At 40.0% G+C, this 576,716-nt stretch overlaps 11 protein-coding genes and 1 pseudogene across 18 annotated transcripts in view; 8 read left to right on the forward strand and 4 right to left on the reverse strand.

Moving 5' to 3' along the window:
• Nucleotides 1-8,245: 8,245 nt before the first annotated feature.
• LOC308700488 lies at nucleotides 8,246-9,159 on the reverse strand (annotated as a pseudogene). The gene has a single exon. The product of its transcript is annotated as an uncharacterized misc_RNA (transcript).
• Nucleotides 9,160-117,321: 108,162 nt separating this feature from the next.
• Nucleotides 117,322-120,574, forward strand: tent5d (terminal nucleotidyltransferase 5D; the record flags this gene model as incomplete). The annotated part of the gene is made up of 3 exons (XM_081382121.1): nucleotides 117,322-117,325; nucleotides 117,456-118,079; nucleotides 120,012-120,574. The coding sequence occupies 3 exons, from the start codon at nucleotides 117,322-117,324 to the stop codon at nucleotides 120,572-120,574; spliced, it is 1,191 nt and encodes a 396-aa protein (XP_081238247.1).
• A 24,145-nt stretch (nucleotides 120,575-144,719) lies between these two features.
• msnb (moesin b) lies at nucleotides 144,720-192,222 on the reverse strand (the record flags this gene model as incomplete). Its single annotated transcript, XM_081381966.1, has 10 exons — nucleotides 144,720-145,172; nucleotides 147,289-147,519; nucleotides 147,629-147,721; nucleotides 153,597-153,757; nucleotides 154,748-154,878; nucleotides 163,769-163,932; nucleotides 164,101-164,197; nucleotides 164,304-164,450; nucleotides 164,557-164,640; nucleotides 192,164-192,222. The coding sequence occupies 10 exons, from the start codon at nucleotides 192,220-192,222 to the stop codon at nucleotides 145,008-145,010; spliced, it is 1,332 nt and encodes a 443-aa protein (XP_081238092.1). The 3' UTR covers nucleotides 144,720-145,007.
• Nucleotides 192,223-205,705: 13,483 nt separating this feature from the next.
• On the forward strand, nucleotides 205,706-322,113 carry asb12b (ankyrin repeat and SOCS box-containing 12b). 2 transcript variants are annotated; one of them, XM_081383252.1, is made up of 3 exons: nucleotides 205,706-205,806; nucleotides 209,200-210,037; nucleotides 321,982-322,113. In XM_081383252.1, exons 2-3 carry the CDS (start codon nucleotides 209,221-209,223, stop codon nucleotides 322,014-322,016), a joined length of 852 nt encoding a protein of 283 aa, XP_081239378.1. In that variant the 5' UTR covers nucleotides 205,706-205,806; nucleotides 209,200-209,220; the 3' UTR covers nucleotides 322,017-322,113. The 2 variants fall into 2 exon arrangements, with proteins under 2 accessions (XP_081239378.1, XP_081239377.1); XM_081383251.1 differs by lacking the exon at nucleotides 321,982-322,113 and adding an exon at nucleotides 215,487-218,559.
• arhgef9b (Cdc42 guanine nucleotide exchange factor (GEF) 9b) lies at nucleotides 209,903-414,832 on the forward strand. 4 transcript variants are annotated; one of them, XM_081383248.1, is made up of 14 exons: nucleotides 209,903-210,037; nucleotides 321,982-323,517; nucleotides 327,970-328,108; nucleotides 329,281-329,387; nucleotides 371,160-371,339; nucleotides 371,599-371,688; nucleotides 377,729-377,929; nucleotides 378,344-378,523; nucleotides 378,746-378,978; nucleotides 384,559-384,688; nucleotides 384,821-384,952; nucleotides 386,631-386,874; nucleotides 387,023-387,091; nucleotides 412,476-414,832. In XM_081383248.1, the coding sequence occupies exons 2-14, from the start codon at nucleotides 322,054-322,056 to the stop codon at nucleotides 412,649-412,651; spliced, it is 3,345 nt and encodes a 1,114-aa protein (XP_081239374.1). In that variant the 5' UTR covers nucleotides 209,903-210,037; nucleotides 321,982-322,053; the 3' UTR covers nucleotides 412,652-414,832. The 4 variants fall into 4 exon arrangements, with proteins under 4 accessions (XP_081239374.1, XP_081239373.1, XP_081239376.1 ...); XM_081383247.1 differs by lacking the exon at nucleotides 209,903-210,037 and adding an exon at nucleotides 320,980-321,099; XM_081383250.1 differs by lacking the exon at nucleotides 209,903-210,037 and adding an exon at nucleotides 320,980-321,099 and having other exon boundaries at nucleotides 387,023-387,114; nucleotides 412,476-412,632.
• Nucleotides 414,833-452,221: 37,389 nt separating this feature from the next.
• Nucleotides 452,222-453,922, forward strand: sh2d1ab (SH2 domain containing 1A duplicate b). The gene is made up of 3 exons (XM_081382159.1): nucleotides 452,222-452,384; nucleotides 452,583-452,646; nucleotides 453,361-453,922. Exons 1-3 carry the CDS (start codon nucleotides 452,224-452,226, stop codon nucleotides 453,484-453,486), a joined length of 351 nt encoding a protein of 116 aa, XP_081238285.1. The 5' UTR covers nucleotides 452,222-452,223; the 3' UTR covers nucleotides 453,487-453,922.
• A 30,579-nt stretch (nucleotides 453,923-484,501) lies between these two features.
• Nucleotides 484,502-491,746, forward strand: polr1d (RNA polymerase I and III subunit D). Of its 2 annotated transcripts, XM_081382531.1 has the most exons (6): nucleotides 484,502-484,628; nucleotides 484,793-485,040; nucleotides 485,990-486,087; nucleotides 486,291-486,367; nucleotides 487,986-488,068; nucleotides 490,351-491,746. In XM_081382531.1, the coding sequence occupies exons 2-6, from the start codon at nucleotides 485,005-485,007 to the stop codon at nucleotides 490,393-490,395; spliced, it is 339 nt and encodes a 112-aa protein (XP_081238657.1). In that variant the 5' UTR covers nucleotides 484,502-484,628; nucleotides 484,793-485,004; the 3' UTR covers nucleotides 490,396-491,746. The 2 variants fall into 2 exon arrangements, with proteins under 2 accessions (XP_081238657.1, XP_081238656.1); XM_081382530.1 differs by having other exon boundaries at nucleotides 484,502-485,040.
• An 11,414-nt stretch (nucleotides 491,747-503,160) lies between these two features.
• LOC308700490 (nuclear GTPase SLIP-GC-like) lies at nucleotides 503,161-516,394 on the forward strand (the record flags this gene model as incomplete). The annotated part of the gene is made up of 4 exons (XM_081382122.1): nucleotides 503,161-503,389; nucleotides 509,438-509,748; nucleotides 515,077-515,292; nucleotides 515,381-516,394. 4 exons carry the CDS (start codon nucleotides 503,161-503,163, stop codon nucleotides 515,672-515,674), a joined length of 1,050 nt encoding a protein of 349 aa, XP_081238248.1. The 3' UTR covers nucleotides 515,675-516,394.
• Nucleotides 516,395-521,003: 4,609 nt separating this feature from the next.
• Nucleotides 521,004-529,305, forward strand: LOC308700390 (nuclear GTPase SLIP-GC-like). Its single transcript, XM_081381997.1, has 7 exons — nucleotides 521,004-521,320; nucleotides 521,405-521,555; nucleotides 524,177-524,294; nucleotides 524,484-524,592; nucleotides 528,055-528,188; nucleotides 528,274-528,358; nucleotides 528,481-529,305. Exons 2-7 carry the CDS (start codon nucleotides 521,545-521,547, stop codon nucleotides 528,579-528,581), a joined length of 558 nt encoding a protein of 185 aa, XP_081238123.1. The 5' UTR covers nucleotides 521,004-521,320; nucleotides 521,405-521,544; the 3' UTR covers nucleotides 528,582-529,305.
• A 2,123-nt stretch (nucleotides 529,306-531,428) lies between these two features.
• Nucleotides 531,429-544,195, forward strand: sybl1 (synaptobrevin-like 1). Its single transcript, XM_081383180.1, has 8 exons — nucleotides 531,429-531,656; nucleotides 532,825-532,995; nucleotides 533,083-533,140; nucleotides 533,216-533,353; nucleotides 539,498-539,588; nucleotides 539,669-539,736; nucleotides 539,828-539,920; nucleotides 542,461-544,195. Exons 2-8 carry the CDS (start codon nucleotides 532,850-532,852, stop codon nucleotides 542,527-542,529), a joined length of 663 nt encoding a protein of 220 aa, XP_081239306.1. The 5' UTR covers nucleotides 531,429-531,656; nucleotides 532,825-532,849; the 3' UTR covers nucleotides 542,530-544,195.
• Nucleotides 544,196-551,232: 7,037 nt separating this feature from the next.
• On the reverse strand, nucleotides 551,233-567,305 carry LOC308701106 (calnexin). The gene is made up of 13 exons (XM_081383181.1): nucleotides 567,084-567,305; nucleotides 566,889-566,962; nucleotides 564,175-564,233; nucleotides 563,799-563,940; nucleotides 563,633-563,714; nucleotides 563,280-563,472; nucleotides 562,929-563,088; nucleotides 554,955-555,045; nucleotides 554,720-554,875; nucleotides 554,210-554,329; nucleotides 554,030-554,129; nucleotides 553,874-553,952; nucleotides 551,233-551,691 (listed from the first exon to the last, which is right to left on the reverse strand). The coding sequence occupies exons 1-12, from the start codon at nucleotides 567,147-567,149 to the stop codon at nucleotides 553,876-553,878; spliced, it is 1,320 nt and encodes a 439-aa protein (XP_081239307.1). The 5' UTR covers nucleotides 567,150-567,305; the 3' UTR covers nucleotides 551,233-551,691; nucleotides 553,874-553,875.
• Nucleotides 567,306-568,507: 1,202 nt separating this feature from the next.
• The window catches only part of rps6kal (ribosomal protein S6 kinase a, like), a 26,585-nt gene continuing 18,376 nt past the window's right edge, over nucleotides 568,508-576,716 (reverse strand). Inside the window, exons 15-22 of one of the 2 annotated variants that reach the window (XM_081382973.1) lie at nucleotides 576,180-576,302; nucleotides 575,607-575,696; nucleotides 575,358-575,516; nucleotides 573,481-573,642; nucleotides 573,320-573,396; nucleotides 572,948-573,065; nucleotides 569,766-569,906; nucleotides 568,508-569,688 (exon numbers count right to left, since the gene is read on the reverse strand). In XM_081382973.1, coding sequence (XP_081239099.1) covers nucleotides 569,560-569,688; nucleotides 569,766-569,906; nucleotides 572,948-573,065; nucleotides 573,320-573,396; nucleotides 573,481-573,642; nucleotides 575,358-575,516; nucleotides 575,607-575,696; nucleotides 576,180-576,302 — 999 coding nt within the window. In that variant the 3' untranslated portion in view covers nucleotides 568,508-569,559. Of the gene's footprint in view, nucleotides 569,689-569,765; nucleotides 569,907-572,947; nucleotides 573,066-573,319; nucleotides 573,397-573,480; nucleotides 573,661-575,357; nucleotides 575,517-575,606; nucleotides 575,697-576,179; nucleotides 576,303-576,716 lie in introns of both variants that reach the window. The other variant, XM_081382974.1, reaches the window with a different exon arrangement.

Genomic DNA, 576,716 nt, shown 5'->3' on the forward strand with positions numbered 1-576,716 from the left:
GCACATTGTCCTCATCTGGCTCAAACAAGGTTGCTGTGCCGGACTGGTCCATTGTGGGTGGCACTCTGCACTTTACCCAAGCTACCTGACCTGCTGGTATCAAAACGCCATCTCGATTTATTCTCAACCGCCCCCACTGTCCGCTGTGTTCGGGCGTCTGTACAAAACTAACCAGGGTCTGGGCTTGCTCACTTGATACTGCTATTGCACTGGAGAGCAATGAAACTAAAGTAGGTACCAGACGCTCTGGTTGGCCCTGAATTAGTTCTTCCACCACATTAAAGCCGAGCAGCGGCCTCTCAATTGGGATGTGGCTCACCAGAAAAGGAACAATTATTGAGAGGTCAGGGTTGTCGTTCCCTTGTAAGTTGACAGTTATGACAGCCCACCCATCAAAGGGTATTAGATCTCCATTGACAGCATACACTTCCAACTTCTCTGTCATTCCCATGAGCTCCACAAGAGGCCTTACTTCTACAGTGGGTAAGTATTTGTCCTTCCAGGTTCGATCAATCATGCTTACTTGAGCCCCGGTATCAAGCAAAGCAGTCACCGCGAGGCCATTGAGATTACACTGGGCCAGCGCCTTCTTTCCTATCAACTTGATAATAGTTTCTTTCTTAGTTCCGGATGGCAATGGACCATCCACACCCTGATACATTCCTTTGGCACTGAGGGTTTGATTCTATCAACCGGGAGAGATTCTTGTGGGTTTAAGTTTTACAGCGTGAGGTTCAATTCCTGAAATGGGGTCCTCAGTGCTTTGGGACATAGGGAGTTTGGTCACTGGTCGTCCCTTGGCAGTGACCGTTTCCCGTTTCCCTGCAGTCTTTGCTTCCCAGGACATCCTCGAGCCTGGTGCCCCTCTTCGCCACAGAGAAAACAATGAACGCAGCTCTGTTGTCCGGCTTCGACACATCTGGGGCAACCACGGAGTCTCGCCCTTTGCTGTGGAGGATGACCTCTTGCAAAACATTGACAGGTGTGTTCAGGTTGTGGCCTCAGTGTTGACTGTCGCATGGAGTCTACCATATTGGTAAGTGCGTCAATACGAGCAGTAAGTTCCATAATTGGATCACTCCTACTTTTCTGACCAGGTGTCTCTTTTACCCCTTTGTTTGGATCACTTTCGAGTTGGGCACAGCTTGCAGTGTTTTGCTTAGGCCGAGTTATCGGTCCCAATCTTCGCGCTCGCTCGTTTTCATCATTAGTGATTTTCATCACATTTCTCACGATTGCCTCATCTGTGATACTGTGATCAGCCAGCAGGGGTTTGAGCTCACTCCTAACATCTTTATGCTTGTGCCCCAGGCCCTGATATACAGTATGGAGGAACACGTCTTGGATCGTGGCTGGGCTGTACCTCACATCCGTGTTAGACTGTTTGATAGCAAAGAGTATTTTCTGCTTAAGGCCTATTACCCTGTACAGAAACTGTTGTGGAGTTTCAGTCTCCATCTGTTTTGCACACATTAGTTCCTGAAATAACGCTGTGCTACTTTTGTCCCCTAGGTGTGACTGAAGGAACCCCTTAAGCTCTTCCACTGTCATATCTTCCTTATTCATAATCATTTCTTTGAAGTTACCTGGTTTAATTACACGCAATATTCCCCTGACCAGTTCAGCTTCGCTGACATTCTCTTTGACTCCATCGTCGATTTGTTGGCACAGACTGGCATATGTGATATCAGATGCGTAGTCACCAATTTGTCCCCCTTGTATCTTAAATTCACGACGTTGCAGGCAGGAGAGATCTCGTAAAGAGACCATCTTCTCAGTGAAACCCTGTGAGGTACGTTCATTATTACTAGCCAAAGGTGTGTCACTGTATATCACAGGTGGGTTGGGAGTGGAATGCTGTGTATGTGGTGTAAGATACTGAAGGAGTGTCCTGCTCAGCTCTTCGAAATCTGAATGCATGACAGGAGGATTGGTGCTAGGGCCTGTATCTAACCCTCCAGCTCCCCCCAGGTCAGTTGCAGTGTTAGGTGATTCTAAATGTACAGTGTCTGCAGTGATCATGTGGCCTGTAGAGGTGCGTGTATATAGAGTGGGTGCAGGGTTTACATTAACATCAACTTTAACATTACTCTCAACTTCACCATGATGATAGAACACTGGAGCACTATGCTCTTGTATAACAGCCTCCACAGTCCCTTGCAAAACCAACAGTTCAGTCATACCTCTGTCCTCTGATTCTAACAGGTTGGTGCTGTACATGAAAGCATTGATGTATTCAAGAGAGTCCTCTTGATCTTCCGCGTCAAGTTCAGATAAGTCCCTTTCTGGTACTGGACCGATGCTTTTGGCAACTTGAAACAGTTCAACAGCTGACAGGTTGAGCAGCCTTTTCCTGATGTCCCACACCAGGCTCTTGCGTACCCGATCAGCCATGATGACCTCTTTTCCACAGCCCCTCAAGCCACTCTCACAGTATCCAGCTCTCGGGACCCCTCTTCTCACTGACGTCCCCTTGTCTTTTGGATCACCGCATCAGCGTCCACGTTATGTTGGTCCTCAGGATCAGTTTTTATGGATCGACTTCTCTGGGCATCAGGAGTCGATCCCGGATGAGCCCCCACAAATCTGTTACAGGCCTCGTGCAGAAAGCCTTGTTTACAGATTAGAAAGTCCTGTGAAAACAGGAAAAATTGAAGAGACAGAAGCAAACGTGTACGTCGCACATAATCTCCAGCAACTGTTTATTCAATGTTTTTTCCACATTGTTTTCAAATAAAGTATTTTTTCCTAATTAGTGCACAAGTGTCATTCTTTCATTTTCTCTATTATCACAACAATGCACATTTCACATTTACATTTTCCTTTTTTTTCACATAAAATTATACATTATAACTTTTCACATGGCTCTTTTAAATCTACTCAGAATGAGCCAAAGGGTATTTTATGTATATAAAATCAACACATGACTAAACATGTAAGGCCTAGAAACCTGAGAAATATATGTAACCCATACATAAACATTATAGTTACTGATTTTAAAATCAGCACTGCCATCACATTACATTAACATTAGTTTTTACCTCTGAATTGTCTGGAAATAGAACAGTATTAACTGCGTTTGCACTGAAATGGCTTTTTGAAACATTTGGCAGGAGAAATACATTGATATTTATACACGTGAACTCTAATAAACCAAAACACAAATTTAATACAAGTTAACTAATGAATGAACGCTATACCTGGTAACTGGAGCCTGTATGAATCAAAATAAATGCATTACACGAGCACATGCTATCACAACATCCACAAAATGTCGGACGATCTACACACATTCACTATTTTCACCAACCAGACCATCTATGCATAAAATACAACAATAAAATGACAACATGAACATACACAAAGATCTCACATGACTCGTATGCATATTGTTTAGTTATTGTGAAAGGCATACCTGTGAAAACAGGAAAAATTGAAGAGACAGAAGCAAACGTGTACGTCGCACATAATCTCCAGCAACTGTGAGGGCGCTGGCGCGATACAGCTCTTCCATCCCAGTCCTCAATTCACTTTTTAGAATAAAAGTCCCAGTCCTTGTTTAACTTTAAAAAAAAATAAAAGTCCCGATCTCACAGACCCAAATAATGCTCTATTAAAATGAGCAAATTAAAGAAAATAAATGATTTCACCCAGAACCCAAAAATTTACATATTTTAGTATGTCACATATACAATAATAAAGCCAACGATTCAGTCAAACATAAGTCAGCTCTCTAGGCTACATAGTTAAATAGACTAACGTTAAATAAAGCTATAACTTCACTTTGCCCTCAGCTAAAACGTTTTGCCAGGGAACAAATAATACATTAATGAGACAAATAAAATAAATAAATCGCCTGTTGGATATACACAAGACGATTTAAATCTCATGTTATACCCAGACTGTAAAAGGTTATACCACTAGACTAGAGACATCCGAGCCAACGGCAAGTCAGCAGCAGAAGCCGAGGAAAGGCTGTTCTTGGCGGGGTACGAGCGCCGAGCGTCCGATTTCCTGGTTCTCACAACTCCGAAAACGTCAGATCAAATTTTCAAATAGGCGCTATCTTTATAAATAAACGAAAGATTTGAGCTTTAAACAACTACATTCTCGCCTGAAATACTCTTAAAACTACATTTCGTGACACATTTATAGCAGTATTTTTAAATTACGCGGGGTTTCTCCTCTGCTATTGACGCTTGCTGGTTGGTGGTGTGAGATGCATTCTGGGATACCTGGCTTGTCAAGTCCGCACAAGTCACCTCTTGATGCATCCTCGGTAAAAGGGGCGGATCAAGAACACATCCGGGGATTCGAACTGGACTTGGCTAGATGTGAACTTTGAATTGGCACAGTACTAGGGCAGCGACTGATGACGTTTCACAAGTCCACAAGAACACAAGTACAGACAAGGACGCATATTGAGAAACGGCTACAGTGTTCTTCAACCCTGCTCCTGAAGGACCCCCAACACTGCACATTTTCTTTGTCTCCCTAATTAAATACACCTGATTCAACTCATCAGCTCATTAACCCATGTGATAATGAGCTGATGAGTTGAATCAGGTGTGTTTGATTAGGGAGAAAAAGAAAACGTGCAGTGTTTGGGGGTCCTTCAGGAGCAGGGTTGAAGAACACTGACTTACATATTCCATTAATTTTCTCACTGCAACACTGTGTCAATGTTACTTTTACTCTTTGAAGTGTGGATTTTCCTGTGGGGTTGAAAGGGTTAACAGTGTAAGATAAAAAGTCACACCCACAAAATGTATTTTAACAGTAATAAACTGTAAGTTATAAAACAGGTATAGTTTACTGTAAAATTTAGTTTTTTGGGTCACCATTGTGCTGAAGAGTAAAGCCTGTGCTTCAGTCCAGGAGAAGATCCACAAACATTGATGATATGCTGCATATTGCTTTGTTTAACAGGCGGTGATTGTGTAGTTGCTGGTCCAGTGGAAATCTTTTTATGTTCAATAGTTTTTTAGTGGTCTCAAATGAAATAAGTTCACAGTGATACTTTGCTCACATTATTTATGCATTATAAATTTGAGTTAATACATTTAAATGACAGTTGGTCAATTTAAGGCAGTCGGTTTCTCCAAGTGAAATTAGTTAACACGAATTTTAATTTAGGGCATTTTTACAGTAACATACTGTAGATTACAGTAAAGAACTGTACAATTAACAGTATATTACTGGCAACAGTGTTGCCAGTATTTTACTGTAAAAAAACTTGTAAGGTCTAACAGTGCACGCTTGAACGCCATTGGCCGTTGTAGAACAATGGCTTTATTCAATGAGGTTCCAGTATTTCTCTGTGAAAAGTGTTTCCCCAAAAGTGTCTTTCGACGCAGTGAAATAGAAAGGTAATCAGGAGTGTGAAGTAACGAATTACAAATACTCACGTAAAAATGTACAATTTCTGATAAAAAACAATTACAGTAACGTGACCTTATGTTACAGTAATTAAGTACTTTTTATCAGAAATTTTACTTTTTTAAGTAGTTTAAAATGGTCTAATTTTACTTGAGTACATTTTAAGGCTGCTGTGGAAGCGCATCCTTCAAACATCAATTCAATTGCGATAAGTCAGCATTTAATTCTTCCTCTAATTTGAAGAAACATGTTAAGGTAAATATCTGATTTCTGTTTACTATTATATCTGTATATCTACAGGGCCTGAAATTGGCACGAGGTTGCGGGAATTGAGTACAATGTTAATAACTCCTGCAAGTGGCCCGTTCATAATGCATGGAATTTCCGCTCCCATTTATTTACTTGAACTATTGACTGAAGAAACTTACACTTTGATTTGAACTTACACTGCTTCGTGCACATCCTGCAACCATGGGCAGCTCATTGACACTTGATGAGTTTAGTATAAGTGTGCTTGCTAAAAGAGCATGTTGGGGACATTGATGACCCATGGCCTTATACTGCATCTCTGTCTGCGTGTGGTGTTATAAAACTACAGTTCATTTATAACCAACATTTTTTTGTTTGATCTATTTCATGCTAATCTGCCTTCATTTAGCGACAGAACTTGCAAAAAAAAAAAAAAAAAAATCATTTTTCAAGTTTTTGGTGCATTTACATTTAAATTGTAACATTCTATGGAATGCCATTACAATGTAATTATGGAGCCTTCACATGCTATGGTAATTATGGTAAATACCAAAAGCCGACGTGGAAAATGCACATGACCACCCCCTCATGTGGTATTTTCCACTGGGCAGCTTGTAGAATATTTGATGCACAAGTTGCCGAGATGAGATAACCTTTGACCTTTTCAAAATGGCGGAGAGCAACACAAGAGTCATGAATGGTAAGCATTGTACACAACTAAACGTTTTTTTCTACTGTTGTAATATAATGCGTTAACACTCAGTGTCAGTTTTAAAAATACCTTTATGTTTTGGTGTTACCTACCCAGAGCAGATGCTAGCTAGCAGTCAATAGGAGCCTCCTAGTAATGAGCAGTCAGGCAATTTACTGACGTGAATGTATTTTGTCTGTAGTGTACGCCAGCGACACCATGATTTACTGGGACCAGGAGATGACCCAGCCCATAACTCAAACGCTCTATCAACGGGAAGGACGAAAGTACCCTGTACATGGACCATGATTTCACCACTGCTCTGCAAATAGTTCCCCCTGTTTCTGTTTCTGAAACAGAAACTGTCTGTCTCAATTATCTATCTATCTATCTATCTATCTATCTATCTATCTATCTATCTATCTATCTATCTATCTATCTATCTATCTATCTATCTATCTATCTATCTAATCTCAATTATCTATCTATCTCAATTATCTATCTGTCTATCTCAATTATCTGTCTATCTCAATTATTAATTAATTATTACCTATCTACCTATCTATCTATCTATCTATCTATCTATCTATCTATCTATCTATCTATCTATCTATCTATCTATCTATCTATCTATCTAGATGAGAACACTACAGCAGAGCTGCCCCAGAACCAGGGTTTCACCAGGGACCAGACCCTTTTTTTGATTGACCTGATGCGCCAACATCTAATGAAAGATGACAGTGAACTTCCTCGCAACCTCGCTGAACTAAACTCCAGGATCAAAATGTCCAGGGGGAAGAAGCGATCCTTCTGGCAGGAAATTGTGGCGAAGTTGAAAAGTCAGTTCAACCAGCATTTTGATGTAGACAAGGTGTCCAGAAAGTGGACCACCCTGGAAGATGCATACAAGAAGGCAGTAGACAACAATGCATCCACAGGGAAAGCTCCTACCAAGTTTCAGTTTTTCAAAGAAATGGGGGAACTTATTGGGGAGCATCATGACGTCGATTTCCTGGTAATTGGGACAGCAAAGGGGGTTACTGTTAGGCGGCCAGAGGCCTTCAAGCAACCCTTGATGTTCGGCAACTCTTCTACTGAGGAAGAACTGTCTTCTCCCTCCATTGCACATTCCTCAGATTCTGAGAGCGCAGGGCCTTCAACCTTATCACCTCCTCACACCAGTGCTTTGGCACGGAAGAGGAAGCGTCGTGAAGACACAACGCAGGTGATGTCCCGTGTCATTAAAGAGTGCGAGGAAGCCACGCAGCGCAGACATGAAGAAATCATGGGGGAAATTAAAACCACTAATGCTTTATTCAAGCAGTTGCTGCAGCAGTCCCATGAGCAACAATAGATAAAAGATATGTTGATTTTTTTTTTGTTTTTTTTTTGTTTACTGTTTATGTTTTAGGCCTGTTTTTAATGAAGCCTACACCTCTGTATATTTTATGTTATTTTAAAGGTGCTGGACATATTTTTTACAAGAGTTTATGTTTACAGAAAATGAGTTATGTTTATAAATGAGATTTTATTTTATTTCAAAGGTTTATTTTTACAGAACAAATTACTTGTTTACAAAAGAGATTCATAACAAAGAATAATAAAAAAAAAATATATAGTATATGTTCAAATATTATAATACATTGAAATCAAACAGCATCAAAGTACAGCTAAGTTATTTTCAAGATAGTGTTCTGAATTGTTGTGGAAAAGAGTCGTTAAATTAACTGTCTGATTTGTTTTCTTTTTACATCTGAACATAATGCCTTTAACTTGTTAATCATAATTTTTCACATGTTAGGCATTGCTTTAACTTGCTTGGATGATAGTAAAAGTGTCAGGGGACGAAATAGAATGCCTATGATAAAAATTAGTTTGGATAGGCTAGTAGCATATTCATATTCAAATACTGTAGCATACAGTAATGCTCATTCATTCTCATCCTCTTCATGAGGGCACCTGATTGGGTGCTCATCACATGTACTTTCACACTCCCCAAAACACATATTGTAAAGCGCACAAGCTGCTACAATGACTTTCACAACTACATCTATACGAGCGTTTTGTAGTTCACAGAGCCGTCACCATTTACACTTTAAGCGGCCAAACGCCTGTTCCACTATTACCCTCCCACTGCATATCATTGCATTTCTGCGCAAGTCATCTTCACCCAAGGCTCCATTGTCTCGTTTTGGAGTGACAATGAATGGGAAGCTGTTGCAGACATATGCACCATCCCCGAGTAGTTTGTAGCCTCCCAACTTCTGTACATGTGTATTGAAGAATGGGGATAGGTTAAGCATGCGTGCATCATGTACTCTACCGGGAGGCCCAGCAAAAATATCTGTGAACCTTCCTAGGTCGTCTACAATACCCTGCAGCAGCACAGAATAGTAGGCCTTCCTGTTTAAATAATCTCTCCCCCTAACAGGTGGCTGCTGGATTCTGAAATGGCATCCATCAATTGCACCAACTATCCCATCAATTCCGCACGACCTTCTGAATAGAGCTGCTTGGATGGTCTTTTGACAGTCATTTGGCCAGACAATGTAGTGTTCTGCAATGGCACATGTACGGTCAAGCATTTCAATGATAACGTTATGCGCTGCTCCTTGACTAACATCAAATTTATCAGAGATCTCACGAAATGAGTTCTGATTCGCAAGATACCAAAGCAGCATCACCACCTTTTTCTCTACAGGAATTCTTGCAGGACCTCCTGGTGAGTAGTCATCAGTCATCCCATGTTGCCTTAATTGATTGCAGAATAGGTGGAACTGCTCTCTGGTGAGCCTCAGATGACTCTTAAATGTGCTGTCCTGCATGTCTAGAAGAGTCATCCAGGCAGTTCCGGTTTTTAAGACCGCCGGATTGTCTTGCTCCAGGCAGTGTAGTATGACAAGTCTTTAGAAAACAAAAACCCGGGGTCAGTTATTCACTTTATGTATGCGTGTATGTATGGTCCCTTGTGAAAAAAAATTGCACTTAAGTGTACTTTTATAAAGTATACTTATTACATAAATAATATAATTTAAATATATACACTTAAGTGTGATTTTTTGGAACAACTTAATTGGTACTTTAATACAACTTTATATCTACTTTCATAATTGCTTCTAATATCTTCAAAATATAGTTAAAGTGCACTACACAATATAATGACACGCAATTAATGTGTTTTAAAATATACTTTAATGTCAGTTAACAATACACTTAAGTGTGAATTAAATGCAATGTTACAATCACATTGTCAATCAATTTACTGACAAAATAATCTCTAAAAGAAATACATAAAAACCTTTCTGTTGATGCACAAGAAAACCCCAAGAAACACTATGCATAAACACAAACAGTTTTGGAAAGAGACCATTGGGTAATGCTTTACAAAAATATATTAGTTACCTACTTCAGTTAACATGAACTAAGAATGTATAATACTTTAAGCATTTATTAGTCTAAGTAAGATAATATTAGTCTTGGTTAGATCATGTTGGCTAAAAAATAAACTAATATTAACAAACGAGACCTAATTAAAAGTGTTACCGAACCTTGTTATTTAGCTCTTAAAGGGATACTCCACTGCTGAACAGAAAGAAAGATATTTAGAAGAATGTTTTTTTCTTTTTTCTTCTTTTCCTACTATGGAAGTCAATGGTACCAAAATCTGTCTGGTTACTAACATTCTTCTAAATATCTTTCTTTCTGTTCAGCAGAAGAAAGAAATTCATACAGGTTTGAAACAACATGAGGGTGAGTATATGATGACAGAATTTTCATTTTAAAGTGGAGTATCCCTTTAAACCTTTACCAGCACCAACAGTAAACAGGTCCAAATGCTTACTCCAGCATTACAGTGAATCTAAGTTTGTCTATAAAAAAAAAAAAAAAAAAAAAAAAAAAAAACTGAAGAACTCCAAAAGCACAAAAACCAAAATTATTTGTCACCCAATTTTTTAAGTTGTTGGAAAGTGCTGTTTATGTCAATGTCCCAGATGCTCTCCAGAGTATATGTGAATGGAAATGTTTCAAAGATGCAGGAAAGTAAAAAACAGAAAATTTGTTTATATAAAGATCCAGTCCATTATTATATTTGGCTCAATTGAATGAAAGAGATAGATATACAGTTGCGCTTCAAAGTTGATATACACCTTGCAGTATCTGCAAAATGTTAACAATTTTAGCAATAATAGGGATCACAAAAATGTATACGTTTTATTTTTATTTAGTACTACCCTGATGAAGCAGTTTATTCCGCAAGGTGTATGTAAACTTTTGACTGTTAACTGTTGATGAATGTGTGATGTGATCATAGACAGTAAAAGAAATGGACACAGCGACCCCATTGGAACTCAATTGAGACAAGTGAAGCCCATTTTTAGCGATTTCTTAGCACTTCCTTTCCTGACGCGCAGACTCAAACCGAGCAAAGCGTTACACGGACCACGTGAGCAACCCGTCTGTCTTCTAGTAGCTGTGCCAAGAGAAATCTGAATCATTCCCTTCCGAATCTTGCAGAGACGGAGAGTGTGAGTAGGAATTGTCCATGAGCTTGGAGCAGGATCAACTTTTGCTAGGTATTCTGATTAATTATATTGTCATTTTGCCTCTACGTCCCCCCGATTGCCAGCGAGCTTCTCCTCCCGTCCATACGGTAATCTCTCTAATGTGCGACAAAGAGTCGCTTGGTTATGACGCAATCGTTAGCCTACTTTTACAAAAACTGCTTCTACGGGGCCATAACATAAGCTACAAGGTAATGGAGCATTTTATACATTGTCGTGTTTCTTTAGAAATAAAAAATGGACAAATGGAGTCTTCAAACGCCTCAGATGTAAAGTTATTCGCTGTCAAAGTGACGCCAAAATGAATGGAAGTCAATGGGATTGCTAACGCAAGTGAAGTTCCGCTCAAGATGGCGGCACCCGGCCAACTTCAACTTCCGGTCGACTTCCTTCCCGCTTGGATGTGATTGATTACCTCAGTCACCAGGGCCACATCCTAGTAGAAAGCTGGGCAAGGTTCCTTCTATTTCCCAGGATTCCACTGACTACGCCATCTTTACTGACACTGGGCTTAAAATGATTAAAAATAGAGAACCTTTTTATTGCTACTTTACAGGGAATTAAGCATAACTTTATCAATTACACAAATATAGATATATGACCCATGCAAACCCAGGACCAATGCAAATTAAGAAAGGTATTCCTACATTTTAAGCTTGCCCCACATAGCTATCTTCATGAAGGATGTTCCTGTTCCTGTATTTACCACGGTTGACACAGCAATGCTGCAAGCCTTCTTCTTTTGGTTTGTTACCTATAAAATATGATGATTATAGGCACATGTGTAAATGCACTGGTGGGAATTTATTACTTGCACATGCAAAAGATTCAAAGCATTTAAAAGCTATAGGGATAGTTAGTGACTTGAAAGTAGTGTTTTAGCTTGATCAGGATGTGCTGTCATTATAAATCTTGTAACATCACCTCATCAATACAGGTCTGTGATTCCACACCACTTGCACTGTATCTCCAATAACAAATATGAACTGATCCTGCAAAATGAATGTTTAAATCCAGATAAACACAAAAATATTACATATTCCAAAACAAATAGTAATTGAACAACTCTTTAAATACAAAATGAAATTGAACACATAACAAGCATTTTTTCTAGAGGTGGGTAATATATTAAATATTTATGGTGGTTATAAGATTGATTATTTGTATTAAATGTATATAAACGTCTTCGAGTGTTACAATATTGGATCAGCATTCAGCAAATTTTTAGTAGCTTGTTTAAAATAATTTAAAAAGTTGGTTTAGTAAAAAAAAAAATCAGCAACCAAATTCCTCGAACACGACCACACACGCCTTCCTCACATAATACAGTTTTTCTCGATTGCTTAAACACATTTCTTGCAACTATGCCTCGTATTCTCAAAACTGTAAACACAAATCTATAACGTCTCGCCCAATTCCCCAAACATCCTATTTTCAGGTCAAAATGAAGCTCTACACTCAAAACCATTCACTCTTGCTGAAAAAACAAACTTTGCCCTCAGACAGGACACACAAGCCCTCAAAATCACACACACTACAACATAGTCTAACACACTGGTGCAATAAATTCAAAACAACATTTCCAAAACTGGTAAGTTATGTTGCTTGTGGTTCCCCCCATCACAAACCTTTTCACATGATGAACACAAAAGACACAACCAGTGGATACATTGGCACATTTTTATTCATACACAGAAAACACACACACACACACAAAAAAAAAAATTCCTGTTTTACTCTCTTTTTTTTTACTCTTTTTTTTTTACTCTCTCCTCTAATTGTTTTATTTTATATTTACTTACAGTAAGATGTGTGTGACCAACATATGACAGTAAAAGAGCACACACAAACCATATTCTAATATGGAATTCGAATTGTATTGGAATGGTAAAGAGTGTTGGGACGTAACAGGAGGGCCTCCACTCAAGGATACAGTATGATGGATACGTCTAAGAATGTTCCACATATGGTTGAAATAACATAATTTGCCTAGAAAGATAACATTCTGGGAGTCAAGACTATAAAGGAGAAAGGATGCCCTCCCTTCACTGTCACACTCTGCAGCCACTCTGTGTGACTGTATGACTGCTGGCCTTTTCTTGCAAGAAAATAAACCTCATCAAAGACTATTGGAAATGTTCGTCTCTTAGTGATAGAATTTTGTTTGCCACCACACCTCCCTGAAGGTTCTCGAGGCGACAGTAAAGCGACTCAAATTTGGCCTTACTCGTAGCCGAGCCTCCCTCATAGTCATACCATTGATAAAGACATGGGCAACTAGAGTGGCTTGAATTTCATCTGAGACTGCTTGTCTTCTTGTCCTTGCCCTTCCTCCTCCTCATTCTTATCCCTCTTCCTTCATGTCTTTCTGGATCCACTGTTCCAAAACGCAATAAACTGATCTGGTTCCTTTTATATATCTATTGAAGTTCTGATTGATGTGTTTTAAATTTTGACTCTAAGTGTTTCCACTTGGGTAATTGTGTGCTAACTGAGCTGAAGCTGTGCTGACTTGAGTGAACAATTTTGAATGCTAGTGCTTTCTAAATGACAACATGGTCTAAGCAATGAGAAATTAAGGGATTTGTGTGTAGAGTTTTGCAGTGACAGTTCAACAAATCTGACTCATGTGTCAAAACAGGGAATAGTGTTTATAGTTTAGTGAAATGGGTGTGCTTTTTAATAAATGGCGTTATGGTTTTGAAATTTTTGTTCAAAAGCCTGGTTATAGTGTTTAAGCAATCGAGAAAAACTGTAATAAGACATTATTAGAATGCAATCATATATAAATTATTGAAAACATGATTAATTCACCTCCCGAGTCTATTGAGTTTATAATATCTGCGATTAAAATGCACTCAGCAACTGACATGTTACGGTGAAAAAAAAATTAACTAAAGAAAGCATCAAGATATACTTACTTGACTGATTATTTGCAGCATAACGTCTCATCTGCAAACAAACATCCAAACGTGGTGCTCCTTTTGTTCTCTTGTTTGGCTAGCTTCAGTATCATCACGCATCGCAAACGGATCGCAAAACATAGCGCATTTTTCAAACTCTAGTGAAGTAGTGCGTCATAATGACGTAGTATTTCTCGCGCATGCGCATTAAACAACATATTCATATATCATGCATGGTTAAATGTTATTTCAGCTTTTCTGTTTAAGTTGAAGTTGTTCTAACTCATTGTGTTGTTAAACTCTGTAAGTTCACAAAACTTTACTCATTAACCTAACTAAAATTCGATCTTTTTTTCAATGTAGTGTAGTGTGATTAAAATTAATGTATTTTAACTGAATTTAAATGCAAATTCATTGTGTTTACATTTGTTTAACTTTTGCTCGCAATTAATACAGTTAAATGTGTGTTTAATTGACTTAGAACAACATAATGATATTGAAAGTATTATGTTCACAGATGTAAAGTAGCTACAACACATACTATTAGGCTCCTCTCATATATTACATTTTATTTTCAAATATTATGTAGAAAGCTGACACTAGTTGAGTTCATAGAGCAAGGGCTGGTGATAAAAATGTCAACAATAAGTTGTACTGGATTATACTGTATAAGCAGATGTATTGGAAAAATGCATTTCAACTGCATAATGCACACAGTATATATTATAGACAAAACACATTTAAAATACATTAACAAATTAATTTTGGACAACACACTTGAGTTGGAATTAAAATCAATTATTTTCCATGTTTTCCATTAAAACTGTTATTTTATTATATTAGTCAATACATCAAAATAAATTTCCTTTAATAACTTATAACTTTAACTTTAATACATTTAAAACACTATAAATCATAATTATTTAAAATGTATGTTTAAGTAAAACTTAGTAGACATTACAAAGTGCAGTTTTTAAAACATGCACTTAAGTGTGTTTATAAATATTGTCATGAAAGTGTTCTTTCTTTAAGTAACATTTAATTAGACATTATTAAAAAGTGCATTTGTAAAAAGTGCACTTAAGTGTGTTTATAAAAATTATGATGAAAGTGTACTTTAAGTTAAGCTTAATTAGACATTATTACAAAGTGCGTTTTTAAAAAGTGTACTTAAGTGTGTTAAGAAATATTGTGATGAAAGTGTACTTTAAATTAAACTTAATTAGATATTATTACAAAGTGCATTTGTAAAAAGTGCACTTAAGTGTGTTTATAAATATTGTGATGAAAGTGTACTTTCTTTAAGTTAAGCTTAATTAGACATTATTACAAAGTGCATTTTTAAAAATGCACTTAAGTGTGTTTATAAATATTGTGATGAAAGAGTACTTACTTTAAGTTAAACTTAATTAGATATTATTACAAAGTGCATTCATAAAAAGTGCACTTAAGTGTGTTTATAAATATTATGATAAAAGTGTTCTTTCTTTAAGTAAAACTTAATTAGACATTACTACAAAGTGCATTTTTAAAAATACACTTAAGTGTGTTTATAAATATTGTGATGAAAGTGTACTTATTTTAAGTTAAACTTAATTAGATATTATTACAAAGTGCATTTGTAAAAAGTGCACCTAAGTGTGTTAATAAATATTGTCATTAAAGTGTATTCCCTTTAAGTACACATAAGTGGTCTTTAATTTTAATTTTATTATATTATCTGCAAGTGCACTTTTCAAAAAGTATACTTTTATCATTTTAAGTTCACAAAAAGTGCGCTTTCAATACAATTAAGCACACTTCTTTTTCACAAGGGGTAGGCCTTATTACAACAACACTGATTTTGAGCTGGTAGGAAAGATTAGGCTAGTAGCTATGCTTCACATAAGGGTAGACCTAGCGTTTGCAGCTAAAACAGAAATATTAGCTCTATTAACTCCCTTGTCCTTAAAAAAATCTCTACTATTCATGATCTAGAAAATATACAGCATATTATTTACCGTTTGAGTTTTGATATATCATCTTCTTGCTGTAGCAGATGACTTAAGCAATCTAAAATTGTTTTAGCCAAATAACAGGTCTGGATCTGTGAGTCCATCTTTTCCCTACATTATGACAACAAAAGCACTTGAACACAACACACTGGTAAATACCAGTTCACAAGTGGAAAATATCATCTTTTCCATAGCATGTGAAGGCTCCATTAGTGTTAGCTCACTATTTTTGCCTATTTCAGTGCATTAGGGTGAGGTAAACTGTTTGATAATATTAGTAATTTCTTTTTTTTTCTTCTTCTTCACAAAATAATAATACCGGTGCCATTTTGTAGGTATATTAGCTATCTCTTTTACTTTTAACTGATCTCTGGTGTGTGGTGCTGAACTCTCACATGAGTTTCAAAAGCTTTTTGTATTCTTTGCACTGTTATGAACATTGATATTTAATGTGCAACAATAGCTTGCTCTGTGTTCAGTAAGGCCTTACAACCGATTTTAAATAACATTTTTTTCAAACATTATGATATAAATGGATGATAAGTGTGGATAGGAGGAGGAGGAGGAGGAGGAGGAGGAGGAGGAGGAGGAAGACAAAGAGACAAAGACAAATATCTGATGAAATTCAAGCAACAATCATAGACCATGTTCTTGTTGATTTTTCCCTAAACCTAACTATCTGGGGCATCTCCAATCGACACCCAACTGATCTTAATATCTGTGGCGTCTCCAAATCGACACCAATACCTTATTCTGGGGCGTCTCCAATTGACACCCAATATCTTAAACTGGGGCGTCTCCAATCGACACCCAATACCTTTATACTCTAGCTCTTGCGTCTTCAGTCGACAACTGGCCGAGTTTCTAACTAACTTGCTTCCCTAAACTAGCTTCCTGCGCAGGAATAAATTGACAAACAGACCTGCAAATGTCCTTTAAATGCTTTAATCACGGCCAGGAGATCTTCCCGAGCAGTTCTCAGGGAATCTCTCCCAAGAAGCAAGGCCGGGGGATCTCAGACAAATTCCATTGAGAATCCCACCGGAAAATACGGATACAACAGTTTTTATAGTATAGAGGTATGGCATAAATGTCAGGCTGCATTACATAATTTCCCCACTATTTGATTGGTTCTTCATATGCAAACCCCTCTGTTACTAGGTAAAGCAAACTTTGTTTTGCTGATGACTTCATTTGTTAACCCTCACAAGATCCTAACAGACTGTCTAGTTTCATTTCCCCTTTCTGTAGTTATACACATACACTCAAAGTCACAAGTTTTCCCCAAAGAGTTTGGACACATTACAGTTTTTCTCGATTGCTTAAACACTATAACCAGGCTTTTGAACTAAAATTTCAAAACCATAACGCCATTTATCAAAAAGCACACCCATTTCACTAAACTATAAACACTATTCCCTGTTTTGACACATGAGTCAGATTTGTTGAACTGTCACTGCAAAACTCTACTCACAAATCCCTTAATTTCTCATTGCTTAGACCATGTTGTCATTTAGAAAGCACTAGCATTCAAAATTGTTCACTCAAGTCAGCACAGCTTCAGCTCAGTTAGCACACAATAACCCAGGTGGAAACACTAAGAGTTAAAATTTAACACACATCAATCAGAACCTTCAATAGATAGATAAAAGGGCCCAAATCAGTTTATTGCGTTTTGGAACAATGGATCCAGAAAGACATGAAGGAAGAGGGATAAGAATGAGGAGGAGGAGGAAGGGCAAGGACAAGAAGACAAGCAGTGTCAGATGAAATTCAAGCCACTCTAGTTGCCCATGTCTTTGTCAATGTTATGACTATGAGGGAGGCTCGGCTACGAGTAAGGCCAAATTTGAGTCACTTTACCGTCGCCTCGAGAACCTTCAGGGAGGTGTGGTGGCAAACAAAATTATATCACTGAATAAGAGACAAACATTTCCAATAGTCTTTGATGAGGTTTATTTTCTTGCAAGAAAAGGCCAGCAGTCATACAGTCAGACAGTGTGGCTGCAGAGTGTGACAGTGAAGGGAGGGCATCCTTTCTCCTTTATAGTCTTGACTCCCAGAATGTTATCTTTCTAGGCAAATGATGGTATTTCAACCATATGTGGAACATTCTTAGACGTGTCCATCATATTGTATCCTTGAGTGGAGGCCATCCTGTTACGTCCCAACACTCTTTACCATTCCAATACAATTCAAATTCCATATTAGAATATGGTTTGTGTGTGCTCTTTTACTGTCATATGTTGGTCACACACATCTTACTGCAAGTAAATATAAAAAAAAAAATTAGAGGAGAGAGTAAAAAAAAAAAGTAAAAAAAAAGAGTAAAACAGGAAAAAAAAAATTTTTTGTGTGTGTGTGTTTTCTGTGTATGAATAAAAATGTGCCAATGTATCCACTGGTTGTGTCTTTTGTGTTCATCATGTGAAAAGGTTTGTGATGGGGGAACCACAAGCAACATAACTTACCAGTTTTGGAAATGTTGTTTTGAATTTATTGCACCAGTGTCTTAGACTATGTTGTAGTGTGTGTGATTTTGAGGGCTTGTGTGTCCTGTTTGAGGGCAAAGTTTGGTTTTTCAGCAAGAGTGAATGGTTTTGAGTGTAGAGCTTCATTTTGACCTGAAAATAGGATGTTTGGGGAATTGGGTGAGACGTTATGGATTTGTGTTTATAGTTTTGAGAATACGAGGCATAGTTTCAAGAAATGTGTTTAAGCAATCGAGAAAAACTGTAAAAGCATATGAATGTTGTTCCTGCAAGAAAAACAAATGTTAGTTGATTAATTAGGTTGATTAATTAAAATCCATCACAAGTGCCACCCAATTTTAGCCGATTTTCTGTGTCCACCATAGTAAGGACATTCAGAGAAGAGAACAGGTACAGTATACTACTGTATTTTTGTAATTGCAAATTTACTGGCAGATTTAGCCTGTGGTGATATAGGTGAGGAACCATGTTAGGGCTGGATATGGCACACAAGAGACTTCTTCCCTCGTTGCCTCAGGAGGGACAATATTGCTTGTGATGTCAACGAAGTGCTCTGGCCTGACCCAGCCCAAAGACAAGAAGAAGCACATTGATCACATGATTACTGTCCCTGAGAACTATATGTTTTGAACAATGTGTTTTCTATTTTTTGGTGTATTGTTTACTGACTGCTTGATAGTGTATATCATTTGGATCACTTTGTTTATGATTTGAGAGCAGTGTTTGATTTTGAACACAGGTAAATCTGTTTTGAGGCGAAAGTTTCATTTTGCGAGAGGAGTCAGAGGTTTTGTATATAGTGCTTGAAGATGAGATTTTGTGTTTAATGTTTTCAAAATGGAGCAAGGTTTCAGAAATTGTGTTTTAGCAATTGAGAAAAACTGTAATAATAATAACATTAATGATAATAATAAAAACGAGCTTAAAATCACATTTTAAAGGGTTTATTGCTTGAAAAACAGGCTATATTCTTAATACATAAACAAGTGATCAATGCATAGTAAACAAATGTGAAAAAAATCATACTTTGACATTTAAATTCCAACATTGTTTGTGAAAGTCCAACAAAGTTAAATGTACACTTGGCGGCTTAGTTGTAACACTGTGCTACAACTAACCCCGCTGTGTAAAAAATATTTTAAGCCTAGCTAACAGTTGCTAGGAGTTGCTGACATGGTTCAAAATGCACACCCAACTCAGAAACCAAAAAAAACGTATGATAAAAAAATTTACTTGCATGGTGTCAAAATACTCTTTGTCCAGAATCTTCACAAAATCTTATCAAAACTTTCCACAAATGAGTGGGAGACCGTCTTCTGGCAGCGAGAGAAAATAAGCGGAAACACAACCTGCTTGACCCTGACTAAGGGGCCGATCACACCTAACGCGTTTTTCAGGTTCGAAAACGCGAGGTGCACAGCACTTACCATCACACAGAACGAGCAGTGCGCTTTTTTTTTATGTTGCTAGGCAACCACTGAAACAGCTGTCCTGTCAGTCAAGTAAACGTCAAATCAGCCTTTTATTAACTTTATTTACTTTCTGTTAACATTGTAGTAGTTACGGTTCGTGAAGTCGTTAAGCTCCTGGTAACCCGCAAGAGCACCACAAGTTTATCCTCCATCATCACACTCTCCGGGCGTTCAAGCAACTGTAGCTTTCATCACTAAAACGGAAGGCCCGCCTCTCCATTCATTCGATTGGACAGTGGAAAAAAACGTGATGACGTTGGGTGCTTTTTCCGCTCGGAGTTGCTTTTTTTTCAACTTCAAAAACACGAGGCGCAGCAGGCGCATAAGCAGCGCGCAGAACGCTCACTGCCATAGGAAACCAATTGAAAATAGGCGCCTCTCACTGCAAAAAACGCGTCAGGTGTGATCGGCCCCTAACTATGTAAAAGGTCCGTGTTACATTTAACCCCGGGTTAGGTTGTGTCCCGCGCTCCCCTATTTTAAGAAGTGCCAAATTTAAAACTGTTAGATGAAATTGAAATTCTTAATTCTTTCTTTTGACAAACAGGAAAAGAGAAGATGAATTACAGTATGTAGGGTATGTAATCTGCAGCTCAGTACTCACTACTCATGAGTACTTTTACATAAGCTACTCTTTTACTCTTACTCAAGTAGTTTTTTTGGACAAGTACTTTTTAATCTAATCACACTACATTTTTTTTGAAAAGTAATGGTACGTTTTCTTGAGAATATTTTATCAGTACTCTTTCCACCCCTGTTTATAACTATGTATAACTCTAGCCTAACATTAAGATATAGCCCAATGCCTGATTTACATCTCCAAAGGACTACCATTTGGAAATGTGTGAAAAAGACTACACAGTTGTTAACTGAATACACTTTGACAGGAATAATCAACTTTTTTTTCCTACAGAAAGCAATGAAGGACCCACGAATTGAATATGCTATGGGTTTGTGCAAAAAGCTTGTTGGGTGTTTCAGCTACAGGTGGAGGAGGAAGAGGGAGCTTTCTGCAGCACAAAAACAACTCAGTTTACCGGACCACAAGTTCAAGACCGAGTGTCGCACAAGGTGGGGATCCATGCACGCTATGATGAGGAGGATCCTTGAACAGCAAGCTGCCATCTCCCATGTCCTCTCTTCTGACCACAATGCTAGGCACCTCTTGCCAACATAAGACCTAGAGGTCCTGGAAGCTGTGGACAAGACTCTCACCCCACTGGCAGACTTCACAGATGCTCTTTCAGGAGAGCAGTATGTTACTGTCTCTTCTTTTTCAGTCTTCTGTTTTGGCTGTTAAGGAAGATGACTCTGATCAAAGATCCGGGGGAATCTGGAGGAAAAATACCATGACCAATAAAACATAAGACCTCTTTCACATAGCCACAACCCTCAGTCCCAAGTTTAAGATGACTTACGTCAATGAGGATAACAAAACAATAACAGACTAAAATATGTCAGGAACAGATTTAAAGATGATATGTCAATGCTAACAACAGTTAAGGTAAACCTATCTATATATCTAGTGTGTATTACAATGTACAGAATTGTTTAAATTGCCTGTTGCTTGTTTTTTTAACACGAGAAAACTGTGATTAAGTAAACCTGATTCGTCCTCTGTAGGAAATGTCTCCCTACAACTAGTACCATCCCTGCAAAGAAGATCAGAAAGACCTTAGGTAGTTTCTTCAAAGCAGCAAGAAATGAGACAGCAAGAACAAGCTGTCAACTTGGAGCTACAGTCTTACCTGTTCTCAAGCAACACTGATAGTGGAGATGCCCCTTAGTCTGGTGGAATGTTCACAAGGAGCAGTATCCAAGATTATCTGCACTGGCCAGGAAATACTTTTGCATTCCTGCAACCAGTTCCCCATCTGAAAGGGTTTTCAGCACTTTTTTTCTTATCAGTGCAAAAGAAACGTTTCGGTTACTCACGTAACCTCTGTTCTCTCTAGAAGAGGGAACGAGTATTGCGTAGTTTGCTTACGCTACGGGAAAGCCTTTCTTTCTCGAGATACTGAAGCCAAAAATTATCCTTAATTTTTATAATCTTGTCAACGCAGTGCGGCAGCCTGCAGACCTAGGGCAAGCTTACTAGCGTGCCCATTGGCTGCCCTGCGGCAACTGCAGCAGCCTACCGCTGAGCCCTTGGCGTGACGTCACGACCAATGAGCGCGCTTGGCGCGCTTAATGCGTCACAGCCCGCGAAAAGGGGTGTGGCTTAGCGTATATAAACAGGGCTCGGAGGCTGCTTCTCTGGTTTCTGTCGCATGAAGCGAAATGAGCTCGTGGCGCGAGCACGGCGGGCTACGCAATACTCGTTCCCTCTTCTAGAGAGAACAGAGGTTACGTGAGTAACCGAAACGTTCTCTTACGAGAGGTTCTCTCGTATTCGTAGTTTGCTTACGCTACGGGAACGCCCTTGTCAACGCCGTGCGCGCCCAGCATCCACTGAATGAGTCCCAGGGAGAGCCCGGGGAACGTGATAGCGGAGAGCCGGGCAGCCCGAAGAGGGCTAGCGCCGTACATAAGCACACACTAGGGGGTTAGGAGCGGCACGGCCGGTCCGAACTGACAATTCCCTGCATAGTGCAGCTCAACCAGTAGAGCTAAATCACACAACGTAGCCCGCGCACAGATAGTGGGCTGGCATACGCGAGACTTAGACTGATAACACTTTCGCCTGCAAGGCGGGAACATCCAGGTTGTAAAACCTAACAAATGTGGAGGGGGAGGCCCAGCCTGCCGCTGCACAAATGTCATGAATGGGAATCCCGCTGGACCACGCCCACGACGAGGCCATGCCTCTGGTGGAGTGAGCTTGAATGCCCAATGGGCACTGCAGGTCTTTAGACGCATAAGCAGCAGCAATAGCGTCCACTATCCATCTGGACAGGCTGTGTTTCGAGGCGGCGAGACCCTTGGTGCGCCCGCCAAACGAAACAAAGAGCTGATCCACCACTCGTTTGACTGAAGACAGTGCTATCAGAAAAACGGTTTTGAGCGTGAGGTATTTCATATCCACAGTTTCCAAGGGTTCGAAGGGATGCGCTTTCAGGGCCTCCAAGACCAGTGAAAGATCCCACATAGGAACCGAGGGGGGTCGCGGGGGGTTCATCCTCCTGGCTCCTCTAAGGAAGCGGATGACGAACTCGTTCCTTCCTAATGCGCGGCCCAGCTCTGAACAGAGAGCGCTGAATGGCCGTGACATAGACTTTGAGCGTGGAGGGGGACCTGCCCGCGTCCAGTAACTCTTGAAGGAAACACAGTACTCGCGATACCCCACATGTCTGTGGATCGAGCCCCTTAGCAGTGCACCATCTGTTAAACACTGACCATTTCGACATGTAGAGCCGCCTCGTAGAGGGGGCTCTAGATTGTATGATCGTGTTCATGACCCCGTCTGGCAGATCAGCGTGTAATCGTTGAGGCTCCACGCATGCAGAGACAGCGCTCTGGATGGGGATGCCATATCGAGCCGCGGGCTTGAGAGAAAAGGTCTCTCTTCACCGGTATCGGCCAGGGGGCTGAGTCTGCCAGCTGTATTAGATCCGGGAACCAAGCTTGGTTCTCCCAGTATGGGGCTAAGAGGAGCACTGTGTGGCGCGCTTCCCTGATTCTCTTGATGACCTGAGGCAGCAGAGAGACCGGGGGAAAAGCATACAGCGGGCCGCTGGGCCGGGTCTGGGCCAGCGCGTCCTCGTTCTTCGAGAAGAACTCTGGGCAATGAGCGTTGTCTTTTGACGCAAAAAGGTCGACTTTCGCTTTGCCGAAACGGCGCCACAGTGACTGGACTGTTTGGGGGTGTTGAGACCACTCGCCAGGGGGAACGCTGTCCCTGGACAGTCTGTCGGGGCCCTCGTTCAGGTGGCCAGGCACATGCGCGGCTCTCAGCGAGCGCAGAGAGTGCTGAGCCCACACGAGGAGGCGTTCCGCCAGGGTGCAGAGCGTCTGATCTGACACCGCCCTGGCGATTCACATAGGCCACTACCGATGTATTGTCCGTGCGGACTAGAACATGGTGACCGTGGAGGAATGGGAGGAAGTGTTTGAGAGCTTTCTCGACCGCGAGCATCTCTAGACAGTTTATGTGTAGGAGATTCTCCTGGTCTGACCAGCGGCCATAGACCGGTCTGCCTTCGAAGAGCGCTCCCCAATCTAGGTTGGAAGCGTCTGTCGAGACAACTTTCCGGTGTGAAATCACTCCCATAGTCACTCCTGTGTGATACCATTCGGCTGCCAGCCAGGGCTGCAGGGCTGAAAAGCAGCTCTGATTCACTCTGACTCGCAAGCCGCCGGCCGCCCAGGCTCGGTGGGGCACGCGCGCTTTCAGCCAGCGTTTAAGCGGGCGCATGCGCAGTAAGCCCAGCTGGAGCGCTGCTGCAGCTGAGGCAATATGCCCCAGGATACGCTGGAATGTCCTCAGCGGAACCCGGCTGCCTATTTGGAGGGATGCGGCGAGGAGGCGGATGCGGCGCGCGCGCTGCTCCGACAGTCTGGCCGTCATAGCCACCGAGTCCAGTTCTATTCCAAGAAAGGAAATTGACTGACGGGGTGATAGCGAGCTCTTGGTCCAGTTGACCGAGAGACCCAGCTCCTCCAGATGGCTGAGAAGCGCTGTTCTGTGAGACACAAGTTCCGTCTCTGACTGCGCTAGAATAAGCCAATCGTCCAGATAATTCAGTATTCGCATTCCCTGTTTCCTCAGGGGAGCGAGGGCCGTGTCCATGCATTTCGTAAATGTACGGGGTGCCAAAGACAGGCCGAACGGCAGGACTGTGTACTGATATACTCGACCCTCGAAGGCGAATCTCAAGAATGGCCTGTGACGGGGAGTTATCTGGATCTGAAAGTATGCGTCTTTTAGATCGAGAGAGATAAACCAGTCTCCTGGGCGAATCTGCGCGAGGATTTTTCTGGTTGTGATCATTTTGAACGGCCGTCTCATGAGGGCTTTGTTCAGATGTCTCAGATCTAAAATAGGTCTGAACGCTCCGTCCTTCTTGGGCACGAGGAAGTAGCGGCTGTAAAAGCCCGACTCGCTCAAAGAAGGATGAACCTGTTCTATAGCCCCTTTGCGCAGCAGCTTCGCTATTTCTGCTTGAAGCAAGTGCGCAGCTTCTGAACTCACTCTCGTCTCCGTCTGTGCTGTATAGCGCGGAGGGCGACGAGCGAATTGAAGCGAATAGCCGTGTTTTATAGTTTTCAGCACCCATTCTGACGCGCCCTGAATCGCTTCCCATGCTTCCGCATGCATAGCTAGGGGTCGAATGGTCTCTGGGCTCAGATCGCCGCGCTGCGCGGGATGGGGAGCCTGTATCAGAGAGAAAGGCGCGGCGCGCGCGCCGCTGTTGCTCGAACACGGGGGCTGGTAAACAGTGTTGGCCGACTGTACAGCGTTCAGTAGCTCGGTCCCATCGGATGGAGCGTGATTTGCTGTCAAACATCCCAGGCGCGAGAGAGGCGTGGGGATTATCATGTCTACAAGTGAGTGCGCGTGCTCGTGAGCGGGCGCAGGGTTTACACTTATGACACGGCCAGTGTTTGGGAGCTTTAGAGGGTCCGTGACCCAAGGTAACTGGCTGGCAGAGCGAGCAGCGGGTAGGTGTGAGCACAAGGTTGTGGGCACATTTCCTACATTTAATACTCGAGCGGCTTGTGTCCGCTTTATGAGAGAGCGCTCTGTAAGCGTTACCATGGGGACCCTGTTTGTGTGAAGCAGTGAGCACATGGGAGTGGGCACATTTTCTACACCTATAACACCCTCGGCTTGAGCCGCTGTTGCCCGGGGTAACCGAGTGGCAGAGCGAGTTACAGGTAGATGTGAGCACAGAGTTGTGGGCACATTTACTACACTTATTACTCGAGCGGCGTGTGACCGCTTTATGAGAGAGCGCTCTGAACGCGTTACCATGGGGACCGTGTTTGTGTGTAGCAGTGAGCACGTGGGAGTGGGCACATTTTCTACACTTGTAACACCATCGGCGTTATAGAGCAAATGCTTTGATGGCTCATATGTTTAGACGCTCATAAATACTCAAGCACCATCCTGTGAGATGCGGGTTCGCTTTCTGTATGTAAGAAAGCTGGCCGCGAGCTCGGAGAAGACAGCAGAAAAGATATTTTCTGCCACCAGAGCCGGATTAGAACACGGTTCTCCAGTGCAGAAGCGTAAAATTCTGCCACTGAGCCACAGGGGCACACATGAGCTTCCAGTTGGTGCGAGCATATGACCGAGCGTCGTGTTTCGGCGTTTGTTTGCAGGCGCGCGTGTATTAAAACAGGCCCGTTTACTGCAGCATTAGTATTTCCAGCCGCCTAACTTAGAGGGGACTGAGAAATATGTATCCCGTGAGATGCGGGTTTGCTTTCTGTATGTAAGAAAGCTGGCCGCGAGCTCGGAGAAGACAGCAGAAAAAAGTTTTTTTCTGCTGCCAGAGCCGGATTCGAACACGGGTCTCTGGTGCGGAAGCCTAATGTTCTGCCACTGAGCCACAGGGGCACACATGAGCTTCCGGTCAGTGCGAGCATATGACCGAGCGTCGTGTTTCGTTTCGGCGTTTGTTTGCAGGCGCGCGTGTATTAAAACAGGCCCGTTTACTGCAGTATTAGTATTTCCAGCCGCCTGAACTTAGAGGGGACTGAGAAATATGTATCCCGTGAGATGCGGGTTTGCTTTCTGTATGTAAGAAAGCTGGCCGCGAGCTCGAGAGAAGCAAGCAGAAAAAAGTCTTTCTGCTGCCAGAGCCGGATTCGAACACGGGTCTCTGGTGCGGAAGTCTAATGTTCTGCCACTGAGCCACAGGGGCACACATGAACTTCCAGTCAGTGCGAGCATATGACCGAGCGTTTGTTTGCAGGCGCGCGTGTATTACAACAGGCTCGTTTACTGCAATAATAGTATTTCCAGCCGCCTGAACTTAGAGGGGACTGAGAAATATGCGAGGATTGGAGGAAGTCCGGCCTAAGCGGGACGAAAACACTCTCTCTTCCTCCTTTCGCCGGTGCTCGTGACGTCCGCTCTGATATCCCTTGAGAACGGCGCAGTTGCGCGGCTCGAACAAAGGGAGAGAGAGCGGGAAGATGTCATTATGTGCTGTGACATCGTTTGTTTGCAGGCGTGCGTGTATAACAGGCTCGTTTACTGCAATATAGATATTTCTAGTCGCCTGAGCTAGGAGGGGACTGAGAAATGTGTGAGAAACGGAGGTGGCCGGAGAGTGACGCGCGCGACCGAGACGCGGGGTAGCTTTCTTATAACGTAAAGGAAGCCAGCCCGTGACCGTCTACTTCTGACATCCCTTGTGAGCGGCGCCTTGCGCGGCTCGAACAGAGGGGGAGAGGGCGTGCGTCATCCGGGGGGGGTAGCTTCCTTGTAACGTAAAGGAAGCTATAGCCCGTGACCGTCCGTTCTGACATCCCTTGTGAGCGGCGCCGTTGCGCGGCTTGACAGAGGGGAGTAACCTGCTGGTCTGCTTCATCCCCTGAGGCGACGGCAGTGCGGGCAGAGGCCGGCCGCTGCGCGTCGGTGAAGGGCGGGGGAGAAGGAGAGAGCGAGGCTCGCGGGAGGGGCTCCGGCGAGCGCTCAGCTATAACCACTGGCTCGGAAGGCCTTTGAGAGCGGCGTTTTTTTCTTACGCGGCCCGGAAGAGGCAGCCGGAGAAGGTGGAGGATCGTGAAACATGGCGAGTCGAGCCCGCAGGGTCGACATCGGCAAGTCCTCACACTGTTCGCAGCCGCCCGTGAAGGGCGCGGGCTGCGTGGTCGAAACCCAGGCAGAGAGCGCAGATTACGTGGCGGTCTCCGTCGCTGAGCGCGGCTCTGCACGAGCCACAGGATGAGCGAGGCATTTGCAACAACGCCTCGCGCTCTTTTAGATGCAAAGTGTGTCGCGGGGCGAACACACAAACACATACAACACAGAGCAGTAAAAGGATATATTCGCCGGATAGCGAAGCAGGCAGGGAAAGCTGAAGGCGGCGAAGGCGGCCGGCGTCCTCAGGCTGAGATCCTCGGCGTGCTGGTCGCTTGATTCGACGGCGGCTTCCTCAGAGAGCAGCGATGCGTAGAGCTTCGCTGAAAAGACAGAAATCAGAGAAGCAGCCTCCGAGCCCTGTTTATATACGCTAAGCCACACCCCTTTTCGCGGGCTGTGACGCATTAAGCGCGCCAAGCGCGCTCATTGGTCGTGACGTCACGCCAAGGGCTCAGCGGTAGGCTGCTGCAGTTGCCGCAGGGCAGCCAATGGGCACGCTAGTAAGCTTGCCCTAGGTCTGCAGGCTGCCGCACTGCGTTGACAAGATTATAAAAATTAAGGATAATTTTTGGCTTCAGTATCTCGAGAAAGAAAGGCTTTCCCGTAGCGTAAGCAAACTACGCAATACGAGAGAACCTCTCGTAAGAGAACTCAAAATACTCTGTTGACTTTGATCTTGCATACAAGTTTCATACATCAATCGATCCTGTTAAGTGTGTATTTTGTTTGTGTATACTCACAATAAAAACAAAGTGTTGTGCTTTTTGTCAAATAAAGAAAAATAAACATGATGCAAGTTCTGCTTTCTCTCTGTCAGTGAAGTCCATTCTGAAACGCATCCGAAAATGAACTGTAACTCAGCGAATACTCAGTCAAACAGGCATACAGACACACAGGCATGAAGCTTGAATTCTCTTCTTTTAAATGAAGTCATTTTTATAAAAAAACAAATATTCTCAGTTTATGTAATATGTATGAAAAGAGAGAGATGTCAGTCGTTCTCATCTCAGCTCATTATGTTTTAATGTGACCCCGCCCACGGAGAGCACACGCTATTCAAATGCAAATGATCTGAGGCGATCCATGCAAACCTGTGAACGCCCACATCAGCTGGATAACACACACCGCAAAGTACACTTTCAGACTCATGTACTTTACGACGCTGTGAGGAATAATACTATCTTAATAATAATCCTGGAAAATTTACCTCAGAAGTGCTGGAAGTTTCATTTCGAGGAGCAACGGATCCAGTTGAGGAATAGGTCAGTTTCTTTATTTGCTTTGTTCTAATTGCAATAGTGTCTGTACGCAAAAAGACTGTTTAAATATGAATCGCGTTTCAGTGTGTGAATGAATGAATGCACAGATGCGCGCTGTTGTGTAGCTGGCAAAAATACTGTTTCAAAATGAATCTCGTTTTTGTGTGTGAATGAATGAACAGCTTTTACCGAACTCTATTGCTATACTGAGATGAGTAAAAATCGACTACAAAAATTGGATAGATTATAAAGTTTTTACTGTAAAATACTGCCACATCAAAAAAGCTTATACTGTTGCCAATTTCTGCTCATATGTTATATATATATATATACTATGTTTTGTCAAAAATAAAGTCATCAACTAAGATGTTATTATAGTGTTTGTTCCAATGTATTCTATATTCAAACTAATGAATCCTTAACTTTGAAATACGTATGATAAAATGTATACTTTGGTTTTTACAAAAAAAGATTACACTGGAAATATTGTTACAATTTGAATTGTTGTTGTAATTGTATAACCTTTTTAATAAAATAGCAAAAAAATAAATAATATATATATATATATATACAAAGATAGATGTAAACAAAATCTTAAAAGGTCAATATAAGCCTTAATATATTTAATAATTTTTATTGTGTTTTATTAGTGACACATTTGGGTAGAGAATATATTCCAAATCTGAAAATACAGTATGAGAACAATTTACTGAACAATTACTAGAAATGTTTACCTTGGATATTATACAATTTGCAAGCACAATTTGTGGAAAAACAACAACAACTGTGTTTCCAACTGTGAACCAATTATAAATATATATATAAATACTGCCACATCAAATCAAAGCTTATACTGTTGCCAATTTCTGCTCATGTTAAATATATATATACTATGTTTTGTCAAAAATAAAGTCATCAACTAAGATGTTATTATAGTGTTCCAATGTATGCTATATTCAACTAATGAATCCTTAACTTTGAAATACGTATGATAAAATGTATACTTTATATATGTTTATTTTTTTTTTTTGTCCTTGCATTCTTTCTTGTGGCTCAGTCACACACCTGAATGAAAGGCTCATTATGTATGCAGCCCCATTACGCGGGCCATTGTCTCCTCAGGTGTGAACCACTTATTATTCATGATGATGTTGGATTGTTTACACCCCTGCGCATATTGCCTTTCCAAACAAAAAGTGTCTTACAAAATTTAAATCAATGTATTGTTTTATGTGAATGATTAGTCAGGATGATTTTCAGATCATTTCGAAGAAAAAACTCTAGGCGACAACATGCATTATTCAGAAGTCTTGTGGACACATATTTAGTATGTGTTTTGTGGCCTTATTTCAGAAACTTTCATTTTTATTTTTTTTCAAAAACCATGCATAGACATTATTTTCTCAAAAATAAAAACATGTACATACATGTTTTTTTTTTATAAACATGTATTTATTGGATTTAACAGTTTACAAAAACATATAACAGTCAAACTATAAAATAATCCACTCCCCCCACCCCAAACGAGAAAAAAAAAAAAAAAAATAAAATAAAATACTGGGTAACGACATTATAATCATACACAGCTTAGGAGGTATCAACAGTTAGGGACATATCGCCTTCAGGTTTCCAGAGTATCCTCGACTTCACAGTTCTCCAAGAATGCAAGAAAGGGATTCCAAATCTCTCTGAATTCGGCTGATTTCTTTTTCACTGTGTATGTTAACTTTTCAAGGATGAGGCATGATGATAGTTCTTTCAGCCAGCGACCAACAGAAGGGCTCTTGACATCTTTCCAACAGAGAGAAATCAAGCGTCTAGCTTGTACTAAACATAAGTCTGTAATTTTCTTCTCTTTGCGGTTTAACATACAGTCCTTTGGATACAAATTAAGAATACAAAGTGCAGGATTGTCAGGCACTGGATTTAAAGTCATCTTAGAAATACATTTTATAACTTCATTCCAGAACTTTCGTATCTCTGAGCAGTCCCACAGACAATGAAATAAGGTGCCCTTTTCGACATTATATTTAACACAGATATCAGGAATATTAGGATTCATCTTATTCAGTCTTTCGGGAGTTACATAAGTCCTCATAATCCAATTATATTGAATCAGTTTAAGATGGGTATTTATTGTTAAAAGTTGTGCTCTAGAGCCCACCTCTATCCAGTCCTCCTCTGAGATATCTGTTTGTAAGTCATTTATCCATTGAGTTTTCTTATGCTCAGTAGAGTCTTTGTGGTTTTTCACCAGGATATTATAGAGTAAAGATATCTGACCCTTGCCAGTACAGTTATTCACAGCTAGGTTTTCTAACATGGACAAGCGGGGTTGTATATAGGAATGTGTCTGTGCATAAACAAAACTCCTTAACTGTAAATATTTAAATAAGTGCGTCCGAGGTATATCATATTCATTTCTAAGTTCCTCAAATGAAGCTAGTTTACTTTCCTTATAAATCCATAACTTTACAAATGCCCTTTGATGCCCACATTTTAAAACCTTGGTCTTTTTTTCCAGGAGAAAAGTTATCATTCCCCCATATTGATGAAAAGCATGAAAACAAAGTAGATTCACCAAGAAATGACTGTACATTGTGCCAGACATTAAATGTGTTTCTCACAAAGGCAGGGCCGTGCACAGACCTTTTGAGGGGCATGTGCTGAAACTAAAAAAAGGGCACCCCCTCCCATTTTCAACAACACAAAATAATAGTCTCAAAAGCTTTAGATTTATTCACGATTAATAACAATCATAATAATAATAATATAGATAATATAGATAAACATGGTTTTAAGGGCTTCTTTAAACCTAACAGCAACCTTCAGTGAGCCAGGGATGTTGGTCTCTTGAAGGTCTCTTATTCACTACCCTTTCTCTAAAATAAGCCAGCAATGAAAAAAAAAAAAAAAATAGTGTGAAAAGTACAGTTGCAGTGAAAAGCATTTCTGAAGGATCACGTAACACTGAAGAGTACTGAACTGGAGTAATGATGCTGAAAATGCAGCTTTGATCACAGAAATAAATTACATTTTAAAATATATTCAAATAGAAAACAGTTATTTTAAATTGTAAAAATATTTCACAATATTACTGTTTTTGCTGTATTTTGGATCAAATAAATGAAGCCTTGGAATGAATTAAATCATGAATTACATTCTGCATGATAAAATATAAAGATTTCAGTGATCTTCTGTAAAAAAAAAATGTAAGTCACTACTACAATATTACTGTAGTAAACCATGTGAGGACGAGCGTGCCCACCCAGATTGACCGGTGGCCCACCCAATCAGATTAATAAAAACATTTTAAATTTTTAATTTTAATAATAATAATAATGAATTAATAAATAATTTCATTTTAATAGTTTCCTGAGGACATCTATGTACAATAGCTACGAAAAATAGCTACAAAAGAAAAATATTATGTCGGCATATCACGTGTCAGTCCAGTAATGCTATCACGCAACACCACTCTCTACTTGCGACTCGCGTGACAGACAGATGAACTTCAGGTTTAAAGCAGCCGCGGAGGGCTGACTGACATGAGTACAAGGTAGTTAAATTCACTACCTACGTACCGATCTGCTATAGTTGACATATTTATCAGGCGTTTGTGTTACATAGGCGTAATTTGCGAGTGGGGCGGGTGGGACATGTCCCCACCACTTTTTAAAACATTTCGCGGCACGAATGTACCAATTCTACAAATAAACATCTCCAGTTAACCAGCAGAGCATTCATTTCGTTCGTTTGTTAAATAAGAGACGATCTAGCGCTGAAATGTGTTTTTTAAATCAAGTGATGAAAGTGCTTGTTGCCGCTGCGATCAGTGGCGCTGATACAGTGTTCTCTCGTGTGGCTCGCGCACACACCGCACTGTCTTGACTCGACGCGCGCTTCAATCCGTTGCGGATACTCTCTATTCATTCTGGTGAAATCACACATCATAATGCACACGTGTCCCTCCTTGATATACAACCACTGATGAACATAATCAGTTTTGATGAAAAAAAAAAAACACTAGGCTGGTGCGGACTAGATCCCACAACCTCTGACACTGTTGGCGAAAGTTCTACCACTGGACCATTTAGGTGTACGTTGTTCAAATAAGCGAATCTATGTATTTTACTCACACAACAAATCTATTATACAGCATATATTTGGCTACATCTCATTAAACGACAAATGTAGCATACTATTTAAATCGATGGACATCGTAATGTTATTGTACAATGTACATATATCTAATTTAGCAAAGTTACGCCACTGGGCGTGTATATAAGCTTAAAAAACCGAGGCCCCCCGTATATTCACCAGGCCCACCTATTAATGACATTCTGTATCCGCCACTGGCGGAGAGTATAGAATACTAGGCCTATAGATTAAAAAATTAGCTAGATAATACGTGCATATTAACAGCCTTGAATTAACCATAACATGATTAGTCTAAATGTTAATAAATTAGGTGTATATCAGCAATCATAAATCAAAGAAGAAATGTCTTACTTCTTAGAAATATATGTTACCTAGGTGACGAGGATCACTCGTCGCTTTGTGTAAGTTCCAGAACGAAACAGCGCGGGGGCTGTTATTTTTCCGATGGTAAAAACAAATTATATGTTGTTGTATTACTTATCAGTATCTAGTTTTTGACCAGCGAATGTGTGAAAATGTGCATTTTTTGTCCGTCATTAAAACGGCGCCGGTGGCATCACATTACATTTTCATCAACAGGTTATAACCAACTAGTTTGTTGTACCTATATGGGCGCTCAGTTTTTCCTTCTGTAAAATACATTTGGCCAAAATCGCATTTTATAAAAGATGAAAGGCTACTGTATGCACAGGCTATTTATTATGTATTGGCTATGACTAGATGGCAAATGCTAGCCATACCTCTCAGTCTCAGGCGACGTCCCACATGTCTTAGTGAGTCAGACATCAAATAAATAAAATATTAGCCTTTATAGACAAAGTGTTTAGTAGTAGCCTATTTATTCAAACAACAAGATATTTATTTACCCTTCGCAAAACTTCGTTCAGCTGCTGTCTACTGTGCGGCTGCTGTGGAACTTCAGTTGATTCCGTGAATATAGAGGGGGCGGAGTTATCAGCATACTGACAGCTTGAGGATCGAATACTATTTACACAAGTTCATTTTAAGAACTTTCATTGGCTAAATATTTCTAAAACAGACAGACAGACGTAAATGGTAACCAATAGCATTGATAAAAAAAAAAAAAAAAAAAACACCACCCAAAAAAGGGCACTTCGGAGTTGAGCCCTACCTGTGCACGTGCCTGCACAAAGGGGTTATCAGTGAGCCGCTTCAGTTTTTTGACAGATGCAGAGTATAAATAAGTGTCAAGTCGCTGGCCTTTAATGCAGATACTTTCAATTTGCACCCATGGTAAGTAAGGTTCAGGTGAAAACCAGTACATTGCAGCTCTAATTTGAGCAGCCCAAAAGTACCATTGTAAATTAGGTAATTGTAACCCTCCTCTCTCGTAAGGCAGGTAAAGAAGTGACAGCCTCAACCTTGACCTCATGTTATTCCAAATAAACTTAGTAAATAGTTGCTTCATTTTAGAAAAGAACTGTGGCGGCGGGGGTAAAGGAATGGATTGAAATAGGTATACAAACTTTGGTAATATATTCATCTTGATTATATTTATACGCCCCAAAAGATAGATTGGCATTGATGACCAGCTATTCATGGATTCATTTACTGTAGAAATCATAGGATCATAGTTACAGAATATTAAATCTTTAATGGATGGGGTGATGGTGATACCGAGATATTTAAATCCATTTACCGCATTGTTGAAAGGGTGTTTTATCACCGGATTTATTCGCTCCTGCTTATTCAGGAACATAATAGAGGATTTTGTATCGTTTACTTTAAAACCTGAAAATTTTCCGAATGTGTCAATTAAATTAGTCAGATTGAGAATTGAATTACTTAGGTCTGTAAGAAGCAAGAGGTTGTCATCAGCATACATTACAATGCGATGTTCCGTGTCTGATATTTTTATACCTGAAATTGAGGGGTGCGATCTCACCGCTATTGCAAGCGGTTCCATTGCTAAAACAAATAGCATTGGCGAGAGAGGGCACCCCTGACGAGTACCTCTTGTGAGTTTGAAAGGAGGTGATATTATATGGTTGGTGGAGACCTCTGCCATTGGGTCAGTATAAAGTGTCTCAATCCATTTTCGAAAGTAGTTACCAAAGCCAAGGCGAGATAGCACATCGAATAAATAGGTCCACTCCACTCTGTCGAATGCTTTTTCAGCATCTAAGGACAGAATAGCGGTGTCAGGGGTTCCCTCCCTCGCGTGTATCAAATTCAACACCCTTCTGACATTATGGAATGCTTGGCGGTTTTTCACAAAACCATTCTGATCCGGGTTGATCACCGTCGAGAGCACCGGTTCTAGTCTTCTAGCCATTACTTTAGCAATAATCTTAGCATCTGTGTTAAGCAGAGAAATAGGTCTATACGATGTGCAATTGGTAGGGGACTTATTGGGTTTCAATATAAGTGTTATCAGCACGCTCCTCAGGGAATCCGGAAGACAACCCTATTGAAAGGCCTCATCATACATAGCTAAAAGGGGTTCAATTAATTTATCTTTAAATATCTTATAGATATCAACTGGAAGACCGTCAGGGCCTGCGGCCATACCTCCTCTCATATTAGTAATGGCGCCAGCAATTTCTGAGGCATCTAGTTTCCTATCCAATTGTTCTTTAAAATCATCTGATATGGGAGGAATATAAAGATCATTCAGGAACTCAGATTGTGTTTCCAGGCTCTCCGGGGATTCGGATGAATATAATATTTTATAGTAGATGGTGAAAGTATCATTAATTTCCTGTGGGTCTGTTGTTATTGCTCCACTCTGCGTTTGAATAGTAGTAATTGCCCTGTCTGCGTCTAATTTCTTTATTCGCCAGGCTAACAGTCTCCCCGGTTTTTCACCTTGATCATAGAAACTCTGTTTGATCCGGATTAAACTGTTTTCTGCTTTCGATGTGGAAATTTCCTCGTATTGGGCTTTAAGTAGCTTTAATTCTTGTTTTATTTTTGTGGAGCTGTCCAAAAAGGCCTCAGTTTCCAATTGTCTAATTTTGTGGTCAAGCTCATTCATTTTAAACTTGAGTTTGTTTGTTTTTGAACTAGTGTAAGATATGATCATGCCTCTGATATATGCCTTAAAGGCCTCCCATCTGACAATAGCAGATGTCTCAGATATCTGTATTTTTATTGAAGAACAACTCAATTTGGGCATCTAAAAATTGCAAGAAGTTCGAATCAGAAAGCCATCTGGGATGAAATCTCCATCTAGGAGTCCCTTTAACTACCCCTTGGGCTCTATATACAAGTGAAGTAGGGGAGTGGTCTGACAGCAGTATACTATTATAGTTATATTCTATCACAGAGGAGAACATAGAGCTGGAAATCAGGAAAAAATCTATTCGTGAGTATGACTTAAATCGGGGAGAATAACAGGAGAATTCTAATTTATCTGGGTTCAGTCTCCTCCAGGGGTCACACAAATTCAGATCATTTATATTCTGTAACAATTTCTTCCTACTTTGTATATGAGAGGAGTCCATCTCAGTTGACCGATCCAATTTAGGATCTAAAGTGCAGTTGAAATCACCTGCTATAATAGCCTTCCCTGGGAGAGAAGCAATTAATAAAAATACATTTTCAAAGAATTTGGGATTGTCTTCGTTTAGGGCGTATACATTAATCATGTTTATCTTCTCATTTATCAATGTATCCTGGACAATCAGGTACCTACCCCCTATGTCACGGATGGTGTTGTCCACTTTAAAGGGTATCAATTTATGGATCAGGATCATCACCCCTCGGGTGTGTGTTAAGTAGGAGGCTGATATTACTTGCCCTAGCCATCTCCTTTTTATCTTTATCACTTCATCTGACAATAAATGGGTTTCTTGGAGATATACAACTAACGATTTGAGTTGTTTAACCCTACTGAGGACTTGCTTAATTTTAGCCAACTTCCCCATACCTCTAACATTCCAGGATGTAAACTTCAAATTTAGATTAGAAGACATAAAATAAAATCAAGCATAAACAGTTTCAACCAGGTCACATATGTAATAGGAAGAAATAATGTAAACTGTAATTTCGTTCTTAAAGCAATTGGAGTGTATGTCGTTATCCCGAACTGCAAAATAAAATGTACATTTATAACCCCAAAACTTAATCCCAGCACTATCTCCCCAAACGAGACGGCTTACCTTCCCTGGTAACATTAAGAGCGAGCTAGACGCTCAACTGATCCACTAACAACGAGGAGCAGTTATAAACTGATAAATCACACACTAAACCCCACCCCCGCTCACAACCGGCTTAATAAAATAAGCGAACAAAATATACAAAATATACAATATATACATGCGCGCATCTGTCTGTGTGGGATTAAAACCACGTCTGCGTATAGTGATAATTGGGTGCAGCCTGGCAAAGCATCGTTACAGTACCTTTTCTCAGTATCGTTAGGTGAAAAAACAAAGTTCAGGATAAATGATCACATCGTCTGCTGCCGTTAAAAAGTCCCGTCACTGACAGAGGTCCTCACAGTGTAATCCCGTTAGCCAGTCGTGGTCAACTTGCTAGGTGTCCAATTCTTTAATAAACGACTCCACACCTGCAGGATCATCAAACACGCGAGATTTCCCTCTGTGGAGCAGCTTGAGTTTGGCAGAATAAATGATGCCGTAGTCTATCTTCAGGTCCCGTAGTCTCTTTTTCACATCATCGAATCGCTTTCTTTTCCTGTGTAGATCAGTAGAGATGTCTTGGAAAAGCATGACATGGTGGCCTTCATACATGATCTTGCCCTTTTTTCTGGCTGCCTGCATGACTCGGATCTTGTCTCTGAAGTTTAAAAACTTCAGTATCATGACTCGCGGAGCAGAGGATTGTGGCGCACCTGGTAGTCTATGAGCTCTTTCGATAATCAGCGGGGCAGGAAAAGTCTCGGGTCCCAGGACATTGGGTAGCCATTTTTCCAGGAAAGCAGCTGCATCACCCTTTTCAACTTTCTCCGGGAGATTCACCAGTCTGAGATTTGAACGACGGCTCCTGTTTTCCAGGTCATCCACCTTAGAGGTGAGCTCAGACACCTGTTTCTCCAGTATCGTGATTCTGGTTTTCTCATTGGCAATATCATCTTCCATGTCACCAATATGGTTCTCTGCTTGTTCCAGTCTTCCTGAAAAGTCTTTAAAGTCTGACTTAATCTCGTTGATTGCGGTCAGAACTCCGTCAAATTTGGAGCTGAAGTCATTTTTCAGGGATGCAATAGCCTCTAAAATCCCCGCGGCTCCGGGAGCGTGCACATCAGTGGTTAGCATGCTAGCATCTTCCCCTGTTTCTTCTAGCCGATCGGCTTTATTCTGAGCCTTTTTTTGGTGGCCCGAGTTGGATTTAGATTGTTTGGTCGACATGTCTTAGATTACAGATGTACTAAACTTAAGTTTGATGAAGGAGTGCGTTCGCTTTTAACTCAGGATAAGTAAATTTAGCCGATTCCTACGGAGAGATCGAGAATGCGACCGTTCAGCTCCGCGCCATAGCCACTCCCCGATGTACATACGTGTTGCTCACATATTATGGTAGCCCTGTTTGTGCTAAATATAGTGTAATTATACCTTTGCCATTAATATGTTTATAAGCAACTGGAAAAAGCACAAATGTCAGGGCATGTCAAAACATCTCAAGGACCCCAAAAACACCTTAGGCCCCAGAGGGTAAAATAGGCCTAGTCTGGCATAATATCTCTGAATGTTGTCCATGTATAATGTTTTTTTTTTTTGTTTGTTTAAGGCGAGACACGGCAGGCAAAAACATTGTTGTTTTTTTACTGGTCAATTTTGAGATTTTGGGATATTTGTCTTCAATAACATGTCTTCTTTCAGACCGTGGTGAAAAAAAGTCCGAAATACACATTTAGGTATTTATTTTATTACACTTTGTCTGTTTGCGTCTGTAGATTTCGCGTAAATTCAACAAAAGTTGTCGTTGTAAATCATCCCGCCGATCCGCGATCTCATCTGTCATAACAGGCACGGCTGGAAAGCTCTCTCTTCACTGTACAATGCTGTCGGATCCAAATATGGTCATTTCCTTTTTATCAGCAACCAATCGCGAAAGTAAAAGGGCTGAATGCGCAATCTCATTGGCTGATGATAAATCTTTAAAGCCCGTTTTCTCAAAATGACCTTTCTCTCATACTCCAAGTCCGAAATCTCCACTTCAGTAGCACCTATATACACCAAACTTTCCAGTCTTATACCTAGTTATATTATGAAGACATTTACAGAGGGATTTGTAAATATATTATTCCTAGCCTGATTTATATAACATTTTATTCCAAAAAACATGGCGAAAATCATTTTTTTAAGGCTATTGACAGTATATTCTGATTTACAGGATAACAATAGTTTTTTCCCCATCTAATATGTGAACACAATGAAAAAAAAAATTAATCTGGCTTTATCCAATATTCAGATTTCGTTTTTTAAAATATATACAAATTAGAGCATATTTAATTAGATATTGCCTAATTTGCATATTTAAATATTAAATTACAGAAAACTTGTAATACATTTTTTTCTCATCTTAATGTAGGTAATCAACTGGGAAAGTTTCATGGTGATATCTGCTAGTTAAAATTTTTACCCTATTCACCTGTAGTGTCTCGCCTTAAATAAAAAAAAATAGTTAATTGCATTTGTTTAAATTGAAAGGAAAGAGTATTATGTATTATTTGAATGCTATCTTGTTTGATAACCTAATGTTCAGGGTTTGTGAATCTTTGTAAAAGTTCAAAATTGTGAGAGATTCGTGATCGTGATCAGAATCATGCAGCTTTACTGTAATGTTTATTGACAGGCTCTAAGCACACACAACATGCAATATGCTACTCCACATCTCAGGCACCCTCTGCCCCGCTTAGTATCATGATACATGCCTGTCTAAGCCATGAACAAAATTTTAATATATCCTGCTCACTTTACGACTCTTGAAAATCTGAAGATTTTTGTAGCATAATGCTGCCCCACCTGCCCATTAGTGATGCGCGGGTCGTCTCATAACCCGCGGGCCCCGCGGGTAGCCCGCGGGTCGGGTTGGGGCGGGTAAAGAAATTGTCACTTTATTTGCGGGGCGGGTCATTAAAAACAAAATAAAATAAAAATCCATATATGTTGCATGCAATGTCCAGCCTATATTAAATATTTGATAATATCAATCTAATCATATTTTAGTAGGTTCTTTGATAAGGCCGTAGCAATGCAACTTGCGTGATTTCCCCAAACCTTTGGCGTCACGTGACACAGCTCGCGCAAAGCAGCTCACGCTGCCAGCCACAACAACAAAGACAGAGATGGAAGATGAGGTGCGGGAGAATTTGAGGTCGGGATTTTACATATTTAAAAGAAAAAAAGGTGAATGATGAATTAGATGAATACAAACGCTGCGTTGTAAATAGGCTATTGAAAATGTTTAAATCATTATCTAATATGACCTGATTTATGGTTCATATTCAGAATCGTCTGTTATTGCCAGTTTACATGGCGATGTTTCCAAGCATTTTCAGGCTGAAATAAAGGCTGTTTTCATTTACATTACAATGCCTAGTATGTCTATTTAATGGTCGCGGGTGCGGGTGCGGGGCGGGTGCGGGGCGGGGCGGGGCGGGTTGTAAAAATAGATACAGTGGTGCGGGGCGGGCTGGGGCGGGCCAAATAATTTCATAAAAGCGGGACCCGCGGGTTGGAAAAAAAGCCGACCCGCGCATCACTACTGCCCATACAGACGAGCCGTGGCTGGCACATTTAAAATAAAAGACCTCTGCACATAGATCCTAGCCTCAAATTTCCTCCTCAGCAGTCCAAATTCTCTTCTTCACCCAGGGGGGTTGCACCCCGGAGGACTACACTCATGAGTATTTAGAACTTGCGTGTGTAGCTCTGTGCATTCTTCTTGGCCAGGCTGACAAGATCATGCCTGTCTGGTGATGGTCATTGAGGATCCTTTTGTGACTTCGTTAAATTGGTTAGTGAGAATGAGGGACCCGAGCCCTATGCCTGGCAGAGACCCCAAGCTGGTACATATGGGCACCACAGAGCCTTAAACAGAGGACATGCCCTAGCCTCGACTTTTTCTCCATTCTACAATGTTAGATACATTCATACCTATGGACAATTTAGGGCCTACAGTTCACCTAAGTTGCTTATCTTTGGATTGTGGGGGGAAACCGGAGCACCCAGGAAACCCACACAGACATCATGAGAACATGAAAACACACAGAAAGGCCTCCTAGCTTATAACAGGATTTGAACCTGGGGACATTTACAGCTATGAGGCAACCATACTTCACACTGAGCCACCGTTCCGCCTGCAAATATAAAAGTCGTTCTTTATGACTATTAATAAAGTCTAGATGTTAATAAATACTTATAAACGGTTTTGATGGTAGAAAAATTAACTGAATAGAATTCAAAACATTTTATCAGTGGCAGTCCGAAATAGGGTGGCCATTTCCATAACACCAAAAAGGAGGACACTTTGCGGCATTTAGTGAGGCAAGAATAATTGCATAGGACTCTGGTGTACTCGCAACTACAATACAATTTTGTCCATCATATCGATGGTATCATGATACAGTGATTCTGAAATAATCTATTCATTGCCAGACAATTTGATCTACGATATCTTGATGTAGACCTATAACAGAAGAGGCAAAAAAGTGTTTGTTCACAGTATTTGTATTTATTCAAGACATTGTGATGTCTGTTTCAAAAACTGACCACTGAGATGAACCTGTCTTGAAAAGTGCACAGTGCCAGAAAGCATAACATTTCTAGACTTCTGGAAATAACAGAAATACATAAATAGACAAATAATGAATGTGAAAAATAAATAAATACACATTTTAGTTCTTAACAAAGAAGTTCACCCTCTGCAGCAGTTTAGGCAACACCAGCACCTCTAGGGTCATCATGGCCAAATTCATGCTCTTTTGTCCATTCCGGATTAGATGAGGTCTGACGTTTCGGCATGTTAACGCTATGATATGACATAGCCAGCACGTGGACTTTTAACCAATGATATATCAGATATTTCTTTCACACCGCTTTCAGCCAATCATTTGTTTGACCAGAGATCTTACGGCATTAGACGATATGCTGCTGCGTCCCAATAAAGATTCTAGAGCGGGATTTTTAGGCCGATTCAACGCAACTCCAAGTCAAGTCAAGTCGTCGCGTCCAGGTGCAGGTCCTTCATCAGATCTGGATACAGCCTGGATCCGGCAGGCTGCGGGAAAACCTTGGGATAAAAAAAGACACTAAAGTACATCAGGATTTATGGGAAGTGTTCCCAGTTCCGGCTGACCTAATCTATGCAGCCTAAAATTGGATTATAGAAGTCTATAATGTATTATGTGAATGCTAGGTCAAAGAGATGTGTCTTTAATCTAGCTTTGAACTGACAGAGTGTGTCTGCTTCCTGGACAATGGTAGGAAGACTGTTCCAAAGTTTTGGTGCTAAATAGGAGAAGGATCTACCTATTATTATCTATTATTAACTGTTATTAATTAATAACTATTATTAATAGGAATTTTGAGATCGCAATAGACGTGAAGGACTATAACGCGTTAATAGCTCGCTCAAGTACTGCGGAGCTAAACCATTTAGTGCTTTGTAAGTAATCAGCAATATTTTTAAATTTATACAATGTTTAATAGGGAGCCAATGCAGTGTTGACAGAATGGGGCTAATATGGTCATGCTTCCTGGTTCTGGTAAGAACTCGAGCTGCTGCGTTTTGAACCAGCTGTAGTTTGTTTATTAAGCGTGCAGTGCAACCACCCAGTAGAGCATTACAATAATCTAGCCTTGAAGTCATGAACGCATGAACTAATTGTTCCGCATTTGTCAATGAGAGCATATGGCGTAATTTAGATATATTTTTAAGATGGAAAAATGCGGTTTTACAGATACTAGACACATGACTTTCAAATGAAAGATTGGTATCAAAGAGCACACCCAGGTTCCTAACCGACGACGAAAACTTAACAGAGCAGCCATCAAGTGTTAGACAGTATTCTAGGTTATTACGTGTGGAAGTTTTTTGCCCAATAATTAGAATCTCTGTTTTTTTTTTTTTCAGAATTTAGAAGTAGGAAATTACTAGTCATCCAGTTTTTTACATCAACTATGCATTCTGTTAATTTTGTGAATTGGTAGGTTTCATTAGGTTTTGAAGAAATATAGAGCTGAGTATCGTCGGCATAACAGTGAAAGCTAATTCCATGTTTCCTAATGATATCTCCTAATGGTAGCATGTACAGACTGAACAGTAGCGGTCCTAGTACTGAGCCTTGTGGTACTCCATACTGAACTTGTGATCGATAAAACATCTCTTCATTTACTGCTACAAACTGATAACGGTCAGATAAGTATGATTTAAACCATGCTAGTGCAATTCCACTAATGCCAACATAATGTTCGAGTCTGTTTAAAAGAATGTTGTGGTCAATAGTGTCAAATGCAGCACTAAGATCGAGTAACACCAATAGAGAGATACAACCATGATCGGATGATAAGAGCAAATCATTTGTGACTCTAATGAGAGCTGTCTCAGTACTATGGTACAGTCTAAATCTGGTCTGAAAATCCTCGCAGATATAATTTTTTTCTAGAAAGGAACACAGTTGTGAGGATAGTGCTTTTTCTAGTATCTTTGACAGAAAAGGCAGATTCAAGATCGGCCTGTAATTGACTAATTTTGTATGATCAAGTTGCTTTTTTTTAACAAGCGGTTTAATCATAGCCAGCTTAAAGGTTTTTGGTACGTATCCTAGAGACAAAGACGAGACAAAGACGTCTCATTTAAAGTAATGTAATCGTTTGGTTTTAGCCAGGTTTCTGTCAAACACAGCACATCTAGATTATAGTCTGTAATCATATCATTGACAATAAGTGCTTTTGAAGTAAGGGATCTAATATTCAGCAACCCAAGCTTTATCATTTGCTCATTTGTATTATATCTGTTTTTTATTTGTTGAACATCATTTAAATTTGGTTTGGAAGTTTTTTGTATGTCCTAATTCGGGGAACAGACACTATGATGATATCTAGGTGAAAGAGTCTCTATGTGATGGGATTTATGTGACCTTGGTGATGTGAGACAGCTAGCAGACGATCGGTTTAGCCAGTCTGTCTGCTTCCTGACCTGAGCCCCAGATTGTCATGTTTGAGCTCTAAGACTATGTGCCATATTGCTAGAGAGAAGAGCACCAAAAACTCCAAAAAGGAGGACAAATGAGTGTCCGGCTTGAGGCTGCGCCGGAAGCCAGACAGGGGGCTTAAAATCCGGGCTGTCCGACTAAATCCGGACGTATGGCCATGCTAGTCGGAGATCATTGTAACTTTGAGGGTTAGGCAGGGGCCTGTGCGTACAGGGCAACCCTTAACAGTTATTTTAACCTATTTTCAGGATTATTATATATTTTTTACAAGGTCATGTATCAATCTGTATTCTCTACATGTAGGATAAAATAATTTCAACTCAAATTCATTTCAAGTTCCTCTATTTATTTGACAATTAATCTGCATAACAAATCTTGATCATATATACGTACTGCGTATGGGTGAAGTTACACACTTGTGTAAAGACAGATTTTTATGTAGCCTATAATCAGGTGTGTAGCTACTAGCAACTATTATAGTCACGTCCATGTATTAAAATTCTTTGGTTGACTGCAGACAGAGAGACGACCTATTCATGAATGGCCCATCACTACCACTTGCGTGATATTGCTTCTACAGGCTGGTCATTGAGTAATTTGTTCTATGCAGAATGTGAAAACGAATACATCCATGGGTATATGCATTATTATAAATTTAATAAGTGAATAGATTTATATTAATTTACATTAGTATATTATGCCATCATACCTCAAACTATTACACGATTCAAGTATCATCTGTTTTTGATGACCCATGCAGGGTGTTGGTAATGCATTTTGTCAGGTGAAGTAAACTGAAACAGATATCCCTTAGTAGGGAATCAAAAAAGTACAAATTAGTGGCATTTATTCCTCAAATTAGTCAGGTATGATAAATAATGTAGGAGACATTTATTGCATTCTATTATTGTAATGTTTTTGTGTCCACTGGGTGGCACTGTGACCTAATTTAACAAGAGCTGCTCAGTCAGAATGGGGTAGGCCTACACATGGCTCAGTCGTCTTTCGTAGTCATACATGGTACCTATAGGCATGTGTTAAAACTTGCTTACTTCTGCTATCAACTCGAATGACTTAGTGGGAAGCCGTTACAAACATATTTTAATTACATTTTTTTAACTCACTAACTCATTAGTGCAATATTAATAGGACATACAGCATCAATAAAACTTAAGATCACAATTTTAAAATTCCCTGCTATTTCTAAGTTTTCCACAACCGTAGGAATAACTGCAATCTGCTATGACCCCTGCTATGAGAAATTTGTCTTTTCTCAAATAAGTAAACCAGGAAAAAATAACAATACCAGAACATTTTGAAATTAAATACGATGATCAAGGGCGTGATGATTAACTAGCAAAATCAAAATGGCATTCCATTACAATAATATTGCTGACCTTGATATTATAATCTGACTCACGTTATACTTTTGAGGTTTGTCATGACCATGGTGCCATCTGTAGGCTATCTAACATCCACAGGCATACCCATTGTACATTCTTAATTGGATGAGCAATTGTTATAATGATGCAAATATAATGATGCCTAAAATCTGTTTCTGTTTGTAAATGGTCAGCTCTGTCAGTCAGCCCAGTGAAGTCCTGTCACAAAAAAGTAACCAGTAAAACAGGACCACCGATCGCAAAAAAAAAAAAAAAAAAAAGATTTGTTGTTTCTTCTATGTTGTTACAATGCAATTTAAAATGTTTTATTCACTTTGTTCTGCAGATGGAAAAAGTGAAACTGCATTTTGTATAAATTCTGAATAGGCAGTGATTTTTCTCATTTTAAAAATAATTTTATTTCTACCAAAAAGACTCAGGAGAGAATTATTGAATGCAATAGATTTATTTGTGAAAGATTACAGACGGAATAAAATTGATGCTCGACAAGCTCCGTCTCGGTTCTTTGGCGTGGGCTCTGTCCTCCGTCTGGGTCGGTGAGTTAGCTGGTAGGTCCTGCCTGATGGTCTGGACAGGGGCGGAGCCTAAACCCCCTGACGGTTGGACAGGAGCCTAAACCTGGTGGTGGTGGGGAGGATGGGGGAAAACTTTTCTACGACACCTACAGCAACGAAAGGGGGAGGGGTAAGGTCAGTCTTTTATATCTGATGTTGAACTGGGATTGGTGGTGCGAAATTACATATTAGTGACGTGGCAATAGAGTCTTTCTGGTAGAACTTACGCTGACGCTTACATTTCTATCTACAGTCTAATGAAAGTTAAATAATAATAATAATAATAAATCTCGAGATTAAAGTCATTATAATGCACGATTAAACTCATTAAATTTAGAGAAAAAAAAAAGTCGAAATACAATCTTGAGAATAAACTCATTAAATATCGATAATAAATTTGTTGTGTTTCGAGAAAAAAAAACTTGTTAAATTTCGAGAAAAAAGCCGAAATACAATCTTGAGAATAAACTCATTACATTTCGAGAAAAAGTCATTGTGTTTTGATAAAAAACTCGTTAAATTTCGAGAAAAAAGTCGAAATAATCGTGAGAATAAACTCATTACATTTCGAGAATGAACGCGTTAAATTTTGAGATCGATTTGAGGCCACATTCATCCTAACATCGAGCCTACTGCATGCGTTTCAGCCATCGACACGCGAGCGAGTGAGTGAATTTTGACTTCATGCATGTATCTTGTTGATTATTGGCAGGGGCGGACTGGGACCAAAAAGTGGCCCTGGACTTTCTGGCCCACAGCAGCCCACCGCATTAATGTGCAGAATAATTTTTAACACAAAAATATAACACAATTCAAAAATAAATGCTATTTAAACATTTATTTTAAGTAACAACATATATGAGGTCATATTTGTAAAACAATGGGAAACAAACAGAAGAACATGAAGACACACAACATTATTAACCCCCTGAGGTCGACAATCGCGCCGGCGCGATAGGCTCGCTTTTTTTCAGTTCAGTTCAAAAGAAATTAATTTTGCTCTGTTGACTTTGATATTACAAGCAAGTTTCATACATCAATCGATTCTGTTAAATGTGTATTATTTTTGTGTATACTCACAATAAAAACAAAGTGTTGTGCTTTTTGCCAAATAAAGAAAAATAAACGTGATGCGAGTTCTGCCTTCTCTCTGTCAGTGAAGACCATTCTGAAACGCGTCCGAAAATGAACTGTAACTCAGCGAATACTCAGTCAAACAGGCATACAGACACACAGGCATGAAGCTTCAATTCTCTTCTTTTAAATGAGGTAATTTATATAAAAAACAAATATTCTCATCTTGTGAAATCTGTATTAAAAGAGAGCGATTCCAGTCAAGCTAATTAGAGCTCATTCAAATGTAATGTGAACCCGCCCACGGAGAGCGCGTGCTATTCAAACGCAAATTACTGAGGCAATCCAAGCAAACCTGTGAACGCCCCCATATCAGCTCGAGAAAACACAAGTTTAATCATATCATTGTAGCCTACGTGTTTACACCATCTGGCAGCGCTGTGAGGAATAATAATAATGGAAAATCTACCTCAGAGTGCGGGTATTGCGAGGAGAGAGGATCCGAATACTGTAGTAAGTTTTTTTTCCTTCTCAAGTTAATCGCGTTTCTGTGAATGAATGAACGGCAGCCGCAGAGATGCGCGCTGTTTATCACAGCTCGCAAAAAGACAGTTTAAATTTAAATTGCGTCTCTGTGTGAATGAATGATGATGTTTTAGCAAACTGTATTGCTATACTGAGTTGAGTAAAAATCGACAGAAATATGTTGAAATAAAATGTAGGCTATTTGTATAAGCAACGTATTAAACTGAAAATTAACATTTATATGCCCTAATATTTCATAAAAACAACGTTACAGTCAGGCGTTTCTGTTTGTGAATGAATGTTTCGGTTTTAGCAAACTGTATTGCTATACTGAGTAAAAATCGACTGAAATATGTTGAAATAAAATGTATTTGTATAAGCAACGTATTAAACTGCAAATTAACATTTATATTTCTTATAATAAAAATGAAAGACCTATGTTACAGACATATGAAAGACAACATTTCGTTGATTAGTTTTGGATAGATTATACATTTTTACTGTAAAATATCTGCCACCTCAAATAAGCTTTTGTTTGCCAATATTTGCTAATGTTAAATATAGTATGTTTAGTCAAAAATAAAGTAATCAAATAATCAATCAAATCCTTAACTTTGAAATATGTATGACAAAATGTATACTTTAGTTTTTACAAAGAAAGATTACACTTGAATTGTTGTTGTAATTGTAACCTTTTTAATAAAAAAATATATTTACAGGGTAGATGTAAACAAACTATTAAAAGGTAAATATAAGCCTTTTCTTTAAATAATTTTTATTGTGTTTTATTAGTTACAAATTTGGGGAGAGGATAAATATTCCAAAACTGAAAATACAGTATGAGAATTAACTGCACAATTACTAGACAAGTTGTCCTTGGATATTATAGGCCAAATTGCAAGCACAATATGTGGAAAAATAAAAAAGAATTGAGATGCTTCCAACTGTTGCTCTTGCATTCTTGTGGTTCAGTGACTCACCTGAATGAATGGCTAATTAAGTATGCAGGCCCCATTGTCTCCTCAGGTGTGAACCACTAAATATGCATGATCGTTGACGCCCACTCCGCATATTGCCTTTCCAAACAGAAAGTGCTTTGCAAAATTCAAATCAATGTATTGTGTTATGTGAATGATTAGGCAGGGTGATTTTCACATCATTTTGAAGAAAAAACACTAGGCGATGACATCCATTAGACAAAAGTCTTATTGGCACATATTTAGTATGTGTTTTGTGGTCTTATTTCAGAAACTTTAGTTTTTAGTTTTTTCAATAACCACGCATAAACATTATTCTCTCAAAAATGCAGACATGTACATTCTTGTTGCTCACATATTATGGTAGCCCTGTTTGTGCTAAATAGTGTGTAATTTTTTTTGGCCATTAATATGTTTATAAGCAACTGAAAAAAGCACAAATGTCAGGGCATGTCAGAACATCTCAAGGACCCCAAAAACACCTTAGACCCCAGAGGGTTAATATCAAGACAGAATATCAGCTAGTCAGGGGGAGCTAGAGCCATCAGAGCCTGCTGAACTGCTGCTACTCTTCGCGCCAAATGTATATGTTAATTTGAAACATTTCACAGCATCTACCTTTCAGCTCCACCTTTTCTTTTCTTCCCCTTTTCATCCATGAACAATTATAATAATTATATAAATGATTATAAAATAATTATCTGCTCAGAGAAATTCGATGTAACAGATCAATCTCTTTCTCAAGCCTGGAACACACCAAGCCCAGAGCCATAGAGAGAAAGAGTTGCGACACTCCCATAGACCTCCGTTGTAAAAAATGGCGGCGCTTTTAACCGCCTACTTCCGGGATTTGAAGATTGGATTAGTTCCAAACACTGTCATTTGGGCATTGGACCCCATTCACGTACATTGCTGCGCGTCGAGTTGTTCCAGAGGTAAGTTGCTGAAATATCGACCTCTTTTGAATTGTCAGCTGTCTATATTGTATCAGAGGCCCTTTGCGATGCTTATACTGGTCTTCATTTGTATATGCACAGCGTAATTATTTATATTTTTTGTTGGTTGTTTCAACCAATTTTCTAGCATTGCCTGCTAGCTAGTTAGCTAGCGTGACTTCGTCAATTGTGACAGTAAGAGTTCAGTAATGAATCGCTGCCACCTTTATAGCAACTTTTATTTAATGTAATTTTTTGGGATATACTAACTTTCATTATGTGACGTGTTGGCTGTACCTAATTTGTATCAGAGCCCTTCTCAGATACTCATTTACTGTGAGGAAACTTTGTATTGTAATATCCACACTAGTTTAATGATTGTTCTTCAAAAGTATTATTCAAGGTATTATTCAGTAATTTATTTTTTGTAAATAGTTGTACAACTTAAAATATTTGATAAATAAATATCTTTCTCCTGACATAACTGAAATATTTTTATTTTATTTCATGTATTATTTTGTTTTGTTGTGTAACACCCTCTCTTCTCTCCTTTTCCATTCTGAATTGCTCCATTAGGTCCTCTATGGCCCCTGGCAGTCTGGTCGCTGGATCACTCACCTCCCCCTGGCAAAGTGGCCTCATCATTTTTATTTTTCTTGTTGAAAAACCTGTTTTTGTTGCCCTTGGTTCAACGGCTGTTTCTTTAAATAGTTGTAATATTTATAATATTCATATTTTCAGGCTCCATCTCCTAAAGTTAAATACTTTTAATAATTTGAAACCCCATGTTTGCATCTGCCTTCAGCCTCTGCCTATCAAACACCTCCCCCAACACTCCTGGCTCCAGTTTAACATGCTGCATCCTCCTCTGAATGGTCCTGATGTCAGGCAGAGGCATATTCATGGCTTGGAGGGTTTTATATCCTGTAGTGCCACAATAGAACGTCTCGGTTACGTATCTAACCCTAGTTCCCTGAGTAGGGAACGGAGACGTTATGTTGGATGACGACAAATGGGGTTTCGCTTAGAAAGCCTGTCATCTTCGAGTATATGAAACGAGCCAATGGCAATGAAATGCCATGGGTCTGCGGAATTTGCATAGCGTATCTCCGCCCCACGCCGGGGGTATATAAGGAAGTACGCCGGCAACATGCAGATATGTCTTCGCTGAGGAGCCGAGACTGAACTCAGGCGTTCCCAGCGGTACAGCGGAAGTGGCAGGGAGACGTAACGTCTCCGTTCCCTACTCAGGGAACGAGGGTTACATACGTAACCGAGACGTTCCCTTTCGTGGTCACTCCGAGTTACGTCGGATGACGACGAATGGGGTCCCCAGTCTAATCACGCCACCTCGGCTGTCATCCAGTGCCCTGCGTAAGTCTGAGCTCCCTGTCGTGAGACTAGCACGGACGAAGGAGTTCTACTTAACACAGGAATACCAAGGTACACTGGGAAGCATATCTCAGAGGAAATATGCAATTATTCCCAGCCCTAAGGGGGGGACTTGGAATACACATATGACCCAGAGGGGCTGCATAAGGAGTATCACTGGGGTGTCCAGCCGCAGGTGGAATATTTCAACCCCAGGGGTGGCAAGGTGGCTTGCTGAGGGAAAGACACATGCTCAGAGAGGCTTACAGTGGAAATACACATGTGGGGGTCGCCCAGAGGGGGAACCATGCACATGGAGGCACCTAGCCAAGCGCGAAAGCTGCCGGTGGCATAACTCTGGCGTTGACGTCAACAGTGCTCTACAAATGTCTGTTAGCGAGGCGCCATGCACTAGAGCCCAAGAGGATGCCACACTCCGAGTGGAGTGGGCCGTCACACCAAGGGGGCATGGTCGACCTTGCTGCTGGTATGCCAAAGCAAGGGCGTCCACTATACAGTGGGACAACCTTTGCTTGGAGAGAGCCTTTCCCTTCAGCTTCCCACCGTAACAGACAAAGAGCTGGTCTGAGGTCCTGAAACACTGCGTTCTGTCTACGTAAGCACGAAGGGTGCGTACTGGACAGAGCAGTGCCAAGGCTGGGTCTGCCTCCTCCAAGGGCAGCGCTTGCAGGTTCACTACCTGGTCTCGAAAGGGTGTGGTAGGAACCTTGGGCACATATCCAGGCCGGGGTCTCAGGATCACGTGAGAGTTAGCCGGCCCGAATTCCAGGCACGCTTCATCAACCGAAAATGCCTGCAGGTCCCCTACCTTCTTGATGGAGGCCAATGCAACCAGGAGCGCTGTCTTGATTGACAGGAACTTAAGCTCCACTGATTGCAGAGGCTCAAAGGGAGCACTCTGCAGGGCAGTTAAAACCACTGAGAGGTCCCAAGAGGGTACGAGGGGAGGACGAGGAGGATTCAGTCTCCTCGCTCCCCTCAGGAACCTGATGATCAGGTCGTGCCCTCCCAGAGACTTACCATCAACTGCATCGTGATGTGCGGCAATGGCGGCAACATACACTTTCAGGGTGGAGGGAGACAGCCTTCGCTCCAACCCTTCTTGCAGGAAGGAAAGCACGACACTGATCGGGCATTTCGTGGGTTCTTGATGTTTAGAAGAACACCAGTTGACGAAGAGGTTCCACTTCAACGCATAGGCATGTCTCGTGGACGATGCTCTAGCGGAAGTGATGGTAGCCACCACCGCTGGTGGTAGGGTACTCAAACCTGCCTCGTCCCGTCCAGGAGCCACACGTGGAGGTTCCAAAGATCGGGACGAGGGTGCCCCAGCCCTGAGAAAGGAGGTCCTTCCTCAGATGAATTGGCCAGGGAGGTGCTGTCGCGAGGAGTACTAGTTCTGAGAACCAGGTCCGGTTGTGCCAATACGGGACAACCAAAATTACCTGCTCCTCGTCCTCCCTGATCTTGCGCAAAGTCTGCGCAAGGAGGCTCACTGGGGGAAACACATACTTGCGTAGGCCCCGCGGCCAGCTGTGCACCAGTGCATCCGTGCCGAGCGTGCCCTTGGTCAGGGAATAATACAGGCCGCAGTGGGACGAATCGTGGGAGGCAAAAAGGTCTACCTGTGCGTCCCCGAACTGATCCCAAATCAGCTGGACCGACTGGGGATGGAGTCTCCATTCTCCAGCGAGAGGCCGAAGCCGAGACAGCTCGTCGGCCACCTGGTTCAGGTCTCCCGGGATATAAATGGCTCGAAGCGACCTCAGATGCTTCTGACTCCATATGAGGAGGTGGCGAGCGAGTTGCGACATATGGCGGGAGTGTAGACCACCTTGATGGTTGATGTACGCTACTGTCGCGGTATTGTCTGATCGGACTAGTACGTGCTGACCCTTGAGCAACGCACGGAAGCGGTGCAGGGCGAGACGTACAGCCAGCAACTCGAGACAATTGACGTGCCATTGCACATGGCACCCCAGCCCGTGGTGGAGGCATCTGTTGATACAACAACATGCCGGGAAACTTGTTCTAAGGGCACTCCGGCCCATAGAAAACTGAGGTTCGGCCACGGGGTGAAGGTTCAGACGGCAGGCTGGAGTCACTGGGACTTGGAGCGTGCCGTGTTGCCATGCCCACCTCGGGACTCGATCGCGAAGCCAAAGCTGAAGCGGTCTCATATGAAGCAATCCGAGCGGCGTTACTGCGGCTGCGGATGCCATATGCCCCAGGAGCCTCTGAAATAGTTTCAGTGGAACCACACTCTTGTTGTCGAATTGGCGAAGACAAGTCAGCAGTGACTGCGCGCGCTCGCTCGTAAGCTGCGCGCACATGGCGACCAAGTCGATCTCCATACCGAGAAAAGAGATCCTCTGCACGGGGCAGAGTTTCTCTTTTCCCAGTTGACCCGAAGGCCCAGACGGGCCAGGTGCCGGAGCACTAGGTCCCTGTGTTCGCAAACCTGGTCTCGAGAGTGAGCTAGAATCAGACAGTCATCGAGATAGTTCAGGATGCGAACCCTGTGTTCCCGGAGGGGAACAAGGGCTGCCTCGACGACCTTCCTGAAGACGCGAGGAGACAGGGCTAGCCCGAATGGGAGAACCACGTACTGGTATGCCCGCCCCTCGAAAGCAAATCGAAGAAACGGTCTGTGTCGAGGTAAAATGGAGACATGGAAGTAGGCGTCCTTCAGGTCGATCGCTGCAAACCAATCCTGCGGCCGCACGCACTGGAGGATGCGTTTGGCCCTAAGCATCTTGAACGCCAGCCTGTGAAGGGAGCGGTTCAAGACGCGCAAGTCGAGGATTGGCCGTGACCCACCAGATTTCTTCTGTACAATGAAGTAAGGGCTGTAGAAGCCGGACTTCATTTCGGCTGGAGGGACAATCTCGATCGCACCCTTCGCCAGTAGGGTGTCGACCTCCTCTCTCATGACAGGGGCATTGCCACTGATCATAGTGAAGCGGACTCCCCTGAAGCGAACTGAATCGCGTAGCCGAGCCTGATGGTTCTCGCGACCCAGCGGGCCAGTCTGGGAAGCTATAGCCAGGCCTCCAGAAACTGCACCAGCGGGGTCATAGGAACCACAGACGTACCGTCGGTGGGGCAGTGAGGCGGAATGACCGGCCCAGGCGAGGGTGGCATAGCGGCCCTGTGCGGGGGCGCGGTCATTAGCCGCATCCTGCCAGAGGAGGCCAGGGGAGGACCAGCGTCCCACGGGGGCGTGCTCTGGCAGGGGTCTGGCGACAGAGGGGGATGAGAGGAGCGTGGCCCGTGGGCGGCGCGTGCTGTCATCCACAGCCTCTTGGGGCTCAGAGAAAGAGCATCAGTTCTTTTTGAATGAGATTCTCCCCCAGCCCTCCACCGGGGGAAGGAGTGGTCCTGCTACCAGCTCCTGAAAGAACTGAGCCCTAACTCTAAGCCGCCCTTCTCAGGAGTGCTGCTTAACCAGGTGTTAGTCGGCTAAGGGGCAGAGACAGGCGGTGCCAGCCTCCAGCGACCTCCTCATGCTCGGGCCGGTGAAGGCTCGAGGGGAGGAGCCGCATGGAGGTGGCGTCGGCGGGAAACAGACTAAGGAGGCCACATGGACGGATGACCGTCAGTGCAGAAGCCTCAGTCTGCTTCTGGAGAGATCGAAGACTGTTGGGCGCAGTCCTCAACCACCCCGCCGACCAAGCTGCCCGTCTCAAGAGTGCTGCTTAGACTGGCGTGGCAGAGACTGGGAGCGCCGCCCTCCTGTGACCTCCTTCTGCTCAGGGCCGGTGAAGGCCTGAGGGGAGGAGCCGCATGGAGGTGGCCTTGGCCGGGAAGCAAACTAAGTAGACCACACGGATGGATGACCATCAGTACAGACGGACCGGAGTCTGCTTCTGGTGGCCGAAGCCACACCGCCAAAGAGCCCAGCCTGGGACATGGGGGAGCTGAGAAAATGAATTCCCAAACCCCCTCACATCAACCTGGCTAAGCCCATGTCTGGACCACTCTAGTGGACACCACCTGACCCAGGATCATGCAGGTACCGATGTCGCCCGAGAGCGAGGTCAGTAGTGTGCGTGGCGGAACGACCAGGCCGGGCATGGGAGGCATAGCGTCCCAGCAAGGGGGCGTGGTCGAGTTTCCGCATTCTGTCAGTGTTGGCCAGGGAAGGACCAGCGTTCCACTGCGGCCAGTTCTGACAGAACTCCAGAGTCAGCACTGCCTCGAAGGCGAAGGCGACACACAGGAATGCATGCCTGTGTCACAATAGTGACAGAGAACATACAAACCAAGATCGCCTCACCATCAAGGGCAGCGAAGGCGGAGGACGCACATCTGGGAAGCCTTCAGCGCTCGGGGGGAGGACGCCACTCCAACCGATGCTTTCAGCTGCCCGGGAAAGCATGGCCATCAGCTCTGGATCTGACTCGACTAATGCTGACACTCCCGAGGGAGGCAATGCAGTCGAATCCTCATTTCCAGAGGAATCAAGCCCGCCTTATGATGCTGTGAGTGACATGACACCATCTGCTGGAGTCCCGAATGAAAACACTGGGTCCCCGAGAGGAACCAGGCACACACGGGAGCCCCACGGTTTGCAATGTGGAGGGGGGCATGGCCCGAGGAAAGCTCGTCGGAATTATGCCACACCATAACCCTCAGATCACCCTGGCCACCAGCCAAAGTATCCCTCTCGTTTTTCTTTTTAGAAAGAGATAGATTGGGGTGTGGCAGAGGGGACTCTCACACAGAGATCATTGAGTTTTCTATAAACATCGCGATGGTCATGTTCCCGCAATGAAAACATGACTCATCCACGAGCGCTGCAGAGCGTGATTAAGCCCAATACGCAAAACAGCGCTCGCGACCGTTAAACAGATGAGTCACGCGCCCACATCCAGTAATACACGGGCGAACCGTCTTGAAAAAGACGTGCCGCGTGCAGCTCTTTTAGAGAGAGGAAAAGCTCAGCAGTGTGCTGAAGCGCCCAGGGAGAAACACACTCACTGTCGGCAGATCACTGCACAGATCAGCAGCAGGCAATGCGATCTCGCTGGAACACGCCGTCACACAAACACACTGAAGAGCCGCTCGTCTCGTTGAGTGAAGATGTTACAGAATGGCTTGTAGGAGTGAAGAAAACTCTTGGCTCCGAAGCGAAAACATATCTGCATGTTGCCGGCGTACTTCCTTATATACCCCCGGCGTGGGGCGGAGATACGCTATGCAAATTCCGCAGACCCATGGCATTTCATTGCCATTGGCTCGTTTTATATACTCGAAGATGACAGGCTTTCTAAGCGAAACCCCATTCGTCGTCATTCGACGTAACTCGGAGTGACCACAAAAGGGAACTATAGTTGCATCTCCACCTCCCCCTTTTTTTTGTTTTGTAACTAGTTGTGCCAGCACATAATCTAATTTATACAGCTTTCTTTACAGTTTTGCTCACACCACTTCCCGTTAGCCTCAGCATATCAAAAACCTCCCTTATCCTCCTCTGAATTGTCCTGATGTCAGGCAGTGATTCAAGGCTTAAGGGTTTTGCACCCAGTGTGCCAGACCATCTCATTTGTATGCCTTTCTTTATGGTTTCTTTGCCCCACTTTATCCCACCGTTTGTTTTGTTGTCTTGAGTGAAGCGGCTTGTGAGAACAATGCTGGACCTCTAGGATTGTTATGGCCATCACCAGTCCTGTCTGTTTCATGAATCACCTGTCCCTGGTTTTTGTTTTTCTTGTTCAGACACACAAGCACACATTTTTGTTGTCTGTCATTGTTTAATAAAAAATATTTTATTTGAAAACCTTCATTTGTATCAGCCATGCTTAATTGATGTCTCAATAGCTGTAACAGAAGTTACAAGTGTTTTGTTAGTTAATTGCTTAAGATACTTAATTGAGTTACAGCTACCCTTACTCTCTGCCTACTCTGTACACTAACCCAGAGCCATAGAGAAAAATGTTCACTCTGCACTTACCTATAGCACTTACCTATAGACCCAAACATAAAAGCGTAAATTAGTTTTTAATCTGTTATAGTTTTGATAATATGTGTATGGCTTAATCTTAAAATTATATTCTTAGTCTTAACATGATCATGTTTCACGTTGTGGTCCTGGGGGTGGCCACTTTCATCAGAAGAAGTGAGCTAGCTTCTAAGCGAATTCTGAACGAACCGCCACGGCAGACCTCTTTGCGTGATCACGAAGGTAGGCTAATGTCTGAATCGGAATTTATAAGCAAAATCATGGGAATCAATAGCCTAATACAGCCCAGTTGTGCTAAAATAAATATCACGAGACGTCCATCATCAGATGAATGATATGGAAAAGTTAAGTTAGAGCTGCTAAAGCCAGTGCTACTACCCATACGAACATGAACACTAAGCTTTTCCCTCCAAAAATATAGCCTAAAACTTATCTAAGTAATATACAGTATTTCGTTGTCACCCTGCCTCTCCAAATGCAAAACTGACATTAACAAAATGCAATAATGCAATAACAGCTGAAAAAGTACTTGGGTGTGTGTTTTATTTTATATTTACCTTTCAATAATGCAAACGCTGCTGTCTGTCCCATAGAAGAACATGACAGCCAGCTTATGTTTTGGAACTATTGGGGCTTACATGAACCACGTGACAGCCATAGCAGCGACATCAAAGAGTGTCGCAACTCTTTCTCTCTATGGCTCTGACCAAGCCGACGGTCGGCAGTCCGGCAGTTTTTGTGCGTCGGCCGACTAAGTTTTCTCAGTGTGTTCTGCACCGTCGGCTGAAATTGGTCCTCGACGGCTTTTTTTCTGTGACAGAGGGAACTCTGATTGGCTGTTCAGCTTAGTGAAGGAGTCAGTGCACGATAATAATAGCAAAACAGCGAGCAAAGAAGTCAAAACGACACAGATAGAAGGCTGTTTTAATGTCACGTCATCTTACCTGAGTGTTCCTTGGCGAATATTTCAATATTAACATGAGCGGAGTGGAATAAAGAAAGTGTTTAGCAGGATTGATATTCAAAACGGTAAGCACGCACTGCTTTGTTTATGGTTTAAGAGAAATAGACAGAAATAGACAGTTGTCTCATTTACACGCAGACGGAGAACGCGCATTCTAGCTGACGGTCGGCTGTAGTTCATAATATTGAGCTTTTTAGGCGCGAGACGACAACACAGTCGGCTTTCATCAGCGCTAGTTCGTCGGCGTCGGCTTGGTGTGTGTTCCAGGACGTGAAAGGGGGCGTGTTTCAAGATATGCAATGGAGTAGACCAAACTAATTAACAGGGAGGGAGGACAATACACTCACAGAACTCATGCTGCGTTACAGTCCAAAATTGTCATGCCCTTCACTCGCTAACTTCTCTCCGTCTCATTCACTCGGATGTACGTCATTGCTTACGTTGCACGAGTGCCCACTACTGGCGGAAACTGCAATGGGCTGAATTGGAACGTCCTAAGCCCTTGATCACTTGATCAATTTATTTATTTATTTTTCCCTTTAAGAATTTGATTAATGCAGCATCCAAATGTTTATAGGTGTGTTTGGGTTGTTTTAAATAAAAAAAATATAATTAATATATCATAGAGTTGTTTGTTGTGGTGGTGATTAGATGAGATCTGTCACAATCGTACTGCATTGTGGGACATATAGGTGCCTGAAGTGTACATATGAAGTAGACTCGCTCCCTCGGTCAAAATCGAGGGAACGAGGGTCTGTCCATATAAACTTCCCTCCTCCACTTCAGGAAGTGGAATGCACTTCAAAATGGCAGCAGGGATTCCCCCGAGGGGAAGTGCTTAGGGAAGTTCGCAAGTGCTTGTCTAAAAGTGGACTGGAAAGCAGCCCTACACATCCATTTGCGTAGAAAAGAAATGTAATGATTTCCGTCATTTTTTTTTTATATATTTGTGTACCGGGTGGGCCGGCCCACATTGGCCAGCGGCCCACCGGGAAAAGTCCTGGTGCTCCAGATGGCCAGTCCGCCCCTGATTATTGGTGACTTTGTATACCATGTGCTCTGCAATAGTGCTATATACCGTATCAATATTTCCTAAATGGTCCAAGAATGAACCCTTTACAGACCTTATAGCTTCACATTGCTTTCTTCGTATAGCCTAGCCTACACACAAATCTATTATAATGATTGTTGAAGCTTTAACGCTAGACCTATTTATTATTTATATATGTTTAAGCGAGTCACGTTTACACGACCAAGCTTTTTCTAACGTAATATCTATTTGAAAGGCCCAGGGGGAGCAGACTGCACAATTATGTCCATCATCAATGTGACAGAATTTCTACGAGGCCGCGGTATTTCAGAGGACATGCTTTCACTTCTGGAGGAAGAAAAGGTATGTATATTCAACATGATTGGAACAGCTGATTAAAAATAACACATTAATATTTAGTGCTTTATTGAAAAGTCAGTGTTGTTTGCCTTTCAGTGAACCCACTGTATTATAGGCCCAGATTTACTAAGCAGGGCAAATAGCGTGAGAGCGCAATTCCACAAAAGCGCCGATGGGAGTGGACAGTCCCTTATGTGCTGTTGGGGATGTTTTCATCCACTATGGGGTATTTTTGAGTCTAAATTTGGCCATAACTTTTTCTGTGTTTCAGCAAATGGAATGATTTTTGGTGACAAATCTTATTTTGACACATATTTTGGGAAAATGCTTTGAAATTTTTCAAAAACTCAACAGTACACTGTGGGCAAATTTACTACCCTTTCGTTATGTTTCGTGGCTGAAAACAGCCACTACTTTAAACTGCTATAAAAATGTATCAGATAAATATTTTTTTCAATTTTTTTTGCATAAATCTATTAATCAACCTCAGTCCTGCTCAAAAATACTAAATGTTTAAAAAAAAAATCATGATTTTAACTCTTTAATTGCCAAATTCGTAAATTATGTCACTGATTTGGGGAAAAAACACACACAAAATGACTCATTTTCAATATAAAATGTGATTGTGGACTGGATTTTTTTTTTTACCTTTTATCACAGTCTTGGACATGTCAAAGTATAGAAACAACATTGGTTTTGATGCATTGTTAGTTTTTGTGCAGCATCAGATTTGAACTTTTTCTCCCTCATTTACTGTTCGTGGCTGTTTTTGCCCCATTGACTTCCATTATAACCACATTTTTTGATTGCAAGGTCATGACACCATATAATCATGCATTTTTGATTGTTGGTGGTTTTCCCTGTTGGGAAGAGGTAAAATTTGTAATTTTTACAGTTGATAACGTACTCGGTTACTAACGTAACCTCGGTTCTCTCTAGAAGAGGGAACGAGTACTGCGTTTTATCAAAACGCTACGGGAAAAGTCTCTTTTCACGAAACACTGAAGCAAAAAATTATCCTTTAATTTTCATATATGTAAAACGCGTTGCGGCAGCAGCAGTCAGCTATGGCGAGACGGCTTGCTCGCTCATTGGCTGCTCTGCGGCAACTGCTTAAGCCTATCGAGCGAGGCCTGAGATGACATCAGGCCAATGAGGGCGCTTCGCGCCCTCCTCGCCACTTCCCGCCGAAACGGGCCTGGCTTACCTCTATAAAAGGAGCTCGAGAAGGCTGATTCACTTGATTTTGATCGCCGAAGCGAACCAGAGTGAACCGTACGCACGGCAGAGAACGCAGTACTCGTTCCCTCTTCTAGAGAGAACCGAGGTTACGTTAGTAACCGAGTACGTTCTCTTACGAGAGTCCTCTCGTACTGCGTTTTATCAAAACGCTACGGGAACCCCTTGCAAAACGCCGTGCGTGCTGGGATAAAAACACTGATCACCGGAAGCTATTTCAGGCATACAGTGCATAATCATGATGATACTGGTTGAGAAAGATGGCGCCGGTGTGTGTGGCCTGCCGTCTCCCCTCTATGCTATTGATGATGTCTTTACTGTCTCTGTTGTTTTTATGTTGTCACTCATTGATCGCTTATGATCGCCTACAACTCATAGACATTTATCATTCCATGCCAAAATTCTCTGGGATTCACCCCGATTTAAACAACTACGAGTTTTACTCACCACCCCTGCAGTCAAATCTACCGGGCTATCAACACCGGTGCGATTTTGAAGTTCGACGCAGGAAACGCCGGAGGAGACGCGGAAGGCGGGGTGGCGTCGCCGTTCGGCTGAGGTTGGCCTGGGCAACGGGCTCATCTTCCACCTCGGCGTCGATCTCCGCCTTGTTGAACTTGACGTGCCACTCTCGGCTTTCTCGAGGGGCTACGGAACCAAATCGTCTGTGGATTCGTCCGATTGCCCCATGTACATCAACCGGGCTTGCTCAACGTACCTCCCCACGGTTCCGACGCAGGTCTGTTAATCATCATAATCTGCGATCACTCCGTAGTGCACTATATTTCCCACAGGATCCACCGCAGCTCAGGATGGCGCTTGCCAACGTTCGATCCTTACTTAATAAAACTTTTATTTGCAATGACTTCATCTCCTCAAACAATTTGGATTATTTTTTCGTGACTGAATCATGGATAAAAACAGGCGATCTAAGTGTTTTTTCCGAATTGGTTCCCCCGGAGTATGATTTCTTCAACACTCCCCGGTTAACCGGCAGGGGAGGTGGACTTGTGACTATTTTTAAAAACAGAGTACAGTGTCGCCAACAGTCAACTACCACTTTTACCAGCTTTGAACTCCAGGAAATTCATCTAAATTCTCCCTGCCCTGTTTTACTTCTACTTATTTATCGTCCACCTTCATCCAGTAATTTCATAAATGAGTTTGCAGATCTCTTGGGGAGCGTCTTGACTAAATATGACCATATTTTAATAATTGGGGATTTTAACATTCATGTATGTTGTTCTGCTAATGCTTTAGCCAAGGACTTTTTAAACCTATTATCTTCTTTAAACATTGTTCAGTGGGTTAATGGTCCCACCCACTGTCACGGTCATACATTAGATTTAATTCTGTCGTATGGTCTGTCTGTGGCCGATATTGAAATTAGAGATACTCCACTTTCTGACCACAAACCATTGCTCTTTTCAACATTCCTTCCTTTACCACCCACAACTGTACCACCCCATGCTCTTTGGTCTCGCTCTTTAACCTCACTCTCTCATGTCGTGTTCTCTGAAATGTACTCTGAGGCCGAAAATCATCTCATTTTGGACTCCCCTACTTCTCATCCGGATGTCGATGAGCAGCTACAAGCTTTTAATAACAAATGTTCCAACATCTTAGACTCCATTGCACCTCGAAAGCTTATTCACCCTCAAAAAAAGCCCCAGCCATGGATAACTAGGGACATTTGTTTATTGCGTCAACAATGTCGTCGGCTTGAGCGTAAATGGAAGAAAGACAGGCTTCAAATTTCCTTTGAGATGCTGACTGTTTCACTAAATAATTTCCAAAAAACAGCCAAGGCAGCAAAGCATAAATTCTTATCTGACATCATTGAAAAAAATGTGCATTGTTCCAAAACGCTCTTTTCTACTATTGATTCTGTTTTAAACCCTTCTGTTAAGTCTTTTCCTATGATCTCTCCCACCGAGTGCGAAAACTTCCTTAATTTCTTCTCTGATAAAATGAACACCACTCGAGCACAAGTTTTTACTTCAAGAGAGCATGTACCCGACCCTACTTTCTCCAGCTCACAATGGAGCCACTTTGAACTGATCTCCCTTCAGACATGCAGGGAAATCACTTTAAAACTGAAATCCACCTTCTCTCCTCAAGATATTCTACCTTCTCATTTTATAAAACAGGTATTTGACACTGTTGGTTCAGATGTTCTGCATATCATTAACAACAGTCTTTCATCTGGGGTTTTCCCTGCCTGTTTTAAACTCGCCACTGTGACTCCCATTCTCAAAAAAACATCACTTGACTCCGCTGTATATGCTAATTACAGACCCATTTCCAACCTGTCTTTCCTATCAAAAATTCTAGAAAAAACAGTCTTTATACAGCTGCAACACTATCTGCACATTAATTCTATTTCTGATATTTTTCAGTCTGGTTTTAAACCCCTTCACAGCACTGAGTCTGCTCTTTTAAAAGTTCTTAATGACATTCTAACAACGACAGACGCTGGCGATACCATGGCTTTAGTGTTATTAGACCTGAGTTCAGCTTTTGACCTTGTAGATCACCAGATTCTCTTATCTCGGCTAGAACATTCGATCGGTATCTCAGGTATGGTACTCAAATGGTTCCAGTCTTTCCTATCTAACAGAAGTTTTTCTGTTAGATTAGGTACTCATTTATCTTCTGCGACCCACCTCAATTGTGGGGTACCCCAGGGATCGGTTCTGGCACCCCTACTTTTTTCATTGTACATGCTTCCTCTGGGAACAATTATGAGTAGATTTGGTGTGTCGTACCATTGTTATGCGGACGATACCCAACTCTACATACCCATAAAATCTAAAGATAGCACTACATATATGAGACTGCAAGACTGTCTCCACGAACTCAAGCTATGGCTCACTAACAACTTCATGCTGCTAAATGACGACAAAACCCAAATCATCCAATTTGGTCCAAATGAGCTCTTTGACCGACACTGCACTGATCTTGGTACCCTCATGCCATACCTCACTTCTGAAGTTAAAAACTTAGGTTTCTACCTTGACAGTAGTCTTAAACTGACCAAGCAAATTAATGCCACTGTTAGAGCCAGCTTTTATCATTTACGACGGTTAGCCAAAGTCAAGCCATTTTTAAACAGGAATAGCTTCGAAACAATTATTCACGCTTTTATTTCAACACGACTTGACTATTGCAACTCACTATATGTTGGGTTACCTCTCACCTCCATCTCTCGTCTTCAGATGGTCCAAAACGCGGCTGCCCGTCTGCTCACTGGCAGCCGAAAGCGAGATCACATCACCCCAATCCTACGTTCTCTGCATTGGTTACCGGTTCGATTCAGAATTGATTTTAAAATTTTATTATTTGTTTACAAATCTCTTAACAACCAAGCCCCCAAATACCTTTCCGATTTAATTATCATTCATAATCCATCCAGATCACTCAGATCAAGAGATCATCATCTCCTGGCTGTCCCACGTTCTCGCTTAAAACGAAGAGGTGATCGGGCTTTTGCAGTAGTCGGCCCTAAGCTGTGGAACACCCTACCACTACATGTTAAATCAGCCTCCACACTAGCTGAATTCAAATCTTTGCTGAAAACACATTTTTTCTCTAAAGCGTTCAATGTACCATAACTTGTATGTTATTGTCTTGTTTGTTTGTTTATTTGACTTATCTTACTGTACAGCACTTTGGCCAACCAAGGTTGATTTTAAATGTGCTCTATAAATAAAATTGATTTGATTTGATTTGATAATCACCAGATTGACTCACACAGAGTCAGGGAATAAGGGTGGGAGCCTTAATTCCCTATACTGTAGCGTCGTAGAATAGACATGTCCACAGACGCAAGTATAACATCACATAGACAGGGTAGGGAACCTGAACTAATGTGGAAAATGTGGGTCTTACACAGTTCTGCCCAATAGTCAGGGGGCCAAAACTGATATTAAAACTTTGTCGGACACTTTTTGGTACAAGTATACAACCTATCCAGTATTAATATGTATCCCCTTAACATGTGTTCTAGCCAGGTTGTCAGCTTAGAAAATGTTTTTTTGTCCATTTTAACACTATATTCTTAAAAGTGGTAAAAGCGGATTTTTTTCCCCAAAGTGCTTCCATTTTCTTCCATGTTACCTATTGTAATTTTGGGCAAATGTACAATATAATCCAACTTATGTGCAAGCATGATCATTAAAAAATAATAATCAATAAATACCACAAGAGTATCACACCACAAGGGGCACTGTTGTGTCAGCGCAGCTGTGATTTGGCAGCAGATTGAGGCAGCAGATCCAGAGAAGATGATCACAGCAGGTGTCAACAGTACAGTCTGAACAAAACTTTATAAAGGAGTGAATCACACAATCACACAACAGATTAACTTGATCTATTTGTCAACACAAACATTTATCTCAAGATTCTACCATTCTACCATCAAATGTTGCCAGAAACAGGTAAGCTAAACTGTTTTCCAACTAGCTATATACTTACCAGACATACACTCACCTAAAGGATTATTAGGAACACCATACTAATACTGTGTTTGACCCCCTTTCGCCTTCAGAACTGCCTTAATTCTACGTGGCATTGATTCAACAAGGTGCTGAAAGCATTCTTTAGTAAGGGTGTCACGATTCTCCAAATCCTCGATTCGATTACATTTTCGATTCTAAAGTCACGGTTCGATTCGATTCTTGATTTAAAAAAAATAAATTGAAAGCTCAAGCTATGCCATTTTAAGACTTTTATGCAATATAATAATATCTGACCTTTGTTCGCAATACCACACACTACATTGTCAAATTTAAAACGTTTATTAACAACATAATGTAACAATAACTTATATCTTCAGTCAATTGGAAACTTAAACAATATAACCTATTACCTGGCTATTATAGTCCCGGGGCTCCCTGGACTCCTCAGAGCAGTCACAGGCGAATAGCACGGCGTTTTATATTGGGTTCCCACAGCGTTTGCAACGCAGTACGAGAGAACGTTCTCGTAAGGGAACGTAGGCTACTTGGTTACTTGCGTAACCTCGGTTCCCCTAGAGATAAAGGAACGAGTACTGCTTTGCCTTGCCGTGCTATTTCGCTCATATCAGGTACTTCGCTTCAGTCGATTTAAACCTAAAATCCTTTGGCGAGTTTTTTGTGAATTATACTCTCCAGCCACGTCCAAATTGGCGCGCTCGAGGTTGGCAGGGCGCCATGCGCTCCCATTGGACCGTACGCCACTGCTAACTCGCCATAGGTTCTTGCAGTTGCCGCAGCACAGACAATCAGCTCGCTCAGACGAGATATGATGCTCTCGCTGTGCAGCTGCAATGTGTTTTAGAATAAAGGCTTCAATATTCTCGAGAAAAGGAGTTTTACCTTTTACAGGCAAGCCGAGCTGCCGTGACATGGGGGCGTGGCAGCATCGACGATTCCATTTTTTGATTCGATAATCGAGATTGAGCATTAATTTCGATCGATTTCGTGACACCCTTATTTTTTAGAAATGTTGGCCCATATTGATAGGATAGCATCTTGCAGTTGATGGAGATTTGTGGGATGCACATCCAGGGCACGAAGCTCCTGTTCCACCACATCCCAAAGATGCTCTATTGGGTTGAGATCTGGTGACTGTGAGGGCCATTTTAGTACAGTGAACTCATTGTTCAAGAAACCAATTTGAAATGATTCGAGCTTTGTGACATGGTGCATTATCCTGCTGGAAGTAGCCATCAGAGGATGGGTACATGGTGGTCATAAAGGGATGGACATGGTCAGAAACAATGCTCAGGTAGGCCATGGCATTTAAACGATGCCCAATTGGCACTAAGGGGCCTAAAGTGTGCCAAGAAAACATCCCCCACACCATTACACCACCCTGCACAGTGGCATGATGGATCCATGTTCTCATTCTGTTTACGCCAAATTCTGACTCTACCATCTGAATGTCTCAACAGAAATCGAGACTCATCAGACCAGGCAACATTTTTCCAGTCTTCAACTGTCCAATTTTGGTGAGCTCGTGCAAATTGTAGCCTCTTTTTCCTATTTGTAGTGGAGATGAGTGGTACCCGGTGGGGTCTTCTGCTGTTGTAGCCCATCCGCCTCAAGGTTGTGCGTGTTGTGGCTTCACAAATGCTTTGCTGCATAACTCGGTTGTAACGAGTGGTTATTTCAGTCAAAGTTGCTCTTCTATCAGCTTGAATCAGTCGGCCCATTCTCCTCTGACCTCGAGCATCAACAAGGCATTTTCACCCACAGGACTGCCGCATACTGGATGTTTTTCCCTTTTCACACCATTCTTTGTAAACCCTAGAAATGGTTGTGCGTGAAAATCCCAGTAACTGAGCAGATTGTGAAATACTCAGACCGGCACGTCTGGCACCAACAACCATGCCACGCTCAAAATTGCTTAAATCACCTTTCTTTCCCATTCTGACATTCAGTTTGGAGTTCAGGAGATTGTCTTGACCAGGACCACACCCCTAAATGCATTGAAGCAACTGCCATGTGATTGGAGTGTATAGCTAGGCTAATTTACTTTCATAATTACTAGCTTACTTACTAATAGGTAAATTAAGTTTTGTGCAGATGTGTAATGGAAATATTGTTTTTAATTTATTTGCTGCACAGCAGCCTATTTTACAGTCTGCTATAGCTAAAAGCGTTAATAAGTTTGTTAGACAGCAAAGCCCTCAGCTTATGTCAGAGGACATTGTAGTGATCCACTCAGAAACCAATCAGACTAGTGTAGTGAAAAATGTATTTGCCTTCAGATGAGATAACATGGATCCAGAGGAAGCTGTAAGCCTAGCGTCCAAAGAAAAACAAATAGGAAGAGATATTGATTGGGAACAATGTTTCATTTGTCAAGACAAATATGGAAAATACAGCCAAGATAAAGCCCTTTGATTGAAGTGATTTTTCAGGAAGTGGTGTTTTTGTGCTCTTTCTGGAGATTATTGTAGTATAATATTGTGCAATATTTTTGCAATATAATAGACACACACCATTATTTGCATTGCGCTTAGCTTGACCTTGCTTATTCAATCCATGCAGTCTCAAAGGGATGAGACTGACAACCTGAGAGCCAACCTCTGCCAACCTGAGAGCCACTGCTTTGATGGGGAAAAACATACCTTTGCCATACAACTATTACATAGTTATTACTACTAAATAGTTACTAACCCCTAACCCTAAAGAAGTGAGAGAGCAGTTTTGTTAGGATGGAATTAATAACTATAGTGATATGTGAATGTAATATAATTTGTGTTACAACCTGGTACACTAATTAAGTCAAATAGCACCACAGACCATCATCTACAGTTCTAAATTTCCGCCTTGACATTAAAGTATTATAACTTGTGCAGCATTGCACTGTCTCTCCCTACAAGCTTTAAACTTGGCTTGACTCATTCCCGTAGAGATGGGTACTGATTGATAGAGGTTTTGGGATACTAGGTTATGTTTCCAAGCTGATATTCACTTTGAAAACTGGTTCTCTTTAGGCGGAGATAGTTTTTTTCATGCTCTAGTTCTGTTGTCTCTTACACTGTACAATAAATGTTCATTCTGACACTTCAGCAGACATCCCATGAGTGTTGGCTTTCATTTGATACCATTTTTATGAATATGGTCCTTGTGGTTGTGGAGATATTCAACATTTACTGTTGGCATGTCGTGTTGAGCAGGAAACCAAAAAATTGGCCTGAAATTGCTTGTACAAGTCACACAAAAAATCTTACCTATGGGTGTCTTCTAACTAAACAGCTTGTACCAAAACATGTCCGCAAAAGTCTTAACGGAAGCCCTTTTCAGAATTGGCCCCCTGACTACAAGATAGTCGGTAGCGCATTGCGCATGGGTTTCAGCGGTCTGACTAGACGGCTGAACAGATTACACCGACAAAAGCTTAGCCTGTAAGGCGGGAACCTCTAGGTTATAAAACCTGATAAATGTAGACGGCGAGGCCCAGCCCGCCGCCGTACATATATCCTGTAGGGAAATCCCGCTGGACCAAGCCCACGAAGAAGCAACGCTTCTCGTAGAGTGCGCTCTGACTCCCAACGGGCATGGAATGCCCTTGGCAGTATAAGCCAGCGCTATGGCGTCAACTATCCATCTGGATAGACTTTGTTTCGAAACAGCCATTCCTTTGGAACGTCCGCTAAACGAGACAAAGAGCTGCTCTGTCTGTCTGAAGACAGCAGAGCGGGACATATAAGCTCTTAAAGCCCTAACAGGGCAAAGAAAACTCGAGTCCCCTTCCTCACTCGATGCCGGCAGGGCAGCCAGGGAAATGACCTGAGCCCGAAAAGGCGTGTTGAGGGATTTCGGCACATAGCCGTGCTTAGGTTTGAGTATGACTTTAGAGTCATTAGGACCAAACTCCAAGCACGCCGGGCTCACAGAGAGCGCGTGCAGGTCGCCTATGCGCTTCACTGAAGCGAGAGCCATCAAAAACACCGTTTTGAAAGACAAATGTTTGAGGCTAATAGACTGGATAGGCTCGAAAGGGGCACCTTTCATGGCCGCCAGGACCGTAGAAAGGTCCCACATAGGGACTGAAGGAGGTCTGGGTGGATTCAGTCTCCTAGCTCCCCTGAGGAAGCGGATGACTAAACCATTCCTTCCCAGCGACTGACCCAGCGTTGAACCAGAGAACGCTGAAATAGCCGCCACATACACTTTGAGCGTGGAAGGGGATCTGCCCTCATCCAACAGCTCTTGTAGGAAAGAGAGAACCTCCGTTACCTCACATTCGAGGGGTGAAAGGCTCCGAGCTGTACACCAGCCGGAGAAAACCGACCACTTCGAAGCATAAAGCCGCCGAGTCGACGGCGCTCTAGCCTGAGTGATGGTATTCACGACTCCCTCTGCAAGACCAACGGGTATCCGTTGAGCGCCCACACATGAGGGGACCACAGTTCCGGGTGTGGGTGCCAAATCGAGCCCCCGGCCTGCGAGAGGAGATCTCCCCTCAACGGCAGTGGCCTTGGAGCGATATCTGCCAACTGCATCAGAACTGGGAACCATGTCTGGTTCTCCCAGAACGGAGCTACAAGCAGCACTGGCCATTTTGTTTTCCTGACCCGTTCCAACACCTGTGGCAGGAGGGAGACGGGGGGAAAAGCGTATAACGGGCAGCGCGGCCACCTTCGGGACAGCGCGCTGTCTGTCTTTGAAAAGAACGCGGGGCAGTGCGCGTTTTCGTGGGACGCGAAAAGGTCCACCTCCGCTCTGCCGAATCTCTCCCACAACAGCCGGACTGTTTGTGGGTGTAGAGACCATTCGCCCGGGGGAACATTGTTCCTGGACAGTCTGTCTGGGCCCACATTCTGAAGCCCAGGTACATGCACTGCTCTCAGCGAGCGTAAGTTGTGCTGAGCCCATAATAGGAGGCGTTTCGCCAGCCTGTACAGAGATATGGATTTCAGACCGCCCTGGCGATTTATGTAGGACACCACAGCCATGTTGTCCGAACGGACTATGACGTGTTCGTCCTTGATGTGGGGACAAAAACGCGTCATTGCGTTGTGCACTGCCAGCATTTCTAGGCAGTTTATGTGTTGGAGCTTTTCTCGTTCCGACCACAGGCCGAAGAACGGTCTGCCCTCAAGCAGCGCTCCCCATCCCGAGGTGGATGCGTCTGTCGACACCATCCTCAGTCTCGAGGAAGTCCCCAGGCTTACACCTGATCGGTACCAGTCGTCCGCCATCCAAGGCGCCAGGGCTGAAACACAGCTCTGATCGACCTTGAGGCGTAATCGACCGGTCGCCCACGCTCTGCGCGGTACCCGCGCTTTCAACCAGAACTGCAGCGGGCGCATGCGGAGCAAGCCCAGCCGGAGAACTGACGATGTTGAGGCCATGAGACCCAGCATCCTTTGAAACTTCCTGAGCGGGGTGAAAGCGCCGCGGCGGAAAGATCTCGCCGCTCGCTGAATGAGCAACACGCGCTGTGGTGACAGCCGCGCTGTCATAGACTGTGAGTCCAGAACGACGCCCAGAAACAAAATCGTTTGACTGGGGTTCAATGAACTCTTTGTCCAGTTGACTGTGATACCAAGATTCTCGAGGTGATCGAGTAAAATGGTTCTGTGCTCCACGAGCTGTGATCGTGATTGAGCTAGGATCAACCAGTCGTCCAAATATTTCAGCACTGTATACTGGTATGTTTGACCCTCGAAGGTGAATCTCAAGTATCGCCTGTGATGTGACGCTATCTGTATTTGAAAATACGCGTCCTTCAGATCTATCGACATGAACCAGTCTTCTCGGCGAACATGCGCGAGAATTTTGCTGGTTGTGAGCATTTTGAAACTGCGTTTCACTAATACTCTGTTCAGCCGTCTTAGATCCAGTATGGGTCTGATACCGCCGTCCTTTTTGGGGACTAGAAAGTATCTGCTGTATAGCCCCCCTTCGCTTAGAGCTGGGGGAACGTGCTCTATCGCCCCTTTGCTTATCAGTTTTGATATTTCGGCTCGAAGTAGGTGTGCTACTTCCAACGAAACCGTAGTTTCGACGCGCGCTATGAAGCGGGGAGGGCGTCGACAAAACTGTAGCGAGAAGCCTCTCTTTATAATGCCTAGCACCCAGTCCGAAACCCCTGGAAGCGCTGCCCATGCTTCTGCATGGCTGGCTAGGGGCTGGATACGGAGCGCGCTCTGTTCGCCGTGCGACAGAGGCGCTTCGGGGGATAAAAACATAGGCGTTATGCCTGTGGCATTTGAGGCGGGGCGCGCGCTTAATACAGCGGGCGGAACGCTCGTCCTCGACCTTACTACAGTGCTTAGCTGAGTGAGGGAGGACTGAGAAAGTCTCATAGGACTCATGTGAGCGAGTAGATGTGGGCTGGGAGCGGTGTCTGCCTGAGCAGAGCGCGCGCTCACAGGTCTCGTTTTTACAGAGAGCCTGTGATCTGTTAGACATAGTGTTCGTGGGCACTGGGAAGCGGGCACTCTCACTATGTTGGAAGCGCAATCGACCTGAGTCGATTTTATGTGCGCGAGCCCTAAGTGTAGGGCTGTGCTTATGTGTAGTGATGGGCACTGAGGAGTGGGCATCGAGACTACATTTATAGCACCATCGGCCGTGGCCGGGCAGAATGCCTGCGCTCGACCCCGCTGCGGTGTTTAACCGAGCAAGGGAGGGCTGGGCGAGTCCCGTAGGACATATAATGGCCGTTAGTAAGTGTGGGCGCGGGAGAGCGGGCACAATTACTGCAATGAGTGCACTGTCTGCCTGAGCAGTGAGAATGCACACAGGTTTCGTCTTTACAGAAACCACAAGGCATGCAGAACATAGTGTTTGTGGGCACTAGGCAGTGGGCACGTTCACTATGTTGTGTGCGTGATCGACCCGAGTCGAATATATGAGCGCGGGCCCTGTGTGAAGGGCTGTGCTAATGTGTAGGGATGGGCACAAGCAGTGGGCATCTTCTGTACACATATAGCATCATCGGCCGTGGCCGGGACTTTGCTCGTGGGCTGCAAAAACAAACACGTCTGCAGTTGCCTCTCGGGGAACAAACAGAGTGATTTGCATTCGGCGGCATAAATATTTTCTGCCGGCAGACCCGGGATTCGAACTCGGATCCCCCGCGCGAGAGCCTAATAATCTACCACTGGACCACAGTGAAGATACATAGAAAAAGTCAGCGCGAGTATTATCCACACTGGCGTTTGCTTGCAGGCATGTACCACGTGCTCGTGGGCTGCGAAAACAAACACGTCTGCAGTTGCCTCTCGGGGAACAAACAGAGTGATTTGCATTCGGCGGCAAAATATTTTCTGCCGGCAGACTCGGGATTCGAACTCGGATCCCCCGCGCGAGAGTCTAATAATCTACCACTGGACCACAGTGAAGATACATAAACAAAGTCAGCGCGAGTATTATACACGAGTACACACTGGCGTTTGCTTGCAGGCATTCGAGTAAGCACGACATGCAATACTAACATTTTCAGACGCCTGAAATCTGCCAGAATGTGAGAAGGGTGGATATCGCCCGGTTTCAGCAGGGCTGAAAACACTCCATTCTCCTTTCGCCAGTGACGCACGGGAACCGTAGAAACGGCGTTCGGTTGCAGGCAAGCGGGTACTACGCGCTCGCTGGCTGCAAAATGCATCTCCGGAGTCGCCTTCAGGGGACTGACAGAGCGTAGCATTGGCGGCATAAAAATATATGCCGCTAGACCGGGATTTGAACTCCGGTCTCCCATGCGGAAAACCTATAATTCCGCCACTGAGCCACAGGGGGATATAGGCTTTAAATGTGAGAAGAGTGGATATCGCCCAGTTTCAGCGGGGCTGAAAACACTCCATTCTCCTTTCGCCAGTGACGCACGGGAACCGTAGAAACGGTGTTCGGTTGCAGGCAAGCGGGTACTACGCGCTCGCTGGCTGCAAAATGCATCTCTGCAGTCGCCTTCAGGGGACTGACAGAGTGAAGCATTGGCGGCAAAGGCGGCGTCAACATGTATTCTTCGGCGTTTGCTGGCAGGCAAGCGTGCTATAACAGACTCACTTGCTGCAATAATATTTCCAGTCGCCGAACAGGGAACTGAGAAATATGAGAGAAAAGAGGTGAGACCGACCAACGGTGGGACTGAGAACACTCTTTTCTCCTTCGCCGGTGAATGACGCGTGCGGAGGCAGGGTAGCTTTTCTTGTAACGTAAAGAAAAACTAATCCCGCCGTCCGCTTCCAGGAAGGGCAGCCTCGGAAGGATGCCTGGCGAGTCCTCAGAGTCACCGTAGGCAATTGGCTCGGAGTGAGGGCGTTTCGCCGTCAGCGAGCGCGAGCGCTGCATGAGAAGGCGTCTTGAAAAAGACGCAGCTCTTTTAGGGGTGAGTGTTGCAGCGAACACACACACACACACACAGAAACAGAGCAATATAGCAATAAAGGATATAGGCGTCGGAAAGCGCAGCAGGTACGGCTGTAGAAGGCGGCGTTGGCCAGCGGCTTCGAGGGCTCGTCCCGCTGAAGTGCTTGCTTCGAACGACGCTTGCTTCCGTGATCCAGCGATGCGTGCGCTTCGCTGAAGAGATTAAAATCAAGTGAATCAGCCTTCTCGAGCTCCTTTTATAGAGGTAAGCCACGCCCGTTTCGGCGGGAAGTGGCGAGGAGGGCGCGAAGCGCCCTCATTGGCCTGATGTCATCTCAGGCCTCGCTCGATAGGCTTAAGCAGTTGCCGCAGAGCAGCCAATGAGCGAGCAAGCCGTCTCGCCATAGCTGACTGCTGCTGCCGCAACGCGTTTTACATATATGAAAATTAAAGGATAATTTTTTGCTTCAGTGTTTCGTGAAAAGAGACTTTTCCCGTAGTGTTTTGATAAAACGCAGTACGAGAGGACTCTCGTAAGAGAACCAGGTGGCACCATTAACCCTTTAGATAGGCCTGTGCAAAAAAAAGCTTAGTTTCTCGCTTTTACATGGAGTTATATGGAGTATAATAGCATAATAAAGTGTGTGTTTGTGTGTGTGTACTACCCTTGATGCGTCTGAGAAAATCAAAATATGCACCTCAGCTCTCAGAACTACATGGAGTAAACAAAAACAAAGTAAGTGTATTTATGCATCTGCTGCCTTTTGATGGTGAGAAATGCAGACTAAACAAAAACAAAGCAAGTGGATTTAAACACGTGCATGCAAGCCTGCTGGTCATTTGATGGTGAGAAGAGCAGCAAGCAACATGAGAAAGGGCTTGACTTGTAGTGAAGTTTTAGAGATGATTATGCAGCCTGACCCTTCCAGCGAGCTGCAGGATGTATCGTCTTCTCCCTCCTCTGACACCACAGACACAGGAGAGTCAGATCCTGATTTGGATGTGGCACCCTCATCATCCTCTCTAGCTTCCACTGAAGGCGAGGAGGATTCGGAGGATCCTGGATCTGGGTGGATTGGGAGAAACGGCGAAGTGTGGTTTTCCACCAACGCGGAGACAACTCCCTTTCTTCAGCCTGCCAGAGGCGTGACTCCAGGGCCGACACGCTATGCCTTCGCAAGGGTCCAGAACATGGATTCCGTGTTCAATCTGTTTTTTACGGAGGAGATGATTGACCTCATTGTCAGCATGACTTGCGTCAACACATACATGTTTGTACAGTCATACAAACATGTATGACTATGCCTTGTAATGGCATAGCGCGTCGGCCCTGGAGTCACGCCTCTGGCAGGCTGAAGAAAGGGAGTTGTCTCCACGTTAGTGGAAAACCACACTTCGCCGTTTCTCCCAATCCACCCAGATCCAGGATCCTCCGAATCCTCCTCGCCTTCAGTGGAAGCTAGAGAGGATGATGAGGGTGCCACATCCAAATCAGGATCTGACTCTCCTGAGTCTGTGGTGTCAGAGGGAGAAGACGATACATCCTGCAGCTCGCTGGAAGGGTCAGGCTGCATAATCATCTCTAAAACTTCACTACAAGTCAAGCCCTTTCTCATGTTGCTGGCTGCTCTTCTCACCATCAAATGACCAGCAGGCTTGCATGCACGCGTTTAAATCCACTTGCTTTGTTTTTGTTTAGTCTGCATTTCTCACCATCAAAAGGCAGCAGATGCATAAATACACTTACTTTGTTTTTGTTTACTCCATGTAGAGCTGAGGTGCATATTTTGATTTTCTCAGACGCATCAAGGTGAGTTCACACACACACACACACACACACACACACACACACACACACACACACACACACACACACACACGCACACACACACACACACAAACACACACTTTATTATGCTATTATACTCCATATAACTCCATGTAAAAGCCAGAAACTAAGCTTTTTTTTGGCACAGGCCTATCTAAAGGGTTAATGGTGCCACCTGGTTATCAACAGTAAAAATTACAAATTTTACCTCTTCCCAACAGGGAAAACCACCAACAATCAAAAATGCATGATTATATGGTGTCATGGCTTTGCAATCAAAAAATGTGGTTATAATGGAAGTCAATGGGGCAAAAACAGCCACGAACAGTAAATGAGGGAGAAAAAGTTAAAATCTGATGCTGCACAAAAACTAACAATGCATCAAAACCAATATTGTTTCTAATCTTTGACATGTCCAAGACTGTGATAAAAGGTAAAAAAAAATCCAGTCCACAATCACATTTTATATTGAAAATGAGTAATTTTGTGTTTCCCCCCCCCCCAAATCAGTGACATCATTTACGAATTTGGCAATTAAAGAGTTAAAATCCTGAATTTTTTTTAAACATTTAGTATTTTTGAGCAGGACAGAGGTTGATTAATAGATTTATGCAAAAAAAATTGAAAAAAATATTTATCTGATACATTTTTACAGCAGTTTAAAGTAGTGGCTGTTTTCAGCCACAAACATAACGAAAGGTAGTAAATTTAAACGATGCACGAGGGTTAAACAACACAGACACAGTCGGATAATTTCAGCCCAATCTCATGAAAAACATTTTTTGCCGTAAAAATGGCACGATAAATAAATTTGTGCTATAGATACGCAATTTCATGAATTTGTGGTGATAATTTCTATACTGACCAACGCAATACCAAAAGAGCAGCGCAAATTAGCTGATTTAAGGTGGTTTGAGGCTTTTTTGGCCATTAAATAATGGCACAAACGTAAATAAAACACCTTGCAGTTTAAATATTCTGCTCCCATAAATGATGTGTCTGAAAGGGAAACTCCTAAAATGCATATGCAATATGGTCAGCCGCTGTCTTTATTAAAATATATTTATTAACAGCAAAAGAGGATTAGCTTTGGTGCAAGCTGTTAGTAAATCTGGCCCATAGTGTTTTATTTACAGTTAGTTGATGATAAATTATAGTAAATTTAAAGTAAAAAAACTAAAAGTAGCTATTGCATCAAAAGAAAACACAAATACATTTAATGTACATTTTTTTCTGTACACTCATAATGACTACTGCCTACACATTAGAAAAATATAAATCATTAGTTTATACCTTTAAGCTGACCTTGATTGTACTTTTGAAAGGTAAATGGCATATTATTTTTTTAATCCACAGATTGACAGAGATATTAGATCTTGCTAATGGAGGATTCGGCTCTGGCCAACTATATTCCCACATATGGAGATAGAAAATAATGATGAGACCAGCATCATTTCACTACAAAGTGATTATAGTGAAGATTTAGCAGACTCTTCTACAATGCCCACTAACAACTATACAGATTCTTCAGTTGTCACAGATCTTCCAGTGATCTTCCAAGTTTTCATCATGGCAGATGATGTAGTGAATGACCCACTTAATATTTTTGACCCTGAAATCACATTTGGCCCTTACTCAGGAGATGAATCTGACCTGGAGAACACATTAGTTTAGCAAAACAAATAATTATACGTCATGGAAATATAGAAACTGCCTCCATGACATTATCAATGAATTTTCTGACCCGGAGACTTTGACCAGGCAACTGGCATTTAGATGCTTATTGCCAGACAATTCAGAGGAAGCTGGCTGTGGGTCAGGGGTTCTCCGAGATGTATATAGTACCTTCTAGCAAGAATTCTATGATCGTTGTACACTTGGAACTACAATGAAAGTTCCTTTCATTAGACATGATTTCCAAGCTGACTCTTGGAAAGCTGTTGGCAGAATTTTCCTGAAAGGTTACAAAGACTGCCAGTACATTCCAATAAAGCTGTAAATCAAATTTGATTTGATTTTCAGTTACAGAAATGAAAAGTTTAGCATAAGTTAAAGATGAGTTAACACACATTTCCCCTTGCTTGTTTGGTTTTAGCAATGTTGCCTTAGAAATCTTAGCTTGAAGATTGCAATTATACAAGCAAATGCTTAAAAAATAAAATAAAATGTAGTTTAAATCCCAGTTTTAATTATGCTGTGAATTGTTAAGAATGTAACATCTTGATCACATTTTAAGATACAGATACAGATAAAAAGACACTATTGTCATACATACACTGATACTTGTAATTGTATGCTCAAATGTTTTATTGTTAATTTTCAGTGCAGACTCAAAGTTCCTTTAGAAAATAGGTTTCTGTTAAAATCCAAGGAGTTTTGTGCCAATTTAAAGGGATACTTCACCGATTTTTCATATTAAATTATGTTATTCCCTTAACTAAGACGAGTTGATACATACCTCTCTCGTCTCAGTGCATGCACTCAATCGCTCTGGCGCGCGGCGACACTTTTATAGCACTTAGCTTAGCCCAGTTCATTCATAGGATCCAGACAGAGATGAAGCTAGAAGCGACCAAACACCTCCACGTTTGCCCTATTTAAATACAGTTACATGAGTAGTTACACAACCAAGTATGGTGACACAAAATAAAACGTGGCACTTTTCTAAGCGGGTAAAAAGGATAACTATAATGTATGGCGGAATAGCACTTGGGACTCGGGAGCACTTCGACTCGGCGCAGTAAAAGGTCACGTTGGTTCTAATGACAGAAGTGAGAGGGAGAGGATTTTTCAGGCCTGACTTTTTACTGTGCCGAGTGTGCCACCATCCCTCGATTCGTTGGTTTGCTGTGCTTCTTCCGTATAAAGGAAACTCCTTTCTCTGGCAAAACTGTCTCCATGGTTACTTAATAAAAACCTTTGCATTGCTGCTACACTACCATTTTCTGTCCCCATATCCTCTCGGGACACCCTTCTATGCCAGTAACTGTTTTTATGAAGTAACTGACTATTACTTTAGGATCGTTGTTGGTTGTGTACGCCTCCATCCACAGAATGTAACGACTATAACCATCTATACAGCCATTAATGGCAATTACGTACGGTTTTAATTTATCATAGCTGTCCATATGCCAGAGTGCATTTGGGCCAGCGCAAGTGTACTGGCGTCTTCTCAAGCGTCTCCTTCGTCGAAATTCCACACTTGAGGATCAACAAGTTTAATAATGGGTCTTATGGTATCCTGGGAAACCACAAAACCTCGATGAATCGCGCGTAGGTGAAGCCAGCGATAACCTTGCATTTGTCCACTGGTTGTCATTTCATGTTGGACAACATCGCGCAAATTGGACTGATTTTTTCTTCTAAAAAGACCGAGCCGCTTGCAAATTCTCTTTAAAGTTCGTATGCTAAATGGAAGCGTCAGCGTAAGTTCTACCAGAAAGACTCTATTGCCACGTCACTAATTGTAATTTCGCACCACCAATCACAGTTCAACATCAGATATAAAAGACTGACCTTACCTCCCCCTTTTGTTGCTGTAGGTGTCGTAGAAAAGTTTTCGCTTGTACACGCATCTTTCACGCAGCTCAATATGTCCCAAATTGCAATCGTGGATTTCGATTCCTCCGATTCAGACGACAATCTACTACCACCTTCTCCTCAGTCAGTGCGTAGGAGCAGCCGTATTCAAACCCGGGATTCCCCCTGGGCTCAACTGACCTCCGAGAGAATCGTTTCTCTCCTGGAAGAAAGCGGGCTGCCGGTCAGTAACGATCTCTCACGTAACGACCTAATACTCTTGGCTTCAAACACTCTGGGCACCACCGTTGCCCCACCCGACGAGGATATTCCAGCCATCGCGGCTCCAGCCCCTCAACCCAAACCAGCAGGCAGAAAGCGCACTGCTAAGTCTTCTCCACCAGTCCAAGCCAAAAAGGCTAAGTCATCTGCACCAACGCCATTATCTTCACCTAAATCAGGATCAGAAGGTTTCAACACTCAGCTCTTAAAATCTATCCAAGGTCTTACGGAGACAGTCAAAGGATTTGAATCAAGGCTAGGAGTATTCGAAACTGCTTTTGCCTCGAGAAATACTGGTTCAACTATGCCATCAACATCTTCAGATTTATTCTCTGCTTACCCCACTTTTCCAGGTGTGGTAGATCAGCCTACGGGCCTCGCCACGTCAGCAGCTCAGGCCTTTTCCTCATCAAATCAACCGCCATTCCTGAACGCGGCCACGTCAGCATGTACACCGAGCTTCAGTCTTTCCACGGCTACTCCAGCTCAAAATTTCGGTAGGCGCTTCGTCCTTCCCGCTGCAGTCACCGTGTCTTCAAAAATGAGATCCGATATCATCTTAGGTGAGGATATATATTTAGCTGCCTTACTGCTACCATCGCCTGCAGCTGATCGTCAAATGGTTGACTGCGGTGACGTGGCAGTCTTCCTGAAATCTTCTGATCCCAGACTGCAATGCAACCTATCATTTGGCGAATTCGTCATAGCGTTCGGCATTTTCAGAGACATATTATGCCAAGCTTTCCCTGAACGCAGGGAAGAATTAGATCTTTACCTTGCCATGTTGGCCGATTTTAATCAAAGATACGGAGGCACGCTCTTTTACGAGTATCACAAATCCTTTTCCGCAAAATCAGCTTCTTTCACCACCCTGTTCAACACTAGACTGGACTGGTCTGTTGCCGACTCCGAACTTCTGGTTCGTCATTTCGCTGGTCAACGAGCTCTGGCTTGCGTTTTGTGCAGCTCGCACGGTCACTCGGCCATTTTTCTCCCAAAGGAATAACAACAAAGGAGTCTGCCGCTGTCCATGGTGCTGATCCTGCACACGCGACTTTCGATGTAAAAGGCAGACCTATAATCGCTTTCAATGGCATTCCTCTATGCAATAACTTTAACGAATCCGTTTGTAATTATGCTAAATGTAAATTTTCGCATATTTGCAGTTTCTGCAGAGACCCACATCCAAAATCGGTCTGCCCACGACGCTTCAGACCAGCGGCCAGAGGAAGAGCGGCGCCTCAGAAAAAATTCTAAATGGTCACCCTTCTACACCTATCAACATCGCTTCACTCTCCAGCTACCTTTCTTCCCATCCCGATCACTCTTTCGTCGATTACTTAATTACTGGACTTTCACAAGGATTTCGGGTCGGTGTTTGTTCTCCCCTCTCCACCTCCTACGTCGCAAAAAACCTTCAGTCTGCTTTAGCAGAACCCGAGACAGTTTCAAGCCTGTTAGACAAGGAGCTAAATAAAGGCTATTTAATCGGCCCTTTCAGTGCATCTCCTTTTTCCCTGTATCGTGTAAATTCTATAGGCATAGCCACACGCAAATACTCGGGAAAAAAGCGCCTGATATTCGACATGTCTTCTCCCCATTCTGATAGCCTCGCGAGCGTTAACGAAAGCATTCCTTCAGAGCCTTTTTCTCTGTACTACGCTTCGGTCGACGACGCTATCCATCTAATCAAAATAGCAGGCTATGGTGCTTGGCTAGCCAAAGCAGACATTATCGATGCTTTCAAGATCATGCCTATCCACCCGTCTGACTGGCATCTTTTCGGCGTCAAATGGGAATCTCTGCTCTATTTTGCTGTAAGACTCACGTTCGGCTGTAAAAGTAGTCCTAATATTTTTAATTGTTTATCCGAGGCTTTGTGTTGGATCCTGTTGAACGTTTGCAAGCTTCCATTCGTATTACATTTACTCGACGATTTTTTACTAATAGATTTTCCCTCACCACACAGCTCAGCACTTGACTAGCTTAAATCATTATTCAGCGACGTAGGCGTGCCTCTTTCTATCGAGAAAACCATGGGTCCTGCTACTTCCCTCGAATTTCTGGGTATCGTTCTCGACTCAGTTCTAATGCAAGCCTCTCTTCCTAACGATAAACTTTCCAGAATAAGAGCGTTTCTGGAATCTTTTCTCGCAGCCCGCACAGTCTCTAAACGCGACATGCTCTCCCTACTCGGGCATCTCAATTTCGCCATGAGAATTATTCCCCAAGGTCGTTCCTTTATTTCTCGCCTCCTTACGCTCGCCCATTCCGTCGACCGCCTGCACGACGTAATCCTCCTAGATGACGGGTGCCGATCAGACCTTAGGTTTTGGTCTCACCTGCTTAACAATTGGAACGGCATCTCTTTTTTTTATAACGATCTTCCCGAATCATCCGTCGCACTCGAGCTATATACCGACGCAGCCCCTTCTAAAGGTTTTGGGGGATTTTTTCAAGGGCAGTGGTTCTCAGAAAAGTGGTCGGATGCTTTTCATTCATTTAGCGCGAATTCGTCCTCAACTGCTCTTCACGAATTATACCCCATCGTCGTAGCGTGCGTCCTCTGGGGCTCCGCTTGGTCCCGCAAACGTATAGAAATGAATTGCGACAACCAAGCCACAGTTGATATAATAAATAAAAGGCGTTCGAAATGCCCATCAATTATGTCTCTACTTCGACACCTAACTTGGCAAGCCGTTACACACAACTTCATCCTTAAAGCCGTACATATACCAGGACAATCTAACATCATTGCTGATGCTCTCTCTCGCTCTCGCTTGCAGGCTTTCCGACGTCTTTGCCCAGCAGCAAACCAGAATCCTACACCATGTCCGGACCTAGCCGAGCTGATCCTAGACTAAACTCTCATTACGATAACCTATTAAATTCTGCCAGGTTCTATATCACCAAAGGAGTCTCATCATTAACACTTAAATCATATAATTCTGCTTGGTCCCGGTTTATCATCTTTTGTTTTTCTTTCGGCATCCCCGTTCTGCCTATCTTAATTTCGACTGTATGCGCGTTTCTAGTTCATTGCTCCGATTCTCGGCATCTTAAGATTGGCACAATTCGTAAATTGCTCGCTGGCATTCAGTTTCACGCACGATTTTATAATCCCAATTTCCCCAGTCTCTTTTCTACACCCACTATTCGGCTTTTACTGAAAGGCATAGAAAGATCTAATCAAAAGACTCCAGACAAACGCCTCCCCATTACTCTAACTCTTCTGCACAAGCTCGTCTCTTCATTACGCAATGGCCTATTTTGTGAATACATTAACATCCTTTTAGAAGCCGTGTTCTTAACCGCTTTTTACGGGTTTCTACGATTAGGTGAACTTGCGTCTGACTCAAATCATTTTAATTCTGCTCGTGGCTTGGCTATTTCCGATTTACGCTTTTATCCTACGTTTTTTAATCTATTTCTTAAGTTTTCGAAAACAGACTCTTCCGGATCGGGCGTTAGCATTTCTGTTTCTAAAATAAATAATTCATATTGTCCTTTTTCTTCTATGGTTAGATATCTTAAAGCACGACCGCGCCTTTCACTAAATTCCCCTTTATTCATCTTACCTAACGGGTTTCCCATGACAAAGCCCTGGTTCAGAACTCATCTAGCTTCTGCCCTAAAGCAATGCGGACTTCCTCCACGGCAATACACCGGGCACTCCTTTCGCATCGGAGCAGCGACAACGGCAGCTGAATGCGGAGTTCCCGACTCCACTATCCAAATGCTCGGCAGATGGTCTTCCACGGCTTACAAGACATACATCAGATCCGATGTAGACGTCCTTCTTAATGCTCAACAAGCCCTCTCAACCTACATTCAAGGTAATATTATTCGCTAGCTACTGGTGGTGGTTACTGCATTCGAACGTCTAGACCGAGTTCATAATAATGAACTAAACCTTTTATCAATAGCTCCTATAAACAGCTATTCCTCGACGGAGACTCAAAGTTTATTCGAATCCACAACTGCTTGCGTTCATTGAGTCTCTTATAGCAACACAATATTCTCTAGCCTCCGCGGCTTCTATTTCGATATCAATTCATTTAAAATATCGAAGCACTGATATTGTTCCCGATGAGCAAAACTGCCTATTGAGACCCTATCGAACGAATTAATCGAATTGCAAATTCGTCCCGGCAGCAGTAAACGTAAGGTTATCACGAACCTGTTTCATCACATTCACATTGGTTCACGGCTTATCGTAGCCTTTACAGTAATGCTATCGAGATTCTGCATTTCGTTCATACACGATTATTTGGCCTATTGAGGCATTAATATTAGCGAGCGTACACGTAGTTCTATTAAGCTATACTTCACGCTGATCACGGGCACCAGTCACAAAGCAATTCTAGCTTTAAGAAATATCAATATTTCATTCTCCCATCTCTGCTTATCGAACCGCCCGGGAACGTCACATTGACAGCAGATTAGTAACTTTTAAACAGAAGGTCATCACGGACCTACTTTTAACTTTCCCATCTATGGTTTAATTTTTCATAGCCAAACTAAGATATTAATACTCATGCTCGTTCTCAGCCTATCGAGGCATCGCACATGCTTGTTCTCGGCCTATCGAGGCATCGCAATCTATCGAGATTTACGATTAAGCTTAAAGTTCTGAGGCCAACCGTGGCCGCCGACGTTAACGCTTAGGCTTATCAAAGATTCATGTCTGCCTTTATTTTATTTATTTATTTTTATTCTTTTTTTTTTTTAATGCGCAGCTCCTCTATTCAAGCCTATCGAGGCTCGGATTAGTATCTTCACTTTCTTTTGCCAAAAGTTGCTCTGTTTAGGAGTTGTAACATACCGAAGCACGGTGCACTATTAACTGCATCTTTCACTCTCCCTATTAATTTCAAGGCTACATCATCGTTATAATCAAACGTTAGTTTCGTATTAAGCCTTATCTAGATGTTGTTTATCAGCTTTTCTTATGTTGTCTAATTACCCTGCATACTTTAGGGAGTCATCTTAGGTACATAAGGAATCCATCATATATTCCTTATTTTGGGGGTTTAGGCTCCGCCCCTGTCCAGACCATCAGGCAGGACCTACCGGCTAACTCACCGACCCAGACGGAGGACAGAGCCCACGCCAAAGAACCGAGACGGAGCTTGTCGAGCATCAATTTTATTCCGTCTGTAATCTTTCACAAATAAATCTATTGCATTCAATAATTCTCTCCTGAGTCTTTTTGGTAGAAATGGAAGCGTCAGCGTAAGTTCTACCAGAAAGACTCTATTGCCACGTCACTAATTGTAATTTCACACCACCAATCACAGTTCAACATCAGATATAAAAGACTGACCTTACCTCCCCCTTTCGTTGCTGTAGGTGTCGTAGAAAAGTTTTCCCCCATCCTCCCCACCACCACCAGGTTTAGGCTCCTGTCCAACCGTCAGGGGGTTTAGGCTCCGCCCCTGTCCAGACCATCAGGCAGGACCTACCGGCTAACTCACCGACCCAGACGGAGGACAGAGCCCACGCCAAAGAACCGAGACGGAGCTTGTCGAGCATCAATTTTATTCCGTCTGTAATCTTTCACAAATAAATCTATTGCATTCAATAATTCTCTCCTGAGTCTTTTTGGTAGAATTATTATTCTGTCATAATTAGCTAAAGTTGATAGTATTTCTTTGTTACTGAAAGAAAGTCTAAAATATAGTTTGACTAAGTGATCCAACTCTGCCATGTCCTCTATCCAACCCAATCTCTATGCAATGAACACTGATCGAATGCGTTATTCTCTACATTTCATTTCGACTTTTTTTCTCAAAACACAACGACTTTATTCTTGAAATGTAATGAGTTTATTCTCAAGATTGTATTTCGACTTTTTTCTCGAAATTTAATGAGTTTTTTCTCGAAACACAATGACTTTATTCTCTATATTTAATGAGCTTATTCTCAAGATTGTATTTCGATTTTTTTCGCGAAATTTAACGAGTTTAATTTCGCATTATAATGACTTTAATCTCGAGATGGTTTTATTATTTTATTATTGCTTGGCACTAATTGCTCGGCCTCTTCCGTAATATACAGTATATATATATATATATACTGTATATGTATATATATAAACTGAAGCATGGGCAAAGCGTTTTGCACATTACTTTTAAAACCACATATCATATCACATTTTTTTTTTTTCCTGAGGCCAGCATATGTATATATATATATATATATATATATATATATATATATATATATATATATATATATATATTTATTTATTTATTTATTTATTTTATTTTTTTGCAGTGGGAGTGACACATATTTAAAAAAGCTAGCAGGTTATTGAGTAGCTAAGTCCTCTTCACATTTTTTTTTTTTCTGGTCACAGAGAGCTGAACATTTTTAAACTTTGGGTAAATTGTCACTTTTCACTCAGCCACCGAATCGCAATGGAGGAGGGGGTGAGATAAACGCCCTGTTGCTGGCATCTGAGTATCCATGACGGATATATGTGCCATATGACATGCCTGGACTACCACAATACTAAAATGAAAAACAATGCTACACATGGGTCTACCAGGTAAGCAGAAGCCACTGAAACCCAAGCATCTTCAGCTGAAAACAAACAAACAAAAAACATTGTATATCCAAAGCGCCCCCAGCTGGGTATTTGCAGAAGAGCGCCTGGCATTTTCAACTAAAAAGAAAAAAAAAACATTTTGGTGAACATGACACACGACCTCAAGGAACCCCTACATGTCGCTATATTGACAAACTAGAAATTTTACAGTTTTCAGTTTCTCCTAAATTATAATTTTTGCTGGCTAAAATGTCTCCACTCTTGTCCTGTCTGCCTCGCTGCCTGCTGTGAGTGTGTTTGCTTCGGTGCTGTAAGCTCCGTCTTAGCCTCGTATTTCCTTGTTTTGAACCATCATTTACTACAATTTCTAGTTGTTTATACTACTACTAAATACAGCTTACCCAACATCTCAGATTAACCTGACATCGCTAGCTCCCGAATTACTAGCATAACACGCTAGTAATTCGCTAGCCTGCTAACGCGCCACCCGTGCGCTCAGCTATTTTTATTTATTTATTTTTCTCTCGCGCCCGCGCCTTTGAGTTCATAAAAAGCTCAGGTGAGTAAGAATCACTCAACAAACACGGTAAGTAATGTCTTGTCCTGTTATTGTCACCTGCACTTCATGTCACATGTTTAGCATAGCCTTCTCTGTTGGCAATATAGGATTTATATGTGATAAATGCAAGGAGACAGTTAGGCTGACAGAGAAGATTTCAGAACTAGAAACACGCATCCAAACTTTAATTGAGGATAGTAAGAGTGCTAGAGCTTCAGATACTATTTTGGATGCGCCTAGCATAGTGAACTCTTTACATGATTCGGTTCCAGCTGAATTAGTGCCTGCGCAGCCAGGCAAATGGGTGACAGTGAGGGATCGCTCTAGTCGCGGATCAAAAAACCACTCTTCCGTTCCGATTACCATAACAAATCGATTTGCCCCGCTCAGTGAAACACCCACTGAGAGTTCTGTTGACTGTGCCCTAGTTATTGGCGATTCTATTACACGGAACGTGAAAATAGAGACACCAACCACCATAGTCACATGTTTGCCGGGAGCCAGAGCGCCTGACATCAAAGCAAATTTAAAAGTGCTGGCTAATGCTAATCGTAAATTCTCTAAGATCATTATTCACGTCGGCACTAATGATGTTCGACTCCGCCAGTCGGAGATCACCAAAATTAATATTAAAGAGGTGTGTGAACTCGCAAGTACGATGTCAAGCACTGTAATTTGCTCTGGCCCCCTTCTTGTTCGCAGGAGTGATGAGATAGTCAGTAGATTGTGTTCTCTTAACGGTTGGCTGTCTAAGTGGTGTCCACAAAATAATATAGAATTTATAGACAATTGGAAAAGTTTTTGGGGCAAACCTGACCTGTTGAAAAGAGATGGTATGTATCCCTCCTGGGATGGTGCTGCTCTTCTCTCTAGTAATATGGCTCATAGTCTTAGAGATAAAACATGACAATCTGGAGCTCAGGTCAGGAAGCAGACAGACTGGCTAAACCGACTGTCTGCTAGCGGCCTCGCGTCACCAAGGTCAGCTAAATCCCATCACATAGAGCCTCTTTCACCTAGCTATCATCATATAGAGACTGTGTCTGTTTCCCGAATTTGGAAATCCAAAAAAACGTTTTAACCCATCTAAGGTTAAAAATTTAATTGATGTTCAACAAATAAAAAACAGCTATAATACAGATGAGCAAATGCTAAAGCTTGGGTTGCTGAATATTCGATCGCTTACTTCAAAATCACTCATTGTTAATGATATGATTTCAGATAATAACCTAGATGTGCTGTGTTTGACAGAAACCTGGCTAAAACCAAACGATTACATTACTTTAAATGAGTCCACCCCGCAAGATTACTGTTATAAACATGAGCCTTGTCTGAAACGCAAAGGGGGAGGAGTTGCTGTAATTTATAGTAATATTTTCAAAACCACTAAGAAATCAAGTTTTAAATATAATTCTTTTGAAGTGTTAGTGCTTAATGTAAAAATATATAGTATAAATGATAAATCACGTTTGAGATTTGTGCTGGCTACTGTATACAGGCCACCAGGGCACCATAAAGATTTTATCAAAGAATTTGCGGACTTTCTATCAGAATTAATATTGACTGCAGATAAAGTACTAATTGTTGGTGATTTTAATATACACATCGATAATGAAAAAGATGCATTGGGATTGGCATTTAAAGACATTGTAAACTCTATTGGAGTTAGACAACACGTGTCAGGACCTACTCACTGTCGTAATCATACTCTAGATCTAATATTATCACATGGAATAGATGTTGATGCCGTTGAAATTCTGCAGCAGAGCGATGACATCTCAGATCATTATCTAGTCTCATGTAAACTTCATTTAGCCAAGGCTGCAAAGCCGACTCCGTGTTTCAAATATGTTAGACCTATCACTTCTGCCACTAAAGATTGCTTTATCAATAATCTTCCTGATCAGTTTCACCATCTCAGCATCCCAGATAGCTTAGAAGAACTCGATATTGCAACAGAAACTTTTAACTCTCTCTTTTCCAGCACTTTAGACACAGTTGCTCCGTTGTGCTTAAAGAAGATTCAAGAAAATAGTCAAACGCCGTGGTACAACGAGCACACTCAGGCCCTTAAGAGAGCAGCCAGAAAAATGGAGCGCAACTGGAAGAAAACAAAACTAGAGGTATTTCGCATTTCATGGAAAGAGAGCTCGATTGCTTACAGAGAGGCTTTAAAAGCTGCTATATCTGCTTATTTTTCAACACTATTAGAAGAAAATAAACATAATCCTAGGTATTTATTTGAAATGGTGGCTAAACTAACGAAAAAGAAAGCTTCAAGCACCGAAGTTTCCAAGCAACACAGCAGTAATGACTTTATGAACTTCTTCACTTATAAGATTGATAATATCAGGGGGAAAATTATAACTATGCAACTGTCTACTACAGTATCGCATCAGGCAGTGCATTGTAGTCTCCCTGAGGAAAAATTTGATTTGTTCGTTGTTATAGAAGAGGAAGAATTTACTAAACTCGTTAAATCATCTAAATCTACAACATGTATGTTAGACCCTATACCGACTAAGCTACTTAAAGAAATACTTCCAGAGGTCATAGATCCTCTTCTTAATATCATTAATTAATCTTTGTCTCTTGGATACGTACCGAAAACCTTTAAGCTGGCTATGATTAAACTGCTTGTTAAAAAAACGCAACTTGATCCTACAGAATTAGTCAATTACAGGCCGATCTCGAATCTACCTTTTCTGTCAAAGATATTAGAAAAAGCAGTGTCTTCACAACTGTGTTCCTTTCTTGAAAGAAATGATATCATCTGTGAGGATTTCCAGTCAGGATTTAGACCGTACCATAGTACCGAGACTGCTCTCGTTAGAGTGACAAATTATTTGCTCTTATCATCCGATCGTGGTTGTGTCTCTCTATTAGTGTTACTCGATCTTAGTGCTGCATTTGACACTATCGACCACAACATTCTTTTAAATAGACTCGAAAGTTATGTTATCAGTTTGTAGCAGTAAATGAAGAGATGTCTCATCGATCACAAGTTCAGTATGGCGTACCACAAGGCTCAGTACTAGGACCGTTGCTGTTCACTCTGTACATGCTACCCTTAGGAGATATCATTAGGAAACATGGCATTAGCTTCCACTGTTATGCCGACGATACTCAGCTGCATATTTCTTCAAAACCTAATGAAACTTACCAATTCACAAAATTAACGGAATGCATAGCTGATATAAAAAATTGGATGACTCGTAATTTCATACTTCTAAATTCTGAAAAAACAGAGATTCTAATTATTGGACAAAAAACTTCCTCACATAATAATCTAGAATAGTATCTAACACTTGATGGCTGCTCTGTTAAGTCTTCGTCGTCGGTTAGGAACCTGGGTGTCCTCTTTGATACCAATCTTTCTTTTGAAAGTCACGTGTCTAGTATCTGTAAAACCGCATTTTTCCATCTTAAAAATATATCTAAATTACGTCATATGCTCTCATTGACAAATGCGGAATAAATAGGTCATGCGTTCATGACCTCAAGGCTACTGCAATGCTCTACTGGGTGTTTGTCCTGCACGCTTAATAAACAAACTACAGCTAGTTCAAAACGCAGCAACTCGAGTTCTTACCAGAACCAGGAAGTATGACCATATTAGCCCGGTTCTGTCAACACTGCATTGGCTCCCTATTAAACATCGCATCAATTTTAAAATATTGCTGATCACTTACAAAGCACTAAATGGTTTAGCTCCGCAGTACTTGAGCGAGCTCTTAACGCATTATAATCCTTCACGTCTTTTGCAATCTCAAAATTCCAGCCAGTTGATAATACCTAGAATATCAATGTCGACTGCTGGCGGTAGATCCTTTTCCTATTTAGCACCAAAACTTTGGAACAGTCTTCCTACCATTGTCCGGGAAGCATACACACTCTGTCAGTTCAAAGCTAGACTATAAAGACACATCTCTTTGACCTAGCATTCACATAATGCATTATAGACTTCTATAATTCAATGTTAGGCTGCATAGATTAGGTCAGCCGGAACCGGGAACACTTCCCATAAATCCTGATGTACTCGTTACATCATGAGAAGAATGGCATCTACGCTAATTTTAGTGTCTTTGTTTATCCCGAGGTTTTCCCGCAGCCTGCCGGATCCAGGCCGTATCCAGATCTGATGAAGGACCTGCGCCTGGACCCGATGACAACGCACGGCTGAAGTGCCAACTAGTCTCTCCCTATGGAGGATCCCTTTACCACTCTACAGATAAAGCGTTGTCGGGAAAACTCAATTCGCGTACCTACCCCGAATTGATAAAATAAAATACAATTCTGTATCAAAAATTATAAGGAAACACCAGTACTTTGTTTAGGCTTGGTTTGTAGAGAATTACAAACCTGCGCACATATATTCAAACGCACATAACTATAGAACCAATTCTTAATGTGCATGTGACCGCCATCAGCGTTTTCTCACAGGTTCGCGTTTAAAGTCTGTGTAGAGAGAATGGTGTCATCTTAGCGGCCCCAAATTTAATGACAAATGATCGTTGCGACGGAAGCAAATCAATCAAAACTAACTTTAGCTGGAAAATAACTTTATTAAAGAACCGCCATAAAGCCAAAACAACCTCTGTTACCTTAAATTATACGTTTAACTCTGTAAAGCTGCTTTGAAACAATCTACATTGTTAAAAGCGCTATATAAATGAAGATGACTTGACTTGACTTGATTATTAGTAAAATTGATTATGCATTTAATTCTTTGCATGTATCTGTATTTTTGAAAACCTAACCAAAACCTGTTACAGGCAGATAAAAGTACAGTTGCAGATGTTTATTGCAAATCTGACCAAAAACTCTCCCCTCACCTGTATCTTATTTGTAATAACCAAGACGTTATATATCAGAATAAGTCTTCTTTTTTCAGCAATTCATTTGAGAAACTTTTTGACTGTTTCCCAGTTATTTCATTCAGAGGTAATTTTAAACTATAACCACATTTCCAGAATAGTTGGGAATTTTTGTAAAATGCAATACAATCAAAAATCTGTGATTTGTTAATTCTCTTGAAAAAAGAAATTACTGAAAATTGTAGAAAAAATATTTCCAATGTTTTCACTGACCAACTTAATTTTATTTTGTAAATATAAACAAGTTTTGATTTGATGGCTGCTACACACTCCCAACAAGTTTGGACAGAGGCACGTTTACCACTGTGTCACTTCACCTTTCCTTTTAATTAGGCTACACTTTTTAATCATTTGGGAATTGAGGATACTAATTGTTGCAGTTCTGGAAGTGGAATATTTGCCCAATCTTGTCTGATACAACAACTGCTCAGCAGTCCGTGGTCGTCACTGTCTGATTCTCCTTTTCATGGTGGGTCATCATACATTTTCAATAAGAGACAGATCTGGACTGCAGGCAGTCAATCAGGCACATCCATTGTATGGTGCAGAGTGTCCAGAAACCACTCAGTCTTAGCATGTGCAGAATGAGGCCTGGCATTGTCTTGATTACCAGGAAAGATGTCATCTTGATGGCAGTTTATGTCTCTGTGCAATCCAAATATATGCCTCCACGTCAGTGATACCGTCACAGAAATGCAAGAGTTACCCATACCGTTTGCACTGATCCACCGCTATACTATGACAGATATTTGCTTTTTGCACCTGTCGCTGATGAAAGTCTGGATGGTCCTTTTCGTCTTTGGGACAGAGAACTCAATGTCTGTTTTCCCAAAAACAAGCTGAAACATGGACTCATCTGACCACAGCACACATTTCCACTGTGTTTTAGACCATCTGAGATGAGCTGGGCCCAGAGAACACGCCGGCATCTCCACATAGAACAGATGTGTGCGTAACAGAGATTCCAGTGTCATTTCTTGATGCAGCATCAGACTGTGTTCAGTGAAAATGGTTTTCTAAAGTACTCTTGAGCACATGTGGCTGTGACTGTTTCTCATGCAATGTCGTCTGAGGGGTCAAAGGTTACACAAATCCAACAGAAGTCTCCTGCCTTGCCTGAATCTTTTCACAATATTATGTATGGTAGAACGTGAAAGACATAAATTCTTTGCAATCTTGCATTGAATAATGTGATTTTTTTATATTGTTTGACAATTCTCTCATGATATTTGACACAAAGTTGTGAGCCATGACCCATCTTTGCTTACAAAAAAAAAAAAAAAAACTGAGGAAGCTCTTTTACACTCAATCACGATCCCCTCCCCTATTACCAATTCACCTGCTCATTGAGGACTGTTTCAAAAGAGTTTAACTTGGATAAACTTTTTGGACACTTTTATTCAGCCTCTCTCCCAACTTTTTTGTAGTGTGTTGCAGCCATCAAAATCAAAATTTGTTTATATTTACAAAATACAATTATGTTGGTCAGTGAATGGAAATGGGTTGTATATAGGGTTATGCAAATTCAATTTCCTTGTAACTCTCAAGGAATTCTAAAGGGAGTTGTTATGCTTTTAAGGGAGACTCTTAAATCACCTGGCACTTTAGCTGTCTCTGGACACATTTGAAACCCCACTAGGTAGTAGCAGGGCTGGACTGGGCCAAAAAATCGGCCCTGGCATTTTGGCCCAGACTGGCCCACTATGATCATAAACCATGACCATCCATCTTTGGACGCCCTTGAATATGTATACCAAATCCTATTCCTTAAAACCACTAATGCCATGTAACGAGTGAGTAGGAATGAGTGAGAGTTAACAGATGAAATAACTCCAACATTAAATGTAATAATACAATTGAACTATACCTCCACAGTGATGGATCCTAAAATAAGCTAAACTGCATTGGCATAGCAATACCAGTGTTTCCCACAGGATTTTTAGTAGTGGTGGGTGGACCTGGGGCCTTTTGGAGGGGTTCGGGGGCATGGTCCCCTGAAAGAAAATTTTGTGCATTTTAATGTAAAATTCATCAATCTGGAGCACTTTGAGAGTTAACGAGCTCCAACCCATGTTCAGTGTGCAAATTGAACAAAGAAAATCTCAAACCATTAGTCTCAGTCTACATTACACTACTACATAATAATAGTTATAATATTAAAGCTAGGGTAGGTAATCCTGTTCAGAAACACTTTTTTTTTATACTGGTTGAAATGGTCCTTCCATCCTGAGAGTAGTCAATACATTATGTGTTCAGAAAAAGGAATGAAAAAAATCTGACCTCTGTAGCAGCTGCAGGACAGTAAAAACTCTCTAATCTCTAACCAATCACTGCCATTCGGTGCGAATGTAAAGAACCAATCAGATGCCTTCATGTCTCGTGCCCGAGCCCCACTGCGTGCACAGCCCTGCGTGCACTCGTCACATGTCACCGTTCCCGGAAACATTCAGCTCACTACACCGAGTAGGAGTTTGCGGCACAATGGAAGAGAAAATGCAGCAAATTCTACCAATGCCAGCTTTGCTGGTAACTGCTCGCCCTGATAAAAAGCCTAAAAAAAGAAAATCGGAGGCAGAAAAGGCTGCAACGAAACAGGCACTGGATAAAGCCAGAGGACAAACTCGCGTCAACATTGGTGCAGCATTTGAACGGAGGAGACAACTGAGGGAGCAAAAGCGATGCCGAGGTTGCGTTCTTTCTGCTGAACAGGTAATTATTTGTTTTGCTTCGGGGGGATTTGTTATTTCCATGATATATGTTACGTTAGGCAACGTAGCTACTTTTGTAGCTAGTATTAGCCCAATGCTAACATTAGCTTCTCTGTCGGTGTAAGCCAGTTGCGTTACAGGTCGTAGGTACATACTGCTTATCTGACTTTTAGGACATGACATTTTGAACATATTGCACAGCCATAGTCGCAAGTGTCTGCATTATAATTGTGATAAAATGACGTTAATATTGCTTATAAACGGGACAACTGTGGTGATGTGGCATATGTGTTTTGTTAGCTACAAGAAGAAATGTTTGTTACTGAGTGAAATGGAAACAAAGTTTTGTTGTCATTCATTGTGTGTCTTTGAGATGCAGTAATTATTGTCAGATGTGTAATTGTGATATTCTTCCTAAAGGTAAATCACTGCCAAAGGAGTAGATCACCACAGCAGACGACGCCTCATGCAAAGCCTGACCTGTCAGCCATCCCTGGACACTACTTATATATATTTATTTCTTATTTATTATATGTAAATACAGATTGTTTATGACAATCAAAGCAGCGAAAGTACAGATACTTGTGTAAAAAAGTATTTCTCTTAGATCTCTCTTGTTCGTTTTTTTTTAAATAAAACAAAAAGTGTTATACCACATTCATTGTCATTATTCATTTAGCATGTAAGGAGGTAAGAAAAGTAATAGCTTGTTTATGCTGAAATGGTAAAGGAAAGGCATTTATCGTTTAAAAATATTCATTCCAACATGACAAAAATACTCTGCTTTCCTGTGACCTGCAGCTGACTCCGACTGTGGATGCGCGTTCATGTTTGTGGGGGCGTAGCTTTGGACGGAGTACTGACGGGAGGGGGTGGAGCTTAGAAGAGGTGCCGCTTTCAAATCTTGCTAGCTCTCCAACATCACCTACTATAGCTTTAATCCCATGACAGTAATAGCCATATATTGTAAAACAAATGCACTGAAAAATAAAGGAAACTTTCATAATTAGTTTTGTACTAACTTCTATACTTGAAAGAGAAACACAGGATCTTTCATTTTGACGGAAACTGCATCGAGCTTTTATTTTGGCAGACAACATGGTTTACAAACACGTCTCATTACAATTCTAGTAAAATGCGGTAATCGTCAACTATGCAGATGTGGAAATAATGTGTAACTGGGAAATGGGTTTATATAGAGGGTTTGCACCTACGTCATGATTTGGTCAGTTACCCGGTTGTGCGGCCATATTGGAGGTACTCGGATGTAAACAACGGCATGGATTGCACTGTTTATGTAGCCTACTTCTGAACACATTGTTACACTAATTTATGATGTCTATACCACGGAAAAAACACATGGAAGCTGCAAAATCACATAGAGAAGGACTTAGTAAGCAGGAAAGAGCACGGAATTTTGACAAACTTAAGTTAATATGTGGTAAATATCCGAACGAGCTAGCTTCTCTAGTCCTTACTGCAATTCTTCCTTCTATTTCTATTTCTGTTTCTATTTTTCACGCTATTTCTCAGCACATTCCTTGCGTTTTATTATCCATCTCTCTGACTCTTTTGACAGATACACACTGACACGGCACGTGCGCGTAGAGCCCAAAGGAGGAGGTGTTTAAAGATGTGATTGGGCCAGCCCAGTGTCAATCAATAAAATAACCAATTGGCCACTGATCTATATGTGTTTCATGGTCCGGTCTGTGAGAAAGAATGTTTTTTTTTTTTGACCAATGCAAAAGACCCCAGCGAATTAAGTAAAACAAAACAAAACGAATGGGCCGCCGATGTACGAGTTTTATGGGCCATTTAGACAAAAAAAAAAAAAGAGATCATTTTCATCATAATTTTTTCATCATCAGATCATCATTTTTTTTTTTTTTTTTTTTTTTTAAAGATGGATAGGCCAAAAAGCACGTCGGCACGGATACGTTTCATATCCTTTATCACACATACCTATAGGTAACATGGAAAAAGAGTACTTTGTTATTAATCTTCAGTAAAATTAATTAGATTAATCTTCATTAATCTAACAGTAAAATCACTCGTCAAATCCCTTATTTGCTGTTTTTATAAAATAAATCTAGCAATACGCTGAAGCTATTTCATCTTCTAAGAATTTGAAAGCTCATATGATTAAAAAAAAAAAATCCTGTTCTACCTTTATAATTTATTTTGCCAAAGTTTGGGTTATCATGTGCTGTATTTTATTTATAATTGATGTTTTGCTTTCATCCTTTTATTACATTTGCTCTGCACTTATATTTTGTGATACCTTTTGGCATCAATAAAAAGAAAAATGTATTTAAGCATTGGAGCAAATGGAGAGACATGATCAGTTTGGGATCTGTTCCTCACACAAAGCAATAGTTTGGCCACTAAATAATTTGAATATTTCTAATCTTTGAATAAATTATTTTGACTTTCATTTGTTGTTATTTTCATGTAATTTTTCATTATAACAAGATGTTATTCTTTTCATATGGATGAACCTATAAATAGATTTGACTATAATTAGTAGAGAACAAAAGCAAATCTTTTGTTTATGACTCCTATGCTTGTGCAGACCATGACTCATAATGACAGGCTATAAATAATGAGCCTATTTAAAACTATTAATTAAATAACCCTTAAATAAGAGCTTTGGGAGGGCTAACGGTTTATGGCTTACACAAAAGAGATGGCATTTTAACGGTTAATGGATCTATTTAATGTTTTTAATGCCCAATTCACATGAATTTGAAATCTAAACTCTGGCCACTCATAGGCATTCATATAATCCCAACGAATTACATTGTCAAAAAGCAGTGAAAGAACTGATGTGTCCATTGGGCCTCCTTATTTACAAATAGGCAACTTACCAAAAACAAGAAAACGCTTGTTTTGGTTCCACAATAACAAAATGTAGCTCGCATCATCCAGCCAGAGAAGCAGCAGACACGTCACGCATCATCTGCGTCACTGACGGCGTCCTCCGTGACGTCACCCGCACAGGGGCGGGAGTTTAGCGAAACCCAGGCGCCAACAAGACAGTTTTAATATAGCCTACTGTGCCGGAGCCATTTAGGTTCAGGCGTAGTGACGTCGGATTTATTTATGGAAATTTGCAAATTGCCATCATCTACCCAGAGCGCTTGCTTGAAACACTTATATTGTACAGAAAAACGTAGTCTAGCCTTTTAAATTACTGTTACTATAAGCTATATAAAAATGATCTCTTTATGGGGAGAAATCTTGGCACTTTTTTCACTTTTTTCCCCCTCAAATTTCATTACAGTATTGCACATAAGCGTGTTTGATCAGACTGTTATCGATACTCTGCTGGGATGTAGCCTAACTATATAGAAAAGTAGAACTACATAGAAATGTTACTAAACAGAGTCTCGCTGAGGAGTGCCTAATGTATTGGACGTGACAAGTCTCTGCAGAGATCTATCCTTGACGTGTACAGGAGGGAGGGGTTGATTGATGTTTGGTTTTGCGTCTCTCTTCATCATGAGAGCAAGAGAGGGATGAGTCACTCGCTGGCTGATATAACACAGCACTGCAGCGCCTGTGCAGCTCGCTGCCAGTAAAACACCACACCACGAGTCTATGTGTGTGTGAACAATACAATATTTGGCAGATTCATCGTATTTGACAATATTAAATTTAAGGTAGAGTAGAAATCATTCAGCTTTAGCTAAAATACCGATTTTAGATAAGTAAAATAAAGTGGAATTTCCAAAAAGGAAGTTACCTCTATTGCAGAAGAACCAATGGCAGTGTGGGAATTATGAATTGTGTACACATTTAAACTGCATCAATGAAACAAGATGTTCAGAGATTAAAGATAAATCATCTTCAATTTCCTGAACAGCCAGTTTACCAGTAAGAAATGCAGCCTTGCACAGAAATAAGTGTATTAATCTCATACATGCGCACATTGTAACCGAGGCTTGCCTAATTGCAGATTATTCACTTGATATAATCACATTTTTACACAAAGAAAAATCAACAAATGTAAACTGCGATTTTCTTTATTATTATTTTTCTCTCCGAGGCTTTTAATGACATAATGGGGACCTTCTTTTATTTAATGTTTTTTTTTTTCTTCTTTCTTTTGGAAAAAGCTGTTTATAATAAATAACCCATCACAAGTGTCACTGTCGTTTAACAACACTACATGCACATACGTGTGCGCGCTCTTGACACCTGTTAACTCTCGTTCCGCGGTCTTTTGATATGTGCCATTGTTGTGACTCGCACTACGTGGACTACCTCAAAACTCTGACGCCAGGTCGTCATGGAAACTGCTTTAAGCTCCGGGCTCTGAGAGAGCAGAAGGTGTGGGATATTTAAGAGTTTCAGAAGCACTATCTGCCTGAACAGCGACCACGCTCCTGCAGCTTTTCCCAGCTCTGGAATTCAGCAAATGAACCTTAAACGACTGACCCGATGACCAAATCACTGTCGGATTAACCCTGGAAATCAACATTGACGACACTCTTACGTTTCTGCACATCGAGTGGGTGAGTTGAAAACTCCCATCTTTGTGTGGACTTGAACTCATTCGTATTGACTTTGACTTCTAATCTTGCCACATAGCTGTATAAATATTTGTAATTTAATGATGCATTGGCGACTGTTGATTATTGTTGATATTATTATTACATATTTTTTTACTTCATGGTTTGACCACTGTCAAGTTTAAATTACGAATTGCTAGTTCGTTACAATAGCTGTTCTCTGCCAAAGTTTGAAAAACCTTATGACGCTGGACTGGCAACGCAATATGGTACCAGTGAATAGCCTACCAGTGAAAGAAACAGTGAGTAACTTAGTAGCCTAAGTGGATACTTTTATGGTAGCCTAGCGATGACGACTGCATTTTTACTGTTATATCGATTCCACATATAATTTGTATTAACATACACGCTCAAACATAGGCTAAGCAACGCACTGTTCCTCTGACCTGTCGATTCATGTTTGGTTTAACGTTTAAGATGCATTCGTTTGTCTTCATGTGATCTGAGAATATGATGTCCTCATTTATCAGAACTTTTTTTGAATATACTTGGTCTGTAAGCAGCTATATTGTACATGGTGAATAAATATAATTGTATATGCAACACAATACAGGCAAATTGTGAATGGATATTGAAGTCTGAAATGTACTATGCGCGTTAAATACATAAAGAACAGGCTGATTTTCTGGAACCTGCTGGCGTGTATGTGAATGGATGAGCACTTCGATGACTCACAGCGGTTTATTTGCGGGAGAGGGGCGGGGGAGGAAAACATCATCGTGCTGCAGCGTCACGGCCAATGTGCACATTCGTGTGTGTCTACAGACAGATGGCCCCAGAAATACTAATAAAGCTCTTTTGCCGAAGTGAATAATCAGGGCAGGGACAGTTAAAGTGAGACAGACAGTGAGATTTCACTTTATATGTCAGTCTTGCATGTGGGATTGAATTGCCGTGACGTGTCGGTAATGACGCCATAGTCATAGCAGGACCGACGTCACGAGGCGACGCCCCCTCAGTCAAGATGAATGGCCAAACATTGGCTGCCTAGTGTCAATACACTACAAAATCACTTTTTATTTAAGTGCAGTATGTTTCATTGGTTGTCTGGTTAAGCATGCTTCCACAAGTTAAGTTGATCTTTGCACACCATGAAGACTGCAGCATAGAACATTTAAACTTAAGAATGTAAACAATGACAAAGGAACTACAACGAAATTATGTCTGGTCCTAAAGTAGGCTATTTCCAGTGGTGGGAATTTCATAACCCAGAATAGTGATGGCAAGAACGATCAATACGCAAACCTTTCATACAGTTCTTTTCCATGAACTATTATAAAACATTCCGCAGTTACGTCATCACACAATGACGTCACTCGTATATTGATTTATTTTCATTCGCTTAAGTTAGTGGTGTTTGTTGGCACGGTTTCATTCTGTGAACCTGCAAGTCGAATAGCATACTGTATGACTGAACTGGCAGTCTGCATCTTGGACAAGTTTACAACAACAATAGGCCTACATTTTTGCACCTAACACAGTACATTACATAGACATTGATGTACATGGATATGTTATGCTTGTATAAAAAAACAATAAACTAGTTTTATAAACTTCAGGATTTAGCTTAACAACTTAAGAATTATTATAACATGCATGCACAAAAATCTATAGGAAAATTAATTTACATCTTTCAACAGAAAGGTTTTTGCATGTTTTACAAATAATGCTAGTCATAATAAGAATATTTCTAGTGTATAGCCTACCTCTGGCTTGCACAAAGTATCAGCACTTGTTAGACTTTCGGAAATTCTCGGAAATCTTCTTCAGTTAGAACCAGTTCATTCAGTTCTTCTTCTGAGGTGGACAGGACCGAAAAGTTGACTAGTTGACTTTCAACTAGGTTTAGGAGAACGATTTAGGAGAAAATCTAAGTTAATTGCGATTTTTTTTCTAGTTAAAATTGCAATATAAAATGTGATTTTTAAAACAAATCAACAACAACAACAACAACAACAACAACAACAAAAAAAAAAAGGTAAAGAACATCAGTGTCACATATTAACCTAGTCACCATCCTCTGCACTACATTTCCCATCACCCTCCTTGGCTCCCACCTGCACATCATTCACAATCACTCACACCTGCACCTCATCATCACCCTCATCACTGCCACTATAAAGGCACACTCCTCACCACAGTTCCTGGTCTGACCTCGTTTTCACTAAGTGGACTATTCTCCCTGTCTCCAGTGATCTCCCTGTCTCCAGCATCTTCCTTCCCTCTGTGTCTCCGCCAAGATCACCCTTTGGACTCCACTACCCTGCTCACCTCATCCCTGCACCTTTGTGCATCCCTGCACCTTTGTGCATTTATCAATAAATCACTATTCACCATCCATCTTGCTCTCCTGTGTCTACTTACCGTAACAGAAGGTCAGACCAATACCGCAAATGGATCCTGCAGTGCAGCTCCTTTGCATCGACCAGGACCAGCTTTCTCTCGAGGCACACACCGTGGCGTTCCTCGATCTGGCGTGCCTTACCTCCTACCCAGACCGATCATTCAGTGTCTTTTACCACACAAGTCTCAGTGCCGGCTCCCGAACTATATACCCGAACTGCCGGCTCTGAACCCGGTCTCCTAAGCTGCCGTCTCCGCCCTGGTCGCCTGAATGGCCGACTCCGCCCTGGCTGCCTGAACCAGCACTTCCCTGGAGGCTTCCTGCTCCAAATAGGCTACGCCCTCGTCAGCCTCCAGAGTGCCCCCCCCCCCTTCCACCCTTCCACCCTTCCACCCTTCCACCCCAGAGGGGGAGGGGGGGCTTCTGTCACATATCAACCTAGTTACCATCCTCTGCACTACATTTCCCATCACCCTCCTTGGCTCCCACCTGCACATCATTCACAATCACTCACACATGCACCGCATCATCACCCTCATCACTGCCACTATAAAGGCACAATCCTCACCACAGCTCCTGGTCCGACCTCGTTTTCACTAAGTGGACTATTCTCCCTGTCTCCAGCGTCTTTCTTCCCTCTGTGTCTCCGCCAAGTTCACCCTTTGGACTCCACTACCCTGCTCACCTCATCCCTGCACTTTATCAAATCACTATTCACCATCCATCTTCCTCTCCTGTGTCTACTTACCGTAACAACCAGGTTTGTTGTGCTTATATATTAACAAGATTAATAATTATTATTATTATGATCATAATTATTATTGTTAATTAAAAATATTAAAATACCACAAATATTACTATTGTAATACTCTTATTCTTTAAATAAATAAATAAATAAATAAATAATATATATATATATATATATATATATATATATATATATATATATATATATATATATATATATATATATGTGTGTGTGTGTGTGTGTAATAATTAGAAAATAATATTTTTATTTGACAGAAAACACATTTACCTGTTAACATGCAGGCAGCCTATGACTGTAAATCATTAGAAAGGTCTAAGGATTTATTATAAAATATATTATTATGATAAAAATGTGTGACAATTTCTTAATTTTTATTCAAGTGGTAAAATCAAAAAGGGAGTCCATGTCTTTAATATGAATTATGCATCCATCTCTTATGCATCCACTGTGAAAAACAAACAAAAAAAAAAAAACTTCTGTACACTAGAGAAAAACATATGGATTATCATGTTTAATGTTTACATTTCTTTAGAGAGAAGTATTATTTAGTAAAAGTTAAAAAAAAATATTTACCCAAAATAGGATTATCTATTTCATTCATTCTAAAAGCTGGAGGGCACCTTCGCCAAGAAACAATGCCTCACAGAAGTAATATAACGGCCCTGTCTCAAATGGCACACTTTATGCACTTTCGGTCTTGTGGACTTACAATGGCTGCTGTGTGCACGTGTCCGTTAAAAGGATTGTTCAACCAAAAATGAAAATTAGCCAATGATTTACTCACCCTGAAGCCATCCTAGGTGTATATGACATTCTTCTTTCAGATGAAATCAATCGGAGTCATATTAAAAAATGTCCTGTCTCCTCCAAGCTTTATAATGGGAGTGAATGAATAGCTGGTGAAAATTTGAAGCCCAAAAAAGTGCATCCATCCATTATAAAAGCAATCCATATGGCTCCAGGGGGTTAATAACAGGCCTTCTGAAGTGAAGCCAATGCGTTTGAGTAAGGAAAATACCCATATTTAAAACTTTATAAACTAGGCTATAATCACTACAGTAGCTTCCGACAGATGGCCGTACGCATCGATTTACGGTGGAAGACTAACCCCTGACCCGACACACAACATAATGACGAATGCAGGAGCTCAGAGGAAAGAGCAAAACAAAACACTGGTCGCGAATTAGCAATTTTGAAGAGAAATGTCGGAAGATTTCTATATAATAGAAGAGGAGCTTCAGTTTGTTGCACAGCCCTGTTTGTTTAAACCGCGAGAGGCGTCTAAGCTTACGATACTTCTACATCCTACGTCATACATGCGCCACGGGTTACTCTTGTGGCGGAAGTCGACTTGCGTAGTATGCATACAGTCGTCTGGTGGAAGCTAGGTAATTTAGATTATAAAGTTATAAATATGGGTATTTGTCTTACAAAAACCCATGGCTTCGCTTTAGAAGGCCTTTATTAACCCCCCGGAGCCGTGTGGAGTATTTTTTAACATGGATGGATGCACTTTTTTGGGCTTAATTTTCACTAGCCATTCACTCCCAATATAAAGCTTGGATGAGACATGACATTTTTTTATATAACTCCGATTGATTTCGTCTGAAAGAAGAATGTCATAAACACCTAGGATGGCTTCAGGGTGAGTAAATCATGGGCTAATTTTCATTTTTAGGTGAACTATCCCTTTAAGTCCATGAGACCGTAGGGTGTCCCATTTTTCATTTTAGGCTTCAGAAGTTTGCCCGCAAGCACAACCTCCTTTGCGGTTGATATGTGCCCTTGATGCGCACTTTTCCTGAGCCCGCACTGAAGCGAGCTCCGCAGCAGACTTCTTCCCAACAGTCAAAGCGGTGTTACGTCACGAAAGTGCGGACTTGTAGGAAGACCGCGAGTGCTTAGGGTGCCTGGAAGGCAAGGCTGCAACCTTAGCTGTTACGCAGGGAAGAAGACCAGAGGCTGTTTTTTTTTAATGAATGTCAATGGATGAGAGGCTTCACTACACTGAATAAAACACATTTGTGAGGACATCTTAACAATTCGCTAAACAATATTTTTGTGGGGAACTACAGTATAGTTTACCTAGACAAAAAATATTATTTAAGAAAAGGCAGAGTAGGGAATGTAGCGAAAGGTAGGACTCATTTACGGCATTACCAGCAGCAAATGTTGGGCAGTATTTAATAATTTAATAATAATATTGAGTGATATTGTATTTTCTAAAGAAAATGATCAATATCTGTTTTCTTTCTTTGGCTTTCAGGTTTTTACAATTTATAAGACTTGAATGACTATGACTGCCATGCACTATGCTGAAATAATTCATAAATGAACAAAGAGAAAAATAAATCATTTAATTATAAATATTGTATTGTTGTTTTAATGAAAAATTATTATATTATTATAAAATAATGTGTTTTCTCTATGCCTGCCAGTTTTTAACAAATAAATTAGACTTGAATTGTAATGATTTATGACTCCTGTGTGTGCCTAATAATGATATAACGCTTTTTAATGAATGAAGATAAACAAAATATAAGGATTTTAATAAATAAATGTATTCTTTCTATGGCTTCCAGTAATCTGCAGCTAACAGAATAATTTGTGCTCTTTTTTTACCGCTCAGTAAAGCGCATTCCACAAACATTGCAGTCCTACTGTACGTGTACTAGCGATATAACAATAGGGAGAGATAACATAGCCTAAGTTCTAGAAACTCAGAAACAAGAAAACAGAACTAAGCTCACTGAAACAATGTATCAATGAAAGGACAAAACCTGACAAAAAAGCACTACAAACACAAGAGACACAGCTGAGAACAACCAGGGAATAATGAGGGCAAACAGAAACAAGACAAAACTACCAACTAAAAGTCTAAAAAAAAAAACTACAGCACAGAGAAAAGATCCATTACAAGTGGTTTGTGACAGTAGACCTACTTATTTTCACATTCAGATTGTGAAGTCCAGTACCAGCTCCTAGCCTGTAAAATTTAGATGGGTCTGGGTCTTAGTGCTAGTTTATGATAAACATTTTATAAGCTTTATATTCTAATCAATGACCACATGTAGACAGTAGGCGCGTTTCCATTACAGATTTGCGCAAAACTTTTGCGAATTTTTTTTTTCTTTCTTTTTTTTTCTTTTTTTCCTACATGTCGACAAAAAACTATTGCGAAATGACGGCGTTTCCATTAACCGAAGTTATGCGACTAAAACTTTTTTAGAAAAAACATTTTTTTTTCTCTCGCGATAATTAATTCCAAAAATCATGGCGACGGATGTTGGTAGGTTTACGTATATCCCAGCCACTGCACTGGCCATTATTATTAATCAAAGGAGACATATATTTGTGTTATCCAAGCATTCATGGTAAGGAAAGTCTCTTATACTTTGACCGGCTGGTGTTTCCAGGTGTTTCTCCCTCATATCTGCTTCGAGGTGAGGCTTCAGGGCATCCGGGTCTTAAATTATATCGATGACTGGATTATTTTGGCCCGGTTGCAGGAGCTGACAGTTCGGCTCAACACAAAGAAAAGTGTGTTGGCACCCATCCAGAGACCTACATTTCTGGGGGTGGTGTGGGACTCGACTACGATGCGGGCTTAAATGTCTCCTGCACGTATCGAGTCCATCCTGGCCACTGGCTCATAGCAGCTGCGTCCAACTTGATACCATTTGGCCTGCTGCACATGAGGGCCCTGCAATGGTGGTTAAAAACCAAGGGGTTTTCCCCGAGGGGGAACCCATTCTGCATGATCAGGGTTACGCGCAGATGCCTTCGCTCCCTATCTATGTGGAAGAAACTTTGGTTCCTGTCCCAAGGTCCCATGCTGGGACCGTCATGTCGCCGGAAAGCCTTTTTGACAGACGCATCCCTCACGGGCTGGGAGGCGGTCATGGACGGCCGCTTTACGAGAGGTCTTTGGCAGGACCATCATTTTTCTTGGCACTTAAATTGCCTAGAAATGTTGCCGGTCTTCTGGGCTCTGAAGAGCTTCCTCCCAGACCTCAAGGGTAACCACGTTCTTGTGAGAACAGACAACATGTTGGTGGTGTCCTATCTAAATCAACAGGGGGGTCTGAGATCATGTCCTCTATGCAAACTGGCGCATCAGATCCTCCTGTGGTCCCAGGGAAGACTGTTATCTCTCAGAGCAACATACATCCCCAGGGGACCAGAATCGGGGGGCAGACATCCTGTGGAGGCAGGGGCTGAGGCCCGGGGAATGGAGACTTCACCCCAAGGTGGTGGAGTCCATGTGCGAGAGGTTTGGCCCAGTGGAAGTGGATCTGTTCGCATCTCAAGAGACGACACACTGTCCACTGTGGCTTTCTCTCCCGTATCTCCAGCCCAGCTGGGGTTGGATGCCATGATGCAGGCGTGACAGAGGCGGTGCCTGTATGCATTTCCCCTGATCGCTCTGCTCCTGGGAGTTCATGGCCACGGGGTCAGTCTACTCCAAGTAGCCCCATTGTGGCCGGTTCGAGTATGATTCTCAGACATAATATCGCTCCTAGAGGACCCTCAATGGGAGTTCCCCATCAGGAGGGACCTGCTTTTGCAGGCAGAGAACTCCATATTCCACCCTCAGCCAGAGCTGTAGAAACTGTAGGTCTGGCCCCTGAGGGGGCACAGTACCTAGAAGCTGGCCTGTCAGCAGGAGTAGTCGAGACCATACTCCGCTCCAGAGCTCCATCCACAAGAAAATTGCACGGCCTAAAATGAAATGTTTTCACCATTTGATATAGAGAGCGTGGCATGAACCCAGTTAACTGCCCAGTGGCTTCAGTGCTGGAGTTCCTCCAGGATTGCTTCTCTGCTGGACTTACCTCATCCACACTCAAAGTGTATGGCTGCCATTGTGGTTTTCCACACTCCTCTGGGTTGATAGCCCTTTGGGAAGACATCAGCTGGTCGTACGATTCCTCCGTGGGGCTTGGACGATGAGGCCTGCAACTCGGATCTGGCAGTGGTTCTCAAAGGGCTGGTCGAGGCCCCCTTCGAACCTTTAGAGTCGGCTGAGGCCAAGAACCTTTCACTCAAGGTAGCTTTTCTCTTAGCAATCACTTCTCTTAAAAGAGTAGGAGATCTTCAGGCCCTCTCTATATCTCCAGAGTGCCTGGAGTTTGCTTCTGGAAGAGTTAAGGGAAGACACGGCAGGCAAAAACATCGTTTTTTTTTCACTGGTCAATTTTGAGATTTTGAGAATTTGTCTTCAATAACATGTCTTCTTTCAGACTTATGGTGAAAAAAAGTCCAAAATAGACATTTAGGTCTTTATTTTACTACACTTTGTCTATTTGCGTCTGTAGATTTCGCCTAAATTCAACAAAAGTTGGCGTTCTAAATCAACATGCTGCTCCGCGATCGCTGTCTGCACCCTGTCACCACATATACCGTTGGAAAGCTCTCTCTCTCTCCTGTACAATGTTGTCATATCCAAATACGGTAATTTCCTTTTTTATCAGCAACCAATCGTGAAACTATAATGGGGCATTTAACTCTAAAAGCGAAATCTCATTGGCTGATGTCAATTTTAAAGGCCGTTTTCTCAAAATGTTTTTTTTCTCATACTCAAATCCTAACCGATTGTAAAATCTGGTTGCAGCACACAGAATCTTTGCAGATTTTCTTCCCTCAAATCTTAAACATGCTCACACTACAAGATTTGAAAATCGCGGTGCATCACACACTACAAAATGTTATTAAGATTATCGTGCCAGAGGAAGTGACTCACGTGATCTCACGCAGCAGATCTGAAGCGGAAAAGCATGTAAACACAATATCTGTCCTTCATATCAAGTCATATTTGTGAAAAGGTAGCCGTGACCAAGGAAAGCGAAATCTTTTTTAAAAATCATCCTTTTAACATTTAAGGATATGTCTAATGAATAAAGTCAGCGCTGTTCAATACAATGAATCAATGCCATTGATCATGAAGTGATGCATCGGCTTTAGCAGTGCCCATGCGCTGCATTGCTGCTCAGATGAGCCTTGCAAGGTGGAACTTAAAAATAAAATAAAATATTAAAATAATTAACAGCTTGTTTCATTACATCCATCTTTGAATGAATCCGCTCTTTTTTTTTTTTTTACATTTCTGTTGAATGAACAGTTTAATGACTCACTCAAAGACTGTTCCTTCCCGCCACCTGGTGGCGTAACAATGTAACTGGACTGAGTGACAGCCTGTCTAGAAAGCGCAGAGACTATCATTGCCAATACTGGTGAAATATCAGCAGAAAGCCTCTCGTAAAGTGAGATTCAAGAAACTAACTGCTATATAGCAATTGCCTAACAAGCTCATTGTCAGGTTTATGTTGTGTTTATTATATTATGTGGACCCGACCCTTATTTTGACATTGTATCTTCATTTTACTTCACTTCGTTTTAATGCGCTTTTTACTTTTGGTTTCATTACTGAACATGTACTCGTCTTCGTGCCTGCTGACCACAGCGTAACACTTATTTATTTAGCAATAAATAAATGGAGATAAAAACGCATATCGCGCTGTTGAGTCACTCAAAATTACCTCAAGGGAAATCCACCACGACAGCCCTACCCGTTTCTGATTGGCTAATTTGACAGTACTGACGTGATGTCTTGCTCATCCTGATTTAAAATTCTAAATATCAAACATGTTTGATGTGATCGGGGCGAGCCCGATTTGTGTGAGAGCAGATCAGGAGGTGCAAGATTCGATCTGTGAACACCTCTTATTACCAGATAATCTGCGCCGAACATCGAAACCGATCGAGGTCATCGACAAGATTTTTTCTCCGATTCTCGGGAGGGGAAAATCGGGGATAAATCAGCCTAAAACTCCTGTAGTGTGAGCCAGGCATTAGTTCATATATCATTCAGATTCTGAAATACAACATTTTATACATACAAAAATTATTTTTTATGGCCGTTGACAGTTTTTTTCTGATCAATGGAGTGACAAAAAGAGATATCCCAAATCCTCTGTAAAAACCTTTGACTCTATTATGTCAACAAAATGAAACAAGAATTTTGAATCTGGCTTTATCCAATGTTCAGATTTCTCTTCTGGAAATATACAAATTAGTGCATATTTAATGAGATACTACCTAATTTGCATATTTAAACATAAATATTCTAAAAACTTGTAATACAAAAGATATTTGTCTTAATGTCAGTAATCAACTGGGGAAGTTTCATGCTGATATCTATTAGTTAATTTTTTATTTTATTTTTCTATTCACCTGGGGTGTCTCCCCTTAAGCCTGGCTAAGGTGCCTTCTAATACGGCATGGCCAATGGTTCTCCAGGCTTTTCATCCTCCACCTCACATGATGGCGGAAGATGAGAGACGTCATCTGCTCTGCCCTGTCAGAGCTCTCAATATTTATGTTCAGAGGTCTTCTCAATGGTGGAAGTCGGACTAGTTGCTGGTGTGTTTCGGGTCACCCAAGATGGGGCTCCAGGCTGGATAGTACTGAATAGTTCAGACTATTTCCCTGGCCTATCAGGTGTGCAGTTTGCCTTCACCTTTGGCCGTGAGGGCTCACTCAACCAGATGTATGGCGTCCTCTAGAGCCCTCCTCTCAGGGGCCCCTATCCAGGAAGTGTGTGATGCGTCTGGATTTTTTAGTCTGGACCTCCCTTCTACGCCGGGTGCACAAGTGCTCTCGTCCTAAAGCCCCGTTCACACCGCCAGCGACTTTGTCGCTGTATGTCGCTAGTCTCTGTACTGTGAAGTCGCTTGTGGGTGTTTGTTGTGCTGTCCCTCTAATGTTATTGGTAGACTGCACGTCTAGCCGTATCTATACAAAATACCATCACAAGTGATATATATATCATTTTAATTTGACTTGGAATTAGGCTCAAAAGAAACAGTATACTGTTGGGAGAGTGTTATTATATTACCACAGCAGTGTTCAGTGGATTAAATCATTTAGCCTACTAAATTAACGATCGATCAATCAACAAATTAACTCATACTGTCATAAATTACTAAAACGTCATTCAAATTTGACAAATAATACATTTTCTTGTCCCTAATAGTCAACATAATGCAGGGGAAACTGTAAAAATGAACTGCAGCAGTGTTAAACTTGCATCATAAAATTACAACACTCTAACTAAATGTGTGAATTAAGCTCACTGAGACTGTTGACAGTTTCTTTTCCATGCATCATTTTATTATATCTATGTATGTGGTTACAGTCAAATCATATAAAACAGTGAAATCGCCCTAGAACTCTTCTGTCTTGCCTGCACTTGAGACGGTGACGTGAGCTGAGCTCCACTGAAAGTCTTCTTTCCTATTGGTTGTCGCTCGTGAAAATCGCTTCTCACGAGAAGGGAACGAGACACTGTGTCCCTTTGCCACGCCTCCCCTGCCTGGGAGCGACTTGCTTCATCACAGAAGCTAACTCTGTTGTGTGCTGCCGTCCCTCTGTAGCTTCCGTGTATGCCGTCACACGTTACGTCATGACGCAGCACCAATCAGGATTGGATTAGTTTCATTCATACATCAGACACGTTATGCTAAGGGCGTTCCCCAAAGTGGAAAAAGGGTTACAGTCGTAACCCGAGACGTTTTGGTCAATCGATCACAAGTGAATGAGAGAGACACATACCCGTTTACACCTGTCCTGCGTCCCAATGTCCATACTATTCATCCTAATAGTATGTGAGATTAGAATAAGTGTGTCCCGTATGTTGAAAAGAGTATGTCAAAAATATTTATTTAATGTTATCCGTGTTATATTTCATCTGCAACAACGTGGACTTTTATACATTAACATTCACTTTTAAGTTAAATTAACGTTTGGCCATTAACTTTTAAATGCATCATTATGCATTAATATATGGAGAATCTCAGCATTAAAGACCCGCTACTGCAGATCAACGTGCTTCTGCATTTCTCTCCGATATGATAGGAAATGAAATGAAATGTGGAAGATTTTAAAGGTGAACTATGCAGTTTTTTTAGCTTAGTTTACCTTAACTGAACAGCTTCGGAGTCATTGGAATGGTTATATGACTTTTTTCAGGTTGAATGGTGGTCTTCTTGCACCCCCCCTAGCGCCTGTGAGCGGAAAAACCACCCTTGCAACTTAGGGACGACTGGCCAAAACTGCATAGCGCTGCTTTAAGTGTAACAAGATGACTGACAAACCAGTTTACGGTAATAGAGAGCAACCGTTAGAGACACAATTGTATGACATGATTGTTTGTCCCAAAGCTTCTCTTTTGCTACACACTCAATAGTTTTCTTCACAAAAAGAGTATACTTTTAAGGCGTAGTATAAATAGGCAAATTGGGATGCAGCACTGATGTTAAATCTGTCTCTTTTGTCCACTTTCTACAACTTCTGTCCTGATTTCTTCGAGGGAAGGGTCTATGGTAGTGCTGGGCGGTATGACCAAAAATCCACATCATGGTATTTTTCTAAATTACACCGGTTTCACGGTATATATGATTTTTTTTTTTTTTTTTTTTTTTTTTTCAAACATGACTGGGTGTAAAACACATTTTTCACTGAGTGAGAGAGGAAATACTGCAGTAGATTGACTTAGAATGCCCTATTTTACTGTCATGAGTGAATACTGTAGAACAAAATCCACACTAGTATACAGGTTTGCAAGGCTGTTTACAAAGAGGTACCAGCACTGGCGCTTTAGGAGCGGCAGAAATAGCGGTTTCCCCGGTAACGGCTGTACACATCAGGAAAGAAAGATTCAATCGTAATAACAAAGAAACTTTTCTAAAGACCGTCAGTTCACTTCAGATACATTCATATAAAAACACCCGCGCCGCGTTTTGATTTTGAAACGTGCAGTGCTCATGTTTATTCAACGATGTCAATGCCAACCACAAATAGATTTTCCAAAAGGCTGTTTTGATATTGTGAACCAGTGAATGGGAAACAATATAATTTGACAGCTATCAATTATAGTTTAACCTATCCACCTTCAAAGTCACGCTTAGTAACACGTGCATCACCACCACAGTGCAACAGTGAAAAAGGACCCTCTCAAACAGTGTCGCGTCGCGTCGCGCCGCGCCGTGTTCCGATCGTTATAAAGCGATACTGCGGTATTTTAAAAATTCACATCATAACAAAAATAAACACTGGTATTCGGTAAGAACCGGTACACCGCCCAGCACTAGTCTATGGGCAGGTAAATGTATGGGTTTTGTCAGATCTTTTGATCTAACGGACAAAATAAGCTAGCATAATTTACATTTGAACGCACACAGAAACGACGGAAAAACATACGGAGAGCAGCAGCTTTTGTTTCTCCTCTGACAGCCGCAAGACCACACTGAACGCTGTGAATGCGTGTTAGAAATCTATAGAGAATATAGAGCTTGGTAAGCATTTCCTCTTCAAACTAAATTTGAGTAAAACCCCGTCTGGCTAGCCTACTTCCCATAATGTTTACGCCAGGGGTCTGCAAGTAAGTTTGGCATCGGGCCAAAAAAAATGTTTGCCACTAGATGGCGGGCCAGAACATAATTCAAGAAATTGATGAAAAATGCAATTAGAATTGTCTGTGACAGACTGTTACAGTGTCTTTTGTAACTGGTAGTGAGCTGTTACGTAAGGGTTAATGCCCGACCAGGTGTCCGGGCATTATCAGGTATTAATGGACGACGGCGAGGCGTGAACCGTCCGACGCGCAGCGGAAGTCTTTGCCTCCGCCGAAGTCCATTAATACCTGACAATGGACACCTCGAAGGGCATTAACCCGCTTATACCATGGTCACTTACAAAAGAAAGAAATATTTAATCAATTAATAATACTTTAATGTGTTTTAGAGTAAAAATCGTGAGGGTTTTTATTTGTCGAGCGCACTATTTAATATCTCCCGTATACAGGCGTTGCCAAGCAACGTGGCCACAGTGACCCGACCGCAGCAGTTGATCAGTGAGTTTGAGCCAGCGCAATCATTTAGAACTGTCATCAGGCAAATTGACGGGACGCCTTTCCTAGGTGTACATTATCACTTTTTAACGGACACCCTGCAGCCAATCAGAATCGAGTATTCACCCAGACCATGGTATAATCTGTGTTAATTCCTGTTGTAGGACAGTGATTAACAAAAAGCCACATTTGTGTGGCGGTGTCTGGGTTTTACACTGGATAAATTAATAAAGCAGTAGTGACACGTAACCTGGCAAGTATCTTCATTCACCAACTTGCAACAAAGTCCACCTGGCTAAAACACACATATGTGGGAGATGCGGAATGGATTAAAAATAACTTTTAATAATAACTTGATAATAAAAGAGGACTTGAGGGGGTTCTGACAGTTTGAGGATCTGTCATAAAACTATCCCTTAAATGCTTAAATGATCACTATATATAAATACATGGTATTTCATTCTGCAATGGTGCACTGTGTTAGCAGCTTATGGTCCAGTGTTTTAGTGTCTAGGGGCACTACAGTTTACGTTCCATTGGCTTTTATTCATATGCACGTGAATGCAGGACACTGGAAAAATGCATGTTTCTAGCATGATATTATCTGGTCCATGTTTTTTTTTTTTATCAGGTAAATAATGACAGACAATAGTACACAGAGATGAATAATATTACAAAATAGAAGATTAAGCAAGGATAATGTAAAGATAGTAAAAGGGCATTAGGCTACATAGACAGGGTAACACACAGCAGCATATAATAATAAAATAAAAATAAACCTTTTTAATAGTACAGTGACCGGGGAAGGGAATTCCAGAGTTTGGGTGCAATAACACTAAATGATCTACCTCCCATAGAAGAGAGGCGACACAGAGGAACAGAGAGAAGGCCAGATTCAGATGACCGAAGTGATTGGGTCGAGATGTAGGGGAGAAGCAGATTGCATTGATAGCTAGGAGCCAAGCCATGCAACTATTTGATCCAACAAACAACATTTAATGTTTATCATATTGCGTAATCACAATGGATCTCATTCACTATTAATTACGTGGATTATTTTGTATTTGTATGCACTTCTCATGAAAAATCTAAATTCTAAAGCCTAATTCACAACACGTTCGTGCACTCATGAATTTGTTCTTAACACCGTTCTGATGTTAGTGAATCTGGAGTATTCTAAATGAACGGCCATGTGCACAAGGTTAGTCATTTGCATAAAACACGACCAAACCATCTCCTTATAAGGGCTTTCTGCACACGCTTTCCTTACAGCCTTTCGTCACTCTCGTCAAACTTGCCGATGTTTGCAGCCTCGCCAGTTCTCACGATAAACACCTTTTATACAGACCCAGATTACAGACCTCTCATTAGCTAGCTGTACATACGCGTATATCTGCGTTATTTAGAGAAACCTCGCAGTTAAGCTATAACACAGCTTTTCTTAATCCTCAAAAGGATAGTTCACCCAAAAATTAAAATTACCCTATGGTTTACTTACCCTCAAGCCATCCTAGGTGTATATGTATACATCCAAGGTGACATTCTTCTTTCAGACGAACACAATCAGAGTTATACAAAAAAATGTCCCGGCTCTTCCAAGCTTTATAATGGCAGTGAATGGCCGTTTATTTTTTGAAGTCCATTAAAGTGCATCCATTCATGATAAAAGTGCTCCACGCGGCCCTGGGGGGTTAATAAAGACCTTCTGAAGCGAAGCGATGCGTTTGTGTAAGAAAAATATCCATATTTAAAACTTTATTGACTAAAATAACTAGCTTCTGACAGACGACCGTACGCATACTACGCAAATCGACTTACTCCACAAGAGTAACCAGTGACGCATGTATGATGAAGGATGTAGGAGTATCGTAAGTTTAGACGCCTCTCGCGGTTCAAACAAACAAGGATGTGAGCAACAAACTCAAGCTCCTCTGACATTTCTCTTTAAGACTTCTAATTCCTGACTGGTGTTTTGTTTTGGTCTATCCTCTGCACTTCCTGGTTCGTCATTATGTTGTGCGTCGGGTCAGGGGTTAATCTTCCACCGTAAATCGATGCGTATGGCCGTCTGCCGGAAGCTAGTTATTTTAGTCGATAAAGTTTTAAATATGGATATTTTTTTACACAAACTCATCGATTCACTTCAGAAGGCCTTTATTAAACCCAGCAGAGCTGTGTGGATTACTGTTATGATGGATGGATGCACTTTGATGGACTTCAAAACACAAACAGTCATTCACTGCCATTATAAAGCTTGGAAGAGCCAGGACATTTTTTAATTATAACTCCGATTGTATTTGTCTTAAAGGTGAACTAAGTAACTTTTTTTACCTTAACTGAACAGCTTCGGAGTCATTGGAATGGTTATATTACTTATTTCGGGTTGAATGGTGGTCGTTTCGCACCCCCCTGGTGCCCGTGAGCGGAAAATACGCACTTGCAACTTTGAGCCGGCGGGCCGCCGGCCGCCGCGTCAGGAAGACTCGCGTGATATCAGGTCTCGCGATGTAAACAATTGCTTTACGGCCAAAAGAAATCTGCTAAAATGCTGTCATTATTGCGCTCCCTCACGCTGTCCGAACCCGAATGAAGAAGACGTTTTAAAGAATGTCCCATCTGCTTTGATGTCGTTGATCTACTAGCCTCTGGTGTCTGAGAATCACCAACGAGTTTTTACAACAGTGTTGTCAAATATCTATTCCGAAGCTGTGGGGGGAGCTCTAGAGAGAAACCTGCGAGCAAAAAGCGAGAATACAGCGAAGAAATCCCGAAGCTACTGAGTGCTGCTTTAAAGAAGAATGTCAAATACACGTAGGATGACTTGGGGTAATTTTCATTTTTGGGTGAACTAGCCTAACCCTTTAACTGTATATGATGGAACGTATTTAAGATGAATAAGATTAAATTAAATTGTATTATTTAGTAATTTTATTATATAATTTTATATATGGATTATATAATATAATTAATGCAACATACTTCAATTTGTGTGTACGTATGCTTAGTGAATGAGACCCATTGTAATTTTGGCCAAATTTTGCAACTCAAAAAATAAATGTTTTTTTGTCTTTCTCACTGGTTGATACATTAGCAGCTTTTTCAGTAGTGTGGTGTGATGATATACAGTTCCAATAGTTTCAGCTACTGACAAAGCTTCAAGTCAACCTATGAAAGGGAAAGTCTCAGGTACATACGAAACCCTGGTTCCATGAATACGGAATAAGATGCTTTGCAGCTTAGCCACACTCACTCTTTGCAGTGCAGAAGCCACACTCCCTCTTTCCTTTTTGTTTTACAGAAACCTGGGAGATGCTGTCTCAGTAGCCAGTGCTAATCCCCTAATTCCCATAATGTCAGCGACTGATCCAGCGTCCAAGTTTACTGGACAAACAAAAGCGTGAAAAAAAACGTTGAAAACTTGAAGTGTTCTGCAGTTTACTAACATAACTTAACACCTACAGTAGTTTAGTAGGGGTAAGTGTACCCATTAAGCCCACCAAAATCTAAGTTTAGGTTTTTTTCATAGATATTGACATAGTATATAAGAAATATAATTTGTTAAAATGCAAGATTAATCTCTCATTTGAAATTATATTAATTAGTTGATGTACATTTTAGGAATAAAGTCAGAAGTCCGGCATGGGCTTAATTGGTACTTTTGGCACCATTTAAGCCCGCATGTGTTCCAAATAAGCCCACATCATCATTGATTCACAAAATATATAAAAAATAAATGATTTTAAAGAATTAAAACATCAATATATTTATTCAGTGACAGGGAAGTATTAAAAAAAATCCTTTTGCTAATGTTTGATTAGAGCCCTGGGTGGGATGGGTTGGTGTTAGTGGCCGGTGGTCTGGAGCCTTAAGTCGGCTTGACTGGAGTTGTAGCTGGAGTCAAGCTGGAAGTTTGACCGGGTGTATCTCGGGAGCCAAGCTGAGTTAGGGCTCCATACTCTGGGCTTAGGGGGGCTCCTAGTGGGCCCCCCTAACAGTCCCAGGGGCTCAGGACTGTGGGGAATGTAGGGTCCCTCTGGGAGCTCTCCATGTCCGGAATCACAAGTCTTAACTTAGCTTGACTCCTGAATTATGCCCGGTTATACATAAAGGACTTTAGGACAAAACGGGCTCTATCTCATTTGAATGAATGTGTAATTTGTGTGTAAGTAAGGTAAGGGTAAAAGGTTAGTAAGGTAAAAGCACACAAAGACATGTTATCATTAAACACTTTCATAAAATGTATCAAAGTTTGCAATTAGAGGGATTCCTCATTGAAACACATAAGGTGGGCTTAAATGGTCCCACAGTGAGTAATGGTGAAAAAAAGACAATGTTTTCCTTTAAAAATGTAAGATATGTTTACAAATACATGCATGGAGCTTAAATATACTGTGGACTAAGTATCATTGTAATTTTCATTGTGCCCACATTGAGAAATGTTAAGTTTTTTTCATTCAAGGTTAGCTTGTGTTGGCTCTAGTTTGCATGCGTTTTGTGGCACTGTACCATTTAAGCCCATCTTTAAAAAAATTTAATTTATAAAAATAATCTTCTCTACAAAACAATTTATGATGTATTTATTTGTAAATGAATGTAAAATTAATCACAAAACATTTATTGTTTGCAGTTCACATGCTTAATTCTTTGGCAGTCTATCTTTCTGTAAGGATAATGGTTTGACCTAGAGATTAGCTTTGAACGCAAGCTAATAAAACTCATCTTTCAATTTAAAGGAAAATTATATAAAATGATAAAGTACTATTTGTTCATACACAAAAAACAATACATTTATCTCTTATTTGACATAATATCAATGTAGTTACCAAAGAAATTGCTGAAAATTGCTGAAATGTGTTGATTTCTGAAGGGTCCCGAAACACCAAAGTTTTGGGGTGACTTTGTGTGAGGTCCCCTGAGACAGCATGCACATGGGTGGGGCTAACTCAACATTGCCAAATGTAATTGGTATGCAATTAAAAATGCCAGGGAAGTAACAAATCACTGGATTGGTTAAAATAATAAGCAGCATAAAATATTATTTTCTCTTTTTTTAATTTGACTTCAGAGTTGAAAGTGGGCTTAAAGGGTACATGGGCTTAATGGGTACACTTACCCCTGTTTTTGCAACTGCTGGCAAGTTTGGCCACTATATTGCACTTAATTAAAAATAACTAGAATGTTATACGTGCTGCATATCTATAATCAATTTGATCTCTATCTGTATTTCTTCCAGATCTAGTGAATGTGATAGAGATGGAAGATGACCGCCGTTTTCACAAACTGACACAAGAGCAGGTGGAGACTTTGGACCAAGTTCTTACAGAGGTCATTCCCATTCATGGCAGGGGCAATTTCCCAACTCTTGAAATCAAGCCTAAAGACATAATCCATGTGGTCAGAGACAGACTGATTTTGAAGAAAATCAAGGTGAGAGATGTACGTCTAAATGGCTCTACAGCCAGTCATGTGCTGGTCAAAGAAAACGGCACCAGCTATAAAGATTTGGATATCATCTTTGGTGTGGAGCTTCCCAAACCGGAGGACTTCCAGATTATTAAGGAGGTGGTTTTGGGCTGTCTGCTGGACTTTCTACCTAAAGGAGTCAACAAAGATAAAATCACAGCTCTCACCATGAAAGAGGCATATGTACAAAAAATGGTCAAGGTGTTCAGTGAGCATGACCGTTGGAGCCTTATCTCCCTCTCAAACAATAGCGGGAAGAACGTAGAGCTCAAGTTTGTCAACTCTCTACGACGACAGTTTGAATTCAGTGTGGACTCCTTTCAGATCATCCTGGACAGCATGCTACAATCTTATTTGGATGCTGAAAGGAGGAAGTTTGAAGAAGGGCAAGAGGGCCAGGACTCTTCTTCAGCTCAAACAAAAGGGATTCAGTCAGCCCTAATGGATGAACCATTCCTCAGCTCTTGTGACATAAGGCATTACCAGAAAAGCGACACTGACATGTCCTCCAAAACTGAAGACATGCAGACTTTCTACGACTCTCAGTGTTATTGTAAAATCAGTCAGAAAGAACAGTCTAAATATTCAGAAAGAGAACCAACTTGTGAAATAGACAAAGATGTTGAAAAAAAGATTGTTGAAACTACAACTATGCCTGTACCTATGGAGCAAGTATCAGAGCACCCTGTAACAGTGCATGTGGAGGAAAAGAATGAACTTCATGAAAATGTGTCTTTGCGTACAGAGACACTGCTAGAGGTAAATACAAACGAAATAGGTATTGACTCAGGAGGGGGAAATGAACTGGTAGTAGTAAAAACCATGTCTGTTAAGGAAACAAATCCCCCAGTTAAAACATATATTAGTGAAATGGATTCTGACATGTTAGACATAGAGGCAGTTAATTCCAAACCATGGCTTGAAATGGTACATACTGACTTCTCTTGTCTTTCAACAAAAGGGACCTTTGGTGAGCGATGCCCATTCCAACCTGCTCCCATTACATTTCTTACACAAGCAGCACTAGAATCATATGCTGAGTATCCTCTACCACCCCCTGCCAAGAAAAACAGCCAAAATTCACAAATGGTTGTTCTCAAGCATTCCTCACCCAAACCTCCTCGGAAAATGTCCAAAAAGACAACTCCTGTGCCATGTTCACCAGAAAAGTCTGTGTCAAATAATTTGGATGTTAATAATTGTCAAATTTTGCCTCCACCTAAAGCTTGCCCAAATGAATCATTACCTATGCAGGTTAAATTGTCAGGTTTTACCACAAAAAGCTTTGAATTATCCAGTTCATCAGAAAAAGACTCTAAAGAGTCAAGAGAACTGTCCACTTGTACTGGAGCTTTTACTGTTGCTCCTCCAGAGAGTGGTATGCATTCAGAAGAGACGCTGTACACGAGTCTATCACCAGAGGAAAGCCTTCAAAGTCGAGTGCAAAGCTCAGAACCAGAAACTGGTGAAGCTACACATGTCAATATAGTCATCCCTTCATCCAATCCCAGTAATCTCCCCAAAGATCAAAACAGGATAAACCAGCCTTACACCGAAAGTGTTCAGACAGCACAGTGTCAGGCAATGGTACCTCTCATCAATGTGAATTCTGAGCCTTTACTTCAGGCAAATGACAGTTACCACCTCAACTTAGCCTCTCCCAAAAAGGAAGACAATGAGTCATGTGCCCAAGTTGATGACCCCACATCACCAAAATTTTTTACTTCACCCTCAGTTTCTAAGTCAAACTCTAAGGCAACAAATTGTGCCTCTCAGATATTGAAACCACTGTCTGCAGACCATACTGTTGATTCAGAAGTGGCAGGGACCAATTATTTGTGTTCTGAACATGAGGTATCACCTCAAGTTCACAACTACCCCGTGTCCACCCTGCAGACTCATGAACTTCTTGTGCCAAGTCCACAAACTAAAGAACATCCAGAACTATTATCACATGTATTAGAACCACTTGTTTCTTTACCAGAGGTTCAAAGTCTCACTGTATCAGCACCACATTTTTCAAAATCACTAGAACCTTCCATATCCACAACAGCAACAGAGACTCCTAGAATCTTAGAACCTCTTTTAGAACCATCAGCTATATCTCTGGATGTCATGGAGAAGTCCTCTGAAGTATTCCTCGAAGTTCTAGAACCATCTGAAGTACTTTCACAGGTTTTGAAACCCTCTGCAGTATCAATGTCACATACGTTAGAAACGTCCATGTCCTCAGTAAGTGAGGCGGTGGTTTCCAAGGTATCAGATCCATCAGCTTCAGACATTAACATGTCCATACTCCCTTCCAAAGAGTTGCCTTGCATTACAGTGATGGCAGAGAGCATGTATGGTGACTTTGAGCAGGCTATGGATCACCTACGTTACCGGCTAATAGCAACACGCAACCCTGAAGAGATCAGGGGTGGAGGCCTGCTCAAGTACAGTAATCTGCTTGTCCGGGACTTTAAACCTGCCTGTGAAACTGAAATTAAGACACTTGAGCGCTACATGTGTTCACGTTTTTTCATTGACTTCCCTGATGTAAACGAGCAGCAGCGCAAGATTGAATCGTATCTGCGCAACCATTTTATTGGAGAAGAGAAAAGCAAATATGATTACTTGATGACACTTCGGAGAGTGGTCAATGAGAGCACCGTGTGCTTGATGGGGCATGAGCGCCGTCAGACTCTCAATATGATTACCATTCTAGCGCTCAAAGTCCTGGGTGAGCAGAATATCATTCCTAATGCCAATAATGTTACCTGCTACTACCAGCCTGCACCATACATGACAGACCACAACTTCAGTAACTACTACATTTCAAATGGCCAGTCCCCACTTATATACCACCCCTACCCACTACACATTCACATGCAGACTGGACTAGTTTAGGTCTAGGTACATTTCCACTACAAACGATCTACCCTTGAGCTTGGGTCCAAACACTTAACAAAAAAAACAAAAAAATAATAAAAAAAACAGTTTTGGACAATGGGATGTCTCGATTAATAACTGATGATGATCACCACTGAGAATTTTACATAAAAACATTGGAGCTGTTGCTCTAGCAATATGAAGGTTAAAACATGTGTCTCATGCATTGAAAACAACAATGACAAGATAAATGGTTTAAAAACAGGAAGACAGAAAAAGACGGCAATATATAGTGACTATAAAACTAAAAATTAGAAGGAAAAAAACTTTGCTAGGCCTGCTCTTCTCTTAGGGGTAGCTGAAAAGTCTTGTTTTAACACAGAAACAAACAGAAACACTGATAAAGACATGCTTTTGATAGAAAAAAACTATTTTCAATAATTTAATGCTTAATTGGCATGACAAAAAGTGCAAGGGAAATAATCAGCATGCAGCCAATGCTATATTACATATTAAAGTACTTTTGTTGTCTGAAACAATTAAACTAATTGTTCCTGTCTTGTTTTGCTCAAAGAAAGTTCAGTAAGATCATTCCTTTTTTCTGATTTCTGTTTGAATTAAGTATTTTATATGTTGTGATATTTCTTAGTTCATCTACTGGGTGTCTGCTTTTTCATTTATAATATATGCTTATTAGTAGATTATAAATGATGTATGACTGGGGGTGTCCAATCCTGCTCCTTGGGGGCCACTTTCCTGCAGCATTTAGCTCCAACACACCTGCTTGGTTGGACGTTTCCAGTAACCCTAAAGACCTTGATTAAAGTTTTAGTTGTGTTTAATTAGGACAAGAGCTAAACTCTCCTGGAAGGTGGCCCCTCCAGGAGCAAGATTTTCAGGAAAAAAGTTTAGCTGCCCAATGTCTACATTTCATCTTTTCTAATTTCTGCAGTGATCTGCACAATTTATTTATTTATTTGTTCGTTCGTTCGTTCGTTCGTTCGTTCATTCGTTCGTTCGTTCGTTCGTTCATTTGATTTGTTTGTTTGTTTGTTTGTTTGTTTGTTTGACCAAAATGTAAAATGTGCTTTGGAATGAACTGAATTGATGGGGAGGAAAAAAATCACAAGTTTAAGAGAGTGAGATGCAAATGTTACTTCCAATCGTGGACAAGTACAAAAAAGAAAACAGACCACAAAAAAATATCTATGGCACACAAATTTTGATTTAACATGGAGAGTAACAAGCAGTCTTCTTTATTTTCCTTTCCTATATAATGTAAATTTAGCCTAAAAAGAATCCATGCGAGGACATTAAATGATGTTATGTAATATTTATTGTATTTAACAGAACCATCAGTGGTGCTTAAGACTTAAATACATTTCCACTCTTTTTTACATATTTGTGACAAAAATGCATATATTTTTCCAAGAATGTATGTGTAGTACTGTATTAGAGCATACATGAAAGATTACACCAGCCATATACACAGTATACACAAATACACAGATAAACATAAACTGAAACTATAAAGTCAGGACCAAAACTATAAAAGTGTACATTGTGGGACATCAGTATGACATGAAAACTAATGTCTTCAAAATGTATTAAAGATATTTACCTAAGTAATCATTTTTTCAGAAGCAAGATAAAATATACACAACTTGTATGATATTTTGGCTTTATTGAAATTGTATAAAGAAATACAATTTCTTATTTTTAGGTTATATTGAAAATATAGTTAACAGTGTTAGCATACATTTGATCTTATACAATGCAAACATTTAATAGATCTTACAGAGATCCCATCACTGGTATAGCTATTCAAACTTGTGGAGTTTTTTGTTCCTGTGCAGACCTACAGTTTTGTAAAGTATTGGCTTGACTGTATGATTTCTTGTCTAACATTCTGTTTTACCTTTATGTAATTGTCTACCTATGAAATGCAGCCAAAACCTGTAGTAACACTGTGCTTAGAAATAGGTTTAGACTGAAATTGTTTACCAAGATGATGTACACCCATCATGAAATCCTTAAAACAGTTTATATGACCAAAATTATTTTTGCAGGAAAACATTAGTGCCTAAATGAGCAGGAGAAAGCTGTAAAGTAGGTGAAGAGAAAGGACAACACTCCTGTAAATGCAGCCGTCAGGTTTTTTCTTTTTTCTTTTTTTTTTTTCAGGTGTACATTTTCTCCTTTTCTCATGCTATTTGTGTTGATGTCAAATGTAGTTGGTTGCTGTGGCTAGTTTTTGTTCATGTAATAAAAAAAGATCCAAAAGATCCACTTCATCACAAATTAGTATTGTTGTTTTGTTTTTGTAAAATATAAGATAACATATAGCATCTATTCATTTTGTGTTGAACTTCTTCCTTGTTTTCTTGTACCAAACGAATGATGATTGAAGAGCAGAATCAGTTTAGAAACGCTCAGCTCCATGTGCTGCACACTTCCTTACATACCCATGTCACGGGGAGTGGTTCGCGATGCAAATCTCACTCGCCTGTTTTGTTGTTTTGTTACAACTCGAAGGTGATTGGGCTCTCAGGTGAGATCCCAATTCGTCGGTCGTTCTGCCGTAACGTCGAATTTGACTTAAGTCATTATTCATACATATAAAATAACTGTAACTCAAACTTATATTTACTTAACTAACACTACAACAAAATATTGGGGTATAATTTTACCATTGTGACATTTATGTTGGGGTATGGTTTTCAATTTATACAGCCACAATAATTGTATTCACATTACACTATTTAGACATGTTTGAGCACATAACCCAGCCCTACCCATTTGTACAGTAGTGGCCAAAAGTTACGTCTGGAGAGGATATTTGCACAATATTTGCATTTAATGACACTTCAGATTCAATTAAACAATCAAAATATGAGGAGAATGTTATATTGTGAAGAAGAATAAGTTGCTTAAGGTATTAAAAAGACAAAATTATCTGGCAAGAAAGCCAGACTCCAGCATTTAATGAAATGTATTTATTTATTTATTTGTATTTTTTTGCATTATGCAAAGAGGGCATAGGAAAACACAAAGTTCACAGGAAATAAACCATAAATCGACTACAATGTAAGCAGTTAATAATATTTTGTTGGTTGTCGCTTGTTTTTGATTACAGCATTCCTCTGGTCATTGACTCACTAAACTTTATGAATATGTCATTCTTAACTACTTTCCAATCCCCCTTAAGTTCTTCCCAAAGTTGAGCTTCATTGGAAGACCTGCATGACTTATCACAATTCAGGTTTATAAGTTTCCAAAGATTCCCAATGTCTTTAAGGTCAGGGGACTGAGGAGGGGACTGAAGATTTAAAAATGTTGCATTTGCGGTGTGTTTGGGATCATTATCATGTTGGAAAATACTCATTTGATCTCCAAACAGATCCTCCATACTTGGCTATATTTTGTTCAGCAGGATTTCCAAGTATTGGTCCATTTTCAAAGTACCAGCAACTTTGTAGATCCTTCAAACACCTTCTGCAGACATGCATCCCCAATACCCCTGCCATGCTTCTCCTACAAACATACCTGACACCATCCAAAGCTAGGTTGTTAAATTTTCACTTGGTTGGACTACAGAACACAGCTCAAATCTAAAACCCAGAAAATCTAATAATATAGCTAATACCTGCCACAATAGTGATTCATTGACTTATAGGCTGGGAATAATCAGTGCAAGCTTGGTATGTGCACTTGACCAAAAATGGCATCTACACAAATTAGTCATTTCAGTGGGTCATGATAAATGATACAATTGGAACTTGGAACAAGTACATTAGTTGAAAAGTGGTAGGTATAGGGTAGGGGTGGAGTTGGGTGCTCCAAAATATCTATAAAAATATACATATTTATAAAGTCATTTCTACTTTTACAAATGCATGGTGGGGAGAAGTCGAACTGACCATAGGGTCTGGTTCTTGTGGTCTTTGCTGAGGATCTGTGCCAATGGCTGTCGTGTCGACAAGGTCTTAACATGGGATCTGTCTCTAGGGCTTGCATAGTTGTTATGTTCTCTGCTGGCATTCAGGTATGTTGTGGTCGTCACTAGGAGCAGGTCCACCATCTTAACTGGATATGTAACGGATCCGGCTGACTATGGTGACCTCGGGATAAGGATGAAACAGAGAGACTAATATAAGCATAGATGCCATTCTTTTAATGATGTAACAAGTACATCGGGTGTTATGGGATTTGTGTTCTCTGTTCTGGATGACTTAATTTATGCAGCTGAACATTCCTTTAACTGATTCTAATCCTTTAATGCAAGATGTGAAGGGGGCCAAGGTGACCAATATCAGGTTTTAGATCATTAGAGATTATAAATGAAACCATTAGTTTCCAAAGCTTTCGATGCTAGTTTTTCACCTATAGTTTTGCTCCAAAGGCGAAAATGATATTTCACTTGCACTCTTGATTCTATGGCAGCCCATAGAACCACTTGCTAGAAAGTTGTAAAATTTGGCATAAAGAGGACAGTTTCATCATTAACCACAGCAAATTTTCTAACTCAATCCCTCTAGCACCATCTACTGTCCACATTTTCACTCATGTTTATGATAATAACTTTTGAATCATAAGGGATGGAAATATAATTTTTTTTTTCTCTGATTCATTGAATTTTACCAAGAGCATGTCAATTTGCGAAGCTATATCTCCCCAAAGCTTTCACATATTGTGGCAAATCGAGGTAAATGTCATCACAAGCTTGACCTGAGGCTACTTGCATTGTTTTGACACAGCACCAAATTAAATATTTATATTTTTGCTTATAAGTTCTGAATGGTTTGCCCAGGAATCAAGAAACTAGTAGATCCAGTAATCCAATCCAATAAACTAGTAATCCAACCAGATTGACAGATTCCTTGAGTCATACAGAGAACACTGATACAAATTATGCCATATTTGGCTGAAATTGCTGTCTGCCATTTTTAATTTCTTTGAAAACCTTTTTAAACTTTTCGTAGACTGTTGGTTCAATTTTCACCAAAATCGTTTCAGATAATCTTAGAACCATTAGGGCTGGGTAAAAGATAGATAGATTGTAGATTTCTCAATTTTAATCATTTCTCGTTTTGATGAACCGCTGTCGATTCTTAAATCCCAAGAATCGATCTTTTAGTCTATGCTGTTTTCAGTTGATGAATGAACAAAAGTTTCTAGTGTGCCTCCCATCCAATAAATCACAATAAGCTTTGTGCTTTGTTACTTTTAATATTAAACAAAGTCGCATCTTTCAAATCCAGTCAATTTTGTATCACAATATTCAAACAATAAATACCTCTTTAGTGCTGTTTAATGTTGTGTGACAGATCACTGTAGAAAAACTGTAGGAAAAACACAAATAAAACTTGTAAACAATGTCACATGATGTTACATTTACCTCAGAAAAGCCATTCAATGTCCACAGACACGTTAGTCGGCTAGAAAAATTAACTCTATAGTTTCTATGAACTCTTTCTTTTGTGTAATTTAAATGTCAAGTCAAGTCAAGTCATCTTCATTTATATAGCGCTTTTAACAATGTAGATTGTTTCAAAGCAGCTTTACAGAGATAAACGTATAATTTATGATAACAGAGATTGTTTTGGCTTTATAGCGGTTCTTTAGTAAAGTTATTTTCCAGCTAAGGTTAGTTATGATTGATTCGCTTCCGTCGCAACAATCATTTGTTATTAAATTAGGGGCCGCTAAGACGACACAATTCTTTCTACATAAACGTGAACCTGTGAGAAATGCTGATGGCGTTCACATGCGCATTAAGAATTTGTTCTATAGTTATGTGCGTTTGAATATATGTACGCAGGTTTGTAATTTCCTACAAACAAAGCCTAAACAAAGTACTGGTGTTTCCTTATAATTTTTGATACAGAATTTTATTTTATTTGATAAATTCGGGGTAGATACGCGAATTGAGTTTCCCGACAACGCTTTATCTGTAGAGTGGTAAAGGGATCCTCCATAGGGAGAGACTAGTTGGCACTTCAGCACTGCGTTGTCATCGGGTCCAGGCGAAGGTCCTTCATCAGATCTGGATACGGCCTGGATCAGGCAGGCTGCGGGAAAACCTCGGGATAAACAAAGACACTAAAATTAGCGTAGATGCCATTATTCTTATGATGTAACGAGTACATCAGGATTTATGGGAAGTGTTCCCGGTTCCAGCTGACCTAATCTATGCAGCCTAACATTGAATTATAGAAGTCTATAATGTATTATGTGAACGCTAGGTCAAAGAGATGTGTTTTTAGTCTAGCTTTGAACTGACAGAGTGTGTCTGCTTCCCGGACAGTGGTAGGAAGGCTGTTCCAAAGTTTTGGTGCTAAATAGGAGAAGGATCTACCGCCAGCAGTCGATTTTGATATTCTAGGTATTATCAACTGGCCGGAATTTTGAGATCGCCAATAGACGTGAAGGACTATAATGCGTTAAGAGCTCGCTCAAGTACTGCGGAGCTAAACCATTAAGTGCTTTGTGCGTGATCAGCAATATTTTAAAATTGATGCGATGTTTAATAGGGATCCAGTGCAGTTTTGACAGAACCGGGCTAATATGGTCATACTTCCTGGTTCTGGTAAGAACTCGAGCTGCTGCGTTTTGAACTAGCTGTAGTTTGTTTATTAAGCGTGCAGGACAACCACCCAGTAGAGCATTACAATAATCTAGCCTTGAGGTCATGAACGCATGAACTAATTGTTCCGCATTTGTTAATGATAGCATATGACGTAATTTAGATATATTTTTAAGATGGAAAAATGCAGTTTTACAGATACTGGACACGTGACTTTCAAATGAAAGATTGGTATCAAAGAGCACACCCAGGTTCCTAACAGACGACGAAGACTTAACAGAGCAGCCATCAAGTGTTAGACAGTATTCTAGATTATTACGTGAGGAAGTTTTTTGTCCAATAATTAGAAACTCTGTTTTTTCAGAATTTAGAAGTAGGAAATTACAAGTCATCCAATTTTTTATATCCGCTATGCATTCCGTTAATTTTGTGAATTGGTAAGTTTCGTTAGGTTTTGAAGAAATATAGAGCTGAGTATCGTCAGCATAACAGTGAAAGCTAATGCCATGTTTCCTAATGATATCTCCTAATGGTAGCATGTACAGAGTGAACAGCAGCGGTCCTAGTACTGAGCCTTGTGGTACGCCATACTGAACTTGTGATCGATGAGACATCTCTTCATTTATTGCTACAAACTGATAACGGTCAGATAAGTATGATTTAAACCATGCTAGTGCAATTCCACTAATGCCAACATAATTTTCGAGTCTATTTAAAAGAATGTTGTGGTCGATAGTATCAAATGCAGCACTAAGATTGAGTAACACTAATAGAGAGACACAACCACGATCGGATGATAAGAGCAAATCATTTATGACTCTAACGAGAGCTGTCTCAGTACTATGGTACGGTCTAAATCCTGACTGAAAATCCTTGCAGATATCATTTCTTTCAAGAAAGGAACACAGTTGTGAAGATACTGCTTTTTCTAATATCTTTGACAGAAAAGGTAGATTCGAGATCAGCCTGTAATTGACTAATTCTGTAGGATCAAGTTGCGTTTTTTTAACAAGCGGTTTAATCATAGCCAGCTTAAAGGTTTTTGGTACGTATCCTAGAGACAAAGATTAATTAATGATATTAAGAAGAGGATCTATGAGCCTAGTCGGTATAGGGTCTAACATACATGTTGTAGATTTAGATGATTTAACGAATTTATTAAATTCTTCCTCTTCTATAGCAACGAACGAATCAAATTTTTCCTCCGGGAGACTACAATGCACTACCTGATGCGATACTGTAGTAGATGGTTGCATAGATATAATTTTCTCCCTGATATTATCAATCTTATAAGTGAAGAAGTTCATAAAGTCATTACTGCGGTGTTGCTTGGAAACTTCGGTGCTTGAAGCTTTCTTTTTCGTTAGTTTAGCCACCATTTCAAATAAATACCTAGGATTATGTTTATTTTCTTCTAATAGGTTTGAAAAATAAGCAGATCTAGCAGCTTTTAAGGCCTCTCTGTAAGCAATCGAGCTCTCTTTCCATGAAATGCGAAATACCTCTAATTTTGTTTTCTTCCAGTTGCGCTCCATTTTTCTGGCTGCTCTCTTAAGGGCCCGAGTGTGCTCGTTGTACCACGGCGTTGGACTATTTTCTTTAATCTTCTTTAAGCGCAACGGAGCAACTGTGTCTAAAGTGCTGGAAAAGAGAGAGTTAAAAGTTTCTGTTGCAATATCGAGTTCTTCTAAGCTATCTGGGATGCTGAGATGGTGAAACTGATTAGGAAGATTATTAATAAAGCAATCTTTAGTGGCAGAAGTGATAGGTCTAACATATTTGAAACACGGAGACGGCTTTGCAGCCTTGGCTAAATAAAGTTTACACGAGACTAGATAATGATCTGAGATGTCATCGCTCTGCCGCAGAATTTCAACGGCATCAACATCTATTCCATGTGATAATATTAGATCTAGAGTATGATTACGACGATGAGTAGGTCCTGACACGTGTTGTCTAACTCCAATTGAGTTTACAATGTCTTTAAATGCCAATCCCAATGCACCTTTTTCATTATCGATGTGTATATTAAAATCACCAACAATTAGTACTTTATCTGCAGTCAATAATAATTCTTATAGAAAGTCCGCAAATTCTTTGATAAAATCTTTATGGTGCCCTGGTGGCCTACAGTAGCCAGCACAAATCTCAAACGTGATTTATCATTTATACTATATATTTTTACATTAAGTACTAACACTTCAAAATAATTATATTTAAAACTTGATTTCTTAGTGGTTTTGAAAATATTACTATAGATTACAACAACTCCTCCCCCTTTGCGTTTCAGACGAGGCTCATGTTTATAACAGTAATCTTGCGGGGTGGACTCATTTAAAGTAATGTAATCGTTTGGTTTCAGCCAGGTTTCTGTCAAACACAGCACATCTAGGTTATTATCTGAAATCATATCATTAACAATGAGTGCTTTTGAAGTAAGCGATCGAATATTCAGCAACCCAAGCTTTAGCATTTGCTCATCTGTATTATAGCTGTTTTTTATTTGTTGAACATCAATTAAATTTTTAACCTTAGATGGGTTTAAAAGTTTTTTGGATTTCCAAATTCGGGGAACAGACACAGTCTCTATATGATGATAGCTAGGTGAAAGAGGCTCTATGTGATAGGATTTATCTGACCTTGATGATGCGAGGCCGCTAGCAGACAGTCGGTTAAGCCAGTCTGTCTGCTTCCTGACCTGAGGCCCAGATTGTCATGTTTGAGCTCTAAGACTATGTGCCATATTACTAGAGAGAAGAGCAGCACCATCCCAGGAGGGATGAATACCATCTCTTTTCAACAGGTCAGGTTTGCCCCAAAAACTTTTCCAATTGTCTATAAATTCTATATTATTAAGCGGACACCACTTAGACAGCCAACCGTTAAGAGAACACAATCTACTGACTATCTCATCACTCCTGCGAACAGGAAGGGGGCCAGAGCAAATTACAGTGCCTGACATCGTACTTGCGAGTTCACACACCTCTTTAATATTAATTTTGGTGATCTCCGACTGGCGGAGTCGAACATCATTAGTGCCGACGTGAATAATGATCTTAGAGAATTTACGATTAGCATTAGCCAGCACTTTTAAATTTGCTTTGATGTCAGGCACTCTGGCTCTCGGCAAACATGTGACTATGGTGGTTGGTGTCTCTATTTTCATGTTCCGTGTAATAGAATCGCCAATAACTAGGGCACAATCATTCTCAGTGGGTGTTTCACTGAGCGGGGCAAATCGATTTGTTATGATAATCGGAACGGATGAGTGGTTTTTTGATCCGCGACTAGAGCGATCCCTCACTGTCACCCATTTGCCTGGCTGCGCAGGCACTAATTCAGCTGGAACCGCATCATGTAAAGAGTTTACTATGCTAGTAGCATATGTAAGTAGCCAGTTCAGTCAGTTCATTTTAACCTTTAATATTATAGTAATGTATCAACTGGGGTTGATGTAAAAACTGTATCGTTTACAGCATTAGTTGACAGATTTTTTTTTTCTTGAGAATATTTTCCATGTACTGTACCAGAGACATACTCCAATTAGTCGATATCGAAGTCGATTCAGCTCACAAGCTTGTGAATCAAAATGAAGTTCCTAAACGTAAGTTAGGGAGGAGTGAGCCCATCTAATCTTTCAATCAACAGCCTGAGTATATAAGCAGCCGCTTACCTCTCTCTAGCATCAGCTGTTCCAGTATCCGGTATTGCCGTATGGAATAATGTCCGACATCCCGGAAATCCAGCTCTTTCCCTCAGACGACGAACTGACAAGTCTTCCTGAGACACCGACTGTCACTCCTAAAGTAAGATTGGATCTTACGGATCCAAATACGGATCATCTTCATGAGCGTTCTGGCCGGGAAATCCAGCGCTCATACAAACCACGTTCCAAAAGGCAACGCTCTCCTCCACCTTCAAGATCGCCAGTTTTAACTGAGCCTCGTCCATCTTCTCAGACTTCATCTCTCCATTCTACCGCTGCTATTACATCGATTCCACCCATTTCAAAATGTTCAGTAAACAGCCTACGTCAAGTCCTCTCCAGCTCCGGAATCCATTTCTCCCGCAGATCATCAAAAGCTCAACTCTACGATCTTTTCATCAGTTCCATCAGTTCCAGCATTCCAACCAACATTTCAACAGCTCCTACAAGCAAGACTCGCCCCTCTTCTACCTCCGTTTCTCTCCCAGTCCGGCGTTCTGAACCCACTCAATCCCAACGCGCAGATTCAGAAGTCGCCGACGCTGCTAGGGCTCGCACTTCCTGGTCCGCCGGTAATTCCACCCGGCCAACAACAACGGCCGCAAAAAACAGTTCCGCTTCTTCTCAAGTTTTCACAAACTTCATGCAGTCAGCCCCACTCCTCAGGCAAGAACCAAACTCACAAACACATTCCACCGCACTTCCCTCTGCTTCTCCAGTTCTCTCTAATCTTCTTTATAATAACCCATGTGCCAGGTCACCCTCACAGACGGTTACTTTTCTCACACCCTCAAACCAACCTACTCAGAGAGCGGACACTAGCGTGAGGTTGCCTTCGCTAGCCATCCCCCCTCCTCTTTCCTTCCATTCCAATTCACCCCATTCCTTCCTTCCTCCTTCTATCCTCCAACTGCCTCCCAATATCCTTCCCAGTTCACATCCGAGCGTGAGGTTGCCTCCGCAAAGGATTTCTACACCTTTTTTTCCCATAAACCCTCCTCTTCCTCTCATTTCAGCCCATGCCAGTCATCTTGGACACCAGTCAGTAATGGGACCCTCCGATCAACATTCATCAACTTTTCTTAACACTAACACTTGCTCTTTAGATACCATCCGCTTGCCAGCCCATTCTCTCTCCACAGCAGTCCATCTTCCAGCTCCTCCCAACGCAGTCGCCATGGAACCACCTCCAGTCTCAGCCCATCTCCGTTCCCTAATTCTATCAGGTGCAGATATTGATCTTCCTTCTCTACTGACTTCTGTCCCTCTCAATGAATCCCATCGCTCTTTTGACTGCGGACCATTAACCATCAATCTAAAAAATTCCATCCAACCTTCAAAACGAGTTATCACACTCGCAGAATTCTGCATTGCTTTTTCCAGATACACAGAAGTAATTTGCACTTCCTTTCCAGCCAGACGCAAGGAATTAAATGACTACCTCTCTATCATAGCAGAGCTCAGTCTCTCTTTCGGAGGTAGTCATTTTTATACATACCATAAGCTTTTTTTCAGCTAAATGCACTGCCCGCGTCACCCACTGGAACCAGTGTCCTTACTGGGGAGCCCTGGACCTTGAACTATATAACAGAGTCTTCTTAGGCGTTCGAAGCCTTTCTTGCGCCATCTGCAGGTCTATCATTCATTCTACTTCAGAATGTCCTCAAACCAGCCCAGATCTTCCAACCCATCCAGCTCCAGTCCAAGAAAAATCCACTGCACATGTCCCTCAATTAAGGAATGACCGTAATCAGATTTTTACTTCAGTCTCAGGCAGACAAGTGTGCAACAGCTTCAATTCCTCAGGCTGCAACAGACAACGATGCCGCTTCCTCCATGTCTGTAATTTCTGTGGCGGAGCTCACGCCCGTTCCATTTGCCCTGTGCGCCGCTCCTCAGCTAACTTTAATAAAAAATTTCAAAAGTACCTCTCTAGTCCTATCATTATTTCCTCATTAGCTAGAGAACTAGACAACTAGCCAGACAAAAACTTCACCCAGTTTCTTCTTTCAGGCCTGAAAGAAGGTTTTGACCCCGGCTTGGAAAGCATACCAGATTCCAGCCTGATCTGCAACAATCTGCAATCCGCAATAGCCGAACCCGATATAGTGGAAGCCCTCATTAAAAACGAACTAGATTCAGGATTCATGATTGGTCCTTTTGATTTTCCACCTTTCGAATTATTCCGTATAAGTCCTTTTGGAGTAGCTACCAGAAAATTTTCCGGCAAAAAACGAATGATCATCGATCTCTCTGCTCCTCATGGAAATTCCCAACCCAGTATCAATAGCCTAATTCCGCTAGATGAATTCTCACTGCACTACCACGACATAGACCAAGCAATCACTCTCATTAAAAATGCCGGTTTCGGAGCCTGGCTAGCAGAAAAAAATTCTGGAGTCGCCGCTGTCAAGATAAACAAAGGCGGGACACAACAAAGGATCACGCTGAGCCTTTAGAATTACTGGCTCTTTATGCGTTTTGTTTTGGACTCCTGATTCTCCCACTGTTTTATACTGATATTATACGAAGATATGTGCTTGCGCGCCCACTGAGTATGATCTCATGCAAGTTTTTAAAGACTGAATATGGACATTGTGTAATATCTGCAATTCTACACAATGGTTTGGTCAAAACACAAGGAACAACAAAAGTTACCATTAAGGCCCACGCAGAAGGATTCAAATATATATGGTCAAAATACAGACTTTACCTGATGCTTTTGCTTCTGGCGGGGGACGTACACCTAAACCCCGGGCCTGTTACGCGCAGTCACGGCCCACTGGCGGCAGGACTGGAGCCTGCCATTACAACGGAGGCGCTGGGAGTGACACTGCTGGGGAATGGAACAACTCCCCAAACTACCATCACAAGCCTTGCTGTGGCACCAGAACCGCTCTCGGCGCTGCTGTCAGTGGACCCGACACGGAGGATTGGAGCGGGCATGGCAGATGGGGACACGACGACAGCTGAGATGGGGGGCTCACCGCTGATGTCAACGGATCCAGCGCGGAGGACCGGTGAATGTATGGCAGGCGGGGATACGCCAGGTGAGACGGGTGGCTCACCGCTGGAGAACATCGGGCGTGGCGTTACATCAAGCAACCCGAATGCGGAGCTGATCGTGTCGGACGAAGTGGAACACGTGCTGGCTACACAGAATCGGACAACGGAGTGGACTATCTCGGACAAATCCGCGCTGGGCATGCAACCTAGGCCACGCGGAAGGAAAACTACTGGGCAAAATAAAGCAGCAAAAGGAACTAATATTACTGATGCAGCTGAATATTTAATTCGACATAAAGCCACGCTGAACAGACAAACTGTGAGTAATCACTCATATCCATTGCAACATATTGTCTCTACAGTTAGTGGTGCGAAAATTATATGGGACAGGGATCAAAAGCCAAAGGGAATCTTTGGTGGGCACTTAAACATACGCAGTTTATTACCAAAACTTGATGAGATAAAGACACTGCTAACAGGTTCAAATCTACATTTCTTAGGCCTTTCTGAAACCTGGCTTAATGATAAAATTAATACTAGTTTTGTGGATGTTCCTGGTTATAGTTGTTTTCGAAAAGATAGAAAGACGAAGAAAGGTGGAGGGGTGCTAATCTATGTGCGCAACTCTTTGAAATGTATAGAAGTAACAATTGACTGTGATGTCCATATAGAATACCTATGTGTTGACATTTCTCTCTCTCCCAGAATGCATTTTTTTATTCTGCTGTTGTATAACCCGCCATCCACTAATGATGAGCAATTTTGTAATGAATTAGAGAAACTGTTGAAAGTAATATCACATAAATCCGAAATTATTGTCATGGGCGATTTTAACATTGACTGGTTTAACAAAAGTAAAAAGAGAAAATTAAAAATGTTAATGACCAAATTTGATTTTACGCAGCATGTGAAAGGGGCTACAAGAATTACAAAATTCAGTAAGACGCAAATCGACTTAATTTTTACAAACAAAGAAGAACGCATTCTGAAATCTTATAACCTTTTGACTGGAATGTCAGATCATAATATGACCCTGATGGTGAGAAAATTATCTAATAAACGCTTTGTAAAACTCAAAAAGCCTAAGTACAACTCACTAATAATTCCTAAAAATGATGCTCCCAAATTGGACAATGAATTAAAAGAAATAATTTGGACTGACATGGCGTGGGATGAGGTGAACAGTAGCTGTAGGCAAGTCATGAATAAAATAGATGGAATTGTGTCTAAATACCTAAAAAAGAGGAAAAGTGGTAAACAGAGATCCCTACCCTGGATAAATGAATCTATTAAAAAAATTATGAAGCAGCGAGACCAAATTCTAAAACAAGCAATTAAAAGCAAGCTTAATACTGATATGGTTTTATATAAAAGCCTAAGAAATCGCGTGATAAAGGATATGAGACTTGCTAAAAGCAACTTCTATATCACAGCAATTACCGAGGCAAGAGGAAATCCATCAGTAATGTGGAAAACAATTAACAACATTGTGAAACCTAAAGGAAAGCAACCCAACCTGTGTGAACTCAAAATCGGGGATGAGTTTGTAAATGATAGTAAGCGTATCGCCCAGGAATTTAATGATTATTTTATTTTGTCGGTTCAGGAAGTGTCGGATTGCTATGATTTGAACACCAGGGTAGAGCATCACCAACCAAATAATTTAACTGACGCATTTTTCCTTGAACAAACAACTGAGCAAGAGGTGCTAGCTGTCATTGAAAAAGTAAAAAATAGTCACGCCAAAGATCTTTTCAACATTGACACTTCCTTTCTAAAAAGAAATAAAGAAATACTGGTAAAACCTTTAACTCAACTGGTAAATCTCTCTTTTAAAAATGGAGAATTTCCAAATGATTGGAAACAATCCAGGGTTATACCTATATATAAATCCGGAAAGGTAGATTTAGCATGCAATTATAGACCAATTAGCATTTTACCAATTTTTTCTAAGGTATTGGAAAAAATTGTAGCCAATCAGCTAATGTCTTTCTTACAGTACAATGACATACTGCATCCTCTACAATTTGGGTTCCGGCCCCAATATTCGACGGAAACGGCCAATTGCTATTTTATTGAACAACTTAAATTAGCAATTGACAAAGGCCAAATAGTTGGAGCAGTTTTCATGGATATAAAAAAAGCCTTCGACGCACTTAATCATAATGTACTTTTACAGAAATTATCCCTGTTGAACTTTGACAAAACAACTTTACAGTGGTTCAAGACATATTTGGAACATAGACAACAATGTGTAATAATTAATAATGAAAAGTCATCCTTCACAACACTGAAAACAGGTGTCCCCCAGGGATCAATTCTTGGGCCTCTGCTTTTCACATTGTACATAAATGATTTACCAAACATCTGTCCGGGTGCAGGTTTCCAAATGTATGCAGACGATACAGTCGTTTATGTGAGTGGCAAAAGTGTTGAGGCCATCACTGCGCAGTTGCAGCAACACATTAACTCTGTGTCACTATGGTTTCAAAACTCAGGACTAACCCTAAATCTGAGTAAGACTGTGTCAGTTTGTTTTGCTTCCAGATCACACCCCTTGGAAGAATTGCATCTGACAATTAATAGTCAAAATATTGCCCAGGTTAAAGAAGTAAAATATCTGGGATTAATCCTGGACTCCCATTTATCATTTGAAAGTCATGTCAAAAAGATCACTAGAACAGCCAGGGCAAACTTGCACAGTTTTAGAATCATACGGGACTGTTTACCATTTCATGCGGCAAATACATTTATGCATGCAATGATTTTCTCCCACCTCAGTTATTGTATAACCTCCTGGTCACAGGCAACAGGTACAACAATCAGGCCTTTAAGACTGATTTATAACAGAGCACTAAAAATATTAGATAAAACAACTGTCAGAACACACCATTGTGGAGTATTGCAGAGGTTAAACTTTTTAAACTTTGAAAATTTTATTAAATTTTGTAATTTGAAATTAATGTATAAATGTCTGCACAATCAAGCCCCTGATGTTCTCAGACGACTCATAGTCCCACTTCGATCAGTGGGCTCCATCACACGAGGAGCTGCTAATGGAAATGTGAAAGTGCCCGTTAGAAAAAAGACCTTTGGTCAGTCGGCCTTTACTGTCCAGGGTGCTAAACTCTGGAACTCCTTGTCTACCGAGCTGAAACAGGACTTAGATCTGGGGGCTTTTAAAAATGAACTAAAGCGTATTTTAAAATGAGATCAAGTGTGCAATCATTTTTAGTCTGCGCTCAAATGCACATTCTTTATGTAATGTCAGAATTAAGTAATGTTACTGTAAATGTAAATTAATTTTTTGTACTTTCTGTATGTATGTGAAAAGCCCATCTAGGGACGGACATTGCAAATTAGCCTTGGCTATAAATGTTGTTGTGTGGTTCAGGTCTATTGTTCACACATGTCCCTATTAAATAAAATTAAATAAATAAATAAATAAATTTTGACATTACGTCTAGCTTTAAAGTCATGCCAATTCACCCAGATTTCTGGCAACTTTTCGGCATTCGTTAGAACGAAAAATACTACTTCGCAGCACGTCTAACTTTCGGCTGTAAAAGCAGTCCCAAAATTTTTGACATGCTTTCAGAAGCACTCTGCTGGATCCTACAAAACAATTATGTAATCCCATACCTCATCCATCTCCTCGACGACTTCCTCGTCATCTCACCAAGTAATTTTCCCCCAGCAAAACACCTAACCGTCATCCAAACAGTGTTTTCCAAACTAGGAGTTCCCCTCTCTCTTGAGAAAACTGAAGGTCCATCTACATCATTGGAATTTCTCGGAATCCTCCTAGACACTGTCAAATTTCAAGCTTCTCTCCCTAAAGAAAAAATAGATTGCATAATCACAATCGCATCAAATTTGTTGGAAGCTAACCACTGCAGCAAGCGTGATCTGCTTTCTCTCTTAGGCCACCTAAATTATGCAATGCGCATAATTCCCCAAGGCCGGCCTTTCATTTCACACCTGCTAACTCTCGCTCCCTCAGCATCAGGTTTAGAAAACATCATTTCACTAAGCCAACCATGTCGGGCAGACTTGAAATTATGGATCACGTTCCTCAAGCAATGGAACGGGATTACCTTTTTCTACAACGACTTTTTGTCCCGACCTTGCGACATCACCTTGTTCACTGACGCCGCCCCCTCCATAGGTTTTGGAGGTTTCTACAGAGGACGTTGGTTTGCATCAACCTGGCCTCCTGAGCTCACTAATACACCTCAAACTGCCGAATCGTCTGCCCTGTTCGAGCTATATCCCATAGTAGTAGCAGCCTATCTTTGGGGATCCGAATGGTCAACAAAAAACATCTTGTTCCACTGTGATAATTCTGCCACCGTTCACTGTATCAACAAGAGCCGTTCTAATGCTCAAAAAATCATGCCATTTCTAAGACGTCTCATTTGGATCTCTGCCTGTCATCAGTTTGTCATTAAAGCTGAACATATTCCAGGTCACCAAAATCAAATAGCTGATGCTTTATCCCGTTTTCTTTTTCAGAAATTCAGAACATTGGCTCCGGAAGCAGACTCCGATCCAACTCCAGTTCCACCTTATTCAGAACTCATATTCCTCTAGACCATCCCCTCAGATATCTCCATACCCTATCCACGAATACCATCTTACAAGCCGTTTCTCCCAGAACACTTCAAACCTACTGGACAGCTTGGGGTTCCTTCAAAAACTTCCACAGAGCTCACAACATGGTTTTTCCTGAGTTTTCCCTTCTCTCAATATCCTCCTTCATCACATACCTCCATCACACCAGTTTAATTCAACCAGGATCAATCAAAGTCTACCTTAGCGGAATTCATTTCTTTTTTAAGCTCCTCCACGGCCAACAGTGCCACAACATTTCGAATCCTCAGATATCCCTCCTCATCAAAGGTTTACAAAAAAACAATCCCCCTCGTCCAGACTCTAGACAACCTTTAACCATCGACATTCTCAGCACCTGCCTAACCACTCTCCGCTCCGGCCTTTTTTCTCCCAACAAAACAAGAACCCTAGACGCTATGTTCAACTTGGCTTTCTTTGGTTTCCTCAGAGTCTCAGAATTCACCACCAACTCAAAATTCAACCCATCCATCCATCCTACATTCTCCGACCTTCAAATAATCAACCATGACACCATACGTTTCAACATCAAACAAAGCAAAACCGATCAATTGAAACATGGTCATTCGATTTTCATTTTCAATTTGCCAACCCCCATCCAACCATACCAGTCCTTAAACCTTTTTCTTCAACAGAGGAAATCCCAAATCACCTCTTCTCTTGACCCTCTTTTCATCGATGATAAAAACCTCCCTGCCTCCAGACATTGGTTTCAAAAGAACCTAAAATCCATACTCAACAGTTCCGGCATCCCAACCAAACATTTCTCTTCACATTCCTTCCGAATAGGTGCAGCCACTACAGCAGTGCAAAGGGGCCTTTCCGATCACCAAATCAAAATGCTAGGTCGATGGTCGTCCCACGCCTTTGAAACATATGTTCGTTCAGATCTGCACAGCATTAGACAAGCACAACAAACACTAGCATCCTTCTGAGTCCGGACTGCTTCTCCCTACTATTTGCATCTTCCCGCTTACCTAGCCCCGCAGGGCGTGCATTCATCTGGATGCAGTGAGAGCTCTCCCTTTTCAGATGTGTGTGACATGTCACTCCTGGAGTGGGGTCCCGATCTGAATCGCCGTGTGGGCTCCCCCAACCAGATGCATCGCAGGCTCTCCCGTTCGACTTGCCGTGTGGGCTCCCCCATTTTGATTACAGAGTTGAACTCCCTACTTAAATATGGGGGAGGGCTCTCTCCTTCGAAATGCAGCGGGAGCTCTCCCGGTCGAATCGCAGTATGAGCCTTCCGTTCGGGCGCCGTGGGGGCTCTCCCTTTCCGAATCGCTGTGTGACCCTTCATGTTTTTCAACATGGAGGCTCTCCCGTTCGGATTGCAGTGTGGGCCCTCCTATCCGAAAAAAGAGGACTGGAGGTACCAAGGATCGCAAGTCCCTCAAGTGCAGTGGGCCATTTATGTTTCTGTGATCTAAGCCCCCTGCATCAGAAGGACGGTAGTTCTGCATTTTCTCTGTATACCGCAGGCTCCCTCTTGCTGCGTAGGGAGTTTCGCTTCAGATATTATTGGCCCGTTCGCCTTTAGGGACGAGGACCCCTTCCCTCGTTCGTGACATCTGGAGGACCTATGTTCTTTAACTCCATGGGGCTCCATGTCATGGATGCGGCAGGGCGTTCTCCAACCTCGCACTCAAACCTCCAGTCCCAAGATACTCCCGCAGGAGTAATTTCTGAAAGTCACTGCCGCAGCAGTACAGCGGTGAGATGTACCCCAGTAAAATTTCCACAAGCTCATGTCGTTCCATGAACAAACTCTTTTAAACATAAAACCCCGCCGGAGCTCCGCTCATAGCCCCACATGGTGGGCATAGTAGGGAGACGCAGTCCAGCCAGAGTTACCACAGGAGCCCTGTTAAACATCCCTGCTGCAGCAGCGTCTATCCATGCCTCATACAGCTTTAAATTTCCACTTTTTGGGGGGGGTAGAATGTTTTAAAGCTCTTAGGCATATTGTATTTTCTAAGTTCTTAATTATTTGATCATGCTATTCTAACTTGCTGTCCCAAATATTTGATTCGACAATTTTGGGGGGTATATCAGAGCTCGAGTTGAAGCTGCTTCATCGAGCCCCTCTTCAGTGGACAGCAAGCCAAATAAGTTTAACCTAATATCTTAAAGATTTTATGGGCAAACAAACTCGTTAAATGAAGTTCCTAAACGTAAGTTAGGGAGGAGTGAGCCCATCTAATCTTTCAATCAACAGCCTGAGTATATAAGCAGCCGCTTACCTTTCTCTAGCATCAGCTGTTCCAGTATCCCTCCACCTCCCCAAACTCCACCTTCATCTCAGGTTCCTTGCCCTTCAATTATTATATCCTACATTTTGCCACTGGGGGGGGGGGGGGGTATATCAGAGCTCGAGTTGAAGCTGCTTCATCGAGCCCCTCTTCAGTGGACAGCAAGCCAAATAAGTTTAACCTAATATCTTAAAGATTTTATGGGCAAACAAACTCGTTAAATTGAATCAAATCATGAAATTTGTGTCAATACCTAGGCCTACGAACCTGTCACAGTCACCGTATCTGCACTACATTACCCATAATCCTGCCTGGCACTTACCTGCATGCTCACCTGCATGTTACATGTTACTGCAATTACTATCACACACACCTGCACTGCATATCCCTTATCTACAGTTCTGCTACTTAAGCAAACACCTTGTACAAGTTCAGCGTCTGTTTTTTTTTTTTTTTTTTTTTTACATATATTGTTTGCACTACTTACTTACCTACCTACCTACCTACCTACCTGACTCCAGCTATTTCTCGCCAACGTTATACTCCAGCGATTTCAGAACGTTATACTGTTATACTCAGGCGATTTCTCGCCAACATTATAGGGGAGTGCAGGGCACAACCTAACGTGGAGTTAAATGTAACACGGACCTTTTACATAGTTAGTCAGGGTCAAGCAGGTTGTGTTTCCGCTCTTTTTCTATTGCTGCCAGAAGACGGTCTCCCTGTCACATTGGTGTTCTGTTTAGATTGTCTTCATTGGACTTGTCCGCCTGTCATCACGTCACGTGTCGTCTTCACTGTCTTAAGTTAATCTGTATCACCTGTGCTTAATTAATCATCATCCTTATCTGTATCACTTGTGTTCTGGACGTTTGTGAAAATGGACGATGGGGCCAGAATAATCATCCTGGCTCAGGAGAGCCCTAACCTTTTTTCATTTGTGAAGAGCTTTATGTGTCTTACCGCCACCAGCGCCCTGGACGTCGAGACTCTAAGGACCCTGTTCTGGATCGGGGCAGTTTGGACCCTGGCCGCCGGCACAGCCTGCTCCGTCCTGGACGCCTGCATCGTCTGCTCCGCCCTGGTCCCTAGTTAATCATCATCCTCATCTGTATCACTTGTGTTTTATTAATCAGTGTCATTTGTGTCTGTATTTAAGTTCCTTCTGTTCAGTCTGTCATTGTCCGTTCTCCGTCCTATTTAGTGTGTGTGTGTACATTCTGCCTGTCTGTACCTGTTGGAATTATATTGAAAGTAAAAGTTTGTATTGGAGCTTTTGACTCTTCGTCTTCTTCTGCCTACACCACACCGTGACAGAAGAACGGACCGCCCAAAATGGACGATAGGGCCAGAATAATCGTCCTGGCTCAGGAGAGCCCTACCTTTTTTCATTTGTGAAGAACTTTGTGTCTTACCGCCATCAGCGCCCTGGACGTCGAGACTCTAAGGACCCTGTTCTGGATCGGGGCAGCTTTCCACCACCATAGCGACCTCCCAGACACCACAGGATTGGACTGGAAAGAGACCGTCAATAGGTGTCTGGACCTCAGCCAGGATGGCCGCCGCCACGCCAAGACCTGTTCCTGTTCCCTGTTCTGTGCATCGACCTGTCCCGCTCCGCCCCTGTCTGTCGGCCCCATGGAGTCGTCAGCCCTGCCTCCTCCTTGGCTCCTCCCTCCGTCGGCTCCACCCTGACCGCCTGCACAGCTTGCTCCGCCCTGGCCGCCGGCACAGCCTGCTCCGTCCTGGACTCCTGCATCGTCTGCTCAGCCCTAGTCCCTAGTTAATCATCATCCTGAACACTGCCTGACCAGCCTGATCTTCACGTCATGCCTGACGGAATTATTTTGTAAGTAATAGTTTGTATTGGAGCTTTTGACTCTTCGTCTTCTTCTGCTTACACCACACCGTGACACTCCCGCTGATTTGTGGAAAGTTTTGATAAGATTTCGTGAAGATTCTGGACAAAGAGTGTTTTGACACCATGCAAGTAGATTTTTTTTCATCGTTTGTTTTTTTCGTTTCTGAGTTGGGTGTGTACGTCACCAAATCTTTGCATTAACTTTATATTACCTTAATCACTGTCTTGTTAGCTAATACATAGCACCATTTTGAAACATATCAGCAATTCCTAGCAACTGTTAGCTAGGCTTAAATTATGTTTTACATAGCAGGGTTAGTTGTAGCACAGTGTTATAACTAAGCCGCCAAGTGTACAACGATAATGAAAGAACAACTTTTCAGGTTAGAGTATTTATTATATATTTATTTTGCCACATTTAACTTTGTTGGACTTTCACAAACAGTGTTGGAATTTAAATGTCAAAGTGATTTTTTGATTTGATGATTTTTTTCACATTTGTTTATGTGCATTGATCACTTTTTTTTCATGCAATAAACCCTTTAAAATTAGATTTTTGAGCTCGTTTTTATTATTATTATTTTGTATAATAATTTTGCATGCAGCTACCACACACAAATATAATTCAATTGCAATTACAATATTTGATTTATTTATTTATTTATTGCAAAACTGTGCAGCCCTTTCCTATATCTCTATCCATGATATTGATCCATAAAAGAAAGATAATTGGATGAGGGATAGATGTATATCTATCTATACAGATGTACAAACAAGACCAAACTATACAGATAAAATAGTACTGAATTATGTGTGTTACACACAATTGTTACAACTAACCCCTTTGTCTGTTACAATTAACCCCGCATATGGGGTAAGTTGTAACATTTGCACTTCTGTCACTTTCAGTGCAACTGTATGAAAATGGTAGGTCCTAGAAAAAACTTTAAGTGTCCATTTGTAGCAGAGATGTGTATGTTGCTTGTGTAAAAAAAAAAAAAAAAAAAAAAAAAAAAAAAGATTAATCTAACTTAATTATTTTTTTTAATAATTGAGCCAAAACCAAAACGTGTTAGGTTGTGCCCTTCTCTCCCCTTCTCCGCCGATTTCTCACCAACGTTATACTTTGCCAATTTCTAGCCAATGTTATACTCCAGCGATTTTTGTCCTACATCATTCCTCCATATTTAACACATCAATGAAGTAGATGGCATGATGCCAAGCTGATTCTGGGGCTGTAACTCTGCAACGCTTTGGTATATAGGCAGCAAACTTTGTATCCGTCATTGTATCCTCACACTGAACACACAACATCAATTTAGAAACAGTGCCAGCTATTGGTCAAAAGGGATAAGCAATTAAATCATATTTCTAGATTTTTTGGGCAATTTTGACAAAAGTGATCTAAAATTGTCTTTAGTTATTCATTGTCGCAGTTGGTCTGATGCTCCCAGCTATGGTTGCATAACTTCTCATTATGCCTCTTCTGTGCTTGGCCCCTTAAATGCTGTATGTGTGTGTGTATATATAATTGCTCTGTTATATTTTTATTTATTACAATTTACTTATCCCTTATTACAATTAAGCATTACTTAAGCAATTTGTACATTTATACAGAGGCACTTTGTTGTGTTTTATGAATAAAAACATTCAGAGATGCCAATCATGTGAAAATGCCACTAGCAGGATTTGAACTTGTGTTGCCCACATAAACATAGTATATTTTTTTTCCTACTATGGAAGTCAATGGTACCAGAAACTGTCTGGTTACTGACATTCTTCTAAATATCTTCCTTTCTGTTCAGCAGAAGAAAGAAATGCATACAGGTTTGAAACAACATGAGGGTGAGTATATGATGACAGAATTTTCATTTTAAAGTTGAGTATCCCTTTAAGAATAGTATATGAGTCTGTGCACATGTAAGTTTGATGTTTGCAGCATGCAAAGAAAGATGTCTGAGCACTAAACCAAACTCAGACCTTAGTTAAAAGTCTTTAGTGATGATCAGTGACTGAATATCAGCCTTTAAGGACATTTCCTCACCAAAACACCGGGATGATGTGGTTGAAACTTATTTTAATAATTTTATAACCTGCAATGAGCACTGGAGACTGTATTTCAGGGGTATGAGTACATTAATTGTTTTGTTTGTTGATTTTATTTAATTATCACATGAAACTCACTACAGTATAATTTGATACATTCAAACAATCAAGAGGTTTACAACATTTATCATTGATTTAACTTTATGTTATTTTTTTTAATTCACCTCAAAAGACTGAAATCACTTCAGTATACCTGCCACAGATTTGGACACAAACACAGCAGTTGAAAATGCTAACAGATTGCCATACACAGATACTGACTGCAAACGGCTAACAGACAGACAATCTGTGCAACAGGGAATTCACATGGACTCAAATTCATCAATGCGCTGTTTGGTGTTTCCTTGTCGTATTTGCCGTAAGGTTTTGTATTTGTCCCTTCCCAACCTCACATTCTCAGCATGGATAAGATCATTTGGAGTCTTCATGCTTTCATCACGGGCATCTGCTAGCTCCGAGCTCAGAGCCTAAAAAAAACATTAGAAACAAATCAGTTAGCATAAGAATTAAAGCTGCAGAGAATAGTTTCTGCAAGACTGTCACATTTGTTCTTCAGAATTTCTATTTATTACAGTGTCCTCGTTACATTTGTTACATTTACTTACCATACTAATTTTTCTTTTTATTCTGCTTTTGCAATGTGAAGAAAATAGTAGATACTGAACTCCTACAATTAACACAGCAGATTAAATCAACAATATTCAATTATTTATCAAATTATTTTACTAAATTACACTTGGACTCTCGCTTCTCTCATTTCTCTTTCCAGAGAGAGCCCTTTAAAACTTGTTCTCCTGTTTAAGTGGTGATTTGCATTTTGTGCAGGTAAGTGTGACAAGATATTTATCCAACCATACTGGAATGTAGGTGTAAATGCAGTCGGGTTAAAAAAAACAAAAACACATCTGAATATGAGTCGCATGTTAATGGAAAATGTGAACAGTGCATATGTGACCAGCATCAGGTTTTGGCTCAGTAGAGATTATAAATGACACCTAAATCTCCACCTATAGCATTGGGAAAGTATGTACCCAAATAAAAGTTTACTTCAGAAATATAAAGGTTTGTAGGTTGTCTATTATGTTTTCATGGTTTTTTTTTTTTGGTTTTTTTTTTTTACCCATAGGTTTGCTTCAAATTATAGGCAGATTTTTATTTATTTATTTTGTTGTTAACCTTATCTATTACACATAACTATTCAAATCATACCTTATGGACTTTATGAATGCAGTACTTTGTTGTTTGCCTCAAAGTTTATTGATATTTTTAGGCTATTCTGAACCACACATTCACACATGTTAAAAATGCAATTGATTTAATGAATATTTATTTTAAACAAGTAGATAGTATTCTGTATAGAGAGGCTCATAAACTAGTGTGAAATTAAGTAAAATTAGTGACATTTCGGTACAAGAAAAAGGTAGAAACTATGTTTACAAATGGGAAATCTCATCTAGCTTGGAATGGAGTGACGTCTATAATTGGAACTAAACAGAAGACTACGGCCTGGTTTCACAGACAGGACTTAGATTAAACCAGGATTAGTTCAATTACGGCATTTAAATAGCTTTTATAAATGTGCCTATAAAAAAAACATTACTGGTGTGCATCTTGAGACAAAACAATGGCACTGACATAATATACATAAAGATATGTTGCTTTCAGCTTAAAGTGGAACTCTCGCCAAAATACAACCTAGGGTCTTTTTGTTAATCTACCCGAGGCAAACTTTTGTTTAAAAGCATAATTAGAATGTAAAACGCCACTTTTTTGACCGTATTTTTGTTTTCGGTCAAATTGCCTTTTGAATGGGAGTGCTAGGGGCACGACTATGATAGCATCAAAATCGCTATTTTTAAAACACTAAGAAGGCTCGACACAACATGAAACTGTGCTCGAAGTATCACCAGGGGCTCTACACATGAACCCGAGCATTGAGGACATTGTTTGTGTACACAGAGTTTACTAAAAAGAAAGATTTTGAACAACTCACTGTAGCTATTGTTGTTTCCATCCGCCACCATTTTGTCAGTCAAAAATAGTTGATTTTAATGTCGATGTAAATATATCCGTGCAGCGAGGGACTTGCTTAAACATGTTAGAGCAGCAAAGAAACATGGATAAATGAGAAGAAAGAGCAGGATGTGCTTGATGATGAGTTATTAAAAGCATAATAAACCATGAAAGAGAACTGAGTTCAGTACTGACAGGCGGCTTTCTGTGGCGCACATACGAAGCTCATGAGTGCTGAATTCAGTGTTTGCCATTGTGTATGTTGTGTCAGAAGGGAGGCCCAATATCTTTGACTTTGAAAACCCCTGCTCTAGCCACTAAGACTGTGGTTTTCAACCCTCTTCCTGAAGCCCCTCAACAGTGGACATTTTTAATGTCTCCTTGGTCTGACGCACCCATTTTAGGTCTTGGAGTTTCGACTGATGAGTTGAATCAGATCTGTTTGATTAGGAAGACTAACAAAATGTGCAGTGTTGGGGGAAGTTCATGGAACAGAGTTTAGAACCTCTGCATTAGGGCATGGTTATGACATCTTTTTTGATAAAAATCATGGCTGTCTCTCATGCTCACCTGTAGGCGCTTCTGCAGACGTTCATTCTTCTCAGTTTCTGTTATACGCTGCTCTTCACTGCGGTCCTGATAAGTTCCAGTGGATGTGAGCTCAGCACTGGCCTCAGCACTGCTCTCATCATTCTCATCATGGTCATTCTCCGTCTGGGACGTTGACTGGATGTGGACCCCAATTAGCTTACTCTTCAACTCCTCTTTTGTCCTCTCCAGGTCTACCTCAACCATAATCGCCTGCCAAGATATTCAAAGAGAAATCTCAGTAAACTATTATGAGACTGCTAATGTGTTTGCCTGAGGTTAACCATATGGAACAGATAAAACAGTACATTTACACTCTCACCCTTTTCTGCCATTTCCTGGCTTCATCCTCTTTCTTCTTTTTGGCATCTTCCAGAAGAGTGATTTTGGATGTTAGCTCAGCCAGCTCTGTTGCCTTTAAAGATATAATGAAGCAAACATATTTCTTTTGTAGAAAATTATTTTCTGTACAATAAACAACAACAACAACAACAACAACAACAACAACAACAACAGTAACCCGAGGCTGGCAAGCTTCAAAAAGCACATAACGAACCATTAAATCACTGCAAACCTGGAAACAAGTAAAAAATATTATAAAAAATAAAAATATTATGCTTTTTTAAATCTTGCATTTATTTTAGTATGTAATATAGCTGTTTGTGTATGTAAACAATCTGCAAAGTCACATGTCATAGTTAATCTCTTCAACAAAAAACATAAAACACAACCGAAACGCCTCGTTTGTCGTCATTAATTCAATGATTTAGCTGTCACTAGGGCTGTACTCAACCAAAGAAAATCTTGGTCGACTGAAGTCCTGAAGTTTTCGACTAAAAATCGACTAAAATCGACTAAAAATGACGTTAGAAAAAAAAAACGTTAAATTAATTAGCTGCGAACTGTGCGCAGTAGCCTAACGTTACTTTGTCCGCCTAAATGAATTATAAATAAACATAAAAAACTAGTAGGCTATTTGCAGTATTAAATCGATTTTGACGTAATTAATTTGCACTGAAATGAGTCTGACACACGAGTCTGTCGGCTGTCGGCTCTGACAGCGTTGCATCACGTGCACCTGCGCAATATCATAGCCTATGATTTCCGAAAATAGTACTATGTTGTCAACTAGTGATATCATGACAAGAACTTTGAGTCACACCACTCCAGGACAGCATGTCCGCACCCTGGTTCAGCCTGCCCAGCATGTGCACTGCTCTCACTGACTGGAGGTTGTGCTGTGCCCACAGGAGGAAGAGTCTCGCCAGTCTGTTCAATTGGCACGATCTCAGGTGCGATCTCAGGCCTCCTTGGAGGTTTATGTATGCGGCCACCAATAGGACATGGCTGGTCTCTCAGGTCTGTCAGAAAGGACTTGAGTGCCAGGCGCACCACCATCATCTCTAGACAGTTATTGTGCCAGCAGAGCTCCGAACCTGACAAGGTGCCGAACGCTGGCCTGCCATAGCAGAGCACGCTCCAACCCGTGTTAGAGGTATCTGTTGAGACCATTTTACTTTTGGAAGGCAGCCCGAAGTCCACTCCCGATTGGTACAATTGCACAGCCTTCCAGGGTGCCAGGGATTTGACACAGCTCGCACAGAGTGAGCTCGCACAGAGTGAGGCTGAACCTATTTTTTACAGTCTATGGGCTGAACATAGGAGCTCAGCTTCGCGGCTGAGACACGAATAGACTATTAACTTTAAGCTTTTACTCTTAAACACAAAAGGCACGTCCACTTTAATAAAAAAAATAATATTTATTAAACAAACCAGATCAAGTAATATTCAGCAAACCTTCTAGTAGCCTACTTTCTTCAATCTGTCCGTCTTCTCCGGTGAGTTGGGCTAATCCAAAAGAAGTGAAAACAAGGGGGGTGTTCTGAAGACAGACTGTTACCTGTGAAACAGGGGTGCTCTGAAAACACCCCCATTAGCAATTAGTGCTTTCCACCTGATGAAATGAACGCGGCAAAACTGATGAAATGAACGCGGCAAAACTGATTACCGGTAAATGAACGCGACAAAACTAATGAAATGAAAACTAATGAAACAAAAAAAATCGACCAATCAGAATTTTGGTCGAGCCAGAACGTATCGACCAAATAATCGACTAATCGACTGGGAGAATACAGCCCTAGCTGTCACCATTATACACATTTGCATAATGCCCACATACTGGCTGCTTTGACCCACCTTCAAAGAACAGTTGGAGTGATTTTACTGTGTTGAGGAAACACTGTTTTCCTTACAATAACATTTCACTCGACATTGCGTCAGTAGCTGACGCTATGGGTATAGTCCATTTCTTCTAAATACTGAAGCCTGACTGAAGGAAAAACTACACTGACAAATGGCGTCTCAGCACACCCAATCTTTCTCTTCAGAGCGAAGATCGTCTCCTCACTGACCACGGAAGAAGCCTACCTGCTCGCCTTTCTGAAGAACCCAGAATTGGACTTGGTGATGCTGAAGAAGTGTACTCGGCTGAGACGACACCTCTCCCCTTTGGCTATCTGGTGAGTGATCTCCCAAAGCATCGCTTCCGGAGCGTTAAGTGCTACCCCTTTCCAAAGTATGAGGGCCATTGCCCCCAGGTAGTGTTGGACCCTGGTCAGCAGACCAAGCAGTCTTCCTGACTAGTCAGGAGGGAATAGGAGGCAGCCCTTAGAGGAGGCTATGGAGAAAGTGTCAAACTGATTCCTGATCATGATCAAACAAGTCTTCTCTCCAGTTTGCTCGCAGAACCCCCCGATTTGAGGGTGTGGAAACCCTCAAACAGATTTGCCCAGGGGATTGCTTTTTATCAATGGATCTGAAATATGCATACTTTCATATCCAGGTAGCCTCTCATTACAGACCGTTCTTGATGTTTGCATTCAAAGGAGTGGCTTACCAGTTTACTGTCCTGCCATTCAGACCGTCACTGGCACCCTGCACATTCACAAAATGCATGGATGCGGCACTCTCCCCCCTGAGTTGGAATGGGGTGCACATCCTGTACTACCTCAGTGATTGACTTATTATGGCCCAGTCGAGAGATAAGCTGTGTGTGCACAGTTCTTTTCTCCACAGCCACTTAGAGTGTCTGGGGTTCAGAATCAACCTGGGTGCGCTATTCGACTTGGCCCAGTTGCGGGCCTGGCTGTCACCGGAGCGCTCGCTGAAAATTCAGTGAGGTCTGAATCATTTAAAGCCGAGGGTCTTTGCCCTCAAGGCATTTCAAAGGATGCTGTGCCTGATGGCAGCAGCCTCTGCAGTCATCCCGTTAGGCCTGCTTCATTTGCGGCTGCTTCAGTTCTGGCTGAAAGCACATGTCCCGCACCATGCTTTGCAATTAGGACGCTTGAACCTCTGGGTGACCCATGGCTGTGTCAAATCCCTGGCACCCTGGAAGGCTGTGCAATTGTACCAATCGGGAGTGGACTTCGGGCTGCCTTCCAAAAGTAAAATGGTCTCAACAGATACCTCTAACACGGGTTGGAGCGTGCTCTGCTATGGCAGGCCAGCGTTCGGCACCTTGTCAGGTTCGGAGCTCTGCTGGCACAATAACTGTCTAGAGATGATGGTGGTGCGCCTGGCACTCAAGTCCTTTCTGACAGACCTGAGAGACCAGCCATGTCCTATTGGTGGCCGCATACATAAACCTCCAAGGAGGCCTGAGATCGCACCTGAGATCGTGCCAATTGAACAGACTGGCGAGACTCTTCCTCCTGTGGGCACAGCACAACCTCCAGTCAGTGAGAGCAGTGCACATGCTGGGCAGGCTGAACCAGGGTGCGGACATGCTGTCCTGGAGTGGTGTGACTTACTGTGGCGCTGACCCACGAGTAGCCGATCGAAAGAGAGCCTTATATGCCTTTCCTCTGGTGGCCCTGACAGTCGGTTCTTCTGGTGGCTCCACTCTGGCAGAGCCAGCCGTAGTTCCCCGGGATGGCGCAGTAACTGAGTGGGTGGCTTAATCTGTACCCTCAGCTGGAACTATAGGGCCTTCACGTGTGGCCCCTTGATAGGGGTCTTTGCGCCTTCCGCAGAGTGTGCTGAACACAGCAGACTGGACATTTCGGAAAGGTGGGCTTTAAAGAGACAGGAACTAAAACAGTGTGTTTCAGGCAGTGGGTGAAAAGAGCTGCTGTAGCGATGTACAGAATGAGAAAAAGATAGTGGTTTTTTTTTTTGCTTTAAATCATGTAAAGTTTGAGAATGGTGAACAAGTCATACAGACTACTTTTATGATAGTGCTTTTATGGAGCTTGAAAGCATCCATTCCCACTGTATGGAAAAGAGCTCAGTGTACATACTTCATAATTTTTCCTTTTGTGTTCTGCAGAAGAAAGATATTCATATGTGTTTAGAATGACATAAGGGAAAGTAAATACATAATTTATATAAATACATAAAGGAAACATAATTTTCAGTTTTCATTTTGTCATAATTTATCCACACTCCTGTCATTCCAAACTAGGGGTGTGCAGCGGAGCCAATATTTGTATCTGTAACAATCTCAAAATTATCTGTATCTGATAAAACCAGAAGTGGCCGGGGCTTTAATTATATAAAAACAGACAGAACGGACAGAAATTATATAATATACGAGTACATCATGAATCCATTTTCCAAACCATGTTTTTGTTTCATCCTGAACCACTGTGGTACACCTATAATAAGTGTTTATATTCTGACTATTTTAGACCGGTCAGGTCGGCACCACTGCGGAATAGCCCAGTACCTGCGTGACTCGTCATAGATATAAACAGAGAGAAGTAGCTCTGGCTACAATGTTCTTCCACATGACTGCAGCTTTAAATTATATGAGAAGAACGTTTTAAACGGATATCTGTGCCCTTCATATTTATCATTTAAGAATTATGCCTTGTATAACTCTTAACATTTTTTTTTTATATATATAATTTTAGAATTTAAATCTTCTAATTGTCGTAGCAATCATTCACAACCTCAAATAAGAGTCATCAGACACTATAAATAACTGATTAAAAAACACAGAAGTTAAAAGAAAATATTCAGTGGTTGAAAATTGCTGAAACAACTTTTACTATGCATACAAATGCAAATCTGAACAAATTATAAAGAACACATAAATGCTTGCTGTTTCTGAGAGTGAGACAGAAATATCATGTAGCCTATCATATCATACAAGGTTTAAAACATTTAAATAGACAAATTAAGTAGTAGAAAATGTGTATGATTCAATAGCTTAGTTGATATTACTCTTGACAGAGAGCTAGGTTTTGAGAGACGTGCAGAGACTGCAACGTGTCTATTTGATCTGCGATCATGCTGCGCTTATTTCATTAATTTGTATATCATATCGTACAATGTTTAAATAATTTAAATACACATACCTGTCACAGAGTGCAGGGAAGAGGAGAAGCAATCATCTATGTGCAGCAGTTTATTAAATAAACACAAAAACAAAGATAATTCCAATAAGAAAGCAGGGAGTGATACTCCAGTCATGAAATATAAATCCAGGCAGGGATGGAGACAATAATCCAAAAGGGGGAAACGCAACAGCTTTAACACAAGACATGTAAAGACAACGACTGACAAACACAGACTGAAACACAGAGGTATATACACAGGCTAACAATTAACAGGTGAAGGTGATTAGCTGTCATGGTAATACACAAGGGTAGCTATGGAAAAAATTACAACATGAACTAAACACAGAAAATGAAAATCAGCCACTGTATGAAAAAAAATAAAATAAAAATAAAATTTCTAGAACAAAGAACACAGGGGAATAAGGACAATATAAAATAGTAGAACATGTGTATGGTGTAGTAATTTAGTTATTAATTTTGCCAAGCGAGAGACACACGGAGATGGCAACGTGGCTACTTGATTTGCACTCATTTTATTCGCAGAGTTTACACTTGTTCACTTCACACATACTCATTGTGTAGTGGTTTTAGATGTTTATGTATAATATTGTGCTATCTCCTGGCTCACCTGTTATCCAGCAAACACGAGGAGTGACTGTGTCTGCCAAATATTTTGTCTGTAATTCAGTAGAATTTGTTATTCTTTTTGAAGCCATTATCCATGCCTTTAAGAATAAGGTAATTGGCTACATGACACATCCCTATTCCAAACCATGGTTCTTCAAAATATCTTTATTTGTGTTTCTGAAGAATAAAGTAATCAATTATTATTTGGAATGACATGAGGGTGAGTAAATATTGTCAGGATTTAATTTTTTTTCGGGTGAACTAACCCTTGATCTTAAAGTATCTTTAGAAGATTTTTTGAGTACTTTTCTTTCCTACCAGATTCTCTTGGTTCTTGACCTGATCCTCAGATTGGTGCAGTAAAGCGGACTTAACTTCTTCTGCAATCCTGCGGTCTCTCTCCAGTCGCTCAGCCTCTTCCTGAGCAAATTTCCTCTCCCGTTCTAGCTCCAATGCTCGCTTGGTCTGCTCCTCTAGCTCTGAACAACAGAACTATTATGTCACACAAATAAAATTTTCTAAAATGTAAAATATGATAGACATATTTATGGTGTTTCTGTTTGTTTGAGTAACCTGATCCACTCTAAAAGATTTTTTAAATCTTATCAGATTTTCAAAATGTGAGAGACCACAAGCATGATGATTAAAAAAAATCACAGATTTAACAGTTTTGTTCCTATAGTGTGTTGAGTGCCGTGATGTTACCAAGACAGCACACCACACACTAACAGATTCCATTCACAAACATCCAGATTCCCGACTGTGAACATGCGAAAAGTTTGCAAAATCTCTTGCGGTCAAATGTGACTTTAGAGTAAACAAACGATGAAGGGCAAGAAGAAATGGCGATAGTAGTGTTTGGACTGCTTTTTACAGAAAATTTGAGGGGAAAAAGAGTTTGGATGAATTTGTGTTATGCTTCCGTCTTCTGTCGGCCTGCTTTCCGATTGGGTGTCGTTTCGTTCCATTACACGTGACAATCTAAAGAGTGTGTGAGCATTTGTCCTCAGGTTCTCCCCACACAACAGGATTTATAATCGTAAATATTCAACATGTTGGATATTTACGATTTGAGATTGGTGCGGCTCCAACATTCTTCCGAGCAGATTCTACCACTCTTAACACTCTTAATCTGATAAGATGTCTATTAACAAATCTGATAAGAGAATCTGTAGAACCATCAAGATAATCTGGACTTTAGCTAGGATTGTCGGAAGGGGAGAATTGGGCCCAAAAAATCGGCCCAATTATCTTGTAGTGTGTTGGTGCCTTTAATGTGTGGCAGGACTGTGTGACTCCTGGCAGATGGCACCAAGGGCAGACATTTAGAAAACCTATTTAAAAAATGTCATTACTTTTCCAAATCTATCTGATGACACTAGTGGCGAAGAAATTACAAGCTTCATCTTTAAACCCATACACTAATAATGTGACATTTGTGGTTCTAGGTAGACATTTGTAGTTCCAACCCTCTTGAGCTTTTTTGGTCTGCTCTTCAATTTGTCGAAGTCTTTCCATGAGCTCCATCGTCTCTCTTGCAATCTTCTCAGTTTCTTTCTCTGCATTTTCTCTTCTTTTTTTCTCATTTTCCAGAAGTGCTCTAAAATTAAAATGCATAAAAAATTGTCACATCTAAAATAATGTTATGCTTTGTACCAACATCTAGTGAGCTGTCTTGTCTACTGCCTTTCCAAAGGTCATTTCACACCAAATGCAAATATTATTACCAGGCTAATATATTGGCAGTCACTCTGTAGATTGGTGCTGTGGTATGGTGTCAGCTACTGATGCACAGTTGAATGAAACGATTAGGGGAACATCTCGGTTACATGTAAACCTCAGTCCCTATGTAGGGAATACTGCTGCATACTTCTGGAGGGTCATCACCCTGAAGGGTATTCCTATAGCAGGGATGTTCAGTCCTGCCCCTTGAGGGCCACTTTCCTGCAGAGTTTACCATCAAGGTAATTTAAGGGTACTTTGACACTGACAGCATAGTTTGAAATAAAAAATTGTTCACATAAAAAATTGTTAATGTGAAAAATTGGGAATGTGGCATGTTTTGTGCAAATGTGAAAGCAACCAGGACTAGGGTTAACCAATGACAATGTCATTAGTTCAATAAAACAAACGTAAGGGATGACAGTGGTGATGTTTTACCTTGGATATGAGTGAGAGTGAACCTGCAGTATAATCGCACATAGTGAGTGCAATCAGAGCAGCAACTGGCTCGCAATTTGCTGTCTCCTCAAAAGTCTGTTTACAAGCAGCAAAAATCTGCCTTCATGAGATGCAGATCCAGTAAACTTAAGTGTTGTTCACTTTACTGCAGCTCAAAATAGCACCAAATTAATAAAAATGAATTAATATATTCACCGACATCCTGTTTTCTATTATATGGTGTGCACATTTGTGATGACAGAAGATGAATGTAAATGCACCAGGGTTCGATAGAATCAAGCTGACTGTGAAACTAGACCAACGCTGTGAGGAGCAACAGGAACAATCACGCTCAGACTCAGACTGCAGCAAATTAAGACAGTCTTTGTGCAGCCTCTAACAGGGCACCCTTTGCTGGGTGGGTCATTTGGATACATTTCATGTCCATTGATGATAATTTAATTTTTTTTCTAACAATTTTCTTTGGAAATATCATATTTCATCTATTAAGATAATACATACTATGAAATACATACTATAATCTGTCACAAATATTTTGTGCACCCTGTTTTTCAATTGCCTTTATGTCCCTTAAATTATAGTTTTAACAATGTCTGCTTTTTGAAATGAGTGGGTCGTGTTACTAACGGAACACCCCCTTGAAAAATGTTTTATCCCAAATCCATTTGACCAGCATCATGTGATGTCATTTTGTTCTGCGGTGTATATTTTACTACTATACATATCTGTGGAAGGTCAGTTACCTATCTGTCACTCACTCTATGTTGTGTCGATGTAATAACACTAGGAGTTAAACTTGGGAGCCCCAAACAGGTCTGATACTTCAGAAAAGACCAATGACAATTGCAGAGTGGAATTTCATGCCACTCCTCTGGACATACAGGTATAAAAGGAGATGGCTTGCTCCACTAATTCAGATTTGTTCTTCGGAGCTGAGCAGTCGAATGAGCACTGGCAACTCATTCACCTTAGAAGAGAAAAAGAGCTGTTGGAAATCTGTACAGTGCGTTTCAGCAGTCTCTTTCCAGTAACGCACAGTTAAGTGCAAGGAGTTCTCCTGGGCACTTCGACAGCAAAAAATATCAAAATCCTCTAAAAGGGCAGACACCAGCAGACATCATCTTTCTAAAAATGCTTTACCACCAGTGTATTTCTGGATGTGGTTGACACCTTTCCCCCTTGGACGGCCACGATCTGTGACTGTTGTTTGGGCCGTGCTCACATTGAGGCAGTGTTTGTGTATGGCACATAATCTCACTGCGAGAGTATGGGCATGGGGACGTCGCGGTTGCAACTATAATACTTTTATAAAAGGCAGAGAGTCTCCTTGGTTGCTCCTGTTCCGGTCCTTCTGCAGCTAATGTGCACAAGCCCGCGGGGCGGAAAGGGCTGAGGGTGATATGAGGAATTCAATGGAAGTGTTTCCACAGGTAAACCCTCTGGGTCTCGCATTCCTCTACATACTCTTTCCTCCCAGTACAGTTGTCAGATAAGTAAGGAGGTTCACATTAGGGAGAATATTACTTCTCATTTGGGATTCACGAAGAGGAAGAATTGTTGATTGCAGCATCAGAGGACTGGCTTATGCCTTCTGAAGTGGATGACTTCCCTAAGTTGGCTACCGTGCTTTCTTAGGCCTCTGTGAATATCGGGCTAGAGTGGAATTCTCCACCCTGATCTGAGCATTTGCAGTTGAATGATTGGTCTCTAAGTTCGGAGAACGACACAGCCACGCTTCACAGGTACCACCACCCTCACTAACCTCAATAGTGGTGCGGCCAGTGGGTACTCAGAGGTCCCACAGGTTGAGGGTGTGGTCGTGGTGCATCTATGCCCGCAAAACGCCACCACCTGGAGGAACCGTCCAAGGCTCCCGTTCATGGTAAGTTCACCTTCGCCCCACATGCCATGGCCATCCTGCAGTTCCATCAGGCTAAGGCACTTAAAGAGCTGCCCTTGGGTAGTCCTGACCCAGGGTTGATGCAGGAGCTGCACTCAGCAATGACTGACCGACCGATGAAGGTGGTTCAGGAGTTCCATCTGTGCCTTAATCTTGCACAGATGCCGACAAAGTCGCCCCCATCTCGTTGGCACCAATGTTAAGGACTTCTCACAGCAGTTCTTGGCAGTGAAGAAGCAGACGGAGGCAATCGAATACATCCTGCCCCAGCACGACTTGGCCAATCAGAGACATATATGTTGAGCGTGAGAACGCAATAGCCAGAGTGTTTAAGAATCCGTTCAACTGCTCTCAAAATGCTAGATGTAAATGCTGGTATAATTTTTTAAAAATTTGGTACTTTTGACAACACTACTTTAAAACAGCATTCTTCCATCTTAAAAAAACATATCTAAATTACAACATATGCTCTCAATGACAGAAGCAGAAAAGTTAGTTCATGCATTCATGCTAGATTATTGTAATGCTCTATTGGCTTGTTGCCCTGCATGTTTAATAAACAAACTTCACCTGGTCCAAAACGCAGCAGCTAGAGTTCTTACTGGAACCTGGAGGTAAGAACATATTAGCCGGGTTCTGTCAACACTGCATTGGCTCCCTATTAAACATCGTTTACATTTTAAAATCGTGCTAATTACTTACAAAGCATAAAATGGTTTAGCTCCCCAGTACTTGAGCGAGCTCTTAATGCATTATAGCCCTTCACTTCTATAGTGATATCAAAATTCTGGCCAGTTGATAATACCTAGAATATCAAAATCAACTGCAGCAAATAGATCTTTTTCCTATTTAGCACCTAAACTCTGGAACAGTCTTCCTAGCATTGTTCGGATGCAGACACACACAGTTTAAATCTAGACTAAAAACACATCTCTTTAACCTGGCATACACATAGCACATTATCATTTTCCATAATTCAAATCATGTAAAATGATTATTAGGCTGCATAAATTAGATCAGCCGGAACCGGGAACACTTCCCATAACACCTGATGTACTTGTTAAATCATAAGAAGAATGGCATCTATGCTAATATTAGTCTCTCTCTATCCCAAGGTTTACAGTAGTCAGCTAGATCCAGGCTGTATCCAGATCAGATGAAGGACCTGCGTCTAGACATGACCACTACACAGCCCTGCAGTCAGCAGAGACCGTGTCAACTAGACTATACCCTGCGGGGACATGGCAAAAGTTGTTGCTTTTTCACAATAAATGTTTTTCCTCTGTACAGATGAAAATGTTGATTTCCAAAACATGATTTCCGTTCACACGGATCCGAGGAAATGACTAGAAGCGCTGTTTTATGCATGCCGGACAGGTGGTTGGTGGTGTCACTTTGTAAAGAAGGACTACACACCAACGCACATTCAAACGCACATGACTATAGACTAAACACATCATGCACATGTGCATGCCATCGCTGTTTTAGCAGATTCACGTTTTTAAAGTTTGCATGGGAGTAACGGTTTATAACGTACCGCTTATAAAGGTATTGCTTTCAAAACTCATTTTCAAAAACTTGCACTTTGAAACCTACTTCAGGGTTTATGTTCTTGGGCCACTAGGATGCCGTTGTTATGTAGATGAGCGGCCAGAACACATTGAAGGTTTTATGTTTTCAGTTGAAAACCATGTCGTGTGAGCGGCCCCTAAGGGAAATTAATTTATTAAAAACATTGTCTGACTCTAGTTAGACAATGACTTTATTCTAGAGCTGCTGTACAGCCAAAACAATCTTTGTTGCATTATTTTCTTAATATCACTGTAAAGCTGCTTTGAAACAATCTGTATTGTAAAAAGTGCTATATAAGTGAAGGTGACTTGACATGACTTCCAAGTATTCATCTTGCGAATGTCCGATTCCTTACTAACAAAACAGATCAACTACTTCTCCTAACCCACATCAACAAGGACTTTTCAAACTCTGCTGCATTGTGCTTCACTGAAACCTGGCTGAGTGAAGCCATTTCTGGACAACGCACTACATCTGCCGGGCTTCCAGCTGTTCCGACAGGATTGCATCGCATTGCATGACTCGTTTTAACGGGGAAAACGAGAGGTGGTGGATTGTGTTTCTACATTAATGAAAGTGGTGTTCAGATGTAACAACGCTGAAGAAGATATGCTGTCCTAATTTAGAGGCACTCTTCATAAACTGTAAACCCTTCTACTCACAGTGGGAGTTTTCCTCTTTCATTCTTGTGAATGTGTACATCCCAAATGCACACAAAGGTACCCAGAATCTCTTTTGATGGAAGAGATGGATTTTTCTTTTTGTTTTGATTTCTGTTTAGAGAAGGTAATGCCAGATGCTAAAGAGGTGATGGCTTTTTCATGGTCAGAAAAAGAGCTACACGACAGCCAGCCGTCGAGTGCTGGTACTGGGAGTGCTATGAACGGGAAAAAGAGGTCCCACTGAAATAATTTCAGAAGCTCCTGGGGTATATGGCGCCCTCAGTGGCAGAAACGCCGCTTGGGTTGATGCATTTGAGATTTGATGCACCTTGCCAGCACTGGCTTCAGACTCGAGTTCTGAGATTGGCCTCTGCCCATGGCACCGCAACACACATTGTCCAATCTGTCGCCGCACCTTCAATCCTTGGACAGACCTTGTATGACCATTTCTATATGCAGAGGTTCCCTTAGAACAAGTGTCAAGGTGTGTTGTTGTCACAACAAATGTTTCAAAAAGAGGCTGAAGCACTTTATGTAACAGGCACACAGTCTCAGGACCCCGGACAGGGACTCGACTGCATTTGCACATCAACTGCCTCAAGTTTCTGGCTCTGTTGCTGGCCCTGCGAAGGTTTCGGCTGTTTATCCAGGGTTTATCCATGGCTGTTTATATTTACATGTGTTAGTCCAGACAGACAACATAGCGACTGTGGCATGCAAAAATCACCAGGGTGGCATCCGCTCACGTCACATATCAAAATTCACCTGCCATCTCAAAAAAGTCCCTGCATGCCACTCACATTCTGGACGACTTCAAACGTGCAGCATACATGCTTTTGTGAAAGTTGGTGCTCAGTGGAGTGTGGAGACTCCATCCCCTGGTGGTCCAGCTGATTTGGAGTTGATTCAGCAAAGGTAGATCTGTTCAAAGGTAGAAAACTGCACTCTGTGATTTTCCCTTTCTGAAGATCTGCTCTGAACAGATGCCCTGGCACACAGCTGGCCCCAAGGTCATATGCATTTCCCCCCTGATCACACAGACACTGGCCCACCCAGGCATGGTTCTCTGAGCTCATGCTTTTCGTGACAGCCCGAATTTCTGGCAAAATCCTCTGAGGAAGGACCTCCTTTCTCAGACACAGGACACAATTTGGCATCTGTGCCCACTGCCCAGACCTCTGGGACCTCCATGTCTGGCTCCAGGATGGGATGCAGAAGACCAGAGTGGACTACCACCAGCACAGACATTATCACTCAAGCCAGAGCCCCTTCCACAAGGCAGCTGTATGCTTTGAAGTGGTGTCTTTTTGCTAGTTGGCGCTCTTCCTTCTCTTTGAAGATAGACGTCATGGCCATGCTCACTTCTATCAAGAGGGGATGGGGACTTGCAAGACCAAGGCCAGGCTATGTGCCTAATTTTCCCACTAACCTTTTCAGGGATCAGGTGGTGAACTTGCAAGTGCTCCCTCATATTGAGGCAGATCCAGCCTTATCCCTACTGTGTACAGTGTGGATCTATTTGGACCGCACAGAGAACTTTAGATGCTCTGAGAAGCTCTATGTCTGTTTTCAGGGACAGCAGAAGGGGGAGGCTGTCTCCAAAAAGAGGATCGCCCACTGGAGCCAGTTATTTGGCGTACCGAGCCCAGAGCATACCCTGCACCCTGGGAGTGCGAGCACATTCCACCAGGTGTGTGGCATCCTCCTGGGCACTGGCGAATGGTGCCTCCCTGACAGGCATCTGTAGAACAGATGGCTGGGCTATAGCTAATACTTTATCAAGATACTATAATCTGTGAGTAGAGCCGATTTCATCCCGGGTGCTATTGAGTACGAATAGGTAAATTTTAGGCAGCGACTCCGTTTATCGCTTGCAATTACTGTAGCATGTTTCTCCTTTGTTCAGGTGAGTTCCCCATCTCCGGCGAACCCTGGAAATCTGAGGGTGGCAGGTCAGTGACAAAGTCTATTCCGATGTGAGACCATGGTCGATTAGGAATGGGCAAGGGAATCAGTTTGCCTTCTGGCAGATGATAGGGAGTCTTGGAAGGCGCAGACTGAACAGACTCTAATGTATCGGGAGACCTCCTGGGTCATGACAGGCCACCATTACTTATTACGGAGGAGCAAGAAGGTTTGCTGGCTGCCTAGGTGTCCAGAGCCTGAAAATGTATGAACTGAGTCCAAGAGGGACAGACATAGGGCTGATAGTACGTAGGTTCGTCCCTCTGGACCTCACGGCTATTTCAGAAAGGGGAGGCTTCGGTAATTTGGTTGTCTAATGACCATTGGATGGGACTTACGACGATTTGCTGGAGGGAGTATTGACTGGAGAGAGGTCCTGCTCTGGATGATACTTGCGTGAAAGAGCATCAGCCTTCAGGTTCTTACCTACTGGTCAATATGTGACAATGAAATAAAACTGGGTAAAGAATAGTCTTCACTCCTCCAAGGCTAGTTTGGTGGCCAGTAGCTCCCAGTTGCCGATGTCATTGTTTCACTCTGTCGGGGACAGAAGAAGGCACATGGATGGAGGACTGATGGACCACCCTGCCGCTGAGACAAGACGCCTCCAATCCTGGTTATAGAAGCGGCAACCTCCACAATGAATGGCAACTCGGGATCTGGATGGACCTTGGCTGGAGCTGAGCAAAAGGCTTCTTAGAACTGTTGGAAAGCTTTCGTGGCTGTGGAATTCCAGGACAGAGACTTGGGTCAGTTTCTGACCCAAGTCTCATCGTTTCCCCAGGAAACGATGAAGGTTCTTTATTGTGGAGGGTTGGAGCCATTTAAGGATGGCTTCTACCTTCTTCTGGTCCATTTGCACGCCACATTCGTTGATGACATACCCCAGAAAATGGATGGTGTTGCGGTGGAACTCACACTTCTCTAGTTTCAGGCAGAGATGATGTTCTCTCAGGTGATGTTCTCTCCCATTGGCATTTGTTGAACAAAAATTATTCATGGAAATTAGTACAGGGCCTTTTCAAGGGTGCTAATATAATATAAAGGAGAACACTCAGAAGAAGAATTGATAAAGATTTTAATACTAAAACAACAAACTTAAAAGGAGAATCTTAAGAGCATACTTAAGAACAACTATGCACCTCTGCTGATATCTGGTAAAAAAAAAAAAAAAAAAAAGTGTCAGAGTGTGCCATCATTTTCCCACACCACATCAGGTTTGCCACACACACACTGAGTTTGGTTTAAACTACTGATGTCAAAAAAGCAATTACAGAAAATCCATTATCTCTGAATCGTTCATCAATGGCAAAATGCTTATAAATGGCAATATAATGCTTGGCCATCATTTCAGAAGTGAGGGGGACAGAAATGTCAAGTGCAATACCATTTTTTTTTTTCAGACCTTTGTCTAATTTACAGAATTTACATTTTTTTTCTAATTGAAATGTCTAATCTTGCTTTGATCTCACTAAGTAATCAAATACGCTGCTGAACAACAAGTGTAATTTTTTTTTTTAAATCACAGAATATATAGAAAATATACGCAGAAACATAATTAGTACTGCATTATTCATATACTTTATTGTTATTAAAATACACAGACATGTCTTAAAGAACATAGTTTGTTTATTGTCTTTACATTTCATAAGTCAATATGCCCTTCAAATTGAACAGATCTGGATTCTTTTTTTGCGAAGACGAATGGGAAAATATTCGTAAAAATAAAGTCAAAATGTACCAAGCAGATAGACTATCCAAACAGAGTGCTGTAATAAAAAAAAGTGTGCACACGTTTGCAATTAGTTACTCCAAGGTTTTTTTTTTTTTTTTTTTTTTTTTTCTAAATGAAAAATGTCATTTAGGTTTTCAGTGGAATTACATGGGTTGTGATTTTTACGTTAAACATGCAAAACTTCTGATATTATTTATCTTTGTTTCACTTGTTTTAAATGACAAAAACAGTTTTAACAGGGGTAAGTAGACTTTGTGGTATCAACTGTAGCTATAGGCAGCTCACTAGGTTTTAGAACAGAGCTCCTCTGATATTGATTTACTTTAATTAAAAAAAATACACAATTAGTACATTTGCATGAAAGACAGTATCTACTTTCAGCACTAGATAGTGACTGTGCCTTTGGTATCATAAAAAAAAGCATTGTAAATGTTCTGTCTGAGCTGTCAGATATGTTTGTTATTAATGTTCTCACCTTTCTTGTTGTCTCTTGTTCTTCTCTTCTCTGGCCTGTGCTTTCATTTGCTGCACCTCAATAGTGTCTGGTTTGCGTCGTCTCATGTAAAGATCATGGTTTCCCATGCACAGAGCCAGGATACGCTTGTTAATGCGCAGACGAGGTGCATAGAACACAAAGTCCTGTGGTTAGAGCAGAGGACATGTCATAACATTTCAGACAGGAGTAATACAACTGTAATACAACAGGTGTAAGACAACTGAAATCCTCCACATCTCCAAAAATTAGTGAATGAAAGAATAAATAAATTAAGAAATAAATTTGGGATTAAGTTTATTATTTTAAGTTACCGGTGACTTTTTGTCTATGGGCTTAATGACAAATTTCTTGTCATTGAAAGAAATATTCCGTATCTCACTCCAAGGAAATCCAATCTTAGGTGTCAGCCTGTTAAAAAAACAGCGATATTGTCAGGCACAGTCCATTGCAAAGAATTTACAACAAAACACTTATACTTGTAACAAGGGTTAAAAATGAAATATAGATGGTATACTTGTCTGAACGTTCATATATGTTTAGTCCCAAAGCATCAACACCCAACCACAACTCCGATCCTTTTTTGTTTTTGATGCTGAAATAGTTCACTCCATACATCTCCAGATCCTGGGAAATCTTCAAGTATTCTATCATTGCATCCTCTCTGTAGAGATAAACCTGTATTGACTATACTCAAACAACTAGTTTTAGGTTCAGGACATAGTTGTGAAGTTGTTTTTAATTTTATAAATGGGTCATATGGATTGTACCTGATCATGCGCTTGTGTTGTTCATGCCACACCCGAATTCGATCTTCCCACTGCTCTTTAGTCAGTTTATGTTGTTCTAGAACTCTAGAAGAAGGTATTAGTATATAAAGCAGCAACTTTCAAAACATAATAAAGTACTATAAAGTGATCTTAGTGTTAAAATAATAGAACATAGTTGGTGTTAAGCTCTTAAAAGAATAGAGAAACACCTTTGTGGCAGCAATTTGTCTCTGCACAAATATCCAGGGATGTGATATTCTTTATTGAAGTCACTGTATTTCATCTGCACAGCATATGAGGCCAGTAGAACAGCCGTCTCAGGTGGACAGTAGATATCATCATTCAAGATTCCCTCTTTCACCTGGAGGAAGAACAAGCGCTGTGTAGCTTCCTGAATCAACTCTTCAGCCACGTCCTCAGGGTAGAACTTTGCTCTAAATTTAATCAGCAATGGGTTTTCTTTTCTGACATCTTGAGCTGTCACCTAACATATAAACACAAAGGTTTTTGTTAGATGTTTTGGTAACACTTTAGAATATTGTTTCTGGTAACACTTTATTTTGATAGTCCGTTTGTTGAGACTTTACTAGTTATTAGTAGCCATTCAGTAGCTTGTCAACAGTGCATCAGTTGACATTCAACAACACTGTTTCAACTGACAAGTAACATACGTTCAACTGACTGCCTATAGACTATAAGGTACAATTCAAGTGTTAATCTACAGATTTTACAAAAAAGTGCCTGTTGACTGTCAATATTATTTTGCAACAGGTTATTAACCAATTGGCAACTAACTTTCAATTGTCAACTAACTTTCTGTAGATTGAGTACCAACAACTCAAGATCAATCTGTCAGTTAAAAGTCAACAGTCATGTCAGCATATGAAGTATATGATACTGTATATCCTACTCAAGGGGTCTCATATGCATCAAATTTATGATTATTTTAGCTGATTTAAAAATGTTTTAACCATTTGTTGATAATCTGTTGATAGTCAACTAAAGATTACACGTAGTTGCTTATTTGTTGCTTGTCAACAAATAAATTGTTTATGATCAGTAGACAATTAATAGACATTCTCAACTAAGCGTTAGTAGATATATTTTAGGACTATCTAATTAAAGTGAAAAATAGTTTATATCAGTAGAAAGTCTATAACCTATCAACAGATTAATATATTGTTTATGATCAGTTGACTATTAATAGACATTATCCACTAAGTGTTAGTAGATATCTTTTAGGACTATCTAATTAAAGTGAAAGACAGTTGATATCAGTAGAAAGTCTATAACCTATCAACAGATTGCATACCTAACCTGACTGAAGTAAAACAAACACTATGGCCATAACATCAGAGAAAAAAAATTCACTTTTATTAAATTAAAAAAAAAATAGTACAACACATTATTTAATAGGATATCACGATCACATCTGAACCATCTGATTATGTGAAAAAAATTATATTGAGCATTCCAAATGAGAAAACTCTCAATAGTCTACAATCTACATCATTTCAAATGCCCGAGGCCAAGATCAAAAGTTATAAACAACAAATAAAAATAATTATTAATTAATACATTTAGCCTTTCATGACAGTACGTTTTACAGAAAATCGCATTTATTAAATGCAGTTTAACGTTATAACAGTTACTCATTTAAGAAATAATCTCTGTTCCTGCTGCAAACTCGCTTCGGAGGATTAACAGACAAGACTATAGTTTAAACCCTTAACAATACCTTCTTTAATCGTTTAACCATTTTGTAACATTTAGTTTATTTAACGTTACGGTGAGACACAAAGGGCGTTTTCTCCTATAGAACCATAATACACCAAAACACAATATAAATTAACAAAATACATAATTTTTATTAGCTAACGTAACGTTAGATGTAATCCAAATCTCTATAATCCATACGCAAGCAAGAAACAGATCCAAATTCAGCCCTTCATCCACATCCAGCGATCTCCATCTCATCAAATTCGTGATGAATTTAAATTCAAAAATTGCGCCCTCAAGAAGCGTTACGACATGTTTTACGGCAGTGATATCAAACGCTCATTGGCTCTCGCCTGCCTCGTCACAGATTGCAGCATGCCTGTTTTCAGTTGAAACAACATTGAAATGCAGAAGCGCGTGCGCGCGCGCCGTCTTCATGCAGAGGGAAGCTGGGTTAACATTTTCATGGATTAATAACTTAAATTCTGCTCTGTCTCTTATACAAAACTATTATATACTGCCAGATAGGACTGCAACACATCGTCATTTGAGCGACTTTTGATACCGATTTACATTTTCGCAATAAATTATTATGATTACACATCTGTTGTTTTTCTTCATAATTTTAGCCTGCATAGTTTTAAGAAATGGTTATGGCTAGGTTTAGGGGCAGGAGTAGGATTAATGTTAGTGGCTCAAAATATATTTTAATGCTATTAATAAAACTGGCATTTCCCTACACATCTCTGTCCATAAAGTGTTTTATTCTTTTTATATTCTGTATAAGATGAGTAATTTATATTTAGGTTTGGGAGTAGGGTTAAGGGAACTTACATTTATCTATAAAACAGTATAAGGGAAATGATACAGATATCTTTATGATTCGTAAACGTTTTGTAGCTGTGAATTCGTAATAATTCTACGTTGCAGACATGTATGTATCATACGTTTCAGCATCTATCCAAACGTACAAAAAAGTATGTTTTCAATCTGTTGATAAGTTATAGACTTTCTACTGATATAAACTGTTTTTCACTTTAATTAGATAGTCCTAAAATGTACCTACTAACACTTAGTGGATAATGTCTATTAATAGTCTACTGATTATAAACAATTTATTTGTTGACAAGCAACAGATCTAATCTTTAGTTGACTATCAACAGATTATCTACAAATGGTTAAAACATTTTTAAATCAGCTAAAATAATCATAAATTTGATGCATATGAAACCCCTTGAGTAGGATATACAGTATCATATACTTCATATGCTGACATGACTGTTGACTTTTAACTGACAGATTGATCTTGAGTTGTTGGTACTCAATCTACAGAAAGATAGTTGACAATTGAAAGTTAGTCGCCAATTGGTTAATAACCTGTTGCAAAATAAGATTGACAGTCAACAGGCACTTTTTTGTAAAATCTGTAGATTAACACTTGAAATGTACCTTATAGTCTATAGGCAGTCAGTTGAATGTATGTTACTTGTCAGTTGAAACAGTGTTGTTGAATGTCAACTGATGCACTATTGACAAGCTACTGAATGGCTACTAATAACTAGTAAAGTCTCAACAAACGGACTATCAAAATAAAGTGTTACCCTGTTAGGGTAACTAACAGGTAATTCTTTATTAACACTTAAGTCACTACTGTTAACTACTAAGGAAGATATGTTAACTAATCAGTATGTTATATAATTTTATGATTGTGTTAAGTATCAGTTAGTTAATCAATAACTAATGAATTCTGTCATACTTCCCGAAGAACTACTATAAATTATCTATTAATTAAGGTTCAAGAAAAATAAATATGAAGTAACTACTAATGAACAGTCATACACAGTAGTCACTACAATGATCCGGGGTTTTTTTTTAGCAGTGGACTGGTGGATGAAGTACACAAATCAAGTACTTGAGAAAGTACAAATACCCCAATAAAATATTACTCCAGTAAAATTATAATTAGGCCTATTCATTTTCAGGCCTATTTCATTTTTCATTACTTTCACCTTAGTAAAAGTACAAAGGTAATTCATTTTAAAGTACTTAAAAAGTAAAAAGCACTGATCAATGTTTTTTTATTTTTTTTCTAGACAGTTTTAGTCTTCCTGGCCTTTTGGCCTTTCACATTGGATCACCGCCACTGTTACAGACAATGGGTCGAATTTTGTTAAAGCTTTTAAGATGTATGCACCCCCTGAGTCTGACTAAGAGGAGGATGAAGAGCAAGGTGTAGTTTTCACAGATGTGGAGTTGCTTGGGACCACAGAAGGACAGTTTTCTCTTCCCCCGCATTTTAGGTGTGCTTCTCATAATCTCAATTTGATCTCGTGCAATGACATCGACAAATGGCTGTCATCCAACAGTGACTCAAAATGTGTTTACAGGAGTGCAATGGCGAAGTGCACTGCTCTTTGGACAAAGGCAAGCCGTTCTACCGTGGCCTCTGAGATTGTCGATGAAATCTGTGGGGAAAAAATTATCGTGCCTACATCAACAAGGTGGAATTCCTACCACGATGCCTTGTCCCATATCAGTGACATCCCGGCCCAAGATTTGAATCTGCTTTGTACTAGACTGGACATCAGAGCCCCAACAGAGCGCAAACATCTATTCCTAAAGGAATACTGCAGTGTTTTGAAACCGCTGACAGTAGCACTGGATATCTTGCAAGGTGAAGATAACTGTTACTATGGTAGTCTTCTACCAACCCTGGAGACTCTGATGTCCAGGACGCTGGCACTCCAAAATGGACAGTTGAGGATGACAGCAGACCTACCGGGTGTAATTGTACAGGTAAGCCAATTCTTAATAGCTAAGCCAATCTGAAATTTAGTAGCCTAGGCATATGCCTATCCATTAACGGGCATTTCTTCATCAATATAATTTTTTTTGATAAATGCATTATGCCTCCTAGCCTACCAAGATGCGATCACCGGTGTTGGGGAGCAGGGAAGCTTTATTGGCCGCCTTGATGTTGCCAAAATGTAAAGTTCGATGGATAGGGGGAGCGGAGAGGAGAGAAGCGGCGCGTGCACTGCTTATTGCGGAGTGTTTCTCTCTACCCCATGATGCTGAGAATAAAAAACAACTTTTTTTCTTTTGATGAGGAGGAGGAAGATACAATGTCCTTTAGCGCAGACTCAGAGGTACTTGAGTACATGAGATCAGGCTCAGAGTTAGAAGTTCTCAACCGTTTCCCCCGAGTGAAATCTGTGTTCATGAAATACAACACTGTCACACCATCCAGTACACCAGTGGAAAGGCTGTTCAGCCTTCCCTGGGAGGTCTTGTGCTTATACCCCCAGAAGAAACAGACTTTCAGATAAACATTTTGAAAGACTGCTCCTGATAAGGTATTTTGTCAAATTTTGTGCTGATGTGGAATAGGTTGCCTGCCACTCATGCTATAGACATAGCTCAAGCCTATGCCTAATATCCTCTTTTCTATCTGCCATGTGAAGAAGGGCCAGCATATTCAGTTAACATAGCCTTTTTAAGGCTAGTCATGCTTTAAGTTGTGCTTGATTTTATTTTGGCTAAAATGTCTTTGCCTCTAAGCTGTATAATGCCATTTTATTTTATTTACACAAGCCATCGACATCAAGCCATTTTTAAGTTACTCTTTTTTCTGTCGGATTTAGATGAGGCATGTTTTATTTGAAGACATATGACCCATTTTGAAGTTTTCATGTTGTTCCTAAGGAGCCTATTGATACCATTTTTTATAATAAAGAGCACAAAAGAAATACCTGTTGTCTCCTCCATAGTAGAACTTTATGTAGGCCTACACATTTAGGAACAGAGATATTGGGTTCTGCCCAAAGTCAAGCAACATAAAAGTAACTTAAAAGCAACGAGTAACGTAAAAATTTACTTTCCATAGGGGGTAACTAAGTAATGGATTACTTTTTATAAGAAATAACGAGTAACGAGCAAACACTACTTTTTAAAAGTAACTTCCCCAACACTGTTGTCTATTCTTGTATCAATAAGTTATATATATAAATACATGATCTAAGTGTTAACAGGTCAGATGTAGGAGTCTGAAGTCTTTAACTGAATCATAAAGTGCAGCTTTTCTCAAAGCAGTGAACACTCTGTCACGAGACTCAGAGGCAGAGACAGTGTGGTTTATTAAAAGGTTTGTGGCATTGACAAATTAGGCAGGTAAGTAGAATGGATACGGAAGAAACAATGAAAACACTTAACTGGACAATAACAGTTCTTTGTTTGGCAGATGAGATGAGCATGCAATGCAACCAGGAGGAATGGAGCAAGCACATTGGTAAGGGAGAGTTTGATAAGGGAGTCTGAACAGTCTTTGCGTGAACAATGACGAGACCAGACAAAGAGTGTGTGTGAGTAGAGTATAAATTCAGTCCAGGATCAATCAGAATGTGCAATCAGAACCTCACTCTTAAGGCGGCACCTGACACCCCAAAGTCCCCAGGGGAAGGCCACAGGGCATGAGGGACAGAGGACTGGGGTGTGACCATGGTGTTGAAAGGCCAAGGTTGAGTAGGGCACCACAGCAGCAGCGGGAGCTGGAAGGCGGGACATGGTAAGGGGACCATGGTAGAGCAGATGCAACCAGAGGAGGAGGAACTAGGACTAATATGGTCTTGACAAAGGAGAGGGATTCTTTGACTGTGATGGCTGAGACAAAGGAAAGAAGGGTGGCCTCTGTGGCCTAAATGAGGGAGCGATACGAGGGAAAGAATTGTGGCCCCCATGGCCAAGATGAACTGCCTCGATGGCCGAAATGAGGAAGTGAGGAGCAGCCTCAGTGACTGAGATGCGTGAAGGCAGAAATGAAAGAGAAGAAGGGTAGCCATCTTGTAGTTGTAGAAGTTGTTGGTAATACTTTAGAATAATGATCCGTCATTAATAAGTAACTATGCAGGAAGTAATGCAGGACTAAGGAGTAGTACTACATTAACACTTCAGCTACTATTAACTCATATAGAAATAAGCTTAACTAAAGGGGGGGTGAAATGCTCATTTTCACTCAATCTCCTGTTAATCTTGAGTACCTATAGAGTAATATTGCATCCTTCATATCTCCAAAAAGTCTTTTGTTTTATTATATTTTTAATTGAAAGATAGGCTGTACCAAGTCTTTCCGGAAAAAAACGAGCGGCTGGGGGCGGGCCGTGTGGGCGAAGCTTAGCTGTGCTTACCCGCCTAGCTAACAACACACAGAGACATTTGTTCAACAGTTTTACTCACCGTTCCAACGCACGACCTTTGTTTATAAAACAATCATCGTCGAAATGCAGGGAACAACAGTCTAACACAACTCCGTTTATGCTCAGGAAAACAAACTCCATCCACGGGTTCCTTAACGCTGGGTTCTTTGGGAATCTGTGCAGGGTTGTCTTGCCCTGGCAACCAAAAACACACTTCTTTGGTGACATTGACTTCCCAAAAGCCGGGCAGGGCGCTTTGATGGCGAACTGCTTTCACTCTCTTGCTCTAGTCTACGAGTGCGCGCGCGCCCGCGATCTTACCGGAGAAGTGCCCTTAGGACCCATATAAGGAAATTCCGCTCTATCTTACGTAAGACAGAGCCATACTCGAAAAAAACTTTCCGAAACTTGTGACAAACCGGAAGGAGAATTTTTGGAACAAAAATACTCCTTCAAACGTACAACTTCGTTTTTGAAACTTTGTCCATGTTTAGCATGGGAATCCAACTCTTTACCAGTGTAAAAAACTCAGTATGCATGAAATAGCATATCACCCCCCCTTTAACTAATCAGTAGTAATTTCAAATTAAGGAGATAGTTCCTTATTAGGTAATCAATAACTGTCACACTCTGTATGGAATAAACGAGAGTAGAATCCAATTGCGAGAAAACAGCAATGTTTATTGAAAACAGGAAAAGCAATGAAGCTGGTCAGTGAAGATCGACAGACAGGAAGAGGCACTGGCAATGCAGGGACGCAATGGGCAGAAATAATCCAGGCAGAATCCAGACAGGATGCGGTAGATCCGGGAAGGCGATCCACATGAGGAAGACCAGTGGAAACAGAAGTGACGGGTGCACAGTGCTCTTAGTGAAGCCTCACAACGATCTGACAAAGACAGGATGGAATCACACACATTAAATAGGGTGCTCAATAAGGATCAGCTGGCACTGATCAGCCGGGATAACGAGACACGCCCAAACACTAATACACACAACACTGACAGACAGCGAGGGCGAGACAGTGAACCCATGAACCGTGACAGTACCCCCCCCCTCCTAGGAGGGTCTCCTGACTTTTGTGGCTTTCTTCTAAGAACATTCCTCTCCGCTCTCTCACAGGCTCTCCTCCATGTGTGACGACACCTCTGGATGAAAGCGTGAGCGGAGGGAACCGCGACTTCGGATTTCAGACTAGGAAAAATAGGTGGCTGGTAACCTAAACTACACTCAAACGGAAAGAGGCCCGTGGACGAAACTGGTAACGAGTTATGAGCGTACTCAACCCAAGAGATTTGTTGGCTCCAGGAGGAAGGATTCTGAGAAACCAGACATCGTAATACTCTTTCTAAATCTTGGTTGGCTCGCTCAGCTTGACCGTTAGTCTGAGGATGAAACCCAGACGACAAACTTACAGTCGCCCCCAATAAACGACAAAACTCTCTCCAAAATTTGGAAATAAACTGGGGTCCCCTGTCGGAAACCACGTCTGTCGGGAGGCCATGAATGCGAAAGACATGATTAACGACAGTAACTGCTGTCTCCTTAGCTGAAGGTAATTTGGGTAAGGGAATAAAATGTGCCGCCTTCGAGAACCGGTCCACTACCGTCAAAATGACAGTATTACCCTGGGAGGGAGGGAGAGCTGTGACGAAATCTAGCGCGATATGGGACCAGGGTCTTGAAGGGACAAACAGCGGTTGGAGCAACCCATCCGGGGGACGATTGGAAGTCTTGCCACGGCCACAAATTGAACAAGCCAAAACAAATTCCCGAATATCACGAGCCATAGAAGGCCACCAGAATCGTTGTTTAACCAAAAATCTGGTTCGACTAACTCCTGGATGACACGCCACATTGGAACCATGACCCCACTGAATAACGTCGGACCGGACTCCCTCCGGCACAGCGCCTGTACAGCCCGACCAGTAGCAGCCATCTGTTCCTCTTGACGATCCATCCGAACGACGTTGTTCGAAAGAAATTCCTGAAGCTCGGCTGCTCTCGCTGGATCCATTTCACGGTCAGATCATTCTGTCACACTCTGTATGGAATAAACGAGAGTAGAATCCAATTGAGAGAAAACAGCAATGTTTATTGAAAACAGGAAAAGCAATGAAGCTGGTCAGTGAAGATCGACAAACAGGAAGAGGCACTGGCAACGCAGGGACGCAATGGGCAGAAATAATCCAGGCAGAATCCAGACAGGATGCGGTAGATCCGGGAAGGCGATCCACACGAGGAAGACCAGTGGAAACAGAAGTGACGGGTGCACAGTGCTCTTAGTGAAGCCTCACAACGATCTGACTAAGACAGGATGGAATCACACACATTAAATAGGGTGCTCAATAAGGATCAGCTGGCGCTGATCAGCCGGGATAACGAGACACGCCCAAACACTAATACACACAACACTGACAGACAGCGAGGGCGAGACAGTGAACCCATGAACTGTGACAATAACTACTTAAAGGTGCAGTGTGTAATTTTTAGCGCCATTTAGGTTGCGAATTGCAACAATCAAAAGTTACGGTGGCCGACAGGAAAAGATGTCGTCGTCTGAGACAGCAGAGAGTAGCCAGTTAAGCAATGAGGTTTCTTTACAAAGATAAATTAAGAAATTATGTTTACTTAATTATTCAGTAAAACGATATGTTATTGCGAATATTAATGTTACTTGTTCATCATTGTGTCAGTGTTTTATTCGCTTGACTTTAGCTAGCTTCTTTGCACAAAGAACAACGAAACGCGTTAGTCTGTTTAGAGCCACTGTAGAAACATGTCGTCTCATTTCAATGTATGGGGACCCGCCGTGTATGTAGATAGAAATGGCTCATTCTAAGGTAATAAAAACATAATGGAAAACATATTTATGTATATGATTTTGCATTTCTGTCAACAGATCCTGCTAAATATAACACAATGCACCTTTAATTAGATAAGTCTCATTAATAACTATTAACTGACAAATTATAAAGAACATTATCGTGTGTCTGAGATGTAATCAGTCATCATTTTTACTCTGAATAAAGTCATAAAATGCATCACTAATTACTCAAGTGTTACTTAGTCACTATTCTTGAAGATTGTCTTTTTTAATCAGAACATGGCCATAAAATGCATCACTAATTACTCAAGTACCTAAGTTCCTTATTAGGTAATCAATACTGTAATTACTCAATGAGATTAGTTTAAAGTGAAAAAAATAATGGTCCAGATCACTAGTAGTTCCTGCATAGTGACTAGGTAACACTTGACTGATTATGTCTCAGACACATTAATGTTGTGATTAGTAATTAATTAGTAATTCTTTATAATTTGTCATGATTACCTATTAGTTCTTAATGATGTTAATCTCATTGAGTAATTATTGATTACCTAATAAGGAACTATCTTAGTCCTAAATTCGATATTAATTACTGATTAGTTAATCTTGTTTCCATATTAGTTAATAGTAGTAGCTTAAGTGTTAATGTAGTGTTACTCATTAGTCCTACATTACTTCCTGCATAGTTACTTATTAATGACGGACCATTATTCTAAAAAGTTACCAAGTTGTTTTAGAAGTATGAACCACCTGTTATCCCAGCTTGGTGCCATGTTCAGCATTCAGAAAGGCCCATTATGAAGTTGACCTCTGGGACTAACTCCCTCCCAGCAGACTGTGAGCGCTTCTCATTCACAATTTTCTCAATGCAAGGACTGCTTCTACACAACAGTTTTATGCCACTGGAAGTGTTTTTGTTCCTGGAATCATGAACTGTGTATTGCACAGTTTCAGCAGTTTTGAATTTCCTACAAGGTCTTCTGAACAGTGGCAAGGCAACTCTTGCCCTGCCAGCGTTTTTATTTTTATTTTTTTAAGTTGCCAGCCAATGCCAGCCAATGCCAGCATTTTCACAAAAATGTCATGGCCCCCAGAATATTTTGTTGCATGAATATCTGAACATGTAATATATAAAAAAAAAGAACAGAACAGGCCTTCTGCCAAAAAAAAAAAAGATTGATGATGATGATCGCATTATTTTACATATGCATCTGCTTACATATGAGATCACTTGTTTCTGCTTCTTCTTTGCCTGTGTTTTGATCGTGAGATACTGTACTCGTTCAGGAGATGCATAATAACGCCCCCTACCTATAACAGTGATAACTCGGTGTGGCAAGCAGGATGAGGCCGAGGGCCATGAGAGAATGATGCGAGGCTGGTGGCGTGATTGATGATGAGCGACACCTATCTCTCACAGAGGAGTGGAAGCATAAAAGGAGGAGCGACAATAGTGAAGGACGAGAGAGGACAGGCCTGGACTTTGTGTTGTGTTTTGTTTCTGTTTTATTAAATGTGGCTGCAGTCGTCCGTGAGGCGCTGCTGCCTTTACTTCTGTTTTGCATTTGTTTGTTTTATTATTAAAGTGTGTTAAACGTTCGCCGGCTCCCGCCTCCTCCTTCCCACAACAACATACTGCGTTACACACAGAAAGCCATAAATTCGTCAATGGCGGGAAAAGAGTTAAAGGTCTATGTAGTAGACATATCTGTTCACTATTCTCCTGTTGTTGCTTCTTACTGGGCTCCCACCATCTGATTTGCACTTTTTTGAAGGGTGTGTGTCCCCAGTGTTGGACTCTCCTCTGGTGTTGGAGGTTCTTTGTCTACCTTCTTTTGATCCGTTGAAGTTTGCAGACCTTAAGTAAAAGCGTTCCTTCTGGCTGATACTTATACAAAAATGATTAATGAGCTTCATATATTGTCCGTGATGTAGTCCAGCAATGATATGGAAGCCAGGCGTTACAAGTGTCAACCTCTGGCCCAACCCAACTATCCAAACATTTATTAATCAGTCCATTTAGCTGTGCAGTCAGTCTCCAGCTCTTGAATCTGATGTTGAAAGATAATTTGATATTTTGTCTTGTTAAAAGCTTGTTATGTTGATGCTATGGCACAGTCCATGATAACCAGTCCATCACAAGGCGAAAACACACACAGGCATACACACATTCACACTCTCACTCACACCTATGGGCAAATTTGTCACTCAAATTCACTTAGATTGCATGTGTGAGAAACCGGAGAACCCAGAGGAAGACCACATGACAAACTGCAGTGGCCTATATTTCCCTCAGCTCAGTTTGTGTCATTGTGCTGTTCTTTCTCAGTTCCACCATGCAACATAATAACAGTCATCCGCTGCTATAGTTGAACTGATTTATTACAACTATATATCATTTTTTCTCTCACCAAACAAACAGGATTAAGGAATGCCTTGACACAAAACATTCTGGGGCAAGGCCTAGACAGGATTTTCTTCTCTAAAGGCATAGATTTGGCAACCTATGCGTGCTAGAGAAATATTAATGTCCTTAACATCTGAACACACATTACCCCTTAGCCTACTTCTTAGGCTCATTGTCTGTTTTATTTAGCTGTCCAGCTATCAAAATCTGCATGGCAAAACTGCACGACCCACTAGACAGAAGCATTTATGTTGTAGTGAAGCTGTAATGTCTTACCAAGGAAGCAGATGATCAAAATGCAGCAGTGCTTTTAATTAGTTTAAACCAAAAAAAGAAGAGGCTTTGTGAAGATGAAGAAGATGACAACAACGGGAATAATCAAATGCAACAGCTAGCATTTCACTATACATAGACAATCACAGCCAAAGAGCAACTCAAACGCAGGGCAACATATTAACAAGGAACTAAACAAGAAACAGTTGAACATAATAAGGAGCCATGGAAACGTATTCAAACACAGGAATAAAACTCAGGAAAAGAAAAGAGAAGCAATGAAATATCTTTCAAACTAAAAGTATTTGCAACAAAGCAGAACATGACAGTAGCAGAAGTGTAATAAGTCAGTCAAGTTTCTTACTTCTCTTAGTGGATCAATTCAAATGCCTATAAAAATACCAGAAAACATTTACTGAGCAATGTTCTATTATTGAATTAAATGTCTCATGATGTGGTCAATGTTTTGATTAAATAAAAGGCAGCAATTGCCCAAAAACATAAATTGACTAGTGACTGAGATTAGATTGTCACTTTCAGAGATTCTCAATTATTATTATTTTTTATTTGCAATACCACACATTGAAAAAAGTAAACAATTATAATAATATAATAATGAACCCAGGGCAGGGTACATTCAATTCTTAAATTTAATAATAATACAGTAGCTGTAATCAAATCAAATGAAATCAATATCAACAAAATAATTAGTTGCACTGCAGAGGTACCACAGAAGCTGCATCTAAAATGGTATTTAGATGTATGTATTTACACAGTTTAATACTGCTTAGAGGTCATAAATGCATTAACATAGCAATTACAATTGCATAATGTTTTGAGATTAATCTTTACATTTTGAATATAGAAATATGAGTAAATTACTAAATTAAATGATATTTAGATTATGAACACAAGTAGGCAAGTCATTACGTTCAAAACATTGATAATGGGTTATTGAATCATTCGCTCAAAGGTTCAGATTCATTCTAAAATGAAACACTCTGAACCACATTTTAAATGCATCCACTCTGTGCTGTCCAGTGCGTCGGACAACTATCAGATTTTGATAGCTCAATAAAACAGATGGTGAGCCTAAAGGCTGATTTATACTTCTGTGTCGGACCTATGCCGGAGACTCTAGGCTGTAGGCTTTGCGTTGGTTTTAATTTATACTTCTGCGTGGTTGTCCGCATTGACGCGTAATTACTCATGCAGAGGGAGCATGTGAAACCCGAGGGAGGGGTTCTAGCAGACCAATCATAGCGCTTCAACATCGGACAGTGATGTAAGCACGTATTAGTACGAAAGAAAGTGGATGTGATTGTCAAGTGATTGACAAGTGAATGCAAGAAAAAAGTAAACCGCACGTTTGAGAGCAACTCTTCCTGTCTATGTGAGCTTTCGTTTGATAGACAAGAAAGACACTACAATGGCAATGCCATACCATAGAGTGCATCAATTTAATCAATTTCATGATTTTGAGCCATCAAAATTAAAGTGTAAATTGTCGTCCTTTCATAATCAGATATTATTTGTGGCGAGGGGGGTGTGCTTCAGCGAGGTCTCCAATGGGAGAGAGATGCAGGAGATGAGCGGTACATAAGTGGGCCAAGTGCAAAATGACATATACCTGTGTCTCGTTTCAGTAATTGGTGCGAAGAGAGCAGATAAAAGCCACCTGGAAACGGGAAGCCGGGAGAGAGAGAAGCTGAGGACTCGTGTAGACACTGAATGCTCGGGAGAGCTGCATGTAGACTGTGTGGACTGTGATTGAGTTTGTGATAGTGCTGTGAGCGCAACTATTGTTTTGAAGTTTGAGAAACCGAAATAAAACCACGAGTCTCAGCAAACTGACCCTGTCGTCTTCGTTCCATATTCTTTGAACATTATTACATTATTATAGGGAATTTCACCATGATGATTTTTCTGGAAAGTACATCACTTGTACTCAAAGATAATATTTTTCTTTGTTAACCCCCTGGGGTCGACGGTATCGCCGGCGATACCAGCTCGCTTTTTTTCAGTTCAGTTCAAAAGAAATTAATTTTGCTCTGTGGACTTTGATATTACAAGCAAGTTTCATACATCAATCGATTCTGTTAAATGTGTATTATTTTTGTGTATACTCACAATAAAAACAAAGTGTTGTGCTTTTTGCCAAATAAAGAAAAATAAACGTGATGCGAGTTCTGCCTTCTCTCTCTCAGTGAAGACCATTCTGAAACGCGTCCGAAAATGAACTGTAACTCAGCGAATACTCAGTCAAACAGACATACAGATACACAGACATGAAGCTTGAATTCTATGCTTTTAAATGAGGTAATTTATATAAAAAACAAATATTCTCATCTTGTGAAATCTGTATTAAAAGAGAGCGATCCCAGTCGAGCTCATTAGAGCTAATTCAAAGGTAAAGTGACTCCGCCCACGGAGAGCGCGTGCTATTCAAACGCAAACTACTGAGGCAAACCAAGCAAACCTGTGAACGCCCCCATCTCAGCTCGAGAAAACAAGTTGATTCAGATCATTGTAGCCTACGTGTTTACACCATCTGGCAGCGCTGTGAGAAATATTAATAATGGAAAATCTACCTCAGAGTGCGGGTATTGCAGGAGAGAGGATCCGAATATGTAGTAAGTTTTTTTTTCCTTCTCAAGTTAATCGCGTTTCTGTGAATGAATGAACGGCAGCCGCAGAGATGCGCGCTGTTTATCAAAGCTCGCAAAAAGACAGTTTAAATTTAAATTGCGTCTCTGTGTGAATGAATGATGATGTTTTAGCAAACTGTATTGCTATACTGAGTTGAGTAAAAATCGACAGAAATAGCCTATGTTGAAATAAAATGTAGGCTATTTGTATAAGCAACGTTTTAAACTGAAAATTAACATTTATATGCCCTAATATTTCATAAAAACAACGTTACAGTCAGGCGTTTCTGTTTGTGTATGAATGTTTCGGTTTTAGCAAACTGTATTGCTACACTCAGTAAATATCGACTAAAATATGTTGAAATAAAATGTATTTGTATAAGCAACGTATTAAACTGCAAATTAACATTTATATTTCTTATAATAAAAATGAAAGACCTATGTTACAGACATATGAAAGACAACATTTCGTTGATTAGTTTTGGATAGATTATACATTTTTACTGTAAAATATCTGCCACCTCAAATAAGCTTTTGTTTGACAATATTTGCTTATGTTAAATATAATATGTTTTGTCAAAAATAAAGTTATCAAATAATCAATCAAATCCTTAACTTTGAAATATGTATGATAAAATGTATACTTTAGTTTTTACAAAGAAAGATTACACTTGAATTGTTGTTGTAATTGTAACCTTTTTAATAAAAAAATATACTTACAAGGTAGATGTAAACAAACAATTAAAAGGTAAATATAATCCTTTTCTTTAAATAACTTTTATTGTGTTTTATTATTGACAAATTTGGGGAGAAGATAAATATTCCAAAACTGAAAATACAGTATGAGAATTAACTGCACAATTACTAGACATGTTTTCCTTGGATATTATAGGCCAAATTGCAAGCACAATATGTGGAAAAATAAAAAAGAATTGAGATGCTTCCAACTGTTGCTCTTGCATTCTTGTGGCTCAGTGACTCACCTGAATGAATGGCTAATTAAGTATGCAGGCCCCATTGTCTCCTAAGGTGTGAACCACTACATATACATGACCGTTGACGCCCACTCCGCATATGGCCTTTCCAAACAGAAAGTGCTTTGCAAAATTCAAATCAATGTATTGTGTTATGTGAATGATAAGGCAGGGTGATTTTCACTTTATTTTGAAGAAAAAACACTAGGCGATGACATCTTTTAGACAAAAGTCTTATTGGCACATATTTAGAATGTGTTTTATGGCCTAATTTCAGAAACTTTAGTTTTTAGTTTTTTCAATAACCATGCATAAACATTATTCTCTCAAAAATGCAGACATGTACATTCTTGTTGCTCACATTTCATGGTAGCCCTGTTTGTGCTAAATAGAGTGTAATTTTTTTTTTGCCATTAACATGTTTATAAGCAACTGAAAAAAGCAAAAATGTCAGGGCATGTCAGAACATCTCAAGGACCCCAAAAACACCTTAGACCCCAGAGGGTTAAAAGTGTTTCCTACACTTCCTACATGTTTCGTTGTTTCTTCTGGATATTGTTCAGTTGGTTAAAGATGCATTGTCTTATTAAACTGTGACACTTCCAGGCCTTCTGCCTTCTGCCCCAAACGAGCCTCCCAATTGCCACCGACCATGGAACTGCACGATAGACCTCCTATCCAGAGAGCCAGTGCCCAGAGGAAAAGTTTATATGGTAGGGTGATGAGTGTAAGATCACCTTCATTGTCTATTCCTGGAACCTGACCGACCATCCTCACCATATCATGCTTGAGATGGCCAAGCTGAGAGAATACCATCTGTACCTCAAGCTGGATAGGGCTCATTCTATTAGACCTCCATCCAGTTCCTTGGTTACCAGCTCACCCCAGAAGTTATCAAGATGGAGGAGGGGAAGGTAGAGGCAGTCAAGCCTCTCCGACAACCATTAACCCTCTGAGGTCTGACCTTATTTCTGGGCCCTGGAGGTGTTCTGACATGCTCTGACATTTCTGGTTATTTCTGTTACTTGTGACATTTTCATGGCTAAAGTCTAATTACACTGTATTCAGCACAAACTCTGCTACAATAATATATCAACAGCATGTATGTAAAAGTTTGTAGTTTTGAGATAATGACATTTATGCGTGGTTTGTGAAAATACAAAAAAAAATTCTCACTGAAATAAGGCCATGAAACCCATACTGATTATTTCTTCACAAGACTTTTGAAAATTGTATGACGTAGCCTAGAATATTTGCTGCAAAACTATGTGAAAATCACCCTGACTGCTCATTCAGAGAAGACAATATATTGATTTAAAATTTTTACGACGTGTTTTGTGTTAGAAAGCCTTATGCGGGAGGTGTGATCACCTCATTAATATGTAAGTTTTTCTCACCTGAGAAAGACAAAGACTCTCCCCAACGGCCCTATTAGGAGCTATCCTAATATAGCTCCTAATAGCCCTGTCATTCTGAGCAACCTTGCACAATACTGTAAATGAGGAGATTTAAAAAAAGAATGGCTTTTAAATTGTTTGGATTTATTTACAACACAACATAACCCAAAGATACACAACAAATGGCAAAAAAAACACTTCAAAGACAGAGACCTTTGTGCCATTCCTAAAAACATTGTACATACCTTTAATTTCCAAGGTGTTTGATTTTCACTTTACCATGTTCATGTACAGAGACTCATGTGAATGTTGAAGTCGGCAGGACTCAGTGGCATCTGGGCCCTGAAAAAAAAGTGAACATACTGATATCAAGAGAAAGGCCTGCACGATTTTGGAAATAAATATTAGATTTTTCTGGTTAAAATTGCTTTTTAAAGTTCACAAAATACACACAAAGACACACACACACACACACACACACACACACAAATGTTTCCAACAATATATAATATAATGAACAACACCAGGTTTGTTGTGCCTTGTAGGCATAGGCTATGCGCAGTGCTGGGTAAAATAATAATAACAATAGATAGCAGTATAAATCTTCCAAAATATTTCAGTAACAACCAAGCTAGAGAAAAATATATTGATTATCATGTTACTTCAAATGTTTCCATTCGTTATGATGATATGAAATGAGATACTGTAATAGTAAAAACATGAAGCCGTTTGGTGCGTTTTGCTTTTCAAATGATACATTCAAACGCGATTGCGCTGCAAAATCTGATATATTCAAACGCGATCGCGCTCAAATATAAAACATTATGGTTACCATACATATCTACGTTTGACCAGATATCCACAAACACAGTAGGCTTAACAGTAAACACGGGTCTAAATATTATAATATTCCCCATATATCTAGCAACAGTTCAACTGCAATGTGACATTTATGCAACAATAACAAACTAATATGTAAAAATGTCTTACCTTAAATCTTTCTTGTCTTTAAATCGCGTTCTTCTTCTTCTGAGGTAGCCTAAATCCAATGTAAGCTCAGGCGCGTCTTTAAAACACAGTAAGGAGTAAGTTACGAAGTCTCTGCTTCTTTGTTTTGAGGTGATGAGGGCGTTCACAAGTCTGCGTTTCTCCGCATGGATCATTTGCATGTCAATCGCTCGTGCGCTCGTAGGCGTGTTCAAATTAAATTTAATGAGGACGCGTTTGAGAAACTGTACAAGCCGCTGCTTTCGTATGGATTACTTAAAAATAGAATATTTGTTTTTTATATTATTTACATACTTTAAAAATAGAGATTCCAAGCGTTGTATAGACATGCGTTTCAAGTCTGTGTGACAAACATTCGCTGAGTTACAGGTCATTTTCTGTCGCGTTTCAGAATGAGTTTCACATTGAGAGAGACGGCAGAACGCGCATCATGTTTATTTTCTTTGTTTTGCGAAAAACACAACATTTTATTTTTATTATGAGTGTACACAAATAAAAGAAGACATTTAACAGTTTTGAATGTTGTACAATACAAGTATGTAAAATCAAAATCAACAGAGTATTTTACACTGATATAAAAAAAAAACGAGCAGATCACGCCGGCGTGATTGTCGACCTCAGGGGGTTAAAGAACTCCAACACTTCCTGGGTTTTATTTCTATTGCTGTTAAATCCATAACCACAGCACCCTTACCGCTCCATTGATGTCACTCCTCAAGTCCATGCCCAAGTCTCTGTCCTGGTCCACAGAAACCACCCACGCATTTAAGCAACTCAAGGAAGCTTTCACGTTGCCCCTTTCCTTGTGCATCCAGATCCTGATAAGCCATTCATTGTGGTAGTTGATGCCTCAAGGACTGCCGTGGGTGCAGTTCTTTCACAGCAGGAGGGGAAACCCTCCTGACATGATCCATGTGCCTTCTTTTCTAACAAACTCACCTTGGCGGAGCAAAACCATGATATTGGCAATAGAGAACTCCTGGCAGTCAAACTGTCTCTCGAAGAATGGCGCCATTGATTGGAGGGAGCACATCATCCATTCCTAATGTTTACACAACCTGGAATACCTTTATGAAAGCAAACATCTCAACTCATGACAAGCAAGATGGGCCCTCTTCTTCATGCAATTCAAGTTCACCATGTCCTATCGTCCAGGAACAAAGAATGTCAAGGCGGATGCCCGTTCCCATCTCTTCGCCCTAGAGGAAAGCCCATATGAACCAGAGAACATTCTACCTCCTGACCTGGTGGTTAGTCCCATTCAAAAAAATGAAGCTTTTACCACTGAGCTTGCTCTGCTGGGCTTCCCTGCAACCGTATGATTCCGATCATTTAATCCACACATTCCTCTTTGGGCAATGGCAACCCAGAGAACAATCAATTCCTCTTGCTCCTCCAATACTTATACTGTTGGCCCCACATAGCAAAAGACATCAGGAGGTTCATTCAGGGATGTCAGGAATGCACCATTGCCAAAACTCCTCACCAGTTACCAACTTCTCATGCTGCCCGTGGTCACACCTAGGAGTCGTCTTCAGGGAGATCCTGGATTCTGGTGGTGCATGGGTCATCTTGAGTACCTAGTCGACTGGGAAGTCTATGGACCTGATGATAGATCATGGCTTGCTCAGGACAACATTCTAGATCTGGCCCTCACTGCCAGCTTCCATTAATAAGTCATCCCCATTGTCGAGCTCCACGGTGGCCACAGCGTTGGGGTCCTCTGTCCTTGGGAGCGGTAATGTTATGGTCAAACCAGGCCATCCCTCTCACCCAAATACTAATCACCTACACACATCACTGCCACAATCAGAGGACTACAAGTGCATACATCACCAGTCAGTTGGCATCTGGCTTCGTCTTGGACAGATACTCACTTACCCCAAAGACATACCTGAGAAATTCTGCTACTTTTTCTCTTGCAATTACTCTAGCGATCTCAAGTGAATCCAACACATTTATCCAACAATCTCTTACATATTTCTCCAACGATTTCCAGCGATGACTCAAATATTGTATTGTATTTCACACAAATAAAAAAATAAAAATCCCATCAAACCTTGAGTTTGTGCAGTTAGTAGAAAGCACCTGCAGTACCTTGGTCAAAGAACGTCTCGGTTACGTATGTAACCCTTGTTCCCTGAAGGAGGGAGCGGAGACATAGTCGACGTGTCGACTTATTGGCATCACACTTAGGGAGCCTATCATCTTCGAGTATTGTTAAAACGAGCCAATGCACATTGGTGTGCGAGAATTGCATCACATGCTCCGCCCTGCAGTGTGGGAATAAATACAGAAGTGGATGCACGCACCAGTTGTTTTTCGCTGAGGAGCCAAGCGGAGCCTGGAGTCAGCGGTGGTCCAGCAATAGTGGGGATGGGACTACGAAGGAGGGAACGAGGGTTACATATGTAACCGAGACGTTTCTTATCAGTTCGGTCATGTTCTATGTAGTCGACGTGTCAACTGATTGGGATCCTCTGTTAAAACACCACTAGAGCTGCCACCTTCCAGTGCCTAGACAAAAGCCTTCTGATCCCCCCGCATTATTGAGGCGGAGATAGGCCAGGAAAGTCACTGCTGTCCCACAAGACCACTGGGAAAGTGTTCCCCTTTTGTTGGAAGGAATACGCTGCGGAAGCCACATCCTGCCCATAGGGAGCTAACATGTGGGGGTTACACATATGGACTGGGCGATTACCAGGCAATACAACATATGGAATGTCACTGAGGTGGCTCCAGCCTATAACAGGGGGGAAACTCAACCGAACAGGGACAGCAGAGCAGGCTTTGCCAAGGGAAAGAAATGTGCTCACCGCAGGGATACACATATGGGATCGCCGTAGGGATCACAACATATGGACCCAGCCTAGCACATACTCCACCAGTGCATATGAGTGTTAGGCCTGACATCGGACGCTCCACCACGTCCGTTGCCGAAGGGTGTGGAGGAACTCAACAGGGTTCGGCTAAAGAGGAACTCTACTGGAGCAAGAATGGCGCACGTATCCAGTCCATAGGAGGGGAATGGTGCAGCAAGCTGACACTTCGAACCGGGCTTACAGTGAAACTGGCTTCATGTGAAGGGAGCCCACGGGAAGTAACCGGCTCGACACATAAGTTAATTTCTAACGGATGTGTTGGTGTCGACCAGCCCGCAGCTCAAAAAACATCTGAGGTATCCTGTGTCAACGCCCAGGAAGGAGCTACACTCTCTCTTTGGAGAGGCTCACCACCCAGGGGGCACGGTGCACCTTGAAATATTCACACCAAGATGATGGCAACCACTATCCAGTGGGCCAACCCCTGCTTGGAAACAGCCTTCCCTTCTGCTGGTCTCTGTAACAGACAAGAGCTGGTCTGAGGTCCTGAGGCTTTGCATTCTGTCCAGTTATAACCGCAAGGAGCGGAAGGGACAGAGAAAATCCAGAGCTGGGTCTGCCTCCTCCGGGGCAGCGCTTAAAGGCTCAAAACCTGGTCCCGTTTTAAGGGAGAGGTAGGAACCTTGGGCATATATCTCAGGAAACCGTGAGAGTTGGCCGGCCCAAATTCCAGGCACGATTCGTCGACCGAAAATGCGTGCAGGTTCCCTACCTTCTTGATAGAGGCAAGCAAGCAGGAGAACTGTTTCTTTAAAAACAGGATTTTTAACTCAGCTGCCTGCAGTGGCTCAAGGGGAGGTTTCTGCAGTGCAGTGGCACCAGAGATAACTCCCAAGAAGGTATAGAGAGGGCGCAAGGTGGATTCATTCCTCCTTGCTCCCCTCAGGAACCTGGCGATCAAGTCGTGCTTCCCCACGGATTTGCCACTGCAACATGAATATGCGTTAATATAAAGGCAACATAAATTCTGAGGGCAGAGGAAGACAGCCCTCACTCCGTCCCATCTTGCAGGAAAGAGAGCACGGAAGTGATTGAACACCTTCGGGGGTCAAGTCAAGTCAAGTCAAGTTTATTTATATAGCGCTTTTCACAATACAGATTGTATCAAAGCAGCTTCACAGTATTAAATTAAAATAATACATCAATGTTTGTTTCTAGTGGAAAACGTCCACATTTGGTAATGCTGATCAATAGTATTGTTGATTGATTAATTAAATTAAATATCCCCAAATATCCCCAACTGAGCAAGCCAAAGGCAACAGTGGCAAGGAACCGAAAAAACTCCACCAGGTGACCTAATGGAGAAAAAAAAAAAAAATTGTGAGAACCCAGGCTCAGTCGGGGGCCAGTTCTCCTCTGGCGTTTATGAACTAGAGGTCGGATTTAACTGTAAGATTAAAAGTATTATATGAATGCCTGGCTGAAGAGATGCGTCTTTAATCTAGTTTTAAACTGGGAGACCAAGTCTGAGCAACGAACAGTATCAGGAAGACTATTCCAGAGTTTTGGAGCTAAATGTGAAAATGCTCTCCCTCCTTTGGTGGACCTAGATATCCTAGGTATGACCAAAAGCTTCGAATTTAGTGATCTTAAAGAGCGCGATGGATTATAGGGCGATAGAAGATCCGTTAAATAGACTGGAGCTAAGCCGTTTAGGGCTTTATAAGTCAGTAGCAATACCTTGTAATTAATACGGAACTTTATAGGTAACCAATGTAGTGATGATAAAATTGGTGTTATATGATCATATTTTCTTGATCTAGTAAGAACTCTAGCGGCGGCATTTTGGACTAACTGTAGCTTGTTTATTAAGGATGCAGGACAACCGGCTAATAAAGCATTACAGTAATCTAGTCTCGAGGTCATGAATGCATGAACTAACTTTTCTGCATCAGAAACTGATAGCATGTTACGTAGCTTAGCAATGTTTCTAAGGTGGAAAAAGGCTGTTCTTGTAACATATGAAATATGATTTTCAAAAGACAGGTTGCAGTCTAGTATAACACCCAGGTCTTTTACTGTAGAGGATAAAGTAACAGGACATCCTACTATGTTAAAGTTGTAGTGTAGGGGGTCCTCTCGGTGAGGAGAACACCACTCAACGAACAGGTTCCACTTCAGGGCGTAAGCATGCCTCATCTTTAGAGGGTGCTCTGGCAGAAGTGAAGGTGTCTGCTTTGGGACCAGACATGGAGTTTCCAGAGGTCTGGACGCGGGTGCCAACGTTGCCCTGTCCCTGAGATGTCTCAGAAGAATGGGTCAGGAAGGGGCTGTCGAGAGGAGCATAAGTTCGGGGGAACTAGTTCCGGTTGGGCCATTAAGGGGCAACTAGGAAGACCTGCTTCTTCTCCTACCTGACTTAGCACAGTGCTGTGCAAGAAGGCTCACTGGGGAAAAGCAACTTTGCGTAGGCCCCGGGGCCAGCTGTGTGCCTGTGTCTCCATTGCCGAGGGTTTTTCGCTCGATCAGGGAGAAGAGCAACTGGCAAAAAGGGACAAGTCCGGAGAGGCAAACAGATGTAACTGTGCAGCCCCGAAGTGGTCCTTGACCAGCTGGTCCGCCTGGGGATGGAGTATCATTCTTCCTGGCCACAGGCTGTCGTGAGGCCTCGTCGGCGGCACGATTAAGAAGGCCGGAAAATACGTGGAATTTAGTGAGCTCAGAAGTTCCTGACTCCAAGGAGGAGGTGGCGGGCGAGTTCCAACATGCGAGTGAAGCATAGCGCAACGGTCGCAGTGTTGTTTGTACAGACCAGTACAGGCTTGCTAAGCAGTGGCGTCTCAAAGCAAGGTGTACTGCTAGCAACTCTAGGCAATTGATGCCAATGTAGTTGGAGGCCTCCCCAGACCCCCGCTACTGCATGCCCATTGTACGTGGCCCCTCAGCCGGTGTTGGTGGACACTTGTTCTAGGGGCGGCTGGCCCAGAGAAACAAAAGGTATGATCACTCGAAGGGTAGGATTTTGTACTGAACCTTTGACTCCTTGAACGCAAGAACACAGGCATTTTGGCCTGCGTTGTGGAAGGATAGAGATCTGAAGTACGTGTCCTTCAGAGGTCGAACGCTGCAGACCAATCTCGGGGATAGAGCATTCGAAAATGCGTTCAATCGAAGCCGGTCTTCATATCGGCTGGAGGGACCGTCTCAATCGCATCCTTCGCCAGTAGGACTGCGATGACCACGTGCATGACAAGCGCACATTCGCTCAACACCGAAGTGTAACGAATAACGCTGAACTTGGGCGGACGCCAGACGAACTGAATTGTATAGCCGAGTCTGTTGGTACGAAGGTGCCAGCTGGACAGGTTGGGAGCACTTTCTAGGCTTCTATGAACCGGCCCAGGGGGACCAGAAGTAGCAGGAACCCGGCTCGGAAGGCCTTAAGGCGGCCCAAAGCAGGTCCTCGAACCACACCCAGCTGCCAGCTGGCGATACAAGAGGTGGTTGAAGGGTGCAAGGCTTAACAGGGTCGCACACCACCAGTCTGGCCCTCTTGGGACCCAGGAACAGAGGAAATTGCTCTTTCTTTGAAAATGTGGGTCCTTCCTTCCTCCATCCCTGAGTGGCCCTCTCAGGAACGCTTACACTGATGCGCCTGGAGCAGGCTGGGCACCCCGTCTGTGGCCGGCTCCATGCTGAGGCCTGGGTGGAGGCTACTGCGGTGGCCCAGCAGGAGCAGAGGCAGCGGCAGACGGACACCCACAGCCTTTGTAAGCCTTGCCCGTAAGGACGGATGAGAACTTCAGAGGGGAGACGAGGATCCCCCTTCCATGAGGTACCGGTCGCCGGACACAGTTGCATCGTGACAGACCGCTCAACTGGAGGGATAGCCTCGTAACTCTTCACCGCTCCTCCATCAAGGGTAGTGAGGGGGGAGGAAATACTTAAGCGGTTTCTGGCAGAGAAAGGTGCCGTCCACGACCTAGTAAGCTCCTCATGCACTTCAGGGAAGAAAGGTACTGGGGCGGCGGGCTGAGAACCGGCCCGGCCCGCCCCGAGAAACCAATCATCCAACTGAAATGGTTCGGGACACAGTGGAGGATTCCATACGAGCTCTACCACCTCAGCGGCCCTTTTCAGCATAGCTGCCATCTCTGGATCTGGCTCGGGCAACGCTGGTCTCCCAGAGGGATGTAGCGGAGCCGAGTCGTCATCTCCAGAGCCCAGCTCACCCTCCGATGCTGTGATGGACATCCTGTCCTCTGGAGGGGCCCCGAACGAAACGGCTGGTCGGGCCACTACAGAGGGACCAGTGCGCTCATCGGGGAGCTCCACCGGCTGCAGTGCGAAGGAGGAGTGAGGGACCCACGGGGCTTTGCTGGGGCGGGGAACCCCTCACTGTGATCCTCAGATCACCCAACTCACGCGGCACTCCAGCCATCTTCTCGAAAGTTGGCCCAGAAGAAACACTAGAGCGGGGCATAGGAATGGGGACTCCACCTTCGCGGATGAAGGCGAGTCTTAATCTCAGCACCGCGATGGTCATCTTCCCGAAGTGAGAACATGACTCATCCACAAAAGCTGCTTCAGCGTGCTTTAAGCCCAAACACGTGATACAACTATTGTGACCGTCAGAGGGGGGACAGAGCCATACCGCACCCAGAAATGCACGGATGGAATGGCATCTTGAAAAAGACGCAAACACACCCGTGTTGCTCTTTCAGAAAATTGGACCCGTCACCATCCCTAATGCCAAGTTCACACTACAGGATTTTAAGCCAGATTTAAGCCCGATTTGCAAATCGTTGAGCTCGCCGACAGGTCGGGGTGTTATCGCGTGCAAATCGCGGGGGATTAGCGGGAGATGAACTCTCGCCAATCTGTTAGTATGAAAGAGCCAACAACGCATCAAAGACGCTCGCAGACGCCTCGCAGACGCGTCGCCGAGCCCAGAAAAATATCTAGCATGCTAGATATCCGGAGCTGTCACACGACTCAACCTCATGTGATGTCATGAGCTACAGCCAATCAGAGCAAGGCATGGGTTGAGGTTGCACACAACACGTTGATAATTTAAAATTTTAAATGCGGCCGTCAGCCAAACATTTGCATGCAGCTACATCTCCGATATAAACATGCTGTACTCACCTTCAACTCTTTCTATAGCACAGACAATCCCTGCTGTTCGCGTATGCTGATCCACTCTTTCACCCATACTCTCTAATTTTTTTCTTTTGTTTTTTTTTTCAGAGCAAATCATCGCGCAAACAGTTTGCAGCACTAATTTCTGTCTGACGTCCATATTCAAACAAAGACTCGCGTGTTGTGTTCTTCTTCGTCTTCTTCGCTGGGTAGTGGCGCGCGTGCTGTTTCGCGTCATTTCCGGTTCGTTTTATCGCGTGATTTTTCGTGACAAAAGGTGGTTTGTAGACAAGATAGAATCGTTGGGTGACAGAGTTGTTGTCAACTCGTGTAGTGCGTTACCTCCTGTTGCGGATCAATCACGTTGTGTCGTGTGGTGTGAACAGCTCAACAACTTGAACACTCCTGATTTCACAGAGAGCAAGTCATGTAGTGTGAACCGCACAGTTCAGCCCGACGTTTTAAAGTCATGTAGTCTGTACGACCCCTAAGCATGATCCCAATCAGTCTACACATCAACTACGTCAAACGTGACCGAACTGATAGGGAACAAAGTACCTTGGCTCTCATAAGAGTATTTTAGCATTTTTAAATGAGCCTAATGATGGAGTGGTCACATATATTTTATGATGTACATAATTTTGAGAATGCATTTTATTAAAAAGAACTCTGTCCATTTGATTGATGTCGCTTTGTGATTATCTCAGTCAGCACATGGTGGTGGACAAATACGCCTCAAATAAAAGAGGGCATTTCACGTCGAATGCACAAATGTCATATGCAGGTATAGTTAGCTGATTAAAAAATCAAACAGAGTGGAAAATAATACTGTTAACTGGTTAAAAGACAAAAAACAATGTTTGATAATCTTCTGCTAAAATTTAGTTTGTTTCTATTTGTTTCTTGAAACAGTTCAGAGCCCTGTTTATAAGACAAATAGCTTATGGCAAAAAAAAAAAAAAAAAAATCAAATATGCAAGTATGATCAAGATTAACCCGCTTATTGAGTTTCAGCCAAGTAGAGAAGCCCTTGCTGTCCTGATACTGCAGTCCAAAGTACCAGATCTCTCGGAGTCCAATAGTTTTCACAACCTTCAAAAGGACAAACGTAATGATGTCACTAATTGTTCACTCTTTAGGGTCTATATGTCATGTTGCATTTATTGACTTTTGCCTAAATTCCATGTGAAATACATACTTGGTCAAAAAGTTGTTTACCAGTTGTACTGGGCTGAATGGCAAACTCCAGCTCAGCATCCATTGTAGTGACCCGTACGTTTATCTGAAAAGAACAAATACATTATGTGCAATAATATATGGCATTGTTAAAAGCATTTTAAAAGGACCCGTGGATAAGGTTAGCAGCATTTGATCAATTGAATAGTACAATTTCTTGACAAGTATCACTAACCCAAAACATTATAACTTCAAAACAACGTGAAGCCATTCAGATGAAAGTGTACTGAACACACTATAGTATTCAGAGAAGGCGCATTAAGATCTAGGACTATTTGTTACAGCCACACCTTATTATTAGGATTTTAGCCTTATTTGGTTCACAATAGCATCAAAATTAACAAAATGATGGACACTGGGCAGAAATCCTAGGTTGTGACACACACACACACACACACACACACACACACACACACACACACACACACACACACACATATATATATATATATATATTATTCAGCATGTATAATATATGTATTAAATAACAGTATTTTAAAAGATAAAGGGTCACACTACAATTAGGTTTCATTAGATAACATGAACTAAGAGATAACAACACTTCTACAGCATTCATTAATCTTAGTAAATGCTAATTTCAACATTTACTAATACATTATTAAAATAACATGTTAAATTAATGTTAATGCACTGTGAACTAACGTGAACAAAAAATGAAAAGCTGGATTTTTATTAATATTAACAAAGATTAATAAATACTGACACATATGTAGCCTATTGCTCATTGTTAGTTCATGTCAGTTAATACGTTAACTGATGTAAATAAATGAGACCTGATTGTAAAGAGTTACCAGATAAAGTATATAGTACAATAAATTACTCTTATTTAAATTAAATTACTCTGCTTTAACAAAGTCATAGTTGTGTACTACATGAGGTCAAGATTTGTGTATTATCTGTACAAATTATCTGTATTATGGTAATAATAAATATATAATGTTTACTCACAGACATTTGAATATATTTTAGAGCTCCTGACTGTGTCCTTCTTGTAGTGGTCTGCTCTCGTCAGAGTCATATGAAAGGACTTGCAATATTTGCCAGGATTACCCCTAGTTAATGTGGTCCATTGTACCTCTAATCCAATAGCAGCCCTGGAATCTCTTTTCAGATTAAACCCTGACATTAACCTCAGGAAAAAAAAATAAAGGAAATTAATAGAATTTACAGTATGCAATATTTTTTTTTTATTAAGGTTCAACACAGGGGGACACTGGCAGACAGACATGTAGTTGGAGAATAGTTATCTGTAGCATTTTACATGCAAGGATGTGTAATCGCTATAGTAATACAGATCCAGCAAAAAAATTTAGATGATAGGACACACATACGTCCACTGAAGGCAAGTGTAGTTGAACCCAAGTGCAGTTTATTGAATCCAAAAGCGAACAGATACAAAACTTGGCTTGACAATCATAAACTTAAACATGAACAGAAATAGCGGTTTACAGGGAACAAAGCTAGACAATATACAATTGTAACATGAGTACTATTTATACACAATAATTAATCACTAAACAATGTACACCTGAGAACAAACAATGGACCAATGAGAAAACAGGACACATGACCAGAACAACCAATGAGAACATGACACATAAGACAAGGGAAACACAAGACATGATCACATGACGGCAAGGAATCACATGATTTCAAAATAAAATACATGAAAACAAGAACCTGAAATTAAAACAAAAACAGACATGACATATCCCCCCTAAAGACCACTTTGGCTGAGCTGAGGCCCACCACGGTGGAGCAGGTGACAACCACAGTGGAGCTAAAAACCACCAAGACATAGCTGAGGACCACCAGGGTGGAGCAGAAGACTCCAGAAGAAGTTCATGAACGACCTCAATAGTCGCATCAGGGCAAACAGAAAGTTTATGGATGACGTCGGCACGAGGTGGAAAGCAGTGTGCAGCCCAAACACACATTATGTATACTGCCATCACATTGAGCACAGACGAAAGAGGCATTACCTCTGGGACAACATGACTAGGAAGTAGGAAGGGCTGAGGCAGGCAGGCTTGGGAGCACTTGGTAAGAAGCTCTTAAAATTCACTTGGTAAGATAGTCCAATCAAGGGCGTAGATTTGGTTTGAACATTGGGGGGGTTAAAGTTTGGCTCTGCATATTTTTCATGTGATCATGGTATAAACATTGGGGGGGTTGTAATGCATAGATTTAAATATTGGGGGGGTTATCTCCCCCCCAACCCCCCCACAAATTACGCACCTGAGTCCAATAAACTCCTTAACATAGTTTTCAATACTCTGTATGCCTTGACGAAGGCGAAGGAGACAAACTGCTGGGTTCATGATTAAGGTCTAACTTTCAGTAACAGGATTCTACTGAAGCAGAGTGCAGTTGATACCAAGTGCAATTTATTGAGTCCAAAAGTGATCAGATACAAAATAATGGCTTGGCGAACAGAAACATGAACAGAAACATGAACTCACCAACAGCGGTTTACAGGGAACAAAGCTAGACAAGATACAATGGTAACATGAGGGCTATTTATACACAAGGACTAATCACTAACACCTGGGAACAATCAAACAATGAACCAATCAGAAAACAGGACACATGAATAGAACAACCAATGAGAACATGACACATACGACTAGGGTAAAGCCACTAGAAGGCAAGCCAGCAACCTTTAGCCAAAAAAGCGCAAAGGCTAATCCTAACGCAGAGGCCATTTCTTTTAATGGATGTCAGTGGAGAAGAGGCTTCACTTCACTGAATAAACTGCTTTTGTGAGGAAATAGCTTATCATTTAATTAATCGACTGCCTGTCCACTAGCGATGGGAAACCGAGGCTTTCTGTTTTTATTACTGTTTTTTTATTAAACAGAAAGCCTCGGTTATTAAATAATAAGATGTATAAATGTACATTTAAATAGTTTATTAATCATTTACTTGCACTTTCTAAGTGATCTCATGATCCACTGACAACTCCTAAATAACTGGTTTGTAAATAATGTAATGCATAATTTAGAAATAATAAATTGATCATTAGTAAAGTATGAAAATACAATTATTAAACACATTATAGATATGCTTATACATCAAAAATAAAGCATTTATATCTGTATTTATAGACTGCTCATTAATGTCTATTAATGCTTTATAAATTAAGAATGCATTATTTACTAATGCTTAACTAATGATTCATAGCATGCAGTTATCATAAAGTGTCACCGAATAATTTAATTAAAAATATTGTGTTATATTGTATGTTGTTTAATTAAAATATAACATGAAGTGTCCCTTATATCCCTGCCAAGTTAATATTGCACTTTAATGATATATGCCTGCTGTGTGCCTAATGATGATAATATAATGCATTTCAATGAATGGTGGTAAAAAAATAAATAAATATATATATATAGGCTACATATAATTATAATGAATTAAATATTTGTTAAATTAAATTACAATTAAGTTTTTAGTGTAATCTTAATTTTTTTTTGCAGCCCGCAATGACTTGTACTGTCAGGGTTTTGCCCTGGCAGCCTTGTCTTTGTTTTTTTTTTTGTTTCATGTTTCTATGTTTGTCTTGTGTTTGAGCATATGGCTCTGTCTTTGTTTGTGTTTGCCATGTGCTCCTCCTGCCTACTTGTTTCCTGTTGCCACCTCCCTTGTTTATGGTGCGTTCAAGTCATCTCGTATAGATCGTATTTACGAGTTGAACGCACTTGAACGCCACCACAATGTCGTAAATACCAGTGGGGAGCTCGGGATTTTCTTTAAGCCCCGATCTATACGAGTTGGGGGCGTGTCAGTGATTAACATGGCGGAATACACAATATGTAAAGGTATTTAGCTGTGATATTGTCAGGCTTTTCTATTTACAGCGCAGTTAGCTAATCGCCAACACAGAATATGATAGTATTATAATATAACAATGCAACATGTAATGATGTGTTGGCAGTGGCTTCATAAATTAATTAAAAACATAAAAATACAAAGTATACCTGATGCACATTTCTTTGTTCTTCATTTTCTAGAACAAGAGTTTAAGAACCTTACTGTATTTTTGTGTAATTAATTAAGAGAAAGTACTTCGCCATTTTGCTCCGACGAAAGTGACTTGAACACACATGCCGTTATAAGCACGACTTCCCACCTCGTACGTACGAACTTCCCAGGAGGACTTGAACGCACCATAAGTCCTCATCCAGTCCTCGTTTTTACTAATTGTGCTCACCTGATCCTCATGTCTCTGCTGGTTTATTGTGTATGTACTTTGTGTGGTGTTTTCCGGTTTGTGCTATTGAAATTTTCTTAGCGTTTACTCTAGTTTTTTTTTTTTTTTTTTTCTTATTCCCAGTATCAGAGTATTAAAGGTTGTATCAGCGATTTCAGGCCCAAACATAAATGATCACATTCATCTAATCTTTCCTAACGATCCGCTAGCTGCCCGCCCCATAAGCAGGCCGTCAAAAAAACACGTCTCTGTAGGCAGCCTAGGCTCTGAGATCTGCACACAAAAACAATTGGTTTCACCAACCACTCAAAACCAAAATAAATAGTGTTCCAACCAATCACCGACAGGGGGTGGGTGTTGTGAGGTTTTGCGCAGCCCGACCTCTCCCTCTCCCTCTCCCTCTCCCAGAACTGTACTAGGTAGGCCCTAAATAAATGATAATAGGCAACGTTATGACACCTTGCTAGTAACCATTTATATTTCAAATGACTATTCTGTTAGCTGGGAGCAAAGCTGGAAGCGAGCTATGTAGTTGATAACATAATGTTCATGCATACAAAGTTAAAAAAAGAAAACATTCTCTGCATTAGCCTATTTTAGAATACACAATATTGAATGTGCACGTAACGGCTATTATATTTACTTGGTTATAAAATTATGTTACAAAACAACTATAATGACTTACCCAGCAGAATGAGCCATCATTGAGGTAGTAGAACGTCGATCTGAATATCGTGTGTCTGTCGCTTTAAGAAATGCGCGTGCATGATGATTTTTATTTTATTTTACTGTCTATGTTTTTTTCATGATGCACGAAACGGAAGGGAGGGGCGAGCTAACTTGGTTTGTTTGGGATCTCGCTTCAAACACAAACAGAAGTGACGTCACCCACGATCGCTGATACAACCTTTAAGAATGGGCAAATGAAGCACTGAGGCCTACCCCTGATTGTTCCAGGAAAAGATTCAATGCTTCTAGAGTGTCGAAAACAGCGGCATCTGCTGGTTATTAAAAAGTTTAGCAGCCAAAAGTCTGTGGAAGAATATCCCTTGATGAAGCAGGCAGCCACCACACACTCCCTGTATATGTGTGTATTGAATTGCTCAATCTAATAAATTAATTTACTTACCCATTAAAGTGTGGCAATAATTTCCAGTATAAGCTAATATGATTTAACATGACACACTCACACATATATATTTATATAGAGAGAGAGTAATGAGATCATCTGGTTATTAAATGTGCTTATGAGACTTGACAGTGATATTGCTTGTGCAACTGGGAATTACAGAAAAGTGACAAAGAAGTTGTTAATTATTTTTATTGAGAAATAAGAGCTGTTTCACAGTGTTTAAGTCTATTTCTCCTCTTTGACACTACTTCTCCTGCCTTGGAGAACACTCTTTCACATGGTACAGAGATGGCAGGTGTACAAAGAAACTGCAATGCCAAACTGTTTAGATGGGGGTACAAATATTTCTGCATTTTCCAGTATTCTAGTGGATCTTCAGCTCTTTGAATGTTTGCCTCTGTAAGATATCTATCAATTTCTGTTATAGCATCAGCTGTGGCACTTGAGCTTGGTTTGCTCTGGTCCACAGCATTGTCCAACAGGAGCCAAAGGTTTCCATTTAAGAAGTGTGAAGACAAAAATATTTGATTGGGACTGTACATGTATATTGACTGAATCTAATATGACATACAAACACTCAACAACTAAAAAAATATAATATTATGGTGAAAAAATAAGAAATAAATACTTTCGCTTGAAGGCTGTTGAGATGATGACGGTGATTCTGTTGACTGAGTGCTTGTGGATGGTCTTTCATTTTCGCCTCTGATGACATTTTCACATTCAGCTTTTAACCATTTGACAATCATCTTAATTTGGTTAAGGAAACCTTGAAAAGCAAAGTTGTGCTGTGTGTCTATTTTCAAACAAAGATTTTCAACATCCAACAAGACTATGGTCTGCTTATCATTGTCATCAATATAATGGCAGGTTATAGCAAGATATGCATCCATGTTAATTGAAGTCCACAAATCTGATATTAGAGACACAGCAGTAGCATTTTCTATCTCAGCCTTGGCCTTTCTCTTGGCTTCTTCATATTTAGAAGCCACCATTTTCTTTAAAGCCTAAAGAACACACACACACACACACAAAAAAAAGAGTAAAATAAAGATTATCACAACCTAATTACGCCTCTGCTATATCCATACTCACCTGCCTGGTTGGGATAATGTAGGAAGTAGTGATGGGGACGAGACCGCCTATGCTGAGTCCGAGTCAAGACCGAGTCTTTGAAGGGTCGAGTCCGAGTCGAGACCGAGTCCGTTGGTTTTCAAATTCAGTCGAGTCCGAGTCAAGACCGAGTCTTTGAGGAAGCAAGTCCGAGTCGAGACCGAGTCTTTAGGAGTCGAGACCAAGACCATAAAAACATGTCAGTTTTCATATTCATGGTTTAATATCACCCCAGTTAATAATCAACAGTTAGGCCTACAGACTAAGCTAGATTGGGAATTGTTTAGAGGAGCAGTCTTAACGTCTTAATATGGACTATGCTTTTACTATCATTAAAAAAATCCCTACCACATGCATCATCTTCTGCCTATTTTTCTAAACTGCTTCAACAGTGCTGCTCTGTCATCAACATGTTAAGCCCACCCTGACTTTTTTATCATAGTTAGGACATGCAGAGCAAATTAAAAATTTCTAGTGGTATGTATTCTAGTAGACTAGTGATGGGGACGAGACCGCCTATGCCGAGTCCGAGTCAAGACCGAGTCTTTGAAGGGTCGAGTCCGAGTCAAGACCGAGTCTTTGAAGGGTCGAGTCCGAGTCCGAGACCGGACTCGAGTACTACATCACTAGTAGGAAGGGTCCAGGGCCTGGATGAGCCCCCTGAAACCCTCATCCTCAACCACTGTAAATGGTTGAGAGTCTTTTATAACCATATTGACCAATGCCTCATCAACCATCTGTTTGCGAGAAGCTATAATGAAAGAAGTTATATATAATATACATAGGCAACATTAATTGAAATGATGATAATGCCTCCAAAAGTATGTATAAATAAATCACAATGAAACAATCATACTATGTTGTGTGCATGTAGAATTGCTCTCGGGCTGTGCATTCTCATGAAAAGCTCTGAAATGCCTTAGCATGGATGATGTGCTTTTTCCATACGCAAGCTCCTTGTCACACACTAAGCATCTCACCTTCTGAATAAAGTTGTTTGAAATAAAGTTATGTAAATACAATAAAAAAATAAAAAATAAAAATTATATATATATATATATATATATATATACACATACACACATTTGAAGTTGTAAGCTGAAAATATTCCCAAACAGGGGAAAGTCTTTCTTTTTTTTGCTATATTGTAAATATTCACCCCTTCACCAAACACCAACCCCTATTCCTTAACCCAATCCCAAATGCCAAAACCAAATTGCATAAACTAAACAAAAAATGCAAAAATGGAGAGAAAAAAAACAAACAAAAAAACCCACAAAATAATTAGTGACAAATATTTGCAATGATGATTTAAATAGAATGTATTGATTATCAATCTTTTAAAGCACAGTCTCCTCACAAACCCACCAACCACACTGAGCCAGTGAGGACTCGTAAAGTAACATCTGGAGTTCGAACGTTCTGACACGCAAAGCGTAACGCGCACGATTGGACAGAGAGTGAGGCTTAGTTTGGCATCGATCACGTGACTCTGTGAAACCAATACATGCCTCAATACGGGGCTTCACTAGAGATTATGCTGCGTGCTCGATACGTGCCTCGAAGCTTCAGGGTCATACAGTAACATCACTACCGAGTATCCTTGTAGCTATTTTGTTTTTCTCCGCTTCTGTTTTGCTTAGCTTTAGCTCTTGTGCTTTATAATCTAGTTTGAGTTCTCTTTTGTTTTAGAATTTTATTTTCACTGTCAAGTGGAAGTCTTGCTTTTCTTTTGCTATTCCAGTTTTTTATCTTAGATCTTATGTTTTTTACTTTTTTCAATAGTTTGCTTTGGTTATATTTATTTCTCTACTTTTAGTTTCTCTAGTCATTGATCTTATCAGTTTAATTTTGGTTCTGTCACAGGTCGGGGTGGGCCAAGCCAGACTGCACCCACCCCTGGAGACCGGGTACTACCTCGAGGAACGTGTCAAGGACCAGGCAGACAAGGGAATAAAGGAATAACAGTTTTCTTTATTAAGTTAAGAGCAGTAATTTGAAAATCCTAATTAAAATCTTCTTGCTTGTCACCAGAGGGAATTCAATGGCCCCCTGGACCGTAGAGGGGAAAACGATCGTGGCGGCCCTGCAGCTCGTTGGAGAGGGATCAGAGGGAAACACACCGTCTAGGTAGGTCACTGGGTAAGTACTCTTTACAGGACTCAAGAGGAAGTCGTGGTTATACGAACCCCATTCGGACTGGAACCAGGTAAGTACTCATGGACGGGAGTGGAACAAGTCCCGGATGCTGCCCCAGAGGTAAGTACCCAGGGAGCGGTTGCCTCAGACTCGGACGAAGCACAGGGACACAGGTGGCGAGCGGACCGGGCCAGGAGGGGAGACAGGTAAGTATATCCCGGTAAGTGTCCTTTATGCTAAACCAGTTGGAACGGGGGCCTTTAGCCGGGACGTGAGGGGACCTTGGGCAACAGGAAGACACTTCGATCGAGGCACATGCCGCAACTATTCCTTTTCCTTCTCAACAGGGGCAGTGGCCTGCAACATAGGCATGGAGGGCCACCAGGCAGAAGAACACTTTGAGCGAGACGCTCCCCTTCAGCTGTGTACTGCAACGATACAACAGGGTTCAACGGCTCAGCGGTATACAAGCGCTCGACAGTGATACCTTCTCTCTTTCTGAACAGGGCGGAGGCCTTCAATGGAGCATGTGGAGACCACCAGGCGGGGAGAACACTTTGAGCGAGACACTCCACTTCGGCTGTGCGCTGTAACCAGGTAGCAGGGTTTAACTATTCAACAGCATATGAAACATTCAGTTGAAATACCTTCTCTCTTTCTGAACAGGGCAGAAGCCTTCGATGGGGCGTGTGAAGACCACCAGGCGGGGAGAACACTCCACTTCAGCTATACACTGTAACAGTGCAACAGGATTTAACCATTCAACAGTAGATGAAACATTCAGCTGCAATACCTTCTCTCGTTCTAAACAGGGCAGCGGCTTTCAATAGGAGCGTGTGGAGACCACCAGGCAGGAAGGATGCTTTAATCGAGTCACTCCACTTCAGCTGTACACTGTAGCAATGCAACAGGATTTAACCATTCAACAGTAGATGAAACATTCAGCTGCAATACCTTCTCTCGTTCTGAACAGGGCAGCGGCTTTCAATAGGAGCGTGTGGAGACCGCCAGGCAGGGAGGATGCTTCAAGCGAGTCACTCCACTTCAGCTGTACACTGTAACAATGCAACAGGATTTAACCATTCAACAGTAGATGAAACATTCAGCTGCAATACCTTCTCTCATTCTGAACAGGGCAGCGACTTTCGATAGAAGCATGTGGAGACCACCAGGCAGGAAGGATGCTTTAAGCGAGTCACTCCACTTCAGCTGTACACTGCAGCAATGCAACAGGATTTAACCATTCAACAGTAGATGAAACATTCAGCATTAACAGAGCCGGGCTGTCTCAAAATGGTAAGTTGGGCGCTCGATATATCAAAACCTTCCTTGGAGACTGTTACGTTCACATAAAGTATTTGGCATCTAGAGGTTATGAAACGTAACAGACAAAATAAAAATAGAGAAAGTTGTTTAAAGTAATATTCTTGCACTCTATTGAGGAGATGTAATGTGATAAATTAAGAAACAGGCAGAGACCAAACTGGATTTGTACTTGCTTTTAGTAAGTAATATAAATTTAGTATAACAAAACACCCAATAATACAAACAGTGAATCAAATATACATCTAAACAATATATTTACAAATTATATACAACATAAACAATAAATGATTGCAAAACGAGGGACAAGAGCGGTGCTAAAGAAAAGAAATAAATACAACAAAACAAGTTAACTAAACCCCAGAACAAACACTAAACTCAAGTAAAGAAAGCAAAGAAAATAATCTTCAGCGTAAAACGCCACTAACTACCCTACCTAATAAACAGAAATACATAAGTTGGCACCCACTCATAAACTAGTGTGTTAAATAGTTTTTACTCTGCGTGTTGTAAAATGTATATCACGTGATGTACTAACCTGGTCCTATCGCTATGCAACGATGAAAGACTTAACAAGCTCAGAGAAAATCAAGAGTCGGATCACAGCATAAACGCAGTAAAACAGCGTAACGAAGAGCTCAGAGTAAACTTTAACACACCAAAACTAAACAATAACAAGCAAGAAACAAATGACCACAAGAGAGCAAAACAAAAGAGAGACGAAGCCGCTCTCTCGCACTGGCATCATTTCCGGATCTTTATACGCACACCCCAGTCTCTGATTGGTTCTCGGGCTGTCAGGTGAACTCAATGAGTGACAGGAACATCCTCCAATCACTGGTCCTGTGAGAAAGAATAGCGGAAAGAGAGAGAGAGAAAACAAAACAACCCTCCCAAACCACACAGGACGTAACACCCGCACCATTAAAACCAAACATGTATACGGGTGAAAGACTGTAAGGAGAGAGTGCACAGCAGACTACTATTACTTCTCCACACGATGAACTTCACTCCATAACACAAAGCGTGTGAATCGTCACTTCAGGCACTGCATTCCACTCGCACACCGTGCATTCGGGCCAGCACTCACCCACCGGTCTTTCTCCCACCAGATCAACTCTGTTATCTCGCAAGGGCTCAACTTCTCTCCGTAGACAGCAGAAGACGGGTGCAGCGATCGTCACATTCAGCGAGGAGCGGACAAAAGTTGGAGACAGATCAACAATTCACTCTGTGTACTAGTTCACTCGTGCCACACACTTTCCAAACTCTCAACACCACTTCAGTGTTAGTGCATATAAACAACGAATCCGATACTCATCACTTTGCGTCTTTCCCACTGCTGACGATATTCCTTGGGTTTTCGTTGACAAATACTTCACTCTCTTCTTTCCACTTCTCAGCTTCAATCTTCGCCCGCTTCACAGCCCAGCCTCAAATACAAAACAACCCGCCGACAAACACAGTATCTCACGGGAGGAGAACCACACAACAGTCTGCTTCCTCTCTATTTTTAAAGCCCCATCTGAATACGTGTCCCTCTCACAACACTCTCTGTAATTACTCCACACCTGCTGTCAATCAGGGCAATTGGCCCTGCTGCCATGGCAACAGATTCGCAGTGCAATAGAGACGGGTGTCCACTGGAGGTCTCCCCAACAACACTCTACAAAGATACCGTAGGCATGAATTTAGATATGCATTGATAAGTGAGCGCAAGTTGCAGCAGCCGCAAGGACAGTGAATGTGCAGTCAGCCAGTCGTAAATAGTGATTGATTGGTCAAGGCACTGTGTGCAAAAAAATACTTCGGCCTAATGTCTGATGTCGGGTTACACAAAGCAAATCATCTACACAAATATTTAGTTTTCTTATTTAATGACCAACAATTTAGTCGTAATAACAATTTTGGCGTAAGGCTTATTAAAGTTAGGCTATCCGGAAAGGTCTGATTTACGCACTTTTTACAACAGTCATTGTTTGTTCACAAACAGAATGACATTTGAGTTCATGATTTTAATGTTGTTTTTTGTGGCAGACTAAAGATGACAGACTGTTGATCTGTTTGGTTCAGGTTTGAAATTCATTATTTTTTATTATAGGCTATGTAGCCTGTAATACGTCACTGACGTCACTGCCATTACACGATAGGCTGAGGTGCCTTACGTGATCCAAGTTAGTTAAAACCCTAGACCCTCTCATCTCCCTATAATAAGACAATCTCTGACTAGGGAAAAATAAGACATGATCATACTGTATGAGGGCAAGGAATCACATGACAAGGAACCAGGAAACATGACTAAATTTCTAAATAAAAGACATGAAAACAAGAACATTAAACCAAAAACAGACATGACACACACACACACGTCTGGTTCACTATCTTTGTGGGGACTCTCCATAGACTTAATGGTTTTTATACTGTACAAACTGTATATTCTGTCTCCTTACACTAACCCTACCCCTAAACCTACCCATCACAGAAAACTTTCTGCATTTTTACATTTTCAAAAAAATATAATTTAGTATGTTTATTAACCCATTTCCCTGGCTGGTTCCCACAATGTAATATAAATCAACACACACACACACACACACACACACACACACACACACACACACACACACACACACACACACACACACACACACACACACACACACACACACACACACACACACACACACACACACACACACACACACACACACACACACACACACACACACTACAATGGTATTTATCCTTTAACTAAAGAGAATAAATAATTTTGTTATAAATATATTGTTGATCAATAGATAAATCACTTGTTTTATGAATATTTTAATGTTTTTACTGTGTCAATCTCAACACTTTGTGCAACACTTTTTGTACTGTCAATATTCATATATGTAGACCTACAGTATTTAGATTAATATTCCACTGTTGACCCAGCAGTATTTACATGGCCTCATCATGATACAGTGCAACAGTGACTACAGTATCCAGGGCTATTTAAATATATACATTGCTCATTTTACATTCACATTGATTTGAGACAACTGTAATGTAATTTATTGAAAAAGTTATGCGATTCCTAAAATTCGAATTCAAATTAGGCCAAATTACTCCAGTGACACCCAACCCCTCCCCATCACTTCATTTAGTTATTTATAGTCTGTTTAGCAGTAGAAATCTTAACTCCAAAACAGTAAGAAAACAAAAATAACTTCAGAACATTTGTCTCTCAGGGACTTAGGTACATCAGCAGCTGACGTCATCTATAACCCCTGACAGCTGCAACTCAATGACAGTTATCAAGACAAAAGTACCAGATGACTCCTATAACACAATTATAACATAAACTACTACAGCCTTAATAGTTTCAACACACCATTGCTGTTTTGCAAATGTTATCAGTGGTTATTATCCATTTATAGACCACATTCCAGTGACATTCCAAACTTACACTAACAGTGCGAGCTGTCTGTGACTGTCACAGGTCTATCACCTTTCTAATTATAACTCCATCCTCTGGCCCTCCAAGAATGGAAGTTTGGTCCGATCCATTTGTGGCCTAAACTTAGCCCCTGTGGCTGCTCAGATCTGTTTGTGTCACACTGACCCTCAGTGCTACCAAGCTTACATGTGTTTCTCTCTGTGGATACTACACACTCTACAGGTAAGCTACAATTACACAAGAAATTGTACTTTATTAGCAGAAGCATTTAATAACCTGCATTAAGTGTCATTTAAAGTACCTCCAAACTTCTCTTGGTGGATTGACACTATTGTTGCTGAAATATGAACTGTTGTTAAAGATGGCATTTGTGACTTTACTTAAAAAAAAATACATAAGCATAGTTTGTTTTTGAAGTAGTTACAGCAGTAGTGACTTATATTGGAATAAATGTTTAATTTGGAGATTCCTGTTCATGGGTGCCATTTGGTAGACTGTGGCTACAACTCAAACATATGCTAAATATAATGGACACCAGAGCTAGTTATCACAGCGGAAAGTTGTCAGATTTGGTTTTGAGTCAAATGTCCAGTTACACAAATTTTGTTTTCTCTAGCAATGATTTCCTACAGCTAGTCTTAAATTAGGATATGTTTTGCCAGTTCAATGCACCAAATGAAAACCCATCCTGTCTCTATCATAACTATAATCAACAAAATATTTTTATTAACAAATTAACATCAAAATTAACAATTAACATATTGACAGACAAAATCATATTGACAGACAATATTTAACTGTAAAATGAAGGTAGATCTAAATTGAAAGATAGATTTTAATTGAGCTGTTTTCAGAACAAGAATATTTTCATTAATGTCAGATCAGGGCAAATTTCCACATGTTTTAAATAATGTTATTTTAAAATATTTAGTACATTACATGATCTTTTGGCAAACAATATTTAATTATAATATGTATCAACTGCTTTGTACTTAATAATTGTTATGAGGCTATAATTTGGAATTTAATGGCAGGTTTCCACATCAAAACAAAATAGTACAAATTGTGTTACTTAAACCCAATCCCCCACACATGAAAATATTTTGTTTTCGTTTTTTGATATATTTACAACAGCATAGGCTACTGGACTATCTATAAACAGTAGCTGTGCATGTTCATTATGTATAAAGGGTAGACTGAGTACAGTTGTTACCGAGTACAGACAGATGTAAAACTGTCATTGACAGTAATTTTCATAATCTGTGCTGACATTCACATTAGCCCACAGTCCACAATACCTGCAAAAAAAATTGAATGGCGACGTTATGTTTTAAATGTACTTCCTCTTTTATTGTGAATAGATTGAAATTCTTTTCTGATCATCAACTGTTTCTGTTTTCTAAATATACATTTTTCATTCACCTTTTGGGACATACAAATATGTTAGGAAGCTGAGAAAATCAGGCAAATATCCAGTGTGATCAGCTGTAACACTGTGTTATAATATGTGCTCCCATTATGACTGCTCAGATGGTGCGACAAAGGCTTTATCCAAAAACCTAGGCAGCTGCCAGGAACTAACTTGTTGCCTCCCTGGCAATGACTTAACAGGCAGCGTTTATGCATGAAGATACCTCATAAAACTGATTTCAGACAGACTTCTGAGGCAGCGTAACGATTTAATGATCAATAACAAAACAAATTAATTATTTAAATAACTACAATACTAACTTCTCGCTAGAAATGTCATCATAAGTGGGAAAAGATGGTCAAAATGTACACTTTACACACAAACTGACCACCAACCTCAAATTTCAGACGCCATCAAAACTCTCGTAGGGGCCATCTTTATTTTTAAAGCTCAACAGTCAGAGAATGGAACGCACAGGATTGTGGGATATCAAAAATCGATCAGATGAAGGTATCTCGAAGGAGACATCCTATCTCCGTATCCTGCCTGCAGAGGCAGCGTTTTTTCAGTTTCCGGAGACAGCCAATGTGTTTCTGCCCCCAGAGTGAAAATGATTAAAAGCATAAATTCCAAAAAAAAAATAAAAATAATAATAATAATAATAACAATAACACTGACCTGATATAAGATGAGATAAGCATCTTTATTGTCATTGTATGCACACAGTAGTACACATCAACGAAATGGAGTTAGCAGCTCTAAAAAAAGACGCATAAAACAATAAGTAATAATAAATAACTAGTAAAATAAAATAAACAATATAAACATAATTTAAACAATACACAGTATAAACAGTAGTTCAATCACAGTATAGTACTTTAAAAACAACATCAGTATTAAGGGTACGTACATAATTGTAAACACTGTTCATAGTAAAACAGATAAAACAGTATATTATGATGGTAAACAGTACAAACATTAATGCAGCAGCACTAAAATAAATAATAATGTTCACTGTTATGTGTCATAATATGTATGTACAAAGGATGCATTAGCAGATATGTGGATGGTTAATTGCATTGAAAATTCCGGGATTGATATATAAGCATAAGCATACATTAGAAATATTTTAAAATGATCAGAGTAAAATAAACATATAAATAAAGAAATATAAATAATAAAGAAATATATAAAATGATTCATATTTTATAAAATAATATTTAATTTAAATGTTTACCCATGCAGTATCTAGTTTAGCACATTACAATTGAGTGATGTACCAGGCATGAGGACAGTTCTAACAAAAGCATCCTTATCCTCAAGAGGAATTGTACGAGTAGGGGCAAACCCTAATATACCCAACAGTATACGAAGAGTTCAGATGAAAAAGCCTCTAAGTGCCATCTGAAATTTTCTTCTAGAATGATAATTTTTATCAAGCTCGTATATTTAAGTTCAGTAAATTCACTTAAATGGCAATGAAAATGACCTATTAATTGTCATTTAAGTGAAATTACTGAACTTAAATATACAAGCTTGATAAAAATGATCATTCTAGAAGAAAATTTCAGATGGCACTTAGAGGCTTTTGCATCTGAACTCTTCATACACAAATACCAAATTTTACTACTCAGTTGCTGATATTAAACCCAACAGCATTAGGACTTTTAACTGTTGCTATCACTTCGCTTATCTGTGTTTTATAGACTATCAGTCTCTGCATTAGTGGAGGGATTTTTAAAGTTCAACAAACTTGAATGCGATATCAAATTAGCTTTTTCCGCAATCAGAAGTCCAAATGACTGTAGAAGACATCTCTCTGTGCAAGGGTAAATGTGACCGAGTCAATACCCCAGGTGGGAACGAGTGACTGTCACTAAACCGATTTGCTCAAAAACACTGACTCAGTAACAAAACACCAATACTTTGCTGCTCAGAGACATGCAATGGTTGATCCTGTTTCGTTTGGAACTAAAGCAAAAACAGACAATTAAATATTGTGTCTTAAAAGACAGTTACTCTATTAACTTTGTTTATGAAAGCTCTCAAGCTATGAATATCAGCAAAGCTATTAAGTGTGGGCTTGGAAACAAAAGCATGATTTTGAGTGTGCTTTGCTTTAAATGTAACAACTATTTTGATCTTTTTTATGTTGTAGAGCTTGAGAGTAATTTAAATTCTTTCTTTCCTGTTGTCGAATGGAGACTTGATCAGTTTGCTGAAGAATGCTTTTGGATAAGTCCACCAGCATGAGTTTGATGGACATCTCTAAGATCTTTTCTCTTCTTCAACCCAAAGAGGATGAGGAAGAAGACACAAACTGTTGCCAGGAACTGAATCAAGCTGTCTATAAAGATGACGACAAACTCCTTACTGATCTCCTGTCTCAGGATAAGTACAGGAAATGCATCAACCATCGCAGTGGCTGGGGCATCCCGGTTACTCCACTGCGCACTGCTGCAGCTCAGGGTCACCTGCACTGTCTCGAGGTCCTCCTGGCTCATGGGGCAGAGGTGGACAGCCTAGATGTCAAAGCTCAGACTCCACTTTTCACGGCCGTCGCTGCCAAACACCTAGACTGTGTTGCTGCTTTATTAGAAGCTGGTGCAAACCCTAATGGTAGCCTGTATAACAACTGCTCCCCGGTGCTCACTGCGGCCCGAGAGGGTGACGTGGACATCCTGAGGGAGCTTCTGCGACACGGAGCTGACGTAGACGTCAAGCCCAAAATGCCCGACTGGGCCTCGAACGCCACGACATGCCGAGGACCACTCTACATTTCAGCTGTTTATGGCCATCTGGATTGCTTCAAACTGTTACTGCAGCATGGAGCGAACCCAGACTACAACTGCACTGAGGAAAAGATGCTGACCAGGATCAAACAGCCTAAAACTGTCCTGGAGATGTGTCTGAGATACGGCTGTGGGCTAGAATACATTCAGCTGCTCATAGACTTTGGAGCAGATGTCTTTCTACCCACTTTAATTGTTGACAAAACAACCAGACAAAATGAAGCAGTAATGCTTCTGCTGAAAGAGAGAGGTAAGTCTGTAAAACATTCATCTGTGATATCTACACTAGTTCACTTAAAAAATAAAAATGTGCTGTTACTTTACTCACCTTTAGGCCATCCAAGATAGGTGAGTTCTTCTTCAGTAGATCAGTAAAGAATATTTTTAGCTGAAACCATGGTCCATGGTGAATCACAAAATGTAAATCAAAATTAATACCCGTGTCTCCTGATGATACATTGAGATCTTAAGAAGAGAAATGATCGGTCTGTTCAATAAACTGAACATTATTTACAACATTATTACTTGTAATACACAGCCTTGGCAAATGGTCCTAAGCATGTTCACGGCAGTCTGGAGCTCGAGCTTCCTGTCGCATTGTGACATGTAAATGTACGTATAAATAATGTACCTCTTTTCACATATTTCATTTGTAATGCGGAAATTTCATTTGTAATGCGGTTAAACACTAATTGGGTAAACTTCCATAGTGGTGAATGTGAGATAACTGCAACACATACATCCTTCCTCTCTGTTGAAAACAGTCCCCTTTCGAAAGGGAACTCGCACTGCGTCAGAACGCTTATCTAATCACAGCAATCCTATTGGCCGGCGACAGCCTATTACATCATCACCAGTGTGACCCGGAAGTATATAAGGGGAGCCTGGAGAACATGCCAACAACTTTTTCGTCTTCAGGGACTGTTTTTTTGTACGCTTCAACTTGAAAACTTCAAAAAGGTAATCATGGCTTGTGAATAACGCTTCAGGAAGTGTGTGTATCCGTGTCTAAGATATTGATACTTGATGACACACAACTTGTGTGTTTATTGTTTGGGCTCAGAGAATGCACGATCAGTTCCTAAGGGATCTGCTTGTGCCACTGTGAGTTTTTTCCATTGAGAAAACTCCACTCTCGTCTGCTCTCTTCTCGAGGGAAGAGGGACAGACATCTGTACCAGGCGATTCAGGTCCCGCTTGCACTGAGGCAGAGCAGAGACTGGAATCGTGGGGTTTTTCAGAGGGAGCTCGCTGAGGAGGTTGAGAGAGTTGTCAATCTCTCACGCCCTTCAGAGACTAACGAGAGTGAGCTGCAGGATGAGGATGTGTTGTCAAAACGAAAAAAAATAAAAAAATGGAAAAAAAAGTATATGGGTAGGCTATGCATACCCTTCCAATAGGCCTCCTCTTATGTTAGAGTCGTCAGGCTTATATAACGGGTAGTGCCAATCTGTAGTAGTGAACAGGTTGGCTGTATGGAAAATTCTCTAGTGAGGCCACCATTCATCCGAGCACGTAATATACATTTTTTGTGTAAGATGGCTTCCTCCCTATCGAGAGTTATTCTACTGAGGCCACCGCTCTGACAAGCTTCAGATATAACTACACCGTCAAGCACTGGCCCTCTTCGGGCCACCTTGTTAGCCACCTTATACTAGAGCAGCAGTTCTCCTCTCACTTTAGAAAGTCGTTGAGATTATAGCTCTGAACGTCAGTCACTTTATATTTGTGTGTCGGCCCTCACGGGACCACCTCGATTTATGGCTTAGGCTTAGTAACTAGGAAATTGGTGATGGCATTCTCGCCTTGAGCCTCTCAGTATCTGAGTGAAGGTTCCTTAGATCTAGAGCCCATCAGGATAAATTATTCCTGTAAATCTAGTTGTTCCTAGTACTGGCCTCCTCTTCCTACAAGAGTCATCTAGCCAAGGCCCGCTTTTTGCACTAGGCGTAAAAATGCTAGTGGTGTTACAGGTAAATAACAGCATAGGTAGCAGGCTATCTTCAAAAAGCCTCCCATGCAGATATTTCATGGGTGTTGTCAGGCCTTTTCTCTCTAGAAAGTAAGAAGCAGTATGCTCAGGCATACAATATGCTCAGTATGCTTACTGCCACTATCTGCAGTCCTCACTATTGGATGCCTCCACAAGTAAGGCAAGTAATACTAGAGACTCTGTTTAAAAAGCACTGCCCGGGGCTGACGTCTGTGAAAGTCGAAGTTGTAGGCCTTACAGTAGGCTTCACCGATAATCCGGTAGCGTAAGATTGTACTCCCCTTGCTTTAAAGGGTCGATAGCACTTTTTGCTGTGTACACTGCCTGTTGACAGTGTGAAATAAGCATAACCAGGCCCACAGAGATGTCTGTGAGAGCACCTGACTTCTGTGGCTTGCTTTGCTAACAGTCCCGCTATCAAGTAGTTAGGCCTTAACAGGCCCCCTTGAAGGCAAATCCCCAACGAGTTGGATGCTTAGCATTGCAAAGGTAAAACCTAGCCCAGAGCCTGACAGGTGAGGCAAAATATGTTAGAGACTCTGTTTAGGAAACAGACAGGTTGTTGGCACGACTAGGTCATTAAATTAGACCAGGTCAGCCTCCCTGGTGGCATGTGGCACTGTTTTACTGAAGAAAAAAAAAGTCAACTACATTTTGGATGCCCTGAGGGTGAGCAAAGTAACAGCAAATTTTAACTATCCCTTTAAGACCTGTTTGTTTCAACATTGTAAAAAAAAGTGTTTGTGAGGGGTAGGTTTAGATTTAGTAACTTTGGACGTAACTTGTGGGAAGGCCAAAATATATTACTAAAGATAAATAAATAAATAAAAACATATTTTGTAACACCAACATTGAGTAAATTTAATTCATATGTCAAAAATAAATAAATAATAATAAATAAATACAATTATTAAAAAAGAAAAATTCTGCATGCTTGTGTATTAAAGCTGAATTTGCTTTGGTGGTTCATAGCCTATCAAGACAGTATTGTTGTTTGACAGTTGTGGTGCATAAATAGATGTTTGATTTAAAGATAAGGCTTCTAACTGTTAACTAGATAGGACACCACATTTTTATCCTCCAAAAAAATATTGTCCTAAAGCTTTACTGTGCATAATGATTTGATGATTATAATATACAAATAATATATTAATTATATATATATACGGCACATTGTTTAGCAACAAACAAACAACCAATTATAAACTGTTTTATTATTATTATTATTATTATTATTATTATTATTTACATGCTTTTTATATAATTTGTGCTTTTCAATAATTCATCCATCCCTCCCAGCCAAAAAATCAGTCACCCATAGTTTAGGGCTGAACAATATGTAAAGCAGTGGTTCTTAACTCCGGTCCTGGGGACCCATTTAACACACGTGATTCTGATCATCAGCTCGTTAGAGAAAAGCTCCATGAACTGAACTGTGGCTGCATCTTAAATTTAAAAAATTATGCCTTTGGAGGATGCATTCAAAGGTAGGAAGGCATCAAGACACATCCAAATTCACAGCTTCACTTCCTGTCTCCTGAGATACCTTCATCTGATCGATTTCTGAAGGCAGCAAATATCCCACAATTCTGTGCATTCCATTCCAGTGACAGTTGAGCTAAATAAATAAATAAATAAATAAAATAAAGATGGCATCTGAAAGTTGCGGTTGGTGGTCAGTTTGTGTTTAAATATATAGTACATTTTGACTGACGTTTTCCACTTTTGCTGTCATTTCTAGTGAGAAATTACTATTGTTATAAATACATATTCACTTAATTTTCAACAAAGCTCTCTCTATTTTGGTGTAGATTAAACCATTATGCTGCCTCAGAAGCCTGTCCGAAAGCAACTTTGTGAGGTACCTGCACAAACGGTTCCTGCAGTTATTGCAACAAGTCAGCTGCATAAGCTTTTGGATGCAGCCAGTGGCCCTGTCCCAAATAGCACCCTACACACTCGCGAGCGTTTCTCGATATGCATTCTTGTCTGTACTTGTGTTCTTGTGGACTTGTGAAACGTCATCAGTCGCTGCCCAAGTATTGTTCCAGTTCGAAGTTCACATCTAGCCAAGTACAGTTCAGATCCCTGTATGTTTTCTTGATCCGCCCCTTTTATCGAGGATGCATCGAGAAGTGACTTGTGAGGACTTGAGACAGCCAGGTATCCCAGAATGCATCTCGCACCAACCAGCAAGCATCAATAGCAAAGGAGAAAACCCACGTAATTTAAAATTGTGTCACAAAATTGTTTTATTGTGTTATTTGTGTCACAAAATTTAGTTTAAGAGTTTTCAGGTGAGAATGTAGTTGTTTAAAGCTAAAATCTTTGGTTTATTTATAAAGAGAGCTCCTATTTGAAAATTTGATGTGACGTTTTCGTTTTGTGAGATCCAGTCGATCACCGGGCGCTCAGCGCTCATGTACCCCAACTGGAGCAGCCTTTCCTCGGCTGATCCTTCTGACATTTGCCGCTGGCTCTGATGTCTCTGTATATAGAGATTTAGTGCTTAAACGTTATATTATTAATCTTGTGTATATCTAACTGGCGATCTTTGGTCCCATGAATCTATAATTTGTTCCCGATCAAATTGTTTTGGCTGAGGGCAAAGAGGAGTTTGATTACTTTTATATATTTATTTAGGCTATTTAACTTTACCGTTGTAGCCTACTAGAGTGCTGACTTTGCTTCTTATACCTTTTATACTTTTATAATGGCTATTATTGATCATTAAACCTGACATTTAACAAAAAGAGGCAGGGTTGTGTTTTATGTCATATTTAATTTTATTACAGTGACACATGCACATATTGCCTGAACCACATATTAATGTTTAATACTTAAAAAAAAAAAGGCAAGGTTGTGTTATGTATTATGTTTTGCAACAAATATACATGCAGTGAAGATAATCAATGTACTCTTTGCCTAAACTACATTAATGTGACTTAATATGTTAAATATTTTTTAAGTAAAAAATTAAAAGAGGCAGGGTGGTGTTTTGTAACACATTTCATTTTTTTGAAACCTAAATACATACAGAAATAACTGTATTCAAGTACGCTGCAGTACCATTTACAGAATTACCGGACTTGCGTCCTCCCTTGGGAGTTCATTCTCCTGAGTAAACTTGGCAAGTCCAAACTTTGCATACTTGTATTGAGATGCTTGCGGTCTTCCTACGAGTCCACACTTTCGTGACTTTGACTGTCAGGAAGAAGTCTGCTGCAGAGCTTTCTTCAGTGCGGGCTCGGCAAAAGTGCACATCGAGGGCGCATATCAGCAGTGACGGGGGCGCTCGCGAGCACCCTTTTTAGACCTAAAAGGATCAAATGTGACACCCTACGGTCTCATGGACTTAACGGACACTCGCACGCGGCGGCCATTGTTAGACCGAAAGTGCATATGAAGTGTGCCATTTGGGACAGGGCCAGTGTGTCATATAAGAGAGAATACAGTAAAAATTGAGGTGAGTGGTGGATCCCTTGGACGGAGTTGAAAACCAGTGATGTAGAAATTAGCATGTAGTAGCTAAGAATGAAAACCACGGATTCTATGAGAGGTGCTCACTAATACAGCCTCAAATATTGTGTTGTGTGTGTGTGTGTGTGTGTGTGTGTGTGTGTGTGTGTGTGTGCGTGCGTGTGTGTGCTCAGCTTTTCATTTTGTCATTCATTCCTATGTAACACCAAATCCTCTCTATATACAGTTTGTCCAAAACCACTGATGTCTCAGGCGCGACTTGCTTTATGGAAGTTTCTTCCCACGGAAAACAAAATGTGCTCCATAGATTGTCTGGACATTCCAAAAATACTGAAGGACTATTTGAATCATGTATCCTGATTTCACTACATTTCCCTTCTAATGTGGAATACACAACTTAAAATTTGACTAATATTATTTTCCCTTTTTGTAAAATGTTGTGATATTTAATATTTGTAATAGTTTCTGTATTAAGAAATCTAAATATTATATAACGGTTTATACAGTAACAGGAGTGTATTTATTATTTGTAATAAATAATTTATGAATATCCGGTTAATGCAACAAACGAAAAGAGTTTAAATTAGTTTTTTCATACAGTAGGTTAGGTTCTTGTTTTGTTGATGGAATGTTGCATCAATTCTTGTGAAAGATTTTCTGCCCTCTAATGGTTAAAATGATTACTGTCTTGTGGTGACCCTGGACAAGATGGTTTCTGTTCCATGGTTGAATCAGCTAGCCAAGGCATGTAAACTTCTTAATTCTGGCTGGTGGGAGGTTTGTTATTTTTGGTCCCAAAAATTTAAATTCTGCCATAATTTACTCACCCCGAAGTTGTTCCAAACCTGTATGAATCCCTGTATGAATTTTGGGTGAACTATCCCTTTAATGCAGAGCTGCTGCACTCTGCTGCAGGACTGTGGCTCTCCAGGAGCGAAGTTTGACAGAATTGACAGCCCTGGTCTCTCTGCACCCAAGTATAAGGACTTAAGTAGATCAGAAAAAAATCCAACAAGTAAGACTAAAAGCTATTTATGAAGTATCAGTTATATTGCAGGGATGAGCGGGGCACAACCTAATGCTGGGTTAGGTAACACACATGGTTTAGAACTTTGCACACATGCTAGCTTTAAATGCAAAACTTTTCAAAACAAAAGTATATTTACTAGTTTCCACATCAACACTATATAGAGAAAAAATTCTAGAAAAAAAATTCTTTGAAAGATATCACTGAACATAGCAAAAGTACATTTCTTAAGTTGATTTTTCATATCTCTCTTTTTTTTTTTTTTGTGTTTATTTAAAATTAGAGAAATCTGATATTATTTGAATCATATATCTGTTATTTAACAGTTGAGATAGCTATTTAATGATCTCACCTGCAGAAGACACTAGCTGGGTTTAAATCCCAGTTGCACAGGTGGGGAACGTTGTAACACTGCGTTACAATTAGGGATGGCTCGATACCATAATTTTGGTTTCGGTACGGTACCAGAACCTAATACCTCGGTATCGATACTAAATCGATACCACAGGTGACAAATAACCAGCCTCAAAATTTAAGTGAATTGAAACAATTTTATTAAAAAACACTGCTTGAAACTAATAAATAAATAAATAAAAAACAGCCAGGGAACTTACAGTAGATTAAATTTTGGATTTTGAAAAAAAAAGAAAGAAAGAAACCTGAAATGATACAATTAAAATAGGTTAATATCTATAATAATTGATTAATATAGAATAATAATAGAATAATGAAATGAGTCATTTTTAGCTGTCATGCATTAACAGAGAATTATCAACATTTATAGCATTTATTCATCTTGGTTTGATTACTGTTTGGTTTGTGTTTGGGTTCATATTAGTTTAATGCATTGCATATAAAGTAATGTTAACATGCTAAACATGTATTAGTATAAATAATAATTACTGATTGATCTAGATTAATAAATGCTATAATACGGTTGGTCAGGTTACCTAATGAATGTTGACAAATGTAGCTTAAATGTAAAGTGTTACTCTAACATTCATATTAGTAATATCCATATTACTACTATTACTCTAGATTCCTTAGATTCCTCTAGGGGTCGCACTCGCCACAGCAGCAGTGATATGCCATTCATTTTACTATCACTAATACTAAAATTAATATCACTAATCTCTTTATTCATTCAAATTCAATTAATATATGATTGTTTGAAAGTGCAAAAATTATGAGACCTAAACTTCATTGGTTCTAGCGTGTCATGCAAGCACATTTGAGCTTTCGTGTTAACCATGTCATATTTAATTGATAAGCTTTTATGTATGTGCGCTATGAATAAAAGTCTAAATTAAAACAGTTGAATGATGGACTCACTTGTCGATCTCTGAACTCTTTGAACAAGTCAGGATGATCAAGTGACAAGTGCTCAACGTTAGCCAGATTTGATGTGTTGCCTCCCGTCGCAAATTTAAAGCAGTGTTTGTAGAGTGGTGCATTGAGGTCTGTTGCTTCACCTTTCTCATTACTTTTGTAGGCAAAGTAATGCTATATTTCACTCCTACTGCTCTCTTTATTTATTAATTTCGGGCGTGTAGAATGAGCTTCATCTGTTTGATCCATCGTGTTCCTCCGTTGTCACCGTTTGCCGGTTGTGCGTGACCCGCGTCAGTTTGGGTAGCGCACTGCCGCCTAGCGGTGAACTTCGAAACAGCAGCGCATTACATACCGAATTGAGCAAAATTATGATATTGTACCGTTTGAAATATAATACCGGTATTTTTGCAGTACCGGTATACCGCGCATCCCTAGTTACAATGTGCCCCTATTAGAGCTACGTTATTCTATTCTATACTTTTATGAATTCTATTGAGAAACCATTTGAAAAGGGTGAATCAAGACTGAGAGTCAATGTTCAGAAATGATTAATTATCATTATGTTTTGAAGTATGCTATATAGCTGTGTTTGTGGTGTGTTTGTTGTCAACTCAAAAATGACTATTTTTAATTATTAAAAAATGTCATTATTTTATATGAAAAAGTTAATAATTGTATTTTATTTTATTTCTGCCTCTAGAATATCTTCAAGTTGCCTTTTTTGCATAATAAATTATGTCATGCCTCACTTCAGAAACTATTTGTCATTTATTTTATTCTATAACAATCATTTACCACATTTGATTTGTATTTTGTTTGTTACAACCGGATATATAAACTATTGTCATGCTAGTCAAGTCCATTTTATTTGTATAGTGTTTTCCACAATACGTGTTGTTTTAAAGTAGATTTATAGAAATTCATGATATTAATATTTATATTACCTCCACACTAAACAGTTTGGCACTAGGATAGTTTAAACATGGTGATAATATAAACAATGAAGCAGTTGAGATTTGCAAAAAGACTATATATCGCTTTGAGTGTACTTTGTGGGTAGTTGGATTTACATATTTTAGTGTTATGGAGGATCATTTGACATGACTGTAAGGTTTTGTTATAGCAATATGGCTTAGTGATAACCTAATTGCTATTTGGTGATGTGTATCAACTATGTTTCCATCTATATATTTTTATTCATATTTTGGGATGTACACCAAACATCAAGATGCATAAAATCTTAAAATGAATAAAAATAAATGCACTCAATAAATGAGGATCATTTTTTGTTTATCCGATAAGAAGACCATAAATAAATCCATAAATAAACCATGAGACCAAATAAATTTCCCTATGCGCAACAAAAAAAAAACAAAAAAAAAAACTGCCAAGTCCACAATACAGGATTTTAGTCAATGGATGGAAGTCAGTGAGCTTGCAGACAGGTTGGGCTGTGATCAGGGGCAAATCAGCGGGAGATCAGCATTCGCCAATATTTACTGTATGTGTGAACTACTAAACAACGCATCAAAGAGGCTCGCTGATGCCTCGCTAACACCTCACAAACGCCAGACAAATATCTAGCATAATAAATATCCGTAGCTGTTGGCCGACTCGACATCATGTGGTGTCAAGTGACGAGCTACAGCCAATGAGAGAGTAAGGTATAGGTTGAGGTAAACGAAAGAAAAACAGCAGTAGGAACTTTTTCATTACAAACATGTTTTACTCACCTCCAACTCTCTCTGTATCACAGACAATCCCTGCTGCCCATGCGTGCTGATATATTCTTTTACACATATTCTTTTTTTTTTTTTTTTTTTTTTTCATTTTTCTGGGTTTTTCAGGACAGATCATCGTGCAAACAGCTTGTAGGGCTAATTTCTTCCTGACATCCATTTTCAAATTAACGACTCATGTTTTGCGCGTTGTTTCGCATCATTTCACTTCTTGCATGTGTTTTCCTGATCGATTGCTCCTGTCTGCCTCGCTGCCTGCTGTGAGTGTGTTTGTTTGATTCGGTGCGATAAGCTCCGTCTTAGCCATATATTTCTTTGTTTTGAACCATCATTTTACTACCATTTCTAGTTGTTTATACTACTACATTTTACCCAACATCTCAGATTAACCTGACATCGCTAGCTTTTGTTATTAGAACTACTAGCACAAAACGCTAGTAATTCGCTAGCCTGCTAACGCGCCACCCGTGCGCTCAGCTATTTTATTTATTTATTTTTCTCTCGCGCGTCCGCGCCTTTGAGTTCATAAAAAGCTCTGGGGCTCGTTCTTCGTACGTTGCTTATTACATCCGAGAACAAATGACACATCCAAGATGATATCATCGTGCTAATCATGATCCGGCTAATTGGGTTCTTCGAACTCACCTGTTGTTTATGATTAGTATAGCTGGATTGAGTTATCTGAGATAACTGCGCGTTCATGCGCTGGTTTAAAAGGGGATATGTATCGATCGTAGAAACATTGATCAGCAACGCTGCTATTGGCTGTTCAGCGTGGCCAAAGAGCGCGCACAGTTTTTCTCCTCAGCAGAGCAAGAACTTTTAGTCGAAGTTTATTCGGAATTTTAATGTTTAATCAAAACGCCAGGGAACACCATACATACCAACCCTCCCGATTTTTCCGGGAGACTCCCGAATTTCAAAGCCCCTCCCGAAAATCTCCCGGACCGACCTTTCTCCCGAATTTCTCCCGATTTCCACCCACCAGACAACAATATTGCTACACCAGCCGTTTCAGACCAAACGCTTGCGCTGCCATGGCGTCTGTCGTTGCTATGCAACCAAACTGCGCTCTCCATGATGACGACGAAGAAGTATCAGCAAAGGATTAATTGATTTCTAGCCCTCGCATTAGCTTTACTATTAGATATATTTCTGGAGATGAGAAGGAAAAACCCGCCTGGAAAAACTAGCGCACCACGTTGCTTCCATTATGAGCGTGCTCACCGCGGCCGCGCGCCTACAGTTGAAATAACGACCTTGCTTGAGCGTGAAAAAGATGCGATATGTGAACGGCCCCTAGAAGCAGACGTCTGAAATGAAAGGCAAGAACAGCTATTTATTTAGCTTTTAGACTTACATGAACATTTAAAAATGAAATGTCATAATTATAATGTTTTGAGAGTTTACTTATGTAATTGTTGCATTAGGCTATGAATTAATAAATGTTTATTGATAAGATCTAGCTATTTCTTGTCTTTTCTTTTCATTTACAGTAGCAAACAAATTAGGGTCTAACCTCCTGAGGAGAGGCCTTAAAGAGCAACTTGCAGGTTAAATTTATAACTGAATTAATACTTGATACTGTCTGAAGAGGTTTTTTAAAAACACATATGTAGAAATTACTAATGAAATCTAATTGGTTGTAGAGATTTTGATGAAAATGTGCTAGGCTCTGGAATACGCCTTTCCCCCTATAGCAACGCGTCATATGACGTATGCCGAGGTAAATATGAGCTCGCGTTCAGCCAGCGCTCTCATTGTGGGTGTAGTAGTTAGAGCAGTAGTGAACGACAGAGAAAGTTTTAGATCGAGTTTTAGAGAAGCCATAATGGAAAATTATTGTGTTTGTGCTGGTTGCACAAAATCCAGCCTGTCAGGACATCGTGTCCATCATTTTCCTTCTAGGAAAAACAAGGCTTTTCGTTCTTGGGTGCGTTTTGTTCAGGTGAAGAGAGCAGACTTCACTGCCGCGTCTGTCACCGCACACTCGGCCGTTTGTATTATATGCTCATAATTATATGCCTGTGGGCCATCATAGGCATGCTCGTCGGAGAACTCGGTTTCTTCATTCACATCCATTGTAATTTGTAACCTGAGCTCTTTCAGTGCACACATCTTCGGGTTCTCCCGCCGGATGTAGGCGCGAGCACAACATCAACTGGCAAACGCAATGTAAGCGGAACGAAACTGAGCTACTCGTTATTGTGTTTGTGTGGACCGTTTATCAGTTTGGACCAGTGCAGCGCGAGCCTGATCAAGCAACACTGTAACTGCGAGATCCAGTAAATAAAGCATTTGAATTCGCCACTGAAGTAATAACATCGCTGCGAGATCTAGTGAGAAATATTCACATTTCTCCGTTATTAACGGATCAAACAGCGCTGACGTGGAAACCAGGAATAAACATTGTGCAATGAATGAACGAACTATCCAGTGTCCACAGATCAGCAACATTCACCATGGCTTTACTGTAGTAACACTAACTGCAACCATGGAAGTTTGGCATTTTCCACTAAGGCTCAGTATGCATCCACCTCCCTGCAACACTGACTTTCCTCAGCTGTAAACATTGCCTCGCATTTCCCACACAAGCACCTATGGAACAAAAAATGTTAGCAGGAATAAATATCTCTCTGTCTCTCGATGAGAAACCGCTAAGTTATATCACGTAACGTTAGTCTGGGCGGATATTAATGAGCATGACAAACGCCTGATCAAAGCTTAGTTTCTGTTATTGTAAGTTCCAATATGTTCTGTCTAACATTGATCCTGGCCTGTCCCTGCTCTCTTGGCAGCCTAGCAGGCTCATAATTGTATGGCTGTGGTCCGTCAACAATTTCCTCAGCGTCCGAAATGTCATTGCAATCCATATTTCCCTGTTGTTTGAATCGACCGCTCTCCCTCGTGCTACGTCACGACTCTCGCCCGTCACGCCCATTTTCAGATGCGGAAGTAAAATTTTCTCACAAAAACGACTCCAGAAGCCACTGTAGCGTATTTATATATTTTTTTTAAGAAAATCTAGTTCCTACATTATTTTTCTATACATTGACTTGTTGGGTCTTCTAACCTGCAAGTTGCTCTTTAAGGAATTGAATTTGTCAAATAAATGAATTACATTTTTCTTTGCGTTTGTGTGTGTGATATATATGACACACAACACCCCCCCCCCCCCCCGGTCCTTTTAAATATCTCCCGAATTCTGAGGTCTCAAGGTTGGCAAGTATGGGGAACACAAAGTCTGCAAAAGCCAGGAGGGCTGGCAAAAAGTAGCAGACAATTTAAATCCGTTAGAAGTGGCCATGTTAGATGTTTTTATCACTTATTAGCCTTTTTTGTATTTTAATAATTGCATAATTAGGCTACTTTGTTCATTGTAATGTCAGAGTCACCACACTAGAACACGGGAACAAATAAAAGTGAAGTACAAAAATATTCTACATAGCCTAATGGTAATTTTTAGTTATATTATAGTCTCTTCTCTTCTATAAAAGGCACTGTTAAATAAATGGTTGTCTGTTTATAAAAGCAACCAAGAAAAAGGCTGAAAAAAAGAAAAGATCTTAGTAGCCTACACTGTAAAATAATTGTACAAATATTGCTGCATTAAATGAAGGCCGCATTAAAAGTAATGATGAATTGCTTTGACTTGTGAAAGTGAAAACTGATAAACTTATGTTAATGTAAAAATATTTTGCCATGAGTTATTGATCACATTTTCCCGAGTGTAGTTCTTTGTAATGACATTGTGTTTTCCTCTTTTGTGCACTTTTACATAATACACCAACACTTGTATCTGTGCCCAATAAAGTGGTGGCTGAAATATGTGCAGTAAGTGGACATTTTCTAACTTTCCAAAGGAAAGAAAGTATAAGACTTTGTAATGTCCATTTGTTTCCATTGCACTGGACAGTGAATAAACCCTCTCAGATAACTCATATGGAGGAACTAGCCTACCTGCAAGAGCATAAATAACTTTACTTCATTTATACTTGTATGCTTTATGGCTGCAATATAAGTTGCAGGATTCCACATGTACAGAAAGGCCTACAGAAGAGTCTGCACAGACAGAGGAGACATAGGCCTACAGGTGGGCAGTGTGTAGCCAACTTTTCCTTTTTATTTGTTGCATGAGGCATGTGTCTAATATCTCTTGTTGCAGGCACTCGACCACTGGCTTTTCTTTACAAAGAACAATTGAAATAAAACTCAAGGAACTAAGCATATTTGTCTTTTATTAAACATTTAATGAAAGGTGTTTTTTTTTTTTTTTTGCAATGTTGTGTAATATGGCACATGCAACAATGTCACAGGCCCTGTCAGGTGTGCAACCCTCAGACTTTTCAGACTCTGAAATCTTCCCTTTAGTTAGCTGAAGTTCATTTCATTGTGTGCCCTTGTCCTGGCTATAGCTGCATTGTAACTGGTTTGGGTCAGGGAATGGGGTCATAAAACACCTGTCTGCAGGAACATGTCATAATCACCTATGAAAAAATGCAGTTCTGTTAGGATCAATAAGTGTATGTAATACAGTGAGCTTGATATTTAATTGTGAAACTTTCCTTACCACTTGCAAATATTGTGCAGGAATGTGAATCTCTGAAAATTCTTAAGTCATGCACAGATCCTGGCCTTTTTGCTTTCACAATTGTGATTATGGAAGATTTTAGTCAACTGCCTTTTTTTATTTGATATAATATTATTAATCTGGAATATTAAGAATCCCAATTGTAACTCGGCTGCACATTTACATTTTGAACTCCCTTTCTGTTCACATAATCCCCTTCATTGAGGCCTTGATGGCAGCCTATAGTCTATGGTACCAATCACGTTAGTGAAGCCTGAGTGACATATACTGTAGTCGGCATGGTCATGATTGTATGATCTTCATAAAAAATGATGATAGCCTAAAAAAAATTGCTTTAAAAAGGTGGCTTGGAAATGCCACAAAAAAAAAAAAAAAAACTTTAAAAGCGCCAGGTAAACTCCAAATGACACGACAGACAGCACTTTCCATCAAGTTCTCTGCATCTCCAATAGTGTAAAGGAAAGAGCCACTCGCAAATAATCTTAGGGCAATGCAAACAGTTTGTGCTGTAGTATTTAAAGCCAGACTCCGACAAGTCGAAAATAAATGTGCGTTTCCAACAATTTAATAATGTAAACGACAATCTCACGAGTCACGAGTAGAAAAAAAAACATCTCAGAAAGTGCACTATCGCGCTGCGCTGGACGTCCCGTATCAGCTCCGCTTATGAAGCCGCGATCTAATCCTGTTTACATGAAATAAGCCTGCTCCCGAGCAGGTTTAAGCTTGCGCAGCTGTTGCTATGACAGCAAGTCCAGGATGAGCTTCGAAGAACCAAACGATCCAAGATCATGCCAAATCGTCAACAATCAAATCCAGCTAACTGAGTTAGCGACGTACGAAGAACGAGCCCCAGGTGAGTAAGAATCACTCAACAAACACGGTGAGTAATGTCTTGTCCTGTTATTGTCACTTGCACTTCATGTCACATGTTTAGTATAGGCTTCTCTGTCGACAATATAGGATTTATATGTGATAAATGTAAGGAGACAGTTAGGTTGACAGAGAAGATTTCAGAATTAGAAACACGCATCCAAACTTTAATTGAGGATAGTAAGAGTGCTAGTGCTTTAGATGTTTTGGATGCGCATAGAATAGAGAACTCTTTACATGACGCGGTTCCGGCTGAAGTAGAGCCCGTGCAGCCGGGCAAATGGGTGACAGTGAGGGATCGCTCTAGTCGCGGATCTAAAAACCACTCTTCCGTTCCGATTACCATAACAAATCGATTTGCCCCGCTCAGTGAAACACCCACTGAGAATTATTGTGCCCTAGTTATTGGAGATTCTATTACACGGAACGTGAAAATAGAGACACCAACCACCATAGTCACATGTTTGCCGGGAGCCAGAGCGCCTGACATCAAAGCAAATTTAAAAGTGCTGGCTAATGCTAATCGTAAATTCTCTAAGATCATTATTCATGTCGGCACTAATGATGTTCGACTACGCCAGTCGGAGATCACCAAAATTAATATTAAAGAGGTGTGTGAACTTGCAAGTACGATGTCAAGGACTGTAATTTGCTCTGGCCCCCTTCCTGTTCGCAGGAGTGATGAGATAGTTAGTAGATTATGTTCGCTTAACGGTTGGCTGTCTCGGTGGTGTCCGCTTAATAATATAGAATTCATAGACAATTGGAAAAGTTTTTGGGGCAAACCTGACCTGTTGAAAAGAGATGGTATTCATCCCTCCTGGGATGGTGCTGCTCTTCTCTCTAGTAATATGGCTCATAGTCTTAGAGCTCAAACATGACAATCTGGGGCTCAGGTCAGGAAGCAGACAGACTGGCTAAACCGACCGTCTGCTAGCGGCCTCGCGTCACCAAGGTCAGATAAATCCCATCACATAGAGCCTCTTTCACCTAGCTATCATCATATAGAGACTGTGTCTGTTCCCCGAATTTGGAAATCCAAAAAACGTTTAAACCCAACTAAGGTTAAAAATTTAATTGATGTTCAACAAATAAAAAACAGCTATAATACAGATGAGCAAATGCTAAAGCTTGGGTTGCTGAATATTCGATCGCTTACTTCAAAAGCACTCGTTGTTAACGATATGATTTCAGATAATAACCTAGATGTGCTGTGTTTGACAGAAACCTGGCTAAAACCAAACGATTACATTACTTTAAATGAATCAACCCCGCAAGATTACTGTTATAAACATGAGCCTCGTCTGAAACGCAAAGGGGGTGGTGTTGCTGTAATCTATAGTAATAGTTTCAAAACCACTAAGAAATCAAGTTTTAAATATAATTCTTTTGAAGCATTGGTGCTTAATGTAAAAATATATAGTGTAAACGATAAATCACGTTTGAGATTTGTGCTGGCTACTGTATACAGGCCACCAGGGCACCATACAGACTTTATCAAAGAATTTGCGGACTTTCTATCAGAATTAATATTGACTGCAGATAAAGTACTAATTGTTGGTGATTTTAATATACACATCGATAATGAAAAAGATGCATTGGGATTGGCATTTAAAGACATTGTAAATTCAATTGGAGTTAGACAACACGTGTCAGGACCTACTCATCGTCGTAATCATACTCTAGATCTAATATTATCACACGGAATAGATGTGGATGCCGTTGAAATTCTGCAGCAGAGCGATGACATCTCAGATCATTATTTAGTCTCGTGTAATTTGCATTTAGCCAAGGCTGCAAAGCCGACTCCGTGTTTCAAATATGTGAGACCTATCACTTCTGCTACTGAAGATTGCTTTATTAATAATCTTCCTAATCAGTTTCATCATCTCAGCATCTCAGATAGCTTAGAAGAACTAGATATTACAACAGAAACGTTTAACTCTCTCTTTTCCAGCACTTTAGACACAGTTGCTCCGTTGCGCTTAAAGAAGATTAAAGAAAATAGTCCAACGCCGTGGTACAACGAGCACACTCGGGCCCTTAAGAGAGCAGCCAGAAAAATGGAGCGCAACTGGAAGAAAACAAAACTAGAGGTATTTCGCATTTCATGGAAAGAGAGCTCAATTACTTACAGAGAGGCTTTAAAAGCTGCTAGATCTGCTTATTTTTCAACACTATTAGAAGAAAATAAACATAATCCTAGGTATTTATTTGAAACGGTGGCTAAACTAACGAAAAATAAAGCTTCAAGCACCGAAGTTTCCAAGCAACACAGCAGTAATGACTTTATGAACTTCTTCACTTATAAGATTGATAATATCAGGGACAAAATTATAACTATGCAACCGTCTACTACAGTATCGCATCAGGCAGTGCATTGTAGTCTCCCTGAGGAAAAATTTGATTCATTCGTTGCTATAGGAGAGGAAGAATTTACTAAACTCATTAAATCATCTAAATCTACAACATGTATGTTAGACCCTATACCGACTAAGCTACTGAAAGAAATACTTCCAGAGGTCATAGATCCTCTTCTTAATATCATTAATTCGTCTTTGTCTCTAGGATACGTACCAAAAAACTTTAAGCTGGCTTTGATTAAACCGCTTGTTAAAAAAACGCAACTTGATCCTTCAGAATTAGTCAATTACAGGCCGATCTCGAATCTACCTTTTCTGTCAAAGATATTAGAAAAGGCAGTATCCTCACAACTGTGTTCCTTTCTTGAAAGAAATGATATCTGCGAGGATTTCCAGTCCGGATTTAGACCGTACCATAGTACCGAAACAGCTCTCGTTAGAGTCACAAATGATTTGCTCTTATCATCCGATCGTGGTTGTATCTCTCTATTAGTGTTACTCGATCTTAGCGCTGCATTTGACACCATCGACCACAACATTCTTTTAAATAGATTAGAACATTATGTTGGCATTACGGGAAATGCACTAGCATGGTTTAAATCATACTTATCTGACCGTTATCAGTTTGTAGCAGTAAATGATGAGATGTCTCATCGATCACAAGTTCAGTATGGCGTACCACAAGGCTCAGTACTAGGACCGCTGCTGTTCACTCTGTACATGCTACCCTTAGGAGATATCATTAGGAAACATGGCATTAGCTTTCACTGTTATGCCGATGATACTCAGCTCTATATTTCTTCAAAACCTAACGAAACTTATCAATTCACAAAATTAACGGAATGCATAGCGGATATAAAAAATTGGATGACTTGTAATTTCCTACTTCTAAATTCTGAAAAAACAGAGTTTCTAATTATTGGACAAAAAACTTCCTCACGTAATAACCTAGAATACTGTCTAACACTTGATGGCTGCTCTGTTAAGTCTTCGTCGTCGGTTAGGAACCTGGGTGTGCTCTTTGATACCAATCTTTCATTTGAAAGTCACGTGTCTAGTATCTGTAAAACTGCATTTTTCCATCTTAAAAATATATCTAAATTACGTCATATGCTCTCATTGACAAATGTGGAACAATTAGTTCATGCGTTCATGACCTCAAGGCTAGATTATTGTAATGCTCTACTAGGTGGTTGCCCTGCACGCTTAATAAACAAACTACAGCTGGTTCAAAACGCAGCAGCTCGAGTTCTTACCAGAACCAGGAAGTATGACCATATTAGCCCAGTTCTGTCAAAACTGCATTGGCTCCCTATTAAACATCGCATAAATTTTAAAATATTGCTGATTACTTACAAAGCACTGAATGGTTTAGCTCCGCAGTACTTGAGCGAGCTCTTAACGCATTATAGTCCGTCACGTCTATTACGATCTCAAAATTCCGGCCAGTTGATTATACCTAGAATATCAAAATCGACTGCTGGCAGTAGATCCTTTTCCTATTTAGCACCAAAACTCTGGAACAGTCTTCCTACCATTGTCCGGGAAGCAGACACACTCTGTCAGTTCAAAGCCAGATTAAAGACACATCTCTTTGACCTCGCTTTCACATAATACATTATAGACTTCTATAATTTAATGTTATGCTGCATAGACTAGGTCAGCCGGAACCGGGAACACTTCCCAAAAATCCTGATGTACTCGTTACATCATGAGAAGAATGGCATCTACGCTAATTTTAGTGTCTGTGTTTATCCCAAGGTTTTTCCTGCAGCCTGCCGGATCCAGGCCGTATCCAGATCTGACGAAGGACCTTCACCTGGAACGATGACAACGCAGTGCTGAAGTGCCAACTAGTCTCTCCCTATGGAGGATCCCACTACCACTCTACAGATAAGGCGTTGTTGGGAAAATTCGTCTCGCGGTCCTACCCCAAAGCAACAAATAAAATTCCTTATCAAAATTTATAAGGAAAAACAAGTATTTTGTTTAGGCTTGGCTTGTAGGGATTTCCAAACCTGCGTATATTCAAACGCACATAACTATAGAACCCATTCTAAATGCGCATGTGACCGCCATCAGCGTTTCTCACAGGTTCGCGTTTAAAGTCTGTGTAGAGAGAATGGTGTCGTCTTAGCGGCCCCTAATTTAATAACAAATGATCATTGCGACGGAACCAAATCAATTAAAACTAACTTTAGATGGAAATAACTTAACTCTGCTGTAAAGCCGAAACAATCTCTGTTACCTTAAATTATACGCTTATCTCTGTAAAGCTGCTTTGAGACAATCTACATTGTTAAAAGCGCTATATAAATGAAGATGACTTGACTTGACTTGACTTGTTTTCGAGATAAAACGTGGTTTTGGGCCTGGATGGAATCGTTGGGTGACAGAGCTGTTGTCAGCTTGTGTAGTGTGTGACCCCCTGTTCTGGAAAATTTACGTAGTGTCACATAGTGTGAACACCACAGCGACTTCAATTCCAGACAGCAAGTCATGTAGTCTGAACAGCACAGCGACCTGCCAACGTTTAAAGTTGTGTAGTCTGAACTAGGCATAATAGATGATAACTAGAAATGCACTGATTGCAATTTTCTTGGCCGAATCCGATTTCAGATTTTTTTGTAAGTGTGACGGCAAAGGAGAAGTGCTCACTAACATAGATTTAGACAGATTTGTGAACAATATTTGAGAGAAATAGGCCTTTTGTCTACTTAGAAAAAGTCTTAGATCTTTGAGTTCAGCTCATGAAAAATGGGGGCAAAAACAAAAGTGTTGCGTTTATAATTTTGTTCAGTGTAGTTTAAAAACAGGTGCTACAGCGGTGGCTGTTACTGGCTATTTAAATCTAGCGGGTTTGGTGTCTCGTGTCGCAAATACAGTGACGCTGGTAGTGACGATTCTGTCTGACCAATCAATGTTCTGCAGTGTTTTCACATCACATTTTAGTATCAGTACGGTACGCTTGAAACCTCAACAGAGGTGGTACCATTTAAAGCGAGCCGAAGCGAACCGTACCGTACCATGCAGTGGAAAAGCGCCACAAAGTGAGCCGTACCGAGCCGTACTGTACCATGCAGTGGAAACGCGCCAAACCGTGTTGTGCCGTACCATACCATGCAGTGGAAAAGTGGCATAAGTCTACTCTGTTCTTGTCGTTGTTTAGTAGACTGTTCTGTATTTAGACTCTTACCTGTTAGATATACTTTTTTAGATGTTCTCCATCGTCTGCTCTATCGCACGTGTTTAATTCATTTTGTTATGTCTAACCTGAATTGCCTGTCAATATCCAAACCTTTCAATAAACCTTCTCGTGACAACAATACTGCTGTAACTTCATTATCAAAAACACAATTTGAGTTCAAAATCCACTTGTCTCAAAAAAAAAGAATGCATCTCAGTAGCCTACTGGCAGCAGAGGTCTCTGTTATCACAGTTGTGACCATTATTTCCCATATAGGTACAAATCAATTGCTGGTTAGTTGCTTTTGTACATGTAGGCTTATTACTGAAACCTGTTATCAGTTCATCATGTGCTTTATTTTTGAATGTCATTGACAAAATGCAAACAAATCATAAGAATGTTTATGATCTAATCTCTAATGTTTTATGCGTTGTATCCATAATTCTTTTCTAAAAGCAGTAACTTTCTAGCAGTGAACCTATATTTTTAGATTTATGAACTGGATCCTGGTTTCTGTAAAAAGTTGATGAAGACTGGTTTATTCAATGTATATCTTTTTGACATGTAAGACATTCGCAGGTTAATTAGCAAAACGTAAATATAAGAAACTTATCCAAGATGATGACAAATTCTTATGATTCTTCGCAGTTATGATTACAAATTACTTTATTTTAAGGTTTTTTTATCCGTCGGTGTGAGAAAGTGAACCTCACTTCTCACAGTTACGGACTCCCGCATTGACTGTAAATGGCGTTACCCGCGAGAGCGGGAGAGACTCGGGACTTTTGCACACGCATGCACATACACCTATACGCTCCTTTATAAAAAAAAATTATGCATTGCTTAGGCTAATTGTGTTATTTGGTGAAGGTGTATGGACGGCTTATGAACACAGGGGGGTTGTGTTTAAAGGGAAGGCTGGCATGGGGCTAGGCGCCATTAACGCATTCGCGTTAATTTGTTTGTAGCACAGTTAGTCCGCAATTTCAATCACAACATTAAAAACTCATTTGTCACTGCTTATAACTTCATACTTTACCACCTCCATGACATATAGTGCGGTACCCACTAGTTCATGTCGCATTTACTCCCTGTTTCTGTCTAAAATCTTGGTTAATTCATACATATTGCTACTCACGCATTTCCTGCTTCCCGGTCCGGTTAGACTGCTCCCATACGGATGTGCGCGCGCCGCTGTAGGGGCAGTATTTCTCCCCGTCCCACGGCAGAGGGTGCAGAGCATTGTTCACAGGGGTGTTTGTTTGTAGTAATGTCTTGTATGTTTACGTGTGGTGTGAATAGGTGGTGTAAATGTTGTATATGTAGTTTGTGATATGATGATAATATTACGTTTTTATGTAATGTTTATTTTCTACTTAGTTTATAGCTTATTTATGGCCTTAGGCTAAAGAGAATACCCTGATTGTTGGTATGGTCCAATTAGCCCTGAATGGGCCAATTTGGCCTAATGCTTTGGCCTACTTAAGAGGGCCTCATTTTGCAATACGGAAGGGTGAGGGTGAGTGTAAATGTTGTATATGTAGTTCGTGATATGATGATAATATTACGTTTTTATGTAATGTTTATTTTCTACTTAGTTTATAGCTTATTTATGGCCTTAGGCTAAAGAGAATACCCTGATTGTTGGTATGGTCCAATTAGCCCTGAATGGGCCAATTTGGCCTAATGCTTTGGCCTACTTAAGAGGGCCTCATTTTGCAATACGGAAGGGTGAGGGTGCGTACTTAGGCTAAAGAGAATACCCTGATTGTTGGTATGGTCCAATTAGCCCTGAATGGGCCAATTTGGCCTAATGCTTTGGCCTACTTAAGAGGGCCTCATTTTGCTTGCTGTGAGGCTATGTACAAAGTGTTTGCTGTACTATCGTTGAAAGCTAGAAGCATTGTGCTATTTTGATTTATTTTTGATTATTTTGTTTTCTTGACTTCTGAGTTAAAATATAAATAAACTTTATTTTATTTTTGGAACAATTGAGATCTGGTCTTTTCCACCTCCACCATCTAAAGCCAGTGAGCCTACACATCCCAATACTTGGGGTGACACTCGGTACCCCACAGTTGGGATGATAGAATTTAAGTCATTACGTGATGACATAAAAGAACGGGTGAACCATTTTTTTTAACCGGTTCATTGAAATGAACTGTCTGAAAGAACCGGTTTGCGGAAAAGAACCAGACTTCCCATCACTAAAAAGTGACAGATTTCTTAAAGTGACCACTAGATGTCACTATTAACAAAGTAAACTATAATATAACTAAGGCCAGGATACTCCATACCTGACATCAACAGATGGCACACCAAAAACACCAGCCGTTTTTACACTGGGCACGTTTGCTGTGGTCCGAGTCCGAGCATGATCAACCTTTCTAACTTAACCGTCCTCACTTGGATAGGTTTTAGTTATGATCCCAACTGGCCAGTCATTTCTTTTCTCCCACACATCTTTCAGAAGAACAACATCTCCATTCTGTAGGTTTGGCTTAGCTGTGCGCCACTTGCGACATCCTTAAAGTCCACTCAAATATTCATTCTTCCATCTTCCCCAGAGGACATTGGCTAAATACTTAACACAATGCTACTGAGCTATGCATAGGTTGTGATTTTCAAATTGGCCAGGTGGTACTGGAGATGCTCCAACTTTCTACATGAGCAGCATTCCTGGTGTTAGTATCATTGGTTGTTCTGGATCATTGGAGACTGCATTTAAGGAGACTTTGAAGAGGAATTGCAAGTTGGCCGATGTATCGCCCTGTGTGGCTGCCGAAGATTTCACGGTTTTCCAAAACTCCAGTCAGATTGAGGGTAGTGAACAAGTAATGAGTTATCCTGAAGGAAGCTGAGGCTTTTGAGAAGAAACTTGCAGAAGTTGGCCTAAAAGATATAGACATCAAGTTGTGCCAAGTTGGCCTCTCTACTAAAAAGGATTTAGTTTTAGATTTAGCTTTTAGTTAGCTATAATGACATCATCTCAAAACATGCTTTGGATTGTGGTGTGGCAAAAGGCTTCTCTCATTGCAATTTGATGGATGAACGACCATTTCACCTTCCTTACCTTACTCCACCATCTCATTACCAAAAGCTAAGGCAGGTCTTGACAGAAATGGAGGATCAGGCTATAATAAGGAAATCCACCAGCGTGGAAAAAGGATGGCAATTTGAGAATTTGCACCGAGTTCAGGTGGCTCAATGCCAGGACTCTAAAAGATGCACACCCTGTCTGGCGTCTCTGGGCGGAAATGTCTATTTAGCACCTGGTCGATTGCTACTGTCTGCCTTGCTGCTAGTTTGCGTCTGTATGCTCCGTATAACTTTCTGCTTTGAATCTCTATTTACTATCATTCCTTGTTGTTTATATTTAACTTATACTTACGCATCAACATACTGTATATTAGATATTGTCTTATATTGCCTGTTGAGAAGTTTTTGTGCCCCTAAGCTGCAAGGTGCAAAGCATGTGCCACATCCCTCTTAGCCTGTTAATTTCCCTTTTAACCTCTAGCTCCAGCTATGTACTGTGCAGAGGACTGAGTTTTTATCCTTTCTTTGTTTTTTCCTGCGTGTGCGTAATTGACCATGTAAGTGCCTTTTTTGATGCTTAAATATTATTCTGTATTTCTTAAAGGGGGGGTACAATGGTGTTTCATGTATTCAGAGTTGTTTACACTGTTAAAGAGATGGATTCTCATGCTAAACATGGGCAAAGTTTAAAAAAAATATTTTGGACGAATAACGGATAATTTCTGTGCCGAAAATCTTACTTCCGGGTTGGTGCAAGTTTCGGCTGGTTTTTTTTCGATCGTGGATCTAATGACGTAGATCAGAGTGGAACTCCTTATATGAGCATTTCTCTCGGAAAAGCGCGCCCGCGCACACGTCGCCCAGAGGAGAACGAGACCGCGCACATCAACGCGCTACAACAGGAAATCATCGGCGCCCGCGCTGCATAGGATTTGTTCAAGAATGTCTCCAAAAAAGTGTGTATTTGGATGTGAGGGAAAGCTTACCGTGTTCAGCTTTCCAAAGAACCCAGTGTTACAGGAACAGTGGATGCAGTTTGTTTTTCCGGGGCAGCAACGGAGTGTAGGAAGTGCGGTTGTGTGTTCTGGTCATTTCAGTGACGAATGTTTTATTAACAAGGCCCAGGTCGACGCTGGATTTGCAAATCGTTTGCTATTAAAACGTGGAGCGGTCCCAGTGATAAAAGACCCCAGTCATGTAAGTACAACTGGATCAGATTTCTGTCTTTTGCTGGAAATCAAGCACTACCGCTTGACTCTATAGCTCCGCCTCCAGGACCTCGGCTTTTTCCGGAGAGAATCGGAAAGCTGTTTTTTCTTTTAAAATTATAATAAAACTAAACACTTTTTGGAGATATTAAGGATGCACTACTACTCTATAGGTACTCAAGATTAACATGAGATTAGGTGAAACTGTGCATGTTATGTACCCTTTAAAGAGTTAGTTCACCCAAAAATGAAAATTCTGTCAGTAATTACTCACCCTCATGTTGTTCCAACCCCGTAAGACCTTCGTTCATCTTCGGAAGACAAATTAAAGGTCCCGTTTTTCCTGTGTTTTTGAAGCTTTGATTGTGTTTACAGTGTGCAATATAACATGTGTTCATGTTTCACACAATTTACTTATCTATCACAATTTACTCAATATGAGAGTGAGGAGTCACGTGCCGACTTGGGTTGATTTGGGCGGGGTCTGAGCCTGTCGGCCATGATGGAAGGAGACGCTATCGGTTGCCAGGGGCAACGCCTTCAGAACTACACAGAAGCGCGACTAAACATTCCAGAGCTCTTTCATTTTTGCGCATTTATTAGGCTATTATTATTAGGCTATTTATTATTTCAGCGGGACACAGACTGATCTACGAATACGAAAAAGAAAAGGAAGAAAGTAAAGCAATGCAAAAAGATAAAGCGAAAGAAAAGGGACCTTACAGGAACAAGCTCACACCAAGCGCAAAACAGCGGTATTTAGAGAAGATAACATATAATTCGTCTTGTGTTGACCTAACGGGCGATCTTTGGTCTTGTGAATCTTGTTCCCTGGCCAAACTGAGGGCTAAGTGAAATTTCATAACTTTATATTTAGGCTATTTAACTTTACCGTTGTTGTAATATTAGACTAGAGCGCTGACTTTGTATGTTTGACTGAATCGTTTGCTTTATTTCTTATTGTATAGCTTCTTGTACTTTTTACTTATAGGCTACTTACTTTTATAATGGCTATTATTGATAAAACTGAAATTCAACAAAAAGAGACAGGGTTTAGTTTTTTTATTATTTTTTTTTTTTATTACAGTGATGATCAGAGTACAAATGCACATTATATATTGCCTGAACCATATTAATAAGTTTAATATTTTTAAAATTTAAACGGAAAGAACAATTTAAATATAACAATTTAAAAAAAAAAGTTTTGTTATAAATATGCTAACGTTACATGTAGTGAATATAATAAATATGCGTTGCCTGAACCACATTTGTGTAATGTTTAAGATTTCTTTAAATGAAAACGAAAAGAGGCAGTGTAGTGTTTTATAACATATTTCGTTTTATTGTTGCCTAAAATGTACATACAGAGTGAGATAACCGGAGTAGCAGAGCGAGCTGAGTGACGCGCGTCCTCGGGAGTCATTCTCCTGAGCTGCACTTGACATTGAAGTCCGAACTTTGCGTACTTGCTATTGAGAAATGCCTAATGTCGGCGCTTGGCTTCTTGTGACAAACACTGGAGCAGTTTTTACTTCCAGGCATGGTAAAACAGTGCGGAATTGCGAAAACCTCCTCTACTACCGAGTTAACAGCACACGTAAACAATGATGTTTTGCCGCTGGAATCCTGCCAACTAGAGGTGGGCGGATCGATCCTGAAGTATCGATATATCGATACTGACGTAGTATCGAAAAGGATCGATCCTCACATAAAAATATCGATCCAAATGTGTGTTTTTTTACCAGTCATTTTTTATTAATTTATCACGCAATTCAGTGCATAAAATAAGCCTCTAAGTTGAAAAATAAGCGAATGTAAGCGGATAATTGTGTAGGATAGAACTTTTCTCCTAGTCATCTGGATACAAAACGAAACCAATCAATCACAGAGAGCGTTGGATGCTGGTGCTTCGCTTAGCTCACAGGCCCAGTGCGTTTGGGAAACGAAGCCTTGCTTAGATGACAGAGAAACAATCGGGAGTTATTTCGCAATAAACAAACCAAAAGTGTACATAACGGTTCAAAATGTTGACGCCAGTAAGATTTTTTTAATGAAATTAATATTTTTATTCAACAAGGATTGATGCATTAAATTGATCAAAAGTGACAGTCAAGGGTTTTACACTGTTAAAAAAAAAACTACTTCATATAAATGCTATTCTTTCAACTTTGTTCATCAAATAATTCTGCATAAAATGTATCATGGTTTCCACAAAAATATGAAACTGTTTTCAACATTGATAATAATAAGAAATGTTTCCTGAGCAGCAAATCAGCATATTAAAATTAATTATCATCATGACTGGATTAATGATGCCGAAAATTCAGTTTGGATCACATGAATAAATTACAGTTTACTATGACAAAGAAAACCTATGTTAAATTGTAATATTCCAGTTTTTACTGTATTTTTGATCAAATAAATGCAGAAGAGAATTTAAAATCTTACAGACCCCAAACTTTTGAACAGTAGGCTAGTATACTAGTAGGCTAGTACTATAATTAGGATAGTTTTGTAAAAGTCACTGACTAATTACAGGTGAGTTGAGAGCACAAATCACAAAATATTTAGTAGTCATGAAAACGTTTTCAGATTTAGCATATTAATGATGCATTCACCTCATATATCATGACACACTGCTCTAGCACAGGAAAGTGCATTCAAGTTCAAGTGCATGCTTTTAAAATGAAAAAGTATCGGTATCGGTATCGGCGATACTGGCCCTGTATTTACTTGGTATCGGATCGATACCGAAATTTGCAGTATCGCCCACCACTACTGCCAACATGGCGGATCGAGGGGAGGGGCTCTATACCGTGACGACAACTCCTCACTCTCATATTGAGCTGTTTTCACTGTCCTAAAAACGGGCTGATGACTTCCTTGTTCTATGAAGTCCCTCCTTCAGAAATACGTAACGAGTTCTGATTGTGCCAGCGGTTCCTGTGTTGTGATTCGACAGCAGCTTAGCGCACGTTGCCCGGAAAGGTCACGCCTCTTACCATAACGTGGGGATGCATGCGCTAAGTGTTATTGTAAACATGTCATTAATATTACCTTATCAATTTGAGTCGGAATCAGACCCGGAGAACATAGATGAAGAGGATTGATTAGAACCTGTTCAAGCACGACTTTTGCAGGATGTTTCACAATGGTAAGCTGTTTATTTAGTAGTTGTCATACTTTTACTTTGGCTGTTACCTTGAATTGGTTAAATTGTAATGTTAAATGTTACAAACTGTTATAAAAGCTTGTGGTATATGGTTTTGTCCGTCTGTCGAATTAACGATGGTGTTGTTGAATTTTTAAAATAAGTGCATTGTTTATTCCTACCTTAGTTACACGTGAGCACGAGTTTTGATTAGTAATATGTTTTATAGGTGTACATGTGGTAACTGTGACAAAATGCCAATGGAGGTTGAAAACATCTGCTGCAAAGAAATACAAAAAGTACTGTAACACCTCCAAATCAAATAATTGTTTGTTGTGTATAGTTCTTTTGAAATTGTTTCCATCCAAACAACTTTATATAAATACACTTTATTTTCACCATGAATATAGCCTTAAAAGCTGCCATGTTGTGTAAAAGAAATCATTGCCATGCATTGCAATCATTTATTTATTAAAAGTTGAATGTTACGTGACTGCACATTAAATTATTACTGCCTCACATCAATGTATAGGTTTATCGACAAATGATGCAGATTGCAGACCCTCCTATATGTATGGTTCATCACCCGGGCTTTGAAGCAAACTGCTTAAACCCACATACCTTACAAAACATAAATAAGGTGATTTGACTCCGGGATGAAAATAACAGCGTCTCGACGACATGGCGACAAACACACTCTACAAACGCAACTCTTCCTCTTCTCCGTAGGGGGCGCGACCAGACTACGCCCCCTTTTTTTGTGTATTCCTGTGGGCAGAGTCAAAAAACTGTTCTAGTGAATTAAAGAAGGAAGTAGAGGGATGTAATCCAAACCGGCCGTTCGCTGTAGGCTTTGAAAGGGGACTTCTGGTAAATAAAATATCTCGCTTGGCATTGAACTTTGAGCTTTATAATTTTACAGGTATTATACATGCTTTAACAGCAACATTACACACTAACTAAAGTTTGAAAAATGGGATCACGAAGAACAGGACCTTTAAGATATTTCTGATTAAATCTGAGAGCTGGATCACTCCTCCATAGGCTTCTAAGGCATTATTTTATCTTCTATAGGCAACTTGCTGGCCCAGAAAATGTATTAAAGACATCGTTAATATAGTCCAAGTGACTACAGAGGCTCAATCTTAAGTTTATAAAGCGACGAGAATACTTTTTGTGCGAAAAAAAAAAAAAAAAAAAGACGACTTTATTCCACTATTCATTTCCTTCTCTCTGGGCCTCAAGTCTTTTCACGTAGTATAACTGCGCAGTGCATCTGTGTTGTACGTCACACGTAGGCTCACTATTGGCCGACGCTGGTCATGTGTGTGATGAGTGTGACGTACAACACAGAAGCGCTGCGCAGTTATACTACGTGATACGGGTTTGGAACAACATGAGGGTGAGTAATTACTGACAGAATTTTCATTTTTGGGTGAACTTACCCTTTAAGTTTGTCCTAAATGTGTTTATTTTTATGCTTGCTATATTTCCTGCTTAAGCATGTTCTTTAGTTATTTAGATTTGTATTTGATGAGCTTATAGTATGAGTAGATGGCCTCATGTATTGTTTAAATTACTTTATTTCCTGTGAATTCAATGTAACATTGGCAGTTACCATGAATCTGATCTGGCATTGTTTATTGCAGACACACTCTGTCAGTTCAAATCTAGACTAAAAACACATCTCTTTGGGCTAGCATACACATAACACATTATAGTCTTCTATAATTCAATGTTAGGCTGCATAGATTAGGTCAGCCGGAACCGGGAACACACCCCATAAATCCTGATGTACTTGTTACATCATAATAAGGATGGCGTCTACGCTAATATTAGTGTCTCTGTTTATCAAAGGTTTAGGATCCAGGCCGTATCCAGATCTGATGAAGGATCTGAGCCTGGACACGATGACAACGCAGTCCTGAAGTGTCAACCAGTCCCTCTCCTGTGAAGGCCTCCTTCCCTTCCCTTCACCTCAGTACAGATAAAATGTTGTCGGGATAATTCCGGTTTGCGTGGCTATGCACGCAATTATAATTTTAAATGAAACTAGATTAAAAAGTTCGTCGAGACAAACTTTAAGTTGGCTTGAGAAAGCCGGACCAGAAAGTTTAAAGAAGTTTAAAATAGTTTGGAGTTTAAATTAGTTTAAAGTTTAAAGTAGTTTAAAGTTTAAATTAGTTTGAAGTTTAAAGTAGTTTAAAGTTTAAAGTACTTTAAAGTTTAAATTAGTTTTAAGTTAAAATTAGCTTTAAGTTTAAATTAGTTTGAAGTTTAAAGTAGTTTAAAGTTTAAATTAGGTAGTTTTAAGTTAAAAAGTTGTTGGGGGTTTTCTAGTGGGTTGCTAAGGTGTTCTCGGTGGTTGCTAGGCGGTTACTAGGCAGTTGCTAGGGTGTTCTGGGTGGTTGCTATGCTGTTGCTAAGCGGTTGCTAGGGTATTTTGGGTGGTTGCTAGGTGGTTGCTAGGGTGTTCTGGGTGGTTGCTAAGGTCTTTTGGGTGGTTGCTAGACGGTTGCTAGGGTGTTCTGGGTGGTTGCTATGGTGTTGCTAGGCAGTTGCTAAGGTCTTTTGGGTGGTTGCTAGGCGGTTGCTAGGGTGTTCTGGGTGGTTGCTATGGTGTTGCTAGGCAGTTGCTAAGGTATTTTGGGTGGTTGCTAGGATGTTGCTAGGTGGTTGCTAGGGTGTTCTGGGTTGTTGCTAGGCGGTTGCTAGGGTGTTCTGGGTGGTTGCTAGGCGGTTGCTAGGGTGTTCTGGGTGGTTGCTATGGTGTTGCTAGGTGGTTGCTAGGGTATTCTGGGTGGTTGCTAGGCGGTTGCTAGGGTGTTCTGGGTGGTTGCTAGGCGGTTGCTAGGGTGTTCCGGGTGGTTGCTATGGTGTTGCTAGGCTGTTGCTAGGGTATTCTGGGTGGTTGCTAGGCGGTTGCTAGGGTGTTCTGGGTGGTTGCTATGGTGTTGCTAGGCGGTTGCTAAGGTATTCAGGGCGGTTGATATGGTGTTACTAGGTGGTTGGTAGTTGTCACAGATGGTTACTATGGAGTTTTTATAGAGTTCTTAGCATGATATTGGCATGATTTAGCACTTAACTATTAGCATGTAGCTATTCACTGCTAGCATGTGTAGCATGTTGGAAGTGCTGTTTGCTAGCATGAGTCAAAAGAGCCAAGCCTCATCTCTATACGATGTTCTGATACAGAGATATAGGTCTTGCAAAATGGTTGCTAGGGTACTCAAGTTTGGTTGCTATGGAGTTGCTTGGGAGCTGGAAGCTTTAAACTTAAGAAGTTTAAAGTGGTTTGAAGTTTAAAGTAGTTTACGAGTTTTGAGTTTACAAGTTTACAAGTTTAAATGAGTTTAGAGTGTATGTGTGTGTGTGTGTGTGTGTGTGTGTGTGTGTGTTCACACACACACACACACACACACACACACACACACACACACACACTCAGAGTTCATGAGTTTAGAGTTTATAAGTCTATAAATTGATGAGTTTATAAGTGTAAGGGTTTTTGAGTTTAGAGTTTATAAGTTTTAAATGAGTTTAGAGTTTATAAGTTTAAATGAGTTTAGACTATAAGTTTAAATGAGTTTAGACTTTATAAGTTTAAATGAGTTTAAGAGTTCAGAGTTTATTAATTTATGAGTTAAAGAGTTCATGAGTCTATGAATTCATGAGTTTATAAGTTAATTAGTTTATAAGTGTATGAGTTTAGAGTTTATTAGTTTAAATGAGTCTCATTGGCTAATATAGTATATACTATAGAATGGCAGTTTGGTTTAGTCTTCAAGGTATTTAGATTTGAATTTTCGTCGGTTGGTGAGTTTGAATCTGGATTTGAATTTTTTAGAACTCCCCAATGTAAGTCAATGGGAGTTTTTCCGAGTTTTGATCGGCATTTTTAGGAAAACCGTAAGTCCGATCAGTCTAAAAAGATATAGCAACTAACTTCAGAACAGTTTGAAGGTCTGAGCCGAGTTTGGAGTATGTAGAGTTAAAGCTCTAGGACGAGTTTGAGTCAACAGTTTTTAACAGAAGAATAATAATAACTAGATGCAAAAGTTCGTCGAGACAAACTTTAAGTTGGCTTGAGAAAGTTTGGACCAGAACGCTTTTTGCTAGGCGGTTGCTAGGGTCTTTTGGGTGGTTGCTAGGCGGTTGCTAGGGTCTTTTGGGTGGTTGCTATGCTGTTTCTAGGCGGTTGCTAGGGTATTTTGGGTGGTTGCTAGGCGGTTGCTAGGGTGTTCTGGGTGGTTGCTATGGTGTTGCTAGGCGGTTGCTAGGGTGTTCTGGGTGGTTGCTATGGTGTTGCTAGGCGGTTGCTAGGGTATTCTTGGTGGTTGCTAGGCGGTTGCTAGGGTGTTCTGGGTGGTTGATATGGTGTTGCTAGGCGGTTGCTAAGGTATTCTGGGTGGTTGCTAGGCGGTTGCTAGGGTGTTCTGAGTGGTTGCTATGGTGTTGCTAGGGTGTTCTGGGTGGTTGCTAGGTGGTTGCTAGGGTGTTCTGGGTGGTTGCTATGGTGTTGCTAGGCGGTTGCTGGTGTATTCTGAGTGGTTGCTAGGCGGTTGCTAGGGTGTTGCTAGGCGGTTGCTAAGGTATTCTGGGTGGTTGCTAGGCGGTTGCTAGGGTGTTCTGAGTGGTTGCTATGCTGTTGCTAGGGTGTTCTGGGTGGTTGCTAGGCGGTTGCTAGGGTGTTCTGGGTGGTTGCTATGGTGTTGCTAGGCGGTTGCTAGGGTATTCTGGGTGGTTGCTAGGCGGTTGCTAGGGTATTCTGGGTGGTTGCTAGGCGGTTGCTAGGGTGTTCTGGGTGGTTGCTATGGTGTTGCTAGGCGGTTGCTAGGGTATTCGGAGTGGTTGCTAGGCGGTTGCTAGGGTGTTCTGGGTGGTTGCTATGGTGTTGCTAGGCGGTTGCTAAGGTATTCTGGGCGGTTACTAGGCGGTTGCTAGGGTGTTCTGGGCGGTTGCTATGGTGTTGCTAGGTGGTTGGTAGTTGTCACAGATGGTTACTATGGAGTCTTTATAGAGTTCTTAGCATGATCTTGGCATGATATAGCACTTAACTACTCGTTATTAGCATGTAGCTATTCAGTGCTAGCATGTGTAGCATGTTGGAAGTGCTGTTTGCTAGCATGAGTCAAAAGAGCCAAACCTCATCTCTATACGATGTTCTGATACAGAGATATAGGTCTTGCAAAACGGTTGCTAGGGTACTCAAGTTTGGTTGCTATGGAGTTGCTTGGGAGCTGGAAGCTTTAAACTTAAGAAGTGGTTTGAAGTTTAAAGTAGTTTACGAGAATTTGAGTTTTGAGTTTATAAGTTTAAATGAGTTTAGTGTGTGTGTGTGTGTGTATGTGTGTGTGTGTGTGTGTGTGTGTGTGTGTGTGTGAACACACACACACACACACACACACACACACACACACACTCAGAGTTTATGAGTTTAGAGTTTATAAGTGTATAAATTGATGAGTTTATAAGTGTAAGAGTTTTTGAGTTTAGAGTTTATACGTTTTAAATGAGTTTAGAGTTTATAAGTTTAAGAGTTCAGAGTTTATTAATTTATGAGTTTAAGAGTTCATAAGTCTATGAATTCATGAGTTTATAAGTTAATTAGTTTATAAGTGTATGAGTTTAGAGTTTATTAGTTTAAATGAGTCTCAATGGCTCATATAGTATATAGAATGGCAGTTTGGTTTAGTCTTCAAGGTGTTTAGATTTAAATTTTGTCAGTTTGAATTTTTTAGAACTCCCCAATGTAAGTCAATGGGAGTTTTTGAATGAGTTTTTTCGAGTTTTGATCGTCATTTTTAGGAAAACCGTAAGTCCGATCAGTCTGAAAAGATATAGCAACGCGAGTCAGATCAGTTTGAGTGTCTGTGCCGAGTTTGGAGTATGTGGAGTTAAAGCTCTAGGAGGAGTTTGAGTTGTAAATTTTTAGGGTCAGAAGAATAATAATAATAATAAGTTTAAATAGGATTTCAGTAAGTTGGCTCTCTCAAGCCAACTTAACTAGATGCAAAAGTTCGTCGAGACAAACTTTAAGTTGGCTTGAGAAAGTTTGGACCAGAACGCTTTTTGCTAGGCGGTTGCTAGGGTCTTTTGGGTGGTTGCTAGGCGGTTGCTAGGGTCTTTTGGGTGGTTGCTAGGCGGTTGCTAGGGTATTCTTGGTGGTTGCTAGGCGGTTGCTAGGGTGTTCTGGGTGGTTGATATGGTGTTGCTAGGTGGTTGCTAAGGTGTTCTGGGTGGTTGATATGGTGTTGCTAGGCGGTTGCTAAGGTATTCTGGGTGGTTGCTAGGCGGTTGCTAGGGTGTTCTGGGTGGTTGCTATGGTGTTGCTAGGCGGTTGCTAGGGTATTCTGAGTGGTTGCTGGGCGGTTGCTAGGGTGTTGCTAGGCGGTTGCTAAGGTATTCTGGGTGGTTGCTAGGCGGTTGCTAGGGTGTTCTGAGTGGTTGCTATGCTGTTGCTAGGGTGTTCTGGGTGGTTGCTAGGCGGTTGCTAGGGTGTTCTGGGTGGTTGCTATGGTGTTGCTAGGCGGTTGCTAGGGTATTCTGGGTGGTTGCTAGGCGGTTGCTAGGGTGTTCTGGGTGGTTGCTATGGTGTTGCTAGGCGGTTGCTAGGGTATTCTGAGTGGTTGCTAGGCGGTTGCTAGGGTGTTCTGGGTGGTTGCTATGGTGTTGCTAGGCGGTTGCTAAGGTATTCTGGGCGGTTACTAGGCGGTTGCTAGGGTGTTCTGGGCGGTTGCTATGGTGTTGCTAGGTGGTTGGTAGTTGTCACAGATGGTTACTATGGAGTCTTTATAGAGTTCTTAGCATGATCTTGGCATGATATAGCACTTAACTACTCGTTATTAGCATGTAGCTATTCAGTGCTAGCATGTGTAGCATGTTGGAAGTGCTGTTTGCTAGCATGAGTCAAAAGAGCCAAACCTCATCTCTATACGATGTTCTGATACAGAGATATAGGTCTTGCAAAACGGTTGCTAGGGTACTCAAGTTTGGTTGCTATGGAGTTGCTTGGGAGCTGTAAGCTTTAAACTTAAGAAGTGGTTTGAAGTTTAAAGTAGTTTACGAGAATTTGAGTTTTGAGTTTATAAGTTTAAATGAGTTTAGAGTTTAAGTTTAAATGAGTTTAGTGTGTGTGTGTGTGTGTGTGTGTGTGTGTGTGTGTTCACACACACACACACACACACACACACACACACACTCAGAGTTTATGAGTTTAGAGTTTATAAGTGTATAAATTGATGAGTTTATAAGTGTAAGAGTTTTTGAGTTTAGAGTTTATACGTTTTAAATGAGTTTAGAGTTTATACGTTTTAATGAGTTTAGAGTTTATAAGTTTAAATGAGTTTAAGAGTTCAGAGTTTATTAATTTATGAGTTTAAGAGTTCATAAGTCTATGAATTCATGAGTTTATAAGTTAATTAGTTTATAAGTGTATGAGTTTAGAGTTTATTAGTTTAAATGAGTCTCAATGGCTCATATAGTATATAGAATGGCAGTTTGGTTTAGTCTTCAAGGTGTTTAGATTTAAATTTTGTCGGTTTGAATTTTTTAGAACTCCCCAATGTAAGTCAATGGGAGTTTTTGAATGAGTTTTTTCGAGTTTTGATCGTCATTTTTAGGAAAACCGTAAGTCCGATCAGTCTGAAAAGATATAGCAACGCGAGTCAGATCAGTTTGAGTGTCTGTGCCGAGTTTGGAGTATGTGGAGTTAAAGCTCTAGGAGGAGTTTGAGTTGTAAATTTTTAGGGTCAGAAGAATAATAATAACTAGAATGTACATTTCCTGAAGAAAATGTGAAGTGGTGCTTGCAGTGGCAAAACTCTCCACTTGGTTGCTAGGGTGTTGTACATGATTGCATTCGAGCCAACAACCATGTCTGTACAATGTTGTGGAGCTGAAATATGGCTTCTATATGTTGCAATATGGTTGCTAGGTGGCTCTAAACGGTTGCTAGGGTGTGAAATCAGTTACCATGGTGATAGTTACAGACAGTTTCCCAACCAAAACAAAAGAGCCAACCCCCATCTCTATGTGATGTTCTGATGCAGAGACATGGGTCATGATAAACGGTTGCTAGGGTCCTCTGTTTGGTTGCCAGGGAGTGACTTGGCAGGTGCCAATGATGAAACTCCAAAGGCTGATTGTCAGTATAAATGATTTAAACCAACTCCCATGCCTCTGTGACATTCAGAATGGAAGATATCCCTCTTTGGAATTTGGTTGCTAGGGTCCTCTGCTTGGTTGCAAGGGAGTGACTTGGCAGGTGCCAATCATAAAACTCCAAAGGCTGCTTGTCATAATGAATGATATAAACCAACTCCCATGCCTGTGTGACTTTCAGAATGGAAGATATCCCTCTTTGGATTTTGGTTACTAGGGTACTCTGTTTGGTTGCTATGGAGTTACTTGGCAGCTGCCAATGATGAAAGTCCAAAGGTTTCTTGTCAGTATGAATGATATAAACCAACTCCCATGCCTCTGTGACATTCAGAATGGAAGAGATCCCTGTTTGGATTTTGGTTGCTAGGGTACTCTGTTTGGTTGTTATGGAGTTGCTTGGCAGCTGCCAATCATGAAACACCAAAGGCTTCTTGTCAGTATGAATGACATAAACCAACTCCCATGCCTCTGTGACATTCAGAATGGAAGATATCCCTCTTTGAATTTTGGTTGCTAGGGTAATCTGTTTGGTTGCTATGGAGTTGCTTGACAGCTGCCATTGATGAAACTGCAACGGCTTTTTGTTACTATGAAGGATATAAACCAACTCCCATGCCTCTGTGACATTCAGACTGGAAGATATCCCTCTTTGGATTTTGGTTGCTAGGGTACTATGATTGGTTGCTAGGGAGTGGCTTGGCAGCTGCCAATCATGAAACTCCAAAGGCTTCTTGTCAATATTGAATTATATAAACCTTCCCCCATCTCTATACGATGCTCTGATACAGAGATATAGGCCTTGCTAAATAGTTGCTAGGGTACTCTGTTTGGTTGCTATGGAGTGGCTTGGCAGCTGCTAATGATGAACTCCAAAGGCTGCTTTTCAGTATGAATGACATAAACAAACTCCCATGCCTCTGTGACATTCAGAATGGAAGATATCCCTCTTTGAATTTTGGTTGCTAGGGTAATCTGTTTGGTTGCTATGGAGTTGCTTGACAGCTGCCATTGATGAAACTGCAAAGGCTTTTTGTTACTATGAATGATATAAACCAACTTCCATGCCTCTGTGACATTCAGAATAGAAGATATCCCTCTAGGATTTTGGTTGCTAAGGTGCTCGACAATGGTTGCTAGGGAGGGGCTAGGAAGTGTTGAGGTGATTCATGATTGGCCATTTGATGCCCTGAGTGAAACGAGACCACCTTGGTGTTTCTATGATCTACTAGAGCGTTTCTAGACGTTGCTAGGGTGTTCAGGATGGTTGCTAAGGTATTTTTGGTAGTTGCTATTTTGTTACTAGGTGGTTGGTAGTTGTCAAAGATGGTTACTATGGAGTTTTTATAGAGTTATTAAAATCTTTAATAACGAGTGCCTTCAGTACGGCACTCGGCCTGCGGCCTCGTGCCTATGGCTGAATAGGCACAAGCATGGAGCAATATCGCAAGGCCACGAGTGTAATATTGCGTTAAAAAATACAAAAAAATGTAAAAAAAAATTTTTTTTGGTTTAGGGTGGTTGCTAGGGAGCTCTTAGTGGTTGCTAGGGTGCTAAAACTGGTTGCTAGGGTGTGGCTATGAAGATTTTAGGCCATTACTTATTGGCTGCTTGATAATATAAATCCTCTGAGGGAGAGAGAGAGGGAGAGACGCAGGGCTGTCAGGCCCTTTGGAGTGGTGTGTGTGTGAAAACGTCGGTTGGGATTCAAATATTTTTAGAATGCCCAATGTAAAGTCAATGGGGACTTTTTTGGCCGCTTTTTCGTCCGCTGTGCGAACATCGTACACCCGATCGCTTAGAAAAGTCATAGCACACCTCTCCTCAATGAGCCGGTCGATTTGACACTTTACTCAGGGGTCTGTGACAAACGGTGCGGGGCGCATTACGCGCCAAACTTTGTCCAGAATAATAATAATAATAATAAGAATAATAAGAATAATAAGTATGAGCAATAACAATAGTGATGCCTTGCTTTCAGCAAGCACCACTAATAATAAGTTTAAATAGGATTTCAGTAAGTTGGCTCTCTCAAGCCAACTTAATAATAAGTTTAAATAGGATTTCAGTAAGTTGGCTCTCTCAAGCCAACTTAACTAGAATGTACATTTCCTGAAGAAAATGTGAAGTGGTGCTTGCAGTGGCAAAACTCTCCACTTGGTTGCTAGGGTGTTGTACATGATTGCATTCGAGCCAACAACCATGTCTGTACAATGTTGTGGAGCTGAAATATGGCTTCTATATGTTGCAATATGGTTGCTAGGTGGCTCTAAACGGTTGCTAGGGTGTGAAATCAGTTACCATGGTGATAGTTACAGACAGTTTCCCAACCAAAACAAAAGAGCACACCCCCATCTCTATGTGATGTTCTGATGCAGAGACATGGGTCATGATAAACGGTTGCTAGGGTCCTCTGTTTGGTTGCCAGGGAGTGACTTGGCAGGTGCCAATGATGAAACTCCAAAGGCTGATTGTCAGTATAAATGATTTAAACCAACTCCCATGCCTCTGTGACATTCAGAATGGAAGATATCCCTCTTTGGAATTTGGTTGCTAGGGTCCTCTGTTTGGTTGCAAGGGAGTGACTTGGCAGGTGCCAATCATAAAACTCCAAAGGCTGCTTGTCATTATGAATGATATAAACCAACTCCCATGCCTGTGTGACTTTCAGAATGGAAGATATCCCTCTTTGGATTTTGGTTACTAGGGTACTCTGTTTGGTTGCTATGGAGTTACTTGGCAGCTGCCAATGATGAAATTCCAAAGGTTTCTTGTCAGTATGAATGATATAAACCAACTCCCATGCCTCTGTGACATTCAGAATGGAAGAGATCCCTGTTTGGATTTTGGTTGCTAGGGTACTCTGTTTGGTTGTTATGGAGTTGCTTGGCAGCTGCCAATCATGAAACACCAAAGGCTTCTTGTCAGTATGAATGACATAAACCAACTCCCATGCCTCTGTGACATTCAGAATGGAAGATATCCCTCTTTGAATTTTGGTTGCTAGGGTAATCTGTTTGGTTGCTATGGAGTTGCTTGACAGCTGCCATTGATGAAACTGCAACGGCTTTTTGTTACTATGAAGGATATAAACCAACTCCCATGCCTCTGTGACATTCAGACTGGAAGATATCCCTCTTTGGATTTTGGTTGCTAGGGTACTATGATTGGTTGCTAGGGAGTGGCTTGGCAGCTGCCAATCATGAAACTCCAAAGGCTTCTTGTCAATATTGAATTATATAAACCTTCCCCCATCTCTATACGATGCTCTGATACAGAGATATAGGTCTTGCTAAATAGTTGCTAGGGTACTCTGTTTGGTTGCTATGGAGTGGCTTGGCAGCTGCTAATGATGAACTCCAAAGGCTGCTTTTCAGTATGAATGACATAAACAAACTCCCATGCCTCTGTGACATTCAGAATGGAAGATATCCCTCTTTGAATTTTGGTTGCTAGGGTAATCTGTTTGGTTGCTATGGAGTTGCTTGACAGCTGCCATTGATGAAACTGCAAAGGCTTTTTGTTACTATGAATGATATAAACCAACTTCCATGCCTCTGTGACATTCAGAATAGAAGATATCCCTCTAGGATTTTGGTTGCTAAGGTGCTCGACAATGGTTGCTAGGGAGGGGCTAGGAAGTGTTGAGGTGATTCATGATTGGCCATTTGATGCCCTGAGTGAAACGAGACCACCTTGGTGTTTCTATGATCTACTAGAGCGTTTCTAGACGTTGCTAGGGTGTTCAGGATGGTTGCTAAGGTATTTTTGGTAGTTGCTATTTTGTTACTAGGTGGTTGGTAGTTGTCAAAGATGGTTACTATGGAGTTTTTATAGAGTTATTAAAATCTTTAATAACGAGTGCCTTCAGTACGGCACTCGGCCTGCGGCCTCGTGCCTATGGCTGAATAGGCACAAGCATGGAGCAATATCGCAAGGCCACGAGTGTAATATTGCGTTAAAAAATACAAAAAAATGTAAAAAAAAATTTTTTTTGGTTTAGGGTGGTTGCTAGGGAGCTCTTAGTGGTTGCTAGGGTGCTAAAACTGGTTGCTAGGGTGTGGCTATGAAGATTTAAGGAAATTACTTATTGGCTGCTTGATAATATAAATCCTCTGAGGGAGAGAGAGAGGGAGAGACGCAGGGCTGTCAGGCCCTTTGGAGTGGTGTGTGTGTGAAAACGTCGGTTGGAATTCAAATATTTTTAGAATGCCCAATGTAAAGTCAATGGGGACTTTTTTGGCCGCTTTTTCGTCCGCTGTGCGAACATCGTACACCCGATCGCTTAGAAAAGTCATAGCACACCTCTCCTCAATGAGCCGGTCGATTTGACACTTCACTCAGGGGTCTGTGACAAACGGTGCGGGGCGAGTTTCGCGCCAAACTTTGTCCAGAATAATAATAATAAGAACTAGAATGTACATTTCCTGAAGAAAATGTGAAGTGGTGCTTGCAGTGGCAAAACTCTCCACTTGGTTGCTAGGGTGTTGTACATGATTGCATTCGAGCCAACAACCATGTCTGTACAATGTTGTGGAGCTGAAATATGGCTTCTATATGTTGCAATATGGTTGCTAGGTGGCTCTAAACGGTTGCTAGGGTGTGAAATCAGTTACCATGGTGATAGTTACAGACAGTTTCCCAACCAAAACAAAAGAGCCAACCCCCATCTCTATGTGATGTTCTGATGCAGAGACATGGGTCATGATAAACGGTTGCTAGGGTCCTCTGTTTGGTTGCCAGGGAGTGACTTGGCAGGTGCCAATGATGAAACTCCAAAGGCTGATTGTCAGTATAAATGATTTAAACCAACTCCCATGCCTCTGTGACATTCAGAATGGAAGATATCCCTCTTTGGAATTTGGTTGCTAGGGTCCTCTGTTTGGTTGCAAGGGAGTGACTTGGCAGGTGCCAATCATGAAACTCCAAAGGCTGCTTGTCATTATGAATGATATAAACCAACTCCCATGCCTGTGTGACTTTCAGAATGGAAGATATCCCTCTTTGGATTTTGGTTACTAGGGTACTCTGTTTGGTTGCTATGGAGTTACTTGGCAGCTGCCAATGATGAAATTCCAAAGGTTTCTTGTCAGTATGAATGATATAAACCAACTCCCATGCCTCTGTGACATTCAGAATGGAAGAGATCCCTGTTTGGATTTTGGTTGCTAGGGTACTCTGTTTGGTTGTTATGGAGTTGCTTGGCAGCTGCCAATCATGAAACACCAAAGGCTTCTTGTCAGTATGAATGACATAAACCAACTCCCATGCCTCTGTGACATTCAGAATGGAAGATATCCCTCTTTGAATTTTGGTTGCTAGGGTAATCTGTTTGGTTGCTATGGAGTTGCTTGACAGCTGCCATTGATGAAACTGCAACGGCTTTTTGTTACTATGAAGGATATAAACCAACTCCCATGCCTCTGAGACATTCAGACTGGAAGATATCCCTCTTTGGATTTTGGTTGCTAGGGTACTATGATTGGTTGCTAGGGAGTGGCTTGGCAGCTGCCAATCATGAAACTCCAAAGGCTTCTTGTCAATATTGAATTATATAAACCTTCCCCCATCTCTATACGATGCTCTGATACAGAGATATAGGTCTTGCTAAATAGTTGCTAGGGTACTCTGTTTGGTTGCTATGGAGTGGCTTGGCAGCTGCTAATGATGAACTCCAAAGGCTGCTTTTCAGTATGAATGACATAAACAAACTCCCATGCCTCTGTGACATTCAGAATGGAAGATATCCCTCTTTGAATTTTGGTTGCTAGGGTAATCTGTTTGGTTGCTATGGAGTTGCTTGACAGCTGCCATTGATGAAACTGCAAAGGCTTTTTGTTACTATGAATGATATAAACCAACTTCCATGCCTCTGTGACATTCAGAATAGAAGATATCCCTCTAGGATTTTGGTTGCTAAGGTGCTCGACAATGGTTGCTAGGGAGGGGCTAGGAAGTGTTGAGGTGATTCATGATTGGCCATTTGATGCCCTGAGTGAAACGAGACCACCTTGGTGTTTCTATGATCTACTAGAGCGTTTCTAGACGTTGCTAGGGTGTTCAGGATGGTTGCTAAGGTATTTTTGGTAGTTGCTATTTTGTTACTAGGTGGTTGGTAGTTGTCAAAGATGGTTACTATGGAGTTTTTATAGAGTTATTAAAATCTTTAATAACGAGTGCCTTCAGTACGGCACTCGGCCTGCGGCCTCGTGCCTATGGCTGAATAGGCACAAGCATGGAGCAATATCGCAAGGCCACGAGTGTAATATTGCGTTAAAAAATACAAAAAAATGTAAAAAAAATTTTTTTTTGGTTTAGGGTGGTTGCTAGGGAGCTCTTAGTGGTTGCTAGGGTGCTAAAACTGGTTGCTAGGGTGTGGCTATGAAGATTTAAGGAAATTACTTATTGGCTGCTTGATAATATAAATCCTCTGAGGGAGAGAGAGAGGGAGAGACGCAGGGCTGTCAGGCCCTTTGGAGTGGTGTGTGTGTGAAAACGTCGGTTGGGATTCAAATATTTTTAGAATGCCCAATGTAAAGTCAATGGGGACTTTTTTGGCCGCTTTTTCGTCCGCTGTGCGAACATCGTACACCCGATCGCTTAGAAAAGTCATAGCACACCTCTCCTCAATGAGCCGGTCGATTTGACACTTCACTCAGGGGTCTGTGACAAACGGTGCGGGGCGAGTTTCGCGCCAAACTTTGTCCAGAATAATAATAATAAGAATAACTAGAATGTACATTTCCTGAAGAAAATGTGAAGTGGTGCTTGCAGTGGCAAAATTCGCCACTGGGCAGATGCTAACACAATTGACATGTTGTGATACCATGATATACAACATTTTAGCATTATTTACCACGATTTACCATGTTTCTAAGATGATTTATTACGATTTAACACATTCCAGCATGATTTACTATGATTAACATGTTGTTAGAATGATGCTAGCAGGATTAGCATGTTGTTAGCATGATTAGCATGTTGGTTGGATGATGCTAGCATGATTAGCATGTTGCTACCATGCTTTTAACAAGATGCTAGCATGATTAGCATGTTGCTAGCATGTTTTTAGCTAGATGCTAACATGATTAACATGTTGCTAGCATGATTAGCATGTTGCTAGCATGATGCTAGCTTGGTTAGCATGATGCTAGCATTATGCTAGCTTGATTAGCATGTTGTTAGCATGATGCTAGCTTTATTAGCATGTTGGTAGCCTAATGCTAGCATGATTAGCATGTTGCTAGCATGATGCTAGCTTGATTCGCATTATGCTAGCTTGATTAGCATGTTACTAGCATAATGCTAGCATTATTAGCATGTTGCTAGCATGATGCTAGCTTGATTAGCATGATGCTAACATTATGCTAGCTTGATTAGCATGTTGTTAGCATGATGCTAGCCTTATTAGCATGTTGGTAGCATAATGCTAGCATGATTAGCATGTTGCTAGCATGATGCTAGCTTGATTAGCATGTTGCTAGCATGATGCTAGCTTGATTAGCATGTTGCCATTATGTTTTTAGCAAGATGCTGTTGCCAGGTGGTTGCTAGGGTGTTCTGGGTGGTTGCTATGGTGTTGCTAGGCAGTTGCTAAGGTGTTCTGGGTGGTTGCTAGGCAGTTGCTAGGGTATTCTTGGTGGTTGCTAGGCAGTTGCTAGGGTATTCTTGGTGGTTGCTAGGGCGTTGCTAGGTGGTTGCTAGGGTGTTCTGGGTGGTTGCTATGGTGTTGCTAGGCAGTTGCTATGGTATTCTGGGTGGATACTAGGGCATTGCTAGGCAGTTGCTAGGGTGTTCTGGGTGGTTGCTAGGTGTTCTGGGTGGTTGCTAGGCAGTTGCTAGGTGTTCTAGGTGGTTGCTAGGCAGTTGCTAGGGTGTTCTGGGTGCTTGCTAGAGTTTTTTGTGGTTACTAGAGCATTTCTAGACGTTGCTAGGGTGTTCAGGGTGGTTGCTAAGGTGTTTTTGTTAGTTGCTATGGTGTTACTAGGTGGTTGGTAGTTGTCAAATATGGTTACTATGGAGTTTTTATAGAGTTATTAAAATCTTTAATAACGAGTGCCTTCAGTACGGCACGAGGCCTGCGGCCTCGTGCCTATGGCCGAATAGGCACAAGCATGGAGCGATATCGCAAGGCCACGAGAGTAAAATTGCTTTAAAAAATATAAAAAAAATAAAAAAATGTTTTTTTTTGGTTTAGGGTGGTTGCTAGGGAGCTCTTAGTGGTTGCTAGGGTGCTGAAACTGGTTGCTAGGGTGTGGCTATGAAGATTTTAGGCCATTACTTATTGGCTGCTTGATAATATAAATCCTCTGAGGGAGAGAGAGAGGGAGAGACGCAGGGCTGTCAGGCCCTTTGGAGTCTGTGTGTGTGAAAACGGCAGTTGGGATTCAAATGTTTTTAGAACTCCCCATGTTAAGTCAATGGGACTTTTTTGGCCGCTTTTTCGTCCGCTGTGCGAACATCGTACACCCGATCGCTTAGAAAAGTCATAGCACACCTCTCCTCAATGAGCCGGTCGATTTGACACCTCACTCAGGGGTCTGTGACAAACGGTGCGGGGCGCATTACGCGCCAAACTTTTGTGTGGAAGAATAATAATAAAAAGAATAATAAGTATGAGCAATAACAATAGTGATGCTTTCAAAAAAGCACCACTAATAAGTATGAGCAATAACAATAGTGATGCTTTTAAAAAAGCACCACTAACTAGAATGTACATTTCCTGAAGAAAATGTGAAGTGGTGCTTGCAGTGGCAAAACTCTCCACTTGGTTGCTAGGGTGTTGTACATGATTGCATTCGAGCCAACAACCATGTCTGTACAATGTTGTGGAGCAGAAATATGGCTTCTATATGTTGCAGTATGGTTGCTAGGTGTGAATTCAGTTACCATGGTGATAGTTACAGACTGTTTCCCAACCAAAACAAAACAGCCAACCCCCATCTCTATACGATGTTCTGATGCAGAGACATGGGTCTTGATAAACGGTTGTTAGGGTCCTCTGTTTGGTTGCTAAGGAGTGGCTTGGCAGCTGCCAATGATGAAACTGCAAAGGCTTCTTGTCACTGTGAATGATATAAACCAACTCCCATGCCTCTGTGACATTCAGAATGGAAGATATCCCTCTTTGGATTTTGGTTGCTAGGGTTCTCTGTTTGGTTGCTATGGATTTCCTTGACAGCTGCCAATGATGAAACTGCAAAGGCTTCTTGTCACTATGAATGATATAAACCAACTCCCATGCCTCTGTGACTTTCAGAATGGAAGATATCCCTCTTTGTATTTTGGTTGCTAGGGTTCTCTGTTTGGTTGCTATGGATTTGCTTGACAGCTGCCAATGATGAAACTGCAAAGTCTGCTTGTCAGAATGAATGATATAAACCAACTCCCATGCCTCTGTGACATTCAGAATGGAAGATATCCCTCTATGGTTTTGGTTGCTAAGGTGCTCGACAATGGTTGCTAAGGAGTGGCATGGCAGCTGCCAATGATGAAACTGCAAAGGCTTCTTGTCACTATGAATGATATAATCCAACTCCCATGCCTCTGTGACATTCAGAATGGAAGACATCCCTCTATGGTTTTGGTTGTTAAGGTGCTCGACAATGGTTGCTAAGGAGTGGCTTGGCAGCTGCCAATGATGAAACTGCAAAGGCTTCTTGTCACTATGAATGATATAATCCAACTCCCATGCCTCTGTGACATTCAGAATGGAAGACATCCCTCTTTGGATTTTGGTTGCTAGGGTTCTCTGTTTGGTTGCTATGGAGTTGATTGGCAGCTGCTAATGATGAAACTGCAAAGGCTTCTTGTTAGTATTAATGATATAAACCAACCCCCATCTCTATACAATGTTCTGACGCAGAGATATAGGTCTTGCAAAAACGGTTGCTAGGGAACTCTGTTTGGTTGCTAGGGAGTGGCTTGGCAGCTGCCAATCATGAAACCCCAAAGGCTTCTTGTCACTATGAATGATATAAACCAACCCCCATCTCTATACAATGTTCTGATACAGAGATAGATGTATTGCTAAATAGTTGCTAGGGTACTCTGTTTGGTTGCTATGGAGTGGTTTGGCAGCTGCCAATGATGAAACTCCAAAGGCTGCTTGTCAGTATGTATGGTATAAACCAGCTCCCATGCCTCTGTGACATTCAGAATAGAAGATATCCCTCTTTGGAATTTGGTTGCTAGGGTACTCTGTTTGGTTGTTATGGAGTTGCTTGGCAGCTGCCAATCATGAAACACCAAAGGCTTCTTGTCAGTATGAATGACATAAACCAACTCCCATGCCTCTGTGACATTCAGAATGGAAGATATCCCTCTTTGAATTTTGGTTGCTAGGGTAATCTGTTTGGTTGCTATGGAGTTGCTTGACAGCTGCCATGGATGAAACTGCAACGGCTTTTTGTTACTATGAATGATATAAACCAACTCCCATGCCTCTGTGACATTCAGACTGGAAGATATCCCTCTTTGGATTTTGGTTGCTAGGGTACTATGATTGGTTGCTAGGGAGTGGCTTGGCAGCTGCCAATCATGAAACTCCAAAGGCTTCTTGTCAATATTGAATTATATAAACCTTCCCCCATCTCTATACGATGCTCTGATACAGAGATATAGGTCTTGCTAAATAGTTGCTAGGGTACTCTGTTTGGTTGCTATGGAGTGGCTTGGCAGCTGCTAATGATGAACTCCAAAGGCTGCTTTTCAGTATGAATGACATAAACAAACTCCCATGCCTCTGTGACATTCAGAATGGAAGATATCCCTCTTTGAATTTTGGTTGCTAGGGTAATCTGTTTGGTTGGTATGGAGTTGCTTGACAGCTGCCATTGATGAAACTGCAAAGGCTTTTTGTTACTATGAATGATATAAACCAACTTCCATGCCTCTGTGACATTCAGAATAGAAGATATCCATCTAGGATTTTGGTTGCTAAGGTGCTCGACAATGGTTGCTAGGGAGGGGCTAGGAAGTGTTGAGGTGATTCATGATTGGCCATTTGATGCCCTGAGTGAAACGAGACCACCTTGGTGTTTCTATGATCTACTAGAGCGTTTCTAGACGTTGCTAGGGTGTTCAGGATGGTTGCTAAGGTATTTTTGGTAGTTGCTATTTTGTTACTAGGTGGTTGGTAGTTGTCAAAGATGGTTACTATGGAGTTTTTATAGAGTTATTAAAATCTTTAATAACGAGTGCCTTCAGTACGGCACTCGGCCTGCGGCCTCGTGCCTATGGCTGAATAGGCACAAGCATGGAGCAATATCGCAAGGCCACGAGTGTAATATTGTGTTAAAAAATAAAAAAAAATGTAAAAAAATTTTTTTTTTGGTTTAGGGTGGTTGCTAGGGAGCTCTTAGTGGTTGCTAGGGTGCTAAAACTGGTTGCTAGGGTGTGGCTATGAAGATTGTAGGCCATTACTTATTGGCTGCTTGATAATATAATCCTCTGAGGGAGAGAGAGAGGGAGAGACGCAGGGGTGTCAGGCCCTTTGGAGTCTGTGTGTGTGAAAACGTCGGTTGGGATTCAAATATTTTTAGAATGCCCAATTTAAAGTCAATGGGGACTTTTTTGGCCGCTTTTTCGTCCGCTGTGCGAACATCGTACACCCGATCGCTTAGAAAAGTCATAGCACACCTCTCCTCAATGAGCCGGTCGATTTGACACTTCACTCAGGGGTCTGTGACAAACGGTGCGGGGCGCATTACGCGCCAAACTTTTGTCCAGAATAATAAAAAGAAAAATAATAACTAGAATGTACATTTCCTGAAGAAAATGTGAAATGGTGCTTGCAGTGGCAAAACTCTCCACTCGGTTGCTAGGGTGTTGTACATGATTGCATACGAGCCAACAACCATGTCTGTACGATGTTGTGGAGCTGAAATATGGCTTCTATATGTTGCAATATGGTTGCTAGGTGGCTCTAAATGGTTGCTAGGGTGTGAATACACAGTTACCATGGTGATATTTACAGACTGTTTTACAACTGAAACTAATGAGCCAACCCCCATCTCTATACAATATTCTGATGCAGAGATGTAGGTCTTGTAAAATGGTTGCTAGGGTACTCTGTTTGGTTGCTATGGAGTTGCTTGGCAGCTGCTGATGATGAAACTGCAAAGGCTTCTTGTCAGTATGAATGATATAAACCAACTCCCATCTCTATACGATGTTCTGATGCAGAGATATACGTTTTGCTAAACGGTTGCTAGGGTACTCTGTTTGGTTGCTAGGGAGTAGCGTGGCAGCTGCCAATCATGAAACTCCAAAGGCTGCTTGTCAGTATGAATGATATAATCCAACTCTCATGCCTCTGCGACATACAGAATGGAAGATATCCCTCTTTGGATATTGGTTGCTAGGGTACTCTGTTTGGTTGCTAGGGAGTGGCTTGTCAGCTGCCAATCATGAAACTCCAAAGGCTGCTTGTCAGTATGAATGATATAAACCAACTCCCATGCCTCTGCGACATTCAGAATGGAAGATATGCCTCTTTGGGTTTTGGTTGCTAGGGTACTCTGTTTGGTTGCTATGGAGTTACTTGGCAGCTGCCAATGATGCAATTCCAAAGGCTTCTTGTCACTATGAATGATATAAACCAACTCCCATGCCTCTGTGACATTCAGAATGGAAGATATCCCTCTTTGGATTTTGGTTGCTAGGATACTCTGTTTGGTTGCTAGGGAGTGGCTTGGCAGCTGCCACTGATGAAACTGCAAAGGCTTCTTGTCATTATGAATTATATAAACCAACTCCCATGCCTCTGTGACATTCAGAATGGAAGATATCCCTCTTTGTATTTTGGTTGCTAGGGTACTCTGTTGGTTGCTAGGGAGTGGCTTGGCAGCTGCCAATCATGAAACTTCAAAGGCTGCTTGTCAGTATGAATGATATAAACCAACTCCAATCTCTATACGATGTTCTGATACAGAGATATTCGTTTTGCTAGACGGTTGCTAGGGTACTCTGTTTGGTTGCTAGGGAGTGGCTTGGCAGTTGCCAATGATGCAATTCCAAAGGCTTCTTGTCACTATGAATGATATAAACCATCTCCCATTTCTCTGTGACATTCAGAATGGCAGATATCCCTCTTTGGATTTTGGTTGCTAAGGTACTCTGTTTGGTTGCTATAGAGTGGCTTGGCAGATGCAAATTTTGAAACTGCAAAAGCTTCTTGTCACTATGAATGATATAAACCAACTCCCATGCCTCTGTGATATTCATAATGGAAGATATCCCTCTTTGGATTTTGGTTGCTAAGGTGTTCGACAATGGTTGCTAGGGAGGGGCTAAGAAGTGTTGAGGTGATTCATGATTGGCTGTTTGCTGCCACGAGTCAAATGAGACCACCCCCATGTTTCTATGACAATTCAGTCTGGAGATATCTCTTTGAACTCTTTCAATGGAAGTCTATGGAACTTGTTGCTAAGGGGCTCTAAATGGTTGCTAGGGCGTGGCTTGATAGCTTCACAATGATCCTGAGAGACTGATTGGTCGTCTGAGTAAAATGAGCTCGCCCCCTTGTCTCTATGACACTGTGATCAGGAGCTATGTTCAATACAAAATCCCTATGCAATTTACCATAGTAGGAAAAGCATGTGAGTTTCACAGGATGTTCCTTCCCCATAGTAAGTCAATGGGGCAACTTTGGGCAGCTTCTGCCCCCCAGGGCTACAACTTTTACCCCATTGTGAGGTATGTTCTTACAGAGCCTGTCAGCCTCTTCAAATGTGGCAAATCACAAGTTTATGTGAAATCCTCGCTCTGAGCTAGGAGTCGTCAAAGTTTGTCGCAATGTTAAGTCTATGGGACTTTTTTGGCCGCTTTTTCGCCCCTGGGGCAAACATCGCACCCCCGATCGCTTATAAAAGTCATAGCACACCTCTCCTCAATGAGCCGGTCGATTTGACACCTCACTCAGGGGTCTGAGACAAACGGTGCGGGACGAGTTACGCGCCAAACTTTGTCCAGAATAAAAATAAGAATAATAACTAGAATGTACATTTCCTGAAGAAAATGTGAAATGGTGCTTGCAGTGGCAAAACTCTCCACTCGGTTGCTAGGGTGTTGTACATGATTGCATACGAGCCAACAACCATGTCTGTACGATGTTGTGGAGCTGAAATATGGCTTCTATATGTTGCAATATGGTTGCTAGGTGGCTCTAAATGGTTGCTAGGGTGTGAATACACAGTTACCATGGTGATATTTACAGACTGTTTTACAACTGAAACTAATGAGCCAACCCCCATCTCTATACAATATTCTGATGCAGAGATGTAGGTCTTGTAAAATGGTTGCTAGGGTACTCTGTTTGGTTGCTATGGAGTTGCTTGGCAGCTGCTGATGATGAAACTGCAAAGGCTTCTTGTCAGTATGAATGATATAAACCAACTCCCATCTCTATACGATGTTCTGATGCAGAGATATACGTTTTGCTAAACGGTTGCTAGGGTACTCTGTTTGGTTGCTAGGGAGTAGCGTGGCAGCTGCCAATCATGAAACTCCAAAGGCTGCTTGTCAGTATGAATGATATAATCCAACTCTCATGCCTCTGCGACATACAGAATGGAAGATATCCCTCTTTGGATATTGGTTGCTAGGGTACTCTGTTTGGTTGCTAGGGAGTGGCTTGTCAGCTGCCAATCATGAAACTCCAAAGGCTGCTTGTCAGTATGAATGATATAAACCAACTCCCATGCCTCTGCGACATTCAGAATGGAAGATATGCCTCTTTGGGTTTTGGTTGCTAGGGTACTCTGTTTGGTTGCTATGGAGTTACTTGGCAGCTGCCAATGATGCAATTCCAAAGGCTTCTTGTCACTATGAATGATATAAACCAACTCCCATGCCTCTGTGACATTCAGAATGGAAGATATCCCTCTTTGGATTTTGGTTGCTAGGATACTCTGTTTGGTTGCTAGGGAGTGGCTTGGCAGCTGCCACTGATGAAACTGCAAAGGCTTCTTGTCATTATGAATTATATAAACCAACTCCCATGCCTCTGTGACATTCAGAATGGAAGATATCCCTCTTTGTATTTTGGTTGCTAGGGTACTCTGTTGGTTGCTAGGGAGTGGCTTGGCTGCTGCCAATCATGAAACTTCAAAGGCTGCTTGTCAGTATGAATGATATAAACCAACTCCAATCTCTATACGATGTTCTGATACAGAGATATTCGTTTTGCTAGACGGTTGCTAGGGTACTCTGTTTGGTTGCTAGGGAGTGGCTTGGCAGTTGCCAATGATGCAATTCCAAAGGCTTCATGTCACTATGAATGATATAAACCATCTCCCATTTCTCTGTGACATTCAGAATGGCAGATATCCCTCTTTGGATTTTGGTTGCTAAGGTACTCTGTTTGGTTGCTATAGAGTGGCTTGGCAGATGCAAATTTTGAAACTGCAAAAGCTTCTTGTCACTATGAATGATATAAACCAACTCCCATGCCTCTGTGATATTCATAATGGAAGATATCCCTCTTTGGATTTTGGTTGCTAAGGTGTTCGACAATGGTTGCTAGGGAGGGGCTAAGAAGTGTTGAGGTGATTCATGATTGGCTGTTTGCTGCCACGAGTCAAATGAGACCACCCCCATGTTTCTATGACAATTCAGTCTGGAGATATCTCTTTGAACTCTTTCAATGGAAGTCTATGGAACTTGTTGCTAAGGGGCTCTAAATGGTTGCTAGGGCGTGGCTTGATAGCTTCACAATGATCCTGAGAGACTGATTGGTCGTCTGAGTAAAATGAGCTCGCCCCCTTGTCTCTATGACACTGTGATCAGGAGCTATGTTCAATACAAAATCCCTATGCAATTTACCATAGTAGGAAAAGCATGTGAGTTTCACAGGATGTTCCTTCCCCATAGTAAGTCAATGGGGCAACTTTGGGCAGCTTCTGCCCCCCAGGGCTACAACTTTTACCCCATTGTGAGGTATGTTCTTACAGAGCCTGTCAGCCTCTTCAAATGTGGCAAATCACAAGTTTATGTGAAATCCTCGCTCTGAGCTAGGAGTCGTCAAAGTTTGTCGCAATGTTAAGTCTATGGGACTTTTTTGGCCGCTTTTTCGCCCCTGGGGCAAACATTGCACCCCCGATCGCTTATAAAAGTCATAGCACACCTCTCCTCAATGAGCCGGTCGATTTGACACCTCACTCAGGGGTCTGAGACAAACGGTGCGGGACGAGTTACGCGCCAAACTTTGTCCAGAATAAAAATAAGAATAATAACTAGAATGTACATTTCCTGAAGAAAATGTGAAGTGGTGCTTGCAGTGGCAAAACTCTCCACTCGGTTGCTAGAGTGTGGTACATTGATAGCATACGAGCCAACAAACATGTCTGTACGATGTTCTGGTGCTGAGATATAGCTTATTCATGTTGTTCAGGTGGTTGCTAGGGTGTTGCTAGGGTGTTCTGTGTGGTTGCTAGGACTTTGCTAGGGTGTTCTGGGTGGTTGCTATGGTGTTGCTAGGCGGTTGCTATGGTATTCTGGGTGTTGCTAGGGCGTTGCTAGACGGTTGCTAGGGTATTCTGAGTAGTTCCTATGGTGTTGTTAGGCGGTTGCTAGGGTGTTCTGGGTGGTTGCTAGGCAGTTGCTAGGGTATTCTGGGTGGTTGCTATGGTGTTGCTAGGCAGTTGCAAGTGTATTCTGGGTGGTTGCTAGGGCGTTGCTAGGTGGTTGCTAGGGTATTCTGAGTGGTTGCTATGGTGTTGCTAGGCGGTTGCTAGGGTATTCTGGGTGGTTGCTAGGGCGTTGCTAGGGTGTTCTGGGTGGTTGCTAGGGTATTCTGGGTGGTTGCTAGGGCGTTACTAGGCAGTTTCTAGGGTGTTCTGGGTGGTTGCTAGGCGGTTGCTAGGGGTGTTGCCAGGCAGTTGCTAGGGTGTTCTGGGTGGTTGCTAGGTGGTTGCTAGGCAGTTGCTATGGTATTCTGGGTGGTTGCTAGGGCGTTGCTAAGCAGTTGCTATGATGTTCAGGGTGGTTGCTAGGTCGTTGCTAGGCAGTTGCTAGGGTATTCTGGTTGGTTGCTATGATGTTGCTAGGCGGTTGCTAGGGTATTCTGGGTGGTTGTTAGGACGTTGCTAGGCAGTTGCTAGGGTTTTCTGGGTGGTTGCTACGGTGTTGCTAGGTGGTTGCTAGGGTATTCTGGTGGTTGCTCTGGTGTTGCTAGGCGGTTGCTAGGGTATTCTGGGTAGTTGCTAGGTGGTTGCTAGGGTATTATTGGTGGTTGCTTGGGCGTTGCTAGGCAGTTGCTAGGGTGTTCTGGGTGGTTGCTATGTTGTTGCTAGGCGGTTGCTAGGGTATTCTGGGTGGTTGCTAGGGCGTTGCTAGGCAGTTGCTAGGGTATTCTGGGTGGTTGCTAGGGCGTTGCTAGGGTATTCTAGGTGGTTGCTAGGGCGTTGCTAGGCGGTTGCTAGGCTGATCTGGGTGGTTGCTATGGTGTTGCTAGGCGGTTGCTAGGGTATTCTGGGTGGTTGCTAGGGCGTTGCTAGGCAGTTGCTAGGGTATTCTGGGTGGTTGCTAGGGTGTTGCTAGGTGGTTGCTAGGGTATTCTGGGTGGTTGCTATGGTGTTGCTAGGCGGTTGCTAGGGTATTCTGGGTGGTTGCTAGGCGGTTGCTAGGGTATTCTTGGTGGTTGCTAGGGCGTTGCTAGGGTATTCTGAGTGGTTGCTATGGTGTTGCTAGGCAGTTGCTATGGTATTTTGGGTGGATGCTAGGGCATTGCTAGGCAGTTGCTAGGTTGTTCTGGGTGGTTGCTAGGCAGTTGTTAGGTGTTCTGGGGGGTTGCTAGACAGTTGCTAGGGTGTTCTGGGTGGTTGCTACGGTATTTTGGTGGTTACTAGAGCGTTTCTAGACATTGCTAGGGTGTTCAGGATGGTTGCTAAGGTATTTTTTTTGTTGCTATGGTGTTACTAGGTGGTTGGTAGTTGTCAAAGATGGTTACTACTACTATGGTTACTAAAACTAGAGTTTTTATAGAGTTATTAAAACCTTTAATAACGAGTGCCTTCAGTACGGCACTCGGCCTGCGGCCTCGTGCCTATGGCCGAATAGGCACAAGCATGGAGCAATATCGCAAGGCCACGAGTGTAATATTGCGTTAAAAAATACAAAAAAAAATAATAATAATTTTTTGGTTTAGGGTGGTTGCTAGGGAGCTCTTAGTGGTTAGTAGGGTGCTGAAACTGGTTGCTAGGGTGTGGCTATGAAGATTTTAGGCCATTACTTATTGGTTGCTTGATAATATAAATCCTCTGAGGGAGAGAGAGAGGGAGAGACGCAGGGGTGTCAGGCCCTTTGGAGTCTGTGTGTGTGAAAACGTCGGTTTGGATTTGAATTTTTTGGAATGCCCAATGTTAAGTCAATGGGACTTTTTTGGCCGCTTTTTCGTCCGCTGTGCGAACATCGTACACCCGATCGCTTAGAAAAGATATAGCACACCTCTCCTAAATGAGCCGGTCGATTTGACACCTCACTCAGGGGTCTGAGACAAACGGTGTGGGGCGAGTTACGCGCCAAACTTTTGTCCAGAATAAGTATGAGCAATAACAATAGTGATGCTTTCAAAAAAGCACCACTAACTAGAATGTACATTTCCTGAAGAAAATGTGAAGTGGTGCTTGCAGTGGCAAAACTCTCCACTTGGTTGCTAGGGTGTTGTACATGATTGCATTCGAGCCAACAACCATGTCTGTACAATGTTGTGGAGCTGAAATATGGCTTCTATATGTTGCAATATGGTTGCTAGGTGGCTCTAAACGGTTGCTAGGGTGTGAAATCAGTTACCATGGTGATAGTTACAGACAGTTTCCCAACCAAAACAAAAGAGCCAACCCCCATCTCTATGTGATGTTCTGATGCAGAGACATGGGTCATGATAAACGGTTGCTAGGGTCCTCTGTTTGGTTGCCAGGGAGTGACTTGGCAGGTGCCAATGATGAAACTCCAAAGGCTGATTGTCAGTATAAATGATTTAAACCAACTCCCATGCCTCTGTGACATTCAGAATGGAAGATATCCCTCTTTGGAATTTGGTTGCTAGGGTCCTCTGTTTGGTTGCAAGGGAGTGACTTGGCAGGTGCCAATCATAAAACTCCAAAGGCTGCTTGTCATAATGAATGATATAAACCAACTCCCATGCCTGTGTGACTTTCAGAATCGAAGATATCCCTCTTTGGATTTTGGTTACTAGGGTACTCTGTTTGGTTGCTATGGAGTTACTTGGCAGCTGCCAATGATGAAATTCCAAAGGTTTCTTGTCAGTATGAATGATATAAACCAACTCCCATGCCTCTGTGACATTCAGAATGGAAGAGATCCCTGTTTGGATTTTGGTTGCTAGGGTACTCTGTTTGGTTGTTATGGAGTTGCTTGGCAGCTGCCAATCATGAAACACCAAAGGCTTCTTGTCAGTATGAATGACATAAACCAACTCCCATGCCTCTGTGACATTCAGAATGGAAGATATCCCTCTTTGAATTTTGGTTGCTAGGGTAATCTGTTTGGTTGCTATGGAGTTGCTTGACAGCTGCCATTGATGAAACTGCAACGGCTTTTTGTTACTATGAAGGATATAAACCAACTCCCATGCCTCTGTGACATTCAGACTGGAAGATATCCCTCTTTGGATTTTGGTTGCTAGGGTACTATGATTGGTTGCTAGGGAGTGGCTTGGCAGCTGCCAATCATGAAACTCCAAAGGCTTCTTGTCAATATTGAATTATATAAACCTTCCCCCATCTCTATACGATGCTCTGATACAGAGATATAGGCCTTGCTAAATAGTTGCTAGGGTACTCTGTTTGGTTGCTATGGAGTGGCTTGGCAGCTGCTAATGATGAACTCCAAAGGCTGCTTTTCAGTATGAATGACATAAACAAACTCCCATGCCTCTGTGACATTCAGAATGGAAGATATCCCTCTTTGAATTTTGGTTGCTAGGGTAATCTGTTTGGTTGCTATGGAGTTGCTTGACAGCTGCCATTGATGAAACTGCAAAGGCTTTTTGTTACTATGAATGATATAAACCAACTTCCATGCCTCTGTGACATTCAGAATAGAAGATATCCCTCTAGGATTTTGGTTGCTAAGGTGCTCGACAATGGTTGCTAGGGAGGGGCTAGGAAGTGTTGAGGTGATTCATGATTGGCCATTTGATGCCCTGAGTGAAACGAGACCACCTTGGTGTTTCTATGATCTACTAGAGCGTTTCTAGACGTTGCTAGGGTGTTCAGGATGGTTGCTAAGGTATTTTTGGTAGTTGCTATTTTGTTACTAGGTGGTTGGTAGTTGTCAAAGATGGTTACTATGGAGTTTTTATAGAGTTATTAAAATCTTTAATAACGAGTGCCTTCAGTACGGCACTCGGCCTGCGGCCTCGTGCCTATGGCTGAATAGGCACAAGCATGGAGCAATATCGCAAGGCCACGAGTGTAATATTGCGTTAAAAAATACAAAAAAATGTAAAAAAAATTTTTTTTTGGTTTAGGGTGGTTGCTAGGGAGCTCTTAGTGGTTGCTAGGGTGCTAAAACTGGTTGCTAGGGTGTGGCTATGAAGATTTTAGGCCATTACTTATTGGCTGCTTGATAATATAAATCCTCTGAGGGAGAGAGAGAGGGAGAGACGCAGGGCTGTCAGGCCCTTTGGAGTGGTGTGTGTGTGAAAACGTCGGTTGGGATTCAAATATTTTTAGAATGCCCAATGTAAAGTCAATGGGGACTTTTTTGGCCGCTTTTTCGTCCGCTGTGCGAACATCGTACACCCGATCGCTTAGAAAAGTCATAGCACACCTCTCCTCAATGAGCCGGTCGATTTGACACTTTACTCAGGGGTCTGTGACAAACGGTGCGGGGCGCATTACGCGCCAAACTTTGTCCAGAATAATAATAATAATAATAATAATAATAACTAGAATGTACATTTCCTGAAGAAAATGTGAAATGGTGCTTGCAGTGGCAAAACTCTCCACTCGGTTGCTAGGGTGTTGTACATGATTGCATACGAGCCAACAACCATGTCTGTACGATGTTGTGGAGCTGAAATATAGCTTCTATATGTTGCAATATGGTTTATATGTGGCTCTAAACGGTTGCTAGGGCGTTGCTAGGCGGTTGCTAGGGTATTCTGGGTGGTTGCTAGGCGGTTGCTAGGGTATTCTGGGTGGTTGCTAGGGCGTTGCTAGGCAGTTGCTAGGGTGTTCTGGGTGGTTGCTATGGTGTTGCTAGGGTATTCTGGGTGGTTGTTAGGGCGTTGCTAGGCAGTTGCTAGGGTGTTCTGGGTGGTTGCTAGGGTATTCTTGGTGGTTGCTAGGCAGTTGCTAGGTGGTTGCTAGGGTGTTCTGGGTGGTTGCTAGGCAGTTGCTAGGTGTTCTGGGTGGTTGCTAGGCAGTTGCTAGGGTATTCTGGGTGGTTGCTATGGTGTTGCTAGGGTATTCTGAGTGGTTGCTATGGTGTCGCTAGGCGGTTGCTAGGGTATTCTGGGTGGTTGCTAGGGTATTATTGGTGGTTGCTAGGGCGTTGCTAGGCAGTTGCTAGGGTATTCTGGGGGGTTGCTATGGTGTTGCTAGGCGGTTGCTAGGGTATTCTGGGTGGTTGCTAGGGTATTATTGGTGGTTGCTAGGGCGTTGCTAGGCAGTTGCTAGGGTTTTCTGGGTGGTTGCTATGGCGTTGCTAGGCAGTTTCTAGGGTGTTCTGGGTGGTTGCTAGGGCGTTACTAGGGTATTCTGGTGGGTTGCTATGGCGTTGCTAGGCGGTTGCTAGGGTATTCTGGGTGGTTGCTAGGGCGTTGCTAGGGTATTCTGGGTGGTTGCTAGGGCGTTTCTAGGCAGTTGCTAGGGTATTCTGGGGGGTTGCTATGGTGTTGCTAGGCGGTTGCTAGGGTATTCTGGGTAGTTGCTAGGGTGTTCTGGGTGGTTGCTATGGCGTTGCTAGGCAGTTGCTAGGGTGTTCTGGGTGGTTGCTATGGTGTTGCTAGGCGGTTGCTAGGGTGTTGCTAGGCAGTTGCTAGGGTATTCTGGGTGTTTGCTATGGTGTTGCTAGGCGGTTGCTAGGGTATTCTGGGTGGTTGCTAGGCGGTTGCTAGGGTATTCTTGGTGGTTGCTAGGGCGTTGCTAGGCAGTTGCTAGGGTATTCTGGGTGGTTGCTAGGGCGTTGCTAGGCAGTTGCTAGGGTGTTCTGGGTGGTTGCTATGGTGTTGCTAGATGGTTAGTAGGGTATTTTAGGTGGTTGCTAGGGAGTTGCTATGCAGTTGCTAGGGTGTTCAGGGTGGTTGCTAAGGTATTATGGGTGGTTACTATGGTGTTACTAAGTGGTTGGTAGTTGTCACAGATGATTACTATTGGAGTTCTTAGCATTTTCTTGGCATGATTAGCACTTACCTAATTGCTATTAGCATGTAGCTATTCACAGCTAGCATGTGTAGCATGTTGGAATTCCTCTTTGCTAGCATGAGTCAAAAGAGCCAAGCCCCATCTCTATACGATGTTCTGATGCAGAGAAATAGGTCTTGCAAAATGGTTGCTAAGGTACTTTGTTTGGTTGCTAGGGAGTGGCTTGGCAGCTGCCAATCATGAAACTCTAAAGGCTGCTTGTCAGTATGAATGATATAAACCAACTTCCATTCCTCTGTGACATTCAGAATGAAAGATATCCCTCTATGGATTTTGGTTGCTAAGGTGCTTGACAATGGTTGCTAGGACGGGGCTAGCAAGTGTTGTGGTGTCTCATGAATGGCTGTTTGCTGCCCTGAGTCAAACTTGTCTTAACCCCATCTCTTTATGATGTTCTGATGCAGAGATAAAGGTCTTGTAAAATGGTTGCTAGGGTACTCTGTTTGGTTGCTATGGAGTTGCTTGGCAGCTGCCAATGATGAAACTGCAAAGGCTGCTTGTCACTATGAATGATATAAACCAACTCCCATGCCTCTGTGACATTCAGAATGGAAGATATCCCTCTTTGGATTTTGGTTGCTAAGGTGCTCGACAATGGTTGCTAGGGAGGGGCTAGGAAGTGTTGAGGTGATTCATGATTGGCTGTTTGCTGCCCCGAGTCAACTGAGACCACCCCCATGTTTCTATGACAATTCAGTCCAGAGATATCCCTTTGATCTCTTTCAATGTAAGTCTATGGGACTTGTTGCTAAGGGGCTCTAAATGGTTGCTAGGGCGTGGCTTGATAGCTTCACAATGATCCTTAGAGACTGATTGGCCGTCTGAGTAAAATGAGCCCGCCCCCTTGTCTCTCTGACACTGTGATCCAGAGCTACGTTCAATACAAAATCCCTATGCAATTTACCATAGTAGGAAAAGCATGTGTGTTTCACGGGACATTCCTTCCCCATAGTAAGTCAATGGGGCAACTTTGGGACGCTCCTGCCCCCCAGGGGTGCAACTTTTACCCCATTGTGAGGTATGTTCTTACAGAGCCTGTCAGCCTCTTCAAATGTGGCAAATCACACGTTTCTGCGAAATCCTCGCTCAGAGCTACGTGTGGTCAAAGTTCGTCGCAATGTTAAGTCAATGGGACTTTTTTGGCCGCTTTTTCGCCCCTGGGGCGAACACCGCACCCCCGATCACTTATAAAAGTCATAGCACACCTCTCCTTAATGAGCCGGTCGATTTGACACCTCACTCAGGGGTCTGAGACAAACGGTGCGGGGCGAGTTTCGCGCCAAACTTTGTCCAGAATAATAATAAGAAGAATAATAAGTATGCAAGAGAACACTAATGATGCCTTGCTTTCAGCAAGCACCATTAATAATAATAAGAATAATAAGTATGAGCAATAACAATAGTGATGCCTTGCTTTCAGCAAGCACCACTAACTAGAATGTACATTTCCTGAAGAAAATGTGAAGTGGTGCTTGCAGTGGCAAAACTCTCCACTTGGTTGCTAGGGTGTTGTACATGATTGCATTCGAGCCAACAACCATGTCTGTACAATGTTGTGGAGCTGAAATATGGCTTCTATATGTTGCAATATGGTTGCTAGGTGGCTCTAAACGGTTGCTAGGGTGTGAAATCAGTTATCATGGTGATAGTTACAGACAGTTTCCCAACCAAAACAAAAGAGCCAACCCCCATCTCTATGTGATGTTCTGATGCAGAGACATGGGTCATGATAAACGGTTGCTAGGGTCCTCTGTTTGGTTGCCAGGGAGTGACTTGGCAGGTGCCAATGATGAAACTCCAAAGGCTGATTGTCAGTATAAATGATTTAAACCAACTCCCATGCCTCTGTGACATTCAGAATGGAAGATATCCCTCTTTGGAATTTGGTTGCTAGGTTCCTCTGTTTGGTTGCAAGGGAGTGACTTGGCAGGTGCCAATCATAAAACTCCAAAGGCTGCTTGTCATTATGAATGATATAAACCAACTCCCATGCCTGTGTGACTTTCAGAATGGAAGATATCCCTCTTTGGATTTTGGTTACTAGGGTACTCTGTTTGGTTGCTATGGAGTTACTTGGCAGCTGCCAATGATGAAATTCCAAAGGTTTCTTGTCAGTATGAATGATATAAACCAACTCCCATGCCTCTGTGACATTCAGAATGGAAGAGATCCCTGTTTGGATTTTGGTTGCTAGGGTACTCTGTTTGGTTGTTATGGAGTTGCTTGGCAGCTGCCAATCATGAAACACCAAAGGCTTCTTGTCAGTATGAATGACATAAACCAACTCCCATGCCTCTGTGACATTCAGAATGGAAGATATCCCTCTTTGAATTTTGGTTGCTAGGGTAATCTGTTTGGTTGCTATGGAGTTGCTTGACAGCTGCCATTGATGAAACTGCAACGGCTTTTTGTTACTATGAAGGATATAAACCAACTCCCATGCCTCTGTGACATTCAGACTGGAAGATATCCCTCTTTGGATTTTGGTTGCTAGGGTACTATGATTGGTTGCTAGGGAGTGGCTTGGCAGCTGCCAATCATGAAACTCCAAAGGCTTCTTGTCAATATTGAATTATATAAACCTTCCCCCATCTCTATACGATGCTCTGATACAGAGATATAGGTCTTGCTAAATAGTTGCTAGGGTACTCTGTTTGGTTGCTATGGAGTGGCTTGGCAGCTGCTAATGATGAACTCCAAAGGCTGCTTTTCAGTATGAATGACATAAACAAACTCCCATGCCTCTGTGACATTCAGAATGGAAGATATCCCTCTTTGAATTTTGGTTGCTAGGGTAATCTGTTTGGTTGCTATGGAGTTGCTTGACAGCTGCCATTGATGAAACTGCAAAGGCTTTTTGTTACTATGAATGATATAAACCAACTTCCATGCCTCTGTGACATTCAGAATAGAAGATATCCCTCTAGGATTTTGGTTGCTAAGGTGCTCGACAATGGTTGCTAGGGAGGGGCTAGGAAGTGTTGAGGTGATTCATGATTGGCCATTTGATGCCCTGAGTGAAACGAGACCACCTTGGTGTTTCTATGATCTACTAGAGCGTTTCTAGACGTTGCTAGGGTGTTCAGGATGGTTGCTAAGGTATTTTTGGTAGTTGCTATTTTGTTACTAGGTGGTTGGTAGTTGTCAAAGATGGTTACTATGGAGTTTTTATAGAGTTATTAAAATCTTTAATAACGAGTGCCTTCAGTACGGCACTCGGCCTGCGGCCTCGTGCCTATGGCTGAATAGGCACAAGCATGGAGCAATATCGCAAGGCCACGAGTGTAATATTGCGTTAAAAAATACAAAAAAATGTAAAAAAAATTTTTTTTTGGTTTAGGGTGGTTGCTAGGGAGCTCTTAGTGGTTGCTAGGGTGCTAAAACTGGTTGCTAGGGTGTGGCTATGAAGATTTAAGGAAATTACTTATTGGCTGCTTGATAATATAAATCCTCCGAGGGAGAGAGAGAGGGAGAGACGCAGGGCTGTCAGGCCCTTTGGAGTGGTGTGTGTGTGAAAACGTCGGTTGGGATTCAAATATTTTTAGAATGCCCAATGTAAAGTCAATGGGGACTTTTTTGGCCGCTTTTTCGTCCGCTGTGCGAACATCGTACACCCGATCGCTTAGAAAAGTCATAGCACACCTCTCCTCAATGAGCCGGTCGATTTGACACTTCACTCAGGGGTCTGTGACAAACGATGCGGGGCGAGTTTCGCGCCAAACTTTGTCCAGAATAATAATAATAATAATAATAATAAGAATAATAAGTATGAGCAATAACAATAGTGATGCTTTCAAAAAAGCACCACTAATAAGTATGAGCAATAACAATAGTGATGCCTTGCTTTCAGCAAGCACCACTAACTAGAATGTACATTTCCTGAAGAAAATGTGAAGTGGTGCTTGCAGTGGCAAAACTCTCCACTTGGTTGCTAGGGTGTTGTACATGATTGCATTCGAGCCAACAACCATGTCTGTACAATGTTGTGGAGCTGAAATATGGCTTCTATATGTTGCAATATGGTTGCTAGGTGGCTCTAAACGGTTGCTAGGGTGTGAAATCAGTTACCATGGTGATAGTTACAGACAGTTTCCCAACCAAAACAAAAGAGCCAACCCCCATCTCTATGTGATGTTCTGATGCAGAGACATGGGTCATGATAAACGGTTGCTAGGGTCCTCTGTTTGGTTGCCAGGGAGTGACTTGGCAGGTGCCAATGATGAAACTCCAAAGGCTGATTGTCAGTATAAATGATTTAAACCAACTCCCATGCCTCTGTGACATTCAGAATGGAAGATATCCCTCTTTGGAATTTGGTTGCTAGGGTCCTCTGTTTGGTTGCAAGGGAGTGACTTGGCAGGTGCCAATCATTAAACTCCAAAGGCTGCTTGTCATTATGAATGATATAAACCAACTCCCATGCCTGTGTGACTTTCAGAATGGAAGATATCCCTCTTTGGATTTTGGTTACTAGGGTACTCTGTTTGGTTGCTATGGAGTTACTTGGCAGCTGCCAATGATGAAATTCCAAAGGTTTCTTGTCAGTATGAATGATATAAACCAACTCCCATGCCTCTGTGACATTCAGAATGGAAGAGATCCCTGTTTGGATTTTGGTTGCTAGGGTACTCTGTTTGGTTGTTATGGAGTTGCTTGGCAGCTGCCAATCATGAAACACCAAAGGCTTCTTGTCAGTATGAATGACATAAACCAACTCCCATGCCTCTGTGACATTCAGAATGGAAGATATCCCTCTTTGAATTTTGGTTGCTAGGGTAATCTGTTTGGTTGCTATGGAGTTGCTTGACAGCTGCCATTGATGAAACTGCAACGGCTTTTTGTTACTATGAAGGATATAAACCAACTCCCATGCCTCTGTGACATTCAGACTGGAAGATATCCCTCTTTGGATTTTGGTTGCTAGGGTACTATGATTGGTTGCTAGGGAGTGGCTTGGCAGCTGCCAATCATGAAACTCCAAAGGCTTCTTGTCAATATTGAATTATATAAACCTTCCCCCATCTCTATACGATGCTCTGATACAGAGATATAGGTCTTGCTAAATAGTTGCTAGGGTACTCTGTTTGGTTGCTATGGAGTGGCTTGGCAGCTGCTAATGATGAACTCCAAAGGCTGCTTTTCAGTATGAATGACATAAACAAACTCCCATGCCTCTGTGACATTCAGAATGGAAGATATCCCTCTTTGAATTTTGGTTGCTAGGGTAATCTGTTTGGTTGCTATGGAGTTGCTTGACAGCTGCCATTGATGAAACTGCAAAGGCTTTTTGTTACTATGAATGATATAAACCAACTTCCATGCCTCTGTGACATTCAGAATAGAAGATATCCCTCTAGGATTTTGGTTGCTAAGGTGCTCGACAATGGTTGCTAGGGAGGGGCTAGGAAGTTTTGAGGTGATTCATGATTGGCCATTTGATGCCCTGAGTGAAACGAGACCACCTTGGTGTTTCTATGATCTACTAGAGCGTTTCTAGACGTTGCTAGGGTGTTCAGGATGGTTGCTAAGGTATTTTTGGTAGTTGCTATTTTGTTACTAGGTGGTTGGTAGTTGTCAAAGATGGTTACTATGGAGTTTTTATAGAGTTATTAAAATCTTTAATAACGAGTGCCTTCAGTACGGCACTCGGCCTGCGGCCTCGTGCCTATTGCTGAATAGGCACAAGCATGGAGCAATATCGCAAGGCCACGAGTGTAATATTGCGCTAAAAAATACAAAAAAATGTACAAAAAATTTTTTTTTGGTTTAGGGTGGTTGCTAGGGAGCTCTTAGTGGTTGCTAGGGTGCTAAAACTGGTTGCTAGGGTGTGGCTATGAAGATTTAAGGAAATTACTTATTGGCTGCTTGATAATATAAATCCTCTGAGGGAGAGAGAGAGGGAGAGACGCAGGGCTGTCAGGCCCTTTGGAGTGGTGTGTGTGTGAAAACGTCGGTTGGGATTCAAATATTTTTAGAATGCCCAATGTAAAGTCAATGGGGACTTTTTTGGCCGCTTTTTCGTCCGCTGTGCGAACATCGTACACCCGATCGCTTAGAAAAGTCATAGCACACCTCTCCTCAATAAGCCGGTCGATTTGACACCTCATTCATGGGTCTGTGACAAACGGTGCGGGGCGAGTTACGCGCCAAACTTTTGTCCAGAACAATAAGAAGAAGAAGAAGAAGAATAACTAGAATGTACATTTCCTGAAGAAAATGTGAAGTGGTGCTTGCAGTGGCAAAATTCGCCACTCGGTTGCTAGGGTGTTGTACATGATTGCATACGAGCCAACAACCATGTATGTACGATGTTGTGGAGCTGAAATATGGCTTCTATATGTTGCAATATGGTTGCTAGGTGGCTCTAAATGGTTGCTAGGGTGTGAATACACAGTTACCATGGTGATATTTACAGACTGTTTTCCAACCGAAACTAATGAGCCAACCCCCATCTCTATACAATATTCTGATGCAGAGATGTAGGTCTTGTAAAATGGTTGCTAGGGTACTCTATTTGGTTGCTATGGAGTTGCTAGGCAGCTGCCAATGATGAAACTCCAAAGGCTTCTTGTCACTATGAATGATATAAACCAACTCCCATGCCTCTGTGACATACAGAATGTAAGATATCCCTCTTTGGATTTAGGTTGCTAGGGTACTCTATTTGGTTGCTAGGGAGTGGCTTGGCAGCTGCCAATCATGAATCTCCAAAGGCTGCTTGTCAGTATGAATGATATAATCCAACTCCCATGCCTCTGTGACATACAGAATGGAAGATATCCCTCTTTGAATTTTGGTTGCTAGGGTACTCTATTTGGTTGCTAGGGAGTGGCTTGGGAGCTGTCAATAATGAAACTACAAAGGCTGCTTGTCAGTATGAATGATATAAACCAACTTCCATGCCTCTGTGACATTCAGAATGGAAGATATCCCTCTTTTGATTTTGGTTGCTAGGGTACTCTGTTTGGTTGCTATGAAGTTGCTTGGCAGCTGCTAATGATGAAACTGCAAAGGCTTCTTGTCAGTATGAATGATATAAACCAACTCCCATCTCTATACGATGTTCTGATGTAGAGATATAGGTCTTGCTAAACGGTTGCTAGGGTACTCTGTTTGGTTGCTAGGGAGTGGCTTGGCAGCTGCCAATGATGAAACTGCAAAGGCTTCTTGTCATTATGAATTACATAAACCAACTCCCATGCCTCTGTGGCATTCAGAATGGAAGATATCCCTCTTTGTTATTTGGTTGCTAGGGTACTCTGTTGGTTGCTAGGGAGTGGCTTGGCAGCTGCCAATCATGAAACTCCAAAGGCTGCTTGTCAGTATGAATGATATAAACCAACTCCCATCTCTATACGATGTTCTGATACAGAGATATTCGTTTTGTTAAACGGTTGCTAGGGTACTCTGTTTGGTTGCTAGGGAGTGGCTTGGCAGTTGCCAATGTTGAAACTGCAAAGGCTTCTTGTCACTATGAATGATATAAACCAACTCCCATTTCTCTGTGACATTCAGAATGGCAGATATCCCTCTTTGGAATTTGGTTGCTAGGGTACTCTGTTTGGTTGCTATGGAGTTACTTGGCAGCTGCCAATGATGCAGTTCCAAAGGCTTCTTGTCACTATGAATGATATAAACCAACTCCCATGCCTCTGTGACATTCAGAATGGAAGATATCCCTCTTTGGATTGTGGTTGCTAAGGTGCTCGACAATGGTTGCTAGGGAGGGGCTAGGAAGTGTTGAGGTGATTTATGATTGGCCGTTTGCTGCCCCGAGTCAAATGAGACCACCCCCATGTTTCTATGACAATTCAGTCCGGAGATATCTCTTTGAACTCTTTCAATGGAAGTCTATGGAACTTGTTGCTAAGGGGCTCTAAATGGTTGCTAGGGCGTGGCTTGATAGCTTCACAATGATCCTGAGAGACTGATTGGTCATCTGAGTAAAATGAGCCCTCCCCCTTGTCTCTATGACACTGTGATCCAGAGCTACGTTCAATACAAAGTCCCTATGCAATTTACCATAGTAGGAAAAGCATGTGTGTTTCACGGGACGTTCCTTCCCCATAGTAAGTCAATGGGGCAACTTTGGGCATCTCCTGCCCCCCAGGGGTGCAACTTTTACCCCATTGTGAGGTATGTTCTTACAGAGCCTGTCAGCCTCTTCAAATGTGGCAAATCACACATTTCTGCGAAATCCTCGCTCAGAGCTACGTGTGGTCAAAGTTCGTCGCAATGTTAAGTCAATGGGACTTTTTTGGCCGCTTTTTCGCCCCTGGGGCAAACACCGCACCCCCGATCGCTTATAAAAGTCATAGCACACCTCTCCTTAATGAGCCGGTCGATTTGACACCTCATTCATGGCTCTGAGACAAACGGTGCGGGGCGAGTTACGCGCCAAACTTTGTCCAGAATAATAATAATAATAATAATAATAAGAATAATAAGTATGAGCAATAACAATAGTGATGCCTTGCTTTCAGCAAGCACCACTAATAAGTATGAGCAATAACAATAGTGATGCCTTGCTTTCAGCAAGCACCACTAACTAGAATGTACATTTCCTGAAGAAAATGTGAAGTGGTGCTTGCAGTGGCAAAACTCGCCACTCGGTTGCTAGGGTGTTGTACATGTTTGCATTCGAGCCAACAACCATGTCTGTACGATGTTGTGGAGCTGAAATATGGCTTCTATATGTTGCAATATGGTTGCTAGGTGGCTCTAAATGGTTGCTAGGGTGTGAATACACAGTTACCATGGTGATATTTACAGGCTGTTTTACAACTGAAACTAATGAGCCAACCCCCATCTCTATACAATATTCTGATGCAGAGATGTAGGTCTTGTAAAATGGTTGCTAGGGTACTCTGTTTGGTTGCTATGGAGATGCTTGTCAGCTGCTAATGATGAAACTACAAAGGCTTCTTGTTAGCATGAATGATATAAACCAACTCCCATCTCTATACGATGTTCTGATGCAGAGATATACGTTTTGCTAAACGGTTGCTAGGGTACTCTATTTGGTTGCTAGCGAGTGGCTTGTCAGCTGCCAATCATGAAACTCCAAAGGCTTCTTGTCACTATGAATGATATAAACCAACTCCCATGCCTCTGCGACATTCAGAATGGAAGATATGCCTCTTTGGATTTTGGTTGCTAGGGTACTCTGTTTGGTTGCTAGGGAGTGGCTTGTCAGCTGTCAATGATGAAATTCCAAAGGCTTCTTGTCATTATGAATTATATAATCCAACTCCCATGCCTCTGTGACATTCAGAATGTAAGATATGCCTCTTTGGATTTTGGTTGCTAGGGTACTGTTTTTGGTTGCTATGGAGTTACTTGGCACCTGCCAATGATGCAATTCCAAAGGCTTCTTGTCACTATGAATGATATAAACCAACTCCCATGCCTCTGTGACATTCAGAATGGAAGATATCCCTCTTTGGATTGTTGCTGCTAAGGTGCTCGACAATGGTTGCTAGGGAGGGGCTAGGAAGTGTTGAGGTGATTTATGATTGGCCGTTTGCTGCCCTGAGTCAAACTTGTGTTAACCCCATCTCTTTATGATGTTGTGATGCAGAGATATAGGTCTTGCAAAATGGTTGCTAGGGTACTCTGTTTGGTTGCTAGGGAGTGGCTTGGGAGCTGCCAATCATGAAACTCCAAAGGCTGCTTGTCAGTATGTATGATATAAACCAACTCCCATGCCTCTGTGACATTCAGAATAGAAGATATCCCTCTTTGGATTGTTGTTGCTAAGGTGCTCGACAATGGTTGCTAGGGAGGGGCTAGGAAGTGTTGAGGTGATTTATGATTGGCCGTTTGCTGCCCTGAGTCAATCTTGTGTTAACCCCATCTCTTTATGATGTTCTGATGCAGAGATATAGGTCTTGCAAAATGGTTGCTAGGGTACTCTGTTTGGTTGCTAGGGAGTGGCTTGGCAGCTGCCAATCATGAAACTCCAAAGGCTGCTTGTCAGTATGTATGATATAAACCAACTCCCATGCCTCTGTGACATTCAGAATAGAAGATATCCCTCTTTGGATTGTTGTTGCTAAGGTGCTCGACAATGGTTGCTAGGGAGGGGCTAGGAAGTGTTGAGGTGATTTATGATTGGCCGTTTGCTGCCCTGAGTCAAACTTGTGTTAACCCCATCTCTTTATGATGTTCTGATGCAGAGATATAGGTCTTGCAAAATGGTTGCTAGGGTACTCTGTTTGGTTGCTAGGGAGTGGCTTGGCAGCTGCCAATCATGAAACTCCAAAGGCTGCTTGTCAGTATGTATGATATAAACCAACTCCCATGCCTCTGTGACATTCAGAATAGAAGATATCCCTCTTTGGATTGTTGTTGCTAAGGTGCTCGACAATGGTTGCTAGGGAGGGGCTAGGAAGTGTTGAGGTGATTTATGATTGGCCGTTTGCTGCCCTGAGTCAAACTTGTGTTAACCCCATCTCTTTATGATGTTCTGATGCAGAGATATAGGTCTTGCAAAATGGTTGCTAGGGTACTCTGTTTGGTTGCTAGGGAGTGGCTTGGCAGCTGCCAGTCATGAAACTCCAAAGGCTGCTTGTCAGTATGTATGATATAAACCAACTCCCATGCCTCTGTGACATTCAGAATAGAAGATATCTCTCTATGAATTTTGGTTGCTAAGGTGCTCGACAATGGTTGGTAGGGAGGGGCTAGGAAGTGTTGAGGTTATTCATGATTGGCTGTTTGCTGCCCCGAGTCAAATGAGACCACCCCCATGTTTCTATGACAATTCAGTCCTAAGATATCCCTTTGATCTCTTTCAATGGAAGTCTATGGGACTTGTTGCTAAGGTGCTCTAAATGGTTGCTAGGGCGTGGCTTGATAGCTTCACAATTATCCTGAGAGACTGATTGGTCATCTGAGTAAGATGAGCCCTCCCCCTTGTCTCTATGACACTGTGATCCAGAGCTACGTTCATTACAAAATCCCTATGCAATTTACCATAGTAGGAAAAGCATGTGTGTTTCACGGGACATTCCTTCCCCATAGTAAGTCAATGGGACAACTTGGGGACGCTCCTGCCCCCCAGGGGTGCAACTTTTACCCCATTGTGAGGTATGTTCTTACAGAGCCTGTCAGCCTCTTCAAATGTGGCAAATCACACGTTTCTGCAAAATCCTCGCTCAGAGCTATGAGTGCTCAAAGTTCGTCGCAATGTTAAGTCAATGGAACTTTTTGGGGCGCTTTTTCGCCCCTGGGGCGAACACCGCACCCCCGATCGCTTGTAAAAGTCATAGCACACCTCTCCTCAATAAGCCGGTCGATTTGACACCTCATTCATGGGTCTGTGACAAACGGTGCGGGGCGAGTTACGCGCCAAACTTTTGTCCAGAACAATAAGAAGAAGAAGAAGAAGAATAACTAGAATGTACATTTCCTGAAGAAAATGTGAAGTGGTGCTTGCAGTGGCAAAATTCGCCACTGGGCAGATGCTAACACAATTGACATGTTGTGATACCATGATATACAACATTTTAGCATTATTTACCACGATTTACCATGTTTCTAAGATGATTTATTACGATTTAACACATTCCAGCATGATTTACTATGATTAACATGTTGTTAGAATGATGCTAGCAGGATTAGCATGTTGTTAGCATGATTAGCATGTTGGTTGGATGATGCTAGCATGATTAGCATGTTGCTACCATGCTTTTAACAAGATGCTAGCATGATTAGCATGTTGCTAGCATGTTTTTAGCTAGATGCTAACATGATTAACATGTTGCTAGCATGATTAGCATGTTGCTAGCATGATGCTAGCTTGGTTAGCATGATGCTAGCATTATGCTAGCTTGATTAGCATGTTGTTAGCATGATGCTAGCTTTATTAGCATGTTGGTAGCCTAATGCTAGCATGATTAGCATGTTGCTAGCATGATGCTAGCTTGATTCGCATTATGCTAGCTTGATTAGCATGTTACTAGCATAATGCTAGCATTATTAGCATGTTGCTAGCATGATGCTAGCTTGATTAGCATGATGCTAACATTATGCTAGCTTGATTAGCATGTTGTTAGCATGATGCTAGCCTTATTAGCATGTTGGTAGCATAATGCTAGCATGATTAGCATGTTGCTAGCATGATGCTAGCTTGATTAGCATGTTGCTAGCATGATGCTAGCTTGATTAGCATGTTGCCATTATGTTTTTAGCAAGATGCTGTTGCCAGGTGGTTGCTAGGGTGTTCTGGGTGGTTGCTATGGTGTTGCTAGGCAGTTGCTAAGGTGTTCTGGGTGGTTGCTAGGCAGTTGCTAGGGTATTCTTGGTGGTTGCTAGGCAGTTGCTAGGGTATTCTTGGTGGTTGCTAGGGCGTTTCTAGGTGGTTGCTAGGGTGTTCTGGGTGGTTGCTATGGTGTTGCTAGGCAGTTGCTATGGTATTCTGGGTGGATACTAGGGCATTGCTAGGCAGTTGCTAGGGTGTTCTGGGTGGTTGCTAGGTGTTCTGGGTGGTTGCTAGGCAGTTGCTAGGTGTTCTAGGTGGTTGCTAGGCAGTTGCTAGGGTGTTCTGGGTGCTTGCTAGAGTTTTTTGTGGTTACTAGAGCATTTCTAGACGTTGCTAGGGTGTTCAGGGTGGTTGCTAAGGTGTTTTTGTTAGTTGCTATGGTGTTACTAGGTGGTTGGTAGTTGTCAAATATGGTTACTATGGAGTTTTTATAGAGTTATTAAAATCTTTAATAACGAGTGCCTTCAGTACGGCACGAGGCCTGCGGCCTCGTGCCTATGGCCGAATAGGCACAAGCATGGAGCGATATCGCAAGGCCACGAGAGTAAAATTGCTTTAAAAAATATAAAAAAAATAAAAAAATGTTTTTTTTTGGTTTAGGGTGGTTGCTAGGGAGCTCTTAGTGGTTGCTAGGGTGCTGAAACTGGTTGCTAGGGTGTGGCTATGAAGATTTTAGGCCATTACTTATTGGCTGCTTGATAATATAAATCCTCTGAGGGAGAGAGAGAGGGAGAGACGCAGGGCTGTCAGGCCCTTTGGAGTCTGTGTGTGTGAAAACGGCAGTTGGGATTCAAATGTTTTTAGAACTCCCCATGTTAAGTCAATGGGACTTTTTTGGCCGCTTTTTCGTCCGCTGTGCGAACATCGTACACCCGATCGCTTAGAAAAGTCATAGCACACCTCTCCTCAATGAGCCGGTCGATTTGACACCTCACTCAGGGGTCTGTGACAAACGGTGCGGGGCGCATTACGCGCCAAACTTTTGTGTGGAAGAATAATAATAAAAAGAATAATAAGTATGAGCAATAACAATAGTGATGCTTTCAAAAAAGCACCACTAATAAGTATGAGCAATAACAATAGTGATGCCTTGCTTTCAGCAAGCACCACTAATAAGTATGCAAGAGAACACTAATGATGCCTTGCTTTCAGCAAGCACCATTAATAAGTATGCAAGAGAACACTAATGATGCCTTGCTTTCAGCAAGCACCATTAACTAGAATGTACATTTCCTGAAGAAAATGTGAAATGGTGCTTGCAGTGGCAAAACTCTCCACTCGGTTGCTAGGGTGTTGTACATGATTGCATACGAGCCAACAACCATGTCTGTACGATGTTGTGGAGCTGAAATATGGCTTCTATATGTTGCAATATGGTTGCTAGGTGGCTCTAAATGGTTGCTAGGGTGTGAATACACAGTTACCATGGTGATATTTACAGACTGTTTTACAACTGAAACTAATGAGCCAACCCCCATCTCTATACAATATTCTGATGCAGAGATGTAGGTCTTGTAAAATGGTTGCTAGGGTACTCTGTTTGGTTGCTATGGAGTTGCTTGGCAGCTGCTGATGATGAAACTGCAAAGGCTTCTTGTCAGTATGAATGATATAAACCAACTCCCATCTCTATACGATGTTCTGATGCAGAGATATACGTTTTGCTAAACGGTTGCTAGGGTACTCTGTTTGGTTGCTAGGGAGTAGCGTGGCAGCTGCCAATCATGAAACTCCAAAGGCTGCTTGTCAGTATGAATGATATAATCCAACTCTCATGCCTCTGCGACATACAGAATGGAAGATATCCCTCTTTGGATATTGGTTGCTAGGGTACTCTGTTTGGTTGCTAGGGAGTGGCTTGTCAGCTGCCAATCATGAAACTCCAAAGGCTGCTTGTCAGTATGAATGATATAAACCAACTCCCATGCCTCTGCGACATTCAGAATGGAAGATATGCCTCTTTGGGTTTTGGTTGCTAGGGTACTCTGTTTGGTTGCTATGGAGTTACTTGGCAGCTGCCAATGATGCAATTCCAAAGGCTTCTTGTCACTATGAATGATATAAACCAACTCCCATGCCTCTGTGACATTCAGAATGGAAGATATCCCTCTTTGGATTTTGGTTGCTAGGATACTCTGTTTGGTTGCTAGGGAGTGGCTTGGCAGCTGCCACTGATGAAACTGCAAAGGCTTCTTGTCATTATGAATTATATAAACCAACTCCCATGCCTCTGTGACATTCAGAATGGAAGATATCCCTCTTTGTATTTTGGTTGCTAGGGTACTCTGTTGGTTGCTAGGGAGTGGCTTGGCAGCTGCCAATCATGAAACTTCAAAGGCTGCTTGTCAGTATGAATGATATAAACCAACTCCAATCTCTATACGATGTTCTGATACAGAGATATTCGTTTTGCTAGACGGTTGCTAGGGTACTCTGTTTGGTTGCTAGGGAGTGGCTTGGCAGTTGCCAATGATGCAATTCCAAAGGCTTCTTGTCACTATGAATGATATAAACCATCTCCCATTTCTCTGTGACATTCAGAATGGCAGATATCCCTCTTTGGATTTTGGTTGCTAAGGTACTCTGTTTGGTTGCTATAGAGTGGCTTGGCAGATGCAAATTTTGAAACTGCAAAAGCTTCTTGTCACTATGAATGATATAAACCAACTCCCATGCCTCTGTGATATTCATAATGGAAGATATCCCTCTTTGGATTTTGGTTGCTAAGGTGTTCGACAATGGTTGCTAGGGAGGGGCTAAGAAGTGTTGAGGTGATTCATGATTGGCTGTTTGCTGCCACGAGTCAAATGAGACCACCCCCATGTTTCTATGACAATTCAGTCTGGAGATATCTCTTTGAACTCTTTCAATGGAAGTCTATGGAACTTGTTGCTAAGGGGCTCTAAATGGTTGCTAGGGCGTGGCTTGATAGCTTCACAATGATCCTGAGAGACTGATTGGTCGTCTGAGTAAAATGAGCTCGCCCCCTTGTCTCTATGACACTGTGATCAGGAGCTATGTTCAATACAAAATCCCTATGCAATTTACCATAGTAGGAAAAGCATGTGAGTTTCACAGGATGTTCCTTCCCCATAGTAAGTCAATGGGGCAACTTTGGGCAGCTTCTGCCCCCCAGGGCTACAACTTTTACCCCATTGTGAGGTATGTTCTTACAGAGCCTGTCAGCCTCTTCAAATGTGGCAAATCACAAGTTTATGTGAAATCCTCGCTCTGAGCTAGGAGTCGTCAAAGTTTGTCGCAATGTTAAGTCTATGGGACTTTTTTGGCCGCTTTTTCGCCCCTGGGGCAAACATCGCACCCCCGATCGCTTATAAAAGTCATAGCACACCTCTCCTCAATGAGCCGGTCGATTTGACACCTCACTCAGGGGTCTGAGACAAACGGTGCGGGACGAGTTACGCGCCAAACTTTGTCCAGAATAAAAATAAGAATAATAACTAGAATGTACATTTCCTGAAGAAAATGTGAAGTGGTGCTTGCAGTGGCAAAACTCGCCACTCGGTTGCTAGAGTGTGGTACATGATTGCATACAAGCCAACAAACATGTCTGTACGATGTTCTGGTGCTGAGATATGGCTTATTCATGTTGTTCAGGTGGTTGCTAGGGTTTTGCTAGGGTGTTCTGTGTGGTTGCTAGGGCTTTACTAGGTGGTTGCTAGGGTGTTCTGGGTGGTTGCTAGGGCGTTGCTAGGCAGTTGCTAGGGTATTCTGGGTGGTTGCTATGGTGTTGCTAGGCGGTTGCTAGGGTATTCTGGGTGGTCGCTAGGGCGTTGCTAGGAGTCTGTGTGTGTGAAAACGGCAGTTGGGATTCAAATGTTTTTAGAACTCCCCATGTTAAGTCAATGGGACTTTTTTGGCCGCTTTTTCGTCCGCTGTGCGAACATCGTACACCCGATCGCTTAGAAAAGTCATAGCACACCTCTCCTCAATGAGCCGGTCGATTTGACACCTCACTCAGGGGTCTGTGACAAACGGTGCGGGGCGCATTACGCGCCAAACTTTTGTGTGGAAGAATAATAATAAAAAGAATAATAAGTATGAGCAATAACAATAGTGATGCTTTCAAAAAAGCACCACTAATAAGTATGAGCAATAACAATAGTGATGCCTTGCTTTCAGCAAGCACCACTAATAAGTATGCAAGAGAACACTAATGATGCCTTGCTTTCAGCAAGCACCATTAATAAGTATGCAAGAGAACACTAATGATGCCTTGCTTTCAGCAAGCACCATTAACTAGAATGTACATTTCCTGAAGAAAATGTGAAATGGTGCTTGCAGTGGCAAAACTCTCCACTCGGTTGCTAGGGTGTTGTACATGATTGCATACGAGCCAACAACCATGTCTGTACGATGTTGTGGAGCTGAAATATGGCTTCTATATGTTGCAATATGGTTGCTAGGTGGCTCTAAATGGTTGCTAGGGTGTGAATACACAGTTACCATGGTGATATTTACAGACTGTTTTACAACTGAAACTAATGAGCCAACCCCCATCTCTATACAATATTCTGATGCAGAGATGTAGGTCTTGTAAAATGGTTGCTAGGGTACTCTGTTTGGTTGCTATGGAGTTGCTTGGCAGCTGCTGATGATGAAACTGCAAAGGCTTCTTGTCAGTATGAATGATATAAACCAACTCCCATCTCTATACGATGTTCTGATGCAGAGATATACGTTTTGCTAAACGGTTGCTAGGGTACTCTGTTTGGTTGCTAGGGAGTAGCGTGGCAGCTGCCAATCATGAAACTCCAAAGGCTGCTTGTCAGTATGAATGATATAATCCAACTCTCATGCCTCTGCGACATACAGAATGGAAGATATCCCTCTTTGGATATTGGTTGCTAGGGTACTCTGTTTGGTTGCTAGGGAGTGGCTTGTCAGCTGCCAATCATGAAACTCCAAAGGCTGCTTGTCAGTATGAATGATATAAACCAACTCCCATGCCTCTGCGACATTCAGAATGGAAGATATGCCTCTTTGGGTTTTGGTTGCTAGGGTACTCTGTTTGGTTGCTATGGAGTTACTTGGCAGCTGCCAATGATGCAATTCCAAAGGCTTCTTGTCACTATGAATGATATAAACCAACTCCCATGCCTCTGTGACATTCAGAATGGAAGATATCCCTCTTTGGATTTTGGTTGCTAGGATACTCTGTTTGGTTGCTAGGGAGTGGCTTGGCAGCTGCCACTGATGAAACTGCAAAGGCTTCTTGTCATTATGAATTATATAAACCAACTCCCATGCCTCTGTGACATTCAGAATGGAAGATATCCCTCTTTGTATTTTGGTTGCTAGGGTACTCTGTTGGTTGCTAGGGAGTGGCTTGGCAGCTGCCAATCATGAAACTTCAAAGGCTGCTTGTCAGTATGAATGATATAAACCAACTCCAATCTCTATACGATGTTCTGATACAGAGATATTCGTTTTGCTAGACGGTTGCTAGGGTACTCTGTTTGGTTGCTAGGGAGTGGCTTGGCAGTTGCCAATGATGCAATTCCAAAGGCTTCTTGTCACTATGAATGATATAAACCATCTCCCATTTCTCTGTGACATTCAGAATGGCAGATATCCCTCTTTGGATTTTGGTTGCTAAGGTACTCTGTTTGGTTGCTATAGAGTGGCTTGGCAGATGCAAATTTTGAAACTGCAAAAGCTTCTTGTCACTATGAATGATATAAACCAACTCCCATGCCTCTGTGATATTCATAATGGAAGATATCCCTCTTTGGATTTTGGTTGCTAAGGTGTTCGACAATGGTTGCTAGGGAGGGGCTAAGAAGTGTTGAGGTGATTCATGATTGGCTGTTTGCTGCCACGAGTCAAATGAGACCACCCCCATGTTTCTATGACAATTCAGTCTGGAGATATCTCTTTGAACTCTTTCAATGGAAGTCTATGGAACTTGTTGCTAAGGGGCTCTAAATGGTTGCTAGGGCGTGGCTTGATAGCTTCACAATGATCCTGAGAGACTGATTGGTCGTCTGAGTAAAATGAGCTCGCCCCCTTGTCTCTATGACACTGTGATCAGGAGCTATGTTCAATACAAAATCCCTATGCAATTTACCATAGTAGGAAAAGCATGTGAGTTTCACAGGATGTTCCTTCCCCATAGTAAGTCAATGGGGCAACTTTGGGCAGCTTCTGCCCCCCAGGGCTACAACTTTTACCCCATTGTGAGGTATGTTCTTACAGAGCCTGTCAGCCTCTTCAAATGTGGCAAATCACAAGTTTATGTGAAATCCTCGCTCTGAGCTAGGAGTCGTCAAAGTTTGTCGCAATGTTAAGTCTATGGGACTTTTTTGGCCGCTTTTTCGCCCCTGGGGCAAACATCGCACCCCCGATCGCTTATAAAAGTCATAGCACACCTCTCCTCAATGAGCCGGTCGATTTGACACCTCACTCAGGGGTCTGAGACAAACGGTGCGGGACGAGTTACGCGCCAAACTTTGTCCAGAATAAAAATAAGAATAATAACTAGAATGTACATTTCCTGAAGAAAATGTGAAGTGGTGCTTGCAGTGGCAAAACTCGCCACTCGGTTGCTAGAGTGTGGTACATGATTGCATACAAGCCAACAAACATGTCTGTACGATGTTCTGGTGCTGAGATATGGCTTATTCATGTTGTTCAGGTGGTTGCTAGGGTTTTGCTAGGGTGTTCTGTGTGGTTGCTAGGGCTTTACTAGGTGGTTGCTAGGGTGTTCTGGGTGGTTGCTAGGGCGTTGCTAGGCAGTTGCTAGGGTATTCTGGGTGGTTGCTATGGTGTTGCTAGGCGGTTGCTAGGGTATTCTGGGTGGTCGCTAGGGCGTTGCTAGGCAGTTGCTAGGGTATTCTGGGTGGTTGCTATGGTGTTGCTAGGCGGTTGCTAGGGTATTCTGGGGGGTTGCTAGGCAGTTGCTAGGGTGTTCTGGGTGGTTGCTAGGGCGTTGCTAGGCAGTTGCTAGGGTATTCTGGGTGGTTGCTATGGTGTTGCTAGGCGGTTGCTAGGGTATTCTTGGTGGTTGCTAGGGTGTTGCTAGGCAGTTGCTAGGGTATTCTGGGTGGTTGCTATGGTGTTGCTAGGCGGTTGCTAGGGTATTCTTGGGGGTTGCTAGGCAGTTGCTAGGGTGTTCTGGGTGGTTGTTAGGGTGTTGCTGGGGTATTCTGGGTGGTTGCTATGGTGTTGCTAGGCGGTTGCTAGGGTATTCTGGGGGGTTGCTAGGCAGTTGCTAGGGTGTTCTGGGTTGTTGCTAGGGCATTGCTAGGCAGTTGCTAGGGTATTCTGGGTGGCTGCTATGGTGTTGCTAGGCGGTTGCTAGGGTATTCTTGGTGGTTGCTATGGTGTTGCTAGGCGGTTGCTAGGGTATTCTGGGTGGTTGCTAGGGTATTCTGCGTGGTTGCTAAGGAATTGCTAGGCAGTTGCTAGGGTGTTCTGGGTGGTTGCTATGGTGTTGCTAGGCGGTTGCTAGGGTATTCTGGGTGGTTGCTAGGCGGTTGCTAGGGTATTCTGGTTGGTTGCTAGGCAGTTGCTAGGTGGTTGCTAGGGTATTCTTGGTGGTTGCTAGGGCGTTACTAGGTGGTTGCTATGGTATTTTGGGTGGATGCTAGGGCGTTGCTAGGCAGTTGCTAGGGTGTTCTGTGTGGTTGCTAGGCAGTTGCTAGGTGTTCTGGGGGGTTGCTAGACAGTTGCTAGGGTGTTCTGGGTGGTTGCTACGGTATTTTTGGTGGTTACTAGAGCGTTTCTAGATGTTGCTAGGGTGTTCAGGATGGTTGCTAAGGTATTTTTTTAGTTGCTATGGTGTTACTAGGTGGTTAGTAGTTGTCAAAGATGGTTACTATGGAGTTTTTATAGAGTTATTAAAATCTTTAATAAAGAGTGCCTTCAGTACGGCACTCGGCCTGCGGCCTATGGCCGAATAGGCACAAGCATGGAGCAATATCGCAAGGCCACGAGTGTATTATTGCGTTAAAAAATACAAAAAAAATTAAAAACAAATTTTTTTTGGTTTAGGGTGGTTGCTAGGGAGCTCTTAGTGGTTGCTAGGGTGCTGAAACTGGTTGCTAGGGTGTGGCTATGAAGATTTTAGGCCATTACTTATTGGCTGCTTGATAATATAAATCCTCTACGGGAGAGAGAGAGGGAGAGACGCAGGGGTGTCAGGCCCTTTGGAGTCTGTGTGTGTGAAAACGGCAGTTGGGATTCAAATGTTTTTAGAACTCCCAATGCAAAGTCAATGGGGACTTTTTTGGCCGCTTTTTCGTCCGCTGTGCGAACATCGTACACCCGATCGCTTAGAAAAGTCATAGCACACCTCTCCTCAATGAGCCGGTCGATTTGACACTTCACTCAGGGCCCTGTGACAAACGGTGCGGGGCGCATTACGCGCCAAACTTTGTCCAGAATAATAATAATAATAACTAGAATGTACATTTCCTGAAGAAAATGTGAAGTGGTGCTTGCAGTGGCAAAACTCTCCACTTGGTTGCTAGGGTGTTGTACATGATTGCATTCGAGCCAACAACCATGTCTGTACAATGTTGTGGAGCTGAAATATGGCTTCTATATGTTGCAATATGGTTGCTAGGTGGCTCTAAACGGTTGCTAGGGTGTGAAATCAGTTACCATGGTGATAGTTACAGACAGTTTCCCAACCAAAACAAAAGAGCCAACCCCCATCTCTATGTGATGTTCTGATGCAGAGACATGGGTCATGATAAACGGTTGCTAGGGTCCTCTGTTTGGTTGCCAGGGAGTGACTTGGCAGGTGCCAATGATGAAACTCCAAAGGCTGATTGTCAGTATAAATGATTTAAACCAACTCCCATGCCTCTGTGACATTCAGAATGGAAGATATCCCTCTTTGGAATTTGGTTGCTAGGGTCCTCTGTTTGGTTGCAAGGGAGTGACTTGGCAGGTGCCAATCATAAAACTCCAAAGGCTGCTTGTCATTATGAATGATATAAACCAACTCCCATGCCTGTGTGACTTTCAGAATGGAAGATATCCCTCTTTGGATTTTGGTTACTAGGGTACTCTGTTTGGTTGCTATGGAGTTACTTGGCAGCTGCCAATGATGAAATTCCAAAGGTTTCTTGTCAGTATGAATGATATAAACCAACTCCCATGCCTCTGTGACATTCAGAATGGAAGAGATCCCTGTTTGGATTTTGGTTGCTAGGGTACTCTGTTTGGTTGTTATGGAGTTGCTTGGCAGCTGCCAATCATGAAACACCAAAGGCTTCTTGTCAGTATGAATGACATAAACCAACTCCCATGCCTCTGTGACATTCAGAATGGAAGATATCCCTCTTTGAATTTTGGTTGCTAGGGTAATCTGTTTGGTTGCTATGGAGTTGCTTGACAGCTGCCATTGATGAAACTGCAACGGCTTTTTGTTACTATGAAGGATATAAACCAACTCCCATGCCTCTGTGACATTCAGACTGGAAGATATCCCTCTTTGGATTTTGGTTGCTAGGGTACTATGATTGGTTGCTAGGGAGTGGCTTGGCAGCTGCCAATCATGAAACTCCAAAGGCTTCTTGTCAATATTGAATTATATAAACCTTCCCCCATCTCTATACGATGCTCTGATACAGAGATATAGGTCTTGCTAAATAGTTGCTAGGGTACTCTGTTTGGTTGCTATGGAGTGGCTTGGCAGCTGCTAATGATGAACTCCAAAGGCTGCTTTTCAGTATGAATGACATAAACAAACTCCCATGCCTCTGTGACATTCAGAATGGAAGATATCCCTCTTTGAATTTTGGTTGCTAGGGTAATCTGTTTGGTTGCTATGGAGTTGCTTGACAGCTGCCATTGATGAAACTGCAAAGGCTTTTTGTTACTATGAATGATATAAACCAACTTCCATGCCTCTGTGACATTCAGAATAGAAGATATCCCTCTAGGATTTTGGTTGCTAAGGTGCTCGACAATGGTTGCTAGGGAGGGGCTAGGAAGTGTTGAGGTGATTCATGATTGGCCATTTGATGCCCTGAGTGAAACGAGACCACCTTGGTGTTTCTATGATCTACTAGAGCGTTTCTAGACGTTGCTAGGGTGTTCAGGATGGTTGCTAAGGTATTTTTGGTAGTTGCTATTTTGTTACTAGGTGGTTGGTAGTTGTCAAAGATGGTTACTATGGAGTTTTTATAGAGTTATTAAAATCTTTAATAACGAGTGCCTTCAGTACGGCACTCGGCCTGCGGCCTCGTGCCTATTGCTGAATAGGCACAAGCATGGAGCAATATCGCAAGGCCACGAGTGTAATATTGCGCTAAAAAATACAAAAAAATGTACAAAAAATTTTTTTTTGGTTTAGGGTGGTTGCTAGGGAGCTCTTAGTGGTTGCTAGGGTGCTAAAACTGGTTGCTAGGGTGTGGCTATGAAGATTTAAGGAAATTACTTATTGGCTGCTTGATAATATAAATCCTCTGAGGGAGAGAGAGAGGGAGAGACGCAGGGCTGTCAGGCCCTTTGGAGTGGTGTGTGTGTGAAAACGTCGGTTGGGATTCAAATATTTTTAGAATGCCCAATGTAAAGTCAATGGGGACTTTTTTGGCCGCTTTTTCGTCCGCTGTGCGAACATCGTACACCCGATCGCTTAGAAAAGTCATAGCACACCTCTCCTCAATGAGCCGGTCGATTTGACACTTCACTCAGGGGTCTGTGACAAACGGTGCGGGGCGAGTTTCGCGCCAAACTTTTGTCCGGAATAATAAGAATAATAATAATAACTAGAATGTACATTTCCTGAAGAAAATGTGAAATGGTGCTTGCAGTGGCAAAATTCGGCACGGTTGCTAGGGTCTTGTAAATGATTGCATACGAGCCAACAACCATGTCTGTACGATGTTGTGGAGCTGAAATATGGCTTCTATATGTTGCAATATGGTTGTTAGGTGGCTCTAAACGGTTGCTAGGGTGTGAATACACAGTTACCATGGTGATATTTACAGACTGTTTTCGAATCGAAACTAATGAGCCAACCCCCATCTCTATACAATATTCTGATGCAGAGATGTAGGCCTTTTAAAATGGTTGCTAGGGTACTCTGTTTGGTTGCTATGTAGTTGCTAGGCAGCTGCCAATGATGAAACTCCAAAGGCTTCTTGTCACTATGAATGATATAAACCAACTCCCATGCCTCTGTGACATACAGAATGGAAGATATCCCTATTTGGATATTGGTTGCTAGGGTACTGTATTTCGTTGCTAGGGAGTGGCTTGGCAGCTGCCAATCATGAAACGCAAAGGCTGCTTGTCAGTATGAATGATAAAATCCAACTCCCCTGCCTCTGTGACAAACAGAATGGAAGATATCCATCTTTGAATTTTGGTTGCTAGGATAATCTGTTCGGTTGCTAGGGAGTGGACTGGCAGATACCAATAACGAAACTACAAAGGCTGCTTGTCAGTATAAATGATATAAACCAACTCCCATGCCTGTATGACATTCAGAATGGAAGATATCCCTCTTTGGATTTTGGTTGCTAGGATACTCTGTTTGGTTGCTATGGAGTTGCTTGGCAGCTGTTAATGATGAAACTGCATCAGCTTCTTGTCAGTATGAATGATATAAACCAACCTCCATCTCTATATGATGTTCTGATGCAGAGATATAGGTCTTGCTAAACGGTTGCTAGGGTACTCTGTTTGGTTGCTAGGGAGTGGCTTGGCAGCTGCCAATGATGAAACTAAAAAGGCTTCTTGTCACTATGAATGATAGAAAACCAACTCCCATGCATCTGTGACATACAGAATGGAAGATATCCCTCTTTTTGTTGCTAGGGTACTCTGTTTGTTTGCTAGGGAGTAGCTTGGCAGCTGCCAACCATGAAACTCCAAAGGCTGCTTGTCAGTGTGAATGATATAAACCAACTCCCAGCTCTATACGATGTTCTGATACAGATATATTCTTTTTGCTAAACGGTTGCTAGGGTACTCTGTTTGGTTGCTAGGGAGTGGCTTGGCAGCTGCCTGTGATGAAACTGCAAAGGCTTCTTGTCACTATGAATGATATAAACCAACTCCCATTTCTTTGTGACATTCAAAATGGAAGATAACCCTCTTTGGATTTTGGTTGCTAGGGTACTCTGTTTGGTTGCTATGGAGTGGCTTGGCAGATGCCAAGAATGAAACTCCAAAGGCTGGTTGTCAGTATGAATGAAACAAACCAACTCCCATGCCTCTATGACATTCAGAATGGAAGATATCCCTCTTTGCATTTTGGTTGCTAGGGTACTCTGTTTGGTTGCTATGGAGTTGCTTTGCAGCTGCTAATGATGAAACTGTAAAGGCTTATTGTCAGTATGAATGATATAAATCAACTCCCATCTCTATACGATGTTCTGATGCGGAGATATAGGTCTTGCTAAACGGTTGCTAGGGGTACTCTGTTTGGTTGCTAGGGAGTGCCTTGGCAGCTGCCAATGATGAAACTGCAAAGGCTTTGTGTCACTATGAATGATATAAACCAACTCCCATTTCTCTGTGACATTCAGAATGGCAGATATCTCTCTTTGGATTTTGGTTGCTAGGGTACTCTGTTTGGTTGCTATGGAGTGGCTTGGCAGCTGCCAATGACGAAACTGCAAAGGCTTCTTGTCACTATGAATGATATAAACCAACTCCCATTTCTCTGTGACATTCAGAATGGAAGATATCCCTCTTTGAATTTTGGTTGCTAGGGTACTCTGTTTGGTTGCTAGGGAGTGGCTTGGCAGCTGCCAATGATGAAACTCCAAAGGCTTCTTGTCACTATGAATGATACAAACCAAGTCCCATGCATCTGTGACATTCAGAATGGAAGATATCCCTTTTTGGATTTTGGTTGCTAAGCTGCTCGACAATGGTTGCTAGGGAGGGGCTAGGAAGTGTTGAGGTGATTCATGATTGGCTGTTTGCTGCCCCGAGTCAAATGAGACAACCCCCATGTTTCTATGACAATTCAGTCCGGAGATATCCCTTTGATCTCTTTCAATGGAAGTCTATGGGACTTGTTGCTAAGGTGCTCTAAATGGTTGCTAGGGCGTGGCTTGATAGCTTCACAATGATCCTGAGAGACAGATTGGTCGTCTGAGTAAAATTAGCCCGTCCCCTTGTCTCTCTGACACTGTGATCCAGAGCTACGTTCAATACAAAATCCCTATGCAATTTACCATAGTAGGAAAAGCATGTGTGTTTCACGGGACATTCCTTCCCCATAGTAAGTCAATGGGGCAACTTTGGGACGCTCCTGCCCCCCAGGGGTGCAACTTTTACCCCATTGTGAGGTATGTTCTTACAGAGCCTGTCAGCCTCTTCAAATGTGGCAAATCACACGTTTCTGCGAAATCCTCGCTCAGAGCTACGTGTGGTCAAAGTTCGTCGCAATGTTAAGTCAATGGGACTTTTTTGGCCGCTTTTTCGCCCCTGGGGCGAACACCGCACCCCCGATCGCTTATAAAAGTCATAGCACACCTCTCCTTAATGAGCCGGTCGATTTGACACCTCACTCAGGGGTCTGAGACAAATGGTGCGGGGCGAGTTTCGCGCCAAACTTTGTCCAGAATAATAATAAGAAGAATAATAAGTATGCAAGAGAACACTAATGATGCCTTGCTTTCAGCAAGCACCATTAATAAGTATGAGCAATAACAATAGTGATGCCTTGCTTTCAGCAAGCACCACTAACTAGAATGTACATTTCCTGAAGAAAATGTGAAATGGTGCTTGCAGTGGCAAAACTCTCCGCTCGGTTGCTAGGGTGTTGTACATGATTGCATACGAGCCAACAACCATGTCTGTACGATGTTGTGGAGCTGAAATATGGCTTCTATATGTTGCAATATGGTTGCTAGGTGGCTCTAAATGGTTGCTAGGGTGTGAATACACAGTTACCATGGTGATATTTACAGACTGTTTTACAACTGAAACTAATGAGCCAACCCCCATCTCTATACAATATTCTGATGCAGAGATGTAGGTCTTGTAAAATGGTTGCTAGGGTACTCTGTTTGGTTGCTATGGAGTTGCTTGGCAGCTGCTGATGATGAAACTGCAAAGGCTTCTTGTCAGTATGAATGATATAAACCAACTCCCATCTCTATACGATGTTCTGATGCAGAGATATACGTTTTGCTAAACGGTTGCTAGGGTACTCTGTTTGGTTGCTAGGGAGTAGCGTGGCAGCTGCCAATCATGAAACTCCAAAGGCTGCTTGTCAGTATGAATGATATAATCCAACTCTCATGCCTCTGCGACATACAGAATGGAAGATATCCCTCTTTGGATATTGGTTGCTAGGGTACTCTGTTTGGTTGCTAGGGAGTGGCTTGTCAGCTGCCAATCATGAAACTCCAAAGGCTGCTTGTCAGTATGAATGATATAAACCAACTCCCATGCCTCTGCGACATTCAGAATGGAAGATATGCCTCTTTGGGTTTTGGTTGCTAGGGTACTCTGTTTGGTTGCTATGGAGTTACTTGGCAGCTGCCAATGATGCAATTCCAAAGGCTTCTTGTCACTATGAATGATATAAACCAACTCCCATGCCTCTGTGACATTCAGAATGGAAGATATCCCTCTTTGGATTTTGGTTGCTAGGATACTCTGTTTGGTTGCTAGGGAGTGGCTTGGCAGCTGCCACTGATGAAACTGCAAAGGCTTCTTGTCATTATGAATTATATAAACCAACTCCCATGCCTCTGTGACATTCAGAATGGAAGATATCCCTCTTTGTATTTTGGTTGCTAGGGTACTCTGTTGGTTGCTAGGGAGTGGCTTGGCAGCTGCCAATCATGAAACTTCAAAGGCTGCTTGTCAGTATGAATGATATAAACCAACTCCAATCTCTATACGATGTTCTGATACAGAGATATTCGTTTTGCTAAACGGTTGCTAGGGTACTCTGTTTGGTTGCTAGGGAGTGGCTTGGCAGTTGCCAATGATGCAATTCCAAAGGCTTCTTGTCACTATGAATGATATAAACCATCTCCCATTTCTCTGTGACATTCAGAATGGCAGATATCCCTCTTTGGATTTTGGTTGCTAAGGTACTCTGTTTGGTTGCTATAGAGTGGCTTGGCAGATGCCAATTATGAAACTGCAAAAGCTTCTTGTCACTATGAATGATATAAACCAACTCCCATGCCTCTGTGATATTCATAATGGAAGATATCCCTCTTTGGATTTTGGTTGCTAAGGTGTTCGACAATGGTTGCTAGGGAGGGGCTAAGAAGTGTTGAGGTGATTCATGATTGGCTGTTTGCTGCCACGAGTCAAATGAGACCACCCCCATGTTTCTATGACAATTCAGTCTGGAGATATCTCTTTGAACTCTTTCAATGGAAGTCTATGGAACTTGTTGCTAAGGGGCTCTAAATGGTTGCTAGGGCGTGGCTTGATAGCTTCACAATGATCCTGAGAGACTGATTGGTCGTCTGAGTAAAATGAGCTCGCCCCCTTGTCTCTATGACACTGTGATCAGGAGCTATGTTCAATACAAAATCCCTATGCAATTTACCATAGTAGGAAAAGCATGTGAGTTTCACAGGATGTTCCTTCCCCATAGTAAGTCAATGGGGCAACTTTGGGCAGCTTCTGCCCCCCAGGGCTACAACTTTTACCCCATTGTGAGGTATGTTCTTACAGAGCCTGTCAGCCTCTTCAAATGTGGCAAATCACAAGTTTATGTGAAATCCTCGCTCTGAGCTAGGAGTCGTCAAAGTTTGTCGCAATGTTAAGTCTATGGGACTTTTTTGGCCGCTTTTTCGCCCCTGGGGCAAACATCGCACCCCCGATCGCTTATAAAAGTCATAGCACACCTCTCCTCAATGAGCCGGTCGATTTGACACCTCACTCAGGGGTCTGAGACAAACGGTGCGGGACGAGTTACGCGCCAAACTTTGTCCAGAATAAAAATAAGAATAATAACTAGAATGTACATTTCCTGAAGAAAATGTGAAATGGTGCTTGCAGTGGCAAAACTCTCCACTCGGTTGCTAGGGTGTTGTACATGATTGCATACGAGCCAACAACCATGTCTGTACGATGTTGTGGAGCTGAAATATGGCTTCTATATGTTGCAATATGGTTGCTAGGTGGCTCTAAATGGTTGCTAGGGTGTGAATACACAGTTACCATGGTGATATTTACAGACTGTTTTACAACTGAAACTAATGAGCCAACCCCCATCTCTATACAATATTCTGATGCAGAGATGTAGGTCTTGTAAAATGGTTGCTAGGGTACTCTGTTTGGTTGCTATGGAGTTGCTTGGCAGCTGCTGATGATGAAACTGCAAAGGCTTCTTGTCAGTATGAATGATATAAACCAACTCCCATCTCTATACGATGTTCTGATGCAGAGATATACGTTTTGCTAAACGGTTGCTAGGGTACTCTGTTTGGTTGCTAGGGAGTAGTGTGGCAGCTGCCAATCATGAAACTCCAAAGGCTGCTTGTCAGTATGAATGATATAATCCAACTCTCATGCCTCTGCGACATACAGAATGGAAGATATCCCTCTTTGGATATTGGTTGCTAGGGTACTCTGTTTGGTTGCTAGGGAGTGGCTTGTCAGCTGCCAATCATGAAACTCCAAAGGCTGCTTGTCAGTATGAATGATATAAACCAACTCCCATGCCTCTGCGACATTCAGAATGGAAGATATGCCTCTTTGGGTTTTGGTTGCTAGGGTACTCTGTTTGGTTGCTATGGAGTTACTTGGCAGCTGCCAATGATGCAATTCCAAAGGCTTCTTGTCACTATGAATGATATAAACCAACTCCCATGCCTCTGTGACATTCAGAATGGAAGATATCCCTCTTTGGATTTTGGTTGCTAGGATACTCTGTTTGGTTGCTAGGGAGTGGCTTGGCAGCTGCCACTGATGAAACTGCAAAGGCTTCTTGTCATTATGAATTATATAAACCAACTCCCATGCCTCTGTGACATTCAGAATGGAAGATATCCCTCTTTGTATTTTGGTTGCTAGGGTACTCTGTTGGTTGCTAGGGAGTGGCTTGGCAGCTGCCAATCATGAAACTTCAAAGGCTGCTTGTCAGTATGAATGATATAAACCAACTCCAATCTCTATACGATGTTCTGATACAGAGATATTCGTTTTGCTAGACGGTTGCTAGGGTACTCTGTTTGGTTGCTAGGGAGTGGCTTGGCAGTTGCCAATGATGCAATTCCAAAGGCTTCTTGTCACTATGAATGATATAAACCATCTCCCATTTCTCTGTGACATTCAGAATGGCAGATATCCCTCTTTGGATTTTGGTTGCTAAGGTACTCTGTTTGGTTGCTATAGAGTGGCTTGGCAGATGCAAATTTTGAAACTGCAAAAGCTTCTTGTCACTATGAATGATATAAACCAACTCCCATGCCTCTGTGATATTCATAATGGAAGATATCCCTCTTTGGATTTTGGTTGCTAAGGTGTTCGACAATGGTTGCTAGGGAGGGGCTAAGAAGTGTTGAGGTGATTCATGATTGGCTGTTTGCTGCCACGAGTCAAATGAGACCACCCCCATGTTTCTATGACAATTCAGTCTGGAGATATCTCTTTGAACTCTTTCAATGGAAGTCTATGGAACTTGTTGCTAAGGGGCTCTAAATGGTTGCTAGGGCGTGGCTTGATAGCTTCACAATGATCCTGAGAGACTGATTGGTCGTCTGAGTAAAATGAGCTCGCCCCCTTGTCTCTATGACACTGTGATCAGGAGCTATGTTCAATACAAAATCCCTATGCAATCTACCATAGTAGGAAAAGCATGTGAGTTTCACAGGATGTTCCTTCCCCATAGTAAGTCAATGGGGCAACTTTGGGCAGCTTCTGCCCCCCAGGGCTACAACTTTTACCCCATTGTGAGGTATGTTCTTACAGAGCCTGTCAGCCTCTTCAAATGTGGCAAATCACAAGTTTATGTGAAATCCTCGCTCTGAGCTAGGAGTCGTCAAAGTTTGTCGCAATGTTAAGTCTATGGGACTTTTTTGGCCGCTTTTTCGCCCCTGGGGCAAACATCGCACCCCCGATCGCTTATAAAAGTCATAGCACACCTCTCCTCAATGAGCCGGTCGATTTGACACCTCACTCAGGGGTCTGAGACAAACGGTGCGGGACGAGTTACGCGCCAAACTTTGTCCAGAATAAAAATAAGAATAATAACTAGAATGTACATTTCCTGAAGAAAATGTGAAGTGGTGCTTGCAGTGGCAAAACTCGCCACTCGGTTGCTAGGGTGTTGTACATGTTTGCATTCGAGCCAACAACCATGTCTGTACGATGTTGTGGAGCTGAAATATGGCTTCTATATGTTGCAATATGGTTGCTAGGTGGCTCTAAATGGTTGCTAGGGTGTGAATACACAGTTACCATGGTGATATTTACAGGCTGTTTTACAACTGAAACTAATGAGCCAACCCCCATCTCTATACAATATTCTGATGCAGAGATGTAGGTCTTGTAAAATGGTTGCTAGGGTACTCTGTTTGGTTGCTATGGAGATGCTTCTCAGCTGCTAATGATGAAACTACAAAGGCTTCTTTTTAGCATGAATGATATAAACCAACTCCCATCTCTATACGATGTTCTGATGCAGAGATATACGTTTTGCTAAACGGTTGCTAGGGTACTCTATTTGGTTGCTAGCGAGTGGCTTGTCAGCTGCCAATCATGAAACTCCAAAGGCTTCTTGTCACTATGAATGATATAAACCAACTCCCATGCCTCTGCGACATTCAGAATGGAAGATATGCCTCTTTGGATTTTGGTTGCTAGGGTACTCTGTTTGGTTGCTAGGGAGTGGCTTGTCAGCTGTCTATGATGAAATTCCAAAGGCTTCTTGTCATTATGAATTATATAATCCAACTCCCATGCCTCTGTGACATTCAGAATGTAAGATATGCCTCTTTGGATTTTGGTTGCTAGGGTACTGTTTTTGGTTGCTATGGAGTTACTTGGCACCTGCCAATGATGCAATTCCAAAGGCTTCTTTTCACTATGAATGATATAAACCAACTCCCATGCCTCTGTGACATTCAGAATGGAAGATATCCCTCTTTGGATTGTTGTTGCTAAGGTGCTCGACAATGGTTGCTAGGGAGGGGCTAGGAAGTGTTGAGGTGATTTATGATTGGCCATTTGCTGCCCTGAGTCAAACTTGTGTTAACCCCATCTCTTTATGATGTTCTGATGCAGAGATATAGGTCTTGCGAAATGGTTGCTAGGGTACTCTGTTTGGTTGCTAGGGAGTGGCTTGGCAGCTGCCAATCATGAAACTCCAAAGGCTGCTTGTCAGTATGTATGATATAAACCAACTCCCATGCCTCTGTGACATTCAGAATAGAAGATATCCCTCTTTGGATTGTTGTTGCTAAGGTGCTCGACAATGGTTGCTAGGGAGGGGCTAGGAAGTGTTGAGGTGATTTATGATTGGCCGTTTGCTGCCCTGAGTCAAACTTGTGTTAACCCCATCTCTTTATGATGTTCTGATGCAGAGATATAGGTCTTGCAAAATGGTTGCTAGGGTACTCTGTTTGGTTGCTAGGGAGTGGCTTGGCAGCTGCCAATCATGAAACTCCAAAGGCTGCTTGTCAGTATGAATGATATAAACCAACTCCCATGCCTCTGTGACATTCAGAATGGAAGATATTCCTCTTTGGATTTTGGTTGCTAAGGTGCTCGACAATGGTTGCTAGGGAGTGGCTTGGCAGCTGCCAATGATGAATTCCAAAGGCTTCTTGTCAGTATGAATGATATAATCCAACTTCCATGTCTCTGTGACATTCAGAATGGAAGATATACTTCTTTGGATTTTGGTTGCTAGGGTACTCTATTTGGTTGCTAGGGAGTGGCTTGGCAGCTGCCAATCATGAAACTCCAAAGGCTGCTTGTCAGTGTGAATGATATAAACCAACTCCCATGTCTCTGTGACATTCAGAATATAAGATATCCCTCTAGGATTTTAGTTGCTAAGGTGCTCGACAATGGTTGCTAGGGAGGGGCTAGGAAGTGTTGAGGTGATTCATGATTGGCCATTTGATGCCCTGAGTGAAACGAGACCACCTTCGTGTTTTTATATGATCTACCAGAGCGTTTCTAGACGTTTCTAGGGTGTTCAGTATGGTTGCTAAGGTATTTTTTTTAGTTGCTATGGTGTTACTAGGTGGTTGGTAGTTGTCAAAGATGGTTACTATGGAGTTTTTATAGAGTTATTAAAATCTTTAATAACGAGTGCCTTCAGTACGGCACGAGGCCTGTGGCCTCGTGCCTATGGCTGAATAGGCACAAGCATGGAGCGATATCGCAAGGCCACGAGTGTAATATTGCTTTAAAAAATACAAAAATATGTAAAAAAAAATTTTTTTTGGTTTAGGGTGGTTGCTAGGGAGCTCTTAGTGGTTGCTAGGGTGCTTTAACTGGTTGCTAGGGTGTGGCTATGAAGATTTTAGGCCATTACTTATTGGCTGCTTGATAATATAAATCCTCTGAGGGAGAGAGAGAGGGAGAGACGCAGGGCTGTCAGGCCCTTTGGAGTCTGTGTGTGTGAAAACGGCAGTTGGGATTCAAATGTTTTTAGAACTCCCCATGTTAAGTCAATGGGACTTTTTTGGCCGCTTTTTCGTCCGCTGTGCGAACATCGTACACCCGATCGCTTAGAAAAGTCATAGCACACCTCTCCTCAATGAGCCGGTCGATTTGACACCTCACTCAGGGGTCTGTGACAAACGGTGCGGGGCGCATTACGCGCCAAACTTTTGTGTGGAAGAATAATAATAAAAAGAACTAGAATGTACATTTCCTGAAGAAAATGTGAAATGGTGCTTGCAGTGGCAAAACTCTCCACTCGGTTGCTAGGGTGTTGTACATGATTGCATACGAGCCAACAACCATGTCTGTACGATGTTGTGGAGCTGAAATATAGCTTCTATATGTTGCAATATGGTTTATATGTGGCTCTAAACGGTTGCTAGGGCGTTGCTAGGCGGTTGCTAGGGTATTCTGGGTGGTTGCTAGGCGGTTGCTAGGGTATTCTGGGTGGTTGCTAGGGCGTTGCTAGGCAGTTGCTAGGGTGTTCTGGGTGGTTGCTATGGTGTTGCTAGGGTATTCTGGGTGGTTGTTAGGGCGTTGCTAGGCAGTTGCTAGGGTGTTCTGGGTGGTTGCTAGGGTATTCTTGGTGGTTGCTAGGCAGTTGCTAGGTGGTTGCTAGGGTGTTCTGGGTGGTTGCTAGGCAGTTGCTAGGTGTTCTGGGTGGTTGCTAGGCAGTTGCTAGGGTATTCTGGGTGGTTGCTATGGTGTTGCTAGGGTATTCTGAGTGGTTGCTATGGTGTCGCTAGGCGGTTGCTAGGGTATTCTGGGTGGTTGCTAGGGTATTATTGGTGGTTGCTAGGGCGTTGCTAGGCAGTTGCTAGGGTATTCTGGGGGGTTGCTATGGTGTTGCTAGGCGGTTGCTAGGGTATTCTGGGTGGTTGCTAGGGTATTATTGGTGGTTGCTAGGGCGTTGCTAGGCAGTTGCTAGGGTTTTCTGGGTGGTTGCTATGGCGTTGCTAGGCAGTTTCTAGGGTGTTCTGGGTGGTTGCTAGGGCGTTACTAGGGTATTCTGGTGGGTTGCTATGGCGTTGCTAGGCGGTTGCTAGGGTATTCTGGGTGGTTGCTAGGGCGTTGCTAGGGTATTCTGGGTGGTTGCTAGGGCGTTTCTAGGCAGTTGCTAGGGTATTCTGGGGGGTTGCTATGGTGTTGCTAGGCGGTTGCTAGGGTATTCTGGGTAGTTGCTAGGGTGTTCTGGGTGGTTGCTATGGCGTTGCTAGGCAGTTGCTAGGGTGTTCTGGGTGGTTGCTATGGTGTTGCTAGGCGGTTGCTAGGGTGTTGCTAGGCAGTTGCTAGGGTATTCTGGGTGTTTGCTATGGTGTTGCTAGGCGGTTGCTAGGGTATTCTGGGTGGTTGCTAGGCGGTTGCTAGGGTATTCTTGGTGGTTGCTAGGGCGTTGCTAGGCAGTTGCTAGGGTATTCTGGGTGGTTGCTAGGGCGTTGCTAGGCAGTTGCTAGGGTGTTCTGGGTGGTTGCTATGGTGTTGCTAGATGGTTAGTAGGGTATTTTAGGTGGTTGCTAGGGAGTTGCTATGCAGTTGCTAGGGTGTTCAGGGTGGTTGCTAAGGTATTATGGGTGGTTACTATGGTGTTACTAAGTGGTTGGTAGTTGTCACAGATGATTACTATTGGAGTTCTTAGCATTTTCTTGGCATGATTAGCACTTACCTAATTGCTATTAGCATGTAGCTATTCACAGCTAGCATGTGTAGCATGTTGGAATTCCTCTTTGCTAGCATGAGTCAAAAGAGCCAAGCCCCATCTCTATACGATGTTCTGATGCAGAGAAATAGGTCTTGCAAAATGGTTGCTAAGGTACTTTGTTTGGTTGCTAGGGAGTGGCTTGGCAGCTGCCAATCATGAAACTCTAAAGGCTGCTTGTCAGTATGAATGATATAAACCAACTTCCATTCCTCTGTGACATTCAGAATGAAAGATATCCCTCTATGGATTTTGGTTGCTAAGGTGCTTGACAATGGTTGCTAGGACGGGGCTAGCAAGTGTTGTGGTGTCTCATGAATGGCTGTTTGCTGCCCTGAGTCAAACTTGTCTTAACCCCATCTCTTTATGATGTTCTGATGCAGAGATAAAGGTCTTGTAAAATGGTTGCTAGGGTACTCTGTTTGGTTGCTATGGAGTTGCTTGGCAGCTGCCAATGATGAAACTGCAAAGGCTGCTTGTCACTATGAATGATATAAACCAACTCCCATGCCTCTGTGACATTCAGAATGGAAGATATCCCTCTTTGGATTTTGGTTGCTAAGGTGCTCGACAATGGTTGCTAGGGAGGGGCTAGGAAGTGTTGAGGTGATTCATGATTGGCTGTTTGCTGCCCCGAGTCAACTGAGACCACCCCCATGTTTCTATGACAATTCAGTCCAGAGATATCCCTTTGATCTCTTTCAATGTAAGTCTATGGGACTTGTTGCTAAGGGGCTCTAAATGGTTGCTAGGGCGTGGCTTGATAGCTTCACAATGATCCTTAGAGACTGATTGGCCGTCTGAGTAAAATGAGCCCGCCCCCTTGTCTCTCTGACACTGTGATCCAGAGCTACGTTCAATACAAAATCCCTATGCAATTTACCATAGTAGGAAAAGCATGTGTGTTTCACGGGACATTCCTTCCCCATAGTAAGTCAATGGGGCAACTTTGGGACGCTCCTGCCCCCCAGGGGTGCAACTTTTACCCCATTGTGAGGTATGTTCTTACAGAGCCTGTCAGCCTCTTCAAATGTGGCAAATCACACGTTTCTGCGAAATCCTCGCTCAGAGCTACGTGTGGTCAAAGTTCGTCGCAATGTTAAGTCAATGGGACTTTTTTGGCCGCTTTTTCGCCCCTGGGGCGAACACCGCACCCCCGATCACTTATAAAAGTCATAGCACACCTCTCCTTAATGAGCCGGTCGATTTGACACCTCACTCAGGGGTCTGAGACAAACGGTGCGGGGCGAGTTTCGCGCCAAACTTTGTCCAGAATAATAATAAGAAGAATAATAAGTATGCAAGAGAACACTAATGATGCCTTGCTTTCAGCAAGCACCATTAATAATAAGTATGAGCAATAACAATAGTGATGCTTTCAAAAAAGCACCACTAATAAGTATGCAAGAGAACACTAATGATGCCTTGCTTTCAGCAAGCACCATTAATAAGTATGCAAGAGAACACTAATGATGCCTTGCTTTCAGCAAGCACCATTAATAATAATAATAAGAATAATAAGTATGAGCAATAACAATAGTGATGCCTTGCTTTCAGCAAGCACCACTAATAAGTATGCAAGAGAACACTAATGATGCCTTGCTTTCAGCAAGCACCATTAATAAGTATGAGCAATAACAATAGTGATGCCTTGCTTTCAGCAAGCACCACTAATAAGTATGCAAGAGAACACTAATGATGCCTTGCTTTCAGCAAGCACCATTAATAATAATAATAAGTATGCAAGAGAACACTAATGATGCCTTGCTTTCAGCAAGCACCATTAATAAGTATGCAAGAGAACACTAATGATGCCTTGCTTTCAGCAAGCACCATTAATAATAATAATAAGTATGCAAGAGAACACTAATGATGCCTTGCTTTCAGCAAGCACCATTAATAAGTATGAGCAATAACAATAGTGATGCCTTGCTTTCAGCAAGCACCACTAATAATAAGTATGCAAGAGAACACTAATGATGCCTTGCTTTCAGCAAGCACCATTAATAAGAAGAATAATAAGTATGCAAGAGAACACTAATGATGCCTTGCTTTCAGCAAGCACCATTAATAAGTATGAGCAAGAACAATAGTGATGCCTTGCTTTCAGCAAGCACCACTAATAATAAGTATGCAAGAGAACACTAATGATGCCTTGCTTTCAGCAAGCACCATTAATAAGTATGAGCAATAACAATAGTGATGCCTTGCTTTCAGCAAGCACCACTAATAATAAGTATGAGCAATAACAATAGTGATGCTTTTAAAAAAGCACCACTAATAATAAGTATGAGCAATAACAATAGTGATGCTTTCAAAAAAGCACCACTAATAAGAATAATAAGTATGAGCAATAACAATAGTGATGCCTTGCTTTCAGCAAGCACCACTAATAATAATAATAAGTTTAAATAGGATTTCAATATGTTGGCTCTCTCAAGCCAACTTAATAATAATAAGTTTAAATAGGATTTCAGTAAGTTGGCTCTCTCAAGCCAACTTAATAAGTTTAAATAGGATTTCAGTAAGTTGGCTCTCTCAAGCCAACTTAATAAGTTTAAATAGGATTTCAGTAAGTTGGCTCTCTCAAGCCAACTTAATAATAAGTTTAAATAGGATTTCAGTAAGTTGGCTCTCTCAAGCCAACTTAATAATAAGTTTAAATAGGATTTCAGTAAGTTGGCTCTCTCAAGCCAACTTAATTACGCTATTATAATTTTTTAAGGCCAGACAAGTAGTTTATTGAGGGTTGATTTGGAAAGAAGGACTACACGCCTGTGCACATATATATATTCAAACGCGCATACCTTTGGACTGAACACGTAATGCGCATGTGCGCGACATCTGCATTTTCGCGGGTTTGCGTTTTTGAGGTTTGCGCAGAGATAACGGCTAATCGTTTGCACCTTGGAAGATATTCCAGGGAGTGCGTTCTCGAGACACCAGGCACTGTTTTGTGCGCATGGGCGGCTGAAGCATGTTAAGGAAGTCAATCAGTCAATCAAAGCTATCTTTAGCTGGACAATAACATTGAGCTATTCTAAAGCCTAAACAATCTGTTATGGTAATTTCCTATTATCACTGTAAAGCTGCTTTAAAACAATCCATATTGTTAAAAGCGCTATATAAATGAAGGTGACTTGACTTGACTTGACTATTGTAAACTAAAACACTGTATTTCTATTATTTTGTAGAAACCACACACGCGCACACACACATACAATACCTGCTTGGATGTAAAATAAAGACCTTGATACCTGAGTGACAACCCCATTGGCTTCAAGCTAGCTACCTAAGCAACCCCTTACTCCTTTTCATTGCCTATCACATTAATCTGACATTGCAAGCTTTTATCTAAATCGTTAGTATCTCACTAGCCAGTTAACCTGCCATCCGTGCTTGCCGTCTCGTGCGCACTCGTGCCTTTTACAAGTCAAGTCAAGTCAAGTCATCTTCATTTATATAGCGCTTTTAACAATGTAGAATTGTAGATTGTTCCAAAGCGGCTTTACAGAGATACAAGGATAGTTTAAAGCAGGGAACGACAACTGGCGGCCCGCGGGCCAGAACTGGTCCGCCAGCAATATTTTCTGGCCCGCCGGATTATTTTGGAAGTCCTAAATGCTGCACAAAACACTTCCAATACTTGAGAAAAGCCGTAGTCGCGCGGCGATTTCACCGCCATGCGGCGCGGCGGGATTACATTTTAAAGTAGGCTATACCTGTGCGTTCACACCGGCCGCGAATAGCGCGTCAAATTCGCGGCTGCCGCGTCTAGTTATATGCTTGACCACTTTGTGTGCATTCGCGTGTCAAAAGACGGTAGCGGTCAGAAGTCTGGTGTACTTTGGACAGAGCGGGCGGTCTGACTGACAATAGCCCACTTCCAACATCTTTTGACAGCGTATCCGCGCTTAATTCTGACCACCTGTACACCTAGCTCTGAGGAGCTGTTTGGTACTGAAACCATTGTCAGTCAACAATAGGGCTGTTTTCGACTAAGGATTTTCATAGTCGAATCTGATTCGTTAGATTTTTCCGTAGTCGACTGATAGTCGAACCTTTTTTTTTTTTCTTTTTTTTTTTAGATAGCAGCTAGATTTTTTCCATTTCAAACAAAAGAGCTAAAAAAACACATATATATCACACATATATCATAACATTTCATAAACATGAGGAGCAATATGAGAGAGAAATTTGGTGATGGTTGTTTAGGTACATTAAACCACGTAAAGCTTTTTCACGCCCATGAGAACCGCGTGGAGTCAACTCACAGCCGCTCCGCTGCCCTGCTGAAAATGTGAAGCAGAAACGCTTAATATCAGATAACGTCCATAATAATTGGACTCTGGGTTCGATTTTTTGACCATTTTCAGTGGTTATGAGGAGCAATATGAGAGGGAAATTTGGTAATCCATTAAACAACGTAAAGCTTTTTAACGCACATGAGAACCGTGTGGAGTCAGCTTTTTAACGCACATGAGAACCGTGTGGAGTCAGCTTTTTAACGCACATGAGAACCGTGTGGAGTCAGCTTTTTAACGCACATGAGAACCGTGTGGAGTCAGCTTTTTAACGCACATGAGAACCGTGTGGAGTCAGCTTTTTAACGCACATGAGAACCGTGTGGAGTCAACTCACAGCCGCTCCGCAGCCCTGCTGAAAATGTGAAGCAGAAACGCTTAATATCAGATAACGTCCATAATAATTGGACTCTGGGTTCGATTTTTTTTTTATCATTTTAAGTGGTTATGTGGAGCAACATGAGAGGGGAATTTGGTTATCATTGTTTAGGTACATTAAACCATGTAAAGCTTTTTAACGCACATGAGAACCGTGTGGAGTCAACTCACAGCCGCTCCGCAGCCCTGCTGAAAATGTGAAGCAGATTTTTGAATACATTTTTATTTATTTACATTAGTAAGCTACAGGACATCGTCTTTCAAAACATGACCTGAAAAAATAAAATAAAAATGGTACCCAGCCCTTCTGAAAATGCGAATGCATCTCTGTCCCCAGCACATTTCAAACCAAACTGACGCCCATGTATTCGACTATGAGGTTCATAGTCGAATCAGACCTCTCCGAATCGAATCGTCGAATCCTCGACTATTAGAAGTCAGCCCTAGTCAACAACATTCTTTTTTTGCAAGGATGTTTGAAATAGTTCGGCAGAAAATAGCCTACTTCATTTCTCAGTAGGGCAATATGATTTTCGTTTATATTGCTTTGAAATTTGAGTGGGCTTTGTCCTATTCAATTTATGTTATTTATATTTCATACATTTTTCCTGTGGCATTTTTTTTCTCTGCTGACAGTAGGCTACAATGTTAAAATAATATTTTATGTTGACACGAACACAATTTTTGTATAGCCATTTATAATTGTTATAGGCTACTTAATCTCTCTCTTTCCGTTAGAGACATTTGAATGTGAGATTATGGAAACGAGATCTAAATTTTGCAGACCCGTCAGGTCGGGAAATAAAGCGGGTGAACACCGAGTGTATTTTAAGCGGCTGCTGAATAGAACCTTGTGGGAGCGGGACGGAAAAAACAGTCCCGCGCAGACCTTCTTAAACCTTAGGTGTGTGTCCCAAATAAATAATAATAATAAAAAAGGAATAAAGTTCAAAAGTCGAATGAGGCATGATTGCTATTCACATGCACCTTTATTAAAATGGCTGTAATCTGTTACCACAATAGTAGGCTACTTGATCTGTTTAAAATGATTTCCTTGATATATCATGCCTAAGGTGTTAAATTCAAAATTAAAATTTGTCTAATCCAGTAATTGTTTTTTTTTCTATTTTTGATCTGAGAACAATCAGAAAACCCGTCGTTATTAGTTTTTTTTTTTCATTTTTTTTATTTTTTTTTATTTTAGTTCAGGAAATAAATAATGGAAAAACAAGTCGTTTTTCATCTTTTTATTTTTGGTTTTAATTTGAAAAAAAAATAAAAATGATTGAACGAATGATCCACGGACGTGACGGACCCATCATATTCCGCGATTATAGGACTATATAAGAGTATTTAATTTGTATCCAGGCCTACTCTGTGTTGCTGGCCCGCCATCTACTGGCTAAAAAAAAATATTGGCCCGCGACCAAAGTTACTTGCCGACCCCTGGTTTAAAGTAACAGAGATTGTTTTGGCTTTATAACAGTTCTTGAATAAAGTTATTTTCCAGCTAAAGTTAATTTGATTGATTCACTTCCGTCGCAACGATCATTAGTTATTAACTTAGGGGCCGCTAACACGACACCGTTTTAACAGGAAACTCTACACAGACTTTAAACGCGAAACCTGTGAGAACGCTGATGACGTGCACATGCGTATTATGAGTTCAGTCTATTGGTATGCGCATTTGAATATATGTGTGCAAGTTTGTAATTCCAAACCAAGCCTTAAAAAACTACTTGTTTGGCCTTAAAATTTTGATACAGAATTTTATCACTTTGGGGTAGATATGCGAACCGAATTTTCCCGACAACGCTTTATCTGTAGAGTGGTAAAGGGATCCTCCATAAGGAGAAACCAGTTGGCACTTTAGCACCCCGCTATGACCCCGGTCCTTCATCAGATCTGGATACAGCTGTATCCGGCAGGCTGCGGGAAAACCTCGAGATAAACAAAAACACTAAAATTAGCGTAGATATGCCATTCTTCTTATGATGTAACGCGAGTACATCAGGATTTATGGGAAGTGTTCCCGGTTCTGGCTGACCTAATCTATGCAGCCTAACATTGAATTATAGAAGTTTATAATAATGTGTTATGTGTATGCTAGGTCAAAGAGATGTGTTTTTAGTCTAGCTTTGAACTGACAGATTGTGTCTGCTTCCCGGACAATGGTAGGAAGACTAGGGTTGCCAACTCTCTGAAATGAAAATAAGGAACGGGGGGACACGCCCCCGTGACACGCCCCCGGACACGCCCCCTCAAGGAATAATTTTAAAAAAAATAACTCCTGAAATGATGACTTCTGGTGAATATTGTGGAAACTAATTGATATATTTAGATAAATATATTTAATACATTGTAGCATATTATAATACAACTTATAGGCCTATAGAATAGCAAAGTAGGCCTAATCAATATACAAGACTGAACCACATAAGTTAGATGTGAAATATAAAGCCTATCATGATCATTTTGCCAACAATGAACCATGGATTTGTTTAGTTTATAATACATTTTATTTTTAACTTAAACAAATTCAACATCTAACATTCAAAACTTCTGTAGCCATATGCAAACTTATTCAATAGAATTAGACTTCTAGAATGTTCTTTCCAGTGCAAAAAAATATATTTTTAATTTAATTAGACAACATTTTAAGGAGGTGTAGTGCAAATATATTTATATAATTATACTTCCATTATAGTTAACTTTCTTTCCAGTGCAAAACAATAATATAAAAACATAAATAAAAAAGCTAATAAAGAAAATCTAAAATATTGCACTCAAATACTGCATTCAAGCAATACAACACCTGTATGTATGCACATGGAAAATCTCACAGAAATAAATAAACCTCCAGACTAAGCACATTGTGCAGCTATTTTTTCCATGTGTACTTTTTTGATTTCTTTACAATGTTAGGCTAAACCTGTACTATCTCTTTTAATATAATCACTTTCTTATGAACTAATTTGAGTTTTAAAATTACATAGCCTACCATATCAGCTGGAGACGTCTGACGGACAAGGAACCGTGACATCGCTCGGCCGTGTATTCATTGTCCCTCACGCATTCCAGCCACGGGTAGTCATTTTCCCATTCAATTCTATATTTTTGTGCTCTTTTTTTTTCGCCGGCTGCTCGGAGGAAGTAATTTTTACATTTCCCGCTGTTGTCACTTGTCGTCATCGTTGCTACGATACGTGACTCACAATGACTGAAACGACCAATTAAAAGGGCATTCTCTGATGATGTTCCAAGATGTTAAAAACGCTACGCTGATCATAGACAATCCGGAGGAGAAATTAGTAGCCTATCTACCGCACCGTCGGGGTTTTTTTTTCACTGCACTGAATTGATTCTCAAAAATACGGAACAAAGTGCGTTCCGTATCAGTTCAATACGGAACAAGACTTTTATGTGTCAAATACGGAACGATTCCGTATTATACGGAACGGTTGGCAACCCTAAGGAAGACTGTTCCAAAGTTTTGGTGCTAAATAGGAGAAGGATCTACCGCCAGCAGTCGATTTTGATATTCCAGGTATTATCAACTGGCCGGAATTTTGAGATCGCAATAGACGTGAAGGACTATAATGCGTTAAGAGCTCGCTCAAGTACTGCGGAGCTAAACCATTTAGTGCTTTGTAAGTAATCAGCAATATTTAAAAATTTATACAATGTTTAATAGGCAGCCAATGCAGAGTTGACAGAACAGGTCTAATATGGTCATACTTCCTGGTTCTGGTAAGAACTCGAGCTGCTGCGTTTTGGACCAGCTGTAGTTTGTTTATTAAGCGTGCAGGGCAACCACTCAGTAGAGCATTACAATAATCTAGCCTTGAGGTCATGAACACATGAACTAATTGTTCCGCATTTGTCAATGAGAGCATATGGCGTAATTTAGATATATTTTTAAGATGGAAAAATGTGGTTTTACAGATACTAGACACGTGACTTTCAAATGAAAGATTGGTATCAAAGAGCACACCCAGGTTCCTAACCGACAACGAAGACTTAACAGAGCAGCCATCAAGTGTTAGACAGTATTCTAGGTTATTACGTGAGGACGTTTTTTGTCCAATAATTAGAATCTCTGTTTTTTTCAGAATTTAGTAGTAGGAAATTACTAGTCATCCAATTTTTTTATATCAGCTATGCATTCCGTTAATTTTGTGAATTGGTAGTTTTCATTAGGTTTTGAAGAAATATAGAGCTGAGTATCATCGGCATAACAGTGAAAGCTAATGCCATGCTTCCTAATGATATCTCCCAAGGGTAGCATGTACAGAGTGAACCGCAACGGTCCTAGTACTGAACCTTGTGGTACACCATACTGAACTTGTGAAAGATGAGACATCTCTTCATTTACTGCTACAAACTGATAACGGTCAGATAAGTATGATTTAAACCATGCTAATGCAATTCCACTAATGCCAACATAATTTTCAAGTCTATTTAAAAGAATGTTGTGGTCAATAGTGTCAAATGCAGCACTAAGATTGAGTAACACTAATAGAGAGATACAACCACAATCGGATGATAAGAGCAAATCATTTGTAACTCTATTGAGAGCTGTCTCGGTACTATGGTACAGTCTAAATCCTGACTGAAAATCCTCGCAGATATCATTTCTTTCTAAAAAGGAACATAGTTGTGAAGATACTGCCTTTTCTAGTATCTTTGACAGAAAGGGTAGATTCGAGATCGGCCTGTAATTGACTAATTCTGTAGGATCAAGTTGCGTTTTTTTAAAGGTTGTATCAGCGATTTCAGGCCCAAACATAAATGATCACATTCATCTAATTTTTCCTAACGATCCGCTAGCTGCCCGCCCCATAAGCATGCCGTCAAAAAAACGCGTCTCTGTAGGCAGCCTAGGCTCTGAGATCTGCACACAAAAACAGTTGGTTTCACCACCACTCAAAACCAAAATAAATAATGTTCCAACCAATCACTGACAGGGGTGGGTGTTGTGAGGTTTTGAGCTCGTGCACGGCTGCCTATGACGGCTGCACGCGAAAACCTCACAACACCCACCCCTGTCGGTTTCCTTTGGTTTTGAGTGGTGGTGAAACCAATTGTTTTTGTGTGCAGATCTCAGAGCCTAGGCTGCCTACAGAGACGCGTTTTTTTGACGGCCTGCTTATGGGGCGGGCAGCTAGCGGATCATTAGGAAAAATTAGATGAATGTGATCATTTATGTTTGGGCCTTTTTTGGGCCTGAAATCGCTGATATAACCTTTAAGTCATTAACTAATGATCTGTATATATTATATTTCCTGCACATTTTTGTTTTTCTGAATTGTCTGAATGGCTAATAAAAATAGGTAATACAAAACGATTACTTGGTCACCACCACCAAGGCGAATTGGTTTAGTCTTGACTTCTGGTCGTGACTCGTCGTGAGTGACAGTTGGTATGAGGGGGATCAGGGGAAATCTGTTGATTGTCGATGTCGAGTGCCAAATAAGAGATGGACAAGAAAGGTCAAAGCCATCAGGTGCCCAATTTAGAAACGAGCGAAAGATAAAGGTATGCAACTATGTTTTCTCTGTATGATTACGGTATCCATGTCATGAATGAAGGGGCAATATTAATTGGTGGGTATTACTCTTATTTGTTAGCCTTTTTGCTATGATTCTTGCTATGCTTAACAATAATTCGGTTTTAACTCAAACACGAGATCTAATTTCACCATAATATTGTGCTTTGCAACAAAACTGTTACAAGTTCAGTTATTACACTGCAAAAAATGCTTTTCTTACTTAGTATTTTTGTCTTGTTTCCAGTCCAAATATCAAACATTTCTTAAATAAAGATGCATAACGTTATTTTACTAAAGTAGTAAAATGACATAAGATATTAAGTCTTGTTTTCTGGGGAAATAAATAAAAATTTTGTTTTTGCTTAAAACAAGCAAAACATGATCCCCCCTCGAAGGGGTCTCGCCCAGGGTGTAATTCAATGTAGAACCGCCACTGCTGAAGACCGATTTGTGAAACTGTAACACAAATGAACACTGATATTGAAAAAATACTGTCTCTTACAAAGTTACAGTCACTTCACATAGCTCAAAACAATATGTAAGATGTACTCAAGATACATATAAATCACCTACATATGACTTATGGAGCCTTCATGTGCTATGGAAAAGATGATATTTTCCACTTGTGAACTGGTATTTACCAGTGTGTTGTGTTTAAGTGCTTTTGTTGTCGTAATGTAGGGAAAAGATGGACTCACAGATCCAGACCTGTTATTTGTAAATAACCTGTTACCTGTAAATTGCCTGACCGCTCATTACTAGGAGGCTCCTATTGACTGCTAGCATCTGCTCTGGGTAAGTAACACCAAACCATAACGGTATTTTTAAAACTGACACTGAATGTTAACGCATTATATTACATTTGTTAATGACACAACATTGTATAGGCTACAAAAACTATCCGTTAACAGAAGCCAGGCTTGTGCACAATTCAGAATTGAATTGAGAATGACTCCTTAATTCCAATTAAATTATTGAAGTTGAATTGAATTTGAATTGATGTCAAAAACAGGATCTAGAATTACAATTCGAATTTGAATTAAAGGAAGCAGAATTGCAATTCAATACAAATTCAAAGAAATTCATATACATATTTTAAGTAAAGTGTTTAACAATGAAATATGATTGCATTATAATATGCGGGGCGGCAGTGGCTCAGTGGTTCATGTAGGTTATCTACAAACCGAAAGGTTGGTGGTTCAATCCCCGATTCCACTTGACCAAGTGTCGAGGTTTTCCATGAGCAAGACACGTAACCCCAGCTGCTCCTGACAAGCTGGTTGGCGCCTTGCATGGCTGAAAAAAGCACTTTGGTGGCCATAGGTCTGTGAAAGCGCTATATAAATGCAGTCTATTTACCATTTAGTCACAGAACATTAAGTTTATTTAGTTTGATTTATTGTAATTGTAATTTTGTGGAACATGATGGAACATGACTCCATTTCCTAGAATGCTTTACTTTCACCAAGTATTTAAAATGGTTGCTAAACAATTTGAGGTGGACATTTGTTTGAAAGCACAATTTAATGGGTAACACTGGACATTTTAAGTTTCAGAAGTCCCTTACAACTTCACTCTGCACCAGTTGAGAGAATCTTTAGTGTTGCAGGAAAGATATTCAGACCAGGGGTGCGTTTCCCGAAAGCATCGTTGGCCAACTATGGTCGCAAGTTCATCGCAATGTCCATTGAACTCTATTGGTAACGACGGAACTTGCGACCATAGTTGGCCAACGATGCTTTCGGGAAACGCAACCCAGAACGGTGCAGACTCAATGAAAAAACATTTGAGGAGCTATTGAGAATTAGATGCAACAGTGTTGCTCAGTAATTTTTTGCACTGGAATAAATGATAACTGCATTAAACAACTTTGTGTTTGTGTGATTACTTTGAAATAAAAATTACATTGGAACAAAACTAATTAAACAACACTGAGGGGGTAATTTATTTCAAGAATTTGATCAATATCTATTTTAGAACAAAATGTATGCAGGGTTGAGGAGTAAATAGTTACGTGAAATGAAATTTCTGTTATTAAATTACAAAATTAAAGTAATTGTATTTAGTTGTATTACTGAGGTAAAATGTTTAATTCAACAAGTTACTAATAAACTTAAAACGAAAATGCTTTGCATTGATAAAGTTATCCAAATTAAGTAATCCAAACCACATTTATAATGGGTAACTAATAACAGTAAGCAATAACATTTACAAAGTAATCTTCCTAACACTGAATGCATGCGAGACTAAACACATTCTTCCTGTTGTGTGACTGTGTGGAATTTCTTTGAATTGCCATGAATTTAATTCCACTTCCTGTCATTCCAATTCAAATTCAATTCAATGTCTTGTGGGGCAGAGTAAATTCAATTCAAATTCCAATTCATGAATTGAATGGAGGCCAATTCGGAAATTCTGAATTTTGCACAAGCCTGACAGAAGCAAAAAAAAACGGTTAGTTGTGTACAATGCTTACCATTCACGACTCTTGCGTTGCTCTCCACCAATTTGAAAAGGTCATCGGTTATCTCATCTCGGCAACTCGTGCATCAAAATATTCTACGAGCTGCCCAGTGGAAAATACCACATGAGGGGGTGTTCATGTGCATTTCCCACGTCGGCTTTTGGTATTTTAATTACCATAGCACATGAAGGCTCCATAAGAACATAAGGATGTTACAATGAATAAAGAATCTAGCATCACAATCACATGCCTCGAGTTACATTTAGCATCTCACATGTTAATAGGTCTCAAACACATGCATAACTTATCAAAATACACATAACCATATGTTACTACATAGATTAACCTTTTAAACTTACAGATTGTGCCTTTTCAAGAGCAAAGCAAGAAGGATGGATGTGGATCCACCTCTGTACTCTGCACCATGAGCTCTGAAAATCCTAAATGTCTGGTGACCACTAGGTGTCAGTATTGACAAAGTAAACTATAATATAACTAGGGCCAGGATATAATTGTTGTTTTATTTGACAGAGAATACAGAATTTCAAGCAGAAGATGTTCTATACATGCTTATAGCTTTGTGTGTGACATGTGTCCCTGCTAGAATATTAGCAATATAGAACAATTCAACAATTTAGAACACACTAATACCAGAGCCCCCTTTAGGCAAGCCTCAGAGTTACTGGTGAAGAGACAAGAGTCTCTTTTTAATGGATGTCAAAGGAGGTGAGGCATTTTTGCCATTTAAACATTTGTTGTTGTTGTTGTTGTTGTTTCCATTTTTTTTTATTTTATTTTTTTTTACTTTATTTAGTCTTGTAGTTTACACTTAAACATAGCTCTTTTATAAGAAGCAACAGAAAATTTGGCATCAGATAGGACCCAGTTTATGACACTTCCCAATAATTTCTATGGTTTTCTCAAACAGTGATTGAACTGTAGTTCAATTAGGACATTTGGTAACACTTTAGAATACTGTTCCTTCATTAATGAATAATTACACAGGAACAAACGAGTAACTTATTATTAACATTCTAGTAACTACTAATAACTAACAAGAAACTCTGATTAACAAATTAGTAAGTAATCGCGCTTAGATGAATGTAGTAGTTCATTATTAGCTAATCAATAACTACTATTTTTGTCATACCTCCCAGAGAACTACTATCTACAGGTTCATAATTAACATGAATAATGCATAATTTATAATAAAAGGTAATGGTAACCCACTAGTAATGACTCAAGTATTACTACATCATTTTAAAGGGACTACTAATTATTTGGATAGAGTATTCTAAAGTGAAAAACATGATAACAACCTAATATTGACTGAAGTCATTGTAAGCTTTTGAGATTTTTGTAAGATTTTGAATAGCAATTCCTTCCAATGGATTTGGTAACACTTTAGTCATTACTAGTGTGTTCCCATGATCTTCACTTTAGAATACTGATCCAAATAATTAGTAGTTCCTTTATAAAGATGTAGTAACACTTGATTCATTACTATCCAAAAACTTACAAAAGCCTTAAAAGCTTACAATGACTTCAGTCAATATTAGGTTGTTATCATGTTTTTCACTTTAGAATACTGATCCAAATTATTAGTAGTTCCTTTAGAATGATGTAGTAACACTTGATTCATTACTAATGGGCTACCATTACCTAATATTAAACATTGTGCATTATAAATATTTATTAACCTGTATATAGTAGTTCTTATAGTCTTCAGTGAGGTATGAAAAATAGTAGTAATTGATTAGCTAATAGTGAACTACCACTTTTGTAAGGTTTTGGATAGTAATGAATCAAGTGTTACTACATCTTTATAAAGGAACTACTAATTATTTGGATCAGTATTCTAAAGTGAAGATCATGGGAACACACTAGTAATGACTAAAGTGTTACCAAATCCATTGGAAGGAATTGATATTCAAAATCTTACAAAAATCTCAAAAGCTTACAATGACTTCAGTCAATATTAGGTTGTTATCATGTTTTTCACTTTAGAATACTGATCCAAATAATTAGTAGTTCCTTTAAAATGATGTAGTAATACTTGAGTCATTACTAGTGGGTTACCATTACCTTTTATTATAAATTATGCATTATTCATGTTAATTATGAACCTGTAGATAGTAGTTCTCTGGGAGGTATGAAAAAATAGTAGTTATTGATTAGCTAATAATGAACTACCACATTCATCTGAGCGCAATTACTTACTAATTCATTAATCAGAGTTTCTTGTTAGTTAATAGTAGTTACTAGAGTGTTACTAATGCATTACTCATTTGTTCCTGTGTAGTTATTCATTAATGAAGGAACAGTATTCTAAAGTGTTACCGGACATTTAAGTAGCTTTTATAAACACGCCTTAGAAAGAAACATTACTGGTGTGTTACTTGAGACAAAACAATGGCACTGACATATTTTAAGGTATGCCGGTTATTTTCAGTTAAAACAGCTCAAACATGCATTTTAGTCTGGGACTAGGCTTAAGCCTTGTCTGTGAAACGGGGTGATAGTGAAGCAGTATGTAGGTATGTAACAGGAAGTGAGACTGGAATTGCTGATGACTCGTTCCAGAACTAAAATAAAGGTAATAATAAGGGCACTTTAATACCACACTGTAGGTGATAGTAGGCATTCTTGGCCACTGATTTATAACAGTTAAACTGCTAATTCAAATTTAGTAATATTAAGACAGTTATATTTTTCTGATCACCCTTCAGCTCTTATAATGTTTCACTTGACTGTGTTACATACACACACAAAATATCACTTAAAATCATTTAGATCTTAATTTAACGTTACATTCCTAAAATCTGAAAGTCAAATTTCAGAAGAGCGAGAGAGCAGGAAATGGATTTCCATAACAGAACACAACCTCCCATTTCAACAATAAACAAAACACATTGTAACCTGCTGTAAAAAAAAAAAAAAAAAAACACTAAAAATATTCTTTTGTTTACTTACATTAGAACCTCATATTTGTTGCATCAGCCCACATGAGATAAATAGACTGATTAGAGCAGAGGCATTCAACAGGGGCTTTCAAGTTTGAAAAGGTCCCGTCTATAAATGTTCTTCCTAGCCAGAGTCCAAACAAGCTATACGGTTAGGAAAATAAGTAATGTGCTTTTCAAAAAATATATATATAAATATATTTATTAAAGTTGTCAGTCATAACACCTTGTAAAGTAAGAATCATAAAATACAATATAAAAATAAGAAAGATATTAGAACAATCCCAGGTCGAAGAAGAAGAAGAAGAAGAAGAAGAAGAAGAAGAAGAAGAAGAAGAAGAAGAAGAAGAAGAAGAAGAAGAAGAAGAAGAAGAAGAAGAAGAAGAAGAAGAAGAAGAAGAAGAAGAAGAAGAAGAAGAAGAAGAAGAAGAAGAAGAACTACCCAATAACAGCTGATTTATTCAATACGGGCAAACAAAATGAAAAGATGTGTACGCACAAACAATACCAGACAATGAGTGATACAAACAGGGGAACTTAAATAGACAGACATAATAAACTAAATGATAAGCAGCTGTGAAGATTGATCAGTGTGCATAGAAACTAATGACTGGCGGGAAACTAAGACAAAAAAAAAACAAAAAAAAAAACTAAAAGTCTGTGAAAATGAAACTAACTGTACAGAACCGTGACAAATATATATTACAATATAATATCTTATTAAAATATAATTTTACTGTTTTTTTATACTTTTACTAAAGGGAACTTTGCCTATAGATAGTTCCTGGAAAAACAAGTTCAGGTTTAGTTTCAACCGTTCAACCAACGTGTCCCCACAAGGATAGTAATACCAGTAATGTTTTACCTTTGAGGGACTTTTTTTTTTTTAAACGTCTTATAAATCATATGGAAATCATTGGAATTTAAAAAAAAAATGCAGGAATTTTTCTGTGATGGGTAGGTTTAGAAGTATGGTTAGTGTAAGGGGATAGAATATATAGTTTGTTCAGTAAAACAAAAACAAATAATCCAAAAGAAGCCAGTTCATTGCAAGTTCAGGTTTAGCTCAAACCAGTGTGTGTGTGTGTGTGTGTGTGTGTGTGTGTGTGTGTGTGTGTGTGTGTGTGTGTGTGTGTGTGTGTGTGTGTGTGTGTGTGTGTGTGTGTGTGTGTGTGTGTGTGTGTGTGTGTGTGTGTGTGTGTGTGTGTGTGTGTGTGTGTGTGTGTGTGTGTGTGTGTGGTTGAGCCTACACTATCATGATGTTGATCTGGAACTATGTCACAGGAAACTAAGGAAAAGGCCAATTGTTCTACAAGATAAAAAGTGATGACATCACATGAGGTGCTTTCTGAACAACATTTTGAAATGGAGATACTATGGAACAAACATCAAAGGTAGTAGATAAAATGTTCTTTAATTTTGAGTCAAAACTTCTGAATCTATTCCAGGTTTTTTACCCTTTTCCCATTAATCATCTCTCTGTCTGTCTGTATAAACGGGAATTCAACTTGTGTGTGTGTGTGTGTTCAGCTCAATGACAAAAGAATTTAGTCTTGCCTTTGGTTTTAAAAAAGCAAATAAATAAATAAATAAAAATAAAGGAGAGTTAACTTATCCAGGATGTGCATTGTGACAGAAATGGATAGCAGGAAAGCTGCCTGCTCATGCACAGGAAGCGTGCTGAATGTGAGGCGTTTGGAGAATGTTTTATGGTCTTTTGTCTTTTTAAGTAGAAACAGTTAAAGAAAAGTTGATGCCAATAAAAAGCTTTAGCTTTAAATGTATATGTCTGTTCGATGTGTACAGTGTGGCAGTAATATGTTTTAGCTGAGGAAATGGCTACAGCGGCAGTATCATGTTGACAAACTGGAGCGTACTGACTCACAAGGGGAAAGAAAACCCAATTGTCTTTCCCTCACAATGGTGCTGCACAGACAGAAGGGAAAGAGTGTACGGAGCAGATATTTACATGCTGTCAGCCAGGCTTCCTGTCTTTGTCAAACTTAAAGCATTTTTTCACTCAGATCCACTCTTTCCTGTGTAGAGCAGGAAAATTGCATGTGATTACAGTAGTACCAAAACAGGACAAAAAGGAAGTGTTTAAAATAGGCCCTCAAACTTTGACCCTACGTTTTGTGTATTGTGTTGATTTACTATATACATTACAGCACTCTTCACTGCACTGATGAACATATTCAAAACTACCGTGGCTATGAAAAGTTATTTCAAATGAACATTACACTGCAAATGTAAAAAGGACTGACCAAGCCAAATAGTGTGTTCCATTTAGAGTCTTTGTAGTTGCAGTGGAAGAGTGGCAAAAATAACTGGATCATGACTTCAAACTTAATGAGAGGAACTGGGCGTGTGTGTATGTGGCGTCTGTTCGGTCTCTGTGGGGCATCAGGCTGAGAAAAACCCTAGACCATTTCTGAAGAATGCTGTGGATTAGCAGTCGTCCAAATGATTATATTGGAAAACCATTTTTAATGTTAAAGGATTCACACAGAATGTTTTTTGTTCTTCTATGAGACACGCACTCTGATTCAACCGGAGAAGTCTAATTTGGTAAGTTTTTCCAAATCCCTTTCTTATCAAAGAATAGGAATTTCCTGAAGTGTGGGTTCATAACATTGTCTCATTTTTTTGTTGTTGTTGTTGTTGTTGTTGTTGTTTTTTGTTTTGTTTTTTTGAATAAGTACATTCCGATTATATAGCATTATGAAAATTCTTACAGGATTAGAATTTGAAATCACACCTCATGTTGTACGTAGATTCTTGTATATGCGTATACAGTTCAAACATTTGCCGTCAGTAAGACTTTTTTTTTTTTAAAAGTTCTAAAGCTCTTTATACTTTATAAATACTTTATGTAAATATGTATATATGTATATATTTTTTTTCCTGTAGTTTCAGCAGCCATTACTCACAGCAGTTCAGTCTCTCATGATCCTTAAGAAATCATTGTAATATTTCTTATGACAGTTTAAAACAGTTGTGTTACAGTGTGAACATTGCAACTGTGATTACAGTGTGTTTTTTCTTTGATGAACAGAAACTTTTTAAAATAAAAAAAAATGTTTTGTAACATTCTAAATGTCCATTTAAATCATTCTTGCTAAATAAAAGTATAAATTTCTTTCAAAAACATGTTTACAGACCACAGACATTTGAATGGTAGTTTTGTGTGTTTATTTATAAAGAGTGTGTAGAGAGAGAGAGAGAGAGAGAAAGCAAAGGTGGTTCATGTTACAGGTTACTACAAGTTCATTGTGGACCTGGATTAAGAACAAGCGGAAAAGTATTCTTGTTTGTCTTTAATGGGCATATTGGGTTTTTACAATCCTGGGGACATATCTGAATGCAGAATGTTAACAGATAATTTGCATTTCGTTGTTTTACATAAGAGACATAAATCTCCCATATTGTGTGATTTTTGCTTTATCACAGGTTTTCTCAAGGCTGACAAAAATGATGCTTCATAAACTGGACACCTGACATTTTGTCTTAAAATGAGAGAGGATGGATAGCACAACCAGCCCCATGTCAGAGTCTAATCTTACCAATGGATTTGTCAATAGTGTTTTCAATGTCTCAGCTGACGAAAACAGCAAAACTGAGATCTCATGGATTCCAGAGTCCAGTTCCTCAGACTCCATTACTCCCTGTCAGACCCTGAGAAGAGAAAAACAGGAACCCAACCGGCGCTCCAGGACCGCAGCCATCTGGAGGATCCTGCACCGCCGTAAGGCCACCTCTGACCTGGACAGGCGACCTCACTCAGTGATCCTTCCAGGTGAAGCGTCCTTTCTAAAACTGTCAATCACAAACAAAGTAAGGTCCTTCAAGAAATTAAAGTCCCCATCTGTTTTTAGAGGGAAAGCTGGTAAGATTTCTGATGCCAAATTCGACATTGACCTGAAAGATGACATAGATGATGTGTATATGTGCAAGGAATCTCCTTCTTCAGAGTTCAAGCATGTGTTTAGGAATAAAGCCAAGAGACATTCATTTGCAGGACACACTGCAGACTTCTACTGTTCATTTGAGGACATAGACCCAGCTGCAACCCCAGAGATTGTCCACCAGGAGACCAAGGACTCCGTTAGCAACCAAAATGGGTATAAGTTGTCAGAAAGAGTCATGTATACAAAGAAATCTCACCCCAACTTCTCAAACTGCAACAATTCATCTATGATGGAACAGGAATCCTGCTATGTGAAGCAAAGCCTCAAGATACCTCAAAGAAGACGATGGTCAAAGGGGGGTGATGTTTTGAATTACTTGAGAAGAATTTCCCTCAAAGGAAAAGGAAGTCAGACGCTGGCAGAGAGTAGTTTTGAGTCAATGAATACCCTGGACAAAACCATTGATTCGGACTATGGCTCGGTCAGCTTTGAGCTGGTCAAAGATTTGAACTCTGCACCTGAACAAACGGGCCTTGATGGCAAAAGCAGCCATTTTCGAGGCCTTCTCCGATTTTTCAACAGTGTGGCTGAGACAGCAATGAAATGGAGAAACTCGTCTCGCTCATTCTCCCCCCCTGAAGGACAGCAGTCACCTCTTAATTTGAGAAAGACAGATCAGTCAGGAGAGCTCATCCACAATATGCCAATCAAGAGTGAGCACAAAGCCGATACCTCAGTTCACTGTAAATCTACGTTATCTACTGACATGGTGGTCTCAACTGTCAGTGACAAGGTGGATTGCTCTCCTCCTGTGGTGCTGAAGGCCTGGAGAACTTGCCCTGACTCTCCAAGAGATAGCAATTCCCTGTGTAATAACTCGGATGAATCCCAGTCTCAGCTCAGCTCGACTCATATCTCTCTTGCCACCATTGAGAGCCACCCAAGATATGAAGAACCAGATACACCAAAAGAAAACTCTGAGATCTCACATCACTTATCTAACAAAACTGTTGATGAAAACCAAGATATTTGCACAGATAGGAAAAAGATAACAAACTGCCCGGAGGACATATTTAAGGTAATGTAAGCTGCCTTAAACTGTGACTTTTTTTTAATGACATTCACAACCATTATTTATTTCTATAATGTAACATATTTTCAGGTGAAAGGGATATTCAATAAGTGTACTGTAGGATTTTGTCCATTGATAGCTGATTGGATGGTGAAAGGGGGTCTCTATGACAGGTAGATAGAAAGGTGGGGTTGACAAAATAAGAAGAAATAGTGTTGTCAGCTAAAATGTTTTAGAAATCAGTACTTTTTGAAGAGATATCATGAAAACAAACTTCCAGGAATGTTTATTAAGATGTAATATAAGATTTTATGTTGAAAAACATTTCATAAGAAGACTATCCTAATGCTGCACAATCTTATTGTCATGGCTGGCATTCATTTTATTACCTTGTGTCATGCTGACGTTGCTATCAACGCACTACTAACTTGTTTGCACAACTAACTCTTTTTGCAGTCAATGAAAGATGTGTTTTCCAAATGCTATTAGAAATATGTCATGGATCTGCCTATTTAAACAGTTTCATTTAGAGTAGGAATGAGCAACTTCGGTCCTGGTGGGCCTCTATCCTGCAGAATTTAGTTCCATTTAGTGCCAGTACCTGGGTTACACATTCCTTGTCACACACACCTGCCTGTTTACCAAGCAATCCTAAGGACTTAAAGTTCCTATGAAATCAAAATTTAAGTTTTTGTTTTTGTTTTTGCTTTTAGTATGAATATGTTAGCCTTAAGGTTATCTATCATTTAGTGTGCTTCAAAATAATGACAAAATTTGCATTTAGAAGATAAAAGCGTTCAAAACTTACAATATCATTTCGCCAATATGGATCAATGATTTTGATGACATCACTCTGCACTTCAGCTTCACATCAGATTTTCAAATGCCTCTAGAATCTGAGTTGTTTGCCGAGCTCAATGGCTCTGGCCGAGCTGTGATATGAACAAAACGCTATTGGCCATTTAAAAAAAGGGAGGAGCTACTTAATATGTCCCGCACTGTCTTCCTGTTTCAGTGGAAATTACATCAACACATTGAATAATCCTGCAGGTTTCAAGGCACCTCATCAAGGCACTACAGCCTTTAAGCTGTGTATCATTTCAAAGACTGAGTCCTCTGGAAGTTGTATTTGTCAGCCAAATACCTTCATTTCAGTAAACTGACCACTACATTCCAAAGTCATAAACAATTACGCTTCACTAGGAATAACGGTCAATTTGATAATGGTTACCTTTCTAAAATAAGACATCTTTTATAACGTACGTGGCCGACAAATGAAACCTCCGGAGGACACAGCCTTTGAAATGAGGGACAACTTTAAATTCGATTAGATGTCTGATTAGTGATGGAGCTAAACTCTACAGGACAGTGGCCCTCCAGGACCGGAGTTTCCCCTCCTTGATTTAGTGTGTTAAATTGTAATCCTAATCTAAGTTTAAAAAAAATATCTTGCAGAATTTATATTTGTAGTCCAAGAGAGAGTGATATAAAAAAATAAAAAAATTATTTAATATGTTGTAACCTGTAACTTTAAATTAGTAACTGACTAATGTAAAAGACCTTTGTCTTTACCTAGATGGAAATCATCTAGTCCTTTGTAAATACAGCAGCGCCAGCCTTGGTCTAGTTTGTTCTAGTGAGTGTTGCATTGCCTTTGGTCACACTGTAGGGGAAATTCGATAATTTTTTTCCCTCAAAATTTACCAACTTTTTAGACTAACTGTTAAAATAATAAGTTGACAGATCAGATATATTTTTCTCTTCAGACTGCAATCACTTTTGCTAGCATATTAACATTGGTTGTCACAGTAAACTTGACTAAGTTCATCATGCATGCAAATTTAACAGTGGATGTATTTTCTCATGAGGGCAGTATGGTCCATGTATGTTTTGATAGATTGTTTTTCAATTTGAAAAGAGAAAATTGTGATGGTTTTACAGCAGGAATATTAGATGTGGTTGGACCTGAAAAGCTATATTTCTGCTGATTTGTCAACAAAACCTGAACTTGATATTAAGGCAATGATTACAGCTTGTGATTATAATGATTACAATTTAAGGGTAATATTTGGCACTTTGTCCATCAAAAAATGGCATCATCTGAAGTGCAGCTGGATCTAAACTGGAGTTACCATGGGATGGGCCTCCTGGGATAAAATCAGGAAAGCAAAAGGACTAATGTTCATTTGTGTACATTGGTGTGCCTCCAGGAACAGGCTTGGGAAACACTGCCCACAATGAAAAGTAAAACTGTGACTCTCTATTCATTATAATTATTATTTTAAGTTCTAATTATTAAATATAATCATAATGAAGTGTCTATTTACATTAACTCCACCCTTCACTGTCTAGTTGAAAAAGACAAAATGACAAAAAAAAAAAAAAAAACAAGTCAGTAACTGGGAGAGTGGAGAGTGGAGAGTAAGGACAGTTGGTTTAGCTTTTGACCCAACCTACCCGAGTTTGAATATTCCTTTCTCCAAACTCACTCTTCTTATATCAGCCCAGAGCAGAGGCGTTTGTTTTAAAGCCCAGAGAGGCGTTTGTTTTAAATGAAGAAATAAAAGTAAAATAAAGGAAATAAAGTGCCCAATGTGAATTTAATAGGCATATAATTGAAACCAGAGGTGTAAAGTCCAGGTTCAGAAAGTAAAAGTCCTCCTCAGTATTTTGTTCAAATCACCTGGATTTGCTAATTAGCACAGTTTTTCAGCCAGGAGATGACAACTATCATCTGGCTGAGTTCATAGGTATGGCAGGACTTTTACTTTCTGACCCCTGGACTTTACAAACTAGAAGTGTTGTCCTCATGTTAATCGGATGGGCTGCAGCTTCTAAGACACCTTTACTGATCAGCAGGTTCAGTATGGTTAGGAGTAGGAGTACCCTGGTGAAAAAATAATTATGCTAAGTATACTTGCAGCCAGACTAATTCAGTATACTTCAAGTGTGTTAATGATTGGTTAACTTGAAGTGTGCTATTTTAGTTGTAATAAAATTGTGTGTACATTTTATGTGCTAAATTGGAACAACTTCAAGTATACTTAGTATATTTTAAGTATATGCCTGTGTAGGGACTAATTACATGCTTGATTAGTGATATTAAAGTGTACTTTATTTGTGTTACAAGTACATTACAAGTTTATTACTGTCTTCGAAACATACAAGCAATATACTATGTGTATATATATATATATATATATATATATATATATATATATATATATATATATATATATATATAAATTCTATATTTTTATTCTAAATAAATTATTCTAAATAAATTACATTCTATATTCTATATTTTTTATTTATTTTTGGCAGAGATATAGACCAGAAACAAAACAGTCAGTGGTAGGAACATGTCACCCTCTGAATGTTTGGAGAGCATAGTTGGTTTGCTAACATCAAATTGTTGGGTAACATATGACATGCTGTGTGGTAACTGACATGCATTTAATAACTGTATGTATTGAACATCTGACATCTTAACAACCATTCGCATGATGACCCTGTTGAAAAATAAATTTTCTAAAATATATTTGAAATACATTTATTTTATGCTAAGTATACTACAAATACATTTACATATTTATGTAAATACCCTGCAATTGTACTTTTGGTATACTAAATTGGCATACTTTAAGTCTGCTAAATTGGAACAACTAATGTTGTACTTAATGTACTTTAGTTATCCAGAAATAGTGCTGAGATCCAACTAAAGATACACTTAAGTATATTTGATTGTGCTAAAATTGAACTATTGCAAGCATACTTTAGATACACTTTAAATATCTTGCATTTAAAGACTGATATTATATCATACTAGCCTTTCTAATTGTGATATTAAACACATTTTAGGCTTAATATTAAGAAATGTGCATTGTGCAATAAAGAAGTACTGTTATAATATTTATATCAGTAAGTCTCAAGCGATACAGTATGTCAGTAAATATGTTAATTGATTTGTAGTATACTTAGTATGAAATAATGCATTTTAAATTCATTTTGGTATATATATTATTTTTTTTCAGTAGGGGAATGATGAGAAAAACACATCAAATATGATCTTACTTTTCAGGCTAAAATGCACTAGGGAAAATAACTTCAGATTTCAAACCCCCTGCAGAGGGCTAGTACATAGGATTTCATGTTTTCCTGTTCAGACTAAACTCAAAAAGACCAAAACACTCAACAGATTTGAGTTGAATAGGCCACAACTTTTAGCTATTGTTCTGCCTGTGTGTACAATAGCTAAAAGTATTTCTATTTTCGATTTACTGTTGACTGTATTCTCAGTTAGATGTTTTCAGATACTCTTCTTCTCCTGATTAACCCCACTCACTACTTGACACGAAATATTTGATTTGCCAGTTGGTAAATGAGACACTTTGGATGCAGTGGAATGTAATATGTTGCTGTTTTAAGGGTTATCTGACTTAATGCAGTGATTTTCAGACCCTCTCACGCCCTCCTGGCCAGTCGCCTGCAGATCCTCCACTTAAAGCTCTGATTCAGCGGTGTCGCTCACTGCCACTGCCAACCACTCTCTCTGCACTAGAGCCCATTGCCCTGACACATGTGCTCACTCCTCCAGGTACAGTGCATGTCAAAACTCATAAACAGACATAAGCAGAAATAGATGAATAGTGAATTAATTTCAAAATGGTTAAAACCAAAATGTTTTCTTATATCTTCTGCTGTGGTGTGTCAGTAGGAAATATCAGTTTACATTTCCAAACAGTCCTTAAGCCATGAATCGTTATAATCCAGTGAGATTTTTGTATGCAGAAGGAGTCTGACAACAGCTGGTATGATCTGAACTCACCATCATCGAGTTTGTCTGTGATTACATGAAGAAACAGAAAAAAACTGAGACTAAATCCAGAAGAACTGCGACAACGTCTTCAAGATGCATGAAGAAACTTGCCTGCAAACTACAGTACAGTGAAACGTTTCAGGCATTTGTGTAAAAATGCTGTAAAGTGAGGAAGCTTAAAAAAATTATGTCATAGATAGATTTTATTTATTAATTAACCTTTATTTCAATTGAATGAAGTTATTTCTAAATCAGATCAATATTTGGTGTGACCACCCTTTGTGTTTAAAACAGCTTTTGTCCAGGGACACTTGCACATTGTTTTTCAGGTAGATTTGCTGGTAGGTTTCTTCAAGCGTCTTGAAGACGTTCCCTCAGTTCTTCTGGATTTAGTCTGTCTCAGTTTTTTTCTCCGTTTCATGTAATCACAGATGGACTTGATGATGGTAAGATCAGATCTCAGTGTGGATCATATACCGGTTGTTGTCAGACTCCTTGTGCATACACAAGTCTCACTGGATTATAACAATTAATGGGAAAAGGAATGTTTGGAAATGTAAACTGATATTTACTACTGACACACTACAGCAAAAAAATACAAAAAACTGTCTTAAAAAATTTTTTTTGGGTGAAAATACTAGCTTGCCTAAGCCTTTTGTACAGTACTGTATATATAAACAAAAGCATAACACAAGGAGTGCAAAATAAACATGACCAGTAGCCAGAACATTCTCCAAACAATCTGATCTCTGAGCACTCTTAATAATATGAAAGCATAAAATTGAATAGGACTACCACCCTTCTCTTAGGTCAGTGTTAGGACATCTTTCATAGCAGTTTCATTCTCTCAAGTTTCTCATGTAGTTCTGGTTAGAGTTTCATTTTGTGGCACGAATTTGAACATAATTTACATGGAGCACTTGCACTTATTCTAGCAATCTGTTCTGCAGTTAAATCGATGGCTAAGTCAGGCATTCTCCGTACGAGGAACAGCAGCACAGGATCCAATAGAAGGAAGCTGTTTAGACCAGGATCTGGACCACTGCATGTAAACATGGTGAGTAATCCATCCTCTATTCTTCATCTGGTGTTTGTTTTATGTTTTTGGGAATAATGTTTCTGTGTGAGAAAGTGATACAAGACAAATGAGTGGTACAACATTAACACTTCAGTTACTTTTTTTAAAAGGATAGTTCACCCAAAAATGAAATCGTCATCATCATTTACTCAACCTCAAGTCATTCCAAACCGATAAGACTTTTGTTCATCTTCAAAACACAAATGACAATATTTTTAATCACACCAGAGAGATATCTGGCCCTCCATTGAAATTCCATGCAACCAAAACTTAGGAGCTTCAAAAAGTTCACAAAGCCATTGTAAATGTAATCAATATGAATTAAGCAGTTTCATCAAAGAAGTTTTCTGAAAGAGACACAGTCTCTTTATACATTGAACAGATTAAATATAAGGTTTTATTCACACATAAACAGATACAATCCGTTCTATAATTCTTTGTGAAACTCTTAATAAGCCTCACCTAATTTCTCAAGTGTTACCTTGTCACTCGACAATAAGCGATCTGGACCTGGAACCTTTAAACACATTTTTCACTTTGGTTAAGATCACTAGTAGTCACTAACTAGTTAACACTTGACTTCAAATATCAGACGTTAATGTTGTGATTAGTAGTTAATTAGTAATTCTTTCTAATTGGTCATACTGTAGTTAATAGTTCTTTATGAGGCTAATTTCATTCAATAGCTACTGAATAACTATTAGGGAACTATATCAGTCCTAAATTTGATATTCCTTAATGATTAGTTATTCTTGTTTCCATATTAGTTATTAGTAGGAGCTGAAGTGTTACTGTAGCACTACTCAGTTGTCCTGCATTACTTGCTAGTTGCATCTGAAAGGGTAACTTCGCTGATTTTCAACCATCTCTGTATTGTTACAATGTCAGTAGTAAATATAAATGCACAGTGTGTACCTGCACCAAGATCTTCCCATTTATTTCTGCCGCGTGTTTTTTTTTATTACTTTTGGCAGCTCTAGGTCTTCTGTTAAAACTAAAGATTAGACCTCTGCTGCAGTTTTGTATTCCCACTCATGGATTGAGCTCAGTGTATTACGGATATGTTCCTATCTTTTTAGCAAAAGAGAACGCCACAGCCCTTTTTTCTGTTTTCTTTGGTCATGCAGCACTGATAAAAAAAAAAATAAAAAAAAAAAATCCTTTCACAAAGACAGCCAAATTATATTAAAAGCAAATCTTGCAAGCGCTTAATTACCTCTTCAATGATGGACAATTATTCTAAAGCGTTACCAGTTTTCATTGGGAAATCTTGCTGTTTCCTGCTGATCCAGGCCAGTTGGCATGGTTATGGTTTCTTTTTCCACTGTGTTGCAATGACATCAGGTATGTACATAACCTTCGGATTGCAAGAGTAGACAACGTTTTGATACTGTAGGTCAGGGTTCCTCAAATCCGGTCCTGGAGGGGCAATGCACTGCAGAGTCTAGCTTCAACCCCAATCAAAGACACCTGAGAAAGCTAATCGAGGTCTTCAGAGTTACAGGTAGGTCAGTTACAATGTAGCAGCTCGAAAACACTGCTTGTATAATTTCGATTATTATTCATAAAATAACATTTAGAAAAATCTATCATATCTATTTAAATATGTCATATCTGTCAATCATTCGTCAATATGTCATATCTATGATGTAATATTTAATTTAATAGTTGTTGTCAGGGGTTTTATTGTGATGATATCCCATAACACTTTTTGTCATGCCTGCAATCTTTAAAAAGCTCCTTAGTCTGGTTAAATGGGCCTGGATGTATCTCTACTCTTCATATATTTTATTATATGTCTGAAGGCATCGGAGTGGTAAATAGCATCATACAGAGTAAATGAGTTGAGCTTTCTTCCTGCACATTTTTAGGAGTTGATGTGTACATGCGTGAAGCACTCAACTTCTAAATAAACTGCTGATGAAGCTACTTTGAGTTCTAGTTTAGTGATGAGCTCATGTCATCTTAAGCTTATGCTCGCAAAGGATTGCTGTAATTTGGGGAGTGAAATCTCAGCCTCACAGCTAATTTGGGGTCACTATTAAAATTGTTCCCTCGATTGCATTATGTAAAGGTTTTATTTAAAGACATGAGTCATCAATTCAAACAAAGCATGCATGCTGGGAATCAGAGATTAACTATGGTGTCGAGTGGCCTCTTTCCTCATCAGTCTGGTAAAAGCCATTCCACTGCACATTCATATTCTATACTCCTTTTTTGCACTTCTCATATAATATTTGGTTCTTCACTTTCTCTCATACTGCAATTTATGTAAAAAAAAAAATTAAAATGAATAGTGGAAAGAGTACTGTTTGGTAATTTTTTGATACATGATAGCTTGTTTAGTCTTTTTTTATTAGAGACTAATTTGATTAATTTGATTGATTGTTTTTGTTGTTTAATTGTTTCGCATTAGTTTGTGTTTATTTGTCTTTACTTAAGTTTAGAAGCTTCAGAAACTGACTAGACCAGGTTTACAATTTAGAAAATTGTCAAGGCAATGATGTGATTAAAATGTTTGTTACAGACCAGCAGTTAATGGTGACTTAATTGCAATGGCAGGTGCATAATGTATCACAATTGGCTTTCAAAATGATGAAAATATGCATAATTCATGTTCAATTGTAATTGCAGTCCAATTATCACAGATTATGTTTACAAGATCTCACACTCGCAGACTTTAAACGGCAAAGGTTTGACGTTCCGTTTGTGGCCTTGGAATTACTCCTTGACCTGCTGTTGTTGAAGAATGTATTTATTCATGCAGTAATGATGATGGGTTGTTAAAGAGGAGAATCGTGCTCCTTGTTTCAAGGCTGCATGAATTACTCATCAGGCGTTAAACAGTGTGGGACATGATCGGTCATTTCTACTGTGTTTAACAGACAGTTTGTTGTCCACTAGTGCTACAGTTGCTTGCTTATAACAGTGTTTATAGGAACAGAAAGGTTTTCTTGGTTGCTTTATTCACCTTATTTTTAACGGAAATACGAACACAGCCAGTTGACGTTTTTTTGTGCGAGACTTCCAGTCAGGCACTTCCGGTCACTCACTTTTCACCGTAGCGGTTAATCAAAAGTCTTCGTAACAACTAACTCATCATTATGGCTTCGAGGAAGACCGGGATTGTTTGTGCAGTTAGAGGTTGTCATACTAACTCAGGGGTCGGCAACCCAAAATGTTGAAAGAGCCATATTGGACAAAAAAAAAAAAAAAAAAAAAAAATCTGTATGGAGCCGCAAAAAATTAAAAGCCTTATAAGCCTTATAATGAAGGCAACACATGCTGCAAGTGTCTATATTAGCGTTATTAGCCCCCTAGTATCAAAATGATAAGTAGGCTACAAATACATAGTGAGCGTTCATGATTATGTTTATTTTCCCTGCAGCGCATCCTGGAGAGAATGACGCACCACGTGACTACTCTGCTGTACGATCGTGCTTTAAGTTTAACTTCCATTATAATTTTAATGTATTATGTTTCGATTTATTTATTCGTGTATTATGTTTACAACGTTGAAAAACTTTAACCCTTTCACACGTAAGTTTAAAATGTTCTGACTGACCCGTGAGTTTTTCAAGGCGACCGTTATTTAGAATGTGTCACTTTATGGTTTCCATGGTGACGCGTCATTGCGTGTCACGTGACACACCGCAGCAGCAACAGAGCTGAATGAATGATGATCTGCTTTTGTCATTTTTCCTTTTTTATTCAAAATATTCACAAATTTGTTAGATATGGCATGAAATATCTGATATTCCGATTGTCAAATATATGCAATTGGAAGTGTTTTGTTGTTTAAACACCTTTATAACGATCGCGTTAGTTGAGCTGTATGCGCGATGGGCGCCGCCATCTTAGTTTGTGCCGCAGACGCAGTTCAGAGAATCGGATCTGTTGGATTTACAACATGTGAATTCATCCACTTCTCCCGAAATACATAAAAGTAAGTGGCTGGTGAACTGGAAGAAGAATAGAGTAAACTTTAAAGTTACTTACACAATGTGTATCTGATATGAATAAAACGTGTCTAATTATAATGGAAAAGGATTATTATTGCCTCTTCCTTTAACATCAGTGTGTATTTTACAAACTCTAAATGTATTTTTTTTTTGTATTTATATGTCTGAAACCTAAAATAAACATTATGTGGTTGAAAACACTGAAAAGTTGTGATATATGACAGCTCTGAGCCGAGCGCGCCTGTCTCTGGCTCAGCGCCAGCCAACGCGCGAGAGCACATTTGAATTTAGCAGTTGATCACGTCATGCACTGACCGTTCTAATCACACCGACCGATGTGATCGTACGTGCGAAAGGGTTAAGAATGTTTGTCATGTTTTTCCTCCTACCGAAATTATATTAAAACAAGAAATATTTTTTCCATTTTCATATTTTTTAAAAAAGCTCCAGGGAGCCACTAGGGCGGCGCTTAAGAGCCGCATGCGGCTCTAGAGCCGCGGGTTGCCGACCCCTGTACTAACTGGTACAAAAGAAAGATTTACTTGGAGCAGGAGTGTTTTATCATCGAACGCGTACGAGAGCTGAATGTAATTCGCTCCGTGCACAAAATGGCGACCGTTGACGTTTCGAACTTGAGTGTGTGGGCCAGTACTTCCGGTGAAAACTTCCGGTGATCTGACAGCCAGAGCGGGAGGCAGGGAGGCAGCGAGAGCGAGAGACAACAGCGACCTAGGTCCATTACCACAGCGATGTTTTTCACATTGAGTGTTTTTAGGATTCAAGAGAGGTGACTTGCCTTTCAGAGGGTGACAGCCTCAGCACTTCATCGCTGTGTGCCGTTATGTACCATGTCGTCACGTTATAACAGAGAAGTCAGCTTTCATGCATTCCCCGTTGACGCTGCGGAACGGGCATGAGTGGATACAGAAGATCCGGAGGGATGACTTCAACCCGACCAAATGTTTAAATGCATATCATTTTCAGTGTATTTCACCTGTGCGTTTCTATGCTTTCTATTACTGCATTTATTTTGTGCAAGTGAGATGAGTAAAGACCATCTGTTTAATAAATCATTATCTGTCTGGTGTTTATATGCAGCACATACAGTATTTTACTACGTGTAAAATATACACAAACTTACCCATAAAACGTTTTGTGGTACCTACAGTTAAAAATGTAAAATATGTGATAATAATATAAATCGAGCAATTGATGCAAGTAAAAATATATGCGCAGAATTGAGAAAATAGTATATGGAGATAAATTGTAGAGAGCCTATCACAGGGCAAATATGTGAATGTTCACGGTGCATTTTATGCAAACAACTCTAATCGTAGTTATAACTCTATTGGGTCATTGACGAATAAGGTTTTTAAAAGTGTAAAAAAAAAATAGAATGGAGATATAACTATATTTGAAACCATTTTTTAGTTTACTTAGTTTTTTTAGTTTAAGATTTTGTGGTTTGTACAATCAATTAACACTGTTTTTTGTCATTTTTTACAAGATGGAAAAAATGTCACCAAAAAAGTCATTCGGTTTAACCACTGATTTGAAAGTTAAAAACGGATTTGACATTGAGATAGTATATAGTGTGTACCACAGAAGAAATTAAAACAAATTATCACTGATCTCATAATGTAATCATTTATTGGACTATACTCTAAACACTCCAACATATTCAAGTAAAACATTGCACAGGGAAAGGAGAAAAGGGGAAATGTAAAAAAAGAGCCTTGTATTTGTATTATTGTAGTTCCTTTAGTTATTAAAAGCAATATTATTCCATTTAAATATTTACTATATCGGTTTTACCGAATGACTTTTTGACACTTCAAAAGTACTGTTTTTACTTGCATCAATTGCACGATCAATATTATTATCACATATTTTACATTTTTAACTGTATGGTACGACAAACAATTTAATATGGGTAAGTTTGTGTATATTTTACTCATAGTGCTGTATGAGTATAGTAAAACTGCTGTAGTAAAATACTGTATGTGCTGCATATAAACACCAGACAGATAATGATTTATTAAACAGATGGTCTTTACTCATCTCACTTGCACAAAATAAATGCAGTAATAGAAAGCATAGAAACGCACAGGTGAAATACACTGAAAATGATATGCATTTAAACATTTGGTCGGGTTGAAGTCATCCCTCCGGATCTTCTGTATCCACTCATGCCCGTTCCGCAGCGTCAACGGGGAATGCATGAAAGCTGACTTCTCTGTTATAACGTGACGACATGGTACATAACGGCACACAGCGATGAAGTGCTGAGGCTGTCACCCTCTGAAAGGCAAGTCACCTCTCTTGAATCCTAAAAACACTCAATGTGAAAAACATCGCTGTGGTAATGGACCTAGGTCGCTGTTGTCTCTCGCTCTCGCTGCCTCCCTGCCTCCCGCTCTGGCTGTCAGATCACCGGAAGTTTTCACCGGAAGTACTGGCCCACACACTCAAGTTCGAAATTCAACGGTCGCCATTTTGTGCACAGAGCGAATTGCGAGGTGCCTTACAACCTTTAACGTTACCCCCCGCCGAAGAATGAGGAATCCCTTCACCTGTGGTTAAAAGCTTTAAATTTGAAGAAACCACCGAAGCGACCGTATGTTTGTTCTTTTGATTTCGTGAACACAAGACCTTATCTGGCAAATAGATGTTTTAGAAATGAAAATTATATACATAAATAAATCTTGAGCTCAAACTTGACTTTTGACCACTATTTGTAAGTTACTGTACTCTGCCTTTGTATTGTCAGCAAAAAGTGAGAAGTCATGCCAAGGCAAAAGGCAGTAACTTCACATTATCAATATTTGGTTGCTGATCACCATTAACAAAAGCATTATAGTAACACCTATAAAATCTAGTGATCATGGCATTTATTTTGTATGATTTACAATTATTTATAGCCATCTACTTATTGCTATCCTGTGCTTTGGTTACATTCTGATGGCATTATTAATACATTTGACATGACAAAATACCTCCATAGATATATTATTAGTCCAGCATTGGCCTGACCGTGTTTAGGGCGGTGCTGAAGGCGCCGGCGAAGTTTTGGCACTCTGCCAGCTAGATGCATGAGTGTTTCAACCAGGTTCGGTACCCGAACTGGGTGAGGCGGGGCTTTAGTTCTTTGTTGTATTCATCTGCTACTGCAAACGGAAGTGCCGCATAAAAAAAAGGAAATTGGACCCATATTTACTTCTGTGTTCGAAAAAATGAGGCGAATAGGGCTGATGCTTACTGAGCTCAATATGACCTCAAACCTGTCATCAAATTCATCAAGGGCAAATTATCTGAGATATTGTTCACATAGCCTTTTATAGCTCCATTCTCTTACTGTGCGTCAAAAAATTATTTATTGTGTCTATTTTTATTTCTCCTAAGAAATTTTATGAGAAACATTTGAGACAAGTATACTTAATGCAACATAACTGAGAACTCATTTCCTATGATATTTAAGATATTCAGCTTCTTTTATCATGGTCTCTATTTCCTTGGTAGTATCTTTTACTATAGATCAATGGTGTTGTTGCATATTTATTGGTGAGGTCCGCCTCCAAGTTGATTCGAAAAGAACTGAAAAGCATTTGCTATTACGCACAAGCTCTCAGACAGGAAGTATCATTGTTTTCCTGTTCGTCAACATTTTATCCTGTCTATTGTTGTTTCCTCAGCCAGACTACTCAAAATGTATGCCTACATGACTTATGGCCCGTTCACACCAAGTACAATAACTATAGAGATAACTATAATGATAACTAGCATCCACACTAAGGTATTATAACGATCTATGTATTTTAAGCGTGCACTGTCGTCTGCCACTTTAAATGCTGTGTTTGAACCAGGTATGACCTTGGCTTTTCACAGCTGGCTGCCAACGATCCTCAGCTCTCAGTCTCACCCTTTCTCCTTCACTCAGAGTAGGCAGGTTTCTTGCCCCACGATTATAGTAGGACTTTTGCTTCAACTGCCTGTCCTAGGCTTTTCTGAACATATTTGTGCAGTTGCGGCTGTAGCAGTTTACTCGCTGTTGGTAGTCTGTCTTTCAATCTACAGCCCATAAGAAGCTGTGCAGGAGATAACTTCACTCCTAGTGGCGTATTCCTGTACTCAAGAAGAGCAATGTATGGATCTCCTTGACTTTCTTGCACCTTCTTGAGTAGGTTTATGATGGTTTGAACAGCTCTTTCACTTTGACCGATAGACTGAGGATATCTTAGACTTGAAGTTGAGTGTTTGAACTTCCAGTTATCTCTGAAGTTGCTGAATTGAGCACTCACAAACTGCAGTCTGTTATCTGAAACAACTTCATCTGGAATCCCATGTCTTGCAAATATTGACTTCAGTACCGTTATTATATGCTGGCTTGTTGTCTGTCAACTTTGCAATTTCAGGAAATTTCAAGAAGTAGTCCACACATAGCAGGTAGTCTGCTTAGTTGAAGTGAAAGAGGTCAACTCCTACCTTTGCCCAAGCTCTGTCTGTTAAGTCATGACTGACAAGATGTTCTTTGGTATTGTTCCTTTTGAGAATATTGCACACAGCACACTTTGACACCACATCTTCAATTTGTTTTCCCATGCCATGTCAAAACAATACACCTCTTGCTCTCTTTTTGCACTTAAAAGGGTCCTTGATTATGATTTAACTTTTTTAACTTTAGTTAATGTGTAATGTTGCTGTTTGAGCATAAACAACATCTGCAAAGTGGATGGATCAATAGCAACTCTTCGTGATTCAACTTCATATCCAGGACACATAAGTACTGCACTTTATAATGTGTGTTTGCAAATTGCCTTTCTGAATGTGCTAATGTGTCTAAAGTTACCATTGTCTCTTACTGTAGGCAAACTTTCGTTTAAAAGCATAATTAGAATGGAAACGCTACTTTTAATTTTGACCGTATTTTCGTTTTCAGTCAAATTGCCTTTTGAATGGGAGTGCTTGGGGCACTACTATGATAGCATCAAAAATCGCTATTTTTAAAACACTAAGAAGGCTCAACACAACATGAAACTCTGCTCGATTTACAATTATATCAAACAGAAAAAAAGCTCAAACATTTGCTTGACCGATAGCCAATGACAGAGCAAGATACAGGGCAGCAGGATGTTTGGGGAGGAGTTATAGACCAGAATATCAGTATCAGTATTTTAATAGATATATTTACAATTATATCAAACAGAAAAAAAGCACAAACATTTGCTTGACCAGCAGCAACAGCAGCACATTGCAAAATTATTTATTTACCCCCAACTCTCTTTGCAGAACACACAATCCTTGCTCCCCTCGTCTCCCCAACCATTTCCTCCTGCACAATCTGTTTTCCTTTTCACTGCAAATCAGCGCACAGACAATTTGGATCGCAATCTTTTTGCATGCTATCATTTTTAATAACAATTTCAGTCTCGTGCGAGAGCTCCGGTCTCACGCACGTGTGATCTTGCGTTATTTCCTTATCACGCATGTGTTTGGTTGTGAAACGTAGTTTGTGGACCAGACAGAAGTTGTTGGCGATTCTTTCTTTTGTAAAGTCATGCAGAGTGAAACCTCCTGTCGCTGATCCATCGTGCAGTGTGCACACACCAGAAAGTCATGCGGTGTGAAAAGAACAGTGACCCGACTATTTTGAAAATTGTGCAGTGTGAACTCGCCATAGTTAGCTTTATCTTAATAATTTTGTTCACAGTCACTTCAGTTTCCTCTTGGAGTGCTTTAATTTGGCTTTTTGTGACTTCACTCGCTCTGCAGATATCCACAAGTTTGTTTAGAGCAAGATCCGGTTCTCTTAAAAGTTGAGCTCTAATTTGGTAATTGTTTACGCCACACACAATGCGGTCTCGGATCAGTGATTCGGTCAACTGTGCAAAATCTTTGGCTTTGTTTTTTTGTGACTCCGTCACATCAGCATCAATCAATTCAGTTGGTCCCTGAGCTTGAGTGAAAAATGTGTATTTGTAACACAAGTATTTTGTGTGTTTTCCTTCTGTTTTCATTTGGTTGTCGTAGTAATTCATTGTTTGATTGATTTCATTGAGTTCATTATCTTGTGCATTTAAGACCTTCAGTTCACTCTGTTCACTCATGACCATGCATGTGGTGTTTGTGGTTACCACACTGTTTCATTTACCTTTTGTTTACTTTCTAGTTTTGTATTTAGTTCTTTTGTTTTGTAAGCCGTCTAAATCAGTCCAATGGTGGTATCCGATAGAACGGGTGAAGGTCTCTGCGCGTTACTGTCTTTTCCGCGTGGCAAAGTAATTTAGTTCCAATTAAACTTATCTGACTCCATTTTATCGCGACCTCGAATTTAGGTTAGAATGCCAATTGGTTAATGGTCATTTATATATTATCTTAGCAGCACATTTGATTTATTCTTTTCAACTCTTTACTTATATTTTACTCGTTCATATTGGGAATCTATGTCGCTTTGAGGTCCTCACGCCTTCTTTTTAATGCGGTTCTCACAATCACAAACTTGCCAGCTTCGGTCACTAAACAGAGGTAATTGGCTATATACCTGAGATGGTAGCATTCACGCTTACACAATCAAAGATACTTTTGTATAGCCCCCATTGTTTTTGTATACAAAATTATCTGTTGGGTATTTTGAGCTTCACATACACACTGGGGACATCAGAGACTTATTTTACATCTTGTGAAAAGGGGCATAATAGGTGCCCTTTAAAGACTGCATCAGTAGTTTGATTCACTAAGCAAGTAGGTCTACGGCAATTCACTAAACTAGTCAGTAGTTGTGTCACAAATGAGGCACTATGCACTTATAAACTATGTAATTACTCACTATGTACAAAGCTGTAACAGTTGGGTGCATGAAGTGTCCAACATTCCACACTTAATTTTTTTTTTTGTTTGTTTGGTTAAGTGCATTATCTGGGTTTTTAAAGATGACCTATTATGCAAAAATCACTTTTATGTTGTTTTTGAACATATTTATTTGTCCACAGTGCATGTACACAACCACCCTATAGTGGTAAAAATCCAGCAACTCTTATTTCCCCGACAAATCTGAAACAGTGTCTCAATGTGAGCCAATCAGGAATGTGCTCCAATGTCACGTCACATTTGAACAGGCCCCGCCCATGACTGGCGATGGAATCTACCCTATTAGCTTAGCTCCTTCCTTCAGGTCTACACTATAACACTAAACTGCACTTGAGTGTGTTGAAAGTTATAGGGCCCTATCTTGCACCCAGCGCAACTGAATTTGTATCCGACGCATGTATCATTCCTATTTTGCACCCAATGCACAGCGGACTTTTCCCTCCACAGACGCACGTCGGTAAATTAGGGAATGAACTTGCGCTCCCGGGGGCGGTGCAGCGAAAAGAGGAGGTGTGTTCCGGCACAAACGTTTCCTGGTGCTATTTTGCAGTTTCAGAAAACAATTCTGCCACAGACCAGGAAAAACCTAGTCTAAAGTAAGTGGTGCATTATTCAGATGCTATTTTAAGGGTGCATGCATAATGTAGCGCGTGCACAACACGCATACACTTTGCTTCTCTCATCTACACAGACGCAGGCAGCAGTTCCCTTTTTTGCAAACCACACATAGGCCTAATTACAAGGAAAAATATTACCACACAAGGGAAATCATTGTGGTGTCCATGAAGATGTGAAAATATAGGCATAAATCTAGCTTACACATTTACCCAAATTTTTATACGCCTGTTTAACCAAAGCTAATTTGGGTGGGTTTCTCCCATCCCCATACAATGTCACTTATCTATCTTTTACGGCCCTGACGAGAATGTTGGTCTCCTCGGCTGTGAACCACTCCTGGCGTCCGCCTGGCAAATCTGCCGTTATAATAGCAATCCGCCATGGAACAAGAATGCCTACTTTTAAAGGGAATGTGAGACGCTCTGATTAGTTTATTTCACGTTACGCCCAAACCACACCTATGAGTAATGTAGCTACTTCAGACCAACCCATATTAGATTTGCGTCAGGCACAAGAGTAATTTATTCCGCTGGTATAATAGCAACAGCGCCCGAGATCTGCCCACAAAGTTACTTGCGGTTCGCGTCTGATACTTGCGTTTCAGATCGTTAAAATAGGGCCCATAATGTTACTCTATGTGTTAGTTTGTTGGCTGTATGAGACTAGCAGTAAGCTAGATCAACATTAGAATGACATACAGATCATATTCTAACATTTCATCATGTTGAGCTACAGTATATAACATTGATTAATTTTATGTACATTTGCTCACCTGTCTAATAAAGTGCATGCAGGAGTGGCGTCTCTGTCAAGTCGAAATTAGTCGTGGACGCGAAGCTCTCAGCATCTCGAAAACTCCACGCTGATATTGATCCTTGGTTTAGTTCTCCTTTTGTCCCAAAGTCTGCTTGAACGAAACAACAACAGCGTAAGTGTGCCACTAGATGTAACACATTTGTTGACGTCTGTGGCCATGGTTACTATGGCATAGTGATGGCCGGTTCGTGAACGAAACATTCTTTTTAACCGGTTCTTTATAGTGAACCGGTCGAACCAGTACATTAAATCGAATAGTTCGAAACGGTTCGCGTCTTGCGTCAGCGCTGATCCACAACTACTCACTTTCGGACATGCCTGACAGTCCCTCTGACTCTAAATAAACTAATATCCCGGAGTATAGTTTACGCCAGTAAATCCAACAGTTCACTGAACTGAGACATGTTGTGCTGAGAGAAGTGATGAGCACAAGCAGCTGATACTGAGCATGCATGTACTACCGAACGTACAGGTACAGCGGTTCTCAATCACCAGTACAGAACCGAGGACATTTTCTTTCGGACACGTTTGACATAATGAGAACCGATGAGCTGCATGCGTGCAATTTCTTCAGTGGGACAAAATGCATGTTTCTTAAGTATTTAGTTGAACTTCAAAAAGTTGAACAAAATAAAACATATTGGAAACATTTTTATCACATAATTACTGTATTTTCACTGTATTATTTTAAAGATTGGAAACACAATGAATGGATTGTAAAACTAAACAATTATTATTATACTAAAACATTATTTTCAGGAATAGCTTACATTTGGTGAAATGTAAGTTTATTTAATAACAAATACAAAAAATGTATGATGTGTAGGACTTCCCATCACTACTATGGCAGAACGAGCGGAAACCAGGGATAACACAGATATTACGTCATTGACAGGCGACAATGACCAGGGACGAGCCATTATTTAAAATTGGAATTTCTCTGAGATTAAAAATCTTTGGGAACTTTTGGGATATTGTAAGTGCACAACTGCAGAAAATATATTACACTGTGCAAGTGATTTTTGGATATTTTATTACAAAATTTGTACATATTGTACCTTTAAAATCCATGCTGTGTATTGTAAATAATATAATGATATATACTTAAAAGAACTGTCGAAGTAGTAAAACAAGACAAATGCAAAAAAACAAAAACTTTTAAGTTTAGAAACATTTTGAACCCCCCCGCCCTTGCCTTATAGTGCTTTGGTCCAACCACTGCTTGCTTTTCCCCCTTTACCTCACCTACACAAACAAGTCTGCTGGGAGAGAACAAAATTCAAGCTGGTTTATTCCACACTAAGGTTGTTTCTCTGTATGTAATTTCTTCAGCCAAAAACCCCATCATTCTGGGACATCCATGGTTAGCAGCCCATGACCCTCAGATTTCCTGGAATCACAAAGAACTTGCACAATGGTCACCTTACTGTCAAACCCACTGTCAAACCCATCTAACGTCCAGCTTCCCTGTTTAACCACCAGTATAGACAGCCCTATAACCCAGGAGCAGACCCAAATACCCCCAGAATACTCTGAGTTCATGGAAGTATTCAGCAAAACCAAGGCCACACAATTACCACCTCAACGTCCCTGGGACTGTGCCATTGACCTTTTACCCAATACTGCAACATCAGTACATTGTCTGACAGTACTGCACTTATCCATCCATCTACATCCCCAGCGGCGTCAGGTTTTTTCTTCGTAGGGAAAAGGGATGGTGGCCTTTGCCCATATATCGACTATCGAGGCCTTAATACTGTCACAAGTACCATCTTCCCCTGGTCCCCACAGCTCTTGAGCAATTACAAGAAGCTAAGATTTTCACTAAACTAGACATGTGTAGTGCATATAAGCTCATTTGAATATGAGAGGGGGACAGATGGAAAACTGCCTTCCTCACCACTGTATTGTGACGGTTACTGGGAAATCACCTGTACTTCAAGGCAGAGAAGTGTGAATTTCATGTTCTCAACACAACCTTCCTCGGTTACAACATCAGCCATCAGGGGGTGGAGATTCAACTAAGGTTCAAGCAGTCACTGAGAGCCCTGTCCTACCACAGTGAAGGAGTTAAAAAGATTTCTAGGATTTGCAAACTGCTACAGAAGATTTATCCACAACTACAGTACCATCGCCACTCCACTCACATCACTCCTCAAAGGAAAACCTAGAAGATTACAATGGACCGAATCTGCTCGAGCTGCCTTTAGCTCTTTACAGACGAGTTTCACCACAGCCCCAATCCTCAAACACCCTGATCCCAATCTCCCCTTTATTGTAGAAGTACTGTGGTATCAGACTGTGAAAAAGACTGTGGTATCGGAGCAGTCCTCTCCCAATGACATGGCAGTCCAGGTAAAATGTACCCCTGTGCATTTTTCTCCAGGAAGCTATCCCCTGCAGGAAGAAACTATGACGTAGGCAATAAGGAGCTGTTTTCCATCAAGGATGCCCTGCAGGAGTGGAGGCACTGGCTGGAGAGATCTACTCACCCATTCCAAGTCATCACTGATCACAAGAATCCTGATAGAATGCAAAACGTCTAAACCCCCGACAAGCCAGATGGTCGCTATTTTTCACACAATTTCGTTTTACAGTTAATGACCACCCAGGAAGCAAAAATGACAAGGCGGACGCTCTCTCCAGAGGGTATGACCCTCTTGACAACCCCACTAATCAGGGTCCCATCTTACCCCCTTCAGTTATTATAGCACCTATACGTTGGGATATCATGGAGGAGGTACAATGAGAACAACAAACTGAACCACCTTCCCTGAATGCCCTCCTACCAAGCAGTATGTTCTTAGATCTCTCAGGCAAGGAATCATTAAATGGGTCCATTCTTCTCTTAGCAGTGGACCCTGGTATTCAATGAACTGTCAGTCTGGTACGTAACTCATTCTGGTGGCTTCTGTGTGCACCGTCCAAAACCCCCTGAGAACTTCCAGCTGGCCTTCTAGAGCCATTACCCATTCCTCAGTGGCCTTGGTCTCACCTGGCAGTGGACATTGTTACAGATCTTCCCAACTGCTACACTACAATTCTGGTAATCATTGACAGATTCTCAAAAATCATGTCATCTAATCCCTTTCAAAGGTCTACCCACAGCTATGGAAACCGATCATGCCCTATTTAATCATGTCTTCAGAATTCATGGTATTCCAGAAGATATTGTCTCAGATCGGGGATCACAGTTTACCTGTTGGGTTTGGTGAGCTTTCTACAAACAACTTGATATCAATGTCAGTCTAACCTCTGGTTATCACCCCCAAGCAAATGGACAGGTCGAAAGGTTGAACCAAGAACTGGGACGATACCTGAGGTCATATTGTAGCACTGAACAAAAGAGATGGAGTGACTTCCTCCCATGGGCTGAGTATGCACAAGATTATTTCACCCACTCCTCCACAGGCCTAACCCCCTTCCAGTGCATTCTAGGATACCAACCTCCCATGTTCCCTTCGTCTGGTGAACCATCTTAAGTGCCAGTGGTGGATGACTGGATCATAAGGAGTGACTGGGTGTGGGACAGTGCTCATGTCAAGCTTCATTTATATTCAATTATGGGGACATATCCCCAACTCAACTACCAACCCGGCCAGAGGGTGTGGCTATCGACTTGGGATCTACAGTTGCAGCTACTCAGCAGGAAGCTCAGGCCAAGGTATGTAGGTCTATTCCATATTATCCGACAAATTAATCCAGTGACCTACAGGTTAGAGCTTCCTGCTAACTATTGCATTTCCCCTTCCTTTCATGTATCTATGTTAAAGCTGGTCCACTCTGCGTCTGGTCCCGCAACCACGGAAACTGAACCTCCACCACCAATGGAGATCAACGGAGCACCAGCCTATTTGGTGAGAGAGATCATGGACTCTAGGAGAGTAGGGGGCCAAATGCAACACCCAGTGGACTGGGAAGGATATGGCCTGTCATGGTTGGCCACACAGGATATTTTAAATCCTTAATTGATCCAGGGATTCCACTAAGTACACCCAAACCGCCCTGCACCCAGACCAAGGGGACGGTTATGTAGAACACCAAGAGGTGTTCCTAGGCAGAGGGATTCTGTAACTGTTAAGGCCTCTCATTCATCCAGCTACCGGAGGGAGTCATCTTCAGAATTATAACTCATACTCTTCTTCATGCCTCACTTCTTGTCTGTCCTTAATATAAGCCAGGTTGTTTGCATTGTTCATTGCGAAGTTTTGCCAGTTTACTGCCATTACAGAGCATTTTCATTGTCTGACCATTGCCTTTTGTGTATGACTTCTCTGTCTGTTTTTGGATCACGTTTATTGGATTACTGTTTTGCCGTGTTTCATTGTGTTTGACCTTGTGCCTTGTTTTTGACCACGTTACCTGCCTTACGTTTTGGCTTTGTTCTGCTGTGTCTAACGTATTAAACCCCGCAAATGGATTCATCAACACCGCCTCGTGAGTCTGTTCATTTCTATTACACCTAGTGTTTATTTCCTTCTTTATTCAAATAAACAAATCAGGCACCTGAATGTGGATCAGCTACTGACTGACTGTATGAATGTAGCCATGTGAAAACTACTTCAATTATTCAAATCTTCAAGCTTTTCAAACTAATTCAAACTTTCTCATGGCAACATTAAAGTTTGACTTGACCAACTTTTTTTTATCTAGTTCACTTTACATTCGTTGGAATTTGTTTTGAAGTCATTATTCATGCCTTTCTGAATATTGATTTGTATTGGCTTCGGGCACATACCCATTGTTTATTTTTGTTGACTCTTTACTAAGATTATTTAAAGGGGTCATATAATGGTACATGCACTTTTACAAGTTGATTGTACTGAAATGTGTGTTGGCAGTGCCTGTACACAACCACCATAAAATGATAAAAATCCATCCAGTGTTTTTTTTCCAATCTCCTTATATGTTTCCCCCTCTCCTGAATCAAGCTGTTCGATTTTGTGACGTCACAAAATCGACGTCCCTCCCACAATGGTTGATTGACAGCAGCGTTTCAACACAGACCCGCCCTCGCGCCCTCGTGAGCAAGCTGTCAATCATAGCCCGTGCCAACCGGCGCGTTCATCGCTGATAGCTGGAGCACAGAGTAGAATGGCGTCTAAGCGATTCTGCTGTTCTTGGGTGTAATAACGAACACAACACAACAGTCATTTTGATGTTCCTAAATCCGAACCGCTGAAGACGCAGTGGCTGAGTTTGTTTTCGAAGGGAATTCCCCACAACGAACATCAATGCTTTCATGTTTGCGCGAATCATTTCACCAGACTGCTTTACAAACGAGGGTCAGTATAAAGCTGATTTTACTAAGAAGCTGCTCCTGAAAAAAGGATCGGTAGTACCAACTATTCGTGTTCCTGCTGCACCTCCAGAAGAAGTGAGTGAGTGTAACGTTTTATTAATCTTTATATTAATCTTTGCAAATCGCTTGCTGCACGCTTCACGATGAATGCGGCTATTTTTACACTCAGGGTACATTACAGCATGTTTTCTATGTATGACCATCTCAATATAATTCATAATCCCATGTTTATAATAAACAACGCGTTATGGTTATTGTGTTAGAAACGGTGTACGCACAGAACAGAGGGGCGGGGTGAGCAAAGCTCATTATCATTTAAAGACCCATGCACTCAAACGGCGTGCTGAAAACAGAGCTGTTTTTGACCAGGTAAAATGAGTGTTTTCTTACAATACTAATGAGAATTTTTAATTAAAGTATATTACAAACTTTTAATTTAGACCCTAAAGAATCATATTAGCTTGTACAAAAATGAAATTATATGACCCCTTTAACTAAAGGAATAATTATTGGATTTATTGCTGGACAGTAAAATGTGCAGAATATTTGTTAACATTACATAACAACTTTAACACGTTCATTAAACTATCAATCAAACCCACCTGAAAACATCTGTGAACATTTTATGTGTGTGTATATATATATATATATATATACAGGGCTTGACATTAACTTTTTTGCTCACTAGCCAATGTGGCTAGTGGGTTTCCAAAGTTACTAGCCACACAGCATTTTTACTAGCCACATTTTTGTTGTTGTGAAATTACCTGATAAAAGTTGACTATGGCGTGCTAAAATTTACTTGAACTAGATTTACAACCCTTTTAAATGTAAAACCACTGTACACACCCAAATCAAGACTACATAAATATATAACAATACAGGTCATTATCATTAGCTCTGATAAGGTTGTGTGTAAAGCTCCTTTTTTTTTAAATAAAACCATGTATTATGTATTATATGTCGCCACATTGCTCCACCGGCAGACGACATAACTGCAGCAGGGCAGCTAGCTGTCTCTTCGATTCTTTGTTGTCGGTCACTAGCGATCAATACTCATTAGGGCTGTCAAAATTGCTCAAAAATGACCTTCGAATATTCCCTCTAAAAAAAAAAAACACAAAGCTTATATTCGATCTATTCGAACATCTGGTTGCACATTTTGTCAATGACGCGCATTACGTCAATAACAGGACAAATTAATACAAAGAGACATAACTACTTATAGGTAGGCTAGTTTATTTAAGTTTAAACATATTTGACAACGTATTACCTACACGAAAAAAAGTAAATCAACAAATGGCCAAGACCGCAGACATCACTCACTCTCGCTCGCTCACTCGCAGGCACTCTTTCGCGAATAGAGCGTCTGGCGCGAGTGTAAAGACGTGTTTACGCGCGTCTGGAGGTCTTGCGGCGCGAATGAGGCGTCACGCGCTCTGTGCATAACAGTTTAAATGAACAACAACAATAAGCAAATGTTGAGTGCTGATCAAGAGTTTTGTGCAAGCAATTTAAGGTCGCGACTCTTATATAACAGGCTTCATTCAGTGATTGAAACAAATATTATTAACATTAATTGAAGTTTTACAGTATACATAACCGACATTGAACGCTCCGAGCGAGCTGTGCTGTGGTAAACATGGAACTTTTCCTTGACATGAAACGGTAAATAATCAAACCAGTGGAAGCCTGCAGTGCATGAAACTGCTGTATCTAACCTACCTTATTCATACAATATCTATTCAGTCAGTACAGTAGCCTACACTTTAGTAATGTTTCTGTTTAACGTTAAATAAAATGACCCCGCCCTCAGGCAGCGCGCCCACTCGCAAAGCAGACAGCCGCGCCTCTGCTACCGCGGGTGTTTATCCACATTCGAATATTAATTTTCACCTTCGAAATTCTGTTTTTTTTTTTTTTTTTTTTACTATTCGAATATATATTCGAATTTAGAATATTCGTTGACAGCCCTATGGGAGTTGTAGTGTCGTAGTGTCACACTTATTTCAGATGCCTTTTGAAAAGACTACAATTATTCAACCCGCCAAAGTGGCTAGTTGGAGTGACTGTGTTACCCGCCACGAGCAAAATCCACCCGCATTTGGCGGGTTGGCGGGTGTTAATGTCAAGCCCTGTATATATATATATATATATATATATATATATATATATATATATATATATATTTTTTATATTTGTCCTTAATTTGTTTATCAGATTTTTTTTTTTCATTTTCCTCTTGAAATGTATTGACTTCATTAGAAAAAATAATAATAAAAAATAATAATAATATATATATATGTATGTATGTATATATTGTTTTTATATTTTGTACATTTTAATGTGCTCCAAAATACTATGATCATAACTTAATAAGCATTGTGGTTGAAACTCTCCTTCTTCGTGAAGGCACAAGTTTCTCCTCCCCTCTGCTGTTACCCAGCCCACTGCCTCTGCTCAAAGCAGAGCCATGAATCTGGTTAAAACTTTGGGAGACCTGGGGGTTACAGTTGGAGCACTTCCACCACGCAAGTCCCCACGGACCACTCGTCTAGCATGCCATGTGCCATTGAGCTGCCAAATGATGGCACGGGTCCTTCTCGTGGGAGACCTTGTATGTCATTCGGTGCTTCAGGTGAGGATCAGATTTCGATAGCTGCATCAGAGAGTGAACTATTGTCCTCTGGAGAGGATGATGAAGCTGAGTTTCCCCCCTCTGGGGTGGTCACTCACACTCAGTTGAATTCAGAGTTGACAGCCTTGCTTGCGAGGACTTTGCCCAGCAGTTCTCGGCTGTCCAGAAGCAGACTGAGGCCATCAAACACATCCTGCCCCAGCGTGATACCACTGCCACCAGGCCGCCGTGGGCTGGCCCCCAGTCTGCTCATCGCTGAGGGAGTCCCCCTGCATTTTCTACACCTGCTCCAGCATGATCAGAGATGTCAACCCGGCTGCCCCGTCAACCCCCGCATCGGAAGGCAAAACAGACCATCCCTCAGGCTGCTGCTAAACCCTCTAAGCATCCATCTAAGTGGCCCTGATACGGGCAGCCCAGAGATGGAGGGAGCTGCTCAGAACCAGGAGGTGGTGACCGCGTCACTCCTTTGCCCGGCCCTCCTTCTGGGAGAGAATCTTCAGTTTCGTTTATTTCTGTACCGCTGCTGGTGAACATAGGGACCTGGTGCAAAGAGACCTAGGGCTCAGGCACCTCAGCGATCTGGGGCTTCGGGTCAACTGGGAGAAGAGCAAGCTCTCCCCTGTGCAGAGCATCCCTTTTTTCTCAGTATGGAGTTGGACTCAGTCTATGTGATGGCGCGTGCATTCAGGGGGAAGACAGCAATTCCACTGAAAAAATTTGAGAGGCTCCAAGGGGCTTATAGCATCCACAGCCGTGGCAACGCTGCTTGGATTGATGCATTTGAGATTGCTTCAGCACACCGCATTCTTCTCTGCCCCGTCTTTGCGTCTGTAGTAGTTCCATCCCTTATCTAGGCTGGACCTACTGCAGAGATTTTTCCATATGTAGCACTGCCCCAAGGGTCAGACCATATGTGTATTTCCACATGCTCCTCCCTAAAGGTAGGATGTGGCCTCCATAGTGTCCCTCTCCATTGGACTAGGTACACTTCCCCCGCATTAACAACACTGGTTATGGCTGAAAAAAAAAAGAATTGAGAACCGAAGCACTTTTCCCGTGAAGTAAACATACTAAGCAACCACAGCTACAACTGTCTCCATGGTAAGCCTTGTCCCTTACATCCTATTGGTATGGAGGACTATTTTTCTTAGGGCTTACATGGGGATCTGGGTAGGTTACGACTGTATGGGAGCAGTTGCCAAAAGGGCACAATAGAGCTTGCCAGCATCTGCGTCTCCACCACTCGAAACACAGTTCAGTAGATGTGGCACTTTCCTTTGGGACCCAATTTGTCAGTGTAATGCAGTTCAGATGTTACGGGAAGAAGGAGGCGGAAACCGGCGAACATTCAAACGTTTTAATGACATAAAATAAAACAAATACAAAACGAAAGTAAAAGACAGCAGCCCCTCACGGACGACGGCTGTCACACAAAACAGAAACAAAACATCAAATAAAACACAGGCCTGTTCTTCTCTCGCTCTTCACTGTCGTCGCTCTTCCTTTATGCTTCCGCTCCTCCGTGAGAGATGCGAGACCGGTGCGCGCGCACGTGTCGCTCATTATCAATCACGCCACCGGCCTCCCACGGCCCTCGACCTAGTCGTGCTCGCCACATACCCCCATCGCCCCTCGCAGGCCGGGGGGCACCCAAAAGACTGCGCCTACTCCCCCTCCCCGGGGGGACCGATCACGGCGGCTGCGGTACCTGGGTTGGGGGTATGGATAGACGAGGTGAGGGAAAAGGAAACTGAAGCACGAGGAGCGATAGAGACGAGAGGAAGAGGAAGAGGAAGGGAGAGGAAAAAAAAAATAATAATCTTGATCCGGTTCCCGGACACACTGCCGCTCGGTCCTCAACCAGCTGAGAGTCACTCGCGGTGCCATGCGATGGTACTGGACATCCATTGGGGAACGGCTCGACGCTCCTCCGCCTCCTGGCGGATGGCGATGGCTCCTCCAGTCGAGGGCAGCCGGCAGCGAGTCTCCCGTACCCTGCTCCGCCCCCATCATGGCCGACGGCAACAGGCTCCAGCCCACGGCGAACGGGAGCAACTCCTCTGCTCCCTCTCAGACGGCAGCCACCCCTCCTCGACCCAGGAGCACGGCAGCGAGCTCTCCGTCCCACCAGATCTTCCATCGCTCCAGCACCATTGCCTCGGGCAGCAATCGGCGGCCATTGCTCCCTCGCGCTGCCCGACCTCAGCACCACGATCCCCCTCAGCAGCGAGGGCTCTCCGACAGCGTGTCCCTCCTTCCTCCCGGGTCTTGGTTACTGATGTAACCCATGTTCCCTGACGGAGGGAACGAAGACATTATGTCCCCTCCTGCCACAACCCTGAACCACCCCGCTGAATGGCCAGGATCCCTATCTCGGCTCCCCAGCATAAACCTGGATGCGTGCCACCGTCTTATATACCCTTATGTATGGGGGAGTGGCTTGGCATGTATTTCACTTGCCAATTCCATTGGCCCTTTTTATACAAAATGCTCCCAAGTGAAACCCCATTTCTCAGTCTTCAACATAACGTATCTGTTCCCTCCAACAGTAACCAAGACGTTTTCTAATCTTGCTATACACATGGCTGGACTTTAATGAAATAAATTCAAAATGTACTTATGTGGACAATAGCTTGATGCCATGTAACTGGAAATTTAAAAAGATGATGGTGAAGAAAAAAATGAGGAGGAAATTCACTAAGAATATATTTTCATCATCATTCACATGTTTGCTGGTGCTTTGTAAATAAATGTTTCTCCTTAGCAGCCTCTCTTTATCTTTCTGCTGCTTTTTTGTGAAGCCATGCTACTAAAAAATGTGAGGAAAAAAGAGTTTTTTTTTCTTACTTTTCTTACTGTTATTTACATATATACCATTTTTTTGACAGATTGATTTAATTGTACAGCACTACACGTTAATTTCGAAGGTGTACACAAACAGTGATTAATTGTGGTAAATTTTGAGCAATTCAGTGACATCAAAGCCAGTTCACACTCTGCTCACGTGCTGCCCAAGCTTGCAGTACAAAACAGTCATATGTAAATAAAGTATAAGACACATTATCCCCCTTCCCTAAAATATAACAGAATTAAGGATAAGATTTACAGTTCAACTTCACATTGGTTTGAAGTTAAATCTAGTTCTAGAAGATATAGAAAATATTTTATGTCAGAATAATGTGACATTAATATTTTTATGTGGAATAATGTGTTTAACTGCTGAAATCATACATTATTACATACATGACCAACTTTGGCTGTATATTCACGAAATCCTTTGTGTCTGTTTGAATTTCTGATGTGACCTTTGTTGTGTAAATGTCAGGATGGGTGGAATCAAGCCATATGGGAATCTCTGTGTCAGCATTATGTAACTGTCTGTTCTGCATCAGAAGAGGAAATCTGTTTAAACACATTATGCTTCAGATATTTCATAAGAATAATCTGCAGACACAAATAACTATTTGTCTTCTGTTATATACTCTTAGAAAAATGGTACAAAAGCTGTCACTGGGATAGTAACCTTTAAACATTTTATACTATGTACCTTTTAGGTACTAATATGTACATTTTTGGTAGCAATATGTACCTTTAAGATACTAATATGCACTCTTAAAGGTAAAATGGTGTACCTGAGGGTACAGCCCCAGTGACAGCTTATCTACCGGGTTTAAAAAAAAAAAACTAAATTAGAGAGTGTACTGTGTGAAACAACACAATACACACATTTGGGTTGGGTGACATTTATACACTGCAAAAAAATGCTTTTCTTACTTAGTATTTTTGTCTTGTTTCCAGTCCAAATATATATAAAAAAAACACTTAAATCAAGATGCCATAAGATATTATGTCTTGTTTTCTGGGGAAATAAATCAAATTTAAGTGAGTTTTTGCTTAAAACAAGCAAACAAGTAAAACTGATCTGTCCAAGGGGTAAGAAAAATAATCTTATTTCTGTTTGAATTAAGATTATTTTTCTTAACCCATTGACAGGTAATTTTGCTTGTTTTAAGCAAAAAACATTTTTTTTTTTTTTTATTCCCCCGGGAAACAAGACACAATATCTTATCTAATTTTATTTATCTAGTAAATGCATTTTGATTTAAGAATTTTTAAATATTTGGACTGGAAACCAGACAAAAATACTAAGTTAGAAAAGCATTTTTTTGCAGTGTAGTTTGTGTAAAGAAGTAAGATCATCTATTAGCAGGTTTTAACTCATGAGAAACAGAAACTAAAAGACAGAAACTTTTTTTTTTTTTTTATGTGTGTGGACTATTATTCCTTGTCCATGAATATCAATTATCTGTTAAAACCCCCATTTTTTGGGTCAAGTCAAATCAGCTTTATTTTCATAGCTCTTTATACAATAGAAATCATTTAAAATCAGCTTCACAGAACAGAATTTTTGTTCAAAATTGATCAAATAAGAGATTCAAATTCTACTGCAAAGCCATTGTAGCAAGGTAATAATGTCATTATTCAGCTCAATTCCGTTCAAGTTTTGTTCTCATCCAATAGTGTCAATGCACTTAAATTAGTAATATTGCTGGATATTGAGACAAGGAACCCAAACTCCGTCAGGTGACAGAAATGGTGGCAAAAAAAAAAAAAACCTTGGCAGAAGCCAGGCTCAGTCGGGGGACCAGTTCTCTGGCCTAGATGAATGAACATGGTGTGAAACTGATTGGGATACGTCACACAGGCATTAGGTGGCAAGAGAAGGGTGTCTGTCCTGGGTTCATGTCTGTCCAGCAAAACATGAAGGTAGAGCTGTCATTGAGTACGCGACTAAATTATAAGTGGCCTTAAGCACGAACGTCCTTCTTGTTAAAACTGCATTTAAGTCCCAGCTGGTCCTGGCATGACGCATTCATAGTTGGCCATAGGGATTGGATCCAAGGTCATTGGTGAGGATCTGTCCCAAGAGCTTTTCTACTCACTAAGATCACAGCCTTGTTGTGTTGAAAACAACACTGCTGTATGCTATTCTACCTCAAACTTTCAGGGAAAATGTTTTTATAAATTAAGACTGAAAGAGTTGTCAGAAGCTTAATGATGGTGATGTTGAGGTCATGTGACCATGGTGTTCGTTTAGCTTTTTACTTCTGGCTATTGCTTTTATCTATCAGGTAATCATAATGAACAAAAGTGTGACTGTTACACAGGCTGATGTGGTGGCAAAAAAATCACTGACTTCCAGATTTTATACTCCCTTCATTCACAAGTATGTTTAGGTTTAGGACTAAAAAAAAAATCAGAAAGACAGTCTTAAGTTGGGGTTACATTCGCAAAATTTCTCGTACAAAAAGGTCAATTTTCTATTGTCATTAGTGTAGTGATTTATGAAGCACTGCTCACACAAAAGTCACTTGTAATTGTCACGTGGATTTTCCAACGTAGGCCTACAGGTGACAAAAACTTGGCATGTCTGCACGTAGAAATCGAGTGGAATTGACTGTAGATTTACTAGTAATAAATAAATACTAAAAAGTTTCTCAATGTTACGAGATATTGGGCCCTATCTTGCACCCAGCGCAATTGACTTTGCACACCGACGCATGTATCATTCCTATTATGCTTTTCCCTCCACAGAAGCACGTCGCTAAACTAGAGGTGCGTTCCATTCGACAGGGTCCATACGCAGTGTTCACTGCTCCCCTACTCCCTGAGCACGGTATATCAGTTAAAGTGGACTTCACTGACAATAACCTCATTTGAAACGCCCTGCAAACGTCATCAAAGAAAGTCAACTACGGGGTAGCGCAGATTATGATATAACATAAATATATATAGGACTACATTCATATTTTAATTTTTATTATTATATTATATATTTACAATTATATTGCACTATTTTACAACTACCTAAAATAAAATCACTTTACTTCACAAACTAGCTAAGCTGGCTGCATTCACTGAGGTAAATTATAATCATCAAAAATAGTATATGTAATATTCAAAACAATAACCTTTAAAAATACTGTCATTTAACAATGGCGAAATGTATGAATACTTACACACACGTTAGTTATGTCCGTTCTTACTGGTGATGATGTGGTGCGTGAAATGACAGTTGGGTGATCATCGCTCTCCACTTCCTGTGAAGTGATGTATCGATGTTCCCTTATTCCCTATGCCGTGCGCAGTGCCCTTCGAACTGAACATGTTCGCTCCCTTCGGATTGGAATCTCACTTAAGATGGCGGAATACCCTGTGAAGTCCACTTCGCAGTCCACTTACGGTCAAATGGAACGCACCTTAGGGAATGAACTTGCGCTCCCTGGGCGGTTCAGCGCAAAAAAGGAGGCGTGTTCCTGCGCAAACGTTCCTTCATGCTATTTTGCAGGTTTATAAAACAATTGCGCCACTAACCAGGAAAAAATAGTTTAAAGTCAGTGGCGCGTTACGCATGTTATTCATATGCTATTTTTAGGGCGCACGCTTGGCCATAATCAATGTAGCGTGTGCACAACGCGAATACACTTTGATTCTCTCATCTACACAGAAGCAGCAGTTTTCATTTTTGCAAATCATACATTATTACGATAGATAGATAGATAGATAGCCTTTTTAACCGAAGTTAATTTGGGTGTGTTTCTCCATCCCCAACGTCCCTGACGAGAGTGTTGCTCTCCTCGGCTGTGAACCGCTCCTGGCGCTCGCCTGACAAATCCGCCGTTATAATAGGAATCCGCTTTAGAAAAAGCACGTCTGCTCTTAAAGGGAATGTGAGATGACGCTCTGATTGGTTTATTTCATGTTATGCCCAAACCACACCTATGAATAATGAAGCTACTTCAGACCAACCTATTTTAGATTTGCGCCTGGCGCAAGAGTTATTTATCCCGCCGGGAAAATAGCAACAGCGCCAATACCCGCCCACAAAGTTACTTGCGCTTTGCGCTTTGACACTTGCGTTTCAGATCGTTAAAATAGGGCCCATTATGTTAAAGGGGTCATATAATGCCATTTTTGTACAAGCTAATATGATTCTTTAGGGTCTAAATTAAAAGTTTGTAATATACTTTAACCTGTTAAGCTGCAACGCCACTTTTGAAAAATCCCCAGAAATGACATACCCAAACTTAAACAGATACAGTTCATGAACCCTTTGCACTAAAAGCACAAGTATGATCTCATTTGAAAGCTGACACCTGGCAGTTTATTGTAAATGTAGAATTAATTATTGTCATAATGAAAAAAAATTTTTATAAATAGCTTCAAAGTTTTGTAAAGTTATTAGAAATTAATTTTTATGAAACATCCTTATGAAAATAAAATTGAAGTTGGCACTGGAGCAATCTAGAAATGCACTACAGCTAAAGCCACATGTCTAAACATTTTATGTTTAAAATCTGAAGATAATAAGTCCAAAACTCTGTATTTAGTTACATGTTTTTCAAGACCATGTCAGTTGACTTTATTTTGATTTGACGTTAAAGATGCTTCTGATGTTTATTGCCATCTTCTTACCATCTATCCAGTATATTGTCTCTATTGTTTTGTGGTGCAAACGAGCCCCATTCAGTCTCAGTCTCCCCCTGCACACATTAACACCTCTCCAGCCTGGTTATGGCTCGAAATATGCATTTCTTTTGTCTGCATTATAGTTACTAACGACTGGCTATTCATAGGGTTTCAATCCCTAATTTATTTTATCAAAGTTCTTACTTAACATTTAAAAACTGGATCAAATGCCCTGCTTGAATAATGAAACATTTTAGTAAGCATATTTAGAAAAAAATTATAAAAGGATAACTGCAATATGTGGCAGGTGCACCTAGAGCTAGCTAGCATGTTAGCTTAGCACACCATCAATACACGACAATTTATGAGATTAAAACCATTTTTGTGCTTCAAACTTAATTTATAACGCAAGTAGAGTGTTTTAAATAATCTTCTGTGATATAATTTCGCTTCAGATTTAAAAATCAGACATAAAATATATATTTTTTACTATTCTGCACAATGATAAAGTCTATATTGATTAGCAATACATTATAAATATAATCTATTATTATGGAAATACCTGACATTATTTGAAGAACACAGGTAAACCAAATATCATTTCAATCATGTTTATTGTCTTCAAAAAGTCTTTTTTCTGCATGTAACAACGATCTCTGATAGCTGTGTGTGTGTTCGAGACCTGGATTGTCACATGATCATGGTTCTTCTTCATGTTACATAAATGGACTATTATTGTGAATGTAGCGCCCTCAGGCTGTTGGTATGGATTGAAAACACAATACATCACAGCGTCCAGCGCTCATAATGATTACATAGACGCATTTGGGCATAAATTCAATAAATATTATTCCTGTCTATAGAAATCTGATGAAAACTTATGAAAATATATCAATATTTCTCCAAATCTGCACATTTTTGAGCTAAAGCCCTGAGGGACGTTGTTTTGTGTATCGCTGTCATGACGACAGCACGGGAGTTTTTTTATGAATGAAAGCGGCTGACGCGCATAATTCATATTAAAGGTATCGACTCATTTTTTCATTTCATAACTCCTGACACAAATTAAGACATAACTGTCACTATAAGTTTTTCAGAATACAATAGTGGTCAAATACTGAAACTTGAGTCTTATATCTTTTTAATGATGTATAGTTTGTCAATGTATAACATTAAATCTGATAGTAATTTTTAACTAAATAAAAAAAAACGCTTCAGTGCGCCGACGCACTGGTGAAGCTTAACAGGTTAATTAAAAATTCTCATTAGTATTGTAAAAAAACACTCATTTTATCTGGTCAAAAACAGCTCTGTTTTCAGCACTCCGTTCAAGTGCATGTGTCTTTAAATGATAATGAGCTTTGCTCACCCCGCCCCTCTGTTCTGCGGGGCGTTTTGACACAACACACGTGGAGTGTTGCCTTGACTACAGTTGAGGGTATATTATGAATGAATATATTAAGAATGGCAGTGGGAGTCTCTGAGGACACTGTGCAACCGTATCAATTTGAACCGGAGTCAGACCTGGAACAAGGTGACGGCCCGAAGAAGTTCGACAATTAAGGCTCGAACAGGACGTTTCTGAATGGTTGGTTAACATAATGTCACTCTGATCTAACTTTGTATGTACTGGCAGGGTAGAGTAGTGAGATACAAACGCTATGTGTTTAACGTTACTGATGTATACGTTAGTTCATTGACAGATTGATGTTACAGCTAATCGTCATGAAAAAAAATGTTTTCGGTAAATGTAGGCTTGTCAGTGATGCGTAACGTTTTCTATGCAGTGTTAGGTACAACTGTATGGAGGTAGATTTGTGTCTTTATTATTCAATCAAAAAAAAGGTTGCTTCAATCAAAAAATATATTTTCAATCAAAAAAACCCGTTTCAATCAAAGAAAAAAAGTGTTTGAATGCAAAAATATATTTGAGACTCAAAAAAATGCATTTGAACACTATTTTTTTTTGCTTGAAAATGTTTTTTTTGATAGAAGTGAAGGTTTTTTTGTTTGAAGCAACTTTTTTGATTGAAGTATTGTTGTTTTGTGTTTGGGCCATATTATGGGTAGGACATTTGTGTCTTTATAATTCAATCAAAAAAGAAGTTGCTTCAAACAAACAAAACATATTTTCAATAAAAAAATCACTTCAATCAAAAAATAAACCTTTTCAATCATAGAAAAAATGTTTTTGAATGCAAAAAAATATTTGAGATTCAAAAAATTGCACTTGAACACTTTTTTTTTGATTGAAAATGTTTTCTTTGATTGAAGTAATCTTTTTTGTGTTTGGACCATGTTATGGGTAGGACATTTGTGTCTTAATTATTCAATCCCAAAAAAGTTGCTTCAATCAAAAAAAAAACATTTTCAATCAAAAAAAAATAATTTCAATCAAAGAAAAAACTGTTTAAATGCAAAAAAAAAAAAAATCATTTGAAGTGTTTTTTTTTTATTGAACTTTCTTTTTTTTTGAATGAAGTGAAAAAAGTTTTGAAGTCGTTTTTTTTTTAAATCATTTTGACACAAACGTACCGCAGTGGGGGCGGGTGCTTCCCCATTGGTCAGACATGCTTGAGTGACAAGTGTCTACACCAACGACGTCTTTCTGACAAGCAAGTCATGGTCGCCACTCGCCAGCGAGCCAGGAAGCAGTGGTGGAGTTGTTGGTAAGTAGATAAAACCGTATTAAAATGATTGGTGTCACGTTATTAGCCTACTCTGTTTGATATTTCGATTAAACATACAGCTTGCTAACTTAGCTCACGTTGACTAATTTGTGTGATGGTGTTAGATATCTGACGCCTCATATTGTCAGGCAGGCTAGCAGGGTGCGCTAACGGCTAATTGAATTGTTTATTTCACTTAAGTAACGTTACAGAGGCTTGCTATGTGCTAGTGCTATATTGTGTTATAATACGTAACGTCATTAGTGGTCAAACAACAGTCCACAGGCCAACTGTTGCCCACAGCGCTGCCTGTTTAGCAGCAACAGGTCATGCAGAGCCTGAGTCTATCTTCTCACACAGCCCACAGGATTACAGCTATTTGACCGTCCCGCTCTCTCTCTCGCTCACGGGTAGTGGTCTCCCCACCATCACAGTCAAATGCTCGCAGACACAGAGGCAGATGCTGTTATTTTGAGAGCGGGGCTTACATATGCCGTCCCGTACGGAAAATAATGTTGCATACCACCGGTAACATGAATATATATTCCGTTGCTCGGTGCGCAAACTAGCTGTGTCAGGCATTATTTATAAGTAGCCTAATGTCCTGCACAACTCCACATGGAAAACTGGCAGTTCAATGAAGTGATGTATTCATTTATTTAGATTTCTAATATCATATAGTATTGTCCTGTCAACCCATTACAAGTCTTGCCTTATTCAGTGTTGATTTATTGACATGTTTATGTAAGATGTTTTATTAGAAGGTGTGTGAGTGAAAGTTGTCTGAAGTTGTATTTTTCTATTTTATTGCAATGCTGATTGATAATGTAGGACTCTGGTCCTACAACAATAAATCAACACTGAATAAGGCAAGACTTGTAATGGGTTGACAGGACAATACTATATGATATTAGAAATATAAATAAATGAATACTAATTAAACAAACCATCTTGTCTTCTTTTCCAAGGATTTTCATTAAACTAAGAGCTTTTGTGTCTCAACTGAATGCCAAATTTACCAGAAGGATCATTATTGGCACAATACTTTAAGCTAGTAACTACTTGTACACTATGTCAGACAATAAGCATCACTTCATTGAACTGCCAGTTTTCCATGTGGAGTTGTGCAGGACATTAGGCTACTTATAAATAATGCCTGACACAGCTAGTTTGCGCACCGAGCAACGGAATATATATTCATGTTACCGGTGGTATGCAACATTATTTTCCGTACGGGACGGCATATGTAAGCCCCGCTCTCAAAATAACAGCATCTGCCTCTGTGTCTGCGAGCATTTGACTGTGATGGTGGGGAGACCACTACCCGTGAGCGAGAGAGAGAGCGGGACGGTCAAATAGCTGTAATCCTGTGGGCTGTGTGAGAAGATAGACTCAGGCTCTGCATGACCTGTTGCTGCTAAACAGGCAGCGCTGTGGGCAACAGTTGGCCTGTGGACTGTTGTTTGACCACTAATGACGTTACGTATTATAACACAATATAGCACAAGCACATAGCAAGCCTCTGTAACGTTACTTAAGTGAAATAAACAATTCAATTAGCCGTTAGCGCACCCTGCTAGCCTGCCTGACAATATGAGGCGTCAGATATCTAACACCATCACACAAATTAGTCAACGTGAGCTAAGTTAGCAAGCTGTATGTTTAATCGAAATATCAAACAGAGTAGGCTAATAACGTGACACCAATCATTTTAATACGGTTTTATCTACTTACCAACAACTCCACCACTGCTTCCTGGCTCGCTGGCGAGTGGCGACCATGACTTGCTTGTCAGAAAGACGTCGTTGGTGTAGACACTTGTCACTCAAACATGTCTGACCAATGGGGAAGCACCCGCCCCCACTGCGGTACGTTTGTGTCAAAATGATTTAAAAAAAAAAACGACTTCAAAACTTTTTTCACTTCATTCAAAAAAAAAGAAAGTTCAATAAAAAAAAACACTTCAAATGATTTTTTTTTTTTGCATTTAAACAGTTTTTTCTTTGATTGAAATTATTTTTTTTTTTATTGAAAATGTTTTTTTTTGATTGAAGCAACTTTTTTGGGATTGAATAATTAAGACACAAATGTCCTACCCATAACATGGTCCAAACACAAAAAAGATTACTTCAATCAAAGAAAACATTTTCAATCAAAAAAAAAAGTGTTCAAGTGCAATTTTTTGAGTCTCAAATATTTTTTTGCATTCAAAAACATTTTTTCTATGATTGAAAAGGTTTATTTTTTGATTGAAGTGATTTTTTTATTGAAAATATGTTTTGTTTGTTTGAAGCAACTTCTTTTTTGATTGAATTATAAAGACACAAATGTCCTACCCATAATATGGCCCAAACACAAAACAACAATACTTCAATCAAAAAAGTTGCTTCAAACAAAAAAACCTTCACTTCTATCAAAAAAAACATTTTCAAGCAAAAAAAAATAGTGTTCAAATGCATTTTTTTGAGTCTCAAATATATTTTTGCATTCAAACACTTTTTTTCTTTGATTGAAACGGGTTTTTTTGATTGAAAATATATTTTTTGATTGAAGCAACCTTTTTTTTGATTGAATAATAAAGACACAAATCTACCTCCATACAACTGTCAGGGCTGAAGCACTGACATGAGGTCACGGCAGGAATGTTTCTAACAGTAGTTGAAGGACACCTAAGAATTTTGTGTTACCATACATCTTCATGCAGTTATAACTGTTTTTTTTTTTTTACATTATTGTTACTTCTTAATCAGTAACAGACACCGTTATAAACCATCTACAAAAGTAAGCTTAGTGTAGTGTTACCATGTTAACTTTAAAGGGCACCTATTATGACTCTTTTAACAAGATGTAAAATAAGTCTCTGATGTCCCCAGAGTATGTATGTGAAGTTTTAGCTCAAAATACCCAACAGATCATTTTTTACAGCATGTTTAAATTGTAATTTTTTGGGGCTCAGAAAAACGTGCTGTTTTAATGTGTATCCCTTTAAATGCAAATTAAAGGGATAGTTCACTTTGAAATTAAATTTTGGTATGTTTAAGCTTACCTCAAGGGCATCCAAGATGTAGGTGTCTTTTTTTCCGCAGTAGTTTCAATTTTGATATTTTTAGGTCAAACCGTTCAAGATGTCGCCTTGGCTACGGTTTCGTTCCAATGAACTGCAGTAGCCAAGGCGACATCTAGTGTATATATCTATACCCGCCCGCGCCCTCAGATCACTTGGACGCGGCTGTGTTCAAGAGGTAACAACGATATAAATACTGTTCGTTTTCTCACACAAACCGCTCGTTTCGTGTCTTAGGCCATCAATGTGTACTTACGATGGGGAATTGTTTAATTTGGACGACGGGGAATTGTTTTAATTTGGACTCTGTGCATGCTATTTGAGACAGTAACCATAGACCTGCATTATATGACTGACAGACAAGAACGGTTTGACCTAAAAATATCAAAATTGAAACTACTGCGGAAATAAAGACACCTACATCTTGGATGCCCTTGAGGTAAGCTAAAACATACCAAAATTTAATTTCAAAGTGAACTATCCCTTTAACTGCTGCTGCCGGCCCAGGGGGCGGAGCCTCACGAGCTCGCGCTCAGAAGAACCAGAAGGACAATCTCAACAGAAACTCTCAGTTGCGGTGTTCATTTCGACTCGGAGTCGGACAATAATGCCCACAGAGCCAGAGAATATATGCTGTATAGAGATAGAACAGGTATAGTTTAGTTTAATTATGGTTATAATTTATTTGTCATCTGCTTTTATCCACTATTAATACAAGCCTGCTGTAGCAAACCCCGTCCGAATGATGAACAAAATATACTGATGAGTTCAGTGAAGTTTATTGTACATCACACAAAAGATGAGCGTTAGTTTTACTCCAGAGATTCACAGTAAGAGCTGAATAAACACAGTATAAGATGTGAGCATTAAAGTCTTATCCATAAACTCTCTCTATCTTTCATTATCATCTACATTACATACACAGCGAAGTACACAAAACACTCCTTACAACTAACAGTAAACAAACATATACACATCTTTTCAGTAGGTGCTAAATAAACTGGTAAACCTTATATCCATAAAACGACTCGATGAGCTGTGATAGAGTGCGCTCTCACTTTCATTTCTGCCGTGATCAGTAACGTTAGTCCTGTCGCTCTGGAGACTGTAAGCTGGATCACAAACATTACTGATCCATCCTCAAGTAACAACGAGGTAAATGAAGACTGCTATGTTCATTCTTACATCCAACAACAAAACACCTCAATCGCTTAGGAGACATTCTTGTCTACAGCTGCTCAAGCGTCGAACAATGGCGGACTCTGTGTCCAGCTCACTCAGGGCGGGTCTATGCTCAAACTGAAGTGTCAATCAACCGTCGTGGGAGGGGCCTGTGCAATTCTATGTCACATTGCACCGAATCTGAGAACAGCTCATTCTGAGACAGTGCTTATGATTTATTGAGATTGTAAAAAAAACACTGGGTGGATTTTTATCATTCTAGGGTGGTTTTGCTCACACACTGCCAACACACATTTATGTTCAAACACCATGTAAAAGTGAATTTTGCATAATAGGTGCCCTTTAAAGCAACAACATGTAACTTTTCAACCTTCATAATATATTTCCAAGACCCTTGTGATAGTACATCGACTTACAATAGGTTGAATGAGACGTCTGCCAGAGCCTGACGGGGTCTGTATCGCTTTTACTGGCACTATGTAACTTCGGGGTGCGGGTAGTAACCAGCGCTCAAAAAGAACTACAAAATTCGACTGCTTTACGGCATACGTCACTTTGCCCACCACTTCCTCAAATGTGGCCAACCAGCGCGTTTGTTTTCGTACGTCTGTTTTCGTCATGGCTGAAGCAGCAGCGAAACGTAAGAAGTCCAAGGTTTTGTCGGAGTAGAGTCGAAAGAGGAAAAGGGAGAGTGATAAACTGAAAGGCAGGACGAGGATCAATATGGGTCGAGCGTTTGCTCGCTGGCGTTAGCTTATGGAGGAGGAGAGTTACCAGACCGATGCTGACTTGGCCGTCATGCTGTTGAACTAGTAAGTAACTGTAAATTGCTTGCATACTATCTTTAGTTTTTCTAATCTGTTGTCTGCCTGGCTACGTTATGGAAACTATCTGGTCCTCCATTTATTTATCTTCATGAATCAGCTAGTAGATGAGCGAATTATCAATCTGGTAGCTAGTAAACACTAACATGGTAGTTTTAGATGGTTAGGATGCTATCGCTATCATTCTCGTTCAGATTTGAGCATTGCAATCGACATGCAAATCGCAAATGTTTGAGTTAAAATGTTTAGTCTACTAAACATGTATAAATTATGAAAGGGGGAAGATTAATAATATTATCATTGCCCATATGAAAAAAAACCTGCATGCTTCATATACAGTAACCATAAATCATTTTACGGCAGCGGTAATGGACAATTCCGCTTCCAACCTGTAGGGCGACCGCAGAGGAAAAGTTCCATGTTGTTGCTTTAACACCTGCGTACACAGTTTGTAATAACACAATAACCATAACGCATTGTTCATTATAAACGTGGGATTATGAATTATATTGAGAACGTTGTACATAGAAAACATGCTGTAATGTACCCTGAGTGTAAACCTTAGCCACATTCATCGTGAAGCGTGCTAGCGATTTGCAAATATTAATATAAAGATTAATATAAAGGTTAATAAAACCTTACACTCACTTCTTCTTCTGGAGATGCAGCAGGAACACGAATAGTTGGTACCGATCCTTTTTTCAGGAGCAGCTTCTTAGCAAAACCAGCTTTATACTGACCCTCCTTTATAAAGCAGTCTGGTGAGAAATGATTCGCGCAAACATGAAAGCATTGACGTTGATCGTGGAGATTGAGAATATTCCCTTCGAAAACAAAACTCAGCCACTGCGTCTTCAGCGGTTCGGATTTAGGAACATTAAAATGACTGCTGTGTTCGTTATTACAGCCAAGAACAGAACACCACAATCGCTTAGACGCCATTCTGCTCCAGCGTATCAACAATGACCGCGCGGACTATGATGACTCACGAGCGAGGGCAGGTCTGTGTTGAAACGCTGCTGTCAATTAACGATCGAGCGGCTTGATTTGAGACGGGGAAAACATATAAGGAGATTTAAAAAAAAAAACACTGGATGGATTTTTATAATTTTATGATGGTTGTGTACAGGCACTGCCAACACACATTTCAGTACAATCAACTTGTAAAAGTGCATGTACCATTATATGACCCCTTTAAAGGTGCAGTCTGTAAGAATGACAGCTAGTGGTCGAAATAGGTACTGCAGTCCAAATTCAAAATACGGAGAACATTGTGTCCCCCGCCCCCTCCTCCTCAGACTCGACGCTCAAGCGGGTTGCCAGTTTGAGGACATGCAACAGGAACGAGCGCAAATGACAATGAAAGTCAAGGAGACTTACACACACTGTAAGTTGATGAGTTGATTTATCCATATTTTAATATGCTCTCGTTCTTGAATCTGTGACCCAGTTTGTTTGCTGGCTGCAATACACCGAGTTTCAAAGTACACTTGAAATTTCAAAGTAAAATAACTGGCTGTAGAAGTGTTTTTCCGAGAAACAAGTATGTGAACTCAGCATGTTTCCTAAATATCTGCAAACATATTATGGTATTTTTATGCTTTAGTAGAGTGAAAAAGTTACATACAGCACCTTTAAGTTATTAAATTGTCAGACGATTCACTTTTTAATAGGCTAGTGAAAAGAAAAGGCTTAGGATGGTTGTTGATGAGTTCATTCTGTAAATCATTTGTAAGATCTTAGATCGATGTCTTGCACATTTGAACTGCTTAGCTTGAACCTTCATACTTAATCACTAAGTCAGTAATTTTATTAACTGCATGCACATTGACTAACGGTGTGTTAGGCCTTATATAATAGAGTCTGAATGTCTGAATGTTTGTTAATGTTAATGACAGTGTTTCCATGGTGAGGGTGTATCATCACACACGCGGGATCTGGTTGGTTGAACGCAGAAGCGCGTCATCTGTGCTATAGAATAAGCACTGTGAATAGTGACTCCTCGCGCTGATTTCCGCTGCTGTTTTGACGACTAAAGATGCCGATAAAGATGATGGTGAGGATGAGGCATATATGTGCGTGTCTTGGCGTGTAAGGCACAGAGAGAAACAGATCTGTATCTCAAAACCTGGCGAGCTGCGTACTTGCCTAGCAACACAGCATTGCCGGACATTACAGGTGCGCGCAGATGCTCAGCCCAAATATGCTGTCTAGGTAGGCAGCTCACTAGGGTTTGAGACATAGCCGGAGTGTCGTGGTTTTTTACCTCCTGCATGCATATCTATGAGGCTGGATGCATTTATAATTGTAGGCTACTGATCGCAGGTTTGACATCAGCTTCGCGAATCTCGCAGCACTGCAGCATGACCTTGGACGTGCAAACGGTGGCGGTGTTCGCTGTTATCGCATTTCTACTGCTGGTCAACGTGATTCTTATAATCTTCATGGGCTCCAACTGAAGGATCTTCAGCATGACTGACACACAATCGTAAAGAGACACAAAGATCTGTGATTGTTTCTTTTCCTGGAAACATCTGAGGCTGCTTCACGAGTCCTCGTATCTGCGATTCTACTCTATACAGCGGTGGATATGGTAAAATATATTTTATCGTTACAATTTGAAGTGTGTGCGTGTGTGTTCTTCGCGTACCTACGTGTGTGTAATGTGTGAATGATTTTGAACATAAGGGTTATTAATATTCATGGACAATGCTCTAAAACCACGCCAAGACACATTGTATTTGTGCTAGAATAATTGCTATCAGTTATTTTTGAAGATATTTATGAACCATTTCCATGATCCATGACTATAAACTATGAATTTGAGATAAAATACTATGCAGTCTTGCTTGAGAGGAGGTCAGATTATATGCATTTAGCTTATTTAAGACAGAGTCCTTCCAAAATATAATGAGGCAAAATTACAGTCAAATGGTTATAGGCTATAGATAGGCTATGGCCAGATGTCATAGAGACATACATTCTGGGAATCTGTTATTATTTGATCAGAGCTGTGATCACATGCCAGTACACGTGGTGCCACATTTTGGCAAGTTGTGAATTGTCAGTTTCCACAGCATTACAGTGAAAAGCTTGACAGGGGCTAGGAGCTGTTTTCTAAACTGTTTTAGTTTTATTTACTTAGTCTAGATAGATGGTTGACAGTCTTATGCTTCGAAAGGCACATATGTTTAAAATGTTGCGTATGTGTTTGAATGCGTACACCTGTCTTTGGCAATTTTGTGCATCTTTGATTGGCCCTCACTCTCAGGACGCAAGTCTCTTACATAATATTTTTCACCATTTAGTAACTGACTCTTCAGTGAGGATGTTGGAATTTGGGCTAATGGAATTTTCCATTAAATTTCAAAGCAAATTCTAAGCAAATTTCTACCCATTAAAGACATGGTAAGTTCCTTATTTTCATTCTAACTTGATGTTAATGAAATGCTTTCCTTTGTAGAAGTTCACTTTAGTCAGGTTTAGTAAGGTGAATTTTTTCTTCCTAAAAGATAAGAAAGTCTCCATGAATCTGACAGAATAGCACATTGATGTGAAATGATAAATAGAGGACATGTTTCCTCATTCTTTTTTTGAGTTTTGACATCTTTGTGTGTTCATATGCGCTTGGTGCTACGTCAGATAGCATTCATTACCGCATAACGTATGCAGAAACATGAAGGGAACAGAGGCCGATTATGTAACAATAATTCCATTACATTCACTGGAATCCTGTTACTCCATAATGAGAGGCGACTCTGAAGTTGTCTTAATATTATGATCTGTTGACATAGTTCTTCTGGATTTTTAATAATTTAGGCTACATTCACAGAACAGTCTAAAATCACTTGCTAAATGCCAGAGAGGATATTTACTGGCATTAATCATCCGGATAATTGCAGAGTATGTGTTTGATCTTCTTGTAGTTATGTACTTGTGGTTTTGTTCATCGGCTCTTTGGCATATGCTGTTTGCAGTCTTGGCCCAGAGAAGGCTTCGGGCATTTGTGGCTGGAGTCTAAATGTGCTGTACCTGTGGCTGTGCTGTACGCAGCAGGGGAGATCAGAGACAACCATCGACAAATGCACTGACTGGTACTCATGCTCGAGGTGACACTGTCAGAGGAGCCATATACTGTACAAACAGCCAATCAAGAATCCTCCTGCTGTGTGTTTTACTGTTTATATCACATGAGTTGCTCGATTTAAGAAACAAAGCTGAGCAATCAGTGTTTCACTAGTTCGCCTGCCCGTTCAGCCTTAAAGGTTAACTAACTTGGCTTGCTGTCCTTGGAGGAGGCTCGAACCCGAGGCTCGGCTTGAGCTCCGAGTTAACATAAGAGGATAGAGATAATTCACTGGAGGAGAAGGGGAGGAGGAGGGCTGCCAGAAGAATTTGTCAATGAGATGACGTGGTGTCTGCTGCTTATGTAGTATGCTCGTAATGATGATTGAATATTTAGGCTCCTCCCGAACCTACGTTTTGAACTTCATTTAAGACTACCTGTGGTGAAAATCAAGTGTTTAAAGGAGAACTCCGGTCAGAGCAAATTTTTTTGTACATTTGGAGTGCTGTCAATACAGAGAACAACGACAAAAATCGGTGTTGCCTACACCGTGTTATCCTCTTTTTAAAATTTGCGCCCTGTTGACTTCAATAGGGCATATTTTAAACCTGCTTTTGCCCAGCCACTTGTAATGACACATCAAGGATGTTAAGAGGGTAAAAGCAGGTTTAAAATATGCCCCATTGAAGTCAACAGGGCGCAAATTTTAAAAAGAGAATAACACGGTGTAGGCAACACCGATTTTTGTCGTTTTTCTCTGTATTGACAGCACTTTACAAAAAAATGAGCTCAATGTTAAAATTGACCGGAGTTCTCCTTTAATGTTGTTTATATGTCTGTGTGGTGTTTTTAATATGCTTTAAGACAAACCATGTGCAAATTCATGTTATCACATTACTTCTGAGTATTTTCTCCTTAAAACTGCAGTGAAGCAAAGACAGTCTCAAAAACGTGGTTTGAAATCGCTGGTGTTTCTTACGTCACAAACTAACTACCTTGTAACCAATCACGTCAACGTGCCGGCGGGCTTTAGCATATCATTAACTATGACCGCTCTGAAACAGGGGAGTCTTAAGAGAAGCCAGGTTATCCCAGTATATTTTTCTGTTGATATGAAAAGTCGGGTAAATTTAACACCTTGGTGAACCTTGATTTAAGCACTACGCTATATATATATTTTAAAAAAGACATGATGAGGTGGTGAGAATAGTAAGTGACTTATCTCCATAGCAAAATCTCAGATGGTCACAAAATTATTAATTATTAATAATTATTAATCTTTTATGAATCGTTAAAATATTGGTGTCCATAATGCCGTGAGCACAGAGACACTATACAGTCTGCCTAACCTCTCGATCCGAGTCATTTGTTCTTTGGTCACATCACATCCCCATAGGCTGAATGCAGTCTGTACCGGAAAACAAAATTAGTTCACCTCCCGAGTCTTCGGGTCTGAGTTGTACGTTCATCGCGAGTTTTGGAAAAGAACCATCATGACTGAAATTCACAAATTTATAAACTGTATGAAATTTGTGACCAGAAACGCATCACGTAAAAAAAAAATTGATTGTAAGGAAGGTTGGGAATTATTAACTAATTTCTGTATCTAATATAGCTGTCACGTGACAAAAGAACAAATGACTCAAGTCCGAAGAGGTGAACTAATAATTTCTGTTTCCTGTGCAGATCCTATAGGATTTTGTGCAATAGTCAATGCAAAATGAACAAATCAGCCTCTGAGACAACTCGTGTTCCTGAGTCATATTAAAGATTTGTTCAAAATGATGATTTGTCCATGATCGACCCATCACTATTCTCACTGGAAACAGAGGACCCGGAAACAGCATTCCTTACGTCACAGATAGATGCCATAAAGGACAAGAAATTGTTTGTACTGCATGTGTAGAAATGAGCCTGTGAATCACTGCAAGAATGCGTTGTTTAGGCTCATTCTGCATATTATATACCCTAAGATAATATGGGACTAATATGAACGCCTATGATAAGGCACAAAGGTGTACCTTTGAGGAAACACTTTCACTTATCATAGTTTAATGAGCAGACACAATTGTGATGTGTTCAAAACATTGGGCTGTATTTGCAAGAGCTACTGAACAGCCCAACACAGCAACACTGGCTCCACCGGTGGCATGAGTTTGAGACGGGACTACCTGTTTTTCTGAGATATGGAAGATGGGGGAGTGTGTTTCGAAACAGTCACGTGTGCAAAAGAATGAACGCTTCTCCATCATGGTCATTGTATTTTTCTACAGTTGATCAGCGGAGGTTCAGTGGTCAGCGCAGAGGCAGTATGGGATCACGTCACGATGGCCGAGAGGGAGTTGGCGTTTAAGGCGGGAGACGTCATCAAAGTCCTGGATGCCTCCAATAAAGACTGGTGGTGGGGTCAAATCGATGACGAGGAGGGCTGGTTCCCCGCCAGCTTTGTGAGGGTAGGTTTCAGCCACATTTTGGACTAACTCTCATCTCATCTTATAAGGTCATTGATCTTATTAGTTAATTGTGATGCGGCTCAAGGTCTCAAGTGAAGAAATGAGGTCTTGGGACACTGATCCTGATTAGATGCGTCTGTCTGGACTTTGAAATGAACGCAGTCAGTGTTGCCAAGCCACTTCCATCTCACTGTTCCATTTCTATTCTTCCACAACAAGAGTAAATTAAAACAGTGTATTTTTGTCATTCTTTCCAAAGGTTGATCCCCACCCTCCTCAACCTTACACAAAACCAGTTTTCTATATCAACCCTATAGCAACTCCAAGGTTCCATAACACAACAGCAAAGGTGCGTTCCCAGCTCCTCAAATCTCATCAAGTGCTGCTGATTTTGTCAACACAGCCGTCTCTCACAAAGCATTTTAAAGCATCCAATTGAAATCACGCTGTTAGTGTGTTTCATAGCTTTTCAGGTAGATTTAGAACATAAGCATCCAACATGTTTCTTCATTACATGTGCTGCTTTGGATTAGTTTTGTAGTAGCCTCCAAATCACAGGCCTCATGTTGAAATAAATGTTAGCAGCTGCTTTTCATTCAGAACCATCTTCTCTTTTTTGCCAGGCAGCATCCTATTTTATGTTTGCATCTTTGTAGATGCCAAGATTTGTAATGCAACAAGTGTGTACGATTTAAAATACTCTAATAATTCCAAATTGAAATTCACAGGCATTGGTACGTATTAAGCTGTTTTTTGACTGGGAACATGGTTTTAGACGCTCAAGCAAATCTTTCTGATGGGAACGGGTTTCTTTGTGATTAGTAGGCCATGCAAGGGTGACTTGTGAAATGGAGATGGTCAATGGTCTTTCTTACGAATCTCTGAGACCCAGACTATGACAAGACTAGAGGTCGACCGATAGTGGATTTTACCGATACCGATATTTAGGTTTGACCGTACGTGCCGATAACTGATTCATCAACCGAATTCTACAGAAAATAATTTAAACATTAAAATATTACAGGTTTCTTTAGCTATAACCTAGAAACATATGTCAATTTCACAGGTAACACTTTGCAAGTCCTATTTGTTAACGAGGATGTATTAGCTAGCTTTCATGAACTAGTATATACATTATGCAATATACAGTTTTTTACAGTATGTATTAATATTTGAGCAAGACAATTGTACCTTGATCATTCATGTTAGTTCATAGTACATTAACTAAGGTTAACAGATAAAATTAAAATTAAAACTCAATTTAAAATGTATTAGTAAATGTTGAAATTTACAAACTAACAATGAACAATACTACAACATTTATTAACCTTAGTTAATGCTAAAAAATTAGTAAAATAGTTAAAATAGTCTGCTATGCTTAAAGATGGCCATCTTTAAATATCTGCAAAGTCCAGAGCATTAAAATTGCATAAATTTATATGACATGTATAGTATCTCACTTTATTTGCTTCTATATTAGAACACTTGATGATTATCTAATCAAAATAACAATATGTATTGCAGTGATAAAAAAAGAATAGAGTCAAATGCGTTTCTGATTGGTTTATGTTTCTGTCGGCTACATGAACATATTGTTGAGAAAGTAATCACGTCACTAGCTTTAAATATGCAACTTCGCCAGCTAATGAATGCATAAAAGTGACCAGCTGGATATAAACTAATGCAAATAGATTGTAACAATTGCGATATTAAACATTTGGGTCAGGTTTGCGTGTATTTTTGTCACATTGTTTTAACCACTTGAGGTACTAATGTTAGTCCTCAAACATACTTTCTCTGCTAATGCAGCATCTAGTCAACAAATGAATTACTCTGTAATGATATGGCAACATGGACTGTAGTGTTCTGTATTCATAGCGTTTCGCTGTCGGTGTTTTAAATGCGCATCTGAAGTGTCAGCGCTTTCCGTGAAGCGTGTTACAATAAACAACACGCGGTGCCAGTGATAGTTTTTATTTGGCCTCTAGAGGCCGCTCTCGCTCTGTATAATTCCAGCAGTCTCTTCTCAGCGCTCTCTCACTGTGTAATGACAGCATACTTTTCTCAGCCGCTCCAGCAACGGACAAAACCCGGAAAAACTATCGGTATGGATTTTTGCCGATAACGATAGATCCACCAATCAACTATCGGTACCGATATATCGGCAAAACTGATGAATCGGTCGACCTCTAGACAAGACTCAGACACATAACATAAAAATACATATACATAAAAAAAACATAAAAAAAAAAAAACATTTCTTTAGTATTCATTTAAAACAAGTAAGTTTAATATTATTGTCAATGTTTCCAATTTCTTCAAATAATTGAAATTTTAAATAAATCTTTTTGCATTGCTAAATTTTTTATATTAAAGGCACAATATGTAAGATTTGTGGATTAAAATATCCAAAAACTATGAAGGTAAAACAGTAGCAAAACTCGAAAGCTTGCTAATTTGAATGTGAGAACTTGTAAAATTAATATTTGTATTTGTAAGTTGAAATTTATACTTGCAGCTCTGATGTGAAAAGCTGCATCTATCGATTTGCACACACAGACAATACTCAGAACACCTGTGTTTTGAATTCGAAGTTGCAGATTAATAGTTACAAATGTGTAAAGTGTCATTTACATAAACAAAATGACAGGCACAATTGTGTACTACACATTTATCTTTGTGCTTTAGTTCAGTTTCGTTGTACAACCACAAGTCGGCACTCACAACCTCTCATATCTGGCAGTACAGCTTCAAATCCTAGCGCTTTGACTTTTGCTACTCTTTTTGCGATATGCCTGTAGCAAAACTCACTCGTGCACTTGTAAATGCAGACTTGAGAGAGCAGAGTCGGGGGCGGGGCTGGGGTCGGAATGAAGTCATTTTATTGGTCGATGCCTCACCAATGAACAACGCCAGCCACAATGAAAACATTTATGCTTATGTATCAGCTATTTTTTAAAACGCTTGGAAAATATTTTTATGAAATATCATTAGTTTTACTGGAATAGTTTTATAGAATATGAACGCAACGCGTTTAATTGAGACAGTGGTATTAAAAGACCAAACTCAGGAAACACCATAAAGCATACAGAAAAAAAATGAGCACAGAATATGAACGCAACGCGTTTAATTGTACGTTTTCCTCGAACCCAAGAAAACACTTAATGAGGCTTAATGGACCAACAGTTATAAAATAAAAATTAAAAACAATAAAAAAACACATAATTTGTTCCTTTATTAATAAAACACAGGCAGCGAGTTTATTTGCACTGAACACACATTTGCTTATATATATGCCAATTCCAATGAAAATGCACCTAAATTATCTGATAAGAATGTAAAATGTATACCTTGAAATGCAATGCAAGTCGCTTTGGAAAAATGTATTGTAAATGTTTTAAATATTCACCCTAGCCTAACTGTTGGACACACAAAAACAAACAAAACATAAATAAATTATATATATACGTACGTACGTGTGTGTGTGTGTGTGTCTTTTAGCCTACAGTCTATGGTATATATATATACCAGATATGGCAAATATGTATGGCATACGTCATATGTTTTACGTCATATTCTGTGCTCATCTGCTTTTCTGTAGTATGCATTATAAGCATTGTGTCTACTGAGTTTGATAATATCGTTTATTTATTTTAATATCAGTCTAATGCATTAAGCCATGTTAGTGTTTCAGTGCACGCGGGTTTCGTGACATCATCGAACTCCCATTTCATTGGCTAGGTGCCAACCAATAAAACGTCTCCTTTGACCCCCCCTCCTCCCGCCCCCCTTTCTCTCTCACCGCTTCTGAGTTTCAAGTGCACAAGTTAGTTTTGCACCTGATATATCGCGAAAAGAGTAGCAAAAGTCAAGGCGCGAAATTTGAAATTGCAGTGACAGATTTGAGAAGTTGCAAGTGCCTATTTGAGGTAGTACCGCGAATGTGAACGTAAGATTAAACGCAAAATATATATTACAAGTTTGTGCCTGTCGTTGTATTTCTGTGAATGGCATTTTACACATTTGTGTCTACTCGTCTGCAGCTTCAGATTCAGAATACAGGTTTGTGACTATTATCTGCGAGTGCAAATTTCAAAATTCAACTTCAGATTTTTATTTTACAGGTTTTCACATTGGGGCTGTGAGTGTAAATGTTCATGTACAAGTACGAATATTTATTGTACAAGTTCTCAAATTCACATTTACATGCTCTCGAGTTTTGCTACTGTTTTACCTTCATAAAAAACCACTAGAACAATGCTATATATTTTGTTGACTTTTGTGCTTAAATTATCCCAAATGTTTCCAAGAATGTTTAAATCTAGAGAAATAAGCAGTTTTAACCAGGACACGAACTGTGTCTGTGCGTCGCCTATCAATGACATCATACCCGCCTTACCCTCGATTTCCGGTTTTATTTTGTAGAAACCATGGAAACACCAAACACGCTTTAAAGGGGACCTATTATGCCCCTTTTCACAAGATGTAAAATAAGTCTCTGATGTCCCCAGAGTGTGTATGTGAAGTTTTAGCTCAAAATACCCAACAGATCATTTTTACAGCATGTTTAAATTGTCACTTTTTGGGGCTGAGAAAAACGCTCCGTTTTAGTGTGTGCCCTTTAAATGCAAATGAGCTGCTGCTGCACGGCACAGGGGGCGGAGCCTCAAGAGTTTAGTTTAATTACGGTTATAGCATATTTGTCATCTGCTTGTATCCACTATTAATACAAGCCTGCTGTAGCGGACCCCGTCCGAATGATGGCCAAAAATATACTGATGAGTTTAATAAAGTTTATTTTACATCACACAAAAGATGGAGCTTCAGTTTTACTCTAGAAAATCACTGTAAGAGCTGAGCAAACAGAGTATAAGAAGTGCATAAGTACATAAACGAATTTCGGTAGAGTTGAGGGAGCATTTTCTTCGAAAACAAAATTAATCCACCTCGTCTACAGCGGCTGGCTCAGATTTCGGGAGTAAATAGAGAGAGCTATGTGGATTAATACATCCAGCCACACAACACCTACAATGCTTGGGAGACATTCTCGTCAGTGCAGCAATGGCGGATGTGTACAACTCGCTGTGAACTCGATCAGGGCAGTTCTATGTTAAAACGGCAGTGTCTGTCAACATTCGTGGGCGGGGCCTGTGGCTGTTGTGACGTCACACCAGTGAGTGAATTTTTATCACTATAGGGTGGTTGTGTACACACACTGCCAGCACACATTTATGTCCAAACACCCTGCAAAAAAAAACTATATTTTGCATAATAGGTCCCTTTAATATATTATGTGTTTTATTAGACAGGCGAGCAACTGTTTGGATACATTCATCAACAGGAAACTAATCATTGTTATATAGCTCAACACAGTTAGTCTTATTGTTTAACGCTAGTTTTCTTGATTTACCGCGAGTACCATGTTTTATCATACCTAATATCGATCTAGTGTTATAACATAACTTTCAACACACTCAAATGTATCTAAACTGTTACCCCACATATATGACTGGAAGAGGTTGTCTGCAGCATAATAAAAGCTCCACTGCTCTCGAGCCGAAATCACGGCGTCATCAAGCTACGCCTTTGTTTTGTATAAGCGACCTCTAGGGACGAAAAATGACATAGTGTGCCTTTAAATTCGTTCTTTTTTGTTATGTTACACCAAGAACATGTTTTCATAATGATTAAAATTTTGGAATTTATCCATTATACCCAGTTACTTTTTTTTTTAAAGTACATTATTTTTTCTATTTATTCAGTGTATTTTAAAAACAAAATTGAAACGTCATCCTTTTCCATAACCTTCTAGGCCTTCTCAGTGTAATAAAAACCACAAAATATACTGGCACTGACCCACCACAGAAACAATCCAAGACATATTATCGTAATATAACATTCAAGAGTGTGATTCATTGTTTCCCAGGATTGTGATTCCTATTTAAATCTATTTAAGTCTATGTGAACTAAATATATGCTACTTTAGAAGCAGCTTCTGTGCCACCTTGCCACAATGTGTGGTTTCTTAAGAAACCATAAGCTGAGACCCAGACCAAAGACACATATTTGGTCTTATTACCAAGGCCATGAGAGCAAGACTCAGTCGTCATTCGTTTGGAATAAGAAGTGTCCAGTCGAAATGGTTAAAGAACAACTATCTTCAGTGGAACTCTGCAGAGAAATGCATTTGCTTTTTTGTAACCATTGTACTATGGGACCTTTAACTGCCCAAACTTCTCAGTCCAAACAACTGTCTGTCAGTCAGCAAGCCCAATCTCAATCCCAGTGAGAATTTGGGGTCAGACCTGTTCCCCGTTGCAAAACTCACAGCTTGGAGATACTGTATAATGTATGACTCTATGCCTCTGTTTTGTTTTGTTTCCTGCCAGCTATGGGTTAACCAGGAAAATGTGGCCACAGAATCAACTGAGGGTGCCAGTGAGGTGCAGAATGGACACACTGACCCGAGCAACGGCTGCCTGTGCATTGGCCAACCACTTCAGAACCGAGATCAGATGAGGGCCAATGTTATCAATGAGATCATGAGCACTGAGCGTCACTATATCAAACACCTTAAGGACATATGTGAGGTACTGCTGCCATTATCAGATGACTATGACTATGACGACCTCTTGGTATCATTGAGAGATTAAAGTGATAGTTCACCCAAAAATTAAAGTTGCCATAATTTATTCACCCTCATTTTATTCCAAAACAGTAAGACTTTTATTTGTCTTCTAAACATAAATGAAGATAATTTTAATGAAACCTGATATATTTCTGTCCCTTCATTGAGGTCCATTCCACCAAAACTTTGATGCTTCAAAACATTCTTTGTAGCATTGTAAAAAATAATCCATATGAATCCAAGGTTACTGAAGAGACATAATCATTTAGGAAGAATGAGTTTCCGCACACTTTCACTGTTGGTCTGTGGTGGGCATCACTTGATTTACTCGTCTGGGGCTTGCAGAATGCTAAACTGAAGGTGTTTCTCTCTGTAGGGCTACTTGAGGCAGTGCCGAAAGAGGATTGACATGTTCAATGATGACCAATTGAAAGTGATTTTTGGTAACATTGAGGAAATCTACAGATTTCAAATGGGATTTGTGCGGGACTTGGAGAAACAGTACAACATTGAGGATCCCCATCTTAGTGAAATTGGACCGTGTTTTCTGGAACATGTGAGTAAATTGCCGTATGACTTGATGTTAACAACATCTTATCTGAAATTATAGCCATTTTTAGCTGTAGTACCTACAAGCTCTTTCATAATAAATCTAGAAAATTTCAAGCATGTGTATAATGGTTGGGAATTGACTATTCAAACTTTTTAACTGATTCATGTAAACTTTAAAAAAGTTAATTTGATTCAGTCCTGACCTTAACGACTGTCTTCCATGCAGCAAGACGGTTTCTGGATCTATTCAGAGTATTGCAACAACCACCTTGATGCCTGTATGGAGCTCTCCAAGCTGATGAAGGATGGGCGCTATCAGCACTTTTTTGAAGCTTGTCGCCTCCTCCAGCAGATGATCGACATCGCCATTGATGGCTTCCTCCTTACCCCTGTGCAGAAGATCTGCAAGTACCCACTACAACTTGCAGAGTTACTCAAGTACACAGCACAGGAACATAGGTAACACACACGCATGTAAAAAAATAAAGTTTGTGAATCTTTTGAAAATATCGGGATTTCTGTATTGATTACTTAAAATGTGCTATGATCTAAATTTAACTACAATTAAAGACAAACACATCTGACTAAACTCAGTTTTCACAGTGAAGCCTTGAATTTAGTAACTTGTTAATTTTTCTTTAGCAGCAAAACCTTCATCAAATGTGTTCTGTTGCTGCTTATAAGACTTTTATACAATTTTAAACAATCCCTTCAAATCTTTTTCAGTTTATAAATATTTTAGGTTTGTCCTGATAGCACAGCCCACTTTAGATTATGCCGTCATCCAAACTGGTTAATAGAGGACCTATTATGCTTTTTTGCATGTTTAAAGGGATGGTTCAGAGTAAAATCAACCTAGGGTCCTTTGCACCATGACCTCAAGCCAAACACCCCCCCAGAAGCCTTTTTTCCCCTGGTTGAACATTATTAAAGTTAGAGCTTATTTAGAGATATCAGCGGGATGGCTTAGTGCAGGCGCTAATGGATCCTCTAATGGATCTCGTAAATTACCCAACTAATAAAGCCCAGAATGGTACCAAACTTCTACAGTAGTACAAATAGGCTCTGTATTCATAAAATGAGGCAATGGAAAGTTTGTAAGTACATCAGGAGTTTATTTAAATAACACTTGCCTGATGGCTAATGCTACTGCTAACCCGGACGTCAACGTCACTTCAGTGGTTTGGGAAAAGCACGTAAAAGTACTGGCAGAAAGTGATGTATAAGGATGTAGTGTAACGACGAATTATATTTTTTTCCGAAGTGTTAACAACTTAGTGTTAACTAATAATTGTTGCAAACTGGTGCTACCAACAAAATATTAGTGCATTCCTAGAACTGGGCGTTGTTACACTACTGTTCATCCTTATGCATTCTTAAACAAATTCTTAAACCAGTTTAATCTACAACTTGGCATTCTTAATTTCCTACCCGATGGCAACATTTCAAACTCACAGTTCAAGGTGTGTGTTGTATCATGCAGAATCTTAAATGCCTCCCTCAGCATAGACTTTATGTACAGGGTCTGGAGATAAAAAGGTTATATTCTTCCCATGGTTTTCATGGCCGTTTGAATAAGACGTCCAGGCCTGGATTTCAACTGTACTGCCAAATTACCATGCCATAGGTGTATTCCGTATCTAATCACATTCTCCAGTACAGCTTGATAAAACAACATCATAATCTTACTACTGACACCATAAAGTCTGAGCCTTCTCAAAAAATACAATCTTTGCTGTAACAAAGTGCACAAGTTGTCAACATGAACATGCCATGTAAGAGAACAGTCAATATAAACATCAAGATATTTATATGAGAACACCTGTGTGATTGGAACGTTATGAATATATACTGGGCTATGATCTCCAATTGACTTTGGATCGAATATCATCTCCTCAGTTTCCTTCACATTCACAATTAGGTGGTGTGCATCACACCACTCTACAAACTGGTTAATTTCAGAGTGGTAAGAAGAGATGTCTTGATCTTTATATAATAAGCTAAGAATAGCAGTATCATCACTAAATTTCACTATGTTTTTGCTAACACATGGGGTGGCTAGGGGGTAGTCAAGACTACTTCAGGGGGTCCAGAGACCATGAAAGAAAATTACGTCTAGATTTATTTACTGCTTGTACCAGCACAAACCCTCTTTCGATATTAAATTTACGATATTAAAACAATATTAAAAAATGACTGTCAGGATTTTCTAAAGACACGCAGTGAGAAATTAGCACAGAAAAGGTGTGGATAGGGTTATTTTTACAGCTGACCTTATTGCAAATGCATTCGTAGGAGTTTCACTTTCAGATGCAAAATTTATGGGGGGGGATTATTTAAATGAATCATGCAACATGATTCTCTAAGGTTTGTGGTAGTCATTTCACCATAATTGGGCTTATGCCATAATTTAACACTGAAAAAAGCATTTCTTATCCCATTTAGCTCTTGACATGGCTGCGATAGTTGCTGCTAGGAGGAAGAACCGTGGAGAGTGTGTGGTAGAGGGGAGAGAATTTTCTCCACTCGTGTTAATTTATTTGAAATGCCAAAGGAAGACGCTACCCGAACATATCAATTACCAAGCCATGTTATTTTCAAAAAGTTCACTTCAGGATTGAAAAAGGGACGTAGGTGAGTTTTGCTGTAAAAAAAACAGAGCAAACAGGGAGAGAAAGGGTGATCTATATGTTTTATTATCTCTCTATATGAAACATAGAGTTTTGTTAATCCAGAGAAATGCCTATAGACACTCTTCCAGCCTAGGGTGAAGTCATTATGAATATAACTATAATATAATTTAAAGCAAAACTTAATAGAGTTGTAACTTACTATCTCATCAATAACATCTTGAAAAGTGCAGTATAAAATCTAATTAGTTAACTTTACTTAAAAAGCTTGCTAACTGATTGACTTGGAAAAAAGAATATGCTAAAAAACACTTTTTAGTTTCAACAACAACTAGTTTCAAAAATTCATTTAAAGTTACATACATATACTGGGTGTGTATTCCAAACAACTCATTTAATTAAGTTGAGCTAACTAATGTAACATTTCCTGCAACTTGGAATTAGAGCCCGACCGATATATCGGCAGGCCGATATTATCGGCCGATATTAGGCATTTTCCTAACTATCGGTATCGGCATTTATAATGGCCGATAAATTAATATTTTAAAAAATGCAGCGTGCGGCAGATCATATGAGCGGAGTGGAGCGGTGAGAATCTCCGCTCATCGCTCACTGAACTGTTCACCCCTCCGCTCCCCCGCTCAAAGCTACATCAGGCCGCTCCATTCAATATCGCTCAGCGCTCAACGAGGTTTGCTTCGCGCTCCACTCAAACCGCCCCCCGCTCGCTCCAAAAAAAAATCTCTATGTTTTCAGTGCTGATGCGTTCATGTAACATGTAAGGTTTTATTGGCGCTGCCAATAAAGCACCTAAAAGCTGTCACAACGAACCGGCAAAATTAATGATTATGAATATGTAAAATATAGCAGGAGACATTTTAATTTTTTTTTTGTCTGACGGCTGGAAAGATGCTGACTCGCGATCTTCGCAGTAGTGAACGCGCCTGAGAGAAATGCACATTTCATACGGGAGAGCAGTCTGTTTTCTTTCGTTTTGAATTGTTCTGTTTAAAAGTAGACATTTCAAGCTTTATATATGTCTCAGGTGTGTGAGGCAAGTAGGCTATACGCTGAATTTCGGTTCATTCATGAGACAAACTCCAGGTTCACGCCGGCGCCTTCGTATCGGTTATCTATTTTCTAATATAATTTACTTCTTATTAAATCCAGACAATTGGTTGATGAAACATTGATTAAAATTAAGATACAATTAATACAAAACGAAATTAAATTTAAAGACAGGCTTTGTGCTTTCTGTTTGAGGTCTCAGTGAAAGTTTTAAAGCAGTTTTAGTGCCACTTTCAGAGCGCTCATGTCCGTAACGGAGAACTGTCCCGTTCATAACATTGTTTTTTTTTGTATACATTTCTAAATAAATGCGACTTATAGTCCAGTGCGAGGCCTATATATGTTTTTTCTTCTTCATGGCGCATGTTTTGACTGATGCGCCTTATACTCCGGAGCGACTTATATTGATAGAATACACTTGTATATGAATTCTCATTTTACTTTTTGAAGTACTTTTTGAACTCCATTATTGAGCCGAGATTTGCCTGAAAATAGTCTACTGTTGATGACTGTGCAAGACAAATGGATTCAGGGTCAGGCTTGACTGAGCATGCTTCAGACTTGTGGTGTGAGCGGAGCGAAATTGGAGCGGGAAATAAGGCGACGCTCCGTCCTTTTGAAATTGCCGCTCTGCGCTGTGTCCAAGATCCGCCCGCTCGCGCTCCCTGCTCGCTCCCGCTCCACTCCGCTCACATGCTCTGGCGTGCGGTGATTTATGTAAGGATGGCACTGCCAATAAAGCACCTAAAAGCTGTCACAAAGAACTGGCAAAAGTGGCAAAAAATAACGTCCACGTCCGGTGTAGACACAGTGTTAAAGCTCATTCTGCTACGTTACAACATCAAGCAATATTCCAATAATTTATATAATTATAACACTTTATAGGGCCATTTTGCATTAAGAGTAGCCTAGTTTCACGTTTAGTACATTTTGAATACTACTTATTTAAAATAGTATAAAACTACTGTACATTTAATTATAAACGTTTTCATTATGATATTATTAATTTTACTTTACTAAAAAGATCTGAGTTCTTCCTCCACTGGTAGATATTAGAGAAATTAAGATTAAAAATAGAAGATAAGGTTTTGTCAGTGACACTTTTGATATATTTATTGATACAAGTTATGTTTTAAATAACGTGACTAAATTAAAATAAAAAAGTCGTTAGTGAAGATTATGCAACAGTATTTAGAATATAATATAATATAAAATGCAATGCAAACTAGTTTGGTTACAGCTCAAATTCTTATTCTATCATTCACCCTGCCTCCATTACATATCTTTGCCACACAAGTGTTTGATCACCACATTTGAGTGATCATTGCAAAACATTTATATATTTATTCTGTTTATACTGTGTATTCTATATACAGTACCCATCCAAAGTTTGTACACACCAATTGGAAAGTGTGTCCAAACTTACTATACTATAATAAACATAAATAATATTGCTACTGTATTATAATATACACATAAATAATATCGGCCGATATATCGGTATCTGGCTTTTTTAAATCGGTATCGGCATCGGCATCGGCACCCAAAAATCCCTATCGGTCGGGCTCTACTTGGAATTTCTTAGTTGTATTTACTTGGACAGTGATCTGATTTACTTGTTAAAACCATACAAACTGATTGCCTTAAAAAGACCATGTAAGTGTTACTCCAGTAAATGAAGTGCTTCAATCATCCAGCTGGCCATAGCTAACTATCTCTAACTAACAGAGAGACTACCACTTTATCAGTGCAGGTACTGCTGTTTAAAGAAAGCAGTCTATAGTTTTAAAGTTTGCAGACCCATCCTCGACCGGAATACAGGCTCTACTCTTCAGCACAATGTTAACCTCCCCAATATACCGACACAATAGAAACCCATTGAAAACCAAACATAACAGAACGTTAAACACGTACAAATCTCCCCCCGTATTAATCTTGTGCAAAAACACACAACATAACTTAATTTCAACATTTTGCTCCTAGAGTCTGAAGCAAAGCATGCTGGGAACTCAAATCTGATGCAACTCATTCAGTTTAAGTTCTGCCTCATATGATCAATTTATATTAACTAGGGTTTTCTGAGTAACAAAGGCATAGTATGCAAATAGTACAATTGCTAGTTCCTACAATTCCTAGATTTTTTTTTTTTACAATTTAAGTCAACTCAAATAGAAAGTTTTAGGTAGGACATTTTTTAAGTTTTACAGTGTACAATTGTTTGTGTGTTATTAGTTTGGTCAGATTGTGTCTTTACTGTGACTCATGTCCAAACCATGTTTTATGAGTTCTATATGTATATAATATATCAATAGTCTGTGGGTCTTTATGTTTCCCCCCACAGTGATTACCGCTATGTGGCAGCAGCACTTGCAGTCATGAGGAACGTCACCCAGCAAATCAATGAGCGCAAAAGAAGACTTGAGAACATTGACAAGATCGCTCAATGGCAAGCCTCAGTGTTGGACTGGGAGGTGTGTCAAGTTGTGTGGAATCAAACTTTTTTGGGAATAACACATTTTATTAATAAAAGGTTCTTTAGGGTGTCCACTGCCGATCCTAGTTTGTCTGCCTTGACTGCCAAGTTTTGTTTTGTTTTTACTTAGGGTGATGACATTCTGGACAGAAGTTCAGAGCTGATCTACACGGGTGAGATGTCCTGGATATATCAGCCTTATGGCAGGAGTCAGCAGCGAGTCTTCTTCCTTTTTGATCATCAGCTGGTCTTGTGCAAAAAGGTACATGGCATTTACAAAATAATATTGTGTTCTCTTTGAAAAAGGATTTGAGGTCTTCAGCATGAACAATGAGAGAAATAAATAAGTGTAAACACTGATCATAAAAATACTCATAGACTAATTTAAATTCATAAGCATTTATTAATTTACATTAGCAGATTTGAATCTCAAAATGTGATTATAAATTAGAACTGCATTCTAAACGCATCCTAAATCTGTATTTTTTCATACATGATGTATCTAAAATAACAGGAAATAGCACAAATTAGCAGTTGCAGATCTTTTACAAGTGAAATCAATTGGACATACAATAGTTAGAGGTGCCAACTCTCAAGCATTTAAGACACATGCTTTACAGGATCTGTATCACGCTCTGACATCATGCTAAATCTGCCAAATAATAAGACAAAATACGTTACTACAAATCTGCTCGTTGCATCCTTTACATTGTTTTTTTATATTTTTTTTATAAGCATTCACTTTTGCCCTAAGTGAGACATATCATTTATGACCATCAATTGTCTTTGTTTTTCCCATGTTAATACTTTCCAACATGCTTTTTACTCCATCAGCATTATTTCACAACATCTATAAATTTGTATGTTTTTCCTTTTGTATAAAATATTTTTCATGACAAAAGATTAAAGTTAATCGCAATGAATATAAAGAATATCATGACTTTTATTGAAGTCATGTATGTATCAGATTACATTGAAAATTCTGTCATCTCACAATCATGTTGTTCAAAAACCCTGACTTCTGCAAAACAAACAAAAAAGGGTGTTTTGAAGAAGGTTCCAACTGTTTTTATCTATGCAATGAAAGTCAGTGAGGTCCAACACAACATTGGACCTCACAAACTTTCATTGCATGGACAAAACCAGTAAGATATTAAGGATAGGTCTGTGTAAAAAAAAAACATTCTGATAATTTAAATATAATAATTATAATATAACTTTTTTTCTATTAATCATTGCTTCCAGCCAGCTGCCACAAGCACATTCACAAGGATTTATGCGCATTTCATTTAGTTTTATGCGCATACATTTTATGCAATATAAATGCGTGTCATGAAGCTCAGGCTACAAGTGACGCAGAAGCTTACAAATGCTCTATAGACATCTTGAAACTCTCCTTCAGCAAACTGAAACTCTCCTTCTGGCTTTGGCTGCTGGTTTTCTCTGCACGGCTACACGATGTGCGCATCTGTGAGACTCTATTATCGCCCCCCACTCAAGTTGTATGAAATGAAGATTAACAAAAGCACAACATGAAATACAACACCTAGAAATCCCCAAAAAATATCTGTGTACTTTCTTCACTGAGTCAAATTTCAAAAAAAAATTTGTATAGTAAAATAAAACCTGTAGCTGTAGGTTGCCTTTTTTGCCAAATCATTTTGTTAGATAAATACCTTAACCAAGTTTAGTGTTTTGTTCTTCCCTCATATTTAACATTTTAAAAATATAAAATATTTTCCTCATATTTTGATGGTTTAATCAAACTTTTAAGGTCATTATTAACAAATATCCCCTATGAACATCACTTTTGCCACTACTGTAGACGTAAATCATATACAGCCTGTATTTTCTTTAAACATAGTCATGTTGCAAAGATGAGTTTGATTCTTTTGTGGTCATTGAAAGCTACCTTCAGTGAGCACTGCATCTCTTCTCAGGACCTGATACGACGGGACATACTTTACTACAAAGGACGTATTGACATGGATAGGTATGCAGTGAGAGATGCTATTGATGGACGGGACGATGACTTTAACGTTAGTGTGAAAAATGCGTTCAAGCTGCACAACAGAGACAGCGAAGAGATTCACGTCTTTCTGGCCAAGAAGCCAGAAGAGAAGATTCGCTGGCTGAGGGCTTTTCATGAGGAGCGCAAGATGGTCCAAGAGGATGAAAAAATTGGTAAATTGGCATAAATTCTCCTGTATTAATTTTATGCATCATTACTGCTTCAAAAGCATTTCCATGTGTCATTAATGCCACAAAAATAGGTGCTTTTCTTGTTATCTTCCCTCATATCTTCTGCTGCTGTTGTTGTTGGTTTTGTTAGGTTTTGAAATTTCTGAATATCAGAAACGACAAGCTGCCATGACAGTCCGTAAAGTGACCAAACAGAAAGGTGAGACAACAAAACGATACCAGGTGAATTCAATATTTTTCTATTTTTAACACCTGTCTTATTGTTGCTTTACTCTAGTAAGCTATCATTGTTGCTTTACTCTAGTAAGCTAGTGTAGACAAGAACACGTATGTAGATTCTTTTGCTTCTTTTTCTCCTTGAAAAAAATAAAGTAGTGACGCAACTATCAGAACTACAGTATTCCGTACTGTTACAGTAGCTCTATTCAGCAATTTCAGTAATAGTAATGAGCCTTTTTTCTAAAATACATAGCGCTTTCATGTTGCATTGTTTGCAGCTGAATGAGCTAAGGTTAAAACTAAATGCACTCTCAGAGAATGTATTATCTCTCTAATGTAGCACTGGAAGTAGCACTGAAAGTCCCACAAATTTCGGTGGGCCATTCCAATAAAAATGTAATTATTTATGGGCTTCTTTACCTTTACTTGATAAGACAGAACTGAAGAAATAAGAAGCAATGGGAGAGGAGAGAAACAAGACTGGGAAATCTCCAGTCGGGACTAACAGTAAACTGACGTACTATGCTGAGCAGTTACAGAATCAGAAATATTCAAATTCACAATCTATAGCTTTGTTTATTTACCATTATGTAACGTAGTTTAAAAGATACTGGACGGACCCATTATTATTAACCCCTAACTAATCTAATCCCATTGCATCAAAGCAGTGGTGAGGCTACACAAGGGCCACGGTGGCACTGGCCCACTCATATTGACAGCTGGTCCACCCAATCAAATGAGACATAAAATGTTTTTGTTTTGTTTTTTGTGGGAAAGAAGAAAATTCCAACCTGCATGACAATAATAGCTCAAATACATGAATTTAGATCCTTGTGAATGAGCGCTGATCTTCCAGTTATGTGCTTCTTTTCTTCAATCCAAGTGTGCTTCTGCTGTAAATCAGTCCCTGATTGGTCTTTACTCATCGTCACTACTAGGGGTGTAATGGTACGCGTATTCGTACCCAGAATTTTCAGTACATGTCTTTCGGTTCGGTACACATGAGTTGTAGTTCATTAACCACTTTTAACCACCAATAACCTCCAATAATCGCAATAAGCTCTGTGTTTTGTTTACTTTCGATAAGAAACAAAGCTTCTCAAAATCTCTTAAATTCTGTCCATTTTATCACGAAATTCAAACAGTAAATACCGTTTTGACGCTCTTTGATGTGGCGTGAGATTGATGTATAGCGTATAGACGCCTCAGTTCAAGCGGTAGCGAGGAGCAATCCCTTCCTCTTTAATGCTAGTTACAGAATAAACTTGAATGAACATTGAAAGTAAGTTGAAAGATACAGTACAACTGTCATGATCCCAGTCTGTGTTCCCCTCTCTTGGTTTTGTGTTTATGGACTCTTGTTTTGAAGTGTGTTCTGTTCCCCATTGTTTCTGTGTTTACTTCCTTGTTCAGTGGCCTATGCCACACTGTTTGTTGCCATAGTTACCTCATTAGTTGTCATATTGGTTCATCCGTTTCATGTGTGCCTTGTTAACCTCTTGTTATCTGGTTTATGTATTTCCCTGTGTTTCAGTCTTGGTTTGTCAATTGTTATCTTTGCATTGTATGAAGCTGTTGAATTCCTGCTACACAGACCACAATTAATCCAGCACAGAGGATCATGTGTCTCCATCAAGTAGTGATGGGAAAACGAGGCTTTGAGGTTTGAGGCTTTCATCAAATTGTGCCGAAAAACAGCTCATTACTCGAAGCTCTTAACACAATGCGCATTAGCGACATCTGGTGGTCAGACTTGTTTTCTCCACCATATCTAACAAATCAGAAAATGCATGTGAAAAATATTTTGGAAGTTCTTTTTTTTTTTTTTTTTTTTTTTTACCATTTATGTTATAGGGAAATATAGTGTTAAATCATTTAAATAAATAATGCTTTCTCGATAATCATTTCCCCTTTAATGCATTGGGGGGGGGGGGGGGTTGCGAAGTTCTGATACTGCATGACGTTCGAAGCTTCAAACGTCATCAATCACGTGGTATTGTCATTACAATACAAGCATCGGTAGCATCGGAGCATGGAGCATCAGAGCCCCGGTATCAACCGTCCTATCACTGCCGTCAAGGAAAATGTCCTATTGAGGAGGATGTGACAGACTTTATTGAACTGACCCATTTGACTAAAACGGAGGAATTAACCTGGCATTACAAACGAATGGATCTGCATTTACTGTGGGAGTCGTGGAGGAGGAATGCGGCACTTCCGCAGTAGCCTCACACCGAGCCTTTTCACAACATGGCCGCCACGCCAGAGTCTCCAGCCAACATGGCCGCCACGCCAGAGTCTCCAGCCAACATGGCCGCCACACTAGAGTCTCCAGCCAACATGGCCGCCACGCCAGAGTCTCCAGCCAACATGGCCGCCACGCCAGAGTCTCCAGCCAACATGGCCACCATGCCAGAGTCTCCAGCCAGTCTCCGTCTGTTTCTCCCGAGGCGTAGGCATTTTCCCATTAACTTTCTGTGTCTCCTGACTGCTCTGTAATGGCCACGGAGGCCATTTCTGACCTTTCTGTGTCCCCTGATGTCTCTGCTATAACCCCGGAGGCCGACTTTTAACTTCCTGCCAGCCCCGACACAACCACAGTGGTCATCCCTGAACTTCCTGCCAGCCCCGACACAACCACAGAGGTCATCCCTGAACTTCCTGCCAGCCCCGACACAACCACAGAGGTCATCCCTGAACTTCCTGTCTGCCCTGACAAAACCACAGAGGTCATCCCTGAACTTCCTGTCTGCCCTGACACGGCCATGGAGGTCGTCCTCGAATTGCCTGTCTGCCCTGACACGACCATGGAGGTCACCTATAAACCTCTTGTCCGCCCTTAAACGACCAAAGAGGTCACTCTAGCACTCTTTGCCAGATACAACCATGGATGTCGCTACTGAACTCCCTGCCTGTTTTGTCTCAACCAGAGAGGCCGTTCTAAGTTCCCTAGTCTCGCCGGCTCCCCTGAAGTAGTCTTCAGTTCCCGCCTACTCCACCGTGGTGGTCCTCAGCTACACCTTGGTTGTCATCTGCTCTGCTGTGGTGATCACCAGCTCTGCCTGCTCCACCGTGGTGGTCCTCAACTACACCTTGGTCGTCACCTACTCTGCCGTGGTGGTCACCAGCTCTGCCTGCTCCACCGTGGTGGTCCTCAACTACACCTTGGTCGTCACCTGCTCTGCCGTGTTGGTCACCAGCTCTGCCTGCTCCACCGTGGTGGTCCTCAACTACACCTTGGTCGTCACCTGCTCTGCCGTGTTGGTCACCAGCTCTGCCTGCTCCACCGGGGTGGTCACCAGTCCCATCTGCTCTGTCGTGGTTGTCACCTGCTACGCCGGGGTGGTCACCAATCCCATTAGCTTCGCTGTGGTGGTCTCCAGCACCACCACCTGCTCAGCCTGCTCTGTCCTGGCTGCCTGTACTATTTCCATCTCAAGTCCTTCCTCCCCCCACATGGACCTACCCCCAAGTCCACATCTTCTTCACCTCCCTCGTGGACTGTTTTTATGGACTCTTGTTTTGAAGTTTGTTCTGTACCCCATTGTTTCTGAGTTTACTTCCTTGTTCAGTGCCATATGCCACCCTGTTTGTTGCTATAGTTATCCTCATTAGTTGTCATAGTGATTAAACCATTTTAGGTGCCCCTTGTTAACCTCCTTTTTATCCTGTTTATATTTTTCCCTGTGTTTCAGTCTTGGTTTGTCGGTTAGTGTCTTTGCATGTTGTGTGAAGCTGTTCCTGCTCTTTTAATTATGTTTCATGTTCCTGCTCCTCCTCCTCCTCCTCCTCCTCCTCCTCCTCCTCCTCCTCCTCCTCCTCCTGTTCCTGGTTTTGAGCCTCTATTTGGATTGTCTTTGTTTTTGCTTTCAATAAATACTGCTGCAACTGGATTTTCACCTATCTTCGTCCCTGCCTAAACGCAATCAACTTACTGAAACGTATCTCGTGTAATCGCTCAATCACTGTTTCAACCGCGGAAAGACATCAATAAAAAACAATGTCACGTAGCATTACATTTACCTCAGGCAAGACATTCATTCATTATTAACACAAATATTGATTTCGATCTTGATTAAGTATCAGTTCATACGTATATAGTAGTGCTGCACGATTAATCCGATCGCAATCGCGATGTCAAGCCTACGCGATTATATGACGCAAAATGCTGCGATTTTATATTAAATAAACAAATTAGTGCTGTTAACACAATTAACGCAGCATCTGTTAATTTTTGGCATCCTTTGGCTAGTGTTACATGATCCCGCTCTTATTCATGCAAATGCTTTTAAACCATTCATGCGCGATAAGACAAAAATGAACGCGCTGCCTGTGAATGTCCTGACAGTGACACACAGAAAGACTTGCGCTTAATATCGTGCATGTGCACAAAACAGCACGCCAGAATACAGTTCTCTTTCGAGCTTGAAATAACAATAACACACACAATTATGCCAAAATGTCTTTTTGTCGAGTATCTTCATAACATAAGAGCAGTCTTATGATGAACGTGAAGAGTTGTGACTCATGAGAGAATGAGGCGCATGTGAGATCCGCGTCTCTGACAGCAGCGGCTGGTCTTAAAGGGACAGTACACAGTAGCCACTAATTATATCTGTCGCTAAAGTTAATCAAAGAACTAAGGGAACAAAGAAAAACACTCACTGCTCTTGACTAAATAACTTTTTTCTTTAGGCATATTATCACTAATCTGTGTGTGCATTTATTTTCCTTGAGAACCAAGCAAGTTGACTCATGAAACCATTTGTTTATTATATCGCATATCCCAATCGCAATCGCAATATTGACCTCAATTATCGCAATATGACATTTTCCCCAAATCGTGCAGCCCTAGTAGCCTACTGTACATATAAGGGGAAACAATCTTTTGTTGAATGCAGTTTGCCTTTTTTAGCACTATTTTAATTCTATTCAATTCTGGATTTGCTTGCATTCACTTGTGTGTGCTTACATCCTAATATTTTTGAATGATTCTCATATAAGTCATTCACTTTTTTAAATTTCACATTTAAAAAATATAGTGTTTGATCATGTCTAAATATTTATTCAAATGCAAAACCTAGTAATAGGTAAGCAGTTATAACCTGCAATACTCTTTTGAGCAACTAAACTAGTAGATGTATATTTATTAAAGAGCCATACAGGCAACTAGTGGGTAAACCACGGCATTACAAATTAATTAAATAATTTTTCTGTCCACAAAATGACTCTAATTTGCCTCTTTGCATTGGAAATTAAAACCCTTTTCTCTATTTTAACCTTAAATACTACAATAATTGTAATACAAATGATTAAAAATATTAGAATAAAATAGTATTTTAAGTGGTAATTTAATGGACCATAACCTCTCTATCACTCCCCAAAATAAAATGATACTGTAAATGTCGTCAACATAAAAATTAATGCACACTATGCTGAAATGGTTACCAAAAATTGCAGCAAATACTTGTATAGTGAAGCTGTTGTCTATCCTGCTTAAACATTCAAATGTATTGACGGCGCTGGTTTGTTGGGAACTATTGAGAGATCCATGAATCACGTGACCACGTGGCGGCGACGCCGGCGAGATCAAAGCATGTCGCAACTCTGTTTTTCACAGAGTCTTGTCTCTTGTCTTGTCTTGTCTTTGTCTTTAACTGAGGCGCTAGTACGTGCTACAGTGATCTGTTATGCCTCATTAAGTGCGCCAAAATGGTAGCCTGAGAAAACCCAGACAAACTTCTGGCAAATTTAGATTTGCTCTGCAAGTAGTCTGGCAAAGAGCCCATTCAAGCCGATTTCTAATCCGTCCAAATCGCGGCACCAATCAGAAACGTTGAGGCGGGCTTTACACGATGACGATCGCTCTGATTGGTTTTAGGTCTATCCAATTGCACCCAGAGGCATTTGAGCGACATCCGTTGGTGAAGCGCACCAACTTTTAAATGCATTATTATATTCAAATTGCAAACATATGAGGACAGTCTTGGCCTACTGGCAGATGAACGTGCTACTACATTTCTCTCCGAAACGGTAGGAAATTAAATTAGATTTAATAGAGGATTTTAACTGTGACAAGATGATTGACAGGGCAGTTTACATGACAGGATGCACGCAACAGATCCGTCCGATAAAGATGACAAAGTAGTATGTCCCAAAGCTTGCCTACTTTTTTGCTACACATTCAAAAGTAAATACCTTTTCTTCACAAAAAGAGTACATACTTTTATGGCATAGTGTAACTTAGGCGAATTGGGACGCAGCATATGGCTTTACACGATGACGATCGCTCTGATTGGTTTTAAGTCTATCCAATTGTGCCCAGAGGCATTTGAGCGACGTCCGTTGGTGACGCCCCTTTGGAAATGAGTTATTAATGAAGCTTTGCCAGACCATAACTCAGTTACTACTGAGAATGGTCTGGTTTTAACCAGGCTACCAAAATGATATTTATTATTTGAATTTCGTATTAAAACTTACAAAATTTGAAAGCTGAGACTTTGTTTCATATCAAAAGCAGGGATAAATGTGTGATATTTGGCAACCCTGCTTTAATATTATTGTAATGTGTAAGTAAGGGCTCAATATGGTTTAGAATTAATAGTTAAAACTTTAAAAAAGCTTTAAAAAGCTTAAAAAGGCTTTAAAAAGGCTTTAAAAAGGCTTTAAAAGATGATGTACTTTAGTCTGAGAGTAGGCACTGAGGTTTTCCTATTTCACCAAGGTCCACTAACTTAGAAATTTCTGGCCTCGCCACTGCATCAAATGTTTCTATGTTAACTGTTCACAGACATTTGAGCACATGAATGCAATGACCAGAGTTTTGTTTAGAGCTCTATGCACTATCTTTTGTTCTGCAATCGTGTGAATGCCCTCATCATAACCAGCAAAGTGCTTACACAATGTAAATCACAGATTCATTAAGCAGTGTAGATAACATCATTGATTATAACGGAGCTTTGGTGTGATTGCAGAACTCAATCACTGATAAACTTGTGCTGAACTGAATTGACTGACAACTCTGGTGATTATAAAGGGAGTGTAATTTGTCTTAATCACAATTTAATTAAATATTCTTCGTCTTAATCACAACAATTGAATATGTCTTGTAATGGCTGTTCAATTTAATCAATTCAAATAACAGTTGTTTTTCATACTACTAAAAGGAACAAATGTAGGTTTTTATAATACTGTACAAATACCTCATATGTCAAAATATTAAGGAAATTTGATTCCACATTTCATGACCCCTTTAAATACTGCTGTTTATCATGTATCATTCAATTGTGTAGATTAGGATTATACATTTAAAAAGATATTACCTCATAACTTGTCTGCTAGCTATGGTTTCAACAACAAACACAGGGCTTTTTTAGCATCTTCTTCAAGTGAGAAATCACAGAGTAGTTCTGCCATTAAGTTAAACACTATAGAAAATATAGAAATAATTAGAATTAGAAATAGTTGTTTTTATTTTTTTAGAAATAGTTGCCAGATGTCCATATTCAAGCAACAATGATAAGACATAAAATTTGATTCATATTGGTTTAAGTGTAAAAATATGTAAACAGTGTTTTATATGTAAACAGGTTTTATATTCACATGATTGCTGTATTTTACAGGGGGCCAAGCACTGTTGGTGCATTTGCACTTACTGTAGTTTTTTTTTTTTTTTTTTGGAAAAGGGTTCTTGTCATGACTAATGAAAGTAGTGAATAGCACTACTCAATGTGAAAAGCACATTGATTATTGGGGGTCTTAAAGGTCCCTAGACCAAGTTTGAGCTTTGTCACTCAAACTCTATAACACCACCAGCTCTATAACACCAACAGCTCAAAATGTGACAATTCTATTGCTTAAAACTTTTGACACATGTGGTTTAGAAACATAATGTGGTTTTGGCTAATAACAAGTCACAAGTGTACCATGGTTGCACTATTATACTAAAAACTTTTTTACAATTAAAAAAATACCCCCCTAAGAGCATTCATCGTCAAGTCAAGTCATCTTCATTTATATAGCGCTTTTAACAACGTAGATTGTTTCAAAGCAGCTTTACAGAGATAAACGTATAATTTAAGGTAACAGAGATTGTTTTGGCTTTATAGCGGTTCTTTAATAAAGTTATTTTCCAGCGAAAGTTAGTTTTGATTGATTCGCTTCCGTCGCAACGATCATTTGATATTAAATTAGGGGCCGCTAAGACGACACCATTCTCTCTACACAGACTTTAAACGCGAACCTGTGATAAACGCTGACTTCGTCAGTCCATGCAGATGGAAAGTTGTTAAAAGCTTTTCCTAAGCCAAACCTTTATGCACATATGCATATTTTTAAGGAAGTCAATCATCAGTCCACACACATTCTGCTTGTGCAATGATAAAGTCCCTTCCAGTAGATATTCAAATCTTGAACAAAAGCTATCTGCAATGTGAGAGCAGATTCATTTTTAGTTCAAAGAAAACAACTTGTCAGGATCTGTCCATTAGTTATGGTAGTTATGACCATTGGTAGTTATGACCATTAGCAAGGCAAAGTAATGGCAGTCAATACAAAAACAGATGAATAGAGATACCCAGAAAACACGTTGATCCCTTTGATCCATACTAGGTCGCAGAACACATTTTTACAGATCTCGATCATGATCCAGTGAATCTACCTATTGTTTGTTATCAAATGATTCTTTAAACATATAGCCTACAATGGTTGGATCAAATGTACAGACACTGAGGACACAATTAAACAAAATGCAGACTACTAACACATGTATGATAACTCAAATCTTGTATAATTATTTATCATAGAAAGGTGTATGCATTATGCTGTTCACAGAATGAATATTATGTACCAGCAGCTCTCATAAACTGCCAGGACTCAAGAGAGATCTACACTTTAACCACCGATCTCACAGACATGCTGGATCATGCTCCCCACCAAATTTTTGATAGTTTGAAGTGAAGTGCGCCTGTCAATAACAAAGCTGAGATTAGACTTATTTAAGAGGGATGATGGACCAAATACAATTACATGTACTAGGATATGACATTCAGTTTCTTAGAGTGCTTTTTCCCACTTTTACAACAAATTACTTCATAGTCGCGTGGTAGAACGCCAAACTCTCCCGTCACACCCACACAGTGCTCACTCTTTCCCAATTTCAAATCACTGTCACCTGTTCCTCATCACTGCAGGACCAGTACAAAAGTGCACACCTCTGTCACTCATTGTCTGGTCTCGAAAATGGAAACAGACTCCTTACCTGCTCTACTTACCTTGTTGGTTCAGCTCATAAGCCCTGTTTATCTCCTGCCTTGATTACTCTGAGTCTCCTTCGTCTCTCCAAGAATCCTGTCTGGTATATCCTGAAAGAAGGCCAGACCAATAACTTAACAGCAATGAACCCAACAAGAGCTGGTGGATAACTTTTGCAGAGTTCTCACTGCACATGCACCCCCATCTGCACTGAGCACACCTGTCATTTCCCCGAGCTCTGCCTCACCACCTGTGTATGTTGCGAGTCCCATGGTCAAACCAGCACCCTACTGTGCCTTGGTGGAAGACAATGGCTTCGCCCTAGAGATGCAGCCGCATCGCTTCACCACTGAAAAGGCCAAAATCTCCTTCATCTTGTCCCTGTTGTCTGGACGTGCACTTCAATGGGCAGAAACACTCTGGAGCCAAGCTGGACCGGTCACGCAATCCCTCGACAGCTTCACTACTCACTTCTGGGTAGTTTTAGGACGCCCTTCAGGAGATTCTTCAGAAAGTGAACAACTATATAATTTACGGAAGGGAAAAAGTTGCTTTCAAGTTTTGTACCCTAGTGGCATTTAGTGGATGGAACAAGTGAGCACTACCACTGCTGCATCTCTCTGCCTACGATGACACAATGGGGCTGGAACATTTTATTCAGTTGTCTCTGCGATTTGCTCAAAACATTATAAATTATATGGAAGAACAATCGGCCATGCAGTCCTTCCATAACATACGCCAGCCAATAAAATCCAGTACTCCAGAACCAGAAGAGGAACCCATGCAAGTATACAATACTTACCCCGACTGAGCAGCATTGTCGGCTGACCCAGAGATTGTTTACATTGTGGTGCCAGTGGGCACGTTATTGCCTCATGTCTGGTCTGACCTCCTCGTCCCTTAGTGAGTTTTACCTGTCCCAAAGCTATTTTGTCACCACTTACCACCATCGTAACTCAAACTGCTTCTGATGTATCTGTTTAAATAACAGCTCTCATAGACTCTGGGTTAGTCTGCAACTTTATCTCCGAGGAACTCTGCCGCCAACTCAAACTTGTGAAGAGGATAAGTCAAGCCACCGACCAAGTCCAGTCAATAACTGGTGAACTGCTCAGGCGAAAAGCCTTCCGTCATTGTGTGGGTCCCATCAAGCTGCTAGTTGGTTGCCTCCACATCGATCTCTCGGTTCTGGAGAAATCCACCACCGGTATGATGATCCCATCCTCTCCTGGAAGAATGGAGACATCTTGAAGTGGGGTGACCATTGCATCCCTGACTGCTTTCCCAGCCATCCCAGTCCACACCACCAGTGGCCAAGACCATCTCCATAAATGTAATCTCTGTCGAAAGCCCCGTGGACAAACAGTCAGTCAAGATTCCACCCTGCTACTCCCACATCAAAGATGTCTTCTGCCCACAAAGAGCCTCTCGACTACCACCCCACAGACTAATGGATTGTATATAAATATATACCCATTTTTACTCCCTTAACAAAGGGCCATGGAGGAATACATGGAAGAGGCTCTACAATAAGGCTACATCCGCGCTTCAACCTCCCCTGCTGCTTCCAGGTTGCTGTTTTTTTTTTTTTTTTTCTGGCTAAAAAAGGACAGAGACTTTGAATTGGCCTTGTATCAACTACTACATCACAGTAAATACCGTTATCCATAACCGCATTTGTGGCACCTACTGGCTACTACAAGTACTGTCATGCTGTATGGGCTGGTCAACACCCCCTCCATATTCCAGGATTCATGAATGAGTTGTTCCAGTATTACCTCCATCACTTCGTGCTGATTTATATCGGTGACATCTTGATGCACTCCTGGAATCATCACTTTTCAAAGGTCTTCAAAAAGCTCAATGTGTACCAACTCTTCTTGAAAGCAGAAAAATTTACCTTTTATCAGTCATCAATCTAGTTCTTGGGCTACCATATTAGTGCTGAAGGGATTAAGATGGACAAGGGGAAGGTACAAGCTGTACGCACCTGGTCAGCACCTACCTCAGTAATAGAACTCCAGCACTTTCTTGATTTCTACAGAATTACAGGACCATCGCCACTCCACTCACATCACTCCCGAGAATCTGTCTTGGAGTCCCGAAGTCACCCATTCCAACTCCTCAAGCAAGCCTTTACCAAGGTTCACCTCCTAACTCTTCCAGATCCCCAGAAACCATTATTAGTGGAAGTTGACACCTTGACCAAAGGAATGGGAGCCATATTATCCCAGCAGCAGGGGAAGCTTTCCCGTCTCCATTCATGTGCTTTTTTCTCCAAAGAAACTCTCCCTGGTGGAGTAGAATTATGATATCTGGAAACGTGAGTTGTTAGCTATAAAATTAAAGAGTGGAGACACTGAACCCATCACCCTTTCACTGTCCTCGCTGACCATCGCAATCTCAAATACCTCCGAGATATGAAACAGCTGAATCCATGACAAGTAAGATGGGTGCTTTTCTTCACCAGATTCAATTTTGTTTACTCCTATCATCCAGGGACAAAAATGCCAAGGCCGACACTCAATCACATCCATCACATCCATCTGTTCAGTAAACAACTGTTTAGATTACTTACTGTCTTTGAGTCTGGTTTATCCTGACACTTAGACCACAATGTAAATGACCCAGGTTCAACACTTTTTTTGTTTGGCAGTTTGGCAGGTACACAGATTAATGGTCCCTGTGTAATTTAATTATTGGGCTGACAATATGGTTCATGCCGTGCCAAAGTCTGAAAACATGACTGGGTAGTTTGTACCATTTCTTTTCACTTAAAAACATGTAGTCCGTTGTGGCTAACAGGATCAGCAGCCAGGCAGACAGATAAGGCAGGGGTCAAGCACCAGTTTTTGCAGTTTATGAGGGTTAGATAAGAATTTTTCACAGTACTGTGAACAGCATAATATGTACAATATCAGACGTCATAAATCAAGACACATCACAGAGGCACATTTTTATTTATGTGCATTCTCATTAACAGACACAAAATTATTTATTTTTTTGTTCTCTGTTGTTTTGCTTTATTTCCAGATGTTTGATTCAACCGCGGAATGTCATACTCCAGGGCTCCCCTGTGGTAGTTAGAGCACATGTACACAAGGCATGTTAAATTATTGTAAAGTGTTTCCAAACAATAATAAAAAAATATTTTCAATTAATATCTAGGGCATGTTGTTGTCCAGATTAAAATGTAAAAAAATGTTTAATTTTGAAAATAAACAGCCTATTAACCCTCTGGGGTCTAAGGGTTTTTGGGGTCCTTGAGATGTTCTGACATGCCCTGACATTTGTGCTTTTTTCAGTTGCTTATAAACATATTAATGGCAAAGGTGTAAATACACTCTATTTAGCACAAACAGGGCTACCATAATATGTGAGCAACATGCATGTACATGTTTGTATTTTTGAGAGAAAAATGTTTATGCATGGTTATTGAAAAAAAACTAAAAACTAAAGTTTCTGAAATAAGGCCACAAAACACATACTAAATATGTGTCAATAAGACTTTTGACTAACAGATGTCGTTGCCTAGAGTTTTTTCTTCAAAATGATGTGAAAATCATCCTGCCTAATCATTCACATAAAACAATACATTGATTTAAATCTTGTAAAACACTTTTTGTTTGGAAAGGCAATATGCGCAAAGGGCATCAACGATCCAACACCATCATGCATATTTAGTGGTTCACACCTGAGGAGACAATGGGGCCCACATACTTAATGAGCCATTCATTCAGGTGTGTTACTGAGCCACAAGAAAGAATGCAAGAGCATTGGTTCACAGTTGGAAGCATCTCAATTTTTATTTATTTTTTTCACAAATTGTGCTTGCAAATTGTATAATATCCAAGGAAAACATGTCTAGTAATTGTGCAGTTAATTCTCATACTGTATTTTCAGTTTTGGAATATGTATCCTCTCCCCAAATTTGTCAATAATAAAACACAATAAAAATTATTTAAAGAAAATGCTTATATTTACCTTTTAAAATTTGTTTACATCTACCTTGTAAATATATATTTTTTTATTTAAAAGGTTACAATTACAACAACAATTCAAGTGTAATCTTTCTTTGTAAAAACTAAAGTATACATTTTATCATACATATTTCGAAGTTAAGGATTCATTACTTTGAATATAGCCTACATTGACAAAACATACTATATTTAACATATTAGCAAAAATTGGCAAACAAAAGCTTATTTGAGGTGGCAGATATTTTACAGTAAAAATATATAATCTATCCAAAACTAGTCAACGAAATGTTGTCTTTCATATGTCTGTAACATAGGTCTTTCGTTTTTATTATAAGGAACATAAATGTTAATTTGCAGTTTAATACGTTGCTTATACAAATACATTTTATTTCAACATATTTCAGTCGATTTTTACTCATCTCAGTATAGCAATATAGTTTGCTAAAAGCGGATCATTCATTCACACACAGAAACGCGATTCAAATTTAAACTGTCTTTTTGTGAGCTGTGGTAAACAGTGCGCATCTCTGCCGTTCATTCATTCACAAACAGAAACGTGATTCACTTGAGAATGAAAAAAACGTACTACAGTATTCCATCCGTTGCGAAATACCAGCACTTCTGAGGTACATTTTCCATTATTATTATTACGATAGTATTATTCCTCACAGCGCTGCGCGACGGTGTAAACAAGTACAATGATCTGAATAAACTTGATGTGTTTTCTCGAGCTGATATGGGAGCATTCACAGTTTGCATGGATTGCCTAATTCATTTGCATTTGAATAGCGCGTGCTCTCCGTGGGCGGGGTCAGATTAAAACATAATGAGCTGAGATGAGAACGACTGACATCTCTCTCTTTTCATACAGATTACATAAACAGAGAATATTTGTTTTTTATAAAAATTACATATTTTAAATTCATTTAAAAGAAGAGAATTCAAGCTTCATGCCTGTTTGTCTGTATGCCTGTTTGACTGAGTATTCGCTGAGTTATGGTTAATTTTCGGACGTGTTTCAGAATTGACTTCACTGACAGAGAGAAGGCAGAACTCACATCATGTTTGTTTTTCTTTATTTGGCAAAAAGCACAACACTTTGCTTTTATTGTGAGTATACACAAAAATAATACACACTTAACAGGATCGATTGATGTATAACACAAGCATATAAGATAAAAATAAATATTAGTATTTTGATTATTTTTTGCACTGATAAGAAAAAAAACGAGCCGGCGCGATAGCCGACCTCAGGGGGTTAAGTCAAATTATTTAAGTGTTTAGTGCTGTGCATAACAAGAAAATATGCCTCTAAACACTGATCGAGAGCTGTAATTCCAACCACAGCATTGCTGTAATGCTGTTTGCAAATATTCGTTGGAGCTGTGTTTTGAGAAATACCAAGTCATTAAATATAACAAAAGTCTACATGAAGATTATTAAGTTGGTCTTCTAAAAAAAAGCTGATTTCAGCTGATTGGCATTTTGTAACAGCACCACCTATTGGGCAAAAGTTTTAAGCAATTTTATGTCGTTCTTCTTTAAGTTCTTCTACTCGTGGCTGTTAAACCAGTTTGCCCTAATGCTATCACAGGGAATGCTACATGCTAATTCATTTTGTTATAATGGACCTTCTGCATTTTTGCTTGGCCCCTCAATATCTGCTTTCAGCTATTTGTATTTGTCTGTTTTTAGTGAATGCAAATGTGGTTTATAGTGAATACTCTCCATTTTATATTTTATAGCATAATATTTTCTTGTCATATTTACACTGTTGTGAATCCTCAATGCTTCACTGACAAACGGTGAAGTATGTTCTTGAATTTGCAGATTCATTGATAGCTATCATCTTGAGAAAGAGGGCCATTTTATATGGACATGGTATGAAAATGATAAAGGTATTTTTATGAGTGTTTAAAGTAGAATTAGTTTTTATACAAAATGCCATGGCAACGACTTTGAAATGCAACTATAACAAAGCAATTATTGCAAAAAAAAAAAAAAAAAAATCCAAACCTAAGAATATTGTTAAACAATACATAAAATAGGACCAAAGATGTTACAAGTAAAATAGATATTAAAAGAGATAGTTCACCCAAAAATTAGAATTCATTATTTACTTTCCCTGGTTTAGCCGTTCTTTTTTTTTCTTTTTCTGAAGATAAAAGGAGAAATGAAAAAATATGTCCTGCTTGTAATTGTCCATATAATGGCAGTGAATGGTGACCTTCTTCAAGAATGCAAAAGTATCAGAAAGTAATCTCATGTGATTTGAGCCGTATACTCCAATGGCCATGTTTACTAACAGATTGCACCAGCGCAATCCCTCTTTTGGCATTAAAAAACTACTGTCAGAATTTACTAAAGACACGCAGTGAAGAATTAGAGATGAAGAGGTGTGGATACATTTATTTTTGTGGCTGGCCTTATGCATTTGTAGGACAAATTCAGACAATATTTATGGGAGGAAAGGTTTGAAATAAATTTTGCAACGTGATTTACTAAGGTTTGTGAAATTAAATTTGCCATTATTTATAGGTGCACTAAACAAATTTTGAGAAACACTGCTGATATTTTGAAATCAATCCAAACATAAAAAAAGAGTATAATAAAGAGTTGATGTCTCTTTATTATAGCTGAAGCTAAGCAAAATAATGATTTGTGAAAAGTAAGGCAAATAAAGATGACAAGATTTGTGCTGAGACGGCTTCTCGAGCACAGTTCGGAGTTGTGGCAAGAGGGACTCGTCTTCGTTCCCTCCATCATAGAATGGGGGTTACAATTGTAACCAAGACTTTCCCTATCTGCCCGTCTCTTCGATGTTGTGTGGAAATACTGACACTAGGGGTCCCAATACTAAACGCCACAACTTACTGAACTGCGTTACAAGCCTTAGTGGTGCAGATGTTGGCAAGCTTTGCGTACCAAGTAACAAGTGCACTCCAACCCACTTGCAACCTTGTTATCATGTCATTGAGGGGAAAGGCTCTGAACGCCAAGTGCTACACCCTGCTAGTCGTCTGAGTTCTCCTGTTGGTAAAAGATCAAGAGTCAAGAGAACCCAAAAGTCAAGATGAAACCAGTTACATAAGGAGATTGTAGAATCTCACGAAGGAACTGGGTGTTGCTCAGTCCGCAGCTCTGCAGATGTCTGCTAACGAAGCATCATTCACCAAAGCCGAAGAGGCTGCGACGCCCCTAGTGGAGTGAGCCCTCACTCCCAAGCCATTTGTGGCACCTACCGGCCACTACAAGTACTGTGTCATGCCGTATGAGCTGGTCAACATCCACCCCCTCCATATTCCAGGGATTCATGAATGAGGTGTTCTGGTATTACCTCCATCACTTCGTGCTGACACTCTGAGCCCTCACTCCCAAGGGACCCAGTAAGCCAGGAGAATGGCATCCACAATCCAGTGTCCCATCCTTTGTTTGGAGACAGCCTTCTGTTCTGCTGACCTCCAAAGCAGACTAAGAACTGTTCAAATCGTCTGAAACTCTGTGCGATCCAGAAATATGCAAAGTGCTCACTGGGCACAACAGAGACAGGGCTGGGTCTCCCTTATCAGGAAGGGATTGCAGGTTCACCACCTGAAAGGGGAAGTGGGAACCTTAGGCACATAGATGAGGGTTGGGGTCTCAGGATGATTTGAGAGTCTGCCGGCCCAAACTCTAGGCACTTTTCATTAACTGAAAGGGCTTGTAAGTCCCCCACCCACCCTCTTGACGGTAAAAGCTCAAATGGATCTCTATGTTGGGCCTGTAAGACCACAGAGATATCCCAAGAGGGGACGAGGCATTATCCGTGCTTATCTCAGGAACCTGAAAATCAGGTCCGGACATACACGTTTGCCCTGGATCTTAGGTCAAAACCTCCTCAAAGCTAACAACGTCTCCCATCCCTCCACCGGGAGTAAGGCTCAACCCCAATTGAGCAGGTCAGCAGCCTCTCCTCCTTCCCTAGGTTGCCTGTCTGGGTTGAAGTCTTCTGATGGTTCTTAGTAGCCTGTTGACTGGTGGGCGGTGCCACCGTCCTGTGTGAGAAACGGTGTGTTGGTCTGGCTGCCAGTCCAGGCGATGGCTGGGCAGCCGGAGGAGGCAATATGGGTTTTATCGGCTCCATCTGTTTCTTGACTGCCAATAACGGTTGTGCAATGACTTCGACAGTGTCCCTGAATAGGCCACCTTGGGAGAGGTGCACAGAGCCTGCAGTCTGTGACCTTCCGTGACCTTCGTAGCCTGTAGAGCATAGTCAGTCACAGAACGCAGTTCCGGCATCATCTCTGGATTGACACCACCCTTTTGAGGATCTCTTAATACTTTTGCTTGGTAGACTTGCAAGATTGCCATAGAGCAATCTTGCAGAGGCAGTGAGAGACGAGGTAAACTTACATAAAATAATGCGGTATAAATGCCCTGCAATCGACTGTTCCACGTGAGGAACCTCCGAGTACCCCTGCACCGCCCCACCATCGAGGGTGGTGAGGATGGAGGAGCCAGTCTTCTATGTTTTCTTGAAAAGCCAAACTCATCCAGAAACTCAACCTGGAAAACACGTGGGAGTAGAGGAATAGGAGGTTCAGAGGGATTCACTTGGCGGAACGCTCTCATTTCATCCCCTTGCCCAGAGATAGAAGGACCAGGACGGGAAGCAGCTGAGGTGACTCTGTCTTTTGAAAAAGGTCACAACGTGCACATGGTCATGTTCTCACAGTGAGGACATAAACCATCCATAAAAGATGTCTTAGCATGAGCATGGCCCAAACACTGAAAGCAACGATCGTGGCCGTCCGAGGGGGACATAAATCGGCTGCACCCAGAAGGACATGGATGGAAAGCCATGATGGAAAATACACAATCCGCCGTGCATTTGATCTTTTAAAGAAAATTGCCTGTTTAAGATTGCTGCTGATGCACCCAAGATAACTCTCTGCACTTATGTAGCGTGCTGTATATCCAGCAGCGTGATGAGGAGGTGAATGGAATTTGCCTCTCAGTAAAAGAGACTCTGAAGAACAAAGCTGAATGAGTGAAGCACGCCAGCCCTATTTTATACCTGGATGTCAGGGGAGTGGCTGATCATGCAAATTTTACTCGCCAACTTCCATTGGCCTTTTATGAAAAAGTGTTTGGAGCTCCCAAGAGCAACCCCTAGTGTCGATATTTTGACACAACGTTTATCACACTATCAGAAAATGACATTAATTCTGTTCAATTTAAAATGAAAAAATCTAATAATCTATAAGTCTAGGCATATTTAAAGATCGATCTAAGACTCTTCATTGCCAGAAGTGGCCAAGAGCAGTCTGATCTGGCCTGTAGCTCCTGTGTGTTGAGCTACAGTATGTTGTTCCATACGCCAATTGGTGGATATTGTGTGACGCACAACAAATGTATTTAAATTCTGAAAGAGTGAATTTTAAAAAATCACACATTTTTGAAGGCCACATATCTCTCTTTAGTGTTTCCCTCCCATTTCAATTAATTAGACATGCTTTTTGATTACTACAAATTTTACACCGAGAATCCGTAACACGCCCACTCCGCGACACTTGTAGTTTCAAAAAATCCTAGGGGAAACAATCTTCAACAAGCAGATGCACAAATCCCATTAAAAGTGGTGAGCATTATACAGTATATTCTCCTACCAATGCTGGCTCTCTCTCCCATTGTGATTTGTGATCTTTCATTTTGAAAATGTTATGCTGATGATAAGTAAAATACAGAACATAACCTCTGTTGCTTTTAGCCTTTGTGAAGTGACCTTTATACATTTTTGTGTATAGCATGGCAATTGAAGATCCATTTTGCATAGACTGATTTAAGAGTAAATGAAATCAGACAGCAATCAGATCTCTCTAAACACATGAAACCACCACATGTGAATACTCACATGTGTAAACAATTGCACCACATAGAAATGACGAGTACATCTGTGCATGAGACAGAGGGAAGTCAGGGGGACAGGGAGGCCTTTCACTGCTGTTATATGGACAAGCGTGAGCAGAAGATTTGTGCTGTGAAAAAGAAAGGTGGGGGGTGAACTATCCCTTCAAGTGGCCTGAGTACTCAACACAAATGAACCAGAGCCCATCTACGGAGAGCCTGGCCACTCCCTATTAAGTCCTATTGTACCGAATTTTGGTTGTAGTTCCACCAGAGTTCCACTGGGGGCAATTGCCCATGAGTGCAAAATGAATGGAAGTCTATGGTTCCCTTTCGTCAGCAGGGAACTCCGACGCCTCGTCGGGGGAGTTCCCCTGACGAATTGGGATCACGCTAGGGAGACCAATTGCCTTCGAGTGAATTAAAACGAGCCAATGAACATTGGCATGCAATATTTGCATTCCGCAGCCCGCCTACCAGCGCGGGTATAAAGCCCGGAAGCAAACATTGCATCATTGCTTTTTTCTTCGGAGCCGACCGGTTGTGTCCTCTCTGAGTGAATGAGCTTAAGATTGTATCTTTCTTACGCTCTACGAGTCTGCTGTTTCAGGAGGGGATCTCTCTGTGTTGGTGAGACGGCGCTTCAGCGACCACGCGATTCCTGTCTGCCGGCTGCGTCTACACTGTTAATTCAAAAGCTGTTTTCACAGCTGGTAAACGGTTGAGTGCGCACAGCGGGCTTGCAGTTTCCCCGCTGTGTCGCCGCGTTGGATCCCTGTGTGCTTCAGCACAATAAAGAGAGTACTTTCTTCCTGAAAGAGCAACACGAGTGAAGATCGCGTCCTTTTCAGGATGACGTTTCACTCGTGTGTTTCTGGATGCGATCGTTTCCTGTCCTCATTGACGGCCACGACCAATGTTTCACATGCCTAATCGGTGTGTTGAAGCTGCGTTCGTGGGTGGTTCATGTTCTCTCGTGAGTGCATGACCACGTCGGCACGTTGTTCGTCTCCCCTTTTTAAAGGATTGAGCCGTTCAGCGTGCCGTGTGCCGTCGAGCGCCGGCTGACAGCGCGGGTTGTGGGACATGAGGGACCGAGCATTTCATTAGGGGCTCCAGGGAGGACAGATGTCGATTGCTACATCGGAGAGAGGGCTGTTATACTCTGAAAATGATGCTGAGTTCCTACTATAATGGTGTGTTCTCATGCTGAAGGTTCAGACTTGACAGCCACACTTTCCTGTGCTATTCTAAAGTGCCTGGATGTGTGTGAAAAATTTTGGCAGTACGGAAGCTTTTTGGTGCCAATATGGCAAGCCAAACATGCCTAAATCTGCAAAAGTTTTTCCTCTCTCACTACCCCTGCACTTTCACTGCACGTGGGTAGCCAGAAATGCATTTTCGAATGCATCCGTCCCCGGGATTGGTTTGCAGCGATCGACCTGAAGGACGCGTACTTTCATGTCTCGATTCATCCCAGACACAGACCATTCCTTCGGTTTACTTTCGAGGGTCGAGCATATCAGTACAAGGTCCTACCCTTCGGGCTGGCCCTGTCGCCCCGTGTCTTTACGAAAGTCGCGGAGGCGGCCATTGTTCCCATGAGAGAACAAGGCGTTCGCATTCTCAACTACCTCGACGACTGGCTCATTCTGGCACACTCGCGAGAGATGTTGTGCGATCACAGGGACATGGTGCTCCGGCACCTCAGTCAGTTGGGGCTTCAGGTCAACTGGGAGAAGAGCAAACTCTGCCCCGTGCAGAGGATCTCTTATCTCGGTATGGAACTGGACTCGGTCGCTCAGACTGCGCGCCTCACAGAGGAACGCGTCCAGTCGGTGCTCAACTGCCTCAAGTCCTTTCGAGGCAGGTCAGCGGTTCCACTGAAACAGTTTCAGAGGCTCCTGGGGCATATGGCAGCCGCAGCCGCATTAACGGCGCTCGGTTTGTTGCATATGAGACCGCTCCAGCACTGGCTTCACGATCGAGTCCCGAGGTGGGCGTGGCAGAGCGGCACGTTCCGGGTCAAAGTCACCCCGCACTGTCGCCAAACCTTCACCCCTTGGTTGGGTCCTGTGTTTCTACGGGCCGGAGTGCCCCTAGTCCAGGTTTCCAGGCATGCTGTGGTATTCACAGATGCTTCTGCCAAGGGTTGGGGGGCCACGTACAAAGGGCACGTAGTCTCGGGTCTGTGGACGGGGCCCCAGCTGCATTGGCACATCAACTGCCTAGAGTTGCAAGCAGTACGCTTGGCCTTGTGTCGCCTCAAGGGGTTTCTCAGACACAAGCACGTACTGGTCCGTACGGACAGCACTGCGACCGTTGCGTACATCAACCGACAAGGTGGTCTGCGCTCCCGTCGTATGTCGCGACTCGCCTCCCACCTCCTCCTATGGAGTCAGAAGCATCTGAGGTCGCTTCGTGCCGTTCATGTCCCAGGGGAATTCAATTGTGTGGCCGACGAGCTTTCATGTCAGCCTCCCCTTCCGGGAGAATGGCAACTCCATCCCCAGGTGGTCCAGCTGATCTGGCGAATCTTCGGAGCCGCACAGGTAGACCTGTTTGCCTCTCCGGACACGACCCATTGCCAGTGGTATTACTCCCTGACCGAAGGAACTCTCGGCACGGATGCCCTGGCACACAGCTGGCCCCGGGACTTACGCAAATATGTGTTCCCCCCAGTGAGCCTTCTTGCACAGACACTATGCAAGGTCAGGGAGGACGAGGAGCAGGTCCTTTTGGTAGCCCCGTATTGGCCAACCCGGACTTGGTTCCCAGAACTCATGCTCCTCGCGACAGCCCCTCCTTGGCCGATTCCTCTGAGGAACGACCTTCTTTCTCAGAGACGGGGCACTCTATGGCACCCGCGTCCAGACCTCTGGAAACTCCATGTCTGGTCCCTGGATGGGAAGCGGAGGTTCTAGATGGCCTGCCACAGGCAGTGGTAGATACCATCTCTTCAGCTAGAGCCCCCTCTACGAGGCGCCTCTACGCTCTGAAGTGGAACCTGTTCGTCGGCTGGTGTTCTTTCCACGGGGAGAACCCACGAACTTGCCCGGTCAGAGTCGTGCTCTCCTTCCTACAAGAGGGGTTGGAGCGAAGGCTGTCTCCCTCCACTCTCAAAGTGTATGTTGCCGCAATAGCCCCACATCACGATGTAGTTGACGGTAAGTCCGTGGGGAAGCACGACCTGGTCATCAGATTCCTCAAGGGTGCTAGGAGGCTAAATCCACCTCGCCATTTGCACCCTGTACCCTCTTGGGACTTAACTTTAGTGCTTAGAGCGCTCCAAAGTCCTCCTTTTGAGCCTTTGACGACAGTTGAGCTTAATATCCTGTCCATTAAGACAGCGCTCCTGTTAGCATCGGCTTCCTTCAAGAGGGTAGGGGTTCTGCAGGCTTTTTCGGTCGACGAATCGTGCCTAGAGTTCGGGCCTGGCCTTTCTCATGTTACATCGAGACCCCGGCTCGGATATGTGCCAAGGTTCCTACCACTCCCTTCGGACCAGGTAGTGAACCTGCAAGCGCTGCCCCAGGAGGAGGCAGACCCAGCCCTAGCTTTTCTCTGTCCCATCCGGGCCCTCCGGGTTTATATAGACAGAACGCAAAGCTTCAGGACCTCAGATCAGCTCCTTGTTTGTTATGGAGGCCAGCAGAAGGGGAAGGCTGTCTCCAAGCAGAGGTTAGCCCACAGGCTAGTGGATGCTATCACCAGGGCTTATGAGTCCCAGGGTGAGCCCTGCCCACCCAGGTTGCGGGCTCACTCCACTAGGAGTGTTGCCGCTTCCTGGGCTCTGGCATAAGGCACCTCGCTAACAGACATTTGTAGAGCTGCGGGCTGGGCGACACCGAACACGTTCGCTAGGTTTTATAGCCTACGTGTGGAACCTGTTTCCTCCCGAGTACTTGCTATGGCCAGTAATTAGAGGGAATAGGTGTGTCGGCTTGCGACGCCATTCCGTGAGCGGATACGTGCGTCTTTTTGCTCCGTTGGTTACCCAACAAACGGCTAACCTCGTGAGTTCCTCCATCACCCCCTCCGGTGCCAGGCGTTGCGGACTGCCGGCACCAGGTCTGCTACCTTCAGTAAGGAGTTGCTAGTAGACTGGGTGCCTTTTCCAGTGGTCCCTGCGGTGACCCATGATTGCCACGTGCAGTTCAGCCGTGTCTTCCCCTTGACAGACTCATTCTGTCGTCCCTTTTGAGTACGCTCCTCACTCCTCCGGACTGGGACTACCTTCAAGGACTGCCATATGTTTCACTACCCTACGTGATTAGTACATGTGTGTATTTGAGGGCCTTCCTCTAGGCTGCCTCAGCTTACGCAGCGTTCCCCCCCCATTATTATTTTCCTTGGGGACGGGCACGCTTTCCCAGTGTAAACCAATTTCTACTGATTGGGTCTTGCGGAACAGCAGTGTGATTCCCTAGCTAGCTCCCGCAAAATTTCTGGAAACTGCTGCAGGGCTGTAGCTTAGTTGGGCGCTGGAAGGGGCCAGCACCATGGCGTTTTGGTAGGGATCCCAATTCGTCAGGGGAACTCCCCCGACGAGGCGTCGGAGTTCCCTGCTGACGAAAGGGAACGTCTCGGTTACGTATGGTAACCCTCGTTCCCTGAGTCCAGGGAACGGAGACGCGTCCTCCCGTCGCCATGTTGCTGTACCTTCGCGGAGGGCTGGACACTGTTCGGCTCCTCAGCGAAAAGCGATGATGCAATGTTTGCTTCCGGGCTTTATACCCGCGCTGGTAGGCGGGCTGCGGAATGCAAATATTGCATGCCAGTGTTCATTGGCTCGTTTTAATTCACTCGAAGGCAATTGGTCTCCCTAGCGTGATCCCAATTCGTCAGGGGAACTCCCCCGACGAGGCGTCTCCGTTCCCTGGACTCAGGGAACGAGGGTTACCATACGTAACCGAGACGTTTTGCAAGTTCAACATGGGTTATAGTTGGAAAGTTGAATGAACGAGTACTTATGTCCTTTCGATTTCTTACAGGTTGAGTTGTTGCCCATAACACGCTAGCATTCTGCTAATGAACGCTGATTGGTCAGTGAAGGACTGATTGCGACCAGAGAGACCGCTTGATGGCATCGTGGCATTTGAAGCGGGACCAGAATGTTAAGGTGGACTTTTTCGCCCAACAACAAAACAAAAACTCTTCTAGCACGTGTATTTACCTGTGTCAGCTGTGTTGTCGATGCCTCGAGAGAAAAGAAAGTGCAGAGCGCGAAAGCACCAAAGTGACTGAAGGATTGCCGTAAAGCAGTATCTCTGGTCGTACGATGTGTATGATGTCATTGACATTTTAAAAGACTTTTTAAAGCAAATAAGTGACTCTAAAAAATCTAACACCCAGCAATTTGTAATTTCTTTGCATCTCCTTTCGAGTACAACATTCAAATTACTAGACAAAAAATTATATCCTGAGAAAAGTGGATTTTGAGGGGTATAGCTCCATAGACCTCCATTCATTCTGCACTCGTCCTGTGGGCGCCCATTTGGTACCAGAGTGGAACTGCAACCAGTTCAGAAGCCGGAAGTTTACGGAGAGTGGAAGTTCTCCCCTTATTAGACATTCTCTGAATGAACTAAAGCAAAAAGATTGTGTTTCAAAATGCCATGGAAACTTTTTTTTTTTTTTTTTTTTGCTAGAAAACCAACTGCCTATTTATGTTTATATATATTTATATTTGTTGGTTCTGCTTATATCATATAGTTGGAAAAATTTGATATATTTTGAATTGCTTAGAATCATGTTTGACTGTAGTTCCTACTTATTGATTTTGTCATGACTATGGTAAATTCTGCTAAAATACCATAGTTACTGCATAGTACTAATATTTGGACACATGATGACCTACTGTAGAGGCCAGTTGGTTACAGAAATGTGGCTCAGAAAATTTAAACAGAATAACAGAAGTCAGTTCTGAGAAAAGCTTCATCATCATTGGTTTGCAGATACCACTTGGTTTGATATTTTGTATCCAGTGCAGTTGTATATATCAATGAGAAGTGACAGTTTCTTAAAATAGTAACTGTATTAACTATGGTATTTAGTTGGTAACTGTGGCTAGTCACCATGGTACATTTTAAGGGCTGTACTGTATGTTGTGAAGCATGATTCATCATCGCTGTGCATTGATTATTTTGATTATGCTTTGAGCATTGACATTCTCTTCCCATTGGCTACATTTTTGTAATTTCTCAAACATCTCCTGTCTCTGTCTTTTGACTTTGTGCTGAGCAGGTTTGAGCCAGAGCAGGTGTGTCTCCCCATCGGACCCCTCGTCTCAAGGACCCTTTCTGCTCTCTGATGACACACAACAATCAGATGTAGTCGAATTCCATGTTTCCAGATCAGGACAATCTCCATTCTGGCAAAACTTTAATAAGTTCACATCGTTAAAAAATGGGAAAAAATAGTGTCTGTATGTTCCCAGCAATGAAGTTCAAGTGTATTTTTTGACAGTAAAAAGACCATGAACCTCCATCTGGAGATTACTGACTGACTGACTGACAATCATGACCCTGATATGATCAAACCTGTCAAGCGCCCAAACAAAGATGTACCGTATGCTGTTTCATTCACCATTATTGTATCTTCACCAATTCAACTTCGCCTTGTTGTATTTTGGAGAAGAAATTCAGTAGAATTGACCAGCATACGGTGCTTTGTGTCCTGCTGTCAATGACGGCCATCAAATGATATTTTTCTCAAAGCTTGTGGATCAAAGACCTTTGCTCCACAGTCTCTCTGTCTGCAATTTAACAGTCATGAGGATACTTATGTGTACTATACAGTACCCTTCATTAGCAGGATGTAAGACTGTAAGCATTACATACAATTAACCAAATCGCCTAAACAGGGTATTGCTTTCTAATTTACAAATGTGATCTTGTCAATCAGAGTTTGACAATAAGATTATTCTTAGTATTAGTTAACAAGCATTATTCCAGATTTGTGAAAGTGTCACAATCTTGTATCATGCTCTCCTCGAATCTCACATGTTGTATGATATTGACTGAACTCATTTCATATGATAAATAGATGTTTTTGTATGTCTATAAAAGGTAAAGTAGATTTTTGAATTTGCCTCCAAAGGGGGTTATTTTTGACTGTATTATATAAGTACTCTGTAGTAAGCACACTGAAACAATTCATATGCATTGTATTTGAGTTTTTTTATTTGTTGTTGTTGTTGTTGTTAATTTGTAATAGCTCTGAATACTATTTATTATTATAGTTAATGGCAAATATTGGCAAATATTGATATGTTGTTTTACGCATACAGTAATGTGCAGAAGTCTTGGGCCATGCATATATATATATATATATATATATATATATATATATACTAATTACCATTCAAAAATAAAGGTAATTTATTAACTTTATGGATATGTTATGTTTTCTTTGTCTAATGCCATGTCATAACCATAGCCATATGGCCTAAGGGTTGTGTACAGTGCTGTGCATAGAGTACACTACACATGTATTATTGTATGCCTATGAGAAGAAACTTCATGACTGTTGATAGACTCCAATTGAAATTTTCAGTCCCTCTGGTAATTTAGTAAATGAATGTGAATGATAGGCCTGAGAAAATCAGCAAAACAATCACTGAACAGTTGTCTTGTAGTGCCACAGCACAGGGGTGTGGAAGAAGTGGAAGAAAGGTGGGACTCAGATCTGGTGCTGCACTATCCTGCTCTCTTGTGGACAACCAGTGCACTCAAACCTTCAATACTGATGAGACACAGTAGACTGGCTTACTCAATATGTCTGAATGTTGGTATATGATTTAGCAGTCAAATGGTGTACATCGGCTTCTCCCTTCCTGATGATATGCAGTGCATTGAAATCCACAACCTTTAGAGAGCGGTTTTCTTGCTTTGAATTTCAAACGCGATCTGATCAGGCAACAGTCCATTTAATATTGTTTGTTGAGAATGTGTCTAACAGCCTTTTATGTGATTGATTGCAATGCATTTACTTCACATTTATGTATGTTACTGTAAATGAAGACAACTGACGCGATGAAGTGAAATATTTGTTCAGCATCTTTTCTGGATTTTTCTTCAGGTTTAAAGTCTAACGTTCAAGAAGAAACCCTACTGAAATTTAAAAATAGCCTGCATCCACATTCATTTATTGGTGATTGGTGAATGAATAGGCTACATTTGGCACAATGCAAATTTGCAATGCATTTACTTTGCATTTATGCCTGTTACTGTAAATGAAGACAACTGACGTGATGAAATGAAATATTTGTTCAGCATTTTTCATCAGGTTTAAAGTTTAACGTTTCAAGACGAAACCCTACTGAAATTTAAAAATAGACTGCATCCACATTCATTTATTGGTGACAGGCTACATTTGGTAAAATGTGAATTAGACAATGTAAGCAGAAAATGTGGGATGTGAAAATTGGTTTGTATATGTGCTCATATCTATATTTAGAGACACCTAAGCAGTTATGTGATTAAATCATAACTATATAACATATGGGTGTTCAGTAATAATGCACTTTCTTATTTACTTATGAATGTTTAGTATGAATTTACATATTGTCAGCTGTAATGATGTGCTATGTTTTAAAGTAAAGAATGAAAAAAAGTACTTTCTGTTCTGTTTTAATTGTAATGACTTAACCAGTGTAAATGACTACAGTCACTTTCAGTTATAGTTTTAGTTTCATTATCAAGGAATTTTAGTTTCTTCTTTTTCTTGTTTCCTTTGTTCTATGTTCCCATTTGTCATTGGTTACCATGGTTATTTATTATTAATTAGATCACACCTGTTTGCATTTGAGTTCATTATCTTATGTACAGTATATAAGCCCTTCAGTTCATTTAGTTCTTTGTCTGATGATGGTTGTGTTTTAGCACACACTGTTGCATTGTATGATTGGATTGGATTACTTCATTTCTTTTCTTTTCTTTTCTTTTCTTTTCTTTTCTTTTCTTTTCTTTTCTTTTCTTAAAGAAAACGGTATTGTTTGAACTACATCTTCTTCTTCGTCATCCTTTGCTGACCTACCCATGACAGAACACCAGACCCATGAGAAAGAATTTGGAGATTGCGGCAATTAGTATAGATCCAGAAGGAACATTTCATGGGCCAAGATCTGGAGGACTATGTGGAGGAGTTTGTTAACATCTGCCACCACGCCACATGTGATTGACCTCCCATTATGGAAGGTTTCAGGTGCGGGCAGGACGATGAGATTCGCTTCCTGATGCCAAAGGGTGATACCTGCTGGACCTTAGAAGAGTACATCAACTTCGTTCTGTGGGTGGATTGGTCCTCAGTTACAGTAGGCGAAACTATAAAGGATACCATCTCCATCGTCCAGCCCCACCTCGCTCCCGTCACCACACCAGATCCCGAGCCCGGCCAGCCACCTCTGACGCCGTGCAGGAAAAGATGCCAGAGCCCAGAACAGATGGAGAGCCCGAGCCTGCCGCGATGAAGGAGCCAGAGCAAGGAACTGAACCCACCATTGCTCCGACAGAATGAGTCCCCCATGTAGCAAATTAGCTCAAAAGATGTATATATAATTAATTATAAATATTTGAATTATTTTTAGAATTGACTGTAGCATAATTAATAGTATTATTATTTAATCAGTTCAGCCAATGAACAGAAAGCATAATCAATTATTAATTCTAGGAATTCCAGGATTCTTCCTGGCCAAGAAAGAATAACCTTTTCCAACTAAAGTAAATAAAGTACTAGCGGGGTAATAGCATAGGTATGGCTAGATCAAGATGTTTAAGTGACTTCAATATTTTTGTGTGTGGCAAACACAGAGACAATAAAGCGTGGATATAATGGTTTAATAAACTAAACTACTGTAGGCTACACACACAACTAAACTAAGCAAAGATTGTATACAGAATCAAGAAAGTAAAGAAAAGGGAAGAAAGAGAGAGAGAAGAAAAGAGAATGGCAAGATTACAATGTTAACCACAACCATCGAGAAACATCAGAGAATCAGGGTCACCTTAAAGGGGCACAATAACTTAGAAAAGCATCTAAAGGCAGCGAACAGGTACTTGCATTGACTTCAGATGTTGAACAAGTCCAGATGCAGGAGATTCTTGAGATTCTTGCTGATTTTGCCAGGAGTGCGCTGAAGACATTTAATCCAAATTTGAAAATGAAGTTGCCGGAAGGAGACAGGAATATAGTGTCTCAAAGAGATTGAGCAAAGATCTGAACTAATCATACACTATTAAACACTGACCGTTTTTTTAAGATTTTATTTTTTACAATGACTGTCAGCTACGGCTGCCAAACAAAAACCGTAAAAATAGTAAAATATCCTAATTTAAATGAAGTGCAAAAAACTTTTACAGAAATTTTCCTTAAATGTTTTACAGAAAACGTCTCGGGTTACTGGATGTAACCCTGGTTCCCCGAGAGAGGGGAACGAGACGCTGCGTCTAATATAAACGCTACGGGGAATGCCTTCGGCATGCGTTATCTGAAGTCACTATACAACTATTCCAATCTGGATTGGTGTGCGTCATCGTGCGTCATGACGTTGCATGTGACGGTGACCCGGACGCTATATAAGGGTCACAGGAACAAGGAAATGACAGCTTCGAAAAAGGTTCAAAGCAGCTGTTCTCAGGGCGCCCCGAAGGTGGGGAGAGGGGACGCAGCGTCTCGTTCCCCTCTCTCGGGGAACCAGGGTTACATCCAGTAACCCGAGACGTTCCCCTTCGTTACGGGGAACTCCCGCTGCGTCTAATATAAACGCTACGGGGAACGAGTACCAGCTAGCCCCCACCGAGAACAGGCGCCCCTGGTGTGAAACATCTGGCACACTCAAGAGCACTAAAGCAAGGGAGAGTGAAAGATCCAACTGTTCTAAGAATTTTATTCTTTCTTGTTTGGTGTACAAAGGGAAGGTTGCATCAACAACCTCGATATTAAGGTCCAAGTATATAGGCCTGATTAATGACAGGCAGAACACTTAACTCCTAACACCTTTTTAGTGGATCATCTCTGGAAGCCTAAGAGGCTCTCTTGCTTACACCGCACATGCAACGAAGGATGAAGAGCCTGAGGAATTTTTAGAATAGCCTCCGGTACCTTGGTTACCGGGGAGAAATATCTCAAAGAAAGCTAACAAACTCCCATTTAATACCCTATATAGATATACTCTGCGGAGCCGAATAAAGGCTCTAAGCAATTTAATATGATAGCCTGCAGAGACAGGGTTCATCCAGATTTTGACGCAGCATACAGAGGCAGAAAGCACTCTGAAGGTGAGGATCATTGCTAAGGACAGGGGAGAATTTATAGAACCCACTATACTAGGAATTTTATTCTTGTCTTTTTTGGTGTAAGAAAAAGGCTGAGTTAACAGCCTCAGAAGTGAGGTCCAATATATACATATGCCTAAAAAGGCAGGACACTGACTCCAAGGCACCATTAGTGGATAACCCTAAAAGCCTAGAAGGCTCTCCTGTCACACTTATAGCAACGAAGGATGAAGAGCCAGAGGAAATCTTTCCACAGACCTGTCAGCCTGCAAGGATAACAGGATTCATCCTAGAAGGCTACAGGGAAATATGGAGGTCATGGGACGACCCGGGTGGACCACCCTGAGAGCATACGGAGGCCGTAGGCGCCATAGCGGCTCTGAGCATGGACGAGAGGTCCCGATTAGAGTATAGAAGAATCCCAGTACTGAAGCCATAGGGCAGTAAAAGGCTGGGTCCAGCTAACTCAATTAAAACTTCCTGAGCCGGGGAGTTCTGGAGGTAGCTGATCTGATGACCTCGGCCACCAGATCACCCTATTCGAGAAGGCCAGTGTGGTTTTTCGAGAATAAGATCTACTCAAAATCCTCTGACCCTCTCCAGAACTCCAGGGAGTAGAGCGACCGGGGGAAAAGGCGTACAGACGTTGCCTCGGCCACGTCTGTACCATGGCCTCCAGACCCAACGGGGCTTGATGCGAGAGAGAGAACCAGAGCGGGCAATGAGAATTCTCATGAGAAGCGAATAAATCTACCTCCGCCTGGCCGAACTTCTCCCATATAAGCTCCACCACCTCGGGGTGGAGCCTCCATTCCCCTGGCCTGGGCCCCTGCCTCGACAGGGTGTCTGCTCCCACATTATCAACCACAGGTATATACATAGCCCTCACAGAGAGAAATTTGTCCTTAGACAAAAATAGAATATGATGGGCCAATTTGCACAGAGGACGAGACCTCAAGCCCCCCTGATGGTTGATATAGAAAACCACCGATATATTATCAGACCCAATAAGGACCTGATGGCCTCTGAGGTCTGGAGGGAAATGCCTGAGGGCAAAGAATACTGCCAGCATCTCCAGGCAACTGATGTGCCATGAGAGGTGATGGTCCTTCCAGACCCCGCGGGTGTACCGGCCCTCCATGACCGCACCCCAGCCCCTGCGGGAAGCATCCGTGGTCAGAATTTTTCTGGGACACGAAGCTCCAAGCACCTGGCCTTGGGACAGGAACCGTATGTCTTTCCATATGACTAGAGAACGAAGGTACCTGGACGTAACTCTAATCATACGGAAGGGGTTGCCCCTTGGGGAAAACCCCCTGGTCCCGAGCCACCACTGTAGGGCCCCATAAGGCCCAAAATTCCTTGAAAATGTTTGACAGTGATGGCCTGGCCTAACCTGATAGCTCTAACTGCAGCCACGATACTTTAAATACGTGGCTGGGTCAAGTGAACTTGCATAGATTGCGAGTCCCACTCAGCTCCAAGAAATTTTATTCTTTGAAGAGGAGACAGAGAACTTTTCTTGACATTGAGCCTTAGCCCCAAGCACTGAAGATGACGCAAAACAACATCTCGATGTTGGATTGCTAGCCTCTCTGGTTCTGCCAGAATAAGCCAGTCATCTAATAATTTAGGATGCGGTTCCCCTGAAGTCTCAGTGGAGCAAGGGCAGCATCCATACAGAAAGTGCAAGGGGATAGAGTTAGGCCGAAAGGAAGAACCCTATATTGGTAAGCTTTTCCCCCCAAAAGCGAACCTAAGGAACTTCCTATGATAATGGATGATGAAGTTATGAAAATAAGCATCCATGAGATCTATTGTCACAAACCAGTCTTCAGATCTGATTTGCTGAATGATACTGGGTATAGTGAGCATATTGAAACTAAATCTCCTCAAAGATTTATTCAATACTCTAAGATCTACAATAGGATGAAGTCCACCATCCTTTTTCGGAACAATGAAGTAACGGCTGTAAAAACCTGAATCCCTCTCCTGATTAGGGGCAATTTCTATTGCTTTTGCTAAAAGAGATTCAACTTCATTTTCCATCACCTGGCGCTGATTTGAGAAAACCAGTGTGTGAAATACCCCGTTAAAATCGGGTGGTCATACTTTAAACTGGATTCTATATCCTTTAACTATACCCAGGGTCCATTTAGATATATTCGGAAGGCCTGACCAGGCGTCTAAACAATCTACAAGAGGAATCAATTTCTCTGGGTTAGTCTCAGGTGATATAATGTGCTTATCGGTGGTCTGAAGCAGTTTACTGGCAGGACGTAACCGATGAATAATCTAATAAGGAGATCAGTCCCTCGAGACTGACCTCAGGTTTTGAGATTCGGTGACCTGAAGCGATAGATCGGCAGGAACTAACCGAAAATAATATGAAGTGCCCATAAGGGTCCGCGTTTTTACGCCAGGACCTCATAGTTTATTTATTTATTTTTTCTTAGCCCGAAAGGCAGTCCTCAGACCTGACTTCGGGGCTTTTTTTTTTTTTTTTTATGAGAACGTCTCCTCTGACCCCGAGCCCTGTACAGGGGGAAGGGGAGGGGAAGAGGTGACTTCCCAGAATATGAGGAGCTGGTGACTGTCCCCGGGGGACCTGGACTACCATATGTAGGTATGCATTTTTTTTTTTTTTTTGACATGCCGCCATATAAACCTTCCCTACCAAATTCGAGATAATATTTATATTAGCTCCACTTTAATTTTGGAGGGACGTGTCTGAGTCATCAGAGGTAATACGATATCTGGGAGAAATATTCTTCTACCCCCTGCATCATTAAATTCCCCTTTAATTTTCTTCTTCAATTATTCCACAATCTCAGTACCTCAGTATGGAGATCGTTTGAAAAAGGAAGACTCTGACACAAGGATTTTGACTGGGTTTGCAGGAAGCACTCTTTTTAGACGCTTCCTTCTTATTAAATTACCAAACATTTAATTTCATTATAGCCCCAGTCTTTCTCCAGCAACTCCTCATAATGTGGTGAATATTCGTGGTTCAGTGTTGATAGTATCTGACTCCTCAGAATCAGATAAATCAAACACCGGGTCTTTAACACGGTCGGAAGAAGCTGCAGTGACGCGGGCTTCCGAACCGTGCGCGAGACCTGTAAACACTGCTCCACGTGCGTACCCAATGCAAACAGACAACGCGCTGCCTCGACAGACGCGAGCTGATGCACTAGGAACGCAAGCCTATTTTATTCTTTTTAAACAGGCTCAGGCGGGAGCGGAAGAGTAAACTCAGAGTCTACACCCTGCAGACCTGTAATCTACGCGCTGCCTCGGCAAACGCACAAAATAGACAGTGCCCTCGAGAACTGTCCGTGCAAGCTCCGCTCACAACCCAACACCACAAAGCAAGTGTGCGCCATCCTTGCTTCTTTAATTTTTCTTAAATCAAGGAGACGCACACTGCCTTCGCCATAGTAGATTTCACAGACAACACCAAATAAGACGTACAGTTTGACATAGAACGCTGCTGAAGAACAGAAGCTGTCATTTCCTTGTTCCTGTGACCCTTATATAGCGTCCGGGTCACCGTCACATGCAACGTCATGACGCACGATGACGCACACCAATCCAGATTGGAATAGTTGTATAGTGACTTCAGATAACGCATGCCGAAGGCATTCCCCGTAGCGTTTATATTAGACGCAGCGGGAGTTCCCCGTAACGAAGGGGAAACACTGTTATTTTACAGCTATTTCCTGAATTATTACGATCAAACACCTTCACAGTAAAAAAATCCCATAAAAAAAGTCAAATGACTGTCAGCAATGGCTGCCATACAAAAACCGTAAAATTAATGTAAAAAATCCTAATTTAAATAAGTGCAAAATACTTTTACAGATTTTGAATTTACTTCATTAATCTTTTTTTAAAGGGGTGGTTTACTGCCTTTTTTCTTTGCTTGATTGTGTTTATGGGCTGCAATATAACATGTCTTCGTGTTTCGTTTGTTAAAAAACGCCTTATTTTTCATAAATTTCACCTTTATTGTAAGCCGCTTCCTCCTCTGTCATTTGAACGACCGGTTGACTTCCTGATTCTATGAAACCACTCCCTCAGAAAGAGGCAATGAGCTCAGATTGGTTAGTTCGGCCGGCGTGTTGTAATTGGCTAAACTGCGTCCGGAATCTTCACGCCCATTACCTTTACGGGCGACAGTTGCATGTGCTCCGGTCAAATGTAATGGTGTCAATATTGCCTCATCAGTTTGAGCCAGAATCAGACCCAGAGAGCGGTGATGAAGAGAGTCAAGCAGAACCTCCGCAAACACGGCTCTTACTAAACGTTTCTGAATGGTAATTTATTTTATTTCATTATTATTCTCTCAAAGAATTTCCATACGCTGTTACTTGAAAATGCTACTGGTGTTTGTTAGCTTTTGAGATACGCTTTCCCCCTGATTAAACATTTAATATAACTGAATACATGACTGAGTAATACCGTTTTTTAAAGATATTGTTTTATTGATAGAATGAACAACCGTTTAACTATTCACAAAGCTTAGTTTACTCAGTTTGTCGTTTTCTTTAGGTGTACATGTGATAGCAGCTGAAGTTTGCTGTTGCGATAATTTTTTGAAGTTTGTACACGTTTGTCTTATACACACAAAATAGCATCGAACTAACTAGCTACTATAAACAAACAGCTTTGGCATTGGTTTGCGTTCTTGATCAAATCAAAAAATTACGTCATAAAGTATACATGGAAAATACGTTTACAAAATTTGTACATATTACAAATTCGGGTCCAAAATGTTTGTACGCGTTTGTCATATACTAAAGCCAGCGCTGGCATTTTTTTACATCCTTGATAAAACTAAAACATTACGTCTTAAATTATACAGGCAAATACATTTAAAATGATTAAACCTTACTTGCAGGTTGTGGCCTCTGGTTTTAAAGCTGTAACTGCTTCATGTTGTAGTAATAGTTTCTTGTTGAATCCGGCATTGAACTCGTGTAGATTCTGGAATCTGTCTTCCGTAAAATGTGCAGCACAGAGAGCTAAACTACGATTGTAATTGTCAGGAACATAACCAAACTTAAATTTTAACCATTGTTGACGAACTACAGCGTCTGTAGGAAGCCTGAACACAGAAGACCTGACAGCTACAGCTCTCCACTATAACTCCTCCTCTTCGACAGCAGAACATGTTCCGGAGGGAAGGTGGATGTAAATGTATGGGTTAGTTACGTATAAAACCCGGGAAGTATCTCGTTGTAGTCCCATTCGAGACGTTTTTGTAGGCATTAAACTTCCTGATTTTTAAAAGACAATATCTCCGCTTACGTTGAACTTTAAGCGCAGCAACTTTGCAGATACTGTTCATGCACCAACAGCAACATTACACAGTATTTAAAATGAAAAAAGTGAAATAGCAATCAACCACCCCTTTAACAGAAACACAGTTATTTCACATTTTTTTCTGAATTTTTTACTGAAAAACATGCAGTTAATTACATGCATGATTTGCTGTGACTATATGTCACTGCATCAGCAACTACACAGTTACTGTCTGTTAAATAAAGCAACATGCAGCATATCATCAGCGTTTCTCTGCTCATCCTGGACTGAAGCTCAGGCTCTACTCTTCAACACAACGGTGACACACGAAACACACCATACAGAAACACTTTAAACCACCCCAACAGAACATTAAACACTAATAGATCTCTCAGCATCTTCACTTACTACAATCCAGACTTTATATTTCTTTCATACTAACATTCTTATTGAGAATTAACAGAGGTTTAGAAGTTGACGTTTTATTGAAAAGAATAAAGTTTGATGTCACCATGATGGAGATCAGTGTTTGCTTTAGTTGGGCTCTTGACCTTTTAGATTTAAACATGAGTTTTTCTCTGGTTGCTTTAACTGTGTGTCTCTGATGCATATTAGTTATGGTAGGAATCCAAGAGAAACTCAGATCAAAAGATGTTGGTCACTTATTAGTGATAATAGTCATCATGTGGTGTCCTGTTTCATTGATAACATCTGAAGTATAATATCTGATTAAGTCATTAAATATTAGTTGTTAATTGTGCATGACAAAACAGCTATAGAAAATCCTGCAGTGCTGTGATACTCAGATTTTATGAAGTCATTATACAGAAAATGTTTTGACAGGATCACTCAGACATCAAGAATCAGCGTATGAATCGCAACAATGGTGACAATGAAAAAAAAAATCTGATCAACTCTGAACTACTATAAAGTCACAAAAAGGCTTTGCTGGTTGTCACCAATGTTGAGATTCATATGTTGATTCTTGATGTCTCTATACTACTACAAAAAAATGAACCAGCTCAAAACTTTTTCTGTATAATATATATATATATATATATATATATATACACTCACCTAAAGGATTATTAGGAACACCTGTTCAATTTCTCATTAATGCAATTATCTAATCAACCAATCACATGGCAGTTGCTTCAATTCATTTAGGGGTGTGGTCCTGGTCAAGACAATCTCCTGAACTCCAAACTGAATGTCAGAATGGGAAAGAAAGCGTGAGCGTGGCATGGTTGTTGGTGCCAGACGGGCCGGTCTGAGTATTTCACAATCTGCTAGGTTACTGGGATTTTCACACACAACCATTTCTAGGGTTTACAAAGAATGGTGTGAAAAGGGAAAAACATCCAGTATGCGGCAGTCCTGTGGGCAAAAATGCCTTGTTGATGCTAGAGGTCAGAGGAGAATGGGCCGACTGATTCAAGCTGATAGAAGAGCAACTTTGACTGAAATAACCACTTGTTACAACCGAGGTATGCAGCAAAGCATTTGTGAAGCCACAACACGCACAACCTTGAGGCAGATGGGCTACAACAGCAGAAGACCCCACCGGGTACCACTCATCTCCACTACAAATAGGAAAAAGAGGCTACAATTTGCACAAGCTCACCAAAATTGGACAGTTGAAGACTGGAAAAATGTTGCCTGGTCTGATGAGTCTCGATTTCTGTTAAAACATTCAGATGGTAGAGTCAGAATTTGGCGTAAACAGAATGAGAACATGGATCCATCATGCCTTGTTACCACTGTGCAGGCTGGTGGTGGTGGTGTAATGGTGTGGGGGATGTTTTCTTGGCACACTTTAGGCCCCTTAGTGTCAATTGGGCATTGTTTAAATGCCACGGCCTACCTGAGCATTGTTTCTGACCATGTCCATCCCTTTATGACCACCATGTACCCATCCTCTGATGGCTACTTCCAGCAGGATAATGCACCATGTCACAAAGCTCGAATCATTTCAAATTGGTTTCTTGAACATGACAATGAGTTCACTGTACTAAAATGGCCCCCACAGTCACCAGATCTCAACCCAATAGAGCATCTGTGGGATGTGGTGGAATGGGAGCTTCGTGCCCTGGATGTGCATCCCACAAATCTCCATCAACTGCAAGATGCTATCCTATCAATATGGGCCAACATTTCTAAAGAATGCTTTCAGCACCTTGTTGAATCAATGTCACGTAGAATTAAGGCAGTTCTGAAGGCGAAAGGGGGTCAAACACAGTATTAGTATGGTGTTCCTAATAATCCTTTAGGTGAGTGTATATATATATATATTTTTTTTTTTTTTTTTTTCAGATTGCTATAATACTGATGCCACAATATGAAACGGTCATGTGGCATTACTTATAGGCTTTGTATAAAGTTAAATTCCATCTACATATTATGTAATCTAAGCTAATATATTCAGAGATTTGACTGCCATATCAGTGAATTAGATCATCATGACTATAACACCACCAATGAATGACCAATATCATCTGATATATTCTCCTGTATTTATTTCTATAACAAATGTGTATCAAATACACAGTTAAAGCAGCAAGAGAAAAGCAAAAGTTAATAACTCAAGGGTCATGAGCCCAACTAAAGCAGACACTGATCTCAATTATGGTGACATCAAATTTATTTTAAAGTTTTTTACACTTTATTTAAATGAGCATATTTTACTTTAATTTTATGTTTTTTGTTTGGCAGCCACAGCTGCCAGTCATTTGACCCTTTTTTTAAGATTTTTTTTACAGTGAAGGTATTTGATCATAATAATGCAGGAAATACCTGTGAAATAACAGTGTTTTTTTTCCAGGTTATTTAAATTAGAATATTTTACTTTAATTTTATGGTTTTTGTTTGGCAGCCGTAGCTGCCAGTCATTTGACCCTTTCTTTACAATTTTTTTTACAATGAAGGTATATGATTGTGATTATTCAAGAAATACCTGTAAAATAACAGTGTTTTTCAGTTTATTTAATTTAGGATGTTTTACAGTTTTTTGGGGGGCTGACAGTCTTTGGACCATTTTATCATTTAACTGTTTTGTTACTGTTTAATTACAGATTATATTTGTAATTTTACATACCTTTTTATGTTATTTAAGAAAACAGAAAAAATACTATAAGAAAAATACAATCAATTTTCTGTATAAAAAATGTGAATTTCTGGAATTTGTCATTAATGTCACAATACGTAAAATAACAGCTGAATTTTTATTTTACAGATATTATGTGTAATTTTACAGTGTTTTGAGTACAATTTAAAATTAAAGAAAACGATCGTCAAAAAAATCACAGTTATTTTCTGTAAAATTAGTTTTTTTTTTTTTTTTTTACAGTGAAGGTCATATCAGTTCACACCCATTTGTTGAGGTGACCAATCAAAGATGACCGGGAGAAAGTCCTTGTTCCATCTTATCCCCATTTGCATATTCATGGTGGCATGGAGAATTTGTGCAGTCTTTACACAAAAGTATGGTACAAATATTTATGATGCAATTTATCATAACATGTTGTACACCATTGATTATAAAATCAAAAGATGATTCTTTTGATACCAAGAAAGAGGGGATTTGAAGACGTTAAAGAAGTGATACATCATCTTTGGATATCAACATTTGAAGTTACCCTCACATAACCAAAGAATCATAACTAGGCTAATAAAACATAGGGACATGCATAAAACACAGGAGAATACTATAAACATTTTGGAAAGTTTGAAGTAGACTCGATATTTGTCACTCTCTTTTGCAGTACTTTAGACACAATCGGTCCTTTGCGCTTAAAGAGATTAAGGAAAATAATCTGGCGCCAGGGTATAATGAGCACACTCACGCCCTCAAGAGAACAGCCACAGCAGGAAGAAAACAAAACTAGAGGTATTTCACATTTCGTAGAAGGACAGTGTTACTGCATACAGAAAGGCTTTTAAAAACTGTTAGATCTGCTTTCTTTTTGACTCTCTTAGAAGAGAACAAATACAACCCTAGGTATTTATTTGATACAGAAGTAGGGCTGCACGATTTGGGGAAAATATATTATATTCATATTGCGATAATAGAGGTCAATATTGCGATTGCGATATGCGATATAATAAACAAATGGTTTCATGAGTCAGTTTTCTTGGTTCTCAAGGAAAATAAATGCACACACAGATTAGTGATAATCTGCCTAAAGAAAAAAGTTATTTAGTCAGTGTTTTTCTCTGTTCCCTTTGTTCTTTGATTAACTTTAGCGACAGATATAATTAGTGGCTACTGTGTACTGTCCCTTTAAGACCAGCCGCTGCTGTCAGAGACTCACACGTGCCTCATTCTCTCATGAGTCACAACTCTTCACGTCCCAGCAAACATTGGTCCGACGGCAACGTCATGTCCCTGGCCAAAAATAGTCGCGGTAGGACGGCATAAATAGGTAAAAAATATGTAACACAGAACATTTCCTAAAAATGCATTCAGATACATTTGTACATGTCTACAGTTCTCTGGGGTTGCATGTATAATTGTTATTTTGACTTTTAGCTACTTGTAGTTCAATATGTAGTGTATCGGATGAGAGGACGTCACCTGGCGACGTCTTTTACACGTGCATAGTTATGGAACGCCGTTGGGGACAATACTTATTATATGCAACGCGTGAAATTTGGACGCATTAACACGCACAGTTTGTACGCGTAAATACGAAGTATATGCAAAGAGTATAGAAGCCCAAGAGGCGAAACTCAATAGAACGCTCCATAGCAACAGTTGCCCCCATGACGTGACGGCGCGGCCGCCATTATGGACTGAAAACTGAAGGAAAACGCCGAAAAATAATGGGAGTCAATGGCACTGAAAAACTTAACATAACAAAAACTTGACATAACTTAATTTTTTCTGGCCGTCATATCTAAATATGAAAACAATTTAAAATGCATTAATGAGGATGACCGACGTTAAATGACGTTAAATGACAGAAAATATACGTATATGTGTTGGTTAGGAAAATAGTATTTTGGGACAAAATATTACTATAGAAGTACTATAAGACTACTATAGAAATACTAGTGGCTCTAGGATATTATAGAGGTATTACAGAACATAACATACTTCTGTGATGTTCTGTAATACCTCTATAATATTTTTAAGCTGCTATAGTAGTCTTATCGTACTTATTTAGTATGTCCCAAATTACTAAAGTATTCCTATAAGATTACTATAATATTTTGTCCCAAAATACTATAAATATCCCTTCAGAGAGTCTTCGGTCACTTCTGACCGAAAAATTTTCTGTTTTGAGTTTAAAAAAATCACAGCTTCATCGGAAGGTTATGATACTTGGTGACTTTTATGGCATTAGGTATGTGTATGCAAAAAAAAATTGAGGTCATGATCCGAGCATGCTAAGTGGTCGTAAAAAAAATAGTCACACTCAGTGCCTTCGGTCAAAAATGACCGACCCATAGGAAATGAATGGGAAATTTACAAAAACACAAAAATTCTCTGAATTTTTGTCTGTACAATCTACAAATCGGCCACGATTCAAAAAAAAAGTACACCGCAGTAAAGGGGTGACACTCTACAACATCAAGAGTGCAAAACATTCCCACCCACCCACACACACACACATACAAACACACTTTTATACACACACACCAATAAATTCAGATTACAAAAAATCTGTTTTGAATTTTTAAAAATCACAGCTTCATTGGAATGTTACGAAACTTGGTGACTTTTCTGGCATTAGGTATGTGAACACAAACAAAAATTGAGGTCATGATCCGAGCATGCTAAGTGGTCGTAAAAAAAATAGTCACACTCATGGTCTTCGGTCAAAAATGACCCCCATAGGAAATGAATGGGAAATTGACAAAAACTCACAAATTCGCTACAAATCGGCCACGATGCAGAAAAAAAGTGCTCAGCAATGAAGGGGTGAAACTCTAAAACATCAAGAGTGAAAAACATAACATAATTAATAATTATAATTAATATATGTATATATAATTAATATAATAATTATTAAAATAATAATTAATAAAATGTTATAAACCTTGGCAAAAAGTATTATTTGAGAATTTCTAAAAAAATACAATCAATCCACATCTTAAAAGTAAGTAATTTGGTCCAAAAACAACTAGAATTCACAAGCATCTCCGTTTAGAGCTATTACAGGCATCTAGTGGTAAACCCATGCAATAACATGATTTATTTAATTTTATGTTTAATAAATTGATTTATTTTTTTTATTTTTATTTTTTTTCTGAAAGCCTAGTCTCTATTTTAACCGAAAATACCGCATAGAAAAAAATAAATAAAAAAAATAAAAAATGAAAAAAAAAAACATTATTTTCAATAGCAAAAAATGGACAATAAATATTGCATAAATATTAATAAGTTCAATCAAATTGTCTCAAAATACTAAATTAAAAAGAATAAATATTATAGAACAAAAATAAATTGCATTGGTTTTTACTGGGATGGAGGAAGTTTCATTTTTAGGTGTCCGGTCACTTCTGACCGGGAAGGCACTGAGTGTGACTGCTAAACGAAGACTCTCTGAGGGATATGAAAACAATTATATATATATATATATATATATATATATATATATATATATATATATATATATATATATATATATATATATATAATTCTTTTTTTTTTTTTTTTCTTTTTTTTTTTTTTTGTCTGTCCCGAAATAGGCCTACTATAAGATTCCTTAGTACTTTTTAGTAAGGGTATCCCCACCGAATCAGCTTCATTAGCCTACCACTTACGGTTAGCAAAGATACAATTATAAAATTACTGCAAAACTTTAATCTATCAATATTTATGTTCTATATGCATTTTCCTTGTAATATGACTAACAGAAATTCATGAAATAATATAGGCTTGTCTATAGGCAGACACACAGTAATTAGATATAAGTAATATTTATTCAAATGTTGATTTTGAAATTAGTGAACATCACTATATAAATGATTTGAAATTTTTTTTATATAAATGAACATTTCTAAAGACAGTTAATATTTTACACAGTGAACGTTTCAATGGCAAGAAAAATAATCTATGAATGTCCTATTACAGGCGGAAAGGTACAAAAAAGATGTGCAATCTAGCAAGTGCACACATGAACTATAAACACCTACTAAAATGGATTTTGCCATTGACTGGCGCTATCGATTTCAGCAGCTTTCAGTCCATAATGGCGGACGCGCCTCCGCAGCGCCATCTACAGACTGTTACCCATAACACAACAGAGTTTCGCCTCTTGGGCTTCTATACTCTTTGGTATATGTTCGGGTGTCGCGTCAGACCGCACAACAGCCAATAGCGTTGCTCTATTTAGGATTGCATTTGCATTTGTGATGCGATGGCACGTTGCTGTATACATACATAAACATCAGACGACATTTCTTTCCGTGAGGGATGATGTGCTGTTAGGTAAGCAAATACCTATGCAAACGTCACACGTAACATTTGTTCGTGAATGAGATCGTAATTTTACGTTGGCATGTACATTATGGAAGGCCAAAAGGGCCAAAACGTGTGAAACTGTCGTGTAAACACGTAATTACGTGTTAACACGCAAATTACGCGTAAACACGCAATTTACGTGTTAACACGTCATTACGTGTTAACGCGTAAATGACGTGTTTACGCGTAATTTGCGTGTTAACACGTAAATTATTAGACATTAGCACCACCTACTGGTTTGGTGCTCTTGCTCAAACACACAGAACCTAATTAGATTAAGGTTGTAAAAAGCCGTTTTTAATGTGAAAATACATGTTGAACAATGCATTTTCAGAATATAGGATACATAATTATTTTAAATGGGCCTATTTAGACAGTTAAGTTAACTATAACTAATCAAGCCCTGAAAGGCATGACCATTTTCACAATCACAATAGAAATTGTGTAAGGATAATTACACATTTCTCCAAACAGTATTTTCATGTACACTTATACCATATTTCTAAAGCATCTTTTTATAATTTAACCTCTATGCATTTGTTAGAGAGCCCCTTCTGATAACACCATTAAGCCTTATGAATCTGAGATAGTGCATTGTTTTGCTGTGTTTTTCGAAGTTAATATATATATATATATATATATATATATATATATATATATATATAACAAAGTTATTTATATTACAACACACACACTACACTTTGCACATTATATTACATTACACACACAAACACATATATTTTACAAAGTTATTTATATTACAACACGCACACTACACTTTACAAATTATACTACATCACACCCCCCCCCCCCCCCTTATTTATATTATTTATATTATACACACATGCGTATGTCATAATAATAATCTAAGACGAGAGTGGCTTGAATTATTAATAATTGAAATGAGACAGAATTCCTGCCATAAAATGACATTTTACAATGGATATTCAAATGTGAAATCTGTGAATATAAGACCAACAATTATTAAAATAAACTGTAATATTACTACACAGAACAAGAGATTATGCTATATTCTCGCCAATGTTTGGATAGATTTGGAGATTACACTCGTGATCTATCTATTCAGTTTCCTGCAAGTTATACCCTTCCGTCAGTGTCGTTGGCTTATGATGGCTGATGAGGTATGCTCAGCGTTGTGCTTGCGTCACTCTATCATGAATAATTCAAATAAAATAAAGGTGTTGTGTCACGTTGACACTGCCTGTCGTAACTGTTTGTAATCATTCTCATGACTATTAATGTGATGATGCACACCTTCGTTGTATTGTATTTATTCATGAGATTGTGAACGAGCTCTTACCTAATGGATACGTTGAGCCTACGTCACCTGGCATCTTCAGTTTGGTGCACGCCCGTGATGCGCATCGTATAGTAAATACAGAGACGTGAAAACAAACAGCACAAAACATAGCTACTTTCGGTTTTAATAAACACTGTTAAACATATTACGGTGGGTTGTATACGTTGAAAATAGTTATTTTTTTACTTTATTTAAGTTTGTCATGAGTTGCTTCGCGATTAGCGCGACAGTCTGCCATTATGCAATCAAAATACCGTTGCATTTGGAATCAATACGATTTGATGTTGTTTCAGAGTTATGAATTATTTATCTTCGACTTCGAATTATCCCCCCATGTCTATTAAGAGTTGGCTAAGTGAATGTCCGTAGCCTAACCCATTTCTCTCTTTTTTTTCCTCAGAGATGACATTTGGTAGCATATAATTAAATAATCGATATCAATTATGTAAAAAAATAATTTAAGTCCTTAAAATAAAAATATGAGCACAACTGGCACAACTAATCAAATGACAAAATTTAGAAATTGGATGCAGTTATTATAAACGTCATTATAAACTGAATAATAAATAAGTAAAGATAGATAGATGACAGACAGACCCTTACGAATATAGGCTAACAGTTTTACTATAGAAAAATAATAATAAATTGGTCTTCTGTGGTGGTCGACAGTGCGGTGAGGGTGAGAGTGCGCGCGCCGGGCGGGCTCTCTCTCTCTCTCTCTCTCTCTCTCTCTCTCTCTCTCTCTCTCTCTCTCTCTCTCTCTCTCTCTCTCTCTCTCTCTCTCTCTCTCTCTCTCTCTCTCTCGGAGGTGTGGAGAATGTTGTCAAGGCTGGATCTGGATTTTCCCTTTGCCTGCAGAGATTAGGCCTATTGTCTGTGATGTGGACAAAGTCCTCCGGCTGGACCTGACATGAAGACTTGATACAGAAGCAGAAACAATCTCTCTCACTGACCTTGATTATGCAGTTGCGCAAATTTACAGGATTTGTTTGTTATTTGTGCTTGTGCAAGATAGCCATACCAGCCAGTAAAGTTCCATGGTTTCCAATGTGCCAGCACGCAAATCACGTGTGTGGTGTGTGTAATGTAGTATAATTTGTAAAGTGTAGTGTGCGTGTTGTAATATAAATAACTTTGTAATATATGTGTTTGTGTGTGTAATGTAATACAATGCGTAAAGTGTAGTGTGTGTGTTGTAATATAAATAACTTTGTTATTTGTTATATATATACGTATGTATATACAATATATATGTATGTATATACAATATATATATATATATATATATATATATATATATATATATATATATATATATATATATATATTAACTTCGAAAAACACAGCAAAACAATGCACTATCTCAGATTCATAAGGCTTAATGGTGTTATCAGAAGGGGCTCTCTAACAAATGCATAGAGGTTAAATTATAAAAAGATGCTTTAGAAATATGGTATAAGTGTACATGAAAATACTGTTTGGAGAAATGTGTAATTATCCTTACACAATTTCTATTGTGATTGTGAAAATGGTCATGCCTTTCAGGGCTTGATTAGTTATAGTTAACTTAACTGTCTAAATAGGCCCATTTAAAATAATTATTATATGTAGTTGTATCCTATATTCTGAAAATACATTGTTCAACATGTATTTTCACATTAAAAACGGCTTTTTACAACCTTAATCTAATTAGGTTCTGTGTGTTTGAGCAAGAGCACCAAACCAGTAGGTGGTGCTGTCTAATAATTTACGTGTTAACACGCAATTTACGTGTTAACACGTTATTTACGCGTTAACACGTAATGACGTGTTAACACGTAAATTGCGTGTTTACGCGTAATTTGCGTGTTAACACGTAATTACGTGTTTACACGACAGTTTCACACGTTTTGGCCCTTTTGGCCTTCCATAGTACATAGGCAAGTAAAACTTTAGAGTCAATGATGCATTTATACGTTGGTTGTGATGTCAGTGCTGTGTCATGCTGTGGCATCTCATCCCGTTTGTACTCATGCAGGTTTTTTGTCTCCGGTAACGTGGAAAAGTGGATTGCTGATGGAGTTTTCGGTTCCTTGCCACTGTTGCCTTTGGCTTGCTCAGTTGGGGATATTTTGGGAATATTTAATTTAATTTTATCAATCAATAAATTTACACTAGAAACAAACCTTGTTGTGTTATTTTGGTTTATGCTGTGAGGCTGCTTTGATGCAGTCTGTATTGTGAAAAGCGCTATATAAATATACTTGACTTGACTTGACTCTCTACGATGGCTCTTAGAATTTTTTTATTTAACTGTCAAAGAACTTTTACAGACTGCGTTCAGTTGGCATCCTCTTATAACAGGCTACATGTATAACATATGTTAACATATACAACATACAACACTGGATATGGCCATAGCCAGGGTTTAATAATTAGTGAGGTCCACGGTGGGGTGTCAATAATTATACATAATAGTGCCAATAAATGCCATAAATCATTCAACTTTAATAAATACAATGAATAATAAAGTTAGCAAAGGCTAAATACTAAATACTGTGGCTATTGATTTTTCAAAATGACTGGAGTAATCTCCGAGTGGGCCAGCATCAATCTGGTATGAGAGACTCTGGAATGCTCCTTGAAGTCGGGATGTCAGTTTGACTGGAAATAATTAATACACATATAGGCTACTGTATGTATACTGTATATGTCAGATAAAAATCTAATAACAACAATATATTGTAACAATCACAAATTTAACAATTATATTATAACAATAAGGCAAATACAAAAGCAGAAAACAAAGCACCATAGCCTATGACAATTTACAAATCTTTATTCAACATTTAAACACAGACACAATCATACGACACATAAACATTACAGAATCACTACAGCAGGCGGACCACGTAAACTGTGGGGCAGCCAGTCCAAGTCCAAGTGTAAATGGCAACAGTTGTGGATTCAGTAGACATTTAGATGCTATTTACTTATAAATAGTGACAGATAACGTTACTATTTGCTCATCAGTATTGTTGTGCATTAAACATCCTGCAATATAACTGACAGTAGATCATTAGATTTATAAAACAATATTAAAATCATGGCAACTTATTGAGATATTAAAGACCTAGAGCTACCCCGAACCTTACCCTAAATGTAACTTTTATGAATTAAAATGAATTTTAATTCAAATCATTTTTATTGAAAACAAATGCGTTTAATAACTGTAAAGTTATATAAAAAAAAGCGCTGTCAGTGGGAATAGAACCCCGGTCTCCCTTTACACGTTACGCCACAACCGCTGACTAAAGAGGTGACTTTTTCCACATATATGGTAGACTGGCCTAGTGTAATTAGTTCTGCCAACAAGTAGGCTATTTGCAGTGGTCCAAATAGACACCTCGAATGTATTAACCAGAAGGGAAATATGGTCGTTTTCTTTACCTACAGGACAAATTCCTTTAACGTTACAAAAGAATATAATGTTAATTCATGCAGTCATTGAATGTATTTAATCATTGACTCTAAATTATCACCAGTTTAACTAAAACAGAAAAAATTGTTTGTGGGTGGGAGACATGACATGCAATTCTACCTGTCCATGATGTCATAACCTATTAAAAATGGGTATTTGTTAAAAATATATATCTTCATGTTGTTCCTCTGACAAGATATTATTACTGCATACCATAGCTGTAGTAGGTGTATAAAGACCTCTACTTCAAATTTTTATCTAAACATCAAAATTGTCATGTGGTGTGACTGTCCGGGATATGTGTGACCTTACTAATATGACAATATATATCAGCAAAGTATAAATAATTGATAGATTTACAGTTTAAGTAACAGAATTAGGCCATTTCAACAGACACAGAAAGTGTTGATATCTGTGTATGATTTTAAAGCAAGTTCTGGACAAATACATTTTGTCCGTAAAATAGGCGTCAAATGGTGTGATACTGCAATCTATATTTTTAACGGGCAATAATTTGGACATCATTATGATGAAGAGGTCCACACTCAACCAGGAAGTTACAGTGTCATCTCTGGAGTGGTTTGCAAGGTCAAGAGTTGAGTTCTGGCATTTTCATTTTTAACTAAAAAGCTCTGTATCTGATATGCTCACTAGTGGTCAATGTTTTGTGTCTTATGGTGTGACATTATTTACATAAAAATTAAACACTTTTATACAAATTTAACTTATTAATTCTTAAAAATCATTCCTGCCATGTGGCAATTTACATGCTAAGTATAAGCTAGCTGTTTTTAGTTAACCAAGAGATTAGCTTAACTGAACAAAACGTCAGATGGTGTGACACTGTATCATACGGTGTGAGTGTTTTTCTAAGTCACACCATATGATATATTTGTCACACAATATTACATACACCTTTTTTAATGAAGAATAAATAACTATTCAAAACATATTCAATAATAATAGTGAATGTTTAATAGTGAACATTAAATTACCTATACAATTAAATTATTTCTTTTCAATTTTATACTTAATTTAATGTTCTTGAAGTGATATGGTGTTTGATTTACTCATTTTTATGAGTTTATTATAATTTTAAAAGTTTTAAAAGAATGTTAGTATGTTTTTTTGATTAAAGTTAACTGAATTGAATTAATTGAATGATGAATGCAAATAAAAAACAGGTTTTTTACATTGACAAATCGTGGAGTGTTGCAGTTCATCATATAGCGTGACACTATATAATTTGGTGTGACATTCAGAATTGTGCCAGTAAAAATACTTTAATCATAAATCATAAAAAAGTCAACGGAACACAAGAGAAATAGTATCAGCAAAAGTCACAAGCATTTTCATAGATTTATAACCGGGTTTAACATAATTAATCTAAAATATCTGGAAAGGCTGAGGAGAGATGACTTACTTTGCATGATGATTTAGAAAAACAATACAAAATCTAATTAATCTGCACAAAAGAAATGTTAAATCTTAAGATAGTAATGAAAAAATGTATGTTGAAGTTAGTTACTTAGGGAGAGTATATCCCATTTTCATTTTATATTGAATAACTTTTATGTCACACCATATGACAATTTTAGGCACGAATGCAACAAATTGGTGAATAAATCCAATTTCAAATACAAAATCTAAAAGACCACATATATTGTGGGAAATGCAAGAGTCAGTACAACACAACTCAATATTTTTTATGCCTAATATTTGAAGTAAAAAATAAAAACTTTTTTCATGTCGCACATCAAATAAGACTCAGAAATATTACACGTTCAAAAATGTCATGTTTACACGACGAAAACTTTCGTCTAGAAACACGTAACAAAAAAATACACGGCCATAAATGTTGCGTTAAGGCGATACAAACGATCGTGTCTTTAAATAACATGACAAAAAACTTCGCGTTTAGACGTACAAAACGTTCGCGTTTACACGGACCAAAAAGACGCGTACAAACTGTGCGTGTTAATGCGTCCAAATTTCACGCGTTGCATATAATAGGTATTGTCCCCAACGGCGTTCCATACATAGTCCATCATGACCCTCTATGAAATCCTTGTGAAATATGCAAAAGCTGTGCTTAATCCTTGCATTGTTAATACTGCAATAATTAATTTAATTGCCCAAGTAGTTTTTAAGAGGTTGTGAAGACGTCCACTGACGTCCTTTACACGTCTAGTCAAGGCTGTGAATACACGTCCTCTGACGTCTTTTACACGTCTAGTCAAGCAAGACAGAAAAAAAAACAGGAATTATCTTTATGAAATACAGGATTTGTATACAAAGTAAATATATTTACTTTATCTTGTTTAAAAAAATTATAATCACAGAGTGCCCAGTGTGGTTAAGTGATTGCAAAGCTACTGCATTTTAGTCATTATTTCAACCTGTTGAACCTGATGTATTCGTTGTTATTTTTTTTTATGGAATGTATGCATATACATGTAAAACAGAAATATATCCGGTCACCATATATGTCTGAGTTGGATGTAATCATGGATGTAATTGCCAAAACTGTGCTGACAAGATGTAACAAAAGATCTCGCGACATTACAAAATCCCGCGATAGGTTAGATTATCTCGCGAGATGTTAACGCGTTCTCCCCAAGCGTGCCGCACAAGCCCTGAAAAGTGAAGCCAAAACGTCTCGATCGCCCCCCGGTGACTGGTCTGTATAGGTCATAAGCCCCGCCTCCCCGTGTTATTCAACGGGACGTGAGACCAAGTAAACAAATAAAATACACTTCAAATATCTTTTTTCCAAACGTGGTTTCTTTCATTTGCTGTCGTTTTTATCACGCTGATGTGAGTTCAAGTGTCTGTTTCAAAAATAAGTTGTTTTTTAGTTAGTTACGTGATGCGGTGGTGTAACGTCATGATTGACAGCTGTGATTGACAGGTTCTCTGAGCGAAGTGGTCACTGAAGCTCCAACGGACATTTTTTCGGGATCTTCGGAGGACTGAGGAGATTGCAGTATGACAAGAGGCTTGTTAAAATAAAGTAAATACAATCAATTTTTAAAAAAGTGTGCAGAATCCACTCTCCCTGAGTGCATTCTGTGAGAGTGAGGGCGGAGCGTTGATTTCGCGGCTTTACTTCCTGCTCACTACTGCGCAGGTCTGGTCCCGAGATCGCTACTGCGCAGACTCAAGTTCCAATATGTCAGCTCCATATCGGGACACTGGCGGCTTCAGTTCTCATCAATGGAAGAGAGCAAAGGGGCGTCGTCCATCTTTTTTTACAGTCTATGGTTCTCCCCATAGACTCGGGAACCAGAGCCCGTCTACGGAGAGCCTGCCCACTCCCTATTAACCCAGGTGAAAAAAAAGTGCACTAAAATACATTTTATTTAAGTGCACTTAGTACACTTCCATAATACACTTTCATAATGTACTTAAAGTGCTCTATTTTCGACACACTTATTTTGCACTTAATATACTAAAAGCTCATCTTTAGTACTGCTTAATATAAACTTAAAATCATCTTAGTGTACTCAATTGTGCTTTTTTGAGACACACTGAAGATGAATTTAAGTGTATTTTTAATATACTATTTCATATTTTTAAAAAATGTATTTTGTTACCACTTTAAGTATAATTGAAATCATCTTTAAATACAATAATAAACTATTTAAATTATAATAATAATAATATTAAATTATATACAAATTATACTTAGAATGTATTCCTAGATTAAAAAAAGTGCACTAAAATACATTTTATTACACTTCCATAATACACTTCCATAATGTACTTAAAGTGCTCTATTTTCGACACACTTATTTTGCACTTCATATACTAAAAGCTTACCTTTAGTACTGCTTAATATAAACTTAAGATCATCTTAGTGTACTCAATTGTGCTTTTTTGAGACACACTGAAGATAAACTAAAGTGTATTTTTAATATACTATTTCATATTTTCAACAAATGTATTTCGTTACCAGTTTTAGTATAATTGAAACCATCTTTAAATACAATAATAAACTATTTAAATTATAATAATAATAATTTGTAATTATATACAAATTATACTTATAATGTATTCCTAGATTAAAAAAGTACACTAAAATACTTAATTAGTACACTTCCATAATGTACTTAAAGTGCTCTATTTTCGCGCACTTATTTTGTACTTAATATACTAAAAGCTTATCTTTAGTACTTCTTAAGATAAACTTAAGATCATCTTAGTGTACTCAACTGTGCTATTTTGAGACACACTGAAGATGAACTAAAATATGCTTTTAACATACTATTTCAGCTTTAATTTATTTTATTTTGTTACCCCTTTTAGTACAATTGAACCCATCTTTAATGCATTTTTAAATACACTTAAATTATTTAAAATTGAAGAATATATAATATATACAAATCATATTTATGTATTGCTCACATTTTTTTATATAGTAAATCATTTCAAATATGTTTTAATACTGTGAACAGTACCTTTATAAAACAATTAAATATGTTAATGGTGTATTAAAACACACAGTAAAAAAAATATTTGTATAAAACACACACACTTTGAAAGCTAGTAAACTTTAATGTATTACCCAGTGTACATCAGTACAGCAGCATATGTAAACTGTAAAAAACAAAATACATTAACATAAAATACAGTGATCTGCAGAGGTATTATAAACAACAACAAAAAAACTAACTTCAATAAACCTAACTAGTCAATAAAGTGCAGTCATTAATAGCTGCAAACAGTTACAGTACTGTTACTGATTGGTCTTTGAGTTTGCCTCATTGTTGCATTTCCTTTCGAATCAGTGCTCGCACCTCAGACTTGTTGGAAATTGTTTGATCACAGTGTCTATGAAAGGGGAAAAAGATGAGTTTATTTTATATTAAAGCAAAATTAACCTCTGTTTAAAAAGTAACTGTTCCCTATCAAAAGGGAACTTGCACTGCTTCAATGATGCTATTGGGGAACAATGTTCTCTAGGCGCCTCTTTAATTCACCTGAGTCGCACTAGTCGTGTCATAGGCTGTCGCCAGTCAAATTCTATTGCCGAGATTGTACAGCTTTTCAAACACTGGTTTACATGGAGGGTGTTCCCCATAGCATCATCAATGCAGTGTCTCATTCCCTGTTCTCAGGGAACAGAGGTCGTAACCTAGACGTTTTTTATTACAACACATATGATGTTTTGACATTTCCTTTTATGTCATACAATTTTCCTGTTGTACATACAAGGTGAAAAAGACATACTGTTAAATGTATTATAAATGCATTAAAGTATATTTGTTTTGTACTAATAACATACTTAAGTACATATTTATTACATTTAATAGTAAGTCTTTTTCACCTGGTAAAAATGGAATTCTTTGACATAGCATGTAATGCTTAGTTCATTTATTTTAACAGTAGACATTTAATATAAAATGTTAATGTAATTCAGAAAAGGAGTTAATAAAATAGCTCTTGAACAACTGTGAAGTCTACATATGTCACTGTATCACAGCAAAAAAGGGCAATTTAGGCTAACTGTTTAACTGAAAAAGTATACCCAGCCAACAAGAATAATAATTAAAATGTACAACAAATGCTAATCTTGTTTTAGTCAGCCCCCTTTGAGAGCAAAAAAAAAAAAGTTATGTACAGAAACACAAACTCTCAAACTCTTCAAAGAGTTAAGGAAATTAGAAGTAGTGCAAAATATTGTAAGCCATGACAAGTGACTTGCAGCTGTCCCCAAAAAAAAAAAAACAATTAAATAAACAGATTTTTACATGAATGAACAGAAATTAGACTAGACTAGGAAACTAGGAAAAAATGTTGGAAAAAACTAGGACAAAAACTAAACAGTGAGCTATTTATTTATGCAAACAGCAACTAAAACTTACCAGTAACTTCTGATAGCAGTATCTTCATCTCTTCGAGATTCGACTTGAAAAGCTTGGCTCTGATTGGTCAAATTGCAACAAAAAAGACGTGCTGTTACACAGAGTCAAAAATACGACTGGCAAAGTAAATGTAAATTTGTAATACAAATCTTACATAGAATCACCGGTTAATGACCGAGGTTCCAAATGTCACGCGTCATGCAAACTTGAAGATGAGGAAAAAAATAAAAACAACACTAACAGTTACTTTTTCTATTAACGTTAGAAAAAAAATCTAAATACTGTCATGATCACTCATTAGTTGCAATTAAGAATTCCGTTAATCTTAAAAAATAAAAACTGAAATATCGTAGACTAATGAAACCTGAGAGAACGTTATCCCGAACGATTCACCAAAACTGTTCACGTTTGAAAAGGTTAAATCGCAAAAAAACTCACCTAATCCATATGAATCGCGTGGTTTCCTCCAAGTCCTCTAAAGAAACACGATCGCTCCAGTTTGAATTTAGACTTCTAATCTCTGAATTATTAGAAATATAATCACATTCAATGAACGCACAGCAAGCTCTGAGTGAGGTGTGAGCTCATAATTATCACAAGAACCAATCACAGACGTTCAACAGCTCTGGAACCAATCAGGATTAGTCACGTGTGTTATTCCTGTTTTTCAAATTCAAACAAGTACAACATATTTTTGGACAACATTTAAACATCTTTGGAAAATGTATCTATGATGCATTTAAAATAATATGATGTTGATATCCTTGTGGGAATTTCAGTAGTAAAAACATATCATGTAATGGACAACAGCCTTTACAAGTAGCCTACAAACAAGTAAAAGTGAACAACATTTATTTTAAGTGCTTATTGCAATGCTCAATAATAGTTGACAAATGTTTATAATACATTAGAAGTTGGTACATTATACCAAAAAATATTTTACATTTACCATTTTAATATTTTAGATTTAGCTATGTTCTTACACAAGTTACACAAATGTACTTTAATTAAGAGCAACATAAGTATGTTTTCTTTAAATACCCTAAAAACTTCACACAAATTGTATGATTGTGTTAGCATTAAAAATTTAACTAAGCATATTTATTACCAATGTACTTGTAGTGCTTTTTTTAGAAATATATTAAAAGTATGCTTGTGTTTAGCATATTTCTTAAAAGTATAATTAAGCATATATTTATTACCAATGTACCTTTAGTGCATTTGTTAGAAATATATTAAAAGTATGCCTGTGTTTAGCATATTTATTGAAAGTATAATTAATCATATATTTATTACCAATGTACTTGTAGTGCATTTGTTAGAAATATATTAAAATTATGCTTGTGTTTAGCATATTTATTTAAAGTATAATTAAGCATATATTTATTACCAATGTATTTCTAGTATACTTTTTAGAAATATATTAAAATACAATTCAATGTATTTTTTTTATGCACTTCAAATAAGCATGTTGGTAATACAAATGTATTATACTATTTGTATTTCAAGTATATTTTTAATACATTTAATACTATGTCTTTTTCACCTGGGAGTACCTTATACACTTAAAATCAATTTAAGAATGAGTAATATTTAGTTTATTTTTATAAAGTGTACTTAAATAGCACTTTTGGGAAAATTTAATTTTTGACTATTACATTTTGAATATATTTTAAGTAAAATCAATTTAATTTAAACTTGTAATAGCTATCTAAAAGTGCACTAACAATGAACTATTTTTAATTTGTTAAAAATGTACTTGTAAGAAATACACTAATAAAACACTTCTGTGTATTTTTTCAATAGTATATCTTTTTTCTTATGCACTAAAAATACATTTAAAATATCAATGTTATTTAGTATACTTTCGCAATTACACTTAAGTACTACTTAAGTAAAAATATACTTTTAATTAGTGTATTTATAGTGTATAATTTTTAAACTTTTCTTTAGCACAAAAAATAGGAATGTACTACAAATGTACTTTCTTGTATTTAAGTGTTTTTTTAGTGCACTCAAGTACACTTTATTTTCACCTGGGAAGTCCTATTGTACCGAATTTTGGTTGTAGTTCCACCAGAGTTCCACTGGGGGCGATCGCCCATGAGTGCAGAATGAATGGGAGTCTATGGGGCTAGACGGCTAAATTTGTCTCTTTCATCCGATTGCCATTGAGAAATCTCAGGTTTGATTGTAGGTTTTGCAAGTTCAACATGGGTTATAGGTCGAAAGTTGAATGAACGAGTACTTATGTCCTTTCGATTTCTTACAAGTTGAGTTGTTGTTGCCCATAACACTCTAGCATTCTGCTAATGAACACTGATTGGTCAGTGAAGGACTGATTACGACCAGAGAGACCGCTTGATGGCATCGTGGCATCCGAAGCGGGAGGGACCAAAAACAAACAAAACAAAAACTCTTCTAGCATGTGTATTTTACCTGTGTCAGCTGTGTTGTCGATGCCTCGAGAGAAAAGAAAGTGCAGAGCGCGAACGCACCAGAGTGAGCGAAGGATTGCCGTTAAGCAGTATCTCTGGTCGTACGATGTGTATGACGTCATTGACACTTTAAAAGACTTTTTAAAGCAAATAAGTGACTCTAAAAAATATAACTCCCCGCAATGTGTAATTCCTTTGCATCTCCTTTCGAATACAACATTCAAATTACTAGACAAAAAATTATATCCTGAGAAAAGTGGATTTTGATGGTTTACTGCCATAAACCTCCATTCATTCTGCACTCGTCCTGTGAGCGCCCTCATATGGAGCCAGAGTGGAACTGCAGCCAGTTCAGAAGCCGGAAGTTTACTGAGAGTGAAACTTCTCCTCTTATTAGACATTCTCTGCGGGAACATTGAAGTTTGAACAACCACGAGGAGAGGAGGAATTGAGGCGCGTGTTGTACTTGTATCCATCCATATTATTAGAAATCTACTGTTGGGTACGTACATTTTGTATTATTAGATTAACGTGCTAGACTTTTACTTGTTTGACATTAATGAACCGAAAGAAATGATGCCCACATTGTCAACTGAAATTGGCTAACTGAGTTTGGCTAAAATTAGCTAGTAGGCTAAAAGTTACTTTGAACTTATACAACGGTATACCATAGTATAAAGTATGTTTAATGATACAGTCAAAGTTATTACTGTAACTTATTAATGTAGCCTTGTGAGAGTTTCTTTCAGAAAGTAAATTATCTGAAATAGAATGAAATGTTTAGCTGGATTTGAACATGTATGTTTTCAGTAACTGCTTTAAAAATATTTTGTAATTTTAGACCAAACATTGCTAAACATGTCTATTCAGGGTACATCACAGCCCACCTGTCTTTATCAGAAATGTCCTGTTCACTTTCTCACTGTTACACACCTAGTTCAGGGTCTTTCTCAAGGGCACCACAGTGGAATTGAAGAGGCAGGGGACAAATGCTGTTCCCCCCACCCCCCAACTGATCTAACACCAATTTAAAGCATCTTTTATACAATAAAATCAAATTTTTCTATTTTCTAATGTTTCATTCATGATTCATTCATCTTGTTCCATGGTTTTTTAAATTTAGCTGTAGACCATAAAAATATTTTGAAAATAAGTGCATGTCATTTACCTCAAATTTTTAATTTTCATTTATTGTAAAAAGAAATATTCTCTTCCCTTAGATGCTGTGAAGAGGTGGAGCCCAAATGCTACAGACACTGAAATTGATGCAGCAATGGCAGAACACCTGAAACACACTCCAGGAAGAGCTGGGGGTGGTGGATACAAAAAATGAGCCAAACAATGTGTTTAAGGGATAGTTCACCCAAAAATGAAAATTGTCATCATTTACTCAACCTCATGTTTCAAACCTGTATACCTTTCTATGTTATGCTAAACACAAAGATGTTTGGAAGAATGTTTGTAACCAAGTAGATGTCGCTTCCCATTAACTACCATAATCATTTTTTCTCCAATAATATTAGTCAATAGATGCTCTATTTGCTTGGTTACAAACATTCTTCAAAATATCTTCTTTTGTGTTCAGCAGAAGAAAGAAACTCATACAGGTTTGGAATTTGGTGAGTAAATTACATAATTTTCATTTTTGGGTGAACTATCTTTATATAATAATTCAGTATTTTGCAATTGGTATTTTAGTTTGGTTAACAAATCGAGAGCTTAGAATTATAAGGTTCTATCTCCATTTAGGGTAGTTTATTGAGCATCAAAGTTTTTAAACTCGGTTTATGTTTTGTGAGATGGAACCTTTTTATTTTATTAATAACTACTAACAAAATATTTTTTTTACAAAAATAACACCACACAGGCATTAATAAACACCTAATGGATCAGATTGTCAAAAACTCAATTTCGACCAAAAGTGGAGAATAATTCTAATAATTAACTTATAATTCTAAGCTCACGAAATGTTAAACATTGAAAAAAATAGAGAAATTTTGGCTGTTCAAGATCAATAAAATGTTGTGCTTAATCAGAACATGCTTCTTTTTTGCTTATGTCCACAAATAATGTGTTATTGTTTTTGATGTACACGTGATTAAAACGTTTTATTGACGTTCAGGTCTGACTGGACCAATTTTGGACCTTTTTAGAACCTTTGTCAAGATGTGTAAACCTCAAGACTTGATTGCCTTTCACAATGTTACACAATAGGTGTGTGATTATTTTATATGCAGGCTTATATATACACTTAAATTATGCAGCAACACATTTAAACCCATATGACGACGCATTTAGACGTCCAGGGGACGCGCAGAAAAGACGTGGAATTCACGGCCAGAAAAGACGTAGAATTCACGGCCAGACGACGTCAAAGACGTCGTTTCAACTTCCATTTTGGAACTATTTTTCAACCATGACGGGACGTCTCTGTCGGACGTCTTTTCAACGGCCATTAAACGTCCAAATGTTTGCTGGGGTTCATCATAAGACTGCTCTTATGTTATGAAGATACTCGACAAAGACATTTTGGCATAATTGTGTGTGTTATTGTTCGTTCAAGCTCGAAAGAGAACTGTATTCTGGCGTGCTGTTTTGTGCGCACGCACGATATTAGCGCGAGTCTTTCTGTGTGTCACAGTCAGGACATTCACAGGCAGCGCGTTCATTTTTGTCTTATCACGCATGAATGGTTTTAAAAGCATTTGCATGAATAAGAGCGGGATCATGTAACACTAGCCAAAGGATGCCAAAAATTAACAGATGCTGCGTTAATTGCGTTAACAGCGCTAATTTGTTTATTTAATATAAAATCGCAGCATTTTGCGTCATATAATCGCGTAGGCTTGACAACGAGATTTGCGATTTCGATACGGTATATCAAGGTATGAACACGTATACAATTATCATATCGTGCACATTTGCTTATCTACGGTATTGGAGAAAAAACAGACTAAAATGTCAGAGACATATGTTATCTCTATTTTCTATCCCCCATCGAAAAAAGAAGTAAAAATTTGCAGTATGGGAATACTTTGGATATAGAAAAAAACGGATGTGTGGTTGTCCTCAAGGATAGATATAACCAGTTTGCAGAAAATGTGGACACAAAGTGCCTACAAAAGGAGGAAATAGGCTACATTGAGCATGTTCGCTCTGAACACCATCCCGCCGTGCAGAAGAAGTTATGTCCTGTTTATAACTTAAAGCCATATGATTTTCGTGATGCAGAGTGAATCCTGGAATCTAGCCATGAAAATGTAATTTACATATGTCACATAAAATGCGCTAATTCATGGATGGATGAATAAATCTAAAGTAGAGCTGCAATCAAAACGTAACATGGTCTAATGTCTTTGAATATTAAAGCACAAAAAGACTGCTATATAAATATATAATTGGCTTGATCTGCGCATCTCTGTAAATGAGCTGGGCCGTTTCATTTACATATACTCAAGTACGCATAACGCTCATTGTTTTTTCAGCATATGCCATCTCACAATACATGAATACATGAACATCTGTAAATGAACATCTGGACATGAATACATGAACATCTTCAGAGCTACTATGGGAAAAAAGCTTAATAAACATTTCGTCATTTCATTTGAGAATACACTCTAAAGCTCAATGGTCACACACGTCAAAATAAAACTTGAAGAAATTATGACAAATATATTACTTTTGTACAATAGAATGTTCTTCTCAAAATAATAATAATAAAATATCAATACAAATTATTTAAGGAATATAATTACTTGTCCATGCTTTAGTTTAGTAAACCTCTGTTGTAAAGGATGGAAGTTGTTAAATGTTCATTTGTTTACATTTTAAAACATTAATTGAATTGTTAAAATTGTATGTATTAATTTTATTAACACCATTTTTGATAATACATTTTTTTCCACTTTTTTTAAATTAAATCGTTAAATTTAACTGAATTTCTGAATAATACATATTACTCTTAAAAAGTGTTATACTGTCACAATTTGGTTTTGTTTCATGTCTGTCATGTGATCCCCTGTTCTAGTCATGTGATCCTGCCATGTGTTCTGTGTTGTCATGTTGTCATTGGTTCATTGTTTCATTGTTCACAGGTGTCTCTTGTCTAGTCATTAGTCTTGTGTATTTAAGCCCTCATGTTTGCCATGTGTCTTTGTCAAGTATTGCTACCATAACCACTGTTTTTAAGTCTATGTCCGTTTTTGTCTTGAGTTTCATGTCATGTCATGCCATGCCTTTTGTTTTGTTTGATCTTGATTTGAATTAAACTGCACTTGGGTTCTTTAACCTTGCCTTCAGTGGACTCATTGCTACAAATACACTTTTAATGATAAAATAAGTTGTCAATCTAATCCACAATCAATTATTAAATGTAATTAGAGGTTTTGATTATTTAAATTTAATAAATAAAACAAACTGGTTTCAAGTTTGTTCTAAAGCATTTGTTGAACCGAACAAACCTGTTTTCATCCATTTAACGGTCATTGGAACTGATAATAATAGTATAATAATATTGTTTAATACCATATATCATATATATTTTATGAGACGGATACAAGTCAAGTCAAGTCATCTTCATTTATATAGCGCTTTTAACAATGTAGATTGTTCCAAAGCAGCTTTACAGAGATAAGCGTATAATTTAAGGTAACAGAGATTGTTTCGGCTTTACAGCAGAGTTAAGTTATTTCCATCTAAAGTTAGTTTTGATTGATTTGCTTCCGTCGCAATGATCATTTGTTATTAAATTAGGGGCCGCTAAGACGACACCATTCTCTCTACACAGACTTTAAACGCGAAGATGTGAGAAACGCTGATGGCGTTCACATGCGCATTTAGAATGGGTTCTATAGTTATGTGCGTTTGAATATACGCAGGTTTGGAATTCCCTACAAGCCAAGCCTAAACAAAGTACTTGTCTTTCCTTATAAATTTTGATAAAGAATTTTATTTTATTTTGTTGCTTTGGGGTAGAAACGCGAAACGGATTTTCCCGACAACGCCTTATCTGTAGAGTGGTAGTGGGATCCTCCATAGGGAGAGACTAGTTGGCACTTCAGCACTGCGTTGTCATCGGTCCAGGCGAAGGTCCTTCGTCAGATCTGGATACAGCCTGGATCCGGCAGGCTGCAGGAAAACCTCGGGATAAACACAGACACTAAAATTAGCGTAGATGCCATTCTTCTCATGATGTAACGAGTACATCAGGATTTTTGGGAAGTGTTCCCGGTTCCGGCTGACCTAATCTATGCAGCCTAACATTAAATTATAGAAGTCTATAATGTATTATGTGAAAGCTAGGTCAAAGAGATGTGTCTTTAATCTGGCTTTGAACTGACAGAGTGTGTCTGCTTCCCGGACAATGGTAGGAAGACTGTTCCAGAGTTTAGGTGCTAAATAGGAAAAGGATCGACCGCCAGCAGTCGATTTTGATATTCTAGGTATTATCAACTGGCCGGAATTTTGAGATCGCAATAGACGTGACGGACTATAATGCGTTAAGAGCTCGCTCAAGTACTGCGGAGCTAAACCATTTAGTGCTTTGTAAGTGATCAGCAATATTTTAAAATTGATGCGATGTTTAATAGGGAGCCAGTGCAGTTTTGACAGAACTGGGCTAATATGGTCATACTTCCTGGTTCTGGTAAGAACTCGAGCTGCTGCGTTTTGAACTAGCTGTAGTTTGTTTATTAAACGTGCAGGGCAACCACCCAGTAGAGCATTACAATAATCTAGCCTTGAGGTCATGAACGCATGAACTAATTGTTCCGCATTTGTCAATGAAAGCATATGGCGTAATTTAGATATATTTTTAAGATGGAAAAATGCAGTTTTACAGATACTCGACACGTGACTTTCAAGCGTTACTATTATAGTAATTAATTATTTGCTTATGTATCTATTTATCCCTATTTTGTTCATTAAACTATTACCCTGTCCCTGCCTCAGAAGCCTGTCCAAAATCAGGCTTATATATATATATGTATTATATATTAATCAAGTGTGTATATATATACAATGTTTTTCATTTGGTTTATTCGGTCAATAATACTTTGATGTATCTGCCTTTTTAGGTGCTGGTTCTTCCCTTTCTGCCCACCTCTCCTCTGCAAAAATCACATTTTTCATTGGTCTCATTGGCCTTATCAGAATGTTCTCTGGAAATATGTGCTTACAAATGTGTCCCATTCACTTCTCTTGAATGGAAGAATACAACTTATTTTAATTATTCATTTAAATGACCATAATTTTGTAGCCCACAAGAGGGCAATATTGATGTGTTACTGAAATTGACTAGTGTAAACTAATGCACTTTGCAGTAGGCATAAAACTTCTGGAAAAGCACAGAGAAAATGTCATTATAATAACAGCTGCCATTACCAAAACATTACACACTTTTTAACTCCACCTAATTGCATCCAATGGAGAAATAGGGGCATTATGTACTTAAATCATCTTAAAATAGACAGCTATGTTAAATTTACAGATATTTAGGCAAATACCAATACTAATATTATCAACAAATCAAAATTTGAGACAACAGAACAACCACAACAACCCTCAGAATCAACAAGATTAGAATGTCAGTAAAAATACCTTTTACACAGTAACTGTAGTATCACCCACAGAGTCACAAACAAACTTACTGCCAGTAAATCAATAGAGAGAAGATCTCTTGATAACAGACAATGATTTCTGGAAAATAGTCTGCAAAACACTTCCGGTATGCGTAAAATCGCAAACATACAACCAGTCTAGTATAAAATCATACACAGAACAAACAAGGCAAAAAGTTAAAGGGTTAGTTCACCCAAAAAATACCATGTCATTATTTACTCACCCTCATGTCATTGCAAACTCGTAAGATGTTCGTTCATCTTCGGAACACAAATGAAGATCTTTTTAATGAAATCTGAGAGATTTATATTCCACCATAGACAGCTATGCAACTGACATTTTGGCGCTTCAAAAAGTTCATAACAAGATCATAAAACTAATCCATATGAATTGAGTGGTTTAGTCAAAATTTTCTGAAGAGACTTTATAAATCACTTTATATGATGAACAGATTTAATTTAGGCTTTTATTCACATCTAAACATTGATAAGCAAACATAAACAGAAGCTCAACCAAACCTGCTTGACAACCCAAGAACAAAACTCTTACGCCATGCGTCGGGTCAGAGGACATGCTCTCACCGGAACTAGACACGCGTATGGCCGTTACCAGAAGCCAGTGATTATAGTTTATAAAGTTATAAATATGGACATTTTTCTTACAAAAATGCATTGCTTCGCTTCACCGGCCTTATATTTTTTTTATATAATTCCGATTGTGTTAGGCTGAAAGAAGAAGGTCATATACACCTAGGATGGCTTTAGGATGAGTAAATTTATGGGCTAATTTTCTTTTTTCAGGTGAATTAACCCTTTTAAAGGAGTAGTTCACTTTAAAATGAAAATTAGCCCATGATTTACTCATCCTCAAGCCATAGGTGTATATGACTTTATTCGTTCAGACGAATACAATCGGACTAGTATTAATAAACACCCTGACGCTTGCGAGCGTTATAATGGCAGTGGATTGCAACCATCAGATTGAAGCTCAAAAAAGTGCATCCATCCATTATAAAGGAACTCTACACGGCTCCGGGGGCATTCGGAAGCAAAGCGATGAGTTTATGTAAGAAATATATTGTATTCGTCTGAAAGAACAAAGTCATACATACCTAAGATGGATCTTTCTTCTGCTGAATATTACTTGCACAGTCATTGAGTTGCTTGTCATACTCACACAGGGATCTTGTTCAATGTGCCCTCTTTTTTATCATAATAACAGCAGGGGCCAAATCGATGCAACATGCAGCATCAGCCCTGTGTATTAACACTTTATGGACAACATCAGGCACCAATCGACCAGCCTCTGAAGAACCTCTCTTTTTTAATAAACTTCCCCTTTTAGCCCAAAATAATACATTTCAATCACATCTCCACAGTGTTTTTACTCTCAGTGTATAATCCACATTCTCTGATTTATTGACCTGTTAACTCATTTACATTTCCACATTAGTTGAAATAAATCAAATGAAATTAGTCTAAAATTGTCTTTTTCACTATGCAGATCTATTTCTTTGTATATATACTTCAAAAACATTCAGCTAAAGATACACGCACTACAAAAAAAGAAACGAAAAAAAAAAAAGGTACAAACACGCAGAGACAGGATGTAGTGGTGACAGGGATGTTCTGTGACAGCAGTCTGTACTGGATTCAGAAGCATTTTTCCACCTTGTACGTGTACAACTCTCAAACATGCTACAAGAAACTTCAACATAAAACATAGAATTGTTGTTATTGTTGTTATTTTCTTTTTTGTTGTTGTTGTCGTTTACAGAGTCTAAATCGTGACCTATTTTATTACTGAAAACCACTCTAATAGACCTTTGCACAGTCTGAGGTGATTACAGCGTGAAAGCTGCTTAAAAATCAATATAATTGTAATGATTTATTGTGTGGACATACTGTGTGAAACATAAAGGGCTCTTTGAATTCTGTTTTGCACCATTCTGTAATAATGCCATTATCCGATGGCAGTGTGTTATATATTAACAATTTCAAAAACAAAAAAGAATGACACCATTGTGCAGCACTAATTTGTAAAGTATAATTTCAGCAGTACATCCAGATATCTGCATGGCAGTTGAACTCTAGATGAACTGAAATTACCTTTTACTAATGTTTGCATGCATTTGCTATTGTTGCAGAAATTGTCTTATTTTTTGAAGAGCTTATTTCCTGCCTTGTTTCATCATTTCCTGCCAAAGGGACAAATATCACTCGCTGGTAGTGATTGCATGAGAAACAATGCATGCAGCACAATGGAATCGCTTTCTGTTTATCATGGGGCCATCAATCGAGAAACGTGTGAGATGCGTCTGTGTGAAGCGGGCAAAGATGGGAGCTATTTAATTCGAGACAGTGAGAGCGTTCCTGGGGCCTACTGCCTCTGTGTCCTGTAAGTCCTCAAGAAATCTCAGCATTTTCTGGAGCTTTAAGCTCATTTCAAGCGTGTCACTCGAGTTAACGCAAAATTTCACAATTACAGATTGTTAAATCAAAATTTTTACTTTAACTGCACATGTACAATTTCAAACAGGCAAGTTCTATTTATTGGCCTTTGCTTTTATTAATCTGTGATTTCTCACACTGCCAGGTGTAAAGGTTTTGTCTACACGTACCGGCTCCAGAAAGACACAGCGGGCTCCTGGGCGGCTGAGGTGAGAATCTTGAACTCAAGAACAAAATGATACATTAAAAGACACTAAAAGCAAACCTCATATGCAACATCAGATATTATTATTATTGAAATATGATTAGCTTTAAAAATACTCTAGCTTTGTATCTTACAATTGTCTAAATTTGTGACAGTTTGAACTCCTTCATTGCTGTTCATTTAGATTTTCTTTTTGTATTTCAACCACAGCTAAATTTAAGTAGAGGTTTTTTTTTTTTTTTTTTTTTTTGAGTGCTGGAGACACAAATTGGCTGATTTTCCAATGAAAAGCAAACATTTAAAAATAGATTCTTCAGCGTTACACATACATGTGTAACTAGAAATTGTGTAAATCTGTCAGTAGTAATTGATGAGGATAACATTACAAAACTGTGTGTTTCCTGAGAATGACTCAAATGTATAAAGGGAATGAAACAGCTGTGGAAAGGTATTGTTTGGCTGGGCTGAGATTTTAGTGATTTACAGAGAAAAATCTCTCCGCTCTAACATCTATGAAGCCAACATCTCATTTTGAGACTGCGTGACATTATGGCTATAGATCTTATATAGATAACATTAAAGAAATATGGGGGCTCACATGTATACATTCTGATTTACAGATTTGAGTTGATCTGCCCTAGTTCACGAGTCCTTGCAAATAAATTATACTGATATTGTTGTTGTTTGTTTGTTTATTTATTCATTTATTTTTTGACAGACAGCACCGGGTCAGACTAAACGCTTGTTCCGAAAAGTCAAGAATTTGATAAGTGCCTTTGAGAAACCAGACCAGGGCATCGCTATTCCTCTCCTCTATCCCGTAACTGCCCAGAAGTTCTGCTAGAATATTCCTCATCACCATCCTAAAACCAACTAAACAATCTACAAGCATCTTTATGCTGTTTCATAATAATGTGGATTTGTACATATAATAAAAGGATTTGTATAAAAGAAAAATCTTAATTTGTAAAGAATGTTTTACTGTGGGAAATTGTGAAAGCTTAATCTCAAATGTATTTAATACTGTGATCGATGGTCAACAAATATCTGGGTTTTTTTTAATCCTACTTAATCCGTTACTCCTTTCACAAATATGTGTGTGTTTTTTTTTTTTTTAGATTATTATCATACATATGTATACATGCTGATTATTTACTTCATCTCAGTAATTCCTAAAGTATCATTTGAATTTGAATAGATAACTGAATAAATACTGGGAATATAATTTTTTGTGTGTCTGGTGACTTTTAATAAATCACACATTATGAGTCAATAATACTTGACTTGAATTGACTTGGACTATTTCTATTTAATAATAATAATTAGTAATTTAATAATAATAAATAATTATATTTTTAAGTGTTTAATAAAACAGAAAATGTTAAATAAAACTTTTTTCTTTGTGCCAAAATAATGTTTTTCTGTAGAATGTGATTAATTGAGTGTTAATTGAGCTTGACATTTTTGATTAATTATTAAAACAAATTTAGAAACAGGAAGTCTTTTGTGAAAACTGTATTGTCCTTGCTACTCATGCTACATGTACATTACATGCAACTAACCCTAAACCAAACCTTAACGCTATAATAAGTACATTTGGTTAATTATTATTTCTCGGTACTTTACTTGTATAATTACACTACACAAATACCTTAAAATAATGTGGGACCTCTTTTTCCAACAAACTCTTACCTAATCTCATTTTTTTTTTTTTTTTATGAAGTGAATGTTGAAACACTCTATGTCTAACAAAGTGCCTACAATTCTTTCAACGCATTGCATGTTGCCAGTAATGAATAAAGGGATGGTTCAGCCGAACAGTGTCTGTGCCACGAGCGGGACCCAGGGGGGATTCCAACACCCGGTAATCGTAAATGGCCAGACACATTGTGTGCTCGGGACTGACCCTGCGCCCATGAAATCTGCCATTATTCACTCTCCTCACGTCACTCTAAACCTGTGTCATTCTGTCTTTCTACAAAATGCAGAAGAAGATATTTTGAAGAACTTCTGGGTCCAAATAACATTAGACCCCATAAAAGTATCTCACGAAGATATAAATATCTTATTTTGAGTCAAACTGAAGAAAGAAATCCATACGAGTTTGGAACAACACGAGGGAGAGTAAATCATGACAGAATTTTCAGTTTTGGACGAAGTCATTTTCCAGCTTGAAGAAAGTAGTTTGTGTGACTTCCATCGATGTTGAAGAGCAGCGTGGAGGACAGCGGCTGAGTCCACACCAGAGAACTGAGAGCACAGGGTGAAAAGTGAGAGATGTCTTAGGCACTATCAGTGGCGTTTCTTCCAAAGAGGCAAGGGGGGCAGTGCCTCCACACAAAAAAGAGGATGAGAAAATAATCCATAAAAATAAAACAACGCAAATATTACAAAATGTGACATTAAAAATCACTTGTTTTTCTAAAGTAACACTGTTCAACAGCAACACCCGCAGGTAAAGTTACGGCGGGACGCCGAGTCTCTCGTGCCTCCCCTGAGCCCATTGAGTTTTGAGTTTTGGTGGGGGGTAATTGAGAATGAATGGGGGAAAGTCACGTGAGAGGAGGCAATACCTCCATCGAGCTATGATTGGATGTGATTGGTTATCATTGGCTATGAATAAAATGATTGTGTTAATGGAAAAATGTCTTAAAAAGTAAGCAAAAAGCTCAGCCACTTAGATATCACGCTTTGTGACATCAAAACCAAACGGTAACACGTTCAGTTGTAAGTCATTTATAAGTGGTTAGTTAATGATGAACTAATCATTTACAAAACATTTATAAACGATTAGCAAGTGATATACTAACATTTTATGTATGTTTTGTAAATTCCGTTACAAGTCATTTACAAGTGATTAGTAAATGATTAACTAATTATTTACAAAACATGAATATACGTTTCATAAATGTTTAATAAATTATGTTATTTTTTTGTATGTAGAAATTAGAGGGTGCAGAAAGTGTTGTAAATGCCTTGTATACACCTACAGATCATTTGTAACAGGTAAGTAACAGTGTTCAACACAATGATGTGTAAACGCATGAATAAATCATTTACAACACTTTCTGCATCCCCTAATCTAAAGTGTAAACTATTCATCACTTGTAAATGTGTTACACATCATTCATAGATAACATTCGTAGATCTTATGCCTTACTGATTCTTGAAGTGGTAATCTACGAATGATGTGTAACAATTTTACAAGTGATGAATAGTTTATACTTTAGATTAGGGGATGCAGAAACTGTTGTAAATGATTTATTCATGCGTTTACACATCATCTATAACAGGTGTTGAACACTGTAGTGTGTACTGCAGTGTAAGTGCTGACTGGTGAGGGTATAGACAGCTGTCTTCTCTGAAACACATGGAATCTTTAACCACTGAGCACCTGATGTGAGCAAAACATTAAAAAAAAGTAACAATTTATTAAACATTTATGAAACGCATTGTCATGTTTTGTAAATGATTAGTTAATCATTTACTAATCACTTGTAAATGACTTGTAACGGAATTTACAAAACATACATAAAATGTTAGTATATCACTTGCTAATAATTTTGTTTTGTAAATGATTAGTTCATCATTAACTAACCACTTATAAATGACTTACAACTGAACGTTATTATACGGTTTTATCCATTAATTACATATGTAATATAAAAATACAAAATAGAATTGTATTTGGTTTCTTTTTTTTTCTTTTTTTATGTAAAGTAATGTTTATTTAACCAGGAAAATGTGAGAACTTTAAGTGTAACTGGGACATTAATTTACATTTGATTTATTTTTGCCTCCTCATTTCAGTGGCCTTTATAACTTTTGCGTACGCACAAAACACGCCCTGAAAGAGGCATACGCCACTTCCGACGCATAAGTTGTGATTTATAAAAACAAACTTGATGGGAAGATTTGCGCACAAACATTTTGGAGAAAGAGCAGTTTGGCGACACTGATGGTGAGCTGGAGTTAAATTATATTTTGGGTCACTTTTAGACAGAAAATTTTAAGAAAATCATACATACAGAAATATAATACAAATATAATGTGCTCTATATGTTACATGGTCTGTCTCTTATGTTTCATCGAGTTTATGGTTTAGTCCTGTGATCTAAAACTCCCAGTCTGATTAATTAGTTATGTCTTTTGCATGTGCCCTGTTAATTTACTAATTAAGTTCCTTTGTTTGCTCTGTATATTTAAACCCTCAGTTCTTCCTTAGGTTGCTTTCACACTGGCAGTTTAGTTCGGAACAGGGCACAGTTCGCATGAAAAATCGCTAATGTGAACGCTGTCATGCTGACCGGGGTGCGCACTGGGGTAACGAACCCGAGACTACCTGGAGGAGGTGGTCTGAGTTCGGTTGCACTCGAACCGTTCTGCGGTTCGCGTGAATGTGACAGCAACACGGACTTGGGTACACACTTGTTCAGGAAGTAAAGTGTTGACCTTGGACACGAGCAATAGTGAGCCTGCAGTGTAGGCCTATTCACGCATAGCACGTGGAATCAGGTCAACAAATGAATAGAAATACACCAGGGTTCTCAAGTCTAACGCATTGGCCGTGAGACACACGCAATTCAACCAGTTCACACGCCACACCGTGTATTTCTCATGCTGAAAAGGCAATGCCAACCAAGTTGTCCTGCAAGCTTTATATATAACGTTGTATACGAGGCGCGGGCACACAAAGTGAAGTTTCCTGCCGCCAGCACGTATCTCGGCCAGATTGCGTTTGTTACTAGGCAACATAGATGCGCGAACACACGGAAGTTGACGGAACATTCTCGGCCACGGTACGTTCGTTACTAGGTAACCAACAACATCGCGCGAACACACGTCGTGATGGAGAAGGTAAGAGTCAAAAACTCTACAACTACTTTGCATCTAGGCCAGATTCTTTGGCTCAGTTTGGCTAGCTTACGTTATCTGAAACTAAGGGAAATGTTAGTGGGTATGGGAAGGAATGAAGATGTATTTCTTCATTTTATTTTAAATTATATATTATACTGTATTAATAGTCTTTCTAGTTACATTAAGGCTACATGTATTAAAGCAGAGTGCTCTGGGTAATATTTTATATCCTGTCCAACACAAAACACATTTCATAAACTGGAGTGTGTACTCTTGTGTACACACACACACACACACACACACACACACACACACACACACACACACACACACACACACACACACACACACACACACACATTAATACTCTAATATGTCATTTGTTCACAATGTCCCACCACACAATAAATCATTATACCATTTCGACTAGACACATTCAAAATGCAAAAAGATTTGTTTTTCCAAACTGTTTGGAGCAATTTGTTATATTTTTGTAATTTTGTTATATTTTGAAATATAACATTAAAGAGTATATTTGATGTGATGAATTGCTCTGTCTACCAGATTTACCAATTGTTATAATTTCAATTTGTGCTGGTTAATTATGAACAATGGGTCAAATTGGGGGACGGGGGCAGGACTCCATTAGGGCTCCTCCCCTAACCCCATGTGATCTCACTCCAAGCTTTTGATAAAACTTGAGAACCCTGAATACACTGTCCCCTCACAAGAGTCTGTTTGCAAGCCGCAGAAAGCCACCTAATGCGACACACACACACACACACACACACACACACACACACACACACACACACACAGTAAACCTGTGTTGTTCACTCAGCTGCGCATAATTACACCGAATTAAAAAAAAACACAATATATTGGCCCGTGTTCTGTTTTCTATCATGTGGCATGCACATTTGCGATGACGTCATATGCACACAACGCACCAGGGTTTGATAGAATCAAGTTGAGTGTGAAACCCAAGGGGGTAATCCAGCACCCGGAAAGCGTACCATCCCCGGGGGCCGCCATTGGCTAACAAGCCATCACCTGCTGTTAGCATTCCATTGACTCCCATTCATTTTGGCGTCACTTTGACAGTGAATAACTTTACATCTGAGGCGTTTAAAGACTCTATTTGTCCATTGTTTATTTCTAAAGAAACACAACAATGTATAAAAGGCTCCATTACCTTGTATCTTACGTTATGGCCCCGTAGAAGCAGTTTTTGTAAAAATAGGCTAACGATTGCGTCATAACCACGCGACTCTCTGGAAATTATCGTATAGACAGGAGGAGAAGCTCACAGTCAATCGGGGGGACGTGGAGGCATAAAGTCCGATAAAGTCAAGGGAGAAGCCCATAGAGAGTCATAAAGTTGCTCCTGCTCCTAGCTCATGGACAGCTCCTACTCACACTCTCTGTCTCTGCAAGATTCGGAAGGGAATGATTTAGATTTCTCTTGGCACAGCTACTAGAAGACTTACAACTGTCAGACAGGTTGCTCACGTCACATCTACGTCATCAAGCTCAGTTTGAGTCTGCGCAGTATGCTCAACCATCAGGAAGTGAGTATTTAAATTTTGCTTAACTTTTCTCCGTTGACGTCTATAGGGTCGCTGTGTCCATTTCTTTTACTGTCTATGGTGAAACCGGACCAACGCTGCGGGGGTGCCGGGAACAATCGCGCTCGGACAGCAGCAAACGCTGAAAGCATCCTTAGTCTCTGTCCATTCTCTTGATGTTTGTTTGGTTTTCTCCTGATTCCTGATTGTTTGTGATTAAAGTATGTTTCCTGGAATTATTCCTCATTGTGCAAGTTTCTAATATACCACGTGATGTAACAGAAGAACGGACTCAACCGAAAAACAGCATGGCCTCACCTGCTGTACTGCTGATATGCCTTAGAATAAGCAAAGCCTCGATGCCCACACTAGCGGATTTCTCTATCTGGCGAGCTTAATGGACTTCCCCAATCGCTGCGCTGAGGAAGAACCAAGCGGCAACATTCTGATCTGTAAAATGAAGCCTACCCGGAAATGCGAAAAACTGCAATACATCGAAAATCCGCTAGGGCGAGGTCCCAAAAGGGAGCAAATGTCCATAGCCCCCATGTTAAAATGTCCGTTTTTTTAACAGCATAAATTCATGTTTTTACAGGTTGGTCCCATGGACTTTTATTGTATTTTTCGATAGGTTCCGAGTGCCTGACAACCATGAGGGCTGTGAATTTTTTTCTAACTCGTTAGTTTAGATCGTATTTAGATATAAAATGTATGACAATAAGGGCGTGGTTAACTTTGATTGACAGCTTGAATGACAGCTGACAAGGCAGCGCCACGGAGAATGACAACATAAGAAGCGCCATTTTTTTAATACAGTTGACATATAATACTACTGTTTCTGTATCATGAAATATAGTTTTAAGAGTTTTTCAGGCGAGAATGTAGTTGTTTAAAGCTCAAATCTGTGGTTTATTTATAAAGATTTATGAAAATTGTATCCAGTTGTGAGATCCAACGATGACCGGGCGCTCGGCGTTCGTGTACCCCGCCTGGAACAGCCTTTCCTCGGCTAGTCGCTCTGAGGTTTGCCGCTGACTCTGGCGTCTCTGTAGTGGTTAAACATGAGATATAATTCGTATTGTGTATATCTAACGGGCGATTTTTGGTCTCGTAAATCTATAATTTGTTCCCTGGCCAATCGTTTTGGCTGAGGGGAAGTTTCATAACTTTATAAGCTATTTAACTTTACCGTTGTATGGTTAGACTAGAGCGCTGACTTTGTATGTTTGACTGAATTGTTTGCTTTATTTGTATAGCTTCTTGTAACTTTACCTTTTACTTATACTTTTATAATAGCTAATATTGATAAAACTGAAATTTAACAAAAAGAGACTGGGTTGAGTTTTGTCTTTTTAAATTTTAAAACAACGAAGATGGTCTGTAATGTTGTTTACTGCAACATCTGTTGTTTAGTACAAATGCACATATTGCCTGGACCATATTAAAATGTTTAATATTTTTATATTATATTTAAAACGAAAAGAGGCAGGTTTGTGTTTTATATTTTGTTTTTGTTTTATAAATAGGCAAACGTTATGTGCAGTGAATATAATCAATACGCTTTCCCTGAACCACATTTGTGTGGCTATAATGTTTAAGATTTCTTTAAATGAAAACGAAAAGAGTTAGTATGGTGTTTTATAACATATTTCGTTGCCTAAAATATACACAGAGATAACCGAAGTAGCAGAGCGAGCTGAGTGACGCGCGCTGTGTCAGAAGGTGGGCAGGGTTAGGATTTTCCAAGATGGCGCCGCCTATACCCCCCATAAACGGCTTCAAACCCGTTCTTCAGAAAGTCTATGGGTGACGTCACAGATGCTTTGTCCATATTTTTTACAGTCTATGGGAAGAACTCACCTCCGACTCCAGACCTGCCAGAGATCTGTGCCCACTGCAGACCTTGGAGACCAGCCCGCTGTGATGGACGAGCCCGAACCACCTTCGGCTCCACTTGTGTCTCCATCTTTGGTGGCTGCTTCTCCATTGGTTGTCCCCAGGGTACCTCCCATCAAGTCGGCCCCATGGCAACTCCCGCCTTCGTCTCCGCCCTGGGAACATCTGGCTGCTCCTGGCTCCTCACTGTCTCCTCCCACCATCCACTTTTTTTGTTTTTGCCCTGGACTTTTTGTTTTTTTGTCAGCTTGTTTCTTTACCTTCTAGACAAAGTGCTAACCTCAAAACTAAACACTTCAGTGGGTGCCATTTACAGTGTATGAGTGTAAATTATTAGGTAATGAGGTTGAAATGTGTATACTGGTATGAGGGAAAAATTATCTTTAGAGATGCTGCAAACATTTTAGGGCATTTTTAAAAGTACAAAAATTTCATGCGGTCTCTAAATTAATATAAATTCATGAACTGCATGCAGATTATATAATTCTAATACAACATCGGGTCCCACTTTAAATTAGGTGTACTACAATGTACTTACATAAAATAATAATAATAATAATAATAATAATAATAATAATAATAATTACAGTACAGTGTACTTATTGTGCAAAACTCTTATGCTAATAATTCTATATTATTTTTGTATTATACATAGTAGTGTATAATACATAGTAGTTATGTGTTAGGACACTTAATACAAATTTAGACCCAATCAATATCCTAGAAAAATGGTGAAATGCTTAAAGATATGTTTTATACTTGTGAATATACTGGGACTTATTGTAATTCTGCATTTTAGACATGTGAAACTGACTTGAGGATGCTATAATTAACTTCTGAGAAAAGGTTAACAAATGACCCTTTACTCCAGTTTTAGTGTTAACCCATTCAGGAAACCAATCAAGATTATTTTTTTTTTTTGGCTGTACAGCAGATCTAGAAGAAACTAGTGTCATTGTCCAGCTTAAAGTAAGTTCAGTGATATTCATTTTTGTTGTAAAAAAGTTATTAATTTAGTTCATTAGGCACCAAGCACTGAAAGTGCGTAGGCACCTATTGTATCCGTTGGCGTTCTTATTATTATTATTCCGTTTTTTTCTTCTTCTTCCGCCATGGAAGTCTATGGCAGCCCAGTTTCACTCAAACAAGTTTCAAACAAAGTTTCACTCATGTCTATGCTAATAACTTTTCAACGATAAGGGCCAGTAGCAAAAATCTTTCCTCTTGATTTCTTGGCTCAAGCCGATTTGATTGCACTCTATGAGGTTTTTTTCCGTCATGAAAAAAAATCTGCCATTTTGATTTATTTATTTTTAAACCTACTTTCTCGAACTCGTCCTAGACGATTGCTCCAATTTTCATGAAAATTGAACCAGATCATATGGAAGCCCGTTTCCGCCACGTTGAGTAAAAAAAAAAAGATTCTTTAAGTCATAATAATGAGAAAGTTTCTCATAATAATGACTTAATATCTCATAATAATGAGAAAGTTTCTCATAATAATGAGAAACTTTCTCGTAATAATGACTTAACATCTCGTAATAATGAGAAACTTTCTCGTAATAATGACTTAACATCTCGTAATAATGAGAAACTTTCTTATAATAATGACTTAACATCTCGTAATAATGAGAAACTTTCTCATAATAATGACTTAACATCTCGTAATAATGAGAAACTTTCTCGAAATAATGACTTAACATCTCGTAATAATGAGAAACTTTCTCATAATAATGACTTAACATCTCGTAATAATGAGAAACTTTCTCGAAATAATGACTTAACATCTCGTAATAATGAGAAACTTTCTCATAATAATGACTTAACATCTCGTAATAATGAGAAACTTTCTCGAAATAATGACTTAACATCTCGTAATAATGAGAAACTTTCTCATAATAATGACTTAACATCTCGTAATAATGAGAAACTTTCTCGAAATAATGACTTAACATCTCGTAATAATGAGAAACTTTCTCATAATAATGACTTAACATCTCGTAATAATGAGAAACTTTCTCGAAATAATGACTTAACATCTCGTAATAATGAGAAACTTTCTCATAATAATGACTTAACATCTCGTAATAATGAGAAACTTTCTCGAAATAATGACTTAACATCTCGTAATAATGAGAAACTTTCTCATAATAATGACTTAACATCTCGTAATAATGAGAAACTTTCTCGAAATAATGACTTAACATCTCGTAATAATGAGAAACTTTCTCATAATAATGACTTAACATCTCGTAATAATGAGAAACTTTCTCGAAATAATGACTTAACATCTCGTAATAATGAGAAACTTTCTCATAATAATGACTTAACATCTCGTAATAATGAGAAACTTTCTCGAAATAATGACTTAACATCTCGTAATAATGAGAAACTTTCTCATAATAATGACTTAACATCTCGTAATAATGAGAAACTTTCTCGAAATAATGACTTAACATCTCGTAATAATGAGAAACTTTCTCATAATAATGACTTAACATCTCGTAATAATGAGAAACTTTCTCATAATAATGACTTAACATCTCATAATAATGAGAAACTTTCTCGTAATAATGACTTATTTTCTCGCACTTCTACGCATGCGCAAAGCAGCGGAGCAGAAAGGCGTGCCACGCTATAGCGACATCCCCTGGTTAAAGCCGTGTAAATGCATCACAGCAAACTTGGCACGCTCTGCAGTGAATAACATTAATGATAAATGATCAGTATACGAGACGGGCTTCCATAGCTAGATAGTCTTTTATTCATTTGTAATATTCATTATCCATTAAAACCAAACTTGGTACTTTTCATTACAAGCATGACTTGAGGCGACATGCTGCGTTTCGGCACAGCGCCACCTACTGGTCCCGAGATACAAAAAATGGCTATTTTTTGCTAATTACTTCTGAACGAAAGTGGCCTCGTTAGATTCAGGGCGTCATGCCGAGTTGACTGATATCCCCTTTTCCAGCCATTTTAGGTGTCGACCATTTTGAATTTTGTACCAAAATGCTGTATTTTATGAACGCATGAACGTATCTTTACAAAACTCGGTATGAGTCATCAGTACGATGCCCTGAAGGAGCCTGATTTATCTCCTTAAATTCCTGAATCCTTGCCGAGTCCAACGATACCAAACATGCTAGGTTTCACCTTAAGGTTTGTGTAGCATTGTGATTTTGCACTTAAAAAACATTTGCCAATATCTTCAAAACCGCTTGACCGATCGAGACGAAACCATCGTATGAAGTTCAAAAACATAGGTTGTTGGTTGTATGCTAATGCCCAAATGTCAAAATATTAATAGTAAGTGGCAATGTAAAGTTTGGGAATGTTTGGTTCAGGAAATGTGCTACCAGGATGGTGTGTCCATTAAAACACAGGGGTCCAATACTCAGTCCATACTCATTTATTGTAACAGATCAGCCATAGAGTAGATTGGGAATAAGATATAGAGTTGTATGGTTTCTATAAACAAATAAACAACAAACAGAATCTTAAATATAATTAACACCATAAAACTTCAACTAATAAATCATTAATCACATAATCCAAACCTAAACAATTCAACATCAAAATAATAAGAACACTGAAAAATAATCACATAGAACATTTCAAAATTAGACCCAAACAGAATCTCAAGAATTAACATTATGAAACAAATCAAAAGAGCACACACTTTTACATTGTCAGGAACACATAAACTCTACAAAGGCTTTTATTAGGAGAGAAATAAAGGACAGTCTGCTTTCATTGCATATGGCACACACCAACACACCAAACAATAGTGATTTATCAATCATTAAGTGCACCTGAGGAGACTTAGCTCTTCCCATGACTGGCTACGTCATGTGATCCATTGGAATTCTTACCAGGCAAGAAAATGCAAACAAAGTCAGGTGTGGGTAATTTTTTATGTGTTCATACATATAAATGTCTATAACTCCAAAACGAAATGAGATATTTTCACCAAATTTGACACACGTATGTATGGGCTCACTCTGAGAACACAAACAAATTGGTGGTATTTTGCTTCTTTATAGCGCTATAATGGAATAAAATTGCCTTTTTTTTTTTACAATATAATATCATGATATTAAATGCCACACTCTACGAATGCATACCATTAAGAAAATCTGTATGTCACTGGCACCATGTCTTTAAGGTACTCAAAAAGTTTCAAGTCAAGTCAAGTCATCTTCATTTATATAGCGCTTTTAACAATGTAGATTGTTTCAAAGCAGCTTTACAGAGATAAGCGTATAATTTAAGGTAACAGAGATTGTTTTGGCTTTATAACGGTTCTTTAATATAGTTATTTTGCAGCTAAAGTTAGTTTTGATTGATTCGCTTCCGTTGCAACGATCATTTGTAATTAAATTTGGGGCTGCTAAGACGACAACATTCTCTCTACACAGACTTTAAACGCGAACCTGTGAGAAACTCTGATGGCGGTCACATGCGCATTAAGAATTGGTTCTATAGTTATGTGCGTTTGAATATATGTGCGCAGGTTTGTAATTCCCCACAAACCAAGCCTAAACAAAATACTGGTGTTTCCTTATAATTTTTGATACAGAATTTAATTTTATTTTATCAATTCGGGGTAGGTACGCGAATTGAGTTTTCCCGACAACGCTTTATCTGTAGAGTGGTAAAGGGATCCTCCATAGGGAGAGACTAGTTGGCACTTCAGCGCTGCGTTGTCATCGGGTCCAGGCGCAGGTCCTTCATCAGATCCGGATACGGCCTGGATCCGGCAGGCCGAGTAAAACCTCGGGATATCCCGAGTAAAACCTCGGGATAAACAAAGACACTAAAATTAGCGTAGATGCCATTCTTCTTATGATGTAACGAGTACATCAGGATTTATGGGAAGTGTTCCCGGTTCCAGCTGACCTAATCTATGCAGCCTAACATTGAATTATAGAAGTCTATAATGCATTATGTGAACGCTAGGTCAAAGAGATGTGTCTTTAATCTAGCTTTGAACTGACAGAGTGTGTCTGCTTCCCAGACAATGGTAGGAAGACTGTTCCAAAGTTTTGGTGCTAAATAGGAGAAGGATCTACCGCCAGCAGTCGACTTTGATATTCTAGGTATTATCAACTGGCCGGAATTTTGAGATCGCAATAGACGTAAAAGGACTATAATGCGTTAATAGCTCGCTCAAGTACTGCGGAGCTAAACCATTTAGTGCTTTGTAAGTAATCAGCAATATTTTAAAATTGATGCGATGTTTAATAGGGAGCCAATGCAGTGTTGACAGAACTGGGCTTATATGGTCATACTTCCTGGTTCTGGTAACAACTCGAGCTGCTGCGTTTTGAACTAACTGTAGTTTGTTTATTAAGCGTGCAGGGCAACCACCCAGTAGAGCATTACAATAATCTAGCCTTGAGGTCATGAACGCATCAACTAATTGTTCCGCATTTGTCAATGAGAGCATATGACGTAATTTAGATATATTTTTAAGATGGAAAAATGCGGTTTTACAGATACTAGACACGTGACTTTCAAATGAAAGATTGGTATCAAAGAGCACACCCAGGTTCCTAACAGACGACGAAGACTTAACAGAGCAGCCATCAAGTGTTAGACAGTATTCTAGATTATTATGTGAGGAAGTTTTTTGTCCAATAATTAGAATCTCTGTTTTTTCAGAATTTAGAAGTAGGAAATTACGAGTCATCCAACTTTTTATATCAGCTATGCATTCCGTTAATTTTGTGAATTGGTAAGTTTCGTTAGGTTTTGAAGAAATATACAGCTGAGTATCGTCGGCATAAACAGTGAAAGCTAATGCCATGTTTCCTAATGATATCTCCTAATGGTAGCATGTACAGACTGAACAGCAGCGGTCCTAGTACTGAGCCTTGTGGTACGCCATACTGAACTTGTGATCGATGAGACATCTCTTCATTTACTGCTACAAACTGATAACGGTCAGATAAGTATGATTTAAACCATGCTAGTGCAATTCCACTATTGCCAACATAATTTTCGAGTCTATTTAAAAGAATGTTGTGGTCGATAGTGTCAAATGCAGCACTAAGATCGAGTAACACTAATAGAGAGACACAACCACGATCGGATGATAAGAGCAAATCGTTTGTGACTCTAACGAGAGCAGTCTCAGTACTATGGTACGGTCTAAATCCTGACTGAAAATCCTCGCAGATATAATTTCTTTCAAGAAAGGAACACAATTGTGAAGACACTGCTTTTTCTAATATCTTTGACAGAAAAGGTAGATTCGAGATCGGCCTGTAATTGACTAATTCTGTACGATCAAGTTGCGTTTTTTTAACAAGCGGTTTAATCATAGCCAGCTTAAAGTTTTTTGGCACGTATCCTAGAGACAAAGATGAATTAATGATATTAAGAAGAGGATCTATGACCTCTGGAAGCATCTCTTTCAGTAGCTTAGTCGGTATAGGGTCTAACATACATGTTGTAGATTTAGATGATTTAACGAGTTTAGTAAATTCTTTCTCTCCTATAGCAACGAATGAATCAAATTTTTTCCTCAGGGAGACTACAATGCACTGCCTGATGCGATACTGTAGTAGACGGTTGCATAGTTATAATTTTCTCCCTGATATTATCAATCTTATAAGTGAAGAAGTTCATAAAGTCATTACTGCTGTGTTGCTTGGAAACTTCTGGGCTTGAAGCTTTCTTTTTCGTTAGTTTAGTCACCGTTTCAAATAAATACCTAGGATTATGTTTATTTTCTTCTAATAGGTTTGAAAAATAAACAGATCTAGCAGCTTTTAAAGCCTCTCTGTAAGTAATCGAGCTCTCTTTCCATGAAATGCGAAATACCTCTAGTTTTGTTTTCTTCCAGTTGCGCTCCATTTTTCTGGCTGCTCTCTTAAGGGCCTGAGTGTGCTCGTTGTACCACGGCGTTGGACTATTTTCTTTAATCTTCTTTAAGCGCAACGGAGCAACTGTGTCTAAAGTGCTGGAAAAGAGAGAGTTAAAAGTTTCTGTTGCAATATCGAGTTCTTCTAAGCTATCTGGGATGCTGAGATGATGAAACTGATCAGGAAGATTATTGATAAAGCAATCTTTGGTGGCAGAAGTGATAGGTCTAACATATTTGAAACACGGAGTCGGCTTTGCAGCCTTAGCTAAATTAAGTTTACATGAGACTATATAATGATCTGAGATGTCATCGCTCTGCTGCAGAATTTCAACGGCATCAACATCTATTCCATGTGATAATATTAAATCTACAGTATGATTACGACGATGAGTAGGTCCTGACACGTGTTGTCTAACTCCAATAGAGTTTACAATGTCTTTAAATGCCAATCCCAATGCATCTTTTTCATTCTCGATGTGTATATTAAAATCACCAACAATTAGTACTTTATCTGCAGTCAATATTAATTCTGATAGAAAGTCCGCAAATTCTTTGATAAAATCTTTATGGTGCCCTGGTGGGCAGCAGCTCGAGTTCTTACCAGAACCAGGAAGTATGACCATATTAGCCCAGTTCTGTCAAAACTGCATTGGCTCCCTATTAAACATTGCATAAATTATAAAATATTGCTGATTACTTACAAAGCACTGAATGGTTTAGCTCCGCAGTACTTGAGTGAGCTCTTAACGCATTATAGTCCGTCACGTCTATTACGATCTCAAAATTCCGGCCAGTTGATTATACCTAGAATATCAAAATCCACTGCTGGCGGTCGATCCTTTTCCTATTTAGCACCAAAACTCTGGAACAGTCTTCCTACCATTGTCCGGGAAGCAGACACACTCTGTCAGTTCAAAGCCAGATTAAAGACACATCTCTTTGACCTCGCTTTCACATAATACATTATAGACTTCTATAATTTAATGTTATGCTGCATAGATTAGGTCAACCGGGAACACTTCCCAAAAATCCTGATGTACTCGTTACATCATGAGAAGAATGGCATCTACGCTAATTTTAGTGTCTGTGTTTATCCCAAGGTTTTTCCTGCAGCCTGCCGGATCCAGGCCGTATCCAGATCTGACGAAGGACCTTCACCTGGACCGATGACAACGCAGTGCTTAAGTGCCAACTAGTCTCTCCCTATGGAGGATCCCACTACCACTCTACAGATAAGGCGTTGTCGGGAAAATTCGTCTCGCGGTCTACCCCAAAGCAACAAATAAAATAAAATTCCTTATCAAAATTTATAAGGAAAGACAAGTATTTTGTTTAGGCTTGGCTTGTAGGGAATTCCAAACCTGCGTATATTCTAACGCACATAACTATAGAACCCATTCTAAATGCTCATGTGAACGCCATCAGTGTTTCTCACAGGTTCGCGTTTAAAGTCTGTGTAGAGAGAATGGTGTCGTCTTAGCGGCCCCTAATTTAATAACAAATGATCATTGCGACGGAACCAAATCAATTAAAACTAACTTTAGATGGAAATAACTTAACTCTGCTGTAAAGCCGAAACAATCTCTGTTACCTTAAATTATACGCTTATCTCTGTGAAGCTGCTTTGAGACAGTCTACATTGTTAAAAGCGCTATATAAATGAAGATGACTTGACTTGACTTGACTTGTGGCCTGTATACAGTAGCCAGCACAAATCTCAAACGTGATTTATCATTTATACTATATATTTTTACATTAAATACTAACACTTCAAAAGAATTATATTTAAAACTTGATTTCTTAGTGGTTTTGAAAATATTACTATAAATTACAGCAACTCCTCCCCCTTTGCGTTTCAGACGAGGCTCATGTTTATAACAGTAATCTTGCGGGGTGGACTCATTTAAAGTAATGTAATCGTTTGGTTTCAGTCAGGTTTCTGTCAAACACAGCACATCTAGGTTATTATCTGAAATCATATCATTAACAATGAGTGCTTTTGAAGTAAGCGATTGAATATTCAGCAACCCAAGCTTTAGCATTTGCTCATCTGTATTATAGCTGTTTTTTATTTGTTGAACATCAATTAAATTGTTAACCTTAGATGGGTTTAAACGTTTTTTGGATTTTCTAATTCGGAGAACAGACACAGTCTTTATATGATGATAGCTAGGTGAAAGAGGCTCTATGTGATGGGATTTATCTGACCTTGGTGACGTGAGGCCGCTAGCAGACGATCGGTTAAGCCAGTCTGTCTGCTTCCTGACCTGAGGCCCAGATTGTCATGTTTTATCTCTAAGACTATGAGCCATATTACTAGAGAGAAGAGCAGCACCATCCCAGGAGGGATGAATACCATCTCTTTTCAACAGGTCAGGTTTGCCCCAAAAACTATTCCAATTGTCTATAAATTCTATATTATTTTGAAATCTTCTCTGTCAGCCTAACTGTCTCCTTGCATTTATCACATATAAATCCTATATTGCCGACAGAGAAGGCTATGCTAAACATGTGACATGAAGTGCAGGTGACAATAACAGGACAAAACATTACTCACCGTGTTTGTTGACTGATTCTTACTCACCTGAGCTTTTTTTATGAACTCAAAGGCGCGGGCGCATGAGAGAAAAATAAATAAATAAAAATAGCTGAGCGCACGGGTGGCGCGTTAACAGGCTAGCGAATTACTAGCGTGTTGTGCTAGTAGTAACGGAAGCTAGCGATGTCAGGTTAATCTGAGATGTTAGGTAAGCTGTATTTAGTAGTAGTATAAACAACTAGAAATTGTAGTAAATGATGGTTCAAAACAAGGAAATACGAGGCTAAGACGGAGCTTACAGCACCGAAGCAAATACACTCACAGCAATCGATCATCGATCAGACCAAATCCAATTTCCAAATTTTTCAGGGCAGCACCACCATGTGGTAAAAAAGTGGAAACAAAATTTCCAAACAAGCTAGTAACTTTTTAATAAATTTGCCTATTGTAATGACACTGGTCTAAATAGATTCCTTGGGTTATCCCGAAAACATAGATACTGTACCAATGTTCCCATAGTCAGCCAAACTTCCTGTCCACCATCTTGATTTTCATTCAATACCTACTTTTTTCATGAAAAACCTCATGAATTTCGGGTCGATAGACAAAACCGTTTTCGTATACCACAGTTGCAAAGTTGAGGCATGATGCCAAAATGACTGTTCAGGATTTATCAACTTTATTTATAAAAAAATCAATAAAATAATTTCCAATTTCATATGGTTTAAAAATAGTTAAAAATTTGTCACCTGTATCAATAAAAGAAGGAATTTGACTTGATTTCCTATCCATTATTTAATTGAGTGTACTCCACATTTTTTACATTCACTTATTTTAATTTTGTTAAACATTCTTTCCTTTTTCCTATTAATTTTAGTTACTTGATTTCTTAATTTGCAATAGATGTCCCAATCCTCCTTGTTCCCAGTTCTGTTTGCTGTACCCTTTGCCACGTCATGAACATAACACAAAAACATAATGTTTTTCAACTCATTAACAATCCATGTTACCCTAACATTCTTCACTGTACATCCGCTCTTGAGAAAACAGTGATGTCATTGCCCAACTTCAGTTCTCATATAATGGTGTCAATGCAGGCAGATCAGTGATATTGTTGAATATTAAATGTCCCCAACTAAGCAAGGCAAAAACAATCAAACCTTAGCTGAAGTATAAGGGTCGACTGAGACACACAGCCATATCAGAGTAAAATGAAACCAAACAAACCATCCCTTTTCTGGCTCCTTCCATTGTTTTTTTTGTTTTTTTGCTTTTCTGCTGTCATTGCTTTTTTCACGCCTCAGTAAGTATATTTTCCTTTTAAAAAATATATAGCTAGTCACATTTTCCTTTTCAAAAGACAAATTCACCACAACACCACATGTCAGCCACCTACAACACTGCCCTTTCATCTTCAACCAGTAGTTTCCCCATTCAATACGATTACCATCGAGTGTGAGACGAAATGCTTCTGGGATGGAAACTCAACCATTCTACATCTACTGGAGCCTCTTGGATGAGTGGGGAAATGTCTTCAATAAGTGTTTGAACACCTCCTAATGTTGTTGAATAATTTCGGCATGACAATCTCCAAGATGAGTAAAGTCATTTAGAGAAGCGCTGACCGCATGTTTCACAGGGACTGTCCCCACGATCAGTTACTTTGAAATGACAAGAATTTTTCAAATGTCAGTATGGAAGTAAAATAATGACAAATGTTTTTGAAACAAAAAAGCTTGTTGGATTGCACTACTTGAAAACATTTGCATTGCATTAACCCTGCTTGCATTTTTATGGGCTGAAATTCAACATGGTTGTATATTTCAGCTGACACTGTCGAATATTATAGGTTGTATTTTTAAACAGAATGAATATTTTGGAAGTGAAATCTGACAGGTGAATATGGATTACTGAATTTTTGTTAATTAAAACATGTGTGAAATGTCTTGAATTGAAATATTCACAGCTTAAATATACAACCATGTTGAATTTCAGCCCATAAAAATGCAAAATGCAATTTTTGTTTCAAAAACCTTTGTCATTATTTTTCCATATGTCAGCCATATGTCAGACTTTAACTACGCAAAGCAATTCCTATTGACTAAATGCATTTATAAATTGAATTTTAAAATCAAAACAAGCTTGCGTATTTATACGAACAATAGTAAGCTGCTAAACAAAGAAAGCATATAACAGTAATTTATAAACATATTACAGCAAACTTCCTTGTAATTGGGTCATTCTCAGTAAACGGTACTATTTATGTGCAATGTGTCCGATTAAGTCACTTTATTTGACAATTTGACGATTTAACACCATGTGTGTGCGTAAAGCAGGGTTTCTCAAACTTGGTCCTGGAGGGCCACTGTCCTGCACAGTTTAGCTCCAACCCTGATCAAACACACCTAGCTGTGAGTTTCTAGTGATCCTGAAGACATTGATTAGCTTGCTCAAGTGTGTTTGATCAGGGTTGGAGCTAAACTGTGCAGGACAGTGGCCCTCCAGGACCGAGTTTGAGAAACCCTGGCGTAAAGTGATACAAATGTATTTCCTTTGCATCTTAGTGTACAGGCGACAACATTGTCAAAACAATCCCGTTCACACGGACCAGCAAAAGTGATTAAAAATGCTGTATTATTCATGTCAGGCCAGTAGTTGACGATGTCACTTAGTAAAGTGAAACTTGGGAGCCTCTAAACATAATACACATGATCTGTGCTGGATAAATCCAGCACATGTGGAAAATTACAGACAAAGTATCAAAGTAAATACAAAGTACCTCTTCTTCCATTCGTTGCAAAAACACTTGAACACTTGAAGTTGTTTTCAACCAGATCTCTTCCTTCCTTACACAGAACAACCTCTTGGACAACAATTAGTCTGGTTTCAAAAGCGGACACTCAACTGAGACTGCCCTGCTCTCAGTAGCTGAACCATTCAGCTATGCTCGTCAGCCACAACTACATCAAGGTCAGCCAGGAACCTTGGAGTGGTAATTGATGATCAATTGAACTTCACAGACCACACTGCTAGAACTGCCCGGTCCTGCAGATTTGTCTTGTACAACATTAGGAGGATCAGGCCCTTCCTATCAATGCATGCTTCACAACTTCTTGTCCAAGCGCTTGCTCTATCCAGACTGGACTATTGTAATGCTCTCCTGGCTGGTCTTCCAGCTTGCACTGTCAAACCTCTGCAACTGATCCAGAATACTGCAGCCAGAGAGGTCTTTAAAGAGCCAAAGAAAGCACATGTCACTCCTCTCCTCACAAAATTGCACTGGTTGCCAGTTGCCACTCGCATCAAAATCAAGTCACTGACGTCTGCCTACAGAACAACCCCTGGCTCTGCTCCCTTTTACCTAAACTCATTACTTCATACTTATGTACCATCCAGAAACTTGCGCTGTGCAAGTGAACGACATCTTGTGGTGCCATCTCCAAGAGGCACAAAATCTCTTTCTCTGACCTTTACCATGACTGTTCTCTGCTGGTGGAGTGACCTGCCTAACTCAACCAGAGCTGCTGAGTCCATAGCCACTTTCAAGAAACGTCTGAAGATGCTTCTTTTTCGACAGCACTTGATCTATTAATACTAACACTTTCTCTTCTATTCTATATATATATATAAAAAAAGAATAAATAAATTAACATGTACTGCGTTAGATTAAACTGAGAAGGATCATAGCACTTGCATATTGTTGTCCTACTGTTAGTTTAACTGCTTCTATTGTTCTCATTTGTAAGTCGCTTTGGATAAAAGCGTCTGCTAAATGAATAAATGTAAATGTAATGCATGACGGTGCCGTTTTCACAAATTTGTGTTTTTGTATTTTTCACGAAGAAGATAATCGTACCGTTTTCAAAAACGTACACTTTGAAACCCGTTTTCAAAAGTTTGCATTTTCAGGCACCCAAAACGCCGTTGACGTGTAAATGAATGGTCAAAACACATAGTTTTGTTTGTTTTGTTTGTCAAAACACATAGAAAAGTTTCATGTAAACGGCCCTAAATGTGTTGAAATCTGCATGTTGTCATGGCTTTTTAATCATTTCAATTAGAATAACAGAACATTATTAGATGGTTAGATGACAGATTTCAGATGAGTTTACATAGTTTATGACTGGCACTGAATAATCCGTTCCACGCAACAACTTGTTGGCCAGTTTCAGAGGTCTGTGCTGTGTACGGCCAAATAGCAAATCAGCACTATAACCCAGAGACTCCTGTAGGAACTCAACATATGGTAAACATAAATGAGAGGAACCATTCAGTCTGTTTCTAGAACATTCACACACAACAAAACAGAAAACACAATGCACAATGTACATCTACAGATGCAACAGCCAGTATTCAGTGGTGCACGAAAAAAAAAACCCTTGTTCAAGAGATAGACGGTTGTGTGTTTTCACAGGTGTTTATGGTCCTTTGACTTATACGTGAAGTGTCAGACAACAGCAGGGCTGTAGATGTTTCTGTAGTATCACACAGACAGAATAGACCATCTGGCCCATGCAGACGTTTGAAAACATAAACACAGCAGCACCATCAGAATGATTTTTACAAAATTTGTTAAACTAAATTAGGCTACTAGATATAAACTTAATTTACACAACTGTAAATATCTGTATTAACTCAGTTATATTATATAATTCAACATTTTGTTTTTACTTGCGCTATTGTTGAAAAAAAAATATATTACTACATATTACTATGATCTGTGTTTTATGATTTAGTCATAATTAGGATAAATTAGTTACAAATTAGGTTACAGTTTATTTTAATAGTCCACTTTAGACATTCTACTATAAGTAACATTGCACCTATGTCAGCTAACTCTTAGACTGTTAGGTTAGGGTTCGGGTTAGTGGAATAATTTGTACTTGCAAAGTTATTTATAGTCAGTAGAATGTCTTTTTGGGAGAATCACAATAAAGTGTTTGCAGATATAAGGCAGACAGAGCTGGTTTTGACATGCATTTGCAAAATTACTTATAAATAAGTTAATGCTATTGTTCTATTTTCTGATCTGAGAGGAGTTTTGAGTTCCCTAAAGAACCTTAAAGTGAACAGTGTCATGTTTCTCTGGTTATGTTTATTCTTTGTTATCTCCACATGGACTACATGTTTGTGTTTTCACCTTAGTTAGTTTGCTGTGAGGTTGTTCATTTGATTCATTACTCATTTCAGGAGTGTGTCATTGTGTTCAGGTGTCTCATTATCCTCTCTCTACTTAAGTTCAGTTCAGTTTGTGTTCATGGTCGAGTCTCATCTATGTGTAGTTGTGTCTGGATTATTGTTGTGGGAATACCTGTTGGATATTAAAGCCTGTTAAACCTTCTTCATCATATTTGTGTTATTCCTTTGTTTAGTCTCTCCGTCACAACCAGTGACAAACAGTTCTTAAAATAATCATTTTTAAATCAGGACAATGGCTCAATGGTCAACATTTGAAAAAATATGCAAGATCTTTTTCTATTTTTTTTTTTCGAATCTGCAAGAACTTTTCTACATTTAAGCATGCACCAACACTTTGAGCGAGCGATACGACAGCGAGCAGTCTATCCGCTAGAGAAGTGTGAAGGGAAATGAATTTGCCCTGAACTGCAGGCTCAAAGATTCTCTCTAAGTGGTGGACATTTCTTTAGAGAATAATATATTCAGAGTGTCTATTTACACTCTAGAACGCCTATATTCCCTCATTGGCAATTTCAGTCACACTTTTGATTAGGGTCCAATTCTCACTATTAACTAACTACAGTGGTCAACATTTGAAGAGGATCAAAACCTTTCATCAAAGTTATCCATGAACTTTGAACAATAACCGTTCTTGTCTTAGGACAACTTTGATGAACTCTTTTGATCCACTTCAAATGTTGACTACTGTATTAAGTGCTTGTTAAGTTTAGGTATTGTAGGATTAAGGGATGTAGAATATGGTCATGCAGAATAAAGCATTAATATGTGCTTTATAAGTACAAATAAACAGACAATATCCTAGTAATAAGCATGCTAATAAACAACTAGTTAATACTGAGAACTGGACCCTAAACTAAAGTGCCACACCAATGAAAGTAAAAACTCCAGACAGCTACAGCTTTGACAGCAGCGTGCAGCCCATGTCACACGTGTGTGGTGAGGTGGTCTGTGGTTCACTGAGAGAAATGACAGGTGCTGGTGATGCAACCGTTTAGAGGTCTGAGGGTGTTTCGTTTCGCGTACCCTTTGTCTGTGCTCCAGCTCTCTGTCTCTCTCTCCACTGCACCCATGAGGTTAGGACTATTCTCACCATGCAGTGCAATTTCACACTTGTGCACTGCATGGTATAGGTCCCTCCAGATGACACATATGTTGTGTGGACAGCATCACATCCGTGTCACGAACACAGGTCATGCGGAAAGAGCCGTCAACTCTAACACGGTATGTGTTTTGTGTGTCTTCTGCAGAAAATGTGGTTAAACTGTAAGTTCTGTGGCTGCAGCTCCTTGGCTATCTGATCCGTGCAAAACCCAACCGTTATAGAAGTGTCTGTTCACCAGTATTTTTTTTATTGTTGTTTTTTTTTTCACAATCATTCTCCTTTACCTTCCTGTGTAAAGTTCTGTTGCAAATCTCAAAAGAAACACTGGAAATATTGGGGCACATGCCAAAAGAAAATGGTTTCCTGTTTATGCACTTCTCACTTTGAGAAGATGAGCTCTTCGCACCTTTGCAAAATCTTCCCACAGTTTGGGGCGTTGCATTTTTTCTCATAAAGTACCATTTTAGTCATTGTCATTAACTGATTTCTAAAATCTACACTTTGTTTTCTCTGTACAAAAAATTCAACCTGTTAATCTTCTGAGTTTAATGCTAATACTAAAATCAACACTCAACAATACTGCTACTGTTACTAACACTTTTGCCTGACACCACATTAATGATCTGGGATTAAAACTACAACTGAGCATAACATTTTAGGAGCTATTATTCTTAAATTGTTTCATCCTGAATTCTCTCCTTGCCTGTTGTTAAAGTTTATTACAGCCCCAGTGAAAAAAGTGTATACCAAAATGTTTTTAAAGTAAGGTTTTTTTTCTTTCATACTAACTATACTACAAATCCATTAACATATTTACTGACATATCGCTTGAGACTTACTGATATAAATATCTTAATTTGGAGTACCTCTTTATTACACAATGCACATTTCTTAATATTAAGCCTAAGAAGTGTTTTAATATCACTATTAGTAAGGATAGTATGATCTCAGTATAATATCAGTCTTTAAATGCAAGATACTGTATTTGTAGTGTACCTAACGTATACTTGCAATAGTTCCACTTTAGCAGTCAAATATACTTTAGTTATCCAGAAATTGTGCTGTGTCCAACTAAAGATACACTTAAGTACATTAAGGACAAAATTAGTTGTTCCAATTTAGCAGACTTTAAATATATTAATTTAGCATACCAAAAGTACAATTGCAGGGTATTTATATTAAGTGCATAAATATGTATTTGTAGTATACTTAGCACATGATACATATGCAGAAAGGCTTCTGCTTTCATGTTTAGTTCCCAAACCTGTCCTGGAGCCTGGAGTCTCCCTCATTCAACACACCTGATTCACCTTTTCTTCTTTTGTAAGTCGCTTTGGATAAAAGCATCTGCTAAATGCAAAAATGTAAAATGAAATTCAGCTCATCATATAGTTACTCTAGACTGCAAGACTTGAACTGTGTGTGTCTCAAACTGAAGCCCAGGAAGTCAAGTCACCAAGTCACTGCATTATACAAGATTGTTTCAAAGCAGCTTTACAGCAATAACAGGAACATTATGCATTGTGGCTGTTGTTCAGCTGTTGTTGATTCAGTTCCTTTATAAAGATCATTATTTATTGAATTAGTTAAAGCAGAGTCTGCATGGGGAAGAGAGGTTGCAAACACTTAACACCAGTTTCTAATTCCAGCAACTGGGGGAGAGACGGGATAAATGGAGACCTGCAGACCTGGGAAAGGGAGAGACCTGAGGGCATATTTTATTTTACTGACACGGACTGTGTTGTGTGGAATGCGCAGGGGCACTATTTAGGTTTAGGAACAAATAAAACAGAACTCGCTGACCTGACTTCTTCGTCCTTTTTATTTGTGAACCTTGTTTCTCTCTTCAGCCCTTCTCCCTCTTTTTCTTCTCTCTCTTGTGACTCGTCCTGTCCCTATTCCCAGGTCGCGAAGCAAAGCGCCCCCTCGACAGCCATAGCGGGGAAGAGGCAGTCTGGCCTGTGAAGGTTTCCCTGGATTACGGACCAGGGTTGGAGAGCACACGAGCCTCTGCATCTTTTTCACCGCTCCCCTCTCTCCGTCAATCTCTTAGCCAACTTTCTGCCGCCTGATCCGGTCTGTTGGAGATGCGGGGACCCGGGTCACTTCCAGGATAGGTATCCAGTCATGGAGTTGGGGACGTTGACCCAGACTCCCCGTGGGCTTTCCCCGATCAAGCCAGGCAGTTCCTAATGAGTATTAATGGGTTAATTAATTAATTCAGGCTGTAACCAAACCTCCATTCATCAAAGCCAGATGCAACAAGGGACACTGGATATGAGCCACAAGGTTAAGGTTAAGGTGAGGTGTGTGCGCGCCTGCGCGGGAATATGGTGGATTACCCTCTAGTGCCTGCTACTATCTAATTCAGGGGGAAAACGCATAGATTAAAGGTGGCGATAATTCCCATCTTAGGCATCAGCTGATTTTGGGGGGCCTGCTTTTACACAATTATTGGGGATTCTATGTGCAGATCCCTCTTGGGAGACAGGGCTAGGGAGAAGAGAAGCCGTGAGACACTGTTACGGGACGCTCACAGACTGTCTCAGAGCAAACGAGAACGAGTGCAGAGGTACTGTAACGCCGCCTGATTTTCCTCTGAAGCGGTCTCGTGACGAAACGCTCAAGCATGCGCTTGAAAGGGTCCGCACCATCGACGGACAGTTGCTTCAGCCTGATCAGCTGCTCTCCTATCCTTACTTTTCTATAATAAGGCACAGGTTGTATCAGGTCCCCAAGACGACCGAATCAATTCGCACCAGCGTCTATCACCCACAAACAGACCAAAAGATATTTCAAATCTTACCAGGTTTTTTAAAATGTGAGAGACCACAAACATGAGGACAAAAAAATCCTAGATTTAACAGTTTTGCTCCTGTAGTGTGTGGTGTGCCGCGATGTGAAGAAGACAACACACCAACACACAAACAGATTTTCAACCAGAGTCCCGGCTAACATCTCGCAAAATCTCTCGAGAATATGTGTGTTAGTGTGTGTAACTGTGCTTGAGGATGAACTCAGTGTCAGCCCCAGCAATACAGCCACGTACAGCAGGGCATTTTGTCTATAAATAAAATAAAACTTAAACCCCCTAAACTTTCTCAAGTTCTTTTGCTTTTTTTAAAATTTGTCTGGAATTAGAATACTGTTATATTCTGAAATGTCAAGTCTGACAAGGTTGAGTTATGGGGTGAATACATTTTATATATTGTAACTTTTTAGTTATTGACATGGTCCTTCTTAAATTGGACAGTTTAATTATATTTCATCTGTCTGGTTACAGAATGTTTATCTAATTTTTTGATAGGATAACTTGAGCCCAGTTCTGCATTCATTTTGCTTCCTAATGTAACATTTCCATTTTCAGAAATCTAGGATGGGTTTTGGTTTTGTGCATGGCAAATTTGTTGGAAGGTGAAAAGTGATATTTATAGGCATATAACAGGTTGGAAGAGAAAAATAAAAAATACCAATCATGTCAACTGAAAAGCTAAAAGGAAAGTATTTTCAGAGGTGGAGAAAAATATTACTTTTTTCGAACAAAAAGCAAGCTGTTATTTTGCAGCGTCGGTTCCTCCAAGTTATTTATTGTTATTGTTAACCTTATACCGTTTGAATTTGTCTGGATTATATTATACTGCCATCTTGTGGCTAGAGCTTACTATTGTTTACTGAAAGGTTAACGTTTGTTTTTCTTGGTTAACTGGTTTTGTCAAAGGAATCTAAGGACTTTTAATTGAACAACCTTAATAAATGTATTTAATTAATCAATAAATTAATTTAACAATAAGACTCTATTGGGCTTTTCACTGCAAAAGTGGCACAGAAGCTGCATCTGAAATGGCAATTAGATGTAATGCAGACGGTTTAATGCTGCTCATAGGTGGTATAAATGTATTTACTCTGCAATTGCATACATTTTGCTATGAAATTAATGTTTTAAATATAAAAAATTACATTTATCATTTATCAAAAGTTAGGGATTTGTTCAAACTGGCTGATTCCTTCAATAACAAAGCAAGTGAGTGTTTTTATGGACATTTTTATTAATTTTGGTGGCATTTCCGACCTTGCACAATGCTATTTTACGGCAACAGACTAGCTTGCTATTGCCAAGGTTGGCTGTATTGAAATGTTTTAATAATGGTTACAAGCAATGCATATGCCTTCCGAAAGTTTACAGTGACCCTGGATTCCAAATTCGAGTCTTGCCCGAGTAAATGGACTAATGGTAGTTGAGGCAGACTGGTTGAGGTAACGCAACATGTCAAAATGATGAAGCATGATCATTCATGCACGTGTTTATTGGTGGACAAAAGGACTTTTTTGGGCTTTCGAAGACATTGAAGGTTATAATCCAGATGAAAGTTACAATCGTTTTTTGAAGTCACAGACTGTTTTGTGCAAGAAGTGAATAAAGCTACATGATTAAATAAAATTTTTAGGTTGGTTTGCAGAGACTTTAAAACAATAGCATATGCTATTTCATGTTTGCACTTTTATTGGCTGTCAGTAGAAGTAGGTCATAGCAGCAAACAGACTGCAATGATCATGTTCAATATTATGACACTGTCAGGCTATATCTTTGTTCATAAGACTGTCTGTGACAACAACTGTCTTTAAACCTAGTATGATGTAGGGCCACCGTTTAGGAGCCACGACCACAGAAATCACCACGATTGGTCATCTTTCGTCTGGGATAGCCCAAAATCGTACAAAGTGTACCAGGCATAAAAGTTAAAAGTTCAAAGCCTTTTATTACCATATGCACATTTCCGTACAATGAAATTCCAAAATTGCTTAATTTTGACGTTAAAAAAATAAATAAACATATACATATATAAGTAGAAAAAAAAACATATAAACTACAAATATACAAACAGTGCAATATTTATATAGTGTCTCTGCAAGTTTGGGTGTCTGGGTGATGACAGGGTCAATGAGTGTTTGACCCCTCAGTGTCATAGGCTACTTCAGCGATTCTCAAGCAGGGTGCCCACAGCAAAACATCCAGGGGGCTCATTATATATATATATATATATATATATATATATATATATATATATATATATATACAGTACCAGTCAAAAGTTTGGAAACATTACTATTTTTTAATGTTTTTGAAAGAAGTCTCTTATGCTCATCAAGCCTGCAGTTAAAAAACAAACAAAAAAAAAACAGTAATATTATGAAATATTATTACAATTTAAAATAATGGTTCTCTTTTTTAATATATTTTAAAATGTAATTTATTTTTGTGATGCAAAGCTGAATTTTCATCAGCAAGTACTCCAGTCTTTGGTGTCTTATGATCCTTCAGAAATCATTCTAATATGATGATTTGATACTCAGTTATTATCAATGATGGAAACAGTTGTGCTGTTTAATATATTTTTTTGGAATACTTTTTTCAGGATTCATTGATGAGTAAAACATTAACAGCATTTATTCATAAAAACAGCATTTATTCAAAATAAAAACATTTCTAACAATATAAATTGTTACCATCACCTTTTATCAATTTAACGCATCCTTGTTGAATTAAAGAACTAATTTCTTTTAAAAAAATAGTTATTGTTCCCAAACTTTTGAACGGTAGTGTATATTGTTACAAAAGATTTCTATTCAAAATAATAAAATATTTCATAATATTACTGTTGTTGTTGTTTTTTTGTTTGTTTTTTTTAACTGCAGGCTTGATGAGCATAAGAGACTTCTTTGAAAAACATTAAAAATAGTAATGTTTCCAAACTTTTGACTGGTACTGTATATATATATATGAAGAGTTCAGATGCAAAAGCCTCTAAGTGCCATTTCAGATCCTATCTGAAATTTTCTTCTAGAATGATTTTTATCAAGCTCGTATATTTAAGTTCAGTAATTTCACTTTAATGGGTTAAAGTGAAAAAAATCCTGAGCCTGAAATTTTTTTGGGAGGCGGGCGGGGGGGTTATGGCTTGGGCTTCATTGGCACCATTTATTTTCAAGCATGTTAATGGCATATTTTTATGAATGAAGACCAGTATCACTGATATAGCTACTTATGTCTCGATGAAAATTTATTTTTCCAAAATTTGAAATTTATTAGGCTTAAAAAAATATAACAACTTTTAATTCAAATAAACTTAAAACAATCATCACTTAAACCCATAATAAATGTCATATTTACCTGTACCTTACCTGTCTAACCGATGTGAATTATATAGAAATTGAATACGTTTATAAAACAGTCCGCACTGCATAAATTATATATATGTATATATATATATAATGAAAAATAGATTAATCCTTAAGCGTTGAGCAGTTAGTAATTTTCCCATTGTTCTTTGGTTAGCAACTTTACTAACAGAGAGAATTGCTGTCACTTAATACCCGCGCTGCTGACAGGATCTCACGCATCTCATTCTCTACTCTTTACGAACTATTTAAGATTGTATTTAACTCATTTGACTGTTCTTGTGAAGATACTCGACAAAACTGTCATTTTGGCATAAATGTGTGTGTTATGGTTCGTACAAGCGCGAAAGAGAGCTCGATGGCGCACTGTCGACTGCGATACTGGCGCGCACGTCTTTCTGTGTGTGTGTGTGTGTGTGTGTGTGTTTCAGGAGGACATTCATTCACTGACAGCGCGTTCTCTTTTGTCTTCTCGCACATTGATAGTTTAAACCATTTGCGTGAAGGAGCATGATCATATAACCCAAAGGATGACAGAAAGAACGGACGCTGCGATAAATATTTTAACACGTTAAAGCTGGACAAATGAATCGCATGCGTTTACGTTGACAGCACTAACGTTAGGCTACTTGTCATACATTGCTGACAGAAAATGCTGCAGTTTAAAGTGGACTTGTTTTCATGGTAGGCCTACACAGCATATTTGTAAGCTACACAGAATATTTAAATATTAAAATTAAATATTTAGCCAAGTCTGAAGTTACCAAGCAGCAGTGTATGTTAACGTTAGCTCAGTTATCAACAGACAGAAAATATGATTATCCTGACCTGAGCTAATTTACTGAACCAACTCACATCTCCTTTCTTTCTTTTCATCCATGATGACATTCAAGTCACCTGTTGTAGTTTCTGGCATTTCATCGCTGTCTGTGCCGCAACCGCTACTTGCTCATTAGAACATTCAGTGAGCTATTTTACACAGGCTCGGTCCTGCTCCTCCGTGGCAATGACGGCGTGCGGTTAAACATCATAACAAACGAATTTGAGTGGGGGTGGGGGGACAACGGGATTTTGGAAAGTGTCCCCATAGGAAATTACGCCCGTGGGTAGGACATCATCCCCAAGCTTCATGAACTAGCGCTCCTTTCACCGACAACGCTAACGTGACGTATAAATCTCAATCACACTGTGTTGCCAGGCCCCGCCCTGCTCTGCTTCTGATAGGCTTGTAACGTTAGTAAGAGCTGCGTTCCTTTCATATGATTGATAGGTGAAATCAATTGACTCGAAAATATTGAACCGCATGCAAGTTTCAATTTTTTTTTTTTTTTTCTTCCTCACGGCCGCACGCCGGAGATCCGGCACGGTGCCGGAATACTTTAAGCCCTGAATAGGTACTTTGCATTGCCAGTAATGTGAAATAAGTGAACATAAACATACAAGCTTGATAAAAATGATCATTCTAGAAGGAAATTTCAGATGGCACTTAGAGGCTTTTGCATCTGAACTCTTCATATATAGCCTACATTGTTTTCTATTTTTAGATTTTTATTTCCCAAATTCAATTCATAGTGCAAGCTCACAACCAGTCTTTGTCACAATTCGGGTAAATTTGATTTATTTTGTATTGGCGCTGCCGAACACCTTGAGCAATCATATAGTATGAACATAGATCCCTCATTAATGGCCGTTTCAAAAACCGGTCCGTGAACAACCGTAGTTTGGCGCATTAATGAATATCTATTTCTGCAATATACTTCAGCAGATGATTTTGGTAAGCTAACACAATACTACAACAAGACGAAAAGACGTAAGCGTAAGCTACCACGACATTAAAACGTTACCATAGTATAAAAACCTGTAATATTGAGTTAATACATATAAAACACAAACCAACACATTCTCACCTGTGAAAGATTATCCCATTTCTTCCGATAGTATCCAACTGCAGATTTAAATCTCGGAGGTTTCACAACCAGAAGCTGCGTAATGTTTTGGAATCATTAATACTAATTATGAGTGACGACATGTTGACCGCTCCAAGATGGCGTGCGCGCCGACGTTTGCTGCCGTCAAATGCAGACTCTAGGTGAGCAACCAGAACAAGCTGATAACACTGCGCATGCGCGGCTCAATACGACAAACGCAGCATGGCTGAGCACGGGCAGAAGCACGCGCTGGAGATGGTAAGTAAAACTTCATTCACGCATTCATTTTTTGGTTTTAGTACAGCTTTTGGTAAAATTTGACGATTGTGAATGTTGTGTCTTGATGTATTCATGGACTGCTAGACAGTAATATCCATCACTAGGCAGTGTGGGTGGTGTTTTGTCTGTGAAAATATTTGAAATGTTTCTCCACTTTGACAAGTCAATACAAAGTAAATTATATACACTAGGTAGTACTATTAATGTTTATTTGCTTTTGTATTTTTGAAAAGCAGAACCTAAGAAGCGATAATCATATCTATATATTACTAACATCTACATAACATTATATAATATCTATTATGGATTTTGTATGATGCTATATAGATGTTATTAATATCTCGCCAGATATCTAAACATCTGCCCTTCCAAAATGTAGATGCCAAGAACCTTTATATTGTATAGACGCATATTATATATTGTATTATAATTTTATTTTGTTATATTATATAGATATTAGTAATATAAAGATATTATAACTTCTCAGGGCCCGCTTTTCAAAAATATAAGAGCAGATATACATTAATAGTATCTTGAAAATATTTATTTTGTATTGACTTTATATTTGACAAAGTGGAGAAACATTTCAGGTAGCTTTAAAGAGAATATAAATGCTATATAACCCCCAAAGAGCACACTAAAGGCAACAGTTTTATCCAATTGATAAATTAATAAAGAAATTATTAATTATCAAAATACTCAATAGTTGCAGCCCTAGTTCAATTATTTGTAGATAGTTCAGATTTAAACTATCAGATGAGTAACAAAACCATTTCATCTGTAGAGAATGTCGAATGTCATCTGATTTACATCCAGAAGTCTCTTTCACCATTTACAACATAAACTTCAGTATGAAGAGTGTTAAACCTCATGTTGCTGCTGAAACCACAGTCGTGATATATATCACCAGTCTTCTACTCTCCAATAGGTCCGGACAGATGGAGCAGATGAAGGTTGTGTGACGTTTGTTCTCCATGAAGAGGATCACACACTGGGCAACTCGCTCCGATACATGATCATGAAGAGGTAAGATAAGCTACCAGATTTAACTTAGCCACCAACATCGGTTGCCTTTGTGATATCAGTGAGAACTTTGTTGAAGCAAGTGATGTGGACATGCTATAAACAGGCACTGAGATGAACATTTTGGCAGGATTGGCAATTGTACTTCTGCATCTGTCCGTCTTGGCAGTGTTTAGTTTGATTCATGTGTGACTTTGTTTCCTCAGTCAGGACGTGGAATTCTGCGGATACAGCATCACACACCCATCGGAAAGCAAAATCAACTTGCGGATACAGACGCGAGGTGAGGGAACGCCTTTATTCACCTCAGCATGTCATCTCTGACAGTTAAGGTCCTGCCATTTTGTTGTAATGAAAACCACTAATTTGTAGGCAAAAGCATGAAGACGTGATGCAATAATTGAAGGTCAAATCTCTAGAACGAACTGGGGTGACTCCATTTAGGACCAAATCAGGCCAAAATGAAGTTTGTTTGGAGTTTGTTGTGGGACTTTGAAACAGCTTGTCAAAGTGTAATTTTTAGAAATGTTCCTGATGCATACATGTAATGTTTGTAAACGTGTTTCTTGCATTGTTTGTATTTGAATTAACAAATCATTAGATTGACACTTTTTGAAATTGCTTTACTTTATCAACATGGTCCCCGCCTTAAAGTCTTAATTCAGTTTTATCAAATTTAAAGGCATTTAAATTCTTAAATATCTTAAAGGTGCTCTATGTAGGTTTTCTACTAAAAATGAATCCTTTTTTTATTGCGTTTGTGAAGGGGTTGTAATCTCACATTAAAATGATCCACTTTGCGGGTTTTGCTATTACCTCTGAAAGCAAGTATTCTTATTTTTATGTGAAGGTGCCGGGTCGGATTTACCGCGAAATCCAGTGACGTGACCTGCATGCGCGCTCCCGAGCCTCTCGCCTCGTCTACTGACTTTGCACTCAACAGTGACGACACTGCAACTTATGACATGTCTGATAACACTAATAAACGACCTGCTCCCAGCACAACACAAACTCCACATATTAATAAAATACAAAAAAAGTGTGTTTTTTTGCTGAAATAACTCGTAAGGCCAGACGTGAATCGGATCAACTTCGGACGAAAACACGGATCAACATCGGCAGGGCATTTGAATCATGGAGAAACATTCAGTACAGTAATGTTACTTACTACGGTCTTACTGTTATACTGAAATTGTTCAGTGTAGTTCACTAACCGTTTTCATTATCTTACCGTAAATTTACCTATGTAACACCACATTACATAGGCTAAATGCAGTCAATGTAACGTTATCATGGTACGAGCATGGAGCATTAGTTCAACGTCAAGCTGATAAAAGTAGCCTATTATTGTAACGTTGCAGTGGGAGTTTACCTGAGTTTCCAGCATGTTGTGGGATGCTTTCTCCGGTGTGTTGCGTCTCATTCTGGCCGGTACCCAGAGTGCTCGCTCATGAGTTCGAGTACGTGCACGAGCACTCGCTTGAAAAATTATTGGTTGCAATCTGAAACATCACCGCCAGAGGCCGAAACTCCATATAGCCCCTTTAAATAGTAAAAGTCTTAATATCAAGAGGTCTTGAAAACAGGAATAGCAATATGGCTGAATGTGATTAATTATTAACTTCAAAACAGGCGATGGTTTTATTAAATGTGAGCTCTGCACGTTTGAAAGTAAAACTCAGCGCTGTTGTTCTGTAGGCTCATGCTTTCAGTTATATTTTTTTATTTTACATTTTATATAAATATATTAAATTAATATAAATAATAATTTTGACATTCCTTTTCTTAAAAATGGTTAAAAGGCTGAAATGTCAGGTTTATCTTGACTGTAGGCAGCATGTAAGCATGTCTATTTTCAGTAAACATAAGAGTGTTCATTAGCTCTCTGATCAATGTTGCAGAAGGAACTCCAGCATCTGAACCTCTGCGCAATGGGCTGAACAACCTGACTGAAGTGTGCAAACATGTCTTGCAAACTTTTGAGGTAAGACTGAACATGGAAAGTATTATTTCCCTTTAGGGGTGGGCAGAAATTTGACAACGGTATACATTACGATTGTTCAAAATGTTACCGTGTTTAAAAGTGATTTTCCACCATTCAAGCACAATGAGACTCGAAAGAGAACTCGATACGTTTCTCATGATCTGAAAGGCAGTTTTCTGTGCGCTCACCCCTGAAGTGCACATGCATTGCATGTAACTACTGATTTGTTTTCTTACTTATTGCAACATTGGCTTATTTAACAGTCAAAGACATGCCAAAATGTCTGCTTTAAGAATGTGACTAGATGCGAATGTGACTAGATATTATGGAGACAATATGAAGTAGAGCTGCACCAGACAGAGTTAATCATTCTAGAATGACTGAGGTGATTTTGTTAGGATAGTTTTTAGGATGGTTCACCCAAACATGAACATTACCCCATTATTTACTCACCCTCAAGCCTATGTGTATATGACTTCTTTTTTTTTTTTTTAGACGAATACAATCAGAGTTATATTAAATAATGTCTTTGCTCTTCCAAGCTTTGTAATGGCAGCGAATAGAGGATGAGATTTTGAAGCCCAAAAAAGTGCATCCATCCACCATAAACGTAATCCGCACAGCTCCGGGGGTTTAAAGGGATGGTTCGGAGTAATTTCAACCTAGGGTCCTTTGCACCATGACCTTGAGCCAAACACCCCCCAGAAGCCTTTTTTCCCCTGGTCGAATATTATTAAAGTTAGAGCTTATTTAGAGATATCAGTTGAATGGCTTAGTGCAGGCGCTAACGGATCCAAGGTTGTATCTCGGAAATTACCCCACTAATAATGCCCAGAATGGTGCCAAACTTCTACAGTAGTACAAATAGGTTCTGTACTCATAAAACGAGGCATTGGAAAGTTTGTAAGTACATCAGGAGTTTATTTAAATAACACTTGCCTGACGGCTCATGCTACCGCTAACCCGGACATCGACGTCACTTCCGTGATTTGGGAAAAGCGCGGAAAAGCCCTGGCAGAAAGTAATGCATAAGGATGTAGTGCAACAATTATTAGTTAACACCAAGTTGTTAACACTTCGGAAAAGTTTTCCACTTTTCCCTTACATTTGTGAGTTTTGCAAAGGACTTTTACAGGCTTTTCCCAAATCACGGAAGTGACCTCGACGTCCGGGTTAGCGGTAGCATAAGCCATCAGGCAAGTGTTATTTAAATAAACTCCTGATGTACTTACAAACTTTCCAATGCCTCATTTTATGAGTACATAACCTATCTGTACTACTGTAGAAGTTTGGCACCACTCTGGGCATTATTAGTGGGGTAATTTACAGTGATATCAGGAAAATAGTGCAACAAATTTTGTTTCAGTTTCTGCTGTACAGCAGATCTAGAAGAAAATAGTGTCACAGTCCAGCTTGAGTAACTTCAGTGATGGTTCATTTGTGTTGTAAAAAAGTTATTAATTTTGTTAAGTTTATATATATATATATATATATATATATATATATATGTATATACGCATACATATACATATACATACATACTGTACTAGCTCAGTACAGTTCTCATATAATGGTGTCAATTAATGGTCCCCAACTAAGCAAGCCAAAAGCCAAGGCAACAGTGGCAAGGAACCAAACCTCCATCAGTGACAGAATGGAGAAAAAAAACCTTGGGAAAAACCAGGCTCAGTCAGGGACCAGTTCTCCTCTGGCCAACGAACGAACAGTGTATGATTATGATCCAGGCAGCATTACAGGTCAGAAGGCAGGTTGGATAAGAACATTCAGAATATTTATCCAGTTCCATCTGGTTGAATCATGCCGGTTTGGCAATAAAAACAATATGTACACCTGTAGCATACTGATGTGTAACAAACTTGTGAGTGAAGCCTATTACCCATTAAAATAGTTGAAGGCGGCGGGTCTCCAAATGATTAGTCATTTATAATTGTTTCAAGTTCCATTTTGTGTAATACTGCGTCAAATATGAATTTTCTGATTATAGGCGAAGGGTGAACCAGCTCCAGGGAAAGTCAAAGGAGATGAGCTTCCCATTTAAAAACATGATTTCCTTGAAATAGTTTTAAGTTACTTGTCACCGCACAACCTACACTTCCCAGCATAAACTGCTGATAAATTATTTATTAAAGCGTCTGCCCCCCAATTCCCCCCTTGGCAACAGGCCTGTTTTCAGGCAAAGATTCTGAAGTCATTTGCAAATACAATGTGTCATTATAAGATTCAAACAATGTTGAGTTTCTCTCTGATCCTGATTTAAACAGGCACGGATGAAAGCATTCAAGGATAAAGAAGAATCGATGACATGAAGATCACCACTTGTACAGTGCCGGACATTGATCTGCTGAAGAATGTAGAAGCTTTAGGAAGGAGTAAATGACTGTCAGACGTGCTCCTTGCAGTTCCTCTCTTTTTTGCGAGAAAAACAACTAAATCCTTTGTATGTTTGAATTTGTATATTGATGTGATTATCCTGATTATTTCTTTTATTTTTTTGAGTACATGAACAGTTTCAAGAAGAACTTACAACAAAAAGTTTCAAAGGTTATAGCAATACAGTGTATATCCAGTAAAAAATTCTACTTATGAAAATAGTTGTAAAATGTATTTGATTCAGAATGTGTTTTCAGATATAAAAAAACACATAAAAGTATTTAAAATGTATACAACAGATAAGTGATGCAGGTGCTTTGAGCTCAGATGATACATTTTGATAGAGCATTCCTGAACAATAAAAACAGTATGTATGTTTTTCGCAAGTCTTCATTCCTATTCTCAGAGAGAGAGAACATTCTCAAGCTACATTTGGACTTAAAGGGTTAGTTTGCCAAAAAATGAAAATTCTGTCATCATTTACTCACCCTCATGTTGATCCAAACCTGTAAACCTTTCGTTTATCTTCAGAACACAAATGAAGATATTTTTTATGAAATTTCTGTCCCTCCGTCGACAGCTACGCAACTACCACTTTGACGCTTCAAAAAGATCATAAAGAGATCGAAAAACGAATCCATATGAATTGAGCAGTTTAGTCAAAATTTTCTGAAGAGACTCGATCGGTTTTATTCGCATATAAACATTGATCAGTGAACATAAACAGAAGCACAAATGTTCTGCGTAACATGAGAATGAACCTTGTTGGTTCTCGCATGTCAAGAGAACATGCTTAAGCTTCCATTGACCACAACTGATGTGTGCATTGATGAGCTAAAGTCTTACGGGTTTGTAATGACATGAGAGTGAGTAATTCATGACAGAATTTTCATTTTTGGGTGAACTGTCCCTTTAAAAGCATAGTTCACCCAAAAATTTGAATTCTGTCATCATTAACTCCCAGAAATGTTTATCAACATTCTTACAATGAAATTAATGCAAGTTAACGCCAGAATTTACTTTTTTATATTGTCATCAAGCTGAGATTCCAGTGCTTCTGTATGATTTAAAGATGATTCATCATGATGTATGTGTGTGAATCTCACAAAAATAATTAAGCCGTAATGTTTTATGCTTATATCCCTATCATATTAGCAGCAAACACAAGAATATTTTAGTCAACATATATTTCTCATGGCTAAGATTGATATCTATGGCTGTCAAATAATTAGCTGATTTTTTTTTTTTTTGAATTTGGAGTTCACAATAAAAGACTCGAGTGGCTTTAGCAGGCACCATAAGTGTGAGATAAATCACAAAACTGTGCCAATTGGTGCATGGTGCATTTGTTGTGTTTATGTAGCATATACACGGGGTATATGTGTTAAATCGCAGATGAATATAGCTATAGAAGGTTAAATAATGATTGGGCTACAGAAGATAAAGTTCGTCTCAAGGAGGTGTTAAAAAAGTAAATAACACAGAGACAGATAATTTAAATTTGGTGTTGGTACCATGTATTAAGTGAAAACAAAGACAAACAATAATAACAATACCCAAAATATTTCAAATCTGCAGAGAAGTTCAGTAGTTCACAGGAAAAAAACAAACAAAATATAACTCAGGAAAACTGGAGAGTACTCAGATTAAAGACAGTCCACAACACACTATAGGACTATATTCTTTGCTCATAAAAGATGAACACCATGTCCAAATAACGCGAATGGTCTGTGAGAAGCAATTAGTCCATGAGCCAGAGCTTAGTGAATGGCTGTGTGTGTGTGTGTATGAGAGTGGAGGGGGTGAGCAGAGCTGCACAGCCTCCTACCAAACCCACAGGGGGCAATGATGTTGTTGGTTCTGTTCCAGGTAATAGCTCGCCTGCAACTGGCCGCACCTACAGTAGCCAATGAGCTGTTTTCCGGGCCCTGGAGGTGTTCTGACATGCTCTGACATTTGTGCTTATTTCTGTTACTTGTGACATTTTCATGGCTAAAGTCTGATTACACTGTATTCAGCACAAACTCTGCTACAATAATACTGTATGTCAGCATCATGTATGTAAAAGTTTGTAGTTTTGAGATAATGACATTTATGCGTGGTTTGTGAAAACACAAAAAAATTCTCACTGAAATAAGGTCATAAAACCCATATTGATTATTTCTTCACAAGACTTTTGAAAATTGTATGACGTAGCCTAGAATATTTGCTCCAAAACGATGTGAAAATCATCCAAGACATGTTTTGTGTGAGAAAGCTTTATGCGAAGAGGCGTGAACATCATGAATATTTAATTTCTTTCACACCTGAGAAAGACAAAGACCCTCCCCTAACGGCCCTATAGAGCTGGTAAGTCCCGCCCCTTCCGTAAAACCCCGCTGGACCTCAAAGTTGAAAAACCGTCAATGCAAGTGAATGGGAGAAAATAATTATTTTCTGGTCCCGTTTGAATTGTGCCATGAATTGAACATATGTTGTCTGTGAATTTTTTATATAACTTTTCATGTTACGAGTTTGACAGTATATGGTATGATTCTTCGGCTAGCAGTTGTGGAAAAGACATAATGAGAAAGACTACATGTCGCCTATGTGACGTCACCCCATAAAGTTGATTTACCCGTGGTTTTCACCAACCTCAACGATTTTGTCCTCTCCCTGAAAGAAGGCGGTGAAGTGCATCAAAGACACAGCCATGTTTAGCGGGATCCGTGAGCTAGTCCGTGTGCTAGTGGTGTTGACGTTTCAAACGCGTCGAGAGTTGTAGTCCACAAAGTGCTCTCACACAAAATCTAACCGTATCAAACTTCTACCCGCTAAATTGTATCATTCTTTACACGAAAAGTTATATAAAAAATTCACAGACAACATATGTTCACATTCATGGCACAATTCAAACGGGACCAGAAAATAATTATTTTCTCCCATTCACTTGCATTGACGGTTTTTCAACTTTGAGGTCCAGCGTGGTTTTGCGGAAGGGGCGGGACTTACCAGCTCTATTAGGGAGCTATCAGGCCCTATCATTCTGAGCAACCTTGCACAAAGAATGAGGAGATTTAAAAAAGAATGGCTTTTTGATTGTTTGGATTCATTTACAACACAACATAATCCAAATATACACAACAAATGACAAAAAAGCACATTATTTAACACACTGAACTAAAGACAGAGACTTAACCAGACTTATACACCTTTGTGCCATTCCTGAAACATAGTACATACCTTTCATTTCCAAGGTGTTTGATTTTTCACTTTACCATGTTCATGTACAGAGACTTATGTGAATGTTGAAGTCAGCAGGACTCCTCAGTGGAGCATCTGATCCCTGAAAAAAACCCCCCCAAAAAAAACACTGTGAACATACTGATATCAAGAGAAACTAGGGCTGCACGATTTGGGGAATACATTTTAGATTTTTCAGGTTAAAATTGCTTTTTAAAATGTACAGAACACATACACACACACACACATATATATATATATATATAAAATGAACACCAGGTTTGTTGTGCCTTGTAGGCATAAGCTATGTACTGTGCTGCATAAAATAATAATAGCAATAGCCTAGAAATCGTTAAAAAGGAACACTTCAACACTTCACTGCACTAGAGAAACATATATTGATAATCATGTTACTTCAATCTCATTTCATAACGAAAATAAACATTTGGAGTAAAAAAAATGATGCCGATTGTTTGGCGCATTTTGCTTTCCAAATGCGTGCAGATAACATTTACTGAAGCGATCAAGTCGCTCAAAACTATTAAACTAATTATTGTTATACATCTATGTTTCAGCAGATATCCATAAACACAGTATTTAACAGTAAACACGGTTCTAAACATTATAATATTCACCATAGTATACACTCATACTAGCCTACTTTTATCATGCTGTGTTTTATTATAGAATATAAAAACATCCTTGTGTCGGACATGTATTGCCTACCAGTCTAGTTCACATTTCAACATGTTGTCTATTTATAGATACATATACATGTACAATATTAGGCTTAGTTCATGTTTTTACTTCAATCTCATTTCATAACATCCATTTTAATCTGGCACCACCAGTTTAAGGTGGTTTTCCTAAATACAAGAAAGGACAATGCTCTGCAAAGCCAGTGAAAGTAAAACCAACCTTCCGTGAGTGTAACAACTTTTATTTAAATGCAAAATAGTCGTTGTATGTACAGACATAATATCAGAAACTGAACATAAATTTTGTATTATTTTTTTATTTATTTTTTTAAACAAGACACCTTATAGACAATTTTATATACAAAACCATGTAGCCACAACACTAAGTGAGCAACACAACTTCAGAGTTAACTGAAAATAACAACAAATATTTTTTTTTATTTGTACAGAGTACGTGGACAACCTGTTAGAACTTATCTTTGAGAATGTTGTTGTGGACCCAACCCCTTATATGGACGATATCAGAGGTGGAAAGAGTAATAAAATATTCTACTCAAGTAAAAGTACTATTACTACAATTTTTTTTTACTTAAGTACAAGTAAAAGTACCGGTCGAAAAATCTACTCAAGTAAAAGTAAAAAGTAGCTCATTTAAAATGTACTCAGAGTAAAAGTAACTGAGTTACTTTTTTAACAGCGGGGGTGGGTTGGGGAGTCCCCCGAGTAGGGTTGTAAAGGTATGAGATTTTCACAGTATGATAACCGACTAATATAATGGTATTAAACAATTATTAAATATAAAAACTGTATTATTAAATTAGGGTTATTATTATCATCAGTTAAAATGACAGTTACAGTAAATGGGATGAAAACAGTATTTTTGGAAACATTTGTTTTGTTTATTAAAATTTCAATAAAACATGTCTAATCAACTAATTTCAATAAATGATTATGAATTTGATTAAAGGAGTAGTTCACTTTAAAATGAAACCAGCCCATGATTTACTCACCCTCAAGCCATGTATATGACATTCTTCTTTCAGACGAAATTCAGAATTATATTAAGTCAAGTCACCTTCATTTATACAGCGCTTTAACAATATAGATTGTTTCAAAGCAGCTTTACAGAGATAATAGGATATTACAGTAACAGAGAGTGTTTTGGCTTTACAGCCGCTCTAGAATAAAGTTATTGTCCAGCTAAAGTTAGTTTTTGATTCATTCATTTTTGACTGATTCATTCGTTGCGAAAAGCAAATTAGTTATTAACTTAGGGGCCGCTAACACGACAGCACTTTAACAGAAAACAGAAAACTTTAATGTGTTCTGGCCGTTCATTTGCACGACAACAGTGTTTGGAGCTCGAGAATGTAAACCTTGAAATAGGTTACAAGGTGCAAGCTTTAAACAAATTTGAAAAACACTATCATCTCTGTGTAAACTTCAAAAACGTGAATCTGTGAAAACGCTGACGGCGTGCACATGCGTATTACGTGTTTAATCTATAGGTATGTGCATTTGAATGTGTGCATGCGAGTAGTCTTTCTTTACAAATTTACCTCACCAAATTACTTGTCTGGCCTGCATAATACAAAAAAAATATTTGTCGCTTCCGCGTATCCATGCGAACTGGAATCATTTTGATAATGTTTTATCTGTACAGAGGTGAAGGAAGCCTCTGATATTAATAAACACCCTGACGCTTCCTAGCTTGATAATGGCTGTGGATTGCAACCATCAGTTTGAAGCTCATAAAAGTGCATCTATCCATCATAAAAGTGCATCCATCCATCCATCCATCATAAAAGTGATCCACACGGCAACGGGGGGTTAATAAAGGGCTTCTGAAACAAAACGTTGAGTTTGTGTAAGAAAGATATTCATATTTAAATCTTTATGAAGTAAAATAACTAGCTTCCGGCCAAACGAACATATGTATTCGACTTAAATCTAAAGCGCAACTTATGCGAGTAATGCGACGTACTGCTGAAATTTATGCTACGCCAGGACGCACTACACTACTTCTGACATCATGAGTTGCATAAGATCCGTTTTAGGTGTAAGTAGACTGCGTATGGCGTACTTTTTTGAGCTTTAAACTGATGGTTGCAATCCACTGCCATTATAAAGTGTTTATTAATATAACTCCGATTGTATTCGTCTGAAAGAACAAAGAAGAAAGTTATATAGCCTACACCTAGGATGGTTTCAGGGCTGATAAATCATGGGGTAATTTTCATTTTCATTTTAACTACTCATTTAACAACTTATTTTTTATCATTAATAATTTATTAAAATGTTCAAGAACAATAGACTTCTATGAAATGTATTTAATTCAGAAAAATCCTTTTTGTTTTTTATGATTTAAAACAAATATATTATCCAAAACGGTGGTAATCAAATAAAAGTTTAACACATTTTTTCATCCTTTTATTTTTTGGCAAAGTGCTGCAAAACAGATTTACTCAATTAAACCATGGACAAAAATCCTTAAATAATGTTTAAATAATCTGTATTATTATTGTTGTTGTTAATATTATTATGAGAAGTACATTCTATTGTAGGCCCACAACAGTTATGTCATCATTTCTTCGTAGTTAAACCAAACTTTTATTTTGATGTGTTGTAATGAAGTCCTGTTTCAGAGTGTAGGCTATTTGACAAGGTTTTTCTCAAAGGTCATTCTCTCAGAGCAGCTCTGGAGATGTTCATGTTTTCATGTTCTCATATTGTTTGTGAGATGCTGAAAACACTATTAGCGCGTCGCGTACTTGAGTATGTAGTAGACGAAACGGCTCGTCTCATTTGCACTGATTCACACAGACACGCAGATTATACATTTATATAGCAGTCTCTTGTGCTTTAATATATAGACTACAGACCATGTCGCAATTTGATTTATTGTAGGCTACAGCTTTACTTTCATGTGTTCATGTGTTTCATGGATGGTGTTCCCGAACACGTTCTATGTGTTTCCTTCTTTTGCAGCCAATTTTTTGCGTCCACAATTTTTGCAAAATGAATAGGCTATGCTCAAGCCTCGAGGACAACCACGCGTTCGTTTTTCTATATCCAAAGTATCCCCATACTTACCAGGGGTTCGCCTCACGTGTGTGTGTAAAGAATCTGTGTTGTCCGTCTCCATATTTTTTGTGGTTTTTACGTGTCTGTTCTCCCGCCCGTCAATCAATCAATGCTGAGCACGAGCGCGCGCGCTGTTTTAACCATAATAGGCCTATGCTAGTTCATTTTTTTAATAATGTTTTTTTTTTTTTTACTCAGTAACGCATATGTTTTAAAATGTAGCGAATTACAATACTTTAAACAAAACATACTTAAGTAAAAGTAAAATTACAGATTTTAAAAACTACTAAAAAGTAGAAATACACAAAAAAACTACTCAATTACAGTAACGCGAGTAAATGTAATTCGTTACTTTCCACCTCTGGACGATATTCTGAAGATCTCCATACAGGTAGGACTCCTGTCTGAGGATCTCACTTCCCAGTTTGACAAACCAGACAAACAGGAAGTGATAGACAGCTACGTGTCTAGGTTTAATCAAGGGCAGGTCTGAACCCTACATATTGTCCATGAGAATTAGGGAACTCTGCCCTTATTCGTCGCACCACACAGGAGGGCAGCACAACCCTGATTCTCCAGCCCAGAATGCCCCAACACCAGCTGAGAAAACTTCTGTATGCCAAAAACCTGTAACGGCTGAGAAAATTCAACCATTTTTTGTTGTGAAAATGAATGTTATTTAATGTCATAATTTAATTTATTTATTGCTGTTTGTTTTTTGACAATTATTTTTGCTGTTACTGGAATTTTTTGTGTTAATAACTTATTACATACCTCTGTGGAATTCAGTAAAACAGTATTTCTGTCAATAAATGTTTGTTCAAACAGTTTTGTGTCTATTCATTATTTAGTATTTCATTCTGAATGGTATGTTATGTGATTATTAAAAATTACACTACAGTTGATCAGTTACCCATAGTGAACTTAATTGTCGAACTTCTTCGGGGCCGTCATCTTGTTCCGGGTCCGACTCTGGTTCAAATTGATTCGGTTGCACAGATGTGTCCTCAGAGACTCCCGCTGCCATTCTTTCTCCAAAATATACCCTCAACTGTTGTCAAAATTAAGGGGCAAATCCTCCCCTACAGAACAATTTTGAAGGGGCAAATCCTCTTCGCTCTGAAGAGTTCTGCATTGAGGCTTGAAAGGTGGTGCTCTTGGGTTGAGAGGCCTGCGATCCCCTATGGCTCTGCGATCCCCTTCTTGCCACTGGCAGGTTAGTACATACTCCTCCTCTGAGTCGACTCTCGGAATTTACTGGAAGTGGTCTTTTCTCTCAGTTTGTCTTTTCCCCTTTGTATGTATTCCGATTGTTTTGTGAGCAAAGTCGATCAGGTTTCTCCCTTTTCAGGGACAGAAAGTCACAGGGCAGGAGAAGATTTCTATGAATGACACGGATTTTCCGTACCCGCTTTCAGGTCTCACCTCCCATACAGGACTTTCAGCATGTTTTCTCTCCTTAACCATATGTACTTGATCTTCCCAGTATGACCGTATCTTTCCTGGACCTTCCATAGGAGTCAAATTATGGATCAGGACCTGGTCACCAGGCTGAAGATCTCTCCCCTGAGCCTTCTGATCATAGTAAGCTTTCCCACGGGCTGCTACTTTTGAAGCAGTCTTTGCTGCAATTTGGTACGCTTCACTCATCCTTTCCTTCCAACGAGACACATAGTCCTGGTAAGTGCCAGACACTTCATCCGCCTTAGGTTCACGAGAATGTCAATCGGTAAACGATGGGATCTTCCATACAACAAGTAGTACGGGGAGAATCCTGTTGCTTCACTTCTTGTGCATTGGTAGGCATGAACCACTTTGGCCAAGGAATTCTTCCAGTCAACTTTATCCTCATCCGCGAGTGTACGGAGCATGGACAATAGAGTGTGATTGAATTGCTCCACTTGTCCATTGCTTTGTGGATGGTAGGGTGTAGTGTGTTATTCCTGGATTCCACAGAGTTCTTTCATTTTTATCAGTAATTTGCTAAATCGAATTCTTATTTTGCTAAGTTGAATTCTTTGCCCATGTCATGATGGATTTTACAGGGGAAACCAAACTTCAAAGCGAAATCATTGAAAAGCTTCTCTGCAACGGTCTTTGCAGACTTGTCTTTGGTTGCATAAGCCTGTGCGAATCTAGTGAAGTTATTCATCACCACGAGAATGTATTTGAAATAAATACATAAATGAATAAAGTCTATTGAGACCGTTTCGATTGGATGTGTGGTGTGAATTGGGGTTAAAGGTGCTCGAGTTTGTCTTACTGGCTGTTTCTTTTTCAGACACTTACATACCTTGGTGATGAAGTGATCCACTTCTCTCTGCATTATTGGCCAGTAAAAGTGCTTTCGGATAAGGCAGAGGGTTGTCTCCACACCCAGATGACCCATCTGTTGGTGTAGTTCAGACAGAATCAGTAAGTGGTAAGACTTTGGCAGGAGCAACTGTTCTCTTTTACTGGTTTTCCTATACAGTACTCCATCTTCCCCCCCACACTGAGTTTGAACCATTGTTTTAACAGCATTGCCACATCAGGATATTCTGCTTTCACTGCCTCTCTACTTGGTCGTTAATATTTTTCCTTGAATTTCAGGATTTTCATAATAATATTATCATTCTCCTGAGCACCTTGAATCTGCGCTGAGGTCAGTGGTGGACGCAGGTCACCTTGAATCAACCATGTTCCTTGCAAGGGATTTTCACTCTCCACTACCACTCCTTCCACTGAAGAACTTCTGGTTGCATTTGTTCTGTGCACTGCTCCATTAACTTGTCGATATCTAGCAGCATGTGTGACAGACCGTCCGTAGCAGCATGTGTGACAGACCGTCCGCATCAGCATTACTTTTACCTGGACGGAATTTTATGTAAAAGTTAAAGTCGGCCAGCTGCGCAACCCATTGGTGCCCGGTGGCATTCAGTTTGGCGGTCGTGAGCAGATAGGTAAGAGGATTGTTGTTTGTTGTCAGTGTAGACAACAAAAGATGGTGCGTAGTACAAGTAATGGCAGAAACGTTCACAAACAGCCCACTTCAACGCTAAAAATTCAAGCTTTCCAGAATGCATGTGGTATTTTTTTTCTGGGAGTGCTTAGTGTTCTGGACCCGTACGATATCACTACCATCTTCCCATTCTGGCATTGATACAATAATGCTCCCAACACTCCCTGGGATGCATCGCAGTGTAGCACGAAGGGCTGAGTGAAATCTGGGAAACGAGGTGATCTATCAAGTTAATAAGTGTCGCCTGATGGGTTTGTGTCCAATCAATGGGTGTCCGTGATGCCAAATTACTTTCTTTCCTTTTCTCTGTGGGTTTTCCTTTCATTGACACAATTCCTGCTTCACTCGAACCCTTTTATTTCGCTGTAAGTAGCTTGTACAGTGGCTGGGCGATGTGTGAGAAATTGGGGATATAAGAATGGTAATAGGACAGGAACCCTAACATCTTCCTTAGGTCACCCACTGTGGACGGTGTCCTTTCCTACAGGGCCTGCACTGGGGCAATCTCCGCTGGGTCCATTGTATAACCTTCACCAGATACCATCTTACCCAGGAACCTCACTTTGTCAAGAAAATAACATCACAGTCCAGCTTAAGTTCAGTAATGTTTAATTTTTGTTGTAAAAAAGTTATTAATTGAATTAATTTATATATAAATAGCCGCTCTGGAGAAATTCGTGATGTCTTGTTCCAGCTCAGTTCAGTTCTCATATAATGGTGTCAATGCAGGCATATCAAGAATATTGTTGAATATTAAATTAAATGTCCCCAACTAAGCAAGCCAAAAGCCAATGGTGACAAAGGCGAATGTGGCAAGGAACCAAAACTCCATCAGGTGACAGAATGGAGAAAAAAACCTTGGGAGAAACCAGGCTCAGTTCTCCTCTGGCGAACAGTGTATGATTATGATTCAGGCAGCATTATGGGTCAGACGTCAGATTGGATTGGAACATTCAGAATATTATCCAATTCTATCTGGTTGAAGATCGGAGTGATGACTCGGGTATGGAGATGAATTTGTTGAGGATCAGTGCTGATGGCTGTCGTGTCAATGAGGCCTTTACTGACACTTCAGGGATGCATTGTGGTCGTGTCTAGGCGCAGGTCCTACATCTGATCTGGATACGGCCCGGATCCAGCTGACTAGATCATGCGCTGTGGTCGTGTCTAGGTGCGGGTCCGGCTGATTACAGTAAACCTCAGAATAAACAGTAAGACTAACATTAGCGTAGATGTCATTCTTCTTATGATTTAACGAGTACATCGGGTGTTATAGGAAGTGTTCCTGGTTCTGGCTGACCTAATTAATGCAGCCTAATAATCATTTAACTGATTTGAATAATAGAAATGTATAATGTTCTACGTGTTGCCAGCTTAAAGAGATGTCTTTTTAGTCTAGATTTAAACTGACAGAGTGTGTCTGCTTCCCGGACAATGATAGGAAGACTGTTCCAGAGTTTAGGTGCTAAATAGGAAAAGGATATACCGCCAGCAGTCGATTTTGATATTATCAACTGGACAGAATTTTGAGATCGCAATAGACGTGAAGGACTATAATGCGTTAAGAGCTCACTCAAGTATTGGGGAGCTAAACCATTTAGTGTTTTGTAAGTAATCAGCAATATTTTAAAATTTATACAACGTTTAATAGGGAGCCAATGCAGTGTTGACAGAACAGGGCTAATACAGTCATACTTCCTGGTTCTAGTAAGAACTCTAGCTGCTGCGTTTGGAACGAGACATGGCAGAGAAAAGAGCCGACTGGAAACAACGCAATGCTGAGCAAGCCACCAGAAAAGTAGGGTCTAACAGATCAGGTAAAGGCAAAGGCGGAGGTCATAACATTGTCATACTTTCAGAAAGCAACATCAAGCTGTACCTTTCCAACCTTTCCTGTAGTTCTGCAGAAACATCCGTGTGATGCTTTCATAGACACTGGTAGCTCATATTCCCTGATTCAAGAATCCTTGTAGAGGAGATGGAAAGATAATGTTAAGACCTGGAAATACAGCAGAGGGCTGTTGCTGTTGTTGTTGTTGTTTTTCATTTGCTCTTGCCAATGGCCAAGTACAATGAGCAATAGGGGAAGTCAGTTGGGAATGTATATTGCAAGATAATACATACCCAGTGCGGCTGTTCATTATGAGGAATCAAGACCTATCATTTCCACTCATTCTTGGCCTTGATTTCCTTGTGTCAGTTGGCTTAACTTGACTTCAACAGTTCTTCTTATTAATTTCCTGGACAGGAGTCACCACAATCTTTTTCTTGCTATCTCCAACCTGTTAGCATTAACATTCACTGTGCATTGTCAGCTATACAAGTGTCAGAAAATACCATAACCATCATCAAGGATTTGGTGAGTCAAGCTGATATTTCACGTACTGAGAAGAGGCAGCTGTGGTCTCTAATTGAACTGGCCCACTGTTTGTACCGATGACCTAGGACAAACTTCCGTTATCAAACAGCAGATCACGACTAGTGATTCCATCCTGGTACGGAAAAGACCATACCCTGTACCAATCAACAAACAAAAATTCATCGATGAGGAGATTGAATCGATGTTGAACAAGGGGATAATATGGCCGTCTAATTCACCATGGGCAGCTTCTATAGTCCTAGTTCCAAAAAAGATGGAAGTGTTCGTTTCTGATTATTGATCCTTGAATGCCAAAACCCCATTAGACAGATTCCCAATGCATCAAATACAGGACATCTTGGAGTCGATGTACGGAGCCTCAGTATTCAGCACCTTAGATCTTAGGAGTGGATACTGGCAAGTTATGATGGATGACTGCAGCGTCCAGAAGACTGCTTTCACTACCAAAAATAATCAGTATGAGTTAATTCGTCTTCCTTTCGGGCTGAAGAATGTAGGAGCTACCTTCCAAAGACTGATGAACAGAATATTGAAGGATTTGCTTGGTAAATGTTGCTTTGTGTATATTGATAACATTGTGGTGTATTTCAAAGACATCCAACAACATATCAAAGATCTTAGGACAATTCCGGTGAAAAATGAACCTAGGGGTAATTAACACATGGTTACCGAGTCAATCGTTCTCTGGGATGCGTTTTCATGTTAATCGAATGTAAAGAGTTTTATCTCTAAAAACAGATTAGCTTATAACGCTAGTATATGGGGCATAGAATAAGTAAAAGTAAATCGCTAGTTAATACCACTAACAAGGCTCAAAATAGCCTCACACTAACACGGTAGCTATAGCATAATGAGGGTCCCTACATGCAAACCGAAGCATTGTGAACTTTGTAAGTGTACAGACAGTTTAATAAGAAGATACTTTATAAAGACAATACATTACGCGTATACAGGCAGGAGCCATCTTGGAAAACAGTCTCGACTAGTCGAGCCACGAACGCCGTGCTAAGTGAGATGAACTGTGACTTGGAATCTCATGTGGTCCGTTGTTTCCGGAAGAAAGCACTGAACGCAACAGAGAAAATAAATAAATAAAAATAATTTACGTTCACAAACGTAATTCCTATCGACCAGCTCACTTAGCACGGCGTTCGTGACTCGACTAGTCGAGACTGTTTTCCAAGATGGCTCCTGCCTGTATACGCGTAATGTACTGTCTTTATAAAGTATCTTCTTATTAAACTATCTGTACACTTACAAAGTTCTCAATGCTTCGGTTTGCATGTAGGGACCCTCATTATGCTACCGTGTTAGTGTGAGGCTATTTTGAGGCTAGCGTTATAAGCTAATCTGTTTTTAGAGATAAAACTCTTTACATTCGATTATCATGAAAACGCATCCCAGAGAACGATCGACTTGGTAACCATGTGTTAATTACCCCTAGGTTAATTTTTCACCGGAATTGTCCTTTAAGGCAGTGTTCTGTGAAATGGAAGCAAGTGGCTTGACACTAAACCTTAAGAGGTGTAATCTTTGTAAAAAAAATCACTGTCTTTTTTAGGATGTGATTTCTGAAGAAGGGATCAAAACAGAGGGGACCAAGGTGGAAGCCGTGAAGAACTTTCCCACACCAAGAAACTTAAAGGAAGTTCAACGCTTTCTCTGCCTTGCTGGATGGTATCATCGGTTCATTTCTCGTTTTTCAGAGCTCGCTGCTCCTGTACATGCTCTCAAGTGGAAGAATGCGCTGTGGAATTGGACTGATGAGTGCCCAAAATGCTTTTGAGAAACTGAAGGATGCTTTACAAAAGGCCCCAGTTCTTGTAGAACTGTAGAAATTCTTATATTGTTAAAAGTGCTATATAAATGAAGATGACTTGACTTGACCTGTACCGCCAGACCCTAGCAGACCATTTAAAGTACAGACTGATGCAAGCAACATCGGTTTAGGGGCTGTTTTGACCCAAGAATCGGACCAAGGTGAACGTGTCATTGCATATGCATCACGACTACTTCATGGAGCAGAGAAATCGTACGCCGTATCGGAGAAGGAATGTTTTGCTGTGGTATGGGCGGTGGAAAAATGGCAAAATGGTTGGTGGAAAAATGGCAGAAGTATCTGAAAGACAGTTCCAAATTATCACAGATCATGCAGCTCTTTTTTGGGTATTTAACCATCCTCGACCTACTTCGAAACTCATGAGGTGGGCCATATGACTTTATGGACTTGACTTCACTGTCCAATACAGGAAAGGCCAGTGCAATGTTGTTCCTGACTCATTATCTCGTGTCTTACCTGGAGAGGATCTCCCGAGTCCAATTGCAATATGTCATGCACAGGATGTGGGTAAAGATTTGCCTGTGGACTGGGAAGAATAAGGAAGATAACAGAAGGATGACCAAGCACTTCAGGATCAATGGGACAAGGCAAAATATCCCCCACAAGACCCAGATCATATTCACTACGTTGTACAAAATCAGTTTTTGTTCCGATGCATTCCTGACTCGCTGAAAGGTAGCAGTTTGCAAGTGGTTATTCCCACAGAATTCCTTGAATTCGCCCATAATAACCTGAGCGGACATTTAAGGCTTATGAAGACATTACGTTGGATGCTCAATGTGGTATACTGGCCAGAAATTCTATGGGATGTTTGGAATCATTGCAAGCAGTGTCAAGTTTTCCAGAAGTATAAGCCACACATATCCAAGCTTTCTGGACAGCTACCTGGACAGTTCAGACACAATCATTAATAATATGCTGTGGGGCTTTAAGATCCTCTCCTTCAGCATTGCAGGTGGATGTAGGAGAAATGCCCATAAGTGTGCGTAAAATGAATTTAACAAAGAATTATTGGATTAATATGAATGGGCATTCAGAGACGCATCCAGTCAAGGAAATACTGAAAGAGTGCTGGGAATATGGAAATGATAACATCAAAATTTTGGTTGTACCAAGTATTCCTCCTTGGTTGCTTCCTACGCCTCAAGTCGATTTTTATTTACAATATAAAATGAAAAATGAAAAATCTATAGCTAAGGAGGTTGTTGTTCAGTAGTAGGCTATTTAGATCAAGCATACTCTTCAATGCTCCATATATTCACAGGTGGGTCAAAGGATCCTACATAAGGACATACAGTTGCAGCTGTATATATTCAGTGATTACAAGTCAACATTCAGAGAAGGACATCCAATTATGCATCCGTTTTTACAACACAGCTGATAGCAATTTTGTTGGCCATTCAATGGTTAGAGGAAGTTAAGCCAATAAGGGCAGTTATTTGTTCAACTTCTCTGTAAGCTTTAAAAAGTCAATTAAGTGGGCAGTCAGCAACAAGACAAGAATTAATAAATGAGATACTTATAAATCTGCTTAGAATACAGAAAATGGGTATCTCCCTGAGGTTCTTATAGGTTGTAAGGGAATTTACAGCCAAAGACCCAGAACCAGAAATGATTAAGACAAGATTCAGAATTATTATAAATTAAAGAAAAGTTTTACTGAATATAGTTTGCAGTTTCAACAGCAGAAGTCAGCTCCAAGGCTCACAAGGAGTTTGTAGGCCTGCCCCGCTTACAGTTACAAAGATCCCAGCAGTTATACCCTTCACCAAGGTCTAAGCTACGTCCTTGCTTCAGGTTGAATGATTCTGATTGGCTAAGAAATAGATAAACATAGTAATTTTCCACAGATATACAGACTGAGGCATATCTCCATCGATTATGCAGCTGACAATCGGACACTGAAGTTCCAGGTCGCAGATTTGCATTGCTGGGCGCCAGCCTGTCCAGAAAAACAACTCAGTCAATCTCCAATAATGCCAATGGTTCCTTAACCTGTAACCAAGAAGACTAACACACACACCGACACACAGCTTCTTCAAGGTTGGAATTGGCCAGGTTCTAACTATAAACAGGAGAGTCCTCTCAAAACATCAAGATAATACGTTCTTTCTCTCAAGGAGAAAACACTTTAGTCTAACACAGTAAAGTAAAGCTTTAACAATGAAATGGTCCCTTAAACTATATACTTCAATGACCCCTGTATAACACATCTTGAAGACCTTTCTCAAACACGAAACGAGTCCATATTTAATTTCTGGAAGCCGGGCTAAATGAGCAAGCACTGTTACTGCTTTCAGATATCAAATACAGACATTAGAGAATACATGAAAAGAACATTTTAGTAATCACACTGGTAACTTCTAACAAAGTAAAATCTCATCAGCCTAGAGAAGTCATTCAACTCGTGATATTTAGAAGGAAAAATGTTGATTAATACCTTGATTATTATCACTCATTAGATATATATTGAAGCAGCAATGGATTTCAAAATCCATCCCCTTCAAGGTAGCTGCACATGTGGGAGTACAAGGTAATGCAATAGTCGGCAAACTGGCAAAACAGGCAATACAACATATGAATGTTGAAGTACAAATTCCACTGAGTTTAGCAGAAATAAAAGGAAGAATTAAAGAGCACATGAATAAAAAGTGGCAAAAAAAATGTAGAACAGGGAAATTGTAGAACAAGTTAGTAAAGGGAGAGTATGCTTCAATAGAAAGAGGATATAATAATTACACGACTCAAAATAGTACATTCTGGGTTAAATCATTCATTGTTCACAATAGGGAAACATCAAACTGGATTATGTATATCCTGTAGTGAAGTAGAGACTACTGAGTATACTATTGAGCACTGCGACAGTATTTACTAAGGAAAGAGAAGAGATGATTAAGACATTGAAAGATATAGGTTTAATCAAGTTGTGCCTCAGGACAGAAATACTTAGTTATCTCAAAAAACAGGACTGGAAAATAGGCAATATTACATTAATAGTCAATATTATTAATAGTCAATTAATAGGACTATTAATAGGAAAATAGTCAATATTACAAATCTTTTCTTTTCTTTTCCCCCCTCATGATTATGTTTTTCCTTCCCCGTTGATGCTTCACACTCCAGTCCAGTTGGTGGTGATAATACACCAAAGGTTGGCTTGTCAACTGCTATTAAACCGTACAAGAAGAAGAGTGAAGAGAGCTGCATGGGAAGTGTGCTGTGCCCAGAAGAAACAATTGTTGGTTTGAAAGTATTCTATTTGAGATAGCTGAAAATCTCTTGTGCTTACTATTTTTACTTTACTATGTTTATGAAGAAGTTTGTTAATAAAGAGACACTCTGTTACCTAGCTGCTCTCAGACACTGCCTCCCTCATTTCCAGACCGGGAAGACAAAAGTTTGTCACACTGAGTATAAATAAAGATATAATAATAATACATTTAGTACAATATGAAGTCAAATAAAACATCAGACTCGTGAATCTTTTCCTTGCATAGCACACAGTGTGTTTCATTTGATATCGGAATGTTTTAGCAAGAAGTCCACATCCAAAAGCTGAGTCTGTATGTCACAATCTCAGCCTATGTTTCCCTGTTTTACAAAGGACTTTTATGTTGTTGTGTTCACTCCTGTGTGTTCAATTCCCGTGTGCCTCCTGCCTTGTTTGTCTCCATTGTAACCATGATTCTTGATTTTCCCAGGTGTGTCTTGTTTGCCCATCTCCGCTTGTAAATACCCCAGTGTTTATTTTGTTCCTTGTCTAGCGTTGCCAGTATATCGTTGTATCGTGTGTGTTTGTTGTAACTTCATGTTCTATTTCCTTGATTTTATCTTGTTCCTTGACTGGAGTTATTTCTGGTGTCCTGTTTCAATACAGTTTCACTGCACTTGGATCCAATGCCTCTTTTGTCTACAGCAGCCACGTTACACTGTAAAGGCAGATCTCACGTCAGAACTCTCTGAATCGACAGCAGTGTCTTGTTCCACAGACATTATCCTGAGAAATACAAGGTAACACTTCTCTTAAATTGTTATAGTTCTAAATTTGGCTGAAAACCTAATTATTAGTTAATGTATATATATATTTTTTTGTTCTATTTAGGATTAAGTTACGTTAACAATGCTGAATCTGTAATAAGAGAAATTAATAAATGTAAATTAAGGAATTGACAGGAATTGTTTTGGTAATGAAACAATGTTGAAGCAAAAAGTTCTCGAGTCATCACTGGTCTTTTAGCTGTAAATTGAATAAGGAATCCCGGCAGTATATAAAATCAATGAATAATAAATGTAGGCTAAATAATGTTCCACTTCTGATATAAAAAGCAGCATGTTAACAGTGGGGTGTTAACCACATAAAGCTGGTTAAAAACAAATCTAGACCATGTGCTTGATCCGAGTGTTTTTTTTTTTTTTCCTCCAGGACTTTCCATCGATCTCACAATGGCAAGCCAAGGTATAAAAGTTTCTCCAAAAAAATAAAAATAAAAATAGCGTGTTTTGTCAACAGTCAAAGATTGAGGAAATATAATAAGTCTCTCCTAGGTACTAAAAGAAAGCATGATCACAAATCGTCTGACTCAAGCATAGAGTCACCACTGACATCAGGCAAGTAAAATTATAATCTATCTACCCTTAATCTGCACTACTAGAGTCACTAATCACTTGGTAGCCTAGAAGGTCTGCACAAATTTTCTTTATTTACTTTGTGCTTTAAATAATCCCCATTGTGATTCTCTTCTTCATTGTGCAGATATGGAGATCATGTTTAAGGCAGAGCAAATCATGAAAAAAGTCACTGACAACTTAGTCCACACAATCATTATGCACAGAGACATCATTTTAAAGATAAATAAAATGAATAATGTCAGCAGGAAGAAGGCAACCATTGGGATTTTTGGAAAATCAGGAGAAGGGAAGAGCTCTCTATTAAATGCAGTCTTGGGGAAAAGGGATCTTCTGCCATCTGGTTGTTTTGGTGCCTGTACAGCAGTTGTTACTCAGGTGGAAGCCAATCTGACTGACTCCAACTACATAGCAGAGATTGAACTCTTCTCGAAAGAGGTTTCTTCATTTGTATTCATTTTACTAACACTGTAAAACCCAACAAGTTAAGCTAACTCATTTCATTTGAGGAAACCGATTGCCTCAATTCAATTAAGTTTATAAAAACAATAGTTATGAGTACTCTGAACTTATTTTAATCGAGTCCACTAAAACAATAATATTTCTTAATACACAATTAAACTTTACACTGCATTTAAATACTTTATATAGCTGAAACTTCACTTTATTGAGTAAAAACAGTGAAATGACAAACTTTAAATGAACTCAGGGCACTTGCAGTTACTGTTAGCTCACAATGTCACACACAAAGTCAAATTCAATAAGTTAAGCTAACTTATTACATTTGAGGACACCGATTGCCTTAATTCTTTATAGTTATGAGTACTCTGCAATTATTTCAGTTGAGTTTACTAAAAGTAGATATACATTGCAGTCAAGAAATTAAGTGATTATTGAGCATTAGTGATTAACGCCTGCTGTTAACGAGCAGAATCAATGAAGGAAAGAGAAACAAAAGAACTACAACTGACTTCCAACCACAGCCTTAGATGAAATCAACTCAAGATAAAGACGTTTAAATCTCTAAAGATCTCAGCAGAGGAGGATTAAACCAATACACAAACAGCATTACCAGCTTCACTTATTACTAAACAGTTTGACTTTTGTCATGCGTCTACAGAAGTTGTTATTGAGAATGAGCAGAGGTTTAGATGCTAATGATTTATTGAGTTTCATTTAAAGACACCATGATAGTGATCAGTGTTTGCTTTAGTTGGGCTCTTGACCCTTGACTTTATAACACCAGTTTTTCCTCTGGCTGCTGTAACTGAGTGTTTATAAAACACATTTGTTATGGCACATACGCCAAAAGAAAATATGAGCATGTGGTTGTGTTTAGATGATAAACACCTGATCTTTTCCAGAGCCTAATCTCTGATTAGACAGGTGATGTATTACTTGTATTATTCATTATAATATAACGCTGTTATAAGGCCTATTGTTGTGACAATCAGATTTTAAAAACCTCTATGGTATCATGCTGACTTACACAGTAATCAAGAATCAGCATATGAAGCTCAACAATGGTGACCATTAAAAAGTGATTTATGCCGCAATGCATGCTGGGAGCCATGGATACGTTTTGTATTATGCTAGTACCCAGCATGCATTGCAGCATGAATCATTTTGTAATGGTCACCATTGTTGAGATTCATATGCTGATTCTTGATGTCTGTGTGAGTCTTAGTAAAGCGAAACCTTTTGTGCACAACTATTTGTAAAATCCTTCATATTATCTGATGGTCACAACATGGCTAGCTCTTATGCTGTAGAATCACAATTTTGAGTAAAACTCAGTAAGATCAGACTCTGAATGAAATCAGTGAATCAAGTCACTAAATGATGATTGTCATCATCAGTGTCACAGTGTCTGGTGGTTCCCTGGGTTAAACACTATGGTCCTCAGTTTTCACGGTGTCTATGCATTTTCACTACAATTCCCATGATCCTGTCTGTCACTGATTGTTCATTGTCTTTCAGCTGTTTCTCGTCACCTTGTCAGCACTTGTGTGTATATATACCCTGTCTGTTTCAGTGTTTGTCACGGAGTCCTTGTCTCGTATCACACCGCTTCCGTGTTCTGCCTTGTTGCCTGTTTTTGGATTGTTTTATGTTTTGGATTGTTTTATGTTTTGGATTGCTTCTTTGGTTTTGACCCATGCCTGGACTGGATTTGAGTAACGGATTTCCCTTAATAAATTATACTGCTTTTGGATCTTCTCTCTGTTTCCCATGTGATGGATCGTGACAGAAGGACTCCGTCAAATACAAGATCCAGCGTTATGTACACTAACTTCTCTTTCCCAGCCACCGAGTGGGAGAGGAGAGATTGTTTTAAGGTGTTGTAAAGTTTTTCTTTCTTCAAAGCAGAGACCAGGAGACTTGAGATGGATTTTATAAGCAGAAGAGATTTATTCTCCCAAGTAGTCTGTAGTTCATCATCATCATCAAGACTAACTCAAGAGAGTTGCCTTGCAAATTTATATACATTTAGGGGAAGGGATTTACATTGAGGTTGAACAAAGCATGCAAATTAGGTATACAGGTTAAGGTAACCTGCCCCAGACCCCAGCGTGTTTACCAGTATCAGTTTAATCATCATAACAGTCTATTGCATTGCAAATTGCATAGACGAATCATTCGTGTGCTAATCCCATCAGTCTGAGTGATACTGGGACTCAAAGAGCCATTAAAGACAATAAGGAGAAAGTCAATCAACCTAACTATTCAACGCCTGGGCTCCGAAAGGTGAGAATCTCAGTGATCTGATTCATTTAAAACACAATAGAGAGTTCAGGTCTGGCAGGAAAGGAGACTCTTGATACCATTATCCTAACCTAACCTTAAAATGCTAACTTCAATATACTCAACTTTTACTGTTGCAAACTAAATTAAACATTTAATAAAATATGTAATCCAACAAAGGGAACCCGCCAAGTCATTTTTCGCGGGACCCGTGGAGGCCGCAGTGGAGGAGGTGGTCGAAAGGAATCCCGACACCATTCTCCACTTTGGCCCCTCTTCAACCCTGGGCTGGTGATGTCCAGCCCAGAGCTCCATCCGCCGCTGATTCCGCCCAGCTCAGAGTTCTGTTCGCCGCAGTTTCCGTCCAGCCCAGAGCCTGCACATCGCCATCAAAAACGGCGGAGGAGGAAGACCTCCAGTCTCCCCAAGGACCCGGAGATCGTCCTCATGCAGCCCGCTGTCATCCCAGAGGCCGTCCCCTCCGAGCAGCCCGCTGTCATCCCTGAGATCGTCTCGGAGCCGTCCACCATCAGTCCTGCAACGGCCAAGAGAGCAGTCTTCCTCTTTTATGCAGTGGCGGTACTGCATGCGTGGAGGAAGCACCGCACGTCTGCCGAGCCTGTGTCTTCGGACAAGATGGCTGCCGCCGAGCCTGTTCACGTCACGCCTGCCGAGCCTGTGTCTTCGGACAAGATGGCCACCGCCGAGCCTGTTCACGTCACGCCTACCGAGCCTGTGTCTTCGGACAAGATGGCTGCCGCAGAGCCTGTTCACGTCACGTCTGCCGCAGAGCATGTTCACGTCACGTCTGCCGAGCCTGTGTCTTCGGACAAGATGGCCGCCGCCGAGCCTGTTCACGTCACGCCTGCCGAGCCTGTTCACGTCACGCCTGCCGAACCTGTTCACGTCACGCCTGCCGAGCCTGTGTCTTCGGACAAGATGGCCCAGCCAGAGACTGTTCACGTCACGTCTGCCCAGCCAGAGACTGTTCATTTCATGTCTGCCCAGCCAGAGACTGTTCACATCACGTCTGCCCAGCCAGAGACTGTTCACGCCATGTATGCGCCGCCTGAGGCCTCAGTGACCGCGACACTGGCCATTATGGCCACAGCCATGTAGTGTGTGTGGGCTGCGCACACACTTGAGCCAGTGGTGTCTGTTCCTGAGCCAGTGGTGTCTGTTCCTGAGCCTGTGGTGTCTGTTCCTGAGCCTGTGGCGTCTGTTCCTGAGCCGGTGGTATCTGTTCCTGAGCCGGTGGTGTCTGAGCCGGTGGTACCTGTATCTGAGCCGGTGGTGTCCGTTCCAATTCCTGAGCCAGTGGTGTCTGTTCCAATTCCTGAGCCAGTGGTGTCTGTTCCAGTTCCTGAGCCGGTGGTGCCAGTTCCTGAGCCGGTGGGGTCTGTTCCAGTTCCTGAGCCGGTGTCTGTTCCAGTTGCTGAGCCTGTGTCTGTTCCAGTTCCTGAGCCGGTGTCTGTTCCTGCGCCCTGGCCGCCCGAGGGGTCGTCTCCGCCCTGGCCGCCCGAGGGGTCGTCTCCGCCCTGGCCGCCCGAGGGGTCGTCTCCGCCCTGGCCGCCTGAGGGGTCGTCTCCGCCGTGGCCTCCCAAAGGGTCGTCTCCGCCGTGGCCGCCTGATGGGTCGTCTTCGCCGTGGTCGCTCGAGGGGAAGTCTCCACCCTGGCCGCCCGATGGACTACCTGCTCCACCCTGGCCACCTGAAGGGTCGTCTCCGCCCAGACCGCCCGATGGACTATCTGTTTCGCCCTGGTCGCCTGAAGGGTCTTCTCTCTCCAGGCCGCCCGATGAACTGTCATCCCCTGTGTCCATTCCTTCCCATGGTCCTGGCCCTCCGTCCCTCCCCCTGGTCCCCCACAGTTCCACCTCCCTCCTGGACTTTTGTCGAGTTTTGTTTTCTGTCGTGGAGCGTCTGGTAGCCGCTCCGTAGAGGGGGGGTTATGTCACAGTGTCTGGTGGTTCCCTTGGTTAAACACTAGAGGTCCTCAGTTTTCACGGTGTCTATGCATTTTCACTACAATTCCCATGATCCTGTCTGTCACTGATTGTTCATTGTCTTTCAGCTGTTTCTCGTCACCTTGTCAGCACTTGTGTGTATATATGCCCTGTCTGTTTCAGTGTTTGTCACGGAGTCCTTGTCTCGTATCACACCACCTCCGTGTTCTGCCTTGTTGCCTGTTTTTGGATTGTTTTATGTTTTGGATTGCTTCTTTGGTTTTGACCCCTGCCTGGACTAGATTTGAGTAACGGATTTCCCTTAATAAATTATACTGCTTTTGGAATCTTTTCTCTGTTTCCCGTGTGATGGATCGTGACAATCAGTCCTTCACCATCAACACCCGATCAGACTTTTCCTTGCCTTTCGTGCCATAACAAATATGTTTTATAAACACTCAATTATAGCAGTCAAAGAAAATCTTAAGTGCAAAAGTCAAGGGTCAAGAGCCCAATTAAAGCAAACGCTGATCTCCATCATGGTGACCTTAAATGAAACTCAAATCATCAACTTCTAAACCTTTGTTAATTCTAATAAGAACTAACGTAGACGAATGGCAGTAATAAAGTCAAAGTGGTTAATAATAGGTGAAGCTTGTAATGCTGTTCGTGGAGTTGTTTAATCCTCCTCTGCTGAGATCTTGAGATATTTAATGTCTTCTTTTATCTCCAGTTGATTTTGCTGTGGCTGGAAGTCAGTTGTAGTTCTTGTTTCTCTTTCCCTCAGTGATTCTGCTTGTTAACAGCAGGTGTTCATCACTAATGCTCAATCATCACTTAATGAATCACTTAATTATACAATTATCATTCTGGGATCTAGAAATGTTCTATAATTCATTCAGTGGAGTTCTGTTTCAGTCATTCAAGTTTCGGTAATATTTGAGTGCTGTGAACTCAGTTTTATTTAGTACATATTACTGTTAGGTTTTACAGTGTATGCTTTAAATTAGAGTTCTTTATAAATATGTAAATAAATCAAAGTTGAAGGAAATAAAGCCTTATTGTGCCTCTGCAGGACTGGGAGAAAGAGCTCAAAGATCTTTTCAGAGTTTTGTCTGATGAAACTGAAGACAGGAATGATGACTTGTTTGAAATTGCTGTAGAAAAGATCACTGCATTGTATGGAGCTGATGCAGATAAGAAAACATTAGAAGAGCTCAAGAAAGACATCAAATTTGACGAGATTGAAACCTTTTTGTCTATCAATAAGAAAACAATCTCAAACAATGATGTAAGTTGTAGACTAAATATGTTAATGCCTGATGGTTCATAACATTAAATGTATAATGAATATCCAACATTACTTATTTTCTCAACAGGTCTCTGAATTTGCCAGTGTTGCAGAATCTTACATTCTGCACAGTGAGTCCAGTCCTGGTGACTGGTACTGGCCCCTTGTGAAGAGTGTGACCTTTAAGGTTCCAGATTGTCATGAACTCCTGGAACACATTGTGCTTGTTGATATTCCTGGCAGTGGAGACTGCAACAAGTTAAGAGATGACCAGTGGAAATCTGTACGTATATTACTGCACTCTTTTCCAATGAACCTCTTGCTAAGTATAGGCTACACACCGTATTGCGGAAAGTTACTTTTAAAAAGGGTCATGACATGAGAAATCAAATTTACCTTGATGTTTTTGCCATATAAGAGGTCTTTGAACTATTAAAACATCCTGCAAGTTTCATGGCTCAAAACGTCCTCATTACAATCAAAGCATTTATTAAATCAAGCTCCAAAAATGGCTAATTTTGATATTGCAGGATCTTTGTCACACTGGCAAACACATTTACATGCGTCTCTAGACTCTAGAGCAACACACTGACCAATAGTATACATCATCACACCATATAGGCTCCGCCCATTGGCGTTCAGTTGTTTAACAGCTGACACATGCCTAAACTGGATGTGAGCATCACGTCGCATCAAAAGCAAACAGAACTGATGCTGTCTACACTGGATACAGTATAAAGATGCAAGTTTAGTTTGACATATACACCCGTTTGAATCTGTTAACAACAGGACAAATGGATAAGTGAAAAAACGCTCGCTTTGACGCGTCCGGTTTAAACAGCTCGTTTGTGTATCTGTACAGACTTCAGAAGGATCCTAGCGTCGGAAACAAGTAGATGGTTTATTTAATGCAATTGTGGTTTGTGTTGGAGGACTATATGTTTGTTCAGAGCATTTTGTTTTGTAAACGAGGCACAGTGTAATCAAGATTTTGCAAAGAAACTTTTGTTAAAAGATGAAGCAGTCGACTGTATTGGATCTGACAGCAACTCAATCACAAACCGCAATTAAATGATTTCATAATGCTTTGTCTGTACATGGTAAAAAAAAAATAAAAAATTGTTGCATGGATGATGTTTCCAAAACAATTACTCACTTGCAATAGTGCGTGGGCATTGATACTGTTTCTTATGCAAAAATGTTAACCAATCATAAGTGTCCATTTAGTGTCCAAGGGAGCCACCCCTTAAAACAGATCATTTCAAGAGGTTCAGAATGAAGGTTGAAAATAATTGTTTTGCTGCATGTATATTTGATTTTTTTGAGTGTGCAATAAACTTTAACACTTAAATAAAAAAAAACTTGCTAAAAAAAAATTAAAATAAAAAAAATAAAACATGTAATGACACCTTTAAAAGTAATGCGTTACAATAGTGCGTTACTCCCTAAAAATTAACTAATTGCGTTACTTTTAATGGGAAGTAATGCATTACGTTACTTTCTGAGGCTGAGGCTTACACTCTTCCAGGCCTTACAGGTGTTTTAGTTCTTTTTTTGCAGTAATGCATTCAACGACATAGCCTATATAACATACACCTTTATTTTCTTTTAAAAACACATTTAGAATTTTACTATATTTTGACCACTTAGAATATTTCCTGATGAATACGCTATATTAGCAACAGATTACAAGCAATATTATTAATTAAATGTAACAAATTAGAATTGAGTAATAATTAATCAAATTAATTCCTTTTAATCAAATTAGTTAACCATTTAAAATGAGTAAAATTTACAAAAAAAATGTAAACAAAAATATCTAAATAAAAGACAGACGTCAAAGATTAATTAAGAACTCTTTATTTTTTATTGCCAACATTGAAAACATGAATATGTGTTTCATAAATGTTTAATAAATTGTTATTTTTTCAAGTTCATTCATCTCTTAATAGTGCTCCCAAATCCAATTATTTTTGTTAGTAACTGTAGTCTAAAGAGAAACCTCTGAACAGTAAACTGATCACTACGGCCTCCGAGGAAGATTCATTTGCATTCAGTCTAGAACACACAGACCTCACATAAACAAAACCTGTGGCTTTTAACACGGTGCTTTCGTCAAACATCATTTACATAATTTCAGGAATATACTGAGTCTCATTTGTGTATCCTTTACAAAGGGTTGTGTTGTTTGACAGTAAGTTGAAAACCAGTATTCAAATGCCCAACAAAGAACAAAATTGTGAACAAACAGTTCAACTAGTGTAAAATATCCAATTTCAATTAAATTCAATTCACATTTATTTGTATAGCGCTTTTCACAATACACATAATTTCAAAGCAGTTTACAGAAAGTCCACATTACAATTTAGAGTGATTTGTTACCCACACTGTTAACCCTTGCTGTAAAAAAAGGCCAAATACTGACAATATCATACCATTTTCCATTAAAACAATTATATACAGTAGAAAACTAAAAATAGCCTACAGGAATATACTGTAAATTAACAGCACTCAAAATTTACACTTAGCGGCTGTTTTCACAATCACACCCTATACCCTCATTCACTATTCCCTACATTATACAAAAAATCTCTCAACATTATCTTTTTTTTTTTCACTGAAATTTGAAAGTAATGTGCTTTTATTACTTTTATATTTATTATCTGTTCCCGTGCTCAAATGAGTGACTATGTCTAAGTGACTGTTTTGGAGAAGAGAGAAAATTAATTCAGTAGATTAAAAAGTGTTTAAGCAAATTAATTAAACTGTAAAATAATGAGCATTACATAAAAAAAAAGTAACTCAAATATTAATGTGGTAATTTATAAAGTAATGTTACTTTACTTGTTGCATCAAAAAAGTAATCTGATTATGTAATGCATTACCCCTAACACTGAATACATATAAACACACAATCTATTAGGCTACTAAAAGCACGTCATCTAACTCACTATTTCCAATCTTGTAGAAACTGAAAGAGTGCTCTTTTGTGTGGATTGTAAGTGCTATTAATCGAGCAAGCACTGACAGTGGCCCTTGGGGGATTTTAAAGCACTGCATTGAAGAACTGGGACCAGGAGGAGAATGCAAAAGCATCAACTTCATCTGTACAAAGACGGATGATATCAATCCAGCAGCCTATATGAGGTTAGAATTAGAATATCTTTGCCATTAAAGGTGTGATGATTATTATTGGCAGATATCACTTAAGTATGTATCAAAGAAAAATCCACTTGACCATTTGAGCCGATCGGGATATGTGTCAATCGTTTTGCTTGTTCAGGTTTCTTGACATGGTTTGGAGCAGGGGTGTCCAATGCTGCTCCTGGAGACCTCAATTAAACACACCAGAACCTGCTAATCAAGGTCTCACTAGGCATACTAGAAACTTCCAGGCCAGTGTGTTAAGCTAAACTCTGCAGGACAGAGTTTGGACACCCCTTTTTTGGAGAATGTCTGAGGGGCTGGACGGGAGACTAATTCAGTCTGAATGGAATTTGCGGAATGTCACAAACAGCACCCCTTTATACAGCTTCTGTTTGTAATAGCTATTTTGTCCAAAACAAAGATCAGATTTTCAAAACAACAACACACTGTGACATTTTAATATTTCTTTTTAGAGCTAGACGGCTTAGAGACCAAATCTCAGAAGACAAGGTTTGGAAAATCTTGAACTGTGTAGCATGTATTTCTCCTTTATACAATTTTCCTTGAAAGTTTGTATTGAAATTTTTTTTTTATTCAGATTAAGTAAAACCAATATCAATACCTTCAGTCCTGAAAATAAACTATTATTTAAATTGAAAAAAATGCCATCTTTTTAAATGGCCATTTCATAGTCCACAAAATATATCTTAAAATATGCTTGAGTGTAATAGGTACAATGTGTTCCAGATGTAACTTGATGTAAAAAATGTCAAGCTGTTTTTATATATACAGCTAGTTTGAGTACATTGACTACTGATTTACAGCTTGTATAATCAATCATTGAATTAAATTTCACACTGGTTTTATTTTATTATACATTAAATTAATATATTGTTGTTTTATCATTCTTATAAGGATCAGAAAAAAGTATGCATACTTCATAGAAATGAACATGCCAAGACAAGAGTCAAAGAAAAGTTAGAAAATTCCGAAATCAAGGTATTTTCTTAAATTTTACCAGTTTTAATAATTTCTGGTAATATACGATTATATATATATATATATATATATATACAGTACCAGTCAAAAGTTTGGAAACGTTACTATTTTTAATGTTTTTGAAAGAAGTCTCTTATGCTCATCAAGCCTGCAGTTAAAATATATATATATATATATTATGAAATATTATTACAATTTAAAATAATGGTTCTCTTTTTTAATATACTTTAAAATGTCATTTATTTTTGTGATGCAAAGCTGAATTTTCATCAGCAAGTACTCCAGTCTTTGGTGTCTTATGATCCTTCAGAAATCATTCTAATATGATGATTTATGATCAATGTTGGAAACAGTTGTGCTGCTTAATATTTTTTTTATAACCTGAGATACTTTTTTCAGGATTATTTGATGAATAAAAAGTTAAAAAGAACTGTATTTATTTAGAATAGAAATCTTTTGTAACAATATACACTACCGTTCAAAAGTTTGGGAACAATAACTATTTTTTTTTAAAGAAATTAGTACTTTAATTCAACAAGGATGCGTTAAATTGATAAAAGGTGATGGTAACGATTTATATTGTTAGAAATGTTTTACTTCGAATAAATGCTGTTTTTATGAATAAATGCTGTTAACGTTTTACTCATCAATGAATCCTGAAAAAAGTATTTCAAAAAAATATATTAAACAGCACAACTGTTTCCATCATTGATAATAACTGAGTATCAAATCATCATATTAGAATGATTTCTGAAGGATCATAAGACACCAAAGACTGGAGTACTTGCTGATTAAAATTCAGCTTTGCATCACAAAAATAAATTACATTTTAAAATATATTAAAAAAGAGAACCATTATTTTAAATTGTAATAATATTTCATAATATTACTGTTTTTTTTTTTTGTTTTTTTTTTACTGCAGGCTTGATGAGCATAAGAGACTTCTTTCAAAAACATTAAAAATAGTAATGTTTCCAAACTTTTGACTGGTACTGTATATGATTCTTCTTCTTCTTTTTTTTTTTTTAAGAAAAGATTCATCACTGATGGTAATTTTCTTAATGTCTTCACTGTAAGTTCCAATGCCTTCTTCAACCATAATTTAAATCTGGAACCTGGTGAAACAGGTAAACTATCCTGTTTACCAAACTACCACATTATTCATTATTCAAAAAATTAATTGCATCATCTAAAGTTATTTTACAAGCAATGCAGTCAAAGGACTGACCAAAATCACACACTTCTGTAGAAATCCCAAAGCTGCAAGATGAACTGAGGATTCTTAACAAGAACATTAACAGAGAACTGACCAGAGATTATGTCAATGAAGCAAAGGGAGTTTTGTCCTTGATCCAGAGTGTCCATCTGGATACAGACGAGAAAACGGTATGAGTCTGAATTGCTGATATTTTACATGCACATGATATTCATTTTATATTTCACATCTTCAGAATGTGCCAATATACATTATCCCAGGGTTCCTCAAACTCTGTCCTGGAGGGCCGCTGTCCTGCAGAGTTTAGCTCCAACACTGATCAAACACACCTGAGCAAGCTAATCAATGTCTTCAGGATCACTAGAAATTCACAGCTAGGTGTGTTTGATCAGGGCTGGAGCTAAACTGTACAGGACAGTGGCCCTCCAGGACCGAGTTTGAGGAACCATGCATTATCCTGTAATTCACTGCTGTTATGTGGATGTGTTTCAGGTTGAGACAAAAGTTAAAGTCTACATGGAATTAGAGAATAACCTAATGAAGGCACTGAATGAATTGGACAGTCGTTTTGACAGAATTTATAGTGATCTGGAGCAGTGTCTCTCAAAAGGAGTGGATGAATCAGTGCAATTATGTGTTGCTTCCACAAAAGCAATGGTATCCCCTGTAAGTGTGTTTTTTTTATGTTGTGCAAAATGAATCATCATTTTCTTGCCCTTTTAATGGCATTGGTATTTTTGTTTTTGTCAGAATATGGATAAAAGAGGATTCCATAAAATCCTTCAAGCAAGAATGGTGGATGCTACTGGTCGAAAAATTGGGATGTAATCCTAGATCTGAACAAGCAATTGGTCAAACACTTGCAAGAATATACTGATAATTATTTCAATATGATTTTCCCGTAAGTCCTATTTTATTATTCCATATAACATGTTAAGCAAGTTGTACATGTTAGAATATTGTGTACATGTAACATGTTAGAGTGTTAGTATTAATGGGTCAAGTGTTGCCGAAAAAGATGCGTCTTCAGCCTTTTCTAGAAAATGGCTTAGGACTCAGCAACTCGGGTTGAGTTAGGCTGATCATTCCACCAGCAGGGATCAGTCCAGGTAAAGGTCCGTGGAAGTGCATCTTTTTGTGCATCTTTTGACACCATTTCGCTTGGAGGTGTGCATGGCTTTTTTTGTAACAGCGCGTGCGGCTCCGCATCCGAAGATGCACAACTTCGAGCCGAATCTGGCCGAGCATGTACGTCTCACCACACCGGCACCCAGTTTGTGCATCTTAAATTAGTTGCTTACATTTACAAAATGAGCCTATAGCAAACATAAGCCATTTTAATAAAATAAAGGTCCATGTTTTATAAAATGTCCACGAAACGTAATGAAATATTTAGTGAGATTAGAAAATATTTAAGAGATCGTTAATTTAGTTGTAGGCTATGTACATACAACTACATACATGTTTTTATATCCACATATTTTGTTCTAATGTCACAAGTAATAATCTCAGATTTTACTGGATTTTACACAATTCTTTTTGTAGTGTGGTGTTGGTGGTGATGTACTAAAATAAAGATTGTCACGTGTGGACCTTTCTTCTTCTCACCATTTATTCCTGATGGTTAAGAGGATAATTACTTGAGTCGCCCCCTGTTGTTTCACAGAATATTACAATGGCAAGCGCGTCGAGTATAAACGCCTCGTCCGTTTGGGGAGGTGCGCGCAGAGTCTGCGGAGACTCGCGCTGCAGAGCCAGGCGAAAGTATAAACAAGGCTTAATCTTCCTAATGTCGTATAAGGCAAATCTGCAGGACCGGGCAGTTCTAGCAATGTGGTCTGTAAAGTTCAACTGATCATCAATCACAACTCCAAGGTTCTTGGCTGTCCTGGATTGAGTTATGGTTGATGAGCCATTGAGTTAAGTTGTGATGAAGTGTTGGGTTGGCTGAGACCACAAGCAGTTCTGTCTTTGTGAGGTTGAGTTGAAGGTGGTGGTCCTTTATCCAGCAAGAATGGTCTGTCAGGCAGGCTGAGATGCGAGCAGCTACCGTCAGATCCTCTGGTTGGAATGAGAGGTAAAGTTGTGTCATCAGCATAGCAGTAGATGACCATAGACCAAAGAGGATAGGTGGGAGGGTAAGACTGAACGTAAGTTTGGCTGAAAGGTGACCTGAGGAGGATTGTGTGTTTCCTGAGCCAGGTTGAGGTTAGGAGTAAAGAAGATGTGATCTGAGGTGAGCAGTGGTGTGACTAGCGTTTGGTCAGTGGAGCAGTAGCATGTGAAAATACAGTCCAATTGGTTACCTGATTTGTGAGTAGCCACAGTAGATACTTGTTTGAGGTCAAATGAGGCAAGCAGAGTGTGGAAATCAGCAGCTTGAGGCTTTTCTAGGTGGATGTTGAAGTCTCCAAGAACTATCAGAGGAATACCATCCTCAGGAAAGGATGACAGTAATACATCCAACTCCTCCAAGAAATTACCAAATTGACCTGTGGGATGATAAACAACTACAAAATGGATTTTAATAGGACTGGTAATTGCATGCGATTCAAATGAGCTGTTGTCACACTAAGATTGGTAAAGGATAAAATGTCCAATCCTTGGAGATAAGCAGACCAGTTGTGTGAGAAAGTGAAATTAGTGGAGAGGGCTCCAGGTGTGTCAGTGTCCTCTGGTCTGATCCAGGTCTCAGTCAGGGTCATGATGTTGACACCTGAATGACTATAAATAGATGTAATGAAATCAGCTTTGTATACAGCAGACTGACAATTCCAGAGATCAATAGGAAAAGAAAGTAATGTACTAGAAGACAGGGAAAGTACGCAGGTAGTTAGGATTGCACTGCCCCCTATGCATGATGTGATTTACATGTTAGTAATTGTGTATTTGGAGGCACATAGTGAAAACAGGTCGCAAAACAAAAAGATGAGAACAAGTTGTGAAAAAAGGAAGGAAGGAAAGAACAAAATACAATACTCAGGTGTCTTGTCTGTGTCCTTGCTCAGTGGAGTCGCGCAGGTAGAGTCGCTGATCTTTCCACTCTTCGGTCTTCACACGAGGGCTGCCGCACTAATCGATTAAATACTCGCCTGAAATGTCATTAGTGAGTTTAGCTGGACACACGTCCCTACCAAAACTATTTACAACGTGACCAAAGGAGACCATAGCATGTGAACAAAGTAAACAAACAGTGTTTCCTAGTTATGACAGCTGTGCTAAAATCAAATGAGAAAAGATACAAAACACTACAGTTACTGTCTCCTCCTGTTGCTTGATTGCTTCTTTACTGAATGAATCCACAATTTGAATAAATCGGTTGAGTGAATGATTCACTGCTGACATTCTGTCATTGGCAGATTAATATGAGACCAAAAGCTTTGTTTCTCACAGCGTTAGACCAAATATATAATATATGTTTATACTAGTTATCTGGTCATTCTTGTATTAGATTATATCATTACAACAATATTCTGTGAACTGTTTTAAATGAAATTCTATTTTGTTTTCTCTTGGCTTCAGTGTGACTGGAACAACAGGGAAGTCAGTGCAAGAACAGATTGACAAGTTCAGTATCATCCACTTCGCTTCCCCTGAATCTCCCATATTACATCACATTCAGAACTTCATCAATACAGAAGTGAGTTCAGTTGTCCTCTTGTGTGCACTCAGGGGTCTTAATACGAGCCTGGGTCTCTCTGTCTTTACTTCCTCAATGTCTTCAAACTTCCATTACTAAAGTAAGCAGGGACATTGATTAAAAAACAAACTTTAGCCACTCTGTGTTTTGACAGTTTTCTGACTTTGTGTTTTTCCCCTATTTTGTAAGGAAACTAAACTGAAGTCATCACTCAAAAGAGGCGTTGTTGATACAAAGAAGCACATCTACTCATCAATCCAAATAACCATTAAGAAGGAAATGTCTTCTTGCTATGAACGTAAGCTAGCATTAAAAGTTACAATTAAATCACTAACTATTTATATCAATAGTCACCTATATGGGCTTCCAAAACAATTATTCTAATCACTAGCTCATTTTCTATACAGTAAAAGGGAGCATTTCTATCACTACTAGAATCACTACAAGAAATGTCTCGATTACTAATGTAACCCTCGTTCCCTGAAGGAGGGAATGGGAGACGTTACGTTGACGTGACGACGTAATTGGGATCACTTCAGGGAGCCCTACCATCTTCAATTATCTACAGAACGAGCCAATGAACGTTAGCATGCGTGAATCGCGCAGCGCATGTATAAACAGGAAGCGGGCGCACACACTAATTGTTTTTCGCTGAGGAGCCGAGATCATGACGGCTGTTACAGCGATGGTCAGCGACAGTGGCGATGGGACGTAACGTCTCCCGTTCCCTCCTTCAGGGAACGCGGGTTACATTAGTAACCGAGACGTTCCCTATCAGTCGCTCACGTTCGACATTACGTCGACGTGTCAACGTAATTGGGATCCCTATGGAAAACGCCACGGTTGCTGCCACATTCAGCACCCTACGCAAGACTCTCAGACCCCCAACCTACTAGAGCGGAAGGCCTGCATAGAGGGAGTTCAAACTGCTGTCCTGTTATACCCCACACAGTGGAACTCTTGGATAACACTGGGAAAGCATGCCTTTCCAGGGGAGAGGAACACTTCAGAAGCCACATCCTGCCTGAAGGGAGGTGCCATGTGGAGAATACACATATGGACTGGCCGGTTAGGGGCAGTGCAACATATGGAATATCACTGCGGTGGCTCCAGCCTGAGAAGGGGGAAGCTACACCGGACAGTGACGGCAGAGCGGACTCTGCCAAGGGAAAGACACGAGCTCACCGCAGGGAGCTGGTCGTGGAGGAATACGCATATGGGATCGCCGCAGGGATCACGACATATGGAACCCAGCCTAGCACAATTTACACAAGCATACAAGCACTAGGCTTGGTGTGAGATGCTCCGCATCGTCTGACTGCTGAAGGGGTGCAGAGGAACTCAACAGGTTTCATGGGGAACTCGACTGGAGCAAAAAGCGCACATATCTGCTCAGTGTGGAGGGGAGTGGCGCAGCACTAGAGCGGGAACTTCGTTGTTACCGGCTGTTTGAAGCGAGCACACAGGGAGAAACTGGTTCAACATGTAAGCTATAACGTGTTAGGTGTCACCCAGCGCGCAGCTCTACAGATCTCTGTCAGCGAGGCGCCGTGTGCGAGCGCCCAGGAAGAAGCGAAACTCCTAGTGGAGTGGGCTCTCAACCCCTGGGCGGGCAGGGCACGCCTTGGGCTTCGTAAGCCAAGGCAATGGTATCCACTATCCAGTGGGCCATCCTCTGCTTGGAGACAGCCTTTCCCTTCTGCTGGCCTCCGTAACCAACGAAGAGCTGGTCTGAGGTCCTGAGGCTTTGCGTTCTGTCCAAGTATAGGTGCAGGGTGCAAACGGGATAGAGAAAAGCCAGGGCTGGGTTTGCCTCCTCCGAAGGGCCAGTGGCGTAACAAAAAGTAAAGGAAGCAAAAGATTCTCCACCCGGCCCTCCACCATGGGAGGGAGCAGCACGTTCACCATCTCCTGAAGAGCAGTCTGGTCCACCTCTGGGTCGCCCATCTCAGGGTCATTTGCACCTCCACTTGCCTCCTAGTTTGGCAACGTCCTGGACGGCGGGGCCAACTTCTTGCGCTGAGGCCTGGGTGATGGCTGCTGCGGTGGCTTAGCGGGATCGGAGGACACCGCAGGAGGTCGACCTCAGCGACGAGCAGACGGAAGGTCTGGGGCCGGCGGACGGGTAGAGGCAGCAGTGGTCCACCGGGGCAGGATGTGACGGATGGTCTCCGTCTGCTTTTGGGAGGCCGAGAACTGCTGGGCAAAGCTATCGACTGCATCGCCAAATAACCCAACCTGGGAAAGAGGGGCATCTAGGAACCGATCACATCACCTGACCATCGCCAAAGGGGATAACGCAGCCGAATCCTCATTTCCAGAGGACTGAAGCTCCCCCTCCGATGCTGCAACCGGCATCTGGTCATCAGGCCAAAGGGCACAACTGGTCGTCCATGAGAAGGACCAGCACGCTCCAACGGCGGCAGCGTTTGTGAGGCGTGAGGGACCCACGGAGATTGCCTCGGCGGGGAAGCCCTCACAGTAATTCTCAGATCACCCTGGCTAAGTGCCGAAGTAGGCCTATTCTAAGGTCCACAATAGGCACTAGATTGGGGCATAGGCGAGGGGACTGCACCTCCCTTGAGTTAAGCGAGTCTCGATCTCAACGCTGCCATAGTCATATTCCCGCAATGGGAACATGAACTATTCACAAAGGCTGCCTCAGCGTGCTGAATGCCCAAACATGAGAGGCAGCTATTGTGGCTATCTGCTGGCGCCAGGGAACGACCACATCCAGAAACACACAGGCGAAATGACATCCTGAAAAGGTGAAAAAAAGTGAAACAGAAACAAGCTATGTGACTAGTTGGAGCACATCAATATTTTCACATTCCCCACTGCAAAAAAAAAAAAAAACTTTTTTTTTTATCACTGTATTTTAATGTTAAAGAAAAAAATATTACATTTAAACAGGAAGTTTACTCAGTTTATCTGCATATCCAGGCTATTTGCATATGGATGTAACCTGCAAAATGTGTCATTGAAAAAGTCTGACAGTCTGTAACACACAAATACAGACATTTGGAGTGATACAAAAAGAAATGTGAAATAAATGAATTCTGTAACCTTTCTTTACGGTATTCAGATGCCACTGAGAGATACTCGGCAGTAGTTGCCACACTGCCACAAAGGCTGACAGAGGAATATTGTTTTCTATAGAATCTGCCTGCTCTGGGCCCTGAAACAGTCAACTTGCAGGGACCGACCGAACTGACGAGGAGTAAGAGTGACTAAAGAGCGAAGATAGGGTGGATAGCCCGCAGGATGCCTCTTCCTCCTAAAGTTAGGCACACAATGAACAAACATGCGGCTTCTGAAGACAAAGAAGCTGATGACGCACATATGATGTCTATTAATGGTCTCTGTGTCCCCATGTTCATATGTTCCACTAATCAGATTGCCGTGTTTAGACACCGGCTCACGCAGTAGTGTTCCCATAGCATCAACACCATGACGCAGCATCGAAGTTCCACTTCGCAGGGGAACCAAATATTTAAGTTTGCAAGGCAAACTTAAGTATCAAAAATTTGACTTGATCAAATAAATTCAAGAATGAAGACTATCCAGCACTGACCCAGGGCTGGCGGGCCATCCTCATTGTTGAGCTCTGATTTACTATATCATTTGATAAACATTTTCACAAGCCACCAATGCAAAATGGTACAATATAGAGATAAGCAGTGTTAGCAGTTTTATTTTAAACACGTTCTTGTTCTAATGTGTCTTCATAAGAAATAAAGCCGAGTGTTTCCTATTTTAGAAGCTGCAGCAGTGACTGGAATCGGATCCATGAAGAAAAGGCAAGAACTGCTAATAACCACAGTCGATGAAATAAAACATGACATGTTCAACAAGGCCAAAATTGAAATGCTTAAAAAGTTCAAACATTTAAAGGTACTGATATCATATTAAGACATTCATGTATTTCGTTGTCCACTGACTAAAGTCAAGCAGAATCTTCTCTTGTTTCTTTGTAAAGCTGGACGTAATGAATGCTCTTGAATCAGGACTAAAGAAATCAATGGAACTCTCACTGTCAAAAACCAGCAATATCAAATTGATGGGTAAGAGAGTATGTAATCCTATTTAACCACAGAAACAAGAGTTTAAACAAATAATATTTTGTGATATGAAGTGCTGACTAACTAATCTCAATCAATCCCTAATATGTAACATCTGTCTTTAGATGTCTCGAAAGAGATTGATTGCTGGAGAGACTTGCAGAGCAACTGTCAAACTGAGGTCAAGCAACAAAATGCCCGAGAAGAAGTAGAATTAACAGATTAACATAGGTAACACATTTTAAGTAAATGTTTTCATTAGTTTTACATTAGATTACTCACATTAATGTGTTGGTTTTTTAGTGGTTTTTAAATCTTAAAAAAGTGAAAAATGGTTTTCATCAGATTTCTTTGAACCTTGGGTTTTGTTTTAGGGTGAAAACTGCATGATACACAAACAGTGCATTCATTTATTGCACTTTTTATTACCAAGTTTTTTTATTTTTTATTATTATTATCGTGACAGTTTACAGCAGGAAATGGAAATGCCATTTAAAAGCTGGGTGCAGCTGTCCCATTTTCAACAACCTTTGTGTGATGCATTTAGATGGATTTGAAGCAAGGGTCTTTTTTCATGCAATAGTACAAAGCAGATCTGTTCTTTCTTTACAATATTAGTGTACAGAATGTTGTTTTATTCTTATCTCATGTACATCGTTAATCTTTGATATTTCTTCATCATATTTAGCATGAAAGTAAATTAATTTCATAAGTGCTGAAGGCCTAAATTTGTGTTAGCAAATATTTGTGATGGATTGGAAGTTTGAACAACTAAGCCATTTCTCCTTCCACTCACCTGAGCACGAGCAGAAATGCTGAAACACAGCAGTCACATACAGAGCTCGCCTCACTCAGCACTCAATTCAAACAGAAAGAGCTGTGGTGACCAGGTAACAACAGAAAAAGAAACATCATCTGGAGTTCTTTCACTCGAATAAATAAACTCAGTGGTTTTTTTTGTATCTGGCTTTAAATAATTGCAAATATATTGTTAAATATATAAACAGGGTATGCGAAGAGTGGTACGTGGGTATAAAGTTTTTTTTTTTTAAGTGCTTTTTACGTTAGGAATGTTCAGCTTAATCTTTAAGTGCTTTGAACAACTCTTGTATTAAATCATTAAAAATATATATTTAATTGAGATTTTGATTTAATTATCAATAAATAATGAAAATTGATATCTACTTTACTGTTTACTTATTTACAATGATTGCTTGCATATACAATATAAATGTGAAATGTCTTTAATCACAAATTTTGTGCTAAGAAAGCACACAAAATGTGTTCATGAGTCATTATTGTTATTACAGCGATATTGGCTTTGATACTCATGGCTTTGATATCGTCCACCCATAACATTCAAGCACAGGCGCACCAGCTTTGCCATTAATTATGTCAAATATCATTGGTCCTCACAACTGTCATGACTGATCTCTTCAAACATTCATTACTTGTTGAATGGTAAAACTATAGTGTTAAATCCCATCCACGATGAGCAAATAAGATGGCTACATTCTTAGAAAAAAAAGTTGAATGGGGTTCAGTGTAGAACCTTCAAGTTTTTGACTCACTTTTAAAGAACCCTTTATGCCAAGAGGAGAATCATCTTACATGACTGCATAATACTTTCATGTTTAGTGGATCATTTCATTTATTTCTACCGATAAAAGTTTTATGAGATGTTTAATTCATACAATGTAATGGTAACACTTTACAACTAGATAGAGTTTGTAGACAGACTTTTAAGTTTGCTTGAAAAAGCTAGCCAGAATGTTTTAAATAGTTTTTCTAACACTTTAAAAACATAGTTCACCCAAAAATTTAAATTCTGTCATCATTAGCTCATTTTTTCAACACTTTTAAAAATGAAAATGATTATTGTTAATGATGAGTTAATGACAGAATTTTCTTTTTTGGGGAAACAATCCCATTATTGTCATCAAGCTGAGATTCCAGTGCTTCTGTTTGATTAAAGATGATTCATCATGATGTGTGTGTGTGTGTGTGTGTGTGTGTGTGTGTGTGTGTGTGTGTGTGTGTGTGTGTGTGTGTGTGTGTGTGTGTGTGTGTGTGTGTGTGTGTGTGTGTGTGTGTGTGTGTGAATCTCACAAAAATAATTAAGCCTTAATGTAATTTTTTTTTTGTCCTATCATATCAGCCGCAAACACAAGAATATTTTAGTCAACATATATTTCCATGGCTGTCAAATAATCAGTTGATTTTTTTAATGATTATTTGAATTTTGAGTTCAAAATATATGTACCTTTATCTTACCTTTTGCATATTCAGTGTGTGCATAATTATTATGCAAATTGATTTTCTGATCATATTTTTTTCAAAGATCCATTTGCATAATAATTATGCACGCACTGTACTTAGCCTACCTGGACTCCATTCACTTACCTTACTCTAATATGCAATTAAGAGATTCGACAAGATACTTAGCCTGCAGATGGTCATCAGCTGTGTATATGTCACAAACACATCACCCTAACGGTGTAACAGTACACAACCTATTTTCCCACTATGTAAATATTGGTAGGCCTTAGTACTTTTTTAACTTTTCCTTCTGACAGGACAAATATGTCCCCATAGGTTACCTCTGGCCACTTCTTCATATTGTCTACCCAAGTTAACAATGACGATGGATGGGACATGAGACCACTGATCGTCGTACGAAGTTTTCTCCGTGCTCCCAATTTAAAACATTTACGGCATGAACGTTATTTGTCATTTCACTAAAGTTATATTGCTAGCTATAAACAATCTTCTAACTACTGAACTAGCTACCGGATGTGCCGTGTAAGTTTAGCGGAAGTTGGATGACCAAACGCTGAAGAGCAAAGTATTAAAGGTGGGCAGGTCGCAATAAGGTGAATAGAAAAAACTACTATGGAAGTCAGTTGGGCCCATCAACTGTTTGGTTACCGACATTCTTCAAAATATCTTCTTTGGAGTTCAGCAGAAGAAAGAAATTCATACAGGTTGGGAACAACTTGAGGGTGAGTACATGATGACAGAATTTTTATTTTTGGGTGAGCTATACCTTTAAAGAACCCCGTCGCGCGCGTGTGACGCAACCCGGAAATCTTTTCGTGGTCGCACGTTTGTGACGTGTCGCGGAAAACAGTGACGTTTGTTCATTTCTGTATTTACATAGACTGCTGTTATTTTTAATAGTATCATTTGTTTATGATTTCAACCATGTTTGTCAGGCAATGAAAGTACTGTCTATGGCCACTTCCGTTTAAAGACATCAAAGAGCGGAGCGCGAGCGGCTGTTTGATCATCAGAAAATCAGGTAACTTAGACAAAAGATGATCGATTGGTTGATCATGTCATCAGATCATCTTATCTAATCTACAGTCATTTCCTATCAGACTAATCTCATGCTGGGAATGGTATTTTATGATTTCTCATCGTTTTGATTTCCTAATAAGCAGCCCGATGATTGACGGCAGCTCTCAGTGTAGTTCGGTTACTAGGCTAACTTCAACTGAAACAAGGAAACACTTTTCCGCATGTCATTAACTATGTCAGATAGATTTTAAGTCAGATAAACTAAAAGCTCACGAAGGCAGATGTTACACATATGTTGTAAGTTATATGGTTAATGTAACAATAACTGAAACCGCACTGTAATGCTCTCGAATGAATTCATATTGCGCTAGTACAAATGTCAAAACACATCTAGAATGAACTAGACTTTCCGTCACGAATACAGGCTTGAACGACAAAGATCCTATGAAAAACATATAGGCGTATTATAATAAAATTCAAGCGCCAGAGAGACACTTTATAATGATTTAAAAATATAGATACATCAAACAAGTTTTACTGTTGAAAACATACACTGAAGTGGTTTGGCATAATGTTTTATTAGCAATCAAGTCTCTTTATTTTCTCTGTATTTTTCGTTTAGTGTTCACGATGTAGAATATCAAACTGTCAATTGTATTCTTTTGAATTATGATTATTGTCAAGTCCTGCATGAATTCAGTTTTCCATGTATTTTATGTCTTACATGAAGATTTGAAGCATCAGCTTTTCTATTCAATCACTGCTGTACTCAAGCATGCGATTGGCCGAGCAAAATTGGACATTTTCACATAAATTTGACATTTAAGTCGATGTATAAGTATATAACAAAAATGGTAAAATTATTTGGTAGTCTTGTGGTGACAAACTCATCTTTTGTTGCCATCAGCCACCATGGACTCAAAATAATGATTTTTCACCCAAAGGCCTCAAATTTACAGCAATGATCATATTTAACCTACAAAAATCTTGGAATCTTGCAGATTTTTTAAGGTAAATAAAAATCAAAATCCACGTGCCTCTTCAGACTGAGTGGGCACAGCACTTGACAGGAGGTGGACAGGAGGAGCTCAGAAATGCTCTCTGCCTTTTTCACGTCTACAGTATATCGTGTGAATTGTCTCACATGTGTTTGTTTGTGAACCGTGCAGTGTTGGATCAGGTTTATCTGCGGTGATGGCTATCCTGTTTGCGGTGGTGGCTCGAGGATCGACCGTTTTGGCTAAACACGCGTGCTTCACTGGCAACTTCCTGGAGGTGACGGAACAGATTCTGGCCAAAATCCCATCGGAAAACAACAAACTCACGTATTCTCACGGCAGGTACGACTGACATCGTGCCGCTCGGCTGTGAATGTTCAGTGACGTTTGTCTGTTCTGATGTTCTGATGCGCTTCTGTTGTTTTCCAGCTATCTCTTCCACTACATCTGCCACGAGAGGATCGTCTATCTGTGCATCACCGATGACGTAAGTGTGTCCGCCTCGTGAGCTCTGTTTCTCTGCGGCTCCGCTCACACACTGAGCTGTCCGTCTCTCTTACAGGAGTTTGAGCGCTCCCGTGCGTTCGGCTTCCTCAATGAGGTGAAGAAGAGATTTCAGACCACCTACGGCTCGCGAGCTCAGACCGCGCTGCCCTACGCCATGAACAGTGAGTTTTCCAGCACGCTGGCTGCACAAATGGTACGTGCGTCTGCCGTATTTGTAAACGCAATTTCCTGTTCAGACTCTTTTATGTTTGTCTGTGCGGTAAGACACAAAATGAGGTTTAGCTGATCAACAGTGTTGCCAAACTCTTCCCTCTGAAAACCACCCTTAAAAGTCTCAGTGTTTCACAAAAACATCCTACATGTACAGTTGTAAACCGATAAACAGAGCCATACTGGTGCATTAGCTGAGGATGTAACTGTACAGTTCGAGATCTGTTACCTCTAATGTCATTTCTTAGCATAAAGAATGAATTTGCAGGATTTTGCGAAAAGCTTTTGTCGCCATTCTCATGGTGATCTGAAGTGCGCGGCTTCTGTCAACCAGCTGCGAAAGGCTGGGTCTGTTGATGGTGTTGCCTTGGAGTTTCAAAGCAAATGGAAAAATCTTGGTGTCATATTTGATGCCACGCTGTCATTTGAGCCTTTTGTGCTGAATACGGTTAAGACATCCTTTTTTCACCTCAGAAATATAGCACGTTTACGTCCTGTGTTGTCCTTCTCAGTTGCTGAGAGGTTGATAAACTCTTTCCTCTTTTCTCGCGTTGAGTACTGTAATGGTCTTCTAGCTGGGGTATCTAAATCCTCAGTTGACAAACTTCAATATTTACAAAATTCGGCTGCTGGAGTTTTGTCTGGGGTCAGGGCTAGTGATCATATTACCCCTGTGTTACAAACCTTTTGAGTCTAGGGAGAAGGCGGCGTGCAACATCAAACACGTGTACTGCAAAACATCTCAAACAAACCAGTCTAATTTAGGCAAAGTGATCATTTATTACAGTGAGAAACGAGATGAAAAGAATACCCTAAGATACTTATTTACATAAATGTACAACTTATATACAAATCATAACCAAGGAAAAGGTTCACAAAAGAAAAGAACTAGACCGTGCCAAATCAAAGAAAGAAACAAAACCAAAACCAATCTTAGGCACATGTATATCATGTGATATCTCACCTGTTCTTTTCTCTTCCCTGTTTGATAACCGCTTTAACAACCAGATCAGAAAGAACGGCGAAATACTCACAGAGAAATGACGGCCCAAATGAGCCTCTAGTTACCAAGTTCTCAAAGAACACTCAAACATTAAAATAGTATAGGGCAAAACATGCATCACAGAAAGATCAAGCGAAAGTGTGCTCTAGTGTGCAAATCCCACACAGGTGCGCTCTTTATAGGACGTAACGCCCTGTCTTGGAGTCTGCACTGGCTCCCTGTCAGGTACCGTATTGATTTTAAAATCCTTATGTTAGCATATAAGGCTTTGCATAATTTGTCTCCTCAGTACTTGACTGATCTTTTAATGCCTTACACACCACGTCGTAATCTGCGTTTCTCTCAGAGTGGTCTCTTGGTTGTTCCCAAGACACGGCTTCGTTCTAGGGGTGATCGAGCATTTTCTTCCTGTGCTCCTAAGCTTTGGAATTCTCTCCCGACTGACATCAGGGAAGCAAATACATTAGTGACTTCTCAAAACATTCTGTTTTAGGATTGCTTTTACCTGAATATTCATTTGTTTATTTTTGTATTTAAAGTGTGTTGTTTTCTCTGTTGTTTCTCTGTTTGCCTGTAAAGCGCTTTGAGAAAGCAGCTTTTAAAGGCGCTATATAAAATAGATTTATTATTATTACTCAGAAAGGCTGCTCTTGATTTCATCTGGATGCTATCGAAATGATCAAATGTGCAGCAAAACTTGTCAAATTTATTTAAATAAAGCCAAAATTTTATTTAGCAGTTTTATTTTAATTCTAGGTTTTCCATTTTCTGCATTCTCTTTTAATGGTTTATTTAAAAATGAATCACCAAAAAAAAAAAAAGTTTAATCAATTGAGTTTATTAAAGCATTATCATTGTAATAATTTATTAAAATCTGAACAATAAAAGGGCCCTATGAAATCTGTTTTATTTTTATTTTTAACAGCATCATAACAACTGAACGTCCATGAAACATCAGCCGTTTTAAACAATGGCACTTCAAAATTAGAACTAAAATCTTTTTGCAACCATGTATAAATGAAAATGCATATTTTTTTCATATTAAAGGGACCTTCGAGAATCGGTATGAGCTGCCGGTGGTGTTTGGACTTCATCCGTTATGTTGTGTTTCTGTGAAAAAGACTAACAATAATGAGGTCCAAGGTTAAGGATACACTAAAGATGTTTTTCTCTGTTTAACAACTTTAACTTACCATAGTAAAAGGGGATTTCTCATTTTGATCATGTTTTCTTGCTTGGCTGGTTGTTGGTGTCATGAACAATAATCATTTTTCTGCATTCACTCAAACTGATTTGCTAAAATCAAAACGTACACCGTAAAGGGAATTGCTGCTAGGAAACAGCCAACAGAGGATTCTGCACGGTCTTAAAGCCTTTCGTGAAGGGCTATGTTCGCAAATCAAGCAAAATATTTCTCAAAAATTGCAAACACACACAAGTACCCTCCCACTTTACTTACAACATACATATAAACTGTAAGAATATTACTAACACTGGACAAAGCTGTTGAATAGCAGTCCCAAATTAGTTTTTGTTTTCACATTTTTGTCTAACTTTTTTTACAAGTTAGTAAGTTGGTATGAGCCACAGTCATCAAAATATAGAAAGCACAAAGTTAAAATAGTGGTATTTTGGGTTAAAGGGGACCTATTAAAAAAATCCACCCACTTTTTTTATAATCCCCAGAAATGAGATGCAGTGACTGAAAATGTATTGATATAATGTCAGCGCCACAGAAACATTACAAATGTTCTGTTGTACCAATCAACATAAGTCTCCATAGACTCCCGGTACTGAGGACACAGTGGATGAAGTTTATTTATGAAGGAAATGTGCCAAAGAGATTAGGTAAAGTCTTTGTTTGTGCAAATCACTTTACGCCAGACTGCTTCGCAAACAGCGTCAGTTCAACAATTTATAGATGACCATGACAGAACATGCTAGTCGATTGAATCAACTCCAGGTGCAGACTAAAAGTTGTAACTCCATTATTGTCCAACTCCGGTTCAAACATGTAAGGCTGAACTCCACTACTGACAATTTCTGACATTTTGGCTGCGGGAGATTCTCCAGTTTTGTTGTTGCCGGAGAATCCGAAGCACGAGCTGTAAAGGCTCTTCTGGAAAGGGGGTGGAGAGCAGCAGCTCATTTGCATTTAATTTACACACACACAAAAACTGCTTATTTTTGCTCACACCCAAATAGGGTATTTTGAGTTGAAACTTCACAGACACATTCTGGGGACACCAAAGACTTTATTATTTCTTGTAAAAAGGGGCATAATATGTCCCCTTTAAGGTTACAGACAGTGAAGTAACCATGGTAAATACACAATACTAACATGAACTGTTAATAAAACAAATTTATCCTGATGTCCATAAAACATCCTGATGAATAGGATGAACATCATACCGGCATGCAAACCCGTGACGTACCAGCTACATAATATATTGATACTTTTTGGTAATTTCATGACTTAGTAACTTAGACGTTGCATGTTCGTAATTTTGCTTTTTATATATAGTGAATTGATATACAGCGTGCGCAGTATAATGTCTGACAAAGAGAGGAAAGTTCGTTTTTCTGAGGTGAGAGACTTTTTATTTTGTTAAAAGTTACGAAAAATAACATTAGAATAATGATACTGACATAGCCAGACATCATGTCATCTCATCTGAGCGCAGATACTGAATCAGTACAATGCATTTTTCTCAGGCACTCTTCACTTAAACTGCGTCTGACAGAAGAGACAACTTCGTCATGGTCGTCTTTCAAAATAAAGGTTTCGCATCAGAAAAACATTTAGAATTACGTTTTTTTAATGGTTGTTGTTTCTTCCACTACACACTCCACGACCAGCTCAAAAAGGTCTTGCAACCCACCATTTGAGAAACCCTCTTCTGAACTACACGCCTGTTGATATGGATCATGTAGGTTTAGGATTAAGGGGCCTGTGATGGTGTTGAGCTTTAGCTTAGATTTTATTTAATACTTTTCACATGACTGTGTTAAGTAATAATTAGAGAAAAGTGTATCCTATGAAAAAAATTCCAAGTATGCATTTAGCAGACACTTTGAATTTTCAGTAAACATAAGAAACTTGGAGTAACACGGCTTCAGTGACACTGATATACAGTAGAAACAAAGTGACTCCTCAGCCACAATCACAAGAAAATTGAGGAAATTCAGCTTTTGCTACAACACGACATAGGCATCCATTGACCAATGAGTCAGGTCCAGTTGTGCTCTGGGAAATACTCTTCGCTGTTTTTCTGTTTGATTTCAAACACCCTCGAAATGTATTTTACTCATTCCTATTTTTCAAACTCTCCGCCAGAACATCCTTTAGTGTGTAGGTACCGTAAATGTCTTGCTCAAAGGCACAATGGTGTGTCAAATGTCTTTGCTAATCTGTTTGTTTCCGGGTCTAAGCACTTTTTCAGATCCCAAATGCAAACGTTGCTAATATTAAAAAAATATATAAAAAGTGTGCTGTAAAAAAATCATGATTATAACCTTTATCTCCGTAGTGAAATCTCAGCTGGCCATACAGTGGTTTAAATTAAAATATTGGTGTTCAAGGACGCCATGAGCTATAGTGTACACTGTGTGTTTGGAAAAGCATAGCTTCAGTGTGTGCTGTAAATAGATGGTGCACATACTAAATGACTGTTGAGATGGTATTCTCAGAGTTGAGCTGCACAATTCGGCCAAAATATTTGAGTATATAATATACTTGTCATATATTGTGATTGTGCAATGATAAACATTTCATTTCATACAAAAAAACATGTAATCTTTAGCTTTTTAAATCAGTTGCAAATTTTGCAACTCAAATTTACTTACATTTTGTATTGAGCAGCTGATCATTGGTGTCTAAGCACAGCCAACAAACCTACAGTATGTACATTTGATCCAGTAGTCAATTTCCTGCATTATAAATGCAGAGTTTGTGAGTGATTTAAAACAAAACCCACAATCCCATGCTAAATTTTGGGTATCAAATGTTATTTTACCTGACATGTACAGACGGAAAAGACAGTTTCATTCAAGTAACAGTCTCGCACAGAAAGACTTTGACTAGCCATACTGCAGAACCCACTCAGTGAACCGACTTAACCCCGGGTTACTGTCGCTCTAAACCCTGCTTTTAACCCTGGGTAGAGGAACGTTTCACACTTGTAAAGCAGGGTTATCATGCTTTTTACCCATGGTGCCAAGTGTGTGCAGTGTAAAAAGATAGATGTTAGAATAATGTTAGAATAGCTATGTTTCCATCCACCTATTTTTATGCTCATTTTGGGATATCGCATCAAAAACTGCTGGATGGAAATGCCAAGATGGGCATAAATGCAAAAAATGCGCATTTAAATCGTATACACTTGTTTGAGTCAGATACATTTTTTATCCGATAAGAAAACATGCGCATAATTACGATGGAACACATTTACCGAATAAACCAGCGGACCGGTCTCGTTGCACAGAATCTGAAATGCTGTTTTGGTTGTTCTGAAATACCTAAACAAAGTCTGTCGTCAAAATGGTTCGGTATAATTCCCTCCCAGATCGCCCTTACACGACCACGTTCCCAAACAGCAGCATCTGCCGCTGGAAGCAAGATAACACGTTTATTGCATTTCGTCTGCACTCTCTGATACAGAAGTCATTTAAAGAAGTCACGGAAATTATTATATACAGTGACTTCTACTTTTCTTAGTGATATTTAGCACTAGTTTATCAGGAAATTTGTTTTTGTTCTCTTCGATTTGCTGGATGGAAACGGTCCTTCATTCGCAAATGTGTTAATGCGATATTACAATTTTGCGCATAAGTTAAATTTGCAACTTTGCATAGAAACAAAGCTAATGTTATGACTAGATGCTTAGAAACAGACAGCCAATCACGTACCTCATATTTACATGCTTTGGATAGTCAGGGAAACACTGCGTGATGCATAAACATTAGTTTCATGGGAAAAATGTCAAACGTGTCAATTGAAGTTCTCAACTGCTGTGTAAAATACAAATAACTCCTACAAATAAATTCTCATTTTTGAGTAGCTATGCCCAGAACAATAATTTTTTGCCACATATTGACATGCATGTGTTTTGCTGTTATTGTTAGAAACATCACTCAGATCCCAAAGGCTCAGACAGACTGACGGAAACGCAGATGCACGTAGATGACTTGAAAGGCATTATGGTCCGGAACATTGGTGAGACTGAGTCACTTTGATCACTTTTATAAATGTCAGTGAACGTTTGAGTGAATGTGTGCTGTATTGTGCTACTGTAGATCTCGTAGCTCAGAGAGGAGAGCGGCTCGAACTGCTCATCGATAAAACCGAGAACTTGATGGATTCTGTGAGTTCTGCTTTTATGTCCTGTTTGAAACATATTTGTTTATGTCACTGTTTAATATGTATGCTGATGAATGTTTCTCTTGTATGTGCAGTCTGTCACCTTTAAAACAACAAGCCGTAACCTGGCCCACGCCATGTGTATGAAGAACATGAAGTTAACAGTCATTGTCGTAATAGTCGTGCTGGTAAGTTCTGGAGCGGACTTTATTGTCAGTACGTCACACTGCAGTAATGGACAAACTCAAGAGCGACACAGCAATAACTATATAGCAAAACACTATATAGTCAGATTTACTAAACCCTCTTTTGGCACTAGAAAAACTAATGTCAGGATTTACTAAAGACAAGAAGTGTAAAATTAGCTCTTGAAAGGCGTGGACACAGTTATTTTTGCGGCTGACCTTATATTGCATATGCATTTGTAGGAGTTTCCCTTTCAGGCGCAAAATGTATGGGAGGAAAGAATTTAAATGAATCATACTAAGGTTTGCAGACTTTGCACTCGTCTGTTTTTTGCACCATTATTTACCGCACCAAAAAAGCATGTCTTAAACTGGACGCTATTTTGCGCTGCTCTTGGTAAATTGTGTTGGTCATTATGAAATTGATCCGGCTGCGTCTGTGTTCTTTAATTTGCGTCAGTAGATCACGAGCAGAACTTTGGAGTTGCGCTCTTAAGCTAATTTGCCCTGTTTAGTAAATCTGGTCCTATATCTCAATCTGTATGTTTTTTTCTTCTGAAATTGTGTAGAAGACTGATTTTCTCCCCATTTAAACCAAATTAATTCCAAAATGTTTAATGCAATAAAACAGAATAAAAATCAAGTTCAAAATAATCAAGACATGTTCTCCACACTGTTTCACAAGTTCTGTCGTGCAGAGTTTAGCTCCAACCCTAATCAAACACACCTGAACAAGCTAATCAATGTCTTCAGGATCACTAAGGGGCTGTTTACACAACACCGTTTTCAACTAAAAACGTAAAACCTTGTAATGCGTTTTGGCCGTTCGTTTACACGACAACAGCGTTTTGGGTGCCAGAAAACACAAACTGATGGTGCGTCCCAATTCGCATACTATCCGTCCTAAATAGTATTCGAAAATAGAATTAGTACATCCCAAATCGTATTGTGTTGAAATGAGTGTTCTAAAGATACCCAGATGGTCTACTATTTCCGACCAGAATCTGAAGTGCAGATCGATGCGCACTCTAACGGCTAATATTGCCCACAACCCATCGCGCGCTGGGCGAGGATTCGGTTAGAACTACAAACACGAGTAAAAACTACAGACGTGGAGGACGCACAAGTCCAGTGATTATCTAGAGAGGTTTAGATAAAGGGGTTTGAGTGATTAATTATCAGTATCTAACCTGACGAAAATGTATTTGTTCAATGTTGTCTACATTATGTTGCAGAAAGAACTGTGAACTTTTGTAAAGATATGTTTAGCTTCATTATATTCAAATTACAAACACATGACGAGAGTCTCTGCATGAAAGACCCACGACCTGCAGATGAACGTGCAACTACATTTCTCTACATTCTCAATTAAATTAGATTGAATGGAGGATTTTAACTTTGACAAGATGATTGACAGGGCAGTTTATGGTGACAGGATGTACGCGACAGATCTGTCGGTTAAGATGACGAAGTAGTATGTCCCAAAGCCTGCCTACTCTTTTGCTACACACTCAAAAGTATGTACTTTTTCTTTACAAAAAGAGTATATACTTTTTAGTGCGTAGTATAAGTAGGCAAATTCAGACGCAGCATGAACATGCGTATTATGTGTTCAGTCTATAGTGTTTCATCGCCATCTACTGTCCTGGCAGCAGAACACAGCGTTTTTAGTCGTTTTCGCAGATCCGTGTGAATGACTTTGAGTCTGTACGTGGAAAACTCAAAGGAAAAACATCTTTGTTTTAAACATATCGTTGTCGTGTAAACATACCCTGAGGCTACAGGCAGGTGAGTGTTTTTCAGCTAAACTCTGCAGGACAGCGGCTCTCTAGGACCGAACTTGCCTACCCCTGCACTAAATGAACCTTAGAAAGACTCATGTAATGATACTTCTGTCAACATTTTTCACTTTTTCTTCTGCCACTGATTGGCCAGACGATAGTTCTGCCCCAAATACATGCCAGTGTTTGAGCTGTTGTTCTGATCTTGCTCTGTCATGCTGGTCAAGTTACGCAAGAACAGCAATGTCTTAATGTTGCCAGGAAGCTGCATTGCATTCGTTTTAATGGACAGAGACGACTATAAGCAAGCTATTCATTCAAAACAGATTATAATACCAAATAAATTTACATATTACTGTACTACATTTTTGCTACAACTTGTCCCTAAACTGTGTAAATGAATGTCCAGTACAAAGAGTTATATTATTACAACATATATGCAGTGGAGGCTCAAATATTGGCACCCTTGCACTTTTTTCAAGTAATCCACTATCAACAGTTTCTTACTGAAACTGCTAAATTAAACTATTAAATTAGAGCACAGGCAGCTGTAGCTCTACTGCACTTGAAAGATTGCAATTAATACTGTCCTCAGTATTAGCGAATATCTGTGGAATCATTCGTGCCACTTTTTGCCATCCTGTGGTGAACATTTTGTAACGTTTATTAATAAAATGCTTTAACTGCACGTGAAGAGGCCAGACGTACAGTAGACGGTGATCCAGTAAATGATGTTCTTCTGGTTTTGTCTTGTCGTCTCAGGTGGTGCTGTACTTTATCGTGACGGCTGCCTGTGGAGGACTCAGCTGGCCCAGCTGTCGGAAGCAGTAGAAACCTTTACTCATTCTCCCAACTCACCTCAGAGACTTACAAACACAGGACAGCACTAAACCCCGGCAGTGTTTCCTGTGTACGCTTACAAATGATACATCATTGTCTTTTCCCGTTGATGTTAATCATCTAGTTTTGATTCTTTGAGTTCTTTTCACAGTGTTTTAGTGCAGTTCGTAAAGATGGGGAGTTTAAAGGAGTAGTCCACCTATAAATGAAAAATCTGTTGAAACACAGGAGGTCTTAATTCACGCTGCTCATCATCATCACTATACTAGGAAAATAGAAGGGGATTTATTCTGAAAAGTTAAAAAAAGAAAGTGCCATAAAAGTTGTCTATAATACTCATGCACTATATGCAGTGTTTTCTGAAGCCATATAATCGCTTTGTGTGAGGACCAAAATTGATCTTCCCCTCCATCGTAGTGCTTAATTCTCATTTGCTGTTGCATCTTGAAGATTCTTCACATCCCAGTCGGTCATTGTACATGCGGGCACATCTAAAGGCATCTTGTTGATGGTTGTTTTTTTTTGTTTGTTTTTTTGGTTGGTATTATTATTTAAGTGCAAATTATATTTGATAACTTAAGTATTGAAGTACAGTTGGGTTTGTTCCTCACACAAAGCTGTTGTATGGTGTGCCTGTGTTATGGACTACCTTTGTGATACACCAGTTATATGATCTTATTTTATCTTATTTTGCAAGGCAGTGTAAATTATCTGCTAAACATCTCTATTTTCTGTGTTTCATGGAAGAAAGTAAGATGAATAGAAAATGAGTCAAATCTATTTAGGGTGACGGTGAGTTTATATTTATGGTTAACCCCATTCATGTCTTGAAGGAGAAAAGCATAACTGTGATGAAATAGAAATTCATGATTTTTTAACAATGACCTTGGCACATCTGTTTGATCTTTATTTTAATTAGATTTTGATATATGCTGCTTACAGTATCAGGATTTGTATGTTAATCTTTCACATTTATTGTTATCATACTGAAGGGAACTCCATGGTTTCTTACTCTTACCAAGTCCATATTCTACAGACTTAACTAATGTCATTCACCAAGATGACTTGTGTTTGATTGAGTAGCATATTTGTTTTTAAAGTCATCTGTATTAAATTGTATTCGAGTGTGATACTGTTCATGCAGCACAGAACTAGTCTAATTCACAACTTACATGTTTTTGGGTGAATTTCACAAAACCTGTCAATAACATGTTTCACCCCAAGATTAAATAAAGAGGAAACTATATTGTTGCATAAAGAAAATGAAGACGATATTAGGACCATGATTATTATTTTGCATCATGACATTTTCTTAAAATTACCACAAGAAAAAAAAAAAGCTTCCTCTACTCACATAAAATACAACAGCTACACAAGAGTAGTAACATGTATAGAACACAGAATAACATGTACAGAATACCTGCTATATACAGATTACTGGGAGTATTGAATGTAATGTGCAGAAGTGGTAAGAGTATGTACAGGCAGTGTGAACTTTGAATTTACATATTGTATTTAAGATTGGAGTGCTGTGAATGTTTGTACACACCATAAAAAGTGGGTTTGTTTTTCCCCAACATATTAGGACTTACAAATGATACTTTGAATGTACATTTTGTAATAATGTGTACAGAGTAAATAAACAGAAATGCCCATATCTTGTATGGAAAAAGTTAGTACACCCCACATTTACCAATTAATTCATTATAGCACTTTTCACAATCCATGTTGTCTCAAAACACTTTTCAGAAATTCATTCCTTTAAATCTTAAAAGTCAACAGTGACTGGCAAGGAAAAAACTCCATAAGATGTTTAAGTAAGGGGGGAAACAGTGTGAGGAAGCATGTCTGAGTATGTGTAATTGTAGTTATCTGTTCAATAAATAAATTATCATTACATCAAGTGCCTAAAATTAAGGAACCATTAGTACAGTTAAGTGCAATGTAGTAGAACGTTAAAAAAAGGGCACATATTCCTCTTCGTTAAGATATATATATATATATAATATATATATATACACTGCTCAAAAAAATAAAGGGAACACTTAAACAACACAATGCAACTCCAGGTCAATCACACTTATGTGAAATCAAACTGTCCACTTAGGAAGCAACACTGATTGACAATCAATTTCACATGCTGTTGTGCAAATGGAATAGACAACAGGTGGAAATTATAGGCAATTAGCAAGACACCCCCAATAAAGGAGTGGTTCTGCAGGTGGTGACCACAGACCACTTCTCAGTTCCTATGCTTCCTGGCTGATGGTTTGGTCACTTTTGAATGCTGACGGTGCTTTCACTCTAGTGGTAACATGAGACGGAGTCTATAGTCTTTTTATATATATATATATATTATGCAACATACCCAGTGCATTTACATTTAATTAAACAGATGCATTCAACAATCATTCCAAAAACTGAGGTAACTTTCAGGGTATGTAAGTAACATGACCTGCTCTGGTTATTTTAGCATTATTATTACATAAATGTTTGATTAAATTACTTTAGCTCACAAATCTTGAAAACCTTAATTCTTTTTCATCACACACATCGTTAATCTGCAATTAAAAGGTTTTCTTTTTGCTTCTAGAAATTTTCTGTATAATATAAGTTCTACTATAAACAAAAAAAAAAAAAGGCAGAAGCAAAGTAGCTCAAATAATGCATCTCTTGAGCCCTTTGGTCTACAAGCATAATCCTGGTCTCGTTTGAAAGCAGACACTTGCCAGTAGAGCAGTGCAGGGATGAATTCAAAACCCCGAAGACTAATTTACCAGGGATTCCCTCAAGATTTTCCTACCAGTTTTTATAATGGGGTTTTCAATTTATGAGTAGAATAAGGTAAACAAGTTGATGATACTAGGATGTTTTGTTCTATTTAAAAAATAATAATAATAATAATATATAATAATATATATATATATATATATATATATATATATATATATATATATATATATATATATATATATATATATATATATATATATATATATATATATATATATATATATATATATATATATATATATATATATATATATATATATATATATTTCATTTACGTTGTAGAACAGAATGTCCAAGTATCATTCTACAAAAGAAGGTTATATAATTTACATTCTACAACATAAATTATATAACCTGGGCTCTGAACGAAATTGAGAGCACCCTAGGAACATAACCTTCTCTTGGTCTGAAGATAACCCTACAATCATCACTGCCAAAATCTATAAATATCTTACTGATTGAAAGAGCATGTAATGTCGCCCACTCGTTTAAATTATGATACAAGTGCAAGTTAAAGCGCCATCTTAAAAAGAGAGCACTTTTAGCAAAGCCAACTGGAACGGCTCGAATGGCGAATGTGTCAAGGCTTTCAAAACCCAAGACCAAAGACCAAATCCCTACAGGGATCGTGCATGGGTGAGGAGGGTTTGACTGTCTCGAACCTCCTAAACACCTGACCATCAGGTCATTCCTGCCAACCGACTGGCTTTTAACCTCGCTGTGAAATGCTGACACAGTGGCAACATATACTTATCACGTTGAAGGCGCGCTGCCACCATCTAAGCGCTCTTGGAAGAAGGACAATATGACTGGGATTGACCAATTCACAGGGTCATCCTTGGGTGGGTGCAGGACACTATAGCTCATTTATGTAAGTGTGGATAGCAAACTAAAGTAAACCGTGACATATATACCCAATAATTCTTCATTCAGTGACTACCAGTAAAATTTATAAAAAATTGGGACCAAAAATGATTCAGACACTTTGAGCTGACCATGTTTTGCTTGAATGTGTTTTTTCTTTTATTGCTAATGCGACATTTTTACACCACAGACTCAACAAAATTAAGCATTGCTTGGTAACTGGTTGACCTAAATTGGTATTATCTAATTGTGTAGTTAAATTTAACAGCTGACAGATATTCAACCTGATACAATTGTGAGACAGTCTAACAGAAGGATGGACAAAACCAGGGAAATATCAACTGATTTGATAAATCTGAGATCTTGTCGTATTTTATTAGCATTTTCTAAAGTATAGCAAATAAACTCTGATAATGTGAGCATGGCCGTAGCCAGCTATGAGGTCACCGAGGTCCGGACCTCGGTCATTTTTTTATATTCAAAAATAAAATTTCAAGCTCTCTGAATGATTAATTAGCCGTTTAAGCTACGTCATATGTGTGTTTGCAATTCATGTCGCTGAGAGAAGGAACAGTGAACGGGGCTTGAGAGCGCGTTGTGAGCTTACAGTCTATGGTTGTGAGTGAGGGCGCGGGTGCAGCCTCTGTGTTGCCAGATCCACCTATTATACGTCTTTTGGACTCGTTTTTCCCATTTATTGTGACACTTTAGGACGTTAATAAAGTGGAAAGTTGAATGTTAGGGCTAGTGATATATTAATTTTCTTTTCCAAAACACAAGCTTTGAACTTTTTTCTCATTATTATTATTTTTTTGTTTTTTTTTTAATGTTTTTCGTGGCATTAATAAAAAGAAGAAGCTTAGACAAACTGTAATTGCTGACAGGAAGATACCAAATTCGGTAAGACAAACGCAATGATCATGATTATCTGTAAGAAATGTAGGCTACAACACTATCAAAAACAATAGCATAATACAGATCTGTATCATTATTCTAACGTTATTTGTAACTTGTTACGAAATAAAAAGTCTCTCACCTAAAAAAAACGTACTTTCCTGTCCCGTCAGTCTCGTTGCGCGTCCTCTTCAATTACACGCGCAAATGCGGCAGAGCGCTTTATGTCACTTTATTATAAATAAAGCGCAAAAGAAACTACAAGCATGATGCAACAACATCGTAGTTGATGTCAATTTGTAAGTCATGAAATTACCAAAAAGTGCCAATAAATTCCGCAACTTACTTCATGTTTGGAATGATTTACATGCAGGTTTATGTTCATTCAATTTTCATTCTATTCATCAGGATCAGTGGTCATGTTCATTAACAGCTCATGTTAGTATTGTGTATTTACCATGGTTACTGTTGTTTCCTTAACCCAAAAATGCCACTTATTTTCACTGTGTTTTTGCACTATATTTCTAAATGATTGTGGTCTGACATACCAACTTATTTGTATTTACAAAAACTATTTTGGAACTGCTATTTAATAGCCTTATACTTTATTCATCATCAGTAGGCCTATGTGTCATATTCTTATACAGTATATATATATATACATATAATATATATATATATATATATATATATATATATATATATATCACTAATTGTTTGGCATACTAAAACACCAGTGATAATGTAATGTAGACAAACTCTATATCATAACTAAAAAATAAGTTTGAGCCCCCTTTAATGTCCAGGTACAAGTCAATGTTTTTTCTTTTTGCACAGTTCATGGGTTGAAGCCCGTTGAAGCTCTTAATTTTGAGCTCTCAAAGAGCACCAGATTGATGCATTTAGCCTTAAAATGTACAAAATTTTCTTACGGGGGAGCATGCCCCCGAACCCCCCTAGAGGGACAGAGGTCCACCCATCATAGTTTTACAAAATCCTATGGGAAAGAACGATCATTTATGAAATTTACTCCAGCATAGTACAACAAAGTTCCTTTTAAGTCAGTAAACTAAAACTGTTAATGCAAAATTCAAATATCCTTCGACAAACTATACATTTGGCCTGCCTAAGGGGGGCCTACAACACATTGTGCCCAGGGGCCTCCGAATTCTTAATCCGGCCCTGCACCTCACCCCGGACCTCACTAATTTTCAAACCCTGGTTACGGCCATGAATGTGAGAAATGTTGAAGGTGTCTGAATAAATTTTGGTTTGACTAGTGTCAGGTGTCTAGAAGCGTCCTACCGCGTCTCGCAACGAGTTGCCAAATTAGGAAAACCTCACACAATTGCAGAGGTGCGAATCATCCCTGCTGCCGAAGATATCTGTCAAGTTATGTTTGAAGAGAATTTCGCACAACAGATTAGTGACATCCCTCTTTCTAACAACAATGTTAGCTGTTGCATATCTGACATGCCAATCGACGTTGAGGAGCAAACATCATGCAAAGCCAGTACTATGTCCTGCAGCTTGACGAGACAACTGATGTTGTAGGACTAGCACGGGCTCGCTTACCCATGTCAGATTTATAAAAATGGCAGTATTGAGGAGGACATTCTTTTCTGTCTGTCTCCTCCAGCGAACACAACTGGCGAGGCATTGTTTGAAGTTCTGGATGGGTATATATACAGGGAGGCTTTAGTTCCAAAAGGTTGAGAACCTTTAGAGTCTTGCAAGACTTTTTAAACATTTTGACTTATGTTAAGTCACTTGTGTTAGACTTTCCAGTGATGCCTCCCAAAAAAATCGTTTTCTTTCTTATTAGCCAAGGGCTTAATTATCATAATTTAATTACCAATCTGGCATCTTTCTCTCAAGATTAAGAGAGCTTGGGAGGAAGACTTTGACAGACCCCTTCTCTGAAGACACAGTTCAAAGTAGTTCACAGAGCTCATATATCCAAAGGTAAACTAGCTCAAGTTTCCTGGGACTAGCCCCTGTGCAATAGATGTCAATGTGCTGAGGGATCATTCATTTACATGTTCTGGACATGTCCCAAATATGGCAATCGATATGTCACACCCTTTCGGCAGTTCTTCAACACAGAATAGAGCCAGTGAATAATTGAATAATCCATTCATAGCTGTCCGTAGGGATCTGTGCCGAGGTCTTCGTGAGGATCTGTCCTGAGGGCTTTTGATGCAGCCTGGAATCATCATAGTTGTTCGTTCATTTGGCCAGAAGAGGACGGGTCCCCCGAGTGATCCTAGTTTCTCCCAAGTTTTTTTTTCTGCTTTACAGCTGAAATTGAAGTTGTTGATGAATTTTGCAACATTAACACTATATTAAGCTGCTTTGAAACCATCTGAATCGTATACAGCATTAAATAAATAACCTGACTTGACCAAGTCTTACCCTACTGAAATTTTGTAATATTTATGTAATTTTGAAGATGACATTTTGAATGGCTCAATGTAGGAGAGGTTTCAGTGCGCTGAAAAACGTATTTTGTGAGGAAACGGCTTATCACTTAATGAATCGATAGTCTAATCTTCAACAAGTTTGCCATTGAACATTCATTTTGGTTTGATCTCTCAAATTCTTAAAGTCAAAGTTATGGACAATGTTGCAACTGATGGCAGTTCTCAATCATTCATAGGCTCTCCACAAACAGTTTTTGACTGTCACTGTCAAGACAGCACTTCAGAACGTTGGCTAAGGTACACACGTGATCCAAGCTCACCATTACACCATTGAGCAGGGTTTATTGAATTAATTTTAGTTGCATATGTATCAACTCTGACAAGCACAATACTAACAAGTGTTGAACTATCAAAAATCATCTCATAAAATTTATAAAAACCTCACAATAATAACATTAAGCAACAATAGAAAGCACTGCAAGAGCAAGAAAAATAAGTCATATAAATATAATAATATATGATTAATATAATACATACCTTTTTATTAAATGAAATATGTAACAAATTATAAATAACAGAAATTATTAAATAATAGAAATGATAAAATAAAATGAAGAAAATAGCACAGATGTGGTTTCTCTCTTGAAGCTGCACACACATACATTTTGCGACTGAAACCGATCCTTAGATCTTTCAACCCATAATAAGAACATCTCTGAAAATATGCTCTGATATCATAATATGTTCCACATTTAAATTTCATGTTTGATGCAATTAAATATCAAAATCATAATTTCAAGTAAATATTTAAATTCAAATCCTAGTGGCATATATACCATTCAATAGGTTCCAACATATTTACACATTATATATTAAACATTATACATTTTGACAGATGCAGTCTACTAACTTGCATTGTGAAAGAGGTACATATTAGAAGCACTGACCTGCATACTTAAACTTTTTTATTATTATTGATTTTCTGTCTTGTAAAGTTGTCTTTTCAGCAATGCACCTTTCACTGATTTTTCTTCCTGTCAATTTTGTCATTCTTGTTAATCTTGAATTATTTAAATTAGTACCCCAGATAGCACACGTACATCACAGAGACGTCTATTTGATGTGTGTGTTTACATCTGGAAGATGTATTTTTTAGAGTGTTTGCTCATCTGCAATACGTCTATAGGACGTTTCCTGTCATATGTCGAATAGACGTTTAGAAAATGTCTTAAAGATGTAATGATTTAGAATGTATGTTAAATTGACATCTTAAAGATGTCAATCAGATGTTAATAAACAGCAGATGCTTTCCAGATGAAGTGATCTTTAACAGACATCTTGCAGACGTACGTAAAGCTCAAGTCTGTGATGAGCTCAACAATACACTGTCACACAAATGTAGTGTTCTGCAATAACATTAAACTTTTAGTGCAATGATATCACATTCAAATTTATATTTTTATCTCTACACTAGAACAAATGAGTCACTGCTTTAAATAAACCATTAATGAGAGAACTATACTGAATACTTCTGCACGGCATCGCATTTGCAAAGCTACAGCTGGGAGAATTTGCCTAATTAGTTTTATTTGTACTAGTAATATGTTGGCTCGATTACAAGAGATGAATGTAAATCTGCACAGCATCTCATCATTTCACACTATTAAAACAGGGTGATAACATATCTTTCAGTTCAGTAAGGAGTCAGGACCACTTTTATCAAATTCATATTTTATTATAATGATAATGCATACACAGTTAGTGTTGGCGGTATGGTTGTGTTCTGGGCAAACTTCATGCTCAGCAAGTCAAACTCCCCTTGGGATAACAGAACAGATCCAGTAATCATGCATGCATAATTTCAATTCACAAAACAAGTTATTTTAAACAAGCCAAAATACATGAGGAAGGATGATTACAATGTAACTTACTGGTATAACTGAAGACAATTTTAAGACAGATATCAGATTAGATTACAGATCTCTAGGCTAGGTGGAGTTGGGGATGGAGAGGGAGTTAGCATCCAGCTGTGCTAAAGAAGAGTGGCTGAATGAATGGGGATTTAAATGAACCTCTGTAATAAAAATGAACAGCTGATGCAAGTTTGATTGACGTGGACTGCTTGAACTAACATGATGCTTGATGTCACTCTGCTGAGGTTTGACACTGACTCTGTGAGCTGTGAAAATGAAAGAATAATGGTTTAGCCATTTGGACTGTCAACATTTATGGATTGACAGAAACATCATGGGTCAAATCCCATGAAAACATGTCTGGGCCATATTTCATCCTAAAATCAGAAGATTTTTTTTTTTTTTTAAGAATCAGTAACATCACAACATGACAATTTTTCTTCTAAATTCACATTACTGTAATGACCACTTAACCAGCTGACCAAAGACGTTCAATCACTGAATATGTTAAGGAAACACATAAATGCACAGCATTTGAAAACTATTTTTTTACATTTTGTAAAGTAAATTGCAATAAAATCAAGAATCTGTGATTTGTTAATTCTCTTGAACCTTTATTTAACTGACAAAAGTAAAAATAAAAGATTTACGATGTTTTCACTGACCAACTTATTTGTATTTTGTACACTACACACTCCATATATATATATATATATATATAAAAGCCTCTAAGTTTGTATTAATATTAAAATTTTTATCAGGCTCCTATGTATAGGTTTCTACCTAAGTACCGGCATTTCTAAATGGGCTGAGTCTGGGATTTAGTGAGTTTGAAGTGAAAGTATTTGATGAGTGTATACTATATGCAGAGAGCATTCCATCAATATTTTTTTATATAATTTTGACAGAGGTGGCTTTTAGAGGCTTTTGCATCCGAGGTAATATGGAGTATTATTTATAAAAATAATATTTAATATGGAGTTGGCCCATCCTTTTCAGCTATAACAGCTTCAACTCCTTTGGGAAGGCTTTCCACAAGGTTTAGGAGTGTGTTGATGGAAATATTTGACCATTCTTCTAGAAGCGCATTTGTGAGGTCAGGCACTGATATTGGACGAGAAGCCCTGGCTCGCAGTCTCTGCTCTAATTCATCCCAAAGCTGTTCTATCAGGTTGAGGTCAGGACTCTGTGCAGGACAGTCAAGTTCCTTCAAACCAAACTCACTCATCCATGTCTTTATGGACCTTGCTTCGTGCACTGGAGCGCAGTCATGTTGGAACAGGAACATGACTCCCCTAACTGTGATTCGTCACTCCAGAGAACACGTCTCCACTGCTCTAGAGTCCAGTGACGGTGTGCTTTACACCTCTGCATCCCACGCTTTGCATTGCACTTGGTGATGTAAGGTTTGGATGAAGCTGCTCGGCCATGGAAACCCATTCCATGAAGCTCTACGCACTGTTCTTGAGCTAATCTGAAGGCCACACGAAGTTTGGAGGTCTGTAGATATTGAAAGTTGGCACCTCAGCATGCGCTGACCCCACTCTGTGATTATACGTGGCCTACAGTGCCACTTTGTGGCTGAGTTGCTGTTGTTCCCAATTCCTTTCACTTTGTTATAATACCACTAACAGTTGACTGTAAAATATTTAGTAGAGAGGAAATTTCACGAATGGACTTACTGAACCTACAGTGCCACTTTGTGGCTGAGTTGCTGTTGTTCCCAATTCCTTTCACTTTGTTATAATACCACTAACAGTTGACTGTAAAATATTTAGTAGAGAGGAAATTTCACGAATGGACTTACTGAATTCACTGAGCTCCTGAGAGAGACCCATTTTTTTCACAAATGTTTGTAGAATCAGTTTGTCTACGTGCTTGATTTTATACAACTGTGGCCATGGAAGTGATTGCAACACCTGAATTCAATGATTTGGAGGGGTGTCCCAATACTAATATATATATATTCTTTGCAATCTTGCATTGAAAAATGTGATTTTTTTCAATTGTTTGGCAATTCTCTCATGATATTTGGCACGAAGTGATAAGCCATGACGCATCTTTGCTTATAAAAAAAAAAACAGATTACTTTTTTTCCTTTTACACTCAATCACGATTCTTAGGAAACCAATAGGGCCTCTGCTCCTTTGGTGAAGGTGTCAAGTTATGCACTGTGTAACACCTGTAATGCTCATTATTCTCAATGGTTATTCTAACTACAGTTTTCTTAACATGGCACAGTAATCTGCTACCATATGACAGTAAAAAGGACAGTAATACAATGATTCTGACAGTATAAGTATTAATAACAAATACAACCATAAATTATTAATGTTTTTGCAGTTATATTGGTCTTTTTGTCCACATTACAGTAATAAAGATGCAGACTATATTTTTGGGCTACATGTGACCTGGACATGTGATTCACCCTGTGTGTCTCATACTTACTGTTAACTTGTCACTTCTGAGCTTCTTGCAGCCCTCTTGACCGCTCTGCTTTTAGCCTCGACTCTTGTTTGATTTACACCTTAAACACACACACACACAAAATTAATTTTATGACTAGCACACTGCAGTTTTGCAGGTCCTGTACGCATCTCTCACCATCATTATGAGTCACATGATCCTCCATGTCCTGACGTCTATCTGTCTGAGGCTCGTCTGTTTTTTTATAGTAATAGTTTTGGTCTGGTGGACCAAACCGCTAAAATACACACACATACACAATATTGAAACAATCACAAATGAAAGTTATTTTGTGAATATCTTTATTCATTTATGTACCTTATTAGGCCACATGAAACTAATGAAGAGGATGATGGGAAGGCCCACAGTGAACACATAGACACCCCAGAGCCACGGCCGCTTGACCGTCGCCATCAACAGCTTTTCTATCATTCCAGGCTACAAGAGGACAGTGTGAAACAGATGTGATCAATTTACTGTTAATTATTTTAAAACATATGAAAAACACATTTTTGGTTTAAATTTCCTTGATTGTAGAAGTATTGTTCATTCTTAGTTCATGTTCACTAAAGTAGTTAACTTATGTTAATTAATGAACCTTATTGTAAAGTGTTACCGACCTGGTCGCCATTTCTTCACATTTTGCCTTCACTAGATAATTTTAATCGGGTGTGTCACTGGATGAAGTGTTTTGAATAGATGTGGTCTCATTAATGTGAGCTTAAAAGAGATGCATGCTAAATGACAGATTATCACAGATGCTAGTCAGTTTGGTGATGCAGACTGGCTGTTCCAGTTGAAGGATAATGGGTTAACTGTTGTTACTACCTTTCTCTTACTCCACGTGTCTTCAGTCCAACGTCTGGCCACTTCCAGGCTGTCACAGAGAAAGATGTTGTCAAACATCACATCTCCAGTGAGGGTCCACAGCTCAAATCCCACAGCGGCGACGGGGCTCATGGTGAATGGCTGCTCTCTGCTGTCCTAACACAACAACCACACGAGGACAATGATGAACTGCTCACGGCTAATGCAAATGAGATATTGTGGAGTGCTAGCCTACTTTATCATTAGGGTTTGTGCTGGGTTGGCTTTCTGGATTTGATAATGCAGGACGAGATGAACGCTCACGAGACGACGCCACACCATCTGACCTGTCCAAACAAACACACATAAACACGACCACAGATTGATAAAGAACCAAAGTAGGTTGTCCAGTGGCTTGTAATGGACAAACATAAGCCAAGTTAAGTCAAGTTTATTTAAGTCTTTTTACAATACAGACTCAAGTTTACATCTTTACAGTAGTCTGTACAGAACTCTCTCTCCCCTATATATATATGTATATATGATAATTAGTGTTCAAAGCATTCTTATTGTATCAAATTTACACTACCATTCAAAAATTCCAAATTCACCAAGACATTGTTTTTGAGAGAAACTGACTCTTCTGTTCACCAATGGAGCCTTTTCACATTTCACACTTGACTTGACACATTTCCACAGTGATCAACATCACAGATGTGGTAGTTTTTCATATAATTTTTTTTTATAATATACATTTACAATGCTTTACTTGTTTTACATTACCTCGGCAGTAGAAAAATGAATTAGCGCTGCGCGGGTGTTTCTAATACAACAGTGGAGGGAGCGATGGCAAATTTCACATCATTCTCTCTCCCGAGTCCGACCGATCTGACTGACCGATCTCACGATATTTTTTTCCCTCTTTTAGAAAGTTGTGGAAGCACTTTTTTTCTTTTGTTATGGAAATGTGAAAAGAGTTCATGTAGCATTTACTTAATCCACACAACAGTCAAAACAAATTGTAATGATGCAAATTATTATTACTGTAAAAAAAAAAAAAGTATATTCTGTTTTTAGCAGCTACTCCAGAAATACTCCAAATCCTTCTGTCCCAAGGGATAAAGGCTGAGAAGGAAATGGATTCACTAAACATTTTTAATAAAATTCTTCTCATCATTTCTTATTCTCTAAATTCAGAAAGAAAACAGTTCTTTAGAATGGTCTTTTCCCCTTAAGTTTGTTCTTGTGTCAAAACTTCTTGAAAAGAATGCTCTTAAATAACTTTTTTTTTGTTGTTAAACTTTTAGCTCCCATTTAGTCAGTTTAAGATATTAAGTTTTACAGCATTACACTACTTATTACTACTACACTATTTAATTTTTTTATAATTATATATCTTCCGGGAGGGCTGGAGTCTATCCCAGAGTCTCAGGCCACAGGCGCGGGAACACACTGAACAGACGGCCTGTCCATCAGGGCTCATGTTTTAATCTAGAAAGATAATTCTCCTATGACAAATACTAACATATCTCACACAGTTTACATCCAAAACATGATTGGAAGGTGCTAGCTGCTTCATGGACACATAAGATTTACCATTTACCATTAAGATTTAATGTGTTGTATTAGACAAGGCAACCTCATGCATAGGAGGATTCACACCATTTTATTTGTATTATTTTATTATCTTTTATTATGCACTACTAAGGCCCTTTTTCCATCTTAGAAATGTTGCTTAACTAAGACATAAGCACTGTACTAGATTATCTGGTACACAGAGCATCAGTATCTACAAAAGAAGGCAGAGCCTTGGCTGGCTCCTATGTTCTAGAATAGTCTACCTAGGCTATTATTATTGGCTTTAGATTCTATAAACAATCAAATTTGATTGTGAAAGTTTTTTAAATTTAATTAAAAATGTATTAATCATGTAATCAAATAAAGTCTAATAATAATAATAATATAATAATAATTTGTTACACTTATATAGCGCTCTTCTGGGTACTCAAAGCGCTTTACAGAGATCTCCTCAACCACCAGCAGTGTGCAGCTCAAACTGGATGAGGCGACGGCAGCCATACTGCGCCAGAACGCCCACCACACACACACACCAGCTTACTGGTGGAGAGGAGACAGAGTGATGAAGTCAATCAGAATATATGGGGATGATTAGGCCATGATGATGGACAGAGGCAATTGGGCAAATTTGGCCAGGAGGCCGGGGTTAAACCCTGTCTCTTTTTCGAAGAACATCGTGGGATTTTTAATGACCACAGAGAGTCAGGACCTCGGTTTAACGTCTCATCTGAGGGACGGTGCTTTTTGACAGTATAGTGTCCCCATCACTACACTGGGGCGTTAGGACCATAGATATATATATATAAACACTAGATACCTCGTACGCGCTGTTGGCCAATGGAGGTCGACGTCCGCACACGGCGGCCATCTTACGACAGGGTGCTCGCTCACTCGTAACATGGTGCATGTACTTTTAAATAACCATAACTTGCTCAATTTTCTACCGATTTTCAAACGGTTTGGTTTGTTATAAACGTCAGAGATGTAGCTATGAAACTGCATACATATGAAAAATTATACAAATGGACTTCCATATGAAAGAATTATAGCCTCGGTAATGACATTTGTAAGAAACCAAACCGTTTGTAAATCCGTCAAGATTTCACCGAGATAAGAGGATTTGTGTGCATGCTGATCACTCACCTTAATTCACAGAGCCCTGTAGTAAGATGGCCGCCGGTGATGCCGGAAGTGACTTCTCCTTAAGACATCTAGCCTTTATATGATATCTATGGTTAGGACCCATTCAGACCACAGGGTGAGCAGCGTCCCCAACTGGCCTCACTAACACCTCTTCCAGCAGAGACCTAGTTTTCCCAGGAGTCAACCCTTCTCAGCTTCAGTGGGCAAGTCTACTTAAAGACTGCATAATCAGTATTAAAGGGATAGTTGACCTCCAAAATTTTTAATTCCGTTTAATAAAAATTCTGTTTAATTCCAAAAAGTTAATAAGAGATCATAAAACTAATCCATATGAAATGAGTGGTTTAGTCCAAATATTCTGAATAGACTCAATCACTTTATATGATGAACAGATTTAGGCTTTAGGCTTTTATTCACATTAACACTGATCAGCGAACATAAACAAGCTCAACCACAAACTTCATTGGTTCTTGCTGAAGCTCAAACGTGATGCGTAACACGAGAATGAACCTCATTGGTTCTTGCAGAAGCTCAAACGTGCTGCGTAACACGAGAATGAACCTCATTGGTTCTTGATGAAGCTCAAAATTTGGAAGGTATTGTCGTGTTCTCTCAATGGGGTTTAATAATGCATTGAGTTAGTGTTCAGTAATGCATAGAGTTCGATTGTGCTGGATCATTCTGTTATGCCTGACGAATGTATGCGTTCATTTACTTGGGTCTGAAGAGACAGTCATGGTAGTAAAAGTTATGATAAGTTGATGCTACTCCCTGTGTCCGTGTGATCCTTACCCAAACATAACATTGGCGACGAGGATGGCTGATATCGCACTACCACCTCCTGCTCCTTTCCTCGCTCTACCTGGCGAGCCTCCAATTCCCTGGACTCGCTGGTTACAGTCCTTCGAAACTTTCATCTTGGCAGTGGGGCTGACTGACGTGAGCACAGCCCGCAAAAAGGCGCTGTTACTGCATTGCTTGGGAGCCGAGGGTCAGCGGGTGCTGGGAACACTTGAGTCAGGTGCCACAAGCGATTATGACACAGCCGTGGAACTACTGACCGCGCACTTTGCGGCCCCACAGAGTGCGCTCTTGCGCCGGTTTCTGTTCCGCCAAAGACAACAGCTGCCCGGTGAGTCAGTGCAACAGTACGTAGCCAACTTGCGTGGATTGGCCAGCACATGCAAGTTCGGTGCGTTGCAGGACGAAATGATTCGCGACCAGTTAATTGAACATACCAACAACGCGAAAGTACGTGAAACTCTGCTATTAGAACCGGATGATCTATCACTATCCCGAGCAATCACGATTGCATTACAAATAGAGAGTGCAGCTGCATGTGCGTCGGCGCTGACTAAACAGCAAACAATCACGGATTACCCAGCCCCTTCCCCCGTGCCTCCATCAATATTACAGCCCGGCCAGAACGACACATTGGCGGCAGCAGACTCCTCTGCAGTTATGCTACTGAGACGCCCGCAGCGGTCTCGGCCACGCCCACAAACACTAGCGTCACGGCCCTGTGATAACTGTGGATCTTCATCTCATCCGTCTAGAGCACAGAACTGCCCAGCCCGTGGCCAAACATGTCGCAATTGTGGCAAACGCAACCATTTTGCTTCAGTCTGTCGCTCGGCTCCAGCTGAGTCACCCACTATAATTCACAATGTCTACTCTGGACCAGTCTCATTTAAAGCATGCTCAGTGCGCCTAAATGATGTGTGCATCCCACTGCTTTTGGACACAGGTGCCAGTGTGTCTCTCTTGAACATGCACACATACAGATTTTTTTTCAGGTCCCTGCCACTTTCGCCACCCTCTGCTTCACTCTGTGGCTATGGCGACTCAAAAATTGACCTAGTGGGTGCCCTGCAAGTAACTGTTGGGTATGGCAACAAATTGGTACCCAACTTTACCTTCCATGTTGCCCGTCACGGGGCCAATCTGATGGGTCTGGATTTGTTCTCGGCTCTGGGATTCTCCCTAGTGGACACAAAGGGAGCTGCGATCTTGACAGTCTCCACGCCTTGGCAGCAAAAATGGCCGTCCCTGTTTGAAGGCTTGGGTTGCCTCACTGCTTTTGCCCACCAACCTCTCCTGAACCCCGCCATTAAACCAGTCATTCAACCACTTCGCCGCATTCCTCTGGCTTTCCGTGATGGTGTCTCAGCTGAACTTAAGCAGCTGCTGGACGCTGGCATTATCGAACCAGTGGATGCATCGCCCTGGGTTTCAAACCTGGTGGTAGCTCAGAAGAAATCAGGGGCCCTACGGGTGTGTGTCGACCTGCGAGCAGTGAATAAGGCAGTGATCCCGGACAGGTTCCCACTGCCTACCTCTGAAGAGCTCACTGCTCAGTTCCATGGCTCAACTGTGTTCTCTAAACTGGATCTCAGACAGGGCTACCTACAAGTGCCGCTTCACCCCAGCAGCAGAAACCTCACAGCCTTTGTGACCCATGCAGGTGTGTTTCGTTATACACGCATGCCGTTTGGGCTTAGCTCCGCCCCCAGCTGCTTTCAAAAAATCATGGTGTCGGTGTTGGCTGGTATACCGGGGGTGGCCATTTACCTGGATGATGTGGTTATTCATGGGCCTTCCCCTGCGAGTCATGATGAACGCCTCAGCAGAGTTTTTGCAGCCCTAGCTGAACACAAACTAACCGTCAATGCTGAAAAATGTGTTTTCTCTGCACCGACCATTGAGTATGTGGGTTTCCGACTGTCGGCGGATGGCATCACACCACTTCAGTCAAATGTAGATGCTATACTGGCAATTCCTGAACCCAGCTCGGCTGCACAGGTCGCCTCCTTCTTGGGCATGACGGGCTACTATCTGAAGTTCCTCCCACATTATTCTGCTACCACTGCCCCATTACGACGTCTGCTGCGTAAGGATGAGCCTTGGATATGGTCACAGGCATGCTCTGAGGCAGTGCGGGCACTCAAGGTGCAGCTAACCACAGCTCCAGTGTTGGCTCACTTCGATATCTCTAGCCCCACCTTGGTGACCTGCGATGCGTCGGCTACAGCCATAGGAGCAGTATTGTCACAGACTCAGCGGGGCGTGGAGAAGCCCATCGCTTTTGCGTCGAGGGCCCTCAATCAGACGGAGCAACGGTACTCGGTGGGGGAACGTGAAGCATTAGCCTGCATCTGGGCCTGCGAGAGGTGGCACTTGTATCTCTATGGCCGCTCCTTCACCCTGAGGACAGATCACCAGGCCCTGACCGCACTGCTTTCTACGTCTGGGACAGGCCACAGACCACTGCGGCTACACCGCTGGTCCGACCGTCTTCGCCAGTATAACTTTGACCTGAAGTTCACCCCTGGCAGGGACAACGTTGTGGCTGACCTACTGTCCCGCGCTACTCCACCCCACCCTGCCATACACACACACACCGACACGGACCAGGTGGAACGGGACATTGTCCAGATGTTACACACACCCCTACAGGCCGTCGTATCATTACAAGAACTGAAGGACGCATCTGAACAGGACCCAATTCTTTCTCAGCTCCGTGTCTATATTCTGAATGGCTGGCCTCAGGAGATATCGGAGGGGCTGGCAGCATTTTCCAGAATAAAGCAGGAGCTGTCCTGCTGGAACGACACCTGTGTGGCACGCGGCCTCTGCACAGTCATCCCCAGCACCCTACGTGCACGTGTCTTGGCAATGGCTCATGAGGGCCACCTGGGTATTGTGAAGTTGAAACAACGCTGCAGAGACCGGGTTTGGTGGCCAGGGATTGATAAAGACATTGAGGCCTTAGTGAAAGACTGTGCCGCCTGTCTCTTGAGCGGTAAGACGGGTCACCAGGCCCCCCCACCCTTACAACCTCTTGCTTGGCCATCACAGCCTTGGGATCACCTGCAGCTGGACATATGTGGTGAGATACAGGGAGTTCCTCATCACCAACGCTTCCTAGTGGTTGTCTATGACCTGCACTCGAAATGGCCCGAGCTCATTGCCACCGGCTCTGTGACCTCTCTGGTCATAATCAACTTTCTGGACTCTCTGTTCTCCCGCTGGGGCCTCCCAAATACTATCACTACTGACAATGGCCCGCAGCTGATCTCAGCTGAGTTCACCTTATACCTCAAAAACAAGGGTATTCGCCACATCCGCACGGCATACTATCATCCCCAAGCTAACGGGGGCGTCGAACGCTTCCACCAGTCGCTGAAAAACAGTCTCAGAGCACACCTGTTCCAGGGATGGACCTTCTCACAGGCCATCCGTCACACACTGCTGCACTACAGGGCCACCCAACACTCTACAACGGAGGTCTCTCCAGCTTTCCTTATGCTTGGCCGTGAGCTCCACCTTCCCCTTGACAGGCTCAGCCCAGCACTGCCTCAGGGACCACTACCAAGGGTCAAGGCCTCTGTTGAACGCCAGCAGAGGCGGATGAAGCAGAAATTCGATCTCTCAGCACACGCAAAGGACCCTGACATACAGGCCGCAGATTGGGTCAGGGTTCGCAGGCCCCACAGAGACCATAAACTCGCTTCGTATTGGTCTTCCCCTCTCCAAGTTAGTCATCAGCTGGGCCCAGCCACTTTCTTGCTCAGTGACGGCACGCGGTGGCATGCAAGCCGTCTCCGTAAAGTACCGGCCCCGGCACATACACCCTCAGCTTGGCAGAACAACACAGCGAGTCAGCCAACACCTCAGATAGTGCCTGCACAGGCTCCAGATATCCCTATCAACCTGCCAGCTGAGATGTGTGCTTGCCCATCACAGTCTGCCCAGCCTCATCCTCGTCTTTCACCGCGGCCTGTTCGCACTCGTTCCCGTCCGGGGCACTTACAGGACTTTGTGTCAACATTTCATGTTTGAAAACCCGTAGGAGGGGGGGAAATGTCGTGTTCTCTCAATGGGGTTTAATAATGCATTGAGTTAGTGTTCAGTAATGCATAGAGTTCGATTGTGCTGGATCATTCTGTTATGCCTGACGAATGTATGCGTTCATTTACTTGGGTCTGAAGAGACAGTCATGGTAGTAAAAGTTATGATAAGTTGATGCTACTCCCTGTGTCCGTGTGATCCTTACCCAAACATAACAGGTATTGCAGCTCTTTTACTTTAACAGTCATAAATTAAAATAAATAAATGTAATATTCCAAAAAGAACATCCATAATATGGTCTTTTTCTTCTAAATGCTCTCTGAAGAAGAGCTTTGTCAGATTTCAGAGAACCTTCAGAGAGACAGTTCCCTTGTTGAGTGTTCAAAGAGAGTAAATGTTGGTTGTGTCCAACACGTGTACATTAGGGACTTCACCTGTGAGTGAAGATTGAAGATTACAAGCCACCTATTCAACCAATTAATTAATTAATTCATAAACCAAAGAAGTGTTGAACTCATTTTGTTTAAGCTGATCCAGGAGGACCTAATATTAAACAGGTTTCAAAACACTGGACTGCACAGCTATTACAACTCATCTATCAGATATCTCTCAGTGTATAAATAACTCATATACCTGTTGTTTATATTAATCAGCATACCTTTCATGTTCCAACTTTAGGTCAGAAGTTTGAACCCCATCCACTAAGGCCGCATGAGGTTCCTGTGTTTCGTGAGGAGTGTCCATGTCTTCCAAAAGACTGCCCTTGTTTATCAGCGTCAGGTCAATAAAGATTTCAAAAGTGTTGTCAGGATACACATCTGAAAAGAACATTTTCACTCAAATAAAATTGCAACCAACATGTCATTATACAAGATTAGACACTTTCCATACATAAGATTTGCTATTAAAACTGAACTGTCTAGTTTATTAGAATGTAAACTTACTTCAAATCACAGCATTGACTTGAACATGAAGTCACTGAACATGTATTTCTTTACTGACTACTCACTTAACGTGTAGAGATGTGGACGCTGGTCAATAAAATAGTCACTAAGATCCACTTCTGGTTGCCGAGCATGTTTTTCCTCATATGTCCCTGTGATGGGATTGCGACGGCTAAGGATGAAATGTATCTTGTGTGCGCTGCCACACTTATCTGGACCAAACATAATCGTGTATGGGGTGGCATCACTGAACTGGCTCTAAAACAACAATGACAACACAGTGTAGAGAAAGCACTTTTATTCATTGTGAATTTCTTTTTAAAATGTAAAGATTTGACTGTTTGTCTCATTTAATAAACTGTTCTTCGTGTTTTAACACACCAAGCTAAACCAGGATTGTGTAAATTGTAAGTATTACCAAACGAAGATCATCTGAATGAGAAAGCAACTTAATGTAGGCTCCACCACAATCAACCAGCTTTTGGAAGAAAACCTCATACCTGCAGATGTTTTCAAAAGAAGATTTAGTCAAGCGATTTTATTTGTGTTTTAAGGACAGAAGCAAATTGATCAAAATATCTTACTGTAAGCAAAGCGGTTTGTCTTTAAAGTGGTACACTTTCCTCAGGTAAGCAGATATGGCGTGGTGTCTCCCAGGGGATTTGAGGACCAGGCCTCTGTTTCTTAAAAATCTTGGTTCACTTGGTTCCTCTACTACCCACTCACCTGTGTAAAGAAAGGCTTTTCATATCGCCATGTATTTGATAATATACAGCACTTTATATTGATAAGCCATGATAAGCAGGTCATTATTGCACCATCCTTCCTTCAGACCCACATCACGTCCTGATCATCCTTCAGGGTTATTTTGTTATAATGTATGGCTGACTATATAACAAACATTTTAACACTGCTACACTGTTTTCAATTTTCAAATTTATATTCACAAAATGCATATACCATTATATTTGAGAAGTTTCAGTTGCTCATCTTTCACCGCTTTGGACAAAACCCAGTTTCTTCAGTGCAAACAAGGAGACAGAGAATTTGATGTTAATGAGCAACCATCACTTAATAACTGGACATAACTTTGATCTAAAGTAAAGTAATATTTTATATTATTTATTTATATGGGTGTTTCTGCAACTATGGTCACTTTCGACTCTCCCAAATTAAAAATAAATAAATAAATCAACCCCTTTGAATTTTTATTAATTAATCAGTCTGTAATACATTTAAAATGTACTCACAATTGCATGCCATTAAAATTTTAATCTGGAATATGTAAATTTTTTATGCTTTTATACATTACAATAAATATACATACATTTAAAATTAGGGGATTTTACGATTTTCTTTATGCCAATCAATATCTTGCAATATCTTGACAGTGAATGACTTGTAATTTTAATGGTAAAATAATTTTTCGCTAATAAAAATCTGAATAATAATTAAAATAAAACATTGTTGCGGTAATGACATTTTGTTATAATATATGAATTGAACAGTAATATATGTATGGTGAGGACACAATAAATACTTCAGAAAAAAATTGTATCTTTATCTTATTTTTCTGGATCTTGTGAGTGACAATGTAAAAAAAAAAAAAGCTTAATGTGGGTGGCCCAATCTGGCAGCTCATGTGCTAATTTCTGTTTCCATAGAAACTAGATTTGTTTGGTTTTTGAACAATAGTTAGGGAAAGTTAGGAATTTTTTTTGCCAATCTGCAAAACAATTTCTTACCAATAGCTTTTTTTACCATGTGTTCCTATAGGTGTCTAGTAACACCTCCCAATTTATCCACGGCCAAATCCTCAGGGAAACGCCTGGAGAGGCAATCAAAGTTGGGGTGCCCAGACGTCCTGGGTAAAAATAATGAATTAAAATTTTTTTTTTTTTTTTCAATATTACCTTTTGAGATGTCTAACTAGGGGTTTTTAGGGGTGCCGAATCTATCCCAGCCATTAGTTTTGAGTAAAAATGACTCCAAGTCCATACAAAAACCACATAAAAATGGTTTTATTGAACAATTACAAAACAAAACTTACTAAATAGGTTTAAGGCCAGACACTACAGGTGAATAGAGTCAAATTTTTAACTAGCAGATATCACCATGAAACTTTCCCAGTTGATTACCTATATTAAGATGAGAAAAAAAATTATTACAAGTTTTCTGTAATTTAATTTTTAAATATGCAAATTAGGCAATATCTAATTAAATATGCACTAATTTGCATATCGTTTAAAAAACGAAATCTGAGTATTGGATAAAGCCAGGTTAAAAATTATTTCCAACTGTCAGATCCAAATATGGTCATTTCCTTTTTATCAGCAACCAATCGTGAAAGTAAAAGGGCTGAATGCGCAATCTCATTGGCTGATGATAAATCTTTAAAGGCCATTTTCTCAAAATGACTTTTCTCTCATACTCCAAGTCCGAAATCTCCACTTCAGTAGCACCTATATACACCAAACTCTCCAGTCTTGTACCTAGTTATATTATGAAGACATATACAGAGGGATTTGTAAATATATTATTCCTAGCCTGATTTATATTACATTTTATTCTAAAAAAACATGGCGAAAATCATTTTTTAAGGCTATTGACAGTATTTTCGGATTTACAGGATAACAAAAGTAGATATCCATAAATCCCTCAGTAATTTTTTTCCCATCTAATATGTGAACACAATGAAAAAATATTTTTTAACCTGGCTTTATCCAATACTCAGATTTCATTTTTTAAAAGATATGCAAATTAGCACATATTTAATTAGATATAGCCTAATTTGCATATTTAAACATTAAATTACAGAAAACTTGTAATGCATTTTTTTCTCATCTTAATATAGGTAATCAACTGGGAAAGTGTCATGGTGATATCTGCTAGTTAAAAATTTGACTCTATTCACCTGTAGTGTCTGGCCTTAAACCGATTTAGTAAGTTTTGTTTTGTAATTGTTCAATAAAACCATTTTTATGTGGTTTTTGTATGGACTTGGAGTAATTTTTAGTCAAAACTAATGGCTGGGATAGATTCGGCACCCCTAAAAACCCCTAGTTAGACATCTCAAAAGGTAATATTGAAAAAAATAGTTTTTAAAAATTCATTATTTTTACCCAGGCGTTTCCCCGAGGATTTGGCCGTGGATAAATTGGGAGGTGTTACTAGACACCTATAGGAACACATGGTAAAAAAAGCTATTGGTAAGAATTTTTTTTGCAGATTGGCAAAAAAAAAATTCCTAACTTTCCCTAACTACAAATGCTTTATTAAAAGTATTTTTCAGAGTTACAGTGTAGGGCAAAAAAAAAAAAAAAAAAAAAAATATATATATATATATATATATATAGGCCTATATATATATGAAACTAATTATTTTGAAATAATGTCAAATTGTAAAAGAATTTGCTCATTTTACATACCTGAGGATTGAGACCACAGTTGAGACATGAACAAAAATGGTGTTTTAACCTATGAATGCTTCCTCATTTTCATTAAATAACCAGTAATTCTTTCTATGTCAATGTATGATATTGTGTTTGAATTTATTAAACATCATATGACAGACTTGAACATAACTCTAAAATCTGCCGGGACTTTGTGCCATTAGTTGCAGAAACACCCATATACTGTATTATACATGTTGTCAGTGAGTTTCCGAAACCAACCTGTCCAGCGCGTTTGCGTCAAACTGCTCGGCGAAATAAACCTCTTCTGGCGTCGCGACGGGTGTGTTTGCGTTCTGAACAGCACAGTTCGTTTCAACAGGGTTAAAAGCAAAAGCAGCTGTGATAGGACTCTTTACACATTAATATGTTTTATGTGCACTGTGTCACACACAATGCAATAACCATTATATTTACCTGTGATCCACTGAAGTGAGCGAAACACAAACAGAGGCCAAAGAGCAAAGGCTGACAGCGCATCATATCTGTATCTGTGAGCAGGAGCAATCTTCTAAGATTATGCTTGATGAAAATCCTTATTTCTGTCCCTCAACTCTACTTTTAACGATTTAGTTTAAGACATGCTTCACATGAGCCTATATTAAACCTCGACTTGGTAACGTGCGTAATCATCTTCCTGTATTTATGGGTTAATAAACGTGGACTTTGATCTCTGTCCTGTTGAGCCCTTGCGCTTTACATATAAGATGGCAAAGGAGTTTAATAAGGAATCATTGATGAAGGACGTTCATCTATGCACTTCACAATGCTTACACCACACACACACACACACACACACACACACACAAAACAAATCCAGTAATATTCAACAGTCTGGTGTCACTGGGATCAGTACCACACCTCAAGACATTTTTTTTCCAGTTGTTTCAATCATGTAGTCAATAGGAAAGAGGCAGAATATGAAGATCTCTTTCTGAGATCCATCTTTTTCACATCATGTTGGGAAGATGTTGGAAAAGTATGTATTGGACCCAGGTGGAGGATTTTTCTGAGGAAAAGTGTGTAGTTTAACTGTAACTTCTACAGGGGTGTGGGAAGGTCCTGTCTTTGGTTCTTCACATTATTTACAAACCCATTTATTTTCATTGAAACTACTTTTAGAATTTATTTATTTTTTACAAGTGTGGGTTTCTGCAGGTCAGAGTAATGGGAACCCCAGGGTTCAGATGGCAGCGTTCACACTAATATTCCAGTGAACCTCACTAACAGAGCAATCGCACCAGGGTTCGTTTTAATCCAACCAAACATGCCAAGTGTGAACACACAGTAAAATTTGTCCACACGGAAATGATTGGAATAACCCAGTTTGGTCCTAGCAGTCACTGTCCAGCAGAGTTTAGCTCAACCACACTTGCCTGTAATTCAAGACTTTGGTTAGATTTTTCAAGTGTTTTTTTGAATTGGGTTGGCGATAAACACTGTAGGAAAGCTCTGCAGAGTTGCCCATCCCTGGAAAAAGGGTGTCCAAACACTCCTGTATGTATTTATTCCTGTAAATACTCACTACACTCCCATGTAGTGCGTGCCATTGTTATTGGAGTAGTTCTATTGTAATTGTATGTTTTTTGTGTCTTTGTATTATAATTTTAGTCATTTTTGTATGCAAACACTAAAATGCAATGGCAGATTTCAAATCACATGTATCTTCCTGCGTTATCAAACAAAGTGCTGATGAGATTCTAACGGACAGATTTCTCAAGGTCCTCCTTGGTGAAGATATGAACTTACATCAGACGTCTGACAAATCAAAAGGTATTTCTACAAATCTGATTTGATCCTGTTTGGCTGAATTAACACACACACACACACAAGAAAAAACATCATGTCAATAATGTTCTTTAATGTCAATATGTACATCACCTGAAAGAAAAAATAAAATTTTAAAAATAAGTGAAATAAATACAATATGATACATTTCCACAATGTCTTTAAAAAGTTTTATGGAATATTTTTTCCCCTCCACCTGGAGCAGAGAGATGTGATTTCATGGATTCAATCTCATCTACATTCATTCACCTCATTCGATTTTATAAATATAGATTTATTTCTTCACCTTTTGCTCATGTACTTCCCATTCAACAAAAGGCAAAGAGCGGTCTGAGACGGGAACCGATGGAGGGAGAGAAACGCCTCGCAGAAGCAACGACCTGCCCAAGCCTCAGTGCAAATGTGCTCAAGGTTCCACACAAACTTAATGAATGACTTTATAATACATCGAGCTAAAGAACGCGTAACACTGAGTGCCTTTGAGGTAATGCCATGTGGTTCGCAACACTAACAGGACAAAAAAGTGGCTTAGAAATGGATAATGTGCAGGTCATCAGTATATCTTGCGTGAAGAAAACCACGCCAGTTTTTAGGACCATTAAGATGTTTTGCACGGTAATGGTTTCCCCAATTCTTAGCAGAGAAACAAATCCTATCCTCTTCTCATACAGTTAATATGGAAAAACTAGTTTCATTTCAGCTGTAAAGTACTTAAAAGTACCACACACTGGTGAATTTAATGGAAAACCCCCCTGATGATATTCATTTCTGTACACCAGTATTAGAAAATACAGGGAAAAGGGCTTGAATGTCATGCAATGTTCTTCATGGTCCTAAAAACAGGTTTCTTGCGCTTGAATGACCTGGACATTTCTTCATGAGATCTGGGATTCATTGGGCAAGAACATTCGAAACAGCTCGCTTATGCGTGAAACACTTCAGACACGATGGAGAGATGGAGCTGGTGTTTTTCACTCTACCAGAGAGAAACAGAGGGGCTTTCGTGCGTTTCCTCCGAAATGTCGCGCACTCCCTGAGGCATCACGTACGAGAACTCGAGAGGAGATGCCAACTCTTGGAGACGAGCACAGGGACATCACGAGCTTCACGACATGTCTGTAGACGTCAGCTTCTTCATGTTCCTGCGCTGAGCTAGACTGGAGGCAGCTACGGGTTCCAGAACCGGCTTGCACGTCTTGTGGTTCAGCGCAGAGTATGTGGCAGCCATCGCTCCCTACGAGAGACACCGTCAAACTCAAGCGGAACTTCAAACTAAAGACCGGACATGGAGTCAAGAAACTCAAGCCATACCTTGACCAAATGAGGCGCTTCGTGGCGCGTGAGCTGAAAGTGTGGGTTCTGGTCCCGGCAGGCGATCCACGAGTGTTTCAGTACCTGTTCTGCGGAGTATCTCTGATGAGGGTCCACGTGCAGCATATGAGACAGCAGGTCCTGCAAACACACAGTTAAAACACTTATAAAACCCAGTGTGTGTCCAGATACTGATGGGATTTCTGTACACTGCTCTTAAAAAAAACACTCAAACAACCATACAAAAGATTTCACAAAGTAGAACCTGTTCCTGGATCAACATCCTTCTTGATCCTGACACAACATCCTGATCAACCAATCAAATTAGGGATAGGTTTGCAGTTCATGACAAGTTTAGGCTTCCAACAAGGATTCGGGGCTTTTACACCTTTTTTATTCATCTATCATTTCCCTGATTTTAGAGATAATTTATGGATAGGGTTCAGGACAGGATTACAATTGTTTTTTGGAAAGGAATGTTGTTCCTAAAGTTTATTTAGCAAAATTCTGGCCCTTATTAGCTTTAGTTTAAACGAATGTGCTCATCTGAACTAGTGCTATTGACGTCCAATCAAATACAATCACCACTATGGATTGTTATATTATGTACAATTATGTAATTCAAGAAAACAAATGGGATTGTTTTAAACCAAATTTGACAACGATAGTGCCCAAAGATACTCTGTAGAAGAGCACATGTGATGCACTTCTTCTAGATCTTCAAGTAAGTCTTGAGAAGTGCATGATGTGGAATAAACTGTGCAACATCATTCAGGACGCCTACATCCACTCCGAGTTGAATAAATGTAACAAACGTTTGTTTGTATTAGGGGTGTAACAATACCCTCATGTCACGATTCGATACATATGACGATACTGAACTATTATTGCGATACTCCAAGACATTTGGTAAAAGGTTAACAAAAATGTACAGTTGATTAAAATGCTAAATTTGGTATTACATTGTGTGTGTAAATGAATAGTCTTGGACTTGGTGCTGAAACCCAATGCACAGGACAACAGAGACACCAGAATAACAATATTCATGATTCTGAAGATGAAAATACAGGCTTATTTTAGACGAATATGCTTGCACTCTTTCACTGGCTAGATATATTTAAAATAATGTAGGTCACTTTTACTGGTAATATAAGACATTTGGCATTATCACGAGCCACAAATATTCCCCCATTGCATTATTATACATATTCAACATTATATATAGCAGTTTAATGTAGAACTGACACTAAAACTCAGATTTTTTCACACACAGTGATTTTTATTTTGGGTGAACTATACACAATATTGTCACTATCAATATAAATATTGATGCATTTTAGTATTGCGACACGATATATTGTTACACCCCTAGTTTGTGCAAGTATGTTTAATCTAAAGCAGAGGTATTCAATTAAAGATCCAAGAGGTCCGGTCTCTATATTTCATTCCCAGAGAGATATATATATATGTGTGTGTCCGGAGTTCTGGATATATACACAAGTTGTGCTTTGTAAAAGAAGAAAAATCCTAAGCAGTGAAGATAGTCATTAAAGATGAGGATATTGGGCCCTCAGAGCCTGTCTGAACATTTTTCTATAAAAAGTATTAAAAGGTTAGATCAAATTTATCAAGCTATTATTATTTTATATTTAGATACATGAGGCAGAAGGCCATGTGACAAAATATATTGTATGGGGGTTTTAGTGTTGTTCATCTTGAAATCTGGACCATTTTATATGAAGTATATTTAAATAAATATCTACTAAAAACAACACACAATGTACATAATCAAAACGCCCTCATCAAAAGCAGAAAACAAAGTTAACTAGTAATTTCAATGTTTATGCTGTCTTTCCTTGCAATCTAAATATTTTTTTTCCCAATTATAGCAATTATGTTTATTTTGAAATGCTCCTGAAATGAGTCATATGACAGATAAAAATAACTATTTGCAGAGTTGTTTTTTGCAGTGTTTTAGTATCTATTTCACTACTCGCCATGTTTCTGCTACTGTTAAAATAACCGCATCATCTGCAGCTTTATGTGGCGCTTTAGAGTCTTCAGCAGGAGAGAAACAATACGCGCAGAACGGAAAGAGCTTGAATGAAGCGCTTTTGCTTTAGATAAAAATATTAGAGGATGTAGTGCCGAAAGATCATTATCATAAACGACCCTGAACGCTTGTGGTGTGAACCGCTCCATGGTTTCGACGAAGCGCTGCTCATTTTAACTAGAAACGGTAAAATGGTGCTACAGTTGTCATTATGTTTCTCTGTCCGGTTGGAACCAAGCCAGGGTCCGGACCCGGACATCGGTCCGCTAGGTCAAACCCGGCAGCGCTGCGCTGTTTTTATAACGTGAACCGCGAATGAGACTGACACGGAAGAGAAGAAATTGTTGAATAAAGTCATTTTTTGTTTGTTTTTGCACACAAAAAGTATTTTCGTCACTTAACATTAAGGATGAACCACTGGAGTCACATGGACTATTTTAACAATGTCTTACTTCCTTTCTGGGCCTTGGAAGTGGTAATTACGTTGCAGTCTATGAGAGGGTCAGAAAGCTCTCATATTTCTTCAAAAATATCTTTATTTGTGTTTTGGAGATGAACGAAAGTCTTACGGGTTTGGAACGACATGAGGGCGAGTAATTTGTGATTAGTGATTAAGTAGTGATTTTTCATTTTTGGGTGAACTAACCCTTTAACTGAAGGTTTATTTAAGATAACAAAAACCAGCAGGAAAGAATGAGTTTTGCCCCAATGGCTCTCAATTAAGGCACGCTGCATTTCCATTTTGTAATGGATAAATCATATATAATGTATAGCATAATATGATATTGGGGTACTATATTTTATTATATATTTTATGTTGGGTTTTATTTTATATTTTTTATATAGTCTACACTTATGACATTTTGCTTACTTGACCAAAGCGATGTCATATGTCCCACAACTTTACCCAATGAATTTCCATGATTTTCCCAAAGCTTTTCCAACCGCTCATACTTAATTAAGGACTTAAACAACAACAACAACAATCATTATAGAGATTGCACTCAAAGTTCTAGTTCAAATATTATATCTATATTCATTTTAGACCGGGAAAAATGATGAATCTTCTTAATTCTGACATAACTAATGAAGTGGGGCTGATTGTCCCTTTAAAGGATTCCTCTGCTACCTTTGAGGAGTCCGACACAGAATCCCAGTTTCCTCCACTCAGGGAGAATTTTCCACTGCCGATACGTAACAGGATCTCCTCTGGTGTGTCATTGGGTCCATTGGCAAAGGGCGTGTACCTACACAGATTAACAAAAGATCAGTGCAAAAACATTATAAACAAAGACTACATCCAGACTGGATTCAGAACGATGATCAAAACACAGACTGTACAAAAAGTAAAATAAATAAATCACACAGCCCTAACGCAAACCATTTTATCTGTAAAAGGCCAATTGGATGGAAGACAGCAAATTACGCAAACCTCTTTTATGAATTTTCACTTTATCGATAACAGAGCAAAAGTGTACAAAAACTTGACTGTCCCACTGACCCCGCCAACATGGTGTAGAGCAGGACTCCCAGACTCCAGATATCACAGGCAGCGTCGTAACCCTGACGCATCAGTACCTGCAACACAACAGACAAAGCCTGTCACTTCAATTCAGGACACACTCTGGACATGAAGAACATGCAGAGCAGCTGATTCCTCACTTCAGGAGCCACGAAGTTGGCGGTGTAACAGGGCGTGAGCAGCAGTCCGTTGTCTCCTCTCAGTTGCTTGGCAAAGCCAAAGTCACAGATGCGTATGGAGTCAGGGTTTCCTGAATCGTCCATGTAGAGGATGTTGCTGGGCTTCAGGTCCCTATGCACCACCTGCGTCAGGAACACAGCCTGTCACAACACCAGTTCATTCCAGTTCATTAAAAATCAACAGAGGTCTAAAACAATGGTTCTCAACCAGGAGGCCAGTGACCACTAGGGGGCCTTAGATAAGTCTTAAAGGCCTTAAAAGTCTTAAATAAGTCTTAAAATTGTCAATATTTTAGTGCAATAAGCTGTGAAAGAGAGATGAATTTGGGATCACACACTGAGAGGAGGCTTTCTGAGGCGGCTTTGGGTGTGTGTCAGGTGGGTTGTTTTCCACAGCTTCTTGTGCTTAACTCGTTTTAACATCAAGCAAGTCAACCATCATTCCAGTCTATTCTCTGTTATATGCGTCAACCTAAAACTTTGACTTTTTGCAGTAGCCTATTAAAATCATTCAGATATTGCAAGCCAATGCGATATGCATATTGCGCTAGCCTTTTCATGTAAATTAGTCATTCACTTGTCCAGGAAAAAAATTGGATTTTTTATTTATAATTTATTCTGAAGCAATATTCTCATTAGTGTTCAGTCAGCTTTGACATTTAAATCTGCATATTTATGATACTTTAACCTTTATAAAGGACATTTTTTCCTAATCGTTTTAAATATATGCTTCATCTTTTATTTTAAATTCTTAAATTTGATCAATAAATTGTTACCAATCAAATTAAATGATTTACACTGAAAAATTACAACTGCAATAAATATTGTTTTAAATACTTTTTGAGATTTGTGACAAATAAGAAATGTTGGAAAGAATGATACTTTTAAACACGAAACTAAACCACCAGTGGGTGGCGGCAGGTGACCGACTTAATGAATCAGTCATTGAGTCATTTATCCAAACGATTCATTAAATTGGCTGATTCGTTCAGGAATGAGGCAGTTGTTTATGAATGGGTCATTGAATCTTTGCCTGAAACGGTTCGTTCAAAATGCTGAACCATTCAGTGATTAAAACACGGTTAAGTGTTCCTGTGAGACGCGTTATAGTTCTGCTGTGATCTTTTGGAACTATTTTGAACTATTTTCACTGCTGAAATAGAACAAAAACAGTCAATATTGCATCTAAAATGTAAGTGACTTAATATTAATTACTTGATTATTGAACTTTCATATGAAATCAGCGTCACATTTTCAATCGTGATGGTATTCACTCTTGGTCGTGTGATGTTGCTTAACTATATCATTTGTTATAAATATAAAAACTCAACGTTTTGAATTTTTTACCACAGTATGTTAACTGAATTTTTTTGTGTGCTGTGCGCATTTGTTTCCATTTCTCCTCATGATTTTCAAGCCTCAACAGCACAACCTTGTTACCATTAGTACATTACATATTATATTATTTTTCACTATCAATCGCCACTTACAATAACTTTGTTATTGATGTTTTAGTCAGGTTACTTGTCCATTCGATTCACTAGCCACAATATGTAAATAACTAGAAGATAACAGTGTAGTAAATGGTAAAACAATTTGCACTACAAGAAGTGTTTGTGATTACAATAATAAATTAAAATAATACATGAACTAATACCAGTTTGCAATACCAGACCTTTTTTGTACAGCTAGAATAACCGAGAGCAGCTGAAACCAGAAGCCTTACACAATCAAGGTAAAAATGTCTGTGTCCACTCTCAGGTTGAACATACGCTGGGTAGTGTGCAGAATGTGTGTGTGTGTGTGTGTGTGTGTGTGTGTGTGTGTGTGTGTCTCACCCCCTGGCAGTGCAGGTAGTCCACAGTTTTGGTGATAGTGTACAGCACAGCGCTGGCCTCTCGCTCAGAGAAGAACTTCTGCCTCAGGATCTTATCCAGCAGCTCACCGCCCTTCATGAGCTCCGTCACTAGATACACGAAACGACCCTCGTCATACACCTGAGTGACACACACACACACACACACAATGATGCCTTTGATCTCAAACGTCTCAGCTCTGTGATAGAGTAACTGAGTCATGTCACTCACATCCTTCAGTGTGATGATGTTGGGATGCTGGCCATACCGCATCAGGATCTCAATCTCCTCCGACGGGTCTCGCTTACTCTTGTCAATGATCTATTTGACACAATCACAGTGAAAACATCACACCAGAACACAGCACTGACATACACGCTCATGTGAAAGTTGGCTCATTAGCCCCTTTCACACATACAGTCTTTACTGGTAAATGTCCGGTAACACATCATGTGTGAACAGGACCTTTTCAAATATACCAGTAAATTGGTTCCGTCAATAAGGGAAGTTGTAACATTACCACTAAATTACCGGTATATGCGCTGTGTGAACACGGAATGAAGATTGCCAGTATTTTGCACGTACGAGGTCAGAGCGCGCTGACGTAAGAAGTGATTTTGGTAAATCAGAAGCTGTTGAAAGAGCAACAGCTCTGGGCCATTCATACAATTATGAGGCGTTTACTCAGCATTGGAGTGATACCGAAACTAAAGCGCTTCTCCTCATCCGGGCGGATAAAGAGTTAGCGATACTGTCACGCATGATAAAATAACTAGCCTTCTTCAAGAACAAGGCAAATCTCACCTTCACAGCAAACTCCATGGCGGTGACCCTGTGTATGCAGCGTTTGCATATGGAGTATGAGCCCACGCCGATGTCCTCCTTCAGCTCGTACATGTCAGAAAACTGAGCTGAGCCACCATGCATCTGACACAGAACACAACTGCCTTAAAAATCTACACACATACATTTATGCATACATACACTACCAATCAAAAGTTTGGCATCTGTATGATTTTTTTTGTTTGTGAAAGCAGATTATGATGTTCACCAAGGCTGCATTTATTTGATTGTAATTTTATTGTTTCATGTGATGGCAAAGTTCAATTTTCTCTGTCTTCTGTTAATTGTTTTAATACACTCAAGAAGCTTATTTTTATTATTACAGCTGAAATGGTTGTGCTGCTTATTGTAGCGTGGAAACCGTAGTACAGTGTCTTTTTTCAATATTCCTTGAAGAACAGCATTTACTTGAAATTGATTATAGAGTGATTATTATGTTTCTAGCATTTTAAATGTTTGGCCTTATTTGATGGTGTGTAGATTTTCATTTCTTTACTC

Source organism: Scardinius erythrophthalmus (genome assembly GCF_964197995.2).
Source record: "Scardinius erythrophthalmus genome assembly, chromosome: 13".
Taxonomy (NCBI): Eukaryota; Metazoa; Chordata; class Actinopteri; order Cypriniformes; family Leuciscidae; genus Scardinius; species Scardinius erythrophthalmus.

What these genes read in the sequence shown, in the direction of transcription:
- asb12b (XM_081383251.1), top strand. Translation starts at nt 209,221, where the DNA reads ATGCTTTTGGATAAGTCCACCAGCATGAGTTTGATGGACATCTCTAAG. An exon ending in GCTTCTGCTGAAAGAGAGAG is followed by an intron (nt 210,038 to 215,486) that starts GTAAGTCTGTAA and finishes CTCTATATACAG; the next exon opens with TTTGTCCAAAACCACTGATG.
- arhgef9b (XM_081383248.1), top strand. Translation starts at nt 322,054, where the DNA reads ATGGATAGCACAACCAGCCCCATGTCAGAGTCTAATCTTACCAATGGA. An exon ending in GCCCGGAGGACATATTTAAG is followed by an intron (nt 323,518 to 327,969) that starts GTAATGTAAGCT and finishes AGTGATTTTCAG; the next exon opens with ACCCTCTCACGCCCTCCTGG. An exon ending in TCCCCGCCAGCTTTGTGAGG is followed by an intron (nt 371,340 to 371,598) that starts GTAGGTTTCAGC and finishes TTCTTTCCAAAG; the next exon opens with GTTGATCCCCACCCTCCTCA.
- sh2d1ab (XM_081382159.1), top strand. Translation starts at nt 452,224, where the DNA reads ATGAGAAACAATGCATGCAGCACAATGGAATCGCTTTCTGTTTATCAT. An exon ending in GCCTACTGCCTCTGTGTCCT is followed by an intron (nt 452,385 to 452,582) that starts GTAAGTCCTCAA and finishes TCACACTGCCAG; the next exon opens with GTGTAAAGGTTTTGTCTACA. An exon ending in CGGGCTCCTGGGCGGCTGAG is followed by an intron (nt 452,647 to 453,360) that starts GTGAGAATCTTG and finishes ATTTTTTGACAG; the next exon opens with ACAGCACCGGGTCAGACTAA.
- polr1d (XM_081382530.1), top strand. Translation starts at nt 485,005, where the DNA reads ATGGCTGAGCACGGGCAGAAGCACGCGCTGGAGATG. An exon ending in CGATACATGATCATGAAGAG is followed by an intron (nt 486,088 to 486,290) that starts GTAAGATAAGCT and finishes TTGTTTCCTCAG; the next exon opens with TCAGGACGTGGAATTCTGCG. An exon ending in CTTGCGGATACAGACGCGAG is followed by an intron (nt 486,368 to 487,985) that starts GTGAGGGAACGC and finishes TCAATGTTGCAG; the next exon opens with AAGGAACTCCAGCATCTGAA.
- LOC308700390 (XM_081381997.1), top strand. An exon ending in AATGTCTTCTTGCTATGAAC is followed by an intron (nt 524,593 to 528,054) that starts GTAAGCTAGCAT and finishes TTCCTATTTTAG; the next exon opens with AAGCTGCAGCAGTGACTGGA. An exon ending in CAGCAATATCAAATTGATGG is followed by an intron (nt 528,359 to 528,480) that starts GTAAGAGAGTAT and finishes ATCTGTCTTTAG; the next exon opens with ATGTCTCGAAAGAGATTGAT.
- sybl1 (XM_081383180.1), top strand. Translation starts at nt 532,850, where the DNA reads ATGGCTATCCTGTTTGCGGTGGTGGCTCGAGGATCGACCGTTTTGGCT. An exon ending in CTCACGTATTCTCACGGCAG is followed by an intron (nt 532,996 to 533,082) that starts GTACGACTGACA and finishes GTTGTTTTCCAG; the next exon opens with CTATCTCTTCCACTACATCT. An exon ending in CCGAGAACTTGATGGATTCT is followed by an intron (nt 539,737 to 539,827) that starts GTGAGTTCTGCT and finishes TTGTATGTGCAG; the next exon opens with TCTGTCACCTTTAAAACAAC.
- LOC308701106 (XM_081383181.1), bottom strand. Translation starts at nt 567,149, where the DNA reads ATGATGCGCTGTCAGCCTTTGCTCTTTGGCCTCTGTTTGTGTTTCGCT. An exon ending in GACAAACCGCTTTGCTTACA is followed by an intron (nt 563,715 to 563,798) that starts GTAAGATATTTT and finishes AAACATCTGCAG; the next exon opens with GTATGAGGTTTTCTTCCAAA. An exon ending in CTAAAGTTGGAACATGAAAG is followed by an intron (nt 555,046 to 562,928) that starts GTATGCTGATTA and finishes TTGTTTGGACAG; the next exon opens with GTCAGATGGTGTGGCGTCGT.